Below are 576,716 nucleotides of genomic sequence, written 5' to 3' on the forward strand. Positions count from 1 at the left end.
CATCCAGTTTAAGGTGTCTGTGTGTTTTTCTTACACTGTTTGGGAGAGGTTAAAAAAATATTTACAATCTGAACAGCATTTTTATAACTATTAAGAGACTATTGTCCTTAAAAATAACGTGTTCTTTTTCCTATTGCGTGTCATGCTCAGGCTCTCAATTGTTCTTCTTGCCGAGCGGCTCAAACTAAAAGTTAGAGAATGAAATATTGTGCTTTTTAGCAAAATGGCATTTCTTGGAGTGTCCAGAAGAGAGCACGCACAGCTCAGGGACTGGAACGACTGCGTGAGCTGCAGGAAGGAAGATACCCGACCACAGCGAAGAAGAAAGCTTTTCAGGGAAATGATTCATTTCCTTGGGTCACTCCTCAGCTAAGTCAGCTGTGATGGAAGGGACTGGCAGTTGCTATAATTCCAGTGAGTCAGTTCAGGAAAGGCAAGCTCACTTGAAAAGCCAAATTCTTTGAATTTATTTTCCAAACAAAGCTGACTAAACCCTGTGCTCCAAACTTTAGCGTAGCATAAAAAGGAAGAAGGCAGCTAATCTAATCACAGAATGCCCCCCTCCACCCCCCAACACAAAGAAAATGAAATTAAGGAAAGTGTTTTGCATAACACGGTGGTGATTTATAGCACACTGTACTCTCTGTGTTAGTGGGGTGTGGGACGCCCATCCAACCCCCGGAGAATATTTTAAGAGTTAATGGAAAAAGAAGAGTCCTGCACAGAGAGGAGATGACCTCTGCAGACTCAAGGGCAGGGCATGGGCTATAGGAAACATAGGTCAGTCTTGCCAGTGTTGCTTACATAACAGCACTTCCTGCCATGTAAAGAAATTCTTCCTCTGTGCCTCACGGCTAAGGAGATAAATGACAGCACATGTGTTTATTCTGCCTCACTTTCTGACCTGGACACTGGCTTTTAGTTCACTAATAACACTCTCTTGTTAATGATAGCCCTTGATCATAGGTCTTCCCTATCGTAGGAGTTAAAGGTGTGACATTATCCAACCGGATCTAACCAACCCCCCCTCTAAAACTCTAGTCAAAGCGATTGGACTTTAGCAGGAACTAAACTAGGAGCAGCTATTAGCACATGCTAAAGTACAGTTGCTGTGTCTTAACTAGAGATTTATTAGGAGTTAATTAGCTCAAATACCATCTAACAAGCCACCTTTAAATCCTAGTCTAGACAAAATCTGGGCCTAGACTCCCCAGGAAAAAAGGCATATTCTTAAGTCAAGTTAGCTAACATGGGATAAAATCCTCTTGAAGACAAGGCCGATGTCGTTTTCATACACTTTAGCAGGCTGAGGTAGATAGCTTTAAGTCTACTTGCTAGTTCATATGCAAACTACACACTACCTAGGGTTTTACCTCCAGTTAGCTAATTGGAGTAAAGGAAACACCTTGTTTCCTACTGAAGAAACACCCTAAAGGTATGTCTACACTTCAGCTGAGAGTGACCCTCCTTGCCCGGGTAGACAGACTCACACTAGCATGCTAAAAATAGCAATGTGGATACTGTGGCTTAGGCTCCCAGCCACAGTTGCCAACATTCACACGGTAAATAAGCACCCTGACTTCCACAGTGAGCCAAAAATCAAGCGAATCCCATTTCAAAACAAGGCCAAAGCAAGCCAATCCCTAAGAACCCCCACACTCTGTGTGACCAGGTCCCCCTGGCATGCAGTCTGGGACTGTGGTGGGCTCGTTGTGCACCCCGGACTCTCTCCCCTGTTTGCTAGGAGGCAATCAAAAAAAAAGAAGCAACAAGCTATAAGCCAAAAAACAAGCCAACAAGCAACTCACAAGCCAATTAAGCCAAAAACAAGCCCAATTTTTGTGTTTTTTCCGTGGGTTTGGCACGTCTGCTCCCAGCCCCCGCCCCCTCGCCCCCGATCACTGGGGTCTGAGTTTGGATGACCAGCCTGAGTCTTCACCAGAGCCACAACACCCACGTTGCTACTTGTAATACCCTAGCTCAAATCGAGCTGGCACTAGTCGGTCTTTCGGCGGTGGGAGGTTCGCTCCCAGTTGCAGTGTAGACATACCTTAAAGGCTGGACAGGCCCAATAAGGCCTACTGGACTGGGGATGACCAACCCCATACTGAGCACAGGCAGAAGGGAGAGGAGAGTCTTCCCCGCTTACAGTCAGGCAGGCTGAGGACACCTCAGCACACCTGCCAGAACTGCCAATGGCAGAAGCACGCAGCCACCACTGTGCCCAATAAGGAAAACAAGCCCAGCTATCAAGGCAGGAGAACAGAGAGACCAGGAGGCAGAAAGATCTGAGACAGCAGAGGGGCAAGAGCCCCCCACACCGGGCTGCCTGTAAGAAACTGACAAGGAGACAAATGAAGACTGCAAGCCCTGGAATTTACAGACCGATTGACTCATTTTAGGTCAAGGTCATGGACTGGGCTCATTGGAGATAAATAGAGGGGATCCAATTTGGGAAAGCTGAGGCCTCTAGAGAAACTGCCCCAAGAGCAGTTGAGCCCTACTGATAAAACAGTCAATATCTATGTCACAAGTAGGACTAGGAACACTCTCCCTATTGTGAGGTGTTGTGTCAATAGAAGAGGACCAGGTGGTGTCACCAAATCTATCAGAATTTTCTGAGTGTGTCGACAGACGTGAACAAGAGTGATCCAGTCAATATAGTGTACTTGGATTTTCAGAAAAACTTTGACAAGGTCCCTCACCAAAGGCTCTTCAGGAAATTAAGTAATCATGGGTAGGGCTCCAAGTCTGTCACAGAGGTTGCAGAACTCACGGATTCCGTGACTTTCCACGACTTCCCTGACTTCTGCAGGGGCCAGTGTGGTTGGCCCCAGGGCTGCCAAACCAGCTGTTCAAGTGGCTCCCAGAACAGCCACACCAGCCGCTGCTGGAGTGGCCCTGGGGACAGCCATAGCAGCCGCTGCTCCAGTGGCCTCTGGCAGCAGTCCCAGGGTGGCTGGAGCAGTCACAGTCTATGGTCCCTGGGCAGCTGGCCGGAGCAGTCGCGGTCCATGGCCCCAGGCAGCAGTCCCTGGGCAGCTGGCCCCAGCAGCAGTCCCTGGGCGGCTGGCCCCAGCAGCAGTTCCCAGGCAGCCAACCAGAGAACCTGCAGTCCACTGGCCCTGGCAGTGGTCCCCAGGCAGCCGGCAGGAGCAGCCGTGTTCCACGGTCCCTGGCAGCTTGTGCCACTGATCCCAGGCACCCCTCCACCAGCAACAGCCCCATGTCCCAGCTCCCACCACCCTTGCCCAAGATTTAATCACAGGTATTTTTAGTAAAACTCATGCACAGGTCACGGGCTGTGAATTTTTGTTTATTGCCCATAACCTGTGCATGACTTTTACTAAAAATACCCATGACTAAATCTTAGCCTTCATCATGGGTAAGAAGGAGGTTCCTCTCATGGATCAGTAACTTTTTAAAAGGTAGGAAACAAAGGGTAGGACGAAATGGTCTGTTTTCAGACTGGAGAGAGGAAATACCAGTGTCCCCCAAGGATCTGTACTGGACTGGTGCTGTTCAACGTGTTCATGATCTGGAAAAGGGAGCGAAAAGTGAAGCGGCAAAATTTGCAGATGATACAAAATTATTCCAGATAGGTAAGTGCAACGCTGACTGTGAAGAGTTACAAAGGCATCTCACAAAACTCTGAGACTGGATAAGTAAATGGCAGATGAAATTCAACAGCGATAAGTGCAAAATCATGCACACTGGAAAAAATTGTGGGTTCTAAATGAGCTGTTACCACTCAAGAAAGAGATCTTGGGGTCACTGTGGATAGTTCTCTGAAAAACATAGCTCAATGTGCAGCAGCAGTCAAAAAGGCTGACTGCTAGGAACTATGAGGACAGGGGTACAAAATAAGACAGAAAATATCAAAATGTCATTATACAAATCCATGGTGCACCCACACCTTGAATACTGTATCCAGTTTTGGTCACTCCATCTCAAAAAGGATATAGGGGAACTGGAAAAGGTTCAGAGAAGGGTAACAAAGATGAACCAGGGTATGGAACAGCTTCCATACAAGGAGAGACTAAAAAGATTACTGCTGCTAGCTTAGAAAAGAGATGATTGGGGGCAGGGGGTGAGAGAGGTCTATAAAATCATGACTTGTATGGAAAAAATGAATAGAGAAGTGTTGTTTACCTTTTCCCACAATACAAAAGCCTGCCGTCACCCAATGAAATTAATACACAGCAGGTTTAATACAAACAAGAGGAATTACTTTTCCATACAATGTGCAATTTGCCTGTAGAACTCATTGCCATGGGATGTTTGGAAAGCCAAAAGTATAAATATTTTTCAAAGTCTGGCCCATCATGCCTGGTGGTGAGGTTTTATATTACTCCTGTCAGCACTCAGTTTCTGTCCAAGTGTTCAATGCATGATAGTAAAAGGGAGGTTGAGAACATACAGTAAGCTAACCCCTCCCATTTTCCATCCTTCTAATTTCCACAAGTCAATTAATACTTTGAGTGTGTTCAGTTCAGTACATTTAGTTCTTTCCTTTCCCTTCGCTGTAAAGGCAAGTGAGAATTGGGTTTTTGCAGCAACGGCAGGAGATGCCAATAGCTTTTGACTTTTTTCTCAGAGATACACTTGTGACCCAACTACAGACTCATTTATTGTGTTTGTTTTTAACTTAACTGGCCATTATTTTGCTTTTTGTGCATTATATTCTCTTTTTAGTTGTTGTTTTTTGGGGGGTGGGGGGAGGTTGGATGGAGAAGCATAGGAAATGTAAGCCACGTAATAGACTGTTAAAGAGAATGAGGTACTATCTGTAGTCCATCAGGCTCAGACTTTCCTCCTATTATATTAATTATGGGTTCTGTCAATAAAATTCACCCTACGTGATGGGTTCTGGCAGCTGTGTGTGTGAGGGATCCTTACAGAAGCATTTCAAATAGGAACAGAGGCTCACTTGCAAAATTTATTTCTGGATTTTCCAACAGGAGTACTGAAGTGTTTGGATCTGGTGGGGATGTTGGACGCTTGGGGAAATCTGACCCAATTGTGGGTGCTGAACTTTTTTGACAATCTGGCTCTACCTAGATTTTTAACCCCATGATGTGGAGTCACAAAACTTCCATCAGAATTGCCCTACTTAGAAAAATCCAAATGCTCTGCAGTAAACCCAATAGGAGAGATGTTACTTAATCAGCTCCAAGTTACTTAATCATCTGTGTTGCTTCAAAGTACCAATTCTGTGTGCAGACATAATAGAGGCTTGCATGATTGCTGGCTTGATGGGAAATCATGGTCTGTCTAAAAGATGTAAGCATTGCATGACATGTCTAATAAAAGGAGCAGATTTGGGCTAAATTTTTCCTTTAAAAGCATCACAAACAAAACACTGCTGTATTGGCCCACAGAACTCAGTGGTGAAGCATAAAACAATAATTACGTGTTTCCACTAGCAGCAGCAACATACTTCCTTCCGTTGGACTCCACAGAGGATTCTCTAGAGATCCAGTGATTCACACAGGGAGAAAGGATGAGATGGGAATGGGACCGAGGGAACGTGCATCAGCCCGGGCAATAGCGAGAGGAGGATCAAGAGGAAAGGTACTGGAGCCACAAGCCATACAACAGCTCTATGGAAATACCGCCTGAAAAGGGAAGAGAAATGTTTCAGTGAAACTAAGAAATAAATGAAACCACGGGCAGAAGTCATCTGTGCATGAATAGGTCTCCTGTTTTTGCAACCCTAACACAGTGCTGCTATCTCTTGCAATTTAACGGTAAGTCTCGCACAAGTTGGTGTTTTTTCTTAAAGCCCCAGATCCTGGAGTCATGTGAACGTGAGAGACTCTTGTTTTTTTTAAAAGTACATTTCTAGCTCTCGTGGTTGCAGAGAAAAACTAAAAAACATGAGCCCTAAAGACTCAAAACCCAGAGGGCAAATAAAAAGAGCCCAACCTATATCCGTTTTTAAAAACAAAAACCCCTCATTTTTTAAACTAATCACATGATTTTTCATGGCCTGACTTGTGGTTTTTGAATGTTTGGGTTTGGCAATACTGCCGCCACCTACAAATTCACTCTCCTCTGTGCACAGGCATTCACCCCATCATTTGGGTTAGACTCGCCTCGAGATTCTAGTGTAAGCTGACATGTGTTGGCATAATCACCCCAATGGTGTACATTGTATTCCTTCCACTGTCCCATAATGCACTTGGGCACTGCTCAGGTGGCCCGTCTGGACATTCTTTGCAAGAAGCCTTCTACAAAACTGCCGCAAACCCCACGGACCCCAGAGCTGTGTACCTCCACTCACCCCACAACTGCAGCAGTGGCTACACATTTTGATATCTGTATGAAATAAACCACTAAGAGAGGAATGGTTTGCTTAACATGGCACAAGAAGAGACAACTGGAAGTTCTGACAAGAAGGATGGTGGTCTGGTGAATAAAGCACTGACTTTGGACTCATAAGATCTTGGTTTACTTTCTGCCTTGGCCACAGACTTCCTAGGGCAGTGGTTCTGAACTGTGGTCCACCGCTTGTTCAGGGAAAGCCCCTGGTGTGCCAGGCCAGTTTGTTTACCTGCTGCGTCCACAGGTTCGGCCAATCGCGGCTCCCACTGGCTCCCTCATCTTTGAGGCAGGGCCTGTCTCTGACTAGGTGATGTACCAGTCTTGCCAAACCAAAGCATTCAAAAATCATAAGTAGGCCTCAAAAATATCATCATATTGGCTTAAAAATTTATCACTCTTTTCCTTGCCTTTTCGTTTCTGAGCTTTTAGGTTCCATTTGGCTCATGTTTTCAAGTTTTTCCTCTGAAACCACAAGGGCTAGAAGCTTACTTAAAAAATAAAACAAAAAATAAATAAAAAAACCTGAGAGTTTCCCATAATCACATGACTCCAGGAGCTGGGGCATACAGAAGCTAGCTCAATGTGTCCCCAATCTCATCTGGTGCCTTTAGGTGCTACTGTAATCTAAATAATTATAATAATCCAGGAATTAGATTGAAAAAAAACCTTCTTAACAGTAAACTCCATGTGGCTGTGGAATAATGTTCCAAGGGAAATCATGAAAGCCCCATTGCTTTAAGGCCCTTGAAACTAGTATGAACAAAATACTAGCAAATATACTGTGGGGACAATCCTGCACTTGTTCCCATGGGAAAAACTAGATAACGTAGTAGTTCACTTCCATCTCTAACTGATGTGAACCCAGTATAAGGTAAGAACCTTCAAAGATAAGCCCATGTAGGGCTAAACACATCACTGGTGTAAATGAAATCAATAGAGCTTTACCAGGGATGAATCTGACCCACATTGAATAGCTTGCAGTATTTAACCATTTTTTCTTAAGTATATCAGCTCGGAAAAACAGCAAACTATGATTTTTCTGCCATGTAGAGCCACATTTATCCAAGAACAATAACATCAGAATAGAGAGTAGAACAGTGATAGTCCCTAACATGGGGCTATTGTGAAGGAAATAGTGGTTTCTAACAGAAAATATGACACCCTTTTCAGATGAATCACCCTTTACGGTTCCCTTTGGCCATACTAAAATCAATTTGCACACAAATTAGGGTTATACAAGCTAATTCGTTTTCTCAGGTGGTAGGGATATATTTATTGTTATTTTACTAATCTTTATTAATATCAAATCAAGTAATGTTGCCTAATGCTACAGCCAAACCAAAAAACTAAACCATCATGCAAAAAAAAAAAAATCCATTTGTTCTCAAAAAATGCCGTATTGCGTGACTTTTAGAGATACATTGTCTCATAAATGTCAACCATCAAAGATTTTTGCCAAATGCGTTTTTATTAATAAAGCTATTGCAGGAGAAGTAGCCGGCAAAGAAACATTTGTGAAATACCGTTGGTGGTGCCCCCCCCTCAATGCAATAAACCTGACTCTATAGGGAAACAGAAAACATCAAAATGATGTTCTTGAGAATACAGAGTTACCAGTTGCAATAAACAACAAGTCTGAATTGCAGCTGGGGAAGCACAGCTGATAAAATATCCTTTAAACATAGGCAAGCTTCAAATGTATCACTGGACCTGTCACTTAATAGGCAGTCGAAATATGTTCCGAATAATGGCCAGGTTTTGAGAACGCAACGTGCACCTGCAAAATTGGCAGCCGCATTTTTTGCGCTCACAATTCAACTGCTGGTGCAAATCTGAGTGATTGTTTGCAGGTGAAGTTTCAAAGGGTTTTTGAAATCCCATCCCCATTGAAGTCAATGACTAAATGCCCATTGATCTCACAGGGGTCAGGATTTCACCCAGAGATTAAAGCCAGAAAGGACCATTTTGATCACTGACACGGGCTATAGCATTTCACCCAATGGGGCCTCCATCTAGCCCAATAACTTGTGGTTGAACCAGAGCCTACCTTTCTGGAAGACATCCGCTTTTGATACAGACACTCCGAGTGATGGGAATTTACCACATCCGTCGGAAATCTGTTCCAATGGCTTTGAATCGTCCAGTCTCCTCCTGAAACGGTAACTATGGAACAGATTTTGCCACCCTAATTTATGCTGAGCAGTGCCAGGGACCTTGCTCCAGCAAGGCGTTTACATGTGTGTGCACTTTTAAGCACTAGGAGTCCTTAAAATTACAGAGGTGCATAAGTGTTTTTCTGGACTGAGGTCTTGCTCCATGACAAGTCACGCTGAAATCAACAGAACTACTCACAGAGTAAACCATTACTCCGTATGAATTAGGACACTGGAATCTTGTTAACCCAGAAAAATCAGACCCTTCTCCATTCCTGCTGCCTCACATTGAAATATGAATATCCAGCTAGCTCCAGATTGATGAACAATGGATCACCATATTCTTATCCGTTCAGGAATTTATCATCATATACTGTAGCAGCAGCGCTTAGTGTTATGAGGTTATTGGCTTCTTTATTAAGGAAGCATAGCTTTGTCTTTATCAATTTGTGGTTCGTCTCATTTACTGCCACATGTTATTTCTGGTCCAGCACTACATCTAATTAATCACTCCATTTCATTGTAAGTTAATGTCCCTCCCCCGCCCCCCTTTTCCCCTCCGCTTCTTACTGAGCGGCTAGTTTCTGAGCCAAGGAAAGCAACATTCAGTGCAAAAGCTCTGTGAACTATGTAAGTGCTATGGAGGCTTAAATAGGATGATGCTCCAACCACCACTTCAGTGCAATCGAAATCCTCAGTATGGTACCTCTCCATCTTGCCTCAAATTTGAGTTCAATCCTTGAGGGGGCCATTTGGGATCTGGGGCAAAAATTGGGGATTGGTCCTGCTTTGAGCAGGGGGTTGGACTAGATGACCTCCTGAGGTCCCTTCCAACCCTGATATTCTATGATTAAATTCCCCCGAGTGCACTTCGTGTTAAAATGGCAGCATCGCCAGCATCCAGCCTGCTTTTTCCATCGTCTCCAGCATTATCCACTTGCAAAGGGAATCCTGACCCAATAGGCCATATTGAAATGTGAAAGAAGGCCCAGCCTTCACACGGATGTAATTAAACATTGGCTGAGTCCTTTGCTAGCTCATGGAACATAACCAGCGATCAGCCAGCACTTCGGACAGCTGTTCCTGGCAGAAGCGATGCTGCGTATCCACACTCTGAATCCAAGCTGCTAAACAGCTGGGTGCTTATGGAATGAGCAGGCTGAGAAGTAGCCAAGATGGTATGTTTCCTATGCTGGAGGATTATTGCTTTCAGAAGTTAGCGGTGCGTATGTCTTTCTTTCACATTTACAAGAAAGCCATGGCCAAATAGGTCTCCTGCCCATCGGTGGCACATTGGGCATCTGTAGGAGCTCGGCCCCACTGCTCACGGAAGGCTGTGTGGCTTTAGTTTGTTAACTCTTCACAGTCCCTCGGCTTCAGATACAGGTCCTACGGGAGGTTTTTCCCTCTCCGCCTTCCCTCTAATTTTTTCCATCCCCATGCGGAATGAATTTTGTCATGTGCGTATGTGCGCCACCACTAAAAAGCAAAAACCTAGATACAATATATTTTTTTAAAAGGTACCGTAGGTATGGAAGAAAACAAAAGAATATTAAAATAAGGGATAATTCACAAGTGCCGATGCTCACCCCACAGCACAGTCCAGGTGTGCAAAGTGACCTGGATGCAGGGAGCCTTGGTGTTATGTGTGTTGGGGGGACGGTATAAGGGAGACCGTGTGTGTGAGAGAGGAGGAGTGTGTGACAGCGTGTGACAGTGTGTGTGTATGAGAGACAGTGTGTTGAAGGCAGTGTGTGTGTGCCTGAGTGAGTATATGAGTGTGCTCTCTCTAAGAAAGCATGCAGGGGCCAGGAGCCTGAAGGCTTGCTCAGACACAAGCAGCAGCCGGCAGCTCCGGCCCCAGAGAGGAAGCAGCACAGGTAGCTGGGGTAAGGAGACAGGGTGGGACCTCAGTGGAGACTGGCTACATGAGCAGGAGGAGGGGGGCACCCCTGACATCAGCCTTTCCCTCCCTCTTCCCCTCCCTTCCCTGCACAGCAGACAGGAGGACCTCCCAGTCCCACCCCTGGCCACGCTGCTCTGCTCTGGGGGAGGAATGCGGTGGGCAGGGGGTGTTCAGACAGGAGCAGCGGCTGCTGCACCCAGCAGTGGAGCAGAAGGAAGGAGGGACACCCCTTCTCCAGAGAAGTCACCTGACTCAGCTGGTCATCCAACTGCCCCCCTAGAGCTCGGGTCCCTCTGCCCTCTCCAGGTGCTGCCGCTCACCAGCCTGGCTGCCACCTCCGTCAGCCCAACTGGCTCTCGACAGGTCAGGTGGGACTCAGGCAAACCTTGCACATGGCGCCCTCTTTGGTGGGCTGCCCTTGGCCACCGGCCCAGCAAGGCTGTAATAATCAGGTGTGTGGCCCTTGAGGGACTTTTGCGCAGCCGCGCACCTTAGAGGGAACACCGGACAAGACCCTGTTTCCTACACTGGGAACCACTGATTGCAATACTCGGTTGTTTTTCAGCGGCAGCTGGGCAAATAACACGGAGTTTGAATAGACAGGTTTTCTCGCCCATCCTTTTACCTATATCCACCCCCCCCATAGACCCTGAGCGGTCTCACAATAATTGCAGGTTTCACAGTAGCAGCCGTGTTAGTCTGTATCCACAAAAAGAACAGGAGTACTTGTGGCACCTTAGAGACTAACAATAAATAAATAAATTTATTTTAAAATAAATAAATTTATTATCACTACAAAAAATTTTTTTCTCCTGCTGATAATAGCTCATCTTAACTAATTAGCCTCTCACAGTTTGTATGGTAACTTCCAACTTATCTGTATGTATATAAATATATCTTACTATATGTTCCATTCTATGCATCCAATGAAGTGAGCTGTAGCTCATAAAAGCTTATGCTCTAATAAATTTGTTAGTCTCCAAGGTGCCACAAGTACTCCTGTTCGTCTCACAATAATTAATGCATTTATTGTCACAGTGCTCCTGTGTGGTAGGGCAGTGCAATTATCCCCATTTTACACCTAGGAAGCTAAGGCACAGAGAGGCTAGGTGATTTGCCCAAGGACACACATGTTGCTGTGGCGGAGCAGGGCATTGAACCTAGGGGTCCTGAGTCAGGTGGTAATGTTTTGGAGCAGAGACTCTCTCTCTCACAATGTGTGTATACAGCACCTGCGCAATGAGGCCCCGATCTCAGCTGGGACCTGCAAGAGCTACTGTAATAAAGATCATAAGAACTACACCCAATAAAGCTCTCCAGCTGTACAGGGGGTTGCTTTCTTTTGTTCTGAAGGGGGAGAGAGAGGACTCTTGACAGCTTCTTGCTAGAGCACACTGACATTTTCTTTTTCTGTGCCTTTCTCAAGACTCCTCTTCCCAATACCAGGCAGTAAGGGCAGAGGCTGTTCTCATTGTCACTGGTTTATGAAGAGAAATAGACAGACTGTGTTTCAAAAGTCGCTTCCCACATATTGTCCTCAAACAGCTTCCAGTAGAACTTAAATTAATGCCTGTGATATCCAGCCCCAGAGAGACAAAGGACAATGGACATGCTGAGCAGAGACATGGCTCAGAAACGGGGCTGATCTCAGAGCTGGGATTGTTAATAATTCATAATACAGTATTGTCTAGAGACCAACCAAGAACATGGCTCAGTTGTGCTGGTGACTATACAGCAACAGAGTAGCATACAATAGTTCCTGCACTGGAGAGCTTCCAGCAAAAATAGACACGATAGATGGAAGGGTTTCTGCTGATTATTTACATCCATGGCCCTCATCGCTGCAGTGTCTAAGCACCTCATGGTTGTTAATGGGTTTTATCTTCACACACAACACCTCAGGGAAATACTACCCCATTTTACACATGGGAAACTGAGACACAGGGCAGCGACTTGCCTAAGTTAGTCCATGGCTGGTCTCTTGGATTGCAAGCGAGTGTCCTACCCATTAGCCCATCCTTCCTACCTGCAGTGGGTCTCCTCCAGCACAGACTCCAGCTCCAGGAACCACAGGAAAGTGGTCAATGGACAGCAAGTTATACAATGGGCAACTCAAAGTATTTAATAGCTTGAATTCCCATTTCAAGAAGGCTCTAAAGTGGGTGTAAATGTAAAGGGGCCTTCGTGTGAGTGAGGATCAGGCGCTGTGGCTTCTGGACATGACCCATTATCTTCAGCACTGTAAGGGCATCCCTAGCGCCAGACTGGCTTGAGTTTCTATGCGCCACTGCCTTCTACAGGATGCTGGTGCCTGGTTTCCTCTAGGTGAAGCCATTGCTGGTTAGAGAGCTGCCCCTCCTCTTCTTGGCTCTGACCCCATTGGAGCCCTTGGAAAGGCTCTCATTGAGATGAACTGGGTTTGGATCAAGCCCTTTCTCACTACCCTTGAGAGGTCCAGCTCCCTCCCCTTCTCCCTCTCCCCACACATCTCCCCCTCCTCCCTGGCTGAGAACTCACCAAACAGAAGAACCTGAAGGAAGAGCAACTGAAAAAGCCAGTGCCTGACTGAAGGCTTATGGTACTGCTCAGCCTTTCCCTCTCAACAGCAGCACCTCACAGGGAAGAATAGGTGGCTTCTAAATATCTCCTCTTCCCTAAAGGAAGATCAGTTCTTCCACCCCCTCAACTCCCCAGTGTGAGAGAAGCCTTCTATTGCCTCTTCCCTCTGGAGAGAAAGACAGAGAAACAATGCAGAGAGGTTGCATAGGACCTCACTGGCAATGGAAATGCATTGGATAATGCATTGCATGGAGCCTCACGGGTAATGCCTTTGAATCCTCTAAATGCAGGAACATGTGGGAAAAGAACCCTTGTTTGCATTTGTATTGATGAGTATTGAGTCTCCACCATGGCCAAGTCTAACTGATGACCTCGCTGGGAAATGGGATGGGAAGCAGCCTTGCCTGTGTGCAGTTTATTTTTGTGCAGGCATGCATGGGTGCGCGCACACACACACACACACTTGCTTGGCTGGCTCTTGACCTACTGCTTGGGAACATTACCTCCTGAATGTTTCTTCTCGCAGCCCTTTCCCTCTTCTCGCTGCATCACATCACCTCAGAATGTTGAGATCCATAATGGCACCCAGCAAAAACTGAGTGGTGACTTCCTCCACGCTCATCTCAATCTGCTGTGGCCACCCATCCCCGTTAGTAAATTTGCAGCACGGAAACCCAGGGGAACTTAGTACCCAACTTGGCTGATGATGCACAAGAACAGAAGCCAGCCCTCTCTTGCTGTTTGTTGTGTTGGCTCTGCAGAACACATGTATTTTTGTACTCACGGCAGCAGATAAGGCTCTTAACGCTCACCAGGAGTAGATGTGTTGCATAAGACGGCGCAGAGTCACTTTGCATATTAAAGCTGCACTTTAAGAGACTGCTGAAATATTTATCATACTATATGCTGATTGTGCTGTCTAAGGGCAGCTCTGCACAGGGAGGGAGTGGTAGTTGTCAACATATACTGAGGGAAGACGTTAGCTGTGACTTTTCGTGCACTGGGGGGAAAAAACTGAATCTAATTATTATTCAACAGCTTTTCGGTTTCCCATCAACATCTCTATGAGAGGCCCCGGGCTATTTGTGTTGCACCTTTGTTCCTCATTAAGAGGAGGTTAGCATGTTTCATCCCGGCACTGTTATTACAGATCAGCTGGCAGGATTTTTAGCGATGGGCTGGCAGCATCTAGAGGAGTCAGGTCTCTGCCTCATGACATTTAAGTGAACAGCAGCATTGGGGATCATGGACCTGATCCAGTTCCCATGGAAGTCAACAGAAAAGCTTCAATGAGACCTGGAGGAGGCACAGTATGAGCTTCATCACAGAGGCCTACATCGTTCAGCAAGCCCCAGAGTCACAATCGCACTGCTACTTTCAGTTAAAAGCTAGCTCCTACTTCTTTGTAACTATGCAATGGCATATTTCAATGCTTACAAAGGCAAAAAATGCCAGCCCCCCACCCAGAGTCTAGGATGTTCAGGAGTCAGACACAGCGTTGACAAGCTGCCAACATGTCAACAAGAGGCTCCTATCTACAGCTGGTTGGGAATTTTCCAAAGAACGGTGGGTTTTTTGTCAGAAAAATGTTGATTTGTCGAAACCAAAACTGTTTGCGGGAAAGGTGAGGGTGAGAAGGAAAACAACAATGAGAAGTAACCTTGCCTAAAGTCACAACAAAGAATAGAACTCTGGCCAATCCTTTGTAGTCCTTTGTAGTCTGGCCAATCCTTTGTAGTCCCATAGTCCAGTGCCCTAGGCCATTGGGAGTTAGGCACCTAAATCCCTTTGAGGATCTGGGCCCTAGCCACTAGAGCACTGTGATGTTTTGGGGGATCACCCAGAGCAGAAAGGGGTTCTGTCACTACCTGCCCTGTAACCTTGGGGTGCCTTAATGCCTGCTATGGATCAGCTCCCTGGCACAGTACCCTGCCCACAAGCACAAGGTCTCATCCTGGCCTCCACCAACCTAGTTCCTCCTTGCAAGGAGGCACCAAGAGCCTTTCCAGTCTTGAGTCTCCCCAAATCAGTCCTCCCGGAGTTCTTAATTACCAGACACTCAGACAGTTCCCCTCTGGTTTGTCAGCCCGGAAGGTGCGAAACCAGCCCCTCAAATATCAGCTCCCTTTGGCACACACACGCCACACAATTTGCACAGAGACCTACTTGGGTAAAAATTAAAAGGCTATTTAATAGAAAAACCAGTGATCCAAAAGTGAACTAGTATGGCAGCGCAGACAGACACGTTACACGAAAACCAGGACGGCACTACTTCAGCCTTCACATGCTGTAGGAGATAAAATCCCTTTTCTAATACCCGTTATTATAGCCTTTGAGCAGTTTCCCACCATACCCCTGGCTTGGGGGAAGGGCTTGTCCAGCGTTTCACAGAGAGCTGCCTGCTTAAAGGCTGCCCATCGGTTTCTGGGTGCCTTTCATAGAATCATAGAATCATAGAATATCAGGGTTGGAAGGGACCTCAGGAGATCATCTAGTCCAACCCCCTGCTCAAAGCAGGACCAATCCCCAATTTTTGCCCCAGATCCTTAAATGGCCCCCTCAAGGATTGAACTCACAACCCTGGGTTTAGCAGGCCAATGCTGTCCCTTCCATTTCAGGAGTGGTTTTCAGTTTCCTGTCGTTCTCCTCAGTCACTAAATCAATATTCAAAGAGGAGAAACCCCAGCTGTCTCAGTGTCTTTCCATTAACTTTAATGCACCCTTGCTGGGTTATACAATGGATCGTTACTGGAGTCCTGTTGTGTGTAAACACGGGGCTTGGGAGGTGCCTCTCCCTGTCTGATCATTCACTGGCCAGGTGTGAGGTAGAGCGGAAGTTTTGTTACCACAGTTCTCTACATACACAAATATGTAAATTCATAACCATAGCCTGTAGCTCATTATGATTATTAGGGTTAGAACATTGCAAGTTTTTATAAAAAGACCTTAAATTGACACATTGTGTATTAATCTTGACAGGATTCAGAGTAACAGCCGTGTTAGTCTGTATTCGCAAAAAGAAAAGGAGTACTTGTGGCACCTTAGAGACTAACCAATTTATTAGAGCATAAGCTTTCGTGAGCTACAGCTCACTTCATCAGATGCATATCGTGGAAACTGCAGCAGACTTTATATATACACAGAGAATATGAACCAATACCTCCTCCCACCCCACTGTCCTGCTGGTAATAGCTTATCTAAAGTGAGAAAACCTGGATTTGTGCTGGAAATGGCCCACCTGACGATCACTTTAGATAAGCTATTACCAGCAGGACAGTGGGGTGGGAGGAGGTATTGGTTCATATTCTCTGTGTATATTTAAAGTCTGCTGCAGTTTCCACGATATGCATCTGATGAAGTGAGCTGTAGCTCACGAAAGCTTATGCTCTAATAAATTGGTTAGTCTCTAAGGTGCCACAAGTACTCCTTTTCTTTTTGTATTAATCTTGTATATAATCAGTGGCTTTGACTGCTTATTCTCTGAGGTTCAGACCTGCTCTTCTCCCCGGGGACGTCTGGACCCGGATTGTCACAAGCACAGACAACTCTCAAGGGCAACCTCTAAATCCAACTCCTAATAGGATGGGTGCCAAAGGAACGGGAGGACCAGGAAATGGCTGCTCACCTTTACTTTGGATTTGTAAAAGATTATTTCTTGGCATTTAATTTGCACAGGGTGCTGTAAGACAGGTGAGCAAATTTGTACTCGCTCATTAGTTATTGTATTAGAACAGCCTTATTAGAATTCCAGATTATTCCACTCAGTGGGAATTGGGCTCAAGTGAGGAATGGAGGAGCTGGATGAATGTAGCAGAGGTGCCGAACAAAATTAGAGCCTGTAACTTTCTGTGTATATCACTCACACACACTTTGGTATAAATGACCACACCTCTCATTCAGGATAGAAGATGAATGGTGCACAGGGAATAAGGAGGAAGAGCACCCACTCACAATAGCACCATTGTCCAACAGATAGGACACTGGACTAGGAGCCCAGACACCTAGGTTCCAACCCTTATTCTACCTTTCACCTTGCTTGTACTTCCGTTCTCTGTCCTTGTCGCTTTAGACTGAAAACTCTTCTGGAAGATGCCTTCTCTGTTTCTTACTATATTCTTCCCTTTGTACAGTGCCTAGCACACAGGGACTTTGATTTTGGTTGAGAGGGCTCTAAGAACTATTGTAATATAAATAACTGTTAGAACACTGAGCAGTGATTAATCAAGTTTTGAGCAGCTGTTTAATTCACTGAGCACCATCCAGCTTAAGCAATAAGGCAGGGGCCTGCAGGACAGTTGTATGTGGTTACACAATTAAATATCCTACAATGCATGCACCCAGCAGGACAAGCGGCCATAACCGTAATGTCCTGTTTTTCACGTGCACCACTTTGTGACCTTCATGTTTTATTAACCAGCACAATCCACATTAAAAAAAAAAAACTAACTGGGTCCAATAGCTTTTCCTGTGTACTAAGTGGAATGCATTGATGGGACAGTAACAGCTGAGAGAGAAACATGGCCCCTTCATTTACCATTGGGGTGGAAATTTTTCATGTTGGGTATCTGCTTTCGAGGGATTTTTTTTTTAAAAGTTTCAACCAAAAAACAGTTCAGCCATTTCCAAGAATGAAGCTAGGGAACAATATGGCTGTTTTGCCCCTGTTAAAATATTACGGGGACCTTTTCTTTGAGAAGCTCTAGCATCCCCCTGCTTTAGAGAAGGGACTTGAAATTTGTCATAGAGGCAGCTTCTGTGGCGGGGTGGGCCTTTTGCTGTTCCTGTGAAAATGCATCTAAAATGTGGCCAAGTTTAACAAAAAAAATTGTAGTTCACACAGGCTCATGAGAAACTTTCTAGCACTTTGCAGCAAAGTTCCCCAAAGATTCCAGCACACTGGGCATGCTCCACCCCAGGCTGACTAAGCCTTTCTCTGCAGTTGCAGCTCTGGGTGGCCACAGGCTGTGTGGGGAAGTGCCAAAATGAAGGTCTCCTATGTAGAACTCTCATAAATTTCAATGGGGCCAGGATTTCACACTCAGTCCTTAAATGGGGGCTATAACTGTATGCAAATACTCTGGTTCTTTGATCTTTGAGGGCTGTGCTCATGTGGGTTTAAATTATATTGTGAATTTCTGCCTCCTCCCCACACCCCTTCATGCTTGGAGATGTCATTTCTTCTGTTCATGCTTCCCTGTTTCTAGCATCTGCCTCGTGCCTTAGAATCATAGAATATCAGGGTTGGAAGGGACCTCAGGAGGTCATATAGTCCAACCTCCTGCTCAAAGCAGGGCCAATCCCCAACTAAATCATCCCAGCCAGGGCTTTGTCAGGCCTGACCTTAAAAACCTCCAAGGAAGGAGATTCCACCACCTCCCTAGGTAACACATTCCAGTGTTTCACCACCCTCCTAGTGAAAAAGTTTTTCCTGATATCCAACCTAAACCTCCCCCACTGCAACTTGAGACCATTACTCCTCGTTCTGTCATCTGCTACCACTGAGAACAGTCTAGATCCATCCTCTTTGGAACCCCCTTTCACGTAGTTGAAAGCAGCTATCAAATCCCCCCTCATTCTTCTCTTCTGCAGGCTAAACAATCCCAGCTCCCTCAGCCTCTCCTCATAACTCATGTGTTCCAGACCCCTAATCATTTTTGTTGCCCTTCGCTGGACTCTCTCCAATTTTTCCACATCCTTCTTGTACTGTGGGGCCCAAAACTGGACACAGTACTCCAGATGAGGCCTCACCAATGTCGAATAGAGGGGGACGATCACGTCTCTCGATCTGCTGGCAATGCCCCTACTTATACAGCCCAAAATTCCATTGGCCTTCTTGGCAACAAGGGTGCACTGTTGACTCATATCTAGCTTCTCATCCACTGTAACGCCTAGGTCCTTTTCTGCAGAACTGCTGCCTAGCCATTCGGTCCCCAGTCTGTAGCGGTGCGTGGATTCTTCCGTCCTAAGTGCAGGACTCTGCACTTGTCCTTGTTGAACCTCAGATTTCTTTCCTCTAATTTGTCTAGGGTCCTCTGTATCCTATCCCTACCCTTCAGCGTATCTACCTCTCCTCCCAGTTAAGTGTCATCTGCAAACTTGCTGAGGGTGCAATCCACACCATCCTCCAGATCATTTATGAAGATACTGAACAAAACAGGCCCGAGGACCAACCCTTGGGGCACTCCACTTGATACCGGCTGCCAACTAGACATAGAGCCATTGATCACTACCCCTTGAGCCCGACAATCTAGCCAACTTTCTATCCACCTTATAGTCCATTCATCCAGCCCATACTTCTTTAACTTGCTGACAAGAATACTGTGGGAGACAGTGTCAAAAGCTTTGCTAAAGTCAAGGAACAACACGTCCACTGCTTTCCCTTCATCCACAGAACCTGTTATCCACCAACTCCTTTAGCACTCTCTGATGCAGTGCATCTGGCAGTGCATCTGGCCCCATGGACTTGTGCTCATCCAGCTTTTCTAAATGGTCCCAAACCACTTCTTTCTCCACAGAGGGCTGGTCACCTCCACCCCATGCTGTGCTGCCCAGTGCAGTAGTCTGGGAGCTGACCTTGTTCGTGAAGACAGAGGCAAAAAAAGCACTGCGTACATTAGCTTTTTCCACATCCTCTGTCACTAGGTTGCCTCCCTCATTCAGTAAGGGGCCCACACTTTCTTTGACTTTCTTCTTGTTGCTAACGTACCTGAAGAAACCCTTCTTGTTACTCAACATCTCTTGCTAGCCGCAACTCCAGGTGTGATTTGGCCTTCCTGATTTCACTCCTGCATGCCCAAGCAATATTTTGCCTTGCCTTGTCTATCTTTTTAATGGATAGAGCACAGAACTAGGATTCAGTGACCTGACTTCTATTCCCAGCTCTGCTACTAGCCTGCTAGGTGACCTTGGGCACATTTCTGTGTCTCAGTTTCCCCAGCTGTAAAATGGGGACAATGACACTGACCTGATTTGTAAATTGCTCTGAAATCTAGTGATGAAAACTACTACCTATGAACTGGGTATATTATTAGATTCTTCCACTTTTAAGATAGATCCCACATAATGTGAGAATGGGCCAAATTTTCAGAAAAGCTCAGCTTCCATTAAGGTACCAAATTACATTGGGTGGTGAGCCCTTTTGAAAATCTGGCCCTGCATGGTTTGTTCAGGGTCACTTTCTATTCCTTCATACAACCTCTTGCCTAGGTTGCTTTGCAAGAGCCCCTGTTAGAGAAAGATACAAAGGGTTTCCTAGAGTTAGCAAGGAACCCTAGTACAATGACTTAAGCATGGGACCATCCCTTCTTCCCTAGCCAAAAAAGAAAAGATCCCCCATCTTTGACAGTGCAAGCAACAGGCCAATTCATTGTCTATCATACTGAGAGCAAATAACACTCACCAAACCATCAGACCTAAAACTGCATCATAGGTAAAGACCTTGCAGTTGTCCAGTGTCAGATAATTTGACACGATTTTGTGATTGTCTCCATTTCCACTCTCCGTATCCTGCTTCTTCTCCATACATATAAACATCCCTTTAGATAGAGCTTCATAAATATCAAAGCTAGAAGGGACCATTGTGGTCATCTGATCTGACCTCCTGTACAACACAGTCCAGAGAACTGCCCCAAAATAATTCCTAGAGCAGATCTTTTACAAAAAAACATCCAACCTTGATTTAAAAATGGTCAGTGATGGAGAATCCACCATGCCCCCAGTAAATTGATCTAATGGTTAATTACTATCTCAAAAATTTTCACCTTATTTACAGTCTGAATTTGTCTAGCTTCAACTTCCAGCCATTGGATCACGTTATACCATTCTCTACTAGACTGAAGAGCCTGTTAAATATTTGTTGCCCATGAAGGTACTTAGCGACCATAAGCAAGTCACCTCTTAACATTCTCATCCTGCTTGTGTGTTATATCCCTTTCCCCTAGCTCATGTCTGTCTCGCCTATATAGACTAAGCTCTGAGGGGCTGGACAGTTTACAACTATTTGTACAGTGCCTAGCACCAGGGGGTCCCATTCTTCTTTGGTCCCTAGAGACTAACATAACAAATATGATAATCAATCATCAGCATCATCCTGCTCTCATTAGCTAGCTTTGCATAAAGAAGTTAACTAAAGAATCCAAACGGTGTTCTGAATAGCTATAAAACATTGTTCCACACTCCACAGCATCGTCAAAGGAGGAGAAAAGCTATAGAAACGGATTGGATTCCAGTAGTCCTTGTCAAATTAAATGAGAAAATATTTGGGGGGGGCGGCGGCTGGGGGGAGAATGGAAATTGAAAAACATCTTTAATATTTATGAACTTTGCAGCTCTCTCTCTGATACCAATGCAAATGCTGTGGATGCTGTCTCCTCATCCAGTCCTGACATTTACGGAACAGAGTTCTGTTATTTGACCTCCCTCTGTAAACATTGACATTGCATTCCCATGTATAATAGATTTCAGTCTGTTTTACCGCAGTCAAATGTTTCCACTGGGAACGTTATTACTTATTATGGCTGGAAATGCACCTACACCAGCTGTGAGGCTAAACATAAAAAAAAACAAACCACCAGCCTAAATCCCGGAGTCTCTTAACAGACCTCTGCTGCCTTATTGCCATGAAGCCAAAATTTATCCTGAGATGCCAGGAAGGAAAGAAAAAAAAAAATCTCACAACCTTCTATCTTCCTTGGATAAAGACTCAGAATTCTTCTGCCTTTCTCTTTAATCAGTTACCTTCTTCTAAGGGTACACAATTAGCTGTATCAGACTCAATAACTACATCTAAACTCTGAGAAATACAAAAGGATGGGGAAAACAGGCTTATGCATTCAACCCAGGTTTGTGGTTAAGACACTGGACTCAGGAGAACTGAGTTTAATTCCTTACTCTGCCAAACTCTCTTCATGACCTTGGGCAAAGCCACATTTTCAAGAGTTCAGTGTTCTGTTTAGAACAAGCAAAGAAGGAAGTTTGATTAAAAAACATAAAATACTCTTGATGGAAGGTTGCAACGTAACACTACTTAATTTCTTAGAATCCAGAACCCTACACATATGGAAACTGAAAACAGAGAGAGACAAAACAGGCTGCTCCCTAAAGCAAAGGCACAATTCATCCTCCCTTGCTCCAGATTGTTTTTTTGCCTTCTGACTGCACAAGATCCAGATTGCACACTGTCTTACAGAGACCCGCAGCCTGCAAGCAGGACCAGGAAACCCCATATAAAACTTTAAAAGATAGCTTGTAATTTTAAACAGTTTTCAATACACCACATGCAGAAGATTCCATTGTTCTCAGTGGGAGCTGCCATGTGCTGAGTAGTATGGAAAAAGCTAAGTGTTATTTCTCTGTGGCTCAGTTTCTCATTTTAAAATGTGAATAAAATTACTTCATTTCTTCCTTTGCTGTCTGCTGAGATTGTAAACTGTTTGGGACAGGGATAGTCTCTAGGTGTATCTACACTGCCCAGAAGAACGGTTCCTCAGTCTTGGTTTGGGTCTCTAGTTGCAGACCTCCAAAATAGGGCGGTGCAGGGGGGAGGACTAGACTTCTGAAGGCATTTCCCCAACTCTTACCTAAGGCTGGAAAAAAAAAAACCCACGTGCTGTGGAAAAAGGGGGTTTTTTTTGTTTGTTTTTTTTAAACACACACACACACACACACACAGAGTTAACTCTAATTTTGTTGCATTGCTTTTCACTTCTGCACTTAGTGATTTAAGCCAGAACTGGGAACAAATATAATTGAATTCTGCACGAGAGGTGGTTTCTGACGGTAATTCTGGAGAAATAGAAATACCCTAGGAAAGCATCTTCAGTCCCATTTTGCAGACCCAAGAGGCTCAGAGACACTTCAGACCAACATTCAGGCTGATCATTTTAAAGCCGTATAAGAGATTTGGCTGGATTAATGTTAATTGGGCATCCAAACCCCTGTGGCAGCTTTGAAAAACTACAAGCCAAAATATCAGTTCATCCAAATCAAGCCTCCAGACCTTTGGGGATTTGCCCAACCCTGTCTCTTTAGCATTCGTCTAACCCACATATGATCGCACCTATAACAAGTACTACAGAATTCGCCAGCAATGGAACAAGACAAGACATGGCAATAACTTTGTTGTAATGAGAACTGGCGGGTGTCACTGGGTCTTCGCGGCTCATAACTGAGAATACCGATTTCAGGACAAACTGCTGAGAAATAGGGCAGATACCCCAAAATTGGTGGTTATTCTCCCATAAGATATACCAAACCAGCAACAAAAGTAAACTTTTGTTTCACCACACTGGCTAACAAGAACTCAGAAAAGTCATCTTGTAGCGGCGGCGCCTCCTGCTGGTCATTTGTGAATTAGCTCTTTTCCAGCATACGATGCGCCCTCTGCAGGCCAGTGTCTTGCCTGCCCCTAGTCCCACATCCCTCTCGGACGCCGGTACCCCTTTCCCTGGGGTTCTGCCCCTGCAGTACCCTCACACTTTGAGTCTCCCCTCCCAGGGGAACCCCCAACCCTCTAAACCCACCTTGTTTCAGTGGCTACTAGCCCCACTTACTGGGGCAAACTGCAGAGTCTGTAATGGCCACTTATCATTGGCAAGGAGATTGGACCAGCTGCCGCTGCCTCTGCCTCTGCTTCTGCCTATCCCCGGGCTGCACCTCTGCAACCCCCAGTACCTCTGTAGGTGTTCAGCAAGGCCTGCAGCCTGGGATTTTACCAGGCTAGAGCTCCCCAGCTCCCTTGCCCTATTCCCCAGCACTACTCCAGTTCTGGTACCTTCCTCTCAGGCAGCTAGCCCTTCCCACTCCAGGACTAGAGTGAGACTTCTTCAGCTTCTGGCCCACAGCCCCCTTACCAGGGCCAGCTGGGCCCTAATTGAGCTGGCCACAGCTGTGGCTGTTTCCCCAATAAACTTAGCTTTTCCCAGCCATAGCCCTCTCCAGGGCTGCTTTTAACCCCTGCTTACTGGAGTGGGGCAGCTGCCCCGCTACAAGTCTCCTTAGGCATTCCAGTCCTTGTAATCACCACCAAAAAACACTAGACTTCAAGGCGAGCGGTTCTTTAAAACCAGTTTCATCAAACAAAAGGGTCTTCTGATCTGAAAGGACCAGCCACATACCCAGGATAATATACAACTCAGATCTTACCCCAAAATCACACTGTTGCCAATCCTTTAGTATTTAAAATGTAAAGGTTTATAAAATGAAAGAAAGAAAGGTGGGAGTTAAAATTGGTTAAAGGAATCAAATACATACAATAATTGCAAAGTTCTTGGTTCAGGCTTATAGCAGTGATGGAATAAACTGCTGGCCTGGTAAGTCTCTGGTTGCTTCCAAATCATTGGAAAGTCCTCAGCCTCTTGGCTAGAATGCTCCCATTAGAATAAGTTCGTAGTCCAGAGGTCTGAGCAGGAAAGAGGCAAAATGAAAATGTTTCCAGGGCCTTTTATAGCTTCTGTCAAGTGAAGGGAGTCCCGTTGTCCTCACTGTGAAAAATTACAGGTACAAGATGGTGTTTGTAGTCATGTGGGCAAGTCACAGGTCCATGCATGATTTCGCTTAGTCATAGCAGAAGCCATTACCTATACTCCAGATGGAACATTCACAGGAAAGTTCATTAAGTGAGTTAAGTGTTCTTTGATGGGCCATTTAATTTGAATAGTTCCTTCACAATGTGCTGGCTAAACACCTTGTTGGTGTTTTCACAGGAGCAAACATTTGAAATACAGGTACAGAGCCAATACTCATAACTTCAAATACAAAAATGATACAGGCATACAAATAGCATAATCCTATTCAGAAAATCATAACCTTTCTATAGACACCTTACTTGACATACTTTGTACAAGATTTGTTGCAATTATATAACAGTGATAGCAACGATGATCTACCTGGTCATATTTTAATCCGATAACGTCACAGTGGGAAATACTGTTCGCTCAGTCCAACCCCTGATTCAATTCAAGCAGGGACATTCAGTCAACTTTCTGCTCTGAAGGAATGTCTGGAGAGCAGCTTTAATTCATGTCAATGCAGGCACTCGGATGCAAATGAGGAAATTCATACATGAGAGATTGACACAGTCACCCCAAACACACTGGCTTTTGGAGTTTGAGAGCAATTCTGCTAAGGGCCATGAAAAGAGCAGAAGAGTGGGGAAACCAGTGACTCCTGTGCCAGCCACATCAGCCCCAACATAAGGGATTTGCCAGGTGAGACAGATGGACCAAGGAGATGGAGGAGCAGAGTGCTGCCATATTCATTCTGCAATGTTGTAAGGTATATCAGCCCTTAGTTTGTCTGACTGGAGCTGGGGCTGGGCTGGTCCCCGTAATCCACTCCCCATCGCCCCATGTGCTGAGTGCAGTTCACACACAGGGAAGAACTGAGCCCCTTGATTGCCTCAGGCTAGGCTGTGCCTTTCAGGCACAGCCCATCTCCCAGGGTGGTCAGGGGCTTGTCACCCCATGGGGATCAGTGTTAGGGGGCTTATTCCTTCACCCACTTACTTCCGTGGTCCTTCTCGCATGAACAGAGAGCAACAATACCCGAAGTCCAAAGGTGCAAACAATTCGATGTTTATTGGGGTGAACTTCCAGCAAGCATGATTCCAGTTTCCTTCCTTAGTATCCTCCTTCCCAGCTCTGACACCACAGAGCCTTACACCTGTGTCCCTGTTCCCATTCCTACCCTTAGCCAAACATGATTCCAACTTCCTTACTCCCATTCCCTGTTCCCATTTCCCCCTTTAGCAAAACATGATTCCAATTTTCTTACCCCCATTCCCTGCTCCCATTTCCCTTACCCACATGCCCACCCACACCCAGTCACTTCCTCATTGACTACAGATTATATCGTAAAACTTGAGTTCTGCTTAGCTATACCTTAACCAATCATTTTCCTGAAATTTAACTAACCAAACCTAACATATTGTAACATGATTATGTAACCAATTATATCCCACAACCTTAATTAGTTTACACCCAGCAAAATTAATTATACAGCAGACGGGAACAATCACAGAACCAGACAGAGATTATACAGACAAACAACAGCAAAGTGGGAACTACAATGACAAGACAACACAGAAGTGAGGATTTCACATCCCAGCTATTGATAAGTGAGTTCTTGCCAGACAGGATACTATCAAACTAAGTTTCCTTTTACATTTTCTAGGCACTTCCCTTTCTCTGGAGGTGATAGGAATACAATCCTGTCCTGATAGTGCCTAACAGCCCAATAGCACCTGATTTCAATGTGACTAGTTTGGAATGTGAGGAGGTGACCGGTCGCTTCCCGGCTTATGGCTGCCTCTGCTGCTTAGCCAAAGGCCTGAGCCTAAGCACAGGGCCACAAACTGTCACAGTAAGAGAAGGCCCTTACACTGGCAGACAGTGGTTTTGATTCTTTCTTTTATACCTCTGGAACTAGCCAAGTGATAAGAATACACCTAAATTCTTAAAGTACAGGCCTTTGCAGACAGGCCTGAATATCTATATCCTAACAATCAGCAGGTGTCATCCTGCCTCAAATTCATAGAGTTTAAGGCCAGAAGCGACCACCACATCCTCTAGTCTGACCTCCTGTGTGTCACAGTGCTTCCCAGAGCAACCCAGTCACTCTGTGAACAGACTACCTTCTCCCCCACACAATTGGCCAGGCCACCGGACATAATATGGGGTAGATTCCCTGCTGTGCAGAGAAATCTGCTCTTCTTCTTGTTCAATTGATAGAGGCATCAATTCAGCCAAGTATTTCATTACATGCTTAAGTCTCATTAGTGTTTGGAGCAGCAGTCTGCTCTCTTCTTCTCTGCCATTACAGCACCTAGCACAAGGAGCTACCGCAATATCAACTATAAAAAGAAAAGGAGTACTTGTGGCACCTTAGAGACTAACCAATTTATTTGAGCATGAGCTTTCGTGAGCTACAGCTCACTTCATTGGATGCATGCCGTGGAAACTGCAGCAGACTTTATTTATGCACAGAGAATATGAAAAAATACCTCCTCCCACCCCACTGTCCTGCTGGTAATAGCTTATCTAAAGTGATCATCAGGTGGGCCATTTCCTGCACAGAAATGGCCCAACTTTATTATCATGCACATTGTGTAAAGAGTTGTCACTTTGGATGGGCTATCACCAGCAGGAGAGTGAATTTGTGTGGGGGGGTGGAGGGTGAGAAAACCTGGATTTGTGCTGGGAATGGCCCACCTGATGATCACTTTAGATAAGCTATTACCAGCAGGACAGTGGGGTGGGAGGAGGTATTTTTTCATATTCTCTGTGCATAAATAAAGTCTGCTGCAGTTTCCACGGCATGCATCCGATGAAGTGAGCTGTAGCTCACGAAAGCTCATGCTCAAATAAATTGGTTAGTCTCTAAGGTGCCACAAGTACTCCTTTTCTTTTTGCGAATACAGACTAACACGGCTGTTACTCTGAAACCTGAAATATCAACTATGTTAGTAGTAGTTTTTCTCTTAATAGGGATGGACTTAAGCCTGCTCTGAAGTTAAGCACATGCTTAAATGCTTGGCTGAACTGGTGTCAATGAGAGGATTACAGTCCAGCAATCTGGTACCCTAACAGTATTAAGCTCACTACAGTTTGCAGGGTGGGAAATTAAATAAAAAGGCACCATTAAAAAATACTTGGGATATTTGAATTTCAGTCAGACGTTAAAGAAAAATACACTGCACTTACCTGGCTCTGGGTCAGCAGCCATCTGTAGCCAGCATCTGTTTTGTTTAAGTTTTACCTTTTAAACTTGAAGATCTAGTGGTTCCATTCCTTCTTCCTAACAGCCCCTGTGGGAGAAGAGGACCAGCATGGTTTTTCCCCCAGATTTTTTATTAACAATCTGGATCTGTCAATAACTCCTCCCAAGAAGGATCCCTCAACTGGAAAGCATCCTCAGGAATTACCTTTTATACTTTGATATTACGCAAGTTCTCTCTCCCCCCAAGTCGTTGTGGGAGAAACCTTTGCTATGGAGTGCAACAGCTCATATGCTCTAGTAAAAATGCTTCCCATGATACGGTCAACCCGATCTTCCCCCCATTATCATATCGTATATCCTCACTTAAAAGGGAAAATGGCAGTGTAAATCCTAAAAGAAGCCGACACATGGGCAGTATTTCAAAAGCATCTGTGCTTTCATGTTTTGGTATGTCTGGTAACTTTTATACCATGGAAGCTCTCGGGTGGCTGCCTAGAATCCTCAGTCTTGCAACTTGCTTCAAACAATTTGCAGATATGAAAAATATCCTCATTAAAGAAGCATTTCAGGATACTTAGCTTAGGAGCCAATTGCCTTGTTTGGGTCAATATCAAATTTTGCTAAATAGCTTAGCTTCTTCACCTACCATTCAGATTTATGCTTTTCTCCTGCATATCCAGGCTTTAGTGATATTCTTCTTAATAGAGTATGAGGGATATAGTTTCTATCACAGTATGAAGAAATATATATGTGTATATATATACCCGTGCATTGTATATATGAAGAAATGATTGGCTATTTTTATCAAAACATTTTGTTTTTTAATTAAAAGAGTCCTTAAAAATCAAAACCTTCACAGAAATTGCCACTTTCAGCTAAATTTCATTTTGGAAGAAACCTGAAATAAAGGGGTTTGATGGTGAAGCGTCCCATTTCAACATTTTCAGAAGGGAACGCTTCAATGTTTCTTCTTGAACCAACTTTTCCAAATGACAGGTTTCAGAGTAACAGCCGTGTTAGTCTGTATTCGCAAAAAGAAAAGGAAGACGGGTGGCACCTTAGAGACTAACCAATTTATTTGAGCATAAGCTTTCGTGAGCTACAGCTTATGCTCAAATAAATTGGTTAGTCTCTAAGGTGCCACAAGTCCTCCTTTTCTTTTTTCCAAATGAAATTCAGTGGGTGGTTTTTTGTTTTTGTTTTTTAGTATCAAAGAACTTTTTCAAAACCTTTAAAGAAGGCCAAATTCAGATTTAAAATGTTTTGATTTCATCGTAATGAAACATTTTGAGTGATCCTCAAAGCCCTCATGTTTCAGTTTGGCTGTGCTTACGTTACCATTTTCTGCCTTATTTAAGCATGGACATCTGAAAGAGAATATAGATGCTTCTTGGAGTCTCATTCGAAACCATATGAGACCAAAAAGGCTACCACTGATGAGGAGGGAGAAGAGATGCTTCGTGGGTTTGGAACTTTGTCTTCTTGGCTTCATTGAGAAGGAATCTCTCCTGAACTTGTGAGAGAAGAGGGGAAATATGGGAAACTGAGTCCGACATAGGGAAAGGGTGATTTAAATGACTACAGATTTCTAATCATCCTCCTTGAAACTCTTACAAACATCTCTGGTTTTCACTTGAGAATACCAGTTTAATTCAAGATAAACTGGATTTGCTCTGAGCTTGCTCCAGTTTCCATCTCTCTAGTAGGAGGCCGGAAGACCTTTCATGTTCTTCTGCCAAGTTTCCCCTCTTCCAATTCCATCCTCCCTTTGTAGTCCCTCCAGGTAGAACTACACAGAGCAACAGTGTATGTGTTTCAAATTAGAAGTTAGAACTTTCAGCCTTATGGCATTTTCTGGAGTATTTCTCTTTGCGGGAACCGTGTTTCTCAGACTAGAAAACCACCTTTTATCCCTCAGAAAAAAGCTTCCACAGATTGAAATTTATTGGCTGACTTCAGCCTCTCCAGTGATTAGAATTTTCTTTCTACTCTGTTATTCTCGGGTATTGCTGGCCTGTTCCTATACCCCGGGGAGAGAGGAGGCGGTGTTCACTTCGAAAAAGCAATCAAAACATCTTTGCTGGAAAAGATTTTACCAGAAGGCTCAGAACTGACTATAACAGCTTATGATAGAAAAACAATGTTTAATTCGCATCTACTCCTATGCAACTCTCTGTCCTGCATATTGTAATCAATATGCATTTGTTTTATGTTTTTAAGTTTCTAAAGATTGTGGCAATCTAATCATTAGTTCTTTATGGAATCTATTGTCTCTTTTCTCTGTTGATATGCATTCTGGAATTGCAGGAGGAGGTGGTTTCTTCTAAACTTAAAACCTCATAAAACTCCAAACTGAACAAGAAAAAATTCCCTAGGCCTTTGAGACGAAAGCAGCCCAAGAGACAGTGAAACTTGACAACCTTACAAATCTGCTGGAGATGAATATTGCTGCTTTGTGACACTGAGGAGTCAAAAGAGACACCTCATGGAAAAATGATTTCTCAGGATATAGGATGATTTTTCATCAGCTCTACTTCTACTGCTATGTCTGGGTGTCCTACGTGCACATTTTAAAAATATACATAATAGTCATTTAAAGCTAGACTCTGGCCCTGGCTATGCTGCCACACTTAGGACTATGAGGAGATAAAAAGTTTCCTTCCTCCACTGCATGAGTAAACTTGTAACATGAATAGCAAAATTTTCAGTGTTGGGGTTTTTGTAGTTTTGGTGAAACCACAGAAATTTTCATCAACACTGGACATTTCCCACCAAAGTTTCCATTTTGATGAACACGTTATTTATTTTTATCGGAATAACGTTTTGAAGGAAATATTTTGACTAGCTCTGCTGAGAGCTAACAGAGGAGATTGGGTTCAAGCTCACTGGATGTCATGGACAGCAGGCCAACCCAGACTCACCCACACCTACTAAATACAATATACTCTAGCAGGGATCGGCAACCTTTGGCACATGGCCCGTCAGGGAAATCCGCTGGTGGGCCAGGGTGGTTTGTTTACCTGCAGCGTCCACAGGTTCAGCTGATCGCAGCTCCCACTGGCCACAGTTTGCTGTTCCAGGCCAATGGGGGCTGCGGGAAACGGCATGGACTGAAGGATGTGCTGGCCGCCGCTTCCCGCAACCCCCATTGGCCTGGAACAGCGAACCATGGCCAGTGGGAGCTGTGATCGGCCAACACTGCAGGTAAACAAACTGTCCTGGCCTGCCAGCTGATTTCCCTGATGGGCTGCATGCCAAAGGTTGCCGATCCCTGTACTACAGCGTGACATTGCCGCAGTATGTAATGGGGTCAAACCTTTTACATATTCATGAGAAATTTTTGTTTCTTACTAGTGATATGAGAATAGTACTAAGGACATTCCCTCCGCCACCTTCTCCCCCTCCCCCATGGTATGTCTACACTGCACACTAAGGTCAGGCTCTGACTCAGGTCTGAGCCCACCACTCCCTTCTGTCCACACACAAATCAGTTAGACTCCAGTCACCAAGCACTCAGGACTCAGCTCCTAAGACCCTGCTCGGGGTGGGTGGGAGCCCAAGTCCTGCTGCGACTTGGGTCCAAGCCCTGTCATTTTGCAGTGTGGACACAGGTCAAGCTGCAGACTCAAATCAGAAGGTCTGTTTAGCACAGCCTAGACACGTTAGCATGGCGGTGAGACCAGGGTCCACCAGCTGAAAACCCAGGTTTAGAATGCAGTGGGGACGCTCAACCGCAGGCTTGGAAGCACCAAGTCCACAAGTCCAGGTACCAGAGACTGGGGCTTAGTGTACAGTGTAGACATACCCACAGAGAGCTGGTTAAATAATGCCAGGATTCTAGGGCCTAACACTACCACTTAAGCCTAAGGTAAGATCTGAAAGTCCTCCCTTAGGTTGTGGTGGCCTATGGTGCTGTGGGTAAAACTCACGTCATGTTTTAAGACCTCTACAATACTGAGTATAGGAAAAAAGAGTTGATAAGTCTGAATTTCCCTGGTTTTAGGACGGAACACAACATTTTAAACAAAAATAAACTAAGCATTATCATTTTGCATATCAATACAACGGCATGCTTTCATCCCTTGACAAGATGGTCATTATGTACGTTAACTGCCAGCTGTGAAATTGTCTGCCGCTCCTTATAAAGGAAAGCAAGGAAAATTTAAACAAAAAAAATCAATGTTTATTCCGTACTTAGGCAAATTCACAGAACAGGAATCTGCTCCAATTCACATTGCTGGAGAAATGGATCTTTTCATGGGCTCTCAGCACTGAGAAAGCATCCACTCATCATGGCATATCGAGTCTCTGCCTGTTACCGAAAGCCCAGATTCCTTTCTATGTCTCTTGCCCTTGTTTGAAGCGTACCAATGCTTGGCAGTTCAGTGAGGTAGGGGCTGGTTTTTTTCCATTAAAAAAAACAAACACCTGCAACTCTATCATATTTAATTCTGATGATAGTTTGTGAGGATAACTAAAATGTATTTAGCTTTTGCTTTCAAAGGGGCCCCCAAATCCCATACAGGTGAAACTGGTGAATGGTGTTATTGAAATCAGAGAATGGCTGGGGACACGTTTTGCTGAAACCCCTCTTCAGCCAGGCCAGCATATTAAGCAACCGTTGGCACTGAGCTCTCCCATTCTACTCTATATAGCTTTTAAAGGGTTATTTAATCTATTCTGTAACTATAGTTTGTTCCTCCAGACTCCAGTCAGGGAAAGTCAAAGGGGCTCATCCTTGGTCTGGCCAATCATCCTTATCTACTCCTAGGTTCTGACCGATAGATGATTCGGTCATAGCATTAAACACTTTGATAGCGATGAGTTCACCCACATTGTGATGAGAGAACAAGGAGCTGAAAGAAGAATGGAGGTCTACAGTTTGGGGATAAACGTAAAGCCACAGGGATATGAACGTAGAAGTGGGCACTTAACCAAGTGGGTGTGTCTCATTCACTTGTTACATCATGTCTTATAGGCATTGACCCTGCAATTTACAAAGCACCAGCAGCCCCTTGCACCCAAACATTGTAAATTTCAGGGCTGGGGTTTAGAATGTAAACTCTTCAGGGCAGAATATCTTTCCTATGTAGGTACATGTACAGCACTTCCTCTCTCTGCTTGAGGCTCGTAGGTGCTTCTGCAATATAAATGTCAAACAAATAAAGAAGAATATTAAGAGTAACAGAGCAATTATGTGCCTGATTCACCACTGAGATACTTTCATTTTACACAGATGTAACCCTATCAATTTCACTAGAGACCACAAACTAGAGTAATGCAGTAGTGAAACAGGGACAGAAAGGTCAGAGATGACTGAGGAACAATAATACCTTAGTTCAATAAGAGCGAGCTGTATGCGATAATAAAAAAACACAAGTCTTGTACAGCACTTTTCATCGGCGGATCTCAAAGCACTTCACAATCTTTAATGGTTTTATTCTCCCCACACCCCTGTGAGATAAGAGACAAATTCCTGGGCTATCACATGGAGATCATGGTGCATCAGTCACCCAGCACACTTAACCATCTAGGCCACCAGGAGAAACATGCATTCTGCTTATTAATTCAGAGGACAGAATGCTCTTACTAGCTGGCCTTTTCCAGATTCTCCTTTTCACCAGTGTCACACCATCATTCCCACCTCTAGTGCCAGAATTCCAAGTGTGCGAAAAAGGATTGTTAATGGGCTGTCCACACTGGAATCCTGGAGTCATTTACTAAAATGGAGTACGCAGATTGGTAAATAGAGATGTTGTATTATCCATGTTTACTTGCCTCCTTTCAACTTCCTGAGGAAAGTGGGATTTAATGAACTCTGAGGAGTATCTGAGTCACAAAGAGATAAAAATTCTGCTCTCGCTTAGCCTCAAAAAATCCTGGTGATGTCAGATTTAGTCCCTATATTATGGCAAAGAATCCCTCTTCTATGACATTGCCACTCTTCAATGCTATAAAACATGCCATGGAAAAAAAAAAGACAAAAAAAGACCAGACCTATCATTGCCCTATTTGTTTAAAATAACAGAACAGCGTGTGGGACACTGTGGTTTCTCTAATCACTTCCATCCGTGCATGGTGAATTGAAATCCACTTCTGTCCTGTACATTCTAGTCTCCCAGGACAGGGCACTGACTTTTGAGTCCTACACCAAGACCTGATGCTGATGTATTACACAAACTCCATCATCAGAACACCGTCACACGACCCATGTTTTAACAGCCATCCTTCTTTAGAGCAAAAGGTGCCATGGTGATGCATTACTCACCTGGATCTGTCAAAGAGCAGGCTTAGTTCCTAAGCATTCTGACTGATGCTGGCAGGCCAGATGCCAGCTCCTGCCAAGGTTGCAGGCATTAGCTAAGAACTGACAAACTTGTTAGGATATAGATATTCAGGCCTGTCTGTAAAGCCCTATACTCTAAGAATTTAGGTGTATTCTTATCACTTGGCTAGTTATAGAGGTATAAAAGAAAGAATCAAAATCACTGTCTGCCGGTGTAAGGGCCTTCTCTTACTGTGACAGTCTGAGGCCCTGTTCTTAAGCCAATGCCTTTGGCTAAGCAACAGAGGCAGCCATAAGCTGGGAAGCGACCGGTCACCTCCTCACATTCCAAACTAGTCACATTGAAATAAGGTGCTATTGGGCTGTTAGGAATACAGTCCTGTCCTGATAGTGCCTATCGCCTCCAGAGAAAGGGAATTGCCTAGAAGATGTAAAAGGAAACTTAGTTTGATAGCATCCTGTCTGGCAAGAACTCTCTTATCAATAGCTGGGATGTGAAATCCTCACTTCTGTATTGTTTTGTCATTATAGTTCCCACTTTGCTATTGTTTGTCTGTATAATCTCTGTCTGGTTCTGTGATTGTTCCCGTCTGCTGTATAATTAATTTTGCTGGGTGTAAACTATTTAAGGTGGTGGGATATAATTGGTTACATAATCATGTTACAATATGTTAGGTTTGGTTAGTTAAATTTCAGGAAAATGATCGGTTAAGGTATAGCTAAGCAGAACTCAAGATTTACTATAAAGTCTGCAGTCAATCAGGAAGTAAGGAGGGGGGAAATGGGAACAGGGAATGGGGGTGGGGAAATTGGAATCCTGTTTTGCTAAGGGGGGGAATGGGAACAAGGACACAGGTAAGGCTCTGTGGTGTCAGAGCTGGGAAGGGGGACACCAAGGAAGGAAACTGGAATCATGCTTGCTGGAAGTTCACCCTAATAAACATCGAATTGTTTGCACCTTTTGGACTTCAGGTATTGTTGCTCTCTGTTCATGCAAGAAGGACCAGGGAAGTAAGTGGGTGAAGGAATAAGCTCCCTAACAAAACTCATAGCTGGAGACCAGACCATTTCACTTATGTGTTAGTGTTGCGCAAAATAGGTATTAGTCTTATAAGAAAATATACATGGTGTTTAAACTCTATGGAACATTTATAAGTTGCTCCATGCATTCCTCTTATTTGTCATGTCTGTATTCCATGCTAAAAGGAAATATGGAAAGTTTGCTCTGTAACTTTGAACATGTTTGCTCTAAACTTGTGAACCCAGATGGGAAGAGTGTTTCCTCCCCCTCCTTCCCCCATTCAGAAGAACCATAAAAAGCAGATGGGGCACCAAGGAACAGTGCAATAACAAAAGATTGGTTAACGGCCCTATCACACCTTGGAAATGCTACGTGCAGGGAAGCTCCTCCTATAGACTTGAAAATAAATGAAGGAAATAAAACAAAACCAGGAAAATTTTCCATCCACTTTCCTGTTTGAACTCTCACAGGACCAGAGACCCCAAATTGAAGCCTGAGATCCCCCAGAGGCTACCTCCTGGGTCTGTCTTGATTTGACAAGATCACTACAACTCTGTCACTCTTAGGATTTACATTGCATTCATTTGTGTGTATCTGTTCGCTTGCTTTAGCCTGTAAATAACTTTCTTATTTCTCTTCCTAGTTAACAGCCCGTTATATAGTTTATTATAGGACTGACTACAGGCTCTGTCTTTGGTGTAAGATCTAGGGTACCAATTGATCTGGGGTCAGTGATTGGTCTCTTGCGACTGGAAGCAACCTGAATGTGGTGTGATCTTTGGTTTAAGTGACCATTTATCACTAAGTCCAGTTTGCCTGGGTGGCAAGATAGACTAAAGAGTCGAAGGGGACAGTCTGTGACTCCATGGTAAGACAGTTATAGTGATCCAAGAGTTCACATTTGTTACTGGCTTGGCAAAATCTAATTATGGAATGTACCACCAGCGTGGTGATATCTGCCCAGGTTTTGACAGTCTGCCCTGAGGTAGGCACTGATGGTCGTGAGCGCCTCCAGACAGGGAGACACTGATATTGTCCTATCAGAGTACATACATCCTGATGCAATGCCCTAGATGCTTGTTTTGTCCTGTTATCTGATGGGGAGGGAAAGAACTCCCTTGAATGCCTGGCATATAAAGATAACATTGTACACCATCATTTATGGATGAACAAGATCACACTTTTAGAGCCTTAACTTTGATTTGATAAGGCATCTCATTTCTGTTCTATACTTTTACAGCTTTTCTCTGCACTGTCAATTTTCTCTCTCGCATGCAATGAAGAAATTTTAGTGGCATACAGTAAACATTCCCTCTGAATGTAAAAGTGAACAAACACAGCCCCATAAAAATAACATTTCAATATATAATATTTACTGCCTTGTCTTTTAAATATCAGCTCTGTTGCGGTTGATTGATAGTGTCACTGCATCAGGAAATAAACACTGATGCCCCCAGGTTTTCGTGGAATTAGGTTCCTTTTCAGGTGATTTATTTTACCCGTCATGCTACAATGAACAAACTAAAGCCATCCAGAGTAGCCCATGAGTTATTTCTTTTCATTCTAACTTACCTGTTGAGGGACCTGTCATAAAGGGACATGCTCCCTCTTCCTCTGTCCACACGTCCAGGCTCTGCAGCTGTACAGATCTAGGTAGATCAAAGTCTTGAAGGGCTAGTTAACAAGGCCCAGATCCTCAAACATATTTAGGCACCTAAATCCCATTGATATCCACTGGAGTTAGGCACCTAAATACCTTTGGGGATCTGGGCCCAAGTCCCTTCAAGTTTCTGTATAGGCTGGACTTGGATTGCAGATCTGCACAAGGAAGCCAGCACTCCCTATTGACTCACGTGCAAGGTGGAGTAAGCAGGTGCTGCATTCCTGGTTACTACCTCCCAGAGGCAGGAGAGCGGAGAGGGGCAGGCAGTATGCAGTCTTTTCTTTGCCCTGACTCACTGGCCACCACAGCTGAGCTGCCATGGAGGCGTTGTCAGAATTTACTGCTGGTACAGGTCAGCTGCAGATTATTAACCCCACAAGGAAGAAGTAGTGAGGAAACAGACAGGATCTGACACTGGATTTGGGGAGATCCTGTTACGTGGATAATGGGAACTTTCACAGTTGCGTTAAACAGGATTAAAAATAAACTTAGATTGGATATAAACCACCATTTTTCAGGGCATAAACCAACAGGAGTTGGGAAGAAACTTCTCCTATGATCAGGTTATTCCACAACCGTGTACGCCAGGGTTTCTTGCATCTTCCTGTGAAGCATCTGGTATTGGTTGCTACCAGAAACAGGATGCTGAGCTAAATGAACCGCTGGTCTGATCTCGAATGGCAATCAATCACATTTCCACTAGGCTCTGCTCCCAGCTGATGGCACCTTCCTTAGCTACCTCCAAACCCTGGTTGGGAATTAGCTGCGGAGGCCCTTGGCTGTTGTGTGCTGGCATGGTGGGGCCTAGGGAGACAGAACAGCCTGGTACAGCAAATCATCCCCTTCATGGAGCACCAGCAGGCATCGCCACCCCTCCATTATCGAATGAAACCTTCCAAGGTCTGCCCAGGACTAGGAACTAGAGCTGTTCAGAATCTTGTCCAGGAAAATTTATTGGTTAACAAAAATGAGGTTTTGTTGAAAACACAATTTTTGTGGGGAAAAAAAATATCATTTTTGATCTCTATATATTCAATGTAAAACCTTTTTGTTGAAAATTTTCACCAGGGTCAAGAATACACCACTTCCTGACTTGCTCTGTGATTAGCCAGAGGCTGATGGGACACAGCAGCAAGAAAGCTATGTACAACCCGATGGCTGAGTCACGCAGCCCTTCTCCTTTGTCTCCCCCATTTCCTGAAGGCAGAACATGTATTTTGAGCACAGACTGGATCTCGCTCACCCGTCATGTTCACAGTGTCTTTTGCTGTGGTAGCAGAAGCACCATTTTAAAGGCCAGATCCTCAGCTGGTGTAAATCAGTGTCGTTCTGCTGAAGTCACCTGCTGAGGATCAGGCCCCCGATGCTCAGAGTGTTCCCATTTGTTAAGTGCAATAACGTTATTGTTCAGAGGGTCTGGCTGAAAATGATGCTATTTACTAGAAGATCTGTGTCCCCATTTGGTCGTCTGCCTACAGTCATGTTATTTCATCAGTGGAAAGGTCGAACAGTTTGCACTTTCGATGCAGACAGCCTGCTGTTTGTACTGGTAGCCAATAATACCAGGCTTGTCTGTGTTTTTCTCCTTAATGATATGACTCTCTCCATCCGATCCCATACACTGGCCAGCTGGCTACATCTGATTTCAAGGTCACATAACTGGGCGGTGGCCAATGCTTTCCCCAGACTTTTATATGGTCTCAGTATTCCTCCATCCCTGTCATCCGTGCCAGCCAGCCTCAGTCAGTCTTGCTCCCCAGGCATCAGACCAACCACAGAATAGGCATTTTAGAGTTAGATCTCCACCAAGGGTCAGCTTTAAATGGGACTAAAATCAAATCAGCCATGATTTCCCAATCCACATGGGTCCAGATTAGCCACAAAGCCACTTGCAATTCAGCTCCCACTTCTGAGGCTCAAATAAACCAGAAAACTAATCAGTGGCATGTTTATGCAGCATAAAAATAAACCGTCTGTAGCTGTTCGGCTTGAAACGTAGCTACTGAGCAAACACTTCCCCTATTTCCTTTAGGACACCAACTCCTCGTTTGCTTGGCTGTTACGGAGATGGGAGATTGCACTGGCAAAACAATTGCATCCAAGCCTGTGGAGACTAGACCCCAGCACGAGGCCATTTTTGATGGATGGCGAGATTTCAGCCAGGGGAGAATTTGACAAATTGGTCATTTCATCCGAGGCAAGTCTACAAAGACTCAGCAATAATGCCACCGACGTGGAGTCTAGGAGTAGAACCCTGCTCGTTTTACAGCACCTGAGGGTCTGGCCTACTGGGTTCACTGGAGCCGTGTGCAATTTACACCAGCTGAGGAACTAGCCAACTGACTTCAATGAAGCTATGCTGATTTACCCATCTGAGAATGTGACCTTTTACATCTAGGGGAAAAAGACTTCCTCATCTCTCAGAAACCCTTATGATACTATTTTAGGGCTTATAAAAGTTGTCCTCCAGTGATGGAGATGTAGCTAGGGAAATATATTGGGAGATTTTTCTGCAATTGGATTTTTAGCTTTTATATTCTCCTTCCTTCTTTCCTTTTGATCTGATTCTTAATTCACCAGGAATTTACCCAGGCTATTCCATTAGGGGAGGATTCACAGAGGTATTTAAGTACCTAACTCCCACCGAAATCAGTAGAAGTTAGGCATCTAAATACCTTTGGGAGTCTCCCCCTTCCAGCTCAATTGGCCCCGTGCAATCCAGCCTAGATAAGGGGGTAGCATGTACTCATGCTATCCCAGGAGCAGAGCCTGTATCAGAGCATGGCTCTTCATAAATGTGCCCATTGTACATAGTGGCTGAGAATTTCAAAGACACCTCAGTGGGGGAGAGGGGTGAGACAGCCAAATCCCCTTAAAAATCATTGGGCACCTAACTCCCTTTGTCTGCTCTGAAAACTCCAGCTTCAATCCAGGGTTTCACAAATCACTACTGGGAATATATTTGTCATGGTTATGTGCTAAGGATGAGGAACACACTAAATATTCTCCTGCTACCTCCTTCTACAGGATTGGACTCCATTGGTAATGAGCCGTACAGTGACAGACACAGCCAGCCTTTGAGGCCCTGCAATACTCATGGCGTGAGGCCTCCCTGACTTGAGAGAGCTATACATGTAAAGGGTCATCCGAGTTCTTCCCTTTTCTTAAGGCAAATTTCTAGCCCTTCTTCTCGGGCAATCAGCCTTAAAAAAGGAAACCACTGCCGAAAGTTTGCCAGCATTTTCCAAAAGATCATACGTGAGATTCTGTGCTACACCCCTAATTCACAGGCATCTTTGTGCACTCTGGGAGTGGAGAGGCCTCCTGCATAACCAGGACAGCCCTGGGGGCTTGTCTAATTTAGGGCAGCCTCCCTAGACTGCCTGGTAGGCCACACAGCTGCCTGGGGTCTCTGTAGCACAGGATGCTGCAGCCCCACTGCCAACAAACTCCTCCCACCACGTAGCCCCACCTCGTGCACACCCCCTACACTGGGGTCCTCTGAGGGCAGCCTGATAGTTGTCTTCCACTGTACCTAGCCGGGACTCTTCCCCTGGCCAGATGCAAGGTTTTTTGGGCCCCTCTGCACTGTGCTGGCCCTTTTACCTGGCATAAAGGGGCTGCAGAGGGTGCTCACTCACCCTGTGAGTTATTCCTGGTCATCCTATAGGACAGGTGAACCTATGAATCCCTGCATCACAGAGATTTCGGAGCGATCCCTAGATTAAGTCACAGTTGTAGGGGCCGTGTCACTCGGCCTGAAGCTAGCCTGTTCTCCCCCCCAGTTGGTTGCCTTCACCCAATAAGATGGAAAGGGGATTTTCTAGAACACCCAGTGGAGTTAGACACCCACTTCTCACTATGCTTCACTGGGAGCTGGGCACCTAACTCCCTTAGTGACTTTTGAAATCCCCATCCTTACAGTTTAAGTGGCTGAGAATCAAAATCATGCAGCAGACAAAGCACATGACTGAGATCCAGGGACTCCTGCATTGTCACCCTGGCTCTGACACCAATCCTTCTAGAGCCTCAGTCAGGTTATTTAATCTTCCTCCATACATTTCCTCTTTGCTAATCTGGGATGTTGAAACAATTAGTAAATAGTTATATAGATTACACAAAATGCCCCTTTGGTTAAGAACCAAGAAGACGCAGACACTGGACAGATCCCCTGTTTACCTCGGGGTTACACACACACACACTAGTTTCTTAACGGACCAGAGTTAGAGGGATTTCTTTTTGAAGTCTGAACGCAAAGAGATTCAAACTCCTTTAATGCAGATGTTTCCTACAAAGTGTCACAATTCTTGTTGTTTTGTTTTTGTTTTTAAAAAAACTTGAGAGTGAAACAAAGTGATCGAGACTTGACTTGTCCCACTGTGGCTTTGTCAAGGGAGGAATGAAAGTTCTGCTAATAGGGAACATCAGGGGGAAATGACAAGTGATTCAGACACGCAGATGATTACACCTTTTCACATGACACTCATTGCTTTGTGCTCAGGGAAACTGTCACAGTCCCCAGAGAAGTCTCTAATTTTCCAGTGTTTCCTGCCGACTCTGTGCATTTTGTTTTATTTCACCTGTCACCGTGGGTTCCAAATGAGCATTTACAGCACATTACGGAAGTTGTTCTTACAGCGGTGGGAAAAGGCATTTAGGACAGGGTAGAAATCAGTAGTTTCTGCCAATAGGGTTCCGTGTTAGAGCTGGTTTCTGTACAACGAGTATAGCCTTTTTTAATTATATGCATCATCCAGCATCTTCCTACCACCGGTATAATGAGCACACCACAGCCCCCACTCAGCGTTCTCTCTGGAAGTGGAGAATTGGAAGAATCTCCTCATAAACACATTCACTCGTTGTGTTAGTCACGTGTCCTGCGTGCTCTCCCATCTCTTCACTGCTTTCTGCTTTGTAAGAACACATTCTGTTCCACCCCACACCTAACTTCCAGAATCGATTTAGCATCACAGCCAAAAACCCTACAGTACAAGAACTGTAAACTTACACTGTCAAGTGCTCCAAAGTTAGGAAATGGTTACGTGTGCAACCTTCATAGGGCCAGCTTGTGAGTGCCCATTGTGACACAGTCATTAATTACATAATTGAATATTATTTTTTTCCTCTGAACTCCTGCCTCATTTAGTAAGCAAGATGGAGGATGAAGAAGGACAGGAGCCAGGATGGGGTAGATAGGAGCAGAGGGGGAAAGAGAGAGGTTGAGGGCATGGGATGGAAAGGTCTAGAACCTGGAATTGAATCTTGGCATCTTGAGCATCTACATTGCTCTGCTGGCAACAAATAGCTGAAAGGCCACTGACCAAGTCTGTGTCAGAGAACTGGGATGTAGGTGGTCAGGCCAAATGGCAGGAGTGGGAGCCGGGCCTAGAGGTTGGAGTCCAAATTCCAGAACCAGGGGCTGAGACAGAGTCTGTCTGTCTCAGAGCCGAAGGTCAGAACCAGATTACCAGGAGTCAGGGAAGGCAGGAGTAAGGCTGGGACAGAATGGGAACAAGGCTGGGTGCTGGTCAGGATCTGGGCTGGAGCTGTGGAGGAGCTGCTTGGAGAGACGAGCACGGAGAGGCAGAGAGTTTGTGGGTGTGGGCGTTGAGCAGCCAACGAGCTACTGTTAGGTTTAAGAAGCAGCCTGCTGGCTTCCTCAGCCAGTCAGATAGGGAGGTTCGTCAGTCAGCCTAGGTGGATTGATAGGGCCTCAGAAGTACTGAACAAGCACAGCTAGGGCCTCACTCCTGACAGTGTGTCTCATTCCCACCACCACCACCACCACCTCAGTGGCTGGTCCACATAAAGGATAACAGCCTACTACTGCTACAAGTTACTCTATTAGCTCAAGTGGTAGAGGTCTGTGCAGTGGACCTATAGGTTTCAATCCTGCTGATGACATACATTGGGGGTCAATATGGTCTAACACGTTTGAATTTCTGTATATATATATAAATTGTAAGGTTGCAAAGTCGATCAAAGGGGAAATTGTAGAATGAATGTTGCTCATGCAACCTTAATTTGGCCCCTTTATTTGTATGCATTATGAGTCTGTGACAGACACATGACAAAGTCATGGAAAATTTCAGCCTGAATAGTTAAAGTTTGGCCAATTATAAATAACTGAAAACAAGGTCTTGTGATCAAAAGCACAGGACGATAGGCATCACTACCGGCTCCACTTATAATTTACACACACACACACACACACACAGTATGTATACATGACAACAGATATATAGTACCTCCATAGTTTGGAATAAGGGTTTGAAATTTGGCAGGAGGTCACCCTGGTACTCAGGATGTGACTTTTGTTCTCAACTTTGGCCAAGTCCTAAACCGTTGGCAAATCACAGTTCACACATGGCTAGTCGAGACTTGTAGAGATGAATAATAAAGCGCTTTATAATGCCATACACTCTGAAAAATTAGATCATACACATTTCAGATTGGGTACCCAAAGTGACTGGATTCTTTTGACTTTAACGTCTCTGTGCCTCCGTTCTCCAGGTGTACAGTGAAGATAACAACACTGCCTCCTAGCACTATATTTTCCACTGTATGCATCTGATGAAGTGAGCTGTAGCTCACAAAAGCTTATGCTCTAATAAATTTGTTAGTCTCTAAACAGCATTAACGACTCTGCCGCAACAACAATGACGACCATCTTAGCAAATGTCTGGAGGAAATGAATAATTCACCTGACTCCAGGAGCTGGGGCTTTAAGAAAGACACCAGATATTACAAGACTATGATAAAAATTGCAGGAGTTCACAATACCAACACTGCTTATTCAAAAGGCAGTAGGATTTTTTTTCTATGGGATTCTAAAATTAGTGCCACTGTTCAACACTACAGAGAGCCCAATCTCTCTGCGGCCAGCAGGAAACCCAGGCTGGGATTTTCAAAGGAGCCTAAAGGCATTTCAGTGGTATCTGTGTCTCTAACTCCCTTCATCTCCTTTGTCAACCACAGCCTAATTCTTCATAGGCCAAGGTCAGCATTTTCAAAGAGGGCTCCCAGAGCTGGACTGCTAAGCCCACGAAAGCCAAAGGCAGCTGACTGCCTAACTCCCTTTGTTCCTTTGGGAATCCCAGCCTTTGACACCCAAATAAGTGGCCTGATTTTCCAAAATGCTGGGCACCCAACAGCTCCCACTGACCCAGCAGGGGTTGCAGCAGAGATGATCCCTTTAGATGCTGCAACCTGTTCCCCAAGGCATGCCTGGCTAGCTCATTCCCAAGTGCACAGGACAAGGTCCCACCCACTCCCCATCCTCACCTGGATGCCATGCTCCCCAGGGGCACTTGAGACATGGCTGTTGTGTCTGGCCCCTGGGATTGCTCCTTGCATCCTTCCACCAGGGGCCTAAAGGCAGGTTTTCAACAGTACTCTGTACGGATCTAACTTGGCTCCCATTGAAGTGAACAGCAAAACTCCCACTGGTTTCAGTGGGAGCCGAGTTAGGCCAAGGCTGCAGTGCTTTTGAAAACTCCACCCTGCCTATTTCATGTTAAAAGTGTGAGTAGGGACAGAGCCACCCTTCAAGTTGCCTTCCACAAATTGCTTGAAGCTGAAGAGTGGCTTTTGTGTGGGCATTTGATCTTCCCAGCCAAAGGATTTTCACTCATGAAGCAAATACCTCATCAAGTGAAACCCATTTGGAATATATTCATCACAGCTTTTGCATTCAATCATTTTCCTGGGGCTAGCAGGCTGTGTAGTAATTAATGCACAAAGAGCAGCCTATTCATTTTGTCCCTATTAGAGTTATTGAATACCATTGCCTAATTGCTCCAGGTATATTACACCTTCACAAAGAGAGATTTGTCCTATAGAGACCATACACCAGCTGAGGATCTGGCCTCACTCAGCATAGCTTCTGTTTTTAGTGTAGAGAGATGGATCTGCATCAACTGAAGATTTGGCCCAGAAGTGTATTTTCAAAATCTTAAAGCGGAGATTTTCGTAAGTGACTCATGAAGTTTGGTTCCTCAATTTCTGCGATGTGCAACTTCAAACCCCTGGAAAGGGGCTGATTTATAGAAAGTCCTGTGCAACCACATTCTGAAAATCAAGTCCAAAAACAGAGAGATCCACAAAACTGAGGTATCCTCTAGTCATTTTTTTTTTAATCTTGACCTAAACATTTGCATCACTAATGAGTTTGTCAGAAATAACCTTCAGATGAGCTGTTAAACCCAGATCCCTTCTGCCTCCCCCTGGTGACAGTCCATGTGCAAGGTAAAAGACTGATGACCCGAGTACATCTACGCAAGCTGGGAATCACACTCCCGTCTCCAAGTACACGTATACCCTAAGTGTGACGATCAACATCTTCTCTCAGTGAGAAGATTTCTGTAGTCCATGGGAATGTAGGAACTGTTGTGAAGTGCTAGTGGATGATCTGCCACATTACTAGTATTTCACTCATCTCCTTGAAACGTGCTTTGAGACACCAAGTATGGAAGCTGTCCTGCATGTGTGCGTATAAATGAATGCTCTGCATTTTGCCCACTAATGACTACAACGTAATACATATACAATGGATGATGGAAAGAATCTTGGTCACACAACAAGGACGAAAGAATCTTGGTCACACAACAAGAACGAAGGGTAAAACAGGTTGATCCACTGGACTGGTTAGAGGATGTGCCTATATTTACTGTGCCTATTGTAGTTATGGCTTGTGTGAAGAGAATGTGATCAAGGCATGGGATTGAAATTCAGGAGGCCTACGTTCAATTCCTGACCCTGCCAGACTCCCTATGTGACTTTGGACAAGCTGCGATCTCCCTGTGCCTCATCTTCCTCGCTGTCAAATGGGAATAGTAATGCTTCCTTTCTACCACATTTTGTCTGTTTAGATGGTGTGCTTCTGCAACAGGAACTGTTTCTTACTACAGCTTTGTACAGTACATAGTACTATGGACTCATCTCAGTGGAGGTCTCTAGACTCTACCAGAACATGGATTATTATTAATTATTATTATTATTATTATTTATTATTATTAAATACACACCTAAGGTCAAATTTCCATCACTTCCCTTTAAGAACAATGGGAGCTTCTGGGTGCTGAACTCTCTTTGAAAAATCTGGCTGTATCCTTTAGAAGTTTAAACAAGCACTGAGGTTTTCTGAAAATCCAGATACTTCTTTAAGTAACTGCTGAAATCAGGGCTGGTGATTGCTGAGCTGTAGTGGAAATCTGGCCTTGTAAAGAACAACCTGTAACTCTTTGAGATACGTAAGAAGTACAGGTGTACACACATTTCTTTTGCCCAGCACCATGCATCAGTCGCTGACAACTGACAGTACATATCACACATGAAATAGGTACCAGACAGAGTGCAATGATTCAGCTAGAAACGAAGTGGGCAAACAAGCCTGAGAAAAATGATTGAACTTCCTAAGATTCACATATTTGGCTGTTTAACAAAGCTTTTGCCAAACAGAGATAAAACATCTATTAGTCCCGAGGAGCTGTTAATCTTTTAGCAAACACATGGTTGTAGGACTCTGGAGATAAGGTAGCCAGGGGTTGGGACAGCTGGTGAATAAAACTGTGTATGATTCAATATTGTTTCAATAGATTTCCTTATAGTTCATTTGGAAATCATGATATCACTCAGTGACACTCCTACACACAAGCTGTGGCTCAATGGGAATGTGTTCTAAAGACCTGGGGTGTTTTTTGGAGATGTCTGGCATTGCTCATTTTCTGCATGCAGACAGATCTGCAGTGATTAAAACATTAAAATGGCTGATTATACAGTGCATGCTTTTTTCGCACCATCATCAAAGACACATTTCCTGTCGTCCGCTTGTGTCGTAATTAACAAAACGTGTCAGGAAGCTTCTTTTCTGATTCCATCCCTTCAGTCAATCTGGTCTAGTCTGGAAGACAACAGAATGGAACCCGCAAAAGCAGATCCCTTTTGGAAAAGGATATGGAAATCTTATTATCCCGATACAGGGCGCAACAGAGAAACCTACTAACTCTTATGTTCAGGAGCAATGAGAAGAAAACCCAGCAGGTTGGATTTTTGGTTTGGGACTTAGTTGGCATTCAGGACTGTTCTGAACCACTCATTGCTGGGCAACAGGATTGCAATAGCAGAGATAAAAACCAGTCATTGTGAAGTTCAGGGTATGTTATTGCTTAGAGATCCCTCACCAAATACACACAATTTAATAAATAAATTCCCCTCCACACAATTTATATACCCTTCCCACTAATGAAAAAGCTCACTCATTGTTCGCCTGAAATCAATGGAAGTTTTGTTACTGGTGTCAGCAGAATTCTATCGGGCCCATTTATCTTGAGTGAAAAGGATATACAAACTGTGCACCAGATCCTCAGCTTCTGTAAGCCAGCCTCGCTGCATTGACTTGATTTACATTAGCAGAGGACCTGGCCCCTTATTTCTCTGATGTCACACACTGGGGGTGGGGGGGAGAAACTTTTCATCTCCACTAAACCTAAGACGTAAGAATGGCCATACTGGACTAACCCAGTATCCTGTCTTCTGACAATGGCCAATGCCAGGTGCTTCAGAGGGAATGAACAGAACAGGGCAATCATCAAATGATCCATCCCCTGTCGTCCAGTCCTAGCCTCTGGCAAAGGGAGGCTAGAAGTCTTACAAACCTGCTGGACACTCTGTAGCTTCAATTTAAGCGCAGTTGGTCTGAGAACCGAGACCATCCCACTTTCATGGTAGGCAGGTCTCCAGCATATTACAAATGTCCAGACATTTACATCCTGAGAGTTTCCTATTCACAGAATGGTCTTTTCATACCATATTTGGTGTATTGCCACTTCACACCGAGTTTGTGGGCAAATCAAAGGCATACTAGACAGAACAGCTGGATGCACTGCTGCCTGGTGTGTATTGTCTTTTTTTTCCCCTCAGCACAACATTACTTCTTTGTTTGCCCTCTCTCCTCCTCCTCTCCCCCCTCACCCTCCACCTGGCTCTATTTGAAGAGGGAGAGGTCCATTTGGTACTTAGAGAGGTCCAGGGATTTAGCTTAATAAATGCCAAGCCAAAACCTGACTGAAATCAGCTGTGCCTCTTTCCAGACCAATGGATCTTTTCCAGGAAGCCTTAATGTGCGCATAAAATGTCAACTCCCTGAAATAATTTGCAGAAGATTAGTTCCATGGTGATTCTATTTGATAAGAATGGGTATTAACACTACCTCAGTGGGCCTATTTGTACTCTGCCCAACTTATTGGGCATTTCCATAAAGATCACTGAAGTGTGAATGATAAACTAGCAGGAGAAAGCCTCCCCCCGCAATACCAGCTGTGTCTGAGTTCTGGATCTGAATGCATTATGCTGGCCTAATTTATTTCTCCATTACATTTATGACCTAGGACCTGGCTTTGCAGCTATCATTGTCACCCTTTTGGCCCTCTAATTATGCTAACAACAGCACCTGAATGCTAATTATCTTCCCTGTTTTTCATTTCAGGGAGCAACAAAGAAATCATCTGATTTCCAAAGCCTGTTCTGAGAGGAGGAGAAGAAGAGGAAATATGAGCTGCATAAAGGACTCTTACCTAACTGGAAGCTGTCCAAAATAAACCACAGGCAGGCTAAGGTCTCGGCTGTCCCTTGGACTGTTCATATGTACAGGCACCTAATGGGGAGTAAGTAAGAACACTCCATAGCCCAGGCAGAGTAAGAGTAAGTGGGCATCATGTCCCTGGTAGTCCCCACCTCTGAACAGCAAGTGGGGAAGGGTAGGGAGAGGGTGGAGCAAGGGCTCCATTTTAAGAGCCAATGAGAGTACAGGCTTGGAGCAAGTTTGTTACAATCCCAGAACAATGGGAAAGCACAACTAAGACTATGGTTCAGTGGATTCAGACTTCAGTGGGTATGTCGGTCTACACGGCACGCACAGCATGGGTCTGTGGGACCCAGACTTTAGATTCTGTTTCTACGCACTTGAGCATACACAGTGCATTGTCAACATTGGTTTACACTTACTCAAGCTGGGTCTCTCAAGCATACTAATACATGATGCCCTGTGAGACCTTCTGGCTCAGGTCTGCAGCATGACCAGCATCCACCCTGCAAAATGACAGGATTGGACCTGGCTCAGACCCTGACTCACCCCACCACGGCAGGGCCCTCGGATCCAGGCCCTGTGTGCTTGCTGTCCCAAGTCAAACTGATTTGTGTGTCTATGGTAGGGGAGCTTGGGTTCAGCATGCAGTGTAGACGTACCCAGTGGGAGCCATCATCGACGTGCCTCCTAGTGGGCAGGTGTGGCACTGCAGTGAGCCCCACCTCACCTTCCCTACTTGGGCAGCAATACATTCACTTTCGCAGACCAGGACAACGAGAAACCAAACAAACTAAGCAAAATAAATCTGTCTCTGGCACAACTTCATGGCAGGAGCATTGCAATAACAGTTCAGAGGGCCCGAACTCAGTCCAAAAACAAAGTCCCTGCACCTGGTCAGGTTAAAGAGCGCTCACCACCTGAATAGCTTCTAATCCCTTCTCCCCTATTCTTCTGCCTGTTCCTGTTTAAATAGGCCAGCAGCAGGGTGGGGCAGGAATTCTCCTCCATTGCACCCAGGCGGTGTTGGTTGGGATCTGGCTGTCTCTTAAAGGGGTAGTACACTCTTTCACTGGCAGCCTCTATCTTTTGAAAACCCAGCTCCAATTCTGGATTCAGAGCAATTATAAAAATCTGGCCCTTTGATTTTTTTTAAATAAAATTCAAAGACATAATATATATTTATAATGTTTTCTTATGGAAAAAAAACCCTACCCAGATATATGTGAAGGGGTGGGGGGAAGTAGATTTTAAAAAAATACAGTTTGAGGTCAAGACAATAGTAAACATAGGTGGGTGGTAGGAATTTCATGGCAGTGCAGGTAACTCAGTTTGCAGTAGATGTTCGCTCATTTCCCTACTGGAACACTATTAGTTAAAGTTCTCCTGCCTGGGGGGTTTCCACTTATAAAGAAGAGGGATTTCATAGCTGGGATGGCAGACTTCTGATAATTTCATAGCTACAAGGTATGACTCCACTAGTTAGCCAAAGGATATTTTTCTCAGGCCTGGTCTCCCTTCCCCCAGCGTGAGTTAGGAACAACTCCACTGACATCAGCGAAGTGACGCCAGGATAAAGTCGGTCTTCACCAAGGCACTCTGCAGCAGACTTACTCCCAGCGTCCTAATGCAGGGCCGCAAAGGCTTGCAAGCATTGGGTGGCACTTGTTCAGCAGGTCCACCCTACTCTTGTGGAGGGAGTTATGGCTGGGTTTTAAGGTCAAGCCAAATTTCCCAGAGCGCCTACAGAACGTAGGCACCTAAGTCCCATTTTCAAAAGCACCTAAGTCACTTACAGGTGCAATTCACAAAGGCGTTTAGGCATCCAAACGACCATTGATTTTAATGTTAAGAGCAGGGCTTAGGAAGCCATTTGCACTGCATAACAGCAACAATGGCCTCATTGCTGATGCACCAGCCGTAAATACCTACCCTCCTGCACTGGCCTAGTTAGTTCAGTGACTGGGCGTAATAGTGACGTAAGACTTCTCCGCTCCTCTCCCTTCTATCAGCTCCATGGAGGCAGTAAGCAGCCACATAGCCTTGCTTACTCCCATGTGGATGGGCCCAAAGCTTGTGTAAGGGGTATGCTTTTCCTCCCCCGCATGGGTGTGCCTCTTGAGGGAGGAATTAGCTACAGTATGGTGACTGTGCCTTTTAAGGCTGAGCTTCCCAGACAGTCTGAACGGGGCAGGGTGATGTGACGTTCTGGTTGTTTTGCACAGCCAGCTGGCACTGGGCATTGAATAAAGCAGAGCTGTTGGTAGCCCTTTCGGTGAGATGTGATCACTGAATGAAGAGGCATTCAGTCTCTAGGGCTGTGATTCTGGCACCTTACAACAACAGCTATGCTGGGATTTTCAAAGAAGCCCAAGGGAATTGAACACCCAATTTCCCTTGCCTTTCAATTGGAGTCAGGCACCTAACTCTCTTAGGCTCCTTTGAAAATCCCCGCTTCAACTCATATCAAAGGCTGGCTTTTTACAACAAAAGATTTAAAAACCAAAGGAAATTTTGCCTCCGGGAAATTAAACATTGGCGTTTGGGTGGGAAGGGACAGATATTAAACTGATGCTGTCCTACAACTTACATTTAGCACAAAACTAGAGGCCTGAAATGGAATCTGCCTAAATAGTGCAAAACCATATTCTTCTGGCTGTCCCAGTGCATCTGTGTCTGTTATTTAGGGCCCGATTCTGGTACCCTTAGCCATGCTGAGTAGTGTTACAGGACTGTTCTACATTTGTATGTACGTAAATAGTTAATAGAGAAGGTGTAACATTTTCAAAAGAGCGTAAAAGACTTAGGAGCCTAAGTCTCACTTAAAACAATCAATGGGATTTAGGCACCTACATCACTGAAATGCTTTGGGAAATATTAACGTTAGGCTTGTAAATCACTGAAGCGTTTTTGACAATTTTGCCCAAAGTGCCAGTAGATGGTATTCAAGAATATGTAGCATAATCCCTGGGTTTTGTAGGATGAATGGCATTTATGGTTGCACACTGCAAATGGCTTCCTCTCTGCAACACTTTACATTCACTCTTCACAAGGACTACCTGACTCCACAAACTGAAGTTGGTGGGGATAATGTGTGGAGTACGATGCTGCTCAAAATCATAGAATCATAGACTATCAGGGTTGGAAGTGACCTCAGGAGGTCATCTAGTCCAACCCCCTCCTCAGAGCAGGACCAATTCCCAACTAAATCATCCCAGCCAGGGCTTTGTCAAGCCTGACCTTAAAAACTTCTAAGGAAGGAGATTCCACCACCTCCCTAGGTAACGCATTCCAGTGCTTCACCACCCTCCTAGTGAAAAAGTTTTTCCTAATATCCAACCTAAACTTCCCCCACTACAACTTGAGACCATTACTCCTCGTTCTGTCATCTGCTACCATTGAGAACAGTCTAGATCCACCCTCTTTGGAACCCCCTTTCAGGTAGTTGGAAGCAGGTATCAAATCCCCCCTCATTCTTCTCTTCTGCAAACTAAACAATCCCAGTTCCCTCAGTCTTTCCTCATAAATCAAGTGCTCCAGCCCCCTAATCATTTTTATTGCCCTCCGCTGGACTCTTTCCAATTTTTTCACATCCTTCTTGCAGTGTGGGGCCCAGAACTGGACACAGTACCCCAGATGAGGCCTCACCAATGCTGAATGCCCTCTCACTGACTGACGGTACCAGAATCTGGCCCTTACACTATAAATTCCTCGAATACAGGATTATCTTTTTCGGTGTCTTGTACAGCACTGAGTAAACCTGGTGCTCTAAACAAATAAATAATAATCATTAATTACGCATGCCCCTCACTCTTCTAGGGTCCCGCTAACTTGTTCCGTGAAATACAAATGCCCTTCCTAAAGTGCTGTTACTTCTTGAGAGCCACGGTAAGATGACACATCAAAAATACCTGAGTGTAGATTAGTTCTGTGCACCAGAAGGAGGAACTTATAATAAGCAAGCAGAATCATTACACACCACAACCAATTACAATCCCATTTTCATGCCAGTTTTCTACCTGCTGCATGTTGGCAAGGGCAGGAACTAGATTTATACTTAGAGCAAACCAGTTTTGCTTTCCTGTTAGCATGATAAATAGAGATGCAGGGGGGAAAAAAGACATTAGCAAGTAAAGAGGTGCAGTAAAGTACCTAGGATAGAATAAAAACACAATCCCTGAACCATGAGGAGACTGGGATTATTTAGTCTGAAGAAGAGAAGAATGAGGGGGGATTTGATAGCTGCTTTCAACTAGCTGAAAGGGGGGTTCCAAAGAGGATGGATCTAAACTGTTCTTGGTGGTAGCAGATGACAGGACAAGGAATGATGATATCAAGTTGCAGTGGGGGAGGTTTAGGTTGGATATTAGGAAAAACTTTTTCACTAGGAGGGTGGTGAAGCACTGGAATGGGTTACCTAGGGAGGTGGTGGAATCTCCTTCCTTAGAGGTTTTTAAGGTCAGGCTTGACAAAGCCCTGGCTGGGATGATTTAGTTGGGGATTGGTCCTGCTCTGAGCAGGGGGTTAGACTAGATGACCTCCTGAGGTCCCTTCCAACCCTGATATTCTATGATTCTATGAGTCGCTAAACAGGCCAAAATTCAAGCACCTGATCTGATTGTGTGTCTAGCAGATTGATTTTTATGGCAAAAGTATTGCTGGGGGGCGGGGGGAGGTTGGGTTTTGTACATCTCAGCTGGAGCAGAGCAATTTGTGGCTGTGTGATGGGGTGTTCACCCCATACTAGCCTGGAAAGGGTTAAATGAGGCTGAGAAGGGGCAACTTAAGCAGATAGCAAACCTAATTCCTCTCAGGTGTGGCCTAAGTTACCCCTGATTGATGATGGAGCCCAGCTCAGAAGGAATAGGCAGTTCTAGTATAAAGCCAGGAAGTTGGCAGCAGAAAAGGGCTGCAGGAGAAGCAGCTGCAACTACTTCCTCGGAGCTGGACACCTGAGTTGGACCCCATGGGTGGGACAGAGCACCAGGAAAGAGAAGGGATGTAGAAACGAGTAAAGAGAAATAGCAGAAGGGTCTGGGAGAAAGCAGAGCCTGGTTGCTGGATAGAGGGTCCCTGTGTTAGAATCCAGAGGGGAGGGCAGGCCCAGGTTCCCCTTCCTGCCACTGGGGAAGTAACACAGTCAGGACAGTGATCTGAAGATTGCCAGGGATGGTTCATTGTGTGGGACTTTGATACCCCAAGAGAGGGAAAATGCACAGTGACCTGTCATGAGGGCCAAGCCACAAAGAGGGAGCAACTGAGTTAAAGAGAGAGGGGAGGTGCAGGGCACATGGACGAGAGATGGAATGGGGCATCAGACCAGGCAGAGATAATCCCTAGAACAGCCGGGAGGTGGTGTCCTAGCACTGAGTCTGTCCTGGGACAGTTACAAAGCTGGGTTTAACCGTTACTTGTTCACATTATGTCATGGCGACATGCATTGTTTTGTAAAATAGTCCTGGATTTTTAAGTCACTCTCATGCCGGTTTGGGACCTGACATGATTTTTGAACAGATGGAGGTTAGCATCACTCTCACTCTCTTGTGTGGCTGCAACCGGGCCCTTAATGAGAGGAAACCCTCCTTAAGGGGATGGCAGATTATGCCCTGGAGATGGAGGAGGCCCCACTGAGAGTATCAGAACCCTGGGTTCTCCCTGGGGTATTAAGACACAGCTCGAACTAAATGCCTCTGAATTAAACGAGAACCATCACTTGCCCTAGTGCTGCCCAGATGGCCAGAGCAGAGCTAGAGGCAGGTCTGCTGCCATCTTACAATGGGTGACTGGACGGAGATGGGGCGGGGGAATTGTTACATCACCCACTACTTCACTGCTCTCAGATGTATTTTTCTGGGAGTAAAATGATTAAATTTTGGAGTACAGAGTTTCATGTTTAAATGTCAAGCTTGAAATGTATTGGATCAAAAGACAAATCAATGGGATTTCAATTTTCTTGTAATAAATATGGCTTTTGTTGGTAGCTCAAGAAGAATATGTCTGGGCATTCCATCTCATGTGTTTTCTAATTCTTCTCCCCACCCACCCACCCACCCAACAGATACATCACAGAACTGACTAGCAGGCACAAATACCTCTCCCCTGGACTCTGCATTATTTTAGGTCAGGAGAGCGGTCACACAGTTATTAAAGAGATATTTCCCACCTGCATGCTGCCTGATTATTATTTTAACAGTTTGTGGGCTGCCACACAACCTACAATGTAAGCTTTTCCTTTTGTCCTCTCTCATGAGAATCACTGCGATGGACCAAATGCTCAGCTGGTGTAAATCTCCTGGTTCTGATAGAACTACACAAGTTTACGCCACAGAGGAATCGGACTCTGTCTCCCCCCCCGCCCATGCACACACTTACACAGCTACTGCTTAGAATCGGCTTTTTTCTTTTGGTTTGGTCAAGTGTGCCAAGCTCAGAAAAGTTCCTCTACATCATGGAAGACTGGCTTTTTCTATAGTTAAACAATAATCCTTGAGGAAATAAGTCCTCTACAACAAAAGATATAGGTCAGTCAACAGCTTCCAAGAAAGCTGAATCTTGTGATCAAAACAAACCAATAGTTAGCTCTGACAACGGATTTTGAAAGAGCAGGTGAGTATAACGCCACCTAGCTCACATACAGCACTTATCAGTAGCTCTTAAAGTGCTCTACAAAGGAAGTTAGTGTCATTATCCCCATTTTACAGATGGGGATACTGAGGCACAGATCAGGGGAAGTGATTTGCCCAAGATTACTCAGCAGGTCAATGGCAGAGCCAGGGTTCCTGAAGTCCCAGGCCAGTACTCTAGCCACTAAGCAAGCATCTTTTTCATTAGCCATGGTCCGAATAAGCTTCCTTCAGACGCTAGAGAAATGCTCAACTGCTTGCTGAAAATCAGACGGGGCAGATTGCTTTCACAAAGCACCCAGAATTTCCAGGGCTGATGCTTAACTGAGCTGTAGTTGCGGGATCCACGCTTCTTGGATCTGCAAAATCCGGCTGGAGTTCTCAGAAGGACAATTGTTCACATGAGATTATTGCCTCTTCCTGCTTCTAGCCAGAGAAGGTGTGCTGAGGTGGAGGAAGTGGCATTCACTGGGTGGCGTGCAGGCACCAGAAGGAGCATGGGTGAGACAGTCTCAGCCCACCACCATCCCAGTGTGGGCCAAGGCGATAAGATGTTATTGGCATGATAAGCTCTCCACGCATCGTCAAAGGGCAGAGAAAAGGCAGACCCTTGAGCTGCCCGGGTGCAATCTCTGCTACACAGCAGAGGCCGTGCATGGCATTTGGGGTCTGATCCCAGAGGTTCATTCGTCATTATTGTCCATACCTGAGCCAGTGGCAGGTTACCACATAACACAGTCATCCTCCTTTCTCCCAAGTCCAGGTTTGCCCAGCCATTTCCCAGTGAGAAGGTATTCACGGCTCCTGATCATGTAAGGAAATACTTCGCCCTGCATGCCCTTGTATTTGGGACAATGGAGTAGAAAGGGTCGGTCTGTCTGTCTCTCCTCGCTCATGCTGGGGGCACAGGTTTTAGAACGCTCTTTGTGCTGCCCAGTTTGGAGTGGAAGCACAGCCCAGCGGTTAAGGCATTAGCCCCAGAGACCCAAGTTCAAGTTCTGCCCCTGACTCTATGTGCAAGTCACTGAGGCCCAGATCCTTAAAGGTACATAGGTGCTTATCTGCTTCTTTAGCTGGCCCAGTCCACAGTTTAGGGGCCGCTGACAATTTCAAAGTAGGAAGGGGAACCTCTAACTACCCTTAAACATTTGGCCTTACTCTCTTGGGGCCTCAGTTCTCCACCTGTGAAATGGGGATAACTGCACTTCCCTACCGAAAGGGATGTTTCGAGGGCAAATACATTTAAGACTGTGAGGTGCTGAGATACTAGAGTAATGGAGACCAGATAAATTTGCTGGGACTTTCTTGCGGCAGAGTGGGAATTTTGTGCCAGCCATACGTCTGCCGTATAATGCTCCCTGTAACACCCTGGCCATACACTGCAGGCTGGTGAGGAGAAGGTGTCAGGGTGAAACGATGGCCCTGTCTCTTTCTTGCCCCCTTTTGGCTAACTTGCACATCCTAGGGGACACAAGGAGGACAGGGACAAGCAGTCCCTAAAGCACCCATGCAAAGGGGGTAAGGAGGTTGCATGCCCTTCTGCCCCTGCATGGCATACAATGCAGCCCTAGGAGAACTGCCTTTCTTGCAGTAGTTTGGTATTTCTGTTTCTGGTCCCATAAAGGGTTGGAGCAGATGTATATTAAAGAATAAAAGTCAGACTCTCACCTGTCTAATTCGTCCTCATTCACTACCTGTATTGTATTTGTGTGGTGAGGAACTCATGTAATCACTCACGGTCAGTGGCAACAATGAACTCTTTCATTTTGTTTTGACAGGAACAGCAAAAACTACAGCAAAACTGGCAGCAAGGAGGAAGCAGAACTGAATCCTGAGCAAATTCCTTCCGCTCTAGACAACTCACGGGTCCTAACAACAGCGCCCCTGGTGAGTACATTTCCCTACATCAAACTATAGTGCTAAAATGTTGCTGTAAGAGGCATCCTGTATGGGTGGAAAGCTTATGTTGACATTTTAAAAATTGTGTGACCTCCATAGGCAGCTTCCCAGGTAGCCATCCTCTCCACACACATCCTCTCCCAGTTGAGAACATATGCCAGGATCAGATCCTTGGCAGTCATTTTTGTGACCTGGTCAGCCTTAAGATGCATATCAGGGAACAATTCCAAAATAAAACTTCATTTGAAGGAGTAACGGCCCAAGCCAGCATCTGTAGCAGCATTTGGCTCAGTGTATTGGCATTGAGGATGAAAATTCCTTGTGGGTAGACACATGTGTAGTCGTAAGCACTTAGCATGACAATCCATTGGTGCACTCATGGTGACATGACCAGAGGTGTTGGTTTGTTATGGGAGAGAATTCTTAGAAGTGGTTTGTGGTCAGTTTGAATCTCAAATGCAGAGCCATAGATGCAATCGTGTTCTTGACTGCAGCAATGATAGGGAGTGCTTCTTTATCAATTTGTACATAGTTTCTCTCTGTTGATGTTAAGGTTCTTGAATAGTAGGCACAAGGTACCTCAGGGATGGCTGAGAACAAGTCTGTCACCATAAGGTGATGCATGACAGGTAATTATCAATGGCCTCTGTTCATTGTAGCAGATGAGGACGGAGTCAGGCATTAGTAACTCCTTGACGTTCTCAAAAGCTTCTGCATGCTGGCAAGTCCATTTTCATGGAACTCCTTTGTCAAGAAGATGAAGAAGTTCAGTGACTGTTGCCCTTTTTGGAAGAAAACTGTGGTAGAAGTTGACCAACCCAAGAAACACTTGAAGTTCATGTTTGGATTTTGGGTCAGGGCATCATGGATTGCGCATAACTTGTTTTGTGTTGGGTGGATACCATATGCATTGATGTGATGGCCCAAGAAGGTGACACTTGTAACTCCAATTTCACATTTTTCCTTCTTGACTTGAATGCCTGATTTCTCGAATCTGCACAAGACTTCTTGAAGTTGCTTGGCAAGTTCATCCTCAATTGATCCCATAATCAGGACGTCATCAAAATATGGTACAGAGCCTGGAATTCTGGAAAGTTGTGTTTCCATGAAGCATTGTAACATTCCCGGTGCAATGGAAATTCCAAACTGGAGATGCTTGACTAGAAATGCTCCTTAATGAGTAATAATCATCTGAACATCTACATCAACAATCAGTTGTTGATACACTTGGGCAAGGTCGAATTTTGCAATGACTTTTCCTCCAGCAAAAACAGTAAGCATTTGATTAACAGCAGACATGTTTCAGTGCCTTGTTCCAGTGCACTTATAATCTCTCCAGATTCACACATCACCATTTGGCTTGAGTACAGGTATGGTTGGGATATCCCATTTTGTATGTACAACTGGCTCAAGGATTTCCTGTGCAACAGTACCCTCTAGCTCTGTGTCAGTCTTCAGACACAGGGCAAATGGTACATTCCTGACCTTCATGTGGATTGACACAACTGTTGAATCAAGATGGTAAGATACAGGTGGTCCCTTATAAGCTTCCAATTCTTCAGAAAACACTTGAGGGTATTTGTCAATTATTTTTATTAGTTACTCTTTGTTGATGTTATGGATGCCTTGGACACAGATTCCCAATTGTGTGAACCAGAGATTCTACCTAAGAAAGACTTTTACATTGCCTCTCATTGCCATAAAAGTAAATCTTCCACAGAAAGAGTCGTAAGAAACATTCACATCACAGCTTCCAACGAGGTTGACATTTTGTCCATTGTAGTCTTAAAGGTTGTGTGCCAGACTTGACAACTTGGTAGGACAATGTGGAAAAAAAAAAGTCTGAATGTGTCTTCATTGATAATTGGCACTCAGGAACCAGAGTCAACTTCTATATCTCATTCATGGCCATTGATGAGCACTGTTGTGAACATTTCAGAACCTCAAGATTCCTTCTTGTGGACATTCTGAATGTGGTAAAGCTTCTTTACACCATTGTTGAAGGAAGTGCCAAGTTTGTTTGATGCTTGAGGAAGAGAATGCTTCTCATGGTCCTTTTGCTTCACGCTGTTGACCTTCGATCGGCAGAGTCACTCCATGTGACCTTTCTTTTGTCAATTACTGAATTTCCTTTCCACACAAATTTCCTTAATGTTCAGTGACACTGTTTCAGTGGCCAAGGCCTTTTCCTGAATGATGGTGAATGTCAAATTTGGCTCAGCAAAGAGACGGCATTGAAGCACTTTGTTCTGAAATCCATAGACAAGGCGATCTCACAGTATTTCAAGAATATTACAAAAGTTACTATGTTAGATGATTCAACACAGCTTGAGAATATAGGCAACAATGCCCTGATTTCGTTTATGAAACTAAAGTCTCCGAACCATGACAGCTGGCATAGGTGAGAAATGTGCCTTAAGCAAAGCTACAATTTCATTGTATATATTGGTTTTGTGCAAAGCAGGCACAACTAATGATTGTATAACATCAAATCTCTTGGCCCCACAGACTGCCAAGACAATTGCCTGTTATTGTTTAGTCATCAGTTTTATTGGATTCAAGATAATAAGGAAAATCTTTCTGAATAAGAATCCCATGGTTCAAGTTGACTTAAATCAAAGTCCTCAGTGTGTCCCAGGATGGCCATTTCAAGTTACTGCCGAACAACACTGGTTCAGATTCCAAGATGGTGTCTTCAAACTCGAATGCTTTCTGGTAGAATCATAGAATATCAGGGTTGGAAGGGACCTCAGGAGGTCATCTAGTCCAACCCCCTGCTCAAAGCAGGACCAATCCCCAATTTTTGTCCCAGATCCCTAAATGGCCCCCTCAAGGATTGAACTCACAACCCTGGGTTTAGCAGGCCAGTGCTCAAACCACTGAGCTATCCCTCCCCCCAATGCAAATGCAGGTGGTGGGAGTTTGACCCAAAGCTAAGCCACCAAGGGCAGAGGAGTGGATGGAATAAATACAGCCATCTCACAGTGAACCTAAACGGCAAATTTGCAATGGTAGTTCTTGAGATCCTGTTTTTCTACTGGGCTGGTTCCAGAATCCCGCTGCTTCTTTTTAATCTTCAACAGGATCCCTCCTCATTGCCAGAAAAAAATAGGTTTTGTATTTGTGTGGTGAGGAACTTGCAATCACCCACAGTCCGCGGCAACAGTGAACTAGGGGAAACTAGGAGGCAAATTTTGGTTGACCCAGGGTCTTCTTCCAGCCCAGCACTGCTACACCCTGCCCCATAGACAGGGCTTGTGGCAAAGCCAAAATCTGGCCCAGAATTAACAGAGCACCATCCAGTTTCATTGCCGTTTAGGTTCACTGTGAGATGGCTGTATTTATTCCATCCACTCCTCTGCCCTTGGTGGCTTAGCTTTGGGTCAAACTCCCACCACCTGCATTTGCAAGTTCGGTTCTTGCTCTCAGCGCTGCCAGTTACAGAACAGGATTAGCATGAAACTCGTGCAGAGCACCAAGAGTTCAGCAACATGTGCATTGTAATTTATAATTGAGGCTGGCAAGTTATGCTAATCCCTGGCAGATAAATAACTACTCCATTCCCACTTGACCCTGCACTGCCCAAAAGAGGACACTGTATAAATGTAATCATTATCCAACGGCAAAATTCATTTCTTACTCTCAATTATTTCTTAATTGAGTGTCATGGGAAAATGAATTGGACAATAGGGGTTCAATAGAAGAGGCGGGAAACAGCTACCATTGCATTGGTGCCATAGTTTCTTGTTTGGCCGGCTCCCACTCAGACACATCTTCTAATCTGGTTCTTGTTTACTCCAGCTAATTTGGGTGGCATATTTTGAATCAATTATATGCCCCAGGGAGCAGTTACTCACCTGAGTAATCTCATTGAAATCATCAGGACTGTTCCAGGGAGTAAGTGCTCTACAGGGGGAATTAAGGGTTCCACAATCTGGCCCTAGGAAATATGAAATTAATTATCTCTGTCAGGGTCTTGGGGGTCGTATGTCCAGAGCCATTAAAGTGGACAGTTCTGTCCTGTTCTGCTTTTCACAGGCCCCTAAATGAATTAAGATGTGGGTCCTCCTACCCAATATCCCCTCCACCTGCGAAAAGCCTCCTCTACATGTAACAATAACTAACCTCAAGAAGCTCAATAGACTTGAGCCTGGAGATGATAACTGAAGGTGAGAACATGTAGGGAGGACAGCAGGCCATTGGTGACACAGATGGGATATGACTGTGTGCGTGCAGAGCCCTGTGCACCTGCAAGTGTAGGCCGAAGGGAAAGTATCTATAATTGTCACCTCAGACTACTCAGGGGGGGCTGAGACTTCATACGTGGACTTCTAGTAACAGGGCACCTTATGGGGGAGAGAGGCATGTGGGGGAAGGGGTGTCATGGGTAATGCAGTGACCTAATGTGTTAGGTTCACAATTTGCGTAGGCCAACCGGGCCTAACTGCAGGAAGTAGACAGGTGTCACAATAACCTAGAACAATGAATGTTCATGGGAAAAGGGAGACAAAAGAACTAAACTAGTCTAAACAGAAGGGACTCCTGCTATAACTCAAGGACTGTGTTCAGATCACGCCTGCTAAACGAGAAGTATGCAACCAGAAGTCAATGCACCAAAATTGGTGTGTCAGCAATTAGGCGTAACTGGTGAACCGTATGAGGGGATGGGCTACTCCACTTACCACTCTCTTGGGGGGTTCTTAAAGGGCATTTTGTGGGGCAAATACAGACAGCTGTGGATGGTGGCTAGCTGATGGCTGGGAAAACAGAAAGGAGTAAGCTTCACCATTATGGTTGCCTCTCCCACTGTCTCCTGAGATCCCAGATCTACAGTAACACTGTTGGGCCTTCATGACCCTGATCCTGAGAGATGTTCTAAGCAGACCAGGACAGAGAGAGAGAGAGAGAGAGGGACTCAGATGACATTACTACTTTCAGCTGACTCCCAATGACCAAGTGAAATGTGAGTCATTGTCTCCCACAGTTCTGTTCCTTTCCTTCCCCACCTTATTTCCTCTCTTTCCGACCCCTCACCTTTTTCCTTCTGTCTAGTAACAGTGTGGCCAAGACTGTATTTAGCAACACTGCTGTAAGCCTCTGACTAGAATGAAGGAGCTAAAAGCAATACAAAGTCAGTGCAATGCTGGTACAAGTTTTCCAGAGGGGTTAATAAGACCATGTGCCATGCTTTTGTTTTTCCAACAGGTAGGCTGCAATCGAGACACAACACCACAGAAAGAAGCTGCATTTTCTTTCTTCCCTGTGCTTTTTTCTCTTCCTTTTGAATGTGTCCGTCTTGTTGGGTCTTCTAGGAAACGGGATTGGACTTCAACAATGGCAGTCCAAGGCCATCTCAACTAACTTCCTCTCTTTTGCCCACAAAGGATAGTTATTACCATCTTTAATACCCCCTAAAAGACTGTCAAATTCGGGGGAGGGGGAGTCCCTCTAAATAATCTCTCCAGCCAAAATGAATGGAACAAGGGATGTTGTTAAAAGGAAAGCCTTATTCATAGAATCATAGAACCATAGGGTTAGAAGGAACTGCAAGGGTCATCTAGTCTAACCCCTGCCAAGATGCAGGATTTGTTGTGCCTAAACCATCCAAAATGGCTATCAAGCCTCCTTTTGAAAACCTCCAGCTTCCGACCACAACCTCCCTAGGCAGTCTGTTGTCTATTCCATTGTGCTGCTGTTCTTAGTTAGGAAGTTTGTCCTGAGATTTAATCTAAGGCTGTGTCTACACTGCTCTTTTGTGGTTAAAACTTTTGTCGCTCAGGGGTATGAAAACAAAAAAAAACAACCACCCCACACATCCTGAACAACAAAAGTTTTGACAATGAAAAGCACTGGTGTGGACACTGCTTCATCAGTGGGAGACACTCTCCTGCTGATGAAGCTACTGCCCCTCACTGGGGGTGGTTTTATTTTGTCATTAGGAGAGCTCTCCTCCATTTACCATAACAATTAGCTGGGTTCCTGACAACGGACTGTATAGACAGCCACAACATTATCCTAGAACTTGCCAGTGGTTTTGCTGTGAGAAATTTAAAGCCAGCTGATCCCCCAGGACTTTTTCAAACATTTCTTATGGTGGGACATTGGTTTCTCCTTTGATTTGGAATAATGGTGTATCGCTTATTCTCAGCCCCTCCCCATCCCACCAAACATGCACCTCTAATCTCCATCTATAATTCACATGCAATTAGCCCACTTGTTTTTAGCCAGAGATTCCATCAGATGCCCCTTGCGCAAGATTTCCAGTTTAATTCTGATGGCAACTCTGGTGCTTGTAACAAAGCTGAAGATGAAAATTCAAGTCCCCTTGACTAATCAGAACCCAAAAGGAAGTGAGCAAGGAACTGCTGCAATTTACTCTTCTCTCCTGCATCAATATAGATCAGTTAATTAGGAAACCTAGACACAAACTGGCGTTAATTTGTCTTTTCTGCCCCATGGGACCATTTTCACAGCTGGAGGTCACTTGAATTAAAATATGTTGATGACATTTATTCAGAAAGCATCAGGAACCCTCTACACTATTGGAAGGATACAGGCTATACACTCACAACCAGCATCACTTTAGCTACTATATGCCATATGGGCTCTGTAATCCCATAATGACGAGAGACAGGGTTGTTCAATGTATCTTCCTTAAACCACTTGACTTTCACTGTGAATTATAGGTGTGATTAAATCTAGCATGGTCTTCACGTGCTTCTAAAAATCAGAGATATAGTCAAGCTCTACAGCTGATAGCTTGTTTTTGATGCACTATATTTATTATAAAAAGAAAAGGAGGACTTGTGGCACCTTAGAGACTAACCAATTTATTTGAGCATAAGCTTTCGTGAGCTACAGCTCACTTTATCGGATGCTCATAATAAATGATGCAATAAAGTTCACAAGAGCTTATGCTCAAATAAATTGGTTAGTCTCTAAGGTGCCACAAGTACTCCTTTTCTTTTTGTGAATACAGACTAACACGGCTGTTACTCTGAAACCTATATTTATTATCATGCCATCTCCTTGGTCCTTAGTTTTATACAGCTTCACATAGCTCATACGCTTCTGAACAGGGATTTCTCAAATGCTTTCATTATACCACAGAGCTAATGGTTAGTGATTCTGCTGAATCTGCAAGAGATAATTATATTTGAGATTGTTTTGTCTGTGGGAGAGGGGTGGAGGTTATGGCTGGTGGGCAAAATGTACAACTTGACCTTTTTCCCCCATAACAGAATTAGGAGTTGAGTGCAAAGTTAGCCAAGGCAGACATGGGTAAACAGTGTATTGGACTTTCTTCTATGGTAATTCTGCATTCAACCAGTAGGCTAGAAATTCATGCCTCTGGTCTGTCTGTCTCTTGAAATGGCATTTTACTCACTTGTAATTTGGTTAAATGTTATCCTGAGTCAAAGAAATACTTACAAGTGTGCTTAAATCCCATTGAAGTCAATGGCACGTAGGCAACTGCTACAAGTTAAGCATGTGCTTAAATATTTGCTTTAATAGGGAAGCTTTCCTGTAGGAAGACCTAAACAGCATATGTGGAAAAGTGGTATTAGGAATGAATTTATTCATTTTCTGTTGCAATTAACGGTTTCAAAAAGGAAAAGGCATTTATTGAACCGAAGACAAGGTCAAATAATGCTCTTCATTTCATCTCCCACTTCCATCCTTTCTGATTGGGAGCTTGGATCAGATCTATCAATCCAGCTCCCTCAGACATTTCAAATACTGCAATACCTAGATGGGTGGTTAAAAATTAAGAGCTTCATTAATATGCAATTTCAAAGACTCTTCTTTGTACTGGGACACTCACTTGGTGAGTGTCGCCACATGGAGGGAAGGGCTGGCCTTGTTTTCTTGGCACTCATCAGCATCATGCAACTCCCTTTCCCACAAGAACAGCACACAGCAGTTACCCTGGTCTTTGCAACTGATCAAGAGACACTTCTCAGGGCAGATCCTCATCTGGTGGAAATGGTTCTCACACCATTGACTAGGACCATTTCCACCTGCTGAGATGCTGGGCTTGAAGTCAATTGGCATTAGATTAGGCCCAAAAGTCCCAGATACAATAAGATATTTAAGTATTGAAATCAATGAGTTAGACACCTAAATGCCTTTGAGGATCTGGGCCTATGTCATCAAGAAAGTTTATTGGGGGAGGTATAGAGGACTCAATAGCATCCCCCCCGAAATATTGGTTGGTTTTGTATTTTATTTTTTTAAACTTACCCATCGCTCTCCATTACAGTTCAGATTCACACACACATATCCGGTAGCTGGGTATAAATACATTTGTCTCGTATGTGTTCCAATATTGCTCAATACAGAATTAAATTAAGGTGTTCTCACCAGGGCAGAACTGCTGTCAATAACAGCTGCTATTTAAATTTGCAATCAAAGAGGTAAATAATAGTGACCTGAGATTGCGTTCCTTCGGCTCTTTAAACCTTGAATGCAAAAAAATGTAAAAAATTAAAACAAAAACAACAAAACACTGAATCTCTAATTACCCTCCGTGCCCTCATCCGCTGTGCGGCTTCCATGTGTGAATGATGCCATGCGATGTGCACTGGGATTTTTTCTCCTCTCCGTAGCAGGATTGTTCTCAATATGAAATTCAAGAGCACTCAGGAGTTCTTGAACACAGGATCTAAACCCCAGCGGCATCCCTGATTTCAGTAACTAAGTAACTACGCATGTAATCTTTGTCAAGGCTTTCATTAAACTCTGAGGGCAGTTGCTTCCTTCTGTTTCAGGCTTCTGAAAGCATTTCATTTTCAGCTGTGATTTGAATTTGCTTACAAGTGTACAAAATGAATAATCAACAGCTTTCAATGGACCAGGGTAAACCCTTTTGTTGGTGGGGGCCACTCTTATTAACATTTCCCCTTTGATATTTACATCTGATTGCGCCTTTCCTTCTTGCTTCTTATTTTCATGCAAATAAGGCCTGACCTTTGGCACTTGATGTGTTATTAAAAATGCACACTTGGAAGCATGTGTATCCTAATTAGAGAAACTTCAAGGGTTTGGGGGGGATGAGGGGGGAGCAGTGAGGAGCAGCATTAGGGGTGGTTAAATTCTTTTCCACTCCAATGTTGCAGAGGCACAGAAATGGTTCTCGTTTATTCTGCTGGGCTGTAAAGTGCCTCCTGGAAACTGAAGCTTTTTCCAACCACGCCAGTAAAAGAACTTGGTAAAAGTTTCCCTCACAGATTTAAAAGCAGGGTGTCAGAGTTGACTACATCTAAAGGGGTTCTGAAGTGCCACAGGGAGGAGGTTGGTGAGCATAGTTTCATTGCAGCACGGAAGAACTGATTCGCTTGTCGCGACATTAATACACTAGGTCAGATTCAGGTATGGAGTGGCTCAGTTGTCCAGGTGTTCTGAATGAATGTATTGGGTCAAATTCACCCCGAATAATTTACGTGCCACAGTCATAGAAGTCTGAGTTAGATTCTGCAGTGACAAAAATGTGCACGTGATTCTCAGCTCACACCAGGTTTTTTTGTTTGTTTGTTTGTTTTAAACTGGTGTTACTTCACTGGCTTCAGTGGAGTTATTCCTGATTTACACCAGCATGAGAGAGGTCCGTATCAATTCTTCTACATGAATATGGGGGTGATTGTCAAAGGAGCTGAAGGAGTTAGGCACCCAATTCCTGGGGAAAACCAATGGGATCTAGGTGCCTAAGTCTTAAGCTCCTTTGAAAAATCAGAGTCATGAATTAGGGTCCAGACCCTCAGGTGCTTATTTAACATCCTTTAACTCTCACGGGATCCTTTGAGGTCCCGGGTCTAGCAGCTTTATTGAACACATCCTATTCAGCCTGTTCCTCACGGACGTCAGAAGCACAGCTGCTGCTGACTTTTGGGGTGCAGGCTCAAACTCTATGTCCTGTTCGGAAGCGTCCCTGTCCTCATACAAAGCATAGGACAGATTCGTTAGGAGGTGTCTCTCTCTTGCTTGTTCCAAAGCCGATGAGGGGAGCAGGGTTGGATCATTAAAAAGATGTTACCTGAGACCTATGTTAGACTTTTCATTTCTTGACTGTTTTCCCCCATATACAAGGGGTCGGAGAAGCCCACTGTTATGCTGCCTGCGGTGATTGGTGAAATCTAAGAACAAGACTCACAGCCAACCAGTCTTCAAGTGTCACCTCCTCAGGCCCTGCAGCAGCCTGAACATGGAGACAAAGACAGTCCCCCTGGGTACTCCTGTCTGTCTCACTACCCCAGGTGAGTGTCCATTTGTGACAGATGGCCCCTTATACCAAGGATTACGGTAATATTCTGGTTAGTCCCTGTCCCAAAGGACCAGTCACTTACCCCAGGTCAATTGCACCTTAGATTTCACACCCAAAACAACAACACCTGGAGTCAATCCTATAAGAAACTATATAAAGATTTATTAAATAGGAAAAGGAAAGGTTATCCCCCTCCTGCCATGAGCTCTGAGCTGCAAACTTGCTGGTGGGGAGGAATCCACTTTCATGACTCATCTTTGGGGATCAGGGGGGTGAGGGTAGAACAACAAAGTCTTTTTTCCTCTTTAACATCCTGCAATAGTCTGTCTTGTGTCAATGGACCCTTCCTGTTGGGGAGGATGTAACACCTTCTACTGATGATCTGAACTTCACACTTTTTAATGTTTCTCTCCAGTCTGACGATTGGAGGCTCACATTACAACCACTCAAATATTACCTCACAATATGGGATGCAGATGTTATAAGTGAGATTAATGCAGGCAGCAACTCACAAGCATACAATAAAGTCAAAACACTGAACACATTCTTATAAGTCTAATGCCTATTTTAACAGTATTAACATGCGAGTCAGACTGATTCCAGCGAAATTTCTATCAGTGTTCAATTGAGACATGATGACTTTGGCATGAGCTGGCACCTGGTCTGCCATCATCACACCCATGATCCTTTGCCACTCCTTCCTGTCCATGGCACCCATTCATAGGACTTGGAGTTCAAGTTCTTTTTTCCTAAAACTTCTCTTGGCAGATGATTTCCATCATATCCTCAGTCTTCCATGTCCTTTCTTGCTGTCCGCTTCCTCCCATACTTGCTTTGCTTGATTCTCCTACTAATTCACTCTATAACTAGGATGACAAGAAGTGGACTCAGCACACTGCCTTGTGTCAATGCCACCATCACTTCAAACCTCCACGGAACTCCAGGTATTGTTGCCACCTTACCTCTTGACGCGTCTATCCCTCGCACTTCTAGAAGTCCCACTCCTACCACCTCAGTACTCCAAACATCAGCTCCCATGGAACCAAGCCATATGCTTTCTTCACATCAATAAATACACTGTCCTTTCCGACTCCTGTCTCATTGAAGATATTGTTACACGCCCCTCAGCTTGAAATACTTAAGAGTTCCTAGTTCCATTCCCATTCCATCCCCCAGCCCACATGGCCCAACATTCATGGAATCTCAGAGCTTTCTTTCAAAATCCCCAACTCCTTTCTCCCTTTGATCTATCTCATCACGTCAATAGGAATATCTCAGGGCTCCTATGTATATTGATATGCAAAACATTCCACATGAAGACATGGAAATTGCTCTAGGTTCACAGTGGATTTACCTGTTTATCAGTTTAGTAGCCGTGCGCTTCCTGATTACCCCCTGTAACATCAGGACAATGGCAAGGGCTTGCTTAGCATAAGCGGCTCATTAAAATGCAGTCAAGATGGGAGAATGCTTTGTGTGTAAGTTTCTTATAGTTTTACTAATCCTGATAGAAAACCATGGGGACACAGATACGTCTCCGTTTGCCATTGAGCCGTCTAGACTTTTATTCGGCTGCGTGAGTTGATACAAAGGGCTTGGCTGCTTCATAGGGTTAATTCTCATTCAAAAGCTTCACATTACCAGCTAGAGCAAATGAGAAAAAGGCTTTTCTTTACCTCAGAATGATGATTCCTGAAATAAAGATAACCTTGTCTTGTGGGACCCGCCTGCCTGTTTCAATTAATGCTGCTTTTCAAGATAAAGTAAACAATTTAGCATTTAAAAACCCCACCACCTGAAATGTGTTTCCTTGAATTTGCAATCATAAAAATGCCAAGCTTTCTCCCTCCCACCCCCCCAATTTATCAGGCAACAAACAAAAGACTCTGCTGAGGGATTTCACCTCTGTATTTACACTAGCTGCCAGCTTTGAAGGCATTGGAAATGAGCCCCCTGGAAGTCTTTCAGAATAAATAAAGGCGGGAATAGGAATTTCCATAGATTCTTTTACAGCCTGCTAATGACTTGGGTGACAGGTCTGGGAAATGCCATGTGTGCGCTTTTTATTAGATCCTGTACCATTCACCTAAGTCAACAGCTGTATTGATTCCCATTCGCGCAATTGGGGGCAAATTGGTTTTCAGTCAATATTAACAGGAGCAGAGCTCAGCGGAGGAAACTTGTACCAAAAACCCCCCATCCTGCTCTGAATAAAGCAACAGCACTATCCAGGACTGTGAGGAGCAGCGGCCTCTCTGAGCGGTGCCACATGGGCAGATGGGGCCTTCTCCATGTGGAGCTCTTCAGGTCTGCTTTCCTGACTGCTTCCTGCAGGGCTAGACCACACCTTTAGGCACAGGAGGCAGGAACTGCCCTGCCCCAGAAGGCACTGTGGCTCAGACCCCCGCAAGTCACAATTCCACCTCTCTCCTTGTTTCTAAGACAGTAGTAGTAATTTACTCCTGGCCAAATGGCAGGTGAGTAGTGGGGCTCTGCTTATTCCCTACCACTCCCCACCCACGGTTCCTCCAGGGTGCAGCTTCTGCTGACTCCTGTTTGGCCAGACTGCAATCCCAGAAGCCCATGTAGGATGTAAGGCTGGGGTGTTCTCCTTCCTTCCTTCCTGTAATCCGAGTCCCAATCTAGTCCTAAGTAACTACAGCCTTCACAAGGCAGTGAAACACACTACGCAGAGAATGGGAGCCCTGGGAGCGCCACGCAGAACTGCCTGAGCACCTCCCTGCCATCTAGCAGAGCCTAGTGTTTAAACAGGGGTCAAGCCGCACAGGGAGCTAATCGTTGGAGCAGGCGATATAGTGGCATATTCAACCCAGGCAGAAATGCAAAGCTGTCAGTCAGCCATAAAGATAACATCTCCTCAGAGTGATAGGCGGGGCAAGGTGATGGAGACGCGACAGTCTTCACAATCGACAGTGGGTTTAGAGCTCAGGAAAGGTACTGGACTGACACCCTGGGATGCCGGAGTCCTCCTTTGATTCACAGCAGCAGTTAGAGGCCAGACCAAGATCACAGCCACAACCAGGCTGTACATACACATACAGAGAGAGAATCCAGGCCTCATTCTCAGATGGGGGGAGGGTAAACAGAGGCACAGAAAGGTGGAGTGGACTGCCCAAGGTCACATATAAGGCCGGGAGTAGAACCCAGCTCTCCTGGCTCCCACACCAATACCCTATCCATTAGGCCACACAGTCTTTCAACTATATCATCTACCCTGTGGCTTATTGTGCTCATCCAGGACATGACTATGTAAGCCATCAACCCAAAGCAGAGAAAGACCAAAAAGAGACACCTGCAGAATGGGAGAGACAGAGGGCCAGTTGCTCCCATTGTACAGCACCTTACTCCAAACATTCCCACTGCCTTCCAAGGAACCACTCCCGAGATATTCAACGTGAATGAGTGTGTCAGAATCCGGCCCTGAAAGAAGTCCTTTGCCCTATGCATGGTGAAGAATTGCATCTACCTGCCAGCATCGAAATAGAAGATTTCAGCTTCTTTACTTTCCCCTCTCAAACCTAAATTTCCCCCTTAATGGGATATTAAAAATAATGAAAAAGGAAAATGAGGGGAGTTTTAAAATGCCATTATAATTCCATTTTAATGCTTATTCTATTCCTGCATGCCAGCAAGTGGATCAGAGCAGCTTTTATAATATCTAGGGTTTTTTTTTATTTTATTATTATTCTTAACACAGAGACTGGCAATACATCATGTTTGGAAGCACCCTCCAGAGGCTGGTAATTCTGATAGAGTTTCTTTTTTTATCGCTATTAGAACAGGCTTGTAACAATTTTGTGGAGTGTCTTTGCATCAGGCTGCTGCAAAGAAGAAAGCCAGCTTCCCTGGCACAGCGCTTTATGTTCCTACTTCCTGCAGTTCCAATCACTCCCAATGAAGAACACACAAAGCCCCAAATGAGTTTAGAAGTGTACCCATTACTTTTACCAAGCATTTTCCTGCAAAACCCAATCAGGATAGTCAATAGCTATTGGTCCACTTGTCACTTGTGAAATTATTTCTCTAGCTAATGTATCTAATTTAGTTCCTTGTTTGCCAAGCGCCGTAGATCCACATCAAGTGCTGCTCAATGGTCTACGTGTTATTTTTAAAATGCTCTGCCCAGGGCCAGATTGGCAGCAGGGCTGAATGCTCAGCAGCTCCCATGAAGTTCAGCTGCTTAACTGGGAGCTGAGTTCTTTGAAAATCTGTCTGTATACACTATTGGCCAGATTCTGGCATCCTTACCCCTGTTAAATACGACCTTACTTGGAGAGTGGTCCCACAGAAATCAATGCAACTTCATGCAAAGTAAGGTAGTCAATGTGCAATACATGGAATAGCTCAACTTAAATGAGAAGGGTAAAATCCTAACCCTACTGAAGTCAACAGGGTTTTGACATCAACATCAGTGGGGTTAGCCCCACACGATTTCACTCGAGTTGTTTATTAAAAGAAAACTACAGACAACCAATTCCACTGAAATCAAGGGGATTACACCAGTGGAAAGTAGGTGTAAAGAAGTAGGGAACAACATCCACCGATTCTGTGCATGGAGCAAAGGTGCAAGGAGCACAATGACATTTAGGTCACTTCCATGAGTGGTTAGAATCGACACAAACTAAAGGAAGAAGCTGTCAAGTGGCAAACTTGATCCTTATAGTCCTATGATAATAAAGTCAGTCACACTCCCCTTCTTGGAAGGTAAAAAGATTCTGGTTTTAATGAACACCAAAAAAGGGTGATGATAGCTTGCTGACAGGTGAGAAGGAAGCACATTTCTCAATGAGACTAAGACAACTGGATCTCCTTGTTTAATGTCATTTGCCATGAGGGAGCGATGGTTAAAGGCCTCCTGATCTTATGCACATCTCCCAGATGCAGGCCAACATGAGCTGAACAATGATAATAAAGGGGGACTGTCAACCCTTAGTCAACCTGGATCCAGACTTAGATTCCAGCAAGGTTTCTAGTGAATTCAAGAGAATTATTTCCTGGCCATTGTGTTGTACCATTGCTTAGGACAGCAGCACAGGACTTGTTCCGCATAGATAAAGGATTTGTTCATCTGAAAGATCTGGGGACAAATTCTCCTCCGAGATCTACTCATTTGCTCTTGACTCGGAGATCTGCAATTTCAATCAATCTATATTACGGTAGCAGCGAGAGGCCTTGATGGAGATGAGTGCCCCATTGTGTCAGGTGCCCTAGGCCAAAGAGACAGACCCTGCCCCAAGAGTTTACAGTCGGTACAGACAAGACAGAGAATGCTGGGGAAAGGAAACATCCTTATTCCCATTTGTAAAACAGAGAACAGCACCAGAGGGTGAAATTCTGGCCCACTGACTTTGAGGCCACAATTATATCCACGCAGCTCAACAGGGGGGGCTGAGCACTTTCAAATCTGGCCATAAACACATTTGAAAAACCAGACCTGAGCAGCTTCACGCAGGAAACGTGTGGCAATGTGGGGAATTGAAGCCCAGTGTCCTGAGTCCAGTCTAGTGTCTTAACCTCAATCAACCGTCCCCTAAATCTTTCAGTTTATCTTTACAATGTCTGATTTCTGCAGCCAGTTGTTAATTCGCTCTTTCCCCTCTCAGTGGGTACTCACATGAGATTGCTGTTGCTGTGTAACGTGAAAAGAAAAAACCTGCAACCTTCTGCAAACTATTTTCTCCTTTATTCGTCTCTCATCTTATCCTAGGTTCACCTCCCCTATTTAATCTTCATGGCATTTATTATACATACAGACCTGTAATTTTTTTTAAAAGGTTGCATTCTATAAGTATCATCGAGATATATGGATACCTAATGAGAAAGTCTAGGCACCAAAGAAAGCAGTTGAATTTTCATAAATCATACGGCCCACTGTGATCACCTAGCCTGACTTCCTGTACAGCACAGGCCATAGGACTTCCCTGAATTAACTCCTGTTTGTGCTACAGCACATCCAACAGGCGTAGGAGGGAAGAGAAACTGAGGCCCAGTCCAGTGCCCTACCCACTAGACTATGCTGCTTTCTCAAAACTAAAGACGCCACGAATTAAACCCAGGGCCCAGAGTATGTACCGTACAACTGGCCTACATCCCCATGCAGGCCATCTTTCAAAGGGATCAATAGAACGGGCACTGAGCTCTTTAGAAAAAATCAGTCCTTGATTTCAGAGCCTAAATGGGAGCTCTTTTCCTGTGAAATATCTGGCCCCCAGCTGTAGGTGCTGAGCACTTGAAAATATGGCCCTGAGTGCTTTTGTAACTCGCTCGAAATGAAGTGGCTCAATTTTCAAAAAGAAGCAGCGTCTCCGAGGACAGCGGGAGCTAAGGGGCGCTGAGCACTTCTGAAAATCTGGCCTCTAGCCTTCAGCCCCAGGCTGTTTCAGATCCATAATGCAGGAGTGTACCGGGAGGGAAGTGGTGGGACAAAAACCTCTGTAGCCCTGTTAAATTCACCTTTCTTCTCAACTTGCTTCCATTTCAGTAAAAACCATTATGTAGCATGGGAGGACTGAGGAGTTATGCAGAGCAGTGTGGAGAAATTCCTGTCAGAAAATTCCTTCCAAGTTATTTTCCTCAGTTACAGGAAAAGTCTTCCTCCCTGACACTGCTGTTTGCTCAGCAAGCCAAGAGCAGGGAGGAGAGCACTTCAGATACTGTGCAATTGGAGCCTGATCCTGCTCTGATTCAAATCAATAGGGACCCCCCCACGTCAACTTTAAAGATGAAGGATCCAGGCCTCAGAGAGCATCTTGCAGGCAAGGGCCCCCAAGCACATTACAGCCAGTGCCTGAAATGAAGCTCAGAACATAGCGGTGAGGCAGGTAAGTGTTGTTATTACTGCCCCCCATTTCCTGGGTGGAGGCCCCCATTTTGTTAGCCTCTCACAGAAAAGGGAGCAAACAGCCCAGATACCCTAAGCCCCAGAACCAGTATTGACTCCCCTCTACCCCACAAACTTAAATACACACTTCCCCAGAGCTCCAACCTTGGGGGCACCCTGGGTTTACAGTTTAACTCTTTAGGGGGAGGTGAAGTCAGTGGGCTCACAGACTTTGCAAAGATTTCTAAACAGCTACGATTCACTTAGCGTGCAAAAAGCACAGATCCCGACAAAACAATGAAACACCTACCTGTGTTTCTCTGCCTCAGTTTCCTCACCATTCTGGACCATTCTTTGGGCAGCATCCTCTGAGGAATGGAGGATCCTTCCTCTCCTCCTGCTGTGACTTCTTCTGCAGAACTGAGTCTTTCTGATCTCTTTTAAAGGGGGAGGGGGGCTGCTAGATCTGCTTTTATAACCTTTGCCAGGTGACTGCTGCTAAGTTGCCACCCCTGGCGTTCAGACTTAAACAACTAGTCCGGGCTGGGTGGTAGCTATTTCTTTGTCCAAGAGTGCTCATCCAAATTTAAGGGCCTGCTGTTGTTAGCCCTCTACCACCTTGGCATTTTAGTCCAAAGGGGAGGCAAGAAAAGAAAGATTAGGAAGATTAGTAAGACCTGCCTTACAAGCAAAATGGAGTTTGCAGCCTGAAACAGACATGCAGAGTGCCCAGTGTCATCCACAATCCCTAAGCAGCCCACCGCAGCTCTAGCAGGTTTAAAGTGTATCAGTTTTGATTCAGTGACAACAACTTGGCTTTTGAGGCTTTGGCCATTGACACTGACCAGATGAAGGTTTTCAACAGCGGGGGGGGGGGGGGGGAAGTTTCCCCTATCAAATGCGTGTCCCGATGGGGAGGGGAGACAGGTGTGGGAGAGAGTCATTCTCACTTGCTCTGCCTCCTTTCAGAGCAAGGGAGAGGGGACAGAATGCAAAAAGCTGGGGAAATACACAGATGTCTCTAGTTAGGTTCATGCGGTTCTCCTGGCTTGGCTGGTGGGAGCCCTAAAGCCTGGAGCACAAACCCAGCCTGATTTGGCTTCCTTCTGGCAATGGGTGATGTTAAAACCAACAGAGAGGCCAATGCAGTCATTTGGGGAAGAGCAGAGGGAGCACTGAACAATAATATTGCCCCGCTGCAATGGTGCATTTGGGCTAATGGTGTGTATGTGGGGGAGGGGTGCAGATCCCACATCCACCTGCCTGGGAATTGTTTAACCTTCCTTTGAAGCGTCTGGCGCTGAACACGGTCGGAGGCAGGATACTGGGCTAGATGGACCATCAGCCTGATCCATTCTGGCAATGCCTGTGTTTCTCTGCCCAAAGCAGAGAGCTGGTTCCACGGGGAGGAAGCCTCATTTTATTCATCTCTGTGTGATTATTTGGCATGAGCTTTCTCTGACAGTGAGTCTCACTGTCTTTCTGCTGCACATCTGAGCGGAGAGACGGACACAGTTGACTTCAGAAACAATGGGAAATGTATAGTGATTTGGAAAAAAAATTAAAATCTCTCTCACCGTGTGACTAAGTTAGCCAATCAAAAGTTACAGAGTGGCAAAACAAAGCAAAAAAAGGGGAGACCGGGAGAGGCAAAAGTATGTTTTCAGTAGATTGTATTGATCACAAAAAACTGAAAAAGAAAGCCCACAAAAATAATCATTTTCAAAACCGACACAACAAAAATGATTTTGAAATTTGACATGACTTCTTTCTTTTCTTTTTTTTATCAGTTGTGATGATTTTACTGGTTCCAACTCTGGGGAAGAAATGTCTCTGTTAAACAAACAAGTTGGAGTCAAGGGAAGTGAAAAGTAAGGACTAGGAAAGAGGTGGGGGCTGGGTACCAGAACTGGGGTGTGCGGAATCTCTGTTCCGTTTTGTCCCACGCCTTGTGAAGCCTGGCTGTCACCTGTTGCTCTCATTCACCGACAGCCACCCCCTGAATTTCGTGAACCACTGTTCTCACTCACAACTACACATACACACATGCTGTACTGTGTGAGCTGCTGTTCTCTCTCACACACACACACACTGGTAGGAGGCAACATTCTCCCTTATACAAACACCCACCCACAGTATTGTGCGAGCCGCTGTTCTCACACACACAGCCACACACACAACAGTATGTGTTACTCTTGCAATCGAATAACCACATTGGATACAAACCCATAAGCCAGTGCTGCTTGGGGGTCCATTGCCAGGCACGTGGAAGCTGATTCTCTCCTCTCTCCCCCATGGGCTGGCTGCAGCGGTATCCATTTGCAGGCTGCCAGGACCCTCTGCAAGGCTGGGCACAGGAGCAGAATGCAGGCACCGATGGGTGCAATACGCTGTGGATCTAGGGGTGACTCCCCTCAGAGCACAGGAGATTTGTAAGGCATTCCCCCTTCCAGGCCATAGTGTGACATTATCCTATATGGTGATTGCACCCTCGCTTTTCAGGGTGTTTAGCTGGAGGCTTTCTGCTTTTCCTTGCATTGCCAAAGCATCTCTCTCCACCAGGAAGTCCCCATCTCCCTCTCTCTAGATACCCGTGGTACTCACCTGGCCCCTTTCACAGTCTTTAGTGTATCTATCCTCCCAACACCCGTGTGAGGAAGGGAAGTGCTGTTAGCTCCAGGAAGTTGAGGCACAGATGGTACAGCCCAGATCCAAAAAAGTATTTAGGCTCCTTCCATTGTTATCACTTGACCACAGGCACCCAGGAAGCATGTAGCAGAGCAAGGAGCTGAACCTGGTCCCAGGCTAGTGATGATACACAGATGGTCTCCAGCCCTTTAAGCTCCACAAACTAAGAATTGCTCTGATTCTCCTGTGTTCAAGGGCAACCACAATGATTTACCCTGAAAAAACAACATGCTGCCTATCTCCATAGCATTTCAGTTTTACTGATTCAAAAGTAGCTGATGGTTGCATGCCATGCCGTCTCTTCTGGTAGCCTTGCCGACTGAGTAGGGTGTGGGTGTGGTGTGAACTTCATATCACCTTGCATGACTGGAGCTGCAGGTGGGGGGAAAGGAGCCCCCTTGCTGCCTGAAGGGTGGCAGGAATTCACACGCATGCTACATGCTTTTCCTGGAGTAGCTTAATCTAGCTGTGTCCTAAAAAGGGCTATTGGCCCTATTCAGAGTTCATTGAAGACTCCCATTGACATCTATGGGCTTTGACTCAGTTCCTATTTGACTATCAAGTGTGCTGACTAAAATGGATGTGGGTTCAAATCCCAGACAGAATTACTGAGAATTAAGATACGATTGGTAGGAGTGTTATAAATAGCTAGACAGATACACAGCACAGTATTGCTAAAGGAAAACATTACAAAAATTAAGAAGCAGGTACCTCTTAAAATAAGGAGATTGTCTTGAAAATCATGAGATTTTTTTAAAAGAAAACAATAAATGTGTGGTTCTTTATATTCGCTTAGTGGTTTCTGAGCCTCCAGGGTTCATCTGTTCAGACTTTTCTCAGTAACCATAAAGGCTAGAAATTTATTTTTCTTTTAAATGAAGTCTGAGATTCTCAGGAAATCACAGGACTCAAGGAGCTGAAGCTTTGAGAAAAACAACTATCAGGAGACTTGGGATAAATATCATGAATTCACAACACTGTAAGCAAGTCAGCGAGAGGCGAGTCTAGTGTTTTGTGGGACTCATCGGAATTTATGAGTAGAAACATAAGAACATAGGTATGGCCATATTGGATCAGATCAATGGTCCACCTAGCCCAATATCTTGTCTTCTGTCAGTCACCAACACCAGGTGTTTCAGAGGAAATGAACAGAACAGGGCAGTTATAGAGTGATCCATCCCTGTTGTCCACTCCCAGCTTCTGGCACTTGGAGGCTAGGGACACCCAGAGCATGGGGTTACATCCCTGACCATCTTGACTAATAGCCATTGATGGAGCTGTACTCCGTGAACTCATCTAATTCTTTTTTGAACACAGTTATACTTTTGGCCTTCACAACCTCCCCTGGTGACGCGTTCTAAAGAACAGTATTCAAGGGGTGGGCATATCATGTATTTATATAGTGGCATTATGATATTTCCTGTCTTATTATGGATCCCTTTCCTAATGGTTCCTAACATTCTGGTAGCTTTTTTGACTGCCACTGCAGATGATTACAGAGAACTATCCACAGTGACTCCAAAATCTCTTTCTTGAGTGGTAACAGCTAATTTAGACCCCATCATTTTGAATGATGAGTTGGGATTATGTACAAAGTACCAACAGCGTGAGCATGATCCACATCAGGATGTCACTGTTATTCAAAGATTTTTATTTTTATGAAAAAATATAAAATTTTATATCTTACACTACAAAAACATGTACACAAACAAAATGCGCATAAAGCATCAAAGGAAAAATGAAAATAAAAGGAAATAAATACAGCAATGCTAAGCCTTCTATGAGTTAAAACTCCAATGCAGGGAATCAAACCTAATGCAAATTGGGGCATTGTTTAATAGAAGCACTCCGAGTCCTAACCCACCTGCACTAAGGGGTTTAGAAAGACTTAATAATAAAGGACTCGAAACTATACCTTACTCTCAGACTGCTGTCAATGTATTTCACACACTTCTTAATGACTCGTTTCAAAACTGCAGCAGCCTTAGGAGTCACAATATCTTGACCACTGGGACTTCTACATGTTTATATTCAACACCGAATAGACACAGCTTTTGCACCGTCATCATATTTTTGTTAACATATAGAAGGAATAAATAAAGTTTACAGCGGACTTTTTTTCATCAGTCTTTTTTTTTATGATTAGATAACTTCTCCACAGAATAAACGGAGGTCACTCTAAACAAGAACTGCGCTTCGAAAGACTTCCTCCTTCAGAGATGAAAAAGAATGTTCTTATCTCCCGTTCCCCTTGAAATATTCCCTTACAATTAGCAGCAAAATGGACTGAAAAAAAGTGATCTATGTAACCATCTGGGCTACTGAGTTGGAAGAGCAAACCTCTTTGACTTACCCTAGGTATATACTCTAAGTACATCTAACAATTTACTTCTGATTATCAAACTTCACCATCTTAATGTAGGTAACATTTGCATTTTTCTTTCAGGTTTTAATTTCTGGTAGACCACTATAAGGATAGCTAACTATAGTACTTCACTTTTTTCCCCCTCTGTGCTTAGACAGAGCAAAACCAGAAAAACATTGTGACCCAATTCTACTGCATGACAATATATACAATAGTCCATTTCTAATACCTGATTTTAACCTACTTATTTTTACTTGCTACCCTTTCTTGTATAATAACGAAAAATACCTTCCAAAAGAAAATTTCTCTTCTTGTGCTTTGAATGATATCCCAACTCTGCTAAGGTAAAATAAAGATACATTGACTAAGATTTTAGACTGCAATTGTCAGAGGGCCCTAAGGGAGTTAGGTGCGTAGGCCCAGATCCTCAAAGATATTTAGATGCCTAACTCCCATTGAAATCAAATGGGAGTTAGGAGCCTAAATACCTTTGGGGATCTGGACCTAAATCCCATAGCCTCTTTTGAAAATTCCAGCTTAAAAACTGGGTGCCTAAGGATTGGATCCAAAATCCATATTTAGATAACTAAATGAACGGCTTGATTTTCCAATATGCTGAGCACCCAGCAGCTCCCTCTCTGGCTACAACAGGAATCTTGGCTGCACTTTGGAAAATCAGGGCACTGATTTAGGCCCCCCGTTTTTGAAAATCTTGGTCATGGTTTTTTTTCCACTCATATACAGAGTCTATTATAAACAGATTTGTAGCAACGTACTTGCTTGCATTAAATCTAAAAAGGTTTGTATAGGTATTTAAATAATTAAGAAAAAGTGCCCAAATTATTTACAAATGCAATCTGGTTACGGGCATTCTCTTTTCTACTAGTTAACCATAAAGATATTCTGAAGGCTGGTCCAGCAAATGGAAACTGATTACACTGTTCTGAGAAGGTAATTCTCACCTTCATGTAGTAAATCCCCAACACACTGTATATGCATTTGAAAAACACAAATGGCCAAGGGAACTTTATTTTAAAAGCCCACAAAAAAGAACAAAGCCAAACTCCTCCTTGCATTTTTCACAGAGTGCTACTTCGCTCCATCAGTTAACCAGTGACAGAAGAGAACAGGCAGAAAAGGGAGAGGATAAGAGCTGGAAGTTGCTAATAAAAATCTCTCCAAGTACAGCTGATTGATGCAAGTGGCAATTGAAGAATTCCTCCAGAAGAAATAAGTTGTTCTGTCTGTCTTCCTACGGATTATTTTACAAAGCAGTGCAGGCAGGAAGACACAGAGAATCCCACAACGGTTCCCCTGACAACTCTAATAATATTATTATTTGACAAATCTCCTTTTGTGTGGCAATTGTTATGTCTTGATTTGGGTTTTTTTTTCTTTGTGGCCCAGTGGCTGACAAAAATAAAACAATAAGACAAGAAATCACACAATCAAGATTTGTCAAACCTCACCCTTCTGGTATAAGTTGTCTCTTTTTTCCATTTCTCACATTTGCAGATGAATTTGGTACCTTTCCAATTGGTGGCAGGCCCAGGGGTGAACAGATGTAGGAAGAAAGCATTTCTTTACTCCCTTTCCAGATACATCTGACTTCTTCCTACACCTGTTCACCCCTGGACCTGTCACCAATTGGAAAGGTACCATATCTCACTGAGAAGTAACTAACAGTTCTAGAAGGAAGATTTTTTTTAGGTATATGCTTTTACTAAACATGTTTGCAGGAAACTTGCAGATGCACTAAAGGGATTTAGGAGCACAAGCCCCATCTTTCTTTGTGAGAGATTTTGTTTTATTAGAAGCTGCTATTTGTATTTGGGGTTTGAGGAAGTATAAAAGAAAAGATGTTTAAGAACAACTAAAGTGGTATTCAGATACTTGCTTCTGAGTGAGAGGAATGAATAATTTAAGCAACAGATTAGATGCTCTTTTATTCCAGAGGTGAAGAAGAGAAAGGAAAACAGAATATGTTGATACCATCTTCAAGAAAGAATTCTGCAAGATGCTATCCAACCCACATAAACAACTAATATTCCCTAGAATAATGAAAAATATTTGCCATCATTTGAGCAAGTCTTTCAATCCCTATCTTTAACAGAGACTTTTTTCTTAAAACGAACTATGGGGCCTATTATGGACAATTGGAGAATTCCATCTATACAGAAAATACAATCAAAGTCCCTCATTGTTTCAAGATGGAATTCAATGGGAGCTGGGTGCCTAATTCCCATAGGTTCCTTTGAAAATCCCAGCACCCGTGCTTTACTATGTGCAAACAGAAACTGGTTACAGGCGAGTTCTGGCTAGAGCAATGTTGTTCAAACAAATGACATCCTTACTATAGGATTCCACCGCATTTATCAAATTCAGCACATTTCTCCTTCTGCTCCTGTGTGCTTTGTGACAGAGTGGGACATGTCTGTATCAAACTAACAAGGAGGGTGAGGTAATATCTTTTAATGGACCAACTTCTGTTGGTGAGAGAGACGTGCTATTGAGTTACCCAGAGCTCTTCTTCAGGTCTGGCTTTATGTAGCTCGAAAGCTGGTCTCTTCCACAAATTGAAGTTGGTCCATTAAAAGATTACCTCACCCCCCTTGGCTCTCTCATATTCTGCAAAGAATCAAATTGTAACCTCCATCTTGTGTTAGAAACTCCATTTTGTATGATGTGCCGAACACAAGCCTAATGTTAATCAAGGTAAGCTTATTGAATTGTGTTGCAGATAGACACCCTACCTAGGAAAGCTGCTTGACATCTCATTGAAGGGACATCAGGAGAAAGCATCAATATGGCAGTCTAGGGCCATCCACTTTGATTGTCTCCCAACTGCTGACTCAATTGAACGATGTTTTTTCTACACTGGGGCCTGAAGGAGGGAAGATAAGCTTTCCAGAGGAGCACCTGGGTGAAGGAGACAGAGACTGCACTTAAGAAGGGGTGCTGCTCTGAGTTGGGCGGCTGGCCATCACCACAGAACTGAAGGCTTGGTGGAAAAAGAGGGCAGGAGGGACTTTGTCCAGCCTGAAACATGAACAGACCACACTTCTGAAGAGTAAAGTGTCTGTGGTGAAGAGATTCCTTGCCTAAGCCTGCGCTCCCTGCTTCCCTGGCGTGTTGTCCTGTAAGGAGTTAACCTCGTACCCCAGAGAGCCCACAGCCTCAGTGGAGCTCTGGGCTAGCGTGTGTAAGCAACTGAGTGGCTCAGGAGGTCAGAGGCACTGGTTTTATTGTCCAGGCTGGTGGACTGACAAGCCAATTAGGGCTCAAAACAAGAGGTCTGAGCCTGGGAGTGTGCCCTCTAGATCCAGAGCTAAAAACAGTGACTAGTCTCTACCCAGACCCAGCTGGCTTGGAAACACATGGGTCCCTGAGATTAAATCCATTTGCAGCAGACTGGTCACAGTACACAGGGGTGCTGAGCCATGCTGGATATTTTAGGGGGAGACTTTCAAAGGTCCAGAAGAAGTTACATACCCAACTGCCACTGAAAGCCAATGTGAGTTGGATGGCTAACTCCCATTTATGCTTTTGAAATCTGCCCCGTAATATCCAGAGCTCAGGTAGAAACAGAGGGAGAAACAGCTTTTATTGAAATGCACTCTTGTTACCTCACATATGTAATTAAAACTCCTGAAAGCTTTGTTTGTATATGTTGTTTGAACCAAACAGCAGCAAAAATATAAGCAAAGTGGTAGCACAAAACAACCAAAACCAAGTCAAACCAAAAATTCTTGTACCTGGATGTGTAGCAAACTGTACAGTATATACATATTAATCATGTATTCATCTCACAGAAGAGCAAATTAAAAGGAACTTTATAACACAGAGGGGGGAAATATACACCCTGTATTGTATTTGCCACTGGACAAGCAACATGTTTCTACACTAGTCTCTATAACTTAACGCTGTGTAACAGCATTTTTTAAATTTACAAAACAAAATATCTATCAAGAAATAATCTAATCATATTGCTCTTCAATACACTTCTGTAGACAATTAAGACTTGAAGTAAACTTCAGGAAACTGCAGCTTTTGTTAGCCCATGAATGGCTACAAAACTTTTCCATTCAAGTTAAGTCCTTGGAAGTATTAACGTGTGCTGCCATAATTCAGTATATAAAGGTGCTCTCTATATATTCCATGTACAGACAAAGTGTGGTGGGAAGGCTTTTTCTTGTTGTTGTTGTTGCTGAAGCATAAGAAAATGGTTAACCTCATGTACAGTAGATCCATTTCCATGCATGTTACATTTACTTCATGAATATGAAGACACAAATAGGAAGGAAAGGAAATTTTTTAGTCAAACACTGATTATAAATTATGTGGCAGAGGCCAATGTCCTTCAGTTATAGAAATAACCGACTTTCCCTTTTTTTGTTCTTTTTGTTATAATAAATCTCAGGGCTAGTTTACAAAGTGCAGGGTCGATCACTTGAGAAAGTGACTTTAAAACCAAGTTACAACGGCACCATCCCATTCACCAACTGGACCTTCATCTCTTGAAGGCTGCTCATTATCTTCTTCTGGTGACCAACAAGTGTCACTCCAAGCCGCCTCAAATCCCTGTGTGGAGAAAGCACATGTAGGTTCTCTAGATTACTGTGGGCAGATCTCAGTATTTAATAACTTCTAGGTGCTGTAAATGGATAGTGATACCAACACCTCACGCTTACCGTACATGGATCTCAGACTGCTTTACAAAGGCGGTATCATTATCCTTTTTTTTTTTTAAACAGATGGGGAAATCTCAGGCCCTGAGAAGTGAAGTAATTTGCCAAGGACATATAGCAGGCCAGAGCTTAAATCAGGAGCTAGGAGCCAAACTTTCGTCTCCTCATTTTGAAAATGTTTGAGCTAACTGTGTAAATGTGAAACATCTGACTTCAACGCTGCACCAGGCGAAACTATTTCCTTCAGCTGATGTTCTGAGCAGATTAAAGTGAATACATCAAAATGATGGCATAGCCTCTGTCTTTAATTTTCACATCAGGTTGGTGAGCCAAACCTTTATTCCTTTTATCAAACACATCCAGAAATGTTTGGTTGCAGTGAGAGCGTTGGGGGCTACACTCGTATGAAAATCAGCCTCTTAACCAAGATGTTTTGCTTGATACGTGTATTAGCCAAACCCCAAGTGGGCTCATTTATACCACAGGAGCAATTCGGCACACTAGGGACGTCCAATCCAGACTTCCCAGTCTTTGAGAAACACCTCCCAGTCAGGATGACAGACTTTTGGGGATCATTGTAATTATCTTAATGGGTTATGCGGATACAAACTAAAAGACTCAATATAATCTGTTGGCAATGTATTGGGTTGGAAGCTGTTGAATGAACCATGCTCGATTCTTGGGAAATTCCACAGTATGTATAAAGATTTTGTTGCTTGTCTCCACCAGTAGGTGCCAGCGTTAAGCAGAAGAAAGTGCTCTTTTACCTAAAAGTGAATTAAATATTAAAGAGCCTATTAGGACTTCATATTTTTTTAAGGAGAACAATTTGAATGGGGAATTTTGCTGTAAAAATTACGCCATAATATGGCTTTAGGGCTATTATTTATGCTAATGTTTTGGGAGGGAAGGATCCAGTCATGTGTATTTATGTTTCTGACATAAGAGGACATGATTGTTAGAATACTTATCAATGATTATGAAGGGATGAGGGCCCATCCTGAAGCCTTCCTATGAGGAACTCTAGAATTCCACCTGTGAAGTGCCTTCTAAATCAGGTCTGGAGTAATTAATATAGCAATTTTTACAATATAAGGGTTCTAATCTCCTTTTCCTATATGTACATAACTCCAATTGATGCCAATGGGAGTTCATGAGCACATTGGCTGGGATTTTCAAAAGTGCCCAAGTAGGAGCACTGAAAATCATTGGGACTTGTGCTCAGGAACTCTAAAAATCCCTCCCCTCGAGAAGAATACTGATCACTGTAGGGGCAGTTTCTCCAAATTGCTCGGCCCCCAGCAGGTCCCAAAATCTGGCTGCTTCCTTCAAGTGCCTAAATCGGAGCTGAGTTATTTTGAAAATCTGACCCTAGGGATTCTGTGTTCAATAATCAGACTGTTTCTCAAAAACTGTTTTGTATACAAAACGAACAGGGCCGACATGAGCATTGTAACAAGTAGTCCTGTCCAAGGGAAAGCTAGATCTGTCCTCCACAGACCGACACAGTTTCAGCCTTTTGAGTTGGAACAACCCTGCTTTGTTTCGTTACACTGCCCCCTTTCAGCTGGTGCATGAGATGCATTAAGGAAGTCACAACCTGCGTGCGACAGAGATCAGGGAACCACAACCGCATGCTCGTTATTTGAAACCAAGGATTTTTAATGGCTGCAAAAGCATCTAACTTTTTCTGAGACAGACCTTTCATTTCTGCCTCTACCAAATTGTGAAAACGGTTCAGCAAGCGACACAGCAATCTTAACAGTGAAGGAACAGGTGGGAATGCCATTGCAATATTTGCAATGTGCACAGCTGGTAACATACACGAAAAATAGGGTGGCAGGGTCAGATTTTTAAAAAGGCTCAAGACCTTTCCCACATTTTTTTCCAGTGGGAACTGTTGGGTGCCGAGCGCATTTGAAAATCCAGACCCCTCACTTAAAGTACCTAAAATGGGAGCTTAGCTTTTCTGAAAGCCTGGCCCCAAATATTTAATACATTCAGTGTTTCTCTGATGGGATCGCTCTGCTCTAGACATGCAATGCAGACCAGCCAGCCTGAAACACGAGGGGGTGTTTGCATTCCATATGCAATTCTATTAATCCAATATTAAAACTCCCTCATAAACTAGAATAGGAGTTGGCTTCCTCTTCCCACAGCCAGTCCAGAATTTTTGACACTTACTATCCTGCTCTTTTCCCTTGCCATAACATACGCTCCATAACCCAATATACCTCTTGATTAAAAAAAGAGAGAGAGAGAGATTGGGAAAAATACAGAAGTTTCCAGTTTCGGTGTATAAGCTGTCACCAGGGGATCCACTGTATAAATCAAATATTGGAGTGAAGGGTCCTGATCCTTCGATATATGAAGCCATTGGACATGACTGTGGGTGGTGCCTGCACAGGGGAGAGATGTCATGGTGCTCCTCCTTCTGCACAGGGTGTGGCCACAAGCCCTCTGGGGAAAGCAGTCCACGCTCATCTTTACAAAGCACCATAGCTCCACTGAAGTTTTCCTTCCTAGTGCCCCAATGGGTGCTAGCTATCTGAAAGGTTATAAAGAAGGGCAGCAATAAGGCATAACAGGGGAAGAGAAGGGTTACTTACTTGTAACTGGAGGGATGTGTGGTCCCTATCTGTATTCCACAGAGGGTTTACGCATGTGCGTCATGCATCCGGAGCCAGAGAATTTGAAAGTAGTCGTGTCCTTTGGTCCCCATACTCACCCTTTCTTCACCTCATGGTTCCCTCTGAGGCGATAAAGGGCAGGGTGGACCGACCGCGTCTCCAGTTCCTTCTCCAACGCAAATAGAACAGATCTGCAGCAGAGGGGAAGCGGGGGTGGGACCACAGATAGGGACCACACATCTTGGAAGAACCTCCAGTTACAGGAAAGTAACTTCCTCTTCTTCAAATGATGGTCCCTACTGTATTCCACTGAGGTGATTGACAAGCAGTACCTAATTCAGAGAAAAGTGTGAGGAAGAGGATGACACAGTTGAACGGAGGACAGCCAGACCAAATGAGGCATCTGTTGCAGAATTCTGCTCTCACTCCAACGGGTGGATGCAGTCCCAACAACGGGTAGAGTGTAATACACTCCAAAATCCATTTGGAAATCCTCTGTGTGGCGATTTCCTGCCCCTTAATCCTTTCAGCAATAGTGATCAGTAGTCCAAGGGACTTCCTGATTGGTCTCGTCCTCACCAGGTAGGAGGCCAAGGCCCTGCAGACAGAGGCATTCCTCCTCTGCTGAGGCATGATACTTTGGAAAGAAAGCAGGTAAGTGTATGGGTTGGTTGACATGAAACCAGGATATGACCTTTGGTAGAAACTTGGGGTGTAGGCACAGGGACATTTTGTCCTTATGAAACATGGTGAAAGGGGGATCTGCCATCATGGCTCCAAGTTCACCTACCCTTCTTGCCAAAGTAATAGCCAGTAGGAAGGTGACTTTCATGGAAACGAGGTACATAGAGTATGAAGCCAGAGGCTTGAAGGGCAGTTTCATTAATGCTGATAGAACGAGATTGAGGTCCCACTGGGGAGCGATAGGTGGTATGGGTGAGAAAGTCCCAAGAAGTCCTTTCCAAAACATGGTAGTCAACAGATGTGTAAATATGGAGTGTCCTTCCATGGGAGAGTGGAAGGCACTGATGGCTGCTATGTGGAGCTTGAGAGAATTGAAGGAGAGCCCTGATGTCTTCTAGGACAGGAGGTAGTTCAAAAGAAGAGGAATGTCCACTTCCTCAGGGGAAATCCCTTTCTGCTGGGCCCAGGAAGTGAAGTGTTTCCACTTGGCCCAATAGGGATTCTTGACTTGTCTCTTTCCTGCTGCTCGAAAGGGGTCTTGCACTGCCGATGAATACTCCCATTCCAGAGAAGATGCCCCCAAATACCAAGCTCTGATGTGAAGCATCTGTGGATTGGGATGTCTGATCCTGCCATTCTGTTGCATAAGCAGCTCCTGGAAAGCGGGTAGGGGTAGTGGGGGATGGGCTGACATGTGGAGAAAGTTAGGAAACCAAAACTGGCGCGGCCAGAATGGTATGATCAGAATAACTGTGGCCCTCTCCCACCTGTTCTTGTGGAGGACTTGTGGGGGGAGTGGAAGAGGTAGGAAGGTGTAGTTGATCTGGTCCAACCAATGGAAGAAGAGGGCATCATCTTGAGAATGGATACCCTGCCTTTAGCAGTATGTACTGCATTTGTTGTTGACATGGGAGGCAAAGAGATCGCTGGTCGGAGACCCATATTAGCTGAAGAGGTCATTTAGCATGGAATCATGAAGCTCCTGATTGGCGAAAAATCTTCTGCTGAGAGAGACTGCAATCACATTCTGAGTCCCTGAAAAACAGGTTGCTGACAACAGGATCTTATGAGCAATGCACCAATCCCAGAGATTGACTGCTTCCACACGAAGAGTAGTCAACATCGTGCCCACTTGTTTGTTGATGTAATAAATGGTGTTGTTGTTGTCCAACTTCCTAAAAACATGATAGGAGCAAATGGATGGGAGAAATGCTTGACACGCTCAGACCACCCAAAGTTTCAGAATGTTGATGCGCATCCTGGAATCACAAGGGCTCCATGTCCCTTGCATCACATGGGGATGTGAGCTCCCCATCCTTTGAGGGGTGAATCCATGAGGATCATCCTGTCCAGGGATGATGGGAGGAAGGGAATCCCTGTACAGACCTGCTGGGGTTCAGTACTGGAGGGAAGAGAGCACCTCATGGAGTGACTGACAGCATAAAGCCCATGGCACATCGCGTGGGTGAGTAAACATGCTCGAGCCACATCTGTAGGCCGTGAAGTTGGAAGTGAGTGAAGGCAGTGATGTATGTGCAGGCTGCTATGAGGTCAAGCAGGGATTAGCAAGTCCTGACTGGGACAGACAGTTGATTACCTGGTCAACGAGTTCCTGCAGAGTCTGGAATCTGTTCCTTGAAAGGTAAGCTCAGACTGTGACTGAATTGATGGAGGCCCCTATGAAGTCTAGGGACTGTTTGGGAATCAAAGTTGATTTTTCAACATTTGACTCCCAGGAAGGAAAGAAATCTGAGTAACACGGAGGTCCAGATTCGAGTTTCGTCTGGATCACGCTGCTAGTAGCCAGTCGTTGAGATAGGGGAAATAAGTATCCCGGAGTGCCTGAGATGGACTGCCACTACAGAGAAAACTTTGGTGAAGACTCAGTGAGCAGTAATGAGTCCAAATGGACCCTGTACTGAAAAAGCTAAGGACCCACCATGAACCTCAGGAATCTTTTGTGGGTTGGATGTATGTCTATGTGAAAACAGGTGGCCTGCATATCGAGAGTCATAAACCATATGCTTTTTTTCTAGTGATGGTATGATGGCCTCTAGAGTGACTATATGAAACTTGGGCTTGTGCATGAAGTGGTTGAGGTGATGGAGATCCAGGATTGGTCTCCACCTGCCCTTCTTCTTGGGTACCAGGAAGTAAGTCGAATAGAACCCTGTACCCTGATAGCTGGAGGAACACACTCTATCACTCCTCTTTGTAGTAAGGAATCTACTTGTAGAGCAAAGATGTTGTCATGAGAGTGGTCCTTGAAAAGGGATTGGGGTAGGAGATGTGGATGTAGTATGGTGAACTTGATTGTTTAGCCATAGTGGATGACATCAAGGACCCATTTGTCCATTGTTATTGCCCTTGAAGCTGGTAAAAAGAGTGCTAGATGATCCTCAAAGGGGATGCGTTTGTTGCATGGCAGTGTTTTTTGCACGGTGGTTGATGGCTTTCTAGCAGCTTTCAGAAATATCGTTTCTGAGAGGATTTAATATGAGATGATGAAGACTGGGAAGGGGAGCCCAGAGGGCAGAATCATTGGGGCTTCTGGCACTTAAGAATAGATGTGTATGGCCTATGGTAGAAGAACTGGGGAGTCCTGAACCACTGAGTAGGTGGCATGTGGCAGAATTTCTGCTTGGGTGCAGGTGTATGGATACTCAGCAATCTAAGTGTGGCTCTGAAATCCTTGAGGGAGTGGAGCGAATCATGGGTCTTCAGATTAAACAGGTGCGATTTATTGGAAGGGAAATTCTCAATGGTAGTTTGCACCTCTCTGGGAAAATGGGATGAGTGCAGCCAAGATTCCCTCTGCATGACAATGCCCATGACCATAGAGTGCACCGACTGCAGCAGTTTGCCACCAGTTTGCCCTCCTCCATGATAGATTGGAAACACATTTGATCTTGCTGAGGCAGCTTTCAGTAAAGTCCTCCAATTTTCTGCAGCTGAGGAAGTCATATTTGGCCAGCAAGGCCTTAGAGTTTGAAAATCAAAATTTAAGGCTAGAGGGAAGACCTTTAGTCCCAGAAAGTCTAAGCGTTTGCCCTCCTTATCTGATGGAGTGGAGTGTGGATGTTGCTGTCTGTGCCATTCCATTGCTGCTTGCACCAGGAAGGAATTGTGGGGGGAGAGGGCGGGGGGAGAAAAGAAACTCCAACCCCAGGGGGAACCGGTAAACAGATTCCCCAAAGGCCTCCCTTCTATTAAAACTACTACTAAAAACTAAACTATTTTAAAAACAGCAAAATCAAGAAAACTAACTATAAACTGGGTTTGTCAGAGACAAGAGGACACTAGCAGCTCCGACTTGGACCATGCATCGGTGAGAAGGAACTGGAGACGCAGTCAGTCCTTTCCGCCCTTTATTACCTCGGACAAAACAATGTCGTGAAGCAATGGCTCATGTGTGGACCAACAGACACAACTACTTTCAAATTCTCCGGCTCCAGACGCATGGTGCAAATGCATAAATCCTCAGTGCAATACAATAGGGACCATCCCTCAAAGAAGAGCATCTGTGCCTTATTTAATGTTGCCTTGTACATTACAAGGCAAGTGGTGACATTCTCAAAAGCACCTAAGGGTTGGTCTACATTAGGAACTTACATCACCATAGTTACCTCTCTCAGGAATGTGAAAAATCCACACCCCTGTGAGACGTATCTATATCAACCTAACCTCCAGTGTAGACAACCTTAGGTTGACAGAAGAATTCTTCCATTGACTTAGCTACCGCCTCTCGGGAAGGTGGATTACCTATGCCAATGGGAGAACACCTCAGTGTTCAGTATCAGGCTGAAGTCTGGGATCTGAAACCCTGTGAGGGGGCAGGGTCTGAGCCTGGGCTCCAGCCTGAGTGTGAACATCTAGATTGCATTTTTTAGCCCTGCAGCCCAAGCCCCATGAGTCTGAGTCAATTGACCTGGGCTCTGAGACACGGTGCTGCAGGTTTTTTATTGCAGTGTAGACATGCCCTAAAAGTCCCATTTTCACAGATGAGTTAGGCCCTTCCGAGTTCCTAAGGGTCTAAGTTGCTTTTGAAAATGGGACTGAGGCATTTTTGAAAATATTACCCCAAATCTTTAAAAGGCACCTCACCTTCTTCCCTACTCATCCAGGCACCCACCACTGGGCACAGGCATCAGGCAATTGCATGTGTAAAAGATTTACTGGTTGCCTAACTATTTGCAAGGCTAGTTATTCACCTTGTGTGCAGGAATGGCACACAGGATCCTGCGGATTGCGGGTGCATCTGTGCAAGTGCAAAAGCATTGAGGCCCCACTTGTTAAAATAGGTGCCAATAGTATCAATGTAGCTGCCATGTCTACACTGTTAAAGAGTTCTCTCCTTCTTCATTTCCTTTCTTTGGCCTATGGTTGAAAATGAAAATAAACATGAGTTCAAAGCTGTGTACTACAGCCGTGTTAATGACCTGACTTCAACAGACCAAAGCCAAGGAAATCAGAGCGAAAATCGCTGTTTTGTCCTTAGCTCTTTCCATGGAACTCATGCACCACAGATGGCATGTGCTGCAGGAATAGGCATTGTCCTGAAAGCCCAGCTCCAAACATAGTTGGGGACAATATGGAGGTCTCTTTAACTGTTCTATAGCTTATACTTCCATTAACTGAATTCTTATCCTTAAAGATTGGGCAAGAAAAATCTTTAAAACACTTTATTTAGAGACAGTTCTGCTTAAACACTACGGACCAGATTTTCAAATTCAGGTTAAAAGAACAGAGCTTCCATTTAAGCAACTAAGTAAAGTAGGCAGATTTCCAGAAATGTTCAGCATTCAGCATCTCACAACCTGGCCGCAAAGATCAGCTGTTTTCCATTTCCCATTTCAGGGCCAGATTCTGCCACTCTTACTCAGGCTGTGTGGTACCTTAGTCCTATGGAAATCAATGGGACTGCTCCAGGTACCACTCAACTTGAGTGAGAATGGATGAATTGGTTCCTGAGGCTGGGATTTTCAGAGGATACGAAGGGAATTAGGCACCCACTTACTAGAGACTTGTGCATGAAATAAGCATCTTTGTTTTTTAAGAGTTCATCTGCTCTTGTTCATTATTCCCTCCCTGCATCATCACAAGGTCAGAGCTGGTTCCTCTGGAAATAATCGTGATGTCACAAACTGAGGACTGGGGTTTTAGGGTAAGAATAAGTAGCAGGAGCAGGTGAATCCTTGAATAGTCATAATTCAAATTATTTTTTTAAAAAAATTAATAATTTATTTTATTTTATAAGAAAAATTACAATGCAAAGCAACACAACACATATCATTACAAATATTCATAGCTGTTCACTTAATAACAACCCCCCAGGTGTCCTGAGATTCAGTATATACAGGTTTTTCAAAAGGTACGGGATAGTAGTCCACATTTCGTTAGTAATAGGTCCGATCAAGTGCCAGATTGAGAGTCAAGTCATGTCTATCTATTCTTGAGTGTTGTCCTGGTCAGGTTATTCTTGTTGTGTAATGAAAGAGCTCCAGACACACTCAAAGTCACTAGCTGGTCCACAAGTTTAAAGAGCAGGCCTTCTCCAATCCGCACAGTTTCCTTCAAGTCTGATATCCATTCGGAAACAGGGGCTGATGGGTGAGGCTCCACCTTTCACAAGGTGATTCATCCCTTTGCAAGAATTAGAACTAAATGTAGACATCACTCTTTGAACACATTCATTTTCAGGTCTTTTCTTAAGCAGGCAGAGCTCAGGACTTGGGGCGATATTCACATTAACCCTTTGGTTTTTAATTTTCTATTTCTTGCTACCAGGGAGTGATTTCTGGGACACATGCATTCATTTGAACCTGCTATTGGTGGTAGTTGGGATTTTTATTTGATTGGTGAGAGGACAGAACAGTATTTTCAAAAGTAACCAGTGATTTCAGGGGCCTCCATTTTGGGGTGTCCAACTTGAGACGTCTTAATGAGGCTTTGTTTTTAGAAAGCTCTGAGCAGCTGCTCTCTGAAAATCAGGCCCTTTTAAGATGACTAGTTGGGCACCCAAACTCGCTAGTCACTTTCAAAAATTTTGGCCGTAGTCTTTGAGGGGGCCTTATATTTTTTTCAGTGGAAAATAGAACAGTTCTCTTTATTTCACTTTAATGATATTATTCTGTACTATTGGGCCAGGATGGTCCAGATCGCCTCTTTCTATCTAACCTCCACCTCTATCTCCATACAGGTTGAATTTTGCATCTATAGTCTTACCTAGTGTTTGGAGAAGACCTCATATATTTTAAAGGATGTTTTACTGGTGCAAATTGGGAAATGAAAACTACTTTCAAATGTTCTTGTTTTCACCTGATCCCCCCAAGTCCCAGCTCTGGAATATATTGAACAGTTGTCTATATTGACAATGACATGAAACATTGAACCTGAATTCTTATTTGCACTGTACAAAATATTTTGTTATCCCCTTTTACGAAAAAAATAAATAACCTTTTTAACCAGTAAAGAATGCTGTGTTCCCAAGTTAATTTTTTCCTAATAGCAATTAAAGAAGCTATAGAATTATAGGATGGATCCACATTAGTAGCCAGAAAAACATTTCTTTCCTTATTTGAGAAACAGTGACTCAGATCCTCAACTGGTGTCATTCAGCCTAGCTTTGTTGACTTCAAAGAAGTAATGCTGGTTTACACCAGCCGAGGATCTAGCCTCGGTCTTTGATAATTTTCATTTTGGACTACTGAAGTCAATGGAGATTTGCTAATTTACATCAGCTGAGGATCTGGCCATTTGTGTTTTTAACATATATAAAGAATATCACAGAGTTTCACTTTGTTTTTGTTTTTGTTTCCGATTAGCCTGTTATATTTTTCTCAAGAACACTCTTGACTTGAGTGCGGATTATCTGACCAAACCCAGGTAGCTTGTGTTCAAACTGTAAAGTGAGATTGTACAACGGCAGAAGCTGTCTCAGAACCCAGCCTGACCTGTGGGAAATTCCCTGCATTTTATTTGCTCACAAAAATACATTGATAGGGCCAGATCCTCAGCAGGCATAAACTGAAGTCAGACCTTTACCGATTTATACCAACTGATGATGTGATTCATGGAAATATATAGCCTATACTACACTATAGCATAGTAATAGTATGCCACTCAATTTTAAAGAACACTCCCCATTTTGATTTTAATGAAGAGTACATCATATGGATATTTCTTAGGGCTCAGTTGTGTAAGCCTTGTTCACATTGGTTAGCAATCGATCAGGCACATAGTCTCATTGACTTCATTGGAATTACATGCATGAGAAAGGGCTTCTTGTTTTGTTTAAGGCAGTGGTTCTCACACTTTTGTACTGATGACCCCTTTCCCATAGCAAGTCTCTGAGTGCGACCCCCTCTTATAAATTAAAAACACTTAAAAAATATTTAACGCTATTATAAATACTGGAGGTGAAGCGGTGTTTGGGGTAGAGGCTGACAACTCACGACCCTCCCATGAAATAACCTTGTGACCCCCTGAAGGGTCACGAACCCCAGTTTGAAAACCTCTGGTTTAAGGGCTGTACCACTGGGCCTTTAAAGACTATATGGAGGAGCAGCGTGGATATAGTTTGAAATATATCACTACAGTTTGGAAGAATGGCCAAATAGTTGATATTTACAAAAACACGACTTCAGACTATAACGTGGATCTTTCCTTTCAGGTTAAGAAGTCAAACCCAGGAAAACAGAATTAAAAAGTCCACGATACTCTCAGGGGTTCCAGCCCCTTCGCACTGCTCTGGGGCTGGGAAGGGGTTTCAAGGCAGCTGGATTTGCCAGCCGAGCAGTAACCCCTTGTTACAGTGCTAGCAAAAGGACAACATACCCTGCCACTGTCCCATCCCAACACAGCGTTGGTACGGGGGCCCAGGAGACTGTTACCAGCGGGCAGAGTTTAGAGCATTTCCCAGATTGCTATAAACTCAGTGAGGGACTTCCCAGGGCAGATCAGGTCAGTGTATCAGGGAGCCACAATTGTTTCCCCCAGCTTCCATGCCAATCCTGGTGCAGAAGAGAATTTCACCCACAGGGCCTGTTTTCACATAAACATTTTCAGGAATGAGAAGAGAGAGGAACACAGGAATATAGGAGATAAAGGCTGCGGCCCACAATGGAACATTTTCCAGAGTTATCCATGAAGCATCAGATGCTCTTTACTCAGGGGTCGGACAGGGCTGGTTTGCATCTGTCTGATGCCCTGGCACAGTCTTCTAACCTCTACTTCTGTGCCCCGCACTGCTATGCTACATGCACTGGAAGAACAGCTAATGAATTTAACAGGGTGTCTGTGAGATCCATTGAAGCAACAGCGCTCCATCGATCTTGTTAATTCCTGGCACCTCTGCTTGCAGCAGCAGTGAAGTGGAGCAGGGCAGAGGCAAGGAATGGAGGAGCTGAACCAGGAGGGGGAAAGGCTGGGGAAGAGGCAAGAGATTGGTCGAGAGAGACAAGGAGGAAACAGAAGCAGGAAGGAGGGGAAAGGAAAAGTGGAAGAAGGGGTAAGTGGCGAACAAGAATGGAAGCAAAGGAAGGGAACAAACTCAGAGGGAAAGAAGTGAAAGAGGAAGGGAGGAAAAGGACAACGAAGCAGAGGTAAAAGGAAATAGAAGAGAGGAAAAGGGATCAAATCAAAGGAGAGACAGCAATCACAAAGAGAAAGGACGGATAAGCAGGAAAACACCATCTGCAGCAAGGAGTAGAGAGGAAAGTATGAAGGAGGTGGTGACCCTGTGATGGCAAATGGTGGAGCAGGGTGAAAATGTTCTGCTGAAACTTTTCTCCATGAAAATAATGACATTTTGGCACAATGGGATTTTTGTGAGAAATTTCCACCCGAGTGAAAACATCGCAGGCTTTGGATGAAAAAAAATCCACAAAACAATTTTAAAAGAACGCTTTCTTTGACATATTTCATGTACAATGAAATATGTCTTCTGATCAGCTCTAGGGGCGGATCCTGCACTCAGTGACGTCTTTGGCAAAACTCCCTTTGGCTTCAAGGATGCAAAATCCAGACATAGAAGCTGGCAGCATACATGCAGCGTGGAGAAGAGAAAAAGACATGGGGAAACAGCACAGAGAAACTTGGGGAGGACAGAGACAGAGTGGACTCACTGCTCATAAAAAAAAAAAAAATAGGCCGGCTTCATTTACTTTGTTGATTTTATATTTACAAATAATTGCCGTTGGGCGGAGAACTACCTACCCTCCCATTTTAATACACGTTGGGGTGGGTCATAACCACGTAATCATTTAGCAGTGATCAAATATTTCTGATGAATCAAACCCTGATTAGGTGCAAATACAAACTAGTGTGGGATGTGGTTTTACATCCATTTCACATGACACAATTTTGAGGAAATATGGATGAACTTAACATGGGGAGTGGTGGAATGCAGGGACAGTGAGAGCCGGGATTGTAGGTTTAGTGAGTGGGGAAACCTCCCCACCTGGAAGTCTTAGGCATGTGCTTAACTTTAAGCGCTGGGAATAATCCTAGCAGCTTCCACTTTTCTGCTCAACTCTAGTAATCCTTCCCCCATGCTGTTTCTGTCTGGTGCTCTTGGCATGTCCCCTCTGCCATGTAGATTGTGAGCTCTCTGAGGCAGGAACTGTGGTCTTTGATCTATGTCTGTGCAGTACTGGGCACAACAAAATCATCACAGAAATGTCAGGCTGGAAGGGACCTCAGGAGGTCATCTAGTCCCATTCCCTGCCCCTGATCCTGGACTGAGGTCCCTAGGGTGCTACAGAAATACAAATAAGCAAATACATAAGATGCTGATGTCACCTCACAGTGCACAAAGTTAAAGAGGAGCATGCTTGCAGGACTGGGGTTTCAGATTGCAGGGATAATAAGTGAGGAATGTTACAACTGTGGACATGACACGTAGGGCCTGAATGAGAGGACAGATGCTGCTACGTTTTGACCTCTGCTCTTTAATGTTATTTTAACTCTCATGGAGGCTTAAAATCCCACCTACATGGGGGATATGGGGGGAGATTTTCTACCCCGCGGGGTGAATTCCACTGAGTAAAACTGAGGTCCTGTGACAAAACAACTCCCCTGCTGCAGGGCAGGAAAAACATTAAGGTTCTGGGAGAGTAGGGTTTTTATTTTATTCTAAATTGATGCAATCGGCATATTGGCCAGCAGTGTGTGTGTGTACACACACACCCCTGGATCAGGAGGGGTCATATTCCTTTACATTCCAATTCAACATCTGTGATAACCTGACTTCAGTTTAATCCCACTGGAAACCACTCTCTATGCTCAGTTTGAATAAGTGGCAGGAATAAGGCATAGACATCGTTACTCAAACAGTACACGCCATTAAAAAAAAATAGCACACAGTTCAGCCATAGCCCTCAGGCATTTACTACATGACTTTAGTGCTGTGGATTCAGTCTGAGCCGATCAGGCTGATTTCAGAAGTATGCATATGTACACATAAAGGGTCCCCAAACCTGTTCACCCAGGGCCTACTTCTGCATGGTGGAGATGGCTTCCTCTGAGTTGCAGAACTCTGATACCTCCTGCGGGAGTTAACCTTCGGGCTGGGCTCTAGTGTAGGATCTGAGTTGTCCTTGCGACATTATATACGATACAGAAGTACAAGTAATGATCAAAATGATTCCAATTCTCCTACTGACAGCTTTGTTTTGGACTGGATGGTTTTCATGCACACTTTGGGCCTGATTCCTATTTACACTAAGGCCTCTGACAGTTTATATGTAATTTATGGCCAATTTAAGACCTCTTTACACTGCCAGGATTCAGAATTCAGAATCCAGCTGTGGGTATTTATTACACAGGTCTAGATTTGACTGATGTGTCTCTGTTTGTCACTGTTGCCAAATCAGCCATCTCAACTGTACCTACGTTTATCTTTTCCAGGTTAAAAAAAAATCACATACGATGACATTACTTCCTGCGCCTGACTCCCCACTCGCAGAGGTGTAAGTGAGGAGTAACTCCGCGGAAGCCAGTCACCCCAGTGTGAAAGCCCGGTCAGTGAGAGGACATTCTGGCCCCGCTGTATTTCCTTGTATAAAACTGTGCCAGCAAGAGAACTCTCTTTAAAAAAACAACCCATAATAATCCCGTTGCTATTATGCCCGAGAATGGTTTGTCAGTTATTCAAACTCAAGTGTAAATTTATTTCAGTAAAGGAGCCAAGGTATTGACAGCAAGCACAGTGACCGTAAGTTCAACCCTCTCATGCATTTGTTATCATCGACAGAGGCTATAAAAGATGAGGCTTCCTTGGCAACTGCTGACTGGGCAAACCAGTTAATTGCTTCCCTTCTTCTTTCCCCTCCCCCAGATCTCTCGACTACATTTAAATCAATGTGTCTTCTCCACAACTCCAACAAAGCAGGTGAAAATGATCAGAAAACTACTCACTCCAAGGTCACCTGAGCCACGGCCTCCATTGAACTGTATCCATTTTCCATGAAGATCTCTGTGTACCGTCCCATTTTGATGGCTTCCAGCCATTCACCTACTGATCTGTAGGCGCCACTTGCCAGGGGGCTATGCTCCACTAATAAATTTGACACTCTAAAACAAACAAAAAAGATCAGTTGGAAGGTGTACCCAACACCAATCATTCACTTACAATTTGTTTATATTGCAGGTGAGCCTTTTATTATATTTGCCTAGATAAACCTGATACCCATGCCCTTAATTACATCGAGAGGTAGTTACTCATGGAATCAGTTGCATTAGTCTGCTTACTTACACATGGGAGTAAGTATTGCTCAATATGAGTAAGGGTGGCAGAATTGGGCCTTTAAATACCAAGGGGAGGATTTTCAAAAGGGTCTAACTACTCCCGTCCATGGAAGTTTGACCATTGACTTTCGTGTGAGCAGTTAGGCCAACGCTGACAGCTTTTGAAAATCCTGGCCTTTAAACTATTTTACCAGCAAAAAGAAAAGATTAAAGTACCACAAAGGACCAGATAAGCAAGAATTTACACAGATCACAACCTGCCTCTTTATCTGTGTGCATTATTCACTGCAGCATTATTCTTTGCACCATTCTTCTGCTTTCAAGAGCACAAAGGAGAAGGCCTCAGCAGAACAGTGCTTTTAGCACACTTCCGTAGTGCTGCTCCTTTGTGAGCAGGCTGCCTTTCTATGTGGCCCCCCCTCCAAGCAGTAAACTGCAAGAGACTGCATACCTTCAGGACCTGTTTTGTTTCTACCACTCTGTTTTCCTTCTCCTAAATCAAAGCGTCCAGAGCCTGAAAGCCAAAATCTATTTCTAAACACGTCAGGAGAAGGGAGACAAACACAAATCATATTCCTCAGTACTGAGGAAAACACACTGGTCTGTGATTAGAATTTAAATGCCTGATCCTGCAAACTTGGATAAGATTCTCAAAACGGGCTCAGCACCCAGCAGCTCCCAGTGATTTCAGCAATTGATTAAATGGACTCAGGAGGTTGGCTTTAGGCACCCATTTAAAAAAAAAAAAACCTTGGCCTATGATTCAAGTAGCTTAGGTCATGGGATTTGTTCCACTGAAGTGAACAGAACTATTTGTACTGTGCTTATCACAGTGGGGTCCCGTTCTTGGGTGGTCGCTAGGTACTACTGCAATATAATTGATAATCCCTAGCTCTTATACAGCACTTTTCAACAGTAGATCTCAAAGTGCTTTCCAAAGGAGGCCAGTATCATTATTCCCATGTTACAGATGGGGAAACTGAGGCACAGAGGGGTGAAGGGACTTGCCCAAAGTCATGCAGATGAGCTGGGGATGGAACCCATACTTTCTAAGTGCAGGTTAGTAATCTATCCACTAAGCCACACTGCCTAATAGTAATACATCTGTGTGGAATGCTATCCACAGATATAAGCATTTGCAGGGTTGAGCCCTGAATATATACATTTAATTCAGGTATACCTGACTGGAAGAACATCCAGGATATTATATTATTTAGCACTTTAGGAATCTTCATATATTGTATGATCACATTAGTACTATTTGTTTACTTAATGGCTATACTGAAGGGTCCAATAAAATGTAAATATTGCCAGTAACAATAGCATAATGTTCTCACATAAGTTTTTAAATACAGAAGGGATTCAGGCTTCCTTACTAATCGGAACAAAAAACTGGATTCTCAGTACTAATGCCATGAGGTGTCTACTGCTGTGCACACATTGTAATGTCACTGTGTCCTCTGGCATTTGTATTAATGGGAAATTTTTAATACAGAATATGTTATGTTTGAAAACATCCTTTAATTCTGAATTGAATTTAACTAAGGGTTGATTCAGTAATGTTCTGTTATGGATATGCCATTCTTTTTGGCAATACTCACATTAGTAGACATTAGGAATTGCTTGAAACTGTAAATGCATGAACATATCAGCAAAGTGCTTAGCACCTAAAAGAAACGGTTTACTGACAATTTTTACTTTCTCTAGTACACTCTGATAGGACAGTGCATGAACCACTACACAACATGCCCCAAAATGATTATTCCAAACTGAAAATGAAAGAGAAGTGTTCCACATTTTATGCTACCATAATCCTTTTTTATGCAGATGTGCTAGGAATGACATTACAACTGATTGCTAATAAGATTCATTCTTCAATGGCTTCCTTGGAAAGTTAATGATGCATGGAAAGTAGCCTGAAGAATCATGCCTACTTTGTATTTAAAAATGGCATGTATCGGTAGCGAGGTGGTCACCCTGCTCTCGCCCTGAAGGGGTTAAAACAACCCTGGGAGAGGGCTGCCCTGTGGAGCCAATAGTAAAAGCAGCTCTGGAGAGAGCTGCAGCTGGGGGAAGAAGTGTGAGAACAGCTGGGGAAGCTGAGTGAGTAGCTGACCACAGCTGTGGCCTTCTCAGTCAGGGCCCAACTGGCCCTTTTAAGAGGGCTGTGGGCCAGAAGCAAGAGAAGTCTCACTCTAGCCCTAGAGAGGGAAGGGATAGCTGTCTGAGAGGAAGGTACCTGAAGTAAAGCAGTGTTGGGGAAAGGCAAGGTAGCTGGGGAACTTCAGCCTGGTAAACTTCCAGCCTGCAGGCCTTGGTGAAGGACTACAAAGGTACTGGGGCTGCAGATGGGTAGCCTGGGAATAGGCAGAGGCAGCTGGTCTGACCCCCTTGCCAAGGGTGAGTGGCCATTACAGACTGCAGTCTGCCCCAGAGTGGGGGCTAGATGGTGACTGGCAGTAGCCACTGAGGCAAGGTGGGGATTGAGGATTGGGGTCCCCCTGGGTGGCAAGACCCAGAGTGTGGGGGCCCTGCCAGGGGGCAGCACCCCAAGGTAAAGGGGCACCGGGGTCCGGGAGGGACGTGGGGGCCAGCTGCAGGTGAGACACCGGCCTGCAGAGGGCACTATGGGCTAGAAGAGCTAATTCCTGAGTCAACCAGCAGGAGGCGCTGCACCAGGGGGTCGTCGCTTCACTACAATACCCCAATAAACAAATGTTGCCTCACAGGTCCATATCCTCAAACGTATTTAGAAACCTAACTCCCGGAGTTCTGTGTCTAACTGTTAGGAGCTGGGCTCCAGTGCCAACTGAACCATTCCCAACATGTTGCTCATTTCTAGACTGTTGCTAAAGTTAGTCTCGTCAATACAAATACTTGTGTAACTTCCTCCCCCTGAGGAAAATTCAACTCCTATAAAGCCAGGGCCAAATCCTCAGCTGGTGTAAATCAGTGTAGCAGTATAATTAAGAAGTAATATAAGGCTGCAGGGGAAAAATATTATGCACCCATAATAAAAAGTTATTATTCCCAGGCTTCTGCCATGGTGGTAAAGTTGTTATCTGAGATGACTGGCTGGCAGGAATTTACCAAAATATTTATACTTCTATTTCCGACCATGTCAGCCTTAATTGTAGGCTTGCATTTATCATGTTTCATACTAATATATTAGAAAATTGTGCACTTTTTTTTTTGGAAACCACATGGATTTGTTAATGTTTGAAAATCTGTTAGAAATGGAGGAAAACACTAATGGACTTCCAAATGATTGTGGTAGGTTATATCAGAGTAGGAATGCATCTGGTTTTACTAGTCCCCAGAATTTGCCCTAAAGGATTTCTTTCCTATTCATTATTACCAGGATAAAGTCAACAGAGGGATCATTTGAGTGATGTTTCTTATATACTTTGCAGGCCAAATCCTGCTCTCCCTTTCCCTGGGTGTAAATCACAAGTAATTCCATTGCGTAGCTATAAAGATAGCTGCAACTCAAGCTTCTCCAAGACAGGTCATGAGCATTTCAGGATGCATTTATAACGTGACTGAATTGCTCATGTATCTGCCAATTTAAACAGAAAGAGGTGATTTGGGAGAACTATTCTGGACACAATGAAGCTTGCGGTACATCCTCCAGGGTCTGCACAGATCAGAGAGTGAGAGCTATTTCAATATCAGGGTATTATGACATGAATCATGCATGGAGAAATGGAACTGGCCTGCATTTATACCTGTTCGATGCATTAACCAGTGTCTTCAAGCTGCTCGGGTTACGGATGAGCTTGTCCAACATGCTGACAATTTCGTCAAACTTGGGCCTGCTGTTCCGATCTTTCTGCCAGCAGTCGAGCATTAGCTGGTAAAGAGCAGCCGGGCAGTCCATGGGACTTGGCAAACGATAGCCCTCCTCCACAGCTTTTATCACCTAGGGGAGACAAAACAAGAGGGCGGGTGGTTTTCTTGTGCCAACTGCAAATCGTTTGAACTAAAACGCTTCATGCCCATCAATTCATCCATCGTTTCTTCCTGAAACGCACCGCATATCTCTGTCAAACATGTCACTGTGCCCGGTATCTTTAATAATCAGGAAAGGAGGGGTTGAAAAAATAATTTCCATTAACTGAAAGAAATTTGATGAAGATCCTCAGCTGGTGTAAACTGCCATAGAATCACTGAAGTCAATGGGCCAGATCCTCCGCTGGCGTAAATTGCCATAGCTCTGTTTGTCTATAGGCCTGAGATTCAGCTGGTGTACATTGCCAGAATTCCAGGGAAGTCAGGCAAAAGCATTGTCAAAGTCAATGGACCTACCCCAGTTTACACCAGTTGAGAATCTGTAATCCTTAATGTTTATCTGTCCTTGAATTCTGAGAACTGCAGCATAGGCTCTTTTTAGCAATTTCTCGGAAAAGAACATATATATATTTTTAATTTCAAGGCATGCGCTGGACCACACATTTGTTTTGCAACAATAAAAGTCCACCTTTATTTCAAACCAGACTTTGAATGCTAAATGATGGATGGATTCAAGCCTGAGACAGCATGGCCATCTCATACATCATTCAACAATGTTGGGGTCTAGTCATTTGTTATTGTGTACAAATTTCTACCAGGAAATGAAAATGCCTGCATGGTGGGACATGGCCAATAAAAGCAGAGTAGGATTAAAATCCATTGATTTTTAAATGCAAAGGTAGAAAGAAATGATATTTTCATAACATGGCTCTGTATCTAAAATAACAGTTACAAACATGTGCTTTCTTGTTTCCTTTAGAGTGAAAAGACATGATAACAACACACACTGACTGCAGGAGAGACCTTTTCTTTTTTTTTTTAATTGAAGACAGAAAATAATCATCTATTTTGATTACAAAATAATTAATTTTCATCATTTTGGGGCATTTGTTAATTAAAATATATAAGGTAGATTTTTAAAAGAGGTCAGACCCAGCAGCTCCTAATTAGGTACCTAAATCAATCACTGGATTTTCAGAAGAGTTCATCTTTTATTTAGGCACATATGGTATGTGACTATTCCGAGATAGTCTTAACACCTCTTGCTGCATACTCTGTGCTCTTAGTCCTGTTGACTCAATCCAGTTGGAGGTTGCTGCCACTGATGGTGAATATTACGTGATAAACCATGGTGCTCTGATGGCGTGGATTTCAAAGAATACCTTGCAAATGAATCTCTGTCATTTTAATGCCCCTGCATGACTTATAATTACAGCCATCTAACACCATTGTTTTCAAATACAGTCAGTAGTTAGCAAAATTGTTCTTGTAATCTTAATCCAGATTGTGTTCATCCATGGTAAAGGCAGTCAGGCAGACCCACTACAGGCAATCATTATTATTAAGAAGGTTACCAAATGCAGGGCAGATATACTACCTGAGTTTGCTGATACAAGTCATCTCATATCCCCCTCCACCACGGAGTCCTGTCTAGAGCTGGTTGGGAACTTTTTAACTAAATGATTTTTCATGGGAAAATGCTGTCCAGACCAAAACTTTTTGCAGAAATGTATCAATTTCAACATGAGTTTTGTCAGGAAGGTTTCTCATGTCCAGCGTGGAATTTCTGGTAAAACCAGAGAGAGAAGGGAAAAGAATAGCTTGAATGTTAGAGATCCAGCTACAAGTCCCTGCTCTTGTTAATCCAGACCAGGGCCTTGAACATAGCTCTCCCACACTCCAGTTGCTCTAAGACAGGGATCTCAAACTCTAATCACCACGAGAGCCACATGAGGACTAGTACATTGGCCCGAGGGCCGCATCACTGACACCTTTTTGTACAACAAAACAAAAGTATAGTGAAAAATGAAAAAAATGAAGAGTAATATAGTATGCTATTAAAAGTCAATGTATTAACTTTTTAAAAACTGTAATGCGAAGAGGGGTTTTAATAAAATATAAACATTCAGCAATGCACCTCTCTCAAATGACAAACCGCACATTTACTTTTAGAATTATTTTGGTTAAACCCTCCAGCCCCGCCCCTACTCCAACCCTTCCATGAGGCCCCGCCCCTGCCCTGCCTCTTCCCGCCCCTGCCGAGCCCCTTCCCAAAGTCTCTGCCCCCTCCCTGTCCCTATTCCAACCCCTTCCCCAAATTCCCGGCCCCACCTATTCTCTGCCTCCTTCCCTGAGTGCACTGCATCGCCGCTCCTCCCCTCTCCCTCCTGGAAAGTCCTAAGCACCACCAAACAGCTGGGAGGTAGGTGGAAGAGCGGTAACTTGGCATGCCTGGGGGGAGGAGGGGAGCTTGGTTGCTGGTGGAGTTGACACCTATGGCAGGCTGCAGGAAATAACTCCGTGGGCCACATCGCACGTTTGAGACCTCTGCTCTAACCACTGGGATTCTGGGACTCTCTCTCTTGTTATTTCATGAACATTTTTGAAATGTCTTGGATTTGGTCCACATCAGAACAGAAACAAATGCTGAAACCTCAGATTTTTTCAGGAAATGGAATTCTTGTATTCCAGCCAGTCCTAGTCCTGCACCAATTGGAATCGCCCCTTTCATTAACAGCACTGACCCAGGAGGGGAATGAGGCCATCAAAGCTTCTACCAGCCCCAAATTTGGGGCTATCAAGTCTTCTAAGGCCACATGCCCTAGTGAACAAAATTACATGGTGCACTGTATTTTCATTGGGTGCTGCTGAGTACGGAGCACTTCTGAAAATCCAGCCCCAGTATCTACATCAAGTAGACCTTTTGAGCCCAAATGAAGCCCCAGCCAAAGCCCTCTGATCTCAATGGGAAGACTCAATGGCCGTTGGAGAAAGCCCATGGTTCTTCTATCCAATTTAGGCCAGAATTAACGAGTGGTCTTGTTCTATGACAATGGTTTTGTTCACAGCACAATAAATAGGCCCAACCTACTTCTGTTATCCAGATTCTCTGTTTTTTGTGTCATGTTTCTAGTCTCTCCTTGAGCCAAATTTGCAACCATTGAATAAAATCATCCCATGTGGCATGGGCAAATGATCATGTGGTGCCTAAGTACTGTACCTGCATGTGTATTTATAACACAGAGGGCTCCTCCTCCAAGATACACCAGAAAGAATATGGCAGCAAGATGTGTAGCAGACAAGCTGGAACCAGTACAGAATACCTCTGAACCACATCTGCAGTGAGGCTAGGTACATTTTATATTCCTGGCACTAACATCAATAAAGCGAACGCAATTTAAAGGACGTTGTCCATTCTGGCAATACAATGTAAGTGGTATCAAAACACTGCAAGATGCCATAATGCTGCGGCATGTCTTTTTCACGTGCAGACGTTCTCAGGAATCCAGTGTGAGAAAGAAGCAGCAGCTAGCAAGGCCCTGAAAGCAACCACAGTATGGTGGCATGACACCATTTTGTTCACTAACACATTCACCCTTAGAAGATTTGATGGGCCAAACATTTGGGCTGGGAGAAGACTTGAGGGCCCTAAGCCACCCTGTAATCATTGCTGTCCATTAACAGAGCAATGCCAGCTGGCTCAGGGCTGCCTGGTGGAGAATGAAGTGGTCTGGCTTGTGCTAGTAAATGCAGGTAATATATCTAACCCAATGGTTTCACTAATTTTAAACCAGAAGCAACCACTACACTCATTTAGTCTGACAACCTGCAAAGCACAGGCCAGAGAATTCCACCCAACAATTTGTGCATCAAGTCCACATCTTGTGGTTGACCTAGAGCATTGTTTTTAGAAAGACATCCAATTTTGATTTAAACACTTGATTTATAGCCTTCTGAATAATAGTGACTGTCCATATTGAGTCTGTCTATATTGCTGTGAACATGGAAAAAAACCAAACTGAATTACAATTAGGAGAACAATTTTGCTAACCGCTGACTATATTTTCGAACAATGTGTTTTAACTGTCTGTAATTATAAGTCATACACCGAGTAAGAATGATGGGAACGCTTTCATGAGTTGAAATCCATGCAATCAGAGCACCATGGTTTACCACATAACATCTACCATCAATGTCAGCGATCTCTGACTTTTTGGCCATCAGCGGTGGGAGTTGAGTCTATGGAAGAGAGAAGGCAGAAAACACTCTGGGAATGGTCACATACCACAGTGGGAAACACCCTTGAGTTAAATTTGTTTGCTTACTATGATCCATTCAGTTGCCAAGTATATGCAATATAGGCACAGAGGTAATCCAAGCAAAGCTTGGACAGGAACCAATGCTAATTTCAAGAGCTAAATCTCTTATTAATTCTCTAATCTGAATGTTTTGAAGACCCAGACTCACACACATCTTTTCCAAGATGCATTTGTGAAATTCATTCAATGTCCAGAAGGATGTAGCTAAATTAATTTTCTCTTTTTTTTAATAAAGGGTTCTAGAAAATGTCCATGTCTGAAATGCTCACTATCCACAAGAGGGATTCCTCTGGCGGTGGAGTGTTATCTTGCTGACTCCATATTGAATCCTAGTTCATACCTTGGCATTTACCTAATATCTGTGTCATCCCAGTGCATTTGTATTAAAGCCAGTTAGATCTGCTTACTGCAATGGCAGAAGAGACAAACTTGGGACCAAATTTCTGCATTCCCTGCATTGGGCATGGCTGAAAGTTTCTGTATTAGATTGGGATAATCCCCTGGTAGGTGTATGTAGCATTTTAAGAGACGACTAAGAGGGGATATGATAGAGGTCTATAAAACCATGACTTATGTGGAGAAAGTAAATAAGGATGTGTTATTTACTCCTTCTCATAACCCAAGAACTAGGGGTCACCAAATTAATACACAGCAGGTTTAAAACAAACAAAACAAAGTATTTTTCATACAAAGCACAGAAAACCTGTGGAACCACAGGGGCCGACTTCTGCTCCCGCCAGTGGGTGCTCAATCCTCCTCTGCTCCTGCCCCAACTCCACCTCTTCCATGAGGCTCCACCCCATCCCACCCCTGCCCTGCCCCCATTCCAACCCCTTCCCCAAATTCCCCACCCCAACTCTGCCCCTCCCTGACCCTATTCCGACTCCTTCCCCAAATCCCTGTCCCAACCCCGCCTCTTCCCCTGAGCACACCATGTTCCCACTCCTCCCCTCCCCTCCAGGAGTGGCCAAACAGCTGTTTGGCGGCGGCCGGGCAGGCAGTGCTGGGAGGTAGGTGGAGGAGCGAGGATGTGGCACGCTCAGGGGAGGAGGCAGAGGAGGAGGTGGGGAGGGGAGCTTGGCTGTCGGTCGGTGCAGAGCACCCACTAATTTTTCCCCGTGGGTGCTCCAGCCCCACAGCCAACACTATAACAGGGTTCAAAAAAGAACTAGATACATTCATGGAGGATAGGTCCATCAATGGCTATTAGCCAGGATGGGCAGGGATGGTGTCCCTAGCCTCTGATTGCCAGAAGCTGGGAATGAACGACAGGGAATGGATCACTTGATGATTACCTGTTCTGTTCATTCCCTCTGGGGCACCTGGCATTGGCCACTGTTGGAAGACAGGATACTGGGCTAGATGGACCTTTGGTCTAACCCATTATGTCCATTCTTATGTTCTTCATAGTAAACCTCCTTTAAGTAAGGTAGCAACTGAGATGGAGAGACTGAGGGTCATAGTTGCTCTGAGTTAGCAAAATAGCACACAACTGTCTGCCTACTTGAATGTTTTCTCTGCCCTTTTTGCTATTTGTGGTGGTAAGATACTGTGATTCTTTGCTTGGATGTTACAGCTGAGCAGGGAGGACAGATAGGATTGTTCTGTGCAGCAGGTGATCACACAGTCGCTTATGGCGAAAGAGGCACTAGATAAAATAAGGGAGAAGCAGGAGTCTCCAAAGGAACTTTTACAGTCAAGGTAACTGCTAACGCCAAATGGACAAGACCATTTTCTTTTAAACATTGGGTCTCCTGCTCCCCTCTCTGTGCTGGGGGGAGGTTGCTGTCATGGAGAAGGGGAGTTTTGCCCATCTGACATGCACCCTTCATCCCAGAAGTCTCTCTGCAGAGGTGGAGCAGGTAGAAAGGGGCAGTGATAAAATGCCTGCTTGTCTCTGCTAGAGTCTTCCCAACCTGTCTCACAAAGTTCCTAGAGCCAGAGGAGCTGTATTTTTCTTCCACGTTGTGAAACCCCCTTTAGGACTGCCTTTTATGCCTCGCTCTTGCATTCGGTACTGTGCAGGGATATGTAGGAACCGGGCAGCAAAGAGTAGGCAAGGGGAATTGGAATGAATGCCTCCTGCAGGCCCCTGGGACCCATGTGTATCTTGGAGGATCTGTGGATGAATGGAGTGCAGCTTCTTCCTGGGCTATGGGATTCAGACCAGGGCAGAATTCAAAAGGAACTCTATGAATTATGTTTCCCGAACTTCTTTCTCCCCTACAGCGATTATCCTGGCGTGGAGGGAGGACGTGAACAAGCATTTCTTACAATACTGACCTTAAAAGTAATACAGTCCCATTAAAATTAATATGGTGCAGGCAGCTTTGAACCCTATTCGTTCCGCTCTCTATGCAAGGAAATGGGAATTTGCTATTGACTGAAAATCACGTGTCAGAAAAAAGCCAAACATCTAACTCATGAGACAATCTCAAACCCTAAGAAAGCAGCTCACCAGCAGAATTATGAGAAATGGTCTGGTATTCTAGTGACCAGTCACTACTCAGTCTTGCCCATAGAGTCACGTCGGGCCAGATTTTCACAAAAGCTCAGCTCTCAGTTAGGCACCTAAGTAACGTGGCCAAATTTTCCAAAGCAGCTCCCCTGGAGGATAATGATGGGTGTGGAACCATCTTGAAAAACTGTCCCCCCGTTTAGCTACACACCTAAACGGGAGCTGGGCCCCTGTGGAAATCTGTCTCCGCTTGGGGGTTCTGAGCCCCTTTGAGAACAGAAGCTTAAGTGAAGCACATGAAAGGCCCCGTAGTGCCTATGCCTTACCCTACAGTCATTAATCGCTTGGCCGCATGCTCTTACTTACGCAGAACCCCGGCTTGGTTCAATGTGCGGTCTGGAGCGTGTGCAGAGAGTGAGGCAGGATGCACCAACTTATTCTTCAACAACTTACTGAGGCCAAAGAGGACAGCAGCACACAGCAGAATTGCTGCTGACGCTTCACAATATAAAATCATTTATTTCCCCAATGAAAATTAAAGTTATATTCTCTCTATCCATCACATTGATTAATTGCACCGGACTATATTTTATTACATTATTTTTTAATCTTCACTGAATACTACCCTGCCCCCCGCCGTTCACTGTGGACTGGATCAACTCCGGGGTGTTATAGCAGCATAGCACCCGGGAAGTCAATAAAACTAGGCTGATTTGCATCACCTGGGGACCTCACCCACTGTCTGATATGCACGCTGAATGCATTCCCACGCAGAGGCGGCCCCCAACCGCAGCTGCTCCCCACAGAGCAGAGATCTTCATGCTTCTCCCAGAAGCCCCTGCTCACTCCCAGCCAGATGCCTCAATGGAGTCAGTGCACAGTCAAAACCCAGGGTGTGCAGGCCCCTTCAGGGTATAACCTGGCCTGAATTACTGTGGTGAGGTATGAGCTCCTTTAAGGCCAGGCATTCAGGGTGCTTTGTAGTCCTGAGGGAGAGCACCTGACTGAGTTAAGGCATCCGGCGGGGAGCAAGCAAGGGCTTTTGGGAGCAGCAGGCTACATATAGTCCTCTGTGTGCTGAGGGGAGCAGCTGCTGCTGTTGTCCGTGGCTTGCTGAGTGTGAAGGCAAGCAGGACAAGAGAAGTCCTGTTGCAGGGATCCCAGCTGAAAGGGAGCTGGGAAAAATGTTCTGTGGGAAAGCCAGGGTGATAAGTATAGAACAGGGATCGGCAATCTTTGGCATGCGGCCTGCCAGGTTAAGCCCCCTGGCGGGCCGGGATGGTTTCTTTACCTGCTACAGTGGCGGGTTCGCTGTCCTAGGCCAATGGGGGCTGCGGGAAGCGGTGGCCAGTATGTCCCTCGGCCTGCGCCGCTTGCCGCAGCCCCCATTGGCCTGGAGCAGCGAACCGCGCCCAGTGGGAGCTGCGATCGGCCAAACTGGCGGACGCAGCAGGTAAACAAACTGTCCCAGCCTGCCAGGGGGCTTACCCTGGCAGGCCGCGGGCCAAAGGTTGCCGATCCCTGGTATAGAGGCTGGGGCTGGAACTGGAACCTGGGATACAGGGAGGGACAGGGTTCATCAGCACTTCAGCTGTGCCACCCGAAGGTGGGGAGGGGATGGCTCGAACCCCAGCAGCAATGGGGTGAAAGGACAAATTTTGCTTAAGGCTTCTTAGTCCCTGGTAGCACCTTGTGTTTCGACCAGCCTGTGGAAGCCCGCTGTTCTTATTGACACGACAGTACACATGCTTCCAGCTGCCAGAGAAATATATACACACGCTCACAGTGGGACTGATGTGACAGGCAGGCCTTGTTCTGGCTCTCTTCACCCTGATGGAGGCAGGGGTCCTGACTCTGGCCCCAAGTTTGCAGAGTGGTTTGAGTTACTTTAGAATAAAAAAAAGCTGTATTACACAGGCAAGCTATTGTGGTAAAAGAGAAACAAGGTAACCCCCTTGAACCTGATACAACTCCCCTTCATTCAAGTTTCCTTGACTTAAACAGGAGTTGGATTGGTCCCTTGGATTGATATCCCTGGGTTTTTCTTTGAACTTGCTGAAAACAAGAGGACTTGAGTTTGCAGCATTTAACTGAAACATTTTGTTTGCTTTAGTTTTATTCATCTCTCTCACCACAGGAATAAATTTATGGTGCTACAGCTCGCATATGTTCTGCAGTGACTAAAATATGCCAGTCTGATGGTACATTGATTTAAAGCACAACCTTGCAGGATACTGAGCATTCTTGGTGGATGCTCAGCACCTGATGGGCCCAAGCCTCTGTTCCATTATTATTATTTATTTGTATAACCCTAGTGCCTAGGAATCCAGCCATGGACCAGGACTCTATTGTGCTAGGCGCTGTACAAACTGAACACACAGACAGGGCCTGCTCCAAAGAGCTTGCAATCTAAATAGCACGTATAGCCCTAGCAAACAATGTTTGGCCCCACTGTACTAGGCACTGTACCTACATATGATAAGAGACTATCCTTATTTAGACTGCAAGCTCTTCAAAGCAGACAAGACAAAGAGTCGAAGGGGAAAGAGAGACAAAGTGTCATGCTCATGGTCAATGGCAGAGGCAGGAAGAGAATCTAGGTTAAGAGCCCTATCCATTACACCGCATCACCTCCCTTTCCCTCAAGGAAGCGAGTACTTACTAATATAGATGGATCTCAAAAATTAAGCTATACTTAGGTAACTTTGTTTTCAGTTTTTACTGAAAATTCCCCAGGTCTTACAAGAGATAGCAAGTTTTTACTGATTTTTCACCCAAATTTTGGACCATTCATAGAATCATAGAATCATAGAATATCAGGGTTGGAAGGGACCCCAGAAGGTCATCTAGTCCAACCCCCTGCTCAAAGCAGGACCAATTCCCAGTTAAATCAATTCAATCAATTCAGTTAAATTCAAGTATATGGAAATACGGATTATGTTAAGAAAATCCAATACATGACATTAGGTAGATGTGTTTATGTTACTAATAAATTAGTCCAAGTGTCAATGTGAGCTGGCTGTCAAAGTAAGGTAAGGTAGTAGAAGATACATATGCATATCTATATGTACAGTTCATGAAATAAACCACAGCTTACACTGCTTTTATTTCAAATACTCTTACTTTTATCTATTTGTTGCTTTTTTCCTCTCCTCCTGTCCCCAATATTAACCTCAACATTTACCCAGAAAACTGTGAAGTTACTTTTTTGTACTGATTTTTACTCATTTTTTTAATTTTTATAATAAACACTGATAAATTCCCAGTAAATTTTAAATGAAATAAAAATGGAAAACAAAGGGCTTTAGCTACGGTTGACTGGATGAGTTTGTAAGTGTAGCTGAAATTATGTCATTTATCAATATGCAGCCTTTGGCAGACCTTCGTCTTTAAACATAATACTGATGGACTCTGATAATAACCACAACAGTGGCACTAGAATAGTCTGTCAAGGGAGACAGTCTTTACTCCATGCAGACTTACTTCTCTTTGTGCAAAGCTCGTTTTGAGCTGCTGCATAAAAGGGCATTCAATAAAAGAAATTTCAGGGGCAAAGAAAATCATTTCACTGGGCTTTTTAAAAGCAGCGGTCACTTTCAGACTGAAAGCCCTGCGCCAGTTCTGTCTCGGGTAGCAAGGGACTTGTCATACAGTGGCTTTGGCAAGTACTTACATCTTGATTGGTCATCTCCCAGTAGGGTCTCTCTCCATAAGACACTACTTCCCACATCACTATCCCATAGCTCCAGACGTCACTGGCCGAGGTGAATTTGCGGAAGGCGATGGCTTCTGGGGCTGTCCATCTGATCGGGATCTTCCCTCCCTTGTGTGAAAAACAAAAAAACAAAAGAACGGGTGGGGAGAGAAAAACATTTCTTAGAGCATCAAGGGAGATTTTTCCTGTTCCTGAATGATGCTGGAAAGAGATGTAGAATTTTAAAGTAAATCTGTTTGGCAGCATGAGGCCCCTCTCTATATTATCTCAGCCCATAAGCATTTGTAGCTGACTACAAACTGGCTGACCTGACGAGTTGTTGTTTAAATTCCATTTCAATGCTGGAACACGTTTAGCATCCACATCTCCATTATGTTGCGCTGGTTGGTAGGGGGAAAAGCCAAGCATTCAAGCAATCAATACAGTGAACTTTCAAGAGTCTCTGACAGCAAATGCGGAAGGAACAAATGCCTTAAAAGCTCTAGGTGACTCTGGCGTAATGTGAACCTCATGCAAATTACAGGGCAGGAGGCTGGATTTTATTCTACAGATCTTTGACCCCAATCCTGAAGTTAGATCCGGGTAGGTGGGCCACTGAAATCAACAAGGTTCCACATGAATGCAAGGTCAGCCTATGCAAATTTGATTGCAGGATAGAGGCCTACATAAGAGATGGGGAGACCAGATGAGTGACAAAAACAACGATTCCTTCTCTCTTTGATTGTTATTGATTTTTTGTAATATTTCTTGCATAAGTAACATATCCCTGCATATATCTAGGGATTTCAGATTTAGGGTTTTCTCCCTGCTTTCTAATTTTTCGATGTTTAACTTTATGCAAATTATAATACTTTAATCATAATAATATAAATCATCCCTAAAATTTTCAGGATTAAAAAGAGGATTTTAGTCAGGGTTTAAAGAATTGTTTTCCTTGAATTCTATCAAAATATGCCCCCCTTTGAAGGCCCTTGCTCCCAGGAATGAGCTACCTGCAAGGCTGGGGGATATTCAGGGAATCCCTCCAAACAATTTTTACCTTTGCAAAAACAGTAAAATTTGGGGTATATTTTTAGAAAACCTTATTCTCACAAGTTTTCTTCAGTGAAGCATTATTGGTTCAAACCATAAGCCAGTGGGGGCCAGATTCCTAGCGAGCAGCACTCAGCATATCATATCTGTTTATCCCAGATGAAGATCTGGCCAAATAAAGAAACCCTTATATGCCTCAATAGGTTCTGATCCTCCAATGTACAGGTAGACTCCAGTTGCCAACTCCTGAAACATTTTTCCAGGGTGAAATCTCCAGATAAGGTGGTGGCTTTGAGTTACTGGAGGCTTCTGAGCACAGATGGTGAATGTGTGTTCCTTACAAAATGATTCTTTAATCATACGTGTAAAAAAAAGTACATGTACATGTTGATAAATATGAACTGAAGCTATGATAAGAGGATTTCATCCAGCTATCACTATTACAAAAGGTCTCATTCTCACAATGTTTCCAGTACATTTTCAATACTGACTGTGTATATTAATATATTATGATAGATATGATGAATAGGTCTCCCTGTATCAGAGCTCATGGAGGCCCTAGCCTGTTTGCATGACTCTCTGTGGGATTTCTTTTGGTGGTCTGCAAGGGTCTGTCCTTGATTTTTGTTGCTTGGGTTCGAGCTGCCTGCCTCTAGCAAGTTCTGTCTCAATAAGCAATTCTACTCTGGACCCCCCGAAACGTGGGATATGCAGCACTCTTGGCCTGTCAATCACATGGATTGGCCACCTGCCTCCTGTGCCTAGGACCTGCCCATGTTTTAACCACAGAATCCCAACTTGGATTTTTACTCTGGAGAAAGGAGCAATATGGATGGGCTTCGTTCACACCCTTTTTCACTCCCTTTTGGCTCTGTATCACTTCCCTTTTTAGGTCAGACTATATTCCAACTATATTCAACAGGCAAGGGCCAAAAAGGAGCTTAATTTTAGGCTTCTAAGTCCATATTTAGGTATCTCAATAAGCAGCCTGATATTTCACAAGTGTTGACCACCCAGCAGTCCACCCTGAAGACCACAGGAACAACCGGGGTGCTGGGTACTTTTGAAAATCAGGCAGTTAACTTAGTTGCCAAAACAGGGATGTAAGAGCCCAGTGTTATTCTTCTATTTTGAAAAAAAATCTCAACTGCATTACCTCATTTCTCACACCGATGCAAAGTTATGCCACCTCCAGCTACTGGGTGCATTTTCTGTTACAAAACAGAATAAGTCAACTGAAGTCTGCCCAGGATTGAGCTGTCAGACAGATTCTCTCCACATCCACCTTCTTCTGTGTGCAGCTTTGTTTTTTTGACAACGTAGAGCCCCATTTTCAAAAGAGCTCGGCACCCAACAGCTCCTGCTTAGGCCCCTACATATACTGCCAGATTTCAAAAGCGCTCAGGGCCAATGTAGGCACCTAAGTGAAATGACAACTGATAGACACTGAGCCCTTTTCAAAATCTGGCTCCAACTGTGAGTGTGAGCACTTTTGAAAGTGCCACTTGGCCGTCTCCATCATTTCCTTTAGTTCAATGGTCCAGTATCCCCAGAACCTACCCTTGTTGTGTATGCTGCTTCAGGGTCATCTTCTAGGACTCTGGACAGCCCAAAGTCAGACACTTTGCACACTAAATTGCTGTTGATGAGGATGTTTCTGGCAGCAAGGTCTCTATGTACGTAACCCATGTCTGATAGGTACTTCATCCCTGATGCGATGCCCCTCAGCATCCCAACCAGCTGAATGACAGTGAACTGCCCGTCGTTCTTCTGCAAAGATAAGGGGGGATTTCAATCACAGTGCGCATTGTTCTTCGCACCTTGAGTTACACACATGCACAAATAACAGTCAGGGGCAAGGCTCATGCAAAGGCAAATAGGGGAATTCATAATTAATGACCATGATGCTCTGGCCCAGAGGCTCCTGAAGGTGTCATTGTTTGGAATAGTGTTCTCTAGAGACTAAGCTGAGACAACAGACCTCTTAACTCATGATTAGGGAATTACCTAATGAACCACTTATAGCGTACACACATATGTATGTAGACGTAAGCAGGGTCCGAATGAATTCTCCCCTGACAGCTAGCTAGGAGGGGGAGAGACTTCAGGAGCAACTGTATTTACATGAACACACCTACTCTGCTTAGATATCCAGCAGACAGCTGTGGTGCTCAAAGTAATCAACTTTGGCTGGTGTTGGGTTACAAATCACTTTACTACTGAATGCAGGGGTAATGAAATGCTGTTATCAATGGTGCTGTCATTACTGTATGAATAAAGGGGAGCAGAACTGTGCTTAGCCTGTCCCAAATGAGGGGACTACCCTTAGCTGAAAAGACCTCGTTAAGCCAGGGGCTCAAATGCCAGACCCCTGTGAAAGTAAGTGGGATGGGGACAGGTGTCCCAGCCAGGAGATGTGGACTCTCACTAAGCGGTTAACCTGTTCCTCCCCACTGTTCAAAGAAAGGGCTAAATAGGCTTCATTAGGAGCAATTTGTTATTTTAAATGCTCAATCAGAGCTGAAATCAGTTGTGGTAGGACTGTGTGTCTGCCCAGCATGCTAAGAGCTGAAAACCATGAAGGGCTTGTCTACACTGGCACTTTACAGCGATGCAACTGTCTCGCTGAGGGGTGTGAAAACACCCCCCCCCTGCCGAGCGCTGCAAGTTTCAGCGCTGTAACGTGCCAGTGTAGACAGTGCATGAGGGCCGGCAGTCTCACTCCCAGCGCTGGTAGCTACGTCCCTCGTGGAGGTGGTTTTTTACAGCGCTGGGAGAGCTCTCTCCCAGTGCTGCGCCGTGACTACACAAGCCATGTTAAAGCGCTGCCGCGGCCAGCACTTTACCGTTGTTAGTGAAGACATGTCCTAAGAGACTAACCTGCAGAGGTCACAGTAGAGAGGCAGGTAGCAACAGAATTTGCCTGACTGACGGGCGGGCAGCAGGAGCGGCCGGCAGGAGCAGCCCATGAGAGCGGCGAGCAGGTCGCTGGCATGGCGGCCAGTGGAGTGAGTGGCTGGCAGGGCGGCCAGTGGAGTGAGTGGCTGGCAGGGCGGCCAGTGGAATGAGCGGCTGGCAGGGTTGCCCGTGGAATGAGTGGCTGACAGGGGCAGCCGGGCAGAGCAAGTGCTCAGACGGCAGAGCAAGCAAGGTGCCCTCTTTCCCGGGTGGGAGGTGAACTCACACAGATGCACCTCTGAACCCTGGGTCCTCACTATCCAAGGACAACCACTGTGAGTGGGGTCTGGTGAGGGAGCAGAGGCAGGCACAGTAAAGGGACTTTTGGTTGTAGAACTCAAGAACATGAGGAGGAAGGCACTGCCCCATGCACTCTGGGGCGGGTGTCCTGCTCACAGTTATATGTTTATGAATTCTGCTTGTGGCATTTTCCCTAATTAATGTTGGGTGACTTCTCTCCTTTCGTTGAAAGCTTCTTTTCTACACATAGACTCTGTGCTTGCGAGTGGGGAAGTATTGCCTCTCAGAGGCACTCAGGGGTGCTGTGTAATTTTCTCAGGTCACTCGGTGGGGGCTCGAGCCGGTTCTGTGTTGTATGGTTGAAAAGGAGCCCCTAGATATTGAACCGGCCCTGCTTGCTGCTGGCTCCACCTGGCAGAAGGGTTACATATGTAAAAACCCCACGGATAACTATCCCTTTGAGTCAAGGTTGTAAACAACACCGGTCACATGCAACACCCCCCCCCCCCCGTGTGTCCTGCCCACGTGATCTAATCCTCACTACTGACAAAGTGCCATCAAAACACATGTAAATCTTTACTCCACAGGGTCGTTTGGAGATTTGGTGCCAAACTGCAGTTGTGTAAAGGAAGGCATGAAAACCAGTGTTTTTAGATGCAGTGCTCCTCACAGAAAGGAAAAGAATGCTTTGTATTTTATTTATTATTTTATATATTTGTATTGGGGTAGATGGAGCTAGGATTTGGGGAGCTGTAACTCCACCAGCACTTCACAGTATTTCCCGGGGGAATGACCTTTACAGGAGACCCCACTGTCCTCCAAGAAAAACCATCTGAGTATTTTGAATCTTACCTTTATAATGTCTTCTGCAGTTTCCACAGTATGCATCCGATGAAGTGAGCTGTAGCTCACGAAAGCTTATGCTCAAATAAATTGGTTAGTCTCTAAGGTGCCACAAGTCCTCCTTACCTTTAAAAATGTGTCAAGAGAGCCATTCTCCATGTACTCTGTCACTATCATTACTGGCTTACCTGAAAAAAGGAAGATCACAAGTTTATTAGCTGCAATTCATCTAAAAGAAAACCCCCAGAGTTTGTCCAGTCTGGTTCACAATGTGCACACACAGCCATGTTGAACCCATCTGTCAGTCACAAACGTGTACAGATACACGAGAGACAGTCCCTGCCCCAAAGAGCTTCCAGTCTAAATAGGCAAGACTTGCAATGGGTGGGGTAAAGGAAATATTGTTATCCTCATATTAGAGATGGGAAGTGAGTCACAGGGAGGTTAGGTGATACGGCCGTACAGGGATTCAGGAGAAGGGCCAGAAATAGAACCAGATCATGCGTCCAGCCCAGGGCCTTAACCACCAATTTTGTCTTTTCTCCTTGGGTTAGCTGAAAGCCCATGAAACATGCTGTGCCCAAAGGAACCCAGGTTCCATTGCACCAGATGAAGCTTCCCAACCATTGTGGGGAGCTAAGTAGATGGAGGAGGAGAAGGAAGCAGAGTGGCCACTCTTGCGGATGTTGAACTGTATGAGGTAATGAAGAACCTGTGCAAAGACCTACCAAAACTGGCACAAAAGGGAGGAAGTAGAACTTCCAATCACAACCCCCAAACCCTCTTCAAGCTCCAAAACAGGGCTGTGCGAAGGAATGTCATCACACACACGGATGAGAAAATGTACTACATGAGGTCTAAACGACGTGACCGCTTGTACAAATGGGCGATATTCATTCCAGGTATAATTCCAGAGATGCTGGTGGGACAAACTTGGCCCAATGATTTGTGCTTCATCATGAGTGTTGTGAGTTCAGAGAGTTGAGTGCTATGGTCCAGCTCTTTTGCCCGGGTGGAACAGTGCGTCGGGTGAAGGCAATAATCAGTGGGAAAAACATGACTGGTGACTATGTGGAATGCCCGTTGCTCTTTGTTTTCAGATAGTTTTTTTTTTTTAATTTTAGCCTATGGAACTCATTGCCACAGGATGTTTTTGATGCCAGGAATTTAGGATTCAAAGAAGATTAGATACCTCTGTGGATAACAACAATATCCAGAGTTAAAATAGCAACCACATTTTAAAAAATTTACTTTGGAAGTGAAGACCCTACGCTTTAGGGTTTAAACCAATCCCTAACTAGTGGAGGCAGATCATCAGAACTGCCTGCTAAGGGTTTTTTGTTTGCTTGTTTGTTTTTTGCACCTTCCTCTGAAGTACCAGGTGCTGCCCACCGTTAAAGACAAAATACTGAAGTAGATGGACCATGTGCATTAGACTATAGGATGGACAAGCTGACTCAGTACACCAGGTTCTATGTTCAAAAAGAAGTGAGCCCAATCACACCCAGGAACCCTGCTGGAGTTGCAATTAGAGCCAGAATTTGGCTGTGGATATTAAGTATACTCTCTACTGAATACAGTAACAGAAAAAGGAAGGATTTTCTCCAGATGTGTATACTGAAAAGATGGCCTAATTCAGGGAGTAAGAAAAAAGGTGATCCAAACAAAAGTTCAAAAAAGACTGGCCTCCAACAGTTGGTAGGAATAAGAATGTTTTTCCAACTCCATTTGATTAATTTTCATGCCCGAGTCATTTTAATGGTAATTATATATAGTTTTTGCTCAGTTTTTATATCTAATTTCTCGCTAGCTTGCCACAACGACATAGCAATAATTAGTGTGGCTTGCTCCAGGCCTTGTAAATTCAATGAAATCTTATAAAATCTTATATCTTATTATTATTTTTATTTAAATCAATTTCCATTAACTAGCATGAAGCGCAGACAAAAGAGAAACCATCAATTATTTCTAAACTGCATTACAATGACTCGCGTAGAAATGATCAGCTAAAGCTGCTGCATGTCATAACATGATTATAAAGGTAACTGCTCTTAAAATAATTTCCTATTTTGCTGTTTAAGTTGATCTTAATCTTTGTACGTTCCTGTCATGTTAATTGTTTGACTAATTTATGTTTAATAATCTATGTAAATAAACATAATTGTGTATTCATCAATCAAAACACTGAGTGCCGTACAGATACGACCCTGGAGCATTGTGGGTTTGCATTTCTTTAATTTCTTAATGAGCACTGGAGTTACCCCCTTGTACGAGTTAAAGACTTGGCAGCTGCATTATTATTCATATTACTGTGGCAGCTCAGAGATCTACATGAGATCAGGGCCCCGTACAAACATAGTCTCTGCCACAAAAGATCTTATAATCTAAACAAATAAGGACAGGAGCGGAAACAGAGATGTGCTCACTGGATGATCAGTGGCAAAACTTGGAACAGAACTCAGCTCTTTTAATAGCATTTTAGTACCCGAACCATCTACCCTTTGCCACCGCCGCTCCCTCAACAGCGGTGTTGCTATAGCCATTATAACCACATTTGGTGTTTGTCCTCTGTCAATCTTAGGTGCTTCAGGAAGGAGGGTGTGTATAGTAATCTCCATGTGCAAGAGAGGGAATCTGAGGTATCGATAGGGGAAGTGACTTGCCCAACATCACATATGAAGTCTGTGATGGAACTTGGAACAGAGCTCTGTGCCTCCCTATTCATCGGCCCTGTTCGGCTTCCCCAAGTCAAAGTTCTCTACAAAGCCCTAAGACTGTTTGCGGGGAGAAACTCTGACCTGGCAGGTCTGCCTTCCCTGAAGTAGAACGATAAATGATTACCTCTCAGTGAGTACTCTAACCACTGGTCTATAGAGCGATCCTCAATTGTCCTCTGGCCCAATTAATATTTCATTAAAGTGGGATGGCTTGAACAAGAGAGATTGAGGGAGTCCCATATCATAATATCCCATAGGCAGAGCACTCACCTCAGAGAGGGGGCATTTCTGTGCAAGTCCCTTCTCCTCATCAGGCAGAGTGGGGAATTGAAATGGGTCCACTACATCCCAGGTATGTACCCTAGCCACTGGGCTAAGGGGTATGAGGGAAGCTCTACAATGCCTAAGTCCCTGTGTAGATCTGAGCCTGTTCTCCTTTAAATCAGTACCACTGGTGACATAGCAGCATCTGCTGGAAACAGCTGTAAGAAACTTAACCGTATTTCTGCACTGCTCTCCTACTTCTTCTGTAGGAGTGGGGCAGCTTTTTTTGCCCAGAAGAGTGTAGATTGCCCTTTCCTCCCATACAAGGAAGAGCTGGCAGAGCACAGCCCCTATAGAGGAAGTACTCAGCACCTTGCGGGACCAGGCCTGGGGTTTCTTTCTTCCAGAAAAGTTAAGGGTTGCTCAGGGCTTGGTATATTCCCATTCTGCTATTCTTTGAAAGGTTGTTGGTTTTTAATGTGAAAAAGCCAGTCTTTTAAATAAAAAGAGCCCGTGAAACTCCCCAAAGCCCGTGTGTGCATGCATTATACCAAGATGTCTCTGTGCATCATAAATGAGTAATTGAAGGTAAAAGACAGGCTCGTCAGTCATCGGTCATAAAATCTTTGCAGACATCACTGCATTTATGGTGTGCCCCGTTTAAGGACAGATTGCAAGGGACTGTAAAGTTGGGTCCCTTATCCCTGACACTAACAGGCCATGTTAGAGGAAGGATGGCAGCTCAATCTGACACTACTTCACGCTCCCAACTTCAGTCTCAATCAGAAGACTTCCTAGCACTCATGTTTCATTATCAGTCTGCTGCAAATTGAGAGAAACTGAAGAATAAATTAGCATCATCCCAGCCCGCATGAATCTAAAGTTACAAACAGAGTGAGATTCAGCAAGTGCTGGCTTTCCTGATCAACTGCCCTGATTCCTATTTGCACTATGGCTCCGTTCGGGCAGTAGGAAGGGGACTTGAAGTGGGCGTGAATGTCATTTACACAGACGTCAAGCATAGACTGGTAGATCAGTGAAAAGGGGCATGAATGTAGCTCAGGACCTGATCAGCTTTGTGAAGCAGACATGTCTGTTTGTGGCACCGAGAGACAAGTGAGAAGCCTGTGGCAAAGTAGGGAATTGAACCCAAGTCTCTGAACTAATGTAACATCCTTCAGAGAATTTTTACTGATGAGAAACGGAAGCTCAGAGAAATGAAGTGATTTATGCAAGGTCACACAGAAAGCCTTGATGGAACACAGAATGGAATGCAGGTCCTCCCAGTCCCAGGCTAACACCCGAACCATTCCTCCTGCTTCCCTTGCATTTGCACAGAGTAAAATGTCACTCCATTGATTTAGCTAGGCACCTATGGGATTCAGGGCCACAAACCTCTCGCTGACTTCCAATAAGGCTTGGGCTCCTAAATCCCTTAGGCACATCTGAAAACTCTCCCCATATTTATTATCCAGAATTCACTCTATTTTTCAGTTGACTGTGTGTTAATTAGGTAAATAATCCAGGACTTCGTTGTATTTGTTGTTTATATTTAAAGATTTGGTTTTCTTTAAAAATGGAGTTTTAGCCTGATAAAGATCTGACCCAAGAAAGGGCTCAGTGGCTACAAGTTTGGATGGACTATTGAAAGTGAAGGTAAAAACGGTTTTACATTACTTAAATTTAGATTACATTTTGATTTTGAATTTAAATTAATTATTTTTCCTCCAGCCCTTGAAAATGTTGGGGTTTGGGATCCGAAGAGACTATATATATTAAATTTCAACTGCAGTGAACAAACAGGCTTACACCAACGGTGAGTATGAAGTTACCAAGGGAAAGGGGACTTTGAATGTAGAACGCAACAGCTGATCCAGAATTTCATTAGATTATTCAGAGCTACTTCTTTCAGGATCCTCCCTCTTCTTAAAGAAACAGACTGTTAACCTAAGGCAGGGCAACTCTAGTTCTTTTAGTTTGAAGTTTGATTACAGGTGAGCCAAGGGCACTGAATTAAAAACTATGCCTGTAAAATATTCCACTCTCTCCTGAATAGTTGCAGGAATAATGGTGAGGACAAGGCAAATCCAGAAAGGACCTTCGCTAAGGCCTTAATACAAGTGGAGTCAGTTCACAACGGACCAGAAGCCCAAGAGACTCAGTGGCTGAAGTGCAGTACCTGTGGAGCTAGCTTGAGTAACAACAGCACTGAAGCCAGGTCGTAGCACAGATTGTACAAGCCCACCTGGGACCCTGGGTATGTATTCGAGTGACCAGCCTGTACTGCTGCTCATGCTGCCCCAGCGCCAGTGCTACGGTTCTGATTATAATGTAGACAGGCCATTAGTATAGGTTATTCATAGTCCTAGCCTGTTCAGATGTGCTTCTGCCCCACTCCCCTGCCACCAGAGCTCCGACTGGCATCTTTTATCCCCAGTAAAGGGGCCACGCAGTGCAACAAAAATAAGTTTACTCACAGCATTGCAGGCTGGGAACTTGCTGCATTATTTAACTGCATCACAGCAGAGTGGGAGGAAGGAAGGGAAAGGTGGAGCATGACACCATCCCTTCATGTTCTGGGTAACCCGGCCAATCCAATCGTGATAACTTTATTGTAATACTACAACTTAGAAGACCTGGGTTCTTTTCCCAGCTCTGGTCACTAACTGGCTGGATGACCTTGGGCAAGTCACTTCACCTCTTTATGCATTTGTCTTGTCTAAATAGCTTGTAAACTCTTCAGGATAGGGAGTACCTCTCATCGTGTGTGTACAGTACCTGTGATTCTTTTAGTTTGTAGTTTTAGTAACTACAATGTTCCTTCCTGGCCGTTTTTGTGAGAGATGACAAGTTTAGCGACCTTTATTTTAAAATTGAACAAGTTCTCCTGACTCCCGGGGATTATAGCTAATATTGACCTATCTGCTCCATCAATGAGCGAAAGTTTACAGCAGTGGGTACATACTTTTTGTGACAACACCTTCCAAGTGAATGATGTTGGGATGGTCAAACTGTCCCATGATGCTTGCTTCCCCCAGGAAATCTCGTCTTTGTTTTTCAGTGTAGCCCACTTTGAGGGTTTTTATGGCCACTGGAAACTCGCGTTTTCCAGGCAGTTTCAGACGCCCACTACAAACTTCCCCAAATTCACCTGAAGAGAACAAAGTAAATAATTACTGTATGTCTGAAAAGCACCTTGCACACTGATGGACATTTCAGTATATTAGTAACAATAAATGACGGTCAATGATAAACAAGGATAACATACAAGGGACGACTACAATTATCTAGTCTGACCTCCTGTGTAACACAAGCCATAGAATTTCATGCACTAGAGATTGTTATAGAGGCCAGAATCTTGTGGCTGAACAAGAGTATTTCTTTTAGAAAGACACCCAACCTCATTTCACAGACTCCAAGTGATGGAGAATTGACCATATTCCTAGGTAAGTTGTTCCAATGGTTAAAGACCCACACACTTTAAAAGCTGCCTTATTTCCAGATTGAATTTTCCTAACTTCAACTTCCAGCCATCGGATCAGGTTATCCCTTTGTCTGTTAGATTAAAGAACCCTCTAGTATCAGACATCACTGGAATAAATTGCCTAGGGAGGTTGTGGAATCTCCATCACTGAAGATTTTTAAGAGCAGGTTAGACAAACACCTGTCAGGGATGGTCTAGATAATTCTTAGTCCTGCCTTGAGTGCAGGGGACTGGACTAGATGACCTCTCAAAGTCCCCTCCAGTCCTATGATTCTATGATCTTCCTATGTAGGTAATTATAGACCATGATCAAGTCACTTCTGAACCCTGTCTCTGGTAAGTTAAATAGACAGAGCTCCTTTAGTCTTCATTATAAGGTGTGTGACAAGGCAGTTGAGGTCAGGTACTATCTTTTAATGGACCAACTTCTCTTGGTGGAAAGTACAGCTTTAGTGCTACACTGAGATCTTCAGGTCTGGGGAAGGAAATCAGAATGTCTGAGCTAAATACAACGTGGAATAGATTGTTAAGCATAAGGGCTAACATGTTGTAGGTGGTCACCTGAAAGGAAGTGGACAATTGAGGGTTAGATTGTTATATATAAAAGGTTTGAAGTGGGCAGTTAAGGGTAGCGGACAGTCTGGTGTGCTAAAAATTGTGGTCATGAGACATAAAACCAGTGTCCTTGTTAAGTCCGTGGTCTTTGGTGTCTAGCAGAGTTACGAAATTAAGTTCCCAGGACTGTCTTTTTGAGATGTTGTGCAGGTTTCCTTTGAAGATGTGTACTGAAATATAAGATATGGAGCTTTGTGAAAAGTGTTTGCCCACGGGTGATCGGGCATTTTTGTCTTTTCTATCACTATGCTCTCAGATGAACTCACATAAAAAATGATAGGAAAAAAACCCAAAACCACCTTACCTGTCTTGTCTCTCTCATATCCTGGGATCAATATGCCTATAGCAATGCAGCAGACAACATTGGAAGGTGTGTTTCTTACACCACAATTCATTCTCAGAGTTCTTCTCTGAACCCGTTCCCATTTTTCAACAACCTTTTTAAAGCATGGACCCCAGAACTGGACATGGTATTCCAGTAGTGGTCTCACACATACCGTATACTAAGGTAACCACTCACAATGGGCATACACAATACAAATATTTGACCGGCCTGTTCTGTGATTTTGAACAGCAATGCTATAAGCTCCTCCAGGATGTTAATGGCAGTTAGAAGATGGTCATTAAACATAGCTCCATACCAGCTCCGATAACTCTTTCAATTGTTATGCAGGAAGCTTCAATTTCCTTGGCAAATTCATGGACGGCTTGATTGGGGTCTTCATAGGTATGTGGGTCAATATAAGTCCTTACTCCTGGCAATTTAACTGTAAACATAAATTAAAATGTAAATGGCACAAGTAGAGATGGTTGAGGATAACACTACGTTTGTCTTTTGTGCTGACTTTACTCACACTGGAGAACACTGTCGAAGAAAACCGATTTTCATGCAAAAATGAATACCTGAACACTTTTTTAATACTTTGTATCTTGAAATGCAAGGCAGGTAAGCACTACCGGAAAAATGTTACATTGCATTATTTAAGAAGAATATGGTATACACATAACTTTCCTTATTACATTCAAAACCGTGGGGTGTTGTTCAGCTAAAATGATATACAGACTTATAAGCTATATAAGTGCTGGCTGGAGCAGTGGCTAGAGTGTTAGAATTGAGTTAGTAGATCTGGGCTCAATCCCCTGCACCGCCACAGATCCCCTGTGTGACTCGGGCCAATCATTTAGGGACAGATTTTTAAAGAGACAAGGTGGGTGAGGTAATGTCTTTTATTGGACCAACTTCTGTTGGTGAGAGAGACAAGCTTTCAAGGTTACACAGAGCTCTTCGGGTCTTCTCTCACCCCTGAAGGAGAGCTCTGTGTGAGCTCGAAAGCTTGTCTCTCTCACCAACAGAAGTTGGTCCAATAAAAGATATTATCTCACCCTCCTTGTCTTGCTAATATCCTGGGACCAACACGGCTACAGCAACACTGCATGTAACAGATTTTTGAAGGTATTTAGGCTCTGCTGCGCTCCGTGTTGCAAAATCTAACTGATTTAGGAGCCTAACTCTCATTTTCAAAAGGTGTTTAGACCTTCAGGAGCCAACATCCCACTGACAGTCTATGGCATTTAGACTCCTAAGTGCTTAAATCACTTTTGAAAAATGAGATGTAGGTTTCTAAATCCATTAGGCATTGCAATGTTGAGCACAGCAATGCTTAATTACCTTTACAAAACTGGATCTTATTCTCAGATCCCCATGTATAAAGCTTGAAAATACTGCCCCACCTCACAGGTATGTTATGACATTAAAACTCTGTGAGGTGCTCAATGCTATGGAATAAGGACCATAGTGAGAAGACAGCCTAGGTGGACAACCCAGCCAGGCGAAAGGTGGACTGAATGTAAAAGGCCAGAAGGGAAGAAATATGAAGGATCAGATTTTCAAAAGAGCTCAGTTCCCATTTAGACACATGGGGGGAGACTTCTTCCCCTGACTGATTTGTGCTCCTAATCTTTGAAAATCTCCTCTCTAATTGAGAACAACAGGAGTTTCTGAGTCCGTTTGAAAATCTGGCCCAAAGAAACCATCACCCTCAGCCTGTGGAGCTGCAATGATTTACGCCTATCACCTAATCAACTACATTAGTTCAAATAGTGTTATCATGAATTAGAAACTGCCCAGATCACATGTTTGCAATATAACACACCTTCAGGGTTGCACTCCTATGTAATAATAATAATAAAGAAAATCAATAATAGGCTTTTTCCATGGACTGAGGAGTGGGAAGGTACTTTCACAAGAATTGTTGTTATTATTATTTGAGAAGCATTGAAGCTACTGGCAGAGTAACTACTCATCAGTTTGAGTAAGAGGTTCACAGTGCAGTCCTTGAATTGATTGGCTTCCTGCTGCCTGTGTTAAATAGCAGTGATAGAGATTTGAATATACTCTAGTGCAGAAAAGGTAAAAATGCTTTAAATAAGTAACACCTCCCTCTTTTCATCTATAGATCCCACAGCACTTCACAAAAGTTTTGTAAAGTCTGACCCTAGATTTATAGAAGGGCTACAGTAGTACTTCACATGTTCAAGTCTACTTACAATTGTTAACTAATTAATTCTCACAACACCCTAGTGCAGAAGGAGAAGTATTATACAGCTGGGAAACTGGGCCAGAGAGCTGGGGTGGGCTATGTCCACATTGTTGGCAAAGAGAAAAACCTTCAGGTTCCAAACCTTGTGCTCATTCCTCCAAACTACAAAAGTGCCTGGCGTCAATGGATTAACCAAGCAAGATTAAAAATTGTGTGTGTCATGTAGTAGAGGACTGAGGAAAGCAATAAAATTGTTGAAATATTACTGACTAAAAAGGGAAGTTATAATTAAACCACTCATTTGGGCCTCAATCCTGCAAAGATTTATGCATATGCTTAACTTTACACACACGAGTACTCCCATTGAAGTCAATCGGGACTATTTTATGCATAAAGTTAGCCATGTTCTTAAGTCTTTGCAGGATCGGGGCCTTATTGCATAACAGAATCAACTGATTCTACTGGATACCAACTGACCATTTGCTGAAGAAATCTCAATTGTTATTCATTATTCTTAGTACCATGCAAAGCCAGAAATAGGAGCTGAGTCACAAATGCATATATGTATTTTAAATCTTCCCTTACTATGGCCATTATGAAAGTGCATCTTTTCTTCTTCTGGATCTTGTTTAGCTTTGCTGTATCCACATCGCCTGGAACAGAATAAGCTTCGATCAATCAGATATCCGAAACCATTTCATTAAGTCACTCACATGAAGCACAAGAACCCAGAACAGATTCACAGGGAGCCAACATACCTAAGTCTATCTGCAGAAATGGTATGCCAGTGTTATGTCATCAAAATATTCCCCTTTGTCTTTTATTTATTGAGAAGGAGGTTTTTTGAATTTGTCAGAGGGACACTCCCTTGCACTTAGCAGCAGTAGATCTCAAAATGCTTTACAAAGGAGAGCAGTATCACTATCCCCATTTCACAGATGGGGAAACTGAGGCACGGAGTAGTGTAATGATTTGCCCAGGGTCACCCAGCAGGCCAGTGGCAGAGCAGGAATAGAATGTTATTCTCCTGAGTCCCAACACTGTGCACTAGCCACTAGGCCACAGTGCCTCCATCTACAAGGCCCACTGACTTTCAATTGGAAGTGTGCCCCTAAATCCTTTGGTTTTTTTTAAAAATCCCAGTTGAAAATATTGTTAATTTTTGCTATTATTAAAAAGAAAGGGATAAGGAGGAACAGGAAAGACAATTGGCAGGAATGTGATAAAACACAACAATCATGGTTAGCATTTATACAGCACTTTTAGATCTTAGACTCTTTATAAGGGAGACCAGCTGCCGTTATCTCCATCTTACAGATAGGCCAAAAGGAGGGAGCACAAAGTGAATGGGACTTGTCCAGCGGACCCTTGCCACCTTCACAGATTGTTCATGCAGTCCCAGAACTTAAGTGTGTTTTCTGGGCAGCTCCAGCCTTTATGCACGGGCACCATCGCACACGCATTCCCTTCTTGGCGTGTTAGTCACCTGACCCGCACGAATCCTGAGATTAGTGTTTGGCTGCTTCTGCCTCGGCATGACCACCACTTGCTTGTGCGGCTCCCCCTCCCTCTTGCTGGCGCTCTGGGATTACGTGGATACCTCAGCTGCTGCCGTTACGGAGATGGAATCAATGGAGCGCGACATGGGCACAAGGGCGCGTGGTGGATGACAGGATCAGGGCAAATATGTATTCTGAACATACAATATCTAGCTGGTACCAGAGTTTTTCAAACTCATCACCTATGAACCAAGGATCTTATCCATGTGGGTGGGATCCTCCCTATAAAAATCTGCCTGTAAGGTGGCGTACAGGCTGCAGGAGGAAGGCAGGCTACCTGTACATGGCCAGCATGCAGTTGTAGCACCTCTGGCAGGCACCCTGGGTCTCAAACCCATGTAGGAGCCAAGAAAAGCCTTACCCTCTGTACCACCGTACTGCAAGGTTTGATGAGGGAACCGTAGCTAGCACCCCAACTTCCAGAGGCTCCACCCTCTGACTCAGCAGGGTCAGGTGACTAGCAGTGGATTGCTGATTGGACATCACCAGCTATAAAGCTTCCTGTTCCTTTCCCACCCCTTGTCTGAGCAACTAGTTGCTAGCTTGGTCTGCTGATGACGACCAGCCTGCTGAGACCAAGTTCCTGCCTGGTTGCCTGGTTCTCACTCCTGTTTCCTTGCTCTCCAGTTGCTGACTCTGGCGTTGACCCTTGGTGTGACTTCTGGCTCAAGTTTAACCCGCAGGCATGGCTCCTGCCTCTGCCTCTAGCTGTGGCCTATGGCATGACTCCTGACCATGACCCTGACTCTACTTTAGGCTCTGACCTCTAGGTCAGACCGTCCATGTTCTGAGCCCTGGCAACCTCTGTAAATGGTTCTTAATAAACAGACAGTTTAGCTTTAGAAACATGGAGTCCTGATATCCTCCAGCACATGACACATGAAACATGGTGGCAGCAGTCAGTCTAGTGAGACCCACAGCGAGATGAACAAGCCAAGAAACCAGCACTCCGAGCAAAACAGCAGCTGTGCTCTCCATATGGTGTCTCACGAAAGTCAATCTACGTGGTTGCAAGGGTCCAACCCACAGATCCAAAGGCCACATCAGGGCCTAAGAGCATTGTAAGGAGGCTAGTGGGAAAGCACGTTACCCCCGGGAGGTTGGGAGGCAGGGGAAGGAAGGAAGGAGGCCGTGGAGCTCATGGAAACAAAAGGGAGGCAGAGAAGAGAAAATGATAGAGAGGGTTGGAGGAAAGGCATGTTGAGAGACTATGGTTGGAGTGAGCTGAGGGTGGTGGGGCTGGCAGGTGACAGGTGGAGTCTCCAGTAAGCAACGAAGCCCACAGAGCAGAGCACCACCATGGCAACGGTCAGGGAACTGTGACCAGCAGAGAGCAGCTAGCACTGAAATCAGAGGGTAATTTGGTAGCCAGGTGGAAGTCACTGTGACATGGAGTCCAGTGGAGTCCAGTCCATGGCTACGTATGTCCAGGGCAGAAGTGACTAGTCTCTCTGATAAGGCCAGAAGCCTCTGCCATTCCCTCCTGGGTCTGCTGATAACGGATATGGGCCGAGGCACTTTCCTGATGATTGGTGGATCTTTATAACCTGCCTTAGGCTGTATGCAGTAGGAAGAGGCCTAAACCCAAGTCTGCAGTCTATCTACTGGTAAACAATATGCTGACATCGTTTTGGAAAACACTGGGCATGCTGCACCAGCCTCATTAAAATATACACTCATCCTGAACTTATTTGTCCTCTTTTATAGGCGAATCAAAATTAACAATTTGTATTTTCCTAAAGATCCACATATTGTCAGTTGTTTATTTTAACATCCAATCATAAGCCACAGGGCACCATCTGGTATTCTCTGGCTAGCTGGCTTAGTTGAGCTTCTGCTAGGGAATTATGGGAGTTTGACTTAGTCTCCAGCAGTTCCCTTGGGCTCCCCAAAGTATCCTAAAAGGCCCTTTGAAATTTCCTAGAATCATCTGCTTAGGGCTACTGTGCCACGAGATGTGAGGCATTAGCAGTGTAGTACAGGAGTAGTGTGGACGTGAGGCAAAACTGAAATGGTCCTTAGCTCAAAACCGCAAGGCAAATCTTGCTTTTGGGCTTACAGTGGTGGCTGTCCACCTATTCAACCAGCAATTGTTCAATTTTCTAGTGTAGACAAGCCTTCCATTTCATAAGAAAGTTAATCAAATCCTGCATTTCTTGCATGCCCCAAACTCCACCCAGTGGGTGAACGCCATACTTCAGTGGGAGTTTTGGGTTCACCAGATCCAATACAGAGCTGGTTGGAAAATGTTGCATATTTTCCCCACAGAAAATTTAAATTCCTTGTCAAAACTTGAAACACCCCCAAACTGAGTTTTGGTTGCGTGTTGGCAAACCAAAATATTTTCAGTTGGAAACTACCAAAAAATGAAATATTGGTATTGCAAAAAGTTTAATATTTTCACCTGAAAATTGCCCCAAAATGAAGTATTTTTTATTTTCTAATACAATCTTTTCAGTTCTGTGCATTTCAGTTTTTGGATAAAAAAATTTCAAGGAAGGCAGGCAATTTTCATGAAATTTTTAGTTAATCAAAATCCCAATTATCCATTCAAAAAAAGGGCCGTTTTCCAACTAGCTTTGTTTTCAGGAAAAGCATGTGTAAACCCTTCTCCTGTTTACCTTTAAAAAGCAAACATGCTCCTTTCTCTGTCAGACTCAAATCTCTCATCTGAATCCTTCATCTGTAAGTACTCTTTCCTAATGCTACCTTTCTCATTAAACGGGGCTCCTGAAAATGTAATTGTATGGAGATGCCTACTATAAAATTGGAAATAAAACCTTTAATCCCTCACACAGAGTGATCTAAGAATACATTGGTGCAAAGTGGCTAATGTTTCACTTAGCTAGGGTGATATTCAGAGAGTTATTTTCGGTTGTGGCCATCTCTGGCGTTCTATAACATATGCAGCAGCATGTCACGTGAACATATAAAACAGGCTCTGGAACCCCTGAAAGCACCATTAAAACAAGCCTCAACAAAAGGCACCAAGTAAAACTGAAGCTGGTGTAGACCGGGTCTCAAGTAATGATTCAGCATTGCTAACAACCCATTATAGGAAACCTGTCCATTACATGTTATCTTCTGTATCTGTCACCAATACGCAGTCTTAACCAGTCCGATAAATAAGCAATAAAACCCCCATTCTTGGCTTAAATTGTACTTCTTCTCGTCTGGAATTTTAACAGTTTTTTTTTTTACAAGAAAGAGGCATAGTGTTCTTTCTTTATTTCTCCCCACCTTTGTATTGAAATTATATTTGATCTATTCCATCCAAAAATATGTGATTTCAGGATAATCAGTCATGACATGCCTTTCAATATTGATCTTCTCCCACATATGTGTTGTTATTGACAAGTAAAAGTATCCAAATATTCTGTTTTTAAAAGACATGGCAGGGGGGAGGGGCTGACGGGAATGGTTGTTGTATAATTTGATTTTCACATGTGCATTTATGTTTAATATTGATTGTAAAAGATGCAAAGCAAAGATACCTGATGGACTTTCATCAGTGTAATTTGATGGCGGCTGTAGATAATATAGATTGTGTACATCTTTTCTATATCACATATCGTGAAGATATAAAGACATTGTTACCCCCTTCCTCTCCCACTGATCTGAAGAAATTGGACAAGACACTCAGTAAATCTGTAAAGCTCCTGGATCTCCACTGATTTACATCTGCTGAGGATCTGTATCTGTATCAGTATCTTGAAAGCAACGTCCCCCCTGCAATATTATGTCGGTAGGTCCCATCACACGGAAGAGTAAGACCTCAATCATAGCTTGCAGTGTTTTTTAATAAAAGTATAAGAGGGGAAAAAAAGACATTTAGATTTTAAATATTCTTATGGCATCGTGTCTGATATAAAACCTACTTCCACACTGGCAAGCAGCTCATAAAATATTTATTGGGCAGATTATAAAAGTGAGGTTGTAAAATGATCCTTATACGGGTTTATAACATAAAGTGGAATGGAAGAAAGATGAAGAATATGATTGGGAAAAGGTGGGACTGAACCACTGAATGTTACCTAGCATAATGTAAGTCACTTCACAAGAGCAAAGACAGAGAGATTATCTCTCTCATTGGGATAACCTGTTTGTCGTCTGTAGTGTCTGTGTTTATGGTATACTTGCTCCTTGACTGAAATATACTGTGTGGTCTGTTCGTTGTGGGACCGTGTGCTGACTCTCTGTGTGCTGAGCCCAGCAGCCTGCTAGGCAAGGCCTAGGGCTACTCAGGAAGACCAGAGCTTTAAAAAGCCCGCTCCTAAGTGACCAGAGGAACTAGCAAACAGAAGCGGGTAACAGGGGTGTTTCGCAAGAGAGTTTAGAGGCAGGAGTCGGGGGGGGGGGGGGCACTAGATACACTTAACATTCTTTAAACTTAAAGCCAAACACCCCCTGATAAAAACAAAACAAAGGAACAAGCTGCAGGAGTAAACAGATAACGCACCAACGGGGGGGGGGGGGTATCCAGTTTATTGTACTCAATGCAGCATGCATGGGCAGGTGGCATATGTGTGCATTTGGTGCAAGGAGCTCCTGGCCCTCAGAGACCGTGTACAGGCTTTGGAGGAGCTGAGGGAGACAGAGAGGTACATAGATGAGACTTTTTGGGACACACTAGAAAGGTCCCACCCCTAGTCTGACAGACTCTATGCTGTTGAGGAGGATGAAAGTCTCAGGAAAAAGAACATCCAACTGGAGCAGAGGGAAATTATTCCACAGTTGGGACCCTCCTTCCAGATGATGTCATGATATTCTCTCGTACTGAGGATACCTTTCCGGGAGAGGGAACTCCAGTTATTAGGAAAAGACAGGTAACAGTTATGAGGGATTTGATGATTAGAAACATAGATAACTGGGTTTGCGATGACCAGGAGAACTGCATGGTGACTTGCCTGCCTGGTGTGAAGGTTGCAGATCTCTCAAGATATCTAGATAGACTTATGTGTAGTGCTGGGGAGGAGGCGGTGGTCGTGGTACATGTAGGTACCAATAATATAGGGAAGGATAGGAGAGAGGTCCTGGAGGACAAATTTAGGCAAGAAATTGAAGTCCAGGACCTCCACGGTTGCACTCTCTAAAAGCTTCCAGTTCCACAGGCAGGATCAGTTAGACAGGCAGCACTGCGGGGTCTCAATGCGTGGATGAGACGATGGTGTAGGGAGGAGGGGGTTTAGATTTATTAGGAACTGGGGAAACTTTTGGGAGCCTATACAGGAAGGATGGGTTCCACCTAAACCAAAATGGAACCAGATTGCTGGCACTTAACATTAAAAAGGTCGTAGAGCAGTTTTTAAAGCTAAGGGCTGGGGGAAAACCGATAGGTGCAGAGGAGCAAGCGGTTCGGACAGAGACATCCCTTAGGGGAGGCTCTATTAATGAAAATTCTTTATGTCCTAGTAAGGAGGAGAGGATGGAAGATGATAAGATACAGGTAGGATCTGATGAGAAACAGTCAAATGAAAAAAAAGTCCCATTCAATTACCTCATGTAATGGCAGACAGCTAAAAAGTGACAAGGTTTTTAAGTGCTCATATACCAATGACAGAAGTCTAAATAATAAGATGGGTGATCTAGAGTGCCTTGTATTAAATGAGGATATTGATATAACAGACATCACAAAAACCTGGTGGAATGAGGATAATCAATGGGACATAGTAATACCAGGGTACCAAATATATTGGAATGACAGAACAGGTCATACTGGTGGGGGAGAGCCACTATATGTGAAAGAAAGCATAGATCAAATGAAATAAACATCTTAAATGAACCAAACTGTACCATAGAATCTCTATGGATAGTAATTCCATAGAATAAGACTATAGTGGTAGGGATATACTACCTACCACGTGACCAGGATGGTGAAAGTGACTGTGAAATACTCAGGAAGATTAAAGGGGCTATTAAAATAAAAAAAAACCTCAGTAATAATGGGGGATTTCAACTATCCCCATATTGACGGGATACATGTCACCTCAGGACGGGATGCAGAGATAAAGTTTCTTGACACCTTAAATGACTGCTCCTTGGAGCAGCTAGTCCTGGAACCCACAAGAGGAGAGACAATTCTTGATTTAGTCCTCAGTGGAGAACAGGATCTAGTCCAAGAGGTGAATATAGCTGGACCGCTTGGTAATAGTGACCATAATATAATTAAATATAACATCCCTGTGGTAGGGGAAACACCACAGCAACCCAACACTGTAGCATTTAATTTCAGAAAGGGGAACTACACAGAAATGAGGCGGTTGGTTAAACAGAAATTAAAAGGTACAGCGCCAAAAGTGAAATCCCTGCAAGCTGCATGGAAACTATTTAAAGACACTATAATATAGGTTCAGCTTAAATGTATACCCCAAATTAAAAAACATAGTAAGAGAACCAAAAAAGTGCCATGTGGCTAAACAACAAGGTAGAAGAAGTAAAAAGACATCCTTTAAAAAGTGGAAATTAAATCCTAGTGAGGAAAATAGAAGGGAGCATGAACTCTGGCAAATGAAATGTAAAAATATAATTCAGCAGGCCAAAAAAGAATTTGAAGAACAGCTAGTCAATGAGTCAAAAAGTAATAGCAAAAAAATTTTAAGTACATCTGAAGCAGGAAGCCTGCTAAACAACCAGTGGGGCCACTGGACAATCAAGATGCTCAAGGAGCACTCAAGGATGATAAGGCCATTGTGGAGAAAATAAATGAATTCTAGCATCGGTCTTCACGGTTGAGGATGTGAGGGAGATTCCCAAACCTGAGCCATTCTTTTTAGGTGACAGATCTGAGAAACTGTCCCAGATTGAGGTGTCTTTAGAGGCACTTTTGGAACAAATTGATAAACTAAACAGTAATAAGTCACCAGGACCAGATGGTATTCACACAAAAGTTCTCAAGGAATTCAAATGTGAAATTGCAGGACTACTAACTGTAGTTTGTAACTTATCATTTAAATCGGCTTTGTACCAAATGACTGGAGGATAGCTAATGTGTTGCCAATTTTTAAAAAGAGTTCCAGAGGTGATCCTGGAAATTACAGGCCAGTAAGTCTGACTTCAGTATTAGGCAAATTGGTTGAAACTATAGTAAAGAATAAAATTGTCTGACACATAGATTAACATAATTTGTTGGGGAAGAGTCAACATAGTTTTTGTAAAGGGAAAACATGCCTCACTAGTCTACTAGAATTCTTTGAGGGGGTCAACAAGCATGTGGACAAGGGGGATCCAGTGGATATAGTGTACTTAGATTTTCAGAAAGCCTTTGACAAGGTCCCTCACCAAAGGCTTTTAAGCAAAGTAAGCTGTCATGGGATAAGAGGGAAGGTCCTCTCATGGATTGGTAACTGGTTAAAAGATAGGAAACAAAGGGTAGGAATAAATGGTCGATTTTCAGAATGAAGAGAGGTAAATAGTGGTGTCCCCCACGGGTCTGTACTGGGACCAGTCCTAGTTAACATATTCATAAACAATCTGGAAAAGGGGTAAACAGTGAGGTGGCAAAATTTGCAGATGATACAAAACTACTCAAGATAGTTAAGTCCCAGACAGACTGCGAAGAGCTACAAAAGGATCTCTCAAAACTAGGTGACTGGGCAACAAAATGGCAGATGAAATTCAATGTTGATAAATGCAAAGTAATGCATGTTGGAAAACATAATTCCAACTATACATATCAAATGATTGGGTCTAAATTAGCTGTTACCACTCAAGAAAGAGATCTTGGAGTCATTGAGGATAGTTCTCTGAAAACATTCACACAATGTGCAGCGGCAGTCAAAAAACAGAATGTTGGGAATCATTAAGAAAGGGATAGATAATAAGACAGAAAATATCATAATATAAATTCATGGTACACCCACATCTTGAATACTGCATGCAGATGAGGTCACCCCATCTCAAAAAAGATATATTGGAGTTGGAAAAGGTTCAGAAAAGGGCAATACAAATTATTAGAATTATGGAACGGCTGCCATATGAGGGAAGATTAATAAGACTGGGACTTTTCAGCTTGGAAAAAAAATAACTATGTGAGGATATGAGTGAGGTCTAAAAAATCATGATTGGTGGGGAGAAAGTAAATAAGGAAGTGTTATTTACTTCTTCTCATAACACAAGAACTAGGGGTTACCAAATGAAATTAATAGGCAGCAGGTTCAAAACCAACAAAAAGAAGTATTTTTTCACACAACACACAGTGAACCTGTGGAACTCCTTGCCAGAGGATGTTGTGACGGCCACGTCTATAACAGGGATAAAAAAAGAACTAGATAAGTTCCTGGAGGTTAGGTCCATCAATGGCTATTAGCCAGAATGGACAGGGATGGTGTCCCTAGCCTCTGTTTGCCAGAAGCTGGGAATGGGCAACAGGGGATGGATCACTTGATGATTACTTATTCTGTTCATTCTCTCTGGGGCACCTGGCATTGGCCACTGTTGGAAGACAGGATACTGGGCTAGATGGACCTTTGGTCTGACCGGTAAGGCCGTTCTTATGAGATGTCAGGTGAATAATACCTGTCCTTCTTGGATGAAGGGGACACTTGGCCCCTGACCTTGCCCATGCACATCTTCACCTTGTCATGTGTTGTTCGTTATGTGATACCGCATAGGCCTGCAGCCACCCAGAGAGGCACCTAGTGAAAAAAGCATGGGTGTGGGAGAAGGAATTTTTTTGTTGTCATCTTGGTCCTACCACAATGGCCACAATCCAACCTATAACGGAGTCAATGGACAGACTCCCAGTGGGCTGGATCGGGTGCTGTGGGCCCAGGTTCAGCAAAGTCCTTGCACACGTAAAGCTATCCCTGTTCAGCAAAGCACTTCAGCCCATGCCTATGTACTTGGCAGAAGAGGGATGTGACTACTCCCATGTCTCAGGTTAAATGCTTTTCTGAGCCTTAACCACCCTGTGCCGAGTTCCTCTGTCTACAGGGTTTTGTAAGACTGAGTCAGGGGAGTGTAAAACACCATGGGGTTCATGCAGCTGCCCATACCCACCATGGAAATGGGGAAAAGGAGCAAGAAGAAGGGGGAGAAGGCCATGGAGTTCACAAGAGTGGGTGCTATGCCCCCAAAGCATCTCTCCCCAGCAAGCAGGGGATCTGTGAGTGGAATCTGGGGTGACACTGAATCCTTGTCACAGCAACATTAGCTCCAACTTGAACATTCACAGTGTCACTTTCTTTTAAAAGTTGAGATTATTACAGACTGCACCATCTTTCAAGGACACCGGACCCTCACTAGAACACACGTCTATATAGCACAAGTTCGCATATAACCCGGTCGTGGCCATGAATCCCAAATTTAATTACTTTACTTGGAATTCATTTTAACACGGTCCCCACTATAACATGGTCCCCGTGTTAATGCCGTACTGTGCATGGATCCCAAATCCTGCGTTCTAGCGAGGGTCCGGGGTATTTTTCTCCGTAGAGCAGATTATTGTTAGTTAATATTTGTACTGTGGTAACGCCTAAAGGTGACAGTTAGGGATCGGGACTCTGTGGTGGAAGGTACTAGGCACCTATAATAAAAAGACAGTTCCTGTCCCAAAGAGCATACAATATATGGCCTTGATCTTGCAAAGACTTACGTGCATGCTTAACTTTAGGCACTGACTTGCAGTCAATGGCATCTCCCACTGACTTGGATGGGGCTAGAATTTCACCTTGTCAGTAGTCCCATTGACCTTAATGCATAAGTCTTTGTAGGATTAGGGCCTACGCAATGTTGAGTTGTCATTTTATAAGTGGGTTTTTATTAAGGACCAAGGAATTATTGTGTACACTGGGGTAACACTCAATTAAAAATCTTTATATAAGGTGTTAAGCAACAAACCCAGCCGTATATGTTCCATGGCACTAATGCATTCCACACCCACTGACACAACAGTCGGGGCTTTCTCTGCCTGGTTTTAATCACTTGGCTTCAGCTTGGCAGCTCTGGTTGTACATGGAGATGATCAGTGGAGGGGTTTCCCTGCTTATGTGACAATAACTTTATGCTGGGCTAAACACACCCAGAGATTGAAAGGCCAGAGAAAATCTTTGCTCCACTGAGGTCAATGGCAAAACTCCCTGGTGTTTAGAAGCCCCTGATGTAGTTATTACCTTAAAAACACAGAGGACCCTCTTATTATTATTATTATTATTCATCCTTGTCTAAAATGCATGCTCCTCCGACTGAAAGGTGCTCTCCATCTTCCCATCCACCTTCCTCCTTTCCGTCTTGCATTCACCCCATCCCTTGGGAGGAGTACCCACAAGAAGTCATTTTTGTTCCACTGGGTTAGATTCCCAGCTGGTGTCACGTGATGTAGTTCACACCAGCTGAGAATCTGGCCCATTACATGTCCTCTGAAACCCCCCCTGCATACTGCTCTAGAAGTGCTCCCGCCTGGATAGTGGCATCAGAAAAGGACATTAGTTGTTTCTCAGTTCTTGAGGGTGGCTAGACTGTGGGGCTAAGAAATGGCACAGTTTGATGTGTGGCTCAACTCATTCACAGAGCAAATACACGGCTTTCCCTGAAAGTGGTGGCTGTCTGAAGCATAGGGCAAATTTCTCCAGGTTTTCACTACACCAACCTGGTGCACTTTGTAAACTTCAATAACCATACCTGAAAGGGTGTCTCTGCTGTGCTCCGCTGCTAACAGCTGCAGACTCATGGGCTTTCTCAGCAATTTTCCCACCCGAATTGGCCCACTCTGTGCCGTACTATTCTGTATTTGACCTCAGATTGACTGGGAAGTCTTACAAAGGAAGTTTTGAAAATACAGCAGATGTATTTTTAGCTTTTATTCTTTCCCTCTCATTGCTTTGGATGGCTCTTTGCCTTCCGCAAGAACAACTAAAAATAATTTAAACAAGAGACCGTTTCCCTCCCCTCCTTGGCAGGAAGCGGACTCTGAAGTGATCTCTTGTCAATCTCTTTAAAGAGGCTGCCCTGCCTTCCTTTAGCACCGTTGATAGTATCTGTGCCTGGAAGCCACTTCTCCCATTGTCTCCTTTGCTGCTACATTATTCTCCCTACAGTGCAGTAGTAAACTTAGGGATGATTTAGAGACAGCACTTTCCATCTCAGCCAGTCTCTCCTCTATATCTCGTGCCCTTCTTTCTTTTTTTCCTCCCTCCCATATATTTTGGTAAATAAAATGGGCACGATCATTCTGATTTCCTGGGCTCTTGAGCACCTTCTACCCTTCTGAATAGGCATGTCCAGAGCTTCCAGTCACTGATAACCCTTCATTTTACGCCTCATTGAGGAAATCAGGGCTCAAAGCATAAAGTAATAATGCCTGCATTTCTGCAGTACCTGGTACAGATGGGCCATCAACCTATTGGAATCTTTCTTTTGACATCATCATGGCAAAACAGACTAGTTCAAACAATAACTAAATATACCCACAGGACATGTGGCAGCCAAACACTTCAGACTGAGCTGCTGAGTCCAGTATTTCATTGCCAAGCATTCAAGAATCATAAGGCTTCATCAAAAATTATGATGTGTTAAAAAATAATACAACTGGGGTTCTTTTTATTTCCCTTTTGGTTTTTGAGCCTGTCAGACTCATGTTTTCAAGCTTTGCACTGCAACCAAGAGGGCTAGGAAAGCTAAGAGTCTCACATAATCACAAAAAGAAAAGGAGGAATTGTGGCACCTTAGAGACTAACCAATTTATTTGAGCATAAGCTTTCATGAGCTGCAGCTTACTGCATCCGATGAAGTGAGCTGTAGCTCACGAAAGCTTATGCTCAAATAAACTGGTTAGTCTCTAAGGTGCCACAAGTCCTCCTTTTCTTTTTGAGGATACAGACTAACACGGCTGCTACTCTGAAACCTCACATAATCACATGACTCCAGGAGCTGGGGCTTTAAGAAAAAACATCCATCATAGATAGACTGGCAATAAATTCATGAGAATCGGCAACAAAACACTTCACAGGTGTTTTCTGTTTCTTGTACCCGTGTAAACTCAATAGACCTGATCCTTTTCTCAAATATGAATATTTGTACTGCCACAAACTGGAATAATTTGTGTTTAAGGAAAATATTAAAAGAACCCACCAAAATCCAGGAGTTTTGGAAGGTCTGTAAACCCTCCAGTCACAGGGCATGAGCCAACTGAGGTCAGATGGAAACTTTCTTGGAGGAAAGTTAGCCCATAAATGCTACTGTAGAGTTTTTACACCTTCATCTGAAGCATCTGGGGTGCCCATGGTCAGAGACAGAATACTGGGCTAGATGGACCATGTGTCTGATCCACTCTGGCAAATCTTATGTCTCACCCAGAAGACTACACAATGACTAAACTGTAGCTCTGCAGAATCTCGATGCTCCCCGGGACAGCTATGTGCATTTCCATTGTGTTTTCACAGCAAGGCCTGGCATGAGCAAAAGCGGGAAGTCTTAGCTCTCTGCTTCAGTTATTTATATCCTATGAACTCAGATGGACCTTCTTGAGTGTGATTTTATGAGTTGCTGTACAGGCTTAGCCAATTGGGAGCTGTCTGCCTGCACCCCCATCAGCTGATTCAGAAACCTAAAATACAAAGGTGTCAGAGTAACAGCCGTGTTAGTCTGTGTTCGCAAAAAGAACAGGAGTACTTGTGGCACCTTAGAGACTAACCAATTTATTTGAGCATAAGCTTTCATGAGATGCATCCGATGTAGTGAGCTGTAGCTCACGAAAGCTTATGCTCAAATAAATTGGTTAGTTTCTAAGGTGCCATAAGTCCTCCTTTTCTAAAATACAAAATAGTTTTTGCTTCTCGAACGATCCAAATCTAATCCAAACATAGTAAAAGCACCGCTCATTTTATCAGTCAGCAGTGTGAGAGACCACATCGGAATGGACATTGCTTATGCAACTTGGAAAGGGACTGGGTAGCTTGTGGGACAGACTACCAGCCCTCAGTACAACGGATCATTGCTAGTAGTGGCATGGCACCGCGGAAAACAACACACACTTCACTTCACTGTCATGCATGCTACATGCCAGGAAACGCTGCAACCTTTACCCCTGTCTTTTGGAAACTAACCCCTTAGTGATGATAAGCAGGAAGTGTCCAGCACATGAGTCACATGATCTTTGGTTTTAGGATGACACATGACATTTTTGATATGCTGTCTGGGTCAATCCATCATGAAATAATAGGTCAGATTCTCCATGGGGACCCCGTTCTTTCTGGAGATGTATTATTATGCTTCAGATGAGGCTATTTCCTGTTGTTGAGACAGACAAGCTGAGTGCTGAGCACAGATGAGAAAGCGAATCCAGGCCAATACAAGAAAGAAAGATAAAGCCAGGCTAAGCACAGAAAACATTGAGGTAGGACATCAAAAGCAGGTGGGAACACTGACCATATTAGGCTTGGATACGCAACAGCACGCAGGGAAGAAGCCCACCCACAGCCATGATCGCAGCAACTGAAAAGCAAACAAAAAGGCCCAGGATAAGGCATAAATCCCACTGCCCTGGTAATGTGCAAATATACTTGCAGCACTTGCATATGCACGGTATGCATTTGGACCCTGAACAAGTGGGCTTCAAGATTTTCATTGCAGGAGCTATGAAATGGGGAGAGTTTCCTTGAGATATTGTACGGGCCCTGATCCTTTGAAGCATTTAAGCCTGGACTTTATTTGACTGATGTAAATATTGCCACTGGAGGAAGTGGGGCTACCCATGTGCTTAAAGTTAAGTGGGGGCCTGGGATGCAGGTGCTTGCGTGATTTTATCACACAACAACGTGTTCAGTCTGATCGTGCAGTTATCTGCTAATATAATGTTCAAAGAGGTATGAGCTTGGGTCCTTATTTTGCAGACACTTAGGAACTGTGTACAAGGAGCATTTGTGCACCCCAGACTACTAGTCTGTCCCAGCATGCAGTGCACTAGCTGTCCGTGCAGATCCTGGAGGCACACAGTAAAACTTCCCTGGTGCACACGGCAGTACTGGAGCACTGTTTGAAAACAGGACTCCAATAATGTGCACTAGGGAACTGTTAGTGCATGCCAGCAGGGTCCACATGGGCCAGTTAGTGTACAGCATGCTGATGCCCACTAGAATTAATACCCCAGCTGGTGCTCACTTACATACCGTGTTGACAAGCCCGTACACAAATGCATAACTTTATGTACTCCCATTGACCTCCATGGGACTATTCATGTGAGCAAAGTTATGCACATGCAGGAAGTGTTTGCAGGATTGGGGCTCTATTTGCATGAGTGAATATTCTGGGGTATCCCTTCTCCTTAGTGATTTGCTCAGAATGTGTATTCAAAGGACACTGTGTGAAGCCACAGCTCATTTGAAGAAGATTGGTGAGGAATTATTCCAGGCTAAACGGTTCACCTGGCATCAGTCTATTATGAGAAGCAGGATGTAACTCTGTCACTAGCACAGAAGATGCCCTTTGTTGCCAAACTCCACATAATATTGAAGTTGTGTATTGCAGAAAAGAATACAGTGCAGGAGAAATAAATAATGGGTCCGAGGTTCGCTGGGGTAAGTCAGTATAGTTCCATTTTCTTTAGCAGAGCTATGCCCAATATTTCTAGCAAAATTATCATAATGTGCACTTCATTTTTAAAAAATATTCCCTCTCCAGATTTTTAAAGTAAAATCTAATAGAACTTCTTATAAATTTTCTACCAGTAAAACAACTTTCACACAGTGTTGCCAACTCTTGTAATTTTATTATGATGCTCACAATATTTGGTGTTTTTTCTTAAATCCCCAGCTCCTGGAGTCAGGTGATTATGTGAGAATCTCAGCTTTTCATTAAAATAATAAATGTCTAGCTGTCATGGCTATTGACACAACCTTGAAAATGCAAACACTAAGGGTTCAAAAACCAGAAACTAATAAGAAGAACCCAATATTTAAATGATTTTTAGGTCATGACTCACAATTTTTGAACATTTGGAGTAAGCAAGGCTAGATAAGACCTATGTAGCCCACTCCAGGCTGTAATAACTGAATGACTCTGTCTCTGTCTCTCTCACACTCACACACACACACACACTTATTCCACCTTCTACAAAGGAATGAAAACTACCATTCTATAATAGTGTCACTATAGCCAGAATTTTCTGAAGTGTTCAGCAGCCAGAATCAGGATCAGATTTCCAAATCAGTTCAGTTCCCTCTTAGGGCATGTCTACACTGCAATTAAAAACCGGTGGCTGGCCCATGACAGCTCACTCTGGCTCATGGGGCTCGAGCTAAGGGCTGTTTAGTTGTAATGTAGACGTTTGGGCTAGTGCTGAAGTCTGGGCTACAAGACTCTGCAAAATGGGAGGGTCCCAGAGCTTGGGCCGCACCCTGAACCTGAACATCTACACTAAAATTAAAGAGCCCCTTAGCACAAGCACGTATCCCGAGCCAGCTGGCACAAGGGGATGTCTCATTGCAGTGTAGACACACCTTTAGACATCAAAAAACTGCCTAGATTCTCAAAAGAACCAAGCATGCTAGGTGCTCAATTTTTATGAAAATCTGGCCCTGAGCTCTTCTGAAAATATCGCCCCAACTGCAGACACTGAATACTTGTAACACCCTGAGTTCTTTGGAAAAAATTGCCCCCCATCCCCATTTCAGTGGCGTTGCTCAGGTGTCAGTGAAGGTAGAATTTGTGCCTCAATGTTTTATAGAACTAAAATCTGTAATTTACAGGCAAGTTAAACAGTTATTTTTTTCAAAAAGAAAAGGAGTACTTGTGGCACCTTAGAGACTAACCAATTTATTTGAGCATAAGCTTTCGTGAGCTACAGCTCACTTCATTGGATGCTCACGAAAGCTTATGCTCAAATAAATTGGTTAGTCTCTAAGGTGCCACAAGTCCTCTTTTTCTTTTTGGGAATACAGACCAACACGGCTGCTACTCTGAAACCAGTTTTTTTTTCTAGACCTGTGCTGCACACCATTAAAAAAAAAATAGGACAATCCAACAGCTCAGAATGGTACGTATACCTTGCAGAACACCCACATCTGTTTTACATGTAAATTAAATTGATTCATGGGAGAACAGAATTAACTCCTTGGTCCTGGACATCAAAATTTCTTGATGGTAAAGAGCACAGATGCTTCCACTAGGGCAGTTAACGCAAAAGCAGGTTTCGTGATTGCTGATGTTTACTATAGTACCTATCATCTTGGTGGTGAGGCACTTGAAAGCCAGACAGTAGAGCAGCTGTCTTCTCCATTAGCTGGATCTTCTCACCAGACTTCAGAGGCTGTCTTAGCAGAGCACATTACAGCACACTAGCCTGACAACACAGGCTGAGCTGGCCCTTTAACAGGGCTCTGCAACCTCTCCAGATGGAAGGACTAGAAACAAGGGTCACACAGGAAGCATCTAATGAAGAACCAGGCCTGCTGGGAGAGATAAGGGCAGCCACGGTCCATCAGAAACATTCAGAAAGAGACTCAGGGCCTGGGAGGGAAAGGGTTGAGTGGATGTCACAGGGTTGCTGGTCTCTGTGAACAGATTGAGCCCAGCGCCTATGGACTAGAGCAGGTGAGCCTAATCCAGCTAATTAAAGAGTGTGGGGCTACACCTGGGCCTATAAAGGGCTGCTAATAGGCAGCTGAGGAAGAAAGAACAAGACAGGCTAAGCCCTGGTCAGTAAACACCACACTGGAGTAGAGCTAACTCCTGTGGTGGGTCCCTAGAGCAAGGGGGCCCAGGGGCTCAAGGAAGGAACCCTGTGGCTCCAAGAGGGGAGCAGAGCTGAAGGAGTCAAGGAAGCTGCCAGGAGTGGAGAGCCAGAGACCCCTGAGTGGGGTGAACTCGAAGCCTGGGGGCCAGGTATTGAGTTAAGACTGCCTTCTGCTTGTCTGTTATAAAAGAATAAACCTTGACTTGGACTGGATGTGGCATCACATGCTTGGAGATGGGGGTACAATGGCGGCCCCCTGGTGACAGTGAGTACACCATACAGCGAGACTCTCCTTTGCTCCCAGGCGGGGGCCTTGGGGAGTGCAGATCTGCAGAGAGCAGAAGCCAGCTACAAGGTTGGAGTGCGGGGGCGCTTACTGCCAGAAAGCCCTGGTGGGGACAGGGTAGTGAGCCAGCTAGGAAAGTCAGTTTGAAGTTCCTGGGGTGTTTTTTTTTTAATGTGATATTAATAAGGACCAGGCTCAGTGCCACCTGTAATCCCAGCTACGTGGGAGGCTGAGGCTGGCAGATCGCTCAGGGGTTCTGGGCTATGGTGCACTATGCCGATCAGGTGTCCGGTACCACTGACGGTCTGGCTGAAGGACGGGCTAGAACAACACGAACGACGTGTTCTGATCAGCATTCTCTCTGTGAGGGCTGATGGACCGATCGATCAAGTGATATTAATAAGCTGGACTCCAAAAGGTGGGAGAGTTATTGAGGAAAACAAGTGCAGAGCGACGTTTTCTTAAGTGGGGAAGCTGAGGTAAGGCCCACTTGATGGTAACACAGGTGTGGATGATCCAAAGCTCCCACTTTGGAGGAATGGCCATTGCCTCCTCTCTAGAGGCAGAGGGTAAAAGGCAGTATTTGCCAATGATGCTGTCTGGAAACCCAGGAGCAACAATGGATGCACTAGGGAGAGCCCTGTGAATCTTTTTGGTGGGAGCAGGACATACACACACAGAGACCACCATTAATGTTGCTAGATGCTTCCCCCAGGCAATAAGCATCCCTGCCATCTTGGCTAAGTAGAGCAGCAGTTCTTACGTGCATTAGATGGCGAAACTTATGAACCTCAAGTTTCAGAAAAGCAAATGCTGTGCTACCAACATACAGCATATCAATATATTGCAAACAATTGCATTGTCTAGGCACCAAATGAAGAAAATTGCTCAAGGAATACTTCTGTGTCAGGTGCACCAGTGAGTCTGCCTACTTCATTAATGAGCACATGTATTGCGTCTACCAACCAGAGTGTTATAGCTATTAATCAATACAGCTAGAGTCCTGCAAACTGACAGATAACACAAAGCCTGTTTGTTTTGCACCTTGAATATTTGTGGTGAGCTCAGATGCAACTATGAGTGTCTGCTGTACACAGTTCAGGTCCCTCAGAGTTATAAGTTAAGGAATTGATCATAAGAATCAAAAGCATTGTTCTTAGTTTTAACAAGCTATTCTTCCGAAGCCTACAACTGGAGAAGCAAGAATCTAATGTTAATGGAAGACTTTTTTCTAATATTGTAGCCAGCCCTAAAATGAGGGGTGATTATTTCATATATCAGTATAGCAGAAGGCCAACATGCTAACCTAGCTCCCACTGAGATGATACACTTCTCTCAAACACGAAAGGAACAACATTACATATTGCAAGCTGTTGGGAAAATATGTCCAGCTTGTCTTGTTTCAATACTCAGTTGTATTGCTATCCTTCTAACTTTCCTACTATGGGAATATATGATCCTTTTAGCACTACCTGCTAGGGCTTACCCAGTTTACATGTTCAGACATGTCACCAAGGTTTTTTTACAGTAACTGATAAGAACAAAAGATTGAGCAGATGACATGTATGCAGTCAGAGAGAGAACAACTTTATAGGAAAGGCATTGTATTTGAAAAGACCACTTGGAAACATGTGCTTACAGAAAAAGAAATGTCATCTTATGCCTAGGTTATGGGTCTATTACAGGAGTGGGTGGGTGATGTACTATGGCTTCCAGTGTGCAGGAGGTCAGAATATATGATCACAATGGTCTTCTAAGGCCTTAAAGTCTATGCGATCCAAATAAGCCCCAAATATTTTTTCCCCTAGACAATAGGCCAAATTCTATACCCCTGGTGTATATCCAGTGGAGTTTATCTTCCATCTTCTCAAAGAGCACCCAACAACATATTTGAAGCGCTGAGAGATAAATGGCCATGTTCTCTTCCATCCCCTATGCTTTATCCATTCTATAGCCAAGAAGAGACATTGTGAACTCTACAAAGTATTAAGGGTGGGATGTTCAACAGTGTGAACCAATGGCCTAACACTGCTCCCTCCGAGGTGAATGGAATCCCCGCTAACTTCAGTGGGAGCAGAGTTAGACTAACGCAAAACATTTTTTACAGTCCTACCCTAAATCTTTATTGCATGAATATTCAGTATTCACAACATCCGCTCAGCTAACACAGGACTATATGGTGACATCAACTGTTAAGCAGAACTTCCGTGTTGATTTCAGTGAAGAGTTCTGCATGATGTACCTCATGATGGGTGACAACCCCTAACCATGGTTTGCCACATCCTTCCCTCCCACTATCTTATTAGGAACTTTGAATGAATATGCGACCAGGTTTGGACTTGCTAAATGTGTGCCAACTGTTAGCCATTCTTCAAGGTACTCACACCTGTTCAGTTCCCTGCCTGCTGCCAAAATGACATCCTTAAAATCACTACTCTCTCTAGGGGTTGGCCTCTGGGTTTTATTGCTTAATAATGGCCCTGGCCCAAGTGGGGAGCACTCAGCTCACTGTCCAAGCCAGGCAACATGAGCAGAGTGAAGAGTACTTGGATTGGCTGACCCTCTAAATATCCCATTTTCCTAGCTGGTAGTAATGGCCTGTGAAAGGGCAAATAGGCAGAAGGTGGCAGTTAATCCCTGAAAGCAGGTGGCTTCTGCCTGTCTTTTGGGGCATTGCACATCTGTGCACAGCCTTGAGGTATTTCTAAGGCAGGGTGGTTTGTTTTTGTTTTGGTTGTTGGGGTGGCAGAACTGGGTAAGTGATCAACAAGGTGCCAGAAAGGTTAGTTCTAGGGAGAGACCATTCTTGGAAGGTACAGTCGAGACAATGATCGTGACCTGCAGGCTGGCAAGACCAGGTATCTCGGATTTGGAGAGGCGTTATCTCATCCAGAAGAGTTGGGAGAGTGACCAGAACTCTTCTTTAGTAGGGTGGCTGATCAAAGTTCATTCTACTGATAGTAGCCAAATTCACTCTGAGTGAGAAGGCATTGCCAAAGAGCTGAGTGGCCAGTGGGGTGATGACCTTGGTTTTTAAAGGTGTAGGACAGGATGCTGTAGCTCTTGGATCAGCTTCCATTGACTTAAATGAAAGCAGGATTTCCCTGTTATTGGCTGAGACTCTTGACAAAAGTGGGGGCCTAGTCCCACAAAATCCTTGTTATCAAGTGTCGCTTGGGGGTGAGGTGTAACACATTGTACTAGGAAACGGCTATAAATCTTTGGAGGTGATGTCCTACAGGAAAGCGGGCAGAAATATACAGATAAATATGTCCTTTAAAATGCCACCACAAGTCATGACTCATTCCATGAAAATCTGTCACTACTTCTGAAAAGCATTATCTACAAACTGTCTCCCATGTTTCCTACAGAAATATCAAGTAAAATGAACTATTTTAAAACTCCGGCACATACTGTAAAAGTAGTTTTCTTAGTGGAAAAACTCATCTGTTGTGATCTTCCACATCATAGAAGGTTGCAAATCTTGGCTCAGCACCTCCTGTACACAACTTACTCACCCCAAACCTCTCCGCACTGCAAAAGTCGTCGTTTAAAGAGGTGTATATTTGTGACCAGAAACTAGCCCTCTGCAGCTGTGAGGGCTAATATTTAAAAGGCTAAATCAAATGAGGTCAAGGTTGGATAAGCTGCAGAAGCCAACAATTGCCAATACCCAAGTGGCAAAATTGCCTTTGCTTTGCCTTTTGAAGGCTGATTCCTTGCCAAAGGAGAATTTCTATATATGGACAACTGAGGGCAAGGGGCAGTTTTGATTGTTTCAAATGTATCTTTCCGAAGGTCCATAACAGACTCTCTTGGCTTCTTTGGCAGCTCTCTTTAGATGAAAAGGTCAATAATCAGTGGTGCACACATGATACATCTACAGCCCACACTTTAGCTATTTTGAGTGGGATTTTCAAACACGCTCAGTGTTGTTCTAACTCTGCTTCCACTGAACTCAATAAAATCCCATCCCTTTGTTCATGCTATAACGCTATAAACATTTTTACAAATGCCTCTTTACACCCACCTTAAGATTCATAAAGTGTTACAAAGAAGCCTTAATGTAAATAAGAATCAAGCCTTGTAGTATCATGTGCTATAAATTATTACGTACACTTATTTATATCTACACACACATACACATGCTAGTCAAGTGAGAGGCTATTTTGGCAGCTCTGTAATTCCTTAAGGGCCAGAGATAGGAGCAACTGAGAGGAGGTGGTGGTAGCAGCTGTGGCTGAATGACCAAAGGAAGGGGGTGGGATCAGAGAGGGTGAGGGGGGCAGAAAAGGGCAGAGGGCCCCAGAGCTGTGGAAGGATAGGCTTCTGCCTCCCTTGCTCCCACTTGGCACCAGTGAGGAAACAGACATAATGAACCAGTGGAGTAGCAAAGGGGTAGCACAGGGCAGCACGGTGGGTCTGCTCAGGGACAACCTGCTGCCGATCTTTGTCTCCTGCTCAGGCGGGTGATGGGGGCCAGCAAGTGACGCTCCCGGGGTAATGAGTTGGGCTGGGAATAGGACCAGACAGGGTGTCTGGGGCCCTGGGAGACCCTAGTCTTGAAGTCAGCTGACATGTATTGTAACCCACCAGGTATTAGGGCCCTTGGAGCCTTAGCATTTGAAGAGCTGGCCTCAGCCATGGTGCACTTGTGCTGTGGTACCAGCCCTTGCTGTCAATAATCCCGGGTAGCGTGCCACGCTACCTGGGATTATTACTTGACGGCAAGGGCTGGTACCACAGTACTGCAGGAGACCGTGGCGGGGGGAGACAATGTTTTCAGTAACTTCTTCACCCTGGGTGGCAATGACACATGATGAGCAGCTCTGCATGAATCTTGAAAGGATTCTGAGACATGGAAATTCCAAAAGGGATTGTTGATTGTTTGGGGGGGGGTTATTTTGTAATTCATATATTTCAGCCAGTAATGAGAATGCATGCAGTAGCCATTTAAACACTGCTTGGACAGCAAAATTTAGTACGACTGGTAAAATGGCTCAGGTTTTTGAGGAGAGCAGGTAACCATAAGAAACCCATAAGGATAGCAACTAGATATTGTGTAAATCAGTGCTTATGCCTGGCTTCACAGTGGTTTTTCTAAGACAGACTTCTTTCTAACTCATTAAGAACAAAGGTTTAATTTAATGAGCTTCCCTTCTAATTTTCAGGTCGGATTGTTATGCAATTGCTAATGAATTATGCTATGTCACTTTATCAAAATAAAAGAGCAGTTCATTAAAATAATTATCAGACATTTTGCTCAGCAACTCTATGACCTTGTTCAGAGGGCAGATTAGTTGCAAAGAGTTTCCTTGAGCAAGTGGAGCAGGTCTGCAATGCAGCTTAATTGTTTCGGGTAAAGCACACACCGTTTCAAATTCCCAGGAACCTCCCGCTTCAGGAACAAACTGTGTTTCTACAGATGGATGCTGGCCTGCGGAAATGCCACAGTGACTAACGGTTCAGCTGACCTTTGGTTCAGGGCTGGCTGCCAATGGGAAGAGCCAAGCTGTTATTTACATTCACTGGAAAGACAAGAGGAACTGCAGAGACACTGGAAGGCCAATGAAAAGAGGTGTGGACATATCTACCTTAAGGGACCCAGAAGAAAAGAGACTCTACAGCCCTTCAAAATTCCCAGAGGCTGCTCCAGCTGTGGAAGCGATTTCCTATGGACCCTCTGTCCTTCCTCACCTAGTACCAGTTGAGGGATTAGATATTTGTTGAGACCCCTCTCCCGAAATGCTCAAGTCAGATCTCCTTTCCCAGCCTAGCAATTGAGGGAGGTGTTGCCCCCCCCACCAAATATCCCAACGTGCTCTTTTACACTCATGATTTAACCTGGCTGATTGAAAGCCAGACACAAACACTCTCCATCTGGCAGCTGCGTGGGGAGCCCAGTCTACTGTGATTCTCATGGGCTGCACAGCCACAGATAGGGAGCCCAGACAACACTATGAATTGGAAATAGCAGAGCCTGAGGCAAGGAGCTCAGCTGCATCAGCTGTCCTACCCTCCGGCTGCTCTGCTGCTTTTAGCCCCCAACCTAAAGGGTTTTTCCAATGTTGGTGCTGCTGCGGGTTGATCTTTCCCATGTTCGCCTGAAGCAGCAAGAGACTAACCTCAGCCTTGTGTCATGGCTAAGTCCAGCTGAATCAGATCCTAGCGTTCAAACTGTCTGTCTTGCTAGAGATAATGAACGGGAAAGAATTTGAAAAGGAAATGTATGACCTTTGGTGCCAGGCTCTGGAATGTGTAAATGCTCAACAGACAGAGCATCTTTCAGATCCAGAAACTGGTTAACCGATTCTAAAAGGGATTACACCATGACTTGGCATACATTTATCATCCTGGTAGTGTCAGAGCATGATAGTCACTCCAGGAATTGTCTTGAAATCATCTCTGAGACAGAACATCACGACTGAAATATTTTGTGGCATTTCTGCTTCAGCGGTGCCTTTTTTTTTTAATTTACTTTGTTTAATTTCAAAACTGGCTGCCAGCTTTAGGGTTTCTGTGTTTTTGTTTTATTTTTCTGTTGTCAAGAGACACTCAAAATACCAGTCAGGAAAATTTGCAAGGAAAAGAAACTTCTAAAAAAGCCCTGCAATTCTGAAGCTATTTTGCTAATGATGGATGGGAATTCGTGACAGTTACAAAGCTGCTTAAGGCTTCTGCACCAGTCACAGCTGAGGAACTGAATGGTCTCCCTTGATCTGGGTCCTGAATTTGCATCTACTACCTAGCAAACCAAATTTCCTTGCAGCTATCCCAGAATCCATTGGCAGCAGTTAGCTCAGCAAGTCCCCTGAACTAAATTAAATGGAAGCTTTGAGTGTGTCCATGAGTCTGCCCTTTAGGAGAGATGCCCATGCATGCCACACTTACCTCTGTGGATAGGGAACAAACCAGCATGACTTTAGAGCTGCCCTCGGCCTGCAATCATACTTCTCAGGCTGGCTGGCCTTGGCACAGACTGCTTTGTGTTAAAAGAAGCCTGTCTCCTTTGTGAAATAATATCCTGATAACAATAATATTACTATCTAGTAATTTTTCAGTTACTCTGTCGCCACCTCACAGCTATTCTTCCTACAATCGGTCACCATTATACTGTGGTGCGGTATATACAGTATACCAGGCACACAACATTGCTGCAATATGTAGCGATCAAGGGGAAAAAAATCTACTTCCCTTTGTGTGGTGGGGGAGACAGTGAAATGTACAGATGTTGGCACTGTTTTCTGTTAGTTTGTATGAAGGACGCTGGACTGGTTTAACAGTTGCCATAAAAAATAAATTGCATTGTGCTTTGATAGGAGTTCATTAAAAAGATATTTCATTCTCTATTGGGAATATGTAGTATATGAACAAATGTTTCATATCCTGTATATTGGCATCTATGAAAAATTAGTGTCACAGTAAAAATGGATATAGACAGAAATCATAGATTTTTCCAATCCTGCTGTTCATTTTGCATCGAAAACTTCTGTTGACTTCAGCTGGAGTTGTCAAGAACTGTATGGCTCCAATCCAGCCAGGTACTCCAGCATCTGCCTACATTTAATCACATGAATAGTCCTGCTGAAGTCAATTGAAGTCAATGGACTACTCCCTTGGTTCAAATTAGGCGCATGCTGAAAAGCCTCGGTGACTCAGGCCCTAAGGATGGCCCTCCATCAGAGGGTAGCTAACTACTGAATTTACTCATATTCGGTGTATATTTAATTTTTTATGGCTCAAATCCTGAACACCTTGGGTGAAATCCAGACCCTACTGAAGTCAGTGGCAACTTTGCCACTGAGCCAGGATTTCACTTCTTGTCTTTACTCATGTTTTATACCACCACCCAGGGAGTTTTCCTGAGAAAGGCCAATTTGCAAAATATGAGTGTAAGCTGAGTAAGAACATCTGGGTTTGGCCCTTTGTTAGCAAGTCTAATGAGAGCGACTCTGTATAAAGATACTGGATTCCAGAGTGCATCAGGGGACCTTTTGTGCCACACAAATTCTGCTTATTTTTAAACAAGTGAGAAAACAGTCTTGTGCGAAGGAAACCTAATAATGAAACAGGCTCCATCCGTATCAGTGGTGCCCAAACTTTTCCTGTCGTGCTCCTGCCTTACCAGTCATGGAATCTGTCCGTGCCCCCCTCTCCATTACTTCACAACCAAGGCTTACTCAGCAAAGGAGCTTGGGCTGAAGGGAGAGCGGGGGGCTGAAGTGGGGATGTGGGGGGAGCTGGGGCTAGAGGGAATGAGGGCGGGGCGGAGCTGGGGGCGAGCTGGGGGCGGAGCGGAATTGCAGTGGGCCTGGAGCTGGGCGGGGGCTGGACCAGCGGGTGGAGTGGAGCTGTGACTGGGGGCAGAGTGGGGCTGGGTGGTGCTCCTTCCCTGCCCCTACCCCCTTCCCCCGCCCAAGGTTTCTCTGTGTCCCAAAGCTTGGGGACCACTGATCTTTGTAGAGATGAAAATCACTGGGAAGTGAACTACATATATGAACAGAAAATGTGGGTTTCTGATTTCATTAGATTCATAAAATCAGGATGTCCACATACTGCACTGTGTTACATGACAGCATTCGGTCATTTTCTGGCCTCCACCAAAATGTGCTGCTCAATCAGTCAGGTCAAAGTTCTGTATATATGTTGAAAAAGTATAAATGCACGCTTTTTCTCTTACCTTCCACTGAGAAGGAAACCAATAACAACCGCCAACAGGATAACTCCCACTGTTACTGACACAGCGATTATAGGAATCTGGCTCTGATCACTGGATGCAGCTACTGCTGAGATGAGAAACAGAAAATGGAGATTAAGGTTAAAATTATAGCCAGCACTCACAAGAGTCTTTATTTCAAGGCTGCCAGAGATATTGCAGTTTCACCAATTCATTAATTCTTTCACAGGTTGGTTGGTTTGTTTTTCCTCATCTGTTCTTTTTTGAAAGAAAAATGGAGGGGGCAGGGAAGGGTTCAGTTTTTGGAAACTTTAATTTACCATCCTAATCAAAATGTCACAGAATTTACCTTTCCAAATGGTAAACTGGAATCTATTTTCCTGGTTATGCAGCACTAGAAGTCAGTCAGGGAGGAGACGGACACCAAAGAAAGTTCTTATTTTTAAAAAAATATTTAAACACAAAGTTCACGGATTGAATTTCTATTAGCTGGAAGATGCGACATAACAAAGATCTCTTAAATAAAAGGCAGATATAATGCCCATGACAAGACTGAGTAAAATTACCTCAGCCTCAGGAGTCTTCTGAGGCTCACGCATTAACTCTTTGTAGCACCTCCAGTGTAAGACCAGCTGGTGCTCTTTGGAATAAAGTCGTGCTAAAGACTAATATTTTGGTTGGTGTCTGTTTACTGTAAGGAAAGCAGAATTGCTTCCAGATTGTGTCCTTTCAAAAATCCCCCTCTGCGGATTGCTTGAGAGGAAGGATTGTTGCGTGATTAAGACACTGGACTCAGGAGACCTCCGTTCAATACCTGGCTCTACCAGCGGCTTCCTGTTAGACCTTTAATAACAGACTTAATATGTCTGTGCCTGTCCGTAAAATGGAGATTATAATAGCACTTAATCTCTGCCTTGTCTGTTTAAATTGTCGACTCTTTGGTGCAGGAACTGTCTCCCTATGTGTTTGTACAGAATCTAGCACCATCAGACCCTGGTCTTGGCTGCGGCCTGTCAGCACTTCTATAATCGATAACCAAAAAAAAGGTCTATTCTTTAGAAACACAGTGTCAGTGTTCAGCCAGTAGCTAGTCACATTTAACCTCAGGTATGAAAGCATTTGAAAATTAATTCAAGCTGCCTCATTTTGGCCTTAAATCATATGAACTTACTAATGAACTGCTTGCCTAGAAAACATTAATCATCATCTTAACTAGGGATAAATGTTATCTGAGCCATATTTACATTTTCACTAAAATGTCATGGTTGCAATAGATAATCAGAATCACGGCACCACAGTAGGCTGTCCCAGACAGAGTTTAGTATATACGTTACAGACAGTGGTCACTATTAAAAAAAAATATAAAAAATGGACAGCATTTAACATGCACTGTTCTTTGAGATTACCACAGTGCTTCTATCTCCTTGCGGGAGAAGATATCTGTAGAATCTCTGTGGTAACTGGTGAAAAGTTGGCTTTCCTAGCCCTCATGGTTGCAGAGGAAAGCTTGAAAATGTGAACTACAAGGGCTGCAATACCAGAAAGCAAAGAAAAATAAGCCCAAATTTGCTATTTTTAAAAATTGCTATTTTTAAAAACTGGGCTTGGCAGAATTTGATTTCTATACATACTGTTGATGGATAATATAAATGTTCGAGAATTTTTTTTTACATTTTTATCCAGTTGTGGGAAATCATGGGGGTGGTCAAGCAGTGAGGGTAGGGGTGTGAAACAATAATTATTTCATGAGAGTAGACACCAAGATTCAAAAAGTTAAAGCTTGATAACCATTAAACACAAATTCTCAATAGCATATGTCAAAATATACAAAGTAAACATCCTTACATCAAATTCTAATAAGTTCTCTGGCAGCATTTTCCTGACTCCGATTTCATTTGTCATAGATGGAAACATGCTGTGTCCGTTTGTGTTTATGAGATCAATGTTTACCAATAAAAATCTAAACCTTCCAAGTCTAATTTTAAGACAATCACATAATTTTTGGGAACTCGTGGGGTTGGCAACACTGCAAACTGGGACTTAGAAGTTCTTCCCGCTGTGCCTTAGAGAAGGGAGGCGCTGAAGCAGAGGTAACTATGCCCCTTAATTTCAAAGCCGCGGGATATTGGCATACAGAGGTCTCCTCAGGACATGGCTGTTCAGGGGAGGTATGGTCAGACCCACAGTTATTTTGGGTGATGGGCTTCATTACAACCACAGGCAGGGTATGACCTGGGGGAAGGTTTTCCCACACATTAGCACTTTCCCCCCAAAGGATCAGCAGAAATTGATTGCACAGTCAAGCCAAAAGATGGAAGGAGAAGTGAGTCCTTAATTTTATGGAAGCTATAAAATAATTGAATATGGCCCAATATTAAATGTTAAAAAACCCATAATGTATTAAACATTGATTTTACAATGGGTTTCCAAGTAGCACTTTATATGGTAACTCTCTGATTGGCAATTCATTACATATAGTGGGGCCCAGCTAAAGTACAGTCAATGATTTCATAATGATTGGGCCACAACATTAAATCTTTATTGTCTAACTACTCAAAACCTACCCCACCATCTAGAGAATGCCAACTCCTTTCCCTGGTGCCTTTATAATGTTCAGGGGATGGAGAAATAAGGTCAGGCTTGCTGGGAGGTGTTGTGGGATCCCAGGCAGCAGGGGAGAGCTAGAATGCCAGGAAGGGGATGAGTAGCAGAGAGAAGGGGACCAGCGTGGTGGGGGAGAGGCACAGGTAGGGGGTAACCGCAGTGGAGGGTGGGAGAGCTAGGTGTCTGAGGGAGAAGGAGAGCAGCTGGGTAGTAATGAGTCAGGCTGCTGGAGAGATAAGACAGTTAGCACCAGTAGATTTGAACGTAGAACCCTCGTTTAAAAGTAATCCAGACCAGGACTTGCCCCCACTGCCCTCTTGCGCTGTCTCTAATATCTGCAAGTTGACAACGTTTGGTTTAGAAGCTGCAAATAACCATGCTGAGTTTATTGCACTGACCAGTGTGGGGCCCAATCCTGCAGAGCCTTGACTGGCGCATAGCAGGGTCACTAGAGTGACAGGTGACAGGAAGCACTCTACGTGGCAATGGCAGAATCATGTCCGTAAAAACGAAGGGTTGCAGCGGGAGGGGAAGCAGAGAAGCTACCAGATGTTGTGTGTTCCAAGGAGCCCTGTTGGCAGATGGCAGGATTCCAAACTGCTGGCTAACGTTCCCCAGGTGGGACATTCGTTGCTGCTCCGTTCAGCTGGAACACACCGCTCGGTACTATAGCTGGCAGCTTCTGTTGGCGCGCTCTAGCCAGCCAGCCGTACTCCTTTCCCACACAAATCAAGCCTCTTTAGCATGTGATGCACACTGCAGGTTGGTAGCAGCTCGTCTCTCCCAGTGCTCCTGCGTGCTATGGACGGACGGACACTAGAAACTCAGTGTGAGAGCGGCTAAGATTGTGTGGAATATAGGGCCTGCCAATGCACGTCCCCCCATGTGCCCCCGTCAGAGCAAGAGCAGGTCTTCCCTTTTACATGTCGGTAGAAAGTATATAGCATCGGCTAGAGCTCTGCGTCCTGCACGGCATGACCAAGATTAAAACACAGGCCTGGGAGTTGTCAATCTGCATTGTATTCCTGGCTGTATCACACCCTTCCTGTGTGACCATGTGGAAGCCATTTAGGCCCAAGTCCTCAAAAATGTAGGTGTCTAACTCCCACTGATTTCAATGGGAGTTAGGGACCTAAATGTCCTTGAGGACCCGGGTCACAGGGCTTTTTCCAAAGCCAACTTAGGTCAATGGGGCTGCAGTTGAGAAAAACATTTAAGCACATGCTTAAAACCCATCCGTCTCCTGCAGAGCTGTTAAGCGTGTGCTTAAGTCCCATGTAAGTCAATGCTGACGTGCTTTGCTGCATAGGGATGCAGTGCTGAATTGGAGCCATTCCATTGACTTGAGTGAGTTTTGTATCAGACCCTTAATCTTTGTGCCTCAGTTTCTCTAGCTGCAAAATGGGAATATTCAAACAGAGGGGTTTGCAAAAATCAATTAATTATGGTTGTAAAGTACTTTGAAACGTTATGATGTAATGCCCTGTAAAATAATATTATGATTGTTTTGAGAGCTGCCATGTGTATTTCCAAGATTTACATGATAAGTCGTTCAAAACTATTATTATTTTGGCTTGTGATATTAGGTCGTGGTGGCAAGGGACCAAATGTGCAATAAGTGCCACTATATTACTTATTAATATTCTGAAACATTATTACTGAACTCCTCAAAATTAGAAACTTTTCTACTGCATCCAGACCTTGCCTATCATAATACAGAATTATTTGCCAGCATAATATGGTTTGGTTTCTACTTATAGGACATGATTATAGTGGTTAATGCAATAAGAAATACATTAAATAGCAAAGTCTTTTTGCATTAAAGTTTGCATCAATATGCTGTTTGCACTATGTTAGCTTTGCCACTGACTCCAGAGCTGGGATGTGAAAGGTAACTCTCATTGAAATGACAACATTGTATCTTTTTTAAAGAACTGATGATGACTTTTAAATGAACCAAGGAAGCAGTAATTAAACAGCTGATGACTGTAAATTTATAAGGAAAACATACAGCATGACTTGCTATTCACCATAAAATGAACAGAATATTACAATCATGAAACCTCTCTTGCATATAAATAGTATACAAGATTAATAAATGTCACTTGTACAAATTGAACTAGGTACACAGAGTACATATTTTATGACAGTGAAAATTATCACTGACACCACTGCAAAGAATAGGTAAGCAAGGGACAAGAAGTATTTCTCCATCATAGTGTATAAAAGTATTTCTACACAGCAATTTAGGCTATGTAGACACTGAACTTTTGTCAGTAACACTTTTCTCAGTCGGGGTGGAAAAAAACCCACCCCTGGCTAGCTGTGCACTGAATTAAAGTGCTTAGGCCTTTGTCTACATGGCAAACAGCTTAAAACCGATCCTTTAAATATAATCAGGGCCCACATACTCCACAATTCCACGGAATTCACCCGGCCACAGAATTATGCTCTGGAATCTGAGCCTCTATTTAAAAACAATGTTTTCAGCCCTTATGGTTGCTTGAAAACGTGAACTGGGTGCAAACGGATGCACTGTCATCCACCTGAGCATGCAGGCAGCCTGAATCAGTCGCTCGATGACTTTGCCCCTGTGGAATTTAGCATCTGTCCACTGTGCCACAGAAGCAAGCATTTCCTCAGAGAATTTGCCATTTTGCTGGAGTCACATGCCAAGCACTTTGTTTTCTATGTCCTTGCCCAACTTGCACCTGGCTGCATTTGCCTCTTACTCTCCAGCTAGAAGAGGGAGCTAACGGGGCTACAGGGTATGCTTCCTGCACCATTACATCGAGCCAGGCAGCAGGGCATATTTTCAACTATGAGCTGTGTGTTTGTGGGTGGGGAATGGGGGTAAAGGGTATTTCATGGCTTTAAATTAGTCTATTTAACTGGCTATGAATTTACACAATGGCATCTCTAAATACGCACCAACAGATTTAGGTCTCAATCCTGCAGACACGCAAGTGCGTCCCCTTAAGCACATGTGGTGCTCCATTGAAGTTAAGCAAAAAGTTAAGTGTGTGTGTAAAGTGTATATAGGAGTGAGTCCTTAATAGGTCAAAATTTGCCCTCTATTATATCTGTACTATTATTATTTTGAGAATTTCGATACCACCTGGGAACCTCAGTCATGGACCAGGACCCTATTGGGCTAGGTGCTGTACAAAGACAGAACAAAATACCACTGAAGTCAATAGGGCTGTACGAGAGGGCAGGAAATAGCCCAAGGAAATTATCTGTCATTCACGCTCAGGACATAATCTTCAAATGCTCAAACTTTAGATCTTCAGAAATATTTTTTATAAACCAAACAAAATAATTAGTCTTCCAGGAAAACTTTTCCCTGTCCCAGGTCAAGGCTCACATTTCAGACCTTTTGTTATAGCCCTTCCAAAAAAAAAAAAGTTTTGCTTGATAGCTCAGTGGTTTGAGCATTGGCCTGCTAAACCCAGGGTTGTGAGCTCAATCCTTGAGGGGGCCATTTAGGGATCTGGGGCAAAAATTGGGAATTGGTCCTGCTTTGAGCAGGGGGTTGGACTAGATGACCTCCTGAGGTCCCTTCCAACCCTGATATTCTATGATTCTATGCTGCTGTTGTTGTAAGTGGTAAACTGCATCTTTTCATTTTCAGTAAACTGAAAACCATCCGAAAGGATTTCTCCTCTCCTAACCAACCCCCGCCCCCCCCATCCCCTAACTTTCAGATCCAAACGTGACATTTTGGGAAAATTAGAAGCACTGGTATGGGGCTGGAAACTGTTTTTGCAACCTTAACTATAGTGCTTGCTGCAGAAAGGTTCTAATGTTCCAGTGATCTCTTTGATGTCAAAGCTCTTTCTCTTATTGATGCACCAAAAAGTGACGTTGGGAGGTTTTTCTGTTAGAAACTTTTTCTAGCAACACACTCAGAAGGTATTTAAAAGATGTTGCAGAATCCCCCACAGACCACATTAAGAGGAGTACAACAGTACAAGGGCCTGGTGAAATGTATGCCAGCCTCCCTTCAGTCCTGGCACTAACTTTCAAGGGTTCCACAGGGATTTCCTGATTAGGGGAAGAAGAATGCAGTAAAACCCCAAAGAGACAGTAATGAGTAAATGGCAACATTTCAGTGCAAGGGAGACAGCAGAAGACAGAAATTTTCCGACCAGCAAGCTTCGTAAATTTCCTAAGTTTAAAGACTTCCTGATTTTTCATCTCCCTCCAGACTAAATGAAATGAGGAAACAGGTACCAACATATGTTCACCTGTCCAACCCACAGTAATGACATGACTGATACTTCTTCACTAAATGAATCAGGTCAAAGAGAGAAAGAGGATGACAGGGAGACTGACAGAGTCCCTTGCAAAGATATTGATCCACTAACTCTTTTCTGGTAACCATTTCGGAGTCATGAGCTGACAGTAATTAAAATGACTTACACACTGGGCTGGTTTCAAACTCGAATCTTCGACTGAAGCCACCATACCCTGCTGCTGTGCGCGCTCGGATTTGGAAGATATATGTCGACGCTGGTTTCAAGCCATCTGCTGTGATCTTCGTCTCTTTCGATTTGATGATGGTGTAGCTGGTCTCTTGATCCTTTTCCCCCCCCCAAAAAAATGCAAAGTTCAAGCATGTAAACAAAAACACTAGCAAAATACAAATTGCTAATTAACACAGTGGCAATAGTACTAATAATGACTATACCAACATATTTAGAAAGAATGATTGAACATGTATTAATGAGACTCTCTGTCCCACAAAAATCTATATGAAGACTACATACTGCAAAGACATGGGGTCCAATTCTCTATTGCCCTTCACTTTATATAGTCATTTACTCTAGAGTGAAGTGGATGTAAAATATAACAGGTCAGGAATTTTTTCATAAAATGGTGGTTTTTTTAAATTGGATAATGCTGATTTGTTGAAACCAAATCCTTCTCTGGTCCAGGATGGAATTCCTGATTTTGGCCAGAGAACACGAGAGACGTCCATCCCACAGAATGGCCAATGGCCCAGTGGTTAGGGTACCCACTCTGGTGCAATAAGAACAAAAGAATGGCTAAACTGGGTCAGACGAATGGTCCCACTAGCCCAGTGTCCTGTCTTCTGACAGTGGCCAATGCCAGGTGCTTCAGAGGGAATGAACAGAAAAGGGCAATTATCAAGTGATTCCTCCCCTGACATCCAGTCCCAGCTCCTGGCGCTCAGAGGCTAGGGACATTCAGAGCATGGTGTTGCATCCCTGTCCATCCTGGCTAATAGCCATTGATGGACCTATCCTCCATGAACTTATCTAGTTCTTTTCTGAACCCTGTTATAGTTTTGGCCTTCACAACATCCCTTAGCAACAAGTTCCAGAAGTTGAATGAATATTTAATTATTTGTCCAAAAGTGGAAGACCTCCAGTGGGACAGAGAGACTGACACTTTCTATATACAGCAGGGACTTGAATCTGGGTCTTCTATGTCCCAGGGAAGTGCCCTAACCAATGGGGTGACTCTCTCTCTCTAGTTAGTGTTTTCACCACCCTGCCACACCAAAAATCACCAGATCAAATTTTCATTCTGATGAAGAATTTAACCAAAAATCAAAACCTCACAATTTTTAATGACACAGAAGTCTTGTTTTCTGGTCAAACACCAATGACTCAGGACATAGCATTTTAAATCCACTTTGCACAAGCGTTAACCACGACATGAAGGGCCTGATCCTCATTTCCACTCAAGCCACTTTACACTGCTCTGGCAGTGCCAAGGGATCACAAAGTGAGCATAGGTTACATTTATACTGCCAGAACAGTGTAAATAAGAACCAGTGCCAAAGTGTAGGGAGATGGAAAAATCAGTCCCTGATTCACACTAAGGCCATTTTACATCTTTCTGGCAATATAAAGATGCCTTAAAGTGAGCCACTTTATATGACACAGTGTACCTTGACAGTGGCCTTAGTGAAAATGAAAATCATTGCTATTATCTAGATTTTATGCTTGGTTAGAAATACTAATCAAAAATACTAAAAATCCAATACACACAAACAGATATAGATATCTACACACACACATATTATATACGGATATAACTACACACACACTTTTTTGTGTATGGTGAGGACCTTTTAAATAAATTTGCTGAAATAATTCTGCATGTAAATAAGTTTTTGGTGTAAATGAGCAGTTTGTGGTCATCTTTGATTTAACATCAGACTCAATTTTTTGGTAACTGCTGCTAGAAATATTTACTTACTAAACAATCAGCATCCGATCACGTAAATTAAGGGCAACAACGTTGAAAACAGTTTTGTTTTTTAATCACTATCTCCCTTCAGATCTCCATAATGGTATTTTAAGGTAAACACATGATTTCAAGGCAGATCTTTTAAGGTCTGATCCAAAGTCTTTTGAAGTCAATGGGCGTCTGTCACAAGATGGCAGACCTTTAAGGGGAGCTGGTCCGAGCCTTACCTGTGACTGATCAAGTGAGTCTAAATGCCAGCATGTATGAGGGAGTTGTGTGAAGAAGAGGTGCACTCCTGAGGCTGGGCCTAAGAGAGGGAGTAGGGCATGTCTAAGGAATGGCTTCTAGGTCCCTGCAGCCTGTTCGGGAAACAGCTGTGTTTGGTACTACCTTCTGAGTCTTATGTTCAAAGAAGACAACAGTGCCCTGAAAGAAGGGCTGGGCACACTTTGGACATGGTATTAGTCCTTGCTGGGCTGAGGGAGACAGGCCACCTGCTCCGCTGACTTTAATGAGCTGTGGATCAAGCACCCGAGTGATCACCAGAAAACTCCAAACTTAGGATACTCCATTTTTTAACTAAAGCATGGAAAATTTGCCTGCCCAACTAATGGGTCTGGGTTGGACAAAAATGGAAAAAGCTGTTCTGTTTGCTTTTAAGAAGTGATTTCTCTTAAAGGAATGTGATTCAAGCCTTAATTTTCTCAGACTCTTAAGACAAATCATTCTTATAACATGGGGACATGCTTTCTTAATTTATTATTTTGTACAGGGCTGTATAGCAAGAGAATGCAAATTAAGTTAATGACAAACGAGAAGTGCTAAGGGTGACATAGTAATTAGCGGAATGAATAGTAGGGAAAATGGGATGTTAATATTAGTTCAAATTCTGACTTGCATTTCAATCCAATTACATTCACAACTAATTAATGTTTGCTTTCTGCAAACTTTTGAGTGCATGAGCTTTATTATTGAAAATACCAATCTTCAATATTAGCCAAAAGCAAAATTCAAACTATATATTCAGTTTTATAATTTACATTTATATTGTTTAGTTACATGAAACACCTAGCCTCCAGTTTAGCAAGGCATTTAGACACATACCTAACTTTAAGTTTCTCCACACTCCCTTTGAAGTCAATGGGATTACACACATGTGGAAAGCTAAGCACATGCTTAAGTATGTTGTGGAATCAGTGCCCCAATCAGATAACAGAAACAATACCACATGACTTATGTAAGTGATTAAGACTGTGTAAATTACAAATGGTTGCAACAGCTACTTATGAACAAGTTGCAGTCTAAGAACTATTTAATGAAGACATTTGAGAATAATTTGAATAAAAATGTTGTGATCTATTTAAAAACAATTTGCAAACACAACAAAAGAAAAAATAATCATACATTTTTCATTGTTAATTATTGGCTCATCATTAATAGTAATGATAGTAGGCTAAAACATCAGAGATAATCTACCCCAACCTAGTCAAAGGCAAGTGCAAAATGTACCGCAGCGTAACGTTTGTAAGCAATGTAACAAAAGAATTAATGGTTGTTTATTTCAAGCAAAGACAGATTCTAGTTCCTTGCTTCATATCTCATCACAGCGTCGCAGTTTTGAAATAGCTACATTTCCAATGCCGAGGAAGGTTCAATTTCAATCAACACTTAAAAAATAATAGGGACACTTCAAATGTTCACACAAATCTTAAAGCACTCCATCTACTGAATACGGAGAATAAGAAGGTGAGTAATTCTTCAGAGCAAATCTTTCCTGGAACTATGCCTAAATTAAAAGAAACTGATCAACTAAAAGTCTTTTCTCGCTGCAATGTCAGCATTACTTGGACTCACTGCAGCAGTGGTATTGGGTCCCCTGCTGAAATGCACTGCACACCCCCTGGCAGCCCTGCGAAGCTGAGACACAATCCCTCCCCAGAGTTTTCCATAACATGTGCCAGCCCCGATCTGCCCTGGAGAGAGCTATACCCTAGAGTACAATCCAGTCCCATGTTCCGACTGCCCATTGCATGCCTTATAAAGTAATCCAGGACAAAGGGACAAACCTGGGCTGGCACGTATGGCCAAATTAAACGGAGAGTCAGCTTTTCAAAAGGTTTCAGCACCCAGAAGCTCCCACTGAGAAGCACTGGGTACTGAGCGAAAATGTGACCCCACTTGCGTATGTTGAAAGCTTTAGAAAATCTGTCCCTGAGAGGTTTATTGGGAGACGGGGTGGAGATAATAAAAGAATGGGGTTATGTTATACTGAAACCATGACTTTTGGTGTATGTGCATTTTGGCACATCAACTACATTGCAGTTGTGAACTAACCTACTTATTTTCAATGCAGTGTATTAGCTCCCGGGTGCCTTTCAGAATAAAAAAAAACGGTTCCCTCCTTTTACGGGAACAACTGACTTGAGTCTTTTTGCAAAAATGGAGCAAAAATCCGTCCACCTGAAGCTCTGTTAAAGGAATTTCAGAGAGGCCATAGGCAACAGTATCAGCAAGGGCTTTTCTGGGGGAAAACTATGTTCTAAGAGCTCTCACTACATTGTTGCTGTGTGCTGTTGTGCCTATATATTTAAGAAGCTTTGGCATATTTCACTGCTACTGGACTGATTGCTGCTGAATGTTCTAGGGATATCTACTGTGGGAGGGAGTGAGGGGGGACCAGTTGTGCAGCTGACTGCATAGCTATGGCCTCACACTGCATTGATTCGGTGGACAATGGCAGCACAGCTGGTTTGCTGGAGAACAATCAGTTAAAGGCCTTTTTGCAGTCATCAAATGTAATTTACGCAATTTGAGAAATATAATCACAATTACATGACTTCTCTTGAGTGATACATTCTTATGTTCTATTTCACTAACCATCCAAATTGAGCACTGGGAATACCTTTTGCATAGAGGGCTCTAAAATGAATCATGCCTTTTCCAAGGGAATAAGGACCCAATCCTGGAAGGAGCAGACTAGGACTGATCTAAATTTTTCTGTTAATTTTTTTTTCAACAGAAAACTGGGTTTTCAACTAAAGTTATTTTATGGTAAAAAGTGCTTTCTGCAGAAAGTTTTGATTTTTCATAAAAACAACAACAACAAATGCCCCAAAACATTTTTTCAGATGCAAACTGAAATATTTTATTTGACTATTTACCCTGGTGCCACATGGGAGTTGTAGTTTGGTTTCCTCTTGTCCCCTCTTCTTTTCAATGGGCCGAGCTCCCCAGCCAGACTTTATCTCCCATGATTCACCATGAACAGGGGCTCCCCTTGATGTGTCGGAGGGGAGATTGCTGTGCATCATGGGGGATGTATTCTGACCAAGGAGCCTGGCCTATAGAAGAGAATGGGAGAGTGAGGAACCTGAACTAAAACTCCCACAAAAAGGGCATTTCAGAATCAGAACATTTTTTTTTTTTTAGATTATTTCACCAAATAGTTGGAATTTTCCATGGGAAACCCCCCTCTCTCTCGTTTTCCAACCAGCTCGGTAGCCATGCACCCTCAGCACTTGCTGACTTCACTGGGAATTGAGGACATTCAGCAATTCATAGGATTATATTTTATATGATTAACTTCTGTTGTTGTTTCTAGGAATTGTAAACCTCACACAGCCTTGAAAATTACTATATAGCATGGTCAAGATTTACAAAAGTAACTAGTGATTTTGAGTGCTTCAATTTTTGGATTCTTAACTTGAGACACTTTTAAAGGTCCTGATTTTCAGAGGCTGGGTGCACAGCATATTTTGAAAACCAGACCCTTTTAAAGGTGTCCCAGGTTGTGCATCAAAAAATCAAAGCACCCAAAATCACTAGTCACTTTTGAAAATCTTGGCTTAGGTGCATAACTCGCACACACCATTCACAAAAGTGTATTTGTTATAATGTGTATTGTAATGTCTTAATTTTTAAAAAAGTAAAGAATAAGCAACATTGTGTTAAAGAGGTTTGACACTTATGAACTAATCAAATATGTACACATATTAGTAATCTGTTAAACATTTTATTCATTTCATGGCCAAATGTAATTGGATTGGTCATGCCAGGTGAGTGGGATGATGAAATATATGGTAATAATACCTATTATATAGCACTTTTCACCAGTAGATCTCAAAGTGTTTTACAAAGGAGGGTAGTACTACTATCCCCATTTTACAAATGGGGAAACTGAAGCACAAAGAGGGGAAGTGATTTGACCAAGGTCACCCAGCAGACCAGTGGCAGAGCCAGAAACAAAACTCAGACCTCCTGAGTCTCAATCCAGTGCTTGGTCCATGAGGCCACACCGTTACCCTATTCTCTGGTCAACATTTCTGGGAGCCAAAATCTACTGGCTGGCTGGCTGATGGATGAACAGGTTTCCATGACCTAGTCTCAGGCATCGGGACTTGGTTGTGCCCTTCCAAACCTCTCCTTCCCCTCCCCATCTGCTGCACAGAACCCATCCTTATTCGCTTGTCAGCATTACTGGCTACTTCCCTCCTTCCCAGGCTACCGTGTCACGAGATGAAAAAGCCTCTTCCTCTGAACCAGTGGGGGGATTCCTCTTGGAAGCAAGTTTCTGTTAGTACTTGCAGTGCCCCAGACTCTTTTTTTTTTCCCCCCAGCCGAAACTCAGATCCACCCTCTTTTCCTGCCGGAACTCCTGAGCTGCACTGAGGGTAAACTTCGCACAGCTGAGGATTGAGCCCTGTGAGCCTACAATATTTTCATCCTTCCTAAAGCCAGCTGTTCTGGGCGAATGGCGTTTTGGGGTGGCTGGTACTGGCACTCGTGTGGGGCACAAGGTGTTACGTATGTATCGTGAGCAGCGAAGAGCTAACATCAAAAGAACCAAACGTCCAATTTGGCTCAACACTGACAAGTTCAGATGCTCATCTGAAGTTTATCCAAATCCTTTGTGTTTAGAAAACTGGGCTAGGAGTTCCATCAAACCCAGCATCCTTGGGAGATGTGAGATATATCCTGTTCCAGACAGGTAAGAAGGACCAAAAAGGCCTTGCTCAGTGGGTTTATCAGGGCCCAGAGGCACTGGAACAAGAGAAGTATGCAAAAGAAAACAAACATCCCAAACTTTCTGGAAAGGGGTCGTCAACTTTACCCAAACTAATGTGCCTGTCCTGAATGACATGGAAAGTTGTCCTGATTCTTAGCACCTTTGAGCCATTGTTTATTTTGAAGACCTAGGGCTAAAATTCTGCCCTCGGATCCAGGGAAGCAATCCCAACTGAAGTCAATGGGAACTGCATGCATTTCCGGGGGCACAACTTGTCCCTAAATGTCTTGGGCCAGGTACCAATGTCCCTGCTCAGGACCAGATTCTGGGTGGCCTTTATGTGGGCACAGAGCACAAATTAACCTTCCCCACCTTGTGCTGCTCAGGCCCAGACAAGATTTGAAGGCCCTGTGCTCCAGATCACTCCCTCTGTTGGAAAGCTGAGCTCACTCTCTCAACCAACAAGATAGAGGAAGAGAAAGGGGAAGGAACTTGCCCAAGGTCAATCCTCTGTCCTTACTCTGACAAACCTCCTATGGACTTCAGTAAGAACTCTGCTGAGGGAAGACTGCCTAGGGCTTCAGGATGTGGCCTCCTACACTGGAAGTGGTGTTTAGGATGTAGGAAACCCAGGTTCAAGTCCCTGGTCTCTATCAGGCCAGGCTATAGAGAGCCAGTGTCTCACTCTGTCAAACTTCCAAAGGTCTTATTTTATTTTTTTGAAGAGCCAGCAGAGTAGCACAGCGGAATCATGCTGGGCCCATAACCAAGAGGTCAATGGATTGAAACCATAGCTCAGTGGTTTGAGCATTGGCCTGCTGAACCCAGGGTTGTGAGTTCAATCCTTGAGGGGGCCATTTAGGGATCTGGGGCAAAAATTGGAGGTTGGACGAGATAACCTCCTGAAATCCCTTCCAATCCTGATAGTCTATGAAGTCCCTGGGGGTAGGGGCTGTCTTTCTGTTCTGACTTTGTATCGTGTTTACCACAATGGGGTCCTGGGCCACGACTGGAACTCCTAGGTGCTACCATAATGCAAATAAATCGTAACAACCACCACCTATTGCAGGGATACAATGAGAATGCTGACATGCCCTGGCAGACGTTTTGACGAACACTGGAATAAATGCCAGCTGATCCTTAAAACACCAAAGCTGAAGTGTAAAATTAAAAGACTGGGGATTGCCCGATGCTCTGAGTGAGAAGAAGGATGCTAGTTCCCAAGCTCCTTTGACTCATAACAAATTAGTATACTTTAATTTAATGTGATAAGACTGGAGATGAAACTGACATGCAGTTTTAATGTATTTGTTCAACAGAAGTGGCACACTAATGGAAAACAACACACACATTTCAAGTCTTCCTAATCATTTACTGCAGAATCAATCTGACATTGATTTACACATAAAATTGCTTCACTCCCTTCCATGTGTAGGATAATTATAACTAAAAGAGAAGGACAGCAAAGAGAAGGTACTTAGGATGCTTTGCAATCAGTCAGTCACACCTTTTCAAAATATTTGATTTCATATTCCAGGATGATACCATTGGGTCGATCGGGCTCCTGCCAGGAAAGGGAGATGCTATTTTTAGCTATCTTTCCTTTTTTCACAATACTGATTGGAGAAGGTGCTGCAAGACAAGAGAAAAACAAAACAAAAGGATAGTTAGTAGGACAGTATCTTGTTTCCTAATTTAAATTCAACATTGCATTAGTCCACTAATGTAAATCAGTATAGTGTACATTAACTTCGGTGTGGATTATATCAGCTCGGGATCTGGCACTTTGGGGTCAATGGAGCTCTGTGATTTTCACTAGGTGAAGCTCTGATCCCATTGATGATTTCTGGACTGTGAATCATGAAATATCAGAGTTGGAAGGGACCTCAGGAGGTCATCTAGTTCAACCCCCTGCTCAAAGCAGGACTAGTCCCCAATGTTTGCCCCAAATCCCTAAATGGCCCCCTCAAGGATTGAACTCACAACCCTGGGTTTAGCAGGCCAATGCTCAAACCACTGAGCTATCCCTCCCCTCGAGACTGTGGTCTCAGTCCAGCTGCTGTTACAAAAACTTAGTGATGTTTCCAAAGAATTGTTATGCAGTAATTTGCATAAAGCTTTAAATAAATATTTTCTGACAAAATGCACAGGAGGAGATTAAATTAAACAAGGGCAGGGAACCCTTTTAAAATAAAAGTCACATCCTCACCTGGCATGATTTGACATAGCTCTGTTGAAGCAAATGGAGTTACATTGATTTTCAACAGCTGAAGATCTGGACCAAACCCACCAATATAAGAAGACTCCAATGCAGCACCATAGGTGCTGGAACTAAGGGTGCTGCTGCACCCCCTGTCTTGAAGTGGCTTCCACTATCTACAGTTTGGTTCAATGAATCTCAGCACCCCCACTATGCAATTTATTCCAGCACCCCTGTTCAGCACAGTGCTAAGCTGTCAGCTACAGCAGCAGTCCCCCCCCCCCCTAAAACCCACAGCCTGCTCCTGGTGGCAATGAGGCTACATACTGCAAGCTTCCTGTCACAGCAAAGGTATTCGCTTTACAACGTATTGAAATGTTCAGAAGAGGATCTCAGAGCTGCTCGGTTGCCTGAATTGGGGAAGTGATGTGTCTCTGTGTCAGTTTGTAATGCTTGTCTGTGTCAGTGATGCCAGGGAGAGGAGCAGCGCAAGACTTACAGCCTTTAGAGGAAGGGAAGGAAGAAGGCTGTAGTAGATCAGATGGGAAGGTGAAGGAGAGTCAATTGGAAGCATTAGGAGGAAGAGAGTGAGACGGTCTGACAAGCTAAGAGGCTGGGTAAGACAGAGCAGGAGAGATTGTCAAAATTCAGTGTTTTCCGAAGGAAAAGAAAAAGGGAGATCATTCTTTTCACAAAATGTTTGCAAAGAAAATCCATCCCATTATCTAACCAGCTCTAGCAATTGGTAAGATCCGGAGTGGGGAGACAGGTGCGCAGAGGGAGTGAGAAGTGACACACCATGGATTAGGAGTGTGAGCCCAGGAGTCTATGAGAGTGGAGGAGTACTGCTACGTGACTAGGCAGACGGCAGAGCTGGGGGAGGAGAGAGAGAATTTGCAGTAGGGCAAGCTCAATGTGGGCACAATACTTGTGCCAGAGCTCCCCACCAGGGCGGGGATCAGGACTGGGGGCAGCAGGTGCTGGGAGCAGGTAGGGATTGGCCGTGTTGTTCAGTGTAGATAACGATTCAAGGACATTTTACACCCATGGAGGCCACTGAAGTACTTTAAAAATCAGTGTTTGTTTGGCGTCTAAATTTCAACTCCACATGTGGAAGGAAAATCAACCTGGTGCGATGATGCCTTATTTTTCAAAATGATTGGTGTTATTTCAAGCCAGGGAATACCTCTATCAATCTGTCTGCTGATCCACCTGTTGTACCCAGCTAACCTCAAACTTTATAACACGCCCGTCTCCACCCTATCCGAGGCTGCTTTACTGCAGTGTGGTTACTGAGAGAATCATAGAATATCAGGGTTGGAAGGGACCTCAGGAGGTCATCTAGTCCAACCCCCTGCTCAAAGCAGGACCAATCCCCAACTAAATCATCCCAGCCAGGGCTTTGTCAAGCCTGACCTTAAAAACTTCTGAGGAAGGAGATTCTACCACCTCCCTAGGTAACGCATTCCAGTGCTTCACCACCCTCCTAGCGAAAAAGTTTTTCCTAATATACAACCTAAACCTCCCCCACTGCAACTTGAGACCATTACTCCTTGTCCTATCCTCTTCTACCACTGAGAATAGTCTAGAACCATCCTCTTTGGAACCACCTCTCAGGTAGTTGAAAGCAGCTATCAAATCCCCCCTCATTCTTCTCTTCTGAAGACTAAACAATCCCAGTTCCCTCAGCCTCTCCTCATAAGTCATGTGTTCCAGACCCCTAATCATTTTTGTTGCCCTTCGCTGGACTCTCTCCAATTTTTCCACATCCTTCTTGTAGTGTGGGGCCCAAAACTGGACACAGTACTCCAGATGAGCCTCACCAATGTCGAATAGAGGGGAACGATCACGTCCCTCCATCTGCTGGCTATGCCCCTACTTATACATCCCAAAATGCCATTGGCCTTCTTGGCAACAAGGGCACACTGTTGACTCATATCCAGCTTCTCGTCCACTGTCACCCCTAGGTCCTTTTCCGCAGAACTGCTGCCTAGCCATTCGGTCCCTAGTCTGTAGCGGTGCATTGGATTCTTCCGTCCTAAGTGCAAGACCCTGCACTTATCCTTGTTGAACCTCATCAGATTTCTTTTGGCCCAATCCTCCAATTTTTCTAGGTCCCTCTGTATCCTATCCCTACCTGCCACCGTATCTACCGCTCCTCCTAGTTTAGTATCATCTGCAAATTTGCTGAGAGTGCAATCCATACCATCCTCCAGATCATTTATGAAGATATTGAACAAAACCGGCCCCAGGACCGACCCTTGGGGCACTCCACTTGATACCGGCTGCCATCTAGACATGGAGCCATTAATCACTACCCTTTGAGCCCGACAATCTAGCCAACTTTCTACCCACCTTATACTGCATTCATCCAGCCCATACTTCTTTAACTTGCGGACAAGAATACTGTGGGAGACCGTGTCAAAAGCTTTGCTAAAGTCAAGAAACAATACATCCACTGCTTTCCCTTCATCCACAGAACCAGTAATCTCATCATAGAAGGCGATTAGATTAGTCAGGCATGACCTTCCCTTGGTGAATCCATGCTGACTGTTCCTGATCGTGTAAGTGCTTCAGGATTGATTCCTTGAGGACCTGCTCCATGATTTTTCCAGGGACTGAGGTGAGGCTGACTGGCCTGTAGTTCCCAGAATCCTCCTTCTTTCCTTTTTTTAAAGATGGGCACTACATTAGCCTTTTTCCAGTCATCCGGGATTCCCCCGATCGCCATGATTTTTCAAAGATAATGGCCAATGGCTCTGCAATCACAGCCGCCAACTCCTTTAGCACTCTCAGATGCAATGCATCCGGCCCCATGGACTTGTGCACGTCCAGCTTTTCTAAATAGACCCTAACCACTTCTTTCTCCACAGTGGGCTGGCCACCTACTCCCCATGCTTATCTCCCCATGCATACCAACAGGAGAGTGGGGTTGTGGGGGGGGGGGGAAGAAAACCTGGATTTGTGCTGGAAATGGCCCAACTTGATTATCATACACATTGTAAGGAGAGTGATCACTTTAGATAAGCTATTACCAGCAGGAGAGTGGGGTGGGGGGAGAGAAAACCTTTTGTAGTGATAAACACCCATTTTTTCATGCTTTGTGTGTATAAAAAGATCTTCTATACTTTCCACGGTATGCATCCGATGAAGTGAGCTGTAGCTCACGAAAGCTCATGCTCAAATAAATGGGTTAGTCTCTAAGGTGCCACAAGTCCTCCTTTTCTTTTTGCGAATACAGACTAACACGGCTGTTACTCTGAAACCTGTGCTAGGTCAGGCACTACTGTGCACTGATGAAAATAGCTCCATCTGTCGCTCCAGGGGCAGCTAAACTTGAGTGCTGAATACAATGGCTGCCGTTATAATCTTTACCCATTCCTTGTTTTTCTAATTAACATTGCTGAGATGATACCTTAGATGCCACAGTGGCATTAATTCCTTGCAAATGGAAATTGTAACATTTTAATGGCGACCACTAGGCAGCAAGCCCAGCATCAGGTTTGTCTATTGAACTTTCTACTGGCCTTTGGGAGCCTGCAGAATTAAAGGAACTATATAATTTTACAATCAGCCTTCCCAAGCTATTTGCTATCTTTACAGCACACACATGCATTGCAAATGTATTTGATGGCTCATTTTCAACTCAGAGACCTAAACAACTGTTAAAGTTATGCTTTTTACAACCGCTACCAGCTCCATCGCGGAATGTCCTACAGAAAATAAAACGTCATGCTTTTATTGTTCCCCTGAGTCCTTGGTGCGTCTGCGCAGGGCTGACTGGGGCTGTAATGGTCTCCAGGGATCACTCATAGAAATCCAGAAGGGAGCCAGAAAGAGAATGATGATGCACAAGCTAAATAATGCCAGTGTTTTTTAAATCGATAGCAAAACCCACAGATCTAAAAATGACAACAAGGAGATATGAGAGCATCAGGGCAACACATGCCTGTTTTTGTAGGTACCTCTATGAACTCCATTACCACAGTATTTGAGCACCTCACACGACAATGCGTTTATCCTCACAACACCCTAGTGAAGTAGGAGGACGACACTTATCCAATTTCACCCATCAGGGCATAACATACGCAAAGACTATGTGACTTGCCTAAGGCAGGGCAGGGAATTGAACCTTTGCGCCCCGCTTCACCTAAAGCTGGCATCCTTCCCACCATACCATCCTTTCTTTTCTAGCTGAGATTGTGTATCTTCTCCATTCAGCTCTGTACCTCTCTCCGCCGCCCATCAAATAAATAGCATTTTGCATTTGGTGTAAAAATGATAATCGTCAATTCAAACATATTTTACCTTCCAAAATTTCACTGATCCATAAAAATATTACTTTTTGTATGCAAGAGGAACTAATTAACATGCTACCAAAAAAAAAAAACCCAGTTAAATAACGAAGACAACAAACAAACTCATTTTGCCAACTCCGAGCTTCAGCCAGAACGAATACGGGACATTTTCCAAATGTTTATTCCTGGATTGGACACCGTTGGCAAGTTTGTGTTGGAAAATCAGGACCCTAAATCTGAACATCTTCCAGGTAAACATATTCACCTGCTGTTTACTAATCTCTCACCACTTTGGCTTTCTGAGGACACTGTAGAGTACTACTCTCCCCCACATGGTCTTTTCTGAAGAGTAGGCCTCAGGTTCACAGTCACAGCAGACTTCTATCTACACACTCCAGGGTGCCTGGAATTGAACTGCTGAGGGGGTACAAGCCAGAGAGGTGTGAAAGGCCCTTAACCTGTAAACAGTTTAATCGATCCTAAGACCAGAAAGGACCACTGTCATCATTCAATCTGACCTCCTGCATAACCAAGGCATAGAACGTCACCATTTACATCAAGCCCATATCTGATGATTGAGCTAGAGCATATGTTTAGAAAGACATCCCATCTTGATTTAAAAATTCAAGTGATGAGACCCCCCACCTCTGACACATGAGAGTGCCTCCCTTGAGGTCAATGGGACTCTTCTGCTTGTGCAAGTGGGGCCTACACTGGCTCTCACACTTGGGGGTTAGCTTGTGTATTACCCACCAAAGCACCTCAGCAGCTAGAACTCCGAGAAGCACAATACCTCCCAGAGGACCCAGGCTGCACGGGGAACAGGAGGGAAGTAATTTACTACAGCTGTTTTCAGGGTGCAGGCTACTCCCTGTCTTTGTGCAACCAGCCAGGCATGAAAAGGGGAGAGGGGAGGGAGATGCCATGGTTTTGTCTACTCTCTATCCACTTGCTTCCTGGACAGACCATCTGGCATGCAGCCCCTGCCCAGCCCCTAGCACCTGGAGCTCTGATCTGGACAGCTCCAACACAAATGCTCAAGGCATGGAGGGGGAGGAGGGAAAAGAATCCTCCCCCATAATCTCTTATGCAGCCACATTATGGCTAGTGCCATTCTTTTGATGGATTTATATCATCACACAGGAATCTCCATTTGTACTGATCTCCCGCCTCCCTCAACATGTGTATGACAGATGTGTGACATGTCAGACATGTGTGTATATGACATGTGAGGTGTGTGTGTGTGTGTGTGTGTGTGTGTGTTAGGGGGAAATATTAGCCAATAGAGAGGGGGAAGTGGTGAATTCTCACACAATAGGAAGAAGTTGCTCAGAGTAAGCTCCTCTCATGATCCACAGGAAATTGATAGCTTAAGGAGGCCAAGCTGTCTCCTCAGCCATTGAGGAGCTGGTCACATGTCATAAAATCAACACCTCCCTTTGGGAAATGGTGTGTTTGGAAACAACTAGGCCAAAACATAACTCGTTCTTTACTTTTCCTCTCTCGGCCTCTGCCCAGATCTGGGGATCTAGGGCTGTGTGTGCAGAGTCTCAAAGGGCATCAGGAGTAGCCAATGTGATCTTTAAGAGACTGCAACCTTTGTGACGGGTTTATGTCCCTTTACGCAGCTTTGCACTTTCAAAGTTACCTTCACAAAAAGGCAGGCTGTGGAACATATGTTTAAAAGTAGAAGAGAGAGAAATCTGAGATTATTTCTCGAGTTTGTACCCTAACCCTAACGAACCAAGGAAACATCAGACCAAAAGCTTTACAGTACATGTTCTGCAGCTCGGCTGAATTTCAGCTCTTCCTTTCTGTGTCCGTGCATCTCAAGCCTTCCCCCAGAAGACAAAGCCTCAGTAGAAGCGACTTAGTACCAAGAATGCTTTACCAGATAAAGGACCTTTCATTTTCTATGTGGGAGATTTTCTAATTTGTCAAAGAGATTTAGGAGTGCAAGTCCCATTAAAACAATGGAGCTTGTGCTCTTCAATCCCATCAACACTTTGGGAAATCTCCCTCTAAGATCTTAAAGGCAGTCCAGTACATCTTCTATAACACAGAAATCCAGTACCCCAATCTCCTTTCTGAGAACATGTGTAATAGAAAATGTACCATCCCTGCTCCAATGATAGAGAAAAATAAACAGAGCCTGGATATAGTAATACGCATGTTCAGATTACTGTGCAAACACTAATCCTCACCATGCCACGGTGTGGTGCTAGGAGGGAGGAGTATGGTTAGCTCCATTTTATAGATATGAAAAAGGTGGAGAGGAAGCATCTTGCCCAAGGCCATGCAATCTAGTGGAAGCGCCAGGATTAAACTTCAGGAGCATCTTAAGTGGCCCAGTGGATAATGTGCTCAACTGCAATCCGTAAGGGCACGGGTTTGAGTCTTGCTCAAACTCACACTGAAAGACCAGCTTCAAGGTAGGTCCCAGGCTTTGGGGTTAGGGAAGACAAAGGTAGCCCTTGATGCTAGCCACATCACTTCCTTGTGTACCATTGGCTGCGGAAACTGACATGCCTAACTGATGCAGCCTGCTGAACCACCTGGCTCAGGGCAGACTTTGACTTTTTTGAGTGTCTTACTTCTAATGCCATATTGGCCTTCCGACATAGCTCTGACTTTGCAATTTGTCTTTTCTTTGTTAGCTTACAAACTTTAATTTCTGGCTGCATAAGAATCCCACATGTTTGACTGCAGCCAAGCAGAATGCTGTACTCTACCGGGAAAAAGAAGCAAGATAAGAAATGGGTAAGTGAACTCCCAAAGTAAATTAGAGAGGCAGTAACTGTATCCATTTTGGATCTTCTTCCTAAGAATTGTTAAAGTGTAATCATGAGATAAAGACCAATTAAGTATATTTAATCAATCCCAGTGGTGCTGGAATGATACCGTAGCTACTCTGCATCCTCAACACATTGACGTTACAATGTTCTGAACTGAAGAAGGAAAGTATTAAGTATTTTAGAGTTTTCTTTATCAAACAAAATGTAATTTCAATCTGAGCCGCCAGACAAAGTCTGCAATCATTCCATCTTAAAAGCCTGCAACTGGATACTGAGCTATATGATCTCAGGAAAATAAAAAGATTACATTGAAACTTGCTTTTTAAAGGTCACTGGTTCTACAAGGGAATATCCTTTTAATAAAAGGGAGCCCACCAACTGAAAAGTTCCATTTAGAGTATAAAATTCAGGATGTGTAGAAACTATAATAAATGTTGCACAAAGGGGTGAGTTGGTAGGAAGGAACTTATTATTTAAATCTTTGCCTTGATGTCAATGGAGTGGATGTAAATAATACCTCCTTTTGATGCTGTTTACAAGGGAATCTGCACGTTCACGCTAACTTCAAACAAAATTCTCAAAATGAAAGTGGGATATTGCGGATGATACTAAACTGGGAGGAGTGGTAGATACGCTGGAGGGGAGGGATAGGATACAGAAGGACCTAGACCAATTGGAATATTGGGCCAAAAGGAATCTGATGAGGTTCAATAAGGATAAGTGCAGGGTCCTGCACTTAGGACGGAAGAACCCAATGCACAGCTACAGACTAGGGACCGAATGGCTAGGCAGCAGTTCTGCAGAAAAGGACCTAGGGGTGACAGTGGACGAGAAGCTGGATATGAGTCAGCAGTGTGCCCTTGTTGCCAAGAAGGCCAATGGCATTTTGGGATGTATAAGTAGGGGCATAGCGAGCAGATCGAGGGACGTGATCATTCCCCTCTATTCGACATTGGTGAGGCCTCATCTGGAGTACTGTGTCCAGTTTTGGGCCCCACACTTCAAGAAGGATGTGGATAAATTGGAGAGAGTCCAGCGAAGGGCAACAAAAATGATTAGGGGACTGGAACACATGAGTTATGAGGAGAGGCTGAGGGAGCTGGGATTGTTTAGCCTGCAGAAGAGAAGAATGAGGGGGGATTTGATAGCTGCTTTCAACTACCTGAAAGGGGGTTCCAAAGAGGATGGCTCTAGACTGTTCTCAATGGTAGCAGATGACAGAACGAGGAGTAATGGTCTCAAGTTGCAGTGGGGGAGGTTTAGATTGGATATTAGGAAAAACTTTTTCACTAAGAGGGTGGTGAAACACTGGAATGCGTTACCTAGGGAGGTGGTAGAATCTCCTTCCTTAGAGGTTTTTAAGGTCAGGCTTGACAAAGCCCTGGCTGGGATGATTTAACTGGGAATTGGTCCTGCTTTGAGCAGGGGGTTGGACTAGATGACCTTCTGGGGTCCCTTCCAACCCTGATATTCTATGATTCTATGATTCTATGATATTACATCATCTGCATTTACGTTCACTGTTCACCAAAACAATCATGCACGTGATGAAGACAAACAGAAAATGTAACAAGGTGTGAAATTGCTAATGTACATTTTGCTTTCCTGACACTAAAATTAATCATAAACCAAATAACATCTCAGAAAATTGGTCTTACTTTTTATGCTGTTTGTAACATTTTCGTAATAGCTTTAAGTGGCCAGACTAAATAAATAAAAGTCACTGCCAATTACCCATCATTATTCACATCTGAATAACTACAGAACAGGATTTCATAAGAAAAAGACCTTTTAGAACATTTTTCCTCTGCAACCTTTTATAATGACATTAGCACTGAATTAGCCAGCGAGGCACCAAACACAGTATCCAAGAAGTACCGCACTGAGCCTTAGTAACATCTAATGTACAATAAAGTTTATGGGAATAAAATCTTAATTGTATTTTAAGACAAACTAATGTTATCAGGTAAATGACCACTGCATCAAGATAAAATAATTAATCCAGACTCTACAACTCATATTCTAGATAATGCTATCCCTGGCCCAATTAATTTAGCCTTTGTGTATTTCACTTTGGCACAGACAGCAGCTAATGTTCCTTCATCTCACCCCCAAGCCCACATCTGGTGCAGCTTTAGGTTAACCAGTAGGGAAGGCTGGGAGAAAAATACAAGTTTGGTTCATTCTCATTGCACTAAGCAAGCTATTTTCCCCAAGCCAAGACCCTCAATCCACCCCTGATCTCCATGGGGCCAGATTGTCACTTGGAGAAAACCATCGTGCCCCTCTCAAGTCAATAGATGCATGCCAATTTACACCAGCTGAGGAGCTGGCCCCAGTTCTCCTTGTTGTCAGCTCTCCAACTACTTGGGCTTCAATTTCCTTTTAAAAGAAGATTAAAGTATCAGCAAAGGAAAAGATTATGCTCTTGCTGGCTTAGTATTGAAAGCCAGAGTGGTCTGTACCCTATGTGCAGCTATGCTACGGACCTCAGCCTATTTTAGTATTGTTTTATATCGGCCGGCAACTTACTGAATCCAATTACATTTCTGTATGTGTAAACACGATAGGGTCTCAAATTTCAACCTCTTAAACCCCTTGGCATTCTTTCCTAGATCTTGTGCCAATGTTGCCTTGCAGTCTGAAATCACAGCAAATGACACAGAAGTCAGATTCATGCTTAAGATTAGATCAAATCCATCAACTGACATCACAGAACCCAAAAAAACACAGTACCATTAATACAGGGTAGCACAGGAATCTGGCTGTAACTAGAGAAAAGGAATGCAGAGTCTACAGGTAAATTAACGTTACTTGTTTCCTAGTTAACACCGGCCAAACTTCAAAAGCCTAGTTTATTGCAATTTTTCATTCTGTTTCTAATTAATGACATTATTGGATTTTTTTCCTTAAGGTCTTTAGTTATTGCCAAATTTGGAAGCTACATGAGTGTTGCTCAATTTGAATGAAATGACGTTCCCAGGTAATGGGAAATTACAGTAAGCTTCCAACAGCAGTGGATTTATTTGTTGTTAATGATAATGGTTTAGAAAAACAGAAATATGAAGTTAAAAAGGACGGTGGGGAAAATGTTAGTGACTTTATTGTCTTTTCTCTTTGGATTGCTAGATAATACACCCATCCTTTTACCTCAGGCACCTGGGGTCATGCTTTTAAAAGAGTTCTGAATTCACCAGCATCTCAATCAGCTGTTGCCTTAAAGCACTTTTGAGAATCTAGTCCTTGAGGTGAAAGTCACCTGGTCGATACACCACTTCGGTGCCACGGCAACTCTATTTTGAGATCCCGCCCTGGCCCATTGTAAAGGGGTGACTATTACCACACATGATTAAATTCTGTACATTATGCAAAATAGGATCCCATTCCTGTAACATTTGAGTCGTCCTATGCCAAAAGGGCTCCTTGAATGACTAAGGTGTTTGTACTAGCCATCTACACAGGGGCAAAACTTCACCTTTTCACATTAAAACATGAACGTGCCCTCTGTAAAATGATGGCATTTCCTTAGAACTTCTACCTTCCAGAGTTCATAAATAAATGCCAGGCCACAAACTGACCTCCAGCTTCCCTCCCCCATGCCAGCTCTGAAAGCCTCAGAAAACAGAGAAGGCCCTTGCAGCAGGCCCTGAAATTCAACAGAATCAGGTTTTGTCAAACCAATGGGAGTTGCCAGTTCCAAAGTCTAGGGACCCTCACTGAAGATGGGCTTCCCATCTTAGTAGTCCTGGGCATCACTAAGGAAAGCAGCCCAATTAATCTTAGCTGTTGTAGTCCCTCCTGAGGAGAATGGCTCTCTCTCTCTCAAGTAGTGACCACCCCAATTCTTCTGAGCTTTAACAATTAAAACCAGCTCCATGTCAGGCTGTTAGCCAGAATGGGGATGCTGGCTGAGTCTGGAGCAGGAACAAGCAGAGGCTGGAGGAGTCTGGCACAACCACCAGGCAGCTGGGAATTCTCCCCACAAGGTAGCATCACTGAGCAGACTGGAGAGGCTGCTTCTGTTAGGAACCTGTATACCTGCCTTGGTGGCACCTAGTCAGGACCTTGGTTGTGGATTGGCTGGGCCATTGTTGGCATCATTGGACTTGCAGGGATGACTCATTAGGCTCAGAACACTCACCAGCTCAGTCCCGGGAATGGCTCATCACACTCCGTGAAGCAGACAGCAAGATGAAGCGGGAGCCAACTCAGATCACGGGGCGCAGAGGAATCTGCTCCTCTGGACAGCATGGGACTTTTGAATCAATCAATCAATCCAAGCATATTGCACACGGAGACAGAGAAATGGGGTTTGGTTCTTCTCTCTTTCGTTGGAGTTCCCTGTTATCTTTCATGAAGTCACACCACTTTACTTCCCCTATGCTATCCCAGAGATGGCTGGTAAAAGCTACATGGGTTACAGTCGACAGACAGGCTAGGCAGCAGTTCTGGAGAAAAGGACCTAGGGGTTACAGTGGATGAGAAGCTGGATATGAGTCAACAGCGTGCCCTTGTTGCCAAGAAGGCTAACAGCATTTTGGGATGTATAAGTAGGGGCATTGCCAGCAGATGGAGGGACGTGATCGTTCCCCTCTATTCGACATTGGTGAGGCCTCATCTGGAGTTCTGTGTCCAGTTTTGGGCCCCACACTACAAGAAGGATGTGGAAAAATTGGAAAGAGTCCAGCGGAGGGCAACAAAAATTATTAGGGGGCTGAAGCACATGACTTATAGGATTGTTTAGTCTGCAGAAGAGAAGAATGAGGGGGGATTTGATAGCTGCTTTCAACTACGTGAAAGGGGGTTCCAAAGAGGATGAATCTAGTCCAGTGGTTCCCAAACTTGTTCCTCCGCTTGTGCAGGGAAAGCCCCTGCCGGGCTGGGACGGTTTGTTTACCTGCCGCATCCACAGGTTCGGCTGATCGCGGCTCCCAGTGGCTGCAGTTCGCTGCTCCAGGCCAATCGGAGATGCGGGAAGCAGCGCGGGCTGAGGGACGTACTGGCTGCCACTTCCAGCAGCTCCCACCGGCCTGGAGCAGCGAACCGTGGCCACTGGGAGCTGCAAGTGGCCAAATCTGTGGATGCGGCAGGTAAAAAAACCGGCCCAGCCTGGCAGGGGCTTTCTCTGCACAAGCGGAGGAACAAGTTTGGGAACCACTGGACTAGACTGTTCTCAGATGACAGATGGTACCAGATGACAGAACAAGAAGTAATAGTCTCAAGTTGCAGTGGGGGAGGTTTAGGTTGGATGTTAGGAAAAACTTTTCCACTAGGAGGGTGGTGAAGCACTGGAAAGCGTTACCTAGGGAGGTAGTGGAATCTACTTCCTTAGAGGTTTTTAAGGTCAGGCTTGACAAAGCCCTGGCTGGGATGATTTAGTTGGGGATCGGGCCTGCTTTGAGCAGGGGGTTGGACAAGATGACCTCCTGAGGTCCCTTCCAACCCTGATATTCTATGATTTTATGACAGGACTGTGTTACGAACACCAACATCGTTTTGTTTTTAAGTGACAGCAAATCCCCTACAGATCAGGTTTGGGCTTTTTAAGTCAAAATTAAAGATTCACTCTCTCATTCCAATTATAACAGTTTACGAAGTCATTTGACAGCATGGGACTAATTTTTCTTCTTTTTTATATTACAGCAGCACTTTCAGGGCCAGTCGAGATTGGGACCTCACTGTGTTAGGTGCTGGGCAGATGTATAAGAAGAGACATTCCCTGCCTGAAGAGTTTGCAGTCTGAGGGTATGTCTACATTGCAAATGGAGGTGTATGTCAGCTTTAATCTAGCTAGCACTTGTAATAATGGCAGTGAAGATGCAGCAGCATGGACCACGGCATGGGATAGCAGCCTGATACCTGGCAGGATTGTACTGGGGCAGCTGGCCTATGCCACCATGTCTTCTCTTGGAATGGGAAACCAGGACAAAGAGAAAAGGAGTACTTGTGGCACCTTAGAGACTAACAAATGTATTTGAGCATAAGCTTTCATGAGCTACAGCTCACTTCATCAGAGGCATTCAGTGGAAAATACAGGGGGGAGATTTATATACACAGAGAACATGAAAAAATGGGTGTTATCATACACACTGTAAGAAGAGTGATCACTTAAGATGAGCTATTACCGCAGGAGAGCGGGGGGGGGGGGGAGGAAACCTTTTGTTTCCCACGGAGGGGGATAAACATGGCAAAATAGTTTTACTTTGTGTAATGACCCATCCACTCCTAAGTTAACTGTATCCAGTTTGCAAATTAATTCCAATTCAGCAGTCTCTCGTTGGAGTCTATTTTTGAAGTCTTTTTGTTATAATATTGCGACTTTTAGGTCTGTAATCGAGTTACCAGAGAGATTGAAGTATTCTCCGACTGGTTTATGAATGTTATAATTCTTGACAAAGAGAGAGATTCAGAGCTAGATTTTCCAAAAAAAGCTCAGCTCTCAGCAGATCCAAATGCTCTCAACAGCCCTGAGCGCTTCTGAAGATCTGTCCGTAAGAGACGTAGGTCACCCAGAAACCCTGTGGTTGAGCTAGGAATTGAAGCCAGATCTCACGTACATCAGTCTAGTGCTTTAACAAGACCATGCCTCCATTGTAAAGACACCCTCTAATTCTGTGCTGACTTTCACTCCATGCAACCCACTGACTCCAATCAGGAAGAATTGAGCTCTATGTTTAAAATAAAATAAATATATATATATATTTTGCTACACATAATTTCATAGAAACCAGCTACTTTCTACTGTAGGATTACCACCAAACTAGAACCAAATCATCTACAAAGATCTAATTGCCTTTTGCTGCAGACCCATTTATAGGGCCCTACCAAATTAATGAAAAACGCATCACGGACCATGAAATCGGGTCTCCCACTGTGAAATCTGGTCTTTTGTGTGCTTTTGCCCTATACTATACAGATTTCATGGGAGAGACCAGCACTGCTCAACTTGGGGGTCCTGACCCCAAAGGGAGTTGCAGGGGGGGGGTCACAAGGTTATTTTAGGGGGGTAGTGGTCTTGCCACCCTTACTTCTGCGCTGACTTCAGAGCTGGGTGGGTGGAGAGCGGCGGCTGTTGGCCGGGTGCCCAGCTCTGAAGTCAGCGCCCCGCCAGCAGCAGGGCAGAAGCAGGGTGGCGATACCGTATATGCCATCCTTACTTCTGCGCTGCTGCCTTCAGAGCTCGGTGACCGGACAGTGGTGGCTGCTGACTGAGGGCCCAGCCTGCAGGCAGCAGTGTAGAAGGAAGGGTGGCAATACCATAAGATGTCATCCTTACTTCTGCGCTGCTGCTGACGGCGGCTCAGACTGGGCTCCCGGCCAGCAGCTGCCGCTCTCCAGCTGCTCAGCTCTGAAGGCAGCGCCGCCGCCAGCAGCAGCGCAGAAGAATGTGCAGCAGCCCTACAACCCGCATAAAATAATCTTGGGGCTCCCTGCCCCCCCGCTCAACTCCTTTTTGGGTCAGGAGCCCGACAATTACAACACTATGGAATTTCAGATTCAAATAGCTAAAATCCTGAAATTTACGAATTTTTAAAATCCTATGACCATGAAATTGACCAAAATAAACCGTGAATTTGGTAGGGCCCTACCCATTTAATAAAGTAGTTTGGTCATATTTAGTTATCAATGCAAAACTAAAACAAAATAACATGGGAGCCATATTAATGCATGTACAAAATTACTACTCAAATAATTAATACCTTAATTTGTGTTATAAAAATACATCCATTAAATATGTTCATTTTATTGATATTTTCCATCACTTGCTGATGTATGTATTATTAAGATATTAGATTGCAGAGGAGCAGCCGTGTTAGTCTATATTTGCAAAAAGAAAAGGAGTATTTGTGGCACCTTAGAGACGAACCAAGCTCTCGAAAGCTTATGCTCAATAAATTGGTAAGTCTCTAAGGTGCCACAAGTACTCCTTTTCTTTTTAAGATATTAGAAAAAGTATGGCTTTGAAATGTTTAAGTTCACTGTCTTTCTCTTAATCAAAGCACAGACCTAATCTGAATTAAAGTAGTGCTAGACACTTAGGCCATGTCTGCACTACCTGCCGTATCAAAGCGGGTAGCGATCGATCATCGGGGATCGATTTATCGTGTCTAGTGTAGACACGATAAATCGATCCCCGATCGCTCTGCCATCGACTCCGGAACTCCACCAGGGTGAGAGGCGGAAGCGGAGTCGACGGGGGAGCGGAGCCGTCGATCCCGCGCCGCGAGGACACGAAGTAATTCTAAGTCAATCTAAGATACGTCGACTTCAGCTATGCTATTCTCCTAGCTGAAGTTGCGTATCTTAGATCGATTCCCTCCCCTAGTGTACATCAGGCCTCAGATCTTAAAAGATAGCCGGTGCAATCCCAGCTCCGTTGGAAGTCCTCAGGAGTTTTGCCACTGGCTTCAAAGGAGCCAGGATTTCACACAGCTTCTCCTTAAAGAATCAGAGTGAAGGGAAGCAGTATATGGAAGAGCTGTGGCTGCGGCCTGTCTGTTTTGTCCACGTGTTCTCTCTGGCTAACATTTTTTAATTCAAATCATCGTTCAAGCTGAATTTTAAACATGGGGCCACAAATTGATGCAGTAGTTCAACCACAGGATGGTATTATTATTTAAGTGGTAATAGTGCCTAGAGACCCATCAGGGCTTGCAGCTCTACGGGTATGTCTACACAGCCTGCAGCACCAGGCATCCTAGCCCTCTCCCTGGGAGGCTCACTGTTGGAGGCTGTGTAGACGTACCTATTGTGCTAGGAGCTGTGCACACACAAAATGAAAGGACAATCCTGGCCTTTACAGTAAACACATGGCAAGAGACACGGATACAGCCGACAGACAGAGGCAGCACCGGGTAAAAGAGTAATGGCAAAGCAATACAACATAGAGTCCCTAAAGGAGTGAGCTTAGCAGGAGAAGGCCTAGGTCCTGCCTAGTTCTTACGTGAGGGTTATGGGCATTGGGGAAGCAGTAAGATGCTCCCAACATTGCATGGCTCATGAAACACAGCCAACGGCTGCACAGCACCCTACGGGTGACAGTGGACGAGAAGCTGGATATGAGTCAGCAGTGTGCCCTTGTTGCCAAGAAGGCCAATGGCATTTTGGGATGTATAAGTAGGGGCATAGCGAGCAGATCGAGGGACGTGATCATTCCCCTCTATTCGACATTGGTGAGGCCTCATCTGGAGTACTGTGTCCAGTTTTGGGCCCCACACTACAAGAAGGATGTGATAAATTGGAGAGAGTCCAGCAAAGGGCAACAAAAATGATTAGGGGTCTAGAACACATGACTTATGAGGAGAGGCTGAGGGAGCTGGGATTGTTTAGCCTGCAGAAAAGAAGAATGAGGGGGGATTTGATAGCTGCTTTCAACTACCTGAAAGGGGGTTCCAAAGAGGATGGCTCTGGACTGTTCTCAATGGTAGCAGATGACAGAACGAGGAGTAATGGTCTCAAGTTGCAGTGGGGGAGGTTTAGATTGGATATTAGGAAAAACTTTTTCACTAAGAGGGTGGTGAAACACTGGAATGCGTTACCTAGGGAGGTGGTAGAATCTCCTTCCTTAGAGGTTTTTAAGGTCAGGCTTGACAAAGCCCTGGCTGGGATGATTTAACTGGGAATTGGTCCTGCTTCGAGCAGGGGGTTGGACTAGATGACCTTCAGGGGTCCCTTCCAACCCTGATATTCTATGATTCTATGAATGGGATAGGGAGAGGAGAACGTTAGGCGAGGCAATAGCTTCACCTCAACCCCCACACTGGCTTGGCTGGCTGCATACTTGCTTCCAAATTCACAAGACAATGCTTCGTTTTTTAACTTACTTCTAAAAAGTACTTAAAAATAATACACTTCGGCCCCGATCCTGCAAGGATTTAGGCACATGCATTGGGCACTGTGTAATGACCCGACATGGGATTGTTCACAATGCATAAAGTTAGGCATATGCATAAACCTTTGCAGGATCAGAGCCCTAAATTATAAGTTCATTTGGGCAAGAGCCATCTTTTCATTGTGTGTGTGTGTGTGTGTGTGTGTGTGTGTGTGTGTACTGTGCCTAGCACACTGGGCAACAATCTTAACTCCTTACTACTATAGACTTGCCAGCCCCAGTCATTGAAAAATCCTGAGTAAGGCCCTCAAAAATCCTAACACTGGCTTACTCATGACACATTCTGGGTTCTTGTAAATTAACTTCTGGTTACTGAGCCTTTAGTGTTCACGTTTTCAAACTCTACTCTGCAACCACGGTGGCAAGAAATATACATTTTAAAAGCAATGAAAGCTGAAGTTCTCACAATCACATGACTCCAAGTGCTGGGGCTTTAAGAAAAACACCAGATATCATGAGACTCATGATAAAATCGTGAGCGTTGGCATCACTGCTCCAACCATCCCAGTAATAAATAACAATAACAGCAAGAGCAGTAGTTAACATAAGAACAGCCATCCTGGGTCAGACTGATGGTCCATCTAGCCCAGTATCCTGTCTTCCGACAGTGGCCGGTGCCAGGTGCTTCAGAGTTTTGTGTCTAAATCTGGATATCACAGGCTAATTAATTAGTAATGACATCACTGAAATCTATTCTTACTGCATACTCTGGACAGAAACTGGGCCAGGTGCTGATTCCCAATGACACTGAGTACTCCCATGCTTCCAAATGTGATTGGAAATGAGACACTCTCCAGCACTCCAGCAGCCAAGAGAAATGGCTCACATAGACTATTACTACGATTTACCTGGAGGGCTTCACTGATGATTTCCACAGCGGATTCATGCAAACAGTCCCAACATGCTGGCTACACACACAGCTCTCCCAGGCCTTAACTGGAGCTATTATATACTGGAGCTATTATACATATGCTGAACAAATATGGTCAATATTATATTAAAAGCACGAGTTACCAGAATTTTAAGGGCATGTAAAGCCAGGAATGCCACAAATTAAGGAATGCTCTCAAAGCATTTCTCAGATAATTCAATACAATTTTGTATAATATTTTTCTGAAATCTTAGGCCCCATACTATGACCATTTGTACACCTGAGTCATTTTACTGGTACCATTCGGCCGGATGGTGCCCCCAAGACCCACATGTGGAGGAGGTCCTGGGGCAAGGCTGTGGGTGGGGCTGTTTTCCGTTCCCAGATACTGTAATACACTGATCTCCTGTGGGGCATGCTGCTTTAAGATGAATCAGCCACAAGTGGATCTGCCATGGCCCACACGGTATGGCAGGCCTCCTACCACAACACCATTTCTGACTAAAAGCAGCTGCCTGCATTGGCCTCTGTACCTCTGACCTCTCATCCCCCCCTCCTGTGACCCTTTCCGCCAACTCTCTCCCTACCACATCAGCAGCATTCAGGTCGACCGCTGAATTGCTTGGCACCAATCTCCACTCCTCACCCTACCTCCTGCCTGCTCCTATCACCCGCTGAGGTCATGACTCCATGCTGGGCTCTTCCCACGTGGCCTGCTCAGGCCCCGGCTTTCACTCCCCAGGATCACTGGCCCATCCTCCTGCCATGCCACTCTTCAGTGGCCAGCTCCCATAATAATTCAGCACCAGCTGCTGCCCTTTGCTCAGTCCCTCCTGCCACCCTGAAGACATGGGAGGAGCTCTGCCCAGGTTGTCTTGCAGGCTCTTCACTGCTTGTGCAGAAACAGAAGAGGAGCATGCGAAGGGAACTCTGCATGTCAGGTAACATTCTTAGAAGGCCCTAAGTGACTTAGGAGCCAAAGTCCCATTTCCAAAAGTCCCATTTCCCCAAAGTCCCATTTCTGACTTTCAGTGAGACTTCAGCTCCTAAGTCACCGAGCCACCTTTGAGAATGTTACCCCTCCCCTCGCATGGGAAGGTCCACTCCTTTTGGCTAGGACTACATTTAAACCACAGTAAGCCTCCGATATTTGTCCCACTGTATTCAGTCAACACAGGTTGGTATATTTTACTGCCTTAGTACCAGGTTTGGAAGGATTAGATTTTTGTCAGTAAATGTCAGTAAATGTCGATTTCACCACACACAAAGGGATGAAAAAATATTTCCATCAATAATAATTGAAACTGACAGAGAGGCAAAGTAAGAAAATTCTGCTTGAGAACTTAAAGTTTGAAGGAAAGGTATTTATTTTGTATATTGTTTTGACATGTGTGGTTGATCATTTGTGTTTTAACAGTTACAAAACTTTAACTTGTAAAAATTCAACACCTTCTGCCATGAGTTATTGCCTGACCCTCCTATAGTCTTGACAAACCCCCATAATTTCCCGCAACCGTCAAAAGTTAAATGGAGAAAAGTTGAAAAAAATGCTTAAAAATAAATGTCAATATTATCTGTCAAAATGATAAAATAATAATGATCAAATTCTGTCACGCCTACTCCCTATGCCAAATATCAAACCAGATACCTTGGAGGTATTGACTCTGGACGGGCCAGTATCACAGTAAAACGGTAACTTTAGGCCAAAGCTTTCCAGCTGGGATATCTGCAATTAGGCACCTAGACCCATGATTAGCCACTTAAATAAGTGGTCTGATTCTGTGAGCTGCTCAGCATCAGCAACTCCAGCTGACTTTGGGTCTGTCTACATCTGAGCTGGGAGACGTGATCTATCGGCACTAGTTCTGCTCAAGCTAGTACCTAAAAATAGGAGGGTGGCCACAGCACCGTGGCTGGCTGCCCCAAGAACAATCCCGCTCGACTTCCAGGGCACGTCTTTGGGCAGCAAGTCTCAGATGCCACCCATGCCACCGTGGACAGTGCTCTTTTTAGAGCTAGTACCAGTCCACCTATGCACGCTGGGAATTGCACCTCCCAGTTCAAATGCAGACATAACCTTAGACGGGAGTTTCAGACTCTCAGCACCTCAGGAAACCAGGCTGTTAAACTCCTTTAAACGATGGGGAACACTTGATAGTTAAAACCAGAGTTTGATTTCTTCACACCTGCAAATGCCTGTGATTTCCCTAAATGGTCTAGATTCCATTAGTGGTTTTGTGGTAAAACTTCAGAGCACTCTAGGCCCAGGCTTAAGCATGTGCTGAACTTTAAGCGTGTGAATAGTACTGTTGAAGTCAATGTGCTTAAGTGCTTTCCTGGATCATGGCCAGAGTGCTCATCATCTTGCAGCACTGAGACCTATACTATCAAAGATTCTAATCAAGGTATCTTTCCGCCCAAAGAATACCTCTTCTGCCTCTCATTACTTATCTATCCTTAGTAGCTGAATTATCTCATTTGCATTTAAACAAAAACTTGCTTCTAAAAAACGGGGACTATTAAAAAACATCTTAAGCCCGCGAATGAAATGCACAAAATATATTATTCTTCCTCTCTAGGCAGACACCTTCCTTCAACAAGACCCATGGCATTGTTCTCTCAGCTGTTATTAAATGCTAACCCCAATAAATATGCCAAGTTTGTGGGCCATTTTTAAACGGTGTGGGAAGTTTCCTTCAGTGCCAAGCCTGCCGCTCTTGGTGCTATACCAATCACTCTAGTTGGTGAATTCTAACATTAAAACCAAATTACTCAACACTCTGGCTGAATCTCAGACAGCCATGTAAAGTCTTTACATTTTAGTCTGAGGAACAACTTCCGGACGTAGGCTAGTCTACACGGGTAATGTGAAAGCGCTGCACTCCTTGTGTAGTCACGGCAGAGTGCTGGGAGAGAGCTGTAGAGCACTGGGAGAGAAGATGTGTGCATGAGGGCGGGGGATAGCTCAGTGGTTTGAGCATTGGTCTGCTAACCCCAGCACTGTGAGTTCAACCCTCAAGGGGGCCGTTTAGGGATCCAGGACAAAAATTTGGGGATTGGTCCTGCTTTGAGGAGGGGGTTAGCATAGATGAGCTCCTGAGGTCCCTTTGAAACCTGATATTCTATAAGACAGACCACCTACAGGATATTCATTACTTAGCTTTTCAATAACGACTTTCAATTCCCATAGTACCTTGTGGCCCTTGCAAGCATACGTTTTAATACCAGCTGTTAAAATGTAACTCATTAGCAAATTAAGTGCAGGTCAAAATACAATAAAGGTGCTCAAGCAACAATGGACAATCAGAACTGCCAGGAAGAGTTTCTGCAACTTTGATTTCCATATATCTGGAGTCGAGATTAATCTTTTCAACATCTGGGGTATGGATTAAGAACGACATTGCAGCAGGCCTGCTAGATTAGTGGCGGTATGTTTCATTATGGTCCCAATCCTTCTCTCACTGACATCAACGGTAAAACTCCTGTTGGCTTGAACGATGTAAGACCAGACCCTGTATGAGTCTAGTTTTGAGTTCCCTCAAGATCCCTGGCTCCCCGGGTTATTGTGGCACTTCCTCACACTGCAGATGTTATCCATTTCTTCTCCAGAGAAGAGTGCTCAATCCAGAGTCTCAGCAGCACTCAGCAGGCTCTGGAGAGGGCTGTATGTCCCTCAGACCAGACTACAGATGTAATTATGATGGTGGTTGCCCTGCATAAGGGATGGGACAAAAACGAAGTGGCTTCTGAAAGCAAGGAGGTGGGAAGAAGTACATTTCACCATGTTGACCAGGCTTTACGTTAGAGTCAGGTGGAAGAAGAAGAGCTTATCTGTCATACCTGAATCTTGAAGACGCCCCATCATCAAAGAAGGATGGTATTAAGGTTAAAGCACTGGGAAAAAAGACAGACTCAGGAGGTGGCAGTTCATTTCCTGGCTCTGCCAGAGACTTCCAGTGTGACCTTGTGCAAGTCACTTAATCCCCTTTCTGCTATGCTTCCTTTGTCTGTCTTTCCTATTTAGACTGCTAGCTATGTGGGGCAGGAACTCTCTAACTAGGAGTTTGTGCAGTGCCTGGCACCAGGGGACCTCAATTTTGCTTTGGGCCTCTCTAGGCACTGCAAGCAATAATTAATAAGAACCACAAGAAATCTCTTCAATCATTTCTGCTGGGAGGTGGCTCCCTGTGTTGCAATAACAGAAAACTTGGGGCCACCATGCTACCATTCTAAAGTGGCCTACATGTTCCCATCCCCACCTGAGCAGGAGGTTGCAATCTTTCCCCTCGGATGCAGGCCTTGCGACTGTCATCCACGGGTCTGTTAGTTCATGATGAGAGCACTATAGTGCTGCATCTACATGGGGCTTCACCTCAAACCCACCTGGAAACTGAACAGCTGCTTTACTAAGCAAACTATATCATGGGAACCAATGGTCTGCTCTTTGATTGGTTCTGGTGGCTTACTGGTCTCCAGTTGGAGTTTAAGGTGTTGGTTCTGGCCAACAAAGCTCTCAGAGGCCTGGGACACCCCTATACCATTCTATCGTGGCTGTGGTCAACTGAGGTCCTCATGCTGGAGCTACTTTAGGGTGGAAGAGAGGTAGCTGCTGGCAGGATGTTCTCCACAAGGGTCTCTTGGCTCTGGGTCCTTGCACTCTCTCTAGTTCAAACATAGCCCAAATGCCCACACTGGAAAGACCATGGGTGAAACCCCCCTGACTTCACCGGGGCCACGATTTCACCCTGTGGGATATGCCTTTGTGGAGGGTTGAGAATATGGGTGCGATAAAGTTTGAGTAAATTTTGCTACTTCAAACTACTAATTGGTCAAGGCAACTTAGCTTTGTTGGGTGCGGGGGAAGAAGGTTTGATGCTGGGCGGCTCCTCCAGGGCGGACTCTGATTGTAAAGATCTGTCAAGGATTGCAAAGCTGGGGACAGATGACTGGCTGGGTTTGTATTTCAATTGCAATATTAACATTATCTGAGCTACCAAAAAAGCCAGACCCAAGGAAAGGGCCCATTCTGATGTTATACAGCTCACATACACTTTATTTGGAACATGGCTAGAATGCCACCCGCTCATACAAACCTTTCAAATTTCTATAGAATCCCGTGAGTTCCACCAGTAGTAAATTCTACAGGATTTTCTCTATCAGAATTAATCTTTTCCCCCTAAATTTGCCCTGTATAAATGTGAGATGCTGACACTAACTGGCATTAAAAAAATGTGATTAATGAATACAATTCATCAGCCAGGGTGATTAAACAACAGTAACTGTAGATACTGGGATATATTCACATATCTGCCTGCTGACAGTGACAATTGACGGTTCCTAATCTATGCCAAAAACACAGGTTACCGCCTTTTAGCAATCCAGTTTCTGCTCCCACTGATGAGTTCCCCCTGACCCATTTATACAAAAGTAAAGCACATTAAGTAGTTCTTAGTTCAGCAGCATTGAAAACTGCATCCTACCAGTGCATGCAACGAATCCCATTTTTAAAACAAATATCGGCTTGGACCTTCTGGGGAGTAGTCCACGTGAACTAAGTGTCCACATTATCAAGGTTACTGCAGTGAACACAGCGATACAGAGAAAATATTTTTTTATTCAGAAAGGTTCCTCTTAACACATAGCTGAATGGTGGCCAAAGAAGACAAGTAAAGTGTGAGAGCTTTAGGCCAGGTCTAAGCACAAAATTATGTTGGTTTAACAAAAAAGGTGTTCTGTTTTCAAACCAATATAGGTAAAATCCTGCCTGGAAACTTTTAACTCAATCTAAACCTGACATAAGCCAGTTTAGCTTGTGTCCATAAATTCACAGATACAAGCTAAACCAATATAACCACTTCTAAACCAATGTTCGTACAGTTTAAAGCCAGAAAGGACCATTGTGATCATCTCGTCTAACCTCCTACAGAACCCAGACCAGAGAATTTCTCCTAGTATTTCCTGCACCAAGCCTATAACTTTCGGTTGAGCTAGAGCATATTTTTCAAATATCCAGTCTTTATTTAAGGACTTCAAGTGATGGAGAATCTACCACGTCTCTAGGAAAGTTGTTGCTCTAAGTAAGTCCACACAGGGATTTGCATCAGTTTAAGTATTTGGGGGGAAGGGGGGAAGCTGAGACAAGGCCTCCAGGCCTCACACTTCTTCAGTAGTTCTTCATGACTTTCACAACCCCTGGAGTACTGACTTCATAGTGCGCAATCCTGATGGTAACTGAAAATCTGTCTTTTACATCATAGAAGAGTATGGCTATTTCCAAAAAGCTTATCAGCCTCCCTTTTGCAAGCAATTTCACAATGATGCTACAACACATTCCAGTTGTCCAGCACAATATGAAGAATACATTTTTTCATTTACTCTTTATAGATGCATTAATATTGTCTTTCCGTGCTGAGTGAGTACTGTCCATATGTTTCAGATAAGAAAAGTGAAAATCAAAGAACAAAACACTCCTAGTTAAAAAGGGAACAGTAATTTTCATTCTTCAGGGCATAAGATGATTGCTGTAGGGGTCAGGAAGTCATTTTCAACCTCCCTATGCTGCCATTTTGTGAATTTAGCCCTTCATTTCAAGTGCCATGACACAGTTCGTTTTGGGATTGAAGGAAATGGCTTGTTTGACCCAAAACAATATTTGTCAACTTCTTGAATTGAAGGAAATGGCTTGTTTGATTCAAAACAATATTTGTCGACTTCTTTGATTTTTGTTTCCAGTTTGGGTCAAACTAAACTTGTTTTTATTTTTCCCCAGAAGACCCATCAAGCTGAAAAACCAGCTCTTGTGTGTAATTTAAAGAGATAATGTCAACTCACATATGTTCTAAAACTTAGCTCTTGTGCAAACAGATTTTTGTAAAACCTAAGACCAAAAAAAATGCTTTGATTAGTGTCTCTTTAAAATTTAAAAATTAGTTTTATGCTAATGACCATACTGTCACAATATCTGAAATCTAAAGATGACTTTATTGAGAACCTGAAAGTGAAAAACAAAATGGAAATTCATTTTCCATTTTCATAATCAAAGGTTGTATTGGAACACAGGTATGAATATATGTTTAAAATATGATTTTAAGATCAGTGTCCCTCTAAGACTATCAGACAAATGCCACAGGATTTTGCAACATTTATCAGTCTAATAAATACAACGCTCACATTCATAGTTTAAAAATACTGTAATGATGTGCAAGGATCAAACCATCATATTCAGTCTGTATGATCTTCCGTTCATTCAGTGCTATATACTTTTTTAAAAGCACAATGGTTAGAATTCAGTTCTGTGGATTATTTTCACAAGGATCTTTTCTATCGGTGATTAACGTGTAAAAGAAACGTGAGATCTACTGAATACATATTTTTCCTCCTCTCTCAGACTCCAGCTCAGCGTAGTACTCAGCCAAGCACAAAACAAATTCCACTCAGTCCTACAAGCTACCAAACAATTGTTTTCCTAGCTGTATATTATTTCATTTGGAGCACCATGCTTACTGTACTCCAAGCAAGAATTTAAAATTACTCAGGCCATTAGTGCTTATCAAGCTTCTTGTTTATTGATCTGTCATGAACTTCAAGTACCGATTTATCCTGTCAAAACATCTCCACCTCCTAACTAGATGGCACATTTTGCAGTATATTTCAAGGAAAGTGCTATTACAATCACTGCATTTTTCCCCAGTGGCTGCTCCTATGTAAATTTGGACCATAAAGCAGAGTTTCCGAGTGGTACCATTTGGGTGCTGCTTTCATTTTAAAACTGCTGGAACTACTGAAAAGGTGGTGGTGCCTTTCATGTGAATTGGGAACAGGGCTTTTAATGTCTGGGTGCAGCATTTAAAATGATGGTTGCACTTTATATCTTTCCTGTTGTTGTCTCTTGGCCACTTTAATGATGGTGGCACTTCACATCTTTCCTATTGTTTTCTTGGGGGGAGGGAGAGCTCGTTGGTTTGTGCATTGGCCTGCTAAACCCAGGGTTGTGAGTTCAATCCTTGAGGGGGCTATTTAGGGAACTGGGGCAAAAAATTGGGGATTGGTCCTACTTTGAGCAGGGGGTTGGACTAGATGACCTCCTGAGGTCCCTTCCAACCCTGATATTCTAGGATTCAATGAATGTGACTCTCTCACGGGTATATAGTTGTCTCTCTGTTTTAATTCTTTGGACCTGACTGTTCACTAACTAAACCAATGATAGTTACTGCATTAAGCTAAAGGGACTAAAAGTATTTCAGGGACTGAGTATCCCGAGTTCACTGCTCTCCCTCGCCGCAAGATGAGGTGCCAATACACTCTCTGTATCCAAGTAACAAAACAATGCAAATGGATTCTCATGAAATTGTGGCAAAAAGCAGCCTGACGACAGGAATTGAAATTAAAAAAGGAGTGAAAATCAAAAGCAACATACTTTGGTAAACGAGGCTGGGGCAGTTTCTGAAAGTCCACGAGAAGCAATAAAGAAGACTATGGAAGAAAAAATTCCAGGACCATTGGAATGCGAGCAAACAGCCATGCTGGCATTGAGAAAATGTCAGGAATGATTTTAAATCAACTTTAGACAGTAGGCTGTATCCTCCTCTCTCTTGCATGGGAGGCAACTCTTACTAAATTCAGCAGGAGAAGCCACCATGTAACTGGGAGAAGAATTTCGTCCATTTTGAAAAAGTGTAGTGTAATATATACCTCTGGGTAGTAAATCAGCCTGAACAATGAACAAAATGTCCACAAAAGACCATCAAAACCAATTTCCCTGGACTCAGTTAGTGTACAAGTAGTTTTCTTTCCCTTTCTGAACTGAACCCTGAAAGACTTGGACAATCAGAATAAGGCATAGACCATCTCTTCACCTTGATGAGGTAGGAAGACTTGGCCACACATTAAACGCCTGTTTTCAGAATATTCAGGAGTCTGTGTGAGTGCAAACAAACCACCAGCAGCTGGGTAGGTATTTCCCAGGTGCAGCAGGTACATGATGGGTCATGGAAGATGTGGGGAGACAGAGAAACTGGGGTAACTATATGGTGGAAACTTAGTTCCATAGGCATTTTGGTTCCTGTGGGTAGAGCACTAAACTGGGAGTCAGTAGACCTTGGGTCTCTTCCCTGCTCTGCCACTGCTTTGTTGAATGACCTTAGGCAAGTCACTTCACTGCTCTGTGCCTCAGTTTCTCCATATATAAAATGTGGATGATAGCACTTGCTTCCCTTGCAAAGCACTTCACGATCTATGGATGTAAAGAATCAGATGTGCATGGGCAGGCACAGGTTATCACCACAGGATGTTACAATTGTCGTCACCTTCCCATCCTCGAGCTAAACCCATAGCTCTCGGAGATATTAATTAAACAGACTAAAAAAAAAATAAGACTCTCACTGCTGCTGAACTACTGATGAGATTCTTTTATAGGAAATTCCTCGCCACTGTCCAGTTGCTCCTCTCTTACTCCTAGCCCACAGTTTCCAGCCTTGCCTATTTCTCTAATAAGCTTCCTTCACTCATGGATTGATGCACTGACAATAAAATTTAGATAATCCCTATCTTCAATCCTCTCCTTTCATGTGTACCCTGTGGTGTTTTATCCCTTTCTTGTGTGATCTCAATGATTTGATAGGTGCGTTTCTTACACACAAATCATGCCCAGCGGTCGATGTTTCTATCCACTGATTATGGTGTGTGGGAATATCATGCACAACTGAGCTCAAATGAAAGTGAACTTGGCTTTCCCTCCCCCCACCCCCGAACCCTGACTGAATTTTTCTGATTGTAAAACATACAGTAGTGAATACTGCAGCAAAACGAGGGGAAACCACTGAACTGCATAAACACCATAGCTTGTGAGCCAGCAGCCTTCAAATTCATCCGTGCTAGAGGAGATGTTTATTGCCTGTGTGAACCCTCTCCTATCGCTTGTCCAGACATCTGCCCCGATGAAAGGAACACCATTCTGACAGATTTATACGTATCCTAAACTAGAGTAATCTATGTGCAACATGCAGCAAAAAGGGATGGGTTTTTAACAACCTACAGTGCCAGGTTCCATGATCAATATACACTTCCTACACACAGCTCGGCCTCTTTCGTTAATAGCATTACGATGATTCCATGATACTGACTGCCAGATGAGAACCTGGCAGTTATAATCCATCTTCCCTTACTATGGACATTCTTTTCAATAAACAAAGATGGTGGGTTTGACTGTAGCAAAGGAAAAGGAGTTGCTGCTTAGATTCACTTAAGTTTCAGAGGTGAGTTCCTGGCTCCACTGAAGTTAATAGAAAAATTCCCATTGATTTCAATGGGGCCAGGATTTCACCCCCAACTGTTGAACTGCCCCAACTGTTAAATTAAGCTGCTACCCCTTCTCATAATTAATGCTAGAGTGTACCACATCCTCCAGGTCCCCAACTACTGAAAGGAGTGATGTTATCTAAAAGAGAAGTAACATGGCTTTACCTCAGTAGCTAATTCCTATTACCCCACAGCTAGTGTTTCAGTGTGTGTCATTCAATGGTTTCCAGTTTTACCTTTACTCTTATTAAGGATATTGCAGTATTTGGGGTATTCCCTAGCAGTGGACTGAGTGTCTGGAGACCCTGGTTCTGCCACTGGTCTGCTGAGTGATGATGGGCAAGTGATACCCCTGCTATATGCCTCAGTTTCCCCATCTGTAAAATGGAGGTAATGTCACTGACCTCCTTTGGAAAGCACCGTGAGGTCTACAGAATTGAGAAGTGTTACATATGAGCCGGATATTACTAATATACAGACTACCAAAGTAATGAGGCAGAGTGAATCACTTACACACCTCAGTTATGGAGCTTTTAATGGCAGCCACTGTACTTTATAAATGCAATAACGAAGCTTGTGTCAGTCTCTGAGCTCTACAGGAAAGGAAGCAAAAGGTAGATTTTTCAAAAACAGGAATTGATGTTACCCTAACACTACTCGGCACTGATGCCAGCAATAAAACTCACTTTGATTCCAATGGGAGCAAAGTTACGCAAACCCTGAATGCTTTTTTAAACTCCCGCCCCAAAGTTGCTTCCTGACATTCGAATAATAAGCTCTCATACCATATGGGTAAGAAACCTACTGCATGAGATTACAATGAGGTAACCAATGTCCAGGATAGGGAAACCATAGTGTTAAAACTGTGCTAATGAATACCAAATACCCCAATAATGAGAACATATTGACATCAGCCGTGCAAGTGGGGAGACAGATGTTGCGATGTCTGTGTCTACCTTTTCTGGACTGCTATTTTACAACAATATGGCAGAAAGTAGTAGCATTGTAGTGCCGTGATTGCAAATGATCTTTCCCTGACTCTTTTAAAATGAATAAAGAAAGCTTGCATCTGACCCCTTGATGAGCGACTTGCTCTTGAGGAGGGTGAAAGAAAATAAACACCTAAAAATAGAAGTGTGCAAATGATGCCATTATGAGCAGCAAGATTGTTTACCACACTCCTTAGCCCCAGATTTATCACTATGCTTTTAACACACGCGGTGCATCTTTTTTTATTTTTTTTATAATTGGAACTCAGCCTGTGAAATGTAATTAAAGATCTCATAAATATTGCCAGCAAGTGCACCTTTCCCCCCACAACTAACTATTAAAATCTTCAAGCAGATCTCATCAAACCTTGATGGAATATGAACTAAAATATCTATTCGCACATGGTTCAGGATTGAGAAATTAATCTGTCTTTCTGTCTTCAACAAAATTAAAGTCACCCCTTCCTCCCCCTTACACTTCTTCCCACAATCTACTCATTTCTTTCATTTGATTTATTCATTTTCTAATCACTGAACAAAACTCAGCACTCAAATAAAGTCAGTGTGGTTCTGGCTAGAGTTCCATATCGTAGCTGCCAGGTTTCATTTTTGCTTCTTTCCGCCTTCCGTCTTGTATTGAAATAAGAGCAACTTTACCTGCCTTTAAGAGAGCTTATTCGTGCACGTGAGAAAAATTCTTTTCCATTCAGTGTAAATGACTGAGACCTGAACAATGAAACTCAACCCCATACCGAAGACCCTCTAATGGTACTTCAAAGACTTCGATGGGTTCTCGAGGGTGTGGAGGGGTGCCCAGGGACTGAAAGGAGGCCTAGTAAACAGACTAGCTGGCCTCCAGGCTTTGGTCTGTGAGAAGTACCTGCTTTTCTTTGTGAGGCAAGTGCTTCTGACTAGGCCAAATGGCAGCAATAGAAAAGTTTGACTGAGGCACATCTTGAGATTCACAATCCTTTAGATGCCATAGGGTGTGGAATGAACTTTAGGGTGCTCTCATAAAGACAAGTGATAAAACCCCTTCATATGAACGGCTACATTGTGCCTTCGGGCACAGCCCTGTGTGAGCTGCAGCGTCCCAGGAATAGCCCCAGGGGATAGGGTGATCACGTCTCCAGTTTTTCGACGGGAAGGCCCAGTCGAAAATGGACATGGGCAGCTCCGGTAAGCTCCACTGACCGGGCCATTAAAAGTCTAGTTGGTGGTACTGCAGTGATAAGGCAGGCTAATCTCTACCTGTCCTGGCTCCACGCTGCACCCCAGAAGCGGCCAGCGGGTCCAGCTCCTAGGCGGGGTGTGTGTGTGTGGTGGGGTACAGGGCTCTGTGGGCTGCCCCCACCCCAAGCACCAGCTCTGAACTCCCAGTGGCCAGGAACCATGGTCAATAGGAGCTGCGAGGGCAGTGCCTGCGGGTGAGAGCAGCATGCAGAGCTGCCTGCCATGCCTCCACCTGGGAGCTGGACCTGCTGGCCGCTTCCGGGGTGCAGCGCAGAGCCAGGACAGGCAGGACGTGTGCCTTAGCCCCCGCACTGCACCGCTGACCGGGAGCTGCCCAAGGTAAGCCCATGCCCCAGCTCCAAGCCCCAACCCCCTGTCCCACCCTCAGGGAAGGGGCAGGGCTAGGGTGTTCAGTTTTATGCGATTAGAAAGTTGGCAGCCCTAGGGGACCACTGTGACTTGGTGACTCCCTTCAGAGATGTCATGATGTCATTCCCCCTGTCTTGCTCTTTGAGTCTTTGGGATTGTAATCTGCTGCTGGTACAGATCGGCAACAAGTTACGGCACCCTGCAATGCAAGTTATGGCACCCTGAACTAGCTGCTGCATGAGGGGTGGGGAACACAGCACCTTCTCCGTCATCAGTGCACAGCGCCAGCTCTGGGCATCCCATCCAAGGAGAGGAGGGGATTTTTTCCTCCCCCGTTCTGCCCTGCATAGTTGTTTAGCCCCATCACAGTCCAGGTGTGGGCAGTCATGCTGACTCTGCAGTTTCAATGCCTCACTGACAGACTACAATGGAGCCAGGACCTTAGCTGCCACACTCTGGCCTATGAAGCACGGGATGATTTCTGGTGGTAATGATACCCCAGTCGCCAGCCATGTCACTCTCACTCTCCCCTTTTAAGAAAGCTCAAGGGAGCAGTGCTCGGGTGAAATCAGTGCACTGTAGAAAAGGCTTTCCATGGAAGGTATGTGGCCCTATTACCATCGTATCCGAGCAGCTCACAACCATTACATGAATTTATCCTAGGTCTCCCAAGTTCCAGGTGAGCACTCTAACCCCTGGACCAGCCTTCCTCTCCTTTCTCCTAGTGCAGACCATTTCGGAGACCATTACCAGGGTTCAAAAGTTAAAAAATACCAGAAGCAACTGAAATCTTTGGAAAGCTCTCCAGAGTAAACAGCGCCAGAGTTTTCAGCACTTCATTACGGCTATCTTTTGATTTTGTTAAGTGCTGTTTTTGGCCCCTCATCAATGAACTGTTGCCAGGATGTTCTAAAGACTATGACTGCCAAAGGCTGAATAAAATGAATGTATTTATTGACACAGTAGCAAAACGCTCTCTCTTTGGATAGGAGATCATATGGTTGGGATTGTAGTTACACTTTATCATCAAAGCGCTGGAGTTTGCAAGCCCTTGGAATGGACACAGTTCTAACAGGTAATGGATCTGTTTTTTGCAGACAAGACAGAGTTCATCAACCAAACATATGAAATTCAGTACACTCCACTCTGGTTACAAGGGCAGAGACTTCACTTATAATAAATACTTTCTTGTCATTCCAATGCCTTAAAAGGGAGGGTTAAGAGAGCTGGTAGGGAGCTGTGACTGTCGCAAAAAACATAAATAAAAAGATTGCAGAGAGCTACTGTACAAACGTTCCCTGTAAAATATTTTTCCACAATATATTTACATTACTTTAGTCCAACAAATACGATAAATGAAACTATCATGACAAACTGTATTATAGTAGCAGCAAGAGGACCCTTTGTGCATGGGACTGTTCAAATCCATAGTAAGAGAAAGCCCTAGCCGGAGAGCTTACGGTATGAACAGACAAGGCAGACAGAAAAATCAAGGCACAGAGAAGTGAAGTGACTTGCCTAAGATCACACAGCAGAGCAGGAGCAGAGCTGGGAATAGAATCCAGGTGTCTTGAATCCCAGTCCAGTGCCTGATCCACTAGACTGTGTTTTTAGTAGCATACCATTTTTATGTTTACCTTTGTGGTGGCCTTGAAACCAGTTCAGTAAAAACAGCTCCGGCTGCATTAAACCAGATCTGAGCTGTGGCTGTAACCTGCTTTGAAATCAGCTTACCTGAAATACTTTGAAAACTGGTTAGAAAATTTCACCGGGAAAGCCAGGCCCTGGATCCATGATAGTGACCATCCACCTGCCTTCTCCCAGGTCCTCCTACATGCTGAGCTCTGCAAATGCCCCTACACACCTGTTCTGAATCTGCCATTCCCCAGTAGTGTAACTGGGGCAGCCCTGCGCTGTGGCTCGTGACCACTCCTACATTTGGTGAATGCCACACAGCTGGAATATGTAACATGTGCCAGCGGATCAGACCTGTAAACAAGGTTTCTGCTCTGTTTTCAGCCTGATTTACCATTTTCTGTATGATCTATAATTTACATCTTCAGTGGCTACGTGATGTGGGTTTTTTTTTAGTAGAGGTGCTATGGAGGAGGCTGCATATGTCACCGGAGTTTCGGAGTCGAGTTTGGGTCTCAATGCTGGCAACGCCCCTGCCTGCTTAATCAGAAGGCTGGCACGCCATGCCTGCGCATCTGATTTTGCTCTCTGGTTTTATGCTCTTAGGCCCAGATTTTTGACAGTGTTTGGGCATTGCTGTGCTTGGCATTGCAACACCTCACTAATTTAGGAGCCCAATTCTCATTTTCAAAAAGATTTATGCATGTAGGAGCCTACATCCCATCAACTGCCAATGGGATTTTGGCTCCTAAGTAACTAAACCCCATTTGAAAATGAAATTTAGGCTCCTATATCAGGCACTGCAATGTTGGGCAGCAATGCCTGAATACCTTCAAAAATCTGGGCCTTAAATGCTACCCCTTACAAGCAGTCACAAATACCCTCGAACTGAACCAAACACACAGCGGCATGTTTGGAACACGCAAAGCAGGAGCATATTTTTGGAAAATATATAGTCCCGGGCGTGACAGAGAGAGAGGCTGGAAGCGCAGAAGTGTCCACGGTAACAACTCAAACTAACAGTATGAAAAATGACTGTTGTGTCAGTGCAATTAATAACCCACTCAGCCGAGCATGCATTTCTATCCGTGGTTTAAACCAGTTGGAAAGATGGGCACGATTAACAAGTTTCACGTAGCGCCCTGAAAAGCCACAGAGACCCAAAGGGGCAGGGGAAGCCCAGACCCTTTCTTTTACTTTAGTTCAACACTCTCTCCTTTCGTCGCTCTCAGGAACACCGAACAGAGCAGTCGCCCTGCTATCACCTCCTGGAATGAGTCATGAGCTTGACTGAGTGGAGATGTAATTCCAATAGTGTTTGCAAGAATATTCTTCCAAATATTTAACTGGCAAGATGAGTAATTGCTATGCAAATTCCCTTGAAGGCAGTGACAGCGAAGTCGACTGTCTTAGCAATGCCAATCCCAACCTGGCACATCAAGAAAGGAAATTCCTGTTAAGGGATACAAGTGTCTATAGAGGAGGAGGAATTCAGCTTCATTGCCAGTGCCCTTCATTGCAGCTTCAGGGTATTAACCACCTAAATCATGTGATTTTCCTTTGGAGGCTGTGGCAAGAGCCACTGGTGCCAGCTGGCAAAGGGTTCACTGTTCTTTACCCGCAACTCCTAGCTCAGACATAACAAATTCCCCACACCTAATATACCACTTATGGTATTTATTCAGAAAGGGCAGCATGAGAGGTCTCTGATGAAAGCCTGTAACTTTTCAGTACTCATAATCATTGTCAGATGTGTGTGCAGGAAACACTGAAGGAATAATGACAGGTTTCAGAGTAGCAGCCGTGTTGGTCTGTATTCGCAAAAAGAACAGGCGGATTTGTGGCACCTTAGACACTAACAAATTTATTTGAGCATAAGCTTTCGTGAGCTACAGCTCACTTCATCGAGTGATGCATCGATGAAGTGAACTGTAGCTCACGAAAGCTCATGCTCAAATAAATTTGTTAGTCTCTAAGGTGCCACAAGTCCTCCAGTTCTTTTTGAAGGAATAATGTAACTATATTGAAATGTATGCCCTTATGCGCTTGGAGTGAAAGTGAGTCACTAGCAAATCATATCACTCAGCGATGCCCCTTTCAAGTGTGAGGGAGTTGTCACCCCTCCCTGGCTAGCACATCATGTCCACCTTTGCACCAACTCACAGAAGTCAGTGGAAAACTGTCAATAAAACAGAGTGCTGAAACCCCATGGAAGTGAAGAGGAATGACAGGACAGCGAGGGGATTGCCATCAGTGAATTGAGACAAAAGACTAATTCAGAATGGCATAGGGTGGGAAAAGACACTGTGCATCCATCTACTGAGGAGATACTTTAGTGAGCAGGGAGGATCCAGGAAAGACTGGGCCCTGGCTCCTTGGGGCTAGAAAACACTGCAAAAGACTGAACTTTTGGATATTAATCTACTTCCTTAGCTAAGAAAGGGCAGGGCCTAGATTGTGGTTTATGATTTTGTTTTGGATGTAACCATTTATTTCCATCACTCACCTGTTTCTATTTGAATCATTGTTCTTTCCTCAAACAGATTGTCTTTTGTTTTCTTATATTTGAACTCAAGTGCTGTGTGTGACATAGGAGCGGGGGGCTACGGTTAAACTGAGGACGTTGCTCCCTTGGGAAGGGAGGATGTGGGTATACAGGGGAACACTCTGAAAGGACGTGGGGACTCGGGCACATCTATTGCCAAGAGGCAGGGCTGGTATAGCCCAGAGGAGAGCGGCTTGAGCAGCTGACAGGCAGGTGGTGAGAGGGAACGAACACTCAGCTGACAAGAGCAAGACCCCATCACGCTGCAGGGAGGTGACAACAAGGTGACTCATAGCCCTGGGTGAGCCAAGAAGCGTCACAGTGGCAGCTTTGGTTCTCTCTGACGCAGGGCTCTGCATTACGCAGCACAGAGGAAAGCAAACCAAAACCATGCTAACGTGTACATACTTCTGTGGTGTATAACTGCCTGGGAGAGCAGGCAGCCTGCACTCCACTCCACTCCACAGGTCAGGGCCAAATTTTCAACTGGTCAGCATTAAAACTGGGACCAGATTTTCAAAATGTCTCAGCACCCAGAAGCTCTCACTGGGACACTGTTTGGGTGCTGCGCTCTTCTGAAAATCTGGCCCCAGTTGTGGGCAGGCATCTTTGAAAATCTGGTGGTTGCCATGGGATTTCTGCTCCCATTGAAGTCAACAGGAATTTTACCATTGCTTCCACAGAAGCTAGGGTGAAGCTAATGCTGAGCCCTTCTGTAATTCGCACAGCCAGGCTGTCTTGCCTCTCTGGAAGGTCACAAGTGTATCTATAAGGGAAGCAGGTGGCTGTCTTAACCCTTCTTCTTGTACCCCTGTTTAAAGCCAGCTGTAAAATTTGGCTCAAATGTGCAAGATGTTGCATGTGCTGACCTGATCCAGTAAAGCACTTACGTTCTTGCTTAGCTACGCACATGAGCATTCCCACTGCTCTCAGGCGTACAGGTGTAGATATAGCTGATCTAGACATAGTACTCACTCCTGCTCTGTGGAAATGCAGCTGTGAATGAAAGATACTTGTTTGTTTCCTGGCTCTTTCCCATTTGTCCAAACTTTGAAATTATTTGTTTCAGGCCTTCCAGTTGAACGGATGGGGGGCAGCATGTTCAAATAAAATACTAACTGGCACCTGGTTATCCACTGAACTGACCCTTTGCTGGAAACTCATAGATAAATAACAATGGCCCAAAGAGTATTTCAAAAGGTTTGCTTTTTTGTTTTGTTGTTTGTTTGGTTTTAGTATACTGTAGTATCAATGTACTTCTGCGGAATAGGCATCTTTAAACCTTTACAGTCGAGCTGAAAAGTGACTCCCCAAGAAAGGGAATGTCAGAGTTGGGAGGAAAATAAAGGATCATCCAATATCATTTTTCTAACACTCTAAAATACTCTTAGTAACTAAGTGTAGCACGGTGGAAAAAAGTAAATGGTAGATAATGACCAGGAGATTTAGTCCCTGATTCAACAAGATACTAAAGCACATCCATAATTTTAAACCTGTCAGTAGATCCACTGAAATCAATGTTACTCAAGTGCTGAAAGTTACGCTTGTGCTTAGATAAATACCTTACAGAATCAGGACCATACTCTGTTTGCTAAGTTGTGAGCAGCATCACCAGCAGAGGGAGACAGAGTTCACATAGGCTGCACAAAGACACTGCAGCTGTGGTTAGTCTCCTATTCCACAAGCAATCACAGAAGCTACAGCTATACCACACGCATCAGGCTTTGGATGTACTTTTCACGGATGTGGTACACAAAGTTACATGGCACATTTCTATTTTTCCTAAGTCAACTGCAGTCTGATCCTGTACCTGCTACTAATTTCTGTGGTGCCCTGATTGATGCCAGGCTCAAACAAGACACAACAACAGAGATCGATACAGCACTATGGGAAAGTGAGAGTGGTTGTTAGAGGAATGGAGCAATAAGCTGGTAAAAAGAAGAGTTTTAAGGCCTGGGCAGAGCCTCACTAACTTCACTGGGGTAGCATGTTGGAACAGAGTCCGCACACGTGCAACAAGTTGCAGGATTAGGGTCTCTTCATTTAGGGCCTTACCCAAAAGTTAATGGAAGTCATTGACTTCACTTGGCTTTAGGTCAGGCCCCTTCCTTCACAGAACGTGTGATATAACTAGCAACTAGCAGGACAGAGAGAATAAAATTCATATAATATCACACAACACAGGATTTAAGTCACACATTGAATCTAATCACTAGCATCTAATTGTAAGGATGGGAACTTTGATGTCTTTTTTTGTTTGTTACATGCTGTGTTTATTTATAGATATAAATAAGACATTTTAATTTCATGTCATAATTAAATGGTCTTTCTGCAGATATATGCAACATTTCTATTTTATCCTTTAATGTGTTCATATATCAATGAGTGCATAGAATCACCTGCTGTAAGAATAAAAATGATCTAAACTGATGATAATATTCTGATCAGAGAGAAAGTTCCACCATTCCAAGGAATTCTTTTACTGTTAAAATGCATTACATGTTTCTACCATTCTGAGTATTATAGAAAGCCTGATAACAAACTAAGAGAAAGCAACAATTACCCACAAGGGAGTTATAAATAAAACTATAAAATATTCAACTGATCCATAATTCATTTGGTAGCAGACATCCAGCCATCTGGGCTGGGATAAACATGCGACTTAGGAATAGGATGGCTGGTGATGAAGATTTTATGTGCAGAATGGACACAGTCATTGCAAGTGATTCCATATAACAGTTTGTGTGTCGCTAGATTTTAGGCTTTGTTTTACACAATCGGTACCTCCATTTCTGTATTCCTCTGATTATATATGATAAGCCTTCATAAAAATCACAAGTGAAATCCTGGCCCCATTGAAGTCAATGGGAGTTTTGCCATTGACTTCAGTGGAGTCAGGACTTTACCTCATATGTAATATACATATACATATAAAATATGTATTTTTCTATTTTTGTTGTTCATGTGTTTGTGTATGCAGCTTAATAATATGTGACTCTATGTGTTTATGTCTATTTTTAAACTGTCTTCATTGAGGTTAAACATCAACATGCACAATTCAACCTATAAATCAAAATATCTTTCTGCCCTCTCACCCCTCCCCGTCCCCTTAAAATACAAGGACTATGGGCTTGATCCTAAGAACACTGACATCAATGAGAATCTTTCCATTATCTTCAGTGAGGCTTGGATCTAGACACAAGCAAAGTGTAAAGATGACAGGAGGCTATTTTCAAAAGCACTCAGTGCTGCCGTAACTGTTCTCACTAAAGTTAATGGGAAAACTCCCACTGACCTCCCTGGGAACAATTAAGTCAGTGCTGAGCACTTCCAAAAATCCCATCCGAAGAGTAAATTACCATATCATTCTCACTGGAAAAGAAAAACAAAATTATTGCTGGAAAAACACAACAACTGAGCTCCATCCTTAAGGACCTTTGTGTAAATTATTTTATCTTCCTCCATTAGTCTACTTTTAAATAAATAATCTGTTCATATAGCTAAGACAATTAAAGAGAAAGAATAGCAATTCTTCAGTGTCACGGGGGGTGGGGGAGGGAGCAATAAGCTGGTAAAATGAAGAGTTACAAACCAAGGAAGTGCTACTTACACCTAAATTCTGACCAATTTGCATCCAGTGTGCAGCCAAAGCTAGAAGGTAAACTGTCGCTGAATATAACAGCTGGGGCTGTTTCTCATTTCCAGAAAAGCTCTTTTACCCCACTCTGGAACTGGAGAAGGAACTTTAGTGTAAATAAGACTCAGTCCCAGCTCTTTGTAGTGATAGACACCCAGCAGCTGAGACAATGGGAACCATCACATGTTTCTGCATAAATATAAATGCATGCTTTCATTTGGATGAAAAGTCCTTCTTCAACATCTTTTGTTTTAAAGAGTGTAAAGCACTGTTGGCTTAGAGATGTTTATGCCACATAACTGTGCCTCATTATTAAAATGAAAGGAAAGTGGGGAAAATGAAAACAAAAATGATGTGAAAATGGAAGGGAATATTATCCCTTTTACTGGGAACAGATCATTTTCCCACCAATTCTAGCACTGGTGAAACAACTGCCACTTTCTAGTGGTGGGTGAAATGAGCAAGAGTGGTTGCATTTAAAAACATAGCAAGGCGCAAGTCCAGGTCTTGTTTCTTGTCTGAGACCTTTGGGTAGAGTGTTTATGCGGTATGCTGTACTTAGAGAAGATTCCCTGTTTGAAATTCCCTGCTATGCTGAATGAAGACACTCAGGTATGCAGGGCGAGCAAAAAAAAAAAAAAAAAGGCAAACCAAAACAATCCTTGAGTTTTTCTGGACTTCTCCTAGATGCTTTTCAGTGGCAAAGTCAGAAAACATACACACTAGACATATTTGTGCACACAGATGAAGATCATAGAATATCAGAGTTGGAAGGGACTTCAGGAGGTCATCTAGTCCAACCCTCTGCTCAAAGCAGGACCAATCCCCAATTTTTGCCCCAGATCCCTAAATGGCCCCCTCAAGGATTGAACTCACAACCTTGGGTTTAGCAGGCCAACGCTCAAACCACTGAGCTATCCCTCTCCCCTGCTGCCTTCATCACCGTTTCAAACATGTTTCCCCGTGTAGTATAATTTTCACAGGGTTGCAGCCCTCACATGGTGTCTACCCACTCCAAGCGCACACAGGTTTTGACATAAGATTATAACAAGATGTACATTGTAGATGCCCCCTTGCCAACCTGTGCTGGGTTGGTTTTCAGAGCCAAGAACATCCTAACAACTAAGGATAAACGTGCTGCAACTCCCTCTTTCTCCAGCCACGTTGCCCAGTCTGTTGGAGTTGGGATCGAGGATCAGGACTCTTGCCAGCAGCCCAGTTGATAGTACATCTCATATTTTTGCAGACACAGAGAGACACAGTGCTCAGCAGTGACCTGACCAGGTTTCCAGATTGGCTGTGGCAGCTGCCGGATCCCTCAGCTAATGTGGCTACTTGGCTTTCATCCACATCTGCTAGGACACCACTTTCGTCACTATCCTGGCTTTGAAGGGGCAGAAACAAATCATAGAAAATCAGATTCTCCTGCATCTTGGGGTGACCCTGTTCTCCTCCTTTAAGCAGCCAGAGCCAGTACTGGGGTGCCAAGAAACCCATGGGCTCAGGCCCCTCTGATATGGGGTTACTAGAAACACAAAAGAGAAACTCTGCTTTTGTTAAGTACAAAAAGCATCCAGATCTTTTTCTTGAAAAAACAGCTCTGAAAACGCTAAGTGATGAAGGCTGAACAGTTGGATTCAGAGCGGAATCCACTTCTGCAGCAGGAGGCTGGTGGGGACCTACCAATCCACCACCCATATGCATTTTCCCCCCATAAGGAAGTACTTGTTATTAGCCTGACCGCAAGTGCAGCTTGGTGCTCTAAAGCTCAAGACTAGCATGGGCTTTGGAACAGCTGACCGAATTCCAGAATGTGCTTTGCAAGTGTTCAAACCAGCATGCCCACTGCCTGTCATTAACAATGGTGGAGGAATGTAGCCATTAATATCCATAAAGTACATTTAACCCTTTCAGCATCTCTTGTCACTGCAAAGCCACATCATGTTACAACATGACTTTGAAAAGTCAAGTGACATGGCTTGATGTCTGCCAGGACCTTGCAGGTGAATCTTGCCCACATGCTCAGGGTTCAGCTGATCGCCGTACTTGGGGTTGGGAAGGAATTTTCCTCCAGGGTAGACTGGAAGAGGCCCTGGCGGGGGGGGGTTCGCCTTCCTCTGCAGCGTGGGGCACGGGTCACTTGCTGGAGGATTCTCTGCACCTTGAAGTCTTTAAACCATGATTTGAGGACTTCAATAGCTCAGACATACGTGAAAGGTTTATTGCAGGTGAGATTCGGTGGCATGCATTGCGCAGGAGGTCAGACTAGATGACCATAATGATCCCTTCTGACCTTAATATTTATGAGTCTATGAGGAGAGCCAGTTATGTTAACATTGCATCCAGCTGGTTGTGATTAAATCCTGATCCACTACAGTGTGACCATGACAAGCTGGCACATTTCTAAGATGAATTTTCTTCTGCCAGGGAAAGGAGACGATCAGAAGACTCCATGAAGCCCACTAGAGATCTCACCATGCAAATCTACTTGACCTGAAAGTGCTTAGATTCTGTGTTTTATGGAAGCTATAGAGGATATTTATACAGACAGACATTCCTCCTTTATAATGTCCTGCACCTTCCCATAGTATCGATAGAAGACGTACAGCATTTACAATGCAGTCTCCAAAAAGTTAAAAACCATGGAGACATACAGCCAGTGTCACAGATAAGAGTGGGGGGGGGGCATGGAAGCTGTAGGATTAATTTATATAATAATGAGAATTTCTCCATCTTCAAAGATATTTATCACTTAACTCTGGATAACACTTAAAAAAAAGCAGAAAACATTCATTTACTTTAATTGGGAAGTGATAACAACTACAATGCCATGCCAGATAGATAGAACCTTTCATTTGAGTCATACCCATTAGCCCAACACAATTCATTGTTTGAATAGGTAACTAAGCAGCAGTTTTCAATATGTGTTAAATCCTCTGGCTTTCTAGGCATGAAGAGTAAATAAGCTCTCTATTTCTTTCTTACAGATAAGGGAAATCAAAAACAAATAAGGCTGAAACATGGGGAGCATAGGATTTCCAGTCTTCCATGACGATTCTGACCTTTTCCATGTTCTGACCAAAAAGACATTCCATCCTGTATGCCTTATACTTTATGTTAGCAAACTAATCAGTCTGAAGTAGGATTGTCACACAGTGGATAATCTGAACAACAATTAAAATCAGATGTCACAGGTCAATCTAAGCTGTCACCAACACAAGCAGGAATTTTCCCATTTTTCCTTTTTTCGGTCGGTAACATCTTGAATAGTGGTCATTACCAGTGGATAAACTGATTGTACTGGTATTAAAACTTCCCACACAAAACAAGGACTTTTCATGACAACAAAAACAGCTTAGAAGTTTGTAACAATCCACCTGTGATCAATGCAAGCATGATTTTAAGCCATTTTAGTTGATCCCTGTCAATATGTGCATGCAAATACGTACAATGGGCGTGCTTTTCACCCGGTATGTATGTCAAATCCTGTGAGCTGCCTGGAGTCCTGATCATACATATCCCAAACGATAGGTCTCTGAATAAGAATTCAGGGCAATAGCTCTGTTTCTGCAAAGATCAGAGGAGGCAGAAGACCTCGGGGGACTCAGGTATCAGGATTAATAGTTACTGTGCTATTTAGTCATAAAGCTTGGTGAAGAACTCAAAATAATTTCACTCAATATTTGCTTGGGCAGCAAAATGAATTAATTACAACAGTGCTCACAACCCCTTTTCAGGTTTGTGTTCTGTGAATATTCTAGCAAGCCGGTTTCCTGGCAGGAATGTGCACCAAAGCAGGAATCAACACAGACTATTTTTGGAAAGCGAATTTTGAACTTGCAAACATGAGTATTCACACTGAAATCTGATGCCATGAGTTATATGTGTTCCATCAGGGAACAAAGACAGTATAACCTAGTTGATCAGTCATCACTCAACAAGGACCTAATATTCCCAGACCTTATTCATCAGAGTCTTTACTCCCACCATTAGTTTCACTGATTTCAGTGGGGCTGCTCGGTTGAGTAACAGCTCACAGGGTCAGGCCCCAGCACAGCTGAATTTTATATATAGAAGAGTTTCAGAATAGCAGCAGTGTTAGTCTGTATTAGCAAAAAGAACAGGAGTGCTTGTGGCACCTTAGAGACTAACCAATTTATTTGAGCATAAGCTTTCATGAGCTACAGCTGCAGGCTGTAGTGATGCAGTGAGCTGTAGCTCACGAAAGCTTATGCTCAAATAAATTGGTTAGTCTCTAAGGTGCCACAAGCACTCCTGTTCTTTTTGCGATATATAGAAGACTGGTAACTAACTGCTCGTGGTCCATCTACAGGCCAGGAATGCACGTTGGGGACAATTTGCCAAAGCATTTCACAGAATGAATATTCATGAGACAATCATAAGCTGCCCACAGACCACTGGTGAATAAGGAAGAGGCTAAATTCCGCAAATAGTAATTTGCTCTGAATTCTTCCATAAGTTGTACCCTATAATCAGGTGCAGCGCCCCTTCCGGTGCCCTGGCTGACTGAGGGGCAGGTAGCTGCACAGCATCTGTGGACAGGGAGATCATGCTGGGTACAGCTTTTACAGCTATGCCCGCTGTAGAACAAACTTTGGCCAGCCTGGAGTTGGTGCATTGGTGGAGAGAGGGAGCAAAAACAATCCTCCTGCTCTTGGACCCAGAGCCTCACTGGGGAGCGGGGTCGCTGCTTCCAGGCTGAAAGAGGGGAAGGCAGAAATGATGGGAGGATGGGACGGGAATATGAGTGAGAAGCAGCCTGTGGAAAGTATGGCAGGGCAACCTCTCTAGGGCAAGCGACTCCCCAGAGCCATCCAGAGGAATTCTATCTGAGTTGGCCTGGCCTGCCCAAGGGCCCAAGAGGCAAATACTCTCCTGCACATCTGGGGGAGTGTAGGATACACTCAGGGCCTTAGCACTGCGTGGTGGCTGGCCCTTTCGTGGACCTGCCAGGAGAACAAGGAAACTTCTCATCTTGTGCAGCTTGCATAACAAGCAGCCACAACAGCTCAGGGGAGCACAGGTGCTGTTCTTCTAAGGGGGGTGTCAGACACCTCAGTGGGGAAAGGAAAAGCAGACTGTGGTCCCACTCCCTTCCCAACCTGACCAGCGAGAAAGCTGGTGACGGGCAGCCTGCAGCCTGTGCCACAGGGAGTTTGGAGGAAGACCACACATCATCCCTGAGGCACAAACAAACTCCAAACGCTCACTGGGGTGGTGTCCCTCTGCAGGGCAGTGCTCGTCAGGCACATTTCGGCTTTTAGAGCATTGTAGCAACTGTCCGATTGCCATAGTAAACAATCAGGGCAAGCAAGGACAGTCCGGTTCAAAGTGAGTTAAAAGGTTCTGATTTCTCTGAATTGGTGCAAAGAGATTCTCATACACCAGTCCGGTCAGGTTAGTTTTTCTAGTTGCAATGTTCCTAACTTTAAATATCCCTCTGGAACAGGGCCAGCCACCTCCCGAGCACCACGTCATGGCCAGTGGTGCCTCTCCAGTGCCTGCTACCATTTCCTCCCAGGGCCCCTGAATACCTCACAGTCCACAGGTAACTACCACATTCCCCTCCTGGGGTCCCATTTATTGAGTCTTTATGTACTGACCCTCCAGCCCCAACTCCAGCTCAGTCACTCTCCCACTTCAGATAAGGAACCTCCAGCCCTTTTCCCAGAGCTAGGTCCCAGCTCAAAGTCTCTCCGGCTTTACTTGGCTGGAGCTCCGCCTTCCTCAGCCCCTCTGGGTTCCAGGCACCAAATCCTTGGGTCTCCAGCAGGAGCGAGGCCCAGGACTCCCAGGCTCCACCTGGCTGAAGCTTCCTCCGCAGTCTGGTTCTGACTTCCAAGCCCAAAGCCTTCTTTCAGTCGGGGTCTCTAGCAGGAGCCTTCACTCACAGAAGCTCTTCTGTGTCACAGCTCCCTTGGTCTCAGGGTCTTCCCTGCAGGAACCTTTCACACTCTTTAGCCTCTCCACCATTTCCTGAGAGCCCCACTTCCCCCAATCATAGCCTTCTGCTGCTCTTTATGGGACAATCCCCCGATCTCTCCCAGATATAGCTCATTCTGTAATCAGGGTTAGCTAGCTCCAGCCCCTATGGGCAAGCCATGCTGACACACCCCTCCCAACAGAAAATCCCACAACATGAGTAAAAACACACAGGCTCCATACTAGTTTGGTTCTCACTAAAAACACTGAATTCTCAAAGTAGATTGTAGATCTTTTCTGCACAACTCCTGCCTGACCTAGATACATGATGCATAATATGCCTATGCAACCTTAAATCAGACGGTTGGGCAAATGCGTTATGACACCACCTTTAATCACATGACCACAAGTAGTTTCCTCCCCAGCCCCACCCTGGACCCTTGCTTCATCCAAGGAATAGATCTGAGCTATGCAGTGAACAAGACTGTTCTCTGAAGGACAGGGGGTCAGCAACGTGTCCATACACGGACACGAGTGTCTGTGGTAAAAATTTTAAGGTCCATGGCAATTTTTTAAAAAATTGAACGACAAACCCCCCTCCCACAATGTCCATCACTAAGTACGGTCATTTTATCAAGTGTCCGTCGCGCAATATGGTGGTGCCGACCCCCGCTGAAGGACCCGACCTCATCCACTCTAGAAGGCGTAGACAGGATGAGGTAGGGCAATGAAAAGTCCAGGTCTAAGGTGGCGCAGTTTGCTCTTTAAAGATTATCCTCCTCCACCCCTCGGACCCTGCGTGTTCCCTTTGAAGGGTTAGTGTCCTCTGCCACCTCCTTCCCCCGACATTCCTTCTTCCTCTGCTGCCTGCCCCAGGATCAGGGAATAGGGAGTCAGTGGGTGCTCACCACTTTGGAAAACCAGGCTTTGTAACAGGACTCTAAAAAGGGATTTAGGAACATAATTTTAGGCTCCTATTTTTAAATATCTTGAACCGGTGCTGTTCAACTTATTCATGAGTGATCTGGAAAAGGGAGTGAACAGTGAGGTGGCAAAGTGTGCAGATGATGCAAAATTAGTCAATATAGTCAAGTCCAAAGCTGACTGTGAGGAGTTATAGGAGGATCTCACAAAACTGGGTGGTTGAGTAATAAAATGGCTGGTGAAATTCAGTGCTGATAAGTGCAAAGTGATGCACACTGGAAAAAATAATTCCAACTACACATATATAGTGGTGGGTTTTAAATTAGCCATTACCACTCAAGAAAGAGATCTTGGAGTCATTATGGGTAGTTCTCTGAAAACTTCAGCTGAATGCACAACAGCAGTCAAAAAGGCGAACCGAGTGTTAAGAACTATTAGGAAAGGGATAGAAAATAAGTCAGAAAATATCATAATGCCACTATATAAATCCATCGTACACTCACACCTTGAATACTGTGTCCAGTTCTTGTCACCCCCTCTCAAAAAGGATATAGGAGAACTGGAAAAGGTTCAAAGAAAGGCAACAAAGATGATCAAGGGCATGGAATGGCTTCCATATGAGGAGAGACTAAAAAGATTAGAACTGTTCAGTTTAAAAAACTAAAACTAAACTGTTCAGTTAAAGGAGGGATATGATAGAGGTCTATAAAATTATGAAGGGTGTGGAAAAAGTGAATGGAGAAGTGTTATTTATCCTTTCCTACCCTTAATAGGCAACAGGTTTAATACAAACAAGAGGAAGTTCTTCTTCACCCCACGCACAATTAACCTGGGAAACTTACTGCCATTGGATGTTATGATGGTCAAAAATATAACAGGGCTCAAAAAAGAACTAGATAAGTTTATGCAGGATAGCTCCATCAATTACTATTAGCTAAGATGATCAGAGATGCAACCTCATGCTCTGGGTGACCCTAAACCTCTGATCACTCCAACAGCCCTGCTCTGTACATTCCCCTTGAAGCTCTGGTACTGGCCACTGTCAGAGACAGAACACTGGGCTAGATGGACCAGTGGGCTGACCCAGTACAGCAGTTCTTATAAACAGTTTAATGAAAGCAAGATCCTTCATTATCCTCCTCCTAGAGATTCCAATGACATTGTGTTTGTGACAGTGTTTTTAATACTGATAGACAGTCATAAATTAATCATTTAATCACTCAACTTCTTCAGCAGAAAATCATTATTGGATTCCATACACTGATCAGCCAGAGTTAGCTAATCAATTTCATCTTCCAGCTTACTGTAATATTTTTTTCATCTTGCACACAGAACTAGCTATTTTTCTTGCTGTACTATCAAATCTAATTTTGAATCGAGACGGTTCACACATGTCTTGCAGTCAGAAAGGAAAATTACATCAGTCTGAAAATGCTAGACTGGCTACTGGTGCCGATTTAAAAAAAAGAAAAAGAAAAAGAAAAGAGAGAGAGAGAGAGAAATTACTTAAGAAACAAACACATTTTTCAGGAAACAATCCCTACAGGAATCCAAAACCAGATACACTGTTTGTTGCCAAAGTTTTCATATATAAAAAACATCTGGTGTGGCCAATATCCTGCTGTTTTTGCATCTTTCAAAGTTCTGAAATTAGCAAGGTCTTGGGATTGACAAAGAAAAAAACCAGGCATTCCATCTGCGATGCTGCTTAGTAAGTATCTATCAACATGACATGCCATTTTTAATTTCCATGGGCCAGTATTTCTTATAGCAATGGTTCTTTTCTCCTCCAGTTCAGTCCTTATGCCAACCCGGTAGGAGTCTGATTCTCTAACCCACTCCACCAGTTTTAGGCAAGCATAGTTCCATACTGGCATGCAATGGGTGTCATGGAATGGAGAATTAGGCCCTTGATCTCTGACTGTGTTCATTGTGATGAGGAGCCCAATCATGCCACCTTAAGGTGAGTAATTCCCACTTGTAAAATCTCCCCCTCTAGCTCTAACTCCCAGTGCAAAGGATCCTCTAACCTTTGTCATCTAATGGTATCTAAAGCAGCAGGGAGCAACCTAAACTTCCAAGCTCTTTCAGGGGAATGTTTGATATATAGATCCAGCAACTTTTAGCTCATGCAAATAGACCTTGCTCATCTTCTGAATAAGGAGTGAAGATTGAACCATAAATAGTGCATTCTCCTGGCTCTATTATTCAATTTGGACAGGGCTGTAGGATGTCTATCTGGATGCGTAATGGATTGTGCAAACATGACATACTGAATCAAACAGAGGAAGCATAAAGATGTCGCTTCAAGTCTGCGCAATGAAATAAACACATTGGGCCCAATTCACCATTGTGTTACTCCAGTTCTACTACAGTGTGATTCCTCTGATTGCAATGCAGTTATGCTGGCGTAAATCCAGAATATCACACTGGTGAATCAGGGCTATAACGTCCATTATTTTTTGACATGAGCTGCATTTATCATCCAAAACCCACAGGGTAAGTTTTCCTCACAAAAGGTCTGCTAATAACTGTACAGTGGGTACATTCTTATCTCAGTGCACAGAGAGGCAGCTATGCATATAAATCCTAATACAACTACTGGGAGATTCTGGCATAACTCACAGGGTGGAAGTGTTTCCTTACAGAAAGTGGTGATCATCCATATCTGATCTTCTCACCTACCGTTACTTTATTGAGCTTTATGTGCCTTTAGCTCAGCACATCGGGGAAATATCCACTGCTGTGTATGAAATGCTAACATCCACCCAATAACTTGTTTTGTCCAAGAAGAGAACTGCTGGCAGCAGCCTTCATGATGGGGCCAATGGTAAACTGCATTAAGGGCCGTGACACTTGTTTATTTGAATTAAACAGGTGGTTTTGCAGGTGTCAGGCTGACATCTGCCAGCGCTACTCTTGAAGGCTTCCTGTCACGTCAATCAGCACTGAGCAGTAACCCAATAGTGCTTTTTTTTCCTCTCCTCGAGATACATTCGTATGGTTTGCCTGACACATCAGCAATCCAAATTAATTACCGGGGCACGGACTTGATTCGTTACAACACATCAATGCCCTCTCAGGTGGCTGCTGAACCTGCTAACATGTACCCGTGTTGTTCGAATGAAATTCAGTCCTGCTCAGCCTAGCATCCTTCTGTTTTGCAGCCAGGACTCTGAAATCTGTTTGTCGCTCAGTAGCTTGTGCCAGATTTCTCCGTTAAAAGCATTTTCTTTAGAAGGAGCAGGAAAGGCTGGCTTGGGAACCTGGCAGCAGAGCAGTGCACTGTATTTGCAAGAGCTCTGAGTTTAGATCTTAAAAATGGGCCCATGCTCCCAAATGCCACTAGCCAGCTGTGCTTGAGGAGCAGGGTCCTAAGCCTTTGCAGGAAGGAGCACCTCATGTTCCTGGGAGGTGCAGGAAGCGGACAGCATGAGTTCCACACTCAGCCCTCCAGTAAGGAAGGCCATTTGCAATACAGCACCATTAAGAGAGGGAGAGTTAAGAGAGGCAGAACATGATAGGGCCTTTGAGGGCTCTGAGAACAGTGCCTACCAGCGCGTGTGAGATGCAGAGAAGGGTACACATAGTGCTGCATCCCGTGTAGACGGCAGGACCATGGCTCCCGCTTCCTTGTCCCCTGGGCGTGTCCGTGCTCCCTGAGTGCAAACTGTGTAAATCAGCTTGGGCTTTACATGGGCTGTGCAAGGTGGGTCAGGCTCCTTATTCCCTCTGCACCCTGCCTCTGCTCAGAGCCTAGTCCAGGATAAGGGGGAAAAATTCCCCACTATCTTCATTTGCACGATGCAAAACTGAAATGAGACAATGAGCAATGACATCCCTGATCTGAGCCAGCAACACCTCCCCATCCCGAATCCGTTCATTTTTTCACTGCGACGCTAAAGGGACACTAGGACAGCCTCTGTCTTTTCACTTCCACTCCAGCTGCCACTCCAAGATCAATTAGCCATTTGCTAAACCAGTCAGGCCATTTAAACTGCGTGACACCTGAAATCTAAAGGATCTCGCTAGGATGTCCTTCTGCCAATAAGAGAGACAACTATGTTGCTCTTGTTTTAGTGGGGGAAGACACGGAAACATTAAGCTATGAAAGATTCTGCATGTTTAATTAAAAACAAAAAAACGACCAAAATGCACCCTGCTGAGAGGGAACATTCCTGCTGTTCCAAGGCTGCTGTAATTATACTGTGAAATGGGGGTCGGAGGGAGGACAACAACCGCCAGCATAGGAAAGGATTCAAGGCCCAGTCTTGCTACTTCCACTTATTTCAACGGGAGTTCCACCCCACAGAATGGCCAGGGCCTCCCACCCCAGAATCTTAGCCCCTTTTGAAGTTCCACTTACCTGCCTGATTTGTGGTTACATTTACAGACACATACTGCCGTGCTGCAGGGCTCTGGTCGGACACTCCGTTCACTGCCTCAATTTCAAAGGTATAGTTTGTATGAGCAAGCAGGTCCACCATCATGACAGAGGTGTTTTTCAGGCCGATTTGCTGGGGGAGGTACCTGACATGACTGCCACACGCCTCACACAGCCCCGAGTGGGAGCTGCACTTCTTGCATGCAATATAATAAGACACATCTTTCCTTCCACCAGTGTCAGCCGGGGGAATCCATTCCAGGAAGACACTAGTCTCGTTAACATTTGAGATGGCATTCCGAGGAGCAGAGGGGGGTCCTGGTTTGTAAAGTAAAGTGAGAAAAACACAGGGTGAAAATAGCATTCGCGTCCATCCCGCTCTGCGCTACTCTCTCGGCTGAAAAGAGGGGCTGCACCGCTCACGTACCACGGAGCGCACAGAGCCAATGCACCGCAGCAGCTGAAGGACTGGCAGGGCAACGGGGGGTCACTCTTAGCTCTCCCTCCTCGCTTCAAAGTGTGCGTGTTGGGACCCACCCACCTATCTGATCCAGGAAGACAGGGAGGAGTATCCTACCAAGTGTCTTCCCTCGGAGGTGCTGCTAGACCCGGCCAGACAAGAACGCGAGGGAGCAAGCATTAAGGCTGAAATCCTGGCCCCACTGAAGTCAATGAGGGTTTTGCCATTGATTTCAATGGGATCAAGGTTTCACCCTAAAGATACATCTGCATGGCAGCGGGGAGCTGTAACTCCCAGCTCGGGAGAGACAGACATGCTAGCTCTGCTTGATGAGCCTGCTAAATATAGCAGTGCGATGGCAACAGTTTGGGAAGTGGCTCAGACTAGCTGCCTGAATGCAGACCGTGGACAGGCTTGTACTTGGGCGGCTAGTCCATTCCGCTGACCGCGCCTCCATGTCCACCCGGCTGATTCTGGTACTAGCTCGACCAAAGCCAGCAAACGCACGTCAAGCCGAGCTGTGAAGAACACGTCCAGCCGCAGTGTAGACATACCCTTTGTGGCTTTAACACCAGAGCAACACGTACCGAAGAAATATCCTCCACAGATTATAAGTGATATTACTGCCTCCACGTACTAAACTGCAGCCTTTTTCTCTGCCTCTTCAAAGCGTGGCATGTTAACATTTTTGAATGGCTACTCTCCAGTTTCTTATTTTGCCGAGTACACTTAGGATGTCTGCCCAGCCCGGGTAAGGGTGTTCAAGGCTTAAAAGGTGCTGAGGCAGTTTTTCCACAGCTCCCATAAGAATGGTACTTCTTTGCCATGGGCCAAATTAGACATTCAAGCCAAGATTTTCAAAAGTGACCAATGACTCTGGATGCCTCCATTTTGGCGTGTCTGGCTTGAAACACCCCAGACGTGCTGATTGGTAGAAAGTGCTGGGCATGTGACCTCTGAAAATCAAACCCCTTTCAGGGGGCTCAAGTGGGACATCTGAAAATTGAGGCTACTCTGAAACCCAAATCCCTAGTTACTTATGAAAATCTCGGGTACACTCACTTCACTGGGAACTCCCAGTGAAGTCAATAGGACTGTCACACATGGGCTAAGGGCAACACGTGAGTCTCAGGAAAAAGAGCCCCTTTCTGGCCAGATTATAACAATCGCAAGATTATATTTTCTTTTTCAGATCCTATTCATCAATCTGAGTTGTCAACGGATAACGATTTTGGAGGAAAAAACCAGCCAAACTGTGTTTTAGGAAATATTTTTGTATAAATTTGCCTTGGAGACTGAGGACAAAATTCTCCTCTGATGTGATGTGAAAGGATAATTTTGTACAGAAGGATGGCAGTAGTATACAACATGTTGATGATCTTAACAACGGACCTGCACTTTGTACCTTGACTGCACTGTGATGCAGGAGGAAGAAAGGGACATTTATTAAAGAGTTTTGCTGGTTTTGAGTCATGGCGTTACTGGGATTTTCTAAAGTCTACGGAAGTTAGGCACCTAACTCCCATTCAGTCTGAATGGAAACTGGCTGCAAAATTCCTGTAGGTGCTAAAATCCATGAATACTTCCTTGAAAGCCAGCTCCAATGTGCTTCCTCCTCTCCCCAGAAAGTGCATGCACATTTATTTAAATGCATTTCCTGGTTCTGTGTGATTCTAGTCATATGGCTGTAATTAACATATTGAAACACTTAAAACAGGCAATTTTGTGAAATTGCAATTATTTTGTAAACCTTAAACTTTTTCCCTAGCTACTTTTTCCTATTTTCTTTATTATGTCTGTAAAATTGATAAAACTCATTGTGAAACCTTGTAGCAATTTGCAGCATGTGCGCCATATCAACTGACGCTGCTCTGATTCTCCCAGGAGACGACGTTTTAGCCAATCCTAAGAGAGACCTGCCGTCACAGGGGAAAAAAAATCAACCCTGGATGTAAAATTAAAACAAAAAGAATGAACTAGAATGGCTTAGGAAAGTGCAACTCAGCTTTATTCGGAGTTATATATTAAATTCTGTATATTAAATATATTAAAATCACATTTTTAAAACTAACTGCCTTAACTGCACACACAGGCAGGTGGTTGAGCGTCTAAGCATCTATTTGTGCATGCAACTGTGGGAGCCATTGATAAAAATTTGTCTTTGGGTGTCTGCTCTCAGAGTCCGAAGAGGTGGAGTTGAAGAGGCCAGTAAGAACTGAATCATGAACCACGGATGCACACATAGCGTTAAGCATGTGAGTGGTCCCATTTAAGCCAATGGCATGCTTAAAATATGCTCAAATCTTTGCAGGACAGAAGCGTAAGGAACGAATTGCAGGATATGTACAATTCCAACTGTAGCCAAAGGGAGCTTTTCATGCATATGAACGACAGACGTTCTAATGATAACTATTGCAAATTATTCAAACTGGAAAACAAAAATTAAACCGAGGCAAAGAAGGAACTCACACAAACTGTGGGAATTGGCAGTGAGGGCTCCCCAAAAAGTATCTGAGAATCTTTATGGATTCCACACTCTCACAAACCACCCCACAGGCATCCAGCACAATTTAGCCAATGGCACCATCGCACATGAATAGTTAGAATAACTTTCAGCCCTGTCATATCGATACAACGGAAGCTAAAGAAATGCAGGCCTGGAGTTGTGCTGAGTTATATGCATTGCACACAAGTACTTTTGACCAGTTAAACTGAACTGAACTGAACTTTCCACTATGTGATGTACTCTTTACAGATACTAGTAAACTAAGGGGGAGTGTGGGGTGGGGAAGGGGGAAGTCAAGCACAAGAAACACTTACTGGACAATGTGTCTTTAACAGTAGATAAATTATTACTTTACTAAAGTTGCCAGAGGTTTTTACTCGCTCTGTACAGAAGAGTCAGCTGCTCTTCTTGAAGGCTTAAAACCTTCAATTTCAATAGCAATGCTTTGAAATCAGTGGCACTCCATAACCCATAAAATTAGCATTCTCAAAGGGGCTCTATGAATGGTCTTTAGTAGTTTGGAGAAACCTAACAAGTACTATTTGAAGAATTTTGAAACTGTGCTCCACTAAAACTTTGAAAAAAATCACAGTGGTGAGAACAAACTGCTATTTTATTTTCCAAGGATCAAGGGAACCTGATATCTGCTCAGAAGGTACATTTTTATTTTTGACCTTTCTTCGTCAAGGACAAAGAAGTTAGTTTACTGAAATAATCATAATAAAAAGATAGCTAATTTGTATATTAAGCAGATACTGATTTACCCACCCCAGATCATGATTTACTGACTCAGAAGGTAACTGGCAGAAGACAAAGTCCATATTTTCCTTCATGGACAATAAATCTGAAATATTAAATCAATGTGTGTGTTTTTTAAATATTGTCCTCTGATACTTATGCACAACTCACATTAAAGGGAATTGAGCTTTTTTTTCCTGAGGGCAAAATATTATCTGTAATGTTCTCATCAGAAACTTCTGTTGTATATTACATTTTATACCATTTGAAAACTTCTCCACTCTGGCCATAAATTTCAAAAGTGTATCCATTTTTTAAAAAAAAATATTTCCTTTTAAATTTGATGTCCCAAAGAGGAAAGAAAACTATCATTTTATTTTTAAAAGCTATTTATCTTCTGGGAAGTGAATAATAATTTTTCACAAAATTATCTTAGAAAAAGATACAGAGTCTGACTGAGAAAATTGCTCCAAAATGTAACAGGGCATCATCAATTTTAAAATCACATTTTAAAAAAATATTACCTACTGTTACCAATTCCAGTTCTAAGAAACGAGAACGTAAAGAAATTAAAGAACAAAACATCTTTCTCAATCCTTTTTTTCTTGTTCTTTTGAGCATTTGACAGCCCTTCATATATGGTCAGTTTCTGTTTCACTTTTATGGTGAGTTAATCAGTTTCCCCTGTTTGTGTGGGTCTTTCACATAGCAACATGGAACTGACAAGCATTTTGAAAAAAGTCAGGAAAACATAATTATTAAACCATAAATATTGGAAGGGGGACTTGGCAATATAATACTTAAACTAATTTTAAGACACCCTTTTACTAGATTTCAAGTAGATGAAATTTCTTAGTGCAGAGCGCTGGACTAGATGACCTCTCGAGGTCTCTTCCAGCCCTATATTTTGATGATTCTGTTAACTTCTGAAGAAGTAAATAACAGAAACTTAGTGGCTCTAACAAATGACTCTTGTCAGTCAATGATGATGCAGGATTTTTTTCCCTGTATGCAACTGTGGAGCGGTCATTGAGTTTCACCAGAGAGGACCAGGATGTGTTGCAGCAGGGAACTTAATAAAAAGGTGGGAATTTCCAGGTGCCAGAGTTCTCTCACTGCTGTTTAAGGCATGGCTCTTTGTATCTATGTCCTCACATTACGGTAACACAGAGCAGTGAGCCACAAGTTGGTGTGTTTTGGTAGGGGGGTTGTTGCAGATGTTGTAACTTTCATCTGCCCAAGAAATACCCCAAAACCCTATTAATGCACATCCTGGAATGCCTTATTCTGCTAGCAGAATGGGACCTATTTAACATATGTACTATTCCACTATACAGCTGGGATTGTCACAGACACCCAAGGGAATTAGCCACTCACCAGCCACTGAATTGCAGTGGAGGCTGGGCAGCTAATATGCCTGAAGCCCCTTTGCAAACTGGCCTACGTGTATAACTAACTTTTTATCTATGTTTGGAATGTTTTAATTTTAAAAGATAATTTTCCTCCCCTCCTGACAACACCAGGACTTCACTAGCTGGACTCTTCTTCCACCTATCTGTCTATGACCTTTACGCAGCATTGCCAATCACAAACTGTGTGAGGCTCCCCCTTCCCTCCCTGGAGTCCCACTGCCCTTTCAAGAGAGCAGCATGTTTCAAGTCACCTTCCTCTGTAAAAACCAAATGGAGAGACGTTCAGTGCTCCCAGGTTAGGCCCTGATCCTGTTCTGCGTGAGCCATCCCTTTCAGTGCCTGGAGCCCCCTGGAGGCAAAGCGGCTCATCGGCATGCAACAGCTGACAGGATCGGGGCCAAAACGGAGGGCAAATTGGAAGTAGCCAGAAAGGGCAGCAGGGTTCATTGGGAGGAGCAGGTGGGAAGCTGTCACTCTTTGTGACCCCACCCTGGGCCCTTACTTATTCCCCCTTCTCCCCGCAGCCCATAGTACCTCTCTCCCGAGGAGCTTCTGTCAATTAGTCCAGGTTAGCTTAGAACCTGCACTAGGTACTGCTGCCCTAACCTGCTTTCTGCAGCGAGGGTGCTAGTCAAATAACCACAGTGATACGGTATGTATCAGTAGGATGTTGATTGGTGCACAGCTGTTTTAGGGACATCATGACATCTAGCCTTCTACAACTGAAAACAGTCCCTAGTAGAAGGAGAGGAGAAGCTCCTTCTTCACCTTATCCCAGCTGTTCTGAATATATTGGTTCTTTATTTTCTCTCTTCCTTCTCTGAGGGTCACTTCTGCCTGTTCCCATCCATAGAAGCTCAGTTACTTTTTCAGTTCCTTTCAACTCCCGTTTTACTGTAAAATCCTATCTGGAATTTGCACAGTTCCCAGTGAAGACCCTGATCCTGCAAAGATATATGCACATTCCTAACCATATCCACTGTGGTAAGCTGACTTCAGTGGGACTTCTGACAGTGTGAGCTTATGCATGTGTGTAAGTGTAAGTCTTTGTAGGACCAGGGTCTAAGTATTTAGAAGAAGAAGTGGACAAGATGCAGCAACAGGTCTACAAGCTGCAGATGAAAGGGTAGCTTCATACTTTGTGGGGAAAAGAGCGATTTAAAACTATTATTTGCCCTCTCCCTCTCCTCTGTCTCCAGCTCACAACATACCAACCTGATTGTTATTTCTCTCCCAACAATATTTGCCTCCCCACGCCCCCATCCAGTGACCATCATGGACATATGGTTTCTTTCTTTGTGGTAGCTCTGGACAGTCAGTAGCTCCCGCCCATATCACTATCCTGAAGTAGCTAGGAGTGCTAGACATCTCATTATTTCCCTGGTTGCCCAAGCTGACTATTGGGACACAGAATAACTTGTGACACTAAGTGGCACTCATATATATTGTGTCTATCTAGATGTATAGCTAAATAGCTATATTTTACAAGCTTCAGAGTGGCAACCGTGTTAGTCTGTATCCGCAAAAATGAGTACTTGTGGCACCTTAGAGACTAACAAATTTATCTGAGCATAAGCTTTCGTGAGCTACAGCTCACTTCATCGGATGCATGCAGTGGAAAATACAGTGGGGAGATTTTATATAGACAGAGAACATGAAACAATGGGTGTTACCACACACACTGTAACAAGAGTGATCAGGTAAGGTGAGCTATTACCAGCAGGAAGCCGGGGGGGAACCTTTTGTAGTGATAATCAAGGTGGGCCATTTCCAGCAGTTGACAAGAATGTGTGAGGAACAGTTTGGGGGGGGGGAATAAACATTGGGAAATAGTTTTACTTTGTGTAATGACACATCCACTCCCAGTCTTTATTCAAACCTAATTTAATGGTGTCCAGTGTGCAAATTAATTCCAATTCAGCAGTCTCTCATTGGAGTCTGTTTCTGAAGTTTTTTTTTGTTGAAGAATTGTGACTTTTAGGTCTGTAATCGAGTGACCAGAGAGATTGAAGTGTTCTCCGACTGGTTTATGAATGTTATAATTCTTCATGTCTGATTTGTGTCCATTTATTCTTTTACATAGAGACTGTCCGGTTTGGCCAATGTACATGGCAGAGGGGCATTGCTGGCACATGATGGCATATATCACATTGGTAGATGTGCAGGTGAACGAGCCTCTGATAGTGTGGCTGATGTGATTAGGCCCTGTGATGGTGTCCCCTGAATAGATATGTGGACACAGTTGGCAACAGGCTTTGTTGCAAGGATAGGTTCCTGGGTTAGTGGTTCTGTTGTGTGGTGTGTGGTTGCTGGTGAGTATTTGCTTCAGGTTGGGGGCTGTCTGTAAGCAAGGACTGGCCTGTCTCCCAAGATCTGTGAGAGTGATGGGTCGTCCTTCAGGATAGGTTGTAGATCCTTGATGATGCGCTGGAGAGGTTTTAGTTGGGGGCTGAAGGTGACGGCTAGTGGCGTTCTGTTATTTTCCTTGTTGGGCCTGTCCTGCAGTAGGTACCTTCTGGGTACTCTTCTGGCTCTGTCAATCTGTTTCTTCACTTCAGCAGGTGGGTACTGTAGTTGTAAGAATGCTTGATAGAGATCTTGTAGGTGTTTGCCTCTGTCTGAGGGGTTGGAGCAAATGCAGTTGTATCGTAGAGCTTGGCTGTAGACAATGGATTGTGTGGAGTGGTCTGGATGAAAGCTGGAGGCATGTAGGTAAGTATAGCGGTCAGTAGGTTTCCAGTATAGGGTGGTGTTTATGTGACCATCACTTATTGGCACTATAGTGTCCAGGAAGTGGCTCTCTTGTGTGGATTGGTCCAGGCTGAGGTTGATGGTGGGATGGAAATTGCTGAAATCATGGTGGAATTCCTCAAGGGCTTCTCTTCCATGGGTCCAGATGATGACCACTTCCTGGACACTACAGTGCTAATAAGCAATGGTCACATAAACACCACCCTATAACGGAAACGCTACGATACAACCGCTCTACATACAATGCCTCTACGAGCTCTACGATACAACCGCATTTGCTCCAACCCCTCAGACAGAGGCAAACACCTACAAGATCTCTATCAAGCGTTCTCACAACTACAATACCCACCTGCGGAAGTGAAGAAACAGATTGACAGAGCCAGAAGAGTACCCAGAAGTTACCTACTACACGACAGGCCCAACAAAGAAAATAACAGAACGCCACTAGCCATAACTTTCAGCCCCCAACTAAAACCTCTCCAGCGCATCATCAAGGATCTACAACCTATCCTGAAGGACGACCCATCACTCTCACAGATCTTGGGAGACAGGCCAGTCCTTGCTTACAGACAACCCCCCAGCCTGAAGCAAATACTCACCAGCAACCACACACCACACAACAAAAACACTAACCCAGGAACCTATCCTTGCAACAAAGCTCGTTGACAACTGTGTCCACATATCTATTCAGGGGACACCATCACAGGGCCTAATCACATCAGCCACACTATCAGAGGCTCGTTCACCTGCACATCCACCAATGTGATATATGCCATCATGTGCCAGCAATGCCCCTCTGCCATGTACATTGGCCAAACCGGACAGTCTCTATGTAAAAGAATAAATGGACACAAATCAGACATGAAGAATTATAACATTCATAAACCAGTCGGAGAACACTTCAATCTCTCTGGTCACTCGATTACAGACCTAAAAGTCACAATTCTTCAACAAAAAAACTTCAGAAACAGACTCCAACGAGAGACTGCTGAATTGGAATTAATTTGCACACTGGACACCATTAAATTAGGTTTGAATAAAGACTGGGAGTGGATGTGTCATTACACAAAGTAAAACTATTTCCCCGTGTTTATTCCTCCGCGCCCCACTCCAACTGTTCCTCACACATTCTTGTCAACTGCTGGAAGTGGCCCTCCTGGATTATCACCAAAAAACGATTTTTTCTCTCCTGCTGGTAATAGCTCACCTTACCTGATCACTCTCCTTACAGTGTGTGTGGTAACACCCATTGTTTCATGTTCTCTGTCTATATAAAATCTCCCCACTGTATTTTCCACGGCATGCATCCAGTGAAGTGGGCTGTAGCTCACAAAAGCTTATGCTCAAATAAATTGGTTAGTCTCGAAAGTGCCACAAGTCCTCCTTTTATATTTTACAACACACACACAGACGCACACCAGCAGCGTGCAAGTCTGGACGCTGCACATCCGGTTCCACATTCTTAACTCTCAAGCATAGTGGTGTAAATCAGGAGAAATTTAGATGAAGCCAGTGGATTACAGCCGTGTAAAACTAGCACAAGCCAGGTCGGGATCAGGCCCAAAGCCTGTAAAAAACACCTTTTTTTTTTGTCATTGTGCCCATTCTCTGTGCGGAACAGCGCAAACGGATTAAAAGATACACAGTGCGTGCTTACTTGTACAGGCCATTGTAGGTGGGTCCGACTCCCTTCTGAAATAGTGTTCTTCACACAGACAGGAGGTGGATGCTTCCTCGTGTGTGTAGCTGTGAGGGGGGCACTTACTGCAGGATGGGCTCTGGGGAGAGGCCTTGAAGAATCCAGGTCTGCAGACTGTAAGAGAGGAACCGGAGACTAAATTCTTCCAGCAAATATTCATCCCGTCCCATTTCTTTTTAACACAGCTCTTTAGAGGACCTCTTCACTGCAGCGGGGAGGTGGGATTCCCAGCTCAGCTAGATGTTCATGAGTAGCTCTGCTCAAGCCAGCATGCTAAATGCAGCAATGTCACCGTGGCTGCAGATGGGACTGAACTTGGGCAGGTAGCGTGAGCCACGGCCCACACTGCCTTGGCCACGCTGCTATTTTTAGCATGTCAGCTTGAGCAGAGCTAGTGCCCATATGGCTCCTCTAGCCGGAAATTACCCCCGCTGCAGTGTAGACATAGCCTTAGTGAAAGAGACAACAACAAACAATCATGAGCTATCTGCTCGTGAATTATTTAAAACACACAAGAGGGAGATGGGAGATTTTCATGCTAATATGTGGTACATGTTTAAAATATTTGTGCAGAAGAGAATGAGACCATTTTGGCCATTGATTTCTCTTGCAGCTGCCTTTGTCAGATATTTATTTTCCTTGCTGAATGTATCAGACGTAACAGATCTTCTGGCTTCTATCTCTGATTTGGAAAACATCGAAGTATTGCTTTCTCACTCATTCTTAGACACAGCTTAGGAGAGCGGTAAAATATGTTTTGTGGTTTTCGTTTAAGATGTCCCCTGCCCAGAAATCAATGTCTCAGCAAATAAAATAATCATGCCGTCCTGGAGAGGAGGTGATATCTGTACAGACAGCTTTAAGACATTCTAATAAGACTATTTCCCAAGGGTTTCTTCCAGAAAACCTGTGAAGAATTTTGAACTGCTCCCTATAAGACTGTGGGTACCCCCTGAACCAGACATGCCCACTGCATAATACATTCCCTCTAGCTGTAATGTATATGTATGATGGGCCTTACAGACTGAAAGCTATTATTTTTGTTCTCTTTTTTCCCATATACCGGACGAGGTTGGGTTGGGGGATTCTTTTCCTCCCTTTAGTACTTTGAAGTGCATACATTAATTGTGTCTGATTTCAAGGAACTGTCAGCACAGGCTCAAAGTTCATTGGTTGCTCTTCCTGCAAGGTGCTGAGCATCCCCGACTTGCAGGATCAGATCCTTGGCGATTAAGGGCTAGATTTTCAGTTTACTGTGCCTATTGAGCTCAGTGGGAAAGGCTGGGTCCTCCACCTTCTAGAAATCTGGCCAGTCAACATAAGTGTAACTAGGAGCTACTGGTGCTGAGCCCTTTGGAAAAATCGCATCATTTTTCTGCACTCATTCACCACATTTTCACAGTCAACCATGATAAATGTATGTACGGTTTTGCACGTGTCTCTGGCCTTTAAAAGAAAACAAACTAGCTCTTTAATTGCTGGATCTACAATCACCAGAACAAGGAAAATTAAAGTTCAGATAGATCCTCTTGGGAAGTTGATTTCCTGCCATTTCTGAAATCGAAAATAGACACACACATCCAGTTTGCCAGCTCCAAAATGCTGTTACTTTTCTGATTCCTTGAGAATCACTGTAAAATAATTATGACCATCCTGTTACTAATGATACACAGGCACTCCGACATACTTACAGAAGGTACATGGAAATTAAAAAGACTTTCAATCTGTCATTCAAAGTTCTTGCATAGCAAATATTGTGCGAAGAAAATGAGCTGATATCCAGAGTATTGGCAACTATTAAAATCTTCACTACCACTACAACAACATGATGTACAACTACAGAATCAGTTTTTAAGATCTACTGCATGGATCTGAGATCAAAATTTTGCCATCATGTTGGATGAAGTGTGGATTTTTTTTTTAAATGGGTCAGGGTAAATTATGCAGTTAGCCAATTTCTAGTCTCTGCACATATGAAAGATGTCATTCTCTCATCACATCTCCTGTATATTGCTTCTTCTGATTGGACACTGTAGCACGACACCTTAAGAAGTTATTATGACAACAGGGTGATGCAAAAGCTGCTCTGATTTCAGTTCTCCCTCCGCCCCCCGATAGGGAAAGGCACCCTAGATTAAAACAACAGCTCCTGCGAATGTGGCTGCAATTCAGAAACAAACAAGAAACATGGCAGTGTGTCAGGAGTGCATAGAAACCCTCCATGGTCTATATACCATGGGTGATTGACAGTTCTTGCTTCTGGAGAGGAGGAGACAGAGTGAGTACAATGATTACAAGATGGACAAGACAAGAGAGAGACCAACCATCAAACAGCGACCTTAGACATGGTCACCTTAGCAGCGGCAGTAGTTCTTAACCTTCCTTACACTTCGAAAAGGGATTGGTGCATACATTTAGGTAATGTTATATATTTAAGACAACGGGAAAGTGTTTAAGGGCAGTCATTATACTTGGTCCATAATATTGACAAGAAATTTTAGCTTTTCAAAAAGGCTAAAGGGTAACCTTTGTAGCTTTTTATTGTATTTAATGTGAATTTTGTAACGTGGTATTACACCATCACGGGTTCGACTTTGGTGGCTATAGTTTCCAGCTTAAGAGAGTGAAAGTCACCTCTGCTACTTGTTTTAGCTGTAGAGTCTTTAGGGACACATAAGGACCAAGGGTAGCAACCACACAGACATTCACAAGTCCAAGGTCTAGTCTGTTCTACAAGTTTTATTAAAGTTACAATTAAAGTTATGATTACCCAAGCGTATAGAAAATCTATACAGACCTATGCAAAAGTTAGAAATATAGCGCTACTCACATCCTTAACAATAGCGTTAGGGTCCGATGGGTCTCTCATGGATTGATCATCAGTAGAGGGATGGTTCCTGCTGGAGTTTCCCATAGGGAGCTCAATTTTCCTAATCTAGGCACCCCCTTTTTTATAATGTGATTCTGACTATACGTCATTAGCATTTCTGCACATAGCGCACTCTGTGGTTAGGGCATGTGTTAGAAAAATGTGATTACCAGGTATCTGGTAAGTAAAATATTACTTTTACTGTTAATTTTTTGCAATATCACCCATTAGTTCATCTTTTCCTGTAATCTTAGGGCATCGAGTTATTCTTTGGTCACTTACTTATGTCAGCGTTCCTTAACTCTATGGCTTACACATGGCTAAGCTAAAATCTTACAAGCCTCAGCCTACAGGTCTTGCGTTTCAGCCCTACTTTCTTAGATACCTGATACATGATTATTCCCTCTACATGCTGATCAATCTTGCACTTTTATAATCCTATAATTTAACTCTATTTAGCATACAGTGATTATATATGACATAACATGTTAGTTAGTTAAAACATCACACAAGAAATGAACAATAAACTAAAATCATTGGCTACACCTTTAAATTTAAAATGAAAATGTAACGGCCCAATATCCAAAAGAGCTCAGCACCAAGCTATTTCCACTCAGGCACCGAAATAAGCTGGGGCTAAACTGCATTTAAAATGTGCTCCCAGTTGTGGGTGCTGAGAACTTTTGAAAATCTGGCCATAACCATCCCTATAAATAACAGAAATGCATCGCCCGATAGCATGCTCAGATTTGAATTTATTCTGGAGGGTTGTTCATAAACTACTCAAGAACTGGCATGGTTTATGGCACCATCCCCTGCTCCATGCCTGAAATTCAGGCCTTTTATTTAATTCACATCTACCTCCAAGTTTTGCCTTATCTCTAATGATGCATTGTGTTACAGTAGAATATCTGCAGAGATTTGGGGGAGAAAAAATACACCCTAATCCCAATATATGTTTCAAAGTTAAGCCAAATTCACATGCATACGCAGACAACAGAGAAGATGAAATGAAAGCAAAAAATGCACATCATCTAACAAGGACAACTGATGTCTAGAGTGTACAATATGTAATTAGCCTTCAAAAAGGTCTTGAATTTATCTCATTATGTCTCATCAAGAAAGACAGAAAATCATTATGGCACAAGAGTTTACTGCGGTCCTATTTGCTGTAAAGCAGCACATGCAAGATAAGTCAGCTTTCTTTGATAGATTTTCAACAAGGCACCATTTGCCGATGACAGTGTGATATATAGCTCGGCTTGAACTGAATGTTTTGTTTTCATGAACAAACACAATGCTAACAAACATGCCCTGATGCTTGCATCCCAGGATATCCACATAATATTTTAATAACGGACATTAAATGAAAATAAAAGCTGTATCCTTTTTCACAGCAAGCGGAATGTCCACTCAGACTGTATGAAACCCTTCTGTGGAACAAAGTGCCTGTTGTAAGTTAATGCTGCACTTGGCAACTTTAACATGTGTCAAGGTTCCTTCCCCACTCTGAACTCTAGGGTACAGATGCGGGGACCTGCATGAAAGACCCCCTAAGTTTATTCTTACCAACTTAGGTTAAAAACTTCCCCAACGTACAAATTTTGCCTTGTCTTTGAACCGTATGCTGCCACCACCAAGAGTTTTAAACAAAGACCAGGGAAAGAGCCCACTTGGAGACATCTTCCCCCGAAATATCCCCCCAAACCCTAAACCGCCTTTTCTGGGGAAGGCTTGATAAAAATCCTCACCAATTTGCATAGGTGAACACAGACCCAAACCCTTGGATCTTAAGAACAATGAAAAAGCAATCAGGTTCTTAAAAGAAGAATTTTAATTGAAGAAAAGATAAAAGAATCACGTCTGTAAAATCAGGATGGTAAATACCTGACAGGGTAATCAGATTCAAAACATAGAGAATCCCTCTAGGCAAAACCTTCAGTTACAAAAAGACACAAAAACAGGAATATACATTCCATTCAGCACAGCTATTTTACCAGCCATTAAACAAAAGAAATCTAACGCATTTCTAGCTAGATTACTTACTAACTTTTTACAGGAGTTCTGAGCTGCATTCCTGTATGTTCCCAGCAAAAGCATCACACAGACAGACAGACCCTTTGTTCCCTCCAACCCTCCAGCTTTGAAAGTATCTTGTCTCCTCATTGGTCATTTTGGTCAGGTGCCAGCGAGGTTATCTTAGCTTCTTAACCCTTTACAGGTGAAAGGGTTTTGCCTCTGGCCAGGAGGGATTTTATAGCACTGTATACAGAAAGGTGGTTACCCTTCCCTTTACATTTATGACATCATGCATTGCTTTTTTGTGCCTATGCATCCAGGGGCATTTTATGATGCAAGTATTTTTACCCTTGACTGTCCCACCATATCACTGCATAGATGAATCAGAGAATTTGTGCATTACACCATGTCAGGGGCTGAACAATGACATCACGCCATAAAGAAGGATGTTTGTTGCGGAGGTTTTCTTGTTGTACCTTGCCGTAGATTCCCTCACTCATCGCACAGCACATGGGAGCTTGCTATGCCCTTCTAAGACACTACCTCCACTTATCCGATTGCCATTCCTGAATCACCTACTTATGGCCATCTCGTTAACAAGCAATGTCGTTTGTGACAGCAGCGGTAATCGGCATTGAGGACAATAAGCCAGTTTCCACCCACTTAATTTCTGGTCCAAACTCTGGATTCAGTGAGGTGCTTACAAATACCCCATGGACTCCAATGGGACTAATCACATGCTTAAAGTCAGGCACTTCTTAAAGCACGTTTCTGAATTAGGGCCCAAGTCAGAAGAACCCACAGGACAGTCTGAGCACCGTAACAGAACGCACAGTAGTCTGCTGTCTGAGCTCCCACTTGATTCTGATTATGCCACTTTCAGCACGATGGCAGCTACCAATGGGAAGCTCAGAAACTGGAGTTTTAATTAAAACCCTTTTCTTTATAAACATGTCACAGTCCGCACAAGTCTTACACAAGTTCCACCCTTTGGGGAAAAGGAACAATGGATGTCATTTAAAGCGCACATATCCCAGGCAATGTGCCGACTGAACTGCCTGCCTGAGTTCTGATGGCTGAGCTAAAACACATGGACTAGGATAGATCCACAGGCTTTGCAGAAGTCTGGGCTGTATTAGAAGAACATACATGACTGCAACAATTGTGGGCATCACACCTAGGATGAAGCTCAGCCCATGTAAAGCCTCACAACAGAATAGAGTCTGACCCACCTAGTGGGGGTGTAATGTGTTCCAGTTCAAAGAGGGAATTCGCCACAAAGATGGGAAAGGAGAGCTATAGGGAATGACCGAGATGGGCTTCTCCTGAGGACTCAGTGACTCATGGGCCAGGACGAACAGTGCAAAAATGGCCAGGAGAGACGTACTGTTTTCTCAGGGATACTTAAAATAAGCTGCACATGATGTACTGCATGCTGCAAAGCAAAAATGCTGCCTTACAGAGAGGCCACCAGTGCTTGTGGCTAGAGGACAGGCAGTGTGTGTGTGATCTCAGCGCCACTCCGGTTACACACCTCCCCAGCTACAGACATCAAGGCCCAGAACCCCAGTGGAATGTTCTGCCTCAACTTTGAGGGAAGGAGGCCACTTCTTCTCCCAACAAAATGCACTTCTCATGGCTGTAAAGGAGCATTTGGCCCACAGAGGCCAGCCCTTCTCACCATGTGAGCTTTTCCCTTCCTAACATGAGCAAAGTAAAGACTGTTCCTACTAGAACCACAACAAGACACCCACACAACTAACTAGAACAGGTTTTCTTTAATCCAGGCATTGGGTGCGATTTTTAAAGGAGTCTAAAGGAGTTGGGCACCTACCCCCCACTGAATTTCAATGGAAGTTTGGCACCTAACTCACGTAGATCCCAGCCATAATAAATGCAACAACATTCATAAATTACTGAACACTAAGCGTGAAGGCCGCCATCATGGCCAACATGCTGGGCACTGAGCCTGGAACCTCTGGAGCTAAAGCACGAGTTGCCTGAGCTAAACAGGCAAACCACCACAGCTGCAGCTGGAACAACTCATCTTCTCAAGGGATTGGGCACAGAGGGGGCCTCTACCACAACCTCCCCATGGGTATTTAAACATACCTTGGAATCTGGTCTGTTATTTGATAGGTTCTCTGCTGCCATTCCTCTTAAAAGCACTTTATGCAGTATAGATGACTTTACTTAAAATTACCCAGGTCTCTGGGGTTTAATTTCTAATAAAATCTTACCTTATTCCTCTTTACTTTATCTTACTATTTCTTATTGAACAGCTTTTGAAAGGGTACTTATCTCCAGGCTGACATACAGATTCGTTTTCATGCCCCTCTCATTTGCTACAAGACAGCTAAAAGAATTCAAATAAAGTTTGGAGCTGTCAATGACACCTACCTCTTTGTTCCTAAAATTAGAATTGCTGTCCACTTCGCTGGTTAACCAGCCACCAATGTGCAAAAATATTCTTTAAATACAAATGATTGCTAAAGAAAAAGGACTTTTTAGACACAGCAAATATGCCAGAGTCCAAGGCCAGAACGGTGGAGTCAGACACAAACAAGGATTTGTTTCTGTCAGCAGAACATCCATTAACAGCAAGTCAAAGTTTGGCATTTTTCAGTTTTAGGCAAAAAAGGAAAGTCTTCTGCATGGACTAATAATAGCTCTCTATAGCTTAGTCTGTATGTGATTCAGTGCTGGATTAGCACCAGAGGTCAATGTGAAGAAGGACAGCAGGAAGAGCCTATTGGATCGGGAATATTGTGCACTGATTCCTCAAACTGGCAGCTGGATTAGGAAGTGAAGCTTTGCAAGTAGCAGACAAGATCCTGAGACATGGCTGGAAATTGTCTCTGAAATCAGGGGTGGCGGGGAAAGGCATTGGGAGGGTTTCACGGCTGAACTTTCTGTGCAATGTAAGTACCGAAGGCAGCAAAACACAGTAGCAAACACCAAAGACAGAAGCAAAGCAAACCAGACAAATACCAAACTCATGTAACTACTGAACTGAGGCTGAATGATGCTTCGATTTTCTTAACATTACATGACTGAAATCATAAACAACCTGGGCCCAATTCTCACAATCCCTTTCCGCTACTTTGCTAGCTCAAAAGGGCCACAAAGCTGGCTGATCTGGCAACCTGGGAATTTTCCCTGTGCAGAGGCTTTTTGGAGCCTTTATCCTCTACAACCATTCTATGTTTTATAGGGGCCTGCCATAGGCTCTCTCTCTCTCTCTGGCGCCCCTTTTAAGGACCTGCCCTTCTCCAGGCTTGACAAGCCTCACACATGTGTTGGGTTGAGGCTGATTGTGCCCAGAGGAGCTCTTTAACCCCTTCTTGAGTGCGAGGAGGGATCTGCCCCACCACAGGGCCTCAGCCGAGGTCCAATGAAGTGAGTGGGAGCACTTAGTCCAGTGGTTCTCAAACCAGGGCCGCCACTTGTTCTGGGAAAGCCCCTGAACGAGCCGGGTCGGTTTGTTTACCTGCTGCGTCCGCAGGTTCGGCCGATCGCAGCTCCCACTGGCCGTGGTTCGCCGCTCCAGGCCAATGGGGGCTGCAGGAAGCAGCAGGTAAACAGACCGGCCCGGCCGACCAGGGGCTTTCCCTGAACAAGCGGAGGCCCTAGTTTGAGAACCACTGGCTTAGTGCAAAAAAAGAAAGAAGTGCCTGGGTACTTAGAAGAGAAGACAGACGGAGCCTTCTCTCCCTTGTGCTCTGGGTACAGCAGGAGTCTCTGTGCTTCCAGGAGTGCTCCTAGCCAATGCTCACCCTTGGGCGCACAAAAGGGAAAAAGAAGAGGGGAGACATTTCCTTCCTCACCACCAAGCAGACCTGGCTGCAGCCAAGAAAAAAGCAAGCAAGCCCCTCCCAGAGGCTGGTGCAGAAGGCACACTCTCCCTGGGGTGTGGAGAGCTCTCCGAGGTGCAACCTTTCTGAGGCACAACGCCTTCCCATGCTCTAGAGGGCTGATGCAGCTCCACGCCACCTCTCTCCTACGGCAAAGGCAACCGGCACAAGCCTTCTCCCGTCATTCCACAGCAAACTGGCTCACTGTTAAATGTCAGCGTTGAGTCAAACAAAATACAGTAGCACGAATTAACTGTTTGCAGCCAGGGAGACTTAGGTTTGATTTAGGAGAAGCTGTCTAATTCACAGGGTGGGAAGCACTGGAACAGGTCACCTCGGGAGGCTGTGGTATCCTCACCATTGGAGGTTTCTAAGAACAGGTTGGACAAACACCTGTTAGGGATGGTCTAGGTTTATTTGGTCCTGCCTCAGCGCAGCAGGCTGGACTTGATGACCTTTTCAGTCCTACATATCTATGATTCTTACCAAAAGTACTCCAGCTTGTCTGGACTCGATACATCCTCCACTTACAGGATATGACCTTAAGCCCCACAAAGAAATAGGAGCTAGGCCCAAGCACAGGTAAAGAGTCTGTTGTCTATATTCAGCTGCCTATATTCAGCAGTAAGAAAACAACTGCTAATCAACTCTGCCTTCATTAGCACATTGCTCGAGCAGAGGGAGTATGCTTTGAGATTAGGTAAAAAAGAGTTACAAATAAATCAGATCCAATTCTGAGTCTCCAGAGCTACTGTGCCTTCAAGCACTTAAACCACTATATCACAAACTCCAAAAAAACCCTGCCTAGGTCTTTGTTTTTGAACAACCTATAAAGTATGGAATCAATTTAAGCAACCGAGCTGCTCTGAACCTTGATTTGTGATAATGACATTATTTTTTCTTAAAAAAACAGATGAAGCAGATTGCCGTGGTTGTCTTCTAACCAAAAATATAAAACAGATGATCTCTAAGCCTTTTTAAATAGCGCAAAAGGACTCCACAGGAAAATCAAGTCCGTTCCTGCAGGATTTTTTCAAGCAGGTTGTTAAGAATTAATCTTGTACTTCCTAACAACTGTCCTTGAGCTGCAGGGTAACTCAAACTGCTGCCAAGACTACACTGCCACAGGAAACATATAGAATTCCCTGATAATGTCTCCTTTTTGGTTCAGCTATCTGTGCTAGTGTGTCTCTCTCTCTCTCTCAGCTTACCTTAGGGATCTGAAGGGAATTAAATAAATATCCACTAATAAAACCCTATAATGCAAAGCTGTCAGTTTCTCTGATGCCCTGAGTCTTCCCAGAATCCTCCGGCAGCTCAAGCACCTTTGCTGAGGCTCAAAAGCTGTTGAACAGGCCTTTTAGGTAGTTGTTGAATAAATGGGTCCTCTGACCGATTTGCACCTTGAAGGTAAGTGCATCCAAAATGGGAACATTCTTTTACGGAGGGCATGTTCTTAGTGAATATCACGTATTTTTATGCTAATCTGTCCAACCTCTCTTCAATCCAGGTTTAAAGGTCATTCTGCATTGTGCATTGAAATCATCTCCCGATTCTGAATAAGAAAGCAACCTTGAAAACTACAGTATAAATAAGTTAGCACTTCCACTTCCTCCCCCTGAAATATCACTTCCTCACCAGGTGAATCACTAAACTGTCAGCCAACAATTTATGACAGGAGTGCGCCATCTGGGAAACCAAGAATTAACAACTATTAATGAACTAATGAGTGTCTTCTAAACAGAATAAAACCCCATCAACACTTCATGACAGGCATTGTTCTGAACATGTCACCAGATCCCCAAATCAGCTATGTCTGCAATCCATAAAAAGATCTGGGATACAACACATAGGAAGGCAGAGTGGTCTAGTGGAGAGAGCACTGAACTGGGACTCAGGAAAGCGGGGCTTTATTTCTGGATCTGCCACTGGTCTGCTGGGTGACTTTGGGCAAGTTGCGTCCCCTCCATGTGCCTCAGTTTCCCCATCTTTAAAAAGGGGATAATGATTCTGACCTCCTTTGTAACGTGCTTGGAGATCTGCTGATGAAAACCACTAATTAAGAGGTGTTATTGCTGTTATTAATTATGATAGGCTGTGGGCTCTGTGGTGGGTGGCATACTGTGGGGGCTGGGTGGCTGACTGGGGGCTGGGGTGGGTGCTGAGTACTGTTGGGGTGGCTGCCTAGGTGCTGGGGTAAATGTGGGTGCTGGGGGTGGCTCTGGTGGCCTTGGAAAACCTAGTGCAGCTGGCTGGGGGGGAAGGGAAGGAGGCAGGGCCCCTCACCTTGCTGAGACCCCTCCCTCTGGATGCCACACCCCCACTGCCCCTTCCCAGATGCGTGTGAGGGGAGGAGCGGCAGTGAGAGAGGCGAGGCCCACCACACCTGCCAGATGGCTCAAGCACAGCCTCTGCCTGCCAGTCAGCCAAGGGTGAGCGATGGAGGCTGGGCTTCGGGCAGGTGGGCCACGGTTGCCATGTGGGGTGAGTGCCATGGGGCAGCCCTGTTTGTTTGCACACTGAATTCAAATTCCCTACCCTCTGGGAGTCCACTCCCTTTCAAACAGCATTAGAAGGTGCCCATCCGGGCACGGTGGTACCCTCCAGGAAATTTCAATCATGTGTGCACACTGGAGTACACAGCCTCAGAAAAGCAAAAGCTTGTTTTAATCCACGGCACGTTGGGTTTCTCTTTTTTTTTTTTTTCTTGAAGAGCGGAAGCTGCAATCTCCATGAATGGGCTGAAATACTAAACATAGAAAGGTGTTAGATGCTGTGGGAGCCATAACTTTTATCGCTTGATCCCATTACATATACTTATTTATTTTCATTTCGGTAAGAAGACACCTACACAAGGGTCTACCGTGTAATTAGTATTACAACCAAAACCACCCAGCTGTGTTACAATGATCAAACAGGGACTCTGCCAGTCTGTAACCTCTCCCCCGCTTCATCACTGAGGGATGAGTACCCTCCGCCCCCTCCAAACCCCCCCGATCAAACAGTCACCAGATTCCCATGTTCTCCATGGCACCATGAGACCAAATGCCAGGGTATCAGCCTCTAAACTGTCCAGAGCCAGACAAATTCAGACGGGAAATAAGGCATTTTTAACAGGGAGGGTATTTAACCATTGGAACAACTAACCAAGGACAGTGGTGGAGTCTCCATCCCTAGGAATGTTTAAATCAAAATGGGATGTTTCCCTAAAGATCTGCTCTAGCTCAAACAGGATTTATCCCGGGGAAGTCCTCTGGTCTGTTATTCAGGAGCTCAGATGAGATGATCACAGTGGTCCCATCTGGCCTGGGAATCTATGAGTGTATAAGTCCCACATCAGCTTTCATATATGCTATTGCTGAGGCTTCGTTTCCATCATCCCATCCCCCCAACCCTGGAGGCAGGTACTCGTTCATGTACAATTTGTCAGTGACTATTTTCAGCTGAGGATCTCTGAGAAGTTTCTTTTGGCTCTGCTGTATTAACAGTCCAGCTCCTACACTGTTCCATTGAGCCAGCTCAGAAACGTCCAGAGAAAGGGGAGCCTCGAGCTGGCCTCATCTCCCCAGCTCCTACAGGCTTCAGCTGCTCCCCCATTTTCCATGCAGTCCCGCTCAGCAGCCGACATTTTTGGCTATCCCCATTCCCCAACTGCAAGGCGGACTCCAGCTCTGGCTCCCCAGCCCCCCTGCTGCCTGGTTTCATTGAACGATGCAGGGAGCATGTGCTGTAATCCAATCAACTCCTCCTTGTGGGGAAAGCTGGGGAGCAAGAGGCAGGTCCCAGCAGGGCAGGGAGACAGAACCCAGAATGCCTGGTGCTTGGTTGCAGCAAAAGGGCAAATTCCATAGCAAAAATGCTGAATTCTGTGGCATGTTGGAAAAAAAGCAAAGTTCCACAGCCACAGACTACACGGAGTCCTCATCGAGATTAAACAGACAGTTTACACCTCTTAGAGCAATTATTACGGGCTCTCTGCAGACTCACGCAGGCAGGCTAGAAACATATATTTAATGAAAGCTGAGATTCTGTAGATCATTTCTGCTGCATGGGGTGAATTTCACAGCTGCAGAATACATGGAGTCCTGATAGTAAGGCATTATATAGCTGCAAGATATTTTTATAGAGAGTTAGATTTTAAAAAGAAAAATAAGCAGCGCAGGATTCTTTCATTTGCGTTCTGACTTTTGAGCCTTTAGGATGCACTTGGGTCACATTTTTAAGTTTTTGTGCAAAACCATTTTTTAAAAGAAAGTTGAGATTTTCATATAATCACATGCCTCCAGGAGCTGGACCTTTAAAAAAAAACATGAAATGTAATGACACTCATGAGAATTCCCAACAATTTATTACAAGGTAGTATTAGCCAAATTTTGCACTCACTTTCATAGGAGTGAACTGGAATAATTTCATTCATTTCAAGTTATACAGGATATACGCTGGTGAAGAGCAGAACATGGCTTAATATATGACATGGGAACATGTGCCAGAAAGCGTAACTTTACATTTCCTGATGTGTGTGTGAGTAAAATCAGCCACAAGATTGTAGTCCTATTTATTTATTTATTTGCATCTACAAATACTCTGGTGTTATTCTTTTATTTTATTCTCCTTTTACTACATAATTTTGACTTAATATTTCAGGTCAGCATCATTACTGACAATTTTTAAACCAAGACTGCATGTTTTTCTAAAAGATATGCTGTACGAATTATTTGGGGGTAATTCTGTGATCACAATGGTCCTTTCCGGCCTGGGAATCTATGAATCTATGTGCTAAGTAAGAGGAACAGCAACAGGCCAAATGCTTCAGTCCTTACTCAGGGAGATCTCCCACTGAGTTCAGTGGGAGTTTTGCCTGAATAGTAACTAAATAGGAATAGCAGGATTCAGCCCAAAAGGTTCAATTCTACTCTCATTAAAATCAGTGGCCCAACTCTCACTGAATTTAATGGGAGTAGGATCAAGCAATCATGCCTGAAGTTCCCTATATGTTAGCACAGACATCCGTGTCTCTATTCATGTGTAAGCAGTGTCAGGATGAGCTCCACCCTGACATCTGGTGGTGAGGTGTGGAAAGTTGTGGAAAAGAACTTCAGGGGCCGATCTCATTTGCATAGGCACACCCACCCCGCCTAGAATGAGGCCATAACTGCCCAAATGGTCACTTTGGCTGCTGTGGGATCCCCAGTGTCTCTGTTATTGGGGCAGGAAGAATAAATTGTTATTACCCTGATTATGGGAACTGTGCTTGGAACTGTACTTGGCCTTTTGTTATGATGGAGGGACTCACCATCAACTAAGTAGCACTCGCTAGGCAAGGGTCATGGGTTCTAAAACTCTGTGAATGGAGAGAGGCTGGGGACAAGTATTAATACTTGGTGGCATGGGCCCCTGGGTGAGGGCCTTACATGCTAATTGCACTTCCTCCTCTCTCCACTGTGGCATATCAGAGCTAATTTTGATTCTATGAGGAGTCTAGTTACAGGCTGTTGAGCTCACTTTGGGCTAACAGTGCACCAGCACTGAGGCTCCCCTGCTACAAGCTGAATTCACCAAAGAGCTGAACTGACTAAGAGCTGAAATCACTGAGCGTTGTGTTAAGTAGTGCGGGAGCCTGAAGATATATTGTGGAGCAGTTTGCGGGACGGCTGGAGTGCCTTGTGGACAGGCCGGTGGAGCAGTTCATAGGACAGCGGGAGCTGCTTGTGGGACACGGAGCAGTTCGTGGACTGGCTGGTGGAGCAGTTTGTGGGACGGCGGGAGCTGCTTGTGGGCCGTAGAGCGGAGCCGAGCGAAGCAGTTTGTGGGGTGGCTAGCTGAGCGGAGCAGAGCGAAGGCCTGTGGAGCTGTGGGGCGGTCAGCTTCAGATCATGTAAGGTGCCCCTTACCTCTCCCCTCCCGCCCCCCGCATCTCCACCCAGGTTGGGAGGTAAAGCTCTGCAGATAAACTTTCGAACTCTGGGGCTGCCCTGACCAGGGACAGAGACGTTTGGGTCATTGGACTTTTGGGACTTTGGGTGATTTGGGGTTGCTGGACTCAAGAACCAGGTTCTTTCCCCAATTTGCTAGGGGTGGGTTTTTGCTCATGGGTTGTGTTATGAATCCTGTTGGTGGTGTTTCCCCAACATAATGCCACATTGTTTCTCTCTGTTATTAAAAGGCTTTTTGCTACACTCAGACTAGGTGCTTGCGAGAGGGGAAGTATTGCCTCTTGAAGGCACCCAGCAGGGGTGGTATATATTTGTCCCAGGTCACTGGGTGGGGGCTTAAGCCAGTTTGCATTGTGTTATTGGAATGGATCCCCTAGATATTGAACCCGGCCCTTGTTGCTGCCAACTCTGACGGGCAGAAGGGTTACACATGTAAAAACAATCAACTGGTAAAATCCACTGGAAAATGAACTAACTTTCCCAAAGCCAGGTGTTTGCTGGCACAATACTGCAAAAGAGATCGAGCTCTCTGATGCACCCTGCCATACAGATTTGGATCCTGGCCAGCAAAGACGGAAAGATTCTCTAATTATCCTGTGGTTTAGAAAATTGCAGCCAATTGTGGTTAAGAAATATGACATTTGGGAGGATTTATGTGGATGATTTATGTCATGGATGTTTGCTCGACTGGCATTTCAGGGCTTCCGCCTAAACTAATACACTGTACATGTGTTGCCTTTAAGCAGCAACTAAATATTCTTGAGATGCCACAGTCTGGATGATCTTATGTTGTACGACTTCATTCACTGGAGATGTGGGCATGCCAGCTCTGGAGTACTTCTAGTGACAAGTGTCCTTCGGCGATAAAGAAATACGGATTATTGTATTTTAAACCCCTTTGGGCCTCATCCTCAGCTAGTTTAAATCAGCATCTCCTCCACTGACGTCATTTGGCATCTGGGTCCAAAATGAGCTTCACTAGCCATTCTGAAAGAGGGCTAGGGCATCAAAAAATAATTATTTTTAAAAGCTTGATTTAAACACACACACACACAGATTTGTTTTCACAGAATCATACAAATGTAGGGCCAGAAGGAACCTTGAGAGGTCATCTAGTCCACTTCATGCTGGATTAAGTAAACCTAGGCCATCTCTGACAGACTTTTGTCCAATCTGGTCTGAAAACCTCCAGTGATGGGGATTCCACAACCTCCCTAGATAAGCACACTGGAACAGGAGACATATAAGTTAGAAAGTTTGTTTCCTAATATCCAACCTAAATCTCACTTGCTTTTTGTTTTTAGACTTACAATCATCTGTCTCAGTAGAACTGGCTCAGTAGCTGTAATTTAATTTTAAATCAGTTTAATCAAATGGAATAGATTAATATGCATCCTGCAGAACAACTGTATTCAAATTCCCTCTGAGGACGATTCAGACACACCTTGTACAGTCCACAATCTCTGGGCCCTCAGTGCAAACACACACAAAGGAATCAACCTGAAGTCAGGTGGGCTACTCATGAGAGTGAAGTGCAGGAGCATTTGCAAATCCGGACCTTATTTTACTAAACCCCAGAAACACCATCGGAGAACAAAGCTCCCCAGCAGTTTTGCTGCAGGTGACATTCCTATCAGAGAGGCTGGGCACTGACTGCATCCGATGAAGTGAGCTGTAGCTCACGAAAGCTTATCCTCAAATAAATTGGTTATTCTCTAAGGTGCCACAAGTACTCCTTTTCTTCTTGTCACGCTAAAGCAACACTCAAATCTACTGTGTGGCTCTCCCCTTTGAATATGCTCCTTTCCCCCCAAATCCTGCGTGTTTTGCATGATATCACAACAAACTGGGTCCAGTTCTGCCCTCACTTCCATTGATGCAACTCCCACTGGGCCAAATTCTGCCCTGATTTACAGCCCATGAAACTGCACTCAGTTCAGTGAGGTGAAACAAATTAAAGAATGTACAGAGGGGGATCCTCCCTGAGTGCAAGTACGAGTGCCCCAGAACACGTGACGGGGGAACTCAGATTGACTCATTTACACTAATGGATGCAACCACGTCTGCAATCTAAGGAGCGGTAGTATATCCGCGCGCATATGTACGTATTTTAAAAAACAGCAATGAGTCCCTCTCTTTCCCTCCTGCCAGCCCTCATGGGCCTTCCGTTAAACTAACATGGTATCAGAATATAGGAAAGTTGATTAACCTATTCCATTACAATTAAGTGAATACTAGAACCCCCCAGCTTTCTTCCCAAACAGCTGTACCAAATAGACCCCCTTTCCGAACTACGCAAAATGAATGGAGTTCTGAACACATGGAATTATGCAGTGTTGCAACTCTCACAATGTTACTGACAGTCTCACAATGTTCGGGGTTTTTCTCAAAGCCCCATCTCCTGGAGTCATGTGATTATGTGAGACTCTCAGCTTTCACTTTAAAAACGTTTCTAGCTCTGATGGTGGTGGGGAAAGCTTAGCTATATGAACCCTAAAGACTCAAAAACAAGGCGGCCAATAAAAAGAGCCCCATTATTTACTTTTTAAAAATCACTTATGATTTTAAAGACAATCTCAGGATTTTGGAGGGAGCTGGCTCATGACTTCTGAGTGGCTGGGGCTGATGGCCCTGCTTATGTGTTAATGAGGAATACCAAGTACTCAGTCACAAGCACCTCAGGCCTCAGGGCACATGAGGGACAAGTTCCGCTCAGAGAATTTTGCCTTTAGATTCTGATTGGCACTTCGGTGGGTATTATTTGGAATGGAAACACTGAAGATGCTGTCATGTTTGCGACTGTTCTCCTACTGCCTGTGTCCAAGGTTGATTAGAATTCATCTGCTATACACTTCGCTCTGCTCTGGAATTGGTCTCTGAGCAGGTGCAGCTGTTCCAAAATGTTGGAGGAGAAGAGAAGCAAAGCAAAAGTTCCTTTTCTTTCCCTATACACATAACCTGACTATCCTTCCCTCCCTGACAAACCCATTTCCCACTGCCAGACTTCAACACATCATCAAGCACTCGCCTACAGCACATTCAGCAGCAGCTGTTCTGTTGGTTCTGGCAGTTCGTCAGATTTAGAGCTGTCAACGCTTGATTTATGAAAGTCTCATTCCCAAACTATTAGGAGGGATTACTATTGCTCATCTTAAATTTAATTGGTTCCCCAGCTACACCCAGAAAAATAACCACTGTCATCAAGCACATATTTATGTTGGAAACATAGAACATCTTATTAATATTACCACTCCTTTCTTCTTCCTTGTATTAACTTACAAATGCTTCCCCTTATTAATTACTTCATGTTACACAGCAAGGGACTCCCTGTTTCAAACAAAACATCTATGTGCCGAGTCAGGCACTGGTAATCAAAGACCATCTTCTTCCTTTGTTGCATGTGTGGAATACTACTCACTGAAGTAAATGAGAGGTCTGTGACAAAGTTGAAGGCAAAGTATGCCCATAAATCCATCAAAGTAGAATTGTCAGAATAACAGTAGGGAATGGCATACTACTCCAGGTGAGAGAGGCAAGCAATGACCTCTGGGAATGTCTTGAAAGGACAGTGACCAGCATTTCTCCTCCCCCACATAAAAAATCGCCATTGGGAATTCTGTCCCATGCATGAATGTTCTCCAGTGTTGCCAATGGTCATGATCTGATCACAACTCCCGTGGGTACCTGGTGTGTTTTTCTTAAAGCTCTAGCCCCTGGAGTCCTATAACTCGTGGGAGAAGCTCAGCTTTCATTTTTTTTTAAAAAAAGTAACTTTCTAGCCATCCTGGTTTTATGGAAGCACTTGATAAAACAAACTCTAAAGGCTCAAATAACAGAAAACAAGTCACATGTTAGGTTCTTTACTTATTTTCTTCGAAATCTTGTGATTTTTTTTTTGAGTCAACCTCATGATTTTTGAGTGACTGAAATGGGCAATATTGTTTTCTAGAAATCTCATGAAATGTGTTTCTTTGGTGTTTGTAATTGTTTCTCATGTTGTAGAATGTATGTCATAAAAAGCCACAGAAGGTGCAGAAGCAACACTATGGTTCCTTAGTGCTGAGTTTTAAAGCTGCATGCATACCGAGACACACACGTGCCACAGACATGATTTTGATATCCGTGACATACATGAACGAGCAATGGAATCTATTGCATTTACAAGGCATATTTGACTAACTGACCTGCACTCTGCCCATTGGTGCAGCCTTTGTGCCACTATACTTGCATCTCTGCATTCTCCTCACTAGTAATGCTAGGCTAGTCCCCCGGGGTCCTTGTGCCTCAGTGTTTCAGCACCTCTGAATACTAGTAGCTCTAGTCCTGCATAGTCCTTGTGCTCAAGCAAGACGAAGGATTGGGGCTGTGCCAAGGATCTAAAGAGAGGATACAAGATAGGAAGGATCCAAACTTTCTACCTGCTCCTATGCCTACCTGTCTCTTTCCCCTGCATCTGTTTTTCCTTTTCCCTCTTCCCCCTGGGAATCAATCCCTCTTCATCTCCTTTCCCATGTTACTGTATCCTTGTTATTCCCCCTTCTGTCCCACTCATCTCATAACAAGCCTGCAGCAGAACCAGCTTACTGGATTCCCAGACCTGGGCTTTAATCACAGTCTGCATCCATTTGCTTCTTTGACATCTACAAATGACTAAAATATGTAGGTGTTTTTGTTTTTAAATATATATATAGAGAGAGAGATGAGTGAAATGTTGAATAGGAATGTTTAAGGCCATGCAACTTAACTCAGTTCTTCATAACTTTTTAAAAAAGCACACGGATAAGTGGTAAAAAAACATAGGATTTATTATTTTGAATACAAATTCTCCTGTCATCCCGCCAACTTTAAAAACAAAAATAGTGGCAATTAAATTTGTTGCTACATTATGTAGATGGATTCAATTTACAAAATGCTTCTGTAAAATATTTCCCTTCAGCATGGTGAGAATATACTGCACTTTTATCGTACACTTTCTCCCCTGTTCACAAATTTATGTTGTCATTGCTGGCTGCCCTATTTTTTCCCTGCATTACTTAATACTTGTCATTTTCCAACAACTGTCTCCGCTTCTTCAGCTTTAAAAAATCCCAGTTGTAATCTAAAGCCAATGTTTATATTTTTGTTGATAATTTGTAAACTAGGTAGCAGTTGAATGACAGATATATAAGAATTAGTTTATTTCCTTTGCTATTTCAAGATCTTTTCTTTCCCTACATTTCAGTCTTGAGGCTGATACAGCAAATGAAATATATACACGTACTGCTGCCCAAGGCTTCAAAGTGCATACTAATTCTGCCAGGAATTATAGACACTCTGAAGAATTGCTAATTTAACAATGGACTGTGAAATTATTTTTTCTTTCTCTATTAATTGCTCTGTTATTTGGAAATGACTTCCCTGCCCTGGACTTTTTACTGTATGATGAAGTGTGGGCATTTCATTCCAGCACACAAAAATTAATAATTGAAAGCTTTCTCTCTGATAGCCAGTTGCTTCTAATTTACTATAAATATGTGAAACAATCTCTGATAAAAATAGGTTAACATCAGGCAGGTGTTCCATTGTCATTTTATCTGGGTGATTTTAGCGAAGTCTGACAGGAGAGCGCAGCGATACGTTTCACTTGTGTCTGACATTTTGATTCTGTTTGTTAGAGTGTATGTGCAGGGATCTGGCTTTCTCTCCAAGACCTCTATTCCTGTCAGCCTGTGCAAACACTATTTGACAAGATGTCCATTTAAAGAGAAGGGGGAGAGAAAGACCAGGTATCTGGGAAAGCTGCAGTGCAGTGCAAAAATAGATGCTCTTCACATACTAAATGACTTACAAAGAGAACAGCTTGAAATGCAGCCTGAATTGCAAATTTTAATCAATATCTCCCTAAAGGAAAGTGACCAAGAACCATATAAAGAGTGGGTGGAACAGGCAGAAAAATGTTAGCTATACATTCACCTGCATAAATTTTTAAACTTTTTTTTTTTGTGGCGGGGAGAGGGGGAGGGAGATGGCTGGGTTTTTTTAAGCTCTCTCTTACTCCTGAAGAATAAGATACGGAGATCCATACATGTAAGATGCCCAAAGGCAAGATTCTACCTTCAAAAGAATACTTTGTACAGCCTCAGATAAGTGAAGGAAAGGGTGGCGGAGTTTCCTCTCCCAGGAGTGATGCAAGTGAGTGCCCTGGGTACTGAGCTCTTCAAAACTCTCTCTCAAAGAACCTGGATTTAATTCACAACCAGCTAGATGGGCTACAGGGATCTATGAAAATTATTAAAATGATGGCAGAGGGATTTACCAGCAGAAGCAGGAATGACAGACGGAGCCTCTCTGTAGAAACCATGGCTTAAAACCATGCAGAGCTTCCCCTCCAGGAAGATGGAGTAAAATACAAAGCTCAGCAGCGGAAGAGATGAAACAGAACATAAATCTTGTGTTTAAGTAACTGACAATAATGGGAGGTTAGTGATTTACCTTCTTTTTTTAGGGAACAGGCTTCCAAGGGAGGCTGTAGAATCCCAGTCATTGGAGGTTTTTAAGAACAGGTTTGACAAACACCTGACAGGAATTGTCTAGGTTGTCTTGGTTCTGCCTCAGCACAGAGGACTGGACTTCATAACCTCTCAAGGTCCCTTCCAGCCCTACCCCTCTATGATTTTGACAGTCTGAAGAATTCTCTTCTCCTGAAATTTCAGCAAGAATACTTTTAGAAGGAAAAGGTCCTGAAGTTGGACCAGCATCGCAAACTCATAATTCACGTTAAATTTAGAGACTACATTCTGTCACAAAGGTCTTAAACAGAGGTATTTTAATCAAGCCGCAGCCTTTACCAAGGAGTCAAAACTAAGACCCTCCCCCCAGGATAATTCAGCATTACTAATTTTGCATTACAGCTTCTTGGGAATTTTGGGGTTGATTGAGAGTAACAATAATGTGAAAGCCAAATGATCACGGCAGCAGCTGGGTAAAAGAGGGGCATGCCTTCCAATGAAGTTTTGCAAAAGCATTCCTGTGCTGATGAGCAAACACCTGAGGGTGAAACCCTTCCAAGGAGATCCACTGAACATATCTGAGATACAGTGAGGGGCAGAAGCAGCATCTTCTCTGGTTGCAATAAGGAAATGTGGCTTCTCTAGATAGCTCCATGCTACAAGCGAAGATGTTTGTAGTCTGAGCACCAATGAACCTTGGTCACAAACACATCTCTCATGGCTACTTTGTGACTTTAGGCACAGCCCTGATCAAGGGGATTTGAGTCAACTACACAACACCAAAGGTAGCCCCCGAAGACTTTGTAGCATTGTTGCTGCTAATACAATACTCCTCTCCCCATCACACCCATTTGGCTACTCTTCACCCATTCACACTACCACATCCTCGGTCCTGTGCACCCCAGCTGCCCATACAGGAGCATAAAGGGAGGTCTTCCTCCCTTTTGGCATGAACATGTAGTCCATATCACAATCTATTAGCCAGGGTAGGCAGGGATGGTGTCCCTAGCCTCTGTTTGCCAGAAGCTGGGAATGGGCGATAGGAGATGGATCACTCGATGATTTCCAGTTCTGTTCATTCCCTTTGGGACACCTGGCACTGGTCACTGTTGGAAGACAGGATACAGAGCTACATGGACCTTTGGTCTGACCCAGTCTGGCCATTCTCATGTCTTTATGTTCTACCCCTGGGGGTAGTCTGTCCCGAAACTGGTGGTTTTGGATGCAAATACCGTCTAAATTGTACAGTCTAATACAATCTAATCTAATTTAATTGATTAAATACAAAGCCATGTCAGGGGGAAGATACTCTTACCAGGATAACTGATAAGCAGCAGCCAACACAGAAATGAAGACCTTCCGAGCTAGATTCTGATCCCCTTTCCCACACTGCATAGCACCTTATTCCGTGTTAACATGAATGGCACCAACCATGGAATAAAAGGATAGTATTCAACCCGAGTAAAGGTATGAGTGTCTGGCCCTATCACAGAAAGATGGAGCAATGTGCTCCATGTACTGATCTAAAAGGTCATAAAGCAAATACAGTAGAACCTTGATTTTATGAATACCAATCTTACGAATGACCAGTGGTACGAACCATTTTTCCTGACTGGGCGGGAGGGGAAAAAATCACATAAAGAAAGTGATTTCGATGAAGAACAAGTTGACAGCCTTTCACATTTTGATGCCTTCTGTGCATTGGAAATTGCTTTTCCATGAGTTGAAAGACAAGAAGAAAGCAACAAAGTGCACCGTGCTGCAATTTATGCACTTCATCTACTGTAATTTTGAGATGTTCAATTTTATGAAGTTCTCAATTTTATGAACTCCTCAATTTCCAGTTAGTTAGTAAAATAGGGTTTCTACTGTAGTAGCAACAGAATCCCAACCTGGATGTGGATATCCCACAGAAGACGAGTCTCAGAACCCCCCCAACAGAACCAGGCAGATTCTATCTTCCTGTGTGTTTGTTACTCCTCCATTTTTGGTGTCATCAACAAGCCTGATCTCAGTTTAATTGACACCAGAGACTCACCTGACAAAGAATGGTATGCTCCATGGGATGCAGAGAGATGCTTGAGTTTGGAGTTTTAAGTCTTGTTATTTGAAATAATCTCTGGCAAGCCAAGATGAGGACTGAACCACAGCTGAACATCTAAAACCCATTTCCAAGAACCATGCAGCTTCCAGAATGAGCCACTACCTCAGAAAAGAGAAGGCAGAGACAAAGGGAGAGAGACATTGGGCGTGATTCACATTTATACTAAGACCTCTTCACACTACTCTGGCCTATATAATTTACCTTTACATTGCCAGAGTCGTGCAAAGAGGCCTTAAGGCCATTCAAAATCAGGACTTCTCTCTCTAACTAAAAAGAAAAGGAGTACTTGTGGCACCTTAGAGACTAACCAATTTATAAATTTATAAACCAATTAATAAATTGGTTAGTCTCTAAGGTGCCACAAGTACTCCTTTTCTTTTTGCGAATACAGACTAACACGGCTGTTACTCTGAAATCTCTCTAACTAGTTCTTCCAGAAGTAGGAAACTCATTATCTCTGAAGACTTAAAGTGTTTACTATTACCTCTCAAAACTAGATAAAATCCAGGGCTGTAGGTAAATCACTGACCCCATCTGTCCCTCTCTATCCCTCTTATTCATGCTGGAAAAGAAGCTCGGCTTTTCTCTGCAGCTTAATAAAACCTGTCAGGAATCTGTTTAAAGCTTTCATTCATTATAACTAGCCTTTAATGTTACATTCTGGATTTCCTTGAGGGGAAATGAACAGTTTAGAATAATTAATGATTTACCAATAGACTTACCAACAAAGATGCATCGTATTGAGTTACAAAGCTGAAGGCTTCTAAGTTCCCATTTGTGGCTTATGATTTCTGCTTCTTTTCCGAAGTGTCTGTATTTTAATTCAGTTCACATTCTGCTACTGCTAGTAAAGTGGCCTGAAGCAGACGGCAAGAAGGGAGCACTAAATCAAACACTTAAATTACTTCTTCCTCAGTTCCATGGCAGATTTAAAGAGCATCCTGGCACTAACGCTTTGAAATAATATACTGTCGGATCTGACACAGCAGAGAGACTCTGCTTCAATCACACAATAGTCCAGGTGACCGTGCAATTACAATTAACCTCCTACCCACTGTGCCTAATGATAAACGATCATTTGAATGATAGACTCAGCAAAGCACCCAGGTATCAGGGAAATGATTTCTGATTCTTACATATTTAAAAAGCAATTTCCAGTTAGGAAAAAGCCAAGGGACACTAATTTTAGTTTTGTATCCAAAAGAAATTAATAATCCCTGCCAATAAGCACAGAGGCACAGCTACACAGTGTCAGCTTCCTAGCAGCGAGATGTATGCACAGCATTTGAAATATTTGGTGAGTTGCCTTGCAAAGTCTCATACTGCTAGAGTGCTGTAATCAAAAAGGGCCTAATGTTCCAAATGGCCGTATGTCTCTGCAAGCCAGGCCAGAGCCCTTTTTGGCCCGAGGGCCACATCGGGGTGCGAAACTGTATGGAGGGCCGGATAGAGAAGGCTGTGCCTCCCCAAACAGCCTGGCCCCCACTCCCTATCCGCCCCCTCCCACTTCCCACCCCCCTCACAACTCCTGACCCATCCAATCCCCTGCCCCCCTCCCACTCCTTGTCCCCTGACCCACCCCCTCCTGGGACCCCATGCCCCAAACCGCCCCTCCGGGATGCCACCCCCTCTCCTATCCCCCTGCGCCCTGTCCCAACTGCCCCCTCAACCCCTATCCACACCCCTGCCCCCTGACAGGCTCCCCAGGACTCCCATGCCTATCCAACCTCCCCTGCTCCTGACCGCCCCACCCCCCCCACGAATCTCTGCCCCATCCAACCCACCCCCTGTCCCCTAACTGCCCCCCCCGGAACACCCTGCCCATTATCCAACCCCCCACCCCCTTACCATGCAGCTCAGAGCAGCAGGAGCTCACAGCCCCACCGCCCGGCCAGAGCCAGCCACGCTACCCGCGCCACAGCGTAACTACGCAGGACGGGGGACAGCATGGGAGGGGCTGGGGGCTAGCCTCCCCGGCCAGGAGCTCAAGGGCCGGGCAGGACAGTCCCACGGGCCGGATGTGGCCTGCGGGCCGTAGTTTGCCCACCTCCGAGCTAGTCCTATTCTGGGGAGCAGGGTGTAGGATGGGGCAGCAGGCCAGGGGAGGTGGGTGTGTCTCACCATATGCATGGACTGTCTGGCCCAGCTCCAGCCCAGGCTGCTGCTGCTTCCGTTCCGGCCGGTGGGGAGATGGGGGCGCATGGCAATTAGAAACCCAGGCCCAGCCCAGGGTGTCCCATAGCAGCCCCTGGCAGAGCCGAGAGACATGGTGCAGCACTGGCTGGCAAGGAGCTGAGACTGGGATCCGCTGCTTGGAGCTCAAGCAGGCGTATGTGGGGGCCCTGCCCTGACGAGGGCATCCAGTTGAGCCCAGGATCTATTCCTCCCCCCACACACCCCGATCTCCCTGCCGGGGCAGGATCTCAGCTCTAAATCACTACATTTTGTCAGTGCCACCCCCAAGGGCCAGGCAGAATGTAGCAGGGGAGTGAGCTCCTGCTCCCCGGACGGGGCTGGACCAGATGGCCGACACCACACATTGTGACTAGCCAAATTAGCCCCATATTGTGATTTAGCAGCTGAATTAGCCCAATTCTTGCTCCTGCCTCCCCACTGGTGGGGGCTGGGGGGAAGAATCACAGTATTGGACTAATTTTGTGATTTCCATGCAGTCCGTGAAATCATGATTTACACAAAGGCAGGGAGGGACCATCTCTTTGTTCTGTGTTTGTACTGCCCGTAACAAAATGGGGTCCTGACCCTCCACTGGGACTCTAGGTGAAGATTACACTCTGGTCTCCAAGGGCTTGCTTGGGGTGACAAAAAGGAGTAAGAACCCCCCCCTCCCCACACACACACACACTCAGAGCTCGGGTCTGGATACAAAAGGACTACGTGGGGCTCTTCGCCAGCTCTTTCACTCCCCAGAGCAGGTGGGTGAGGGGCAGGCAAGCAGTAGGTGGAGCCTTTGTTCCAGCTACCCGCTCACTGGTCAGCACAGCTGAGCTTTTACAGGAGCTGTGGCACCAAGGAGAAAGCAGCAGAGGGACTGTGGCCCAAAGGAGCGTCTCTGCGTTACAGCAGCCCCTGGGGCGACCACCCCTTCCTCGGGGCTGGGCTTAGAGGCACAAGCTAGCCCCAAATATTGAATCAAAGGAAGCTAATGGGATCCTCACTGAACTGTTGGGACTTTCGCTTTGAGCAACGCTGCCTCCGGGTACTGGCTTTCTCTGACAAGGCAAGAATGTTAAGAAACAGCAGCCTAAAAAACCACAAAACCTTATGGACAGTTACTGAAGCCATGCGGTCCTACGTAACTATTCAAAATGCTGGTATATTAGTCACATTCCTGAAACGACTGCACTGTTTTCAAAAAACTTGGCTGGGTATCGGAAGAGCTGAATATGCATCATTGCAAATTCCAATCACCAGTTACAAGCAAACCAGGCACTTCCTAGGCACCCACTTCCCACAGAAACCTCTCCAAAGGTTTGTAGTGGGGAGTTTTATTTACATGTCCTCTCAAATTGTTAGCGCTTGATCCTGCCCAGAGAAGATCAGTGCTGTGAGCTGCCGAGCTCACCTTTACAGTGCAGAGTGTTTTCACCTCCACTTCAGCGAGCCCAAAATATCATACAGGACTGAGCCCACCGACACCTGGGGCCACCTCCTCAGCTGGTGTAAATTGGCATTGCTCCAGCTACGCTGATTTGCACCATCTGGGGATCCAGCCCACTGATGTCTGATTTACGCCAGCTCTGATCCGCCAACACTGATTTACGCCAGCTCGGGATCCGGTCCATACTCCTTATGGCCTGTAAGCAATCTCTAGGTTCCTCTTCCACAGTGTGCTGTAATACATGTTTACAGAGCGTACTGAATTATTTTACTAGCTAAATCACCCTAAACACAATTACAATTAGCCAATATTCATAAAAACAACTAACACATATACATACTATTTTGTATCATCATGCATGAGTATCTACATATATTTCAAACACCTGTTTCATCTTGCTTTTTAAAAAAAATAATTACATCAAACAAATAAATGCAACTCCTGCATTCAAGCAATTTATTCGAAGTGACTGATTATGGGAAAGTTGCTCATGAATTCTAGTCATGACATATCCTCTGTTCTTTCCATTTCAATTGTAGAAAAAGGAATGGCTTTCACATGCCTGTAGGTTTATCATTTTCAAGTTGAGCAAATTATCTACCAGTCTCTGGGACAGGGTTCAACTGACAGCTCTTAAAAACAAAATATGGCATCATGGTCTCTGAAACCCACATGTGGCTTACTCTTGCCTTGGTATGTCACTCTAAGGACAGCAAATACAGAGAAGCTACTTCTCAATTTTTAAACATGTCAAATCAATCAATCACTAGATTGCGATCTATCAGTTCTGTTCAATGAGGTTGTTGCTTAAAAGGTTAGAAATTATGATGTTTTAGCCTTTAAGGGATACTATGCATTTAACTTCTCAAATCTTCTTACAGGAATCCAATATGGTCTGTTTGTTGTCAGATTATCTCCAGCTGGCTCTTCTCCAAAATCCAAAATGTTATAGTAACTATTTCCCTACATATCAGCATGAGCCCATGAGCTCTCGCCTCCTGAGCCTCATAAAAACCTCTCCTGCTTCTAATCCCCAACCCCACGGGTGTTTTAACAGCTAAAATGGACAGTCGCAGGCCTACCTGCTGTAATTTATAACATTATAATAGATTTAATTTTGCTTAGTTTTGTGCTTCACTTGTCTCAAATTGCCCGAGTGGAATGGATATTGTGCATTCAAATAGGTTGTGACTGTTTTGTTCTTTTTAACCTGGATTTTAATCTTTGCCCACTGCACACATTTCTTTATGCATCCTTGAAGTCTGGCGAGAACAAGGAATACGAGATCAGATTCCTCTCAGAGGTCCTGATCTGGCCGGGAAGATTAGCACCCTGTCTGAGCACTAGCTGTGAACCTAATTCCATGCCTGCCCTTCTTAAAAATATATGTTAGTATGCAAAACGTTGTCAACTGTGTGAATGAAGCACAATAGATTTGGTATCTAGCCCCACTTCTCCCATCGCATTCCTTCTTTTCCTCACAGGACATATTCTCACACAGTAGTATAATTTCTATAAAACAGAACTCATCTTATCCATGTCTCCATATTGATGTCATCAGAAGGTCATAGATGAAGCCACAAAGAACTTTCAAACCTTTACCAGGGAAGAAAACTATACTTTTGCCTTCTTTTATCCTCTCATTGGGCTTTAATTGTTTCCCCTTTCATATAATACAAATGATGTGACTGTTGCTGACTCTGGCAATCTTATCATCAGTCTTGTGGTCATTCAGTGTTTTTCTTAAAGCCCCAACTCCTGGAGTCATGTGATTACATGAGATGCTCAGCTTGCGTTCTTTTATGTTAAAAAAAAGTTTCTAGCCTTTGTGGTTATGAAAAAACTCTTAAAAATATGGCCCCCAAATAGAGCTTGGAGGGAGGCGTGAATTGGTTATTTCCCTTTCACAGGGTCTGAAATACTTTTAAAAAGTGTAATTTTTTTTTAATCGCAAATGTTATCAAAAAGGTTAGTGGAAAATTCCAGTGATTTATTTTAAAAAAGGGACTCTTTTCATAAAACCATATTTTTAAAGAGATAATCTCAACCCACTGACAGTACTCTAAATAGCATGTCTTCTGTTTGAACCTGTTTGTAAGATAGTAAATCAACAAAGGTATCCTAAAAACACAGCATTGTAGCAATGGCACATTTTACAAAGAAATATGATTCCAGGAAAAAATGGACATGTCTATCAGCTAAAAAGAACCCTATCTTGCAAACAGAGATTTAAAAACAATCACAGAGACTCAAAGTTTTGTACCATACCATGGTTCTGTGTCAACGGTGTATTTGATTAACTGGAATAAGTATGAAAAGTTAAAATCTGTAAACTACATGAGTACCTCTTTTTTAACTAAACAGAAACTAAAATAATTCTGCTGTTCATTTGTTTTGCTGTTCTGTAATACATCCACGCATCAGCCCATGCTGTTACACAATATCTGGATTAAATTTCTTCCGCAGTTTACAGAGAAACAGCCATGTTAGTCTGTATTCGCAAAAAGAAAAGGAGTACTTGTGGCACCTTAGAGACTAACCAATTTATTTGAGCATAAGCTTTTTTTAAAGCAAGTTTAGATTCCCATGCAGTAGTCATGCTTAAAAACTTGTCAGTTGTCTGAGAAAACGAAATCACATTACTTTGATGTTTGCAGTATACCACAGGACTTTCCTGTGCCAAGTACAGAGGATCCTGCCAATTCTGAGGTACAACTAAATAGTTATTCAAAGGCAAAACTGACAAGTTGGAGCTTTATTTTTTTTTTTGGTCTTGTTGTTTTTTTTCACATGTTGCATCACAACCCTGTAATGTTACTTTGAGTTTTCATGGTCCACGTATAAACACCTTCAGCTCTTTGTCCCAAGACACAACATAATAATGACTTTGGGGGGGGGGAGATCCTGAGTTTATTAATGGCTTAATCCATAATACAGACCGTTTGGAGGGTTTTCCTGGTCTCATGCTCTGACAAGGCTCAAAAGAGCCGCCATTGAGGGCTGGTTCAGACAAACCTCCAACATGCACATGTTTAGCCAAAAATTATTTAAACTACCAATCAGAGAGAGGGACTATCCAGCCATCAACCCAGGCTCCTCCCCCTAGAGACTTGTAACCCTAGGCTCAACTTGAAGCAGACTTTTTAGATCTTCTCGTTATGACTATGCCTCTTTCCTTTCTCTGGCCCTTGGATCAGCAATAAAATAGCTAACGAGGCTGGCATGGAAAGGATCAGAGTTATTAACAAGCCCTTTTAGTAAGCTGGACAGTTTGCACCGCTCATAGATAATGTGTCACGGTGTCTGTAGACTTGGGCAGAAATCAGCACCTTGGTTTGCCCTTCGTTAATGTTTTGGAGGTTACTGTTGCATCTATAAAGGCTAGATACTCATGTTTCTTTTAAATGGAAGCTCAGATTTTGGAGCACAAAATGGAATCCTGCAAACACCTCTCTCTCCATGTCACAATGAGCTGGCCCTGTATGATCCCGATCTAAGCTATCCTAACCTTTTGTGTGATCCTTCCCACAAATGACATGAGTCTTCCTCCCCAAACACCCCCCCCCCCGCAAACTCTCTTCCCCCCATAGAACCTTACATTTTTTGTTTGAAAATGGGGTAGAGGAAGGCCCTGAAATCTGCTGGTCATTCCATCTTCAGATCTTCCCTTTGCAAGACATCAAGGATTCTGAAGAGCCCTGTAATACTCTAGAGTTCTCTCAGTACTTAAAACCCAGACCAGCAGGACCCTAGCACAGGGTGTTGTGATCCGCAGTGATCCAGAATGGGGAATAAAGGACCACAGTAGGGATGTGAGAGTGAGCAGCTAAAATTAGCTTAGCCCCTGAAGAAGACATAAGGACTTCATTGGGTCAATGGGACAACTCTAAACTGACTTCCTGAGGCAGTACTTCAACACCCCAGTTAGAACACCAAACAACTATGCTGTTGATCATGAATAATAAATTCCACCTTCATATTGAGAGGGATGAATATATTAATTTCTTTAAAGAACATAAACCCTTTGCAAGCCTGATAAACTAGAAGGGCACCTTTTTGGCACCAAGACAGAAAGAGTAATAGTGACATTGCCCACGCAACCTGGAGTTTGGAAATCATGTATTTATAGAAGTACATTAAGACCAATTTAGAAAAAGTTGATTAGATAAAGTAATGTTCATTCCGGCAGGCCTAAACAATTTTCTTATTTCATTGAATCAGCAATAATGTACTCCTCAAAACACAATACATATATATCCAGTAACTGCCTTCTACCCTTCCTTCTTTGTTTAGTTGGCAGTATTTGTTTGGGGTTTATTTTTTAAACAGTAAGCATGTATTAGAACTGCTCTCCCTGGTCATTTTATTTTGCCTGTGTAGCATAAGGCAATCTAGAGGATGAAAACATTGTTTACTTATTAATACAAAGTTTGAACTCTAAGAAATCGTCAATGAGACTGTGGAGGAAAATCGTATTGTTTTCTTTATTATTCTGTGAAACACCTGAGGTAACAAACTAGACACCAGAAAGGTCTATTGGGGAAAATGATTGTTTAATTTTGCGTGTGCCTGCACAGGAGGTGCTATTGGTCTGTGTGTGTTGAGAGATTTTACATTACCATCCCTGGATCCTATCTGTAGTTCTTGATAACAGTTGTTCTAAGCAATGCTAATTTTAATATGAGGCAATAATTCAGATGCCAAAGCATTTATTAACATGTATTGACTGTTTAAAATGTTACCTCAGCAGTAGCATATTTTTAAGATATGGTCACAAAAGATACAGTAAAATCCAAAGGAAACATTCAGGTCTTACAGGACCCAATGCTACAAACACAAATGCAAGAAGTGTTAATGGGAGTAATCCTGTGAGTAAAGTCATTCCCAGCTGTCTGTGGGATCAAGTCCATAGATAGCATATTCCATGTTTTAGGCAAAAACTGTTTATATTACATACTTTAAGGATCACCTTCAATTATCAACATTGTACTTTATTAGTCTCTCATGCAGCCCCTGATTTAATATTTCAGATCCTAAATATTGGCTTGTTTTCATCACATCCACTGCCTTCCATCCCCTGTCAAATCCTCAATTTGATGGTTTTTAAATCAAGAGAAAGACAGAGTCCATGTGATGCTCACGAGAGGTCTGAGGCAAGCCCAGGCTCCCAGATTACGCACCACTGGGATGTGCGAACCAAAACAGACATCGGTTCAGATTCAGGATCTTGCCACGGCACCTCGAGCTGCACAGGATATTATTTAGGGACCAGATTGTCCAGCGTATTCCGCACACAAAGTTGGGGCCAGATTTTCAAAACAGCTCAGCTCCCATTTAGAAACCAAAATGAACCGGCCAGATTTTCAGAAGGCCTCAGTGCTCTGCAAGTACCCATTGAGCACTTACTGAGGTGGTAAAATTGAAATAGGAGCTGTGGGTTGCTGAACTCTTTGGAAAATCTGGCCTAGGCCTCAGCTTTGACTGTAGCGGTGATCGCACTGCAGTGTTCCTGACGTTCCTCCAGGACTGGGGTGAAGGGAGGTGGCCAAGCCAGGCAGCATGGTCACTTGAGAAGGACCAATGGGTTCTATTCCTGCATCGGCTGCTGACCTGTTGTGTGACTCTGGGCAAGTCACTTTCCCTCCCACCCTTCGTCTAGCATGTCTATATAGCTTCTAAGCTTTTTTAGTGCTGGGACAGGCTCTCACTATGTGTCCTTACAGTGGCTGGTACAATGGGGCCCTCTCTCAGTTGTGATATCTAGGTGCCACCCTAACACAAATAATTAACAATAGTGATCGTCAGCTGCATAAGGAAGCAGCCAGAGTTGGCTCCCACAGGGCAGGGCTTTTGAGGGCTGACTGCTCCTTGAGGATTCAACTCTTTTCTGCTACCTACACTGTAGGAATAAGCTTGCAGACATGTGCTTCTCTGGGGCAGCTTCAGAGGGCAGTCCTGACTGGACCACTCTCCAGCTGCACACCATAGCATGATAGGTGCACATGCCTCGGTTTCCCCTTTCAAGTACCCCAAGGACTCCGCACCAGGCTCCCCTGCTTGAATAATACCCTTCCTGGGGCTAGTTTATTCAAAAACACAGTTCATTTAATCCCCAGCATAATCCATTTCCCACACCTAGTGCAAGCAGTCATTAAAACTCAAGACATCTTGTCCCTCAATGTCCCCATACCCAAACTGGCGCCTTCAGCCATACCCAGGCTCCCTGCCAGTACTTTTCTGTCCCTCTGCCAGGATAACCACCCCAGCCCTTCCAGCTGAAGAGGAGCCTCGATCTTCGCACAGGAACCTCCACAACCTCTCTTCTGAGAGACCACCCTCACCAGGAAAGCATCCCTCACTCCTCCTGGCCCTCTCATTGTTCCTCAGGCTCCTGCTCTTCAGGAAGGAGCCACCATTGGGTAAAGCCCCTCTTGAGCTCCCCTGCCTTCAGGCCTCTCTGGCCCAGAGCCAGCAGGCAACTCCCTCTGCTGCGCCCTGGCCTTCAGCCCTGGCTCTCCAGCTTGGGGACCGCAGCCAGAAACCCCGTCTTGTTGCTCTCCTACCTTCAGCCCTCTCCCAGGAACCATATAGTCTCTAAGCTTTGGCAGCTCTCAGCTCCTGCTCTTCCCTGACTGACCCAGGCTACCCAGCTCACCAGGTCTCTCCCACTCACTGGGTCTCCCTCTGACCCTGCTCTCTTCTGTCCTCTCTGTAGGGCCCTGGTGCCCTGATCCTTTACAGCCCCAGGGTTACACCCTCTGAGCTGGCTAACCTGGGAGCATCTGTTCTGGTATAGGGGCACTGGACCTACTTCATTCCCAGGGGCCAGGGAGTTCCATAGCATACACTTGCCTTTTCATAGCACCTCTCATCACCAGCCTTTACAAACACACATCCTCACCATGCTCCTGGAACAGGTAAGTCTATTTAACCCTCTTTGCAGCTGACATTGCAGTGACAACCTCCTGATATCATGGCACAACCTCTCCACAATGTTGTGGGTTTGTGTATAGCTGGCTCAATCCCCTGGTGTTAGACTTTGTCCGGATGATACAAACCTGCCTTGCTTAGACAAATTGTTTGCCTGCCCCTATTATTTTGTTTTACTTTAGAAACAATTAATATTCCTTAAAGAGTAAACGTGTAGGAATGATTATATAGATCACTTCATTTCCATGCTAACATTTACTGCTGTTGTAGGAATACAGGTAAATGGTGCTATCACGCCTTCATGAAATATAGGCATACCGAAATTCCAGCAGTCGGGCACATAATTTTGTCCCAGGCTTATGCCTGATTTCCAAGTATATGATAAACCTAAAACCCTCCATCATGGCTGAAGTGACATTTACAAAGGGAATCATTTAGAAAGGGATATATTTTTCATCCCATGTTACAAATTCAAATGTAGTAAAGAACATCACCTGAGCAGGTATTTCTTTAGTTCCCTAAGCAGCCTCAGCATCTGTTCCTAAAGATGATTCTTTTTGGTCAAAATGGAATACTTCTGAATTGTTACTTGAGCTGGTTTTATTTTAGAGTCAAATGAAAACACTAGCTAGCTAATAAAAGAAGTGCACCAAATTAAATCATCATACTTATGGCAGTATGGAAGTAACAGAGTGTGAGAAAAGAGCCAGATTTTTAAAGGTATTTTTAAAGGGATTTTTAAAATTATTTTGGTGTCTAACTCCCACTGAAATCAATGCGAGTTAGGCACCTAAATACCTTTTAAAAGGTGGTCCTAAGTGACTCAGGAGCATATAGCCAACTGATTTGCAATGGGACTTGTGCTCCCAAGTAACGTGAGACACTTTTTAAAAGCCCATCCCTTAACATGTAACCTGATTTTCAAAAGTGCTGAACACCCAACAGCTCCCACTGACTTCTATACGAGCTGCCAGGAGCCAAGACTTTTAAAAGTGAGTGGTGAAATCCTAGCCCTCTGGAAATTTTGCCATTGACTTCAGTGGGACCAGGATTTTCATATAGGTGCCTTAGGGTGGATTTAGAAACCTAACTTTAGGCTCCTGGCTTTGAAAATCTTGGCTTAAATGTTTAGCCCAGCTTGTGGGGCCTTAGCTTTGTAACCAACGTTAGTTAATAATCATTGCAATGCCTATTTCTTATATCGCATTTTTTATCAGTAGATCTCAAGACACTTCACTGTCTTTTAATGTACGTATCCTCACAATGCCCCTGTGAGGTGGGGATGCATTATCATCCCCATTTTACAGATGGGGAACTGAGGCACAGAGAGACCAAGTATATCAACACTACAAAGACAAAGCCGCAGCACCAAATGGCAGAGCCTGGCTCAATTACCTTGGGCCTGCGGGACTAAAAATAGCAGTGGAGATGTTCCAGCTTGGCCTGCAGCCAGGCTCAGAAACCTGGTGAGGGTCTTGGAACCCAGGCTCCAGGCCAAGTGAAAACATCAACGTGGCTATTATTAGCTCTGCAGCCCAACCCCTACAAGCCCAAGTCAGTTGAGCCAGGCTCTGAGACTCGGTGCCATGGGTTTTTCCTTGCAGCATAGACATGCTGTAAATGACTTACCCAAGGACACACAGGAAAGTCTATGACAGCAGGGACTTGAACCTAGGTTTGCTACACCCTAAGCCTGTGCCCTCACCACCGGACCAAGCAGCTAAACAGCGAGGCCTTGTACTGAAAACACACTCCTAACTAGTCAGGGTGAGGGCAGGGAACATTGCTTCAACGTGATGTCTATTTTCTAACACTTGTATTAGAACTGTACTTGGCCCACTAACTTTCTGTTGAAAACGGAACAGAAAACAAAGAAACATTAGCATTCTCCAAATTTCAAATGCTGATTGGAACTGGGAAAATGTTTAACTCTGTCGTCTTTGGTTGGTAGATGGATTTAGCTCAAACCCCGTCGCTTGGTTACATGTTAAAATTACAAGATCAAAGGGAATGATGGCACATTGGCTAGCGAAGAAAGCAGAGAAAGAGACAAATGTAAAGGCGACGGGGTTGCAAGAAACAGATTCTGTTAAAGAAGTTTGGTTTTGCATATCTGGCATGATTCTGTGATGATACGCAATATGCTTTCAGCCCAGCCTTCTAACACAAAGAGCGATCACAATGGGACTGTCAGGTTATTTTCATGGGTCAAGTCCTAAAATTCCAGAGCATGGGATATGCCCCACCCAAACCAAAGAATACCATACTCCACAGAATATTGCACCTCTTAAGCTGTAGCCCATGGTATGCTTCGCCCCTACCCAGGAATACCATACTCCTCCAGAACATTGCACCATCTTTCTGATCTCTCTGTGGGGAGCTGTAGAGCGGACCGCTCTCTGTTCTCTACCCTTCTTCTGCTTCTTCCTATCACAAATTCTCTCCCCTCAATCATCAGCATCTCTTGTTTGGCAGCATACAGCAAAAGGCAGCTTGGGTGTAGCCCCAGAGGCAAGGCAAGTAGAGAGAGCAGAAGGATGAGAACAGGACGACACCAGAGGGCGCTGCAACCGAGATGGATGGAGCAATCCCCAAACATCATCCCACCAGCCAACCTCGAGAAATATTGTGCCCGAGTACATCCCCCCAAGATGCCCTCTCGCTCTGCATCTTCCTCCCCAAATCTGAAATCACCACAGAACCAGAGGAGATCTGCTTCCCCGCTTCCACAAACAAAATGGCGGCTGGGTCGGCTGGAATGCAGCTGATGGCTGAGCTGCAGCAGGCGGCTGCAAATATTGCTGAAATGAAATCTACGGTTTCCACCCTACTAACCACTGTGACTGGGATTCAGAGTGCCCCACAAGCGCTATCCAGACGGGTGTGTGAAGCAGAACACACACTTTCTGAAGTGTGAGACGATCTCAGAGAGAACAAATTACAAGTTATGAAGAACTTGTAATGATATCAAGACTATTAAGATCCAACTAAATGATATAGAAAGCTGCTCACAATGATGTAACATTAGGGTTGTGGGTGTCCTGTGGGAACAGAGAAAAGCAAACAGTCTGAATTTGTCTCTAAACTGCTAAGTAAGTTGTTGGATCTGCTAGTAGATCTTTGTTTGGATACAGAGCGGGCATATCGGTCCTTGCCCCAAGCCAGCTCCAGGAGGTCAGCCTAGAGCATTGCTTTTGAAGATCCCAAAGTTTACCCTCAAGGAGCTTATACTGCAGAAATTCAGAGAAAATAAAAGGAGCTGTTATGGGGATAGCTAGCAATTAAAACTCTGCTCTTTCAAGCTCATGCCAGTGATCTGGTTGCAATGAGGGCAACATTTAATCAAGCAAAATAATTGGCCAGGAAGATGGACTTGGAAGTATTTTATTAAATACATGGAAACACTCCCTATTAAGAATGGTGAGAACATAGTTTCATTCAGTTCCTCTCAGGAGGCAGAAATATACTTCCAAAATCTGCAAACTCCTCCTTTGCAGAAGGAGACATCGATGGAAGGATCCACCCATACGGAATTTATGTACTGCTTTCAGTGAGCTGATATGGCTCCTCAAACAAATTGATGGGTACTATAGTTCACATTGATGTGTTAATTCCTTTTCTTCTCCCACCCCCCACCCACCCATTGGCGTTGAGGGTTAAAGGGTTATCAATTACTTCCAATGGCCTTAACTCATGGGAAAGGAGCATCAATGTAAAATCAATCATTTGATTAGTAATTATGTTTTCAGTCCTTACCTTATTAGACGGTGTGTCCTTATGGACTAATGTCTCGAGGTCTCTTGGTATTAGATGAGTAACTATAGTTGAAATGTTTGGGGCCCCAGGGACTATAAGGATCTCCAAGTTTCACCTGATTCCCCCCACCTCACCCCGCTTTGTGTGTCAAATGTGGGGGACAGGGTTGAACTATTTAAACAGATTTTTCTTTCTGATTGGATGGTACTAATGGGTATTGCTCTCTCCACTATCTTTTCGCTTTTGGTTTCTTCACTTTCTGCCCCCTTCCCATTGCCTGCCTATGCTGGGAATTTCCTTCCCACTGGGTAGAGTATGTATCAGCAAGCAACACCCTACCCTGGACTATATAACTTGTGCTGCTTAGATATGCAAGGACCGTATGCCGCTCAAGAAAATTTGCCATTTCTCATTTATTGACAAAGCAACCTTCTATTATAGAGCGTATATTTTTTAAAATGATGGCTCAGGTAATTCAGTGTGTTTCCTGGAATATAAAAGGGTTTTATTAAAGCTATTAAAAGGAAAAAATATGTACCCAGTGCTTAAAAGAGAGAATGCTGACATCACCGCGCTACGGGAAGCATGCCTGACAGAACTTAAAGCTGGAATAGAGATGGGGTAGGCCTCCCAGTTTCCAGTTGCTTTAATTCTAAAGCAAGGGGCATTGCTATACTACTACATAATAGCCTGATTATTCCTATATTGAGCACAAGGTCTGAAAATGAGGGCAGATTTATTGAACTCCAGGCTGAAACTGGCAATTTTATAATCACCGTTACCAATCTCTGGGGACCAAATCAGGATGATCATAATGACATGAGCCACCATCCTATTATTGGTTTCAGAGTAGCAGCCGTTAGCTGGAGACATTAACAAAACTCTAGACCCAGTCCTTGATCAATCTTCTCCATTTCTACAAGGAAATACCGATACTCATCTAGTACTTCAAACATACATTGCTGATTTAGGCTTATAAAGTGTGTGGAAATCAGGTGATCCTATGGTCAGAGACTATAGATTTGGTTTGGTTTTGTTCTCCTGCAACTCTTTCAACATATTCAAGATGGGACTATTTCTTAATGTCTTAAGACTTGATCAATTCTGTCACTGATTGTGACATTGGTACATCTGACCAGGCTCTTATACATATGGCATTTAAGTCCCCAGGGTATGCACCCCCAACTAAAATGTGGAGATTAAATACTTCTCTGCAGTTTGAGACATCATTTGTTAACTCTGTCCTGCAGGAGTTAGATTTAAAAATAAACAAAATAAATGTTCCCACTGTTTCATCAGCTGCCACACTTTGGGAAGCTTTAAAGCCTTCGTCATAGGCCATATTATCTCTTATTCCAACTTTAAAAAAGTTTAAAAAGTTTAAAAGTTTAAAGCTGAGTTTGCTTTATTCTGTTTGAAGCAAAACTACTGGGGATCTGGCAAGAGAGCCAAGCAGTTGGCAGACAGGCTTAAGCCAAATGCTAACAAAAAGAAGATTGCTGCCATTCATGATAGCAGTGATAAATTATACACAGCACAGTCAGATATTAATAAACAATTTCAGCAGTTTTATTCAAAATGATATTTAGCTAAAGAGGCCATCCATAAAGATGCCCTAGGTAACTTTTTTAGTGGATTGTCTCTGCCACGGATCTCTGACTCTCAGAAGGAACTTTTAGAAATTGCAGAACTGACTCAGGCTGTAAAAGACAAAAAGGTCGGAAACACTCCTGGTGCAGATGCATTCCCTACTGAATTTTATAAAAAGTTCTCTGGAATTTTAACACCTATATTATCGAATATGTTCAATGAGGCCAACAATGAGCCTACTCTAAGGGAAGCTGTAACTTCAGTTATTCCTAAACCTGGGAAAGACTTTGGATTATGCAGTTCTGGGAAGGAATGCTAAGTGGAGGTGGGATCCACCTAACGAGGAAAATGGAGAGTATCTTTGGATACAGACTGCTAACCTAGTGTGGTTGGCTTTAAACTAGGTTTGATGGGGGCAGGAGACAAAAGCGCACAGGTGAGTCCAAAACATGGAGACCTGGGGGAAGGGTCAGAATCTGGGGGAAGAATTATAGCAGGGACAGAAGAGAGACAAGAGGGAACATAGGGGGAATCAAACCAGTATCTTAGATGTCTGAATACCAATGCAAGAAGCATGGGGAATAAAGTGAGCTGTAGCTCACGAAAGCTTATGCTCTAATAAATTGGTTAGTCTCTAAGGTGCCACAAGTACTCCTTTTCTTTTTGCGAATACAGACTAACACGGCTGTTACTCTGAAACCTAGAACTATGTAGTTATTCCAATGACATAGTTGGCATCACAGAGACTTGGTGGGATAATACACATGACTGGAATATTGGTATAGAAGGGTACAGCTTGGTCAGGAAGGACAGGCAGGGGGAAAAGGGAGGAGGTGTTGTCTTGTAAATCAGAGATGTATACAGTTGCACTGAGGTTGAGATGAAAATAGGAGACAGACCTGTTGCAAGTCTCTGGGTAAGGATAAAAGGGGTGAAAAACAAGGCTGATGTCATGATAGGGGTCTACTACAGACCACCTAAACACTAACACAGTACTGTAATGTATTTGCTTTGTGTGTGTGTGTGTCTGTCTGCTGCTGCCTGATTGTGTACTTCTGGTTCCAAATGAGGTGTGTGGTTGACAGGTCAGTTCGTAACACTGGTGTTCATAACTCTGAGGTTCTACTGTATGTCCTGAGGCATCTATCTCCCTGTTTCTATTCCTCAAAATTATTTTAAGAAATTCAAAAATATTTTTAGAATGTTCCTTTGGGGCGCAGGTAAGATCTCTTAACAAATTACAGCTCCCCCTAGCTCTAGAGGGATTTCATTTTCCAACGTGAAAATTTATCATATCTCCTTTTTGTTAAGCCAAGCATCTTTGTGACTATTAGATATGACCACGCAGACCCCACCTGGGTTCAGATTGAATGACAATTGGTAAACCCTCTCCCACTTTCAAGCATTGTAGGATCAAATTATTACAGATATAATGGCTCCAGAGTTCCCACAATAACAACTGTGAGGCAAGCTTGGTCAAACTTATCTAAAAAGTTCTGCTTCCATCCATTCGCCCATGTCGAGGTGGTTCAATGAAGCAATCCTTTCCTTAAAATTGGTGGCAAACCCTTGATTTGGAGGGATTGGATGCAGCTAATTGACAATGATAAACCATTTGTAGATCTTCAGCAAGAATTTGGTTCCAGAGCATGGAAATATCTCCAGTTGAAGCATTTACTTAAAATGTATTTGGACCAGAGGCACTGCAAGCTTCAGAACCTCCAGAACTTTTATTATTTTGGAGGAAACTTCCTGGATTTACTTGGCCAGCAGTAGCCTTTTACCATTTTCTGGCCCAACTAACTCCGCCAAAAGATTGACAATTTGAGAGTCTTTTGGAATACAGATTTGAATACACAACTGTCTCTGACCCAACGGAATTACAATTGAATCTAATATTAAAAAAGCCAACTATAGACCCGAAACTATGACTAATTCACCAAAAGACGCTTTTTCAAATATACTGGTCCCCACATAGGCTAATGGTAATGGGCCTCATAAATGCTGACCACTGTTGGAAACGTTAGCTATTTTGGGAGTGCCCCTGTATCGAGAATTTCTGGAATGAGGTGGGTCAAAGGACCAATCTGATACTGGATGCTAAGCTGGAGCCCTCCCTCTTAAGTTTTGTTCTTGGACATATTCCTAACACCTGGAGGTTACCTAGGAGCAAGGCAGCTTGATTCCAATGTGCAGTGTTGGTTGCTAAAAAATTAATCCTGCAAAAATCCTGGAAAAGTCTATCCCTACCAAATATTGATGCCTGGCTCAGTGGTATGGCTGACCTCACAGCTAAGAATGATTGGCATTTCTCGGAAAGGGACAAATCAAAAAATTCAAAGCAATTAGGGCTGACTTTTTAGAGGTCCATGAGTAATACAGATACTAAGGGTAGATATGTCGCTTCCCCTCCCCCTTCCTTTAGTCTACTTAATTTCTGTATTACGGTGAATCTTGTATTAGGCTATATTTATTGTAGCTGAAAAAATGAATAAATTATCAATATAAAAAAGACAGGACTAGAGTGAGAGTAGGGAACAGAAAGAGCATGAGAACTATGAGGAAACGCTAAAGCAAGATGGGAGGGGAAGAGTGTGTGTGTGTATGCATGTGCAAGAACCAGGGGAAGGGGGAAGGGATTGAGGGGAGACAGTGGGTTTAGAGGAAAAGAAATGTAGAGCCAGGCACTCAGCTGTGGCAAATAAACACAATTCTGTTGCTTTGACACTGACTTCCATCATTCTGGGAATCTGGCCCTACACAGTTTCCTGGAGAAATTAACATACTGCTGCATGTGACAAACACGGCACCTTCCAAGGTTTCCCATTACATGAGAATTGGCCAGCAATATTTGGCACCTCGCTCGCGCTCTCCCACCCAGACGCACGGATTAAGAGCAAGATAATACACTTCCTATTACTGCGTGAAGGTGGATGTGCACCTGCTCCACACTGCTTCAGGCAAACAATTGCCCTGTCCTAACCCTTTCCACAGCTAACATGGCAAGCAATTTATCACTGTCACCTAACTTCATTCACTTCTCTCGCAGAATGACAGCTATCAAAAGCTTCTCATTATTGGCCTGTTACTGGGTGGCAAGACAATCACGGTCTCTAACAAGGTCTTCAAAAGAGAAAAAAAAACATACTGAAGCCCTCCCTCAGTGGAAGTTTTGTGTGCATGGGTGGCAAATGCCAAACATGTCCCTGACCTCCTATAACAACTGTGAGCCCTGCAGCTGGAGGACTTAAGGTGGAGGACTCCCTTGCAGATAAAGGTCCCTTCGTTCGGTAGTTTGCTTATAGTTCAATTTGCCTGATGTTCTTGAAGCAAATAAACTTACTAAAATCCAATCTGCAAGCCTCTACGATTGGGATATGCAGTGCAGTAAATAGCCATTGTAGCACTTTCTGTATGTTGCCATGAGCATATATTTGACGCAGTACCAGCAAATTATCATATAATGAGCCAGAGGTGAGCCTTCTGTTACAAAGGAGATGAGAAACCCTTTTACTCCATTCATTTTGCAGGTATTGAGTGCATGACACAAGGAGAAGAATGGAGATGGCGACATTAAGAAAAGGAAGATTAAGAAAGAAGCAAAGATTAAGCAGCAACCAGAATTCATTTTGCGGTCAGTGCATTATCCCATAAGAGACATGCCCTGCAGGTCTAGAGACACCAGGGACTCCCACTGGCTACTGGCCAAAACAAAAGGCCAATTAGAATCCATTTTGGAATGTCTTTTGTCTTTACAGTGGTACAGCTCTTTCATGTAGCCATGAGAGAGTCTTCTGTTCACCTAAAAAGAACAGTTACCTTGAATCCTCTTGGGGCTGGAAACTGGAGGGACTGCTCTCATCAAAGTAAAACACGAGTGGTGGGGGAGGGGGAATGAGCTTTGGGTAAGATGCACAGACAGCAAAACACCTTGAGACCTCAGTTTTGGACTGCTCTTCTGGGCATACTGTAACTGTGAGACACACACATCTAGCACTGAAGAACAAGCAGACATGCCTATATCTGAAAACAAACTAGAACCTCCACATGTTCCATCTATATTCCAGCCTGGGGCTCCCAGTAATCTATTTACCATAGTGACATGGGGGGATTTTAGGGACAAGCCACCCTGATGTGAATTGATTGAATGATCAGTTCACATCAACAGATTATCTCTGGATAGATGATGCAACTGGCGGGCATTGTCAGGGATGGAAACATTGAATCTGAGCTTACAGAAAAGGAACTAATCAGCAGTTCAGTTGCAGTGAGGGCTGAAAAGTCCTGAGTATCTCCTGCAATCTGTGTAATGTGCCTTTGTGCTGATAGGAGGAAACTACATATTTGCATGAGGCATACAGAAAGAGAATTTGAATTTTCTCTCTGCCTCCTTCAGTGCTGGTGTACTGGGTGAGCAATTTGATGCGATTTCACCTGTCGCCATAGGAACTGAACTGTCTCTGGATAGGGAGAACATTTCTCTCACATCTATACCTCATGACGGTTACATCATCATTAGAAAGTGTCATCTCTACATTTTAGTTCATGGTCTTTAGATCTTTAGAGGCAAGAAAGGCAAGAAAACCATTACCCACAACATCTCCAACATAAATTTCTCCCTGTAACAGCAAAATACCCAGCTCTGTAATTCCTTTTTTGTTAAGATGATGCTGGGTGCACTCTATTTGGTTGCAGTGGGAGTCTACACCCTTCACCTTGTCATCTTATCCTTGGTGAAACTAGGAGAGGCAACTCAGGAAAAGTCAAATGGAAATAAGGATCCGCTCAGCAGAGAGATACCCTCACTGCAAGAGGAAAGTGACCCCAAAAGTCAGTCAATTATGGGAAATGCTACATGTCAGACGAGGAACAAGGAAGAGGAACCATCAGCTGCTGATGGCGGTGGAACTGTTGTCTCTTTTGGGTCAGGGGCTACTTGGATCTCCTTCTATCAAAACACCAAGACTCAGCAATAACTACAGTTGGCTGAAAACTTTCCATCCATTTTTTTTTCCTAAATGAACATTTTTGCTCTAAATGTTAATTTTGATTGAAAATTTCCAACCTGTGAAAACACCAAAAACATTTATCAAAATACAGTGGGGTTTTGGTAAATTTCTACCAAAGAAATGTAATAAGTCTGTTTCTTTCATTCATTCTCTGACTTGCTGTAGTAACAACATACATGCTATGAGTGTTACTGATGATGCATGAACTTTTTTCATATCCTCACAACATTAACCTCCAAAAATCCTGTCCTATCATGCAGTGACCTTAGTGCAAAACCCAGTATAGATTAACTGAGGGCAGCTTCTTCTTTGGCTCTTTGTCAGAAGTCTGAAAGAGAAATGTCTGTGCCCAGGACACACAACAAAGTCAAACAATAACGGTACAGTAATATAATGACATACTAAATTCAGACAGTGCCGGAATTGAAAGCTGTTGTTAACCTTTCTTTAACAAGCAATTATGAAGTTATACAAATGATCCTAGAATGCCTGAACACTAGACTACAATACATCGAGCCAATAGTTACTCTTGTACAATCACACTGAAGTCAATGGACTAAATTCACCCCTATCGTGCTTATTCCATGGGTGATTCTAGCCAAATGGTGATGAAAAAATGTGCAAAGGGGCAGAAGGTAGCCAGTATAGGCACTCGTCATACCCTTATTTCAAGACACCACGATCATGCAGAGTTTAACAAAAAAGATACCAGGAGAAACCCTTAAAAACCCTTAGAAACAATGTCAAGGAGCAATGGGATGCTTGAAGCTTGAAACTTAACAATCACCATCAAGGAAAAATGTAAAATAAGTAGGGTAAAATGCCACAGTACTGAAATCTGCCCTTCCCTAACAGAGTATTAACCAGATGGTGCTGCTCTGTCATTTTGATGAGATGTATTTATTTATATCATCCACATACATATATTCTGACCCTCATCTCATCCCCTAGCAGTGAGAGGTCATTCAAGCGTGTCATGTATTAAATATCAGATAGCTTCATTTTTATATATTTTTTCCAGACTGATCAAACCTTTTTTTATTCCCTGCCAGAGGTGCTACATCAGTTTGAAAAATGTCCAGAAATACAAAATCAAATGTCTAATGTTCCTGGTAACCAGGAACTCTCTTACCCAGGGAAGGGACTCTCACAAAGTGGGTTCAGAAACAGGGCCAGATTCCAGTTAGGCATGGTAGGGGCGCCTGCATTCTAGGAGCATCTTACTGCTCTAAAACTGTGTGCAACATGAAGGTCAGCTATAGGCAGGGGGGGCGCTGAAGAAGTTGTGCCTACGGGTGCATAAGGCGTAAATCCGGCCCTGTTCAGAACACAAGATTAATTGCTGACTGGATAAAATCTCCAGGAGGGTACACACAATACCTTACTGAGCATGTCTGAAATTAAGCTAAGGTGTCAATACAGCACGTACAAAAAGAAAAGGAGGACTTGTGGCACCTTAGAGACTAACACATTTATTTGAGCATGAGCTTTCGTGAGCTACAGCTCACTTCATCGGTTTCATGTAGCTCATGAAAGCTTATGCTCAAATAAATGTGTGAGTCTCTAAGGTGCCACAAGTACTCCTTTTCTTTTTGCGAATACAGACTAACACGGCTGTTACTCTGACACCTGTCAAAGTTCAGAGGAACTCAATTTGTTCTTAAAAATAAACAGACTTTATTTGCAGTATGGATCAATTTCATTTCTATAGAGGAGTCAAATTTTATTATTAATGAGCTTCTTAATTAGTACTTGCCCTGTCTTTTTATGATGTTGTATTGAATTCAAGTGCACGAGGCTTAATGAACAGATGCTGCTTCTCTAGGTGGTTTAGGAGCTAACGCCTCATTATTTGCGAATATTTTTTAAAGGGCTGTTGTTACTCATGTGTCCTGTGCTCATTGCATGATCACAGTTACACAAAGTCAACCCAGACAAAGAGACTATGACAAACGTCTTCTTTCCTGAAGTCTGTATCTCTGTCCATGAGGGTCATGCTAGGACCACATCAGTGCTGCAAGATAGGTGGGTCTCTCCTCTGGGCTTCAGAAGCTTTTCATTAATTTATCTGCAAATACAAATTTTGCAGGGTGAAGGGTTTTAATAGTGGATATGTCCCTGCAAAATCAGTACTATTAACACATTGTCACTGCCTTTTTTTGACCCTGCAGAGAGTTACTCTAATATTGTGCCAACCTAGGGCAACATTTTCAAAAGCACCTAACTCACTTAGGAGTTTAAGTCCCTAAATCCTTGGGATTTAGGCCCTTAAACAACACTTATGAACTTTTGAAAATGTAAAACCAAGTCAAAGCTTAGTGATATTTTGCTTTGACAATCTCAGCAGGCTGTAGTGTCAGAAGGATTTTTTTAAACAACCAAGCTTATTTAGATTGTAAGCTATTTGGGGCAGGGACTGTCTCTTTGTTCTGTGTTTGTACATTCCCTAGCACAATGGGCCCCTGGCCCATGACTGGGGCTCATAGGTGCTAATACAAATGAAATGATATTAATTATAATATTGCAGCCTACTAACACAGAAACCTGCAATAAGAATGGCCCTTGGCAACTTTTCCCACATTGTAAACATATGGCCAAGTAAAGTACCCCCAGCAATTCGTACAATTTCATCCCTCCTTACTTATTTTTGCTCTTTTCTGGGGTGGCTGCTCAAGAAAAGGTTTCACAATCTAAAGCTCTAGAGTACTATTTTTAGAGCATGGAACTGGCGATTTCCGGACGGAAAGAGAACATCATTCAGCTGATCTAACTCTGCATACAGTGTATATCACATTGCTGCTGATGTGATTTCCCCAGCACCACCAATGCTGCACTCACAATTAAAACACAGCAAACATGTACAAAAGCCATGGTACAAAAGCCACATACTGGTCTTCAACTTCTCTTCACCTAGGGCTACACTTGCTCATTCCCTGCACTGTGAAAGAGACAGCAAGGCAGCCAACCAAAACACAGCACCTTACACTTATATTTCTTTTCCCAGACTGCGTTCCACAGAATGCTATAGAACTCAGAAAGGTTCTAGAAAATAGGATTTGAGGAGCTGGTCATGGCATTAGAGATGGAACATCCCTCTCTCTTTTATCCCAAAAAGTTGCCAGAAAGGTTCATTTGACAGCCTGCATTTAATTCCAGTTAGCACATGTTAAAATTAGAACTAAGGACCAGTGCCTCAGCCAAAATCAGCTAAGTTCCACCGACTTCAGTGAAGCCACAAGGATTTACACCCGCTGAGGATCTGGTCCTAGTAACATTTTACTTGTGTAGAATATTTGTCATCCCCAAGACTCACTGAGCATTTTACAGAGCATACATTGTACACACTACTGACATGAAGACCTTCCCAGGGCAGAAGGCAGGGAGCAGCCAAAGTGAATACACAACAGCAGAGGGCAGGGGATTTTTTCCCCTAGGGCTCAGCAAGCCAGTGCTTTCCTAAAATGCTCCACTGGATCCTGGATGTGATGCTCTGCAAAACAAAAGTGGCAAATTGACTTCAATGGGGGCAGCGCGAGGCCAGCGCTGAGAGCTTTTGAAAAATCTCCTCCTTCTCATCTACCCAGAACAAACAGGAAGGAGCTCATTCTGTAAAGCTGTCATTGGAAGGCTCCACACACAGAATCAAGTGCATGGATCCCAATCAACTTATGTCCGAATGATGAAGGGCTGAGTTAGCCCTGCTAGGGCTGGGACTCATGATGGCAAAGATTCTGGGCATTTCAAAACAAGATGTGTTGACCACCAGAGCATTATAAAATATGGACAAACAGCTAAACTCAACATATTCCCAAGTACACACAGCACGTTCCACCCTGGGAGAACAAGTGCTGTGAGACCCCTGAGCAGGGGTGTCATTTAAAGAGTTACACTGCTGATTCCATGGTGGGGCATCAAATCCATGCCAAGAACAGATACAATTACCACTGGGCATGAAGGAAGATGGATTTGGAGAACAGCTGCTCTGTGTTGCTTGCTCCTGTCTGAACGCAATGATGCCTCCACCATGATCAGCTTCAGTGAACGCTCATCAAAGCAACATTGACTTCTGTCCCACCTGATCCTCTCCCCATGGAGGGTGCAGGTACACTGTGGTCAGGCAACGGCCCCACGGCTTGCGAGGGAACTGCCAGGAGGAGGGGTTCTGAAGAACACCCAGAACCATGGCTCTCTGCAAGAGGCATCTTTTCCCATGGGGTTCAGCTGGCTCGTGGAATCTGTGTCCTCTTCACCCTCAGGAAACTCACTGAACCCCCTTCTGAACTTCAGTTTCACCCTCCCCAGGGGTTTTTCAAAGGATGGACACAAGATATTCAAATGCAGGGAAAAGTCTCCTCCTTGTCATTGGCCTGCTCCTCTTGTAGGAATGCCACAGTCCATTGGTGAGGATGTCAAAATCATGTCCTGATTGATTCTCATGGCCCATTCAATGCACAACGACATCAACTAAGTAAATCAGGTAGTTTGAAGAAGCTAGACAGAAAAACAGAGCTGTGCCACCTAATACATATCACACTATCTAGACATGAGAAAAATGTTTGCAGTAGCTGACAATGGACATAGAATCATAGAATCATAGAATATCAGGGTTGGAAGGGACCCCAGAAGGTCATCTAGTCCAACCCCCTGCTTGAAGCAGGACCAATTCCCAGTTAAATCATCCCAGCCAGGGCTTTGTCAAGCCTGACCTTAAAAACCTCTAAGAAAGGAGATTCTACCACCTCCCTAGGTAACGCATTCCAGTGTTTCACCACCCTCTTAGTGAAAAAGTTTTTTCTAATATCCAATCTAAACCTCCCCCACTGCAACTTGAGACCATTACTCCTCGTTCTGTCATCTGTTACCATTGAGAACAGTCTAGAGCCATCCTCTTTGGAACCCCCTTTCAGGTAGTTGAAAGCAGCTATCAAATCCCCCCTCATTCTTCTCTTCTGCAGGCTAAACAATCCCAGCTCCCTCAGCCTCTCCTCATAACTCATGTGTTCCAGACCCCTAATCATTTTTGTTGCCCTTCGCTGGACTCTCTCCAATTTATCCACATCCTTCTTGTAGTGTGGGGCCCAAAACTGGACACAGTGCTCCAGATGAGGCCTCACCAATGTCGAATAGAGGGGAACGATCACGTCCCTCGATCTGCTCGCTATGCCCCTACTTATACATCCCAAAATGCCATTGGCCTTCTTGGCAACAAGGGCACACTGCTGACTCATATCCAGCTTCTCGTCCACTGTCACCCCTAGGTCCTTTTCTGCAGAACTGCTGCCTAGCCATTCGGTCCCTAGTCTGTAGCTGTGCATTGTTTCTTCCGTCCTAAGTGCAGGACCCTGCACTTATCCTTATTGAACCTCATCAGATTTCTTTTGGCCCAATCCTCCAATTTGTCTAGGTCCTTCTGTATCCTATCCCTCCCCTCCAGTGTATCTACCACTCCTCCCAGTTTAGTATCATCCGCAAATTTGCTGAGAGTGCAATCCACACCATCCTCCAGATCATTTATGAAGATATTGAACAAAACCGGCCCCAGGACCGACCCTTGGGGCACTCCACTTGATACCGGCTGCCAACTAGACATGGAGCCATTGATCACTACCCGTTGAGCCTGACAATCTAGCCAGCTTTCTACTCACCTTATAGTGCATTCATCCAGCCCATACTTCCTTAACTTGCTGACAAGAATACTGTGGGAGACCGTGTCAAAAGCTTTGCTAAAGTCAAGAAACAATACATCCACTGCTTTCCCTTCATCCACAGAAACCAGTAATCTCATCATAAAAGGTGATTAGATTAGTCAGGCATGACCTTCCCTTGGTGAATCCATGCTGGCTGTTCCTGATCACTTTCCTCTCATGCAAGTGCTTCAGAATTGATTCTTTGAGGACCTGCTCCATGATTTTTCCAGGGACTGAGGTGAGGCTGACTGGCCTGTAGTTCCCAGGATCCTCCTTCTTCCCTTTTTTAAAGATTGGCACTACATTAGCCTTTTTCCAGTCATCCGGGACTTCCCCGGTTCGCCACGAGTTTTCAAAGATAATGGCCAATGGCTCTGCAATCACAGCCGCCAATTCCTTCAGCACTCTCGGATGCAACTCGTCCGGCCCCATGGACTTGTGCACATCCAGCTTTTCTAAATAGTCCCTAACCACCTCTATCTCCACAGAGGGCTGGCCATCTCTTCCCCATTTTGTGATGCCCAGCGCAGCAGTCTGGGAGCTGACCTTGTTAGTGAAAACAGAGGCAAAAAAAGCATTGAGCACATTAGCTTTTTCCACATGGCTAGAAACACCCATGCTAAACCTTATGACTCTGATACTAAGCCCACTGAACTAGTGATAGTCTTTCGGTTGACAACAGCAGACTTTGGACTAGGTCTTAGAAACTTCTTGTAGAAGCTTCATTACAAATACCAGAGCTCATGGTGAATGGAAGAGTGCCCGGATAGCTCAGTCAGCAGAGCATCAGACTTTTAATCTGAGGGTCCAGGGTTCAAGTCCCTGTTCAGGTGTAGAAGCTTTTAGGGGGGGAGGGATAGTTCAGTGGTTTGAGCATTGGCCTGCTAAACCCAGGGTTGTGAGTTCAATCCTTGAGGGGGCCATTTAGGGATCTGGGGCAAAAATTGGGGATTGGTCCTGCTTTGAGGAGGGGGTTGGACTAGATGACCTCCTGAGGTCCCTTCCAACCCTGATATTCTATGATTCTATATGTAGCAAACCTTTCCAAACCCCTTGTGATGGAAGACAAAATCCAAAAGCAGCCCACGGGCCTTTGCAGACAGATTCTGAAATCCTGATATTGCCATAGACTTTAAGATCAGAAAGGACCATCATGATCATCTAGTCTGACCTCCTGCACATTGCAGGCCATAGAACCTCAGCCACGCACTCCTGTAATAGACGCCCAACCTCTGGCTGAGTTACTGAAGTCTTCAAAACATGAGTTAAAGACCCCAAGTTACAGAGAATCCACCATTTACACTATTTAAACCTGGAAGTGACCCATGCTGCAAAGGAAGGCAAAAAATGCTGTCTAGAGGTCTTCAGAAGTGGCCAGTTTTGCTCCTCCAGGGCAGTGTGCATAGTGCTTTGGCTTTGGCTTTGACTTGACTCTTCCCAGATTTCCGCAGACCTTGGACCTGTTTTGTGGGAATGGGTGGCACATCTGCTCTGGGGGACAGCTGTTTTCAAATTTTAAGTCAGGGCGTTTACACAGATCCCCTTCATAATTGTATGAGTACCATTCACAACTGGAACAGAAGGATGCAGCTGCTACAAGAATGGACATCACCTGCCCTCCTGCTCCAGACTCAACTCAGGCTTTGTGGTGGATGCTCTGGCGTGTGTTGCAATATGCTGGGAGATCTATTTTGATTTCCCTTGAGACAGGAGAGCATGTGACTCTGTGAGAGTACGCCAGTTTTCATTCTTCTGTTAAAATCAACAGTAAGGAAGGTGACACAGTACATTTCTCTTTCTGCAAATGTGACACATGGACATTGCATGTGATTATTTCTATGCAAGGAATTTGTGCAAATGTGATTTATTGCTTTGCTGGCAACTCAGCATTTTGTCCTCTAAAGTTATTACATTCAGATCTTCACATTTAAAAGGCAAGACTCTGAGCCATTAGGAGAAAAGATGCGATGGCAGAAATGCATTAAAAATCCATAAATAGAAATCTCAACAAAAAAATTATACTAACTCTTGAGAGTTCCCTAGCTGAGCTTGGTACACAGTACCCTCCTTTAAACCAGAGGTTAGAAACAAATGTTCAAATACAGTTAGGGCTCATCAGTACCTGTGACCTGCAGTACTAATTTACCAAGATACACAGCAATACAAATTGACCCAGGACAAGATTTTCAAAAATAGGTACGTAAAGTTAGGCTCTTAAGTCCATATTTAGGCACTTAAATGATCTGATTTTCAAAAACTGCTGGAAAAATGCAGCCACTACCCTTGACTTCAGTGGGTCTTGGATCAGACCTATGGTGCCTTATGCCCAAAGGTTTCATATGTGCATAGGCTGTAACGAATATAGCACTGGGCAGGACCTCCTGGATCATGGACTCCAGTACCCTGCTATCGCAGGCAGCCCCATCATATAATCCCACACAGAAACAAAATCCGTCTTAAAGTTAGTGAGGTTGTTTGTCCCCAGTACTCCTATTGGGAGGTTGTTTCAAATCCTCCCTCCTCCTAATTGCCAGCCTAAATTTATTCATAGCCAGTTTATCTCCATTTGTTCTTGTGCCAAGATTGCTTTTCAAGCTTCAATAGCTCTTCTCCCTCCTAAAGTCAGTAGGGGTTCTCATGATCATCTAGTCTGAACTCCAACAGAATGCAGGCCACAGAATTGTATCCAGTGAGCCCTGCCTCTGGCCCATTAACCAACTACAACAGCAGCAGTATGAAACGAAATGTGTTCTCCTGGGGCATCAGCTGAGATGCACAGGGACATGTCATCTGAAGTCAAAATATGTCCATTGCAGTTTGAGGCAGCAGTACTCAAACCTGTCTCTCCAGAACTTGCAGGAGTTCTGCAATGCTGCTTCAGTCATGATGGAGGCCTGTATGCCAGTCTTCAATGGGGCCATGCAAGGACAGGGGCTGACTGGGTGCCTCAGGTGTTCTGCAGGCTCAGGGCCTCTGAGCAGATGACCCAGGCATCATGTGGCAACTGCATGGCTTCGGGATGGGCCCGGCGTATTTTCTGTGGGATGGAGCAAACTCCAGCCCATTGATGAAACAATGTGGGAGGAAGGGGATCTGCGTAAGGATGTGGGAGGAAGGGGATCTGCTTAAGGAGATTGCCTCCTACCAAAAGCCCCTGTGCTGGGCTTTAACACAGGAGGAGATGACCTGGCCCTTTGGGATGTGGAGGTTATTGAACAAGTTATTTGATTAATCTTTGTGGGGCGGTTCGACTGGCTCCATATGTGGTCGGATATGAGACATCAATTTATTTGACAAAAGATAATAATATTCATTGAATAAATGAAACAGAATTTTAAAAAAAAAATCTTACACCAGCTCTAGCGCAAAGCAGCCGAGAGAAATTACACGCTCATCTCCGGCTTGTTTTCCAATACTGTCCTTAATACTGCTTTTGTCATGTGATCAAGTGCTTTAAGCCCCCCTTCCTGCAGAGCCTTATGCACACGCTTAACTATATGCACTTCAGAGGGACTATTTGCCATGTGTAATGTTAAACACAGGCATAAGCCTTTGCAGGATCAGAGCCTGTATGGTGCAGGGATGTTGAGTGGAAGGGGAAAGCAGCTTTTGAGAGAAATCCTCCCCCTTAAGGAGTAGCCCACAACATGACAAGGCTGGAAAATCACTGATAGTCAGGACCGGTACGTGGACAGTCTGACCTAGTGGTCAGCGCAGGGGCGCTCAGCCCTAGTGGTCAGAGCCAGAGTCCAAGACAGCAAAAGCCAGAATCAGAGTCCAGGAACCAAGCCTCGGTAAGACCCAGAAGCAGAAACCAGGAATCAGCAAGAGTCAGGTCTGCTACAGCAGGAAGTCTTCCAGTTGCTCAGACAACTTCCTGTGCCTCCTTCTGGCTTAAACAGTCTGGTGTGGCCACGCACTGGGGCTGGTCATCATCCTTCCAATCAAGATCCTCGTGGATGGTACTTCCGGTAGGGGCCAGAGTTCTGCTACCCCCTCTCTTCTAGGAGTTCTGGGTGAGCTGCCCAGTGGTGGCCAGGTTGTGGGGGCTGTTTGGGAACCTGCGGGCCCTTACACTGATCTATAAAAACATTTTTAATCACCATAGTATCTCTTCATCTGGTACAGGACTCTCAAGTATTTTCCTAGTTTTTCCTCATTATGAAGGGAACTGTATCATTACTAAACCACAGTCAGTCACTTATTTCTCCCCCTCTTTTAGAGCTGTACAAAAAGCCAGCATCACATCAACAACACCCGTCCACCAGGTCCAATGTTAGGATGTGTTTTGCTAACATGTGCTAACATATGCTAAACTGATCAAAACAAAACCTAGGGGGAGTCTTGCAGGGCAGCAGTGGCTTGTTTTTTATTCCCACCAAAAAGAGCTCTATCTTTAATGAAGCTGTTCAGCTTTATGTTTGAACAGCGAAAGCAGACGCCGGCTTCATCAGTGGTTAAGAGTTACAGAGCCCGAGAATGTTTTCTCGTCGAGCATCAGTTCCAGCTCTTTGAACCAACTGCCGCAGATTTCAGCAGCTTGCCCACACTACAATTTTCACACTTAGCAACTGTAAAATGGTTAAAGCGGTATCTTTCCACACGGCTGCGCCGTTATTAGTGCTTAGTTTGGCATGCCACCTTAGTTATGGGCTCTAAATGCCACTTTCGGCACTTCCCAGGGTAACCTTGGCCATGAAATTGGAAAATCAGATCATTTTCTGGTCTGTTTTCTTCTTTTCCTCTGGAAGAGATTAGATTTTGCTACGCTTGACTGACAAACCTCATTTGGGATTCAAGAGGCGGCCGAAGCCCTGACCTCCTTAAGAAGTGGGAGGCAAGACGTCTAAGGCAATGACGAGTAAGAAAGAACTAATTTCAACACATCACACAAATGACAATTAGTAATTAATTTGCATGGAGAGACAAAAATAGATGTAAATGGTTAGTGTGTCTCTCAGTGTCAGCTCAGGACATTAAATTTGTTTCTTTAAAACAATGCTAAAATGGAAGAGCTTTTCTCCCTGTGTATTGTTGGCTATTTTCTATTGCACTTAGCAAAAGATAAAAGTACTGCAGTGTTTTTTTGCATTTTTAACTAAGCCCAGAAAAGAGACATCTAAGTAATACTTTAAAGAGCAATTATTTTTATGCTTGTTTAAATGACTGTTTCACTTTTAACTTGTGATAATCTGTATACAGTTCATTATGTTCCAAGAATGTCAGGGCAGTATGCACTGCTGAAATCATTTGTTAAAAAACAGAAAAGTTTCCAAACTGTATATTATTTATAACACCCGATGGGCAAACCTCAAAAGAGTGAATTTCCAATGTCTATCCAGACTACTGTATAAAGTTATTAATTATTATTGAATCATAAAAATGTAAAATTGGAGGGGACTTTAAGAGGCCATCTACTCCAGCCCCCTACACTGAGATAAGACTAAGTAAACCTAGACCAGCCCTGACAGGTGTTTGTCCAATCTGCTTTTAAATGTTATGATTAATACTCTGCAATCATAATAAGCCAGATTCTCAGATGGCATAAAGCAACAATTGACTCAGCTACAATGAATTACTTCTGCTGAGGATATGGGCCCATTGATTGAGCTACACTGATTCACGATACCACAGAACCTGGACCATTGATTTCATGAGATCTATGCTGGTTATTATGCTGGTAGCATTTATTCAGGAATTACATAGACATCAAAATAGCAGGTAATCAACAGTGCCCAACACTAAGATTTTTGAAATAATGCTTCTGGTGATTGTTATATCTAATGCTGACTGCACCAAAACAAAACGAGACCATCTCAACCATCTGAAAATATTGTAAACTGGGAGGCCAAAGTAGGCCAAGAGAGTCCAAAAGTAAGCTACAGAGCTTCAATTCTTCTCCCTACCCATGTGCCTAGAGCCAAATCTCTGGATGCAAAGGCCCCAGTCAAGACGAAAGTACATCCACTCTCTGCGACACAGGTGCCCTGTTTTATCGGTACCTCTTGGGGGGGTTGTTCATATATTTGACCTTCATTGTGCCCCAGGCAAGGCTTACTGTAAATGACTGTTCATTGTGCAATATCAGGATGAAGGACTTACCTAGAAACAGATGAGTATGAGCAAAGGCTGAGAACAGCCCATGCATATAGGTAGTAAGTGAAGGATGGGGAAGGCAGGATCTCCAGCTGGAAATATCCACGCACTCTCCTTCTCAAATGCCCGACATATTTTTGAAGAAAATGTTATGGCATCACTTGTGCAATTGTGTCCTGGATCAGCTCTCCAGACAAAGCCCAAGAGGTTGCTTTAAGAGCTGTTTAAGAACTGGATTTACCGAGCTGGAATCAGAGAAAATGGTGTGCCTTCCTTGTTTTTATTCTGAAAGAGGGGAGGGAATAGGGATGATGGGAGAAGAGAGGGAAGAGGGAGTGCTTGGCTGAGGATGGAAGGGTGTGCAAAGGGCACTCTTCTCTCACTCTATCCAGCTGCATTCCAAAGCCCTTCTGTAACTCACCTCTCCGGCACCCCACCAAAATTGTCCACTGCCACCACCTCCCACTGGGCAGGAGCCACAGATCTTCACTTTGACTATCTGGATGCCCTATGCTGCACGTGTTTGTCCCTGCCTGCTCTGTGGTTTGGAAATAGTGGGTCATATGGAAATGGAAGAAAAGAAGACACTGGTAGTAGAAAATAATATACTGAGAACGGCAGGCAAGTGGAAGGTAGAAATTAGGACGTTATTAAGGGGAATTTGAACTTGGCACTCTCAGTATTAGATAGCCTGGAGAGTGCATATTTGAGGTGGGCTGGACATGGGATAAGAAAGGGAGAACGACCAGCAAAGAAAGAGGTCAGGGAGGAAGAGGACAGCCAGAAAGGATGTGGAAGACCAAGGATATGATGGGAAGACTCTGTCAGGAGAAGTTTGAAGAGAAAAGGACTAGAACTCCAAGACCTATGAATCTGTGCTATGGAATGGCAAAGAACCATGGGCACCTCTGACCCCATATAAATGGGAAAAGGAGTCAAGAGGTGAAGTGCATCTGATTGCCCAAGGCATCCTACTAACTTTTCAGTGACTAGCAATTATCCCCAGGCATGTAAGAGGTAGTGTAATTGGAGTGCACTGGAAATTGACAGTAATTGATTTTTTAGCATGCACTTTTATATTTCAACTAGGAGTGCCAAGCTAATGAAATAAACTAGTAAAGTACTAAAATGGATTACAGCATGTCAAACAGTGCCGAGACAGGAGCCTGTGAAAAACACCCCTCTGGATGTCAGTCAGATCCTCCACTGGTACTACACTGTGCATAGATCACTCAACTTAAGGACTTCAAGAGCTTCAGTAAAGTGTGTACATTACAGCTGTTTAAATTAACCAACCAAGTTCAGGAGAGAAAAACACATTGGTAAAAAGAAGAGCATGAGCAACATAGAATATGACATACCTCAGAGATTTTAAAAAGCTTGCTGCCCAACAAAGAAATTTCCTACTGGCTCTGTGCCTATTAGCAACCTGCTAACGGGCAGGGTCAACAGACCTTCCCATAATTAGCCATATTTTCCAGAACTGTTTTCACTCAAGACTTGACATACAAGCTGTTGGCCCAGAGCTGATTTCCCCCCTTCTGCAACAATACCTTAATGTAATTTAGCCAATTTTAAGGTGTCAGCAGCCAAAAAAGCATTACTTTGAACAGTTGTGCCTAAGAGACAGAATAATTTTAAAAGCGGAAATCCTGCAGGAGTTTAATCATAATACCTTGTCACATTCAAGTAAGAAGAAGAAGAAGAAACACACAAGTTGTTTAATTCTGAGCTCAGCAGGAGTGAAAAATCAAAAGCTTTAAGAGTCTGATCCAGCATCAGCTTGATGTCAGTGGAAAGGCTCCCATTGACTTCAGTGGGCTTTGGATCACACCCTAAGAACTCTTGAAGGGTGTGTATTACTGTCATCTGATAAAGTCACCATCTTTCACGGACAACCTATTGTGTCTAGAGTAGCCAGAGATTCTCCTCAAAGGAGCGGATCATATCTCCTCAAGACAAAACCCCCTGGATGGGAGTGGAGTGACCAGGAAATTCCACAAAGTTCACCTCACACAAGGCCTTCCCACTTATCCAGTACGATTCTGCTCTAACTCCACTGACTTCTGTGGATCACTGCTGACATACACAGCCATGGAAGAGAGATCAGAGCTTAGTCCACAGCATCTTCCCTCAGGCACTGGGGAGGCCAGAAAGGGATGTGGACCTCTGAATAGGTTGATTCAGTGGATCTACTGGGAATGCCGCTCCTAACCTCTTGGTTCGCAGAGGTCCCATGTGCCCCTTTTACACTGTTCTGCAATCCCCACACCCAAGCACCAGAACCATAAGGACATGTGATTTAACTGGCTCCTTTGCCCACTCCTGCAAAACCTTCCTCTCCACAGTGGGGCGCAGGGTCAGGCGTTAATCTGAGTCCTTGAGGAAGGATTATCCCCCCACTTTGACATCCTCAAAGGAGCATGGCAAGGAAAAAGGCAGCTGCTCCATGCCCACACCCCCCACCATCCCTGCATGCCTCCTCCCATCCCCACAGGGTCAAGCGACATGGCTACTAATGTGCTGATCAGAAGTGAACAAGTTAGTGCTGACTCTGCTGTATCGCTGCCATAAGGGATTGCTAACAAACACCTTTCCTTCTTGAAACCACCAGACCCGCCTCTGTACATTCCTTGTTCCTGCCCACACCACCACATGACACTAGCCAAGGAATTCATTCAGACTCCCACAGTCATACAGTACTGTCCATCCAAATGAAAAGTACCTTATGCAAACCAAGACAAAAGATTACTGCAAAAACACCGATTCCCAGATTGATGTTGACGATGGCTCAGCTGTGTGCTGCTCTGAAGATTATTAACAATGACATTCATTGGGTTGTAGATCAAGTGCTGTAAAGGCCTTTGGAAAAAGAGAATTCCTTGCTCTTCTACCCAGCAGCCTACGCTATAGAGTGGTGGAAAGGCTATCCATTCCCTTCCCATGCTGAGCAACTTGAAAGTTAACAGTGCCTGCAGTTTCACCATGTTTTCTACAACAAGATGCGAAGTAAGTAGAGTCAATGTATCCCCAGTCACAGCCTCAGATGGTCACCCACCCCTCCACCTCCACAAAACCAATCCTAATTTCAGAACAAAAGTCCCAAATATCCCATCTTAGTATTCAGATCCTTTTTTATTTTTCTGCATTGTATCTTGATTAAGACAAGTTTCATGGAAACATTGGATGGTCCCAGTATTTCAGACTCATGGCACAGAGAGTTGGCTTCTAGTTAACACAAAATACAAATGTACAAACAACCCTCTGGAAACCCATCTCTTCACAGCAGAGGGTTGATTCAGTGGCTGTTTGTGAAGATCTTCACTTTGACATTTCACTGTTTTTTTCATCAGTGTCACTAGAGCACGTAGGGCCCTGCTCCGGGACCAGGACCCCATTATGCTATGGGCTGTGTAAACAAAGAACTAAAAGACGGTCCCCTGCTCTCTCTCTCCTGGCCTGATTGTGAATTGCTATATCCTAAGGGATGGGTTCTGGCTCTTGCATTGGACAGGATGCTGAAGGACACACACAATAGCTGCTCTGCTCTCTTTGCATCAGGTGCAGAGTGTGCTTCCCTGTGCTTAGCTAGCGCTTTTGCCCAGTGCTAAGGGATAAAAGCCATAGTCCCTCTCCATCCCCTTTTGGATGGCTAATACGAGCAGTGGCATTCACAGGACACAGTGCCTACCAACTCTCAATGGGAATGTGCCTAGATTCTACCTTGAGGGCAGAGTGAAGGGCGATTCCCTGTGACCCTCTACAAACCCACCCAAAATTGGACACAATCTGGCCATGAGACAGCAACAATACTGTTGCAAAAATTAAATTTTAACTTTGCTCTTCAGGAAATGGGCATGTTGTGCTCAGATTAGAAAAAAAAATCCAATGTGGAACTCAGACTGTGACACAACATGGCTTTCCACTATTAGATCACGCAATGCCTGCACGCCTTTAAAGACCAAACAACAACTGATGCTGTGTTATTCAACTCTGTAGAGCCCATATCCCAGTTAGGAGATTATTGATGAGTAAGGGATGAGATACAGCAGTTTGTGAAGTTGTTGAGAGATAACCTCGCTCCTTGGATTTGTGTTGAGATAGGAGGCCAAAGGCCAAATTCATCAAGCACTTGACTCAACAATCACAAGACCTGCCATGTGTTACTCCACTTACAAAACAGGATAATTTACTTTTACAGTGGTGATAAATGTGGATAAAGCTAATTCCTAGCGGTGCAGATGTTGTCGCAGGACGATATGAGCTGAAACCTCCATCAGCCAATCAGAAAGCTTCCCCAGCCTTGTCAATTTCCTACATTTATATTAAGAATGATTTTAAAAAAAATCTTTCCCTTCCCCACCATGTAATTTAATATTAATAGCTTGACATTTCCTTTTTCATGTTAAAAAGTTCTCTATCGTAAGACATATATTTGATCACGATTTGCTCTGCGTATGCTATATTTTCATTATGAACAAAAATAATAAAAAAAAGAGTAAGGTAATAAAATAAAATGAAATTGTATAAAGTCTATCCGAGACATTACAGCTGGAAGGAAATGAGAAAGATCCATAGGACTGCATTTTTATTCAACAGGATATTAATTCACAAGTCTTCAAGCTTTATAGTACAGAATCTTTTTAATCACTTGACGTGATACGCAGGACTGGTAGGAGAAAACCGGCAAGTGAAAAGTCTTGTACATAAGACACTCAGATGCTGCAGTCAGAGAGGCCATATAAGCAGGTAGGCAGATACAGAAAAGCCTGACTTACACTAATGCCCCTCTGCCATGTACATTCACCAAACCGGACAGTCTCTATGCAAAAGAATAAGTGGACACAAATCAGACGTCAAAAATTATAACATTCAAAAACCAGTCGGAGAACACTTCAAGCTCCCTGGACACTCAATTACAGACCTAAAAGTCACAATCCTTCAACAAAAAAACTTCAAAAACAGATTCCAATGAGAAACTGCAGAACTGGAATTAATTTGCAAACTGGACACCATTAAATTAGGCTTGAATAAAGACTGGGAGCGGATGGGTCATTACACAAACTAAAAACTATTTCCCCATGCTAATTTTTATCCTACTGTTACTCACACCTTCTTGTCAACTGTTTGAAATGGGACATCCTGATTATCACTACAAAAGTTTTATTTTTCTCCTGCTGATAATAGCCCACATTAACTGATGAGTCTCATTAGAGTTGGTATGGCAACCCCCATTTTTTCACGTTCTCTGTGTATATCTTCCTACTGTGTTTTCCACTGCATATATCCAATGAAGTGGGGTTTAGCCCACGAAAGCTTTTGCCCTAATACATTTGTTAGTCTCTAAGGTGCCACAAGTACTCCTCGTTCTTTTTGCCGATACAGACTAACCCGGCTGCCACTCTGAAACTAAAGGTTCTATTCATTCTGCTCACACCACGTCGCACCCCCCACAAAGATACAGAAACTGGTTTCTGAGGTCTCCCTGAATTGATAATAATAATTGTTAGGTGCTGGTGTGATCACAACTGTGCACAACACAGAAGGGAAAAGCAAAGTAGTCTCTGTCCTGGAGACCTTATAAAGTTAAGGGGGAGATTTTCTAAAATGTCCGTGTAATCTCAATGGCACTTGTGCTCCTAAATCCTGGAGATGCTTTCGAAAAAAATCTCCTCCTAGACAAATACATTGTTAATCCTTCACTAGCGCATTGGCGCAGGCTCTAGCATGGTGGTGTCATTTGGTAGTGGTGGGTTGTTGTTGGGGTTTTCTGCTGCTGTTGGTTGGCTTGTTAGCCTAAACCTTGAGGGCTGTGTTCTGATGTTCTGTTCTCAATGTACTCTTGATTAATGCATAGGATAATGGATCGATGGCCCTACTGACTATAAAAGTTTGTGACATCCTTATAGCTACTCAGTCCATGTGGCAAAGTCCTGGTGCTCAAGGTTCTGAGATATATCCCCACTGATGACCATGGTGTCTATGTATATGTCACCACCATTTGTTACAGGTACAGGATCCTTCCCTCACCCCCCCCACCCCACTATTTTTTGTGCCTCACAAGGACAGGTCACACTGTCATGAGTAATATTAGAATACAAAGCACTATTGTCCCCAAAAGGATCTAAGGATTTTGTAAAAGTGCAAAATGAAGTTTATTCCTCTGTCCCATGTATTCCATAAATCCGCTGGTCTAGCTTATATGACAGACATTGAGCTGCGAAGACCAGAAGATATCTTTTACCATGCCAGATTGTTTCATTTTATTTTATTTTTTTATTACAGCAATCCAAAAATGGGAAAAATAAAGACATGCTTGATGTTAGTGAGTTACAAGCTTGTTGAAAAGGCTAAACAGCTGTTTTCAGAAAAGTCCCCTTATGTGTCAAAATTACCAGAGTAAAAAGTTGAGGTAGTATATTTCTTAGCCGTAGCTGACCTGATGTTAAAGATCATATTACGCCTACCCATAGGTGCAACTAACTATCACAATCCACATTTTTATTTAGTCTCACACCAGTATCTCTTCTGTTTTAGGCATTGAAAAATTCCCAGATAAAATATAATACTAAGCTGGAGTTAAGGTTCAGAGTAAAAAACAGTAATGATGGGTAAGAAACTTTGGGGGCCAGATCCACCAGTAGATTCTGTCTGCTTGTGCTACACGGGAGCAGTGCAAAGCATTCAGACCATAATGGCCAATCAAATGCTTGGGATATAATTTTCATTAATGCCTAGGTGACTCAGGATCCCATTAGGAAAAGTGACTCAGGAACTCAGTGCTCAGATCCTCAAAGGTGCCAACTCCCCCGGAAATCAATGATCTGCTCCACAGAAGTGCGACTGCTGAGATGGATGAGTGGTGTCAGCACAAGAGACCACGCAAGGAAAGTGTATGTTAGAGACATGCTCCAAGTGAAACCCATGAACAGAAAAATGAGTGAGAGCAGGCTCAGAGATCTGGTCATGTAAAGCACAATCCTGACAGCTATGAGTCCACTGGCTCATAGCTGAAGGGAAAAGACAGAGAGGCCAACACAAGACGAAGTGGTGGGAGGTCATAAAGGAAAAGGTTAACATGACAGGGTACGTCTACAAAGCAAAAAAAAAAACAACCACCAATGAGACTCAGAGCCCGGGTCAACTGACGAGGTCTTGCAGGGCTTACGCTGCGGGGCTAAAAATAGCAGTGTGAGCATGCGGGTTCAGGCTGGGACCCGGGCCCTGAAACCCTCCCCACTCACTGGAGAGAGAGAACTTATACAGTGGACCCCATTTGATGGGATTAACACAAGGAAGACGCAGCCATAAAAACACTTAAAACATTATTTCTATTGCAGCTGTGATATACCCCTAGAATGCATTTGTTATTTTTTCACCCGGGCAAAATTCTCACTATTGCTCTAGAATCAGCCAATCCACCTAGAAAAGGTCAACCCCTCCCCGCCTCTGGTCCAGGAATACAGCAAAATGTAGGATCAGGGTATACACAGGTGGCAATGCACCGTTACATAATGCGGTGATTATGGACATTATTATCATCAACTCATCGACTCTACATTGCCTGGAAGCATTTGAAAGTCCTATTGTAAAAACTCGGCGGGCAACACTTAACTTGTCAGCTCTGTGCAGCTGTACCACAGGCAAAGACCACAATGGATTTTCTGTTTGGGTAGCTTGGAGGGCACACGCCACAAATGAGCCTGCTGCTCTTCAGCAGCAAATCATTTCTTTCAAAAGGAGCATCCACAATGTCTTGTCCTTACAGCAGCCCTGAGGTCCTTCTGTGGTCCCCCAACAATGCATTGTTTTCACAGTGATTTCACAGGCTGTTCGTTTTCAATAAATAGCAGCCATCTGAGCCGTCTGTGCAGCATCCCCGGTCTGAGGGCGTCCATGTATGCATGTGCATATCTCCCAGCAGCTTCAGCAAATTCCAGACCTTACAGCAACAAAATACTAATTACAAACCAATTTCCTAACCGTTGACAGGTTTCTTTTGTACTGCTGATATCTTTTAGAGTTGTGAATGCCCAGATGGCAGCAAAAGCACACTTGGCCTCTAGATTAATGATCAACATTGATCAGAAAGCATGGGCACAAGGGAGAAAAGCCAATGCCCATTATCAGTGTTCTGTGCATTACAGGAGTGCTTATAGGCCACAACTGAGGTTGGGAACTCACTCCATTATGACTGTGCATACACAAGCTCCTGCCCCGAGAGCTTACGTTTTACATACACATGATGAACAAAGGGTGAGAAGGGAAACAAAGGCATGGAGGAAGTGACTTGACCAAGGTCACATAGTAAGTCAGTGGCAGTCCAGTTTTGGGCCCCACACTACAAGAAGGATGTGGAAAAATTGGAGGGAGTCCAGCGGAGGGCAACGAAAATGATTAGGGGTCTGGAGCACATAACTTATGAGGAGAGGTTGAGGGAACTGGGATTGTTTAGTCTGCAGAAGAGAAGAATGAGGGGGGATTTGATAGCTGCTTTCAACTACCTGAAAGGGGGGTTCCAAAGAGGATGGATCTAGACTGTTCTCAGGGGTACCAGATGACAAAACAAGGAGTAATGGTCTCAAGTCGCAGTGGGGGGAGGTATAGGTTGGATATTAGGAAAAACTTTTTCACTAGGAGACACTAGAAGCACTGGAATGCGTTACCTAGGGAGGTGGTGGAATCTCCTTCCTTAGAGGTTGTTAAGGTCAGGCTTGACAAAGCTCTGGCTGTGATGATTTAGTTGGGGATTGGTCCTGCTTTGATCAGGGGGTTGGACTAGATGACCCGAGTTCCCTTCCAACCCTCATATTCTATTATTCTAATCTCCTGCATCCCAGCCCAGGGCCTTATCCACTTGTCCACATGGCCTCCATGCTATACTATACTATAGGTTTACATATATACCTTCATAGTTTGTTGCAATGCCTCCTCCTTCAGGAGTCAAATAATGTCTTGTTTTATACCCAAAATATACTTTCAGACCTAAAAATGTTCATTCTTAATTTCATTTGACTTCTTAACTGTATTGGGAGGGAAGGCCAGCTGTTAAGAAATACTGGACATGTTCTGCCTCACAGCCTCTGTAATGAAATCTTTTCTGTCTTCCTAAAACTCCCTCTTACTTTCAATTAGGGAATGTGGGCTTAAAATTTGGGAATTTAAAAACTAGGGCTAAGTTTTTCAATGGGAACTGGGACCTAACTCCCTTAGGCTCTTTTCAAAATCCCACCTTCGGTGCCTATAGCCAATCTGCTGCACTCTCATATGAGCACCCAGGTAAGCAGCCTGATTTTCAGAAATGCTGAGCACCCTGCAGCCTCTGCTGACTTCACCAGAGGCTGCTGCAGGATGCTCAGCACTTCTGAAAATTGGGCCACTTATGGAGGACCCTCAGTATGGATTTGGGGCCCCTACATTTGAAACTCTTGCCCTTGATCTTTGCACCAAGATCCCTTCTGACTATTTTGGCAATTTCGTCAATAGCTCATAATAGGGAGAGAGGAGAATGTTTGCACCTGCTATAATTAGCTTTTAGTTCTTTAAATACCATTTCGATCTCAGCGTGTGGAAACACTGCATATTTAATGGCCGGAATAGAAAGCATTTTCTTTCCACTCCCCCTCGTCCTCACTTTTCTAACCCGACTTCATTTGCTGCACCTTGACAGGAAACAAGCGACTTTAAGTACCCCTTTATAAACAGGATGAGCAGGCACGCTTGTACTGAATTCAATCGGAGTCTTCTACACAGCTGAGGGCATGCTTAGGCCTTAAAAAGGAATATGTTTTGCCTTTGAGCCATACGTACAACGGCTACAGAGATCAGTGGAGAAACACACAAGGACAGAGGGCCTTGCTATGGAAGTACAGTACTTACTCTACAGTTACAGTATACACCTAGATTCAGGGGATCAAAACCGCTCCGCACTCAACATTTTCTGTTTAGGCACCTAATAAATAACTGGCTGGATCTTCAAAAGGCCCCGGCTCTCAGGCCCCGAAATGAAATTTCATTCTCAATGGGCAGGGATACTGGCCACTGAGCGCTTTAGAAAATCTGGGCCCTAATTTGGGCACCCAAGCCTCTGCCAGCTTCCACCCGAGAGGGCAGGGAGAAAAAGAATGCTTTCTGCCTGCAATTCTGCACGGGTTGGCTGTAGCCAGAGGAGAATACAGGGGAAATGTGGAGGTTTATAAGCCTTTTATTATAAGGAACTTTCAAAAAACGAAGGGCAAGATTTTCAGAGGTAACTAGTGATTGGCTGCATTTTCAGGTGCCCAGCTTGAAAGAGGCCTGATTTTAAGAGGATAGCTGCTCCGCACTTTCTGAAAATTACGTTTCTTTTAAGCGTTCTCAAGTTAGGGACCCATTTCCTTCCCCCCTCCCGCCACCAGTTTCCAATATAGAGCAAAACCCACTCTATTACCATACTGTAATCACATTCAGTGTAGTCAGGGAGATTATCTTAGTACTAGAGTTATTTGATTTTGGCTCCAGTTCAGACTGAAAACACCATCAATCATCATGCTATAGTTACATAACTCCATATCACTGCCTCCCATCACATGCAGGCTAGCAAATGAACACGGATCTCTTTTAGATCAACCACCCACTGAATTCAGGAAAGACCAATGTCATCTCCCTTATCTTGCCATACAAAACCCTTCTGCAGCACTGGGATGGATGGATCCTGAACTCCACTTGGTGCAGGGTCTGAAGAAGGAACAAAGAACACAGGCATTATTTACAGGATGAGGGAATGTTGGAGCCGGTGGTGGATAATCAGCAAAACATGAGTTCCCAATGTAATGCTGCAGCGAAAAGTGCTAATGCGATTCTGGAATGTATCAACAGAGGAATCTCAAGTAGGAGTAGAGAGGTTATTTTACTTCTGTAACTGGCACAGGAGGGACCACTGCTGGCACACTGCATCCAGTTCTGGTGCCCACAATTCAAGAAGGGTGTTGACAAATTGGAGCGGGTTCAGAGAATGAGTAAAAGATTAGAAAGCCTGATAGTGATAGGTTCAAGGTGCTCAATCTATTTATTTTAACAAAGAGATAGTTAAGGGGTGACTTGATTACAGTCTCTAAGTGTCTACAAAGGGAACAAATATTTAATAATGGTCTCTTTAATTTAGCAGAGAAAGGTATAACAACATGATCAAATGGCTGGAATTTGAAGCTGAATAAATTCAAAGTGGAAATAAGATGTACATTTTTAACAGTGAAATTAATTAACCATTGGAATAATTTACCCAAATGGTGTCTCCATCACTGGCAATTTTTAAATCAAGATTGGCGTTTTTTTGAAAGATCTTCTCTGGGAATTATTTTGGGCAATTCTCTGGCCTGTGCTATACAGGAGATCAGACTAGATGATCCCAATAGCTCCTTCTGGCCTTAGAATCCATGAATCAATGAAAGAATGGATAGGGCAAGAAGCAAAAGCAGCTCCTAGCTCTCCAGGGATTCCCTTTGAGATGGGGATCTATGGAGAGTTGCCTAAGTCGACTTTGTAGATTCTTTATGCAGACAGAGCATCACAAAGCAGTTACAGTGGTCTGCTTGGCTGCCGGCCAAGATCTGTCTGAATGTCTCACAGTCCCCATTCCACTATTAGCCAAAAAACACAGACTTTCGCCACCTTCTAAAGTATACATTGATTAGAATATCAAAAGCATTTTCAGTCTCATGATATGATTCAGATATTGCACCAGAAGATGAGCACATGGTGAACATGGAGACAGGATTAAAGTTAAGGTTGTTTCTGGAACCTTAACTATGACCTTCCCTATGTAAGGATGTGGACACTAGGCTGTACTATGTAAAAATTTAGTGTATGACCACGTAATTAAAGACTGTATTATAATACCTATGCAGAAGGGGGTAGAGTTAAGGTTATTTGTTCAATCTTCACTTTTTCATTTTCTGACTTCTCAGACTTGACATTAAAACCCTAACACTGCACTGATGTAGCCTTGTAAAATATTACTTTCCCACTCATATAGGGCAAGCATATTATTTTACAAAGCCTACAACTACATTAGTTTTTGTCACTATGATCAGCACTATAATTATAAGAATACATGAGTAGATTTTGCTAGTAAACTGTCATGACAATTTTGCAGAGCTGTATTAATATCTGTTGTTGTATTTTAATTTAAAATGTACCAATGCAGTAAAGAGAAGCCAGAGACGCAGGTAACAGGAGATAATGCAATGCATGTTTTAATGGGCAAGATGGAGTCCTCTTACTTTACTCATAAAAGGTGGGGTCTCTTTGTTTTCAGAAATCCTCTTCATAAAGTGCTCTTTAGTCAAAGGATACATTCTGGACAGACACATTCACAGACGCACAGAGCCCAGAAATACAGACGCTCCCCAGGTTACGCAAACCCGACTTACACAAATCCAAGCTTATGGAAAAACTTCCGTAAGCTAGAAATAGGAGGTTATTGGGGTTTGGGGGGTTTTTTTTGAATAATGGCCAGAGATACATTTCCGATTTACACAAATTTTGACTTACGCAAGGCGTTCCGGAACGGAATGCTTGCATAAGTCAGGGAGCTTCTGTATTACTGCTACATAGAGGCATCAGGATTTTTGTTAATAGAGTTCCTCCTTGCCCTACTGTGCTCACGCTCTGGGCTAGACCACGCACTCCTCTACTTAGCACCAACTGCAGGAGATGGCCACAGCTGTGCAATGGTCATTGGCAGTGCTAGCCATGCTGACAGGGGCCAGGAGGAGACAGGACTTTGCACTGGCCTGTGGAGATGACCATTGAGGTATGGTCTCCACTGAAAAATTTTATTGGCATAGTTCCATTGGTCAGGGTGTAAAAAGACCCACATACTCCTGACTTATATAGCTATGTCAACTTCACCCCCATTGTAGACCCAGCTATGTTGATGGAAGAATGTGTCCATCGATGTAGCTGCCGTCACTTGGGGAGCTGGTATTACTAGGCACACAGAAAAACTCCTGTAGTGTAGACATACCCTGAGAGAAGCACACAATGAATCCAGTCTGGGCTTCCTGGTGCTCCCACTGGGGCCATGCACATCCACACACACCCCATAAGGCCTTAACACAATGCCAGGAGACTTTTACCTCCGCCTCCTCACACAGTCACCTTCACGCTTTTTCATTCTGTCCTCTATTCCCATCCAAGGCCAGCTCCAAACATCACTGATGCCATGGAAGTGTTTTGACTGAGTTCACTGGGCTTTGGATCAAGTCCTCTGAGACGATCCCCACTCTTCTAACTCCCTCCTCAAAACCCACTTCTCCCCTGGCTTTACACCTCACGTTCCCATTCCTGCTCCGGTTGGCCTGCCCCTTCCACCCTACTTCTTTCTCTGTTTAAAAATGTTCATGGATTCACAGATTTTAAGACCAGAGAGGTCGACTACATCCATCTAACTCTGACCTCCTGCTCCATTCAGGCCATAGTTTCACCCAGTGATTCCTGCATTAGACCCCAAAATACCAGAATGTATACACTCCATTCACAATGACTTGCATTACCGTTACATTTCATCTCCTCCCTGGTCCCCTTCCTTGCTAAGATACCTCCATTTCCTATGTTTGCTATTGAAGTTGAAGACTTTCTTGGCAAGGAACTTATTTATTTTTTTTAAAAATCTCTGTAAATCCTTATGTGAATTTATAGAATCATAGAATATCAGGGTTGGAAGGAACCTCAGGAGGTCATCTAGTCCAACCCCCTGCTCAAAGCAGGACCAATCCCCAACTAAATCATCCCAGCCAGGGCTTTGTCAAGCCTGACCTTAAAAATATCTAAGGAAGGAGATTCCACCACCTCCCTAGGTAACCCATTCCAGTGTTTCACCACCCTCCTAGAGAAAATGTTTTTTCTAATATCCAACCTAAACCTCCCCCATTGCAACTTGAGACCATTACTCCTCATTCTGTCATCTGCTACCACTGAGAACAGTCTAGATCCATCCTCTTTGGAACCCCCTTTCACGTAGTTGAAAGCAGCTATCAAATCCCCCCTCATTCTTCTCTTCCATAGACTAAACATCTCCAGTTCCCTCAGCTTCTCCTCATAACTCATGTGTTCATAGAATTCATAGAATATCAGAGTTGGAAGGGACCTCAGGAGGTCATCTAGTCCAACCCCCTGCTCAAAGCAGGACCAATCCCCAATTTTGCCTCAGAACCCCCTAAATGGCCCCCTCAAGGATTGAACTCACAACCTTGGGTTTAGCAGGCCAATGCTCAAACCACTGAGCTATCCCTCCTCCCTGTTCCAGTCCCCTAATCATTCTTGTTGCCCTCCGCTGGACTCTTTCCAATTTTTCCACATCCTTCTTGTAGTGTGGGGCCCAAAACTGGACACAGTATTCCAGATGAGGCCTCACCAATGTCAAATAGAGGGGAACGATCACGTCCCTCGATCTGCGGGCAATGTCCCTACTTATACATCCCAAAATGCCATTGGCCTTCTTGGCAACAAGGGCACACTGTTAACTCATATCCCCAGCTTCTCATCCACTGTAACCCCTAGATCCTTTTCTGCAGAACTGCTGCCAAGCCATTCGGTCCCTAGTCTGTATCGGTACATTGGATTCTTCCATCCTAAGTGCAGGACTCTGCACTTGTCCTTGTTGAACCTCATCAGATTTCTTTTGGCCCAATCCTCTAATTTGTCTAGGGCCCTCTGTATCCTATCCCTATTCTCCAGCGTATCTACCTCTCCTCCCAGTTCAGTGTCATCTGCAAACTTGCTAAGGGTGCAATCCACGCCATCCTCCAGATCAGTAATGAAGATATTGAACAAAACTGGCCCCAGGACCGACCCTTGGGGCACTCCACTTGATACCGGCTGCCAACTAGACATGGAGCCATTGATCACTACCCGTTGAGCCCGACAATCTAGCCAGCTTTCTATCCACCTTCTCGTCCATTCATCCAGCCCATACTTCTGTAACTTGCTGGCAAGAATACTGTGGTAGACTGTGTCAAAAGCTTTGCTAAAGTCAGGGGGAAAAAGGCCACTGCTTTCCCCTAATCCACAGAGCCAGTTATCTCATCATAGAAGGCAATTAGATTAGCCAGGCATGACTTGCCCTTGGTGAATCCATGCTGACTGTTCCTGATCACTTTCCTCTCCTCTAACTGCTTCAGAATTGATTCCTTGAGGACATGCTCCATGATTTTTCCAGGGACTGAGGTGAGGCTGACTGGCCTGTAGTTCCCAGGATCCTCCTTCTTCCCTTTTTGAAAGATGAGCACTACATTAGCCTTTTTCCAGTCGTCCGGGACCTTCCCCGATCGCCATGAGTTTTCAAAGATAATGGCCAATGGCTCTGCAATCATATCCGCCAACTCCTTTATCACTCTCAGATACAGCGCATCCGGCCCAATGGACTTGAGCTCATCCAGCTTTTCTAAATAGTCCCGAACCACTTCTTTCTCCACAGAGGGTTGGTCACCTCCTCCCCATGCTATGCTGCCCAGTGCAGTAGTCTGGGAGCTGACCTTGTTCGTGAAGACAGAGGCAAAAAAAAACATTGAGTACATCAGCTTTTTTCACATTCTCTGTCACTAGGTTGCCTCCCCCATTCAGTAAGGGGCCCACACTTTCCTTGACTTTCTTCTTGTTGCTAACATACCTGAAGAAACCCTTCTTGTTACTCTTAACATCTCTTGCTACCTGCAACTCCAAGTGTGATTTGGCCTTCCTGATTTCACTCCTGCATGCCTGAGCAATATTTTTATACTCTCCTCTGGTCATTTGTCCAATCTTCCACTTCTTATAAGCTTCTTCTTTGTGTTTAAGATCAGCACTGTTAAGCCAAGCTGGTCGCCTGCCATATTTACTATTCTTTCTACACATCGGGATGGTTTGTCCCTGTAACCTCAATAAGGATTCTTTAAAATACAGCCAGCTCTCCTGGACTCCTTCCCCCCTCATGTTATTCTCCCAGGGGATCCTGACTATCAGTTCCCCGAGGAAGTCAAAGTCTGCTTTTCAGAAGTCCAGGGTCCATATTCTGCTTTTCTCCTTTCTTCCTTGTGTCAGGATCCTGAGCTCAACCATCTCATGGGCACTGCCTCCCAGGTTCCCATCCACTTTTGCTTCCCCTACTAATTCTTCCAGTTTGTGAGCAGCAGGTCAAGAAGAGCTCTGCCCCTAGTTGGTTCCTCCAACACTTGCACCAGGAAATTGTCCCCTACACTTTCCAAAAACTTCCTGGATGTCTCCATATAAATGTTTATTGTTAAATACTAATTATAACACTGACACTAATAATAATGTTGTGTTGTCCTCAGTGAAGACTAGCCTTTCTAGATTAAATGGGCCCAAACATCAGCGCCAAAATAAAACCCGGGAGGGCATCAGCTGAAAAGGGAAACACTGCCAAAGCGTTGTGGGAGGGGGAGATCTATATATAGTGCACTCTCTGTGGCCGGATCTTGGTGTGCAATTTGGCACATTAATTATTATTCATATGAACAGTTTAGCATTGTTATACTATAGTTCAAGAGAGTGAGAGGATGACATTTGATGTGAAGAACACATTGATTACACGCGATCCTTTTTATAAAGGGAAAAACAAAGTAGCTGCTGGTTTTATTTTGAGAATTGTGTTATTTTTCTAGAGTTTTACAATTTCAGTTGGAATATTTCCTTTCTCTCCCAAACTAAATTAAAAAGTGCTCAAGATTAGTTGTATAATTCGGTTACACCATGGTAAATTTAAAGTGACTCCACTGGCTTTAATGAGGTTACTGCTGATTTCCACTGATGAAACTGAAATGGAATCTAGCACACTGACTTTTACTGTACTTTTTATATTTATCTGGGGCTTCATTAAAAACCTTTCTAGCTTTATCCTGGGAAAAAAAATGTTTCAAAGGGTTCTCTTCCATTATAGAAAGACCTGTGTGACCTCTTCAACACCTATTAAAAGATCTCAATGTAGTCATTCAAGCCCTACAACTCTTTCTCATGAAAGCACAGCATCCAAAACAATCTGTTTGGCCATTCTATTCACGCCAAGCAGACAAATAGCAGACATGTCACAATATACCAACAGTCTAAATGCATTAGACTTCGATGTGTATTAAACTGTTAAACATATAATACTCTCAGGCAGATTTACTTAGATGTATCATAGGTTCCACAAAACGTGCCGCATCTCCAGCTACAATGCATCGGGTAGCATTTCGTTGGATTTCAGTAAATCTTCCAGCAGGAATCCCAGTTGTCCAGAAGGCTGTGTTACACAAGCATCAGTCACAGGAAAAATGTGGAAAATGACGTTTGTGCATTTCTTAATGTTTGCAGAATCAATTTAACACAACTATCAGCTATTCTTTTTTCACTGAAATTTTGATAGATCGTGCAGTGCTCCTCCAATTTAATTCACAGCAGTGAAGGGTGTAGGGAGCCTTGTGCCACCGAAGTGGCTAGGAACATCTGCCAGTTAGCGGTGCCCAGTCTTGCCAGTTGCAGAAGCATTGTTTGCTACTGCGTAGCTTGAACAAACTCCATTGCAACTGATAGCAGGACTAATTACTGTGAATCATTCTACTCACAAAGACTAATCCAGGTAATAAATTGGCTCATTTGACATATTAAGGTGCTTTTTAATAGTTTTCATTCTCCACTGCTTGCAGTATGCTCTTAAGGTTTGTCTACATGGGGACACTCAGGAAAGTTAATCCAAATTAACTAAAAGTGCGAAGATAAAGTGGATTTGATCAACTGCATTAAACCCTTGTGGATGCTCTTATTCAGAATTCAAGTGGCCTTAGAACATAATAATGACCATACTGGGTCAGAACAATGGTCGATGTAGCCCAGTATCCTGTCTTCCAGCAGTAGCCAATGTAAGATGCTTCACCAGGAATGAACAGAACAGGGCAATTATCAAGCAGTCCATCCCCTGTGTCCAGTCCCATCTTCTGTCAGAGGTTTAAGGACATCCGGAGCATGGGGCTGCATCCCTAATCAGCTTGGCTAATAGCCATTGATGCACCTATCCTCCCTGAACTTATCTAATTGTTTTTTGAACCCTGTTATACTTTTGGCCTTCACAACATCCCCTGATAACCAGTTCTACAGGTTGACTGTGTGTTGTGTTACTTCTTTTTGTTTGTTTTAAACCATCTGCCCATTTATTTCATTGGGTTACTTCTGATTCTTGTGTTATGTGAAGGATTAAATAGCACTCCCTTAACCACTTTTCACCTTAAATTTAGTTTAGTTTATTTAAACATAATTAAATTAAATTAAATAAGGCTGCTTTAATTCTGGCTAAGAGTATCCACACAGAGGTTTAATGTGGTTTGACTAATCGATTGTAAAAGTTAATTCAGGGGAAATTTTGTGAGTGTCCCCATGCAGACAAGCCCTTCGGAAACAGAAAATAACTATTCTCACTATGTACTTTTTCATATGGTTGCACGGAGCTAACCAAGTGCAGCTGGCTCTCTTAAGAAACAAAGTTCTAGTAATACAGTATTGCCATCCACAATCATTGGAAAATCATGAGTCAGGTCCTCAAAATTAATGATATTGGCTTAAAAATCAGTTTTAATAAACAATAGATTTGGGGAGGTCTCTTTATTAGCCTTCAAATATTTGAGCAATTAGAGGTCACATTTTCAAGCTTTCCTCCACAACTATGAGAACTAGGAAAGAAAGGTTACTTACGCTATAGTAACCGTGGTCCTTTGAGATGTGGTGTCCACATGGATTCCGTTCTTGGTGCTCATGCCCCCCAAAATATGCAAGATTAGATTCTTATGAATAGCAGTGGGACCTGCACCATGGCCACCCGCTCACTTCCTGTAGCCACAGGCATAAATGGTGGGGTGACCTCAACCTGCACTCAGTTCCTTCATCAATAAGTATCCCACAAGAACAGGACTTTGACTAGAGGGAAGGCAGAGAAGGTTGTGGAATGTGTGGACAACACATCTCAAAGAACGACAATTTTTGTAGGGCAAGTAACCATTCTCTTGTCTTTGAGTGATTGCCCTCACAGATTCCACTCTTGGGAACTTACAAGCAATTGCCCATTCACCTAGAGGGAGGCAAAAGGAGTCTAACTTGAATAGAGATTGCAGGATCACCCTAGCAAAGCTAGCATCTGACCTGGATGCTTGAAGCAAGCAACAGTGAGTGGTAAATGTCTTGATATGCTGCCCTGCATCTCTCTGATATGAGGATGCTACAGAGACAGGCTGTTTGAGCCCTAGCGGAATGAGCTCTAATCTGTCCTGGGACAGATCTTTCTTAGCCAAATCATAACAAGCCTTAACACAGCCTTAGGCCCATTTGTACAGCCTCTGATATGGATTGTCCCTTAACTCTCTCAGCAAACAGCACAGAGTCTAGGCGTGCACCTAAAAGGCGTGGTCCTAGCTATAAATAAAAAGACAAGGTTCTCTAACATCCAGCCTGTGGAGTTTCACTTCACTCAAGGTAGAGTGTGGCTTAGGGAAGATAACCAGGAGGTGAACAGACTGATGGATGTGGCAGTCAGTGGTTACCTAGGGCAGAAACTTCAGGTGACCGCTAAGGCTGACTTTGTTTTCATGAAACACCATGTAGAGAAGCCCATTATGAGGGCCTGGATCTCCCCTATTCTCCTTCCTGATGTGATCGCTACCAGAAAGGCCACTTCCATAGGCAGCTGGTAAAGAACACAGGTAGCCACTGACTCGAATGGGGAACCCATCAGTTCAGGCAAAACCTGGTGAAGATCCCATGAAGGAGGGGGTTCCCTGACCAGTGAGAAAACATGGGTGAGCTTTTTTAGAAACTCCACCACTGTCACATGCAAGGAAATAGTATGGCCTTAGATGGGAGGATGATTAGTAGAGGCCACCTGAGGAGCAGTTGTATGGAGCTGAGGAACAAGCCCTTTTGTTTCAGGGGAAGTATAGGACAGTATTGTGGAAATTAGAGGTGTCACTGAACTGCCCAGACAGAAAACCTTTTTCATTTGGCCTGGTACACCAGCCTAGTCAAAGGTCTCTGTTCTGTATCAGGAAGTCCTGAACTGCTACAGAATGGCTTCTCTCTGTATCCATCATCCAGGCTGTCAGGTGCAAGGAGGCTTGTCCAAGTGCATCTGAGAAGAATCCTTCGCTCATGCCTCCTCTGGAACATTTGTTGGTGTGACATGTCACAAACACGTGTTACGCATGGGAACCCCCATCTGCAAAAGATGCTGTGGAAAACTGGGATCTGGATGGAGCAAGTCATGATTTTGGATAAATCTCTGCTGAAGACGTAAGAACATAAAAATAGCCATAAGGGGTCAGACCATTGGTCCATCTAGCCCAATATCTTGTCTTCCGATGGCCAGCACCAGATACTTCAAAGGGGATGAACAGAATAGGGCAATTATCAAGTGATCCATCCCATTTTCCATTCCCAACTTCTGGCAGTTAGCGGTTTAGGGACACCCAGAGCATGGGGTTTGCCTCCCTGAGCATCTCGGCTAATAGCCGTTGATGGGCCTATCCTCCATGAACTTGTCTAATTCTTTTTTGAACAGTTACACTTTTAGCTTGCACAACATCCCCTGACGAGGAGTTCCACAGGTTTGCTATGTGCTGTGTGAAGAAACACTTATTTTTGTTTGCTTTGAACCTGCTGCCTATTAATTTCATTTGGTGGCCCCTAGTTCTTGTGTTATGTGAAGGAGTAAATAACATTTTCTGATTCATTTTCTCCACACCAGTCATGATTTTATAGACCTCTATCATATCCTCCAGTTAGTCATCTCTTTTCTAAACTGAACAGTGTCAGTCTTTTTAATCTCTCTCCATAGGAAAGCTGTTCCATACCCTTAATCATTTGTGTTGCCCTTCTCCGTACTTTTTCCAAATCTAATATATATTTTTGAGATGGGTCTACCAGAACTGCACGTAGTATCCAAGGAGTGGGCATACCACAGATTTATATGGTGGCATTATGGCATTTATTGATCATCTATCCCTTTCCTAACCCATTCCTAACATTTTTTGAACTATCCACAATGACTCCAAGATCTCTTTCTTGAGTGGTAACAGCTAATTTAGACCCCCATCGTTTTGTAGATCTAGTTGCAATTATGTTTTCCAATGTGTATTACTTTGCATTATCAACACTGAATTTCATCTGCCATTTTGTTGCCCAGTTTCATGAGATCCCTTGTAACTCTTTGCAGTCAGCTTTGAACTCACCTAACTTGAATATGTCTGTCAGGGTATTCTGCAGGCCAGAAAAGTGAAAGGCCACCGGTGTGACCTGATAACAGGTACACTAATCCCACAGACACATAGCTTCCTGCATGGTGGCGAGCACCAGGGTGCAGGTGAGGCCACAGCGGACACTGCTATGTAAAAGAGTCCGATCTCATGCACATGGGGCATATATGCACGAAGAATGGAATCTGTGTGGACAGTCACCCAAAGAAGAACCAATTTTTTAAAACAAAACTGAAACTCTTACATAATAACATGACTCCAGGAGCTGGGGCTAACCCCCCCCCCACAAAATATTGCAAAATTCACAATAACATTGCTAGAGTTGATAACACTAGTAAAATCAGTAGGATCTTTTTCCTCCATAACCCTTCCTCTACACAGTTTGCTGCAAAGAACACACAAAGGTCCTCTTCTAAGTGTGTATTATAATGGCCGCACCGGATTACTATATTTGGCGCGCCCTCATCATTCCCCCTCGTAAAGAAACATTCAGCCACCTACTACATGTAGGCTGTAGCTTTGTTTCTTTCAACAACAGGGAGTACCAGCTGAAGAATTTGTGTTTGATACACACACATCTCACCCCCCACCAATACCCACTGAATATGCCAGGTGCCGATCCAGGGGATGGCCTTCACCATTTCAACAGCAGCACTCAAATCGGACTGAGTAGAAGATCCCATTCAGACATTCAGAAAGCTATTCTCAGCAATGCTCGTAAAATGAACTGTGACTATGTACATGCACAAACCACAGTTGTAAACTGAGATCTGATCTGGGACCTTCAGCTGCAGAAGTCCCAGCCATTACCACCCAAGTTCAAGGAGCCACTCTACTGCTGTCAGGAAATAGCAGGCTCTTATCCTCACTGAAATCAGACTCCAAAAAGAGATAGGATCACACAGGCAAATCCAAAGTACCACACATGCAATGGACTAATAAACCCTGGATTATCTAAACCATTTATGAGGTGACAATTCTGCTTCATCTCAGGGCAAGAATTTCCTTGTGACAATGCAAATATCCCTGAAATGGCCAATCCAGAGTCGCAAATAGTTACTGGGAAGCCCTGCAAAAAATTTTCAAATGAGGATCTTCCTGAGAATCACAGTGAAGGGGCTAACATACGCACATAGGCTCTGATTCAGCAAAGCACTTAAGCATATGTTTAACATTAAGCATGTATACTTCCACTGAAGTCAATGGCACTGCTCACATACTGGCTTTAAGTATGTGCCTAAGTGATCTGGACACTTAATGCTATCAATTAAATTCATAAACATAGCCTAGATCTAAAGTGCTATGAGATCCATACACACTTGCCAACAGCAACCCAATTCCTTTGTAATTCTGCATTTGCAGCGCAACCTATTTCTGTGCCCGGCTTCCCCTTTTCTTTGGTTTCTCCTTCAGGACTTGTGGACTGGCTTTGTGAAAGAAGGTCTGCTATTTTAATAAGTCACCCTTCCCTGGCAAAATAATCACTGAGTCTTGGGAACTTTATGGATTTGTTTACACACAAACACCCACTAATGTGTTAGTAGGTATGTCATCTGTGAAGCACAGCTTAATGAGTAGCTTGTGTGTAACATCGTACAATGTTTCATCTTAAGCATCTCTAACAAAACAAGAATATGCACAGTGTATTGCTCTTAAATAATTTACCAGAGCCTGGGTAAGATCTTATTTTTACTTATTTATTTAGTGCTGCAGCCTTGGAGATTGAAGTCCACTGTCCAAGGAGAATATATATAGCATAGGTAATGGCAGTGCAGATTTCCAAACCCTGCCCTCCTATCTGAACACTCTTCCGGGCACCACTTCTAGAAGTGGGAAGTTAGTTTAGTCTTCAAGCTCATTCCGTTCCATAGCCTGTCTTTTGAGTGATATCAAGGATACCAGTTATTTATAGATTTTAAGGCCATAAGGGACCATTATGGTCATCTTGTCTGACCTCCTGCATAAAACAGGCCAGAGAATTTATACCAATAATTCTCACAGCAAGCCCCATAACTTGTCGTTAAACAATTAGTGCTGTGATGGTAAATGTTATCACTGTTGCCCATTCTCCCAAGTCTTGCCTTATTTAGGGTTTTTCCAAATGCCCAAGCTCCTGGAACTATGTGATTATAGAGACTCTCAGCTTTCATTTAAAAACAAAAATAAGTTTCTAGCCCTCCTGGTTTCAGAGAAAAACTTGAAAATGTGATGGCTTAAAGGCCCAAAAATCAGAAGGCAAATAAAGAGAATATAACATTTATTAGTTTTTAAAACTTTGAGATTTTTAAGCCAGTCATGATTTTGGAGGGCCTGACTCATGATTTGTGCACATTTGGGGTTGACAATATTGTTATGTTGACATCTGTCAAGTAGGAAATGAACTAAGAAACCCCATTCACACACAAAAATTATTCCACATAGTCCACCAAATGGTAACAACTTCTGATCACTGCTGGCTTGAGATAAATTGAACTCATTGGTCCAGAATGGAAAATCTCACTTTCACATCACCAATCACCTGAACCACTCAGTCTCAGAGTTCATTTTCTAGAAGGCAAGCTCTAGAAGACAAGACAAGATAGGGGAGAAGGGTGTACATCATTTTGTTGAGGTGCCTTTCCCAACCTGCTCTAAAACAAAGTCCAGCCAATGAATAAAGTCAAAAGCTCATCCTCTTCCTGGGGTTTTGTCTGTATTAACAAAAAAATTAAATCTCTTCCTCCTTAGTATTACTCAACCCACACCTAGATGCTCTCTGTATTTTGCCACTCTTATCTCCCTTATACCAAGACGGGTAATGAACTACTGTCTTACTGACTCAACACCTAATAACATTCTTTTTAATAAATAGCTTTTCAAACAGACTATTATTTTCCTCCTAATATACCTTTGACAGATGTAAACTTCTTTCTCCTCCCTCCCCCATGCGCTGCACCGGAGAAAAGCTGAAGTTGAGGGATGGGTTAATAGGAAAAGTGTGAGTTTTATACAATTCTGGCTCATAACATATTTTCAGCATAAATTCTTTATGTCCCTAGTTAACTGCATAGAAGCTTTGTTGAAACAAATCAGCTTGTGTTCAGTTCATTACTTCCCATGAAAACAAAGAGAGAGACAAGCACTCTCTTTAGAAATGGATCAGGCAAGATTCTGATCTAGGGAAGCCTTCTGATAAGATGAACTAAAAATATTCTTATACAATTATGCATCTCACCATGCCTCCCTTCTTGTTTTCAGCATTCATAAATCAATCTTGATTTGTCCATGCTATATTGTATTTCACCTCCAACAAAATCTCACAGTACTGTATTATTCAAACCAGTATCATGACTCTTGTTTTCGTTGTACTGGGCACATTTGGTTATTTCTGTTAGACTTTTATTTCTAAGCAGAAATGCAGCCATAATGGATAAAATAATCTCCCAAGTGGGTTTTCTTTAGCCCTGTTAACAAACAAGATAATCTCTCTTTCGCTTTCCACAAACTTGCCAAGAGATTAAGAAAACCGTTTATAGTCCATAGCTCTTATACAACTTTTATTACGATCAGGATAGAAAAGGAGTTTTGCATATTTGTTCTAGAGTGACTCTCTTCTGCCAATGACACAAAAGAATGGATTTCATACATCAGTGCATGGTTGTTTTGATTGTTTGTGTTTGTGTTTAGTTTTTATAAAGGTGCCAGCCGCAAAGTATATGAACCATCATTTCTAGAAAGTCTGGTTTGGCAAGCTGGCTAGTTATCAGTGGGGGGTTCTGGCTGCAGGAGGGTGAGGCCTGGCGGGCAGGATCCAGATACACAGGGGTTAGGCAGACAGAGGGTGGGTCTGACCCAGCACCAGCCAGGTCATCTCCAGCCACTTCCCCTGATCCTTGGGCACCCTTCCGCATCAGAAAGTCATTTTCCTGCAGGGAATCGAAGAAATCTGCCGGGGACATGAATTCTGCATGTGTGCAATGATGCAGAATTCCCCCAGGAGTAATATCACGGAGAGGTTTAGCAGAAAGAGGGCACTTTGAGGTGGGATTTGAATGGAAAGGAGGTGGTTGTTTGATGCAGAAGAAGGAGACTATTCCAAAGCTAGGGGGATAGTATGAAAGAGGAACAGAAAGAGAAAAGGATAGAAAGAAACAAATTGAAGGTGACAATATTTTTATTTCAACAAATTAACAACATTTATGGCTAACAAATTCAATCTGTAGTTTTTAAAAAAGCACAACTCTGTCAGAGCATAATTAAATCACTGAAGATCATTTTGTTGATTGTTTCAGCACCAGAAAGACTGATAAATTAAAGAAACCCACCAGCAGACGTGAATGTTTACCTACATCTTCTGATTAGTATTCTCTTGTCTCCCAAAATGAAGTTTCTGGGTAGCATAACGCTACAGAACACTGACAGCTCATGACATGCACTGCTTGTACCCAGACTACAGTCATGCTACGTCTTAGCTCCTTCGTCTTTTGACTGTACAAGCTGTAAGTCTGAGAGGTTTTGTTTAAAGAGTAGATTGTCCATTTTGCATGAAGGTACTAAGTGCTTCCCCCCACACACACACACAACTTTAAAGGGAAGGTCTAGCCATTTTACTATAGGATATAAAGATTGAGGCCTATTGCTTTGTAAAGGACTGATCCAATTTCTTTCTTTTTCTTTCATCAGATGGAATTAAATAGATAGCATATTTATCCACAGTAACATTATTTTAAACCAAACATTGGAGCATGGAGCACTGGTGGTTCAACAAAACAGAAAAACAGGTTTCAAATAATCCTTTCAAGTTTTTAAGAACTCAGCACAGAAGAGAAAGCCTAACAATCCTTTCTCAAAGGTGGAGGATGGAGTCTGTAGCTCGGTACCATTGTGTACTTCCTTCGCAGTGAAATTTACATAGGACATTGTATTTACATAGGACATTTGAGAAATACACTGTATTTCTCAAACATCTCAGGACATTACAAATGAGTTACCTATGTGACAAATCTAGGTTATTCTTCTGCCTCTTGCTTTGCTAACCCAGTAGAAAATGTCCCCTGGACTGCAGCCTCATGCCATACAAAATTCAATGAAAGATTCCACTGAATTACCCAGGAAATCCTGGCTATATTGAAGGCAATGGCAGAACTCCCACTGTCTTCAGTGGGGCCAGGATTTCACTCTACGCATTCAGTTCCACGCTACAGAATTTCACTCATTTATTTCTTTGTCATTGTCACAATAATTTCTTCTGTTCTCCCTCACAACCTTCAGCTCAAGACTTCTCCCAGTTCCCAAAAGGCCCCAATTCAGCAAAATATTTAAGCACATGTCTAAACTGAACCATAGCTGAACCAATTAGCTGTGTCAGTCCTAAGAAGTTCATAAGAATATTATCTTATCACAAGGGAACAAATGAGGAATCCCGCTACTTGGAAAGGTTTAGAAGACAAACACAAAGCAGGTCAATTTGAAACCAAACAACTTCCTGTTTGTCTCTGGATTGACAGTGCTCATACTGTGTCACTAATTATGTAAAATATTTAACAGCAGAAGGCACTTTGATTGTCCGTGCTGATGTCTTCTTTGCTGGATCATACATTGCACATAGCAAGGTTAGTTACCCTTGTACATGATCAAGCAGAATCACAGAATATCAGGGTTGGAAGAGACCTCAGGAGGTCATCTAGTCCAGCCCCCTGCTCAAAGCAGGAGCAATCCCCAATTTTTGCCCCAGATCCCTAAATGGCCCCCTCAAGGATTGAACTCACAACCCTGGGTTTAGCAGGCCAAATGCTCAAACCACTGAGCTATCCCTCCCCCCTCAAAAGGAATGAGCATAGAGGCAAAGAGCCCATTTTATTACATAAATATTTTCAGTGAGTAAGATGACTGATTTGAAAAACCAACCAAAGACAGATAAGGGCAAAGACCAGATCCACTAAGGGACTTAGGTCACTAAGTTCCAGATTTAGGCACTACTGAGATTCCCCCCTCAGTTACCATCTAACCCCGTAGGGGCCCAACTCACACAGTAAGTTCAACTAACTCAGTGCCTACATTTCTGCTGTTGAAAATCACTAGATGCCGACATTTCTGCCTCTGAGCATGTGCACTAGTGCGTCAGGCAGCCGCCCGGAAGCCCATCATAGCTCTGAGCTCCAGTCTGCAACCCACAACCCAGGGGGAGATAAGCATCGCACCACCCATGTCGTCTGATTCAGTACGTTTGCTCTGAGCATGCCTAACTTCACACCAAACAGCCCAGATGGGTCACGGGGGAGAGGGCGGTCGTGTTGGTTTGGGGGTTGCATCATGCTGAGCATTGCAACACTTAAGTCCCTGTGTGTATCCAGGTGATATTTTCAAGGCTATTCTATCTTGCCAATGAGTGCAGAAACCCACAATGGCACTAAAGAGATTTCTGTGTATGTAGGGAGTAGAGAAGAAATGTCAGACAGAAGTTCACTGTGTGACCAGAGGGAAGAACTGTGTACTCAGACTTGTACGATATCAGACACCCTGGCCATTGAGTCCTTTTCCTTAAACAGTTACAAATACAATTTTAGAAAATGCAGGCATTGCCAAGCCACACGTTATGCGCCTCTGCTTATTCTCACAACATGACCCCAGTCCAACTTCCAGTAGACAGACGCCCACCTGGCCAAACCCATCACCCCATTTGAATACACATTCAGCTGAGAGAGTGAGGATTTAATGGGCACAGACACTGAACGGCTGTCTCATCCCCAGAGGCGGTCAGAAGGGAGGTGCTGTGATAGGACAGTGCAAGGAAAGTGCTCAGCTGCCTGTTCTGTGGATAAACAAAGGACTTTGGTCTCCACGGCTGATAATTCAGCATCTTTCGTGAGCATTAAGTGAGGGATTGTCAATGGCACAAAAGACAGTCAGCTGTCCAACTACTATTTGTACCTTTGAAAATCCACCTCCTTAAATCACACACCAATTATGTATAAAAAATATGTATTTGCTGAGAGGCACCTATACATTACATTATTTCTATTCTTATTGTAATCAACTACACCTTAGGATAACAAATCACTTAAGAAGAGCAAATACGCAGATCCACCCCGGTAGACTCCCGAACATGGAGGCTAGAACAATAGCCAGTGTGCATCTGTTATTCATAGATTCATAGATATTAAGGTCAGAAGGGACCATTATGATCATCTAGTCTGACCTCCTGCACAACGCAGGCCACGGAATCTCACCCGCCCACTCCTGCGATAAACCTCTCACCTACGTCTGAGCTACTGAAGTCCTCAAATCATGGTTTAAAGACTTCAAGGTGCAGAGAATCCTCCAGCAAGTGACCCATGCCTTATGCCGCAAAGGATGGCGAAAAATCCCCAGGGCCTCTGCCAATCTGCCCTGGAGGAAAATTCCTTCCTGACCCCAAATATGGCAATCAGCTGAAACCTTGAGCATATGGGCAAGATTCACCAGCCAGATACCCAGGAAAGAATTCTCTGTAGTAACTCAGATCCCACCCCATCTAACATCCCATCACAGGCCATTGGGCCTATTTACCATGAATAGTTAAAGATCAATTAATTGCCAAAATCATGTTATCCCATCATATCTTCTCCTCCATAAACTTATCGAGTTTAATCTTGAAGCCAGATAGGTCTTTTGCCCCCACTGCTTCCCTTGGAAGGCTATTCCAAAACTTCACTCCTCTGATGGTTAGAAACCTTCGTCTAATTTCAAGTCTAAACTTCCCGATGACCAGTTTATATCCATTTGTTCTTGTGTCCACATTGGTACTGAGCTTAAATACCTCCTCTCCCTCTCCGGTATTTATCCCTCTGATATATTTATAGAGAGCAATCATATATATGAGGCAGTTATGGCCCAGTGGATACAGCACCAAACTGGGACTTGAGAGACTTGTGGTCTATTCTTGGTTCTCCCATTGACCTGCAAAGTGACCAGGGGCAAATCACTTCCCCTCTCTGTGCCTCAATGTCCCCATGTGTACAATCAGGATAACATACTGCTGAAAAGGACCACAGATTGAATATGAGTCAATGGTGTAATGCAGTGGTGAAAAAGGCTAAAATCATTCTGGGGTGTATTAACAGGAGCCCTGTATGTAGGGCATGGGAGGTGACTGTCCCGTCCTGCTCAGCACTGCTGAAGCCTCAGCAACAAAAATAATAAAAGATGTAGAGAACCTATCCTATGAGGAAAGGTTGAAGGAGCAGGGCACATTTAGCCCTGAGAAAAGATAACGGAGGGAACACCTAATATATGCAGTGTCGTTGTAGCTGTGTTGGTCCCAGGATATTAGAGAAACAAGGTGGGGGAGGTAATATCTTTTATGGACTAACTTCTGTTGGTGAGAGAGACAAGCTTTCAAGTTTACACAGAGCTCTTCTTCAGGTCTGGGAAAGTTTTCCAGACTGCGGAATCCCTATCATGGGAGGTTTTGAAGAACAGGTTGAACTAACACCTGTCAGGGATGGTCTAGGTTGACTTAGTCCTGTCTTCGCCCAGGGGGTTCGTCTTGAGGACCTCTCGAGGTCCCTTCCAGCCTGACATCTCTATGATTCTATGATACTGACCTCCTTTGTACAGTAATGGAGATCAACTGATGAAAAGAGCTATCTAATCATATAAGAACAAGTCTAATTAATCCATCCTAAAAAGGGAACTGTGTGACATGGGGATATACTGTTGCTTATTTTTCTCTTAAATGGATTCTCTTTTAGCAATGAAAATGATGGATCTCTGGCAAGCTGATCTATCCAAGAGGGGAAAGTCTCCCTTCCCAGTCTCCAAAGTAATCAAAGTAATCAAAAATAATAACAACTGTGTGACAAGATAAGGGTAAGGGCTTGATCCTACTACCCTCAACGTCAGTAGTAAAATTCCCATGAACTTCAGGAGGAGCAGGGGTAGGTCTTTGGAACGGTAAAATCATCCCTCTCGTAAATACATTGTGTCACTGCCCTGACATTATTCTTACAGACCAAAATTTTCCAGGCTAGGTGTCCAAAGCTAGACTTATAAACTCATAAAAGCTTGTATTTCAATGCCCAAATATGGATTTTAGACATTTATTTTTTGCACCCAGGTATGAAAATTTGGTATGTTTAAGGATAGGGATTTTCATTGGTTCATTGCAAGTCAACTGGAGTTGTGCACCTGGTGATTTTGGAAATCCTGCCATTAATGATCAACCTTCATTTCTGGCTCAATCTATGCAATAGGCTTAAGGAATAAAGCTACAAAAATTGTGGAGTCCACAAGATGCCTGCCAAAACATCACGTCAATCTTTTGGCTGGTGTGTGCTCTGACCCGTCTCTGTTTATTCAGGCTGTAAGCTCTTGAGACGAGGATCTGCCTGCTTACATGTTTATGAGTACACTTTTCAGTACTATAACATAGTAAATTATCATTATTTTTTATGGCATTGGAGCCTGGGAAGAGAGACGTTTCCCCCTGGGATCAACCTGCCACAGATCCATCAGTTTTATTACTAAAAGTGAATCCATTCAGAGAATAAGCAACAGCACATCCCCTTGGTCACATGTACATAAACTCCAGCGCAGAGAGTGAACTGGGAATTCATATTGCAACCCAATGACTGATGCAAACAGATAACACCTTTAGTTTACTACTTATGCCCATCAGTTTGAATGGCACCGTCTCTATGTACAAAACAAATAGAACACTTGCTTTAAGACAAAGCAGTGTATGAAATAGGTTAGCGCACATTTACTGAGGGTCGTAAGTAACTGATGAGCTGCTTAGAGACATTGAAGACAAACCCATTCCACTTCTGGTCATTTACACAGTTATAATTTAGGTACAATTTACTTATTATTCCACTGCCTTTAAACAACTTTGAAGCAAACACTGAATGTATACCATTACTCTTTATTGGAGAAGATTAAATTACTTCCATAACACAATTTAACGTATGACTGGATCACCAGGGCCCGCTGACAGACAGCTAAACTACCTCTTTTAACTGAGTGCATAACAGCAAATGTAAAAAATCATCTTTGTTTCTTTTCGTAAAATCTTGGCACCCTTAAAAAGCCAAAGGGCTATAATTTGCAATTGCAAGTGAAGAGTGTGCGCTGCTATGTTTTTGCCTGGGGCAGCAGGAGCGGGGAGCATTGTATCCACAACAAACCTGTGTGCTTGCCTGGAAAATTATCTTTGAAGGGTTAGGTCTTTGTATGGCTCTCACTTTAAAGGTTATGTATCACTGTTGGAACTCAACCCCTAGCTTTTCACTACTGTTATTTATTGTTTGTTCTGTGGTAGCCCCTGGAAGTTCCCAACAGAGATCAAGGCCCTGTCACGCTAGTCATTTTACATGGTTGTTCCTGGTGATTTGTGTGAGTGGGTCTGGTCTGAGGTGAACACACTGACACAACGCAGAGCACACAAAGGAGCCCCAGGCCCAGTTTCACAAAGTTGTGTAAAAAGTCACAAGGCAGATTTCCCCTATCCTGAACAACCTCATACTGGGCCAGTGAAGAGGAGGCGGGGGGGGGGGGGGGGGGCTACACATATAAGAAAAAGATGATCCCTGCCCCCTATATCTTAACTATCAGCATAGAGTCTGATATCCTTACTCACTTCTGGACTGCTGGAGGAATCAGGTACAGTACTTCTCAATATTCTGCTTGGCACATCAGATGGGGGCCAGGCCATCAGGGAGCTAATTACAAGTCTCTGATTCTTCATTGACTTGGCATGAGTTACAGCAGCCTAGGGGCTGCTCTCATTTACATCACTTGGTGCAAGGTCACTAACAACCCTATGCCAGGGAAGGAGCAGTGGAGTAACAGAGAGCTCTATCATGCTCATGTCCCCATCTCTGGCAGTCCTCTCCCTCTCCTGGCCCACCCATTACAAAGAGATAGATGGCATGGCACTGGCTTCGTTGGCTTTATACCAGCAGGCAGTTCCCTTCCACCACGGGCATTCTTCACTGGGTATTTACAGGCAGAATCTGACCCCTTGTCTTTGATCAGTCTGCAACGCACCACGTATACTTCTGGGACTACATATATTGTTGTTGTTATGATTCTAGCTATCCCCTTCAATAAATAATGAGTATATCCTTTCTTTCTGCTTGATCCCTACACTCACTGAGAATACATCTGCCAGGGTTCCCTCCCCACTCTGAACTCTAGGGTACAGATGTGGGGACCTGCATGAAAGACCTCCTAAGCTTATTCTTACCAGCTTAGGTTAAAAACTCCCCCAGCACAAATTCTCCCTTGTACCTTGGGTTTAAGTAACGCTGTCACCACCAAGTGATGTAATAAAGAACCAGGGAAAATGACCACTTGGGAGTTCCTCTTCCCCCAGCAATCCCCCCAAGCCTTTAGACCCCCTTTCCTGGGGAGGCTTCAGAATAATATCCTAACCAATTGGTTACAAAATGATCAAAGACCCAAACCCCTGGGTCTTGGAACAATGGAAAAATCAGTCAGGTTCTTAAAAGAAGGATTTTATTTAAAGAAAAGGTAAAAAGAATCACCTCTCTAAAATCAGGATGGTAAATACTTGACAGGGTAATCAGATTCAAAGCACAGAGGATTCCCCTCTAGGCAAAACATTAAAGTTACCAAAAAATAAAACAGGCTAAACCTCCCTCTAGCAAAGGGAATATTCACAAGTGGAAAACAAAAGGTACTCTAACGCGCCTTGCCTTATTTACTTACTCTTTTTGTAATATCAGAGACTTGTACAGGATGGTTTATAGGAGAAGGAGGAGTTGTTTTTTTGACCTGATGCTTCTCTGCTTTCCCCAGAGAACACACCAATAAAGCCTCCCCCACCCCCAGATTTGAAAGTATCTTCTTTCCCCATTGGTCCCTTTGGTCAGGTGCCAACCAGGTTATTTGAGCTTCTTAACCCCTTACAAGTAAGGAGGAATTCTAGGCTACCCTTAGCTGTATGGTTATGACAACATCCCCAAATCCTCTAATGGCCTCCAAACATGTCATGATATTAGGTTTCATCATGGTGCGTTTTTATTATTGTCTGACATGGGAAACCCAAGTTACGCTGTGTGTTAGATTAGGCAGTGTGTTTGAAATTCCACCCTCCCTTACACACATCCCAAAACTGCAACTTCCCAGTCCCAGTCCCCAACCCAATAGGTTCACTAAATAGGAGAGCTTAATTTCCATCAGAAGGAAACTCAGCAAATGGAAACAATACACATGCAAAACAAGACAGGCAGTAGGGAAATGAGTCAAGATTTCTGGAAAATATTTACTTGCAGCTTTGAATATGCAGAAATCTTGAAAATTCCACCATAATAATTTCAGAGAGACTTGCAGAAGAGGGCTAGTTAATATAGGCTACATACGGTCAAATTCTGTGGTCCTTACTTTGCCAAAACTTCCAGAGACGTCAGTGCAAACATTTTCCCAAATCCCTGATGGTATGGCAACGCTTTGCAATGGTGTCTGTTATATGCCTGTTTTGCATTCAAAGTGATACAAAAAGACTGCAAAACCAAAGTCTTGTTGAAAACGGAAAAGGAGCCTAGTGAAACCTTGTTTCTGTTTGGAGTGAAGATCATACGCGTAACAGACCTGGGTTCTATTCCCAGCTCCTCCACTGACCTGATGTGGGACACCTCACATACCCTCTCTGTGCCACAGTTACCCCTACAAACTTTGTATGTTTAGACTGTAAGTTCTTTGGGACAAGGAGGGTCACTCACTATCTGGATGTACAGCACCTAGCACAATGAGGCCCTGATCTCAATTGGAGCCTCTAGGTGCTACCACAACACAAATAACAATAATAATAATAGTTCCCATAAGAAGTAACCTCCTGCCACTTGCTTGCATATGGAAATGCCAGGGAGTGTATAAACTACAATGTATATAGTTTACCATGTGCAGGTTTCAGTCAGAAAAGCACTGTTCGTGTCTCCCCCGGAAAGCAACTTAAAGGGAAATGTCAGAAATATAACTCGAAAAATAAACATCTCCCAAAAGACTTTCCAAGTTTTTTCCTTAAAAAACAAAACCAAACAAAAAAACAATTTCAGGCCAGCCTCATGGTAGAGAGAGAGCTTCAGGCTGCAGCTTAGAAACACAGGACCTGTTTCTGCACGGCAAGGAGCACTCTCAGATGCCACAGACTCAAACAGGAGTTCCAGGCACTCCAAATCTTGCAGCATTGAATCCTACAGGTGCAGGAAATTATTCAGATTCTTGGACACCGGTTCAGTGAAGGTCACAGAATACTACAGAGGTAAAGTGCCATTCCTCTGGAGAAAGGAAGGATCAGATGAATCACAATATAGTAAAACTCCTGCTGCTGGATGACTCATAATGCTATACTGGTATCAGGGAATGCTAATTACCAGACCTCTGAACTAAGATTGTGTTTATGTTACCTAAAGAGAGGGAAAGTGAGTGTGATCCTCCTTACCCCCACCCCCTTTCTCACACACACACGCACATTTGGAGAGAAAAGCAGGCTTTAAAGCAGGCTGGGATGCCATACGCAGCAAACACGCACCAGTAACAGCATGAACTTTGCAGCTTACGCCTGCAGTAAGATGCTCCTGAAAACACAGCACTAGATCCACCACTGTTGTAAATCGACATTAAGCCACTGACTTCTGTGGAGTTGCACTGATTTAAATAAGAAATCTTGTATTTTACATGCTCTAGGAGGCCTTTGCCCCAACCAGAAAAATAAATCAGTATTCTAACCTAAAACCACAGCCCCTTTTTGATATCAGAAACACTGTTTTCAGACTACGTGAAGCACACGATGTGAACTGTATATCATAAATACAATTCAGCAGGATTAAATATGACAATAGTATATCAAGGTTTTGTTATTGAAAGTGAAACCATTTGCTGCAGATAAAGACCCAGCAGAATAAAAGCTTGATTACGGTGATGAATAATGCATATTGCCTATGGTACTAATTAACCTTGTACTCCAGTAAGAAATTATGGAACAATAAGGCCAATTTGAAAGTGTCCCCACACTTTTCCCAGTGGCATCTGGCAATCACACTGTGGAATACGGAAAAAGTGAGTCTGTTAAACAAGGCAGATTTGCTCAGCAGCTCATACTTTTTGGTATATTTCTCACATGTTCTCTACAAATTGTATGTATATATGGAAAATTCATAAGCTACGAGACAAACAAAACTGTCAAACCTGCTTTTCACATGCCCTCATGTGCACACACAGACAGAGGCAGAGAAGATGCACATTTGACTCAATCCAGCCACATTTCTACAGAGTCTGGTGTATGTGTCTGGAGTCAATCAAGTTTAGAGTTAAACAAACGAGAAGCATGCCAATATTTGCTTGGGGGTCAGATTGTATCTTTCAAAAGGGGAACCTTTGCAGGAAGCATCTGGCCACTGTCAAAGAGGATACTGGGCAAGGTGGACCTCTGCTTTGATCTGGTCTGTCCATGTCTAAGCATCTGTGTCTACAGACTAAATCCAGGCTATTATGCTGTACGAGTAGATCCAATGCAGATCCTGGGGATGGTACATTTTGAGGACCGCACACCAAGAGGGCGAGCCCTGGCTGTGCTGGGTATAGCTATGGAGTGACTCCACTGGCTCTGTGTCCTCCAGGAGTGAAGGCCCCTTCCCCACAGCTCCATCTCTCAGTCTCTGGGGCGGCTTCCAAGATTTGGCTCAAGATGCTACCGTGCTGTCTCTCATGCCATCGGAGGTGGCCACTAGATGAAGCATAAGCTGCTCTCATGAACATCCTTTAAATGCAGCACCGAGCCTGCTGCTGCCATTAGTACCCCACAAAGTACCTCAACGTACAGTAATGCTGTTGCTTTCATAGAATCATAGAATATCAGGGTTGGAAGGGACCCCAGAAGGTCATCTAGTCCAACCCCCTGCTCGAAGCAGGACCTTTTTCTTTTCAACTGTTTGCTGAATTCCGATCCGATGAATGCGACGGAACCAGATTCTGCCCTCAGAGGTGGCAGGTCTACCCAAACTTCAGGAGCCATGCAGCTTCAGTGGGAGTCACACACAGGTCTGGGGGCAGAATCTGTCCTTTCAATGGTGACAAAGGGACTGTCTGGGAGCCTTTCTCCTGCCTCCTCTGGCATCATTTTCCTTTTACATTGAGCTGACTGGCAGAATGTTTGCAGCTGCCTGATCAAAACAACTGTATGAGACCCTGGGACAAAATATGTGAGGCTCTCTGAAAAGGCTTTCTGAAAGTCCAAGTACACTAGATCAGGGGTAGGCAACCTATGGCACGCCAGCTGATTTTCAGTGGCACTCACACTGCCCGGGTCCTGGCCGCCCTCAAAGCATTTCAACTTACAAAGGCTGTGTTGACTCTTCCCCAACGTGTTGTATTCACCGGTGTCTCTGATAATTCTGTCCTTTACTATAGTTTCAACCAATTTGCCTGGTACTGAAGTTCAGCTTACCTGCGTGTAATTGCCAGGATCGCCTCTGGACCCTTTTTTGAAATATCAGCATTTACCTAGCTATCCTCCAGTCGTCTGGTATGGAGGCTGATTTAAGTGATAGAATACACACCACAGTTAGCAGTTCTGCAATTTCATATTTGAGCGCCTTCATAACTCTTGGGTGAATACCATCTGGTCCTGGTGACTTATCACTGTTTAATTTAAGACTTTGTTCCAAAACCTCTACTGGCACCTCAGATTTGTCACCTAAAAAGAATGGGGTTCAGGTGTGGGAATCTTCCTCACATCCTCTGCAGTGAAGACTGACGCAAAGGATTTATTTAAGTTCTCTGCAATGGCCTCATCTTCCTTGAGTGCTGCTTTTACATCTTGACCGTCCAGTGGCCCCACTGATTGTTTGGCAGGCTTGCAGCTTCTGACCTACTTAAAATATTGCTTTCAGTTTCTGTGTCTTTTGCTAGTTGCTCTGCAAATTCTTTTTCGGCCTGCCTAATTATACTTTTACGCTTGACTTGTGCTCCTTTCTACTTTCTTCCTCCTGCAGATATATGTCTAGTTATGCATAATGGCTAATTACAAGCATAAGTGCCTACTTGTACATGTAAAAATGCATTTAGGCACCAAAAATATGGGATTCTGAGCATTGAAACACACATGGGATAATATTCATGATCTAAATTTAGGAGGCTGCTTTAAAAACTCAGCCCTTGGAACAAAACTCAGCCCTTTGCCCAGTGCCTACCTTCATAGAAATAGAAAGACCGGCCAGTTTTGTGATTCTGCTACACAGTCGAGGGGCAGGAAGTAGGAAGCCGTGCAAGAGATCCATGTCGTAGAGCAATGTTACACAGGTGTTCTGTCCTTACCACTATGGCGGTGGATTCTGGGGGATGTGGCCAGTAGATCTGCAGCTATGCCAATCACTCCCAACAAACGTGTGTGTGTGTGTGCAATAGAAAAGCAGATGCCAAGGGTGGAAGGGGGGAGTAGACAGCTGCTCCACAGCCTAGGGAAGGACTCAAACCCCTACAGAGCACTCCTACATCTAGTCCACTTACTCTGGATATGCACAGGGTCCAGGATTTGGCCCTTAGTATTCAGGCTTAAGAGCAGAGTGTGAATAAATACCTCTCATACCACATCTGTGGAGCAGAATGAAAAACTGCACATGGCCTACATGCTAAATGCCTGCATACATAGAAGAGTGTGATGCAGGGATCTCTTGGTGACAACTGGCAGAGGGCTCAGGGGCTGCATAAGGTTTTACAGGGATCCCCTGGGTCAGATGTATGAATAATAGCTCACTAAAGAGGACAGGTGAGATTTACCAAGAACCTGAGGTCCACTGGTCATCACCATAATTGTGAAATGTGTGTATGGCTAATATTGAAGGATTTATGTGTCTATACTGAAAATTACGTTCTTAAGGTCTTGAAACCAAGGCAGGATACCAGGAGATGACATACCCCCTGCCTCCAAGGAACACTGCTGAGGTAACAATTGCCAATCTCCCTGTCTGGTCATATGGATACGATGAACTGTCTGCCTCACAATGCAATATGCGCTATTTGCACACTGAGCCAAGCGTTAATCAAGAAAGTGCAAAATCTACAAGAGAAGGATATAGGGAAAAAACAACCAGCAGGGTGGTGCCTTGTCCATGAAAAAGGACAATGGATTGATCTGATCTATCTAGGGGTCCAAACAGACATCTGGGATCATTCACCGAAGAGCCAAGCAGACAACGTGTTTGCCTCATGAATGAAGGGGTCCAAGCCAGTCTGTCTGTAAAGCACTACAAGGGCTTTGGGTGAGCATTGCTCTACCAGACATAAGAGTATCTTGTTAAATAAGTCTAGGATCTAGAATTTATTTATATACAGCCATTTGTTTCCAGTATTTTCACTTGCCATTACCAGAGTCTCTCTCTCCTTTGTTATACTGGTTTTCACTATTAACATATCTCGGTGCTGGGTGTTAAGCGGAGGTGCTCCTGGCAAGCTGGGTATATTACTTCCTTGGAAGCACCCAATCTGTGAATACTGTGAGTGTCCAGTGGAACAAGGGCCGGATGCTCCAGGGGGACGTTTGGAGGGGTCAGGGGTTGGGGTGTGCCTATTGCTGCATGCATCTGAGGTACAAACTCCCGGTGTTATTCCTGCGGGGCTATATGTGGGCAACCACCAATGGGCAAGTCTCTTTTTTCTCTGGTGCTATCAAAATTCTCCTTCCTGGCCTAAATTCCTTTTTCACATGAATGATCGATTAAGTCTCTCAAGCATAAGCTTGCCTGTGCACCTGGTGGTGATTGATGGTGGGCGGGGGGGCCACACTACACTGACCTCAGATCTGTCCGTTGGTATTACCACTGTTTAAAGTCCCTGCTGCCAGCTTTGTCAGGGAAGCTACTGCTGTCACAATACAAGAGCAAGCCCTAACAGCCATGACACTTCATTTGTCTGGGCAGCAGAGTATGCCTGGGAAGCCGATCGCCCTGCTTTGGTGGAAGTGTGTAAAACAATCAAGCCCAGTTAAGCAAACTAGTTTTGACATATTAAATCATGCTTGAACTGTGAGGGCACAAAATAATGTAAAAACTCTTCTAAAAAGTCTTACAAAAATAAATAAATAATAAAGGCCAGCCTTGTGCAGGGCAGGAAAAGACCAAAAAAAAAAAAGAGAGAGAGAGAGAAAGCTTTTATCTAAGGAGCGCATAGGAAACTGAATAAGCCAAAAGGGAGAGGAAAGGAGACTGTCTCTACAGTAACTACACACACATCCTCCTCTGCTGAGCTCTGAAGTCCTTCCCAGGTATTTCTCCTTGTGTGTGCCCCCTGCTAGCACCCCTCCAGCAGAGAAATGGCACCGATGCTCAGATCAAAATAAAATAGAATGGTCTGTGGGGGAAAAGCAAAATTTTAACAATTTTCATAGAATTCAAGAAGATATCTATTGTCCAAAGAGCTCCTTGTGCTGCATTAAAAACACATTCACCAGACTTTCATATACCTATGTACAACCATGAGACCTGGAATATACATCAGGGTACACTGGAAATTAATCTGTTTTCACTTTTGTCATGGTAACTGATGAGTTTCTTGGTAACTTTTACACATGCTTGCTGCTCATCATGGTTGCGCAGCAATGCTCCCTCTCGCTGAGATAGTATTACTCTTGATTTCTTATTTATCCAGTGTGGACAGCATGCTCTGTGATGAGCAAACATATGCAGAGATACAGTGTAACAGTGTTCAAGGACCTCACAATTAATAATCACAGTCCCACCCATCCTTCAGTTGTGTTCATCACCTTGAATTCCCTCCCACCTCACTGGATGGATTTCTCATAGTAATTAATGTGATGGGTTGATTCTGATTTCCACTAATGTAACAAAGGCCTCTGCCCTATGCTCTAGGCTCCTTGGCATCCCTTTAACACAGATCATTGATTTGGCACAGCGCTCCTGTTATCAGGAAGTCCATAGTCATGCCTCTAATGCGATCTGGGCCATCAGCTATCTGCAAAAGCACTCACAGCTGGGAAGCTGCGACCCGCAGCGTACTTTCACCAAATGCCAAATTGTCACATCCCACCTCCGTCCTAGGGACCAGCTTTTCCACTCCCTCTGCAGTAATTAAAACGTTTCCCTTCCAGACAGTTTTGGAACATGATGATGTGATCTCCATTATTGCTTGTGACTGGATGACAGACCATTCCAACCCTATGTAATACATCAAATATGTCATTCGTGGAATTAGCATTATAGCAAAGGGGCCCTAGGACCACACAGCAGGCATGCCCTTCACTCAGTGAACAGTAACCTTGATTCACAAGTACAATAAACTCATCATTGCCTTCCTATGGACACCCATTTCATGCAGTCTGTATCGGTCATTTACCACCTGTGGGCAGATATAACCGATTCTGATTTAGGATATATATATACACTGACCACCAGACTCTCTGTTACCCTCAGGCCTCTTTCTATTGCTCTGGCCGTGCAGATGCCTTTATACTGCCAGGGTGCTATAAACGGGCTTTAGTATAAATGAGACGCAGTCTTAGAATATGCACATCTAGGGTAAGAATTTCAAAAATAGGAGCCTGAGTTCAGGCATATAAATGGTTCGGTTTTCAGAAGTGCCGAGCTCCCAGCAGCTCCCATTGACTTCAGTGGGAGCTACTGGGTGCTTGGCACACCTGGAAGACCAAGTTTAGACCCAAGGAGATGTCTACACAGCTGACGTTAAAGCGCTTTAACGGCTCCAGGGCTGGGAGAGAGCTGCCCCAGTGCTGTGCAAAACCCACCCCCGCGGGGGGAATAGCTCCCAGCGTTGGCGCACTGTCTGCCCTGCCACTTTACAGCGCTGAAATGTGCACCGCTCCGGGGGGGGGGTGTTGTTTCACACTCCCGGGCAAGGACAGTTTCAGCGCTGTAAGTGGCAGTGTAGACAAGCCCTATGGAAAGATTTAAGAACCCAGCTGTAGGCTCCTGTTTTTCAAAGATCTTGTGTTTCAGTCACACTTTGCTTGACTGTACCCGTTAGCACATATTATGCAGTTTAAAAAAAATTAAAATAACAGTCAAACTTTCAAAAGCTAGAAAACTCTCTGATATGGTTAACTGCAGTCCAAGTTTCAGCACTGAAGGCATTTTACTTTCTTAGGCACTTATTATGAAAATGCCCCCTATTGCAGTCACATGTGGTATACAGAGTATATTTGCCTTGATTTATGTTAACTAGCAAGTTTTTTTAACAGTCTGTATTAACTGTTTCTCAAGTTAAATTGAAATGTCACTAATCTAAAATGCCAACATGCTACTAAACTGCTCAAAGATCATTTTCAACCAAGGCCCACAGTTAGCACCTACTCAACATACATCTCATCTTTGCTTTGACTTTACCAGCCCTTTATGTTCTCCTGTATCACCCTGGTCTAGAAATCTGCCTGCTAATTGCTCTGATATATGACCTGTAATTCTATTGTGCCTGCTTCTCTATGTACACAATTATTTGGTCCAATGAAAGATATTTCTTCACCCACCTTGTCCCACTATTGTCTTCTTGTCTTGACTACTGTACTTTCTTCCTGCTAGATGTGGCCTCCTTACGTCCTAACCCCTCAAATTTCTTTTTTTCCTGAACAAATGACTATAGAGGCAGACCGGGGTGGGGGATGGGGATTGGAAAAGGGAAGTAGCTTGTGGATCTGGGCAGTTGTGTCAACTTCGTTTTTTAGCTCCATTTTAGGTACATGTTTTGTGTTTGCATAGCACCTACAACCATGAAGTCCTGGCCCAGGACTGGCGCTCAGAGGTGTTACTGCAATACAAATAAAACAATAATAATAAATAAGGGGAATGCCATTTCTTGCGTTTAATTTTAACGTTTGAAATGATCAGCATGTTCTGAGGTATGATGTTTAGAATTTGTGGTGACTGTTTTCGTTAATTACAGGGAGCCAAAGAAATGTGGTCTGGGCCCAAGGTTATAAGGGAATTGTGTTTCAATTTTTCCAGTGCCAAAGTGAGTAAAAATGTTTCTCAATGAAACCTTAGCTCTGAATTGTCTATCACTGCCCCCATGTTTATGTAGGGATAACTTCTCTGATGATCAAAAAGGACAAAACTCTAGTGAAGTCGCTGGAATTATGCCTATTTACACCAGAAGACAATTTGCTCCATTGTGTGCTGAGAGTGTCTCTATTACATGTTTCAGAGTAGCAGCCGTGTTAGTCTGTATTCGCAAAAAGAAAAGGAGGACTTGTGGCACCTTAGAGACTAACCAATTTATTTGAGCATGAGCTTTCGTGAGCTACAGCTCACTTCATCGGATGCATACTGTGGAAAATACAGAAGATGTTTTTATACACACAGACCACGAAAAAAATGGGTGTTTATCACTACAAAAGGTTTTCTCTCCCCCCACAAAACCCACTCTCCTGTTGGTAATAGCTTATCTAAAGTGATCACTCTCCTTACAATGTGTATGATAATCAAGGTGGGCCATTTCCAGCACAAATCCAGGGTTTAACAAGAACGTCTGAGGAACAGTGGGGGGGGGAGGAATAAACAAGGGGAAATAGGTTATTTTTTATAATGAATCAACCATTCCCGGTCTCTATTCAAGCCTAAGTTAATTGTATCCAATTTGCAAATTGATTCCAATTCAGCAGTCTCTCGTTGGAGTCTGTTTTCTCTATTACTTGGTCATCCTATAAAAACAGTGGAATTTGTTAAAAGCAATATTTCTGCAATAAAACAAAATAAAATGCGAGCCGCAAAATTTCTCACTCAGGGCAAAATCCTGCCCGCAGTGAAGTCGATGGCAAAACTCTGATTGACTTCAACAGAGCCAGGATTCCAGCACCAATGTGGGCCCAATGCACGTTAAAATGGCCAAGATATAAAGCCCTGCAAAGAAGAAGTTTTATAATTGAAATGTCAACACGTCATTAACTTCTGCTAAGCGCTACTATAATAAGAAGCACAAAACTGAAAACCTGCTTTATGATCAACACAACATACAATAGTACCACTGATTTTAATACCTGATGTAAAGTTTGTGGAGTCAGATTGTTCTTGAATACTGTAACTGACAAAGCAGCTGAAAAGTCAAGGAAGATCACAGCCATATGAACTGGGAGGCACCATGACTGACACGTATTGTCTTCCACATCGCCTCTCCCTATGCCACAGTACGCGCTAAAGAATTTTGCTTTGCTACAAGGAGGCCTTCGTTCAAGTCTTCTTGAAGATCTGTACTCAACTAAAAATAAGCAGTTTATCTGGGAACAAACAAACACATAACCTGGAATCTGCCCCAATTTGAGGATTGTAAATTGTCTTTTGGTTAATAAGTAAATATGACATTTGCAATTCAAACTTGCCAAGCAAATTTTGATCCTTCACTTCACCTACTGTAATCGTATTTTTCAAATCGAAATCCAATGGATAACAACAAGGTGGGGGCAGGGGGCTAATTGTCCTACCAGGAGGTGGTTGCATAGTAATCAGATTGCATGGAACAATAAGGTTAAGCGAGACAAAGTAATGGTTCCAAATCTCCTCTACTAGGGTGTGCTGTTACAGAATGAGAAAGAGATCTTCAAAGTCATTAGGAGTCATTACCCTACTAACTACATTTGTGGTATAGTGTGTGTACTCCAATCACGTTTCCTATAACTAAGCCCTATTCATGTGCAAAATAAAACAAAGAATGAAGCAATTTTTAATTAATCCTGCTGTGATACGAGTTTAATTTCAGAAAAACACTCCATGGCTTTTATTGAATATATCAACCCCAGAATGCACACAACTCTACAGAACAAACCGTTCCCACTTCAGCGATAACCGCCACTTTGCTGAAAAGCGACATTCATGTCATTTTCTTCATGTTTAAAAAAAAAGAAAAGACACAACACAGCCAAAAGCTCATATACTTTGATGTTGGCTGGTAGTGTGCCTAATTAAAATTAACTAGGCTCTTCAGCTCATAATTATATGAACACCTAATATGCTGCACTCCCCGCCAATTTTGTTTTAATCACAAAAATGCACCAGAAGTATGAATGATAAGCACAGAACTCCCTGTAGTCTTGGCACTCTTTCCGAATTCAGTATTTTCCATGTACTGTGTATTTCCATCACTGTTTTTCCTTGCTATACAATCACCTCCCAGTAGAACAATTAAAACATGGTTTTTTTTTAATCCACTGGACTTTGCTTGCTATCCATTATACCTCGAGGGGGAAATCTTGCTTGCCTTTCTCACGTGAGTTGTCCCAAATGGGAATACTCCCACATTCGTCAGTGTTTTTAGCTTTGACAATGATCCACAGTTTAAACTTTAAAGCCAGACTGTAGCAGCTCCTATAAGGGAGTGCAAGAGAGGGGAGAGAGGAAATGCTTTCCCTTCCATACCCACTCCTGTACTGGAGGTGGCGGGAAGGTAAAATCCTAGCCCCGTTGAAGTCTCATAGACTTTAAGGTCAGAAGGGACCATCATGATCATCTAGTCTGACCTCCTGCACATCGCAGGCCACAGAACCTCACCCACCCACTCCTATAATAGACACCTAACCTCTGGCTGAGTGAAGTCCTCAAAACATGATTTGAAGACTTCGAGTTACAGAGACTCCACCATTTACACTAATTTAAACCAGTAGGTGACCCTGCCCCATGCTGCAGAGGAAGGCAAAACTCCCCAGGATCTCTGCCAATCTGATCTGGGGCAAAATTCCCACAGATTTTATTGGGGCAAGGATTTTACCCAGAATATCCTGTTTCCACTCACTGAGCTCAACATGGGTGGCCTACCACCCAAAGAGAACCTAGCTGTAGAGGGTCATACTCATTAGCAATCCAACTTCAGCCCTAATGAGAAGCACGCACACTGCTCACACTTGCCTCTGCATGCGTGCTGTCTGCCTCAGCCCTCCAAAGGCACCGCACGCACCCTCTGATACCACTGCTGCAGCCACGCCACTTTGCACCAATTCCCTTCCAACACAGCTGCAAAGGCCACTGTCTGTGGCTGCATCTGATGAAGTGGGTTCTAGCCCATGAAAGCTTATGCCCAAATAAATCTTTTAGTCTATAAGGTTCCACAAGGACTCCTCGTTGTTTTTGCGGATACAGACTAACATGGCTACCCCTCTGAAACCAGTCTCTGACTGTATGTCTTTCCACTACTCAATAAGCAAGGCACAGAGAAGTCATTTCAAGCAGCTCCTCAATTGCAGCACTGTCTGTTGAAGATTAGTAACTTTGCTTTGCCTCTGAGTAAACCAGCAACAAAATCACATGGGAGTTGATTCAGCAGGTAAACTTTTAAACTATGGGAACTTGGATACCTTTGTCAATGACTTTTAATTAAATCCGAAGTAGAAATTTGTCAACATGGATTTTTTTGCTGAGGACTTTGTTTCTGACTAAGAATCCACTTCTTGCTTGGCAATAACTAGCATGAATTTCAACAGAAATAATGAACAGTAAGCAAAGAAAACATTTGGATAAAAAATATTACTTCAGAAAGTTGATTTAGAAACAATGAAATAATAATTGGGTTAGATCATATTTCAAGAAAATAAAGCTGTTTAAACATTCCTAGTTGTAAAAAAATTAAACGACAAAATATTTCCTCAGTTGGCAATTCCTTTAGAAAACACACACATTGTCCCCCAACTCATTTCCAAAGAAGTTCTTCCCTTGTAAAGACTGGCATTAAATAAGATTTGGCTTAAATTTTCTTCCATTATTTTTCAAGATCCTGTATAATTACAGTGCATTCCTGTTTCAAGTTGGCTAAAATTGGCTTCCAACTTTTACCACTGTCTCATGCCACTTAGAGCTGCAGTACACACTGGAAACTGGAAAAGAGGTCATTGTGTTCCTCTGAATTCATTATTATTTCTTGGTGTAGTTCAGTTTCTAATTCATTTCACTTCTTTAATTCTCAAATATTTGTGACTCTACTCTGAAAACTGATGGTAAAGAAATGGCATTGCAGGGCTTATGTTCACTGCATTCCAATCATTTCCATTCTGGTTACTCAGGGTTTACTGGTAAAAAAAATATGTCTTTTCTACCTAGCAGCCTCGCAAATTTACCCTGGGATCTGAAAGTCAAGCTGGGTTTTCTGCCCCTCATGTGTACCAGGAAAAAGAGGTTCTGTAGCCCAGATTAAAGCCTAGATTTTCAAAAGTATTTAGGTACTCAATCCCCAGTGGTAGATTACCTTTGAGGATTTGGGCCCATGTCCTCAATTACAGTTGTGTAACCCCATTGTTGCCAGTAGGATAACACAGGTTTAACTGGCAGGATGCATAACTGGAACTTGGTAGACAATTCTACTGACAGCATACAAGGAAGACAGGAAAGAAGCTTCCTCCATTTTAGCTGTGTTGGTTCTGCAGTGTTTAAAGCACTAAAAAGTAGCAAAACCATATTGCTTGTTACTAAAAAGGGACAATAAAGCTGAATACACGCAGGGAACAGATCTGCTGAACCAGAAGACGCCATTTTTACATAATCACTTTTCAAGGAATATCAGCTCCTTATGTAACTCCCCAATAGGGAGCCCAGATGCATGCAGTAAATATATCCAAAATTGCAGTCACAGTAAAAAATACAGATATTCAGATGCAGGAAGCAGATAAGAAAAAAAAAAGATTAGAAAGTGTCATTTGGGCCAGATCCTAAGATGGTGTAAATCAGCAAAGCTTCATTGATTTCAGTGGAGCTACCATCAATTTACACCAGCTTAGGATCTGGGCGTTTGCCAACTGAAATGCAATCCCTGATGAGGCCTGCACAAAGAGTGGCTAAATATCACCAACCAAAACTGAAACATGATACGATAGGCAAGTGAATATTGTCAGAGATGCTTTTAAGAACCCATTGAACCAGGGAAAATATAACCGAGCCAAAAATAATACGATACTGTGCCCAATCAATACTGCGGAAAGCAATGTACCTACATGGGGAGTGCTACTTTTAATTTTTATTATTAACATGTGCAGCAATTTATTCACGTGAATAATGAACCTTGTGCACAGGGCTTTTCACAAGCATTTTCCCACATGGTCACAATTTATCACAGGTTCTCTCATGACAGCTGATGATAAATTGGCTGAGTTGCAGAAAGAGGTATAAAATACAAGAAGTTTTGTTTATTAGATAAATACAATTTGACTGCCCATGTTATTTGAAATAACAACTGAATTATATAATGAGATTAAGCCATGTCATATCTGTCGCCTGAATGTCCCAAGTGAAACAAATTGCTCGGCTGCTGCTGTCGGTGCCTCCTTCATAAAGCATCCTGATGACAAGATGATGAATTGAAGATATCATTGCCAATTAATGATTTTTAGACAGAAGGGATTTCAATTGTTCCCTTATGTTTGTGAGGGTGAGTGACATTTGCATCATCTCTAATAAAAGAATGTAGTCTGCTATTGTCCAGACAAGATGTTATGACTCAGTGAACATTATCTTTGGAAGGGAAATGCCAATAAACAAATTCAAGTTTTTTTGTGGTAGAAACACAGCAGGGTATTGTTCCAGGGCCAAGTATAGCTGCAAAATAATCCGCATTACGTGGCTCAAGCCAAAATTAAAGCTCAGGGGGGAAATTTTCTTAAGTACCTAGGGCCCAGCTCCTCAGAGATATTTAGACACTCAACTCCCCTTGGTTTCAACAGGAGTTGGGCACCTAAATACCTTTGAGGATCTGAGCCCAAGGATCCTAAATGCCTCTGACTTGCAAGGGAATTAAGGATTTAGCACTACACCCAAGAGCTGCACTGTTTAATTATACCAGTACAGTGAAAGCAGTACCTCCTTAGTGTGACTCAGTTACACTGGCATAAAAGTGTTCATCCTGGCATAGCTATTCTCCTACAGGAAGGGGCACTATAATACTAACACTAGAGGTTACTCTGGTCTACAGCTACTCTGTGGCCGTGGCCAGCTTTTCAAGGGCCGCGACAAGTTTGTGGTTTATTTAAAGTCGGTAGCTGTTAGTCTGGATAATCTTCATGGCAGCTGCTGACGACAGCAGCTCAGAAAGATCCACCAAAGCCAAAGCAGAATAGAGCAGCGGCTCTGGTAGTCAACGGAGCAGTGAGTGCGGGAGGGGAGGGAAATCAGTGGTTTGGTAACCAGCGGAAGTGCCCAACTGCTCTGGGTTACCATCATGTGGCGCCCAATCAATGTTTATGTAAGTGGGGGAATGGTCCCACTATTGTGGGGAACTTTCCTGGCTTCTGCACGACCCCGGTGAAGTGGGCTAGTAAAAGGATCTGAGTCCTCACTCCCAATTCCTTTACCCAGAGGCCTCCCTGCCCTCGAGGACTCCCCTTCCACTCTCCTGTCTGGCAGTGTCCTCGTAACCCCAACGAGGCTGGGCCCAGGATTCCTGGGCGGCTCGACCCCCAACCCTGCTGTGGTCACTAGGAAGAGGCTAGGGTGTCCCCACTCCAGGGTGCTCTCTCTGCACTGGGCACTTCCCTGACCCACTGATGGTTACATACAATTTAAAGCAAATGCAAGTTATTTAATCAACAATTAATTTAAAAAAGAATAAGGAAAAATGGGAAAGGTGAAAGGAAACACATCACCCCGCTCTGTGGCAGGGAACATCACAAACAGCGTCTCTGGAATGCCCGGGCAGTTCACAGTCTGCTCCTTGTAAGTCCCAAGCCTTCTTCTCAGGCCCTGGCTGTGCTGCAGGGATGCTGCGGGTTGGACATTTGCTCTGGTGGTGGCCACACACCTCCGGGCTTTGGGCGGTGGGACCCTTCTTCCCAGCATCAGCCCCCCGTCGGGTTAAGATCCCCTTCCCAGTCTGGCCTGCAAGGATCCTTGCAAGACACCCTGCAAGGCTGGGAGTGTCTTTCTGCGCTGGGCCCTTAGCTGGCCCCAGTTGCTCACCACACCCGGCTCCAGACTGCTCCAGCTCCGGCTCCACTCCGCCTCAGCACTGATGCTGCTGCTCTGCCCCCAGCCCCCTGGGCTGCTTCTCTGGCCCCTCTGGCTCTGTGGCCGCAGCCCTGCACCCAGCACAGGATCTGCTCTCCCTGGGCTGTGTCTCTGGCCCCTCTGGATCTGGCACGACCCTGCTCCATAGCTCAGCTCAGGCCCCTGCTTTCTCCTTAGCTCAGCCCCACTATCTGACCCAGGCAATTCCAGCTCACACGGAGGACGAGCCCCCCCAGCCTCCTGACTCCCTCATTAGCTGCCCGCCCCGTCAATCAGGCTGTCCTGGAGCACTGGCCTCTCCCCATTGCCCCGGGGACTGCCGCTCTCAGGGTCTGGATTTCCCATTGACCCTTCCCCTTTTGGTACTGGGAGCTAGCCAACCAAAACACCCACACTGAATGTTAGTAAGGACAGTCCCCTTACATTTGCTATTTTGGGGCAATTTATGTTTAGCAGGCAGGCAGGCAGGTTCTTGCCAGTATGTCTGGCTACATTCCCTTGCCTGCAGCAATCAAGATTTCCTCTGTTTTGGCTGGTGCTGCTTGGTTCCTCTTGGGCCAAATGCTAAGCCAGACGCACCTCCCCCAGAGGTGGGGAATTCATTATCAGGGCAAGGGAGGAACAAGGGAGGCTAGGTCCGTCAGTATCTGCAGTGTGTTCAGAGAGAGTGGAACATCCTTGTAAAAGCAGGGTTTTTTATAACAAAAGACCTCTCCCCATAAAGTCAACTTCCCTACTCCCTCCCTCCTAGGAGACTTGTAAAAGGGACAACAGCTATCTCTGGTTTTCTCCCGAAGACTTCAGTGGAGTTTTGTGTGATCAACAACTGCATGATCAGGACCCTGGTTTGAGACATACCCAACGAGAACCCACCATGGGCACATGTCCTGCTCTCCTTACTCATCACAAACTCACACTTATTTCAGGCAGGAGGAAAGTGAACTCAACATGGTCTGTACACTCAAAGGGAGACTACCCTACACACCAACAAACCATTAACAACATACAGCCAGCGGCCCACAAGCCAGCATGAGAAAATGTCTTCAAGTTACAAGGGAATATGCACATTCAAATTACAATTTACAAATAAAAATGCAAAGAAGCCACTAGTAAACACAAATTGCCTTGAAATGGCCTTTTGTCTGTGTTATCGGCAAATAGTTTTCTAATAAACCACCTATTATACACATAAAATTGAAGTGTAATTTTAAAAAAAAAGCGTGTTATAATACAACAATGTTCCAGCAAATTCAGAAGTGTTTTATACTGGATTTATTTAGAAGTCCTCTTTTAGGATACTTACTTGGCATTAAATATATGTCTTAGCTAAGGCCCTGACCCTGCGATGTATTTATGCTTGCAGTGAGCTCAATGGGCTGCTCACAAGTGCAAAGTTCTGCACATGTGGAAGTTTTTTCCAGATCAGAGTCTAAGATAATATTTTAACTTTGAACAGCTGAGCACTGCGGTAGCAAAGCAACTGCAAGACAAAGCAGACAATTCCCATGATATGAAACTTCCCTTTTCTTGCTTTTTACAGAGAACTAAAAGGAGAGAGATACATTTGTATGAATTTACATATAATAAATTATGTCTTGATTTTGAAAACAAACTGTAAGGCTTCCAAGCAATAGTCCACAAGGGAGAAAACAAACCTTTAAACATTTTATCATCCGAAAACGCCCAAGTTCAAAAAATATATATAACCATTATAATGGGCCAGATTCTGATCCCTCATTCACACTGAATAGGATGTTACGCCACAAGAAGTAGCACTGGGCCAGATCAGCAGTGTATTAACGCCTAGGCTGACAAGGCCTAGGCCTAGGGCAGCAAATTTGCAGAGGCGGCAAATTTATAATAGCAAGGCTGCTTCCCCCGGTGCCGGTTCGCGCCATCCGCCCTTGGGCCTGCCCCAACTCCACCCCTTCCCCACCCCCTCCCTGCCCCTATTGGTCCCCTTCCCCAAATCCCTGCCCCGGCCCTGCCTCCTCTCCTGAGCACGCCGCGTTCCCCCACTTCCCCAGACTGTTTCACGCACAAGCACCGGCAGGGAGCGGGGAGAAGCAGGGCCCGGCGGCGCGCTCAGGGGAGGAGGCGGAAGCAGAGCAGAGGTGAGCTGGTGCAGGGCGGCAATTATTTCTGGGTCTAGGGGTGGCAAAATCATTAATCCGCCACTGGGCCAGATTCTGAACACTCTCAGCACTCTGGCAGTGGAAAGAGTCCTTTAACGAGGAGTTGATTACAGCCTCTTTCCAGAGCTCTGGTAAATGAGAACCAGGTCCATTGACTTCAGTGAGACTATCTATGACACTTGGTACTCTGCAGCATGAACGAGCGTACTCGAATATGACCCAAGATGTGTGCAATGCAAAACCAGAGCATCAATTTCCCTTGCAAATTCTTACCGTGACAGGTGCTGTTCTTCTCCTCGTACCCTGCCTTACACATGCATTTTCCAATGGGCACCAGCCATTCCCCTTCGGCACTGCAATGCATCTTTGGAGGCTCATCAGTCACAGAGTGGTTCACACACGAGCCTGACACTTCCAGCAGCTGGGAGGAATCTGCCCCAGTGATGGTGTCAGGAAAGAGGGCCAGGTTACGGATAATGGAAGGGCACTTTTTGTAATACACCCTCACGGAAACCAGGGCGATGCAGGCACCTACATCCTGGAAAGCCAAGTAAAATCCCTTTTTGGTCAGAGGCCCAACATCTCTGACCTCAGTGTTCAGCTTCATGACCCGGTCTCCAAGGTCGAGCTCAGTGAAGCTCTCATCGGCGGCAATGGTGTCAATCTTGATGTACTGGTTTTCTTTGACGTTCCTCCCATCTTCATCATCTGATTCAAAGTAATACACATTGAAAGTCTCTTTGCAAGTCCCGAGTCCTCCTGGAAGACTGTTACAGTCCCTCAGAGTGAACTTGAGTTCGATGAAGATCCGGGAGGCTCCTTCATTGGAGATCCAACTAGTCAGAAGCCAGTTGTTCTGATTCTGTTCCATTACTTTGCACACTTGATATGTGTGTATTGGTGCATAATTTTCATCCACCTCACCAATTTCTTCCCACTGTGCAAAAAGAGAGAGGATTACTTAAAAAAACGAACAAAAAAAGCAAGCAAGCCACAAATCCCTAAAAATCTTAACTTTCTTGCAAGAGAGCTACACTACTGGAAGAAATGAGAATGTTAAAATGACAGAGATTTCCATACCCTAGGCCAGACCCAATGCCCCACAAAGAAAGAGCAAAGATTCCTACTGAACATAAAGGCCACTGAGTAAGCCCTTTTGTTTGGAAACAAGTGAGAACAGGTCCAAAATTCTTTTTTATTGTTGCTTTTGTTAATTATTGGTTTGTTAAGCAATCGCATTAAAAGAGATGCAGTATTTAAGGCAAGACTGTGGCTTACTCTATGCAGCTAGGCAGTGGAATGAAGTTGTATAAGGGTCCCCCATTTTTTCACTGCATGACTCCACAGCATCACTGAATAGCGCACAGGAGGAAAAGCAGATTCCTCAGTGCCTCTCTTCCCCTCCATACAGGTGGGCAGGGAATGGGCAGAGAGGGGCATGGAATATGTGGAGCTTTGGCAAGTCAGAGCAAAGAGAGAAGTACTCTGCTATCAATATAAATCCATAGCAGATTACTTCCCCTAGAGCAAAACTGGATGAATTGTGACCCCTGGACTACTCCAGGGATTGTGCACTACACATTGCATCTTATGCAGGGTACCAGGTATAGTCACAATCAAGCCATTAATGAGGATTGTCTAGCAACATTTCTGATTTCAAATTATTTTTAAATGTACCACTTTGAAGGAATGTTAGTCAACTGCACAGCTGCAAGAAGCACAGAGATATCACCTAGAATAACACCCTACAACGCTGAAGACTGCTTTCCGCTAGCATCCAAGTTCTCTCTGCTTTTAACAACTGATGTGTCACTTTTAAAGACCCAATCACCCCCCTAAGTGGTACGGTGTTGCAGACGGGAGCCTTGGAAGAACTAACAGGTTTTCAGTGTTGCTCATTTCTCCTACTTTTGATCTGTTGACCTGTAAGGATCTAATTCCTAAGATCTCTTTCATCTACTCTTGGGGTTGTTCAGTTTTGATGTTTGCTTCTGATTATATTGGCCAATGCATCATTGCGAGAACTCTAAGTACACAGAGTATAATGTGAACATGAGGCAGACCCTGGTAACAAAGTAATAGCCACATCGTGGGCGGAATACACTCTAAGGCTAAAGGCCTGTTTCTAACAAATATTGTCTGAAGCCTTCAGCATCAGGGTATTAGCTCAGGGCAGAGGTGACAGAAACCACCCTCAAGTTAGAATCACCAGGCTAATTGTTTTCATGAAATTTTTGACACACATTTTAAATGAAAGAGAAGGAAATAAATGACAGGAAAACACAACGGGCTGCCGGGCTGCTGAAAGGAGAAGCCGTAAAGCCACAGTAAGCAGAGCCTTTTGTCCCCTCCTCCCACCACTCCCTCACTGGCTGTGCCTACGTGGCAGTCCGGTGGGCGAGTGCAGCAGGTGTGGATATACCCGAGCCGGCTTTCATCCAGCTAGAGGAAAGTTGGGTTGGGTAATAACAGCAGCGAAGCCGCAGCTGCGTGAGAGGCTGCACTGGCCACCTGGGGCCCTGGGTACTTACCTGAGTGGCCTCTGCCCATGTGCAGTCACACCTCCCAACTGCAGTTGTAGACATACCCACTCCCGCTGCATTTTCTCTTCTTGTTCAGTTCTCTCTAGCCTTCCCCTCACCTCCTGGCCCCACTCCCCTCCCTACAGGTTGACAGTCTCCCTTAGAATCAGGGCAATTTATTTCTGGTTACACTGTGTGTCAAAACCGATCTGGGAGGAAAGGCTGGAACGCTGGCAACATGAATGAAGGGCTTGCTTCACCCTCCTTGGCACATGGAGCTGCAAACTGGGGCCTCCTGTCCTGGTGAGGGTGTGGCTGTCACGACACAATCAGATCTACACTTACAGGGCCAGAGTCAGCCCCTTTTCTCTCAGTGAGTGGCACCTCACTCTGTAAGCAGTCCCCCTAAATTAGGCCCCTATCTGACAAAGCCTTACACATGCATGACATATAATTAAAATGAGATTTTTCACCACCTTTTCTCGGCACTAGTAAATCAGACGTGACTTGGCACTGCAGCCGATAAAAGTGCGAGTTTCGAGTTGATGATGTCCCTTTCATTGAATCTGGTTTTGAGTTTATACAGAGTTAGAAAAGACCGTGAACGACAACGAACAGTTACTATGTGGGAATTGTCTGATCAAGGGCGCATGCCCATGCGAGAATGTGTGAGAATGCACGGTGCTGGTGAGTCAGCTCCTGCACCAATGAAATCAGTGGAAGTTTTACTGTTCCCTTGACCGGGAGTAAGAGCTGTAAAGGGCTGACCTCACATTTTGTGAAGACAATGCTCATTGAAGTTAGGGAGGCAGTGTGGCCTAGCAGCTATCACCCTAGACTGGGACTTAGAAAACCCAAGTTCTATTCGCAGCTCTGCCAGTGACCTTGGATAAGCCTCTTTGTGCCTCAAGATGCCCATTTCACAGAGGTGCACTAGTTCTGACCTCCTTTGTGAACTTTGAAAACTACTGATGAAAAGTGGTATAGAAGAGCAAGGCATTTTACTTCAGTGGATGCATGGTAGAGGCCCAAATATGATATTTAGAGAGCAGCTGACCCTCCATATAATTTGCTCCATTTCCAAGTAATTACACTTTGCTACAGTTGACCATTACACCATCTGACAATTTCTAACAATTGCTCTACTTAAAGGAGTGTAGAAAATTTGCAGAATGATGTTGCTTATTGTCTATCTGCACAAGACGGCTGTTCAGAACACCCAAGTCTCAGGCTCTCCACCACTGTGAAATTAAGCTGATTTTCATAAAAGCAAATCTAGGATTTGTGGTTGTGGGAATATACAGAAACAGAAGGCTCGTTTGTTTAGATATAAAAATTAAATCCAGCAATATTTCCTGTTTCCTTCAAGTGCTAAAAAAAACCATAAGAGAGCAGATACACGCAGAAATAGATTAATTGAGCCAGATTCGGATCTCAGTTGCAGCAAGTAAATGGAGCATAACTCCACTGACTGCGGTCAGGATACAGCACTGTAGCTGAGATGAGAATCTGTGGCATCAGTCCCACCTGCCATCAAAAATAGAGCTGTCATCAGAGATGGAAAGGAAAAGGAGGTGCTAATGAGTTAAGGCTGCTTATCTCTGTACATTCACAAGGGAAAAGCATCCAGATCTTATCAAGGCCTCCCACCTTTCACACTAGGCTCTGTCCTGCCATTTAATCTGATCTTCTTTCTTCCTATCTTCAGGTAGGAGAGGACCCTTTATTTCTCCTCTGATTAGGTGAACCACTTTGTTGTTGTTGTTGTTACTCTGGAGACTGTAATCATTCTGTTACCGTTCTGGTTCTTACATCCATCCCTGAAAAAGCATCAGGGGCTAATCACCATCTTTTCAGCCTGGTCTTGACTTTCTTGATTAATATTTTAGACATTATACAAAGCACTTCAAACAGCACAGGAATAAAAACAAACTAGAAGGCCTAGCTGATGAAATATGTGCCATAATGGTTCATGAAAAAGAAAACCTGGCACATTAATATGACAACATCTAGCTGAATGTATTTGCATGAAAAAATTAAGTACAGCAGAACCGAAAAATTGCATTACACATTTGAATTCCTCTCTGCAGTACACACTTTTGAGATATAAATCAATGCTATCTGCAGGAGTAAAACAAAAACGCAACATTAATTTGGTGCTAAATGTTTCTTCTAAGTCTTTAATAGCCTTAAGAAGAACAACACAAACACATTGCAATGGCCTCATAGTAAATCATTTATAGAAGACCTGTTTCTGAATAAGAGATTTTCAGTAGGCTTCAGCTCGTGAGTTAACAGAAGCTAGATATGCCCTTTCCTCCATCAATACGAGGGCATTCAGTTCACACAGACTGCCAAGGGAAAAGCCAAAAGATACCATGGATCCAAGTCAAAATACAAGCCAAAGAGCTCATGACGGTTCAGCCTCATGTTCAAATGCTAATTTTAAAGTACGTACACAAACAGGCAATGCCTCTTTCGATCTGTGCCATTTCAGGAGTCACCGCTTGATGATGCACAGCTATGGGTTGCTACTTTCTAAAAAAAAATTACAGAGTGAGAAAAGGGTTCCAAATTTCAGTTGTAAGAAGAAAAGTATCATGAGAAACTTAGACACTGGTCCCTTAGGTCCTTCATTTAAAGCCACCAAGGGGCATATGGCAAGACTCCATATTGCTTGACGGTGAGAAGTAAGAAGCTAAAAGAAGAACCTGAAAACATGTTACCGCTCTCGGGGGAGGGTTGCCATATAAGATCAAGGACAGTAAGATGGGACAGGGGATCTCAAACTTTTTCAGAGTGTGAACCACATCCCAGTAGACACCTCCCCTCCCATGGGCTGCCTCATGGACTACCTGAGTTCCCATGTGGTGATTATGCCACATTCATGTGGCCGCCCAGTGACTTGCTTACATGGAAACGTAACATTAGGAAAGTACTGATGTATTTTAAACTGAGTCTTATGAGATCAGGGTTTAGTCCATTTGGAAAAATAATTCATCACATTGTCTCTATTCCCGCTTCATTTTCTCTCCCTCTCCCATCTATTTTATCCGTCTCTCGCTCACCCTACTCCTTTGCACACATTACTTTGTCACTTGGTCCTTCTCCCCTCCCCCACATCCTTCCCTGATGCATGGTCCCCTCCCCGCCGGGGCATTCCATTTCCATGGATGGGTCTGCTTCCACTGACACCCCATGCTGCTGGCTCTCAGTTACAGGCCCTGAGTGCAGCCGGCCTTAAATAGGAAAAGGGCTAATAAATTATTTTTTCCACATGTTTGGTACATACCCAGAGCTACAGTTTCCTCCCAAACTGTAACCCACACCATGAGAAAACCTCACATTTATCAAGACAATATTCTCAGCCATCCAGTTATATATTTTCCCAATCATATACTCCCCCCATAGAAACCAAAGGCATTCCACATAACCCATCAGAGTCCTACCTAAAACCAACCTCCAGCTCCCTCTGGGCCTTGCAGCCTGCTTGGAAGGCTAACAAACAGAGCGTGCCCGGTTAAATTATAACCAAGCAGCTGCAGCTGGACCACTTCCATCAGTCTCAGATATTGGCCTACATGGACCACTGCTCTTATCTGGTAAAGCAATTACTATGTTCCTAGGCTCCCTCTCGCCTCATGCGGCACTGTATACTCAGTCAACTGTGCCAGCAGCAATCCTGCAGCAGATCTTGGTCATCCATGGAAAGTGAGGGGCCTCGCCTCCACCAGAGATCTGTGGGGTTGGAGCCCCATGGGACTTAGGATGCAGGGTGGGCTGGAGCAGGGCACCAGACATTCCTCTCCCCATTGTCCCTTGCTGACCCTGAGGATATCCGAGTCATGATCAAGTTGGGAGTGGTTCCACTCTCTGCGGCTAATGCTGCATTGCATCCATCAAGCTCATAAAGGGGCCATGAGGAATAAGGAGTATAGAGATGACAACGAGAGGCCAGTTCTGCACATGCCAGCTTGGGGCTCTCCTTTCCTACAGATCCCTGGGATCTAACCTCTCCCACCCAACCCTGCTGGCAAAGGAAGCTCCATGGAAACTCTTGCACCCTTAGCCATTCCTGAGGCTCTCTCCATTGCAAAGGAGGATCCAGTCCGGGTTCATATCCCTTGCTTTGAACATTTGAAAGCCGCCGAGATAACCCACATGTTCACACCCACCCTAGAGTGAGGCAAATTCTGCCCTGGGTTATAGCAATGCAGCCACAGTGACTTCAGATAGCTTGCACTAATGCAAATGAGAGCAGAATTTGGGTACATGTGAATTCCTGCATTCAAAACAAACAGAAAACCCATTCCCTCCCCACAGGGAGCTGAACAGCCTGGTGCGTCACAACACTTCTGCGCTTTCAGGCAGATAACGTAGGGCAAGCTCTGTCATTTCCTTAGGAGCTGGCTACCGATCAATAGCCTCCAGCTCAACACTGGCAAGATACAAGCACTGCTTTCTAGCACAGAACTTTTCTCAGGCAAACTGCTCCTTTCCCCCCGCCTTTGCGATCGGGATTTTTATTCTGTGCAGTTATTCCAATTTGGGACAGTTGTGAACACTGTTACGAGGACACTGAACATCACTTCCAGAACATCACACTAGGGAAGGCACGTGACAATCCTACGGGTCGCAATTATTGCTAAATGGCAAGCGGTGTCTTCCAAATAAGGTGTAGGTATCCCCGAATTATTCTTTCATTAGTTCTCAGTTACTTCACTGTAAGACAACTTAGTCTGACATTGCTCTGTCTCTCAAGACTCATTTGAAATTGGCCTAGACCTTGGTTACCCTACCAGGTGTGCCACCTATTTCTGCTACCAGCCACGTAGCTCTAATGTCACTTGCACTAACCAAGTCTTCCAGAAGCAAAAGCAAAAACGTACCTTTTCAGACATCTGCAAACTTGCCTCCAGCTACCGTATTAGAAAGTTCAAAAAACAGGAAATCTGTCCAAGCAGATTCTCCTCCGGTGTATACCCTGTGCAACCTCGCTGGGGTTAGACGAGGGGAAATCTTTATTGAAGAAAAGAATAATACATACCCTCCCGCACTGCAGAACCCTGTGGAAGTGATAACACAACTTGTTTCTGGGTGCTCCCAATGACTGCGGCAATGCACAGGCATAGACGCATTGAGCTTGCTTTGCCACCCTGCTAGTCAGGCAGACACCAATGCGCAGTGCTGCCGTGTTTTGCCATTTTATCATGAGGTTAAGGAGAGTTAATGCTATTCTTAAAGCCCCAGTTCCTCGGTCACGTGATTATGTGACAGGTTTCAGAGTAGCAGCCGTGTTAGTCTGTATCCGCAAAAAGAAAAGGAGGACTTGTGGCACCTTAGAGGCTAACCAATTTATTTGAGCATAAGCTTATGTGAGAATCTCAGCTTTCAAAATAAATAAATAAATAAATGAGAGATTCTATCCCTCCTGGTTTTGGAGGAAAACTTCAAAATAGGCTCAAAAACGAGGTGGCAAATAAAAAGAACCTGACATTTATCCTACGTATACATCTCATGATTTTGGGGGCCTGGCTCATCATTTTTGAATGCTGGGGTTGGGAGCCGTTTCTCCTCTCCAAGAAAGTGTGCTGCTTAAACTGGCAAACGCTCTGGATAGCAGTAATGCCCCAAATATGGTTTCTAGGCACTGCCGAGGTGATGGATGGAAACATGGGTGGCCAATCACAGGATTGCAAGGAGCACAGATGCAGTTGGCTTAAAGATCTGCAGGATAAACTATGTAGATCCCCAGGCAAGATGAAAACATGCTGGCCACCTCTCCCTTCCATTTCAGAGCTACCACTCGCTCACTGGTCACGGGTTCCAGTTCAGAACAACGTAGGCATGTACTTAGCTTTAAGCACATAGTTCCCATTTATGCCGATGGGACTATTTGGCTTAAAGTTAAACTTCTGTGGAAGGGTTCTGCTAAACAGGACTAGCCATGGGGACTAGTGGCTTCCTTAAAGATATAGATCTACAGCAGCCTGCAGTCAATCCTGCACAACTTTGCACTGGAAGGGGAGTATATTGCATCCAGTTCTGGGCACCACATTTCAGGAAAGATGTGGACTAATTGGAAAAAGTCCAGAGAAGAGCAACAGAAATGATTAAAGGTCTAGAAAACATAAGCTGTGAGAGAAGATTGAAAAAAATGGGTTTGTTTAGCCTGGAAAAGAGAAGACAGAGAGGACATGATCAGTTTTCAAGTACATAAAAGTTACAAGGAGGAGGGGGAAATTTTGTTTTTCTTAACCTCTGAGGATAGGAGAAGAAGAAATGGGCTTAAATTGCAGCAAGGGCTGTTTAGGTTGGACATTAAGAAAAACTTCCTAACTGTCAGGGTGGTTAAGCACTGGAATAAATTGCCTGGGGAGGTTATGGAATATCCATCATCAGAGATTTTTAAGAACAGGTTAGACAAACTCCTGTCAGGGATGGTCTAGACTCTAGATAATACTTAGTTCTGCCATGAGTGCAGGGGACTAGACTAGATGACCTCTTGAGGTCCCTTCCAGTCCTATGATTCTATGATATGTGCCATCATGTTTTACAATATCCATGTGTTCCTTTACAACACACAAGCTACACAGGGTCTTACAGAGCTTTTGTTGATCCTGGACCTTTATATAAAAGCCGTCAAATCAGTGGCAAAATTCCCTTGAGTACAATGGGAACAGGAGCAATTGTAAAAGATTTTACAGAAATTATACAAGATCCTTAGGCATAGCAAAATTATATTTTTTAATGTCTATAATTTTGATGGACAATATCAATGTTTATTTGTCAGCTTTTAAAGATATTTATCAGTATAAATTTTCATTACTGTACAACATTACAGGCTTTAAGCATTTGGGGATTTTTTTATCATCAGTTTAAGTTTTTACAGCTGCAGAAAAATTATGATATGGAATGACAGTTGATACTAAGATCCACAAAGTTAATGCTTTATAACCATTAAAACACCACTTGTCAAAACCACATGTAAACATATCTACAGAGTTTATATGAAGTACATAAAGAGTTTCTGGCACTGCCTATCTGTACATTTCTATCACCATCATTAGAAATATTTTTATCGGTTTGTGTGTGCAAAGTGAAATCAATGTTTACCGATACAAATCAAATCCTTTCAACCCTAAAGTCAAACAGCTTCCAACCACTTTTTCCAAGGTCTGATATTAAGGAAAAAACTTTAGAACTCAGGAATTAACTTTCTTGTCTCTTCTTGCTGACAACACTTAGTTACGCCAAAGGGACATAATGCACAAAAGGCATACAGTAAAGAAAGGATCTAATCAATTTCTTCACTCAGGTAAGAATTTGGCCTAATTAAAAAAAAAAAGTGTGTAAAGACAAATAGTCAGCAGCAGAATATTTTATGGTGGTTTGGCACGTTCTCCTCAAGTTCTCTAGTTTAAAAGAAGAGAATATCAAAAATTGAGCTATTTTCCTAACCCTTTTCTGCCTGGTTGCACTTCTCTGATGGCTTTCATTAGAGCCACTCTGTTTATAGTCAAAGAAACAAAGCATGTGTAGTACATACTGTACTCAGAAGAAGGTGGGACCTAATCCATAGCCCACAGAAGTTAATGGGAAGCTTTCCATTAACTTCACTGTGGCTTGGATCAGGCCCCCAAAAGATTATTTATCCTAAAGAAAGAAATCGGACACAAAATCTTTAAATTGAAAAGGGTGGGGGGAAGGAGGGGTGATAATGAATTTGGAATCCAAAACGCCTAGCATGCAATACACTCGAACTGGGTCACGTAATATTTTCACATCCAGTACACTGAGAGTCATAACAAACAACTTTATAAAATATTAAACAGTTGCAATATATACAATTTAAATTAAATAAAAAGATTGCAAAAGCTCAGGCCATGTTTTTTTTTTTTTTAAATTTGGATTAATCTTCCCCAAAATGTTTTTTTTTTTTTTTAAATCTGGTAAGTAAGAACCGATCCTAAGTGCTTGATAAAACTTGTGTTCCATTTATAATTTCATGGCATATCAAAACTCACCCAGGGAAGGAGTTTAGCATTTCAGTCAGGACTCAGAAGGATGCCTGCAGCTCAGAAAACAGCCTGCAGCTTAGAATTCTCATTACCCTTCCACTGCCATCCCCCACATTTCTCAGTAGCCCTGCTCTTTCAGCAGGAGATTCCTATTTTTGTGTAATCACTTCAGCAATTACCAACACTCCCCCGAGACTGACACCTTCAGACATGCCTGGCATTTCGGCAGCCACCTTGGTGGTACGCTTGTCCTTTGCTCCCAAGCTGCTTCTTCTAGACCAGTGTGGATAAAAAGGTCACGGCTAACACCAACACACTATTTCTTTTGCACGTTCCGACGAGGAGATGCACACAACATGATTTAAAGGCTGGGCACGGGATCCTGCAGGCAGTTGCACCGCAGGAAAGACAAAGTTGCAGCTACAAAGAGAGCCAACGCTACTGCCAGATGACAGTGCCTTGGGTTTCACAATTCGCTCAGATTCAGTTTGTCAGCCTCAGAGCTGATATCTATATTAACTAACGAATGCTCACATATTCCCTGCCATCTTTTGTGTGCTAGGTTTCAAAGGGAAAAGGTTTGCCTGGCGGAGAGCAGACTTAAATAAATAAAGAGAGGAATATATTCAAGTTCCCGAGTAAATTCTCACTGCGGCTGCTTTCAGGGGCTCTAACTGTACATAAGTGCATCTGAAAAGACATCTGCATCATAAGGGTGGCAAAGTAGCTGACCGAGAAAACAAGATTTAATCCACGTTAAAGGCTACCCAACTCCACGCTGAGATTTATCAAGGCAGGTTTTAACTAGAGACCTTCTTTTATGTCCCTACATGATGCTGAACTTTTGGACAACCCAAATTTAGCACAGGCTGGGGGAATGGTTCATGTCCCATTTCCACTACAACATGGAACCACGTTGTACATGGGTTGGATGGTACCCAACCAACTCGCCCCTCTCTGGGCATGTGCTGTACACAGTCTTTAATTACATGGCCACTTGTTAATTTTTCTACAAGACCTTTACAATATCGCCATCCCCAAATGTTCAAGTATTGTGAATCAGGTTCCTGCAAAAATCATGACTTTAGCTTAAAAATCATGAGATTAACGTCCCTCCCACACACACACCCTGAAATGTGGGGTTCTTTGCCTTCTGGTTTTTGAGTCTTTATGATGCACTGGGGTCAGATTTTTTAAAGCTTTTCTCCACAACCATAAGGACTAGACACTTACTTCTTTGTAATGTAAGATGGGAATTTCTCATAATCACATGACACCAGGAGCTGAGAGTTTAAAAATACAAAACATCACAAAATTAACACAAAAAGATTGCAAGAATTGGCAACAGGATGGAAGCATTAAGATTACACAGACAACTGTAAATCTGGCCACTGAGTGCTTGATTTTATAACCTAAATATTCTTCAAATACACTGGGTTGTGGTGGATGTTCCTGCTGAAGCCCCAAGTCCCAGCAGGCAGCTCCCACGGGGCTGAGGCCCCAAGACCCCCCTCCACACATGACAGAAGCTCCTACCCCACCACACTGCTGCAGGGCAGAAGCCCTGAGCTACCCGTGCCCCAGTCTAGTAGGTGGAGAATGGGGTGGAGTGGAGGTGCGGGGGGCCCTGCGAGCTGCGCTTTAAGTGTAAAAGAGCCGAATGTGGCTCACGAGCCATGGTTTGGCCACCCCTGGAATAGATAACAAGCAATACAAATACATGCAGATTCTAGATGTCCAACATAGATAACAAACTATAATAATTTGCCAAAAGAAAACCCACAATAAGAAAGGATAGGTGTACAACCTCAATGTTTTTTTAAGGCACCTTCACCCTAAACTATAACATCTGGGAGATACATGCTCAGTAACATTACACGCAGGTGTTAACAATGAGTTTTTCCAGGAAGGTTTCTTCTGGTGCTTTAGTCCTGAGACCGAAAGCTTTGCTCTCACACTTTGCTTATTTATATGTGCAATCAAGGTTGTCAGAACCATAATCCAAATGGGAGGTGAACCCGGCTGGAGGTTACTGTAATCAAAACAAAAGAAGTGCCGGATCTCTAATCAGAGAAGGCTCTGACCTAGACCAAGAACAAAGCATGCTGAGTACATTACTGTCAACCCAAGCTTTAAGAAAAGAGAAAAGGTTTGAAAACCTGTGTGCACCTTCTTTGGATTAAAGGTACGATCCTAACAACAATTCAGCACCAGAGCTCAAATACCATGGTGATCAGCATGAGAGACACAGTCGGAAAGACAGTCCAAGCACATTACATTTCCTTGCTTATTATAAAGATCATTGCAGAACAATTAAATACATGACATAGTGAATGTGTTGCATACACCTGTTAGATTAATACACAAAAACTCTAGGACCAGATTTTCAAAAGAGCTCAGCCACACAGCAATGCCCATTTTTGGCATCTACACATGTGCCTGGATTTTCAAAAGGTCTCAGGGCCAGATTTTCAAATATCCCTAAAGATGCAAATAGGTGCCTAGTGGGATTTTGAAAAGTATTTCAGCAAGATAGGTACCTAACTCCCAGCTGTGTCTTTGAAAAGCTCATCAAAATTCAATGGGATTGAAGCATGTAACTCCCTTAGGCTCTGGAAATCTAAAATGGCCAGATTTTCAAAAGTGCTCAGCACCCATCAGCTCCTACTGGAAATAAGGGAAGCTGCTGAATACTGGGCATTTTGAAAATCAGTCATTTCACTTACGTACCTACATGGGAGCTGTGCTCTTAAAAATCTGCTTCCTGATTGGTGGGTGTTGAGCACTTTTGAAAATCTGGTCCATAATGCACAAAAAGTGACATTTAGCAAATAAATCTATTTTTCTAATATATATTCTGACATTTGAGTAAATAAATCTGTATTTGAATTTTTTAATATTAACTCTATGGGGGTCTTTGTAAAGCTTATGTTGAGAAAGATACTTTTCCCCCAAGAACAAACCTTACTTCTCCAAGCTTTAGCTCTTGCAAAGTGGTGAAATCACTAATCAGATCAACTCAAATTCTAAATAATTATCATCAGCTACCTCATATTTTCTGAGAGTGAAATTAAAAAAAATGGTTTTAAAGTTTCCAGTGAGAAAAATTAGTTAACCGAAGAGTGCATTTAATGAAAATAAAACAGATTATTAACCTTGTAGCTCTCCTTATGTTGCAGGCAAGACAGATATAGTTATACATACCCTGGCCAAACCAAATGTCACAGCATACAATCTGCAGGGCCAGATTATAGCAAGCCTATACAATGTATCAGACCTTGCAGAGAGTGTACTATTTTACCCCTGCTCTCTAATCTGTCCGAAGCTTTTCACACACACAATATTACATTCATGGTTTAGGCCTTAACAACTGCACCCATAAATCAATTTCAAATCTTGCATTAATCATCTTCCTGTAATCAGTGGCTATTCAGCACAAATTTACATCTCATTTCTGTTGGCCAAACAGCCACATTAGGCCTCGAAGCTTATTCAGGCTTAAATGATTATACTCCCCTAATAAACGGTGAAGTCCTCTCAGTCCGCTCGCCGTGAGCTGCATTAACGACATTCGGCAGAAGCAGAGGCCCGGGAAAGGCAGCATTGCGTGCAGCCAGCACCAGGTGCCTCCACAGCGAGCCACAGTGTGACTTCTCTGATACTCCCAGGCGGCAGGAAGAGGACGGTACGCAGCTGTGTACATGTGCATGGGCACATGCACACTTGTGTGGGTCTGTGCCGGTGTGTTGTGCATGCACGTGGTAGCAAACATTCAGGGCTATATTGTGCCAATAAGGGCCTGCATAGATAAGGGAAATTTGCAATCTCAATACATGATGCACCCCCTCTCCCCCCAGTGTAGACACAAGAGCAAAAATGGGCTCTGCGGTTTAATCCACTGATTTACTGGCAGTAATTCACACTAGTGCAAGCAGCGTTTTACACAAGTGTAGTACATCGACTCTAGGGCTTTGCACTGGTGTAGCTACTTGATAGAGGGTGTCTCTATAGTGCAATCATGGGGTGTGATTGCAGCTTGGATGGGGCCTGGAAAAGTAAAGCCGTGGCAGTGTGACCGTCAGCGCAGGCCAGCCTCACAACTAGCTACCCAGGGTCCTGGGCAGCTGAAGCTCACACTGCTAGCTCACCAAGCTAGCACCCTTAAAGCTAGCTCGGGTATGTCAGCTCGAGCTGCAGTTACCCCCGTGACCACAGCATAGACATACCCATCGACACAGCCCTGTGTTGGGAGTAGGGCAGAACCATGCCCACCTCCAGCGGGTACTGAAAAGTATGCCTGTTCCTACTCCCCTTGCCAGGGCAATCGGTGTTTTGGAAGGGGGCTCTCGCGTATCCCTCTGTCTCCCTTTAGGGGTGCACCTGTAAAATTACTCAGACAGTAGAGAATGACCCTTGCAATGGTACAGGGATCTTGACCTTTAGTAACTTGCCAATGTCACGCAACTGTGGGCAGAAACAGAAACGTTAAAGTAATTACTATTAGCGTTACCACAGTGCGCCGAGGGGCCCTGCTCATGGATCAGGTGCTAGGTGCTGTACAGACGCAGAAATGAAGTTCCGTCTCTTTCTAGCTGTCCTGAGTGCCACATCTTTATCACTGGAGGACGTCAGAAGAAAAGCAAGGGCTGGATTTTCTGAAGAGCTCAGCTCCCACGGAGGCAGCTAAATGAGGAGGGCATGTTTTCAAAAGGGCTCCATACCCAGCAGCTGCTATTGAGAACAATGGCAACTGTTGGGTGCGTAGCTCTTTGGAAAAGCTGGCCTCAAAACCCGTCAGGCAGCTGTAACTTGTTCACACCACCTTTGAATCTGGTCCCACGTGGCTTTCTTTGATCAGCTTAGTGCAGGGTATTATATTTTTAATGGCTAACGCTGCACTTCCTTTCTGGATTGCCTTCACTTCATAGGTGTGACAGAGGAGATTATCACGTCCCAAAGGTTGTATGTAGCTAAAGCATGAATAGTTCAAGATGGGTTTTGCATGTTCTTTCCTGTGATCCCAATAATGAAGCAATCCATCTTGATAGAACAAAGAGCAATTATTTAATTAAAAGATCCTCAGTAATCTTATATTATTTAACTGATATAAAAGGCCTCACAGTGATTGTACATTCTCTTTCAGTAAAGAGTTGATTCACTGTACTGAATAACATCTGAAAATGAATGAGTTTGTTATGACTGCTGTTAAGTACTTACCCAGTGTAGGTGATAAATTATATATGAGTATGTATTACTGTTATTCCACAATCTAGTTACTTTTGTATTATTTGAAGCCTAATCCCCCCTTGCACTGCATCAGTGTAACGCCACTGAAACCCGTGGAGTTACACTGGTGTAAAAGAAGTAATGCAGTTGTGAATCCGGCCTTAAATGTCTCTCTAAATCTGGATGTGAAGAAACACGGGGCTATTTTATTTGATGATGGACACTTTATCCACTAACCCATCAGAGTAAGCATGTATTTATGAGATGTTTTATATCATAACCGTTATTTTTCCTGACCTGCAGTTGAATACAATCTCCTCTGACCCACTTCGGTCTAAAATGTTATTTAAAGAACCAACTGAACATGAGCTCTCTGTGTGATGCAGTGGCTAAAAGAACAATCCTTTGCTAACATTGTTACTGGAATGCTAAGTCCAGGGCAGGTGTCCACATTTTAGAAAGGGTTCAGAAAAGATCTACCGTGATTCAAGGTCTGGGAAACCTGGCTTGCAGGGAGATACTAAAGAAGCTCAATCTATTTAGCTAAGCAAAGAGTAGGTTAAGGGGTGACTTGATCACAGTCTGTAAGTACCTACATGGGGAGAAGATCTCCGATAATTAAAGATACGATTCTGTCATAGAAATCATGGATTCTGTGACTTTCAGGGACTTCCAGGACTTCTGGGGCAGGAGCCCCATGGCCCCATGGTCAGCACCCCTCAGGCGGGAGCAGCAGTGGTCAGCCCTTCCTGCAGGAGCAGCGGCAGGACCGGAGCAGCTTCTGACAGTCAGCCCTGGTTGCCGCTGGAGCAGGAGCAGTGGGTCCCGAAGAGTCACCAGAGGAGTGGCCTGCCCCAGGGCCACCGGAGCAGCAGTCCCAGGCCACTGGAACTGTGGTCCCCGGGCCACCGGAACTGCGGAGCAGCGGCCAGGGTTGGGTCAGCCCCTGCTTCAGGAGCAACTGCAGGCTCCCAGCAGTGCTCTGAGAGTCATGCCCTCCCCGCAAAGTATTTTTAGTAAATATTGGGGACGGGTTTTTTGTTTCCAGGAATTTTTGTTTACTGCTCGCGACCTGTCCTGGACTTTTACTAAAAACACCTGGGACAGAGTCATAACCTTACTGATAATAGGTGGCTCTTTAATCTAGCGGACAAAGACATAACAAGATCCAGTGGCAAGAAGCTGAAGCAAGACCAATTCAAACAGGAAATAAGGTGTAGATTTTTAGAGAGGGTAACTAACCATTGGAACAACTTCCCTAGGGATGTGGTGCATTCTCTATCACTTGAAATCTTTACATGAAGATTGGATGTCTCCAACAGAGATGCTCTAACCAAATTGCAAGATACTGAACTTCATGAAGAAATCACTGGGTGAAATTCTCTGGTATACAGGAGGTCAGACCAGACAATATAATGGTCCCTCTTCTGGCCTTAAAAACCATAAATCTATTAATCTTATAGCCTTTTATTTATTTGATCTAAAATGGCTATCTAAAGTCCTACACATTTGTTTCTTGGAGGTGGAAACACATGAATAGAGGCCTTACGTTACATGAGTCACTTCCACTCGTACAGCACTGCTCTCTTAACCTTTTACAGTGTGTGTATGTCTGTGTGTGTGTGTGCTCCCTGCCAAGGGCCTGTGAATTTTTGCATGGAAGAGGGCTGCTCTCTGTTTGTTGTGTACGGGAGAAGTGGAAACAACCCACTCACCTACAAAACAATTGTGGGAAAACCCTGACATACTAACCTTTTCCCTACACCTCCAGCTGGTATGATTATCAGAGGGAGGGATGATCATGCTCGTATGTGTTTGTTACTTTTAAATCGACACATGCCTGCTGCTGCCAATTTCTGACAATTTTAACTTCATTCATTTTTGTATTTCAGTTTCTTTTACCACTCCTCTCTGCTTCCTCCCCCCGATCTTGTCAGAGTGGTGTCCAAAGTAGTTTATTAAAGACTCGAGTTTTTTATTACTATACACTCCTATTTTCAGTGTCATTTGAGTCACACTGACAATTCTCTCTCTACCTGGCCACTCTCCTGGTGGGCTAACAAAAATAATGATGGAGAAGAACCTTAGGCCTAGTTTACACTTCAAATTTGGATTGACCTAGTGATGTCACTCAGCAGTGTGGACAATTCACACCACCAAGGAATCATAGTTAAGCCACTCTAACCCCTGGTGTAGACGTGGAAAGGACAACAGAAGAATGCTTCTGCTTGGAGAGGTGGATTAACTGCAGCGACAGAAAAGCCCCTTTCATCACCATAGGAAGTGTCCACTCTATGGTACTACAGCAATGTATCTGTACCCAGAGTGTCAATGTTGACTAAAATATAACAGAACCCTATATTCTCCTCTCTAATAATGAGCCATCGGTAGGTGCCTGCACCACGCTCAAGAGGCTAACATACTGGACGAGGAATATCAGGGGGCTGTGGTAACTCCAGGGATGAAATAGGTCAAAGATTCCATTCCGCCTGGACTGACACTGGGCCGGTGACTAGGGCAGCAGCTTGGAAGTGGGTGTTTAAGAGAAAGAACTGCAGGAGCTCAGTGTCGGTGTTTCTTTGGGAGTGCGGAGGAGTTCAGCCAGCGGAAAAAAGGGATGGTGGGTCAAGGGGAAAGAAGAAGAATCTGGTTGGGTTGAGCAGTGAAGGGAGAATCTTCTCAAGGCCTATCTGAACCTTTTGAGGTTAAGAGCCCTGCCACTTTGTGTTGTGATCTGAGGAGATATCACAAGCTAGTCTGGATCAGTGGTTGGATCCAAGAAGCACATAGGTGTGGCAGGCGAATGGTGCTGGTGATTCACGAGAAAGAATTTGTCCTCATGAAACAATATTAAACCAATTCGCCAACATGGCAACAAGCACCGGGCTGCAGAATGTGCCACCTTTCAGAGAAGACATGATACCTTGCTCCTGACCACATGTGGTCATTAAGAACTTCCTAGTACTGGCCACAAGACTCAGAAAAGAAGGGGTGTTAACCTCTGGCAGAGCTCCAGCTCAGTTAATCCTTCCACCTACTTCACTTCCAGATGGAGTTCCATCTGGACTCTTCATTTCCTCTCCTATACTGGGCTTGATCTTGTGCTGGGATCCACCAGCATGACCACCCCAGCCATGCAGAATTCCAATGTGATTTTGTAACTGTACGTGGAGAAAGGGTCTCAGTGCAGAATCTAAGCCATCTTGTGTAGCTCTTTGCTACAGTTGCATCATCTCAACATCGATATGGCAGCATTTCATTGGTGGGTAAGGCGATCCCTATCTTTAGTTTGTATCTCAGATTAAGATTTTAAAATCTGCAGGAGTCTGTTGTAGGAAAGGCAGTACAGCATAAAAATGAAATGTATCATTTACCAGACCATATTCTTTTCTGATTCACTACAGAAATGAACAGATGGATTGCCAATTTGCTGAATACACATGAAGTCAGAAGTTGGGTTTATTATTATTAAGCAGCATATTTACCCCTAGGAAATCAATCTTTGATGTCTGTTCAAACTTCAGATCTTTCCACCAAAGTGATCACAGTAAAATGCCGAAATGTTTACTTTGTTATCAGAGGAGGTGTATAAACATACTGGGGAAAATTTAAATATAAAAAATGCCATTCTGGTAGAAAGAACTAATTAAAATAGGCAATACCAGCACTGCCGATTATGTTATTTAATTGACATTCTTCTTACTAAAATACATATCCAGTGAAAATTTAGATTAAAGAACTAAAGACATGGTATTCAGATGTTGAAAAGTTGCCTCCATAGTGTATAATACATAAAGCTTTCTAATAATGTGTGCTCTCATCCATAAATTATTGAACACAAAGGGAACTTAAAGTGCTAAGCTGTGGAAGAAATTTCATACTAAATAAAACAATAAACTGCTCAGGAGAAAGCCACACAAAGAAAACCCTGTTGCTGCATCTGTCTAGTTTTTCCCCCTCAAATCGCCTGTTTATTACATCACACTTTTTAAAGCTGTCACTTGACCTTGGTGCAGCATGTGTCTGTGTGAACGTATATACATCTATAGGTACCTTTTGCACAATTTTAAGTAGACAGTAATTAATCCATTGATTTATTCCAACAGTAGTTATCTCGTCGCTAATTCTTTTCTACAGTAATTATGTTCCCAGATCTATTCCCAAGCTGTCTATCTGCAAGCCCACATCAGCTAGGTGGATGATATGATACAGACGGTACATTGAAGATAATCGCTCCAACTTCACAATTTGACATTTGCGCTAATTTGAGCCACCTGCGTTGTCCACACATGTTGGTTTTATTTAGCTGTACACAAGCCCCGTGAGCCCAAATCTTCAAACCCTTCCTCAGCTGCTTGCTCACTTAGGGCCTGATCCAAAGCCTGTTGAAGTCAATGGAAGACTTTCCACTGATTTCAATGAGTTCTGGATCAGGTTCTTAGGTCTCAATCCTGCAAGGGGAGCTGCATGGATGGACACAGATGCCTGCACAGAGTTCCCCAGACAAAGATGGGACTCCATGAGAGCATAACTATTTTCCCATACAAATCCTTTGCAGGATCAGGCCCTTAAACAGTCCCATGAGTCAAGGGCACTACATTCCTGGGCAATGATTACTTTTTGGATAAGGGGTGTAAGATTGGACTCTTTTGCTCTATATTATAATCACACAACTTTCCAGGAAGGCTATGCTATAGTCTTTTGCCTTATTTCTATTCTGTGTATGCAGACATACTCAAAGGTGATTTTCTTATATCCATGTGATAATGTGGACAGATAAGTGATACATTTATGGATCCTCCTAGGCAGGAAGTGAGCGGCGGGTCCCTTTGGGAAACTTGGGAGTCTCCCCTTCTCAGTGGTATGAAGATCCCATTTCTGACCCTGAATGTGTCATGAGATATAAAAGCTACCCCCTTTCAAAATTCTGTACCAAAAAATCCCAAATTCTGCAAAATTCTGCGAATTTTATTTTTCAAAATACTGCAATATAATCACACCAGTTTCACTTATTTTGGTAATTTTGTTTAAACAACCATACAGGAAAAAAAATCATAATAACTGTTCAGCATTTCCTAAACACATGAAAGTTAAGTTACAAATACTTAGTAACCAATACCCTGCATTCCAGTTATAATCCTGGATTTTCACTGAAATTACATTACTTTTATTTTGGTGTTTGGTGTCCTATAAGGTAGAATGTCGCTTTAAATTGCTCAGACTTTCCTACGTGAAAGTTATACAGTTTTGCTAATCATTGTCCTGCATTTTTTTAAAATGGATAAGTAAAATAGATCCTAAACTGTAATATAACCCCATTTTGCCTCCCTGGCACAGGAAAAAAAGGGAGAACGTACATAGACCTTCCTAGCTGAGGATTCTGTTACTGTCATTTACAATAAAGCTCCTTTACCCCATTCTGGCAAGGTAAAGGAGCCTTAGTTGTTAGTCTCTCAGGTACCACAAGTACTCCTGTTCTTTTTGCGAATACAGACTAACAGGGCTGCTACTCTGAAACCTGTCATTAGTTGACTAAGAATTGGAACAATTAACTAACAATGGGAACATCAGCAGCTTGCCTGCATAGTTGTTACATTTCTGCTCTGCCTCAGGGACAGAGCCTGCTTCACACAGCCCTATGCCTCCAAGCCCCCAGGGGATGCAGCAACATTCGCACGCAGCCCCACCCCCTTAATGTCCGTATCCCCAGGGGACGCAGGCACGCCCAGCTTCCCTCCTGCTGTGATCTGCTCTCTGCTGGGGGCTGCTCCCAGCACACGTGCCCGGGCTTCTGGGGAAGGAGCATGTGTTCCCCACAGATTTCTTTGCTCCCCAATTTTTCTGCGGGGGAGCCAAGAAATCTGCAGAAGGTCTGAATTCTGCGCCCCCGTGGTGGCGCAGAATTCCCCCAGGAGTAAAAAGCATCATGTCTGTAACGACTTTACAGACATGATGCTTTTATATCTATTATAAAGCAGTTGCTGGCCCAGTAATGAACATTGCCATTCCTGGGCTTTAGGCAGATGTGAGCATCAAGGAAGGGCCCTCCAGGATACCTATCCATTTCCCTCCATTATTTGCCCCTCTCACCCCATCAGGCTGCTCCATTCTCCCAGCTAAGGAGGGCAGTGGCTGTCTCTGAAGAGTACAGCACTGTTCCTGGGCTGAGAGAGCGGGGTGAGGTGCTCCCCGCAGGACAGAAGGATTCCAGTCCTTGCTGCACCACTTGGGAAGTCTGTGCCTCTGTGTTTGACCACTCTGTACAGAGGGTGGATCAGCTTTTCTGAACCGTGAGTAGTCTCCCCTCACAGTTACTCTTCTCCTTCACCGTTCTCCCCTTGAGCAATGTCAGGATACGTCAACACTGCAAAAAAACCCCAAACAAACATGGCAGCAACTGGCAGAGCCCAGGTCACCTGACTGGGGCTCACACTATGGTCTAGCAGTGTTAGACGTTCCCACTCAGGCTGGAGCCCAGACTCTGAGACCCACCCCCTTGGCCGGGTTTCAGAGCCTGGGCTTCAGCCCAAGGAGGAACGTCTACACTGCTATTTTTAGCCCCATAGCATGAGTCCCACAAACTCAAGTCAGTTGATCCAGGCTCTGAGACTCGCTGCCATGGTTTCTTTTAAAACAATGTAGACATACCCTCAGTTCTCTTCTCTCCTCCACACTCACCCATAGGCCCATGATGTTGTTTCTCTTCCCTTACATGCCCAAGTAGTGAATGGCTCCCTATTTTCTTACACAACAGCAATATGCATGCCTCTCTTTCCAATGCATTCATTTATTACCTTGTTGCTTCAGAAGTACCCTAAACCTTCTAGCTGGTTTCCACTGCAATGGAAATGTTCTGCTCCCTTTTTTGTGTCCACAGCTCCCCTTTGGTTTCTCTAACATTATTGGAAGAACCAAATCAACATGAGCTTGGAGAACGATGTGGCGGCTAAGAGAGCAAAGGCAATCCTTTGCAAAGATCGCTGGAACGCTGTGCCCAGTTGAGGTGTCTGTATTTCTAAAAGAATATTGAAAATTGAAAAGGGTTCAGAAAAGAGCTGCAATGATTCAAGACTTGGAAAACCTGACTGGCCATGAAACTAAAGAAGCTCCCTCTATTTAGCTTAACAAAGAGAGGGTTCTGAGGTGGCTTCATTACAGTCTACAAGTATCTACGTGGGGAGGAGGATACTGACAGTTGAGGGCTCTTTCGTCTAGCAGGGAAAAGGCATAATAAGAACCAGCGGCTGGAAGCTGAAACTAGACATATTCAGACTAGAAGTAAGGTGCAGACTTCTTCCAGTGGAGGGTCATTAAACACTGGAATCCCTAGGGATGTGAGGGATTCCCCATTCTCTGAAATCTTTAAACCTAAATGGGATGTCTTTCCAATGGTAATGATACTAAACTTCCTTTGTAAAGCTCTTTGAGATCTACTGATGAAAAGTTTCAGAGTAACAGCCATGTTAGTCTGTCTTCACAAAAAGAAAAGGAGTACTTGTGGCACCTTAGAGACTAACCAATCCGATGAAGTGAGCTGTATCTCACGAAAGCTCATGCTCAAATAAATTGGTTAGTCTCTAAGGTGCCACAAGTACTCCTTTTCTTTTTACTGATGAAAAGCACAACCTTCGTGTCATTATTATATCTAAATGATGACTATAGCTCAAACAGAAGTGACTGGTTTTATCGTAGAGCCACTCAGTGTGTAATGCGGGAGGATAATTACAATAGTGCCTTCCGGCCTTTAAACCTACGAATCTGTGAAAGAAGCAACCTTCAACTCAGCCCTTACTTTGAAATGGAAATAAAAACCAGACACATGCTGTTGCTTAACAAACTATTATTTTTATTTTATTTTACTGATTTACTCAAGTAGGAACATAGAATTATAATTCAGAACGAAACAGCACATCAAGAACGTTGATTTTTAATTAACAATGATTTTTAATTAACAATTTTAAACAGTGTGGAGTTGCTGAGTTTCTTATTTGTTATTATTATTTTGATTACACTTTTCTTGATTTCATTCATAACGAAGGGGAAAAAAAACACAATTAGAGCAACGAAATAGTGAGGGGCTTAGAAATTTAAAGATGTATGCCTGGCAGGGGAGGACAGTGCTACAGTGGAAGGAAATGTGTCAGCAGTGACTGAATCAGACTCTTTTTCTATTAGTAGGAATGTTGATTTTGGTTTTGAAGAACAGATAAAAGCAAAGAACAAGAAAGTAATTTCAAAAGACTAAAAATAGAACTCAGAGAGAAGAATGTAGGGAGGACAATCTTGTGTTTATGGGACTGAAACCAGGTTTCAGAAGATTAAGGTTTAATTCCTGGCTTTGCCACAGATTCCCTGTGTGATTTCGGTAAGTCAATTCCCATGGCTGTGTCTTAGTTCCCCATCTACAAAATAGGTGTAATCACACTCACTTCCTTTTCCTGTCTTGTCTGTTTACATTGTTAGCTTGTTGGGGCACGGGCTGTCTGATGTTCTGTCTGTACTGCGCCTGACACACTGGGATACTGATCACTACTCAACTCTCATAGGTACTACAGTAAATAAAAACAACAAAACACAACAGTTCCCCCGCCAATAGCAGCCTAGCATAAGGATGTGGTAGCAGTGAAGTTTTCAAACAATATGTAAACAGAAAGTGTCTTATAATTTATTCTTGGTCTACTCTTTAAGACAAAAGGAGGGTGTGGCATAGGGCCATCACTCTCACTGCTCTCTGTATAAAGAAAATCTACTATATGATACAGAAAGAGAGTTCTACATTGGCAAAACCAAATTTGATTTTTTTTATTTTTTAAGCTGGACGTTTTTAGTAGAGTCCAAAAAGTGTTGCCAATTCTCATGGTAACACTGCAGGTTTCTTCTCTTAAGAAAAGGCTGTTTTTCTGTAACATGTGTGTTCCAGATTTTCTGGAACCAGTTATTGTTTCCTGCTGGGGTACAGAGTTCCAGTCAGCTGTTAGAACTGGTCTAGCTGAGAGTAAAACAGGGTGAATGCTGAGGTCATGCAAAGAGTATTTTGCTCTGTCAATTGAACATCAGCTAGGGCCATTTATACTTGTCAGACGCTGGAGAACCTGGTCTCTCTTCAGTACTCTGGACAGTGCTGGCCTTTTACAGCCTTTATATATTCAGCATCATAAACAATTTTTTTAAGAGCTACATACCTTCTCTGGTTTAAAACACATATACTTAGCTCGGTCCTAGCATTCTCTAAAAATAATTGAAAATGTCACATCAACACAAGTAAATACGAGCATTCCCAGAGAATACGAAATTATTCCCTGTGTTCCGAGTAAACAAAACATTCTTAAATAAATGTATATGTCTGGCAGATGGAAACTTTGATTTATATTTGTCCCAAGGTGACTGAAACACCAGGAGCTGTTATTGGCAGATTGTCACATGGCCTTGTAAACTAGGAGCTGTGAGCTTTCCTACCTCATGGATTTGGTTGCTCAAATCCCATTAAAGTTAACAGGAATTAGACATCCAAATCCCCTATTGTATGCAGCATGGTTGTAGCTGTGTCGGTCTCCGGATATGTATTTAGCTGTGATTCTCTGAGTACGTTTCCCAGCCCTGAAGAAGAGCTCAGTGTAAGAGAGCTTGTCTCTCTGACCAACAGATATTCCCTCATCCACCTTGTCTTATCCAAATCCCCTAGGCAATTTGGATTATCCCATTCTGGATGTTTGTGAGATGCACTCACACCCCTATTATCACCCAGCCTGGGCTGGACCTTACAGGGGAATAACTCTTCTCACACTGCTTTGGATCTCTGGCTTCTGTTCTCACATGGGACTAGGAAGTCCAGAGTTATGCAACAGTGAAAAATTCAAGGAGGCCATGGGGATGGGGATTACTCAAGTATTTCCAAGCCTGAAAAGGTTTATTTTGGGATCAGGTGAAGTCTGGAGTGAAGAGGGTTGGTCCTGATTTATCTGGAGTAGTTTGCCGAGCCCAAATTATACATCCTCCCCCTCTCTCACGAAAGCATTGATCTGTCCAGTCACGCATCCTACCACATTAGTATTATGTACAGAAAATTGCAAGTCGTTTTTTTAAAATCACCTGACAATACATTTATTTTGATGGGCACCAATGACTAATTATGCTCCCTTATACTTTCCTTAAAAATCATTTGTATTGATTTTCCCTGCTGCCGGGATTGAAATCATCAGGGCTTTGCCTGATTATTATCTTAACTATAATCCATATTTTTTAAGATGTAAAATACACTCCAGAATTAGTGGAGAGACAAAAAGCAGATCTGCCACCATTAAGGTTAATTGCACAGACCCATTCAGTTATTCAATCTGGCATCAGAATAAAGCAAACAGTAAACCAGGAGAAGGTTTGGTAATGAAGTGACTTTATCTCACCGGATTATACTTGTGGCTATGACTTTAATTGTACAGTCTAGAAGGATTTGTGACATAAACTGACTAATCTTGCGTTATTGTAATGATTTGTAATCATAGCACTGGCTATGATTTACTGGGTTATTATACATTTGCATGTTATAATCAGCTAGAATAGGCAGTGCACGCCTTACAATTCATAACAACACTTAAAATTATACATCTTGCAATGAGCTTTGACAGCTGGCCAACCATAAACAGCTTGGAGGATTGAAACCTGAAGTGTGCATGGTTTCTACTCCTCAAGAAAATAAAGCTAATGAAATAAAACTGAACAACAATGTGTATATTGAACAAAACACCCAGGACTGAATTTTTGCTGTGATTAAGTGGAGACTAATAATTCCATATGGGAGCAAACAGACCAAGTGCTCTGTCTCCAGGGCCCATTCTGCTAGCCCCCAGGCAAGGCAGCAAGTTACTGAACTGATGGCCCCGCTTCCAGAATGATCTTGAGATGTTCACACGTCAGGCGAGGAGAAGTCAGGAGCGACCCGGATGTAACAGAGTCGGGGCATGTCTCCACTGGAGCTGGAAATGTAATTTCTAGTTGGAGGAGACATACCCGCACTAACTCTGATTGAGAAAGTGTGGCCAAAATAGCAGCCTAGCTGCCCGTCGCAAGCAGCTAGCTGCCCCAAGCAAGTCTCTCTGGTCTCACAATGCTGTGGCTACTCTGCTATTTTTCGCATGCTAGCTTGATCAGAGCTCTTGCACGTATGTCTCCTCGAGCTGGAAATTATACCTGCAGCAGCAGTGTAGACATGTTAGTGTCATGTAATTAGCACCTCAAACTGCTGTCTGCAGGCACACGCCACAAGGGGCCTCAGAAAAGGAGAGAGAACCAGGCCCAGCATGCGAGGAAGTTGCCATCACAGAATGAAGAGTTGGCTTACAGCCTGAGGATGAGACACAGACTAAACAAAGAAACTCAGTTCCATCTGCAGGAGAACAAAAGCTCCAGACCCCTCTATCGCCCCACTTAACAGTCAGACAACAAAGATAAGGCTTAGGGATTTCACTATCTTTTTGGTCCAATCCTGCAGACGCACACACGAGTAACTGTATCCAGGTGAGCAGTCCCATTGAGTTCATTCGTGCTACTCACTTGAGTAATGCTACCAACAGGCTCAAGCATTTGAAGGATTGGACCCGTAAGCAGTGAAAAATTAGATTATGGCAAGTCAGGTGACATGACGGTATTTCCTCCCCAGCCCCGCATTCTCACGCCCTCACTTTTAGGGCTTGATCCAAAGGCCGAGGCAGAACGGCCATTCATTCATGCAATGAGAGCGGGCTTGAATCCTTAGGTAGCAGCTGCCCTCCCTGGATGGCAGGAGTAGCTGCCACAACTATACTAATTCATGTATCAATACGGACCAGCATGCCACATGTGACAAATCGTACCAACAGAGATCCTGTTCTGTGGAATGGGTATCACTCATCATCCCCAGCTCTTGCCATACACCACCTGGATATTCCACATGACAATGCACTGAGGGGCTCATCCGGGACCCATTAATGGCAACAGAAGACAGACCATCAGTACTGATGGGCTTCGGCTCAAGACCTCTGTTACAAGCCAATGGCTCAACCCTGCTCTCCTCCAAGGCAAATGGGAGTCTTGCCATTTATTTACACCAGGCCCTTACACAAGCGTTCTTTTAAAAAATAAATAAACATGTCCCAAAGTATTTCGGTTGTTAAAGCCTCATCTTTGAGACTGCAGGAAAGCAGTTATTTATAGTAAGCACATGTCCGAAAGCGGGTTTACCTTGCTCTGCCATAGGCATGGAAAGACACAAAGGAGACACAGCTTGCTTACTCCATTTTTCCAATACCTGCCAGTACATGTACCCACAGAATTCAGCATCAAGCTATAGCAAAACTTCCCCATAGCTCCTACGTAACTGGGGTAACACTGGCAAAAAGGCAGCCATGAACTTCACCCAGATTGAAAAAAGAACGCTCTCTCATATCTCTAGCTCTCATTCACTTCTGAATCTAACCTTGAGCTCACAGGGGACATGTTCACTTAAATGTATTTCTATTTTAAATAACAATAGAAGAGTAACTTCAAGCTTAATTATACATAGGAAAGTCTGTAGTCTCTCTTCCAGCAAATGCTTATAACTCTTCCAGGTCTGCAGCAGGAGGTTTTTTTAAAGCACACTGTTACCTGACAGGGCAAAGCAAGCTGCAGCAGCAACCTGAGCCCCATGGTGCTCTTTAATGCTTTTATACTCACCATACAGCCCATGGGAGGCTTACAATAAATCACAGGGGCATCTCAGCATGGGATGGCACAGCAGTACAAGCAGAGATGATTGACAGCAGTGGTGTCACTAATGTTGCTACAGACATACCTCTCTGTGCAAATTTGGATCCATCTAAATACTAGTTAGTAGCCGTAACAATTTTCTTTGTGGCATTGGAAGTGATGGGAGCCTATAGCCCTGGTGGGTGCTTTGAAATAAACACATAGGACCACCAAAAGTGGCTATTTGTTATCCCTTGTGTTACTTGTATTTCATGTCAGACTGTTTCAATACCTTGAATGGTAATAAGAAACAATAATTTTGTATCACTTTGTATAAGTTTTTGTCCCAGTGGAAGAGGGAGGCCATACACTAGATAATAGAGCTGAGCCATCGGGGTTTGTTTGTTTTTTTTCAATCAAAAATGAGGTTTTATTGCAAATAAAATTTTGGGGAGGGAAATAAGTGTTTTCAACTAAGCTATTTGAGTTTTCATTGAAAGAAACCCCAAACCCAAGAGATTGTTGGATTTCAGCATTTGAAACAAAAACCTTCGGTTTTCAGTTTTTTATTTGAATTGGAGTTATTTTAATTTCGTTATTTGAAATTATAATACCTTTATAATAAGTTTTTCTTTTTAAAAATGAACCTGTTTAAAATGAAATCTGAATTTGTGAAAAAATATGGCAAGGCCTAAACTTATTATAATTTAGTTGTAAATGTGAAACATGTTTTGATAAGAGAAGTTTATGTATCCAAAACATTTATGGTTGTTTTAATTAAATTCCAGTTATCATCCAATGCATCTTGATGCAAATGAGCAAAAAGTTATCTAGTAAATAAGAAATACTTTGACTACTTTCTAACATAATAAAATGTACAATTAATAAGAAAATGAAACTATTAAGGTATATAATTGCTTAAATAAATGTATATACGTAGCAAAAATATGTACCAAATCTAGTCTAAAGCTTCTATTTTGTTGCAAATCAACAAGTTTTAATGGTTATATCAACCAATGAGAATCCGTCTTTCTTTAGGAAATAACTGAAGTACAAATAGAAAAGTTGATTAAAATAAATGATTTAAATCAAGGCTTTCCACTTGGTGATTAAAATCATTACTTAAATAGCTGATTTAAATCAATCCACCCTGTGACCAGCTCTGCTAAGCAATATGAAGCTGAAGCAGGAAGTTTATTAGAGGCACACTTAGATACTTAACGACAGGGACATCCCCTGCCTGATCATTCACATTGCTGGAATTTGCAGTTATTCAAAGACATCTCTCAAAGGGCTCACTCCTCTTACATGTGGGAAAGGGGGTTCAGAAACACAAAGCATTGAGCACTCCCACCAGAGTGACCAGATGTCCCAATTTTATAGGGACAGTCCCAATATTTGGGACTTTGTCTTATACAGGTGCCTATTACCCCCCACCCCTGTCCCGAGTTTTCACACTTGCTATCTGGTCACCCTAGCTCCCACTGACTTGAAGGGGAGCAGTGTTAGGCTAATGATCAGAGCTTCAGAAAATCCCACCTCTCATGGTTTCTATTCTAACACCTTTTTTCAAAAATTTATAATATTCCAGAACTTTGACCTTCCAGACTGAACATTACAGCGTTTATCCCTGCCTGCAGTGGTCAGGGTTTTAAATGTGAGCAAAAAAATAGCCCAGCTGGTTTTTGGCCTTGATCCAAAGCTCAGTGAAGTCAGTGGAAGGACTCTGATTGACTTCAGTGGGCTTTGGATCAGAGCCTTTCAGAGCTAGTCACCAAAAACAAAACAAAACAAAACACCACCGATTTCCTCCATTATAAAAAAAGAAAAGTTACTGCAATCTTGAATTAGTGGTTAGCCACAATGCAGGTATCCAAAGTAAAAACACATGCAAGCTAATGGAGCAAGACCAGGACTATGCGTTTCTTAGCCATATAAACGGATTATGTGGTTAAGTAATATACACGTTACGGGGAATGCCCAGTATGCGAAGAGATGGGTACATGCTTTAAATTGAGCAACACAAGCTATAAACGCTAATTCAGGTTTTAAAGACCTGCATTTTCTCAAGTGGTGTTTAATCCAGCAAGATTTAATATGATTCAGGATCGCACTAACTATATATATTTGTAGAACGTCATTACTAAAAAACATTAGATTCAAAAATGCCTGAAGTTGTACATGAGACAAAGAGAACACAACGCTCTTCGAAGAGAAAGTCATTCAAAGCCCTTTGATTCCTGAATTTTAATTCCTGGATTTTGGAGAAAAAGGAATGTGTTTCAGCATGATATGAGATTGTTTATTCAATGTGCCCATACACCTAATTCTGACAACTCCACTTACTGAGATGCATCAAGTTCTTCTGTGATATCAGCTCAAGAAATTAATATATAACGCTAGAAAAGAAAAATATTTATTTTCACATTACTATTAATAGTAATTTATTTTATGGCACCTCAGAGCATGCTTGGCACTTCACACACAGTTAACAAGTTACGATCCTTGCCCCAAGCTGCCAACAGACTAAGGCCCAAAGCTACAGGGACTCACACATCTGCTTAACTTTACACACCGCGAACAGTCCCATTGAACTCAGCTATTCACAGACGAGATCCAATGTCCACTGAAAACACGGAAGACTTTTCAGATACTTCAACAGGCTTTGGATCAGGACCACAGTCCACGCCCATAAGCCTTGGCAAGATCAAGGCCTAAGGCATCACCCTACAAGCTGTTCTGCTTGAGTGACAGCCCACTGATGTCAATGATGCCACACAGCTTCAGGGGTCCCCAAGCATGGGGAAGGATCGGGGCCTAATTTCAGGCAGCATGCAATTAATTGTGATAACCAGACGGAAAGAAGGGGCTAGAGGGAGGTCTTCAATAACATTATAAGACTACATAGTGAGGAGTGCTCTGTAGCATGATGTAGAAATGATTATTTTTTAAACAATGGCGAATAGAAATTAAATAAAAGTCTAAGGTGGGCTAATTTCTTGTAGGCATCACAGAAGAAATGGGTCTTGAGGAGGGATTTCTAATGAGGAGAAAGTGGCTTTTTGAACAAACTCAGAATAAATAAGTTTGGAGGGCGGACATCTCACATAAGGCATATGTATTTAGGTGGGGCAAAGATTCAGCCTATAACAACACACTGATTCTGATCTCATTTACACCTCTGCAGCTGTAGACTTCACATAGTTACTCTGACATACACTGGTATATCATAGAATCGTAGGACTGGAAGGGACCTCGAGAGGCCATCTAGTCCAGTCCCCTGCACTCATGGCAGGACTAAGTATTATCTAGACCATCCCTGACAGGTGTTTGTCCAACCTGCTCTTAAAAATCTCCAATGATGGAGATTCCACCACCTCCCTAGGCAATTTATTCCAGTGCTTAACTATCCTGACAGTAAGGACATTTTTCCTAATGTTCAACTTAAACCTCCCTTGCTGCAATTTAAGCCCATTGCTTCTTGTCCTATTCTCAGAAGTTAAGAAGAACATTTTTTCTCCCTCCTCCTTGTAACAACCTTTTATGTATTTGAATACATGCCCCCTCTCAGTCTTCTCTTCTCCAGACGAAACAAACCTAATTCTTTTCAATATTTCCTCATAGGTCGTGTTTGCTAGATCTTTAATCATATTTGTTGCTCTTCTCTGGACTTTCTCCGATTTGTTCACATCCTTCCTGAAATGTGGCGACCAGAACTGGACACAATACTCCAGCTGAGGCTGTATCAATGCAGAGTAGAACGGAAAAATTATTTCTTGCGTCATGCTTACAACACTCCTGCTAATACATCCCAGAATCATGTTTGCTTTTTTGCAACAGTGTTACAAGATCCCTTTCCACAGTACTCCTTTCTAGGCAGCCATTTCCCATGTATGTGTGCAACTAGTTGTTCCTTCCTTAGTGGAGTACTTTGCATTTCTCCTTATTGAATTTCATCCTATTTACTTCAGACCATTTCTCCAGTTTGTCCAGATCATTTTGAATTTTAATCCTATTCTCCAATGCACTTGCAATCCTCGGTATCATCAGAAAACTTTTTAAGAGTACTCTCTATGCCATTATCTAAATCATTGATGAAGGTATTGAACAGAATCGGGCCCAGAACTGATCCCTGAGGGACCTCACTCAATATGCCCTTCCAGCTTGACTGCGAACCACTGATAACTACTCTCTGGGAACAGGTTGTATTTCCCTAGTTTGTTTAAGAGACGGTCATGTGAGACAGTATCAAAAGCCTTACAAAAGTCAAGATATACCACTTGACTTCCCCCCATCCACAAGGCTTGTTACCTTGCCAAAGAAAGCTTATAAACATACACACACACACATATACAGAGAGAGAGAGAACCACACACACACACACAATGGGCCCAGCGGTTTATTTAAACGGTTACAATGGTGTCGCATAACAAACATGTGATTAATGTTTGTCATCATTATCATGCAATACAAGATTGCAAACTTTGTTGCTAAAAGATAGTGCTGGACCTGTGTAGACCAAGCACACTGGTCCTTTAAAAAAGGTGATGCCCAAAAGAAAATTATGCTACCATGGGACCATGGCCTTTAGGCAAGAGAATGGGATGACAGAAGTTGGCTATACGATCTCTTCCATCTCTAAGTACGGCACCAGGACCCAATGCTGGAAACACTTAAATAAGAGTCTAACTTACCACATATGTGTAGCCCAGCTGACGTCAATGGAACCAATCCAGTGTGTAAAGTTAAGCGAGTAAGTATGTAAAAGATCAGGGCTATAGTTCCCAAAGCATACAACATGTAATCTTGTGAAAATGGTAGGTCATATTTTGTCCCTATTAAACTTGACATCGTCCCTTAAAATATTCCTTTTAAATTATTAAAATGTTGCTTCAGATTGCCTCAATTTTCCTCCAAAGATGTGTACAACTTGTCATATTTGTTCCCCTTGTAGCGTAATTCTTTTTGCATTCCCAGCCAAATTAAGGGCAGAGAACTGCTAATGTATATTTTTAACCTATTTCAGTATTATTTTCATCTTTATTAGGCTCCCCACTGCTGGTATGAATTCTAGCCTCACCCCTGAGGTGTCTCTCTCTGTTCTGCCTTCAACATTGTTCACAACTGAACAGCCACATTCACTGGAAACAACACAGGTTTCCAACTGTGGTGCCCTAAATATGCCAGTTACAATCAAAGCTACATGACATGGCTCAATGGTGCCAAAATCCGCCTTGTTCTTCCATCCCTCCTTTTAAAAAAAATTATTAATTATTATTATTGTTATTATTTCTACCCCAAAATCAGTCAACAGTGCAGGGATTTCAAAGCAAAATCTCAGGCTACACTCAGAAGGAGAGAGAGCAACACTAATATATTCACAAAAAGAACAGGAGGACTTGTGGCACCTTAGAGACTAACAAATTTATTTGAGCATAAGCTTCCGTGAGCTACAGCTCACTTCATCGGATGCATAATATATTCATGAACCATGCTGACTAATCTAACCCTTAGTTATTTTTAACTTCAAAAGGCACACACATAAGGGGAGTTCTCTCAGAAGAACGAACCAGAAACACTGCTCATCAAAAACCAAGCACTCCCCCCCACCCAAACAACAGACATCTGCAAGGTCAAATCTACTGAATTTCCCCACTGACATATGCTTTTTGCCCTGATTTGCTTTCATCGGCGGGGCAACTGTTTTTTCTCTTTTGGTACAAATGTAATTAATTAGTCAACTCTTTGGTATCTGCTGCAATGAATATACAATTATGAGCAAAACCAGTATCCTCAACATCTCCACAAGACAAGGTTCCTTAGTGTATGTTTGTTTTCCAGTCTGAGCTTAAAAAAACCCAATACGTGTAGGTGTGCAGTGAGCCCCAGCCCCAGCAAACAGCCATGTCTCAAAGGACCATAGAGGGTTTCCTGCTGTATGCTACAGGAAGTTCAGAGAAATCAACAGGGAACAAAAAAGCCTGGTTATACAAAAGTACAGCAGGTGTGTCATGCTCTAATTTGGAAAAAAAAAAAAAAAAGTCCTAAGAGGTGTTTGCAAGGAAGTTTAAAAAAAACCCACAAGAGGGAAAGTTCTAAAAACACGCACCCTACTTATTGTTACTATCGAAACAAAAATATCAGACCTAATTGCTGAACAAATAGAGCCAACTCAACCGGAGTATTTATTTTAAAAGGCAATTGTTGCAATTAGCCGGATGTAATTATAAGCACATGCATTTCTGCATGGCCACATCAAACAAGATGTAAAGCATGTGTCTGCAGGGAGTCTCTGAGTGGGGTGTACCCAGACCTAAGAGCCGCGCAGGGTGTCTCCTACCCTGATTCTGCCCCTCTCTAGGAAATAAAAAGAAAAGAGGAAATAAGTCTGCTTAGTTTAGAAATCCTGTCTGGATCTGGTATAAATATTTCTCTTACACCATTTCCCATTGTTTCAATCTCTGTGAGTTTTATATGTGATAAAAGGGACTGTTTAGTAAAAGCAAGTGCAGTTACTGCATGTCAGGCTTAATCATTGTCACAGCCACATCTGCATAAATTTCTAATGTGGCTCGCTTCATTGAAATCTACAAAGTACCCTCGGAAATGTGCCAGGAAGGGTATAAAGTGCAAGCACGCTAGACATGCCCCATTTTTAATCAAGAAAGCCCACCCACAGACGCTGGGGTTTTTTTTGTTTATCTGGAGGTCTTTTAGCTCGTGATCGCAACTGTGTGCATAATTCTGCTCTCAGGTGAATCTAGGGTAATTCCATTGACTTCAGTGAAGTGAAACCACATTTACAGAATATCTGAGAGGCAAAACCGTCCCCTCTGCCACTAGTGATGACAGGATAAAAACCTTGCCCAGGTGCTGCATAAAGGGGCCTCTGAGACATCATCAACGCTTTAACCCATACTCTGCACATGGTCCCCTGGGATCCAGAGTTCAGCAGATGGCAGGTCGCACTTCCTGTGCTTTACCCCTCCACAACTTTGTGAGGATTTTAACAGACACTAGCACGGGAAATGCTCCGCACAGGCCCAGTGCTCTGTCGGGGAGGGGGCTCCAGGGATAGTGGACAGAGGGAGAGCAATGCTACCAGGAACCAGGAGCAGAGCAGGAAAGCCAGGGGGAGAATATAGCACCATACATAGCAGGAAGGACAGTCCAGGAGATAGGCACTGGATTATGAGTCTGGAGATGTGGGGCCAATTCCCAGCTCTGCCACAGACTGTCTATGTAGCCTTGGGTATGTCACTTAATCTACTCTGGGCCTCATTTCCCATCTGTAAAATGAAGATAAAGCTTCCTTACCTTCCAGGGTGTTCAGAGAATAAAATCCATTCATGATTGCCAGGTACCCCAGTGATGTGGGCCAGACTGGGTTGCTACCCGTCCAGGTTTTACCAAGACAGTCCAGTTTTTGGCTTCTGTGTCTGGCTACCACAGGTAAGTACCTAAATAGACTGAGCCACTGGACAGACAACTCTAACCTACAGTGCTTTCCCCAAGAACCACAAAGTCAATGGGCCAGAACCTGAGCTGGGGTAATTTGGCATAGCTTTAATGAAGTTCCACTGATTGACACTAGCTGTGGGTCTGACCCACTGTAATGAATTAAGAAACGCCAAAAATGGCTTATTTGTACCTGGAGACATAGCTGTGGGAAGGGCATGCAAAGCCCTGAGCCCTGGCTCCAGGTCGGATTGGATTGGCCCTCCACCTTCATAGATTTCATTTCTCAAGCTGCATGCAGGTGGTATGGTTTTCACCAATGCTGCTATTCTGCATTTCACTGGTATCAATGAGACCAGGAGCAGACTGAATTAAGGCCAAGCAGGAATTTTCTTCCTGTATATTTGGAAACAGCTTAGCAAAACTAAGGATGTTACCACAATATAAATAATAAGTTAGCATCGTTTGCAGTACAGACACCCCCTGACTTACGCAATCGTTCTGTTTCTAGATTATGGAACTTTTTCCGTAAGTGCGAATTTGCATAAGTCGGGTCTTGCGTAACCCGGGGACAGTCTGTAATAGGATGTAGACAAAATGATTGCCCATACTGACCACCCCATGGAACCCAATTGATTTCAAACATGAAAATTTACCATTTGACGTTCTCAGGATAACTTAATAATGGTTACACAATATTTTGCTAAACCACCCTAAAATCATTCATCTTTGTACTGAAGACGAGTGTTGAGAATTTCAGTCTGAGTCTAATGCTGTCCAGAAAATCATAAGTGTTCATAAAAATCACGTTTAGCCCCAAAATCATGAAATCAGCTTAAATATCATGAGGTTTTGGGGTTTTTCTAAACCAGTACATTTGGGTCCTATTTTTATTTGCCTTCTGGTATCTGAGCTGGCTTTTAGGGTGCATTTACTTAACATTTCCAAGCTTTCCTATGCAACCATGGGGACTAGAAGCTTACTTTTTTAGGAAAGATGAGATTCTCGTGCAATCTCTTCATTCTAACAGCTGTAGCTTTAACAAAATACTAAATTTCATGAGACTCATGATGAAATCATGAGAATTGGCAACACTGCATGAGTTACGGAAAGCAGGAGTTTAAAGAGGATATATTATCATAATAGTAACTGTGGTATCCCTGCAACAGTGGTATAATAAATGTAGCCATAAAATACTTGAAGTGAATAGAAACTGAAGGATAGTATTAGATAGGGGAATAAATATGATGCAAAGGGGTTATTCCAGTACATATACTATATCCAGACACTGTTTTCACTGACAGGAAGTGTTGCATGCGGGAAGGTTTCTCCTTTGCTTCCTGCAGAGATATGTATGTGTCCATTCACTGAACCTTTGCAGGACAATCAGTGGCCAATCAAAATTCACTGCAGTCATTTACCTTTGTCTTAGGAAACCTGGCTTCCCAAGGAATAGCCCACCTTTCTCGGATCTTATTTTAAAATCAAAGCTCCCCACTTCTAAATCTGTATGCCAAGCTGAAAGTTATTTTAAATATTTACACCAGGCTGATCTTTAGAAGAAATACCATATAAACGAGAGGGTTGGAGCTTTGCTGATTGTAGAGGTGATAAATGGGTTGGGGGGGTAGATCAGAAAGATACTTCTCGCCACTTGAAAAATACTGCCAATATATTAGGCCAAACAGACAATTGGGCTAATTGGACATCATGAATTTTTATGAAGCCCCATGAAAACGAAGGAAATTTAGGGACTTCTGGCAATTCAAAAACCAATTCTGACTGCCTGCTTCACTTTTTATTGATTTGGGCAAGTTAATTAAAGAAACAAATCCTTCTCTCCTGACTCAATTCCAAGTTGATTTGGTATTCATGAGTCAAGCTTATGTTTTTAAACCCAGGGTGGTAGTTGGAAAGTCAATCTGTAAATATATAAAGCTTCTCTGGGTCACGGAAAAAGAAAGTTGAGGCCTATGCTTAGAGCAGTTAGCGTCTTCCCTGCTCTTGTCTGCACACGCACACACAACTCTATGGGACGTTTAGGCTCCTATGATTTCTGCACTCATGTCTGTAACTGCGTTTTAGCATTGCTGACAATAAAATACGGCTTTCTTATGCTGGGGGGGAAATACTAGAAAGGGCTGGCACCATAGAAAATAATATTTCATCCAGTACCTACAAAATCTTCTAGTTAGGGGGACACTCTCCCCTCGGACCTTCACAGCTGATCTTAACTCCATATGCTGTTCTGCCGGCATGGGATCATTAAGATGCCCACCCATGTAATAATAATACCTAGCTCAAATATCGCACTTTTCATCTGTCTATCTCCAAGTGATCCACAAAGGAGGTCAGTGTCATTATCCCCACATAGGGAGAGCACAGTAGGACAGTCAAATTCCTCAAGGCGCATCTCAGAGGGCAACTTTACGGCCTGATCCAATTTCCATTAACATCAATGGAAAGAATTGGATCTGGCCCCTAGTGCAGGTCAGGAGAAACTCTCAGTTCTCTACAATCTCTTATATGTCTGAAGTCAAAGACAACTACAGTCACCTTTTGGCTATCAGTGACTGCTGGTATACAACCAAGCCAAATTAGGCCTCTGTTTCCATATATATATATAAATTATTGTCATTTGCATGACAATCAGTAGCCAATCAAAATTAGATTCCAAGATGGCACTGCAGTCATTTACAGCTGCTGACTGTCTACAACTCCAGGTATGGTATTTCGGAACCCTCTCCTTACTCAAGACCCGATCCTGCAGCATGCTGAGCTCCAATCAGTCCCGCTCAGCGACGGGTGAGGGAGCTGGGGATTCCCAGCAACTCACAAAAATGCTCAGCCCCTTGCAGGATTAAGTCCCCATTGTTTCATCAAAATTCTCTGTGCAGTCGCAGTATCAATCCCATCCATACAAGCCAAAACCACAACAAAGAACAACCCTCGGGGATGAGGGGTCTCTTAGAATCACAAAAAAAGCCCTTACTTGCATTCCTCACTCTCATGGATGGACACTGTCCATTGTTTTCACTATCGCTACTCACAAGATGCAGAATTAGGCCAAATATAAATAAAGACATTACAGTGTTGCCAACGCTTGGGATTTTATCACAAGATGATTTGGAGTTTGGTTTTTTGAAGTGCCAGCTCCTGGAGTCATGTGAGACCCTCAGTTTTCATTTAAAACAAAGAGTAAGTTTCTGGCCCACCACAATTACAGAGAAAAGCATGTAAACATGACCCAAGTGCATCCTAGTGGCTCTAAAAACAGAAGGAAAAAGAACTCAGAGTTTATCACTTTTTAAAAATGTCATGATTTGGGGTGGGGAGTCTGACTCATGATATTTGAACTCGTGGGGCTGGCAATGCTGCAGAAATAAATCAATTCCTCACCCCTCCCCAGCTCCATTTTTTCCAGTCGCAGCTTGTTGTTTTGTTTTGTTTTGTTTTCTTCCCCTTCTATTGCCAACAATTCCCCCAAGGGAATTTTCAACACAGAACTCTGCCTTCGAAATGGAAACTATTAGTGCTGCTCTCAGCTTGAGAAAGCAAACGTCTGAGACTTACCCCATTTTTCGGGTAGGCTATCCATCCCAGATCCCCCATGACTGTGCGGGAGTCCAGTAAATTCACTAAAAAGAAACAAGAAGAAGAAAGCCTTAATGAGTCTGCATGGATACAAGTGTCAGTAAATACATGGGGCTTTGCTGGCCCTGGTAAAGGCACTTGGCAATTAACAGAAAGGGAATCTGATTGCTGTTAAAATAGGATACAATCAAGACAAGTTATTGCAGTGTTAAGAATAGAACCCTGCAGGCATTTAAACAGATGCCTAACGTTACTCAGGTAAGCAGTTCAATTACTTATATTACCATAGCACCTGGGAGTCCCAGCTCTGGGCCAGGATCCTATTGTGCTAGGCGCTGTACAAACCCAGACATGTCAATGTAACTATTTGCAAGATTGGGGCTTCAGACTAAGTTCTTTGGGGCACAAGTCAGTCTTTTTGATGACATGTGTACAATCCCTAGCGTGGTGGGGCCCTGATGCCCAAATGGGATTATGCCAATAAAAAACAACCAGTCATTTATAAATGGAACAAAGAGTGCAAGTTATTCTGTTTATATAAAGTTGCAGCTCACTTTAAAAATGAATGAGTGAGCCCCTTTATTATTTTATAGAAATGGTGGTGGGCAGGAATCAGTCCTCACACAATGCTGTCGGAAACCGTTCCAGCCTATTTCTTCACTAAAGACTGGACATCTCTGGGGTGAATTGCAGGCTGTTTGACTGTGGCTAAATTCACTGAATTTTGCCCTGGCAAGCCACACAAGCAATTAAAAAAACAATTTACATTAAACAGCAATAAACTATTCCCAAGCTTATAACATTTTTTCATGAATTACCTAAAATCTGTAGTCCAAATAGTGAGTGTAATTAAAAAATAAATCTTCACACACTTAGCCAAGCTAAGAAAAATTGCAGCAGCTCTTGGTGCTGTCTCTGTAGTTAAGAGTCTGTTGTGCTTTGCATTATTAGCTCTGTTTTTAGAGCTGTAAAACTGCAGGATACGAATGGTCTCAGGACTGAAACTTGTCATACAAAGTTGCAGACAAAGAGGAAACTTCTCTCTTAATGGAAGAGAGAATCACTTCTCTTCCAGGAACAGATGTCCTTTTCACAATAGATTTTATATTTATGCCACACGACCTCACTTTCCTCATTCAAATCCCTCCTCAAAGCCACTTCTTTCAGTCAGCCTTTCATTTCTGACCACCACATTGATTATAAAAATAAACTCAGACCGCAATTTTCAAAACCGGGTACCTAAAATTAGGACCCTAAGTCATTGGGTAGGCATTTACATAAACAAGGCTGATTTTCAAAAGGTACTGAGCACTCCAAAGAACCTCTTGGAGACAATGGGAACAGCTGTGCTCTCAGCACCCTTTGAAAATTAGGCCACCTATTTGGAGTCTAAACATTCACTCCGTAGGGGAACTAACAAGATGGGTATGTAACATTAAGCATGTCATAGTATGCTACATTATCTCCATAGCTCTCCCATCAATCCATTGTGCTTTCTGTCTGCACACGGACAATCAAGTAATGGACCAATGAAAACTCTTGGCATGTGTACAGCCCCTGCCCCCCATACTCAGTTCAGCCAATTGGACTGCAGTGTGCAAATTAACGCAAGAGGACTACTGATGATTGGCTGAGTACTTTTGATGTCACAATGTCACTACTTGCAAATGACCTGATTAGTTGTAATTGTCTCGTCAGGAATTGCGATTGTTTACGATTGTTTACGTCCTATCATTAAGAATTTTTTTTCAAATATGCCTATTATTCACAGATCAGTCAATGAGATTTACATTTATGGGAAACTTGAAGGTTTAGTAACAAGCCATTTGTTAACTAGAAGGGTGCAAAAAAGATGAGATTAAAATAAAAAGCAATTAAAAAAAATCTCAGAGGAGACTTTTTTAAATAACTAAAATACAGATTTAACTGAAACAAATCCTCAGCAAATTCAGTCTTTGCTCAGAGATTATGTGCTGTAAACTGGGGAGAGGCCCACTATGGCTTTTGTTAAACAAGAAGCTTAAATTCCCCTACTTGAAGTGAAAAAATTACCCCAACCTTAACTCTGGAGTCACAGTTAAGACGTATAAACTATCCGCTTATCTAGACATTTATACAATGCTCATCACCATGGTACCTGGGTGGCTTCTCACAAGAGCAGGCACCTAGATAGTGTCTAAGCGAATACATTTCCATGAGAGTGTAGCAAGAATTCTCTAGCCCCTTTCAGCAGCTCAGCTGCTGTGTGGCTGGGCTGCTTCCAAGTTTATTCCTTCCGGTTAAACAAAGGCAAAATTGGGACTTTGCTATGCTGCCAGTCTGGAGCGCCATAAGGCCAGGAATGGCTTCCTGGAGGATGCTGGGGTATAGTCACAAGAAACATATCTTTAGGATCCAGCCCCCCTCGGCTGCCTGTTTAACCAACCACATGATTTAACCCCATTATTCTCCAATGCTATGGATGAAAAGGAGTACTTGTGGCACCTTAGAGACTAACCAATTTATTTGAGCATGAGCTTTCCGATGAAGTGAGCTGTAGCTCACGAAAGCTTATGCTCAAATAAATTGGTTAGTCTCTAAGGTGCCACAAGTCCTCCTTTTCTTTTTGTGAATACAGACTAACACGGCTGTTACTCTGAAACCTGTCGAAATGCTATGGATGTTATTGTGTAAGAGTCAGATTTTGCTGCCACTGAATTCAATGGGAAAAATCCTCCCGTTGACTTCAGTGGAAGCATGATATACCTGGAACAGAAAGTCCAGTACCCAGGGACTATTATACAATGGTGCAGCTTCTGCGCTCTAATACACAGCAAGGTTATGTGATGTTATGAGTGTAATGTAATTTCTCATTGAAAGGTGACAGGGCCAGAAAGAGTTAATTAACTCACAGACTTACCTGACCCATGGCCGAACTTTAAAAAGCTGGTTAGGAAGATATGTAAATGAATAGAGCTTTGAAATGCAAGCCTGCATTGTTAGAGATAGAAGGGTAGATGTTTGCTCAGGTCTTGTGATGTAAGCAAACAAGTCTTGTCTGTTGCTATAGCTTTAATTCAAAGATCAAAAAAGGAGTATTAGTATTTAGGAAGACACTTGAGGGAAATTGTATTATTGTCTATATGTCTCTTTGAAAGTTGTGGTAATCTGTGTCTGAACTGTTTAATGGATAAATTATCCTGTGCTAATTGCCAGGATGTTTGGAAGAAGGAAACTCAAGCCTATTGTTTTCTCAGGCCAAAAGGCTGCAGGAAATGTTTAAAAACCCTGGGACACGATCCTTCCTCGTCTCAGAGCTGCTTTGGGTTTCAAGAAGGGGAAACCTTGAGCCATAAGGATTGAGATCCCCAGTCACTGACTGGAGTCACCCTGAATATGGACATTGGACTATAACCTATGGACTATTTCTAAAAGCATTTTTGGCAACCACAAGCTCATCTCTGCTATGTATCTGAACCTCAAGAACTGAACTCAAGTTTGTATGTATATTGATCTCTCTCTTTTCTTTTTTAATACATTTTAGTTTAGTTAATAAGAATTGGCTATAAGCGGATCTACATTATAATTGGACCTGGGTGTGTGGCTGACCCTTTGGGGTTGCAAGAATCTTTTCTTTTCTATGATAAGATTTTCTGTAATCATCGTCATATCTGACATGTGTCTGGAGGGAGGCCTGAGACTGGGCATTTTAAGGGAACTGCATTGTTTGGACTTCTGAATAACCAGGGAGGTAATACCGGAGCTGTTTTGGGCTGGCTGAGTAAATCTAAGTATTGGAAAATCCACCAGCGTTTGGGGTTTGTCTGCCCCGTTTTGTTTGCAATTCACCCTGACTGAGTGATCTCAGCTGGCTCTCACGGGCAGCACCATGACAGCTTACCTGAAGAATATACATAAATATGAACATTTTAAGTAACTCTCCCAATTGTATGGTTGCAAATTGTTGAAGAGGATTGTTGAAACAAAATGGTAGAGTCACCAATAATTCCCACTACCGCAATTGCTGTAATTAAATTGTGCAGAACAGTATATTCTTGTTGTAAATTGCAATGAAGGCACAATGACTATTGATTTACATTGTACAACTTAATTAAAACTTACTTGTCCTGGCGACGCCACTAATGAGTGTAATTAGATGGAATGTTTGACACCACACAGTTTGCTTTGTAAGACATTAATTAAATATCAAAAAAATGGTACGAAAGGTGTTTTTAATCCAACATCAATTTCTAAGAAGCACGCGATACACCTAACTGCAGTAATAACCTTCTAGGCAGTTATCAACTGCAATAAAAAAAGAAGTTTCCATACAGAATGACACCAAGAGCTCACTGAAGGCAATGTGAATCTTTCTTCGAGAGAGGTAAATGAATGGAACCAAATCTTAAAACTCTACTCAGTCCTTTCTCAGGTACAACTCCCACTGAAGTAAAAAATGAGCAAACTCCCCAGAATTTGGCCCATGATTCCACTGAAATTATGGCACAGTGCAGAATGCACAACTGGGGGGGTATGGTGGCTTTCAGCTACCTTTTTGTGCCCTCCTGATTCTGGGCTGCTTCAGGGGATGGATAGGCTCCCGGCCTATCTAAATTATCCCAGACGCTCCAGGCTGTGCTTTTGGGAACTGCCCCAGATCTCTGCAGCTGTGCACGCTGTGGCCCCCAGCACATTATCTACACCAAGGCTTGTGTTGGGGTCCTCACAGCCTTATGGCAGTCTTCTGCAGTGCCAGCACTGTGGGGGATCATCCCCTGGCCACACCCAGGATTTTAGGGCTCCTTTATGGGGCTATGGCTCTTTTACCCAGCATAAAAGGGTCGGCCTGGGGGTAAGGATTTCTGCCCGAGTTTTGTATAAACTAGCAGAAAAATTGTGTGGCAGACAAACCCTTCATGAAGAGGGCTGCTTATCTAATACTGATTCCTGTGGCGTCACTTTCACTGTATACCTTCCAAAATGCTGTGATAGTCTTTGAAGTAGATCAGTGTATTTTTAACTAATCAGTCTACATTGCCTGAAAAGGCAAAAATACTGCAAACAGAATGGCTTATGTAAGCACTGATTATAACCACTCCATGCAGATGTGAAATAAATGCACTTATTTTTGCCTTGTGTCCATTTTCAATTGGTTTTGCTTGCTCCCTCCTACCTGTATAAGCATCAGACCTTCTTACTACTCTGTTTCATAGTCAGAAGCCAGGATAGAGTGCTCATCCTTTTGCTCCAGAAAACCAGATTCTCCTGCTGCTTTAACTAAAGGGAACTCTCCTTTAGATTCAGCAGTCCTGGGGCTTGTCTCACGACACACACCTGAGTAGGTATGACATTCCATCCTACAATCATCATCAGTGCAACACACCTTTTAACCAACACATTACACACACCACTCCAGGCCTCAGCTTGGCAACATCCCACAGATTATTCATAATAACCAGCAATGCTCATTTAGCCAGGCTTTCATCAGAAACAATTAAAATCAAACGTAGGAGTTCACATGGGAGGAATGATCCCAAATTAGGCCCCCATTTAGGAATGCTCCTAAAATGTACTTAATGCATCCCTGTTCAGGACAGCACTTTGTCACGTGTTTGACTTTCCCGCTGAAGTCAAAAGCATTTCAGTCCACGTTTAATCATATGCACATGCTTAACTTTGGACACAACTACTGTGCTTAGCAGGGAAGATTTCCTGAATGAGGGTCCTACACTCTAATTCAGTGCTCAGAAATCTGATGCCCACGTTTGTGCCTTGTAGATTTTGTGCAACTTGGGGAGTTCTTCCTACTGATAGAACTCCCAAAAATCACTTGCGACCACCACTAATGCCTGATGTGTAGAGGTACTGGTTCCTCCATTTACATAGAGTGATTTATTCATACCACTGCTACCCAGCATCAGCTAGAAGAATGTGCTGAGTGTTTCAAAGAAGCAGCGAGAACCCAACAGCCCATAGGCATACACACTTACTCTCAGACATTTTTGCCAACCAACTTAAAAATAGAGAACATGAAAGAGCAAATAAATGCAAAACTTCTCATCTTCACCCTACGCGCACCCCTTCCCGCAAGCCCTAATTATCTCTAATGCTCGATCGAAAGAAACATACCAAACTGCACAGGATCTATATAATCATTAGCTTTCATGCCTTCCGGGTAGGATAAATGATGATTAAGTCTAAACTCACACCAGAGCCTGTTATTTTTTTAGGACAACACACAGGGGGAGGTTTGCATATGCTCAAACTGCACATTCTCAGATGGGCTCTATTTACTCGTGATGAGTCATCCGATTTGGACCAAATGAGAAGAGATGCAAATATTTCCCCTGAACACAAACTGTGTCCCATGGACGGAGACTGGACCAGGTGCGCTACTCCAAAGTCTTGAACCCCCACATAGACTGGCCTCTCCCAATCTCATCAATAGGACAATGTAGAGACCATTGCTGGAAGTAAGCACTGACACAAGAGACACAAGATGGGATTTTTCAACAGTCTATCGACAGCAATAGGAGTTTAACCATTGACTTCAGGGGAACAGAACTGGACCAGAACTGAGCACCTAATAATACCCAGCTCTTCTGCAGTCCTTTTCATCAATACATCTCAAAGTTCTATGCAAAGGAGGTCAGTATCATAAGAACGGCCATACAGAGTCAGACCAAAGGTCCATCTAGCCCAGTATCCTGTCTTCCAACAGTGGTCAATGCCAGGTGCTTCAGGGGGAATGAACAGAACAGGGCAATTTATCAAGTGATCCATCCCCTGTCACCCATTCCCAGCTTCTGGCAAGCAGAGCTTTAGGGACACACTGAGCATGGAGTTGTGCCCGTGACCATCTTGAGTAACAGCTATTGATGGACCTGTCCTCCAGGAACTTATCTAATTCTTCTTTGATGCCACTTATACTTTTGGCCTTCACAACATCCCCTGCCAATGAATTCCACAGGTTGACTGTGCATTGTGTGAAGAAGTATTTCCTTTTGTTTGTTTTAAGCCTATTAATTTCATTGGGTGACACCTGGTTCTTGTGTTACGTAAAGGGGTAAATAACACTTCCTTATTCACTTTCTCCACACCAGTCATGATTTTATTGACCTCCATCATATCTCCCCTTTACTCATCTCTTTTCTAAAGTGAACAGTCAGTCTTTTTAATCTCTCCTCATCTGGAAGCGGTTCCATACCTCTAATTATTTTTGTTGCCCTCCGCTGTACTTTTCCCAATTCTAATTTCTCTTTTTTTGAGATGGGGCAACCAAAACTGCACACAGTATTCAAGGGTGGGCGTACCATGGATTTATGTAGTGGCACTGTGATATATACTGTCTTCTTTCTATCTCTTTCCCAATGGTTCCTAACATTCTGTTTGCTTTGTTGATGGCTGCTGCACACTGAGCAGCTGTTTTCAGAGAACTGTCCACGATGACTGCAAGATCTTTCTTGAGTGCGAACAGCTATTTTAGACCCATCATTATTCCCATTTTTCACAAATGGGAAATTGAGACATGGGGCAGTGAAATAATCACCCAGCAGGACCACAATACACCTGGGAATAGAATTCCAGTCTCCTGAGTCCCAGTCTGTGACGAAGTGGGGGAGAGTCCTGGTTTCCGTGTTTATGGGTTTTTTTCCCTTGGTTTTCCTATGGTTTGCATGCAGAGGGAGTGGGACTCAGCTTCCCTAGGGATTACCGGTTTAACAAGGTGATGGGAGAGGGAGTTTGTTGTTCCAGAGGACCAGCATGGAACTGCAGCCAATGACCTGGTGACCCGGAGGCCCAACTCAGGAGTCACAGCCAGTTCTGGCCGGTGGGGAAACAACGGGCTGTGAGGACCCTGTTTACGACCCTGTTTGCCTGGAAAGAAGACAATAGACAGAGGCAGGACTTGGGGCTGGGGATCTCAGCTGCCCAGCTGGGAAGCAGGGGGGCTCTGTGCTGGAGAGAGGGAGCAGGCAGATCCCACCTGGATGCAGGAGAGACTTGGATGTGCTGTGCTGAGGAAGGCCCTGAGAGTTTCCTGTGCTGTGTTCAACGCTCAATCAACCCTCCTGTTTTACGCAGGCTGAGAGTCACTCCAGTCGAGAGAACAGGGTGGCATCATCCCCTTTGGAGGCCCTGGGGGTCCAGAGTGACTGGACTCCCTGAGGGAGCCCATGGTGAGAAACAGGTGCGCTAAGGCTGAGAGAGGGGCAGCTCCAGGAGGTGGAGGGGCTTAACCCCAAGAGAGAGTGGACCCCCGGGGAAAAGGGCTGTCTCACTGAAAGGGGCACCCCCCCACAGACCGCATGGGGCCAAGAGTGGGCACGATCTGTGAGTCTGTGACAGAGTCACAATCTCTACCCTCCACCCCATGCTGCCACTTTTGAAAATACCACTCACAGATCCTGCTGCCATTCCCTCTGTTATGGATATTCTAACATAATTATTATTATTCATGAGGGGGCATAAAGTGTGATTGGCAATTTACAGACAAAAAGGCAAGACAGTCACTACCCTGAAGAGTTTGCAACACTACAGAGAGCTAGGACAGGAGACAAGAAAGCTGTGTTAGGGAAAGATGATGAGGATTATGCCAAATACAGTCATGAGAAATACAGTCATGGTTTTATATGGCTGGATTTTGAAGAGTGCTCAGCCTTGACTTAACTCTGCTCTCATTGAAATCAATGGTTACCCACCCGCCGTGTAAGCTCTGCTTTTTAATGCATAATTAATATTTTAATGGTCTAATTACTTCGATGGAGGAGCATGGGCCAGCATCGTAGAGACAGTCAGAGAAAGTGGATTTTGAAGGAGCACTTTTGGATAAACGGGATGTGGGGCGGCATACCAGCTCACATCAATACATGCATTGCGGGCAAAGTCAGACCAACCACTGATACCACGGTGATGGGCGCTCACTAGAGAGATGGAGGAGCTTGTGGGTGATATATAAAAGCCCCTCTCTAACTGACCTGTCTAAGATATGAGACCCATCAATCCACAATTTGTCAAGAAATCTTCCAGTCAGCTCACCCCTTTTTTTCTTTCCTCTAGCATGCCAAGCTACAATAAGGCTCTAACTTTAACAATGTGACGCTCCTCAGGAAGTTATTTTCTTCCATTCTGCTTCTTCTCTGTTGTCCCTGTATTAAGTCTCCCCACATTTTGAGGGCTCCACCCACCAGGATTCTCAGCCTCCCTTGAAAGCACTCTGATCTAGCTTCCCCTCCCGTCCAGGACTGGCTGGGTCTTGCACGGTGCTGAGCACTCTGACCAAAATCCAGCAGAACACATAAGCAAATGCTTACACTGAAGCACGTGAGAAATCTCACACAAGGCAACAAGAATATTCACATGCGTGAAATGAAGTACGTGGTTAATTAAGTGCTTTGTTGGACTGGGGCTAGAGTGCTCAGCACTTTGCAGGATCGAGCCCTGACTGAGGACATGGAGGAAAAAATAAAAAGGAAAGTACTGAGTTACAATACTTTCCTTTGAACCCTCCTGGGGAGTTTGTTTGAATGGGATTATATGCTTCCATCATTCTCCGAGTTTCCAAGCAACTGAAAAAGTGATGTGCAAGCCCAAGTTTGATATGATAGACATAGTTGTCAGGGTCCTCCAATTTTTTTTTTTTTACAGGAACCAACATTTTGTCCTCCAATAGCTCTGAGGGAGGTGCAATTCCTCCAGCCGCCGAAGCCTCCAGCAACAATGGGGACAACACCACCCTGTGAATCAGCCGGTAAGAAGTATTCCATTCTCTCCTCCAGTCTCCCTGAGTGCAAGGTGGGGAAGATATTGGCAAAGCATATGATAAATAATACACTGCATAGCAAGAAACCAGAGTTACACCACAGTCCCACCTCCCTCTTATGGGAGTTCACAACACTACCAAGACATTCTGAACAGCAAGACCCCTCCATCGTCACAGTCAAAACTTTTTCTTCCCCACCAATCGCTGTCAGTTTTATTGCACCACTGACGCTATTCATTTTCCTGCTGTTTTCCCGGTTGTGCTAAATAGTTCTACAAAGTTGTAAATCTAAAAGTACTCCTAAAAGTAAGCGACAGTCAAAAATAATCCAGGAAATCAAAAACAAATGAAAGATTAAACCCCCAAAAGAAATCAAAGCCATTATGGAGCAGATGTTTTTTATTATTTGCCTTGAGTTAAGACCAAAAAAAGACCACGCAAAAACTGGGAAATATCAATTTATATGCTAGTGGAGACCAACTCCAGAGAAACATAAGTTATGCAGAGCACCTATTATTTATAGGCCAATAGAGGAAGAAAATACACACAATTTAATGAACCTACAAAATGATATTAGCTACAGATTGATATTTTATTATGATGACTCACTTCTGCTGTAGGTTTTCTATAATCTCCTTTATAGCAAGCCCCAAGATGCTGGAGTCTGCATCATAGATTTTAAGGCCAGAAGGGACCATAAAGAATATTTAGATAAGTTGGATGTATTCACGTCAGCAGGGCCTGATGAAATTCACCCTAGGACACATAAGGAACTGGCTGAAGCAATCTCGGGACCACTAACAATTATCTTTGAGAACTCCTGGAGGACGGGTGAGGTGCCAGAGGACTGGAGAAGAGCAAACACAGTCCCTGCACCCAAGGAATTATAGACCAGTCAATCTAACTTCAATACCTGGAAAGATACTGAAACAAATTATTAAACAATCAGCTTGCGAGCAACTAGAAGATAATAGGGTTGTACGGAACAGCCAGCATGGATTTATCAACAAGAGATCATAGCAAATCAACCTAATGTCCTTCTTTGACAGGGTTACTGGCCTTGTGGATTGGGGAGAAGCAGTAGATGTACTATATCTTGATATTAGTAAAGCTTCTGACATAGTCCCATGTGCCAAAACTAGGGAAACTTGGTCTAGATGAAATTACTATAAGGTGGGCGCAGACCTGGTTGAAAGACCAGACTCAGAAAGTAGTTATCAATTGTTTGCTGTCATACTGGGAGAGCATATCTAATGGGGTGCTGCAGGGGTCAATCCTAGATCCCTTACTCTTCAATTAATGACTTGGATAATGGAGTGAACAGTATGCTTACAAAATCGGCAGATGACACCAAACTGGGAGGTATTGCAAGCAACTTGGAAGACAGGGCTAGAATTCAAAACAACCTTGAGAAATTGGAGAATTGATCTGAATTCAACAAAATGAAATTCAATACAGATAAATGCAAATTATTTCACTGAGAAAGGAAAAATTAAATGCATAACTAGAAAACTGGGAACAACTGGCTAGCTGGTACTATTGCTGAAAAGGATCTGAGGTTTACGGTGGATCACAAATTGAATATAAATAAACAATGTGGTACCATTCCAAACGAACAGCGAATATTCTGGGGTGCATTACCAGGAGTGTCATATGTAAAGGACTGGAGGTAACTGTCCTGCTCTACTCAGCACTGGTTAGGCTTCAGCTGCAGTACTGTGTCCAGTTCTGGGCACCACTCTTTAGGAAAGTTATGGACAAATTGGACAGTGTCCAGAGGAGAGCAACAAAAGTGACAAAAGGTTTAGAAAACCTGACCCATTGAGGAAAGGTTAGTTTTGATAAAAGAAGACTGAGGGGGGACTTGAAAATAGTCTTTAAATATATTAAGAGCTGTTATAAAAGAGGATGGTGATCAGTTGTTCTCCATGTCTACTGAAGGTGGGACAAGAAGAAAGAAGCTTAATCTTTCTAGTGGTAAGGATAGTTACAGGCATTCAAGGTAGGTTGTGGAATCCCCATCATTGGAAGTTTTTAACAACAGGCTGGACAAATGCCTGTCAGAGGTTGCCTACATTTACTTGGTCCTGCCTCAGCACAGAGGGCGGTACTTGATGGCTTCTCAAGGTCCTCTCCAGCCTGACATTGCTATGATTATGACCAGAACACAAATAATAGAATTTCACCCAATAATTTCATTAGTGCTCTCTGTCCACTTGCAACATTGGGAGTTCCATGGCAAACTGAGAGCTGTATATAAACTTGAGGCCCTGAATCAACAGAGCATCCCTGTTTGGAGATTGACTATAAGCATGTGCTTAAATCCCAGTGAAGTCGATGGAATTTAACCGCATGATTAAAGTTCAGCACGTACTTCGGTGCTTTCCTGAATCGGGGCCTTAGTGACTAAAAAGAAATCCCATTTCTGCTTTTAAAATACCTATGATCCCAAACAGGGGGTGGGGGAGAGACTTCTCCTAAAAGGTCCACCCATCAAATATCCTTTCCAGGCATTTTTCCCCCTAGAATGTGAATATCAAATTATGTTACACATACTATTAAACTGGACAGAAATAAAGAGACACAGCACAGACATAACTATAGTTGTCAAATTACCCTGACAGATCTCATTTTCAGTAGACTCACAAGATTTCAGCTGTCCAGCCTGTCCACCACCACCAGAGCCTTCCAATCCACACTAATGACCATTTTGCTGCCTTTGAATTCATTCAAGTAGAAAAGAGTAACTGACATTATGTTTGGATGGCTCTTGGGAGCAAAGAATGGTTAGGATGATTTATTGGCTTTTCTAATGTTTGACAGCTTATACCTTTCTCTCTCTCTCTCTTTCTGTGTGCGTGCAGTGGAAAAACAAAAGTATTTTTCTCCCATTGCCTTCTGAAAATACACTATTAGTAGGGAAACACATAAAAAAATAACACGGGAAAAGCTAGGAATGATAATAGAAGCATAAGCTGCTTGACCCTTCAACTCACGGCATGTAAAGAAGAGCGACGTAGAAGACAGCCAGTAATTTTACCCATTTTGCATGTGCAACATAGAAGAAAATTGATCCCAGTGAACATTATATCATTCAGACAATTTTTCTTGGGGGAATAGCATGAGCCCGAACGTCTATGCTGCAATTTTATAGCCCCAAAGCCCCAGCCTGAATCGGTTGACACAGGCCAGTCCCAGGGCTTCTATTGCAGTGTAGGCATACCTGAGAGTGGGGTCTAGACTGCTCTATGGGGCTCGGCATGGTTGCAGAGGGCCTTGATGCAGATTGGTATAATAAAGTGGATGCCTACTGGATGTGGGAATAACAACTGAGAGCATCATCCCAGTTAAAGGAAACAATTCAGTTCTTTGAAGGAAAAACAAAAGGCAAAGGCCAGGTTATCAGACCTAGCACAGGCCCAGTGAGAAGGCGGGAAAGGTGGCTCTAAAACTCTTTTGTGTCCCACTCCTTTCCCCCTACACAGACGCACACAATCCTGGGACTACCAGGGACCCAGTCCTGTCCCTGGTGGAAGTTAGAGCAGCCTGGGGGCACCAAGAGGATGTTCTGGCAGCCCTGGATCAGACAGATGCAACAATGTCTCAGCCACACCCCTTCTTGCCTGGCCACAGCCCCGTGCCAGCTGCCAAGGGAAGTAGCAGCTACAGCACCCCGAGGCCACTAGAGCATTCCCTACACAGAGGGACATTCTCCACTGCCCTGATGCACCAAATGTGTCGTCGCTTTGTGGCAGCAAGAGGTACAAAGCAGTCATAGCTTGGCTGTGTTTCTGAACTTATCGCGTAACCCAGGAAAGATTAGCACAGAACATCAAACCCAGTGATGTCACCAAACTAGCCTTAAGGGTGGGTGGCTTGTGCCGCTCTCTAGTCCCTTGAGAATTTAAATGTTTAGACTTACAGTGAGGAAGGAAAGTCTAGTGTTTAGGGGACTAGCCTTCAACTCAAGAGACCTGGGTTCAATTCCCCGCTCTGCTACCGGCTCCATGTGTGACCTGGGGCAAGTCACTTATTCTCTCTATCCCTCAGTTCTTCATCTGTACAATGGGGAACTCAGCCCTGCCCTAGCCCAGAGGGCTGAGGTGAGGGTAAATATTCCACAGAATTGTAAGGTGCTCAGATTCTGCAGTAAGGGGGTCACGTAATTACTTCAGATCAGTGACTACCCTCAGCTGTGATTTGTTTAAGAAACAAATAGGGCTGCTAATTTCTGGCTTACATCCCACAATTATTTCACTATTTCATTCGCCCCGCACGCACAGAAAATAAATGGCTAAGTCAAAAGTTAGTCAAAGAAAGCCAACAACCAGGAGGACTACTTAGCTACTGAAGGGCCAGCCCTTAAGTCTGCCAATACAACCGCTTGCGAAAGCTGCAGAAAAGCCAAGCACTTTCTCTTGTGCAAAGCTTGCCATCCAATGGTTCAGCTGGGCACACAAACAAGAGGGAAGGATGAGGACAAGAGTGGTATGAGCAAATGAAGAACACCTCAACCTCTCCCAGGTTTCTAGCTGAATTCAATTAGACTGGTACTTTTGCATGTTTCTCTTACATATACGTTGACAGTCAAATTGCTTATCCAGTTTCACAAGAAAAACAGACGTAACTAACGCAATGAAAGTAGCATGAGGCTAATCATAACAACAGAATGTTTCATTTTTGAGGAGAAAAAAAAGTAACAATTTGAGTCCAGACAATGACTTGCTGGTCAAGTTCTCCTGTGTTTGAGTCAACTCCGGCGCTCACTAAACCAGGATCAGGCACACATTGCTAATGAGATAGCCGGCCTCGGATTAAAAAATGATTTCAAAAAATGAATTTGGGGTAAGCACAGGAAATTGTCAGGTTTGTGAATTCCTTGTTTACCCAATAAGTAGGCTTGACAGAATTTTATTTTTATATATAATTTCACTGGATAACATTTTATTTAATTTATAATTTATTTCTAAGCATTTTTCTCTATTTTTATCAATGTAAATTTTCACACTGGCAGGAAATGTTTACACTGGGGTCAGACAATTATTCAATGACAGTAGATGCTGAGATTCAAAACGTTAAAGCTTTATAACCATTGAAACACAAATTGTCAACATTACATATCAAAATATACAGAGTAAATATCCACACATCCAACTCTAAGTTCTCAAGCAGCATATTTCTTACTTTGCCTGTCTGTAAATTTCAGTCATAGATGGAAATACTTTTTCATCAGTTTGTGTGGGTGTGGTGAAATCGACACTTACCAATAAAAATCAAATCCTTCCAAGCCTGCTGATGAGGGTTACAAAGGTGAGGCATTGATTGAAAAGGAATTCTAAACAGCACTCTTGCCCTGAAACAGAGCCCTGTAGTATGGTTAAGAAAACGTTCAGGACTCAACACTCTAAGGAAACGTTTACCCGGGGTTCGTACACTCGTTTTTCCTTTGCCTTATGCAGGGAAATTTGATTTTAGGTTTTGTAAACAAGGGACAAAAGAACCCCAATTGCAAGAAGGGCTGATTTTCCTCTCACAGCAGAGTGAGGCTTTATTTCAATAAAGCACCTAAGCACACGTTTAAGTCCCTCCCTATTCAGTGAAGCACTCAAGCAGGTACAAACTTTAACATTAAGCATGTACTTACGTGCTTTGCTGTACAGGGATGAACTGCTGAATCAGGGCCTCCTATAGTGGAGAGTTGCACCAATTAAGCTAGATGTGGGAATGTAAACTGATTCCATAAATCTGTGTGGACACTCTTATTTAGGTTTAAGAGTGGCTTAGTTTGGTTTAGCTTAAATCAATCAGGAGCAAATTTAAGCTAAACCAAACTAAGCCACTCTTAAATCTACAAAAGACTGTCCACACAGAAGTTACACCAATTTAATTAAACTAGTTTAATTAAATTGGTTCACGTCTGTATGTAAACATGGTCTAATTCAGGAATAAATCCTCACAGAGGTTAACGGATTTACACTGGTGTAAAGAAAGGAATCAGGCCTCAAATGTCTTGAACTTTGAGAAAAGAAGTAAACTCTTCAAGCTTCAATTCAAAAACCACATATATTGACTTTGATGGGCCTGATTCTCAGGTCACTTCTGTCCAAATTCTGTATTGTGGTACACAAGCATAGACCCCTTTCTGTGCCTTTGTAGACTCCCAACGACTCACGTGTAGGGGCTCTGTGCTAGCAAACCACGTTGCAGGATTAGGGCTTCGGTGGAGTCCCTTCAGTCTAAAGCCATTGGAGTTACACTGGTGGAAAACTGCTGCAAGAGGAGAATGCGGCCCTACAATTTAATTCATTAACTAATGTCAGAAACACAGAAACACATCATATGCACGAATCATATCAAACATTGGGCACCGGTTTTTGATTTTACTTATACAAGTTTATTCGGCTGCACAATAAAAATTAACATGACATGGCTCATGGCATAAAATAAACTGATCTGGTTGTTTGCATCTTCTTGAACACTTCTTGAAAGTTGTTCTTTTTTTCAGAGAATTAAAATATTTGTGAAAGCATTTTGCAATCCATGCAAAATATAATTACAGAAACACTTCCTTGGCTGACCTAAAATTTAATTTTATTATTTGCACCACACAAAGGAAATTGAAGGCATGCAGATGAATACTATATTATGGTTTTAAATGTTACATAAGAGGGGATGAGGGCCAACCATACTAACTCTGCATTTTCCCACTGGGAATACCTGTCAGTTTATCCAACTGTAACTTGATTCACAAATAGCTGCTTTATACGTCAAATCATGGTGTCAACGTGTATGATACTATAGGAGGAAGGTCTGTCAATGTTTCTATTATAAGATGCTTTGCCTATTTACATATATTTATAGTTATTGTGATAACATGCTTTAAGATGTAACTTGGCTTAGATGCAGTCTTAGGGTCAACTGTTATGTATTTTGAAAAATATATCATTCATAAGTTGCCTCATTTTAAAGTCATACTTAAAAGCTATGTTTCAATTGCTTTTTGTATATTTAAAGCAAAAAAAGATTAGATTTAAAACTGAAACTGGTATTTGATTCTTACTGAACAAGGTATAATTGCTTTGAATATTTTGAAAAGAAGAAGCTAAAACTGACAGAGATGTTTAAAGACCTGATTCTGAAAACCCTATTTCCTCTGACTATTCCTTACTCAAATCAGCGGTCCCATTGAACTCAATTTAAAGTCGACAGGATTACTTGCATGAACAAAGATTATTCTTGTAAATCAATGTGCAGGATTGGGCCCAAATTTTTTACTGTGGAAAGAAATAAGAAAAACCCGGTTCCAATGCCATCCACTGAAGAGTATATAACTTCTAAAAGCTGGTAACATGTACTTTATTAATAGACTGGAATGGCTCCAAAGTTAGATATCTATTTTTACACAACACACATTAAAATATCACCAGCTTGCATAGTTTCCCAGTCTATAAAATAATGTAAGAGCTGTCTGACTATGTGATTTATGAAGCGGAGACTGTACTGGTTATGTAAGTAATACCTTTTTAAGAAACCTGGTTACATCCGTTTTTTTACCAAATAGATTGGAATAGCTTCAAATGGAAGTATATAATACAGATTTCGGTTGCTTTTCAACACTCATTAAAAGACAGTTCTAACTGGTTAAATATATACGTTTTGATAACATACCCAAATATATATTTACCCAGTGGGCCAGGTCAGTGGGAGTTCTGCCACTATCAGATAAATACATACTCCATTAAGACCTTAGAACAGCTAGAACCATTCCAGTCTCTGGAGTAAACAATCTGCATTTTATAACCTTCATCTAACTCTGCCTGCTCCCGCTGTCCCGATAAATAAATAAATAAATAAATAAAATTAAACTATAAATGAATCAATTAAATAAATCCAGCCAGATAAATCCTCCAAACTATAATTATTTAAAACGGACAAATCCCTGGAAATTCCAAGTTAACCCTATTACTCTGTTCTAAAATTACTGAAATAACAGACGGAGAGAAGTTAAGGATGAAGAGTTGACCTTAATCTTGAATTTTCTACTTTTGTCTGTTTAAGCCACATTTGTTATTATTTCAAAGAAATGGTTTTGGGTTTTTTTCTTTTCATTCATTTAACAATCTACTTAGCAGTTGTCACAGTACTGTCTGATCATCACTTATTTCTGCTGAGTAGTTCTAACGTATTCTTTATTTTTAGTGGTCATTATGCAAATAAGATAGCTGTGATATATTATTAAAAACAATCAGAAAATGTACACAAGTCTTTTGAAAATCTGCCCATAAAACACTTGAATGTCATCTGGGTTACTTCCAAATGAGAGCTGAAAATCAATCCAAATTTACAGAAAACATGAACCAAAGCATTCCTTAAAAAAAAAAAAAAAATAGCCAAGTCACTTCCAAAAACCTTAAAGCTTATGACAGAATTTAAATTGTGGGCACTTTTACCATTAAGGATGTGCAAAAAATAAAGTCGAATACAATGCAGTCCCTAACGTCAAGTAATGGTTCAGAAGTTACTGCCAAGGGAAAAAAAGAGGAGATTATGTTCTTGTGTGGGCTGTATCTATTTGGGTTCATATTCTGTGCCTCTCAACATGGTATCTCAATCATGTAGCAACTCTGGCATCAAGCAGCTTCCAGAAAAATATAACTCAGGCAATTACTGTGTTAACATTGTTGTCTTACAGCCTCAGGCAACATATTTCTGATTAATTGCTATCAGTATTCTTCGCTGTGCAAAATAACTCCAGCCCAGTATATTCATTCAGTCAATAAAAATAAAACATGCATGACTGTAACTCAGGGGAAGTCATTTCTCTAAGGATATGTCACGGGTAATGCATTTAATGTAAAGGACTGCTTTTGAAATAGTGGCCTTTGAATAGTCTCAATAGAGTTGAATTTCTGATTGTATATTATTAGAAGGGGAAAAAATACAAATAATAGGATTTTAACTCGTGAAATTTGCAAAGGAGTTCAATAGTAATAGTTACACGATGACTCACAGATGCCATTGTACTGAGCCCTCTTCCTTTACTGCATGTTATAGATTAAGATATAGTATGACAGCTACTAAAATGGTTTTCTCCTTATAACAAAAAGAAAAGGAGTACTTGTGGCACCTTAGAGACCAACCTAAGAGACTAAAGGTGCCACAAGTCCTCCTTTTCTTTTTGCGAATACAGACTAACACGGCTGCTACTCTGAAACCTCTCCTTATAACAGAAACTGTGGCCAAATTTTTTAAATCAGGTGTCTACTTTTATCCTCCTAAACCCATATTTAGGCATATTAGAAAGTGTGTTTAGCCCCCAAACAGCTCCTGTTGAAAACAATGGAAGTTGTTGGCTGCTCAGCTATTTTGCTCAAATATGGATTTAGGAGCCTAATTATTATTTTTTTTAATTGGCCTATATTTCAAACAAAATTTTCACAAACCCTTCCACCTCTATTGTGATGCCTAAACACGATCCACAGTGCATGGTATGGATTTCACATCTCCTACCTAGCAATACCACTGCAGTTAAAACAAAAGTTCAGTTTAAGATTAACTCAGTACTAATATTTGATTCATAAGATATGTGGAAATAAAGTTCTCACAATTGTTACTGGAAAATAAAAGCGATTACGCTAACACAGCCAACTGGTACACATTCTTTGCTGACCAAGTTATTTTTTAGGCACAGCAGAAACGAAATTACAAAGGAAACAAAACAAAAAACAAAACAAGGAAAACTTGACTAACTTTTTTATCCTCCCATCTTCAAGAAGTCCAACCCCTCCTCCCCACAGTTGGCTACAAATAAACCTATGATCTCTCAGCTAGTGTAAATTTTCAAATCTTGATTGAAGTCAGCTGAGCTAGGGATGGCAATTCACACCAGCTGAGGTTCTGTCCCCCAGAATGCACCTTGAATGCTGAGAGAAACAACACTGAACTTTTCAAAACCGAACTGTTGACAAGTGTCAACAGCATATGGCACAGGGACTTTAGCAACTGAGGCTCTAATGAATTAGCCTTGATTCACTGCAGGGTGAATCATTTTCAAAGCAGAACTGTTCAGCAGTAATTGGCCAAGAAGCCATGCTGTGAAAAGAACTTGTCAGATAATGCTTGTTTACAAATAAATCTACAAATGGTAGAGTGGCTGTTTGCTGAATAAGTTCAGGTCCACCTCTAAACTTCACTTCCAGCCCTGGGCTTATGAAAAACATAAAAGTTGAAGATTGTGAACAAAAGGGGGAAGAGAATGAGATGGTATAAAGTCAACCCATGTGCTGTCAATACTTATTGCAATATTCCCCCATCTCTTCTTTCCCTAAAGATCTCACTAAACCATGTAACAAGGCAATTTCCTTTAAAAAATTCCAGTATTCTATCATACAACAGAGGCCCGATCCTGCAAGTTTTTGTTCACAAGTGGCCTTAACTCACTTGCAGCCACCCCTTTGACTCCAGTGGGACATACTCACATGCGTAAGGACCATGTGTGAGTAAGAGATTGCAGGTGCAAAGTGTCTGTCTCTCCTTTTATTAATAGATCAGTACAAATCATGATAAACCAGAACAAAACAACATACTCCCAACTTAGAAACCGTTCATATAAATGCCCAGTGAGTAGCTTACTCTTGAGAGCAATCCAATTGACTTTAACTGGAATGAGTAGTCCCAATGAAGTTATTCACAAGCATGGATATGTTTGCAGACTGGATCCATAATGACTGATTTGTCGAAGAGAAATCTAAGGAAACATTCACCCTCCCCTAATCTATGCATTCTCTAGCCCTGAGCACTCCATAACTTCACAGCCACCACCATGCATTTGTCCCTTCCTCTCTATATTTTTCTGTGATTTGCATTAATCCCATTTTCTGAAATATATCATGACAAGCTATTTACCTCAGGCCACAGCTCTGAAACCTCCCTGTGCCTTTTCCCCTCCTCCCCCCTTGTAGGAATTTCACTAATAAATCACTGCGTGTAATAAGCTTGGCTTATAAGCAGGCTTCTTGGCCCGAAAGTTTGTGTATTACAACCTGCATGTGGATCCAAAAAACAACAAAAAACCTCAATATGATCTACCTTGTGGATAAAAAAAAACAAAACCCAAAATCGAAAAACAGGTTTAAGAAAAACGGGAAAGCATCCCTGCCAATCGGAAAACCATGGCATATGTCTTTACATATTGACTTCAAGCAGATGAAACTTTTAAATTGTCAGCAATAATCAGCACAGGTATCCATTCCGCTTGTTGCAGTATTATGGGGTAACAATTCTTATATTCTCATTTCCCCGAGGTGGGTTTTTTTTTCTCCTTGTTGCACAAGGCACCTTCTTAAAAAAAAGTAAATAAACTTTGGGCAGCATTTGAAATGCGCCAGAAATAAATAAATATCTTTAGGGGGGAAAGGTATTTCCTACTCCCATCCTCTCTCCTCTTGGGCCTGTTTAGCTTTAATTTGGGTTTGGATTTTTGTTGTACTGCTCCTGGTAGCTCTGTTTAGGCGCTGGGGTCTCAGAGCCTTACTCGGGGGGCTAATTCCTGGGCTCTGGAGCTGGGGTAATTTCCATGCGACACTCAAGAGAGATTGTAAGCGTCTGGCTGGACACATACAATCCAGTCCAACCCCACGACACAAAACATACAGTACAACCACACAAGCCTCACGGCAAATAGGCAGACAGCACAACAAACACACACAGAGCACAGCCCAACCCAAACACAGGCACAGCACAAAACACACACATAACCCCCATGCGCAGCATGCAGCCCGACACACAAACACACACGAGCAAACACAAAACACCCAGCCAGCGTCACACAAAAGACGAAACATACACGCAACCCCGCACACGCCGTGGAATAAACACACACGCCACCGCAGCGGGACGCAGACACGCAACCCCGGACTTGCACCCCCCGCCCCACAACACACGCCGCACCGCGCACAGGGGCGCCAGGGTTTAGCCGCCTGCCCGAGCCGCCCAGAGCCCCGCAGCCCCGCGGGCCGCCCCGCGACGCCCCGCCACTGCCGGGCGCGCCGCCCGCAGCCGCTCAGCCGGGAAGGGGGCTGCCGGCCCCGGGAGCCTGGTGCCGGGAAGAGCGGAGCGAGCCTCGGGGAGCTGCGGGCCCGGGGGGGGGGGGTGGGTAGGACACGGGGCGGGGGCGGGGCGGGTTGGGGGCACGGGGCAGAGCGGTAGGGGGGCGGGGGGAAGGGAGCTATGGGGGGACCCGGGGAGCGGAGGGGTATGGCAGGTTGTGGGCACGGAGCAGGGCGTTGGGGGGCGGGAGGTAGGGAGCTATGGGGGGACCTGGGGAGCGGAGAGCAGGGCGGGTTGTGGGCACGGGCAGGGCGCTATGTGGGGGGAAGTAGGGGGAGCTATGGGGGGACCCGGGGAGCGGAGGGGCGGGGCAGGTTCTGGACACGGGGCAGGGCGCTGTGTGTGTCTTGGAGGCTAGAGAAAGGGAGCTATGGGGGGGACCCGGGCAGCTGAGGGACGGGGGGGGAGTTGTGGGCACGGGGCAGGGCTCTGGGGGCGGGCGGTAGGGGGGCTGGGGAAGGGAGCTATGGGGGACCCGGGGAGCGGAGAGGCAGGGCGGGTTGTGGGCACGGGGCAGGGCGCTGTCTGGGGGCGGTACGGGGGAGCTATGGGGGACCCGGGAAGCGGAGAGGCAGGGCGGGTTGTGGGCACGGGGCAGGGCGCTGTCTGGGGGCGGTAGGGGGGAGCTATGGGGGACCCGGGGAGCGGAGAGGCAGGGCGGGTTGTGGGCACGGGGCAGGGCGCTGTCTGGGGGGCGGTACGGGGGAGCTATGGGGGACCCGGGAAGCGGAGAGGCAGGGCGGGTTGTGGGCACGGGGCAGGGCGCTGTCTGGGGGCGGTAGGGGGAGCTATGGGGGGACCCGCGGAGCGGAGAGGCAGGGCGGGTTGTGGGCACGGGGCAGGGCGCTGTGTCTGGGGGGCGGTACGGGGGAGCTATGGGGGACCCGGGGAGCGGAGAGGCAGGGCGGGTTGTGGGCACGGGGCAGGGCGCTATGTGGGGGGCGGTACGGGGGAGGTATGGGGGACCCGGGGAGCGGAGAGGCAGGGCGGGTTGTGGGCACGGGGCAGGGCGCTGTGTCTGGGGGGCGGTAGGGGGGAGCTATGGGGGACCCGGGGAGCGGAGAGGCAGGGCGGGTTGTGGGCACGGGGCAGGGCGCTGTGTCTGGGGGGCGGTGGGGGGCTGGGGAAAGGGAGCTCTGGGGGGACCCGGGGAATGGAGGGTCAGGGCGAGTTGTGGGCACGGGGCGGAGGGGACCCGGAATCGGCGAGGGGCAGGGTAGGGAGCCGTGGCCAGGAGGCTGTGAGGGGCACGGGGGCTGGACAGCGGGTCCAGGGGGCTGGAAAACACGAAGGGGGCGCAGTCGCCCGCCCCCCGGGAGCGGACCAGGTGCTCCCCCAGGCGCAGGGCGCGGACACGGGCACCGGCGGGATGCTCCAGTCCCTTCCCACCAACCCAGGGCGAGAGAGCCCGAGTCACTCCCCGGCTCCCGCGGCGGCGAGCAGCCCCGGGGCAGGGTCCCCCCACCCAGCGCCTCTCACCTTCGTTGCTGGGGCTGGCCAGCAGGCTCCGCAGCGCCCCGCACAGCAGGAGACACGTCCAGAGGGGAGCCGGGGAGCCGCCGCCGCTGCAGCCGAGCCCCGCTGCCCCTGCCCGGGCGCCCGAGCCCCGCATCCTCCTCCGCAGCCGGTGCCGTCGCCTGCCTCCCCGCTGTGCGCTGCGCTCCCCTAGCGCATGGGTGCGCGCTGGCGGGCCAGGGCTCTCCGCGCTCCCCGCTCCGGCGCTGGGGCAGCCGCGCTCTGCCCGCCTCGGGCTGCGCTCCCGAGCCCAGCAACGTGCGCTATGTGGGGGGCGGTGGGGAGGAGGGGGGGGGCAGCCCCGGCCGGAGATGGAGGCTTGGCGAGGGGGAGGCACCGCCAGAGCAGCCGCCTGAGGAGGAGGGAGATGGAAGATGTGCGCCCTAGATGGCCAGAGCGCTTGAAACTGCACCGGCCGCCGCTGCTGCGTGTGTGTGTGTGAATCCGCCCCCCGTCCTCGCCCGACCCGCTCCGCTCTGCTCTACGTACGAGCGGGGGTGAGCGGCGCCACGGAGCTTCCCTGCCCGGCTGCTGGGAGCAGCCAGCCACCTAGCAGCGCCAGCCGCGAACTGGGGCTCGGCCCTCTCCCGGAGCGCCAGGGAGACGCAGGAAGGAGAGCGAGGGGCCAGCTAAGACGCCACACAGCGCGTGCCTCCGCTCTGTGCCTCTGAGCCTTGGAGCTGGAAGGATGCCCGATGCCCACAGCCCATCCTCCCAAGCAACTCCCTTCCGCGCACACACCGCAGGGAGGAGGCAGTGCCTGGGACCCTCTCTCCTCACCCTGCACCTTTCCCCTCTCTGGGATTGTTGAGCTGGGAGAACGGGACTCCCTGTAGAACCCCCCACGGGCTGTGTGCCTGGATTTCTGACAAGTGGGGAGTCGGGGATAGGCTTTGCTGGCGTGGATCTCCTTGGTATCTAAAGTACCTTTTATTGATTGCTTGTTCGTGTCACTGTATTCGGTGTTCAGCTTATTAGTTTGTATCATGCCAAGGTACGGCAGGAGTAATCACCTTCACAAAAGGACTGGAGGGAGTTGGCTAGCTGGTCTACATGAAATAAGTGTACAGTGTGGGCGAAAAGCCTGATCCTATGGAAGTGAATGAGAGTGTCGTCCCTGACTTCAGTGGGAGTGGGGTTTCAGCCTAGGTGTTCAGAGTAACCTTCAGGCAAGTGGCTTCTCCCTCCTCATGCCAGCAATGGCATTGTCTTCAAGTACAGGTGACTCAGCTGAGTAAGGATTTGCAGGATCAGCCTCCAAATTCTTAAACTGGTAGCCAAAGGGTAATAACATGGGAGTCATCAGATGCCTACAGGTGAAGTGGGAGGATGGTGTTGAAGTTAAGGAACTGGCTTAGGACTCAGGAGATCTGGGTTCCATCACTGGCTTTTCCACAGACTTCCTCTGTGATCCCGGAGATTAAGGAACCTCCCCCTGTAAAATGGGGATAATAAATCATTATTTCTCACATCCTCTCTGCCTTAAATTGAAGCTCTTCTAGGTAGGGACCATGTACTTACAGACAGCACCTAATGGGGGCCTGCTCTCAGCCGGAGTCTCTAGGCATGGTTGAAATAAAAATTACTTAAAACCATTGAGACAAGTTCAGCAAACCCAGTGCAAGGAGCTGTGTGCCTCGTTTTGCTAGCAGAGCTCCTTGCACCCAGGGAGATTCAGCTTTGCACACGGCAGGATATTTGCCACTGCCCTCCATGGATTTTCAAAAGGGAGGGTTCATACTTTAACTTCTTGCAGCATTTCACAAGAGCTCTGCTGGAGTCCAGAAAGCCTGACTCAGTGGATATATTTGGCCAATTTGTCCAGGCCCGTTTGGCACCAGACCAACCGCTTATATCACACTCTTTTCCTCCACTGGAAATTCCTGTAACAAAGAATGCCATCAGGGCTTTCTGGCCCATCAGTCTCCCCTCACTCTATCCCTCTGACTCATGTTCCCCTCTAAAAGAAAAGGAGGACTTGTGGCACCTCAGAGACTAACCAATTTATTTGAGCATAAGCTTTCGTGAGCTACAGCTCACTTCATCGGATGCATGCTGTGGAAAATACAGAATTCCACAGTATGCATCCGATGAAGTGAGCTGTAGCTCACGAAAGCTTATGCTCAAATAAATTGGTTAGTCTTTAAGGTGCCACAAGTCCTCCTTTTCTTTTTGCGAATACAGACTAACACGGCTGTTACTCTGAAACATGTTCTCCTCTGACATTTCTTCTCCTTCCTTCCCCCACCTCCACTATGTCATGAAGCTTCATCTCCCAAGCTCACGCTGGCATTGGTGGTGACTGGAACCAGAGGTGGCTGCAACAGTGAGGGGTTTAAAATAAAAGGGTATCACTGAAGTCAAATACGTCAGTGGTTCTCAAAACATTGCCTATGGCACACACTCATGGTCCACAGAGCACTTGATGGTGGGCTGTAGCAAGCTAGATGGCAGTTTTACCAACCCAATATGATGACGACACTCAAGAGTCACAAGTCTAGTCCCCCCAGTCAAAAGATTGGCGTAACATGATGCTTTTAAAATGATACATTTGGGGTTCTTTTCCTTTGAACCTTTCGGGTGCACTCGGGTCACATTTTCAAGCTTTTCTCCACAACAGGGAGGACTAGAAATCTGCAACTACTAAAAGGCTAATTGTCTCGCACAATCACTTGTCTGCACAGTCTGGGGCTTTACGTGAAACATGAAATATCACAAGACTTGCAGTAAAAGCAGGAGTGTTGGTAACTTACGTGGCCCCATTATTAGCTGACAAATTGCATTAAAGACAACAGAGGATGGATCAAATACTTCCCTAACATCCCTTTTGCATGTAATTGATCAGTGCCCTTGCTACAGAGGTGTTATATGAAAACACAGCTGAGAAGAAAGGGGAGGCACACAATTGCAAAGGGATGAGATGGTAAGCCCAGGAGACGCTGTTATTAAACCCTGGTCAGTGTTGCTATGACAAAAAGCTTAAGCGCACCTATATAAGCAGTTCCACTCCCCACCCTATCCTCAAGCCATGGCATTGCAGGCAGGCCTTTGCCTCGAGCACCCCTTGTTGAGCACCTTTGGCCCTACAAAAATAACAAGGAGTCCTTGTAGCACCTTAGAGACTAACAAATTTATTTGAGCATAAGCTTTTGCCCAGATAAATTTGTTAAGTCCCTAAGGTGCCACAAGGACTCCTTGTTGTTTTTGCTGATACAGATGAACACGGCTACCACTCTGAAACCTTTCGCCCTACAGTTGCTCTTTCTGTCAACTCGAGGACTAAACTGTGAAGTCACATCTAGTCTAGATTCCCTTCTAGGGTAACAAAAACTCACACAAATACGAGATTCTCCCATCCTGTTTGGGCTTTTCAACCAATCCCCCAGGCTCATTTCCCCACCCCTTCTTGCCTTCATTTAAATCACTCAGTAGCTCTAGAATAATCTCCTATAATCCCCTCAGGCCCTACCAACACCCTAGTACCCCCACCTCAAATTTACTCTTCTCATCTCTTTCACACAGCCCAGGTGTCTCACAAGCTGTCTCCTGCCTCCTCTGACTAAGATGCAGCTAATTATGGCACAGGTGGGCTGACTGGCCCTTAAAGGGGCAGGCCGCCCTCTGACGGCTTGAAATACAAAATAACTACATGGAGGATCTGGGTTTGATTTTCAAAGGTACACTTGTTACCCATTGGTCATATCCAAAATCATGCCAGGCATGATGATAAACATCAGACACTATGTCTAATTCTGATGCATTTAATAAAGCTTTGTGAATTATAAGTCCAGAAGGGACCGTTGTGATTGTCTCATCTGACCTCCTGCACAATATTTACCTGTGGCGGGTCGGTGCCCCACCCCCATGCCAGATTGGGCTTCAACAAGCCAGAGCGGCTGCGCAAGGCGGCAGCCAATCAGGGAGGGCCTGTTAGAGAGCCAAACAGGGCCAGTATTACAGCCAGCCAATCAGGGCTAGGCTAGACCCTATATAAAGGCTGCCCAGGAGGGTGAAGGTCTGTCTCCTGTGTGAGGAGACTAGTACCAGGGACAGAGCAGTGCTGGGCAGGTGGGGGAGTAGATGGGAACTCCTGCCCAGTACCTGCTGTGTTGTGGGCCCTGAGAAAAAGGGCCTACCTGGTGGAAAGGGGCCAAAGGGGAAATGTCCCAGGGAGAGAGATGGACAAACAGAGAGAAGGAGGGCAGGCAGGAAGGCTGCTGCCAAAGGGTCCCTGGGTCGGGACCCAGAGTAGAGGGTGGGCCTGGGTTTCCCCCCGCACCTCCACCTGGCTGTTAGGAGTGGCCATCACGGACTGCACCAGACCCCTGCCAAAAGGGGTTAGACTTTGGGGTGAGGTTGGCCATTGTGGCTGGGGCAAAGAGAAGGACTGCTGATAACACCAAATCCCTGGAAGGCGGTGAGACCAGAGTAGAGGGCACTGTTGGAGGGCAGTGTCCTGAAGAGGACTCCATGAGCTGGGAGCAACGTGGGTTGAGATGCCAATCTAGGGCGAGAGGCTGATGGGACACCACCAGCAGAGGGTGCTCTGCATGAACTGAGCTAATTCCCAGAGTGAACAGCAGGAAGTGCTGCAGCGGTGAGTCCCAACCCCGTCACATTACCTCTGCCTTCAGTTTTAATGGTTAATAGGGAAAAAGAGGTGTGGCTACTAATTTGACAAAGATACTGAAGATGCATGCCCAGATTATGTTTTTTAATCTTCCCAAGATATTGGCACCAGGAGCACCGCTTTGATTTCAGCGCCTATTGTTTTTCATTCAAATATTTATTTTTCACTTTTTCATTCACTGAATGACACAGCCCCGGCCCCTACCCATGAGTAACATTTTACATTTATGCAACAGAGCATCAGCAATTGAACCCCAGGTTACTTTGCTTTGGCAAAAAGCCCATAAAGAGATCAAAGGTTTGACTATATATCCCAATTAGGAGACCAACAAAAGATGAATAAATAAAATAATATAACAAAATAAAGCCCTGTAAGCCTTGTAGGTACACTAGCCTGACACTAAACAAAAGTAAGAGGGGAAAAAAAATGGTTCTTTCATTAACATGATTCTGCCTGCATGTCACACACCCTGTGTATACTGTGGGTCGGATTTTCACATGCTCTCAGCATTCGCCTAACTCTACTCCAGGTTAAATCACTAATGCAAAACCTGTTGATTTCAATGGGTGAAATGCTGGCCCTAGTGAAGTTAATGGGAGTTTTGTCACTGACTTCTATGCGGGCCAGGATTTCACCCACGTATTTACATTACAATTCTTCCCCCCAGTCTCTGGATCACATTGATCTAGACTGAGGACAGTACAATGAAGGGTTGTAACAGAGTGTGCTGGTCTGTACCTTTAAGCCCCAAGCCAGCCCTGTTTGGAGACAGAGCCTTTTGTTGAACAGGTGGTTTGGCCTAGTGGGAAGGGATTGTCTGACCCAGCTGGGAAAGGGTCTGGGGATTCTATAAATGGGGGAAGAGAGCAGAGCTTGAAAGAAAAGTCATAGGAAGGGTTTTGTAGCTTGTTTTGCACTAGGACAGAACTTGCTCCTGGGTTTCTGCTTTGATCAGGTAAGCTTTATTTTGGTGTTACTTTGTGAGTCTGGGATTTGAAGAATGAACAGTGTCCTCATGGAAGGGCTGGACCAGACTTTGGAAATGGCGTTAGTCCTTCCTAGACTGGGAAGGTAGGTCAGTAGCCCTTTAAGGTTATTCACTTTCATGGTTGCTCTGTCTCTGAAGAGGCACTAGTGAGTCAACCCTTATAGCTCCAGAAAGGTGTGAGAAGCCAGAAAGAAAACCTGGTCAAGCAGCACCTTGCTACTATTCCCTCATGATACAGAGGATAGCTTATGTGGAAAAACAGTCCAGCTGGTCTGAGGCTTCCATCTACTGAGAGACAGGAACTGGTGTGGTTGGACAGGTGATTCTCCTTCATAGAAATTGATGGTACCAAAAGTTTTCTGTTTTCATCTAATATTTGATGGATGGATGTCTATGTGGGCTGGTTTATTTGTAAATTGGAGAAACTACAGCTGATATACTAGGGATACCTTAATTTTCTAAGAGAAACAGATTAGGGGTTTGGGTTTTTTTGTATATTTCATGAGCTAGTTAAGAACCACAACAAAGGTCCAGATTCTATCACTGTGTATATTTGTCACTTCATCAGACACTCTCGTTTGGCCTGCTTTTGACCTAGGTACTGGCTGCTATATTTAATAAGATACTGTTTAAGAAAAAGGCTCCTAGAGGGTATCTGTGCTGCCAGACATACGAGTTGAGAGAGGTGTTCAGAAAGATACCTGTTAAATAAGCTTAACTTGGCTCTACATAAGTATTTATCCCACATGACACTTGAAAGTGAGTGAACAGTATAAACAGGCTTAGCCAAGCTACAGCAAAACCAGCTCTTTCACTGTGGTATGTCTCCTTTGCAATTAAAGAGCTATGGCTGGCCCATGCCAGCGGTTGAATTGCAGTGTAGATGTTTGGGCTCAGGCTGCAGCCTGAGCCTTGGGACTCTTCCCACCTCACAGGGTCTTAGAGCCTGGGCTCCCATGTCAGCCCAAATATCAACACTGCAATTAAACAGCCCCTTCACCTGAGCCCCAAGAGCCTGTGCCTGCTGGCATAGGCCAGCTCTGGGTTTTTAACTGCAGTGCAGACATACTCTGTCAGACCAAACTTGAAAAATGATTCTAGTCACCTCTCTCAGGCTGTCACTGACCCTCACTGCACTCCACAGAAAAAGCCCATCCGTGACAAGTCTGAGGAGTCACACCCTTATTGCACAGAATGCTCAGTTGAGAGGCAGTGGGGCCTAGTAGAAAGGATGCTAGACTTGGACTTAGGAGACCCTGACAGTTCTACTGGAAGACTTGCCATTGATCAGCTCAGTAAAACTAGCTACATCTCCTCCCACTGTCCGCCTTGTGAATTAAGGGCTTGTCTACACTTGAAGCACTATAGCATTTCAAGTGTAGACACTACCAACGCTTCACGGGCAGCGGGTTAGAAGAATCATAAAAGATTAGGGTTGGAAGAGACCTCAGGAGGTCATCTAGTCCAATCTCCTGCTCAAAGCAAGACCAACCCCATGAAATCATCCCAGCCAGGGCTTTGTCAAGCTGGGCCTTAAAAACTTCCAAGGATGGAGATTCCACCACCGCCCTAGGTAACCCATTCCAGTGCTTCACCACCCTCCTAGCCAAATAGTGTTTCCTAATATCCAGCCTAGACCTCCTCCACTGAAACTTGAGACCATTGCTCCTTGTTCTGTCATCTGGTACTACTGAGAACAGATGAGCTCCATCCTCTTTGGAACCCCCCTTCAGGTAGTTGAAGGCTGCTATCAAATCCCCCCTCACTCTTCTGCAGACTAAACAAACACAGTTCCTTCAGCCTCTCCTTGTAAGTTATGTGCCCCAGCCCCCTAATCATTTTTGTTGCTCTCCGCTGGATTCTCTCCAATTTGTCCACATCCTTTCTGGGCGGCGGGAGGGAGGGGGCAAAACTAGATGCAATACTCCAGATGTGGCCTCACCAGTACCAAATAGAGGGGAATAATCACTTCCCTCGATCTTCTGGCAATGCTCCTACTAATGCAGCCCAATATGCCGTTAGCCTTCTTGGCAACAAGGGCACACTGCTGACTCACATCCAGCTTCTCTTCCACTGTAACCCCTAGGTCCTTTTCTGCAGAACTGCTGCTTAGCCAGTCGGTCTCCAGCCTGTAGCAGTCCATGGGATTCTTCTGTTCTAAGTGCAGGACTCTGCACTCGTCCTTGTTGAACCTCATCAGATTTCTTTTGGCCCAATCGTCCAATTTGTCTTGGTCACTCTGTATCCTATCCCTTCCCTCCAACATATCTACCACTCCCCCCAGCTTAGTGTCACCTGCAAACTTGCTAAGGGTGCAATCCATTCCATCATCCAGATCATTCATAAAGATGTTGAACAAAACCGGCCCCAGGACTGACCCCAGGGACACTCCGCTTGATGCCATCTGACACTGAGCCATTGATCACTACCCATTGAGCCTGACAATCTAGCCAGCTTTCTATTCACCTTATGGTCCATTCATCCAATCCATACTTTTTTAACTTGATGGCAATAATACTGTGGGAGACCATATCAAAAGCTTTGCTAAAGTCAAGATATATCACGTCTACCACTTTCCCCATATCCACAGAGCCAGTTATCTCCTCATAGAAGGCAATCAGGTTGGTCAGGTTCTCCCACTGGTGTCGGTAATCCAGTTCCCTGGGAGGTAGTAGCTAGGTTGACAGAAGTCTTTAATTGACCTAGAACTGTCTGTGTGGGGACTTAAGTCTGCGCAGCTATACTGCTCCGGGGTGTGGGTTTTCACACCCCAGAGGAATGTAGCTAGGTTGATCTCTCTAGACTGACCAGACCTTAGATGGTAAGTTCTTTGGGGCAGGGACTCTCTTGTGCAATGTTTAGCACAATGGGTCTCTGGTCCTGGCCATCTTCTAGATGCTACTTTATTGAGACAGCAAAAATAGGTGCCTGCCATGACTTACTGCTGCCCTTGCCTGAGGCATAGCAGTGTCCCGAAGCCTGACATGAGGAATGAACACTGATCTCAAAAGAAACATACAGCTCTGCAGAGAAGCAGAGAAGAATTCAACAGACTGTGGATCACAGAAGGCAGAGAAATCCGATGGGGAGCAGGGTGAGGGAGGGACTCCATCTCCCTGCCAAACCAGGGAGTATATTTTGTAATGTATTGTCTGGATTAGCTATAAAATTCCCCTTGATGCTACTGATGCATCTAATTCATCTCACTGTCATGGCACATCTCCCGATATTCACCTATGTTTTATTTTCTCAATTTCCTCCCATTACTCCTAGATATGTTCTGCACATCGCACACACAGATTCCTCTCCTTCCTTGGTGTTTACGCCCCCCCCCCCGAAATATTTGCAGAGTATCACATCCTCACTTAGTCACTGGTTAGCCAAATTAAGTATCTTTAGCTCTTTTCTCACAAGTCAATCCTCCAGACTTTGATTATATTTATTGCTGTTCTCTAAGCTCCCGCCTGCTTGCCAATGTCTTTCTGGTAACGATTGACCAGAATGGAGCAGGAATTTCCACCTACTGTCGCCTCAGACCCGTCCCAGCTCTGTCACAATACCTTTGTTTATGAGGCCTGAAATTGGATTGGCTTTTTTTTGCACCCTGGGCCACTGCCAACTCCTCTCTCACATGCTCTCTGTAACCTCATCGATCTTTCAGTATTGCTACTTACCAAGTGTCTCCTTCTGATTGAGTTGATGATTCAGTTCATTTTTCTTAGCTATGTTAGCATGCTTGGATTTTTTTTCCAAGCTGAATTACACTTTATTTCTCTGCACATGCTACCTCTTCTCTAGTTGCCTGTGTTTTATTTCTCTGTCCTGGGTGGTATTAGCAACTCCTCCTAACTCTTCAGTATCATCTGTTAATTTCATTAGTGTGTTTATTCCACCATCCAGAGGATGATAGATTAGGATGTTAAATAAGATTAGCCCCAGCAGATTCCTTCAGTAACCTGCCTTCTGCAACTAGATGCATTGCCCTTTACCATTATTCCTTACTAAAATCTAAATGACATAGCATCTCTCCCCCATCCACTAAGGTCCTGAGCAGCAAAATAATTAAGCACATACTTAAATTTAACCAGATTATTCCCATTGAAGTCACGTTCTCATTGCATTTATGGGAGAGAGGCCCTTCTTTCATATGGCTGGTATAAAGCAGCCACCACAATTTCACCTGAAGTTGATTGAGACAAATGCCTACATCAGGAGTCACATTGTATGGCCCAGAGGAGGAACATTAGGATTTGTTGAGTTGCTCTGATGACCGGAAGATCGCTGAGCGATGTTTGGTTGCCGAGCTGATGGCATTCGTTGTGAATTCTCACTTAACAGAGTGGGCCCTCTGAAGGCTTCCATCTTCCACTCCCGTATCATAGGTAAGCATGCCATAAACGAATCACATAAGTAGTTCCAAACCTGCCATCTGTAACTTTTTCTTAAACCTTCACAAAAAAAAGCCCCCAAGAAACTGCCTTCTCTAGCTTATTAATTACCCTACTTTTCTTGTTCCTCCTTAAGGGCCCCAACCACCCCAAAAAGGTCATTACCTTCTAGGCAGGAGCCAAGTGCATATTAAAATTGAATGAAGACCCTTGTCTGATCCCCGCTTCCATCTGCTGTTTGTATAGGAGGTCTGATGTACTTGACCATACTTGCACAGTACATATCAATAATTTGAAGGCATGATTGTATTTGTTCTTGTAATGTCTCTTTCCAGTCAGCTTCCAAAAATGCAATCTCTAGTTTTAACGCAAATATCTCTGGTAAGTAGTTGGCTTCAGAAAGAATGGAAATCCACTTAGGCCAATGGAAACTGAAATGATCTTAAACCCTTCATCCTCCCAAACTGCTAGAGAAAATCTTCACCAGTATAAAACTACTGAGGAGGAAGACGTTGTCAAGTGCAGTTTTGCCCCCTTCTGGCCTGACAAGGCATAGCAATGATCACCCCTGTCAATCGTTTCTGAGTACAGCATATTTGATACTCAGGATGGCAAAGACTGCAAAGAGGATACAAGTAAACAATGCTTGTGAACAGAAACAAGGGTACCTAGGGGAAATGCACAGGTGGGAAATAGTTGCATTCCTGTGAGAACATGAGCTGCTAGGAGTTGGTGGGTGCTGAAACACTTTGAAAACATGACCACGTAATTTAGGATCTTCACTGAGAGCCAAGCTCTCTTGAAAACTTGGCCCACTGTGTAGAAAAGAACTGTTTCAATGAGAATGCTTTGAAGGTAGGGTGACTCTTCAGCCTGGCACCTCTTGCTATGGACCATGTTGTCACCCTCACTTGGTCCTGGTGATAGTTTATTCCCTATGGCAACTTGGTGTTGGCAGCATTCTCACATTTGCAAATATTCTGTTGCTGTTTGTATTATGGTAGCACTTCAAGTCCAGGACCTCACAGTGCTAGGCATTGTAGAAACATGACAGTCCCCACCCCAAAGAGTTCAGCACACAGTAGCTTCCATTTTAAAAAAATCTAGATTACTCTCGTACTTGGATTGAGAGACTAGATGACGACAACAGGTGGATCAGCAAACTTATGTAGGGAGCACAAAGCAACAATGAGACATCACTTGTCAGTATGATAAGCGGTACTCTCAGAACACCAGCTGCCTGATTATTGGTGAGATTTTTGTAGGCATCCTAGCAGAGGAGCGTTTTAAGCAAGGCAATGAGGTGAATTTGGGGAGCTCCTCAGGCATAAGGAGCAGCATGAGAGACAGTGTGCAGGCTAAATGTGTCCATGTGTAGTAATGAGGCTAATCTGGATTTCTCACTGGCCTAGTCACTAGTATCTGATGATCAGTGTATTTATCCTTGCAGCCCTGTGAGGCAGGGAAGTGCGATTATCCCCCATTTTACAGGTGAAGTCCGGGGCGGAGACTAAGTGACTTTCCCAAAGTTGTACATGGATTCAGTGGCAGAGCTGAAAATTGAACCAGGTCTCGCAAGCTGTTGGCTAGTGCCATGATCACTGGACAATCTTTTTTTTTTCTGCTCTTTTCAGTAACCCTTTCCACACGGTAGCTCAAGCTTTTAGTGTACTTAAGTTGCGGTTTCTGATGCGAGTCAGCAGTCAGTTCTGGTCCTTGATTCCTTACATTTACTTCCTCTTAAGATGCCAATGCAATCATAACTTCACAATGACCTCTCTGCTGTCAATGGTCCCTTTTGAACGTCTCCTACTGAGGTCAATAAGGCGAAGAGCAGTCTGTCTGGATATCCTTATTTTATTAATGGGAACCACCAGCTGCTACTCTGGGCCCACCAGTTTCTATGCCTCATGTGTGGTGGACCGCACTCCAGTGTGATTTCTCCCAGCATATTCGGGGGGCATGTCTGATGTTCGCCTGTCATTCATCCTACGGTGCTTTCTTAACTGAATCATGTAACTCAGTCATTCATATCTCAAATACTTGCAGCTGAAATTGCCAAGCATTTGCTAACACACATTCTTCTTTGCTGTTGTGAAGTGACATCTGGGTTACTGCAATAGCCCTTGAGTCACTTCCATCCCATTGACAGCTCCTGCATTTTGAAGACGGTTGCATGTTTAACTTTTCTCCTTCCTCTGCAGTGCTCAAATTACACCATTAGCTAGGCCCAGTCTTCTGAACACTTAAGGAAGTGCTTAACTTGTGTGACTCCAATGTCTACTCATGTAGAAAGTGCTCTGGGAATGAAGTATTTAGGTTCTCTATGCATTGTCACCCTCCGCCATTTGGTTATTTAACAAGCTAACATCTGGGCCAAATGTCCTAGGACAAACTGCCCCGAGGTAAATCTTGGCACAGAAGCCTTCCATGATTAAATGAGAACCCTGCGGAGTTAGTCTATTTTTTTTTTTTGTTTCCCTTGAGTGGTATTAACCACCTGGGGTTTCAAAGATGGAGACAAAGTTTGGAAGGGAAACAAAGGCTATGTCTACACTAGCACCCTTGTCGGTAAAACTTTTGTCAGTCGGGGTGTGTGTGTGGGGGGTCCCCAACGGACATAAGTTTCACCAACAGAAGCACTGGTATGGACAGACCTATGTTGGTGAGACGCTGCCACTCATTGGGGGTGGCTTAATTATGCCAATGGGAGAGCAGTACAACTGTGCCTGGAGTGTAGATATAGCCAAAGTTTTTAAAAAGCACCAACTCCCCTGCCCTTCTGATACAGACTCTGCATAGGACTTCCCAGGTGCTAGAGAAATAACACTGGCCATTTGACATCAGTGAAATACTACTTTGTGCACAAGATCACAGTGAAATGTAAAGCTCATGATCTGGATGATGTAAATGGTTGAACTCCCCTCCTATAGTTTCTCTCTGGCTTTTCTTTGCCATCCAAACATCACTTCAGTCTCTGGCTGCATCCCTCCTTCAGCTCCTCCTCTTTGTACATCTCTTCTTCCCATACAAACACAGACACCTTTTAGCTCTGGCTGATCCTGTTTCCTGCCTTTCAAAATTCTGCCCCCAGCTAAACAGAAGAGTGGGTGATTACAATTTCACTCAAACAAGAGGTGAAGGAGATGGGGGAACAAGCACAATAAATGGAAGAAGTGGCAATCAGATTACAAAATATCCTGCTCCAGGCTATATCTGTAATGGGTCTCTGGTCTAGGTCACATCAGACATTCTGCCCAGAGTGAGGTAGTGATGCAATGACCTTTAAAATGTTTTTTATCTTGTTCAGCATTTATTTAAAACAGTTAACTCCATTTTGGGTCCACTGACTTGTACAGATCCTTTCTGTGTGAAACTTGTTTAAAATAACCGTCTTTTCAAACAACACAGTTAGTCCATTTACATATTGAATAGATGCCCTAAGTATTTTTCTCAACATCATTCTACTCCAGCCAGTTCCAAAACCTGACGGAATAACCTTTTTAAAGTTGTTTTTTTAACTGTTCAAAAAGGTTAACCATTATTAGAAATACGTGATGTGCTATACAGATCACTGGATCAGTGAACAAAACTAAAGAAAATGCTTTAAATTTAGTCCTCAGTGGCACAGGTAGCTAACGCAACCTGCCAAGAACTTATATCTGGGACATGTGTGAAAGATTCAAAATGAGGGATTCACAAGCTGTTTGTGCATGACATTTCAAATGCTATGGGATTCACCCCACTAGAAAACTGGCTGCAGAGTTCATCCTTTGCTATATTGCCGTAATATCTAAGCTTGGTATTTAAAACAAAGGGTGAAATCCCATCTCCACTGATGCAATGGGACTATTGCTATTTATTGGGACCAGGATTTCATCCTAAATACTTAGCCCTGATGATTTGCCAGATGTAAACCAATGCCATATTGTTATCTTGAATGTGCAAACAGCTTCAGACAATAGCTGCATAGGAGGTATGAATCCTTCCATTCAATTTCAAGGCAGGGGTGGTGATTCTGAAATCTAATGACAATTTGTGTCATTGTTTACTATTTCATTGCAGATCATCTTAGCAGAGTCATCCAGTTAATAGCCCAAATTCTCAAACCTGAGTCTCTCTATTTAAACACTTGAGGGCTTCATGAGAAGCTATTGTGCAATAAGTTGGGGCTAGGCAGAGCAATACCTAACTACCTTTCAAAATCTAGGCCTTTGATCTTGTCTTTGCGGGGAAATCACTAGCATTCCTATACCAGCATAATTATACCACTAAAGTTATACTGCTATAACTCAGTGTGTGGACACATAGAATAAGTGGCCTCTTATGTAACATCATGGCAAATCCCAAAGGGTGACAGCCTTCTTGCAGATTGAACACCACCCAGATCAATCTCTCGCTAGCAGTTTAAGATGACGTGGTGGAATATTCTGTTTGTCCATCAGTGGCAATCTTGTGGTGCCATGGAAGCTTTTCATGACCATGTGACTGTTGCCATGTAGCGACATTCCTTGGTAAATAATAAACTGAAATTATAGAAACCTTGCTTCGGGGATGGTTTTTTTCTATGTTTTTTTGACGTGCAGGAGTAGGTGGGGTGGTATTGCAGGTGTCATTTTGGCTATGCAAGAAAAGCTTTACTAAAGTGTTTAGGAGTTTCCTGAAGATGGTCAGACTCTGGAGTATTCTAACCTCTGAAAACTCATTCCATAGCCAGATCCTTTTGACTGAAAAGGATTTCACACTCTACCCTGAGCTTTGTGATCTGCATTAACAAATGTAGAGCACAACTGTCTGAGTGGTTCATGGACTGAAAGGATGCTGGCCCTTAATGTAGCTGGGACTTGGATCCAACAGGTTACAGGCTTAAATGGGCAGCAGATGAATGGGGAAACAGGCAGGAACTGGAGTACAGGCTTAATGTGCTCATGAAGGGGGGGCACAGACTGTAGAAGAAGCTAGAAAGATTGTGTGTAAAACACAGGTGTAACTGGGAAGGGAAAGGGCAAAGCTGTGAGATCTCCATGGGGATGCAGAAAGTGAACCACCCATTCCTTTCCTGGGAAAAGAAACACTGTGTATATTTCACATCATTACCAGAAAAGACCCTATAGCCTACAGCAAACTTGACCTAAATTCTCTGGCATTTCACTGAAACAGACTATTAAACTATGCAGAAGAATAACCCAATCTGTTCTACATCCTTGTGTTTAGACAGGAAACTCAATTTTCTGCTGTCCTTAAACTTTTAACTTTCATGTCACAGATCTTAGTGATTCTACATAGCTGCATTGCAGAACTGGAAGGGTTAGGTGTGTCGATGCATGGGGCTTTTGGTGCCTGGAAAGATATAGGAATTGGTTTGGGTCTGTTGGTGGTTTCTGCTCAAATAACCAGCAGTGAAATAGTTAACAGTGACAAACTACTATCACTAGGCTTCAGGATCAACACTTCCGCATCCACAGTGGGACTTACCTATCCAGTCAGGGTAGTGACGTTGCTCCAGTTTTGCTTTCAGGCCTGCATTTAGCCACAGTGGTGTTGGGGTAGGCTGTCTTGTCAAATGATTCCAGGAAATGACATCTCTAGCCTATCTAACATTTAAAACTGTTATTAACTCTTCAAGCTTCTGAACCTCTTTCAAGACATATATAATAAAAAAAATTTTAAAAGGCCATTTGTTTGCCAGAAGCTGGCAAACATACTCTAGTACCTCTGCCCCCCCCCCAATTGCTAATTTTGAGGGGGAAATCTACATGCAACAAAATATCCCTTTGGACCACCATAGAATTGCTACTCCCACAAAAAGCTGTCCATTACCTCTGAATTGGGCTCTTCAAAAGAGCTATTCACATCTAGGCAGGAGAAAGGTTTTTGGAAGCTGGGCCATGACCAGAATGAAGAACTATCACAAACCTTCCCACCTTCCGCTGTAAGGGCAGGGTGCATTTCTTTGGTCTTGCCTTCTCCTACATGAAAAGGGAGCAACACGTACGTATTATAAAAATATTCCAAAACACTCCACTGCATACTACTCCCCCAGGGAGAGGATGAGAGAACAAACATGACGGATGTTAGTCACATTGCTTACTGCATTCCTGCAGGTGCTCAGATGAGTGTGGTAAAAACCTATATAGAGTAGATTAGGCACCTAAACAAAGCAGCCAGGCTTCCACTGAGGAAAATGTGGCCCTTAATGTAGCAAATTCCATGTAATTATCCAAATTTTTTTGCCTGGACCTCACTCTGCTCTTCCATTGGCCTGTGAATGGGTGACCTGAATTCAGTTCCTTACTCTTCCACAGGCGTGCCCTCTGTGATCTTGAGCAGGTTTCTCAATCTGTTGGGGTTCAGTTCTCCATGTGTAAACTAGGGATAGTAATTTGTCTGTCTGTTGAGTCTTCAGGGCATGGATGGTCTTAGCACATAGCACACTGGGACCCTGTTCTTCACTGAGGCCTCTATTCTATGTGTTGGGTCCCTTCTGACACAACACAAATGCACCACTCCACTAGGTCAGTCTTAATTTTTACAATAACTTTGAGCTCACACTTCAGTCTTGTTGCCTCTTAATTGTCTTCTCCGTTAACAAAACAAACTTGTTTCCCATTGACCTCTCATAACCCCCTCCATTCTGTTTATCATTTCTATTTCCTTACACTGTTCATCTTAATGCCTTGCCTCAAATAGAATGACTAAAACTTGATGCTCTGCTCTGAATGGAGTCTAAAAAATGCATTATGAAACATGACATCTTTGGGTTTCCATAGGGATGGGTGTGACATGTCATTCCATATTTATGAAAATATGCTTATGATATGAATATGACATAACTGAGATATGCTTTACACAAGAGGGCTCATGTGAGATATCATTGGAAAGGTTATGATTTTCTGAATGTGATTATCCTATTTGTATGCCTGTATCATTTCTGTATCTGAAGTTAGGAATATTGACTACATATCTGTATTTCAACTATGTTTGCTTTCGGTGACTCCCACTGCTAACACTTCAGGTACAACAATGGAAAAGCCAGACAGGGCAGATGGCCCATCAGCAAGGACAATAGACTGTGAAAAGCTTGCGCTTCCTGTGGATGCCCTACAGTCAGGTTGTCTTGTCACCTGATACTAAAATGTTACCTGGGACTTCTTTCCATTGTAAGGGAAGGAGGATCAAACTAGGAAACAAAGGACTCCTGCCTTATGCAAATCTGATTTAAAGGTGGGGAGTGAGGTAATCCCAGGTTGTGAGTTCTCCTGCTACTCAACCCAAGGTGACTGGTGGAAACAAAGACTGAACTGGGGGAAAGAACTGGACCCAGGCTGGAAGGGTGTCTGGCCTGTGAAGAACATTAGAACTACATTTAGGGTGAGAACTTGCATGTAACCTGTTTCTTTAGTGTATTTATCTTAGATTGCATGCTCTGTTTTATTTTCTTAGTAATCTGCCTTGTTCTGTCTGCTACCTCCTTAACTGCTTAAAATACCCCTGGTATAGTTAGTTTTTATTTCTGGTTTACAGTATAACCCAGCTGATGTGATTTCTAACTGGGGGGCAAGAAGTTGTGTACACCCTCCTCCACATGGAGGGAAGAGGTGAATTTCATATAATTTTGGGTTTGTACTCCAAGTGGGGGATGGACATCTGGGTGCTGTGGCAAGCCCCTTAAGCTGAGCCTTTCCAGAGCGGATCTGTGTCTCTCTGTGCAGCTGGGTGGGGACCTGCCTGTGTGCTTGGCTGGAAAAGGCAGGGGAGCCTAGCCCCGCAAGGCCAGGTAAAAGGGGGCCCAAGATGGCAGAGTAGTCTGCCTCAGTGGTGTCCCAGCACATTAGGTGACATCCCAGGGGGTCCAGCCCATCACAATATGCTTGATGTTATTGGGTGAGGTCAGACCTCATACATAACACAGAACTTGTTGGTTAGAATAATCCCTTCTGGCACTAAAAATCTATATCCTTGGACTTCTATAAAATAATCCCATTTTAAAGACCTGGCCTTAAAATAAATGTGTGCAGAAGCTGTGAGCCTCTTACACAGCTCTCATTCTGAAACACTGAGATCTTTCTTTTAAAATAGAAAAGATCTGTTCCTCGCTAGTTCAGTGTGAGATACAGAATCAGGAACAATGATGGAACAGATGCTGTAGCAGTGGTGAGTATATCTGAAGGAGATGGCAGATGCCACTCTGTAACAATTAGCCAATACAAATGCAGACGTTACTATGTACCACAACTCCAAATGTGCGGGACTGTTGGCAAACTGGAAAACATACCGCACTGTTATGCAAGATAAACGAGTTGTGTTTGTGCATGAAATCAGGATCCTGAGTGTGTGGCCAATAGATGTGATGTGTTCACTTTACACCAAGAGGTAGTGACTCAGGTGCCAGGTAAGAGCCCTTTATGGTCTTGATACCATCATTGCTCTTTCTAGAAGAAGTTTTCAGTGCCAGAAAGGTAGAGAGCTAGATAAAAGGAGCAGAATCCCTGAGGATGAGGTGGGAGCTGTGAAAATCTAACTAAATCTCTTGCCAGCTCATCAAGCTATTTTCCTATCCAACTGGTCTACCCTGGTAGTAGTAATTACTGAGCAGGAAGCGGTTAACCAGCTATGGTTGTGTCTACGTTGCATGGGTAGGAATTCCTAGCTCAAGGAGACATACCCATGCTAATTCGAATCAAAGGATCATGCTAAAAATTAGAATATAACCATGGCAACATGAGCCATGGGAGGGGATAGCTGCCCTAGTATGTACCTCATCACTCGTGCCCTTGTGGGAGAGCTCAATCAAAGCTAGGGCGGGTAGGTCTCCTCATGCCTGAGACCTTCATGGTAGATGTAACTGAGAGGCAGTAGGTTCAGTTCATAGGACACTCCCCTAGAACTTGAGTCCTGTAAATAGTCATAACTTCACGGGAGTCAACTTACACCAAGCTGTCTAAGGATCTGTGCCTAGCTCTGCCACAGACGTCACTGTGTAACCTGGGACAAACCACTTCCCCATGCCTATTTCCTTTCCCATCCTTTCTTTGAACCAGGGACCATCTCTTACTAGGTGTGACACCATGCCTATATCAGTGGGGCTGCAACCTTGACTGCATCTTCATTCAGCATTATGGTAGCACCCAGATGTTAGGTTTTTTTTAAAAAAAAATCACATTTTACATCCAGCCTCAGTATCTCAAGAATTTTTCATTAGGATAAAATAGCCGTTTCTTTCCCTAGCCTAAAAATAGGATGTATAAACCTTACCAAAATCTTTCTTAATGTAAAAACTAAAGCCAGCTAATACACACTGAACTAGCATAAGCACTAACCTGGAAGGACTTGGAAAACCCGGTCGTCTTTCAGAATAGGATCTCTTAATACGAGTCCCCTCTTCAATATGGGTATGAGACTAGAGTAAGATCAGTTCTCTTCTGTAGTTCCAACTAAAACCAGTTTTCAAAGATTAGAGACTTTCTCCTGTGATGGAAACTGTCAATATCTTCCATCTCATTCTGAGTTTTGGAGTTAGGGTTAGTCACTGAACATTATTCTCCGTCTTTTCTATTTTCCCATAGACTACATGAAATCTAGGAACAATGCTATTGATTTAAATTCTACAATTCTAATGACGTGCCAAAGGCACTCCTAAAGCATTCAGTGGGTTTCTTCAGGGGAAACCCAATCATGCTTTTATAAATGAAAATTTTATATTAACCATTTAAAGGGTTAATAGAATCATAGATAGACTCATAGATATTAAGGTCAGAAGGGACCATGATGATCATCTCGTCTGACCTCCTGTACAATGCAGGCCACGGAATCTCACCCACCCACTCCTGCAATAAACCTCTCACCTATGTCTGAGCTATTGAAGTCCTCAAATCATGAGTTAAAGACTTCAAGGTGTAGAGAATCCTCCAGCAAGTGACCCGTGCCCCATGCTGCAGAGGAAGGCGAAAAACCCCCAGGGTCTTTTCCAAACTGCCCTGGAGGAAAATTCCTTCCCGACCCCAAATATGGCAATCAGCTGAAACCCTGAGCATGTGGGCAAGATTCACCAGCCAGATACGTAGGAAAGAATTCTCTGTAGTAACTCGGATCCCACGCCATCTAACACCCCATTACAGGCCATTGGGCCTATTTACCATGAATAGTTAAACATCGATTAATTAATAGATGGTATAAGCCTGTTGGACATGAGTCGTAGCTGTTATAGAAGGTGATATAGGTGGCTATAAACCATAGTTTAAAAGCAACCTGTTGACCTCAATAACTCTTAAGATCTATTGACTTATTAACCCTTTGTAGGCTCCATATGAATGGAACCTTAATATTAAGGGTGACCAGAAATGCTTGGCATAGAACCAAATCCATGCTACTTACCCTTCCTTCTGGAGGAAGGAGTGCTACAAACCTCTTTAAATGGCACTAACCTGGGAGGAAATAAAGGGATAAAATATTGCCCCTATTGAAGTCAATGGGAGTTTTGCTATTGACTTCAATGTGGCTGGGATTTTACCCATGTACTTGTGACACTGAACAGGCCTCTCTTCCCTTTGCTCCAGGGTAGACACATAGAATGACCTCCTGAGGTCCCTTCCAACCCTGATATTCTATGATTCTATTCTATGATTCTATGAATATCAGGGTTGGAAGGGACCTCAGGAGGTCAACTAGTCCAACCCCCTGCTCAAAGCAGGACCAACCCCCCACTAAATCACCCCAGCCAGGGCTTTGTCAAGCCAGGCCTTAAAAACCTCTAAGGATGGAGATTCCACCACCTCCCTAGGTAACCCATTCCAGGGCTTCACCACCCTCCTAGTGAAATTTTTTCCCTAACATCCAACCTAAACCTCCCCCACTGCAACTTGAGACCGTTGCTCCTCGTCCTGTGTAGTTAACAAGTGTGTAGTTTGAGTACTGGTGCAGCAAACAGATCTCTCCCTGCAGGGAGACAGAGCTCGAGCCACAAACAGCAGACTTCAGCACCAAAAGGCCTCTCCATAAATTATGTAATGTCTGAGGCGGTGGCTAGGTCCTTAATTGTGTGTCAGTGTTAAGAGGTTGGTGGGTCTCAAAAATCACTGAAAAGGTGTCACAATGTTAGGATAGCCTCTAAGTCCCTTTAGCTGCAATGGACACTCTCCAAACCTGATCCTGTAGGTGCCTAATGCCCACGGGTGGAATCTCTGGCACCCATGGGGAATGTACAGAGTGGTTTAAGTCTTGGTGATGCCTCACAGCTAACAAGCTGCTTGGAGCCTGAGCTCAAACCCCAGCCCTGGTGGGGGGGAATGCTAGTTGGAGAATCCCACCAGTCTCCCCAGCAGGGCCCAGTTCATGGCTGTGCTTAGAGGACAGGGATCAAAGCCTGTACAAAAGACAGCTGGGGCAAGCAGCTCCGGATACCTTTTTAGGTTCAGTCCTTGGGGGGGCTTAAGTTACATCAGCCTGTGCCTAGATGCTGCTGAGCAATGCTGCTGCCTGGAATACGCCCAGCAGCGTGCGCTGCAGGACCACCTCTAGCATGCCCTCTAGGCCTGAGGCCCTCTGGGGTCCTTCCACAGTCCCTGAGCTGGGTGCATCCTCTCCTGGCCCAGTCCAGGGCTTTCAGACTCTCCCGATTCCATCCCAGGCCTTTTTACTCATCATAAAACAGCTGCAGTGGGGGGTGAGAATATAACCTTTGACCGCTGAGTGCCGTGTCCATGTAGAGTTAGGCACAAAGTGAGTAGGACCTTGGGGGCATTTCTTTGAGAGTGGCTAAACGTGAGTTATGGGCTGAACTGGAAGTGAAGGATTGCAAGGTAAAACCCCAAAAAGGCAAACCTGTACATTACAATACACTTGCAGTCTGAGCCTTGCAGAGGACTAAGGTACATAGGATATCCTGAATGTGGCTGTGATCACAGGCGCCGACTTTCCAAGGTTCCAGGGTGCTCGACCCCCCAGCTCTGCCCCAGGCTCCACCCCAATCCACCCCTTGCCTGCCCAAGGTCTACCCCTGCCCCGCCTCTTCCTGCCCAGTTCCACACCCTCCCCTGAGTGTGATGTGTCCTCGCTCCCCCTCCCCCACCACCTCAGAGCCTCCTGCCTGTGGCTAAACAGCTGATTGCGGCAGGCAGGAGGCATGTGGGGGAGGGGCTGATCAGTGGGTCCTGGCAGGAGGCACTGGGGGGGGGGAACTGATAAGGGAGCTGTCGGTGGGTGCTCAGCACCCACCATTTTTTCCCCCATGGGTGCTCCAGCCCTGGAGCACCCACGGAGTCAGCGCCTATGGTTGTGATCCTATTAAAGGATTTGGAAAGACAAATACACAAGCTCTGGCTGAGATTCTTGAGACTGACACACCCAAAATCTCTACCTTTCAGGTAGGGAGGAAAGATTGTCCAAGGACTAGAAGACTTCACTGACTCCGGTGGCCTGGGCTCATGTCTCTGCTCTGCCACAGACTTCCTGTGTGACCTTGGACAAATCATTTAGCCTCTCTGTGCCTCAGTTTTCCTTCTCTAAAATGGGGATAATCGCATAACCCCACCTCACAAATGTTGTAATAGAACTGTAACTGGGTCCATATTAGATAAAGGGCTGTTTGTTTGGGTTTTTTTTTTCCCAAGAAGTGCTGAAAGTCAGGTCTCTTGAAACAGTCTCAGTTTAGGAATCCAAATAACCAAAATCACTTCTGATAAGCTTGGCCCATTATGCTTTGCCTGTGTGACTGCAATTACCTTCCATAATCATCCCAGCAACAGGCTTATTTCAAGCAGCAGCCTGCAGATGGCTACACTAATGAAAAATAATCAATATATTAACTTTGCTTTAGATCTACAGCTGTAGTAGGCAGGCTGGAATCCTACAGCATCGCTCATCTTGTGTCTGTTTTGGGAGCCACTGATTTCCTCTACAAGTATTTTATCAAATAGTACAACCGTGTTTCATCTCAGCATAGAAAATTTAAACACAAGACCTTTAATTTGATTGCCTATTAAGGGCCAAATCCTGTATTCTTTCTCAGTCCAAACTCCCGTGGACTTCCATTTGTTAGCTGTTATGGTTGCGGCCCTTGGCCACAACCACAGCTGTGGTGGGTGCTGCAGAGACATGGTGGATGAAGCACTCCATCTAAGACAAAAGCTGGGAGTAAGGAAGTAGTATTTGCTATTTACACAGCTGCCAAGTTCTGAGGGGCTCAAGTGACAGTTGTTGGAGCCCTTTTTTTTATGAAAGGGCTGCATGGCTCGCTGCTACTTCTGGGGGAGGGGAGAATTGTAGTTTTGCTCTCCACAACTGTCCTTGCCCTTGGTAGTCCTCTGGTTCCAGCTCTCAATTCCTCTCCACGGTACTTACCTCCCCGCTCACCCAGGGAGCCTGGGGAGCCAGGAGGTGAAGTAATGGGGTAGTGGGTTAAGTCTGGATGCTGAGGTGTCCAAGCGTTTTTCTATCCCAACTGGACCAACCTCTGCTCATGGCGGTGCTGTCACCCCACGCTTCACACTACTTCACACAGACTGAACAAGGGGAGCAGTGACATTAGAAGCAGAAAGGCCACTGTTGGCTTGTGTTGCTGGGGCCACAGAGGCCTGGAGAAACCACTGAAGGCAAATACCTTCTGTCTCCCCATACCTCAGTGGGGCAGTGGCCCAAGTGCCATGATCTCACCCTTTGAGGTGGGGGGCACATATTAAAACAGGACCATGCATTGGCCCTGCAGTAGTGCAGGCCTAATGCTCCCAGAAAGAGGGGTAGGCTGCAGAAACATTGGCAAATGGGAGGGGCCTGTAGGGAATGGCCCAGAGATCATGTCTGCTGTGAATGTCACCCACTGTTAGCAGTCTCCTTGTTAGTTCCCTCTCCAACCCTCTGGGGAGCACAATGCACATTTGCTTTTCTGAGAGAGATTAAGGGGTTCTCAGATTCAGTCATAGAAAGTGCACTTATACCCCAAAGCTAGTGTCCTCCAGCATTGGTGGGAGAGCAAGGAGCTGCAGAACAAATGCTGTCAGCTCCCCAGTAGCTGCAGGGTAAGCCTTACCATGGTGTGAGAGGAACTGTCCTTGGTCTTGGCATGAAAGGGTGGCTGGGCAGACCAGGACCACGTTCCAACACTGCTTCTGCTTTGGTGGAGTGTTTTCACTTTCTGACCCCTGTCCCTGGCAGAGACATGGGCTGGACGTTGTCCCTGAGAGTTAGCACCTCACTCCTTTTGAATTCCAGCCTCTGTAAGTGCTTAGCAGTGAGTTGGGATGCCCACTTTAGTCACCTAAAGAGGTCTGTGTTAGGGGGCAAGGGATAGCTCAGTGGTTTGAGCATTAGCCTGCTAAACCCAGGGTTGTGAGTTCACCCCTTGAGTGGGCTATTTAGGGATCTGGGGCAAAAATTGGGGACTGGTCCTGCTTTGAGCAGGGGGGTTGGACTAGATGACCTCCTGAGGTCCCTTCCAACCCTGATATTCTATGTCCTGAATGAGGTGATCATAAAACACTGCCTGAGAATCTTAACTTTCCCTCCTAGCAAAACAGCTGAGCGTCCAATTTCTTACTCAAAACACTGTTTATCACACTGAATGCTTGTGCCACTGGACAATTTGTTGCTAGTAAACACACAGCAGCTTCTACTGGATGTAGCATTGCATCTTGCAATTATACACAGAACAAACAGACTGTAGTTATAACACTGAGTTATTTGAATTGATTCAGTTAAAAACCAGAACACCAAGAGTTCTCCAAAGTTCCTGGGATCCCACTTCCTCATGTGGAAAACCAGGACTGTGCAACAATACTGACCCCTCTGGGGTGAAGTCTTGGCCTCATAGAAGTCAATGGGAGTTTGATCACTAGCTCTGATGGGACCAGGATTTCACCCATCGTCTCTTCAGATAGAGAGGATGTGGCCACTCCTCACTGGCTCTGCCGTGGAAAAATGACCCTATAAAAATAGCTTCTTCCTGCTCAGTTGTAAGTTTGTTTTACTGCTTGCTGGCTGCATGGGCTCTGTCCTGTTTAGAGGGCAGCTGCCAGGACTGTACCATCCAATGGGGAGCTGTGTCCGAATGCCGATGCTCTCAGGAGGAGCAGCTGACTGGGCACTTCTAGCATAGGGTGACCAGATGTCCCAATTTTATAGGGACAGTCGCGATATTTGGGGCTTTTTCTTATATAGGCTCCTATTACCCCCTCCCCTGTCCCAATTTTTCACACTTGCTGTTCGGTCACCCTATTCTAGCATCATGTCTTTCATTATGCAGTGTTATGTGCTAGCCCCCTTGTATTGGCTATTGTTTGAGTCTGGGCTTTGCTGTCCTGTACTAGCCGCTACTCCTTCCAGCTTTAGAAGAGTCCCTGCTGCTGTTACTGCCTTCCGGTGGGGGGGAATAGTAGTCCTAGATGCCCCAAGATTTAAATCCTAGGGGGTCAGATTTTTAAAAGTGCTCAGCCCCCACAGTCAGGCCTGAGACTAACAGCAGCTGCCTGGTTCAGATACCTCTTGAAACTCTAACCACTTCCTTCTGTCTATTCAGGGATTATGTGGACCCCCCCCACCACCACCACCATAATATATGAGCACCTCACAACATCATGGAATACATGTCAGAGTTAAACCTCCGATCAACCTGTTATCTCATCATACTGACACAATAAACTCTAATGGTTCCTTCAAACGATCATGTCAAGATGTGTATTAGGAGTAGGATGCTTAATCTGTGAATTATTGACATAACAGCAGAATCCATAGTCTCTGGATATTACATAATGGTGTAAACTGTGGGTTATTGACCGGCAATGCAGTGGGCAATGAGTGCACTCAGAAGGTGCTTATTGGCTTGAAAAACAAGAAGCTTTGCCCGCTTGGAAGCACAATGGTCCTTACCTAAACTACAGCATAGCTATAACAGTGCCTGTTTAATTCCTAAATACATCACACAACCACATGGCCAGAGATAAGGAGACAGGCACTTGGTTTCTGTCTCGGCTCCCATTGAGGGGGCAAGGTTGGGATCAGATAGGGTGTACCCTAACTGTAGTGCATTTTACTATATATCCCTGCAGGCATTCTTTCCTTTAGCAGTGGATTTTGCATCTAAGTGGGAATAATTACTTTAGGCAGAGTAAAAGGAACTGAATCCTGGCTTGCTGCATAGTGTATGCAATTCCTACAGATCTCAGGATTAAAAGGAGAGAGCTAAATTTTAAGGACTTGATTCTGGGCTCCAATCTGCATAGCAAATATGTAACATGCAAGAAAGAAACAATGTGGCCGTGACACAGATAAATTTCTGTTATGCTGGTAGAGTGGCAGCCGCTAGCAATTTTACATATAAGGTAAATATAACAGTTTTTCTCAAAAGTGTAGTAAAGCATAATATGTTCTTGCATTTGTGTCTTTCCTGAAGAATAGAAATTACATTTGCAGTAGTGTCTAAAGGCATCAAAGATTTGGGGGTGGGGGTGTAAGATGGGCTCTGATTTGCAGAAATGCTGAGCACTCCCTGCTGTAACTGGAGGCAGGGGGAACTGTATATGTAATTATGCAAATAAAGACCATATCACAATGCAGACCCATAAGGGAGTGGAACTAAGATTGCCTGGGTGGCCTTAATTCTGGCACTCCTTAACTTGAGTCCTTGACTTTGCAACCTTCATGTTCTTTCAGTGTAGTTCCATGTATAATTTGCTAGCTTTTTTTAAAACAAGCAAACTGAAAAAACACATCCCACTGTGGGGCTCACCAGAAGAGTTGGAAGCTTGAGCTCCACAGAATGGTTACCTGCCACTTGAGTTAATGGAGACCCTGACAACAATGATAGGCTCTTGTCCTCTATGTGCAGCAGCCACTGGAGAGGGATGAGACGCACATTTTGCCCGTGGGTTTCACAGACCTTGGCTGGCCGATGAAGAGGGTCACATAGGAATCTTGAATTCCATTCCAGGCACTGGAGGGGAGTATATTTCAGTGGGCACAGACCCTTTTGCTCCTGTTCTTCCCTAAGCCTCACCCCTTCTGTCCTGTCCCCAGCCCAGTCCTAGTTCATCCTACTTGTCTCAGTCCCTGTCTCCTCACTTACCAAATCCTGCGTGCCCCCCCCCCCCCCCCCCGGCTCCTTATCTCCCTCCCCGCCCCGTCTTCCTTTTAAAACTGCATTTTCAACACCAAGATACTATAGTTATAGAGAAGTACCAAAGGTAGGCTGACTTTGTCTCTCAATTGCCATTGCTCTGGCCTGCTGCCCCGATGATGAAGGGTTATTCATGATCCATGTAATCTACTTCCCCACTAATCCTTTATTCAATGTTCTGTTAGAACTCCACAAAGAGACAACCCATCCCACCAATAGTACATATTCAATAATGCTAAAAACTGATCATTACTTAATGGTTGCTAAAATCAATGGAACAATCTCATTACTGTAACTAAATGCAAAACAAATCAAGTAAACAGAGCACATTGTGAACCTAGCTGCACCCATGTTAAATCTAAATCCCAGAATGAGTAATGGAGAATGCTGGTAGAAATGACTGAGACTGACATTTAGGGGCATCATATTTCAAGCTTAAGATCCAATGGGCCGGATCCCTAGCTGGTGTAAACTGGCATAGCTCCATTGAAGGCCTAATATTTTCACACAAAAGGGGAGACTTCCAATAATGCCCAGGGGATTCAGGAGCATCAGTCCCTCAGACTATCAATGGGACTGGTGCTCCTAAAGGCCTTAGGTGCTCTGGAAAATTCCTCCTTCCTCCACCAATGCCTATGTTTCATACTTGCTCACTTCTGATGTCACTTGGCCCAATTGTGCTAGAGCATCAAAATGATACATGATCCTGATTTTGCATTTTTGGTGCTTCCACAAAGTCATAAATGATGTAAAAAGTCCTATATAACAATTTTCCCTGCCTATCCCAAAGACATTTTATGAAGTTATCTGCACTCAACATCTCGTATTCTAACAATGTTTTCTGCACTCTCCCCAGTCTTTTGATTAAGTGAGCAATATTTGCTGTCTTCTTTCCTTTTAATTTAATTAACTTTCCCAGCATCAATGTTGTGATTGATACCAAGAATACAATACGTAGTGCATAAAATAAAGCCTCAAATCAAGGGCTAGGCTGGGCCATTTTTTAAGGCACTGCAATGGCATAAAGCATGCACAGGCCCTGTACAAAGAATTCTGATCACATATAATGCCTTTAGATCCCTACAAAATAATTATATTATGGGAACAATAAGTGTTCAACATATGGAAAATCCCCATGTAACATGCTCTTCATGGGTTATTGAAAGTGTGTGGGGGAGGGAGGGGCATTATACCCAAATACTACCACCTATTCCTCACCAAGAGATCTGAGAGGTTCATCCGATTCATCCAAGTCAAGATTAGTCTAAGGAATAGTCTGGCTATTCATGCATTCTCACAGAGGTTGGGATAGTGGCTGTATTTGATTTAAAAAAATCAGCACTAGCCATGGGAAGAAAATAGGTCTCCTTAAATGACTTCACGGAAGATGGCTGCATTTTAAAGAATCCTTATTGAGGTTACAGGGACAAACCATCCCGATGTGTAGAAAGAATAGTAAATATGGCAGATGACCAGCTTTGCTTAACAGTGAAATCCTTGCTGATCTTAAACACAAAAAAGAAGCTTACAAGAAGTGGAAGATTTGACAAATGACCAGGGAAGAGTATAAAAATGCTGCTCGGGCATGCAGGAGAGAAATCAGGAAGGCCAAATAACACCTGGAGTTGCAGCTAGCAAGAGATGTTAAGAGTAACAAGAAGGGTTTCTTCAGGTATGTTAGCAACAAGAAGAAAGTCAAGGAAAGTGTAAGCCCCTTACTAAGTGAGGGAGGCAACTTAGTGACAGAGGATGTGGAAAAAGCTAATGTACTCTATGCTTTTTTTGCCTCTGTCTTAACTAACCAAGTCAGCTCCCAGACTACTGCACTGGGCAGCACAGCATGGGGAGGAGATGATCAGCCCTCTGTGGAGAAAGAAGTGGTTCGGGACTATTTAGAAAAGCTGGAAGAGCACAAGTCCATGGGGCTGGATGAGCTGCATCCAAGAGTGCTAAAGGAGTTGGCAGATGTGATTGCAGAGCCATTGACCATTATCTCTGAAAACTCATGGCAATCGGGGGAGGTCCCGAATGAGTGGAAAAAGGCTAATGTGGTGCCCATCCTTAAAGGGAAGGAGGAGGATCCTGGGAACTACAGGCCAGTCCCTGGAAAAATCATGGAGCAGGTCCTCAAGGAATCCATTCTGAAGCACTTAGAGGAGAGGAAAGCGATCAGGAACAGTCAGCATGGATTCACCAAGGGCAAGTCATGCCTGACTAATCTAATTGCCTTCTATGACGAGATAGCTGGCTCTGTGGATGAAGGGAAAGCAATGGACATATTGTTCCTTGTCTTTAGCAAAGCTTTTGACACAGTCTCCCACAGTATTCTTGCCAGCAAGTTAAAGAATTATGGGCTGGATGAATGGACGAGAAGGTGGATAGAAAGCTGGCTAGATTGTCGGGCTCAACGGGTAGTGATCAATGGCTCCATGTCTAGTTGGCAGCTGGTATCAAGTGGAGTGCCCCAAGGGTTGGTCCTCGTTTTGTTCAATATCTTTAATCTGGAGGATGGCATGGATTGCACCCTCAGCAAGTTTGCAGATGACATTAACTGGGAGGAGTGGTAGATACACTGGAGGGTAGGGATAGGATATAGAGGGCCCTAGACAAATTATAGGTTTGGGCCAAAAGAAATCTGATTAGGTTCAACAAGGACAAGTTCAGAGTCCTGCACTTCGGACAGAAGCTTGCTTCAATGTTTGCTTCATGTTTGCTTCAATGTGCTTGCATCATGTCGCTACTCTAACACTTATAGGTGTGTGGCAATTCTCTGAAAAGGGCCACATCTTTGCAGTTTAATGTAGCCACGCTACACCCACCTCCACGTCAGACAGCATTTGAAACCTTATTTTATGTATGTTTAGATGAGGAATGATGTGGATCTGTCAAATGGTGCCATAAACCTGTAGGAGAGGTGAATCAATGGTACCCAAAATGAGTCTCTCTTTTTTTTTTTTTTTTTTTTTTACAGTTCCAGAAACACTGCAACATCACTGACCATAGTTCTTACTGTTTAAGTTAATTTAACACCTCAGTGTGGTGTTCATTGGTCAAAGCTAAAAGATTTCTGTTGCCTCTTTTTTTATTTTTATATTTTTGAATGCTCAAGTATCATTTTTAGAAATGATGAAGCTGTTTAGCGGGTGGCAAAAATGGCAGATATGAACACTTCACAATATACTAACATGAAATCTTTTCACCTCAACCACTAAGAATATGCAATGTATCAAGTGATAGTTTCCTATATTTTTCAGTTGAAATTAGCTGACCGGGACAGTCTCTCAGTGAAGGTGGTACACCGTTAGCCATAGATTGCACATCTATCCATTGTACTACATTCAGAATTCACTTACCTTTATATCTACTGGCTATGCAACACTTTTTTCTCTATTTATAGGTATAAAAGCTGACAGTGTAGCATCCCGTCTACCGGTAGAAGGTTTTCATTTCTATTCTCTATGCATGCAGTACGGGCCCTTGAAATATTCTAAAACTCGCTTTCTGATTTAGTGACATTTATGCATAGGTCCGCATTAGTGTTAGATGACAATACACAGCTTCATACTATGAATTTGCAAAAGCTATGAGAGAAGTGGTTCACCAAAAGTAGTGAAGATGAACTCCACAAACAAGTCCTTGCCTCTGCACTGTAGAGGGATGAAGAGCATGTTACAGCTCTTACCAACCAGGTCCTCAACCATAAGAGGAACCCATTTGATCCTGAATCACATTTGGAGGTGCTTACAACAATCTACTGGACTGCATGTAACATCAGAGATACAAGAGTCTTGACTGAAAATAGATGTTGGTGAAGAACATACACTTGTTAAGCATGCACATACCCCTAGGTAAAATGAAGTGCTAACCATTTGAGCAAGAAAGGGAAAGAGCTTTGGTTTAATACCAAAAAGTGGAACTTCCTTATTTTTGTACATTTTGTATGTGTAAATTCAGTGGGAAGGTGTCTAAATGACAGAATTGCATTTTATTGAGATGACGATATTTTAAGCCACTAATTTCTTTTTTAAAAAATTCCATATGCCCTTAACATATTTACTCCCCTCAGTTGGATGAGTCTAGTGTCTTACAGAGTCACTCATGGTTAAATTTATGCCTGTATTTATCAATGTACACTCATTAGACCTGGGGAGTGTCTAAATACCAGGACTAAATCAGGAACTCTGATTGGGGAAAAAAAACTTTCCAGTGAGAATAACTGCACCAGTTCTATAAAGTAATAACTTATACTGTATGAAAAGGAATAACTAGCATTAGCTTCTAATGTTTAGTAGGAAAATACATTCAGCTTTGGACCATGAACTGTTCTTATCTAAATTACATCTTGCCACCTTGCACAGTATAAGTCTGGCATACTGGGCTCCTCTCCTCTTCTATCTTTTGGCACCCAGGCCATGGTCATGGGATAGCTGAAATGTCCCTGTGCTCCAGCAATCGCTGTATAGTATAGTGGCCCTCTGGCTAGCTATGGAATTTAGCATAGCCCTAGAGGAAGATAAAAGTATGGCAGTGGTATATTCTCTCTACTAGTACCTCAAGTGCTTAGTCTTGCCCACTTCAGGAAAAAAATACTAGATACAAAAAACCCCTAATTTTTAAAGGCAGGGGAAGAATCGTGTAATTCCTTAATTGTGCAAACAATGTCTTTTTAAAGCAAGGATCTAACAAAGGATGGAACAAATAAATGAAGATAATAGGCTGGTGTTACTAAGGGGCAGAGTTGAGGATTTTTTGCGGGGGTTGTTGGCTTATGAGTATGTCAGATGGCATGGGGCGGGATGTAGTTTGTTTATAAATTGGTTGGTTGCTGTACAGACCATTTGACACCATTTGATTATGGATTTCCTAGTTTTTTAATATTTGGGTTGCTTGGGGCTGTATTTGAGAAACTGAAACTGCGGTTCTTGGGTTTTTTAAAATATTATAGATCTCTTCCAGATACATAGAAGTAGCTATTTTCTTCAAGTTACATGTATTGTCACTTGCATTAGCTTTAGTCTTAAACCATCACCGCCCCCCCCCCAAGAGAAATGTTACCATCTGCATGATGAAAAATCTGTTTCTGAAGGGGAGATAAATGCAGGATATTTGGTCAGCTGGATTCTCCCTATTCAATTTGAAACCTGGACAGTTTAGCGTCTACATTTACATCTTTGAATACACATGGGGCGCTAATAAACAGAATTGGCAAATGCAGAGGGACTATAGGTGTTCAAGCAATATCCCCCAAATGGGATAACAGCTAAGAAAAAAAATTGTAGTAATGAAATATCTTTTTACATCCTCGGTGATATCTCCTAAGAGATTAGAAATTCTGCTTCAGCTCTCACACCTTTCCTCTTTGTAGGCCTGCTGTGAGCTGTTTGCCAATGGTTTGAAGTCTAGGGAAAAGCCTATTTACCCCTCTATTTGCCAGTTCAGCTGAATTTAATCTACTGCCTCTTGACTGAGTTGACCTGGTTGTTCCAGCCAGGTGAAACAAACTTTTCTGATATCTGGCTGCTTCATCACAGAAAAGCAGGATTCACTTTGCCCTGTCCCAGGGCTCCTTCCAGATTCTTCCAGCAGATGGTTTCCCTAGTCTGAACTATGTGCAAAATGACCCCACTGCTTTCACGGGGGAGTTTTTTTAGAAGTGCCCAAGGAATTTAAGAGCACAAGCCCCACTGGCTCATGGGCCCCACCATAAAGATATTGATGGAGATGGGAGTCGTGTAAGGAGTTAGGGCAGGACTAACGCTGCAACTAGTTATTTTATCTTTCTTTCTTTCTCAGGCTGCAGTCTAAGTAGTCATTCCTACTTGGGAAAGAGTTTAAACATGTGCTTGACTTTAAGCACATGCTTAGGCCCAGACCCTCAAAGGTATTAGGCTCCTAATTTGCACTGAAATCCATCCCAGCTAGAAGCAAAAAATACCTTTTTGAGGATCTGGGCCTCAGTGTTTAGGGGCTTTTCTGAATATGGGATAGACCTAAACATATGCTGAAGTGCTTTCCCGAATCAGAGCTTTAGATGATAAACATACCTTCCCGGAGAAGCATTTTCAGTTCTTGTGATTCTAGTACTTTTACATACTTTGACACAGTCTGGTGATATCTAGTAGGATGGACACTGGCGAACGACCTAGACGCACCCAGCACAATGGGACTAGTGCTGTAGAAATGCAACAAAAAGATGCTCCTGTCCTGACATCTGTCCTTAGGATTTATTTTTTTGCGTGCTTTCCCACAAAGGTGCTCTGGGTAATAGCATTTTAGAGGTTGCCACTCCAGCCTCTGCTTTAACCCTGAGCTCCTGGCTGCCATGGAAACCCATAAGCTCCCAGCCCCCACAGGGAGTGGGGGAACCCCCAGAGCTGCAAGCGGCAGGGGTACCCAGCAGCTCCCGGTTGCTGCAGGCAGCTCTTAACCCCTGCGAAGCTGCCCTGCTTCAGGCAGTGTGGGGACCTGCAGATCCCCATTTTGTCCTGGACATTTTTAGTAAAGGTCACGGCTTCTGTGAATTTTTCTTTTTTGGCGCGTGACCTGTCCATGACTTTTACTAAAAATATCCGGTACAAAATCTTAACCTTAGCTATGGGATCAGTATCTAAAACTTGCCCGGCATGTGAGAGGCTAGAACACCCTCTGTCCTCAGATTGGATGTGCTGGGTGATCCACCCCCTCTCCTGGGCTTGGATGGGGAGGGCCTCCAATTGGTGATGGGGACTTGAGGGGAAAACCCTGTGTCTGGCAGTCTGCTGTGTGGTTCCCCTCTCCAGCAAATAGAAACAACCGTTCTAATCAGAACAGGGAAGAAGCTGGATGAAGAAATGGATTTTTGCAATTTGTGAATTTTCCAAAAGTTTCTCAGAGCTTCTCCAATTCATTCTCTTTGCTTGCTAACCTCTCCCCTCTGAGGCTCTGCATGCTGCCGATCACCTGGATTCAGCCACCAAAACTGAATTGTCTACTCTACCGCAATATACTTACTGACCTCACTCTTTCCTCCTTCCATTTCACAGTGCTTTGCCGAGCCTGCTCTTCCACTTGCTCCGAATATGAATCTGTTCTGGTGCCTGGGAATCTGTGAAGAGCGTCAAGGTGGTTGGTTCAAATCCAGGTCACATCAGCAGCGAGGAAAGTCATTGCTTTCTGATGGCATCTCTGAGGTGTACGTGAAATGAGTTTGAGCTCATTGCAAGCCCTGGAGGGTGAGTGTCCACAGGTGTCGGTGACTGCACAAGGCAATTGAAAATCAGCCCCCCCTTGTTTCAATTAACTTTGAAGCGTGGTTCTACTCCGACAAATGTCTTTGCACAAATGGCTGCTTCTTACCCAACCGAGCTAATCCCTGCTAGCTGCTCACATGACTTGCTGCCCTTGACTCCCAGTAGCTGAGTTTGCTCTGCAATGCTGGGAATAAGCCAAAGACCTATTCTTGTGCTTTGTGAGGGGGGTGGGGTGTAGAAACCTCACACTGGTCCAGGAAGGGCTAAAAAGCTGCTCTGAACACAATCAACCCCACCCCGCTACACCTGCAAGAGCTGTCAGGCTTTGGGGGAGAGAGGCAGTTGAAACCATTAGCTCAGTTGGGAGGCAGAGCGCGAGCTTCCGGAAGGATGGGCTGGCTGGGACCTGGCTTCCACCAGAGAGCTAAAGCCCCAAATCCCCCTGAGTGAAGGTGGGCCCAATATGGGGCTGTTCTCTTTAGCCTTCCACACGGGACCTGCTTATGGTCTGAATGGGACTGCCACACAGGCCATAGCCTCCCCTGAAGGGGGGGTGGCTGCCAAGGATAAACCTTTGTTGGCTTGCCCCACTACTGGAGTGCAAGCAGTGATGTGGTCACACACTTCATCAATGAGAGAGGCTCCTAGCTTCCAATGAGCTATCCCTGGGCAACCCCATGAGGACAATAGCATTGCTCAGGTGTGTGACTGAGGGATTAAATCGGCCGACCTGAAACTTCATTACTTGTGGTGGGGCATGAAGAAAAGAATTGACCTTGGCTGTAGCTTGAGAGGAATGCATGCCAGTGGCATGGCCGCTGTATTAGGGTTCTGGAGAGACATGTTCTATTTCCAGTTCAGCCCGTGGCAAGACACTTCACTTCTGTTTTCCCCTCCCACACTCTGTCTGCCTTGTCTGTTTAGCTCCTCAGGGCAGGGATTTGTACGGCACAAGCACAAGAGGGCCCTGACCTCAGGTGGGGCTTTTTAGTTGTTACTGTAATGCAAATCTCTCAGAATCTTGTCTGTAAGGTGAGCAGGCGTGATAGTGGGTCACTCAGACAGTAGGCTCCCATAATGCCACTCTTCCAGAAGAGGAGTGCCCGTAAGTGCTACACGTAGGGGGTGTTTAATCCTCCAGTAGACACCTCAGATACAGTTTAGTCTCATTTCTTTGCCTTGAAGCTTTTTCATCTTTATTATTATTAGGGTCAAACACTTGTGCTGCTCCCATCAACTGCAGGTGCAAATGAAATTGGCCCTTAGCTGACAGACTTTCTAGCCTAGACTCTCCTACCGTTCTGCTTTTCTCTTCACTGGTCCTCCAAGGACCTTAGCTCAGACAATGTCCCAACGCCCATAATTCCCTCTCTGATCCTCTTTTTTCCTCTTCAGGATTCTGTTGTCTGAAATGTTAACTTTCTTCTCCCTTCTAATCCTAACCTGAGAAGGAAGCTGGCGGGGTTATGCAATATTAACATTGAAAGGAGTAACACTTGGGTTGATGGACATATTGGTCATCCAGTGAGAAGCAAGGAAATGCCTGAGACATCACAGCCCTGTTACCCCCTTTCTCAAGCAAAAATTCAGACCTTTGTGGTACAGCAATTGCATAAATGAAAAAAACAGTTCCCACAGGAGAGTTGTGTGTGACTGGATGACAAGGGAAGTGGCCAGGGTAATAATAAATGGGATGGGACGCATCCACAGGACAGCCTCTTCATTAAGCTGTGATCCACCCTCGGTATTAACAGTGCCCCTGTATAATGAACATCCAAGTTACTCACAGAAGCACCGCAGCCTCAGAACAAATGCATTTGGTGGTCAGAAAATAGCATTTTATTTGAAAATTTTCAAAAGAAACACGGCTTTGATGTTTCCAAAAGCTGAAATGTTTCCAGCCCTTTCCCAGTTTTTGTTGACAAGCCAGGAAACATAGCTACCCACAAAACTTTATTTCAGAATAAAGGCTACATTTTGACCAATATATTGCTATCATGAGGGCATAGCACTCTTTCTAGTGGTGACTGGAAGCTGTCTTTCCTAAACTAACCTTTTCAGGGGGCTCACATCTATCAGAAGCAAGAGAATGGTTTTTCTGTATTTGTGACCTACCGACTGGTCTATTAAACTCCTAATTCTTTCACCGGCCGTGTCCTCATTTCAGTAATATTCCTTCTTTCAATAGCTCCCTTGTTCCAAGTCTGTGTTGAATTTACCACTCCCAATGTATGCTGTGCATTCTGCCTTAGGCTTAATGCATTCTTAGAACAATTGCTCGTAGGAGCAAAGAAGCATTGATACAACCACTATAAATCTAAACTATATTTTTATCTAAACACCCCGTCACACTGATCTAGGGGCACGGATCCTGTGAAAAAATGTTGATTTCAGCTCTGTTTCAGCAATACCTTTCTCCTGAATGAGATTCAGAGTTTGTGTTTGTAGTATGTTCATAAACAATTAAATGCAAGCATAAAAAAACCCTGGGGATCTTAATGCCCTCTTTTCATGGGAAGACTCATATGTGGCCCATGATAAATATAAGACAAAGCTAACTTCTGACATATGAATCTTTATGCTAGAGGAAAACATACAGGCACTATCAGCCCCTCCACTCCTTGCCGATATTCAGAGCAGCTTTTTTCTCCTTCAAACGGCAATTTCCATTTCAAGCGGGCTAAGAGAGGTCCTCTAGCTAATTCATGTGGTGATGAGATGGGGGCAGTGGCATGAAACCGGGAAATCAGGTGGATATGTAGCAAATAAGGCAACACAAAATACTTGAAGTGCCATTGCTGACAGCACCCGCAAGTGCAGATTAAGGTCTTCCTGTTCTAAGAGAGGCTTGTGCTTGAGGCACACAATTAGCCTCTTGACACCAGCGGAGTGCGTTCACTCTGGATCACCGGATCATTTTTTCCAATCTTAGAATCTTAGCGCTTCGGCAGCACTTAGTCAGTGTCGGCATGCTTGATAGTTGGCTTCTAATTATAAATGACGCTCCTTCTATGGAGGTGTGGACCTGATGCCGTTGAAAGTCACACACAGAGGGCCTGATTTCTTGTCTCCAAGCTAGGCAATTCAGTGGCTTTCATCTCAGTGACAATTCAAACCGTGTTATCCTTTGTGAGTAATTCTTCTTCTGCCATGCTATTCCAGGAAGCAGTATCCCACCAGTGCCAACGCTTGACGTGCATTTTGTTCCAACTCTTGCACTGCTTTTCTGTAACTTTTAACTATATCACAATGGACACGATTACGGAGCGTGGACTATTTGGCTCTTAGCAATGCTTCTGGGCGAAGTACTGAAGTTTGAATTCTAAACTAATAAAGTGGGGTTTATAATTCATGTTGACAGGGAGGGGGTAACTGAGGAATATTTTCTCTTGAATGCCTTATTATTATGGTTCTCACAATCCCCTAAATGCGACATTAAAATGAAAATTTCAAGTCAGACAATAAACTACAGCAGTATAATAGCTGGCTTAAAATCCTGCAACTCTGCACGGGAGCGGCTGCGGAGTTCCATTCAGGGACTGGGTGGGGAGAAGGGTCAGAATTCCCACCTCTGCCTGAAGGCACAGCTGTTCTGAACTCCCTGGGAGATGCAGCCACCACCAGGCTCGAGGGAGAACTTTTGCCATTGGTCTGGGGTAGCAGATCCCCCTGACTGTTTCCCCGATCCATCCATCTTCGGATCCAGAGAAGATATAGGTTGCCTACTTAGCAGGGAAGGAGAGCTAATAAGTGATGACATCAAGAAGACGGAGGTGTGTTAATGCTTATTGTGCTTCTGCCTTCACTGAAAAGGTTCATGGGGCCAAGCAACTCAACATGATTGCAAGCGGGAAAGAACACATTCCAAAAGAGGGAAAACAGGTGAAAGAATATTGAAATAGGGCTGGATGAATCCAAGTCATCAGGACCTGAGGAAAGTCATCGTAGGGTACTTTGCTGAAGCAATTGCTTTGAGAACTCATGAGGACTGGTGAGGATCGGAGAAGGGGAAACATTGTTTCCCTTTTTTAAAAGACAAGTAGCAAGAGGACCTGGGGAAATATAGACCAGTCAGTCTAAGTTTAATAACTTGTTCTAGTGTCTTTCTAGGTATCAAGAATCAATTTTGTAAGCGCCTAGAGGATAATAGGATTATAACGAATAGCCAGCATAGATTTGTCAAGGCCAAATCATGTGAAATCATCCTAATTTCTCTCTTTGACAGGATTACTGGCCTAGTGGACAGGGGAAAACAGACCTCTTTTTAAGTAAGGTTTTTGACAGTTTGGCAGTGTGTATCCAGTAGGGCCATACAGGGTTCAGTCCTGAGTCCAGTACTAGTCAATACTGTCATTAATAACACTGGATAATGGAACAGAAAGTATGCTTATAAAACTTCTGTAGGTGGTGATGCCATACCAGGAGGGGTTGCAAGCACTTTGGAGGACAGGATTAGAATTAGAAACTTCCTTGGCAAATTAGAGAACTGGTCTGAATTCAACAGGCTGAAATTCAATATGGAGAAGTGCAAAGCACTTCATTTAAGAAGAAAAAATCAAATGCAGAACTACAAAATGGGGAGTAACTGGCTAGGTGATAGTCTTACTGAAAGGGATCTATGGGTTATAAGGGGTCACAAATTGAATGAGTCATCAGTGTGATGCAGTTGCAAAAAAAAAAAAAGAGCTAATATAATTCCGGGCTGTATAAACAGGACGGTTGTATGTAAGACACAGGGAGTAATTTTCCTGCTCTGCTTGGCACTGGTGGGCCCTGAGCTGCAGTACTGTGTCCAGTTCAGGGTGATACACTTTAGGAAAGAAGGGGATAAATTTAAGTCTCTCTAGAGGACAGCAACAAAAATGATAACGTTTTAGAAAACTTGACCTATGAGGAAAGGTTAAAAAAAAAAACCCTAGACTTCTTTAGTCTTGAGAAAAGAAGACCAGGGGAGAAAGACCCAGAGGTGAAAGTAAGCCGGTAACGCCCTGGTACAGCGTACTGGCAAGAGCCAGTGCACTGTACTGGGGCAGCCCGGCTTCCCCAGGGGGCAATTTAAAGGGCCTGGGGCTCCTAGCAGTGGCCAGAGCCCCAGGCCCTTTAAATTGCTTCCAGACCCCCGCTGCTGGAGCCCTGGGGTAGTGGCTGTGGGGCTCCGGCAGCTATTTAAAGGGCCCGGGGGAGGAGGAGCCCCACCGCGGCTACTCCAGGACTCCGGGGGCTATTTAAAGGACCGGGGTGGTAGAAGCAGGGGAGCCGCAGGCCCTTCAAATAGCCCTCAGAGCCCTGGGGTAGCAGGGGCTCCAGGGGCTATCTAAAGGGCCGGGGCTCCAGCTGCCTCTGCCGCCCCGGTCCTTTAAATAGCCGCTGGAGCCCCACTGCTTCCCCAGGGCTCTGCCGGCTAATTAAAGGACCGGGGCAGTAGAAGCAGGAGAGCCCGGGACTGCTGCTGCTACCCTGTGGGGGAGGGTGTGAAGGAGGAGAAGGGGGAGGCACTTACCTTACAGGGTGGGCTGGGGCTGGCTCTGACCCCCCCCAGGCCCTGCCCCTTCCACCCTAGGCCCTGCCCCTTGCAGGGGCCAGAGCTGGCCCCAATGTACCAGGCCAACCTTTCTATATCTCCCCACTATTGGGAACTGTCAGTATGGGCCATTCAGAACAAATGTGTGGACCGATTAAGAGGACGCTGACTTGGTTGGCTTCAGCTTTGACATATGTAGTGTTGCATTAAATAAACTTGCTTGTTGCTGATGCTGTATAAGACAATGGGCAGGTTTTGACCACAGGATGGGCTTCAATTGGAGGACGACAGATACACAGTGTGTTGCAAAGGGAAAACTAGGGACTTTCCTTCTTTTTTCTCTAATATGTGGCAAAAGTGATTTGGCCAAGAATGCACAATCAGTGTGTTGTTGCTAGTAAACCAATGAGAAAAGAGAGAATATGAAAATAACTTGGACAGTAGAAGTTGTGTAAACCGAAGCCCACACATGCCTTTTGTAGGAATTGCACAAGATGCATAATATTCAGGAAACTTAATGGTGATTGGAAGACCACCAATAAATTGGATGTGTATATATGTCTTAACGTGAGGGGATAGAGCTTCACAGGAGAAATCCATCATGATCCACCTATGAACAGTAACTGGCCACTTTCTTTTTCTGTAAGTCTGTTTCCTTCTTCAATAGCTGTGATGGCAAAGCATGCTTTTGGTTCCCATAATGTTTTGAATTAATAAACATGAGTGTCTCAGCCCGAATACGTGGCTTTCTTACCCCACACCACCTATCCCTGCTTCCAGGGGACACAATGCCTGGAAGCAATACTTCATGGGGCACAGGGAGTGAACCCCCCTTACATCCTGTTGTTTGTTGTTTTAATGATGTATGATACAGTGCTGTATCTATATGACTTGGATTCCCCTATCCCTGGTCAGCCTGGGTACTGAAGTTGCACTGGTTGATCTCCTCCAAGAGATAGATCAGAGCATTTGTATCTGTATTGTTAAACTATCGGCTGACTTAAATGCTGTGGGGCTTAGACCTTGTGGGTGGGATGGGGCTGCTGTCAAGTGGCTTTGTTACTATCTGAGAGTTTCCAGACAGCAGTGTTGGGAAATTACTCCACTTCCCCCATGGTGCTCCGCTGTGGAGTTCCATCTTCCCTCTTGGCTGGTGTGGGGCACTGGGGAAGCATGGCTTGTGGTGTCTTCCCTAAGCAGATGAGACACACCTTGATTCTCCGGTCTCTAATTCAGATGTTGCCCTTTCCCATGGTCCGGCTGAGATTGGGGAATGGAGGAGAGTGTGTTGGCTCAAACCAGATAAAGCCTTAAAGGACAACACACTTCTACATAGAAAAAAAAAATTGTGCGGGGGAAACTAGTCAAAAGCTGCTGATAGGATGTGGAGCTCTCCAAGGAGATCTGGAGGAGAAGGGAAATGAGGAACAAAGTTTTCTTTATATCCTCTTTCAGGTCATCTTCCCCTCCACATATTGAACTCTTTAGGATGCCTAAGAAAAAGGCTCATTACCTCAGTTCAGTCTGTCATGTCTCCTCCATTCTTGTACTATAATAATCTCAGCACCATTAGACTGTGAAAAGATAAAGAAATATTTTTGGGATGGGGAGGGAGAGAACCTGTTTTTTCTTGATCTTACACAGGCCTGAAGGAAACATTGGCTCTCCAGAGTGGTTTTGTTTCCCTGGATTTCTATACAGTAAGTATCTGCTGCAGAATTGCAGATAGAGGGGAAGTTGACATACGACTAGAACTCTCAGAGGAATGAGAAACTCAGAGATGCATTTAAATAAATGGCTTTGACAGAGCTTGATCCAGAGGCTAATGTAGTCAATGGGTATTTCTGATGCGAATGAAAAGGCTTCCATTCACTTCAGAGGGCTCTGAACGAGGAACAGTACTTTCCAAACTCCCTGGTACCAAACTTTTTGACTGAAACCAGGCAATTGACTCTTTCCCCAATGCAAATCTCTTATGCCATGGGCAAAATATAGTATTAAAAGTAACAGTAAAGCCAACTTTCTTGATGAGTATATTTAGGTACCTCACTATTTTAGACTGCCTTTCAGCTGTAGCTACTTGGGTTTTTTTTTGGGTCTCTTGCCCTTAGAGATGAACGAAATGAGGCTACTTAAACAAACCATTTCATTATTTGGTGATATTTAATCTTGGAACTTCAATTAAAAAAAAAGTGTACAGAAATCTTATTGAGAAGCATGAAAAATGTGGTGGTCTATTTCATAGACTCATAGATATTAAGGTCAGAAGGGACCATTATGATCATCTAGTCTGACGTCCTGCACAATGCAGGCCACAGAATCTCACCCACCCACTCCCGCGATAAACCTCTCACCTATGTCTGAGCTATTGAAGTCCTCAAATCATGGGTTAAAGACTTCAAGGTGCAGAGAATCCTCCAGGAAGTGACCCGTGCTGCAGAGGAAGGCGAAAACCCCCCAGGGCCTCTTCCAATCTGCCCTGGAGGAAAATTTCCTTCCCGCCCCCAAATATGGCAATCAGTTGAACCCTGAGCATGTGGGTAAGATTCACCAGCCAGATACCCAAAAAAGAATTCTCTGTAGTAACTCAGATCCCACCCCATCTAACATCCCATCGTAGGCCATTGGGCCTATTTACCATGAATACCATGGTGTTCTATTTGGCAGTTTTTGTAGGGCTTTATATCTTGAATTGACTTGGAGATATATATATTACAATGAAATGCCTGTTTGGATTGAAGGACTTTCCATAACTTTAACACTTCATCGGCTTTGGATCACTTAATGCATGACTTGTCCTCTTGGAGCTGACCCACCCTTTGCTGCAGCTTCTTTAGAAAAGGACTAGAACATCTCTGCTTCAATACAGTAAGAACAAAGTATGTTACATAAAATCTCCTTTGTATTATAACAAAAAGGTAAAGTGATTTATTTCCTGGAGAATAGCATAAATTTCCCATTACTCTCCTGAATCTAGTCTCAGACTGTACAAATTACGTTGAGAAGTCAATATTTTTTGACACTGCTATGAAGGCAAACTTGGTGTAAAGATTCCTCCTCTTCCCTCTGATCCTGATCCAAAGTCTATTGAAGTCAATGGGGATCTTTTCATTGACTTCAGTGGGCTTTCGATAAGGCCTGCCCCAATCTCATATTTCCATGCACTGACTGCATTGCCATATCCCGTCATGGAAACTGTTTTGGTTTTTTGGTATCATGGTAAAAAAATACAGTAAATCCTATTTAATTGTGATACTGTACATTGGGAAATCCACTCCTTCGGGAAACTTCTCATGGGACTAGTTTAAGACCAATGCTCTGAATAGCTGCTGATAATAGTTGTGCTTAGAGGGGAAACTTTCTGGTGACTTGGTGCCCACACTTTCCTCTTGTGTGTTAATCTTCTCTGGGCTCTGTTTGCTCCAAGCTATTCGCCTTGTCTACATTGGGGATGTGCCCTGGGTTCACCATCCTTTTGCTGCCCCACTATGAATCCTTAGTATGGAGAGACACAGCAGGTATTTGAGCTTGTAGTAAGATCTAGGTCTTCTCTTTAGCTCTCAAAGTGCTCTGCAAAATGAGGTCAATATTACTATCCCTGCTGCACAGAAGGGGAAACTGAGGCACAGAAGCAAATGATTTGCCCAAGGTCACCCAGTTACAAGGCTGGGACTAGAATGCAGGTTTTCTGAGTCTTAGTGCAGTGCCCTATCCACTAGGCTATTCTACTGATTCCCTACTACCTCTGACCTCTGCAAGAGCTCTGCGTAAGCGCAAAAGCTTCTCTTTTCAACAGAAGTTGGTCCAATAAAAGATGTTACCTCACCTACCTTGTCTGGCTAATAGCTAGGGACCAGCATGGCTACAACACTGCATATGAGTGTTTCATATATTGCCATGTGCATTCAAAACACGAATCAAACACATGTTCTGCCCAATATACAAGGGGAAATTTTACTTCCAGTTACTGTCATGTAGAACTGGTTGAGAAATATTTTCCCCATGAAGAATAAAGGAAACACTTGGGCTTTTTTGTCAACATTTTCACAGAATTTGTCAAGTTTTTTTGCTCTACAACATCCTCCCCCCCCCAATCTACAAAAATAGAAACTTCCATTTAGTCCCCAAGCCACCTTTTTTCATCAAAGTAAGAAGTTTTCCACTTAAAACAGCTTTATTAAGCTCAGAAGAAACATTTTCCCTAAGCACCAGTTCTCAGTCAGTCCAAACAGTAGAGCAGTAGTCTTACAACAGAATCTAGATACCAGAAAGCAATGAAGACCACCACCTACGTTCCACATGAAGTAGAACCTCTTCTGGGCATTGGCTAAATATAAGGGGCCAAACTTTCAGAAAGGTGAAGTACTTAGCGTCTCCAAGGCATGCTGAGCATGGCTGAAGATGTGGCCACATCATTTAAGTGTCTACATGAGAATTTCTGAAAATCTGTCCCTAGTCATGGGTCCTGCGCACTCTTGAAAATCTGGCCTCGTATTTTGTTTTGTCCGAGTCAGCACCAGCATGGTATCACCCCATTCTGCCTGTTTGTTCTTTGTCTACACACAGTGATAATGATCTGGCTTCCATCCCGTGTGCTGAGGTGAAAGCACTTACTAGCTGTAAAAGCAATCTTGTCAAATTCGCTGATTTGAATCTCTTGACACAAGTTCATAGCACCACTCCCCATCCTGCTTTACACCACCAATGTTGATTTGAATTCCTAGCTGGCACAGAAGTTCCTGATTTCTATCAATGCAAAGTTTTTCACTATATGAAATATTGATTGATTGTTATTTTGCCATAAGATGTTTTGACACCTGCACCTACCTTATATTCTCAGCTCCAAGCTAAATTACTACCATTCCTTTTGAAAACGTCTTTTGCAGACCTCTGTTTACAGTCTCTAGTTAATTCAAAATGCAGCTACCTGACTTTATTAATACCCATTATAAATGCCCCAAGACTGAGTAACATTAGCTTTTGGGATGTATTTGTATTGATTTTTTGGAAGTTCTAAAAACAGGTATTCAATCAATCAGAAGTAGTTGGATTTTTTTGTTTTTATTTTTTTAAAAATACTTTGTTGGTGAACAGCATCCCTCTCATGGAATTCAGCGTTGATATGTTTTATTGAACTGGAATTTAATGCAGCCCAGGACTCTGGAGAACTCTCCCTCTTGATAGCAGATGCATCATCCTCTTCAGTACTTACTTAAATCAGTAGTATTAGAAGCAGAAGTTGGACCCCAGATTTAATAATCTAAATGATTAGTAGCACAGAAAAGCATGTTTCTCTCCCCCCCCCACACACCTCCACAATGTACAGGGTTGTGATTGTGCATCATGGGAGATGTAGCCCAGTGGTGGGATGGCAGTACAAGGACCCAAACTACAACTCCCATGAGGCACTGTGGCAGCTCATGCAGGCAGATTAATAGCCCAAGCCAAAATGAAATCATTTGTTTCAATTTTCCCCAATGTAAAATTCACCAAAATTGATCTTTCCCCAGAAAAGTTCAACAAAGCCTCTTTTTCCAAAGGAAAATGTTTTTTGTTCCCATTTCTTCAGCCTGCCCTATTGTTCAATGATTTTGTTCCGGATGCTGCTTGCTGTATCTGTATTTCAGTTTGTTTTTATAAAGCATCTTTGCAGAGTTTACTAGGAAGGACACTTCATAAATTCCTCAGGCTACAGTATGTTGTGGAGCGGTTTCTATGGTGATTTTTTTTTCCAACTGCAGTCCAAAAAATATTCCTAACTACATAGGGAAACAGGATCTTAAAAATCAAACGAGTTTAGCACAAAATGGATGTTAAGGTTTATCCCATTGGAGGTTTGTTAGCAGCATCCCCATTGGACTGTCCCATGGTTTGGGAATTGTGGTGCAGTAATTGCATAGGTCTGCATGTGGAAGGTGTCATTTTACCAGCCAGATTTTCAGCAACAACCCCCACCCCCACCCCGAGAACAAAAACCTGATCTCTGCAAAGATCAGCAAGTGTGTGAAAAAAGTACAGTTTAGCTCACTCTTTCAGAAAGGCAGGTTTATTGCCCCAGACTCCAATCTTCTTATTATTGAGATTCCCATAGAAATCTCCATGCCTGGACAGGGCTTTAAATGGAAGTGACAACCCATCGGTGCTTTCCACGCTAAACAATCTCTCCTCTGTGCTACGCGAGATCATCTCCATATAGCCAGTCTTCCACCACCACGTATTATGTGATGGAGTGTCCCTTTCGTTCTCGGCCCCTCTTGTTAAGAGCTGTACCCAGGAAGCCACTTGCCCTGCATAATACCTTTATTCTGCCTACAAATTATTCTTATGCCTCCATATCATGACTTCATATATACTAACTATAAGCAGATACAGATGCTGCTTTTTTGTACAACTCTCATACCCATGTCAATAGTAAAAGCCAATTCTCCAGCACACTTTCTAGAATACACTTGAATATCTTATTACATCCTTCCCTTCACCCAAAAGCCATTCTAGTATTTTTCACACTTGTTTTAGCACATGCATATATCTGACTTTTTTTTTTAATAAACACTTTTTTTCTCCCTTCTGGTTATTTATTATTTGAATTGTAGCAGCTAGAGGGCCCCAAGCAGCCAAGACAAAGGGTGGGAGAAATACTACACTCTTATCCTTCTCCTAATGCACTTTAGTTTCCCATGAACACTTAACCACAGCAATAGCAGAGTCTGGTATCAGCTTGCCATTCATTACAGCATACCTTACCTATACAATGTCTGTACCCTCAAAGATCGGATATGCCATTTTTGTGCTAACCAGCAACTAATCTTCCCCCTTCCCCGCCCCCCCCCCCATTCCACTCTCTTCACAGGAAAGAATGTTTCCTTTCTGATTGTTTTCTCTCTCTTGCACCTAATCACCCTCAAACTCTCCACAACTCTGAAGCATGTGCTGACAGTTTCAGGCATTCCCTTCTGCGTCCATCAACGGGAGCTTTCCCTCTTTCTCTGTTGGAAGCATTACCTGTGGATGCCTCCTGTTGCTATTCCTACTGGATCTGAGAGCAGCTATTCATCTTATACTTGAGCCAAGGTAAATTAAGGTTCAGGAAGCTGTATAACATGGTTGAAAGCAACTAAATTCTCTCAAGGAAATTATGGGCAGATTGAGAAGTACACCCTGGTAAATAATGCACCATAAAGGAGAGATCTTTGGCAGAAGTTAGCTAAGAATACTATTAAAAAAAGAAAAGGAAAGGAGTACTTGTAGCAGTTTAGCGACTAACAAAGTTTTTTGAGCATAAGCTTTCGTGAGCTACAGCTCACTTCATCAGATGCATGCAGTGGAAAATACAGTGGGAAGATTTTATATACACAGAGAACATGAAACAATGGGTGTTACCATACACACTGTAACGAGAGTGATCGGGTAAGGTAAGCTATTACCAGCAGGAGAGAGAAAAACCTTTTGTGGTGATAATCAAGGTGGGCCATTTCCAGCAATTGACAAGAACATGTAAGGAACAGTGTGGGGGGAATAAACATGGGAAATAATTTTACTTTGTGTAATGACACATCTGCTCCCAGACTTTATTCAAGCCTAAGTTAATGGTGTCCGGTTTGCAAATTAATTCCAATTCAGCAGTCTCTCGTTGGAGTCTGTTTTTGAAGTTTTTTTGTTGAAGAATTGCCACTTTTAGGTCTGTAATCGAGTGACCAGAGAGATTGAAGTGTTCTCCGACTGGTTTTTGAATGTTATAATTCTTAACATCTGATTTGTGTCCATTTATTCTTTTATGTAAAGACTGTCCAGTTTGGCCAATGTACATGGCAGAGGGGCATTGCTGGCACATGATGGCATATATCACATTGATAGATGTGCAGGTGAACGAGCCTCTGATAGTGTGGCTGATGTGATTAGGCCCTGTGATGGTGTCCCCTGAATAGATATGTGGACACAGTTGGCAACGGGCTTTGTTGCAAGGATAGGTTCCTGGGTTAGTGTTTTTGTTGTGTGGTGTGTGGTTGCTGGTGAGTATTTGCTTCAGGTTGGGGGGCTGTCTGTAAGCAAAGGCTGGCCTGTCTCCCAAGATCTGTGAGAGTGATGGGTCGTCCTTCAGGATAGGTTGTAGATCCTTGATGATGCATTGGAGAGGTTTTAGTTGGGGGCTGAAGGTGACGGCTAGTGGCGTTCTGTTATTTTCTTTGTTGGGCCTGTTCTGTAGTAGGTAACTTCAGGGTACTCTTCTGGCTCTGTCAATCTGTTTCTTCACTTCAGCAGTGGGTACTGTAGTTGTGAGAACGCTTGATAGAGATCTTGTAGGTGTTTGTCTCTGTCTGAGGGGTTGGAGCAAATGTGGTTGTATCATAGAGCTTGGCTGTAGACAATGGATCGTGTGGTGTGGTCTGGATGAAAGCTGGAGGCATGTGGGTAAGTATAGCGGCCAGCAGCTTTCCAGTATAGGGTGGTGTTTATGTGACCATCGCATATTAGCACTGCAGTGTCCAGGAAGTGGATCTCTTGTGTCGACTGGTCCAGGCTGAGGTTGATGCTGGGATGGAAATTGTTGAAATCATGGTGCAATTCATCAAGGGCTTCTTTTCCATGGGTCCAGATGATGAAGATGTCATCAACGTAGTGCAAGTAGAGTAGGGGCTGTCATAAATATAAAGGGAAGGGTAAACACCTTTAAAATCCCTCCTGGCTAGAGGAAAAACCCTTTCACCTGTAAAGGGTTAAGAAGCTAGGATAACCTCACTGGCACCTGACCAAAATGACCAATGAGGAGACAAGATACTTTCAAAAGCTGGAGGGGGGAGAAGAAAAAGCTCTCTCTGTTGGGGTGATGCTTTTGCTGGGAACAGAACAGTAATGGAGTCTTAGAACTTAGTAAGTAATCTAGCTAGAGATGCGTTAGATTCTGTTTTCTTTAAATGGCTGAGAAAATAAGCTGTGCTGAATGGAATGTAGATTCCTGTTTTTGTGTCTTTTTGTAACTTAAGGTTTTATCTAGAGGGATTCTCTATGTTTTGAATCTAATTACCCTGTAAGGTATTTACCATCCTGATTTTACAGAGGTGATTCTTTTACTTCTATTAAAATTCTTCTTTTAAGAACCTGATTGCTTTTTCATTGTTCTTAAGATCCAAGGGTTTGGGTCTGTGTTCCCCTATGCAAATTGGTGAGGATTTTTATCAAACCTTCCCCAGGAAAGGGGGTGTAGGATTTGGGAGGATTTTGGGGGGAAAGACGTTTCCAAGCGGGCTCTTTCCCAGTTATACATCTGTTAGACGTTTGGTGGTGGCAGTGATAAAGTACAAGGGCAAAAGGTAAAATAGTTTGTACCTTGGGGAAGTTTTAACCTAAGCTGGTAAAAATAAGCTTAGGGGGTTTTCATGCAGGTCCCCACATCTGTACCCTAGAGTTCAGAGTGGGGAAGGAACCTTGACAGGGGCATTAGGAGACGAGAGCTGAGGAAGTGTTGTTCTAAGTCAGCCGTAAAAATGTTGGCATACTGTGGGGCCATGCGGGTACCTATAGCAGTGCCGCTGATTTGAAGGTATACATTGTCCCCACATGTGAAATAGTTATGGGTGAGGACAAAGTTCAGCCACCAGGTTTGCCGTGACATTATCGGGGATACTGTTCCTGACAGCTTGTAGTCCATCTTTGTGTGGAATGTTGGTGTAGAGGGCTTCTACATCCATAGTGGCCAGGATGGTGTTTTCAGGAAGATCACTGATGGATTGTAGATTCCACAGGAAGTCAGTGGTGTCTCGAAGATTGCTGGGACTACTGGTATCGTAGGGCCTGAGGAGGGAGTCTACATAGCCAGACAATCCTGCTGTCAAGGTGCCAATGCCTGAGATCATGGGGCATCCAGGATTTCCAGATTTATGGATCTTGGGTAGCCGATAGAATACCTCTGGTCGGGGTTCTAGGGTATGTCTGTGCGGATTTGTTCTTGTGCTTTTTCAGGGAGTTTCTTAAGCAGATGGTTTAGCACTACAGTGCTAATAAGCAATGGTCACATAAACACTACCTTATACCGGAAACCTACTGACGGCTATACTTACCTACATGCCTCCAGCTTTCATCCAGACCACACCACACGATCCATTGTCTACAGCCAAGCTCTACAATACAACTGCATTTGCTCCAACCCCTCAGACAGAGACAAACACCTACAGGATCTCTATCAAGCATTCTTACAACTACAATACCCACCTGCTGAAGTGAAGAAACAGATTGACAGAGCCAGAAGAGTACCCAGAAGTTACCTACTACAGGACAGCTGCCCCGTCAGGGTGGCTGAACAGAATGTAACACCCAGGAATCATCCCCACTCTGGGTTAAGGCTCTCCTCCTTCAGGGGGCATGCATCAGGCTATGGTCATAAGCTGAGCTCACAAATCCGGAGGAACAGTCTCCTCTCAAGGCAAGTCAGCATTGGCCCTCTCTCCCTCCTGGTAGGGGCTGCGAAGCAGCAGTTGTCCAAGGAGCTCCTCCCTTCAGCAGGTCCTCTCTCCAGGAGCTGACGACTGAAGGTCTGCCATCAACTAAGCCAGTTTCTCCCTTTTAAGCTCCTTCCTCCAATTCTGCCTTCTCACAGGTGTGATGGGGCAGTGCTACCTAAGCCTACATTAGCTCATTAACCCTGTGGTACCCAGTGTGAGGTTTGTATACCCATCACATGCAGCTTCATTGCTCGAGGACCCGAGCTGGCTGAACTAAAGCAAGTTCAGGTATGTCTACATGAGCTGCAAGTCGCACCTTTTTGATTGCAATGTAGACATACTCTTAGACGTATGTACACAATGTAAGGGTGCCTATCTTGTGTCATTTATATGCCAAGGAGTGGCGGGAGGGTGTATGAGCAGCTAGGGAGGGCACTTTAATTTACACATTCATACCTTCTGTCAATTCCTTTTCCTTCTCCTGTTAATTCCTTTTCCTGCTATCCTCTTCTCTTCTGGATTTGATGCATGAACAACAGTAGTTTAAACTGAGTGGAACAGAATCAGAGGGGATGGTGCACAAGGATCATAAATTACTGTCCAGCTAGTGGGAATCAAAAGGAGCCTAGATCAAGTCTAGGTTGACACACGTTCTCCTATAAATCTCAAAAGCTATTGCTGCCCTCCTTGGGAGTGATGGGTGGGCATTACATTAGCTGTTGGGAGAGGATGCCAGAGTAATACAGTCAAGGTGAAATCCTGGCCACACTGAAGTCAATGGCAAAGCTCCCTCTGACTTCAGTGGGGCCAGGATTTTACCCTCGATGTTGTGGAAACGGCAGGGTTGAGCACTCTGAAGGGATGCTCTGATATTAACAGCAGGGTTTCTCACGCTCCTGAAAGGTGAGGTCCCTCCTTCATCATCATGAAACTGCATTCCTGCCATGTGGCATTAAAGGCCTACACATCTCACCTGTTCCAGCTCCTATGTCTCCCCACCTGGTCCTTACTCCTTTATTTCTCCCCTCTGGGAAAAGCTGCTGAAGAGCTTCATAATAGGATTCTTCCTCTTCCTTCCACATGTTGGTGAGCAGTGAAATAGCTAACCATATTGACATTCAAAGTATCACCGGCAACTGAATTAGCACCCATTGCGTAAGTGGGGCAGCTCACACCTCTGTGTTTCAGGCTTTCTGCAAACACAGACATCGCTGCATCAGTTAACCTTCAAAATGTGACCTGAATGTTTCTTTGCAGTCCTAGCACCTGGAGCAGTGGTTTTCAATCTTTTTTCACCTGTGGATCCCTAAAAAAATTTTCAAATGGAGTTGTGGACGCCCTTGGAAATCTTAGATCTAGTCTGTGGACCCCCAGGGGTCTGTGGACCATAGGTTGAAATCCACTGACCTAGAGACTTTAATGAAAGCTGATGGGGAGGGATAGCTCAGTGGTTTGAGCATTGGCCTGCTAAACCCCAGGGTTGTGAGTTCAATCCTTGAGGGGGCCATTTAGGGATCTGGGGCAAAAATTGAGGCTTGAGCAGGGGTTGGACTAGATGACCTCCTGAGGTCCTTTCCAACCCTGATATTCTATGTGATTCTGAAGAGCAATTGGTCTGTCTGCAAGCCAATCTAGTAGTCAAGCCCTCCTAGGGTGGCACCTCCCACACTTGGAGTAACACTGTACTATGGTAAGGATTTGTCTACACTCGACTTTACCTTGAATGAACTGATTGCCTGTTAACTCCAGATAGCAAATACACTTGTAAAAATAAAACTTCCCAAATGTTTGTTCCAGGATACAAAAGATGTGTTTTGCTTAGCCTAAGGCTATGTCAGCAGAACTATATCACTCAGGGGTGTGAATAAATCTCCCCCCCCCGAGCAGCATACATTACACTGAGATAAGTGCCGGTGGGGAGAGCGCTATGTTGGTGGGAGAGCTCTCTCCCGGTGGCATACAGCATCTTCACCAGATGCACTGCAGGTGTGTCGCTGCAGTCCTGTATGCGTTAGGGTGACCAGATGTCCCGATTTTATAGGGACAGTCCCGATTTTGGGGTCTTTCTCTTATATAGGCTCCTATTATCCCCCATCTCCTGTCCCAATTTTTCACATTTGCTGTCTGGTCACCCTAATACGTGTAGACATGCCTTTAGGTATTAAGGTTTTCTAATAATTTAATAAGTAGAATAGAGATGAGCAAATAGTGGATTTTTTTTGATTCACTGGTGATTCCCATATTTTCAGAAATTAGTTCTGGGTTTTCTGAAAATAATTTCTTTAACATTTTCAGTGAATTGAAAAGATGAAAAAATATTTCAGGTCAAATGAAGTGTTTAATTCCATCTGGAATTATTCATTTTAACAGAGCATGGAACGCTTCTGGTTTTTAATAAATTGAAGGACATTTCAAACTGAAAAGTCACATCAAACAAATCAAAATATTTCACTTAAGAAAATGTCAAGACAATATTTGCATCTACAGACTGGTGTTTTGTTTTCAAAATCAACAGTTGAGTGAAAACTTTGAATGTGCAAAACATTTTGGTGTCTCAGAAGAAACACGGTTTGCTGAAGAAATTACAGATGGAAAAACTTTGCCCAACTCTAATTTAGAAGTCTTTTCATCAGAGGATAAACTGACTTATCAACAGTAAATGGCCACTGAGAAGAAATAGGAAGTAACGATATGCATAGTGTCAACAAATTGACAAAATTGGGGAAAAAATGGAAAAATACGTATTTAGTCTCATAGGTCTTGCTTATAACTATAGGAAATAACATTGTCTAGAAATAGTGTATTGTTGTTGTCGTCAATGTCTCTTTACAGTTGTTTCTACATCAACAACTACTGACAGTGTTGTGTTGTTCTGCAGATCTTTGCAAGCTCTCAATGATCCCTCCAGAGCTCCAACTCTGAGTTGGGTGACATTTCAGTTTCTAGAACACTGACTTTCAGTGGGACTTGTGCTCCTAAGTCATTTAGACACTTTTTTGAAAATTCCTGCCTCAATTGTGCTATGGCCAAAGAGTTTCAAAAATGAGTACCTATAACTAGGCTCTTCCAGAGCCCATATTTAGGTCCCTAGATGAAAACTTCCATCTGCATCAGACCAATGATCCATCTAGCCCAGTGTCCTGTCTCCAGCAGTGGCCAGGACCAGAGATTCTGAGGGAGCGTACAGAACAAAGTAGCTTTGGAGAGATCCACTCCATCTTCCCCTTCTGGCAGTCAGCTAGATCTAAGTGGTCTGACACACCCTCCTCCCCACCCCCGCAAGAGATCCTGAGCACCTATCAGCTTCCATAAATGCCAGTGGATTTTCAACACTGACAGGGCTCAACACTAATTTAGATATATGACTGCAGGAGTCCAACCTTTTAGGTATTTTTCTTAAAACCCTTGGCCCATGTGTTGAAGACCTAATGCTGTGACGTGCTGATCAGAACCCTCAGTTCCCCTTGCATTCAATAGATGGGAGGTGCACAGACTCAGGTAAATACCGGTTTTCATTCAGTGAAAGAAGGGCAGTGCTACGGCTCTTTGGGGAGTTCCTAGGGTTGTCACTCATGGAACTAGAAAAGGAGTACTTGTGGCACCTTAGAGACTAACCAATTTATTAATTGGTTAGTCTCTAAGGTGCCACAAGTACTCCTTTTCTTTTTGCGAATACAGACTAACATGGCTGCTACTCCGAAACCTGTCACTCATGGAACTGTATTCTAATGTATTATGCAGCTGTGTTTTTGGATCATCTCCAAACCCATACACTTGGACTGGCTCCAACATATCTGCACAAAGGACTATGAAGTAGAGGGTTAAAATAAAATCAGACTGATCGCCCAGTGAACGCTGCAGAAGTATGTCCTATGTAGGCTCTCTGACAAATATCTGCACCATTCATTTTAAGTACATTTTCCATACTGTAGATCTTTCTCTTTGAGACCCGGTTGGTAACTTTGAAGAGCAACAGTACCTGCATGGCCAATATAATCAGCACAGCTGTCAGTAAAGCCTACACTAATGTATCCTGAAAGAGTGATTAATGGGTTTTGACAATATCATTGCCTTGCATATTTAATCAGATTATACATCTGTTAGGAATGGTGCACTCTCACATCTGCAGTCAAAACCCATGATCTGCATGCAGATCATGGTGGCTGCACAAGCATGCAACATGATCCATCAGTCTTTTTTGTCGACCTTTTAACTGTGTTCCAAAATGATATGAAACATGGCATTTTAAACAAGCTTGTATGCAAAATTCCAAAGGGGTCTAGTTGCCTTTCTTGGTGCATTTCCCCCCAATCCCAAAGGGAGCTAAGCCTACACTCCTCCTCAGACAGGCTAACTAAAATAACTTCTTTTCTTATGCGGTGAAGGATTGTCCCCTGGTTAGGGCACTCGTCTAGGACTCAGACCTGCATCCAAATTCCTGCTTCGCCAGACTCCCTACGTGACCGTGGGCAAGTCATTTAGTCTCTCTGCCTCAGCTCCCCATCTTTAAAATGGGGATAACAGCGCCCCCCTACCTCATGAGGGGTGGGGGGGTATGGATACATTAAGTGTTAGGTGCTGTGTCACTACAGGAATGCGGGCCACATAAGTGACATAGGTAGGATTAATGTTCATATTATTGGGATATAGCTTTGTTATATGGGACCAGATCTTCAGCTACTCTATACTGGCTCACTCCTCTAAAGTTCACCAAGCTACACTGATTTACACCCGCTAAGGTTTTGTTTGATGTTGAGCAGAATGTCTCTTTCAGGAAATTTTAGGCACCTGGCTTTAATAACTTCCCAGAAGGAATTCTTATAAAAGGGGCTTATTGATGACTAATGTTGGCTTGGCGTTTTCAGCCAGTCCTGCCCATACCCCTGCATCGAAGGGAGAGAGTTTATTGCAACACATTTAGGCCAACATTTTCAAAAGCAGAAGCCTTAAGTTAGACACCTAAATATCTAGTCTGATTTTGTTTGTAACAGCTCTGCATGCAGCTGCTCCCCCTGAAGTCAGTTGGGCCCAGATTCACAAAGGTATTTAAACTTCTAACTTCCATTGAAATCAGTGGTTGGTAGGAGCCTAACTACCTGGGTCTGAATCTGGGTCTTAGAGCTCATTCCTCTGCTCAGTAAGGTGAAGATCAAGGGGTACCCATCTGATTCTCCTTGCTTGGAGCAAGTGGGCACGTAGATGGTGGCAGGAGCTCCATCTCTGCCTTCACCCCTCTCATCCACCAGTGTAACTGTTTTGGGCATGTAGCAAGGGGCCAGTTGCTCCGTGAAGTAGCTGACTTCCCTTCTCCCTCCCCCGGACACCAAGCCACATTTCATTCACTACTCTGCTTCTGGGGCAGCCGCACGCTACCGCTCACTGAGGGCAAACAGGGGAGCCGGCAAGCAGGGATACTGAGACTCAGCCAGAGTGGGAACAAGACTTTATGATGTGCTATGAGAAGGTCCCTTTACTCTTCCAATTCTCCACCCTGCAGTCTACAAGGGTTACTCCTCCCTCGGCTGCACTAACAGAGGCTTGTGCTGGAACTGCACACTGCTTGGGAGACTAGATTATTTACAGTTTCACATCACTTATTCTGATACCCTGGTAGTGGTCCCCTGAGCAATCACTCATTTCTTTTGAAGGAAGAGGTCCCTGTCTGGACTGAGTGGGATAAATTACTTTTCTATTTAAGCATCAGCTCTCTCCCTAATCTTTGCAGGATCATCTACTTCTGCAGTACAATTTGCTTGGAAACAGGCATTTTATTCATTCTGAATATATTTAAAATAGAGTATTATTTTAACTATACAATAAGTAGCTAAGACACACTGATCAACAAACCAGGAGAACAGCCTCTCATCCTATCTTTCCTACTTATTGTCCCTCTGAAATGCAGTTGATCATAGAATCATAGGACTGGAAGGGACCTCAAGAGGTTATCTAGTCCAGTCTCCCGAACTCATGGCAGGGCTAAGTACCATCTAGACCATCCCTGACAGGTGTTTGTCTAACCTGCTCTTAAAAATCTCCAGTGATGGAGATTCCACAACTCTCTAGGCAATTTATTCCAGTGCTTAACCACTCTAACCGTTAGGAAGTTTTCCCTAATGTCCAACCTAAACCTCCCTTGCTGCAATTTAAGCTCATTGCTTCTTGCCTTATCTTCAGAGGTTAAGAAGAACAATTTTTCTCCATCCTCTATGTAACAACCTTTTATGTACTTGAAAACTGTTACCATGTCCCCTCTCTGTCTTCTCTTTTCCAGACTAAACAAACCCAATTTTTTCAATCTTCCCTCATAGGTTTGTTTTATAGGCCTTTAATCATTTTTGTTGCTATTCTCTGGATTTTCTCCAATTTGTCCACATCTTTCCTGAAATATGGTGCCCCAAACTGGACACAATATTCCAGTACTTCAGCACAGAGTAGAGCAGAAGAATTACTTCTTGTGTCTTGATCACAACACTCCTGCTAGTGCATCCCAGAATGATGTTCACTTTTTTGCAACAGTGGTACATTGTTGACTCATATTGAGCTTGTGATCCGCTATGACCCCAAGATCCCTTTCTGCAGCCCTCCTTCCTCGGCAGTCACTTCCCATTTTGTATGTTTGCAACTGATTGTTACTTCCTAAGTGGAATACTTTGCATTTATCATTATTAAATTTCATCCTATTTATTTCACACCATTTCTTCAGTTTGTCCAGATCATTTTGAATTTTAATCCTATCCTCCAAAGCACTTGCAACCCCTCCCAGTTTGGTATCGTCCGCAAACTTTATAAGTGTGCTCTCTATGCCATTATCTACATCATTGATGAACATATTGAACAGAACTGGACCCAGAACTGATCCCTGCGGGATCCCACTCATTATGCCCTTCCAGCATGACTGAACCACTGATAACTATTATCTGGAAACGGTTTTCCAACCAGCTATGCACCCACCTTAGAGTAGCTCCATCTAGGTTGCATTTCCCTAGTTTGGAACTCCTAGTTATAGGACTGCAAGATGCAATTTCTCCACATTTGTTCCAAATTTTAAAGACTGGGCAAAGGGAAATGCTTTGACTAAAAAATATTAGACACTGAAACAATCAGCAATTCATAATTTAGCTATTGAAGGACAAATTATTTGTCTATTTTTGCTGACATCATCTTTTGATTGAAAAATGTTGTCACCCTTACAGTGATCTGAGGTTATATTTATTTCAGTAGTCAGTACTAGTCAGGCAGGATTGTTTAATGGTTAGGGTACTAGCCTAGGACTCAAGACCCAGGTTCAACTCCCTGCTCTGCTACAAACTTCCTGTATGACCTTGAGCAATTTGCTTAGCCTCTCTAGGTATGCCTACGCTACAATGTAAGCCTGGACTCAGGCTCAAGCCTAACTCTCTTTCCACACACAAATTGTGCTGTCCCAGGACCCTGTGGGGCTGCAGCTTCGGAGCCCAGGTCAATCCTTCACTCAGGGGTGACCCCTATTGCTTTACAATGTAGACACAACCCTGCTTGACTCAGGTTCTGGGAGTCTTTCAAAAAGTGTCCCAGAACTCCATGGGCCAATTTCCTTTTGTGACATACTTCAGGGTGCAAGAAGGACTGCTGTGTCCCCTTAGCTCTCCATTCAGGGATGCTTTTTACACTGCTTGGCTGATGAATAGCAGCCCCTCCAGGCTCCGCTCACTCACAGCCACCAGCATGCGAAGTCACTCCTACAGGAATACATGAAGGCCGTGCCCAGCCATCCATGAATAGATACAGGGTGGCACCTGCCTATCTCTCAGCCCCAGCTTTGCTCCCCAGAAATGTGCTTCTTGTACTGCTCAGTAATCCACTGGACAGCTCATATATAGTTTGTCATTCCAACAATGAGTAATGATTATGCACCAGGCTTGTTGACCTAGTAGAGGTTTCCCAAATACATCAAAACACACTGGTTTAGATAAAACAATAACACATCTTTAACTAGAGAGAAAGATTTTAAGTGTTTATACGTGATAAAGCATAAAAGTCAGAATTGGTTACAAAAGAAATAAAGGTAAAAATGCAAGCTAATTCCTAACTTGACCAAGATAATAGGCTTAAAAGCAAAAGGTTTTTCTCACCAAGAGCTGCAATACATTTCACGGGCTGTGTCCCATTCCATCCTGGGACCACTCCCTCCTTTGTTGAGTTCTTTTAGAGTCCTTGTTGTCATGAGCAGAGAGATGAAAGGAGGAGAGAGAGATGTGTCTAGAGACATTTACCCCTTCCCCTTTCTTATACTAATACTTTGAGCTAGAAAAAATCCTTCCTGGATCATGGAGGCAGGCAGTTCCATTGTGTACATGAGCTCCAAACTGTTCTTCGGATGAATTGTCAATTTCTTGTTAATAACGCCCCCTACACCACCCCAATTGGAAAATGTCCGATTAAATAAGTGATACCCCACTTGACTTTTTGTTGATGCCTGTCTGGGTTTGCCAGTGTTCTTTGTGTCTGGAATCTGGTTTGTGGGTGTCACCCAGACTTACAACATTTCAGTAACAATCGTACAGTAAAATCTCATAGCTTTACCCAGTGTCATTATACACATCTAATGGGACAATGATGTTCAGCAGATTACAAGTTTTTAAATATCTCATGGCATCATCATCCTCCTCCTCACTCCCATAACTCCATTGGTCATTGGGGCACCATCACTGATGAGCAATCAACCAATTGTCTCCACCCCTGAAGATTGTGTGTCAGTGCTTGAGTCTCCGCGAAGTCCATTCCTGTCCACTCTTTTATGTTGTCAATCCATCTCTTCTTCTGTCTACCTCTTCTTCTCTTTCCCTGTACTGTCCATTGGAGGATAATCTGGGATAGGCCAGATGATCTTGTTACATGGCCATACCACTTCAGCTTGCGCTTCTTCACGGTCATCAGGAGGTCTTCATATGATCCAGCGCATTGGGTGATGATGTTGCGGACCTCTTCATTAGTGACATGGTCGAAGTAGGAGGTGCCCAGGATTTTACGGAAGCATCTCATCTCTACTACCTGTGTTTTCCATTCAAGTTCTGCCATAAAGATCCATGTCTCACACGAATACAGAAAAATGGAGATGACCAATGCGTGCAGCAGTGTGTTTGGATTCCAGGGAGATGTTCTTATTCCTCCAAATTGGCTTTAGCTTTGCCACTGTTGTTTGTGCAGTTCTTGCCCAAATTTCTGCCTTGAATCCTTCATCTCACGGCATACTTTGTACAAAATATATCAAAACCATATAATGCAGTGAACATGGCAACCGGGTGTCACACCTTTGTCCTCTCTATCCCAAGAGTCTTAAATCTACTCTGTTGAAAACAGAAGCACCCACTCTCAGTGTACGGCAGCAGCTCAGTGAGTTCGCATTAGGCCTTCTGTTATCTTTTGACCACTGAGTTGCAAACACACCATCAGGGAGCCTTCTGTGTTTGCAATGGAGACGGAACAGAACAAGCCTTTTGCAAAGCATGCTGCTTCCTAGTCATCGGAGCAGAGCCTGATATTCAGTAAATCTCTGGTGCAAGGCCAGCAAAGCAGACTTCAGTAAGAGTACCAGGAATGGCTATGCATACTGTCAAATAGCAAAGAAGCTGGCACTAGCTGGCACCAGACCAGTGCAATGAGTGGATGAAGTGACTCAAGAGTGAGTACCAGGTACCAGAACCGCACCTCAGGCAACTCGCAGCACTGTCCAGTGTTAATACAGGCTGGGATTTCCAAAGGGAGTAGTGGAGTAAGGCACCAAAATCCCACTGAAATTCAATGGGAATAGGGCACCCAACTCACTCAGACTTCTGAAAATCCCACACAAAATCTTTATATAACACACCACTCCATCACGTATTCCCTATGTCTATCCAAATGCACAAGTACCCCAAAGACATTCTGGATCCCATGAACCTCTAAGGCCTTTTGAAAACATTAAGACAATGTACTGAGCAGCTAACTATTGGCTGAGGCAGAGCCCCATGATCTAAAACATCTGCACACTAAGAGCAATAGGGCTATTTATGATGCATTAAAATTGATTTCACAGGTTGCAGCATCTGAGGCATATGTCCTGGGTCCTCTCCTGCTTTGCTTTTTGGCTGTCAGCCACAATGAGACAAACATCATTCAGATTACTGCAGAAATAGTGCATTGATCAACACACTGGTCCCGCCAACCAATGTTCCAAGTATCTTCAAGATTTAGGAAAATGTTAAAATATTAAATTATAGTTCTCTTGTTTGCTGCAACTTGTCATCGACTGAACAGAGTCTTGTCATCTGAGAACATTCAAAACAAGATCATGCAAGCAATGTCTGACTTACTGGGAATACAATGTTTTGCCAACTTTTGTGAGATCAGATGAAAATATCAGTGGCCAGTACAAAGACTCAAATTCATAATACCCACAACCACACAGTTATTTTGCCTTTATGAAGATGTCTTCCATAAACTAAAAAAAAACAAATCTCTTTTTTCTGTGCAGCTACAATACTTACTGTGCTGGAAAACATTGGGGGAAAAAATACAGAAGAGATCTGACCTTAGTAAGGAATATGATAAATTAGAGTTGTGTTTGAGTTCAAATTAGATTTGCAGACCAGTTAACTTGATTTCAAGCCAGGATGAGCTTGTAAGGGATGGGAAGATAACAGTCTTAGGCTAGATATTTGGCCAATGAATTCTTCAAGGTGGGCTTTACTTTTTTTGTTTTTTTTTTCTGATTCTTTTTTGTTTTCATGTTAAACTGTGGTAGCAGGCACCTGTCCACTGTGTAGACTGGAAATGGGAATGGGGACGGGGTGAGTTACATCACTTTTTTTTCTTTTTAAATAGAGCTGTCCTTGAACCCTGAGAACTTTACAAGACAGTGAGTTGAGAATATGTCAAAATTCCACCCCATTTCCCCCCGGAATATAGAAACAAAGTTGGATTGTCTGGCAGCCAAATAAAGGAGGGTAATGGAGATTGACTTTAAAGATTGACTTTAAAATCTGTAAGGAGGGGTTGAAGAAAAATCTTCAGAATTTCATTTTTTTCCCTCTTCAAAAGAATCTGTAGAGGTCTGGCCTCGGGTGGTAGCAAGTCTCCTAGGACCTTTAATCAGGGAAGAGCTTAGAGAATTACAGAGCTGAAGGTACGGATTCCAATCGAGGCCAAGATTGTCCATAATAGGAGTCTAAAGTTGGGGCCGTAAATCCTTTTTTAGGCTCCTAAATAGAGCTGTGTGAATAACTAATTTTTCACTTCACTGGCAATTCTGAAAAATAAAAAGAGGAAAAAAATTTTTTGCTCAATTAAAATATTTTAAATTTGAACAATGTTATTAAGATGAAAATTTGAAATTAAATGTCATTTTAAACTGAAGAAATTGAAATACCATGTTTAGAAAGTATCAAACCAAACCATTTATGGGGGTTTTTTTTCTGAATTTTGTTTTAAGAACATAGGAAGGGCCATACTGGGTCAGATCAATGACCCATGTAGTCCAGAATCCTGTCTTCCAATAGTGGCCAATTCCAGGTGCTTCAAAGGGAATGAACAAGAAAGGCAATCATTGAGTGACCCATCCCCTATCAACCATGCCAGCTTCTGGCAATCAGAGGCTTAGGGACAACTGGAGCATGGAGTTGCATCTCTGACAATCATAGAATCATAGAATCATAGAATATCAGGGTTGGAAGGGACCCCAGAAGGTCATCTAGTCCAACCCCCTGCTCAAAGCAGGACCAATTCCCAGTTAAATCATCCCAGCCAGGGCTTTGTCAAGCCTGACCTTAAAAACCTCTAAGGAAGGAGATTCTACCACCTCCCTAGGTAACGCATTCCAGTGTTTCACCACCCTCTTAGTGAAAAAGTTTTTCCTAATATCCAATCTAAACCTCCCCCACTGCAACTTGAGACCATTACTCCTCATTCTGTCATCTGCTACCATTGAGAACAGTCTAGAGCCATCCTCTTTGGAACCTCCTTTCAGGTAGTTGAAAGCAGCTATCAAATCCCCCCTCATTCTTCTCTTCTGCAGGCTAAACAATCCCAGCTCCCTCAGCCTCTCCTCATAACTCATGTGTTCCAGTCCCCTAATCATTTTTGTTGCCCTTCGCTGGACTCTCTCCAATTTATCCACATCCTTCTTGAAGTGTGGGGCCCAAAACTGGACACAGTACTCCAGATGAGGCCTCACCAATGTCGAATAGAGGGGAACGATCACGTCCCTCGATCTGCTCGCTATGCCCCTACTTATACATCCCAAAATGCCATTGGCCTTCTTGGCAACAAGGGCACACTGCTGACTCATATCCAGCTTCTCGTCCACTGTCACCCCTAGGTCCTTTTCTGCAGAACTGCTGCCTAGCCATTCGGTCCCTAGTCTGTAGCTGTGCATTGGGTTCTTCCGTCCTAAGTGCAGGACCCTGCACTTATCCTTATTGAACCTCATCAGATTCCTTTTGGCCCAATCTTCCAATTGGTCTAGGTCCTTCTGTATCCTATCCCTCCCCTCCAGCGTATCTACCACTCCTCCCAGTTTAGTATCATCCGCAAATTTGCTGAGAGTGCAATCCACACCATCCTCCAGATCATTTATGAAGATATTGAATAAAACCGGCCCCAGGACCGACCCCTGGGGCACTCCACTTGATACCGGCTGCCAACTAGACATGGAGCCATTGATCACTACTCGTTGAGCCCGACAATTTAGCCAGCTTTCTACCCACCTTATAGTGCATTCATCCAGCCCATACTTCCTTAACTTGCTGACAAGAATACTATGGGAGACCATGTCAAAAGCTTTGCTAAAGTCAAGAAACAATACATCCACTGCTTTCCCTTCATCCACAGAACCAGTAATCTCATCATAAAAGGCGATTAGATTAGTCAGGCATGACCTTCCCTTGGTGAATCCATGCTGGCTGTTCCTGATCACTTTCCTCTCATGCAAGTGCTTCAGGATTGATTCTTTGAGGACCTGCTCCATGATTTTTCCAGGGACTGAGGTGAGGCTGACTGGCCTGTAGTTCCCAGGATCTTTCTTCTTCCCTTTTTTAAAGATTGGCACTACATTAGCCTTTTTCCAGTCATCCGGGACTTCCCCGGTTCGCCACGAGTTTTCAAAGATAATGGCCAGTGGCTCTGCAATCACAGCCGCCAATTCCTTCAGCACTCTCGGATGCAACTCGTCCGGCCCCATGGACTTGTGCACGTCCAGCTTTTCTAAATAGTCCCTAACCGCCTCTATCTCCACAGAGGGCTGGCCATCTCTTCCGCATTTTGTGATGCCCAGCGCAGCAGTCTGGGAGCTGACCTTGTTAGTGAAAACAGAGGCAAAAAAAGCATTGAGTACATTAGCTTTTTCCACATCCTCTGTCACTAGGTTGCCTCCCTCATTCAGTAAGGGGCCCACACATTCCTTGGCTTTCTTCTTGTTGCCAACATACCTGAAGAAACCCTTCTTGTTACTCTTGACATCTCTTGCTAGCTGCAGCTCCAGGTGCGATTTGGCCCTCCTGATAACATTCCTACATGCCCGAGCAATATTTTTATACTCTTCCCTGGTCATATGTCCAACCTTCCACTTCTTGTAAGCTTCTTTTTTATGTTTAAGATCCGCTAGGATTTCACCATTAAGCCAAGTTGGTCGCCTGCCATATTTACTATTCTTTCGACTCATCGGGATGGTTTGTCCCTGTAACCTCAACAGGGATTCCTTGAAATACAGCCAGCTCTCCTGGACTCCTTTCCCCTTCAAGTTAGTCCCCCAGGGGATCCTGGCCATCCGTTCCCTGAGGGAGTCGAAGTCTGCTTTCCTGAAGTCCAGGGTCCGTATCCTGCTGCTTACCTTTGTTCCCTGCGTCAGGATCCTGAACTCAACCAACTCATGGTCACTGCCTCCCAGATTCCCATCCACTTTTGCTTCCCCCACTAATTCTACCCGGTTTGTGAGCAGCAGGTCAAGAAAAGCACCCCCCCTAGTTGGCTCCTCTAGCACTTGCGCCAGGAAATTGTCCCCTACGCTTTCCAAAAACTTCCTGGATTGTCTATGCACCGCTGTATTGCTCTCCCAGCAGATATCAGGAAAATTAAAGTCACCCATGAGAATCAGGGCATGCGATCTAGTAGCTTCCGTGAGCTGCCGGAAGAAAGCCTCATCCACCTCATCCCCCTGGTCCGGTGGTCTATAGCAGACTCCCACCACTACATCACTCTTGTTGCACACACTTCTAAACTTAATCCAGAGACACTCAGGTTTTTCTGCAGTTTCGTACCGGAGCTCTGAGCAGTCATACTGCTCCCTTACATACAGTGCTACTCCCCCACCTTTTCTGCCCTGCCTGTCCTTCCTGAACAGTTTATAACCATCCATGACAGTACTCCAGTCATGTGAGTTATCCCACCAAGTCTCTGTTATTCCGATCACGTCATAGTTCCTTGACATCACCAGGACCTCCAGTTCTCCCTGCTTGTTTCCAAGGCTTTGTGCATTTGTATATAAGCACTTGAGATAACCTGTTGATCGCCCCTCATTGCCAGTATGAGGCAGGAGCCCTCCCCTCACAGACATTCCTGCCTGTGCTTCCTCCCGGTATCCCGCTTTCCCACTTACCTCAGGGCTTTGGTCTCCTTCCCCCGGTGAACCTAGTTTAAAGCCCTCCTCACTAGGTTAGCCAGCCTGCTGGCAAAGATGCTCTTCCCTCTCTTCGTAAGATGGAGCCCGTCTCTACCCAGCACTCCTCCTTCATGGAACACCATCCCATGGTCAAAGAAACCAAAGCCTTCTCTCCGACACCATCTGCGTAGCCATTCGTTGACTTCCACGATTCGACGCTCCCTACCTAGGCCTTTTCCTTCCACGGGGAGGATGGACGAGAACACCACTTGCGCCTCCAACTCCTTTATTCTTCTTCCTAGAGCCACATAGTCCGCAGTGATCCGCTCAAGGTCATTCTTGGCAGTATCATTGGTGCCCACGTGGAGAAGCAGGAAGGGGTAGCGATCCGAGGGCTTGATGAGTCTCGGCAGTCTCTCCGTCACATCACGAATCTTAGCCCCTGGCAAGCAGCAGACTTCTCGGTTTTCCCGGTCAGGGCGGCAGATAGATGACTCAGTCCCCCGGAGGAGAGAGTCCCCGACCACCACCACCCGCCTTCTCCTCTTGGGGGTGGTGGTCGTGGAACCCCCAACCTCAGGACAGCGCATCTCATGCCTTCCAACCAGCGGAGTCTCCTTCTGCTTTCTCGCCCCAGACATATCATCTGGTCCACTCTCCGCAACGATACCTGTGGAGAGAACATGAAAGCGGTTAGTTACCTGTGTCTGTGTTACTGGAACCCGGACATTCCGCTTACCTCTTCTGGAGGTCACATGTTGCCAAGCTTCTTCACTGGTCTCTTGGCTCCTCTGTGCAACCTGCTCTATATCTGTAGAGCTTTGTGCCCCTAGAAGCCTATCCTGAGTTTCGTCCAGGAAATCCTCAGTTTCCCGTATGCAACGCAGGGTTGTTATCTGTTGCTCCAGACCTTCAATCTTCTCTTCCAATATGGAGACCAGCTTGCACTTTGTACAGACAAAGTCGCTTCTGTCCTGTGGAAGAAAGACAAACATGGCACATCCAGTGCAGGTCACAACAGCTGAACCCCCCCCTTCCATATCACCTTCCTACTATGAGCTTCCTCAGAGCAGTTTGCAAGACGTAAGCCTCACTGGGCTCCCTCCAGGCGAACTCCCAGGCAAACTCCTGCTGTGTGCTGCTCTGCTGTCCCCGCTGCTCAGCTGGTTCTCCGCCGCTCAGCTGGTTCGCGAAGCTCTGGCTATTTTTAAATCTTGGCTAATTGCCATTAATGGACCTGTCCTCCAGGAACCTCATTATTTTCTGAACCCACTTATACTTTTGGCCTTCACAGCATCCCCTGGCAATGAGTTGCCATAGGTTGACTGTGCATTGTGTGAAGAAGTACTTTCTTTTGTTTGTTTTAAACCCGCTGACTGTTAATTTAATTGGGAGACTCATGGTTCTTGTGTTACGTAAAGAAGAAAATAACATTTCCTTATTCACTTTCTCAACACCATTCATGGTTTTACAGACCTCTACCATATCTCCCCTTAGTCGTCTCTTTTCCAAGCTGAAAAGTCCCGTCTTTTTAATCTCTCCTCATATGAAAACTGTTCCATACTCTGAATCATTTTTGTTGCCTTTTCTGTATATCTAATTCTAATAACTCTTTTTTCAGATGGGGTGACCAGAAATGAATGCAGTATTCCAGGGGTGGGTACACTAGGGGTTTCTATAGTGACATTATGATATTTTCTGTCTTATTATCTATTCCTTTCCTAATGGTTCCGAACGTTAGCTTTTGTTTGTTTGTTTGTTTGTTTTGACTGCTGCTGCACATTGAGCAGATATTTTCAGAGAACTATCCACAATAACGCCGAGTTTTCCTTTTTGGGGTCGGGAGAGGGGGGTAGTAATAGCTAATTTAGACCCCCATCATTTTGTATGTATAGTTTGGACTATGTTTTCCAATATGCATTGCTTTTCATTGATCAACTTTGAGTTTCATCTGCCACTTTGTCACCCAGTTCTGTGAGGTCCCTTTGTAACTCTTTGCAGTCTGCTTCGTATTTGGCTATCCTTGAGTATTTTAGTATACTCTGCAAACTTTGACACCTCACTGTTTATCCCCTTTCCAGATCATTTATGAATATGTTGAACAGCACTGGTCCCAGTGCAAATCCTTGGAAGACCCTTCTGTTAACTTTTCTCCATGTGAAAACTGACCATTTATTTCTACCCTTTGTTTCCTGGCTTTTAACCAGTTACTGATCCCTGAGAGCACCTTCCCTCTTATCCCATGACTGCTTACTTTGCTTAACAGCCTTTGATGAGGAACCTTGTCAAAGGCTTTCTGAAAGTACAAGAACACTATATCCACTGGATCACCATGTCCATATGTTTGTTGATCCCCTAAAAGAATTCTAATAGATTCCAGAGATGTGATTTCCCTTTACAAAAGCCTTGTTAACTCTTCCCCAACATATAGTATTCATCTATTTTTCTGGTAATTCTGTTCTATACTATAGTTTCAACCTATTTGCCTGGTACTGAAGTTAGGCTTCCTGGCCTATAATTGCCAGGATCTCTGGAGCTTTTTTAAAAAATTGGCATTACATTAACTATCTGCCAGTCATTGGGTACAGAGGCTGATTTAAGTGACAGGTTACATACCACAGTATGTAATTTCATACTTGAGTTCCTTCAGATCTCTTAAGTGAATAACATCTGGTCCTGGTGACTTATTACTGTTTAATTTATTGTTTTGTTCTAAAATGACCTCTATCGACACCTCAGTCTGGGATAGTTCCTCAGATTTGTCACCCAAAAAATGGCTCAGGTGTGGGGATCTCCCTCACATCCTCTGCAGTGAAGACTGATGCAAAGAATCAATTTAGCTTCTCTGCAACAGCCTTGTCTTCCTTGAGTGCTTCTTTAGGACCTCGATCATCCAGTGGCCACACTGATTGTTTGGCAGGCTTCCTGTTTCTGATGTACTTAAACTGTTTTACTGATAGATTTGTGTCTTTTTTGCTATTCAAATTCTTTTTTGGCCTGCCTAATTATACTTCTAAACTTGACTTGCCAGAGTTTATCCTTTATATTTTCCTCAGTAGGATTTGACTTCCAATTTGTAAAGGATGCCTTTTTGCCTCTAATCACCTCTTTTACTCTGTTTAGCCATGGCAACATTTTATTGGTCCTCTTATGTTTTTTTTTAAATTTGGGGTATACATTTAACTTGAGCCTCTATTATGGTATCTTCAAAGAGAGTTTCCATACAGCTGACAGGCATTTCACTCTTCCTTTAATTTCAGTATAAGTAGCTTCCTCATTTTTTGTATAGTTCCCCTTTTTGAAGTTAAATGCTACTGTGATGGTCTTCTTTGGTATTCCCCCTTCTTCCCACAAGGATGTTACATTTAATTATATCATGGTCGCCCTTGCCAAGAGATTCAGCTATATTCATCTCTTGGACCAGATCCTGTGTGCCACTTAGGACTAAATCAAGAATTGCCTCTCCCCTTCAGAGTTCCAGGACAAGCTGCTCCAAGAAGCAGTCATAAAATTTCTGGACACCATTAATCTCTGCATCCCATTCCTGAGGTGACATGTTTTCAGTCAATATGGGTATACAGTAGTTGAAATCCACCATTTATTATTGTGTTTTCTGTTTTTGTAGCCTCTCTGATCTCCCTAAGCATTTCATAATGGCAGTCACCATCCTGGTCAGGTGGTTGGCAGTATATCCCTATTGCTATACTCTTATTTTTCAAGCATGGAATTTCTATCCATAGAATTTCTGTGGTATAGTTTGATTCATTTAAGATTGTTACTATATTTGATTTTGTGCTTTCTTTCACATACTGTTCCACTCCCACACAAGGGCAATCTACATTCATTTGTATATATATTATGCACTGGTATTACCATGTCTCATTGTTCATCCAAGTTTCTGTGATGCCTATTGTATCAATATGGTCTTATAATATCAGGCATTCAAGTTCACTCATCTTTGGAGTTAGACTCCTAGCATTTGTATACAAGCTGTTATAAAATTGGTCAATATTATTTGTCTTCCTTCAGGTGATGGGCTTGAATGGGACATTTCCATTTGACTGTTTCTCTTCAGCTCCTACCGGTACTTTCTCAACTTCTATCCTCTCTTCTTTACTAGGCTATAGAGAATCCCCATTAATAGATCCTCTCCTAAGGGATGTCTCTGTCCAAGCTGCTTGCTCCTCTGCATCCATCAGCTTTCACACAGTCCTTAGTTTAAAAACTCCTTTATGACCCTTTTCATTTTACGTGCCAGCAATCTGGTTCTGTCTTGGTTTAGGTAGAGCCCATCCTTCCCGTAGAGTCTCTTCCTTTCCCAAAAGGTTCCCCAGTTCCTAAAAAAATCCCCAAACCTTCCTCCAAACACCATCGTCTCATCCACGCATTGAGACCCTGCAGTTCTGGTTGTCCAACTGGCCCTGTGCGTGGAACTGGAAGCCTTTCAGAGAATGCTACCATGGAGGTCTTGGATTCTAATCTTTTACCTGGCAGTCTAAATTTGGCCTCCAGGACTTTTCATTTACCTTTCCCTATGTCACTGGTACTTACATCTACCATGACCACTGGCTCCTCCTCAGCACTGCCCCTGCACCCAATCAAAACAATGCAGTGAAATCTACATTCATTAGTGAAATGTTTGTGTCAATGAACCTGCATTATTTGCCCCAAAATTTCATCTAGCTCTACACTTAAAACAGCCCTGATTTTAGAACATACTCATTATTCAGCAGCTCCAATTGACCTCAAATCTGGGCTTGAATTCACACATCTAAATACAGCTTTAGAAGCCTAATTACAGCCTTCTATTTTTGCAATCCTTAACCTGCAGTTATGGTGTTAGGGTATCTTAAGTGGAGGGTGTTGGGAACTTTGAGAAAATGTTTGTCCAAGGGATTGATTTGTTGAGTCCAAATTTTGTTTTGCAGAAAAGGATCGGGTTTGATGAATTTCCTGTTTAGAAAACTTTTGAAACTGTTGAAATATCCTGTTTTGACATTCTTGGAATGAAAAGCTGCTTCTTGTTGTTGTTTGACACAATTTTGTTTCAAACTTTAACTTAAATTGTAGTAAAAATGTAGAGGTCAAAATCAAAAGGCTTTGAAATGACCAGAACGCAATGATTCCATTTATATGAATTGAAGGGTTTTCTTGGTCTGCAAAAAATTGAGACATTTTGTCCTGATTTTTTTAAGTCTCCAATTTTCCTCGGCTGGGAAAACTATTCCCTGCCCAGCTCTATTTTTAAGTCACTAGAGTAGTAGATGGATGCAATCATTATGATGCATATTTGCTCTTTGTCAAGTGGCCAAAAGCCTCCTGAGTAATCGCAGTATGCTACAATTTTACAAGGGTGGTCTTTGATCCAAAGAGCTTTCAGTATAAATACACAAGCCAGACAGAAGACAGGGGGAAAGCATGCAGAATACAAATAAAGTCACCAAAGAGAAATTTGACTCAAGTGTTGTTAGTTACAGGTTTTCTTTTTTTTCGCCTTCCTTTCTCTTTAATTTGCTCCCTGTTGCATCCCTGATCCCTTCTTCTACACTACAACATTCCCTTCCTTGCATACCTCCTGTCCCCCTTCCCTATCACAGGCGCAGTGTAACAGTTACAATGTACAGGGATTAATGCAAAACATAAGTAGCCAATCAGAAGAGACTCTCGATAGCTCCAAGCATGGGTCCTTGGCTGCTGTAAATCAGCATAGCTCCACTGAAGTCAAGGGAGATTGCCAATTACCAGCATGGGCTTGCTGAGATGGAGCTGATCTGTCTTGTTTCCTCCCTGTAGTCTATTTACTACTCAAGTAACCAACCCATATTTATTGTTAGGACAATGTATTATTTCTTCTCATCCAAGGAAACATCTTGTTATTTAGCTGGGATACACAAATAAAACACTGGAAAAGAGCTGCCGTGCAATGTGGCTTCTGAGGAGCTAGGCAAGTTTGAGTCATATACATTGCATAGATGAAACTGGTTCCATAAGGGCCCTCAAATGCTGCTTCAGAGGGACAGGATGGCTCAGAGGACAGGCAATAGGCTTCACAAACATCAAGCCTGGTAGTAACCACAAACCTCACTGGTGGTCTGGATACGTGCCCTGAGGTGGTAAACTCATGTCAGTTTCTGGTGACCAGGGGTTCTCCTCTACAGGAACTACCCATGTTGACACTGCCAGCAGGGAAGCCAAAGACTCTATCAGCATGAAAATGGAGTAGCCTCTGAAGGTCACGTCTGAGGCATGTTGGCAGGGTTTGCATCATTGCTGTGCTCAGCTGGAAGACTCCTTAGTCTCCAAGGTTTCCAGGCTGGCACACCCCTAACTTTGCACGGTCGCCCCTTTCATTCTTTCGCCTCCTCACTTGTTTGGTCTAACCCATTTTGGTCCCTCTAAGGGATGGCACCAGTTACTTCTGGGTGGGGCCTCTTTCAGGGGCCCTGCCTGCTTTCCCCTGCCTGAAGATAAATAGGCCTTTCCCCCAGCATTAAATTTACTTAATTTATAAACATCATAAATTCAACACCAGAAGAGCTGTGGACAGTCACACTTCAGTATGGCCCTTGTCTACCTGCTTTTTGATTGTAACTTTGCAGAGGGTAGGAAATCAGTCATGTCATTACTGAGCACACCACGGACAAGCAATGAAAGGGCTAAGTAAGAATGGGAACTGCTCAGACATGAATGCTAGTGCTGAGGCAAGAATGCTATAATATCTGAGAAGCAGGGCTGGACCCAGGCATGTGTGGCATTTTCTACCCCACAGGGCTCCATGTTTTAAGGGTCCCACAGGTGGAGGGCCTGATCCCCAGATACCATTGAAGTCAATGGGACTCTTTCAGTGACCTTTGGAATGGGACCTTAGAAGTCATTCCCAAAGCACAAGCTTGAGGCCAATGGTGCTGGCTGCTCTGAAGAGCTCCCATCCCGGGACAGCAACCCAAGAGTGCACAGATCAAAAGAGGATCCACCAGCCCTCTCTTCCTGCTGCTTTGAAGCTGCATTGAAGGCCAGATATGTCCTGTTTTCTCCTCACTTCTGCCCCCTCCCTGGCCCCCATAACTGAAATATTAACTTTCTTCATAAGCAAGGATGTTGAAAAATTGAAAATAGTGCAGAAAAGAACTACACCAATCAATCCAGGCCTGGAAAATGTGCCTTTTAATGAGACATTTAGGAAGCTCAGTCTATTCCGTTTATTCAAGAAAAGGTTGAAGGCTGACACGATCATGATCTACAATTATCTACATGGGAAAGAGATTTCTGGTAGTAGAAGGCTTTTTAATTAGCAGAAAGAAGCATAGTTAGTCTTGAGAAAAGAAGACCAAGTGGCAAGCTGATTTCAATCTACAAATATGTTAAGGGCTGTTATAAAGAGGACAGCGATTGATTGTTGTCTATGTCTACTGAGGGTAGGACAAGCAGTAATGGGCTCAATCAGCAGTAAGGGAAATGTAAGTTAGATATTAGGACAAACTAACTATAAGGATAGTTAAATACTGTAATAGACTTCCAAGGGAGATTGTGGAATCCCTATCTTTAGAGGTTTTTAAGAACAGGTTAGACAAACACCTGTCAGGGATGGTCTAGGTGGACTTGGTCCCCTCAAAGAGCTCCTGGGGTCCCTTCCAGCCATACATTTCTATGATTCTGTAATGAGATCTTGGGGTTGGAAGCTGAAGATGGACAAAAAAAGTCACTAATTGTGAGAGCCCTTCACCCTTGGGGCAACTTAACTCAGAATGTGATGGTGTCTCCGTCACTGGTAGTCTGTGGAACTGGACCAGATATTTTTCTAACAGAGATGCTCTAGCTCCCCGCAAAGTTGTGGGCTTGGTGCTGGAGTCAGTGGGCAAGGTTCTCTGACCTGTGTTGTACATAGGGCCCTACCAAATTCACGGTCCATTTTGGTCAATTTCACAGTCATAGGATTTTTTAAAATTTCACGATTTCAGCTATTTAAATCTGAAATTTCCTGGTGTTGTGCTTGGAGGGGTCCTAACCCAAAAAGGAGTTGTGGCGGGGGGGAGGAGGGTCGCATGGTTATTGTGGGGGTAAGGCTGGGGTACTGCTACCCTTAACTCTGCACTGCAGCTGGCGGCAGCGCGGCCTTCAGAGCTGGGCAACTGGAGAGCGGTGGCTGCTGGCCGGAAGCCCAGCTCTGAAGGCAGAGCCGCCCCCAGCAGTGGCGCAGAAGCAAGGATGGCCTGGTATGGTATCGCCTCTCTTCCTTCTGCGCTGCTGCTGGTTGGGGCACAGAAGGAAGGGTGGCAATACCACCACCCCTTCCCCACCTTGTGACCCCCCTGCAACTCCCTTTGGGGTCAGGACCCCCAATTTGAGAAATGGCGACCTCCTCCATGAAATCTGTAGAGTATAGGGTAAAAGCACACAAAAGACCAGATTTCACGGTCTGTGATGTGTTTTTCATGGCCATGGCCTCCTTTATACAGGAGGTCAGACTACTAGATGATCATAATGGGTCTTCAGGCCTTAAATCTATGAAGCGGGAGTCTCAACGGGGTTCTCCTCACCTTGATTCACATTGGTCAATATACACACATTTGAGTGTGAATAGCATTTAGTATTTAGCAGTTAAGGGCATGGGAAATGAAGTGTGCCGTATAACACTGCTGGGCTGAAATACAGCCATCATCCCAACAAGCAGTGGGTCACTTTACATGAGGACTGATTATTCTTATCCATCCTTGACAAGACAGAGAACCTTGTCCTCAGTGACCAAGCACCAGCAAAGAATGTGAGTGGTCAGTCTTTAAAGACAGCATGAATGAAATTGCACTGGGAACCCTAAAGGAATCATTTAAAGCAATTGCCCAAGGTTGGCAGAATTACAGTATGATCAAGCAAACTAACTCTCAGCAAGCTATTTCTCAATATAGCTGTCACACCTACACCCAGAAATGAAGTCTCTGTGGAGACAGTGACAGGTGACAATCAAGTGTATTCAAAAGGAAGCTTGGAAGTCTCAGACACTGAATTGGTGCCTAAGTGCCCCAGTCTGCATGCATTGGTGTGTGAAACTTTGTTCCAGTTATGACCTCTCTGTTCATTTCCACCCCCGCCCCGGGAAACACTTAGAGAAGCAGAGGGCAGGAGAATGGAATGAGAAACAGATGAGGGCCAGAGATAAGACAGGGTAGAGATGTGTGCAGAAGGTCTATCATGAAGGACTACAACTACACCAACTGTTCCTGAAGGGGCAATGTTTGTGTTTGTAATTCAGGCTGGTATTTAGAACTCCTATTCAACAGCTGATATAAAAGATCTTGTCAGATAACTCGCTATTTTAGAAAGGTTGAAGGGAAAAACCTCCTGCTGCCTGCAGAATACAAATCAGTGGGACAGACAGCAAGCATGGCTTTGCTTCATCAAATCACCTTTAGCATTTCAAGGGTGGATCTTTACTCTGTTCTCTAGGGGTGGCCAGATTACTGGAAGATCACCCTTGGGTGGAGAAGGACAGGGGCTGCCCTGGGGATACCTTGTGATCCCTCGGAAACCAAACCTGCTTTTGTGCTACTTTTATGAGTGAAATTCCTTTCTACTAGAGCTGCAATAGCAGGCGTTGGGCATCCAGTAGCTGGAAACAGGGCCAGAAGCAGTGAGTCTTCTGAAGTGCCACAGGGAGGTTTGAACATGTAAGGGGAATTTGCAGCACCACTCAGCATTGGTCTAACTCTGCTCCCATTGAAGTCAGTGGGAGCCATGTTGGACCAACTCTGAGTGCTTTGGAAAATCCCCACCACTACCTCCTCATTGCCAGTACCCTCTCAGAACAGAACTAAGCCCATGTTTCGTGACCTTTTGTATTGGAGTGGGGCTAGATGCTCTTTTGCAAAGCACACCGCAAGTCACCTCACACACAGGTTCAAAAAATGGTTAAGCCCTGGACCAGGTTTGACTATTTCCTTTCCCTTGTCAGTAAAAATGTTCGCATTGTGTTTGTGGACCAGAGCCCCCACCATATCCTGCAAAGCACTTTCTTAACTGTAAGTGTAACCCACTGGTCAGTGTGTACAACGTACCACCCTCTGTGCCCACTCCACAGAGGACACGAATGGGCGACATCTCTCTGCTAGCAAGCCTTGCTCTTTAGCTCAGGCTAGAACAGCTCATGCTTTTAGCTCTGGAGAACCACAATTCATTCCTGGGTGTCGGCCAAGATGGCGACCACCGCGTAAGCATGTGAGTGTTCCCATTGGCTGAAAGGATGCTACCCATGTGCTTTCTCTTCAGTAAAGACCTTAAGTGCTATGCTGGACTGGAATCAGATCAAGCAACTGGGTGACTGATTTCAGCCACACAGGTGAGTCTACACTGTGATAAAAGACCCACAGCTGGCCCAGGTCAGCTGATTTGGGCTCACAGGCAGGGATGCTGGAACAATTTGTGTAGTAGGGGTGCTGAGAGTCATGGAACCAAACTGTAAACCCTGTGTATAATAGAAACCACTTCAAGGCAGGGGGTGTGGAGCAGCCTCTGCACCCCTAGTTCCACCACCTGTACTCGCAGGGTTCGGCCTCTGGGGCTATAAAATTGCAGAATAGAGATTTGAGATGCCATGAAAAGCAGGATACTGGGTTAAAATCTGTGAGATTTATAAAAGTAATACACATATGGTTCTTTGCCGTTGCCTCCTAGTGTTGCAGAGTTTAAGGGTCAGCTTTGAAACTTTCTCTGCAACAATGAGGGTAGAAACTTTGCTTTAATTGAAAGCTGAGAGTGTCAGCTAATAACTAGATGCCAGAATCTGAGACTAACCAAAAAAAAAATCCAAGAAATATTTCAAGACTTGCAATAAAATGTCAAGAATTGACCACGCTGCATTTTCAGGATGGTTTTGACGCAATCAGAACCTGTAAAAGCTAGGTGGAAACTCACTGAAAGTTTTTATGTAGCAAATCTTTATGGCAAAACAAACTAAAGGAACACAAAAAGGTTTCCCCATTGACACTCCAAAGTGGCCAGGGTGGGGCTGAGAAGGAAAGAGAATAGATGAAGCCAATTGGATTGGCAGACCTAACAGGGTGGAGTGCTGCATCGCTTAAAGGGGTATATTGCTGAGAGGACTCCTGCAGATTGGTGAGCTGTGGGAGACTTCCTGTGTCGGAGGCAGAATGCCTCCTGCTAAGAGATGGTCAAAAAGTGGCATGTATTTTACATGGGGAATTTTGAAAACTTTGTTTTTTACAAAGAACAGGAGTACTTGTGGCACCTTAGAGACTAACAAATTTATTTGAGCATAAGCTTTTGTGAGCTACAGCTCACTTCATCGGATGCATGCTGTGGAAAATACAGTGGGGAGATGTTATATACACAGAGAACATGAAACAATGGGTGTTACCATACACACTGTAACGAGAGTGATCAGGTAAGGTGAGCTATTACCAGCAGGAGAGAAAAAAAAAACCTTTTGTAGTGATAATCAAGGTGGGTCATTTCCAGCAGTTGACAAGAACATGTGAGGAACAGTGGTGGGGGGGGATAAACATGGAGAAATAGTTTTACTTTGTGTAATGACCCATCCACTCCCAGTCTTTATTCAAGCCAAAGTTAATGGTGTCCAGTTTGTAAATTAATTCCAATTCAGCAGTATCTCGTTGGAGTCTGTTTTTGAAGTTTTTTTTGTTGAAGAATTGCCACTTTTAGGTCTGTAATCGAGTGACCAGAGAGACTGAAGTGTTCTCCGACTGGTTTTTGAATGTTATAATATGTTAGTTATGAGAAGAAGGTTTTTTTTCTCTCCTGCTGGTAATAGCTCACCTTACCTGATCACTCTTGTTACAATCTGTATGGTAACACCCATTGTTTCATGTTCTCTATGTATATAAAATCTCCCCACTGTATTTTCTACTGCATGCATCCGATGAAGTGAGCTGTAGCTCACGAAAGCTTATGCTCAAATAAATTTGTTAGTCTCTAAGTTGCCACAAGTACTCCTGTTCTTTTTGCGGATACAGACTAACACGGCTGCTACTCTGAAACCTGTCATTTTTAAAAAAAATTCGGACGAAAAGTGCAGGGTTTTTTGGACAAAAACCCCAAAGTGTTTGGTTTCCAAAACCTGCTTTCACTTTTAAGAAGCTGGCTTTTGCTAAGAAGTTCCATTCTGGGAAATGTTTCAGTAAAAATTCAAGACCTTTCACTAACAACTTGCTTTAGAAAACAAACACTTGAATTTTAACTGAAAATATTTGCTGGAAAAAAATGGTTTTCCATTGGAAAAACTGGGGGGGGGGACACAAACTGGAAAATGTTGACTAAAATTAACGTTTTGGGGAGCAAAAGTTGTTTTGGTGAAAAATCTCTATTAAAATATAAGTGATGAAAATATGTCAACCAGCTCTACTTCTGCTGCACAGCTCCCATCAGGCATGGCTCTGCCTAACTGTCACGATCAGTCCCAGAGAGTAGAGTGCGTCAAAAACTTGTAGACAAAGCTGTTTTCCTTGGGACAATGCCATTTCGTGGAAGTGTACCAGTTTCGATGAAGTTTCAATTTCAGACACTCAACCCAGACTAGCCAATAAGACAGTGGTTAGGACAATGGCAATGCAGGTTCGAGTCCCTGCTCCAGATTAGGGACTTGACCAGATGTCTCCCACATGCCAAGCCAGAGCCCTAGTCATCACATGACACAGTCATCTTCTCCTGCTAGCACTGTTCCACTTTGTCTAAATCATGAAATAAAGACTGACTCTGTACCCCAGTGGTTAGGGAGCTGGCCTAGAACACTGGAGACTCAGGGTCTGATTTAGAGCAGGGACTTGAAGGTGGATTTCTCTAAGGCCAGTGCTATTCTGAGGTGGTCAGGCTGACCCTCAGCCGTTTGTACAGCAAATCAGTTTCATTCTGCATCAGAACAAAAACAAATTCTGAAACCTCCGTTCCATTTCATGACAATTTCTTGTCTTCCGGCCAGCCCTCCCAGAGACAAGACATGTATAACAGAATTATACCATACCGCTATCTCAGCCTCTCCTTTTATTTCTTTGTAACTAATTAACATTCTTGGTCTGTAATGGCTTAATCCCCCCCACAACTTCTTCTAAACAGTGAAGTGCAGTCCACCCACAGAGATAGTGTAAATCCCTCCTGTATCATTAAATAGGGATAAAAATGCTGCTTTTGGCGGGAGCACTTTACTCTGGAATGGCTAGTGCTCTATAAACAGAGAACAGAACATGATCTTGCATGAAAAATTAAATCCATGGACAATGTGACATTTATATCTTCCCAGATGCATTGCTCGCGAGTAGCGAAGGGAAACCAAGCCACTGGTTGGTACAAATTAGTATAATTTTTTTTTTAATGCCAAGGAAGATCAGGTTATGTTAGTTTTACCGCACCAGGTCTTTTGACTGGGCCAGCGATTTTCGTGTCTCAGATCATGCTTTTTCAGTTGCTCAAACAAGCATTTTTTTCAATGCAAAGTGCCGTAGCTCTACAGGAAGACTGGAGAGCACATCATAGCTAATGTCAGAGTGACCGTATATTGCTGGCATAGCCCCAGAGATAATAGTGCATGTTCACCAAGGAACATACTTTCGTAATAAGCCTAAAGAATGGGCAATCAAAGATCTTTTGCAAAAGGCCTCAACCCAGCTATTGTGTATTCCTTCTCCCTAGTTTTCGTTGCTGTTGGTCGGTGGTTCACTGGAGGCAAGGGATCACTTCACACATTTCATGAGATCCTGCAACAGCTCACACAGCAGTTCACATTCCTATTTAATAGGCCTGTTATGAAATCCGAGGCTGGAATGACTCCTTGACGTTAATGTTGTAGTGAAGAAATATTGCTCTTTATCCTTTGTCTTGCTTTTTTAAAAAATGTAGACTGCATCCTTGGCTAGTCTGCTACTAATTATGTACCTAATGGGGGTGGGAATTTTAAAAGCGTCCAACACTGGCCTAAATCAGCTCCCAGTGAAATCAGTGGTAAAGCTCTTGTTGATTTCAATGGGAGCAGAATTTGGCCAATGCTGTGTGCTTTTTAAAATCCCACCTGGATGTGACTGGCTGTTTTCTATGGCCAGTATTGTAATAATAGGTGTCTAAAAATAGATTCCTAAGCTCAGTATAGAACTGGTTAAAATTTTCCCATTTAAACTTTTTTTCACAGAAAATGACATTTGAGATAAATGAGTCCCATTCCCAGCCCCAGATCTGTTGCTGTAGAAAAACTGGAAAAGGTTCAGTTTTTGGCAACCAAAACTTAAGCTGCTGTGGCTTAAAAAAATTCTTGGTTGCCACTTGCCAAAAAAGTTTCTTTTAAAAAAAAAAATCTGAAAAATTCCTACGGAAGTGTTCTCATTGGACTGTTTGGCAGATATATATATTTTTTTCTGCCTAAGTCTAATAGTCAGATGCCTAAACTAAGTGGGAAAGGAGGACTTGTGGCACCTTAGAGACTAACAAATTTATTTGAGCATAAGCTTTCGTGAGCTATAGCTCCCTTCATCGGATGCATGCAGTGGAAAATACAGTGGGGAGATTTTATATACACAGAGAACATGAAACAATGGGTGTTACCATACACACTGTAGCCAGAGTGATCACATAAGGAATGGGTGAAGGCATAAACTGCACTCCCAGTCTCTATTCAAGCCTAAGTTAATGGTGTCCAGTTTGCAAATTAATTCCAATTCCAACTTGCAAACTGGATACAATTAACTTTGGCTTGAAGAGAGACTGGGAGTGGATGGGTCATTACACAAAGTAAAACTATTTCCTCTATTTTATTCACCCCCCTCCCCTCCCCGGCTGTTCCTCAGACATTCTTGTCAGCTGCTGAAAATGGCCCACCTTGATTATCACTACAAAAGGTCCCCCCTGCCCCCGCTATCCTGCTGGTAATAGCTCACCTTAAGTGATCACTCTGGTTACAATGTATATGGTAACACCCATTGTTTCATGTTCTCTGTATATATAAAATCTCCCCACTGTATTTTCCACTGCATGCATCTGATGAAGTGAGCTGTAGCTCACGAAAGCTTATGCTCAAATAAATTTGTTAGTCTCTAAGATGCCACAAGTCCTCCTGTTGTTTTTGCAGATACAGACTAACACAGCTGCTACTCTGAAACCTAAACTAAGTGGGTGATTTTCAAAAGTGCTGAGAACCCAGCAGCTCCTACCCAAGTCGGTGAGAGTTAACACTTTTGAAAGTCAGGCCACTTATTCAGGTGTCTCAGCATAGTCTTAACAGGCTGACTTTAGACCCCTATCTTTAAAAAAAAATCTTGGACTGTGTTTTCAATGAATGTAGAATCCAGTTCATTTTATCTACACACACAGGGTTAATCTAAATGTTCTCTTCATTTTAAGACATGCAAGTGCATTGAATTTAGACTTCAATGGTTGCCTTGGTTGCATAAGGCCAGAAGTTGGTCCATAGTATATCATCTGAACAGCAGACAGATTGTTTTTTCTAAACAAATGAAGAGTCTTCATCTGTTTCATGAGTTTTTCTCCCACTGTTTTCCTTTTCGTTTGATACAATGAACAGTTTTTACAGACTTCTGGTACAGGCAATAAGTAGGATAGACCACTCCCCGCCCCCAGTAAGGGTGAACAAATTCTTTATTCCATACTGTTATGGCCAGACACTCGTACACTTGCTCAGCTTGAGTAGTGTCTTGCTCTGACTTCTCGTGCAGCGTGGTGCAAATCAAGGTGATAGCCTGTGACCCCAAAATGAATACTGTCAGCACAGCTTTTCCTTATATGCATGTATCCATTATTCATAGATTTAAGGCCAGAAGAGACCCCTATGGGCACATCTAGACTGTGTTAAAAGACCCGCAGCATGGCCGCGGCTGGCCCGGGTGTGCTGATTTGGGTTCATGAGGCTTGGATTGTGGGCCTATAACATTGCAGTGTAGACGTTTGGGCTCAGGCTGGAGCCTGGGTTCTGAGACCCCAAGAGATGGGATCGAATCTGATCTGACTCCTGCAAAACACAAGCGACAGAACCTCACCCCGTAACTTCTGCATTATTCTCATTCGCTTATGAGACTTTTTCTCATTCGCCCTTCCCCTCCATTCATCCCCACCCAATAGCTCTTGCACAAAGAAGGGGGCTTGGTGCTTCCTGGTTACTTGAAATTAAGTGTTAATTTCATCTCTACCCTTTCTCCACATCTCAAGTAGCAGAACTCCAAGAAACATGAGAGCAGGGTCACTTTCCCATTCATATCTAGCTAGATACAAATTTTTTCCAACCCCCATCAGCACAGTATTGGAGTGCCTCGCTTATCTTGGAGTGGGAGACACAGAGAGGGGGAGAAAGAGGGGAGACGCCCATTCAAATCCTCTCAGAAGAGAGCCCCTGGGCTATGGGACACCATGATGCACAGCTCCCTCATTATCTCCTATTGAAGCTCTTCTGCTTTTCAGAAATAAAGTCACTGGCGCAGAAGCACTGGACCCTGCATCTCCCCGGTGGGTGCTCTAACCACTAGGCCACAGGGTTATTCCCACTCTCTCTCTCTGGTCCAATGACTTGAAAAGCATGCTGGCTTTTGCGGATCCCATTGCAAGGTGCCCATCTTTCTGCATCCATTGTACAAGAGCCAAGGCACCTAACTCAGGCTTCTTGGATCTCGCTGTTGTTCCTGTGATTTTTGCAGGCACAATGCTACATCCCTTTGTGGATCTGAGCCTGACACCCAAGTCGACACCAGGAGTCTGACAAAGCAGGACTTGATGTTGGGTCTGAATTCCAGGCTATTGTCCTAACCGCTGGGCCATAGTGCATACGAGATACTAAGAGGAAAAGTTTAAAGTCGAGACTATGTGGCTTTATATTCCATTACATCATTTACTTCCCCCAACCTAGCATGCACGGCATTTGTCGGTCTACATTGTGAATGACACTCATAAAACAGCCAAAGTGCTGAAAGCTGCCAGCTGGTTAGCAGCACCCTAATATTAACAGAGCACGACAACTGGGTCTCCTGGTTTCCTTGGGCTTATTGGCAACTGACTTCCTTTTTTTTTTCTTTTAAAGTCAAAAGTCCAAGTGGAATTGGAATGTGGAGCTATTTTCAAAATAATAGCTCGATTATTGCTGTTTTCGCAGGGTTCTTCAGACCCCTTCTCAGTGATTGGTCCTGCTCTGAGCAGGGGGTTGGACTAGATGACCTCCTGGGGTCCCTTCCAACTCTGATATTCTATGATTCTATGATTCTGGTATTAATGGAATAAATGAAAAAATATGTATCCATTTTTTTGTTAGCAAATTACACCAAAATATAATATCATGAATAACCCTTTCCTTCTGAAAAGGAAACCTGGCTCACGCCCACAACAAAAACTAGCCAGCCTCTATATTTTTGCAAAACTTTAAATAAGTGGAATCATATGTTTTGAATTTTTTTAAAATAGATTTTAAGGCCAGAAGAGGGCTATTATAATCATCTAGTCTGACCTTCATTTCTTCCTTTCTACAGTGAATGGTTTATGTTCTCACCAGAAAGAGCCAAGCTGACCATTAACACAGTACAACGTCTTTCTCTCTCTCTCTGCTGGCAATTATGTCTCTTCCAAAAGAATATGAATAGTTCTTATGCCTAGAGTTAGTCCAGCGCATGGGCTTGATCTGGAGTCATGCCTTTTACAACAATTGGCTCATGACTTCAACGAAGGTCCAAAGATACACTTGGAAGCTTAGGTAACGGGAAGCCTTCTTAACCAGGAAGGTCCCCACTTCACTGCATCCGAAGGGTTATTCCTATCCCTCACTCACTTTTCTCAATACAACATTGATCTCTAGGATAACTAAATGGCATAACATTTAGATTAGTCCCACGAGATGGCTCACCAAATGGAAAGAAATATTTTGCAGTGGTTTCTGGGTACCAGTTTAGAAACAGGAAGCGCTGCCTTTCACCTCTGTGTTTGAAGCTGAAAGAGATGAGGAATGGAGAAAGCAAAATCATCACGTTTAAATAGCTCAGATGCCACTGATAGCAACCGACTGAGAATGCAGCACAATTCTTTAGGAGATAGAAAGTTCTCGAGGCGGAGAATGTGGACTATTAGTTTACTAAAAGAAAAGAAGGACTTGTGGCACCTTAGAGACTAACAAATTTATTTGTTCGTCTCTAAGGTGCCACAAGTCCTCCTGTTCTTTTTATGGATACAGACGAACACGGCTGCTACTCGGAAACCTACCATTTTACTGGTATTTTACTTGACAAATACTGCAAACAAATCTACAGAATAAGATTCCAGGAATGTCACACTGTAGCCTAAAATGTCTGAGTCCGTGTGAAGTGATGGAAACAGCTACAAGAATGGTTGACAGATCTCTTTGTGTAGACTATCACCAGGTTGAATCATTTCTGGGTTTCGTGGTCTGTGGCCATCCAATTTTTAAGTTTTCAGCCATTTTGATTTCATGAATTACATGAATTTCCTTTTAGATTGTAAGGTATCTGGGCCCAGCACTGTCTCTTACTATGTGCTGTGCAATGGTTAATACTTTAGGGCCCTGATCTTGGCTATGACTTCTGTAATATGTAGTACAAAAAGTGTTTTTCAAATATCTGTTCCAGTTTGTGAACACAGGAGCTTGGATTGTGTCACACCCCCTTCATATTCACATTCCACAAAACTTTAGAGGATAAATTAACTGAGGAACAGCCACAGAAATAGGGGGTTGCATTGGAGAATATATGGGGAAATTTCATGTTAAATTTGCTTAGTCTGAGCATTCCCACTATCAATCTGATTACAAAAGTGACACTAATCCAAACAGGGAACAAAGATGTACCCCAGGACTTTGGCAATCAATCGCACTGCTTGCATTTTTAATATCAAATACAGCACTGGCAGCAGATTTTGATCAAAACCCAACTACAGCCCAAGAATTATTTGCAGAAGTTAATCAGTGAGTCATGTTGAATGGATAAATGAGAAAAATCACTCTTACTCTGGACAATTCACAAATAGGGGGGGAAATGAGTAAATTGATCAAAGAAATTCTCAGTTGTGAATTATTTGCACCAGCTCTAATTACTACCAGTCATGTTTTACCCTAGTGCTAGGTGAAGTGATCCCGGAATGTCCCTCACCTATTTCATAGCACTGAAAGGCCTCATCCATAGCCGTGGTAAGAAATGGAAAGACACCTATCGAAGTCCAGAGAGGGCTTGGATCACTCATATCCTAAGCTATTACAGAAGCCGGGACCGGCTTTCCCAGAGGGCAATTTAAAGCCCTGGAGTAGCAGCAGTGGGGCTGCAGCGGGATCTAAAGGGCCCTGGAGCTCCAGCCACTGCTACTGCCCTGGCCCTTTAAATCTCCACCTGAGCCCTGCTGCTGAAGCCCTGGCGGGGATTTAAACGGCCCCCAAGCTCCAGCCCCCTCTACCGCCCCAGCGCTTTAAATCCCCGCCGCTGCTACCCCAGGGCTCGGGCAGCAGGGCTCAGGCGGGGATTTAAAGGGCTTGGGGCTCTGGCAGCTGCTACCACAGTGGAGCCCCAGGCCCTTTAAAGCTCTGCCAGAGCCCAGAGCCCCGGGGTAGCGGTGGCAGCCGGGAGCCTCCAGGGCTCCTCGGTGATTTAAAGGGCCCGGGGCTCTGCTGCGGTAGCGGCAGCTGGAGCCCTGGGCCCTTTAAATAGCCCCTGAGCCCTGGGGCTCCCAGCCGCCTCTGCAGCTGGTAGCTCGGGGGTGATTTAAAGGGCCCCAGGCTCCCAGCCACTGCTACTGCAGCTGGAGCCCTGGCCCTTCAAATCAAGATTTAAAGGGCCCGGGGATTTAAGGCCCTGCCTCTTCCGGTTAAGGCCACACCTCTTCCGGTTGAGGCCACGCCCCCTGCTCAGGACTGCGGCGTACCGGTAAGTCCTCTAACTTACTTTCACCCCTGAATGCCTGTTTCACAACCTCAGCTGATGTACTTAATTCACAGTCAGGCATTTTGTATGGATAGATCATCATCATTAATGGGAGTAGCATGTGCTGAGTATTTATCCCTTACTCTTTGCTATTCGAAAGCTTCATGGATACCCAGTAAGATAGAGATCTAGGGCCAGATTTTCAAAAGTATTTAGGCACTTAAAGATGCAGATAGGTGCCTGGTGGGAGTTACAAAGAGTTAGGCACTGGTTCCCATGAGTTTCAATGGGAGGTAGGCACCTAATCAGGTTAAAATTCCATGAGGGCCAAGATCCTCAAAGCTATTTAGGTTCCTAACTCCCTTTGAGGATCTGGGCCTAGGCACTGATCTGCATCTCTAGGCACCTAAGTATCTCTGAAGGTCAGTCTGATAGTGGTGAACATTCCCATATTCCACTGAGGAAACTGACACATTACTGGAGAGAGATCTAGTATTGAAACTCAGCAGCTAGTACCCATATGGTAATGGAATGCTGGAACAGCTGGAATGTAGCCGCCTTAAAGAGACAGATTCATTATAGCCTTGATTCAGCAGTCTGTCCTTATCCAGCAAAGCACTTAAATACATGCTTAACTGTAAGCACATGCAGATGATTTCCTGCTACTCCAAAAGGTTAACGTGATGAAGTTAAATTGTTTACAAGGCTTTCACTCAATGTTTTCCATCCACTAGAATCATTTAAAAACCATCTTTAGTGGAATTGTGCCATTTGTCTATGCGCAGTGTATAAACATTAGAGATGAAAAACCACTGCAAACCCTGTTGTTTTTTTTAAACTGACACCCTATCAGGTTGAGTGGTGTGCGAGAGAAATATATGGTAACGCGTAAGGCACTTACATACCACCACATTGCATTTGGGTATGTTACTTAAATCACTTTAATAAGATGTCCTCATTATGTGGTATAATAGAAGCAGAGATGCAGACAAGCTATAAATTAGCGTTATTGTTTGGAAGCTGTTCATCACAATTTTAAGCCTTTATAAACTGAAGTTTAAAAAAGAAAGACAAGATGTTTGGCTGCCAAGATTAATTGTGCTCCAGGGTGGTTAATCTCTTTCTATTCATATCAGTTTAAAGGGAAAAAATCAGCATTACTGAATCACATATAACTATTATTCAATATAGCTATTATTCAGCTGGTGTGGGAAGAGTGGCCATCCAATGCTGGAATCCTAGTGGTAAGCTAAATTTAGCCGTTGCGTGCCCAGCGGCAGCTTTCATGGAAGTCAACAGGACTTGGGATTTGCAAAAGGGCCTACAGTGAGCTGGGCACCAAATTTGGCCACCCAAGTTTACTTATACATTTAGATTTGGAATGATTTAAAGACACACCTATCCAATGCGCTAGGTGCCCCTCCATTATTAATGCAGTATAATCCCAGCAACACTGAAGTAATCATTTCAGTAGAAATGCAGCCAGTCAGCCACCTCCAGAGACTCCTTTCAACCCTGTCATTGTTGTGGTTCGCGTACCCTCGATCCTCTCTACAGAACAGATGTTATGGCAGTGTGCTCGGAAGATCACTCTATTCAGGCTATTTTGGCCCAAGGGGTGGTGGAGCAAGTGCCAGAGTCTGAGCCTAACAGAGAACACCCTACCAGCTGACTTCCACACTCCCTTGTATAATAATGAATTGGATCCAGCATGATCTCCCCTGCTGACCACAGCTGGGTCAGTACGGCACAGGGAGCAAGGTGATCCCTTGGATAGGCCAACCCCAGGAATTCATAGATCACCATCGGCAATCCCTCCAGACCGAGGACGATCTCTCTCATGGGTTTTATTTTTTATGGGTCCTTTGGTGACTGAAGAGTCCGAACCTTGAGCCGCAGGCTCGATGGCAGATGTTGCAGGTGGTGTTAGAAGTCAGGGTTAGGCCATGATAGAAGAAAGTGTAATCACTGCTCTCTTCCCTCAAGTGGCCTTCATTGGCATGTCTTGTCTCGCTGAGACTAGCGATGTCAGTGTTGTACCTTGAGAGTTCTCGGGCGACAATTGCTCTTCTGCCTTTGGGTCTTTCACTTTTTGAGTCGTCTAATAGGGTATGGACATACCAAGTTGCAAGAGACATTTTTGGTTTTCAGCTGCATTGGGAGTGATCCCTCTGGATGTGGTTATCCAGTCAAGTATGGTGGGATAGTCTATATTTGAGACACCTTTTCTAGCCCCTTCCTCATCTGGGGTGAGCAGAGTGGTTCCTAAAAAGGCCTGCTCAGTCATGACCGCTGCTGCCAAAAATGCCCCCCACCCCAGTTTAGGGGCACATGATGACCATATTCCTGTCACCGACTGTATGTGGGTCTGGGACTAGAGACTCCTGGTGATCACTTCACCTATCCCCGTCGCCACTCACCCATCGCCACAAGAGTTTTATGGGTAGGGGTGGGTAAAAAGTTCTTCCTGTGAGAGAAGCCCACATGTGAGTAGTTTAATGCTGGGGAGCCGTTGCGCACCAGCAGCCATAAAAATCTTGGTGTCCGGTGGCAAGGAGGTCCGAGACGACCGAGGGTTTCTCCTCCATTGCAGCCTTCGTCCACCTTCAGTCGTTGAGAGGTGATCCTGCTTCATCTGCTGTTGAGGTCTGATACTGGGTTGCGCTGGGCCGTGCTTTGTCTGGTACTTCACCTTCGACCTTACCACCATGGGTGACCCTACAGGGAGTACTGGATTCCTGATGGCATCATTCTTAGGATCTTAAGTATACACAAGCTTTTCCACCATATCAAGGTGGCAGCCCAAGGAGAAGATCATAGATCATAATCAACACCTCAAGGAGATCTAGGATGCCCACTGATCTCTAGATTTTAAGGCCAGAAGGTATCGTTACATTATCTAGTTTGGCCTCTTGTATATCACAGGCCACTTCAACTTGAATGGTCTCTTACAATACATGTTAACTACTTATGCTAAATAATCTGTTCCACCTTGTGACACACTGAGTGCCCTTCCCAGACCTGAAGGAGAGCTATGTGTAAGCCCAAAAGCTTGTTTCTCTCAACAGCAGAAGTTGGTCCAATAAAAGATTTATCTCACCCACCTTATCTCTCTAATATGCTGCCAGTGATCCCCCACACACTTTGAACTCTGGGGTACAGATGTGGGGACCCACATGAAAGACCCCCTAAGCGTATATTTTACCCGCTTTGGTTAAAACTTCTCTAAGGCACTGATATTGCTGCCACCGTGAAGTGATTTACCCAAAATATTCAGGGAAGGGTCACTTGGAATCCCTATCCCACAAAATATCCCCCCAAGCCCCTTCGCCCCCTTTCCTGGTGAGGCTTGAGAATAAAGTACCAACCAGTTGCCTTAGCAATGTGAGCACAGACCAGACCCTTTGTCTTCAGGACACTGAAATCAATCAGGTTCTTAAAAGAAGAACTTTATAAAGAAAAAAGTAAAAGAATCACCCCTGCAAAATCAGGATGGAAGGTAGCTTTACAGGATAATAAAAAGATTTTAAAACACAGAGGTTTCTCCTCTGCGCTCAGATTTACAGTTTACAAAAACAGGAATGAAACTACCTCTGTAGCATAGGAAAATTCACTAGCCAAAACAAGAGATAACCTAATGCATTTCCTTGCCCTACGCACAGTTTCTGTGGTTTTATATGGATTGTTCCAGGTATATTTTTCAGGAAATATTGTACCTGCTTGGCTTCTCACTCCGTCCAGAGAGGGAACAACACACAGAACAACAAACAAATCCTCCCCCACCCCAGATTTGAAAGTATCTTCTTTTCTCATTGGTCCTTCTGGTCAGGTGCCAACTAGGTTATTTGATCTGCTTAAAACCCTTTACAGGTAAGGTACAGCTGCCAAGCATACACAAAGGTTGCTACCCTTCTCCCTATATTCATGACGTACACTAGGACCAACATGGCTACAGCCCAATAACTTGTGTTTGGGGGCTTTTCTTTAAGTTATTCTTTGATCAGCAGCCTTGATTTGAAGATCTGAAGAGATGGAGAATCTACCACTTTCCTTGTTAGTTAGTACCAACGGTTAATCACCTCTGCTGTTAAAAATGTTTGCCTTATTTCTCATTTGAAATTCGTCTGGCTTCAGCATCCAGACACAGGGGCTTGTTATGCCTTTCCCCGCTAGATTAAAAAGACCTTTAGTCCCCTGCTACTTTCTCCCCAGGACAGTTCTTATACGCTGTAATCAAGTCACTTCTCAATCTCTTTTTGATAAGCTAAACAGATTGAGCTCTTCAAGGCTCTCCCTGTAAGGCATTTTCTCCAGCCACCAAATCATTTGTGACTCTTTCCTCTAGTTCTTCAACATCCTTTAAAAATGGGAACCGCAGAACTAGATGCAGTATTCGGTGTCCTCCAGGCTCCATTAGCGAGCTGCAGCACTCCGCACCAGCTTCAGCCTGTCAATGGTTTTTTGGTGGAGCCCCATGTAGAGCCCATTGCAATTGTCTCTTTTAAAACCTCATCCCAAACTCTTTGGTGAAGGCTCTGTCTTCATTTTTGACAAATGCCTGGCATGCACTCCATACTATGCAGAGAAAAAGGATGGATCAAGGCACGGGAAAGATACTCTGAGATCTGATTCATTTCCTGGCTCTAGCCACAGCCTTCCTGTCTGACCTGAGGCAAGTCACTTAGACCCAGAATCCCCATGGACGCCTAACGCCCACTGGAGGACCTGGGCCTTAGCTTCTTTGTGCCTCAGTTTCCCATTTGAAAAAAGGGGACAACAATACTCCCCTTTTTTCATACCCATTTTCTATTTAGATTGTAAGCTCTTCACGACAAGAATTTTCTCGTACTGTGTGTATGGACAGTGGCCAGCAAAACTGGGGCCCTGAACTTGGCCCTGGCCTTTAGGCGCTTCTATAATACTCTTACTAACCAATACAAATCATTGTTTGGAGCAGTATTGACCTGGGAGGAGGCTTCTCAGTGGAATGCTAGGGTTTTGATTGGTTTAGCAGAAGGATGAAACGTACTTTCCATAGAAAGCCCAGAATGTTTTCAAAAGAGAAATAGTCCAGGAAGAAAAAAATTGACTTTGCGAAGCCTAAATTTTGTATGTGAGAGAAAGGAACGAAAGCAGGGGTCTGATTCTGGGAAGTCCTGTTTAGTCCTGTGCTGGAAGAGAGGGAGTAGTACATGAGAGTTTAGGCTTATGGGTGATCTGCTGAGCAGAGAGTCCTCAGAGGGAAATTAAAGACACAGACACAAGGATGGCCTTCTTCTGGTGCCCTACCGAGCATGTAACTGAGCTTTTTATTAGCTGCCTTAGAAATTCTACCCCCCGCCGGATCCCACAATGACATCCATCTTCAGCATTTTATTACACTTTTAGGGCCTGATCCACGTCCATTCAAGTCAAAGGGAATCTTTCCTTGATTTCACTGGATGTTGCACTGGGTCCATGAGTGCTCTGCGCGTGTATGGAACAATGGCAACAGTCAACTGCCTTTCTTGATCAGTCTCCATGCACCCCTCTGCCCTCATGACAGTCTGAATCCTTTGTGCATTGCTGGTATTTTAGATTTTTAAAAGCACCCAGAAGGATTTAGGAGCACAAGTCCCACAGACTTTGAATGGGACTTATGTACCTAAATCTCATAGGTGCTTTTGAGAAAATCTCCCTCTGCATGTTTTAAGATCTGCGTGGGGGGCAGCAGGGTGGGCATGCTCTTGTCACAGCTCTGCCATCCTTTGCCTGGATGCAGAAGGTGCTGTGGTGTAGCTGGCCCTCCCTCATGGGACTAGTGGCCACCGGAGCACGAGATGGGAGCTGTGCCTATGCTCTGTAGCAGGACTGCAGAGATGGGGTGCAATGGGAGAAGTGTCCCCCATATGTGCAAACATACATATAGGCTGTGGATTTGTTGTCACTTCTCCTGACAATCTTTATGGCTCTTCAGTCATGCTGTAAATGCCCCTAAAGGTCCTGATCCATTAGTTGTTGCAGGTGTCCCTGTATACAGACATAATTTACCAAATTATTGACCAAGCTTAACTCCAATGACCTGCACAAACCCCATGCTGCTGCTTCCAAAACCAGAACTGCAGAATGAATCCAACTCTTACACAAAATGAGACACTTTACATTGTAAGGTTTGTTCCTGACACACCTAGCCACTCAGCAAGCGGCCTGTGGAGCACTGCTTTCAGCCTTATGTACGGATAAAGACCTATCGGCTTTTTCAAGGCACGGAAGGGAGTTGGGCACCCAGCTGCCATTGGATTCCAAGGAGCTTTATTAACGACACCTTGCTTCTCTCAGAATAGCAAAGGCCTTTGCCCTCTGCCTTGGTTCTGGGACAGCTCTGGGTCCCTTACAGCATGGCTTCATTGGAATCACACCCAGCGTTGCCAGAGCCATCCGGACCACCACTCGAGCGCCTAAATTCCGGGATGGAGCTCCACTCTAGCCCTTCAGAGAGCTATGCTCGGGCAGCTCTGCCTTGTTGTTTGCTGAGGCTCAGGGTACGTCTACGCCCTGCAGCGGGAAGGCGTGATCCCCAGCGCCGGTCTACAGACTCGCCCTAGTTCAGCTCCAGGGAGTATGCTAAAACTAGTACTGTGGACGTTGCAACATGGGCAGTGGCTCAAGCCAGCCCAAGGGATTGGACAGGCTTGGACTCGGCTGGCTAGCATGTGCTATGACATCCACGCTGCTATTTTTAGTCTGCCAGCATGAGCCCCACCCCCACCCCATCATCCTTCCCCTGCTCCCCCAGTCCATCGCTTGTTGCTCCCCTCCCCAGTCGTGCCGCCACTCCGGCTTTCCCCACTGCCTCCCATCTCGCTGCAGTAGCCCTGGCCTGTGGCGGGGAGCAGTAACCAGGCACCGGGCCAGGCCAGCAGTGGAGTAGAGTCAGGGTTAGATGACGTGGGTGCGGCCACGCCACTCCTCACAGCTCAAGGAGCAATTTGCAACATCCACTTCCACGTTCCAGCCCTGGAGCAGTGCTTCTGATTGGAAGGATAGAGCACTGTGATGCATCACATCCCAGTGGGTAGCAACAGAAAGAACAGCCTCGACTCTGCCCTGCAGGACGGAAGGGAGGGCGTGTAGGTGAAGAGAACGGAGAGGGAGGAAGAGCGCGTGCATGCTGGATGCATGTCTACAGGACTCTGACACTATAAAATTTAGCATGACACCGTTGCTGGCACTCCCAGGCAATCCCTAGCCAGCCTAGCCTTTGGAATCAATTTTGACAGTTGTCTGTGTCCGGGTGTAAAGGGAGTGTGGGCTCCAAAAATTAAAGGAGTCTTCCTTGCTCATCGTTTCATTGAACCTTTCCACTGGCTCCCCCTTCTCCACTGCGTGAAGTTCAAGCTTCCAGAGCTCACCTTCAAGGCCCTTCACAGTTCTGCCTCTCCCTGCAGATCTGCTCATGTCTCTTATGTTGGCCCATCCCTCTTGTCCACTTCTCTGCTTCTTGCAGAACTGTCTTTGCACTTCAAAATGGTTTCAAAAAACTAAGCCAATCTCCACACAGTAGAGCTACCCATTGGGTAAAGACTTACTGCTGCGTAGACTCAAAAAAGTCCATGAAAGAGACACTCCGCATCTTTTCCTTCTGTAGCAACAAATAAACATCCCTCATACCGTGCCCTTAAATCCAGTAAAATACACACTCTGGTGGAGTAAACGCTACCATGGAACAGTCTCAACAGAGTGTGCTCTGCTGCTAATGCAAAAAAAGCAATTCTGAGGTATGCAAGGTAACTTATATTTGCTGCGGTGCAAATGCACACATGGAAAAGGAATAGTTGAATACGTGTGTGGAAACACTAACACCCAATTTACGTCGGAGCAAATGGCTCCATATTGCATGCACAGTTTTTAGACCAACCACATTTGAAAATGTGTACACGTTCTAGCTATTTAAGTTCACAATCCATATTGAGACCTCATTAGCAGATTGTGTGTGATGCACACACACACACAGATATAAGTTGCAGTCTCCAAAAGTTACTCGAGTACTGTCTATAGAAAACTGACACCACAAAAAAAAAAAAGGAAAGAAAACTTTTAGCTGCAGGGATCTCTTTCTGTCTGTGGCTCAAGGGCAGAACAAATGTAAATATTACAGCAAAAAAAAAACAACCCCAAAACCCCATGCTAGAACATTTGAAAACATCTCTTAGATAAAGTGGTGAAGAGACACCAGCCACAGACTGAGGACTGAACAGAACCCGTAAGCAATGTATATTTTAAATGATTCACAATTAGTTAGCAACATACCTCCAGCATGGGTAGTATTTGAATGTAAAGTTTGTAGGTGCTGAATTAAGAGCCCTGGAGAAAGAAGTCTTCAGATAATCCACAGAATCAGTGCAATATGGGAAGAAGGAGTGAAGTATCTCTCAGTTCTAACCTGGAAAGAAGAAGGCATTTCATTCCACATATCCACTCATCTCCTGAGCTCCCAGCAGAGAATCCCGCCAAGAACACCAGCTGCGATGTTGAGTTTGCAGGGGTGCACTGTGAATATTTAATCTTAGATTTTAAGGGCATGTAGTAGGCTAATCACAACCAGTGTGCCACACCCCCTGAAGTCTGGAAGCAGCATTGTGATGAGTCTGCCCCGAGTTGGTCGTCTGCTGTCGGGTTCGGGCCTCATGCGGAGAATGCTAGTTTTAGAGGCTTGACAAGCGAGTCACGTAGCGCCTTACCTCTCTTGGGATATGCAAAGTTTGCTGCAGTGGATAGCTTGAATCAGTCAAGGGGTCTTCGAGCACCCTCTGAGTCTATGTCTCAAGGTTCCTACTTCCTTGATTTGGGGGCCTTTTCCCCCATTCAGAGTCTCTTGTACCAGGGTAGGCTCACAGCTTTCGTTGTGGGTAAGGGAACCCAGCTTGTCCTCTCCACCAGGTTCCAATCAAGGGCCATGGGAGAGGCAACAAAGGTCTGCTCCCCAAAAGTGTTGCTTCCCTGAGTTACTTCCTACCAGCCCCCTGCTCCCCAAGGGCAAAGTGAAGACGCTAAACAAAATGAGGCCACGGTTAATCTCAGACTTCCGGAGTGTCAAGCGTCCATTTTTCCTTCAACGGGTCTGGTAGAGTCCCAGTAGCCAAAGGTCCCGGGCAACTGCTTCCTTCTGAGGCGCTAAGAGCATAAGGTCTGTTTATTTCCACCTCTGGCTGAGCTGCTCAGCTCTTTTATGCTCCTCCTCCAGCCCTACATGCTTTGCAGGTGAGCCCAAACTTGCTCTTTAACCCCTTCTTTTCCAGTGAAGGGTTTGTACACCCCATTGCAGGGCAGAAGAGGCCATTTGAATCATCTGCCCTAGCCTCCTATAGAGCACAAGCCATAAAACTTCACCCCTGTAGCCCAACAGCTAGGGGAGAGAGAGACACAGAGGGGAATTGAGTTATCTGTGGTCACTCTGCAGTGGTAGAGATGGGAATAAAGCCAAGGTCTATACACACAGATTTCCGGAGAAATCCAGAAAAATGGCCACTTTACTGCAGTCTTTCAGTCTCAGAGTGGTGCTGCTAAAGGGCAGAGCAGCCACCTGACAGGGGAGGCAGGAAGCCGATGGCATCACCACATGCCTCCCTGCAGCAATGGGCCTGCTCCTTCCTCCAAAAAGCCACAGTTAATGAAAAGCTTGGTTGCGCCAGACAAGGCCTCCGGGGACCTTTGTACCTCTATCTGGAGAACACCCCAGCTTTTCACAACGCAGTGTGCCCAGTTTGCTCTTCTCATGAATGTTCTCTGCAGAACAGTGATCTAACATACTTGGATGGCCCTCAGTGCTGTAGGATCTGCACACCTCACAGGCTTTATTGTATTTATCCTCACAACACTCCTCTGAGGTAGGGCAGTGCTATTTTCCCCATTGTGCAGATGGAAAACTGAGGCCCAGAGAGGCTAAGAGCCAGATTTTAAAAGATATTGAGGCATCTAAAGATGCAGGGTGACGGTGTGCATTCACCTCTCATAAGCGCCTCCTGTTGGGTGGGTGCAAACCTGCACACTCTCTCTCTCCGCGGTGCCCCCTGTCGGCTGTTGCCCTCATCAGGCAGGACTTCAGTGGCTCAGCCCACCTGCTGAGTCTCACAAAATCTAAAATGGATGAACCCCTTTCGGGGAAACAAAAAGTCCAACAAATGGTCAGCCCTCGCCCGGGTCTTCAGCCCCAGGTCTGGGCCTATTTCAATTCTAGCCCCTTTCTCGGACTTTCAGTGCGGACTCTTATCCTCTTCTTGGGGCTTAGGCCTCTTCCCCAGCGGCCCGCCCACTACTCCGGGTCCCCACCCAGGGACCCAACAGCAGGTAGTTGCCATGTGCAGCTTTCTTTAATAGCTGCTGCTGCCGAATTCCCTGGGCTGCTTCCCACTCTGTCCCATCACCTTCCTGGTTTCTCTGTCCCCTGCTTGAGCAGGGTCTCTCCCAGGCCTGGGGAGTTTCTCAGTCTCGTGCCTGATTTCTTCAGGTCTTCTCTCAGGCCTCGTTGCCTGGAGAGCTTGTAACCGTCTCGGCCGGGCTCTCCCTCGCAGGCCTCTAGACCTTCTCCATCCTATCCCTGTTCCTGCAGGGTTTCTCCCCAGTCTCTTTACAGGTGGAGTGTCACAGCCTTTTAGTCCTTCCTCTCAAAGGTGCTGACTTTCCGATTTCCCGGGGCGGGGGGGGGGGGCGGGAAGGAGGGGGCTGACTGCTTCTTTAGGCACCTATTTAGCTTAAAAAATCTGGTCCTAAGTGACTTGGCCAACGTTATGCAGGCTGAAGCTGAATCTCCCAGTCCGAGGTTAGTGGCTTAACCACTGCACCGTCCTTCCTCACCAAGCAGCTTTCCCTATAATTAGTCCCTTCCTTCAGCCCCAGACCAGACTTTTCACTCGTGCCACGATTTAGTACCTCTGAGGCGATCAAGTTGTGGCAGTGTCTGGCTTACATTATCCCTGAATAAATCACGGAGGCGGAAGCTAATTTTAGAGGTGCATGCTATTTACACAGCTATTTTGGCAAACTCTGCAGGGGGGAGATGAAAGCATTTTTAAAAAGAAACCCTAAAAGGTACAGGAGATCGTAATAGAATTTTTGTAGGATGCATTCCACCTTTCTCCTCGCCTTGGAGGATTCTTTGTGTGTGGCTGGGACAATTTAAGGAACTGTTTATGGGGATACAGATCTAAAAGTGAGCATTAATCTTATTAGTGGTAATGTGATCATTACGCTATAGATTAGGAGAGCTCAAAGTCATTTTTCTTTAATGTCACCCCCTCAGCGTTCCCATTAATGCACCGAATCACAAAATGACGAGATTGGGGACTTTTACATCCTAATACAGGGTAATCTAATTGGAATTTATTGTTCTTCTAGAACATGTTGGAATGTAAATACACTTAGGAGCTGACCACATCATAAAAATAAGGTCTAGACTCAGATGGAAGGGAATGGTGGCCCAGGCTGTTCCTCAGAAAATTCATCGAACCAAACGCTAACCACAAAATCTGTAGTGCACTTGAAGTGAAACATTTTAAATACAAAATAATTGAATGTTGTACTTACTTTTGACATAATTTTCCATAATGATCGGGGGCGGAGGGGAAGGGGCAGTTCCCCGGGACTACTGGAATACAACGAGTCTTATTCTCTCTTGATTTGCACCTTGTGGAATTATTTACAACTGGGCAAACTGAGTGCCGAGGGAGTGTAAAACAGTGCCCTTCTGATGTAACCTCATTTTACACCCACTTAGCACTGCAGACATGGCTAAACAAGGTGCAGGGCAATAGAGAAGTAGGGCCACCCTGCATTTTAAATCCTCTGACAGAAACGTTCCCTGCTGTCGTCGTAAGCTTACAGAACAGGGGTGCCTCTGGACGCTGTGCCCAACGGTGCTGGGATGCTAGGACCCAGACACAAAGCCAGAAGTGTCCCGTGCCAAACAGAGCAGCTGACAATCACTGGGGCTGAGCTGAGCCGCTCAATGGGTGGCGGGTGGGATGAATCTATTGTGCAGCAGATTCATGATTCACCTTCCACTTCCAGAGGGGGACAGGTCAGCAGGAGTGGGGAAATCAGATTCAGGCTCCTCTCTTGGCCAGTTGGGGGAGGAGGAGGGGAGGAGACCCTTGAAAAAGGACTGTCCTAGGAAAGGAGTTGGTGGTTATGTGGGGATCCTGAAGCAGGAGAGAGCCTAGGAAGGAGAATAGGGCATGGCATGAGGGCGGACTGCTCCTCAGCTGGATACAGGCCAGCACAAAGAGGATCAATGGCCCTGCAGCCAGAGAGTAGAATAGAGCGGGACTGGAAGGGGACTTGCAAGAGCAGAGCCCGTCAGACGCCACATTTCAGTTGGCCCAATCTGAAACTTCTGGTTCATGAAAGCTTTTGAGATGGGGCAGAGGAAAAATTTTGAAAATGTTCCTGGGCTGGGAAAACCATTTTCCATTCCACACTAGCAGCTGCACCATTTGTACTTAGGGAGTGAAATATAAACACCTTAAAACACTGAATTCAACCAGTGATTCCAAAGTGTATATGTTTCCGGGACGTTGCTCATTTTTGAACCCAGTTCTTTGGTGACACTACGTTGCAAGATACCTGTAATCCACCCTTGAATGTGTGGCATTTTGGAATACCTGTCGTGTCTAATGATGCAGGGATTGTCATATGAAATAAGGATATTTTCATACAAGATAATACTGAGCAGTCTCCTGCTGGAATGTCTAGTAGGGTTTACGGTTTTGAATCCAATGGGTAATCTTCATCTAATCCCATCCATTCATTCGCTGTTCTGTATCAACACAAGTCTGCGTCTTTTACAATGGCACAAGTTTTGTCTGGTGTCTGATTTTTTTTTTAATTGTTAGAATAAAATAAAGGTGAATCTACAGATGCAAATGGGACCTCTTATATTTGGTGGGAACGGTGTGTCAAAGCATAGGCATATTCCCACTTTTTAAAAAACAATGCTGAACTCTTCCAACTAGTGCTGTAATATCCCTCTAATGTTCAACCGCAAGAATGAAGTAATTTACTCTGCTCAGATACAGGCAGAAATAGCTACTTAAAATGAGCATATTACTCTGCTTTTATTTTTATTTCACACAATTCCCCGTAGCTTAATTTAATTTTGAGGGGTTTTATTTGAGGAAAATTAACTCAATGATCACACAACTTCTTCTGAGTCATAAAAAGAGCAGGTCAGGCAGGATAAAACTGCTTTGCGTGAATAGGAAGGTATTATACTCACCGACTTTCAACCCTGTTACTAAGCCAATATCTGTGATTTACTTGAATATGTTTCAGCAAATACAAAACAAGCCCAACTGGGTAGCTGCTCTGGAGGGACTCTGTGAAATGAAAGAGAAAAACAAATGTATTAATAGAACCTGAAAACAAAATAATGCTCCTTATATGCTAGCAGACTTCCCAAAGGCATAAAAGGATATTAAAAAGTCATTAGCCCTGCTGGTTTACTCACCTGAGAATCTTTGAGATGATGCTTAATTCCACATTTTTTGCTTTAATGATTATGTGCATTTCTCCACGTGGAAAGACATTCTGGTGGAGCTTCTTTACAGGAAAGATGCTTAAGTTTTCCCAACAACGTAAAGGTCAATTGCTGCCTCCAAACACAGTCTTACATCATTTCCCTCAAATAATGCACAGGGTCAGTCCTATTCATTAAGGCAGGGATTTTCAACAGAGACAACAGGCATTGGGGCCAGACTTTTGGAAGTATTTAGTCACCTACAGATGCAGCTGAGTGTCTAGGTCCTGATCCACAAAGGGGCTTAGGCACTAAACCCAGTCCCTTTGTGGACCTTTGACCTAGCTGGATTTTTTTTGGTGGTGTTGATGGGAAAGCTTTGAGGCTGTAGCTCAACCACAAGATATTCTTGGGCGTGAGGCAGGACTTGCTGAGTGGCATTTTCTGGCAGGAAGTCAGACTAAATAATGAGAATGGTCCCTGAACACTACACATGAATGCCTTTTGGTAGCTGCAAGGTTACTGAGAGAGCAAGGTGTTTGGGGCTGTTTTGCAAAGCATTTCAAAATGTGGGTTCATCCCGGTTTGGAATGAAAACAAAACGTTCCAAAATTTTCTGCAAAAGGAAAAGGAGCTCTGGCTCTAGGAGAGCCTGGCAGGATGCCCCTGTGCTCCGGAGCCTGGAGACCCAAGGGTCGCTAACTCCAAGGCCATCCGGCTGCAGGAGCTGGGCCAGGCAATAGGACAGACTTCCAGTGGGATGCTGCATGGGTTCCAGGGAAGCTCAGCTGAAATTGAACAGTCTCAGCGAAATGTTTTGATTTCAATGAATTGGCTAAAGTCCAATGAAAAAAATGCCTCGTTTGAGTTTTGCTCACCAGCTGTAAAACTCGGTATTTGTACCTAACCTGTTTAACAACATTGTGATGGCATGTAAACCCGTTGTGGGTGAATCAAGGATTAATAGGAGCCTGAGAGCTCAGTTAGCCTACCTTGCTGCACCTGGAGGGTGCATCAGGCATGATTGGTGATCAGAGCCAGCTGGGGAAGAAGTGAAAACTACAGGGCAAAGCCTAGGCTAAGGACACAGGACAGAGAGAGGGTTAGAATTCCCTTGCTTTGGGAAAGGAGCTAGAGAGACGTTGTAGATTAGGAACCAACCCTGGTGGCTGACTCTGGGAAAGGGGCTAGGATCCTGGGGAGTATCTCTGGAGGTTGGTGCTCTGCAGCGTGAACAAGTTGCTGGGGAGATCCGAGTGGGGCTGAAAGCTTAAGCTCAGACAAGCAGATGTTGAGTTTGTTTTGTTTGGTGTTTTCTGCATTCTGTGGGGGGATGCTGGGGGAGGGAACCTGCTGCTCTGAGAAAACAGTGGGACTGCAGAGGTGCACAGCCTGGTTGGAAGATGCCCTATCGATTAGAGGTGTGGGGGATGTTGTTAGTATGGAACATTGATACCCCCCCTAGAAGTGATGAGACTTTACAGTGATGTAGCTGGGGGGCTGAGAGAGAGACATCACCCCAGGACCATTCAAGCTCCACGTGGATCAGACTCTGCTATGCCTCACCTAGGTGCATGCTGGCCGGTGAGTCCCTCTTCTACCATTATTAACAGTTATTTTATAAAACTGAGCTCTAAAGAAAAACAGAGCGAGAACTTCTGGTGATCATTTCTGAAGGATGATACAGCAGGGACTAGCTTTGTTTGGGCTTTACTTCACTTACTAAAGGCTTTGAGAGTAATCGTAGAGCTGATTCAGGAGAGAGTTCTTCGTCGTCCCTGGAGTGCTGGCCAGTGGTTTGTTGAGGGTGGCAGGAGTTTTCCTGCAACTACCCTTTTCTCTTTGCAAATAGAGTGATTACCTCTTTAAATATTTAAAATGCAGTGTGCCCCTATGCTGTGCCATGGACTCTGTCTCCTACTTGGTTGCTGCTGCTCATGGCAGCCTGCTTGGGCAGTAGCGGGAAGCTGCTGAGGGTATTTTGTACTTCTGTGCCAGGGATGTACTGCCAACATTTTAACAAGGGACTCCCTTGTTCTCAACCCCCCAGTCTTCCCCACCCTGCCCCAAAGAAATCCATCAAACCTTCTTACATGGAGCTAACACTCCTGTGGGCACCAGCCTCAGAAATCCTTATGCTACGGGCAGTGCAATGACAAGTCTGTGCCCAACTGCTGCTCTGGTTTGATGAGAATCCTCTCCCCCCATCTCTATGCCTATGCTGGTTCAAGCACAATCCAGCCATTCACGTCTGTCACACCATTGAGCCTAGCTGGTGCATGGGGACTAGCAGACGCTTTGCAAGCCATGTGCCTGGTACTGCAATACCTATATCAGGGCCCAGTGGGGAGGTGACAAAGGCAGCGATGGGACCATGGGGATAATTGCCCTATGTAGTCGACTCTGTCTTGTTTGTATCGCTTCGCCTGGTTTGAGCCAAGCCTTTAACGGCCCGGGTTTGTCGAGCAGGCCTCACTTAGCAGTAGAGTGCACATTTGGGAAGGGGGCACCGGGGGCAATGAAGGTGAAGAATCCACACTGTGCAGATCAGGCTGGCTCTCTGCACATTTGCTTAGGTGGAGGAACGGCGTGGGCAATCTTGCCTCACGAATGCTGCGCTTCCCCTCTGTGCCCTCCTGAGGGCACTGCTGTGCTCCCCAATGCACACCAGCGAGACGCTGCCCCGTCTCCAGAAAGGAGAATCCCTGAGCCTGGAGGTGTTAGACCCACTGTTGGTTCACCCAGACATACTGCCACTCCCATGCTGCAGATATGACATTCTGACACCCTCCAGCTCAGCTGCACTTGAGCCCTGTGGGCCAGGTTTTCATAGAATCATAGAATATTAGGGTTGGAAGGGACCCCAGAAGGTCATCTAGTCCAACCCCCTGCTCAAAGCAGGACCAATCCCCAATTAAATCATCCCAGCCAGGGCTTTGTCAAGCCTGACCTTAAAAACTTCTAAGGAAGGAGATTCTACCACCTCCCTAGGTAACGCATTCCAGTGTTTCACCACCCTCCTAGTGAAAAAGTTTTTCCTAATATCCAACCTAAACCTCCCCCACTGCAACTTGAGACCATTACTCCTTGTCCTATCCTCTTCTACCACTGAGAATAGTCTAGAACCATCCTCTCTGGAACCACCTCTCAGGTAGTTGAAAGCAGCTATCAAATCTCCCCTCATTCTTCTCTTCTGCAGACTAAACAATCCCAGTTCCCTCAGCCTCTCCTCATAAGTCATGTGTTCCAGACCCCTAATCATTTTTGTTGCCCTTCACTGGACTCTCTCCAATTTATCCACATCCTTCTTGTAGTGTGGGGCCCAAAACTGGACACAGTACTCCAGATGAGGCCTCACCAATGTCGAATAGAGGGGGACGATCACGTCCCTTGATCTGCTCGCTGTGCCCCTACTTATACATCCCAAAATGCCATTGGCCTTCTTGGCAACAAGGGCACACTGCTGACTCATATCCAGCTTCTCGTCCACTGTCACCCCTAGGTCCTTTTCCGCAGAACTGCTGGCTAGCCATTCGGTCCCTAGTCTGTATTGGTGCATTGGGTTCTTCCGTCCTAAGTGCAGGACCCTGCACTTATCCTTATTGAACCTCATCAGATTTCTTTTGGCCCAAATCCTCCAATTTGTCTGGGTCCCTCTGTATCCTATCCCTGCCCTCCAGCGTATCTACCACTCCTCCTAGTTTAGTATCATCTGCAAATTTGCTGAGAGTGCAATCCACACCATCCTCCAGATCATTAATGAAGATATTGAACAAAACCGGCCCCAGGACCAACCCCTGGGGCACTCCACTTGATACCGGCTGCCAACTAGACATGGAGCCATTGATCACTACCCATTGAGTCCGACAATCTAGCCAACTTTCTACCCACCTTATAGTGCATTCATCCAGCCCATACTTCTTTAACTTGCTGACAAGAATACTGTGGGAGACCGTGTCAAAAGCTTTGCTAAAGTCAAGAAACAATACATCCACTGCTTTCCCTTCATCCACAGAACCAGTAATCTCATCATAGAAGGCGATTAGATTAGTCAGGCATGACCTTCCCTTGGTGAATCCCTGCTGACTGTTCCTGATCACTTTCCTCTCATGTAAGTGCTTCAGGATTGATTCTTTGAGGACCTGCTCCATGATTTTTCCGGGGACTGAGGTGAGGCTGACTGGCCTGTAGTTCCCAGGATCCTCCTTCTTCCCTTTTTTAAAAATTGGCACTACATTAGCCTTTTTCCAGTCATCTGGGACTTCCCCTGTTCGCCACGAGTTTTCAAAGATATTGGCCAATGGCTCTGCAATCACAGCCGCCAATTCCTTTAGCACTCTCGGATGCAACTTCCTTTTCCAAAGGAATCTGCACCCAATTAGGCACAGGGCCAAGTTTAAGACCCCCCCGCTCCTCTCCCCACTGCCCCCAAAAAGGCACAGACCTGGCCCCAAAATGACGCCAAAACTCCTGTGCCAAAAAAAGTAACAACAAAAATGGGGATTTGTCACCCCCGCAAATATAGACACCCAGAGCAGCTGTCCTGGCTCACTGCACCTAGCCCAGGCTGCTCCCCTCCTTTGGGTGGAAGCAAGTTTCAGAATTAAGATAGAGGGTGCTGATCAGACTTTGAGCTATTGTTTCAGGCTGTCTGCAAACTCAGACAGGCACCAATTTACTTGGAACATGTTCTCAAGGTCTTCTGTGCATCCATGTAGCTAGGAACACATTTGTCAAAAGACAAGTTGAGTCTGATTAAGTGACTCCAGGAGCTGGAGCCTTAATCTGACCCACTCTAGGCACTGAAGTAAGTAGCCAGATTGTCATAAGTGTTCAGCATCCATTTTGGCACCCAAAGGAAGCGACCAGACATTCAAGTGTGCTCAACGCTCATTGTTTTCAATGGGAGTTACCAGGTGTTGAACACATTTGAAAATTTGCCCTAGGAGCCTCATGTAAGACCCTTGTCTTTAACTTGCAATGTAATGGAACGCTATACCACTCTTCTTTTACAAATGGCATAACCATGCCCTATTTATACAAAGCTGCAACGGGCGAAACTGAGAGAGACCCACTCAGAGTATCCTACAGCCCAGCGGTTAATGTGCTCTCCTGAGACGTAGGAGACCCCTATTCACGCCCTTTCTCCCTGTGGGGGCAGGGATTGAACTGGGGTCTCCCATGTGCTGGGTAAATTCCTCCATCACTGCCATTTCATGTGGAGTTAGGCATGCTTGCAGCTTGCCTAACTGGATGGGAGCCTGCAGGTGAGAGAGCTGGGAGAATGCCTTTCTTCACATGGCTTGAGAGCACGCTGGGGCTTAGGCCTCAGAGAGGTGGAGCCTTAGGCGCCTAGGGGACTTGTGCAGCAAACAACTCGATGCCGAACAGGTCTCTGCACCTGCAGTGTTGGGCCACAGCCCAGTGGTGCAGGGGGGGTTCATGGACCTGTGCTTTAGGCACCGGAGTTTCTTTGAGCCTACGTCCCTAGCTCCCAGTTTCAATGGGAGTTAGGTGTCTCGATGCTTTTGCATCTATCTGCATCTTTAGGCATCGAAATACCTTTACACATCTGGCCTTCCATTGGCCATAGGAGCACTGGCGGCCCACTGAATGTTAGCGAAACTTAGGCTGCCTAGTGCCGAAGCCTTTTGGAAATCAGACATAGGCTCCCCGAGGGCTTTTCTGCGTTTAAACGTTTTGTCACTTTATACTAGTGGAGTTGAAGTGGCAAAACCCCTCTCGTCTGGAAGCAGTTACACCAGGGTAAGTCCTATTATGCTAGTGTAGCTCATCTACACGAGGACTCCTATTGGTAAAACTCCACTGGCAGAAAGTCACCCCTCAGATGAACACAGTTATGCTGGTAAAACTTTGCAGTGTTGTCCAGGCCTGAGTCACTCAGCTGTGGGGGGTTTTAAACTTGCCTCAAAGCAAATGTAGTGAAATCTAGTGAGGCTGCAAGGTGCATGTTACTTCAGAGTCTCCAGACGGTCCCCTGGCTGCATTCGGTGCTCCGTCACTTCCGCAGTCTAATCCTTTACTGTGTTTGAGGACCTCTGCTTTTTCTCTTTTGGATTTATTAATCTGCTTTCTTCCTTACTCTTCGTGTTCATTAGGAGCTCCTTCCTCTTGTCTGGAGAACCACTGATTTTTCAGGGGCCTCTTGCTCCTTAAACCCTCCGGTGCTTTTGAAAAATCATTCACCCTATAAATGTAGCACATAAATCTCCTGATAACACAGTGATCTCTGTTTGAATGTTGTGGTTTCAAAGACTCCATTTGGTCCCATGCTGAGAGCAGGATCAATTTCTTGGGGAGCTCCCTCTGTCTTGAGACCAAAAGAGGGAACTTTGGTACCAATTTCACAGGCTAGTTCAGTCTAATTTTAAGCTGGGCCTATTTGCCCCCGTCTGATCAGGAGGACTGGGAGTGCAGGGTTAAGGAGTGAACAGATTTCTCAAATGTGAAGGCTCAAAACTAAGTGAAGCTTTAAAGGCCTGGTCCAAAGCCTTTCCACTGATTTCAGTGGCTTTTGGAGCAGGCTCTAGTCATCTCGCACTAACTGCGAAATGTGACATGGAGCCAACTGAATGAAACCAGAGCAAGGCTGGTCTGTCCCTGTGACTTGATGTAGGTCAGGCATCTAGCAGCCCTAGCTTTGCACATATTGCAATTTGATATAGTAGTTGAAGAGAGGCCAGCTAAAAGGGAATTGCAGTAATCAAGTTGTTTGAGGGGGAAGAGAAATCGATGTGCAAACCAGGATTTCAATCTTATTACGAGACAAACACAAGCAAAGACAGGCGGCGCTCCTGGGATGGAGCCAGGAGGGATGGGGAAGGGGATGGCAATGCGATATGATTCAAAAGGCCAGCCACGGTCCAAATTAATCTGGAGGCTGAGATTTGATCAAAAAGTTGTCTGTCAAAAGCAAATGGAAATGGCTGTTAATTATGAGCCTGGTTAGGTGGTTAAGCCTCATAATTTCAAGTTTCGGTGCATTTAATTGTGGGAGACTTGATTACATCTAGTTTTCGATGTCAGGCAGAGCTGGAGGAAGAAGCCGTGCAGGGTAGGCAGCATCAAAAGAGGTAAAAGCAAAATAAATCCATAGAACACCAGAGAGCTGCTGAGAGACGCTGACCTTCTGTAATGGAGAATAGCATAAAGGGCAGCGTGGCCTATAGATTCTGAGTAAACTCAAGCGTGGGACATTTCCCTGTGCAGTAGCCTGCTGGGCTGAAGTGGGATGGGGGGGGACGCACTAGACAATAAGGACTAGTCCCTGTGGGGCAGCTAAGATCTAAATCAATCTGCTGCTGTTCTTGAAATACCAGCATACGTTTCCAAGCATTATATTAACATTTCATGATCAATAGTGCTGAAAGCTGCACTACACAGAGGCTAAAATAAGTGCTGACCATTCACTGGGATAGGAATTAAATAAAATTCTGTCTACTGGCCATAGAAGCAATGCCATGCCCAGTTTCTCTTCTTGATTAGAAATTACCTGTCAACCTGATCCCTTTTCCTTAGGTAAGCATATTTCAGGAGAGGGTTCCTTTTGCTCAGTTGTATATTGACTACCAAACATATATATGGCTGCTTATTCATATCTGATCTATACCATACAGACCATAGAGAACTCAGATTCATTCCCCCTCAAAATATGTTGTTAATCATCTGGATCACCGTAGCTCCCAGGCTCTGACCAAAATCAGGACCCCACTATGCTAGGTGCATTACAAGCATAGTAAGAAATGTGAGCTGAAGAATTTAAATAAAGGTAAGAGGATGTGTTACTTTAGAGATGGGGAACTGAGGCACGGAGAGACGAAGGGTAAAACTTTTTAAATTAAAGTTAACTTGTTTAGATGCATTTAAAAATCCCAGTAGGCACCTAAATACTTTTTAAAAATCTGGCCTAAACTGCGTTGGCCACGGTCACCCTTGGACAGTGGAGCTGTGGGTTTGTCTCCTGGATCCCAAGATTAATCACAAGGCCATTTTCCTTCTCCTTATACTTGTTTGATTAAAGTATATTGAGAAATAGAACACCTGGCTTTTGAGCATCAGAGACATGCAAATGGGGAAGAGACCTTTCGGCCCTGAGGAATCTCTGACCTGGGTAAGGAAAGAAGGAAGAAATGGCAGTCTTGGTGAAAGGTCCCCTTCTTGTGAGATTTCTCACTGAAGTGTTTTTTTATAAACCCACCCAAGTGGTTTGGTTTAAATTAGATAATGACTCCGGTGATGGGATTGCAGGGGGATCATGAGTTAAAAATTCATTGTTAAGCCCTTCATTAAAATTCTGCCACCAGTCCGAGGGAATTCAGTGTGATTGACCCTGTCTTGGATTGACTCAACCTACCTCTGTGTATTTCCCAGTCTGCAAAAAAGACGATGGCTGTGGAGTTCACTAAAATATTTTGGAGAGCACATTTCTTGCCCTTGGCAAAACTTTGGTTCATTTTTCCAAGGGTTATTTAATTTTTTCCCCAATGGAGGATACACCCAATACTTCCTAGAATGTCTTCACCTTCCTTCCACTTCATCTTAATATGCTGCTAGACTATCCAAGTCAATGGGATTTCAATGAGCTCTGGATTAGAACCTATTCGTTATTGGCCCAATAACTCAGCATCCACAGTTGGTTACTTGTATATAAAGCCAGTCTGAGGACCAATCAATATTCAGCCATGACTGGTCTATAGAGATGAACTCTACTGCGCTCCAGGAATGAAGACAGTCTCTCTTTTTTTTTTTTTTTTTACAGCAAACCGATTCACAGTTACAGATTGGCTGTGTGGGAGAATATTGGTTTGGCATTAGCTTCTTGATTTAAGTCACCATCTCAGTTAAAGCCCTCATGATGGAATTCCTAAGTTTTCTTCATCAGTATAACACTGTTCTTTTCTCCTTTGTGACATTTCACCCTTTCAAAGTTTTATTAGAGCATAAGAGAGGCTTCAAGTAATGAGCTAGGACCTTCATGCTGGTTTAAATACCAAGGTATAGGCATTCCCTGGCTTAATGAAGAGGCTTATGTGTTAGCTTTTAAGATGTAGAATGTAACATTATGGATTTGCACTAGAAAAAAACTTTCATGAACTTAGTGATGCTGACTTTTATAACCTTTAACACGCTTCCTCGATTAATCTGCTTACGGCCCCAGCCTTAAATAGCGGATCACAGCTGCAGTAAATTGATTTGCCCCAGTGATGCCTGCGGCTGCTGACCAAAACAGTTTTTTAATTTAGTTTGTATGGCCTGGAATGACTCTGTTAGCCATTTCTTACTTGCTTGGACATCTGCCCAGGATTTGCATAGAAGTGTGAAATAAAAAATCCAGTTTTATTCTATTTGTCAAGGATATGGCAAACTGCAAAAGAAAAGCATGCTGTAGGACCTCACTAATTCACATTAATGGCCAGGAAACCTTCTGCCAGTGACTAGCTACTGCAAATTAGCAAGCAAGCAAACTGGCATGCACACGCAAACAAGGACAGTACATCACAAAATGTACTGCACCCATTTGTTCTGACCATTGTCGTTTATGTTATTTATGACAATACTTCATGGCGCACTACTAGTAAATGTAACGTAATATATCTTAAGTTTAAAAAAAAAAAACCACTAGTACCCGGAGGCATCACTAGAACACTTTGCTATTAAATCTTTGGGCTCACCCCAATTCTCAGCAATGGGAATATTTTTTATTAGGTTTTCAGATTATGCAAAAGTGCCCCGGGCTCATCTAAAAAGCCATCTTGCCTTACATGTCACTGAGATGCGTCCCATGTGCTATATATTTAATAAGAAAAGGAGGACTTGTGGCACCTTAGAGACTAACCAATTTATTTGAGCATGAGCTTTTGTGAGCTACAGCTCACTTCATCGGATGCATACTGTGGAAAGTACAGAAGATCTTTTTATACACACAAACCATGAAAAATGGGTGTTTACCACTACAAAAGGAAAAAACAAGGGGAAATAGGTTACCTTGCATAATGACTTAGCCACTCCCAGTCTCTATTCAAGCCTATTTCCCCTTGTTTTTTCTACCACCACCCCCCCCCAGCCCCTCAGACATTCTTGTTAAACCCTGGATTTGTGCTGGAAATGGCCCAACTTGATTATCATACACATTATAAGGAGACTGATCACTTTAGATAAGCTATTGCCAGCAGGAGAGTGGGGTGTGGGGGGAAAGAAAACCTTTTGTAGTGGTAAACACCCATTTTTTCATGGTTTGTGTATATAAAAAGATCTTCTGTACTTTCCACAGTATGCATCCGAAGAAGTGAGCTGTAGCTCACGAAAGCTTATGCTCAAATAAATTGGTTAGTCTCTAAGGTGCCACATGTCCTCCTTTTCTTTTCGCGAATACAGACTAACATGGCTGTTACTCTGAAACCTATATACTTAATGACACTGTATTGCAATATACCTAATATTGGTTTTCAATTCTTACTTCATTACATACATATAACTCCCCCTGAAGTCTGCCTATCAAAGTATATTTATACCACACCCAACACTGGTGTGAGCACTAACAAATTTAAAGCAAAAATGCAATGGGAGTGGGTTGTTTTTTGTTTTTTGGTTTTTTTTTTGTTGCAAGTTTAGGACTACAGCATAGGAACACGCACTGCTCCCAACTCTCATGATTTTTATCATGAATCCTTTGATATTTGTTGGGTTTTTTCCTTGAAGCCCCAGCTGCTGGAGTCATGTTATGTTGTTACAAAAGAATCTCCACTTTCGTTAAAAAAATGTTTCTAGCCCTCATAATTGCAGGAAAAAAGGCTTAGAGGGATGATTGCCCTCTGATTCTTGAGCCTTCAGGGAAATAAAGAAAATCCACCACTGGGTATATTTTAAAAATCTCATGGTTTTTAAGTCCGTCTCATGATGTTTTGGGGAGCCCTGAGTCATGATTTTTGACAGCTTGGTTTGCAAAGCTGGCTGTGCAAGGAATGTAGGAGCAAGATACAGTGTTGCTGGATTATGTATCATTTGTCATTACAACAGTCACCAATAATACATGAAAACCAAGGTGAAATATCCTATATAGCAGTGGGCTCAATAGTGTTCAAGATAATTGAGGTCGAGCTCCAAGTTCCCTTCCAGCCCCCAATTCTCTTCCCCCTGGGTTTTTTTTTTTTTCCCCAAACAAATTATTTTTGGGTTGACATTTTTCATGCTTGTCTCAGCACCAAGGGTGGACTTTTATTAAAGTTTGAGCAAAATGAGTTGTCACTTTTCAATTAAGTGAAAAATGTCTGACTGTGAAAAATAGATCAGAATATTTTTGCTCAAAAATGAAAAATCCCTCATCCCCCAAAGCTAAGTATTGTATAAATCATGCCACGCTCAATGTATCAGACTCACTGAGGACTAGCCTGACACAGCCTTGGTTAAAGGGCAGCACATGGGTGCATTGACCCAAGGTAGTGTCCTTGCCAGGCAGTGTGGTCTAGTGCATAGAGCACTGTGCTACAGCTCAGGAAACCTGGGTTCAACTTGCAACAGTTCTCTGTGCCCCCCATCCACGGTAAAACCAGACCCTCCTCTTTTGTCTGAAGTGCTGAGTTCTGCTGGTGAAAAGCACGATATGAGAGCTAGGTGGTGGTGCTCTGCCCCAGAGGGACACTTCTTCCCAGGATCTCCTGCAGCAATAGTGTCCCTGGTGTTGCTCCTCGCTCCCCTCCGCAGAGCCCTCTATGGGGTGCAGAGGAATGCTGGGGAGGGGGGAGTCAGCAGTATCTGTGTGTCACCGCTTGACACCCCTCCCCCCATTCCTCCACTGGGAGGAAGCAGGGAGAAGTCTGGGCACGCGCCCCCCATGCATTACCTCTGTGAGTTTGCAGTGCTCCCCTGCCAGTCGGCAGTGCACACCTCTGCACACACACCCACACACACAGACCATGGTGCAGTCACCCAGGAGGCCCACCCTGGGAGCCTGGGCCATTTTGGGAGCCCTGGATCCTCCACCTGCCCTGGGTTGTACACCGCAGGAGCCAGGGACACTAGCCGGGGGCTGCTCTCCGGCCCCCATCCAGGGCAGGTGGAGGATCCGGGGCTCCCCACAGCATCCCAGTCCCTCTGGATAGCTCTTACCGTGGCTCAGCTCAGGCTTCTGGCCTGGCCAGGGGGCGTGGGCCCCAGGGGGGACAGGCAGAGCAAGGGGAGGGGCCACAGTTCCAGCACCAGTAGCTCCCCCCACTTCTAAGCAGGTTCTGGCAGTCCTGCACGGGCCCCCAAGTTGTCCGGGGCCCATGCAGGCATGGGCCTGTGCATTAATCCAGCCCTGACTTTGGGTATGTCTACCCAATTAGACACCCGGGGCTGGCCTGTGGCGGCGGACTTGGCTGATGGGGGCTCGGGCTAAGGTACTGCTTAATTGCAGTGTAGACATCCAGGCTCAGGCTGCAACCTGAGTTCTGGGACTCTCCCACCTCTCAAGGTCCTCAGACCAGGCTACAGCCCAAGCCCAAATGTCTACACTGCAATTAAACAGCCCCTTAGCCTGGGCCCTGCAAGCCTGAGTCAGCCTTATTACCCTAGCTAATATAGGGCAACTATCAATAAGGGTAGGACCTAGCTCATGTTTTATGACTTGTTTTGGATGTAACCACTTGTTTCCATCCCTCGCCTCTTTCTGTTTGAATCGTCATATCTTACAATAGATTTCCTTTTGTTTCACTGTACCTGAACTCAAGTGCTATACGCTGTTACTCTGGGAATGGAGGATCTGGGGTTTCTATGGGCATCCAATAACCAGGGGCTGGTTACTGCAGGGAGACGCTTTCAAGGGACTATGGGACTAGGGTGTTTCCGTGGTCTACTGGCAGGGTGTGTGTGGCCCAGAGGACAGGGCTTGAGTGGCTGGTTGTGTTAGGGAGCCAGCACCCAGCTGGCATAGGCAAGACTCCCTCCTGTTGGAGGCAGGTAGCAAAAGGGTGACTCTCAGCTCAGGGTGCCCTGAGAAATGTCCCACCCTCCCCACCCACTTCCTACATAGGAGAGGCCCCAGCACCTGGAGCTAAGATATTTCCCCTCTCCCACTGTGTGTCTGCCTTGTCTCTTTAGATTGTATTCTTTTTGGGGGCATAGACTGTCTCTCACTATGCATTTGTACAGCACCTTGCACATCACAACCAGGACCTTGGTTGGGCTCTCCTGTAACAGAAATAATTTTGAACAGAATAAAAATGAGCTCTACTGTATGTGTTAGTACTCAGGTCCTGACTTAACTGTGGGCAAATGCTGACTCTTACCTCCAGGTGGTTGGTATCTGAGATTCTATGGCTTTCACTGTACTTGAAGTCAAGAGCTAACTATGGCAACTGTATGTAATCTTATGGAAAATATTGACTTCGTAACAGTGACAGCTGCATAGCACTGTTTACAAGGGTTTTCTCTTCCATGTCGCATGGAACCAAAACGTCAGAGATTCTGCATCTGCGTTTCTCTTTGTTTTACTTTAATCTATAACTGTGAGAGACTGGTAAAATATGCCTCCCCAGCAAACTCTCCAAGCCTGTAAACCTTTGGAGAGTGTAATTAATGACCTCGGAGACATTTCCAAGGGAGAAGAGCCTATATTTTCTTTAATTTCCTGGGCTCCCAAACTCCGTTTTCTACTGGTCTCACTCAGAAATAGAAATCCAATCCCACTTCAAAATAAAACCTCGAGTTATTGGCAGCTTCCACTCTGCCTAATGGGAATAGAATGAATTCTCAGGTTTTTCTTTTTGTTCTGTTTTTTTTTTTTCTCCAGTGAGCACTGAGACAGATTGTTTGTCACATTTTGGGCACAGTAACAGCTTGTGTGAAAATCTGGACTGTGGGGGGGATCTTTTAGAGTTATGAACAATGCGTAATCACATCCAAGGTGGGTCATCCTGCACCCTCTTCAGAGTGTTCTGGATCAAACCAGTGCCTGGCCCAGCCAGTTTGTCTCCAGCAGGTGGCAGAGCCAGGCAGGCACCCTGGAAATGTGGATGGTCACAGGCTAACTGGACTCCAGGGAAAGCTTGCTTCTAACTCCCAAAAGCCACTGCTGTCCAAACAGGAACTTCAATCCTGCTCCTTCGGACTAAAAGCCTGATGCTCTACTGACTGACTACCTAGGGGTACTTCAGTCAAGATGTTCAGAAATAGGAGTCGAAACCTAAATAACTAATCTGATTTCCCCCGCCCTTCCCCAAAAGTACTTGGCATCCAGCAGGTCCCATTGTTCTCAGTGGGAGACGGTGGGTGCTGAGCACTTTGGAAAATGCAGCTGCTTCCTGTAGGTGCCTTCATGGGAGCTGAGCGCCTTTAAAAATCGGTTCCCGTGCCCCCATTTCCCTGGCTTTCCGGCTGAGGAGAAACAAAAAATTCACTGATTGAAAAGATCACTCTGGGAGGGGAGGTTTAGTCCTTTCCCATCATTCAGTGCCGCAATTCTTCTGACGTTCACCCTCCCCGGGAGGAGCATTCTCAACGCCGCAAGTAAAATACTCTAGGGCCTTCTGTCCCTGAAGACCACACCCCAAAAGGGATTTTGCAATTTCTGCTGGTTGGCAGGGTTAGAAGAGAGAATCCAAGTGACCGCTCTGGTCTGAGCACTTTTGCACTGTAATTTGATGCCCTAGAAATTCATCTCACTGGTCTTCTTAATTGAAAACCTTCCTGTATTATTAAGAAATATTTTTTGAAGTTCTTAGTTCAATGAGTCATGATAGATGCATTGTGTTTTGTTTTTGTTTTTTCCCTCCCACTGGATAATACCTTATTATATTGTTGGTTGAACTGAACACATTTCTATCAAGCTCTTGTTCAACAGGTTGATGGCTAGAAAACAAGCCAGGGAATTCTCTCTGTCCTCGCATTCATGGGAATATTTATCTGGGATTTTCAAACAGGAAACCTAGCATTAGGCTATAGAATAGTAGTGCTAATTCTCGTGCTGCGATTGCTTCTGGAGACACAGTAGGTGTCAGGATAAATGTGTCCGCCTCTACTGGGCAGTGGGGATGTAGAGTGAAAGGTGGTATGGCCTAATTGATAAAGCTCTGGACTGGGACTCAGGCTGATTTGGGGTCTATTTGACTCTGCCACTGACCTGCTGGGTGACCTTGGGCAAGTCACTTCATCGATCTATGCCTCAGTTTCCCCATCTATAAAATGGGACAATGATTCTCTTTAGTAAAGTCCTTTGAGATCTACTGATGAAAAGTGCTACATAAGATCTGTGTATTACTATTATTCTGTTCCTTTCAAGGTCATTTTATATAATCCTTAATGAAAATTCTCAAAGACTCCCTGTTTTCATTCTTTTTTAGCGGAGGGTTGGTTTAGCAAATTTAGCTAGCATCAGAAACCCTCCCAGTTGAGTAATATCTATACACATTTTATTAACCATTTGGATTTTTTTTTCCCAGCACCATGTTCAAAACCTAGGCAAGCAATGAATTTAAATTCTACAGCAAACTGCTGAAATGATTTCAGTGTCAAATATTGAGACTACAGGCAGTGTGAACTCACTTTTTTTTTCAATTTTTTAAATTGAACATTGAAATTTCAGCATGCTTCTGAACAGTCAAGCTTCAGAAAGGATTTTTCTCAGTTTCTCGTGTATTCAGTTAAGTAATTAAAGGGGCGATTGCTGTGGTCTTTAATAAACACAGCACAGTTGGGTCAGATTCATTGCTAATGTATCTCCAGATGTCAACAGGTTTACATTCAGGATGAATTGTACCCATTTTATGGACTTGTGTGTTATGAACTACGTACGATGGCTACCATTTTATTTTAAAGATGTCAAAGCCCAAAAACAACTCGGTCTAATACTCTCTGGTACAGTAGGTATTGCCATTTTGGAGACAGGGAAACTGAGGCACCAAGGCTCCAGGCCAGACTTGCAAAAGTGCTTAGCACCCACAATTAGGGTTGGCTTTTTCAGAAGAGCTCAGCACTCAGCAGCTCCTTTGGGAACCAGGGGACGACCTGGGAGCTGAACAAGTCTGAAAATCTAGTTACTTCCTATAAATGCCACAATGCCACAATGAGTGTTGGGTTCTTTTGAAACCTGGCCATAAGTGACTCGCTGCAGGTCATCTGAGAAGTTGTTAGCAGAGCAGATAGCTTATTATTGCTAAAACCTTGCTGCCGGCAGGGGGTATGCTGACCTTCCAGTATTAGTCTGCTATGACCACCCCATTAGTTTTAGATATTGCAAATATTTAGTTAGCAAATGAGACTGACCAATATCCTGTTGCATCTCATTTACAAATTCCTGTTAAGAAGGGTGAACATAGAGGTCACTGTTAAAAAGTCAACATTTTATCTACAATTACTACATATTAGTATCTGAGATGCTATTAGCAACTGGAAAAGGAGGACTTGTGGCACCTTAGAGACTAACCAATTTATTTGACCATAAGCTTTCGTGAGCTACAGCTCACTTCATCGGATGCAAGCTTATGGTCAAATAAATTGGTTAGTCTCTAAAGTGCCACAAGTACTCCTTTTCTTTTTGCGAATACAGATTAACACGGCTGCTACTCTGACACCTAACCAGCTTAGCTGTTTATCTGCATACTTTTGATGCCTAAATACCTTTGAAAAACTGGCCCTAAATCCAATTGAAAGTCAACGGGATTTCAGCTTCCAAATCACTGAATTGCTTCTGAATCCTTTACCCAAAGGGGAACTATTTGTAGTTCTTAGGGTAGGGGAAATCTGTGGTATCTTGATGATGCGTGTAGTACCTGTTGTGAAATATCCGAGGAAGGTGTAAGAAAAACTGATTTAGACATTTATGGGATAACCTACTGCCACAGTTTCCTCCCGATCTCTGTTAGAGATCGGCATAAGCAGGTGGCTAACCTTTCCCAAACGTTGGTCTCTTACTACTAATTACTAAACTCTGGATATCTTTGTGAACCGTATAAACATTTAATCCTTTCTAGAACCTTCCTAATATCTTGGACTCAATCAGCTTGTGACCATGAGTTCCACGGGCCATTGCGTGAAAATATGTAATTTCATCAGCTTTTATGAATTTGCCATCTTTCGATTTCATGGAATGCCCCATGTCCTTGTAGTGGGAGAGTGGGTACATAGAAATTCCTGATCTACTCTTTCTGTATCAATTTTTGAGATGTCCTCTTCAATTTGTCTCCTCTCTAAGGTAAACAGTCCTGGTCTTTTTTTTTAATTTCTCATCATATGAGGTTTTTTTCCATGCCCACTAATCACTTTCATTCCCCATCTCTGAACCCCTCTTATTTCTGCTATATCTTTTTGGACAGGTCTGACTAGAACTGAACACGAGTATTGCAGTTGAGAGAGTACCTTAGACTTGTATGACACCTTGCTATCGTCTCCATTATTCTCACTTCCATTGTTTATACCTTTAAATATTGTGTTTTAGTGATGGCTGCTACACACAGGACAGAGTCATGGAGCTGTCCATAGTAATACCCTATCTTCTCTCTGAATTAATACAGTAAATTAGAACCCAGTACGTCATACAATTATTTCCAATTATCCTCCAACGTACATTACTTCTTATTTGTAATTTCATCTGCCAGCATGTTGCCCATTCACCTACCTCTGTAGTTTCTCAGGATCTTCTCTGGTCTTGACCACCCTGGTAACTTTACACCTTCTGCAAATTTGCCATTTCATGGCTCACCCTCTTTTCCAGATCATTAAACAATCTGGGTCCTGGTATGGAGAAAAGTCAGAGACTAGACCAGATCTGCCATCAACAGCAGGAGCAGTAACAAGAACTGGAAGTCTGATCTTAGCCAACTCACTTGGTGAATGACACCTGGCTTTAGTCATTAATGTGCCAGTGATTGGCATTTGCAACACTGACACTATCCTGGCAACCTCAAGCCCCAGTGAGCGGTCAGATCTCTTAACCCTGCTCTCCGTCATACTCCAGTAATATACGTAGAAGGGATCCCAGAGTGGGGAACACCAAACTCCCATTGACTTCAGTGTGGCCAGGATTTCTCTCTCTCACACACACACACACACAGTTCTTAAGAGGAGCAGCAAGAGGTGGGGAAGAGTTTGGAGTGCTGATTGTGAGGAGAGAACTGCTGGCTACTGAACAGCCCCAGGGCCATCCCTTAGGATTTTTGGGGTCCTACGCAGTATTATTAAGCTAGTGCCCCGAGCTCGCAGCCCGGCGGGGTCGTGGGGGAGGGACGAGGCAGCAAAGGATAACAAGATGCCCGGCCCGCCTCACTGTGGTGGAGAGTCACAGTTCCTCGCAGAGACCCCTGTACCCTCTCCCTCACACAGAACGGACATGCAGAGGGTACCTAATTAAAAGCACTAAATTTAGGAATAAAAAATGTCAGTCACAGGTTTTTTAATATGCCCTGAAGTTTGTCAGACACTTATTTGCAAAAACTTTGTAGTAAGGGTGAGTCGGTTGTCTTGCTGAATACAACATTAAATATTATGGAATGATGCAGCTCTTCTCCGTTTTACATTTTCTTAATCAGTATTTCCAAGCTGATTTTATATTTTAAATGTACTCTTAAACCTTCATAAAGTAATCATTCCAGATTACTACATATTTAACTCACTGAAACACAGACATTTATTTTAAATTAATCAGTCACAGAGGTTTCGTGTGTGCATAACAATGTTCATTGCTTTTGGAAAAAGGGAACACTAATTTACTTTGTGTGATCTCCATAACAATAGACATGTTCATGAAATTTCCCCAACTTTAAAAAATGTTTCCAAAGATTTTAGGCATAACAAAGGATTTTATATTTTACTAAGGTACTGATTTTGCTGGAGGGTTCTCTTAAAACTAGTTCATCAGATAGTCAGAAGTAAAGAAAGGGAAACTCTTTGTCCAGCTATCTGGAAGGAAAGGGGTGTTGTCCCTTTAAGGCTCTCTACAATGGGGGTGGGAGGAGATGGGGTGAAGGGAGAAAGGGATGGACAGAAAGGACAGGAAGACTTTGGAAGCAAGGTTTTTTTACTATAGCAATTAAAATGCGTATTTTAGATAAGGGTCGTCTTTTGAAGGATTTATTTAAAAAAAAATATGTCTGAAGATCCAAGCATTTAAGGCTAAAGATGATTGTGCATCTAAAAATCTATGCAAGGATTTTTTAGAGATGTGATTTTTATAATCTTTACCAACACACTAATGAAATATTTTTAAAGCAAATTTTAAACTAAGGTCCTGTAGACTGACATGTTCTGAGTAAATATTATAGTATTATAAGAAAAGTAATGCATAACTGTTTTGGTCAGTAAATTCAGAAACTGACAGTATATACCTGGGGTTTGGCAAATGCCTATTAAATGGCTTAATTACCCCTTGAATGGCTCTTTAACAGTTTCAGTGTTCTGCTAATAGGTCTGGCAGGCTGGAAGGCTTTTTCATTTCTAACTACTAGATCCCCTCCCGAGAAAGACTCACCAGGCTGCAGCAGCCAGCTGTGGGAGCATGTAGGAAGGGTCAGAACAGGGATAGGAAAGCCTGAAGGGTGGACACTAAGACCTAGTGGTGCCCCAAATTTTCAGGTGCCCTACGCAGCTGCATATGTTGCATATGCCTAAGGATGGCCCTGAGCAGCCCTGTATCATTATGGTGAATAAAAGCCCCATTTAATCTGTAATCTACTTTGCGTCCTCTTGTTATCACAGGCCAGTGCAAGCTCTCTGAGCCTCTGTTGAGGGTTAAGTAAATTACATGTGTACATTTAGCTGGGTTATTATTTTGAATTATACAGTGAATTTAATTTGAACTGATCTTCAAAAGGGCATCAACAAACCATTTTTCATTTGTCAGGGGAAAGCACTTTTTATTGTTTTTTAAATGAGAATGATAATTAGAGAGCGAAGTTTAGGTGAAAATGGCGCCATGGAGCCAGCGTGTTAGTTCAGTGTTTGTACATTTCTAAATGGAAATAGCCGCATCCTGACCTGGTCCTAACTCATCAACAAGTGCTGAAAGACACACACAGCGTGTTCTTGGAGGGGGTCTCTCTCTACTACTAATCATAATGAGAGAAAAATTCCCTAGAATGACCTCTAATAGGAACAGAACAAGGACAATACTTTTCTTCCAGATTAATGATTGAGTAATTCTGGAAGATATAAGTTAAAGATGGGCAAACAGCCTTGCAATAGGAGCCTGCATTTTCAAAACTGACTAATGATTTTTTTTTGGGGGGGGAGGGGAGGTCCAATCTTTTAAAAGAGTCTGATTTTCAGAAAGCGCTCATCACCTGCCTTCTGAAAATCCAGTCTCTAAGCATCTCAAATTTGATACCTAAAAATGAAGGCATCCAAAATCACCACTTTCAAAAACTCTAGGTCTTGATTTTTATTCTATATATGCAAAGCATTTTGATTTGACTTTTTTCCAGCTGGCTTCTCTTCTCTCTCCATAAGAAAAGTCCAAATAGGCTCTGATACCACCAGACCAGGTGCCAGCTCATGACAACGTCCCGGGCCTCATTGAACGCTGACAAATGCATGGTTGGAAACTAGTCTGGCTTACCTAAGGGTTAGTATAGGTAAAGTGGATATTAGAGTTGTAAGCATGTGTTTAGTATTTAGACTTCATGGAATGTTTGTAGGAAACTGCATGCTTTAATCCTACTTTGTAATATCTGTATCCCTTGGTATAAAGTTACATTGAGTGTTTGCATTGCAAACCCCTGTAATTGTGTAACTCGCCAAACAGGAAAAGAAGCGTTAATTAAGGTGAAGTGCTCGTCCTGCACCCAGGATGGTCAATTAAAGGCAAAAGAGGCCATTGTGTAGCATCAAAGGACAGAGACTGTGTTGATTGCATTCCTAACTCCCTTGAAGAAAAAAGAAAAGAATGCATCCGATGAAGTGAGCTGTAGCTCACGAAAGCTTATGCTCAAATAAATTGGTTAGTCTCTAAGGTGCCACTAGTACTCCTTTTTCTTTTTGCAAATACAGACTAACACGGCTGCTACTCTGAAACCTCCCTTGAAGAAGGGGAAACCAGCTCATGAACCCATGCCATCAGCTTGGATTCTGGGGTGACGGGGATAAACAAAATCCCTGAGAGGTTACTTATGTCTGGACTCTGAGGCGTAAAGATTCCTAAACATAAGCCAGAGATCCCCATGCTGCTTGGCATGGGTCAGCCCTAGAGGACGTACTGAGCAGCTTATTATAGAAGCTCATATTGCCATATTAAATCGAAGACTGTAACTCATTTGGGTTTGTGTTTTCCCCTTTTAACCTTGGAAATAACTCTCATTTCATCTCTTAGTTAATAAATCCTTAGTTTGTTAAAGGATTGGCTACAGGCATTGTCTTTCTGGTTTGAGATCTGAGTACAATTTATCTGGGGCTAGTGACTGGTCCTTTGGGACAGGGAATAACTTGAATATTATTTCAGAGTAGCAGCCGTGTTAGTCTGTATTCGCAAAAAGAAAAGGAGTACTAGTGGCACCTTAGACTAACCAATTTATTTGAGCATAAGCTTTCGTGAGCTACAGCTCACTTCATCGGATGCATTCAGTGGAAAATACAGTGGGGAGATTTATATACGTAGAGAACATGAAACAATGGGTGTTACCATACACACTGTAAGGAGAGTGATCACTTAAGGTGAGCTATTACCAGCAGGAGAGCTGAGGGGAGCGGGGGGGGGGAACCTTTTTGTAGTGATAATCAAGGTGGGCCATTTCCAGCAGTTGACAAGAACATCTGAGGAACGGTGGGGGGAATATTATTGTGATTTTTGGGGTATATAGTTACCATTTCTCACATAGTCCATCTTGCCTGGGTGGCAAGATAGACCGGACTGCCCAAGGGGACTGTCTGTGATTCCATGGTAAGACCGTTAAGAACTTTTGGAGTTCACACTTGTTACTGGGGTGGTGAAATCTAATGATAGAACATACAATCTGTTTGGGATGTCTGCCATGGACGTGGTCATGAACCGCTCCAGACAGCTGACATGGGTGTTAAAAGCCCTCTACAATTTGTTGCACATTTTCATGTGTTAGAGTTGGAGTTTAAGGCTAGAAAGGACCACCAAATCATCTAGCCTGATCTCCTGTATATTCCAGGCCGCCAACCCCACCCAGCACCCACACGCTAAACCCAACAACTGAAATCAGACCAAAATGATGCAACCCTCAGGAGACTAAACTGTTTTGTCCCACAGACAGAGAATAGGAGAGACTGAGGTGCCCCGGTGCCCAAACCCCCCTGCAATGGCAGGGAATTATCTGCGAGATAACCAGATAATCCTGCCAAATCATCCACACTCCATGCTGCAAAGGAAGGCAAAAAAAAAACCCCAAGGTCATTGCCAATCTGACTGGGGGGAAATTTTCTTTGACACCATGTGGTGATCAGTTAGACCCTGAACAGGTGAGTAAGAACCAGCCAGGCAAACACCTGAGATATATATAGAGAGAATGATCCATGCCACCTCAGAGCACTGGCCCTCCCTATTCGGTACCCCGTCTCCAACTGTGACCATCCCTGACGCTTCAGAGAAGAGAGACCACAAAAAAAAAAGTACACTGGGGATGGGGAAAATCCCTTCCGGACCTCTGCAAGTGACTGATGTCTTGAAGCATGATCTTTAAGGACATAAGACATAAACTGGAAGGGACCCCCAGGGCTGCCAATGAATTGTCTGCCAGAACACAATATATAGGACAGTGCATCTGAAACTTTGGGACAGTGGGGTGAGGTCTGAGAGTATCCACTCCTCGAGCAAATGGCTAGAATATTTGATGAAAATTGGAGTGAACAGGTAATCTGGAATCTGCCTGACATTTGTATTTTTAAATACTAGTTCCCGCCTGTTTCCATTGCTAAAACGCAGCCTAGCGTACACAGAATGCAGCATATGGTAGCTACAAAAGATGTGGCTTTCTGATGCTGACATTCATTTTGTGGAAAACATATATCCGAAGACATTTTAATAGACAGTCACACTTCCACTTCTGCTCCATCTCATTTTGTTCCTCTGTCCTGCCAGGCATGAATAGGAGCTGGGGGGGGGGGAGGGGGCGGTAATGTATTTCCACCAGGAGATGGTTTAGAAACATGATTTTCTATTCTTTCCATGCCCTATACGCCACCCAATACATTCATTCTTGGTTGACTCCTCATTCTTTTACCCAATTAAGGCAATTTATTAAGGCATGAATATGCAACAAAAATAACTCTGGACAGATTTTTCTCCATCCTGGTTATGAATGTGGGCTGCGTTTTTCCATATGCCATTCCAACTGCCGGCACAATAGTTCCATGCTACTTGGCATTACTCTCTCCTCTCTCATCAGTTTTCATCTAAGTTTAAACGGCTTTCTAACACTTGTTGCTTTTACGAAAAGGGGATGAGAACATGGTTCACAGAAGGCACCTCACTGCTTTGACAGGATATTTTTTAGCTATTGAATGAAATTTTCGCCTGGAAGTTTGAAGTCTGGCTTGTAAGACCACTTTTAGAGTAGGCAGTATTTATGAATAGCTAATAGCTTTGTAGTATAACTGCCATGCTTTCAAAGGATATATAATATTTTTCATGTAAGGAACAAAACATAATGTATGGAACTCTCAGGTCCCTTATTTAGCCAGGTTGTTGCTTTCCTTTTGCCAACACCATCTTTAATCCCGACTGGTGCTACTTTTATTTTATATCCCTATTTCAAGCCCTTTAAAGCTTGAAAAAGCTTAGCTACATCTGTAGCTAATAAATAGATCTGCTTTTGTAGAAGCTTCTTATTCTGTTAAAAGCATAGAATCATTTACATTCTGCTTTCACCGCTGGTGTCGATTGCAGATGGCTTATGTGGATTTGCGGCTGTGGATTGTTATGTTTTATGATAAATTATCCGGGTCTGATCCTGTGCAGGTGCTCAATGCCATGGGCCAGATCCTCAGCTGGTATAAACTGGAGCTAATGGTGCCATGCTACCGATGTGGCCCATTGTCTCCAAAGCGTATTACGGGCGCTCAGCACCTTTCAGCAGGCCCTCAGCACTCTGCTGGATCGTGCCCATTGCCAATAGCAGACATTCTTCATAAAGATTGGCCAGCTGGAAGCTTCCAGTCCAGGTGGCAGCGTCGTGGTACTAAATAGGAAACATCAAATGTGAGATGTTTAAATTGGACACCTCATACCCATTAAAAATAAAAAGCTATGTAAATTAGAACCCTCTCACTACATCTGAGTTAGCGAAAACAGAATAGACACGTACTTGATCAGATGTTTTGATTTAAAGATTACATTTTGTACTTGGGCTCTCCTCCCACGTTAATTTATGTTTAGCTAAAGGTGACCTTAGGGGTGAAAACTGAGCTGACTGTACCTCTGATCCCTAGACAGCGCTGAAATGTTACCAGTTACAAGCTGACAAATCTTACAAATCCCTGGTAAGCGTTACCTTGGTTGAAATCTAATTAATAGTAGTATAGGATTACGCTCCCACTCCTCCTGTGGTATGTAATAGTCACTTGGTGACTTTCATATGCCAGCTGCCTACTCGGCATACATGCTACCAAGGTGCAGCTAGGAAAAACTGCAAATTCCAGTACTTGGCAATAGACTGTTCTATGGGACACAGAGAGCGAGCGAGAGTACATTCCTTCCAGCTTCTTTCAATGCCACGCTCTGTTCATCCAGCAAGTGCTCCTTTATCTTAGACTGGTCAACAGTTTGATCTCGGTATTATTCAGGATTTTTATGTAGCATGCGTCAGATCTGGAGGTAGGTTTATTTTCCCCTCCAACTTTAGTGGTTGTATCCGTCACGAACACTTCGTGCACATAAGTACCTGTGTATACTGCAGCTTTGGTCAAAATCTGCTAGACGGTGCTCAGTATAGGGTTACAACTTGCTATGTTGTGCCAGGCTCATGAGGAGCTCTGTGGAACGCAGCAACGTTGTGTAGCTCGACAACCTTTTTTTTTTTCCCCCTCTAGGTTTATGCGCATGCGTACTCACACCCCTGGTGCGTATGTGTTACAGGTCCCCCTCGGAGCCATGCCACAAAGATACGAGCTGCTACAGCCCCCATTTATGTCGGCCTGGTTCTCTAGCTCCAGTCGTAGCAGCTCGAGATTGTAGCTCTGAAGGTTCTCGGTTCCATCCCCAGTGTGCCGGGCAAGCATCACGTTGCCCAATAACCCATCCAGTGAAATCCAGGCCCCCTTGGGGTCAATAGCAAAACTCCTCATGACTTCAGTGTGCCAAAAATTCACCAGCCAATGTTGTAACCGGGGTGATCCTAGGATATTAGAGAGACAAGGTGGGCGAGGCAATATCTTTGGAGCAACTTCTGTTGGTGAAGGAGACAAGCTTTCTAGCTACACAAAGTTCTTCTACAGGTCACGCTGGGTATTAATTCTAAGGTGCAATTCAGACCAATAAAGGGTTGTCACTGTCTGACTGTAATCTCAAATGCTTTGCCACTGTAACTCCCTGCCAGGAATGTTCACAGTCCGCCACAAGCATGCAGGTCACATCTGTGTATAACTGAAGCCCTGGTCCAACAACTCTGACCCCAGTCACGCCTCCAGCAGCCTTGGTTACTACATGCAGGGTGACCCCCAACACACCAAGTCCCATGCTTTCCCAAAGCCCTGTGTCTGTCAGCCTGGGCTCCCCCAGCTCCCTGGGCAGCCAGATCACCAGGGATTTGGGCAGCACAGGAAGGCAGCTGCTCAGGGAACCAGTTCCCTGAATCTCAAGCAGATGCCTCCTGAGACTGCCTGACACCCCAGGCCTCCAACTCTACACAGAGGGAGGCAGCTTAGACAAGGAGCTGCCTGGGGAGTCGGGCAGTCAAGAGCAAGCCAGAAAAATCTGTTTTGGGTCTCCCACAAGGGAATTCTTCCGTCCCACTCATCTCTTTGCTGTTCATCTTGGCGTGGAATGAATTCTCCCTCTTCTTCCCTTCCCCCCCCCCCCCCCCCCCGCCGAAAGTAGAATATTGTTTGCAAGGGGGAAGCTTTGCTTTCCAGTCAGGTCTAGTTCCAGGGGGTGGGGTTGGATTTTCTTGCAAATGTTTTCTGGCCAGCTCTGCATTTCAATCAACAGAGCCTGCTGGGATGTTGAGTAAGTGTCACAAGTCAAAGGTTACACTTATGGCATAAGGCTAATTTAAAAAGGCATTTGATTTTTAGATTCCTTATTAACCTGCGTTAAAATGCATCTAGTCTCAGGATTTTCACACTCCCTACCCTGGAACAATGGATAGGTGTCATCAGCTACCCACTTCTTGTTTGGGATTGTTCATTATTTTTTATATAAGAACAAATAAAAAAAATTAATTAAAGCTAATGGTTAAGTATATAATACACAGGTTAAGGATATAGTGTCTGTACATCTGGGTATAGTGCTTGGATTATCCACAAATACAGAGTTTGTTTTAAAAGTCATAAGATACAGATAGTGCCTAATCAGCAATAACCCAAATTTAGGTGAATAAATTTAACAATACAGTTTTAGATATTGGCATCCAATCATTCATGAAAAGTTATACAGAGAGTTGGTTATGGAAAGCGCATATATCAACGAGTGAAGATTGTCCCTCAGTAATTGAGAATTTAGAGTAGGCTGTCCATTTTTAGAAAACACAATCCATCAGGGAAGAATTTCACTTATTTTCCCCACCGCATTTCTCAGCGGCACTCCAGCTCATCCCTCCTGGTATTGCCAATGTCCGGTGATGTGTTCTAGGTCAATGTCCCTCGACTACCTGATGGCATCCGGCACCATGAGTTTTCGAATCAGCTGAGCATAGGGTTGACTGATTCCGCATTCCTGCAACACTCACTCATTACTGGGGTCCCATGCACCCAGGGCTCCGACGATCAGCACATGAGTTTGAACCTCGTAGCCCCTAGCTCTCCAGGTATTGGCCAGAGGGGCCTATTTCTCCAGATTTTGAGATCGGGCATCGTGAAAGGCCGGGGTCCTCTTTTCAAAGGGAACTGTGATGTCCACCATGATCTTCTTCTGTTCCTCATTGATTATGATGATTGATGATGTCTGATTGCAGCTGGGTATCTGTTCCAGTGATGGCGGAGTTCACAGCAACATTCCCCACGGGTGGTGGGATGGCTCTGACCAGTCGATCTTGGATGGCATTGTGTCGCAGCTGCCAGGCTCTGGAATGGGACTTACAGCTACACAGGACATGAGGTAGGGTCTTGTTGGCATAGCTGCGCTTCCTGCATCACTTGTCCCAATTTCCATGGCAGATGACTCCGTTCAGCAGAACGCAGTTGAGCCGGGCCCCGTGGATGAACCTCCAGTTGGAAATTGGGTGAAGCTGCCCCTAGGAGAAAGTGGTTGGTGGCTTGCCGCTTGCACATCACCTCAAATACCTTGCTTCTGTCTCAGGTTTTCCCTGTATTGGCAGTGGATGGCTTCTTTCAGGGTCCTCTCCAGCATGGTTCTAGCTCTTGGAGTGAGGATCGTGAGGACTCTGCATTCTTCACCTATGGCACCAGGACTCCCAGCTCCTGGCGTTCCTTGCACTACATCTGGTGGCAGCCGATACACTTCTCCAGTCGTCGCATAGCATTGCGGGCAAGAGCCCAGAGCGAAGTGAAGTCTCCCCCATCTCTTCCAAATTTGCTTTCCAGCAAGCCGCTCAGGTAGGTGGTGACATCTTGGTTTGGAGGGGGTCCTGGCGATTTGCTTCTTGATGACATAGCACTTTCTGGGATGTCCCTCCCCGTGGTGTCCGGCCACGTCGGAAGGTGTGAGTGATCATGGCAGTGTTGCACAGATCACCTATTTGAGGGACATTGGTGCTGCCCTGCCTGTGCGAGATGTACACCAGTTCATTGCTGGCTCTCTTGGGAAGAAACATCCACTTCTTCCCTAGCTGCCTGATGGTGCTGTCTGCCTTGTAAAGAGGTACCTTTGCCACTGCAGATCACCTCAGGACAAATGAGATACGGGGGGGGGGGGGGGAATCAGGAAGGTGTTCAAGGTGTTGATCTTCTGCCATGGTACCAGTAGGGAGGAGTCGATTTTGGTCACATCTTGTAAGATCTCTGTGATGGTATCCTCAGGTGTCTGCTGAACGCGGAAACCTGTGGGCATGCTGACGTTGGTATGCCTGCCCGTCCTCAAGGAAGACCCTGGGTCTGAAACGGCATTGTACTTTTATACTGTGCTGGTTTAACCCAGTACATTGCAAGAAGTAGCATGTAACCTAATTATTCATGGGAAGTGTTTCCCACTGAGCTATTGTAGAATGAACCATGGGCAGCATTACTATCTGAAATATCTATCACACCAATGTAATGAGCTTTCATACATTACAGTAGCTTTGATAAAGAGGCGATTCAATCTCTGCAGGAATCCAAGCATTCCCATTGTGGCTTTATCCTCCGACACAATCCTACAAAGGGAGACTAGTATTGTGTGGGGGAAAATAGGAAAAACTCTTTTTGGAAATTCCTGGAAGAATAAAACAAACACAAACCTAAAGGCAAATCTAACCACTTTTTTTTTTTTTTTTTTTTCTAACACAGGCATCTAATCTGGAATTTCATCCTAGCTCTGATGGAGGAAAAGAGAACCCATTATCCCAGGAAAACATGGATTGCGTTACACACCTATTCCCTACCTAAGGGGGGCAAAGTCAATTACTTAACACAAAAGTGCTGAAACCATTAGTATAGCCTTTTAGAGTTGAAATAAACATGTGTATTATATGTCTCTAAGTCCCAGTAGACGACACAACCTTGTGTCATATTCCACTGTGGATCCATTAGCAATATAATGTCGTCTAACCACAGGCCATGATAATGGTTGAAATTAGAATGCTTTTTTTAAAAAAAAAAAAAAAAAAAAAAAGAGAGAGAGAGAAAACCATTGGTGCTTGATAAAAAGAAGACCTTGTCAGACTAAAACTGCTTCTCCTGTGTAAAAGAACACTTGGGATGTGTCACTTCAAGCAATAATGAATGAACGGGAAGGTGTGAAACTGTGAGAACTTTTCTAGTATGCAAGAATTAATAAAGGGCTGAGCAGAAGCAAATTCATCAGCGTGGCGTTTGCTAGCACAGACAAAAGGGTGGCAACGTTTAAACAACAGACTGACACCCAATTTGGGATGGCTGACAAAGGACAGACAATGACGTGTTTGTATAAATCAGCTGTACAGTGGAAGCTAAGTGGCTGCTTGGAACCATATGCAAAAATGCCAGAGCAGTAGAAGCCGTTCTAATTGCTCAGAGGGTAGAGAAAGGGATTGTTGTCATGGGTTTAAAGCAGCAAAGAATCCACGTAAGGCAAAACTTCAGAATCAAGCCCCTGACCTTACCACAGATAGTGAGGGAAGGAAGCTGGAACTTGACAGCTGAATCTTCCTTTCATGACCACTATAAAAGTCTCTTAGGGGCATAAGGTTTAGTACAGTGGATTCCATCAAAAACCATTGCAGAACACACAGCACCAATACATCCTATGCCTTTCTACAGATTGATTCAATGAATCAGGCAAACGGGAAAGTGTGTTACCTGTAGTAAACTCAGTAACTCCTTGTACTCAACTCTGTAGGCAAAAGGACATGCAACACCTGACCCTGTGTGGCTGGCTAAGATGGCTCCCTTCCTCTGTGGAATGGGGCACAGGTCGCTTGCTGGAGGATTCTCTGCACCTTGAAGTCTTTAAACCATGATTTGAGGACTTCAATAGCTCAGACATAGGTGAGAGGTTTATCGTAGGAGTGGGTGGGTGAGTGGCCTGCATTGTGCAGAAGGTCAGACTAGATGATCATAATGGTCCCTTCTGACCTTAATATCTATGAATCCTTACAAGACCAGAGCTGGTGTATTATTTTCTTATTTATTTTATTTTTATTTTACTAAAGACAATCTTGTTGGGAGAAATGATTCCGATAATTATTTCTCCCTCCCCCCCCCCCCCCCCCAAAAGGCAGGCATATGTTCACTCATTATGGCGAGTTCCACTTAAGTGATTAAAAATTCATGTTCCAAGTAAGAAAAGCTGTAAAGCTGATAATTATTTATTCTGATTACAAGATCTGGCCCAACCAGTTTGATTGGGTCAGTGGAGGGAGAAGAGTGGAAGGAGGTCAAGCTGCTTTCTGGTGGATATGTGGTGGTGCCGGACTGCCAGTAGGATGGGAATCAAATGCTGCTGAAACTCTCTGTGGAATGAATGGGACCTTTCATCTAAATGAGAGAGGCGTTAGCCTATTCTAAAACCTGACATTCCATTTAGGGTTTGTGTAGGCTAGGTGTGATGCTGGATCACGTTAGCTAGTTTGATCTAACACCTGCTAAGGGCTCATCTTCACTACAAAATTAATATGAGTGTGACCCCAATTGCAGTCCCCCTCCATGTCCTTGCTGAGGATCTAACCACTTAACTGTTGCAGTTCTTGGCATTTTTTAAAATGTAATTAAGATGTTGCTATGTCCGACTAATTTGCACATTACTGTGTCTACATGTAGTAATAGTCTGAGTTACTGTCCATTTTAGCAAATGCTATTAAGATGAGTGAGGAGCAATTTTGTGTGGTGCTTCGCTATTTCCACATAGCGTTGATATAAACTTGGACTGGAGAAGATTGGAGTATGCAGCTAACACAATATGTGCACGGGTGAAAATCCCATCTGAGATGTTAAGCAGACAGTCCCAATAGTGCTAAAAGAAAGTTGTTAAACTTGTAGCTAAAGATTCCAGCTGAGGCGTTGAAATAAAGGCCTACAAATTTGGCATCCAAGTCCATGTTTCAGAGTCACAGAATCATAGAATATCAGGGTTGGAAGGGACCTCAGGAGGTCATCTTGTCCAACCCCCTGATCAAAGCAGGACCAATTCCCAACTAAATCATCCCAGTCAGGGCTTTCTCAAGCCGGGCCTTAGAGGTTTTTAAGGATGAGATTCCACCACCTCCCTAGGTAACGCATTCCAGTGCTTCACCACCCTCCTAGTGAAATCGTGTTTCCTAATATCCAACCTAGACCTCCCCCACTGCAACTTGAGATGTAACTCACCTGATTCTCAAATGTGCTGAGCACCCAACAGGTTCCCACTTGCTACAGTGTAAGACTGGGCGCTCAGCAGTTTTGAAAATCAGGTCTTGAAGAGTCTAAATGAAAGTCGGTGGGACTCATGTTCCTAAATTAGGCACTTTTGAAAATTCCACCCTAGGATCCTAACTTTGGGCCTCTAGTTTACATAAATCTGAGCTTCCACTAAGAAAGGAGGTACAAACAGGAGGCGATTCACGGGCTAAATAGAAGTCACTAACCAAATGGATTTGATGGGTATCACCACTCTGCCAAAAGGTTTTATTTCTGAAAACTAGCCAATGAGAGCGAGTGAGGTGGCTTGAAAGAGACTGTCACAGAGCAACGTAAGACAGGGACCGACTCCAGTACAGGACCCTGGCCAAGTGGATCTATGAACATCCAAGGAGAGATCACATAAGGTCTTTCCTTGATAGAGGGTAGACAGTCTAATACTTGTAAGCCCAATCTAGGCCTATGATACTCAGCTGGGTTTCTCATAAGCATTGCTTTGTCTAAGATGACCTAGGTTTAAGGACTGTTACCAGGGTAAATACTGCAAAACTTTCTGAAAAGAAGAAAAGGGGCTGGACTCTGGAATCCATTCAAGCTTGTTGGAAAGACAGACAGGGTCAGATGTAGTCAGCCTCAGAAAAAGCCAGTGCACACACATTGTGGTGTAGCACTGCCTATGGTCAGGGTGAAGCATGAATGAAAGTACTGGACCAGAGCTGGTAACAGATGCAGTGACACAAATGCATAACACATAAGGGTGACTGGAAATTTTATGTCAAATTGAAAATAGTTTTTGATTAAATAAATAGTTTCACAAGAGTCCAATTTTTTTTTTTTAAAAAAAACCCTACTATATTTTTGATGAAATGACCAAAATGTGTTGGTATTTGATGAAACCTGAACACTTTTTGCAAAAACTAGATTTTTTTTTTTTCAGGGAAAAAAATCCATTCTCTACCACCTCTCACAGGAAATACAGCCAAATCTAGTGCTCTGAGGTTTTGTACATCCACTTATGTACCATCATCCAGACAAGGCTTTCAAAGCACTTTAAAAGGAGTAATGAATTGAGTTTGAGTCTGCATTGTAAAGCGAGTAAGCATTTTTGCCCATTTTGAAATGAGCAGTTTGACAGTATTTGAGACATTGCATGGCTGTTTCCACTAAGATAGGAAATCAATTATATGATTCAAGAAGATTCTTGGGGTAATCTTTGTGCACATTTTGTAAATAAAAAAAGGCCCTGTTGCCAGAATACAGTAAAAACCAGAGCTGGTTGGAAAATGGAATTTCAGTTCCATGGAAAATTGACATTTGGTAATAAATGTCCATCTGGAGTAGTGATTACAAAGTTAAAATAATGAAAAGTATAATGGAAATTCTGTAAAAATTTCATTTGGAAACTTCAAAACATTTTTGCTTTGATGGTAAAACTATTTCATTTAGTTAACATCAAAACACTGTAATTTAATATTCAGTGTATCTGTATATAAATGAAGATTCTAATCTAAATTCAAATGAAATTAAACAAATGAAAGTCAAAATGAAATGCTTCAATGTAAAAAAAAAAAAAGTCAATGAATTATTTTGAAATTTTTTCATTGAAAATGTAGTTGTAAGTGACATGTTCCCAGGAAATATTTTAATTTCAATGAAACTGCACTTTCTGGTGTAATACTGTTCAGTTGTAAAAGTTTCAACCAGTTCTAGTAAAAACAGACAGCAGTCTGGTTCCTTTTTCTGAAATCCCCAAGTCTGTTGCTACAGTGAGCTCTGTGCCCAAAAGCTGGCTCTCTGCTTACCCTCAGGGTGACACGCACACAACTCCTTTTGCATTTCTCCTCCAACACACAGAAGTTGCAGTCCTGTGTTTGCAAGAAGGGAAACTCTGGAATCCACACAGTTTAGATGCCATGCAGCTTAGCATCTTGCGGAGTCCTCCTCTACAGCTGTCTTGATTACATAAAGGCATTGTTCCTTCTGTTGAGTCTGAAAGGGAGTGCCCGGCACCCATGAGCTTTCACAAGGTCTGTGATTGGCTTGGAATCCCAGACTTGCCTGATGGCAGCCATTACCATTATTTAGCATAACAATATTCTCATACCCATTTTATAGGTTTCAGAGTAACAGCCATGTTAGTCTGTATTCGCAAAAAGAAAAGGAGTACTTGTGGCACCTTAGAGACTAACCAATTTATTTGAGCATAAGCTTTTGTGAGCTACAGCTCACTTCATCGGATGCATACTGTGGAAACTGCAGAAGACATTATATACACAGAGACCATGAAACAATACCTCCTTCCACCCCACTCTCCTGCTGGTAATAGCTTATCTAAAGTGATCACTCTCCTTACAATGTGTATGATAAATCAAGTTGGGCCATTTTCAGCACAAATCCAGGTTTTCTCACCCTCCGCTCCCCCACACACAAACTCACTCTCCTGCTGGTAATAGTTCATCCAAAGTGACCACTCTCCCTACAATGTGCATGATAATCAAGGTGGGCCATTTCCAGCATAAATTCAAGTTTAACCAGAACGTCTGGGGGGGGAGGGGGGGAGAGGGGGTTGGAAAAAACAAGGGGAAATAGGCTACCTTGCATAATGACTTAGCCTCTCCCAGTCTCTATTTAAGCCTAAATTAATAGTATCCAATTTGCAAATGAATTCCAATTCAGCAGTTTCTCGCTGGAGTCTGGTTTTGAAGTTTTTTTGTTTTAAGATAGCGACCTTCATGTCTGTAATTGCATGACCGGAGAGATTGAAGTGTTCTCCGACTGGTTTATGAATGTTATAATTCTTGACATCTGATTTGTGTCCATTTATTCACACTGAATGCATCCGATGAAGTGAGCTGTAGTTCACGAAAGCTTATGCTCAAATAAATTGGTTAGTCTCTAAGGTGCCACAAGTACTCCTTTTCTTTTTGTGAATACAAACTAACACGGCTGCTACTCTGAAACCTGTCATTAAAAAGTCAAGAGTTTTGGAAGGGAACTAGAAGTTGGGTCATGCCCTGAAGATCTAACTAATGGGGGCTAGACAGAAACTTTCCTTTGGGATATTTTATTCCATAACTGTCGACTGCAGGATTCCAAAGATTCATGGGTTTTTAAGGTCAGAAGAGACTATTATGATCCTCTAGTCTGATCTCTTCCATAAAATAGGGCAAAGAACCTCAGCCAATACTTTCTACATTAATCTATAACTTCTGTTTGAGTTATAATATATCTTTTAGAAAGACATCAAGTCTTAATTTAAACATTTTGAATGACCGTGAATTACCACATCCTAAGGTAAGCTGTTTCTATGGTTAATTACCCATACTGTTAAAAAAATTATACCTTTATTTCTAGACTGAATTTGTTTAGCTTCCACTTCAAACCATTGGATCTTGTTGTGTCTATTTCTGCTGGATTAAAGAGCCATCTACTATCAGAAGTCTTTTCCCCATGTAGTTACTTGTAAACTATGGTCAAGTCACCTCTTCATCTTATCATAGAATATCAGGGTTGGAAGGCACCTCAGGAGGTCATCTAGTCCCTTTGATCATCTAAATTGATTGAGCTTCTTTAGTCTCTCACTATAAAGCAGGTTTTCCAGACTGTGGCTTGTTTTTGTAGCTCTCTTCCAAATCCTTTCCAATTTTTCAGCATCCTTTTAGAAGTGTGGACACCTGAACTGGACACAGTATTCCAGAATAATTCAGTCTCACTAATATACTCTCCTTACTCCTACTTGTTTTTCCCATCTGATAAATCCAAGGGTAGTAGTGTTCATCCTCTTAACTTTGCATTGGAAGTCCATGTTTACTTGGCTATCCGCCACAACCACTTAAGTCCTTTGCAGGATCACTGCATTCCAGGATACAGCCCCCATTTTAGAGGTTCATGCTTTATTGGTCTTGGTTCCTGGATATATGACTTTGCATTTGGTTGTATTGAAACACGTTAGAACAAGCCCACCTTACCAAGTGATCCAGGTTGGTCTGTATAGTTGGCTGTATCCATCATTATTTATCAGTTCACCAATTTTTGTACTGGTGTAAATTTTCCTAATGCTAGAAAGACTGAATTCCATTGGGTCAAGAACAGATCCCTGCAGGTCCCCACTATAAGCAACCCCACTGGATGATGATTCCTCCTTCTTCATTCCTTTTTGCTATCTATTAGCTAATCAGTTTCTAATCCATTTAGTATGGGCTACATTGATTTTTGTATAGTGCTCAGGTTTTTTAGCAGAACATTATGGAGGACTAAGTCAAATGTCCTTCAGAAGTCTAAATATATTATGTCAACATAGTAACCTTTCTTAACCAAACTTGTGATTTCATCAATCGCCATAAGTTTGTTTGGCAAGATCTACTTTTTATAAAACTGTTTTTGCCATTAATTACACAACCATCTATTAATTCTTTACCAATTGCATCCCATATCCACTTTCTGTGACTTTTTCTCTTTTTTTTGCCCATGATTGATATCACGCTAATTGATCTATAGTTTCCCCAAGTCATACGTGCGGAAACTAGGGGTTCTGCTGCACATTCAGTCTTGAAGTGGCTTCCATCATATCCAGAGTATAGATCCTTGCCCCAGGTCATCCCATTTCTCTCTCATTAAATCATAGAATCATAGAATATCAGGGTTGGAAGGGACCTCAGGAGGTCATCTAGTCCAACCCCCTGCTCAAAGCAGGACTGATCCCCGACTAAATCATCCCAGCCAATATTTTGCACCTTCCTATAAAGCATGTGGTATTGGATACTGTCAGAGATAGGATCTAGGCTAGATGGACCTGATCCAGTATAGCAATCCCTGCAAGGTTATTTTGATGGAGGTGGTTGATTAATAGTTACACAAGGTTTTGTTGTTTGTTTGTTTTTGAAGGTTTTAGAGTGTGTACTGTGGTAGCAGCCAGGAGCCCAGAGTGCTAGGTGTTGTACAAACACAAAGCAGAAGCAAAGAACTTGCAGTCTAAGAGGATCTTGCTCAAACTGTCCAAAAACACTTAACCTTGGAAGAAAGGCGAAGCATGGAAAAATTCAGTAAACAGGAATCAGAGTAGCAGCCGTGTTAGTCTGTATCCTCAAAAAATAAAAGGAGTACATATGGCACCTTAGAGACTAACAAATTTATTTGAGCATAAGCTTTCGTGAGCTACAGCTCACTTCAGCGGATTCATGTAGCTCACGAAAGCTTATGCTCAAATAAATTTGTTAATCTCTAAGGTGCCACAAGTACTCCTGTTCTTTTTGAGTAAACAGGAATGTTTTCCAAAGTTGTGAACATCTGAAAGCAGTAGTTAGAATCGGAAGATTGTTATAATGCAAACTGTTTGAAAAATCACTACTCAGGACCCTCAAAATTGAGAGTGGCTTATAAATTGAGATTTTTTGCGGGGGTGGGGTGGGGAGAGAAATTCACCATCTGTTTTGAGCTTTTAGGCTATGGTTAGGTCATGTTTTCAAGCTTTCCCTAATAAAAATTACAGAAGAAATAGTAGCAGTAAAAAACAAACAAATAAAAACCCACCACCACTACAGCCTAATGGAACTATGAGCAATAAACAGGACAGGCTGCCTGATCTTGCCAGAAACACCTGGTTGCTCTTTTTCCTTCCTAGAATTACACCTACACTGGGTGAAGGATACTTAGTCGATGCAATGGTGGAGCTGATTCCGCCCCCATGATGCACTGCTATCCATTCCCAAAGCTCCTAGCGGGAGAAGATGGCGATATGCACAATGGGATAACTACCCACGGTGCACTGCTCTCTGTCGGACGTGCTCCACTGACATAAGGAGTGCTGTGCAAACATTTACAAGCAATGTAATTACCGCGTTTTATGATTGTCCACTTAACTCTGTAGTTTAGTCATGGCCCCAGGATATTAGAGAGACTAGGTGGGTGAGGTAATAACTCTAGTAGACACCAGCAATCATGGACTGAACAGAAACACTGGATTTTTGGCTTATTACAACAAACTGTAACCCACTAAGCACCTCTGTTTGTCCTGTGACTGCAGAGATGTTAATGGGCCACTCTGCCTTTAATGGTCCCTTACAACATGTGCTAACTACTTATGCTAAGCTATCTGTTCACGCTTGCATTTTCTGTGAAGCTGAGAGTAACTTTCCCAGACCTGAAGAAGAGGTTGCCTCTCTCACCAGCAGGAGTTGGTTCAGTACAAGATATGACTTCCCCCACCTTTTCTCTCTTTCTCTTAGGGCAGATTTAAAGTACCCAGAGATCTGGATTCAATCCTCATCCCTGCTAGAGGCTTTCTCTATGACTTAGGCAAGTTGCTTATTCATTCTGTGCCTCAGTTTCCCATCTGCAAAACAGGAGGGATAATGCTTCCTCTGTTTCTTTAAATTGTGACCTCTTGGCGGACAGGGGCTGGCTCCTGTTCTGCATGATTCTAGCACAGTGAATGCAATATCCTGGTTGAGGTCTGTGTGTGATACAAATAATAATACGTTTTCTTTGGCATTTCATACACAAAGGACTATCGTGTGGATTGCTGTCTGACAATGGCATGGCTTGGTATACTTAGTGACCAATCAGGTTCTCTCAGATACTCAGAAGCCGTGTTATCATGCTAATTATCCTCTTTGTCTCTCTCTGCGGCATTATGGAGCAATTATGTTTCTTTTTCTTCCTGTATAGCTACTGTGTGATTGCTAATTGTCACCATTAAATGAATGAGAGAGTGGCAATTTTCCAGTATTGAATAGTAAATGTGATGAGTGCCCGCCTGGCTCTTAGATCAGATCAAAGACCAGTGAGATAAGAGGCGTAGACTTAAAACAAACAAACAGAAAAACTTGGCCATTGGTGTTAATTCCTCTATGACATTAGGACTGACTAGGGTAATTGAAGCTTTTTGTTTATATTCTTGGACTATTGAATCACGACTGGGGGGGATGATGGCTGAGTGGGACATGCTTAAATGATTGACAACAGAAGCGTACAGTCACTGCATGAAGGACTCGGCCTGATTCAAAACTACTCTTCAGCATATGCTTTATTCACTTGTCTTTGACCCTGCTGAGTGTTTCTTGCCTTAGAAGCCCATGGTTGTTATTTGTGTTGCTATAGCATCTAGACTCCCCAGTCATGGACTAGGATCCCATTGTGCTAGGTGCTGTACAAATGCAAAACAAAGATGGTCTCTGCCCCATAGACCTTACAGTCTAAGTGAGAGCTGGGTTATAGATTCAGAGACCTAAATAATGGGATCACAACTAGGCAACTTTTTCCCCCAAAACAGTTCTTGAAGTTAAAAAGAGAGAAAAACAAATCTTCTTTTTGTACTTTAGTGAAAAGGGGAAGAGAGAACTTCATTAATATTTAAGAATAAAATAGAATTAAAATAAGTTGTAGAGACAGTCTGGTCTTGGTATGGTACCAAAGCAGGAGTGTCTTCCTGAGAGGCCGTGTGGTCCAGTGAATGTAACACTGGCTTCTACTCCTGGCTCTGCTATTGATCCGCTGTGTGTGACTTTGGGCAAGTCACTTCATGCTTTTGTCTTGTGTGCTATTGTGAACTCTTTGTGGTAGGGATGATTTCTTGCTGTGTTTGTAGGATTCGTAGTACAGTAGGTGATACAGTAATATAATAACTGAGCCTATAGACAACTTGAAAAGAACAGTTCCAATGAATCTGTTAACTCTGAAACCTAATGATGGTGTAGGTGGCAATATTGATTTTTTTCACTTGCATTCTTTGGGAGGAGTGTTCAGCTACTGCTGTTTATCTATTTCTCACAGCTGGATGCAGTGAATATTAAGGCCGGGATAAGTGAGATGGCTTGTTGCTGTTAAGGGTTACTGGAGTGGAGAGCTAGGATTTTCTTTCTACAGATGTAATCTGAAGTCTTCTCCAGTCCTATGCATGAGGGCATCCCTTCAGGGGAAAACTACTGTGGCTTGATTCCCCAGCTCAATAAAAACATGAGGCTGTCGTCACATGATCTAAAGACAGACTGGATTTGCCACCTTTAACTCGGCCTGACTAGCCCCTTGCTAAACCCACTGCAACTGGTAGTCTGGTTAAGAAGTCAACAACCTGCTGACATGTAATGTAATACCGGCAGACACTGTACTTGTATATCTATCTATTAAAATGAATGAACAGAGGGCTCACAGCAGAAAGCTTAATGAAACAAGTGGATTTTCTGCAAATGTACTGCAGAGGGAAATCACTGCTTCTACATGATGATAAAGGAAAGTTCCTTTTGCAGGGGAGAAAGGGATGGAACTAGCTTCCGAGTTTATTCCAAAAGTCAGTCACAGGTGTACTGACAACTCATGGCAACAGCGTTGACTGACACAAGGTTAGGAGCTACTTTTCCAGCTGCCAGCTGAATTTCATTCCGCATAAATTGCCAAGATTTTCAAAAGTGGCATGAATTTAGAAACCTTAATTTCGGGGTGTGCAACTTGCGACAATTTTAAAAAGGAAAGGACAGCATCCAGCCTCTGCAAATCGGACCCATCCAAGTTGTTAAGTTGGATACCTCAAATCACTAGTCACTTCTGGAAAACCTTGGCCAGCTCATTTTTTGCATTATGTGCTCTGATCAATTTATTTTGATTGTTGATGTGCTTGTCAATGTAAAATACAAACCACCGAAGAGTCGTCCTCCCCAGAATAGCAATTTCACTAACATGTAGTTGCACAGAGCACAGGGTACATTGGGCAATTGGTAGCTGGGGAGAACAGTGTGTACATTTTATTCTATTTTTATCCTCTAAGTTTTAAGCTAATTTATAGCCAACATCATTAACTATTTTCATATAAAAGGCTAGATTTTTTTTCAAAAGTCCGTAATCATTGTACTCAATGGGGAGGATGGCAGGAGATTTCTGCACTGTTCTCAACTACCTGGGTGCTGAGTAGAGATGTGTAGACAATTTTGGTCCAAATCTTTTTTGGGGAAAAACACAGATTTGGCAACCCTGAAACATTTTGTGAATTTCTGTCTTTTGCCAAATTTGTTCATGTTGTGGGGGAAGGGGGGACATCTGGAAAAGTCAAAGCACTTCATTTTGACAGTTTCAAAATTAAACATTTCAATGTTCAGTTGAAAACAACATTTTTATCTGGAAATGTCCTTCAATTTTATTTTAAAATAATGCAAAATATTTTAAAAAGTGCTCCACGTTGAAATGAAATCTTTCATTTGACGCACTGGACAAAAATTCTGTTTCTCCTCTTCCCACCCCCCACCCCGCTTTGCTATTCAGTTCATCCAGCCTCTTGAATTCTCCTTTGGCCATAACAGCAATGAATGTAGAAGAGTCCGTAGATAAATTCTCTGTTCTGTTATATCTAAGTCCCTCTAATAGCCTTTCACTATAGAGTTTCGTGTTGTGTTCTGAATCACTGAAAGTGAGACAGATATTTAGTACTAAGAAGGCTTCTGTAGAAGAGCCTATTAAAACATAGAAGAAAAAATATCTGATTTTTCTTTGCAGCACGAAAGCTCAACAAGTCTTACTGGAGTCTTGATAAAGGATAACCCTTTTAGGAAGAAGCAAGCAGACAACTGAAAATCCATCCAGCCATCTGATTTGAAGTTGTTAGAAAGCTGAGAAAGGATTAATCTCCCTAACAAATTATCTTCATTGTCAGGAATACTTGAATCAAAGTTGATCTGCTTTTACAAATCCCAAAAGCTTTTAAAGTACCCTATAAACCCACTCTGTCAAAAGAACGTGTCGTCCACCTAACCCAATATCCCATCTCCAACAGTGGCTGTTACGAACTACTTCACAATAGAGCTGGGTAGAATTTTTCAACAAAAAATGCAGATTCAGTGACACCAAAACGTTTAATGAATTTGTGTTAGTTTCACCAAATTGTTCATGTCGAAAGACAAAATTCTGAACAAGTCAGTGTTTCAGTTTAGAGAGAAAAGATGGTTAAGGTAATATGTTTTCTTGGATCAAGTTTGTTTGGTGAAAAAGGCCACTTGCTAGTTTAAACTAGAGTAAACAGTGGATTCTCTGGTTTCAGAGTAGCAGCCGTGTTAGTCTGTAGTGAGCTGTAGCTCACGAAAGCTTATGCTCAAATTTGTTAGTCTCTAAGGTGCCACAAGTACTCCTTTTCTTTTAGTGGATTCTCTGTAACTTGAAGTCTTTACATCATGATTTGAGGACCTCAATAACTCAGCCAGAGGTTAGGAGTCTATTACAGGAGTGGGTGGGTGAGATTCTTCTGTGGCCTGCGATGTGCAGGAGGTCAGACTAGATGATCATGCTGCTCCCTTCTGGCCTTAGTGTCTCTATGAGTTTAATGGAAGAGATATGTCAAAATCTCCTAGACAGATACTCTTGCATGTGGTCCCTGGCTTTAAAAAAGTTTTAAATCTGGGCCTTGGGCCTGTCCATAAAGCTTTTCAAATAGTTAATATGTAATGTGCCAAATACATGATGGTGTGGGGCTGGATAAAGGTTCTATTGTCACTCCTTTAGGATGAGCTGCAGGACTCAGTCCTCTGCATGGACTGCTGCTGTCACAAGAACCTGCCTGGGGTGGGAGTGTAGACACCCCTAGCTTGCCCCTTCCCCTCCCATGCAGGTGGAGAGTGGGTGCCCCTCCACCTCCTGCAACGCACTTGCCAGCATAGCTGAGCTGGTACAGCAAAGGAAGATAGAATGCTCCAGCCATTTTCCTGGTGCAAATCTCTTCTCCTTCCCCTCCTGGAGTAAAGGGGGGAAACGGGGGCTGGTGTGGGAGTCCCTGCTCCTTAGGCAATGCATGCTTCCTATGCCACAGGCTGGGTAATAGCATGAGGTCTCCAGGTTTCAAAAATGAAACTGGCTCTTTAGGAAAGGTGAGTCCACATGGCACGTGTCTTTCGGCAGCGCACAGAGTACATACCCGCCTCCCTTCCCAGCACGCGTATAAATAGCAGTGTAGAGTAGAGTAAAGACAGGCCTGAACTCTGGGGTATGTATCTGGGTGTATCCCTTACATGGTGCTTTGCTTGCCCAAGTCGTGCTTTCCCCAGCTACACTGCTATTTACACCTGGGCTGGAGTGTTTCCCCACCGCAGGGAAAGGTTGAGGCAGCAGGGTAAGGCTCCGGAAGCTCCCCTCCCCTCTGCCCCCGCCAGAGTCTTTCCTAGCCACAGTGAAAGGCTCTGACAGGGGGAGGCATTCACTGACACGCAGCTACACACCACGGTGTGGATGCAGCCCGCTTTTCACTGGGGTGTGCAGCTACACATGCCCGACACATCACTGCAAGTGATGTGCAGTGTAGATGTAGCCTATGAGAACTCTTTACAGAGACACTGCAACTGCGGCTGGCATTCCAACCACGTGCACACAGGCTGATGATCGTTGCCTCCCCCAAAGGCTTCCCTCTTGCAACCTGTGCTTCTCTCTCCATGCTAGCTCCATGCATACAATGCAGCAACACACAGCCCCTTCCTCAGGTTGGAGAGCAAAGAGACTCGCCTCTGTTTGTAACTTTATCTAAACAAAACCATTTTCAGCCAGAACCTGTCCACGCATCAGTCGTGAGTAAGGGCTGTCTTCCAGCCACCTGGCAATCTTCAGACCTCAGCCATTTTCTGTGTATCACTATTCAGCAAAAGTTGCAAGAAGCTCTTTACTAATGGGAGAAGTGTTTTCATCACCCCTTGATAAAAAAAAAATTACTACCATAAAGTCTACAAGCTCCATTCATGGACCCGGACCCCACGGTGCTGTGATAACACAGCACAAAAGGATAATCTCTAGCCCAAAGAGCTTACTGTCCAAAAACTTTTCACCATGTAAAACTGCAGTAAAATGGGGGACTGTTTCCCAATTCTGTGAACACCTGAAAACAATAGTAACACCTGTAAGATTATAGCTGTTTGAAATATCATGAATCGAAAATACTGATATCATGAAATTTTTGAAAAATAATATATTATCCGGTTTTAATTTACCTTCTGGATTTTTTTTTTTTAGCATCTAGGTTACACTTGGGTCACGTTTTCAATCTTTTCTTTGCAGTCAAAAGGCCTGCAAACCTAAGGTTATTTTATTTTGTAAGGAAGCTGAGATTCTCCCCTAATCACTGGAGTCCAGGAGCTGGGACTTTAAGAAAACTCCAAATATCATGACTAGCAGCTGTAAATTCATGAGAGCTGATAACACTGAGGTTTTGTAGCCTCAACTGTTGCCTGCTGGAATAACTGTTTAAAAACCAAGAGAAGAGCAAACATTTTTTGCTATGACAATGTATTTAGCAAACCATGTTACTACTGTAGGGGTAAGGAAGGAAAAAAACCCTCTGTAATTTATGAGGGTTTGTCCTATAGTTGTATCCCATATTACCTCCTTTTTCACTAGGAGGGTGGTGACAGGAGGTAATATGTGATACAACTGCAACCTTGCTATGCAGTCATAAGCGCTGCGACTGTTCCAGTTTGGCACATAGTGTTTATAATTTCTTATGCAATGGGTGACAGCCTGTAACAAATGCTTTCCCAATTTAAGGTCACGTTCGGCGTTATTCTATCAGATTTCATCTGACTACAGAGAAACTTTCAGGAAGTCCCCAAGGATTTCAGTGGAAGTTGCCCATTTCTTTCTCCTACTCCCGTCTTATCTTCAGGATGTTTTCTGGTTGTTGCCTAGTGTCAACTGTTGTACAATACTAGACAAAACAGCTTTAGTCCTGAGTAAATGATATGCAAAATATATAAATTCCAGTGGCTTTTCCTATCCTTTATAAGGATGCTTGGACGCTTAGAAGATTTCTGAAGATCCACAGCAAACCAGACTGCTGCGCTGGGCATCACAGCATGGGGAGTAGGTGGCCAGCCCTCTGTGGAGAAAGAGGTGGTTAGGGACTATTTAGAAAAGCTGGACATGCACAAGTCCATAGGGCCGGACGCGTTGCATCTGAGAGTGCTAAAGGAATTGGTGGCTGTGATTGCAGAGCCATTGGCCATTATCTTTGAAAACTCGTGGCGAACGGGGGAAGTCCCGGATGACTGGAAAAAGGCTAATGTAGTGCCAATCTTTAAAAAAGGGAAGAAGGAGGATCCTGGGAACTACAGGCCAGTCAGCCTCACCTCAGTCCCCGGAAAAATCATGGAGCAGGTCCTCAAGGAATCAATCCTGAAGCACTTACAGGAGAGGAAAGTGATCAGGAACAGTCAGCATGGATTCACCAAGGGAAGGTCATGCCTGACTAATCTAATTGCCTTCTATGATGAGATTACTGGTTCTGTGGGTGAAGGGAAAGCAGTGGATGTATTGTTTCTTGACTTTAGCAAAGCTTTTGACACGGTCTCCCACAGTATTCTTGTCAGCAAGTTAAAGAAGTATGGGCTGGATGAATGCACTATAAGGTGGGTAGAAAGTTGGCTAGATTGTAGGGCTCAATGGGTAGTGATCAATGGCTCCATGTCTAGTTGGCAGCCGGTATCAAGTGGAGTGCTCCAAGGGTCGGTCCTGGGGCCGGTTTTGTTCAATATCTTCATAAATGATCTGGAGGATGGTGTGGATTGCACCCTCAGCAAGTTTGCAGATGACACTAAACTGGGAGGAGAGGTAGATCTGCTGGAGGGTGGGGATAGGATACAGAGGGACCTAGACAAATTGGAGGATTGGGCCAAAAGAAATCTGATGAGGTTCAACAAGGATAAGTGCAGAGTCTTGCACTTAGGACGGAAGAACCCAATGCACCGCTACAGACTAGGGACTGAATGGCTAGGCAGCAGTTCTGCGGGAAAGGATCTAGGGGTGACAGTGGACGAGAAGCTGGATATGAGTCACCAGTGTGCCCTTGTTGCCAAGAAGGCCAATGGCATTTTGGGATGTATAAGTAGGGGCATAGCCAGCAGATCGAGGGATGTGATCGTTCCCCTCTATTCGACATTGGTGAGGCCTCATCTGGAGTACTGTGTCCAGTTTTGGGCCCCGCACTACAAGAAGGATGTGGATAAATTGGAGAGAGTCCAGCAAAGGGCAACAAAAATGATTAGGGGTCTGGAACACATGACTTATGAGGAGAGGCTGAGGGAACTGGGATTGTTTAGTCTGCAGAAGAGAAGAATGAGGGGGGATTTGATAGCTGCTTTCAACTACCTGAGAGGTGGTTCCAGAGAGGATGGTTCTAGACTATTCTCAGTGGTAGAAGAGGACAGGACAAGGAGTAATGGTCTCAAGTTGCAGTGGGGGAGGTTTAGGTTGGACATTAGGAAAAACTTTTTCACTAGGAGGGTGGTGAAACATTGGAATGCATTACCTAGGGAGGTGGTAGAATCTCCTTCCTTAGAAGTTTTTAAGGTCAGGCTTGACAAAGCCCTGGCTGGGATGATTTAATTGGGGATTGGTCCTGCTTTGAGCAGGGGGTTGGACTAGATGACCTCCTGAGGTCCCTTCCAACCCTGATATTCTATGACTCTATGATTCTATGGTGGCATCTACCATTAACCTAGAGACAATGATTATCTCCTCTGCAGTTACGCGAATACCCTTCCAAGGATCCTTTCTATAGCAACCAGCAAGGGGAATTAGTTATCAAGTGCTTTGAGCCTCCAATGGAAATTGTCACTTGAGGACCTAAGCCAAAGCCCATTGAAGCCAATGGGAGTCTTTCCATTGACTGCACAGGGCTTTGGATCAGGTCCTAAACATCTGATTTGTTCATCCGCTGTCAACCAGCTGTATCTCACCCCGTTCTCCCTGTGAATACAATGGAAATGTGGGTTGTGGAAGGGTTACCCTTGTATTGTTTGACCACTCACAGAAGTACCAATAGCTAGTGTGACACTGTAACAATCCTGGCTTTCAGGATAGTGATGGTCATCTGCTGAAGACTTGTAATGCCTTGCAGTTAGGGCCTGATCCAAAACAGGTTGAAGTCAATAGGATTGCTTACACTGGCTTTGGATCAGGGTCTTATTCAGCACATCAAAGTACATTATAATTTCTGCCCTGTATTATAATACTCTTCGCTTTATCAGTGGGGTAAACGGAGTGGTTGAAAGGCTATGGCTTGAATTTTTAATCTGTCCGCTCACATCGGGTCCCTGTATTCTTGGATGCTCAACGTGAGACACCTTTGGCTGACTTTGCTCCGTGCTTCTGAAAGCTGTCCCAAAGCTGAGCACCCAAAGGGAGAGGCAGTCACAATGAGGGGAATTTTTTCTGAAAATTTTGGCTTGTATTGCCCAAGGTGCGCATCGAACACAAAACTCTGGGTTCTGCCCTGGCTCGCAGTCCCCTCATCTAACCACTAGGGTAGGATTCTCAAAGAAGTCTAAGGGAAATAGGAAATCAAATCCCATTGGAATTCAATGAAATTGAGGATCTATTCCCCTTAGGCTCATTTGAAAATGACAGTCTAGGTCTCATTGCCTCCCTTTTGGAGCTTGAAGGTGGAACTGTTCCTTGGCTTTTGGTTGCCCATGTGTTTACAAGTGCTAATCACCCAAACTTTGCTGACTGGCTTAAATAAACTCCAGGTTCAAATTCATTCAACAGTACAAAAAAATACAGTCCCAAGAGCCAGGGATGAATCAATAGCGAGGGACGATTCCACATCAGTTATAACCATCTAATCTACTTTGTAATGAATAGGGCAGCTGAGAAAAGCCCCATTGTGTTCTTATTTTTACTGTCAGGCGTGCTTCCAAGATTCCTGGGAGGAAGCCCTCCACCCCCACCCCCCCAACCCCGCCACCAGTTGCAGCGGTGAGGGGAAAATGCAAGGTCAGACAAAGGCCAGTGCCATTGAGTTTGCTGTGCCAACCTGAAAACCCACCCCATTAAATATGAAAATCCACTCATTGTCTCAGGTCTGATTGTATCCTGTCTTTCAGATCAGGCACCCCTGAGGCAGAGCAACGCCAATAGGCGGATGTGCATTGGACCACATCATTTGCAGGGTGTCTTTAGCCGAGAAAAGTTTTGTTGAAAATGTGTGTGATTAATGCCTTCAACTATTATCTCTAATTGAACAGACATGAAAAGGAGCCACTTTGTCAGCCTAGCTAAGCCTATTGCACAGCTATTAAGAGAGTATTCAGACCTGGCTGAATAAAACTATTACCACCTCTTGTGTTCTGTAAGCATAACCTGTTATTGGAGCCCGGCACAAAAATATGAATGACTGTTTGATACATAGCTTCAGTAATCCTCTAAGCACCAGTATGGAAGAAGAGGGAAAGGCTGTTTAGCACATAATTGAATGTGCTCAGGCATGTGCATTACTATTAAGTAATGGTACTTTAATTTAAAATATTTATATCATAGAAATGTGTCAGTTTAACATCAACTACTCAGCATGATTAAATAACCACTATCTCACTCTCTCTTCCTCTCCAACTATCCACACACTGCACGAGGGAATCAGTGTCACAGAACTCTAGCATTCCCAAATACCTGCCGTGGGAACGCGGAAGGGAGAGTTTGCTAGCTCATACACAGGAATTAATTCAGGGAAGTTCTCCGGCCTGTGTTAAGCAGGACATCAGACTAGATTATTACAATTCTAGGCTATGTATTTACATAGCATTAGAATTGGTCACAAATTTTCAAGTGAAACATTTTCCCACTGAAAAATGGTTTTGGCAAAAATGAAATTTTTGTCCAAGAAAAAAAGGCAGTTTCAATTAATTGTTTTGATTTTTGTTGTTATTGTTCGATGGGAAATTTTTGAAGCAAAATAAAATTGGTTGGGTTTCAAACTCAATTTTCCACTCATTTGGTTTTGAACCCCCCCTCCCCCACCGCAAATGTTAGGGTTTTAAAAAATCTGAACAAACCCTTCAATTCCAACAAATTATAATGAAAAAATTCATTTTGTTTTGAAATTTTGCTGTGAAAGATAAAAAGTTCAAAAGAAAATGTTTTCATCCAATATTTATTTCATGAGGAAAATAAGCCATTTTTGAGCCCTTTAGAATCATAGAAGACCAGGGTTGGAAGGGACCTCAGGAGGTCATCTAGTCCAACCCCCTGCTCAAAGCAGGCACAATCCCCAATTTTATTTTTTTTTTGCCCCAGATCCCTAAATGGCCCCCTCAGGGATTGAACTCACAACCCTGGGTTTAGCAGGCCAATGCTCAAACCACTGAGCTATCCCCCCCCCCATGACCCATTTGGCATAGGTAGGTAACATTACTCAAGGGATGATGTAATGTATGCTAAATGTGACCTGTGGACAGAGCAGTTAGTGGAATAAGAGGCTTCATTAGTGATGATGACCTGTAGTGGGTGAGAGTAATTTGACAGGGCTTCGTTCAGAGAGGGTGAGAGTCACATGGGCTCAGCCTGCTCACCAAAGGAAATCAGCTAAGGTCATGTCTGTATGTGCAGCGGCACAGCTGTACCAGGGCAGCGTGTGTGGTGAAGACGCTCTATGCCGGCTGGAGAGAGCGCTCTCCCGTTGGCATAAAAAACCACCTCTGTGAGTGGCAGAAGCTATATCGGCAGGAGAAGCTCTCCCGCCACCACAACGTGGACACGAGCACTTCTGCTGGTGTAATTTTGTGTCGCTTTGGGGTGTGGTTTAATCCCACCCCTGAGCAACGTCAATTATGCCACATAAACTGCAGTGTAGACATAGCCTCAATCTGCTTTCTTACTTCGGACTTCAAAGCCTAAACGTGGCGCTTAGAATGGTGCAGAGCAACAGCTGAGATGTCTTGCTGAAGCAGAGTATTATCAGTGAGACTTTACGTACATGCAGCAATTTCATCCATAGACCTCAATGTACCTTACAAACCCAAGAAAGCGCCGTTATCCTACTTTTATAGATGGGATAACTGCGGCGCATTCTGCGAATTCATCTGTGCCTCAGCCACTTTGCACCCTCCAGGATAGGACTCATGCCACTGACAGACTGTGTTGAGCCAGGAGGAGACACAGCCAGGGCATTGTTGCACCTTGGTTTCCTCAAGGCCCCTAAGGAACAAGGGAGCCCTCAGAGCTGCAGTGGATCAAACCAACCCCCAAAATAGGAGAGGAACATGCCACCTTTCCTCGGTCCCTCTCCTGGCACGTGGATGAATCCAGCTTGCAGCAGTTACTGATGCCAGGTCACCCAGCAAACGAATGGCACAGCTGGGCTTACAACCAAAGTCTGCTGAGCCCCAGCTCGAAGTTCACACCACTAATCACAGCAGCCTCCTTCCGCAAATTAGGTGCTTTACAACCACAGAACAATCCCTGCTATGTGCAAGGCGCTGAAAGAGGAAACCACAAGGTTTCAGAAAGCCACAAAGAGAAGCAATATTTGGACAGACCTCATGGACGAGTGGAGGGGTGGGTCAACCCTTCCATCATACAAATAAAACAACCCCCCAAGGCAAACCTGAAGCAAAGAAAACATGCTGAATTTCACAGCCGTGTGCTGCAATACAAAGCATGTCAGTCAGGCAATACGGAGCTGGGATGCAAAGAAACAAGAGCCTTGCTCACCTAAGGGGAGGGATTTTTTAAACCGTGTGAGCAACATGGTGCTGTGATTGCCTATACTAAAAATAAAAGGGATTCTAGTCACTTGCTAGAAGGCAGAGCGGGTTGAAAAACACACATTTGCAGTGGGAAGTCCCTGACTTGTAAGTCTCATTCATTCTAAGCCACTCTAATTTCGGTAGCTATGCTGTCTTGGGCTGTGATCACAATTAAGCAGCGGCAGGCCTCATTAGCGCTTAGCTGACCTCCATGGGGAAAGCAAGGTGGTTCAAGTGATTCAGCAGGTTGTGGTACCCTTATCCTCCAATGGCATAAAGTCACTGAGGGATCTTACACCGATGGCATAAGTTACAGCTGCTCTTTGTCACGGATGCCAGTCGCACAATCACAGCGGCCGTAACAGTTCATTTTCAATGACGTGGTAGGATGAGATAGCAGACAATTGTGGCAACCGGGTCTGATTGCCAGAAAACCCAACTGGAACTCTCTAAACTAGGGAACTGTGCACTGGTGTAACTATACTGATCTGAGCTATGCCCCGATGTGGGCACATTGCATTGCTGCAAAATGTGACTTGACTTGCCACGGTAATCAGCACCAGTACCAACCTGATCTTACATCAGTGCAGTGAATCTACCCCAGGGCTCGCCTTGGCCTGGCTACCTCAGTGCAGCAAACATTGGTGCAAACATGCCTGTGAACAACTGCTCAGAATGATTTTTTTCCCTCCAGCCTGACTAGGGTAGAGTCACATTTCGGTCGAGCTGGGAGATATTCTGACCGGCCACGCACATTCACCTCCGCATTGAAGGGGAGAGACAGGCACATGAAGAAAAGGAGAATGTGGCCTCCCCAGATTTTCTCCTTATTGTTATAACAATAATCATTCACCTGTCTATATTTCCCCTTGATTTCTTTCTCTCACCTCTCCAGCTATCTCCTGGCTTGGCCGGCTCTGTTGCATTCTGGAAAAGCACCTGGCTCTGCAGTCCTTCTACATGAAAGGAGCTCTATAAATGTGAGGCATCATGATTATATTAGCGATAGAAAGGAGCTGTTGCAGCTACCTACTTCGGGAATAATGACCTCTAAGCATTCTGGGGACTGTTTGAACACCACTGACTTTCCCAGTGCTCCAACATCACTTATCTTGTGCTGCTGGCTGAGTTTTCGAGCTAATGGGACACCCTCATTGTTTGTTATATTTGTACTGTGAGGAAACCTCATTTTCCAGTTGCCTCGCCGCTCTGCTGAGACCATGTCTCTGAACAAAAGGGAATGACTTTAACATTTAGAGAACACATGACTGCTTCCTTCCAGTGGTCACCCAGCAGGGAATGAAAGGTTTACATTTTCAGTGTCAATTCATTATTAGAAGGTCCTTTATACCAAGCTGCATCCTCTTGAAGGGATTTGCCTTTGATCTTTCACCAGGCGTTGGGATCGCAGCAAGAAGCTTATTAGTTGTGACTTCGTCAGAGAAGGGAAAAAGGTAGGTGAGAGGTGTTCAATTCATGGATTCAGTTTTGGTTAGGAAGTGCGCAGCTGGTGTTTGGACAGTGGATTTTCTTTACAGGTGACTCGCTTTTATAATAAGCCTCTCTAAAGAACAGGCAGCCACCCAGGGCCCGACTTTTGGAACCAACCCCCAGTTGCCCAATAGAAAAGCAATGAGCTGTTTTATTTGGTGATGCCCTGACTTTTTCTATGTTGCTGTCCAGTAATGAATGACTGCAGAATAAGAAAATGATCAAGGTTTTCTGTTTGCTGGAGGGCAGGTGGAGGGGGATCAAGGGAGAAGGTCTGAGCCAGTTTCCTTTCTGTGCACTTATATTACTGGATGCCAATGAAGGTCTCAACTGTGGTTTTGCAAAAGCCCTGAGTTAAGGGGCAGCCCGTAGCAGAGCTGCCCCAGGAGCAGAGCAGGGACCAGATTGTGACTCGGGAAACCACACCCTGTTCCACTCTTGCACCCCGGGTAAGCACAGTGCACCAGGACTATAATAAGAAAAGGAGGACTTGTGGCACCTTAGAGACTAACAAATTTATTTGAGCATAAGCTTTCGTGAGCTACAGCTCACTTCATTGGATGCATTCAGTTGCAGTGAATGCATCCGATGAAGTGAGCTGTAGCTTACGAAAGCTTATGCTCAAATAAATTGGTTAGTCTCTAAGGTGCATCCGATGAAGTGAGCTGTAGCTCACGAAAGCTTATGCTCAAATAAATTGGTTAGTCTCTAAGGTGCCACAAGTCCTCCTTTTCTTTTTGCGAATACAGACTAACACGGCTGCTACTCTGAAACCTGTCATTATGGAAGGCACAGGACTATAATAGGCACAGATTGCCTTCCTTTCTTCCCAGCCTCAGTAGCCAGCATGTTGTGGGGTGGGGGTGGGGGGCAGAGTCAAATCTCTGGCCACTCCCCACCCACCTTCTGGGCAGTCACCCATTCCAGGGAGCAATAGGGTGCTTTGCACCCCTCTAGTCTGCTGTGCAGATACTCAACCAGGGTCACAGGGCCTCCCTAAATAAGCAGAAAGGACCTTATAAATGTTCTAGTTGCATGTGGCAAAGCAGCATTCGTCCTGGGTTCCTGCCTCCAGTTTGAAGGACAAGTAATTCAAAGTCCTGAGACATCTCTCCTCTTCACAGCATGCTTTATGAACTTGCTTTGGACCCTACTGAATGTTTTCTTGGACTAGATGCCCATGATTTATTATTTGTATTGTATTATTGTAGCTAGGAGCCCTAGCTATGGGCCAGGACCCCATTTTGCTAGGTGCTGTACAAACACAGAACAAAAAGATGGTCCCAGCCCCAAGGGGCTCACAATCTAAGTATAAAGCAAGAGACAACAAAAGGAATGAGGGAATACAATCAAACAATGAGACAATTTTGGTCAGCATGATAGGCAGAGGTATCTCCACACCAGCAGCCTAACTATGGTCAAGTTTTTCTTCAGCAAGCTTGGCCTTAGAAAATTTCATGTTAACCTCCCTGCTTATTTTCTTTGATACCCAGCAAATCATGGGATCAACACCCTTTCTTCACCTGTAAGACCTGCAATGTATCAGACTTAGTATGGTTCCTTTGGACGGGCCAGAGGGGACTGACCTTTAGGTATGTTTTACATACCACAAGTCCTGAGTTTGAGACCCACCTGGAGTGATGAGCTGGATGCTCGCTCAGTCTCTCTGAATCAAGAGTGAGTAGCTCTGTAGAAGTCAATAGCATGAAACCGGTTTGAGAGAGACAGGTGGCTCCAGCCAGAGAACTCTGATAACTGGTACCATCTGCTGTAGTCTGTTTGGCCACCACTTAGCAGCCCAACAATCTCCTCTCTCTCTCATGCCTCATTCATGGCAGGGGATGTACGCAAGTTGAGAACTCCCAGCTCGAACTGTTTGGGATTTTTTATATCTTGATATTTTTAGAAATGTCAAAATTTGGGGGTGAAAACGTGAATTTGTTTTTACAAAACTGGCATGATTTTTTCCTCTGTTTTTTCAAGACATTACAGAACTGGTCAACATTTCTTCGAAATGATGAAAAATGTGAATGCCAAAAAACAAGGGAAAACTGAAATTTTCCCTCCCTTTTTTTAATCCTACAACCTTATCTGACTGCATATCAAGCCGTTCTCATGATTCACCTCCGTTTATTGCACAAGCCCTTTCATTCAGAGGCAGGGGAAAATACAATCACCTTCTGATTTCACCTAATGCATTTAGCGATTCTGGAGTCCTCTGTATAGTGAGAAGGAAACATCCATATTCTCTGTTTGGAATAGCTTCAAATGGGGAGACATGAAAAAGATAATTCAACACTGGTAAGATATTAATCTTCATTGTATTGATCTCACATTTTAATGATAGAGGAGATCTATTCGTTTGGTGATAGTTCATTTCCAGCTAATCCTAATGGGAAAGGTTCTCGAGAAAATTTATTTTTAAATACTTTAATCTCTTTGGCAATTAGATGGAAATAATGTAGTGTGTGCAAGGTTCAGGCTTTCAAATGCTGTAAAAGGGTGCAATTTGCAATTTAAATAGTGTATTTTGTGGTTACCCTGAGTCAGAGAAATGTATCTTGTGAAGATTTAATAGCACTTGTAAGGCAAGGCGAAATATAATATCTTTATGGTTACTGTGCTCACTGCATGATGTGTTTTGGTGACACATTATTGCACTAACACTGCTAATTGCAGAGTCAGCCTGGAGCTGAGTTGCAAGAAACACTTGGAGGGCTGGGGGAAGGCCAGAGGGATGCATAGGCACATGTGCTGAGGAGAGTCAGACGGGGGGTGCTCCAGTTTGCCCTGCCCATCCCCACAAGCTTGCATGTCACTTTTCTTCTAGTGCTGCACAAAGGGTGCTGTGTAGCTTTACTGCCCCAGGAACAGAGCAGGAGGCTGAGACCAACAGTCCCCTCACCGAGCAGCAGCAGCTTCCCCCTCTGAGCCACGCTAGCCACAGCATTGGCGGCATCAAAGCTCCATCCATTCCCTGCCCACCTACCTCTCTCTGTGGGAGTAGCTGCCTGGCAGAAATTTAGAAGAGCCTATGCAAGGGTGTTCATAGAATCCTAGAATATCGGGGTTGGAAGGGACCTCAGGAGGTCATCTAGTCCAACCCCCTGCTCAAAGCAGGACCAATCCCCAATTTTTGCCCCAGATCCCTAAATGGCCTCCTCAAGGATTGAACTCACAATCCTGGGTTTAGCAGGCCAATGCTCAAACCACTGAGCTATCCCTCCCCCCAGTGTTACCTAGCACTGGTCAGTTCTTCCACACCTCCCCAAGCGGGAAACTTTGACCCTTTTTTTAAAATCCCCCACACCAAAAAACAATTTTTTTTTCAGCAACCAAAGCCAGTAATTTTTCAGCCGAAAACTGCCGTTCCCCCCCACCCCCATCCCTCCATGTTCCCCTGGCCCTACACACACATTGTTTGGTCCAAAACTGACAAGCTTCCAGTTTTGGCTGAAGATTTTCAATTTTCAGTTTTCAAACAAAAAATTGATTTCCCCTCCACTCCCCCAAGGAAATCAGACATTTTCTGTGAACAGTTCTGTTTAGTGGAAACCCCAAATACCTGTCAAAAACGAAGGTTGGTGGATGTGTTTTGACCAGTCCTAGCATGACAGTAGAGAATCTCATGCCCTTTCATTCCCCTGTGGGGAGAGCAGGTCAAGCTAGGAACACTGGGGAACTTCTGGGTGCTGAGCTCTTCTGCAAACCTGATCCTTCATCTTTATACGTTATAATAAAAGGGGGCGGACAGCAGATGTGCCATGGAATGGTAGTTCCCAAGAGCAACACAGCTTCATCACTTAACACAGCTATTTAGGGGATAATGAGGTGCTCAGATTCCCCACGGATGGGAACCATGTAAGTATATACATAGATGGCTAGCTAGCTAAGTTTCTTGCAACATCTGCCTTAGAATCAGTTATTTGGGCAGGGTAAACCCCATTTGTAGCAGAGGAGCAATAAGCATTTGATGGAAGGATCAGCTCCTCACCCCCTAGATGTTATTTTAATGGCCGAAGTAGGAATATGGGTCTTTATCCCCTTCGGCGATTTGCCTGTTTGGAAAAATCAAAGGGAATCTGTTTCTGTAGTTCCAACTTCCCGACCACAGCTGATGTAAAATGGAATAACTGCGGCAATTTACAGCAGCAAGGGATCTGGCCCATTGACTTAAAGGACACAGTGCTGATTTACACCAGCTGGGGAATCTGTCCTCTCTGTATTGGGAGAGCGTTATGTAGGTTTGGGACCCACTCCCGCTACCAGAATGTTGCCTTCATCCAGGCTGTTTTGTAATACTAAACATTCTAAGATCGAATACTCATGCCCCTTTAAAACGAAGCCAGTCGGGGGGGCTGAGCAAAACAAAATTACAAGATTTGATTTTGTTTTAATAAAAGGACGTTCATGTGGATTAGAGAGACTAATTCGACTGTGGCCACGCTTGCTGCAGTGATTGCTCTGTGGCCAATTCCAGGCTTTTACAGCCTGATCAGCGCTGGGGTGGGGGTCGGAGGTGCATGGTTTACATGCCTGGAAGTACTGGGTAGGATTTTCCAAAGTGCTCAGGGTGGGCCTAACTCTGCTGCTGTTGGAGTCAGCGGTAAAACTCCCACCAATTTCTGTGGGAACAGGGTTAGGCTTACGCCGAGGACTTCCCACCTGTTACAGCTGCATGGGGCAAGGACAGTGCTAGTGAGGGCATGGGGGGCACGGACGGACTGTGCTCACCTGCAGGACTTCCCACACTTACTATCCCAGCACAGCCCTGTCAGAGCATGCAGAGAGGGAGGTCAGATTGGCAGTGACCGGAGGGAAGAGTTCACCTTCTCTGCAGTGGGTGGGTGAGGATCACTCCCCAGGATTATCTCATTTAATCATTTCCCTGTCATCATGAGGGCCTCAAGCACCGGTGCACCTTGATCCCTTTTATTTACTGCCTGTGGCACATAATAACCGAGTCTCCTGCGGGTCTCTTTCACTTTGGTCTCATTGCAGTTGTTGGTTGTTAGTGTGTGGGTAGCCTGTGATATGCAAGGGTTCAGACTGGGTGATCTGGTGGTCGCTTCTAGCCTTAAACTCTGTGAGTCAGCAGTGTGCCCTTGTTGAGTCAGCAGTGTGCCCTTGTTGCCAAGAAGGCCAATGGCATTTTGGGATGTATAAGTAGAGGCATAGCCAGCAGATCGAGGGACGTGATCGTCCCCCTCTATTCGACATTGGTGAGGCCTCATCTGGAGTACTGTGTCCAGTTTTGGGCTCCACACTACAAGAAGGATGTGGATAAATTGGAGAGAGTCCAGCAAAGGGCAACAAAAATGATTAGGGGTCTAGAACACATGACTTATGAGGAGAGGCTGAGGGAACTGGGATTGTTTAGTCTGCAGAAGAGAAGAATGAGGGGGGATTTGATAGCTGCTTTCAACTACCTGAGAGGTGGTTCCAGAGAGGATGGTTCTAGACTATTCTCAGTGGTAGAAGAGGACAGGACAAGGAGTAATGGTCTCAAGTTGCAGTGGGGGAGGTTTAGGTTGGATATTAGGAAAAACTTTTTCACTAGGAGGGTGGTGAAACACTGGAATGCGTTACCTAGGGAGGTGGTAGAATCTCCTTCCTTAGAAGTTTTTAAGGTCAGGCTTGACAAAGCCCTGGCTGGGATGATTTAATTGGGGATTGGTCCTGCTTTGATCAGGGGGTTGGACTAGATGACCTCCTGAGGTCCCTTCCAACCCTGATATTCTATGATTCTATGATTCTATGACTGTGCGACACCTCCCCACCCCGCCCATTGCTGGCTGCATTAGCTGCCTTGCCCCTGTGCTTTGGAAGCAGCCAAATGATGAGGTGGGTTTTGAACATGCTAATGAATAGCTCGGTATGGGAGGAGGGACAAAAATGTCCTTCACTGGACTTTGGATCAGGCCCTATATGAACTCTTTTGTCTATATAAATCTTGAAGGAGTTCAACCCTGTGTTCTGTATGAGAGCCTGGAAATAAGGGGATATTTTTATTCCTATCTTAACAAATCATTATCTCCCAAGAGGAATAAAGGGACACAATGCATGGATGATCTTACAAGTGAGTTTCCGATGGCCAGATATAGCCAATGATGTCATACTATTTAACACAAACCAGCGGAGCTGGTTGGGAACTTTCAATTGGAAAAAGCAGTTTCTGCAAAATCAAAGTTTTCTATGGGAAAACAATTTTACAGACATTTTTAGATTGTTCATTGGGAAAACTGAAACAAAATATTTCATTTCAGGTCAGTTTGATCTGAATCAGAATATTTTGGTTTGTTGAACTGAGCTGAAACATTTTATTTCAAATCAGTTTGACTTTAAGTGGCAGCTGTCTAAGATGCTTCTTGGGAGTTGTAGTTCAGGAGCTTCATTTCCACAGTCTCCTCTATGGGCTAGTGCCTTAGCCAGACTACATCTCCCATGATGCGCCAGAGTCTCGCCTATAACTGACCTGTATGGTGCATCATGGGAGTCGGATGACTGCAAGTGCATCATGGGAGATGCTCTCTAGCCAGAGAGGCCAAGTCATTTAGAAAAATGAGGTCATGAGGCATCTGAACTATGTTTCCCCACAGGCACATCATGGTACTAGAGACAGATGCAGTTGGACTGACTTGAAATGTCTGTTTGGTTTAACAAACTGAAATTACATTTTTTGATGCAGGAATGTTGAAATGTCTCATTTTCATTGAAAATGTCAATTTTTTGTGGATATTTCTAAATCAAATGTTTGCAGACTTTTTGTTCTGTGATAAATGTTGATATTTCAACTTTTTTTCTTTCAGTTAGAGATGAAAACAAATACAGAAATATTAGAATTTCCCAGAGGATGTATATTCCAAATTTTATTGAGCTTTACCAATCAGTAAACCAGTGGGAAAGAACCAGAAGTAAACCACTTGACTAGAACAGTCAGTGAAACACTTCTATCATGTCATAATTTAAACACAGGTGTCAGCTGGAGGAAACACTTTAAGATCCAGGTTTTCAAAAGGAGTCAGCACCCAACAGCTCCTGTTTAGGGACAGATAACGAAAAAAAATTCCAGCACCCAGCAGCTCCCACTGAAAACTGTAGCATCTGCTAGGGACTTTGAAAATCAAGCCACTTCATGCAAGTGTCTAAATAATAACTGAGCTCTTTGGAAAACTGGCCCCTTGTTAAGGGTGCTGAGCACTTTTGGACAAACTGGCCCAAAGACTGTTCTTGCCCTCCCCTCCTCCCTGCAAAGAACTTACAATCTTGGTTCATGACTAGACATAACAAGTGGATGAAACAAAGGCATGTAATGGAAAAGTAAGGGGCATGACGCAATGGTGAACACTGCAAGTTTTGCGAGGTAGGTAGTAGTCACAGATCAATGCCTGCCTAATTCTGGTCAGGTTGCAGAATTTGGTAAACTTCACAGCAGAGGTGAGTCTCTCTGAAGGATATGAAAGAGGATAAGGTGGTGGCTTTATCCATGTTGCGGGAGTTTTTCTTATGTATATAGGGCAGAAGAAGAAGAAGTGTTTGAAGAAGTAGTTAACTGGCAGATTTGAAAGGCTGGGAACACTGGTGGAGTGAAGGCACCCTTGAGAGAAAGGCTAAAGGGACCTTTAATCTTAAAGGTGATGGACATAGGATTGAGGTAACAGCTTGGGAATTTTGGCCTAGGGCAAATACATAGTGATTCTCCAACCAAAGGATGCTGAGGTCAATACGCACTTAGAGCTGAACAACCTGGTGGGCACTGGGCCGGGTTACAATAGTAATGGGGTTTTTATGTTTCCTTGCAGACTTTACAAGTCCATTACTGTCACAGTCAATCTGGGACGTCTGGACATCCTACTCCCTGCCTGTGTGTAAAGCAGAGAGATCAAGAGATAGATTACAGTGCAGGTTTATTGTTGTCTCGAGTGATGTATTGACTGTTTTCCAGGATTTTTCATTGCTTTCCCTCCCTAGTGGAAACTTGAATAAGAGAGTCCTGGAATTCATGTGAACACACACTTCTTCTAACCAAGCACTTGGATAAGCAGTTTCTGAATAGATAAATCACAGGTGTCTGTTGCTTGCAAATCTTTAAGGAGAATAGCTTGGAACCTGCAAGGAAATTGCAATTCCTCTTCCTCTGTGCTGGCTGATTGGTGACTAATTTGCACAGTGAAGAATTAAAAGCAGCCAACTCCGATAGGACCATGTGAGCAGGGCATTAAAACTGAGAGTGGTGGGTTCTATTCTTAGCTCTGTTACAGACTCCTTGTGTGACCGCAGGCAAAGCTCTGTGCCTCAGTTCCCTATTGGTAAAGTGGGCATAATACTACTTCCTTTAGCAGTCTGGTCTATTTCCGTAGCAAACGCTACAGGGCAGGGCCTCTCTCTTATGTGGCTGGACAGTGCCCAGAACATCAGTGTCTTGATTTTGATTGGGTCTGATGGTCAAAAATCTGTATCGCTAATATCTATAAGGTGCACCCTATCCTGCCTTCATCCCCACCTCAGTGAGGTGGTTGGGGCTCTGAATGACCATTCTAAATCCAATTTAGTTAAAAGTATTATACAAACAGCCAGACAAAGCCAAGTAGGAGGTGTCAATGGGGCAGGTGGGGCTTAGGCTGGCCTTGACAGAGTGCCTAAAACTGGGCACTCAGGCCTGGGTGCACACAAAGAGTCAGGCATGGCAATACTGGGCATCACAACACCCAACTTGTAGGCACCTCACTGCGATTCACAAAGTCAGAGTTCAGCTCTTAGGCTTAGGGGGAGGGATAGCTCAGTGGTTTAAGCATTAGCCTGCTAAACCCAGGACTGTGAGTTCAATTTTTGAGGGGGCCATTTAGGGATCCGGGCCAAAAATTGGGGATTGGTCCTGCTTTGAGCAGAGGGTTGGACTAGATGACCTCCTGAGGTCCCTTCCAACCCTGGTATTTTATGATTCCTGGACAATGACTGGGGAGAACTAGGCACCTTAGACCAGGCAGGGTTCTCACAACACATTTTTTGGTGGCCTCGAAGTGCGGCCACCAACTCTTACTTAATTAGTACTTAATTAACTTTAGGAAAAAACAATAAATATGCCCATACACGTGCAAATCATTGTAATTTGTTGAATCTTTTTGCAGACTCAATAATAAAAATAAGGTACAGTTGTATCTATTCTTTACTGGAGCTAAACAGAGCAGAAACACAAATAAGGTGCTCTGCAAGGTCTTGTCTTTTGTTATGGTTGCTTCTTTTGCTTTTTTTGGTTGCTTTTGTAAAAAAGACTTGTGAGCTAGTAAGTCTGCTGCTGTGAAAAGTGATATTAACAAACACACAACTATCACTTTTCACAGCAGCAGACTTAATCAGTCCTGGCAAGCCTGGGGACAAATTAAGCCTTGGAGGGGGAGGTCGGTAGAGGAAAGTAGGAGATGGGGGGAGGGATGCATGATGGGCTGGCGGAGGCAGTGGGAGCCAGGGGTGATGGGGGGTGAACTCCGCAGCCGGGGGTTGGAGTGCTGTGGCCAGAGCCTGCTGCCCACCACCCAAGGACTGGAGCCTGACCCTCTACATCCCCAGGAAGGTGGGGAACTCACTAGCTGCGTGCTCCTCCAGCTTTTCTCTCTCCAGAGGGGGGCAGGGTCCAACCATTGCTGGTGGCTCTCAGGGAGGGACCATTTCTTTGCCCCACTCCCATCGCTGCCCAGGAGCTGTGGCCTCAAGAAAAGCCCATGGCAGCCGCATGCAGAAATGCTGCCTTAGACTGTGATTCCCAAACACCAGTGCACTAGGCAGCTTCCTGCCTAAGCTAGCCGACCAGAGATGGGTGTACTAAGCCCCACTCCTCTGACACAGCTAGGTGCGTAAGTCCAGGCTGGGGGAGGCACCTCGCGCAGCTAGAAATTCTTGGTTATGAGCCCTCTTTGGCTTTAGGTGCTGATGCTGTGTGAGTAAGAAGCTGGGGGAGGCGGCTCTGCCTCCTGACTTATAGCCCACTCCTCAGGCAGAGGGGGGACTTGAACCCAGGGTCTCCCATATCCCAGGTGAGCACCCTAATTACTGGGCTGAATGTCATGTGGGAGGCCAGCCTGTTCCTTACCCCTCACACACACACTGCTTTGTGTGAACCTGTCTGAGGGCCTGTCAGGGTTCCTTCCCCACTCTGAACTCTGGGGTACAGATGTGGGGACCTGCTTGCAAGACCTCCTAAACTTATTTTTACCAGCTTAAGTTAAAAACTTTCCTAAGGCACAAATTTCACCTTGTCCTTGAACAGTATGCTGCCACCACCAAGTGATTTAGACAAAGAATCAGGGAAAGGACCACTTGGAGTTCCTGTTCCCCCAAAATATCCCCAAGCCCTTACACCCCCTTTCCTGGGGAGGCTTGAGAATAATATCCTAACCAATTGGTTAGAAAGTGAACACAGACCCAAACCCCTGGATCTTTGGACACTTAAAAAAAATCAATCAGTTCTTAAAAGAAGAATTTTAATTAAAAAAAAAAAAGAAAAGGTAAAAATCCCCTCTGTAAAATCAGGTTGGAAGATAACTTTACAGGGTAACAAAAGATGTCCAAAACACAGAGGAACCCCCTCTAGCCTTAGTTTCAAAGTTACAACAAAACAGGGATAAACCTCCCCCCAGCAAAGGGAAAATTCACAAGTTGAGAAAACAAAGATAAACTAATATGCCTTGCCTGGCTGTACTTACAATTTCTGTAATACGAGAGACTGGTTCAGAAGGGTTTGGAGGACATGGATTGATGTCCGGTCCCTCTTAGTCCCAAGAGCAAATGAATACAGAAACAAAGAACCCAAAACAAAGCCTCCCCCGACCCCAAATTTGAAAGTATCTTTTGTCTCCATTGGTTCCTTTGGTCAGGTGCCAGTTATCTCATCATAGAAGGCAATTAGATTAGTCAGGCATGACTTGCCCTTGGTGAACCCATGCTGACTGTTCCTTGTTGAACCTCATCAGATTTCTTTTGACCCAATCCTCTAATTTGTCTAGGACCCTCTGTATCCTATCCCTACCCTCCAGCGTATCTACCTCTCCTCCCAGTTTAGTGTCATCTGCAAACTTGCTGAGGGTGCAATCCACACCATCCTCCAGATCATTTATGAAGATATTGAACAAAACCGGCCCCAGGACCGACCTTTGGGGCACTCTACTTGATACCGGCTGCCAACTAGACATGAAGCCATTGATTGCTACCCATTGAGCCCGACAATCTAGCCAACTTTCTATCCACCTTATAGTCCATTCATCCAGCCCATACTTCTTTAATTTGCTGGCAAGAATACTGTGGGAGACCGTGTCAAAAGCTTTGCTAAAGTCAAGGAACAACACGTCCACTGCTTTCCCCTCATCCACAGAGCCAATTATCTCGTCATAGAAGGCAATTAGATTAGTCAGGCATGACTTGCCCTTGGTGAACCCATGCTGACTGTTCCTGATCACTTTCCTCTCCTCTAAGTGCTTCAGAATGGATTCCTCGAGGACATGCTCCATGCTTTTTCCAGGGACTGAGGTGAGGCTGACTGGCCTGTAGTTCCCAGGATCCTCCTTCTTCCCTATTTTAAAGATGGGCACTACATTAGCCTTTTTCCAGTCATCCAGAACCTCCCCCGATCGCCATGAGTTTTCAAAGATAATGTCCAATGGCTCTGCAATCACATCCGCCAACTTCTTTAGCACTCTCCGATGCACTGCATCCGGCCCCATGGACTTATGCTCATCCAACTTTTCTAAATAGTCCAGAACCACTTCTTTCTCCACAGAGGGCTGGTCACCTCCTCCCCATGCTGTGCTGCCCAGTGCAGTAGTCTAGGAGCTGACCTTGTTCGTGAAGACAGAGGCAAAAAAAAACGTTGAGTACATTAGCTTTTTCCACATCCTCTGTCAGTAGGTTGCCTCCCTCATTCAGTAAAGGGCCCACACTTTCCTTGACTTTCTTCTTGTTGCTAACACACCTGAAGAAACCCTTCTTGTTACTCTTAACATCTCTTGCTAACTGCAACTCCAGATGTGATTTGGCCTTCCTGATTTCACTCCTGCATGCCCGAGCAATATTTTTATACTCTCCCCTGGTCATTTGTCCAATCTTCCACTTCTTGTAAGCTTCTTTTTTGTGTTTAAGCTCAGCAAGGATTTCACTGCGAAGCCAAGCTTAGGCACCTACTGCAGAGGGTTGTGCATCACAGTGGTCCTGAAGCTGGGGATTTAGGCGCCTAACTCCTTTTGTGCATCTGGGTCTCAGTCAAGGCAAGAAGGATGCAGGCAAGTCCCTTAAAAGCTTCTACAGACAATGCGCTACTTCCAAACTTGCCCCCTTAGGAAGGGCCAGATTGTGGCATTCAGTCACTATCCCACCTTAAGGATGGTGCGGAGGACCCCTGTCCTAGGGGGAGCTCTAACAGGGATTGTGGCTTCTGAGGCCATATTCCCGCTCTGTGTATGGTGGTGGGGTGCAGGCTACTTCACCCTGAGAGCTGCTGCCCCCTCTTTACTCCCAACCAGAGCAGGGGGTATGGGGTAAGCGAGTGGCAACTGCGCCCCAAAGGGCAAAACTGCCTCTGAGCCTCGTCTACTGGGTGTGTGGGTGGGAAGCTCTTTGATGGTGACACAAAGAAATAAAGTTTTCCCCCCACCCCAATACGGATTAGCTCTACCCAGTGTGAGAATGAGGCAGCTGTGATGCATATGTCAGTAACAGCACCCCTTCAGGGTGGAGAGGGAGAGAGACAGATCACAGGCCAAAAGGCTCATCTCCACGATAAACCACCTGAGAACTAGGACAGAACCCTGAGAGCTGCAGAAAGGGCAAAGGGGCTCAGGGAGGAAGTGGTAAAGAGGGCAATTGAGGCTGGCTTCGTAGGTGGAGTGAAAGCCACAGTCAAACTCTTGATAAAATAATAGATCTAACAGGTAGGGCAGGGTTGAATTCTGATTCTAAATATTGATGCTAGGGATGGGATGTTAAAATCAAGGCGAGGGCAAATCCAAAGATATTCAGGTATTAACTCCAGGGTCACAGTTTATATTAAAGGTACATTTGTTTTTATAAACAGTTAGTAAGGGGTAAATCAATGATTGATAGGTGTTGTTATGCACATTATGCCCCTGAGTCATATGCCCTGGAAGTGTTAACGATGAGGTGTTTACATTTTCCAGCCAAAAATTTGCCCTGTCATAAAATATTTTTTCACTTAAATCAAAATTTCCCTTCAGAAAAATGTTGATTTCAATTAAATGTTTCCATTTACCAACCAGAAGATTTGAAATGAGAAATTTCTAAAATCAAGCAATTTTTTAAAGTGTTGGCTTACAATAATTGACTTTTTGGAAGCTGAAAAAGTCTCCATTTTTTATTTTTGTGATTTTTAAAGGGGGAGTTCCCCTTTCTCCCCATTTTTACTTCTCCCTTTCTTTTCCTCATTGACAAAGTTGGAAAAAAGTAAGGAAAGGTCTGAAAGTGGAATTTTCCTAACTGTTACACCCTTTTTTACCTCCCTCCTTTTCTCCAGATTGTAGAGAGTGGGGAGCAAAAACCTAAAAAGAACGCTAAAATTCCAATAATTGTAAACCGAAAACTGCAATAACATTTCAAATCCAAGGAATAACATTTTATTTTGACATTTGAAGATGAAATGAAAACTTTCATTTAGTTTCTAAATGAAAATTTCCATGGAAATAGGAAAATCTGGGTGAAAATATCTTAGCTGAAAATTTTTGAAGTCATTTCCTCCCACCGTTGCAATTTTGCACAAGAAAAAAATTGTGTTTTTTCCCACCAGTTCTGATTATAAGTAACCTTTTGGCCTGTTGGACTCTTGAAGTGTCTATAATAAGTGACTAACCATTTATTAAAACATTTATTAATCATTTATTAACCTTTTTATAAACTACTTATAAATGTACCAGTGCTATAAAGTGTGACTGGGAGGTGCTACATCCTGCTTGTGGAGCTGAGGAAATATCCCAAAACTATTTAGAGCTTGTACATCATAACTAAGTTGTGACACTGCTTCCTCATGACATGGGATTGCCATTGTGATGTTTTCACATTGCATCTCACCGGCATGACACCGTTACCCATGCTGACATACTTTGTCCCTCTCTAGTGGATAGCCCATCTATCTATGAACATTTTGGAACTGATCTTCACGCTCAAGCTGTAGAAGACTCATGGTTTTGGATCCAAAGGGACTAGATTCAGTCCCCAGAGCTGTGTTGCAACATTTTGATGTGATGAGTTTGCTTGGGAAAAAGAAATTGAAAGTAGAAACACTAGCTAAGCTGATGGGATCTTTGTGTGCAGTGCAAGGCGACAGTCCCATTGTAATGGAATGTTGGAATATTATGTCTGCCAAAACCAACTTCACAGACTTCTGGGTTCAGTTCTATGACCTAAAATGTATCTGTCTTGGACTTTCACCAGAAAGGTTGGCCCATCCCCAGTTACATCCTCCACTCATCAAAAAATTATTTCAAAAATTGCCCGTGTGTAACACAATTTTTACGCGGCTGTCATGCCAATGAGCCATCAGATAGCTATTTGAGTTTAGCCATGTTCCCAGGGCTCTGCTGATATGGATTCTGCTAATACAGAAACAAGAAAGTAATCAAAAACAAACAGTTGCAATGCCATCTTAATTTTGGTTCAGATGAAAATACAGTGGGGTGGAAATAAGCAATGTTTGCCAAATGGGAAAAGAAATACTGGCAAGGAGACGTTATTTGCTAGCTTCTAAAATGGTGAGGCAAAAACAAAATATCTGCACATTTCAACCTGTGGCACATTAGAATTCATGCATAATCTCACGGCAGGGAGACTGTAGAAAGTACAGGTAGGTGTTTGTAGCTGGCTTTTTACAGGTAGCAAATGTCCAACGCTAAATTTAATCTAGATCTGATTTTTACAGCCACAACTGAAACAACACTGCATTAGCCTCTGTGCTCCATGCACATTTTGTATGAAACTCAGGGCTGATGGGCAGATTGTTAATGTCAGTCATCAACCCAATGGGAGCAGAGAAACCTGGCAGCAATAATCTAAAATGGATACCAAGAGGAAGGGGGAATAAAAAAAAACAGCTGTATGAGCAAACACTGGCAAATATTAGCAAACATTTGTCAATATTTTCTCCTCCTACCCAGCAAAATGCAAACTAGAACCAGTATTATAGGGTATGTCTATACAGCAAAAAGATGGTCAAGTGGGAGCATACCTAAACTAGCATACCTACACTAGCTTGAAACCAGCTAGTGCGGGTAACAATAAGAGTGAAGACAGCACAGCACGGGCTTCAGCGTGGATAATACAAGCCCAGTTGGACCCTCATTCACCCACATGGCATTGTTTTAACTGCAGTAGATACTCATACTAACTGGATCCAGACTAGCCGTTGGTGGGTAGAATACTTAGAGAGAGAGTGGATTTGGAATGCTGCTGAGATCAATACCGGAGCAGGGATGGAAGTTGTGAGTTACAACCATTGTGGCTGGGATTTTCAAAGGAACTGAAATTCAGTGCGAGATGGATGCCCCTTTGAAAATCCCAATCTAACTACTTACTTTCTGCTTTTGTGGGCAATGGGAACTTTTGTTATTGACTTCAATGGGGGCCAAGATTTTGCCGTACCAATTCTTGCTTGTTTTGTTTGGGGGTAGGGGAGGCTCAATTTGGTTTTATTCATTGTCCAATCTTCTGAGTCAGTCTTAGGTCACAATGTTTTGTAGAGAAAAGATAGAAGTGCATTTAAACCATGTGAAGTTCCCTTTCTGATCACTCGGAGCTTGCCAGTTTACTGATAAAATTGGTAAAAGAGCTGCTGGACAAAATGAGAGTCCACATTTCAGATGGTTCCTTTAGTACTCAAAGGCCAAAATTCAAGTGATGTCATCTACATTTCACCACCCAAATTTGTAAATCTAAAGCACTGAAAGAATTTACTGGTTAGAGAACTATTCCCTGTAGTGTACAGCCAGTGGTTCCTAGTGGTTAGCACCTATAGTTGGGGCTATGCTTCAGAAGTCATTGAAATATTTCAAAGAAAAAAATATCTTGTTGGAAAATGTTGTTTTGTTGAAATGTTCCATGTGAAAATATCAGCTTCAATGAAAGCTTTCAATTTTCCAACAGGAAAATTCAAGGTGAATTAAATGTTCATTTTGACTTAAAAATGGGGGTGCAGATGCCCCATTCTCCCTATTTTCCAACTATTTCCAGGAGGGTAAAAAGGGGGTTGGAGTAAAAGAAAGGTAGAGAAAGGGGAAAATTCCAGGAGAAATCAAAATGTTTTGGTTTTCCAAAAATCAAACCCGTATTTTGAGTCAAATTGATTTTTCATTTAGAAGTGTCACCTCAAAACAAAAATCTTTGTTTTGATTAATTTTGAAATATTCTATGGACAACCTTAACAGAGCTCAGCTCCTGTTTAGGCCCTCAAATCAAGGGGGACATTTTTGTTACAAAACATTTTTGAAAATTTATGAAATTTTGACAAAATATGCTTATTATCCATTTATCATGCAAATAAAGTTCTTTACTGATGCAAGGTCAAATATTTGGTTTGCAACTTAGGCCTGGTCTACACTGCGGGGCGGGAGGAGGGGGGATCGACTGAAGTTATGCAACTTTAGCTACGTGAATAACGTAGCTGACGTCAAGGTACTTAGAGCTACTTACCGCAGCGTCTTCACTGTGGTAGGTCGACTGCTGATGCTCCCCCCGTCGACTTTGCCTGCGCTTCTCACTCCAGTGGAGTACTGAAGTTGATGGGAAAGCGCTTGGCAGTCGATTTATCACGTCTTCACTAGATGCGATAAATCAACCCCTGTTGGATAGGTCGCTCCAGAAGTAAGTGTAGACATGCCCTTAGGGCCCCACATTCATAGAATCATAGAATATCAGGATTGGAAGGGACCTCAGGGGGTCATCTAGTCCAACCCCCTGCTCAAAGCAGGACCAATCCCCAATTTTTGCCCCAGATCCCTAAATGGCCTCCTCAAGGATTGAACTCACAACCCTGGGTTTAGCAGGCCAATGCTCAAACCGCTGAGTTATCCCTCCCCCTCAAATATTAGGTGCCTAATTCTCCATTGTTTTAGTCATTTTCACCTGTGCAAACTGAGAGCAAAGTAGGTGGAAAACTCTCCTTTCTGATTTGGAGATATGGTTATTCCCACTACTGTACAAGGTGCAGGGCAATGGAGAAATAGGATCCACAATGATGTTTAGACACTGTGATGGGGTGTTCACTCCACACAAGTCCAGAGGGGGTTAATATGGGCCAGAAGGAGCCAATTAACCTCCTATGCCATAGCTGGAAGGAAGCCAGGGATTGATAAAACCTAGCTGCAGATGAAGCCCAGCTGGTGGAGGAGTTGGAATAGGATTATAAAGATAGGAAGTGAGAGCAGAAGGAGGCTGTAGGGAAGGGGCCTGGAGTCACTCTCCAGAGGAAAAGGGAGTAGGTCAGAGACAAGGGGGAAGCCTAGGAGGAAAGTAAGTCCAGGGATCCTGCCCTGGACTAAGGAGTCTGGCAAGTGGCCGAGAGGGGTGAAGTAGCCGTGGGGAGCAGAGGAAGCTCTGGTGATGAACCCAGAGATGGACCAGGAGATAGAGAGATGGGGCAGGAAGGAGATGAGGGAAACAGGGATTGAGAATGAGCAGATGTAGTTTGCTAGTCATAGGGGCACTGGGCTGGAACCATGAGTTCTGGGTGGGACCAGTTTCCCCTACCAGCCCCTGGGAAGTGGCACAGGACCCAGAGGTGGAACAGACCATGTGAGACAGCCTCCGGACAGCTTGTCTGGTGGGACTTTGATACCCCACAAGGGGGGACTGTATAGTGACTTGGCCAGAGGGCTGAGTCACAAAGAGGGAACATTGTGAGTCGTTAAAAGAGAGAGGGACTGCAGTGTGAGCCTCCGATGACAGGGGGCGCCAGATGGGGGGGGGGGGGAACTAATTTCCAAACCTAGCCACAAGGAGGTTCACCTGCGGTGAGTGGAGCCCTTTACAGGCACCTAATTCCTATTGATTTAATTGGGAGCTACACACATATCTACCTTGGAGGATCAGGGCATCCTCCACCCTTCTTGAAAAACACACACTACCAAGTCCTGGGTACAGAAATAACCCAGAAAGTTGCTGTGATGCTATGTAATGTATCAGGCCAGATTCCAATCTCATTTACAGCACTAGACAGTTAAGGAAAGTCCACTAGTGACGCCAAATATATCCCAGTGTAAATTAACAGAATTTGGCCTGTAGTGCTTTGGGGACACTAATGCAGCATCCTGTAGTAATTATTTTATGAGGCAAATGTCATTGCAGAATGAAGTTGGGAGCTAAAGGGGTTGAAATGGAGTAGATGCTTATAATAAATGTAAATGTGTCCTTTATCACCCCTGCAAGCAACAAATAAGATGAAATTTCTCCTATGCTTAAAATAGATACCTATCTCTAGATCTTTTCATTTTTATCTGCTGCTGCTTCTGTCTGTGCCCACTCACTTGTTTTTCATTTTGAAACGCTTCCAAAGCTTTAACAATGTAACACACGTTGGAAAGGACCTGCCCTTTTCTGGAAAAAGGAATGTAGACCATCAAGAATACTATATAGCTAAAGAACTGGTTACCCATCATTGCTTCTAGACACAGTAAATGCACCGCAGAGGGGGCATAGCTTCCTTCAACCAGTGCTATTTGGACTCTTCCTTGGATACTGATAATCTGAATCCACTGAGTGTTTGCTGAACAAGCTATCACACACAGAAGTGCCCATAGGGATTTTATGGAAATCAAGAGGAGGGACATGGTAGCGCAAAGAAAACAGCATGTTTAGCTCACAGATGCCAATTGCAACTCCTTTTGATAGGCATCTCTGCTTCCGGATTCAACTCCCGCATGCTGCAATGGCAGAAATAACTGAAAGATGATGTGAAAAATATAAACCCAGCTTCAATCAACTATTTGGAGATGAGTAAATCCAGCCCCAGGAGAAAGCTGGGAGAGGGTTTCTGATTTTTAAGCAATGTTCCCTAAATGTGAAATAATGGATTTTTGCCAATACTGTCAGAGTTGAATACTGCTAAGCTGTAAAACCTGCTTTCCAGTCCCACATACAGTTAAGCACACTGAAATAAAGACCACCTTGTGGGATTATAGTAAAGAATGTATCCCTCAGTCAAACACTAATATCTTCAGGTTTAGAAGTAGGCTGTGAATCCTGCTGAAATAAATGCTTGTTTAAGGACTAATCTGCCTGAAGGAATAATTTTCTGTGCACTTAGAGCTAAATTACATGTTAAAGTGCTAGGCAGGTAACAAGCCCTGAATTCTGCTTAGTCAGATGCAATCTTGTAGTAAGTGTTTAGCATATGTAATGTTTCTGAATGACCTTCCAATTAAACCCTCGTCATTTGGCATATTATTAACCTGCATGGAGACTAAAAAAGAGTAACAATAAAAAGACAGCCAAGCAGTTAGGAGAGTTGAACATAGACTATGCCCTAGTCCAGATGAAACTGGACTCCATCCTAGCCTGAAGTGTCCTTTTAAGGGGTAGTTTTGGAGCTTATGGCTGTAACAGCCGGGGAGCCGTGCCACACCGTTGGGCTGGGCTATAGAAATGGGACAAGGAAGCTGACTGAGCAAGGGGGACCAGAAGCCATGTTGACTGCTACAGGTTGCAGGCCCCAGGTTGCTAGCCTAACCTGGGCCTTAGAGAGTCTGTTTTTTCTAACGGGAAGGAGGGTTGTTCTGACTCAGGGCTTTAAGTTAAGGGCCTTATGAACTCAGTAAAGTGGGTCCTCCCCTGATCTGACGCCTAAGGGAGAAAATCTGCTTGCCTCCTAGAACATTAAGGACCCTAGTCACTCTGCTGGCTGGGTGTTGGTTTGGAGCCTTATTTAAAGGGCACATCTTTTTTCTCTTTGGGGTTGGCCTCTCCCTTCTTGGATCCTGGGTAGCCCGAGAGGATCCTTTTCATTGGAGGCTTTTAAGAACAGGTTGGACAAACACCTGTCAGGGATGGTCTAGGTTGACTTGGTCCTGCCTTAGCAAGGGGGGCTGGACTAGATGGCCTCTCGAGGTCTCTTCCAGCCCTACACCTCTAAGATTCTGTACATGTTGGACTCAGATGTGTGGCTAAAAACAGTTAAGTCAATTTTCCTGGTTCAAACGTGTGGTGGGGGTTTTAAGCAGTATTGATTACATGACTGGGGCTCAGATGATGATTGGTAGCATGGATGATAGCTGCTACTTTGGTCATTCTCCTCCCCCACCTCATCCCCTTTATATCTCTCTGGTGTAGGTGAAGGTCCCCCAGAGCTTTGGATGGGATTCCCATTGGGGCAGGGTTTATATAAAACTTCAATCTAAACCTCTTATGAAAGGACTGAAGGGGAACGAGTGGTTCAGAGGCACTTTTCCCTTTTGTGAACTTTTCTTTCCTCCCCTACTGATGCCCACCCTCGTCACTAACTCCTTCTCAGACCTTGTAGGGGGCTCCTGGCTTCCAAAATTGAAAGGATTCAGCAGAGATAAGACCACGCCTAATTCCACCCCGATGAAGCTTTATGGTTCCAGATATGTAGACTGTGGACACAGGAAGTCAAGGCAGTCGAGCTGAACAGGAGTCAAAAAGCTGTGACCAGCGAACTGCCTTTTCACAGTGCCCGGTGGAGGCAGCTGGGGTCTGAGCTGCCATTGGCCTAGAACACCCCCTTCCGGTGGGTTGTGTCCTGGGAGGCGAGTTGGGACTGAGACCTCTGCTTGTGTGCAAAGATGGTGGCCATTTTGTTCTGAGAGGATTGGTGTCACAGGCAGAAATACACACTGTGCTCTCTCAAGAAGACTTCAATGTCATCGTTCTCTTCATTCCAAAAGTCATTGTGACTGAAAATATTTTAAAGCACACAAGAAGTAGCTGTGTGGCATCCTGCAGCCTGACTCCTCCTCCCCCACTTCTCATGCCCACAGGGCCTCGCCATGCAGCCCAAGGATTCCCCTCAGACACATGCATGCGTATGTCAGTGAAGGCCCGGATGTGAGGTGCGTGAGGAGTGTTGTGGAGGGGAGGGAGGTGCTGCAAGACTGCTCTATGTCTGTGCATATGTTAATAGGTAAGGTGCTCGTACATGGTGCTCAAGAATATATGGCATAATTCCTGAGGTCTGTAGGATCAATAACACTTGTGATGGGAAAATAGCTTTGTCTGCACAGCTCTTTACATCAACTTTTAACCAATGGCGTGAAGGATGGTTGTTGGGTATTATTATTATTATTTATTTGGCGTATGCAATCCGGACAAGCCCAGCCACAGCGTTCTCCTCAATGATGTTCAAGACTCAGGCCTCCAGGAAGTTGAATCATTTTGCAGTCCTCAGCAATATGAGTCATAGTTTGTGGCTGCCCAGATTGACATTGTCTCTGAAACGCCACCGAAATTCGGTTGCAGCACAAATTCCATGTCCAGTATGAAACTGGGTCAGAAGGTCCCGCTGCCTTCGTCATAAATCAGACACAGGTTGATGCTGAGTGGGCTCTGAGACAAGATCATTATTTGTCACTTTCCCTGCAGACCATGAAGCATCCTCTACTGTAAATCCCGCACATGGTAAACTTATCCACAATGGGCAACGTGAGGGCAGGTGACCACGTGGTAGATTAAACAGGTCTTTAATTAATGGTAGATAATTAGATAATTAGATATCATGCAATTTTTCATGAGCTATGCTACATTTTCCTCTCTGTAACAACTGCGTGGAGCAATATTGCAGAGAACCGGTAACCATGGTAGAGGAGTAGACTTAAGTGTGCCTGAAATAATACTCATGGTGCAATTAAGTCGTATGTAGATCATCTATGTGGAGAGAAGTGAATCCACACTGGAACGCAATACTCCACTGCTGAATGACAGAGTGCCAAGGCTGAAGTGGTGTAACAATTGGGCATTGGCCCCCCATGTCCTTCCAGCCGGTTCTCCGAGCAGGTTGCTGCCCTGTTTGACCTTAGTTGCTGTCTTTGTGAGATGGTCACGCTATGTGAGAGTTCTATCCAACGCGACGCCTAGATAGATCAGATGTGAGTCATGGTTTATTTATTGACCATTAAGAACTGTGATCACCTCTCTGCCCACTTGTGCATGAGCTGATGATCTCCATTTACTAAGCCAGGAGCAGCCCATCAGAAACTGAGCCAGTGGCCTTCTCTCTCTCCCCACTTTCCTTTCCTCGCTATGCTCCCTGGAGTAAATCAAGAATAAAACCAAGCACACCAAGAGACAAGGAGAGATTTATTTGGAAACACCACTGACCACAGCACCGCGTCTTTGGCACTTCTAAGGCACCCTTACAAGAAACAGGCTACTGACTGTTTCTCTGCACCTCCCCATGCTTGCGCTTTTGTTTGTGTAATAAACTAAATTAAGTAAGCTAACGAGTCATCAAGCAAAGCTAAGTAAAAACAGATCTCAGGCGATTTTCTAATTGGAGTCAAGGCAGTGTACTGCGAATAGTCATTGTTGCTGCAGATGTATTGCAGAGACTGGCCTTTTGCCTTCATGCCTAGCATGACAAAGCCGTGCCATCAGTCACAGCTGTGTGCCTGTTTAAACCCAGGGCTATAGACCCTAATCAAGACAGGGGCCTTCCTAAAAAAGGAAAGCTAAGCCTGGAAAAAGGTACTTTTCTGTATTTTTGGTAGGCTGAGTCATGCGATGAAACACTTTCTCTAAAAACAGCTGTAAGACCTTACGCTATACCCCTTCCTTTTGAGTGTTGGTATTCAGACCACCTGCCTATGCACGGCCTTTAACCTCTCCCAAGCTGGTGGTATAATCTGTCTTGATTAGATGCTGTGGCTCTGATACGGTTTCAAATTCTTTTTATATTTGTCTTGTCATATCTACCTATTCATCCGCAAAACACTAACAATAGATAGAGGACAAGGTAGTGCATTTAGTGTGCTATTTAAAGCTGTCTGTGGTTGGATGTATTATGACTTCATATTCTTCTCTCTGCAAATACATTCAAAAGAGAGAGAATACAGATGCCAGACCTGCAATCAGAGCTGCAAAAACTTTTTTTAAGTGATCCATATAATCTGTATTCTTTGTAATCAACATGAATATTCCTAATGCAGAAGAGAAATCAAGGCACATTGATACAAATTCAATCTGGCATGTCTAGTCCAGCATGATCTTGCCCTAGCTTTTCTGATATCATGGCTACTTAGTTAACAGTTCAGGTACAATAGGTCCCTGCTTGCTTTACAAAGATCAGTAGAAGATGTGTTTCCTTGGCAGTCCCTTATTAGCTGCAGTGAAATTACAATGCACCAAACCTCAGCTTCTCAAAACCCCACATTGTACTAAATATGGTACAGACAAAGCCTAGGTCTGCGTAAGAAACATATACATCCCTGCAAACTATAGTTTGCCATCGGCAATGGCAAGACTTGATTTATAAAGAAGGTGGAGAATATAGAATTGTTTGTACAGTTTCACAGTAATAATTACTGTAGGTAAATCAGTGCCATTTCTTTCTCTATAACTGTTCCATACAAGGGGTTTGAAATTAAATTACAAGGAACCAGCTTAATTTGGACACCAGAGCAGAACATATTCTTTTTCTGATCTTAAAGTAGTACAGAAAAAAGGAAACTAAGCTAAGCAGATATAATAGTTATCACATATATTTATACTTTATTATTATTTATGTGTAGGATCAGCAGAATTTGGGGGTTTTAATCTAATTTCGACAGATAATATCCATGTTTAATTTTAAGCATTTTAAATTTTTTACTTGTTTAAATTTTCACAGTTGTGCAAAATTATGGATTTTAAGCATTTGTTTTTCTATTTTTATTTTACATTTTTTCAGTTGTGAGAATTTATGGGGGAAGATCTTAAGAAGAACAGCCATACTGGGTCAGACCAATGGTCCCTCCAGGCCAGCATCCTGTCTTCTGACAGTGGCCAACACCATGTGCTTCAAAGGGAATGAACAGTACAGGCAATTATCTCATGATTCATCCCCTGCCATCTACTCCAGTGGCTCTCAAACTTTCCAGAGCACTGTACTCCTTTCACAAGTCTGATTTGTCTCGTGTACCCCGTTTTATCTCATTTAAAAACTACTTGCTTACAAAATCAGACATAAAAATACAGAAGTGTCACAGCACACCATTACTGAAAAATTGCTGACTTTCTCATTTCCACCATATAATTATACAATAAATCAATTGGAATATAAATATTGTACTTACATTTCAGTGTATATTATGTAGAGCAGCGTAAACAAGTCATTCAATATGAAATTTTAGATTGTACTGGCTTCACTAGTGCTTTTTATGTAGCGTGTTGTAAAACTAGGCAAATATCTAGATGAGTTGATGTACTCTCTGTGTACCCCCAGGGGTAAGTGTACCCCTAGTCGAGAACCACTGGTCTACTCTCAGCTTCTGGCAGTCAGAGCATGGGGTTGCATCCCTGACCATCTTAGCTAATAGCTCTTGATGGACCTGTCCTTCAGGAATTTACTTAATTCTTTTTTGAACCCAGTTATAGCTTTGGCCTTCATAACATTTCATGGCAATGAACTCCACAAGTTGACTGCGCGTTGTGTGAAGAAATACTTCCTTTTGTTTGTTTTTAAATTTGCTGCCTATTGATTTCATTGGGAGACCCACGGTTCTTGTGTTATGTGAAGGAGAAAATAACATTTCCTTATTCACGTTCTCCACAACATTCACGATTTTATAGCCCTCTATTTTATCCCCCCTTAGTCGTCTCTTTTCCAACTGAAAAGTCCCAGTTCTTTTAATCTTTCCTCATGTGAAAGCCATTCTATACTCTTAATCATTTTTGGTACCTTTCTCTGTACCTTTTCCAAGCCTAATATATGTATTTTTAGAAGGAGTGACCAAAAATGCATACAGTATTCAAGGGGTGGTCATACCATGGGTTTATATAGTGGCACTATGATATTTTCTGCCTTATTATCTATCCCTTTCCTAATGGTTCTTAATATTCTGTTTGTTTGTTTTTACTGCTGCTGCATGTTCAACTATCCATGATGACGCCAAGATCTTTCTTGAGTGGTAACAGCTAAATTAGACCCCATCATTTTGCATGTATAGTTGAGATTATGTTTTCCAATATGCATTACTTTGTATTTATCAACATTGAATTTTATCAGCCATTTTGTTGCCCAGCCACCCAGTTTTGTGAGATCCCTTTGTAACTTTGCTTTGGACTTAACTGTCTTGAGTAGTCTTATATCCTCTGCAAATTTTCCCATTTCACTGTTTACCCCTTTTTCCAGATCATTTATGCATATGTTGAACAGCACTGTCCCCAATTCAGATCCCTGGAGGACACCACTATTAAATCCTCTCCATTCTGAAAACTATTTATTCCTACCCTTTGTTTCCTGTCTTTTAACCAGTTACTGATCCATGAGAGGACCTTTTCTTTTATTCCATAACTGCTTACTTTGCTTAAGAGCCTTTGATGAGGGACCTTTTCAAAAGCTTTCTGAAAGTCCAAGTACATTTTATCCACTGGATAACCCCTGTCCACATGTTTGTTGACCCCCCTCAAAGAATTCTAATAGATTGGTGAGGCATGAGTCCCCTTTAGAAAAGCCATCTTTGACTCTTCCCCAACAAATTGTGTTCATCTATGTGTCTGATAATTCTGTTCTTTACTATCATTTCAACCAATTTGCCTGGTACTGAAGTGAGGCTTACTGGCCTGTTATTGCCAGGATCGCCTCAGGAGCCTTTTTTCAAAAATTGGTGTCACATTAGCTATTCTCCAGTCATCTGGCACAGAAGCTGATTTAAGTGATAGGTTACGTACCGCACTTAGTAGTTCTGCAATTTCATATTTGAGTTCCTTCAGAACTGTTGGGTGAATGCCCTCTGGCCCTGGTGATTTAATATTGTTTAATTTATCAGTTTGTTCCAATGAGTCAGACAATATGGGTGGGGGGGATCAATCATTATTTAATGGCAGTAGATGCTGAGTTTCAAGATTAAAGCTCTGTAGCTGTTAAAACACTTTGTCATCATCACACATCAAAATATGCAAAATTAATATCCTTAAATCAAACTCTAAGAAGTTTTCCAGCAATGTTTTCCTTCCCTTGCCTAGCTGTGAATTTTAATGATTATCCATGGAAATATTTTTTTCATCGGTTTGTGTGAGTACAGTGACACTGTCGTTTACCAACATTTATTGATAAAAATCGAATCCTTCCAAGCATAATGATGCGTAATTCTCTAGTGAAACCCAAGTGAGATCCGGGCTCCATTGTGCTAGGGACCATGGAAATACATAGTGAGAATCAGTATCGGTCCTGAAGAACCTACGGTCTAAGTAGCCCAGACACACAAAAGATAGGAGGGGAAACTGAGATGAAGTGACTTGCCCAAGGTAACCCAGTAGGTCATTGGCAGAGCTGGGACTAGGCCCCAAGTCTCCCGCGTCCCAAGCCAGTGCTTGGGGCACATGACCGCACTGCCTGATGATGGCTGTTTGTTGGTGATAATTTAGAGATTTGATTTATTTCCTGCTGCATTTTATTACTCAGTTGATGGCAAGGCTAGGCCTATTTAAATGGAGACAACCTGCAGTAGTTTAAGACCCAGATCTGATAAACACTTATCTACTTCTGCACCAGAGTAATGCTGTCCTGTTGAGTCCAATGGACCTGTTCAGCAGGGTAAAGCTCCTCAGATGTGTAAACGTTTGCAGAATCCGGGCCATCCCTGCGTGACCCGTATTTAGACGACAATTTGTACTGTGCTATTGTCGCTTTATCATGAAATATGTACAGATATGCCCCAACTTTGTCGTTTGTTTAATAATTCCAAAAAATAGTTCAGTAAAACTTAGCAAGTGTTGCAGAAATCATCACTGCGCTAGAGTGACTGATATGCCACCTCTTGGTCACAGTCCAGCCCCTACTCAAAGAGACTTCTCACCTGAAGAAAGGCTACTCACAGGTGGAAGAACTATTGGTATGGATTTGCAGACTTTCCCCTGACGACTC

General features: G+C 44.0%; 1 protein-coding gene across 6 annotated transcripts; it reads right to left on the reverse strand.

The window, feature by feature from the left end:
- Nucleotides 1–79,901: 79,901 nt before the first annotated feature.
- Nucleotides 79,902–400,990, reverse strand: EPHA5 (EPH receptor A5). Of its 6 annotated transcripts, none has more exons than XM_084626020.1 (18): nucleotides 400,318–400,990; nucleotides 376,968–377,032; nucleotides 337,742–338,405; nucleotides 230,173–230,328; nucleotides 220,631–220,966; nucleotides 170,145–170,269; nucleotides 161,833–161,992; nucleotides 154,807–154,909; nucleotides 142,537–142,602; nucleotides 128,201–128,268; nucleotides 125,717–125,842; nucleotides 123,942–124,127; nucleotides 118,122–118,183; nucleotides 115,515–115,724; nucleotides 112,881–113,030; nucleotides 102,367–102,560; nucleotides 98,309–98,464; nucleotides 79,902–83,469 (listed from the first exon to the last, which is right to left on the reverse strand). In XM_084626020.1, exons 1-18 carry the CDS (start codon nucleotides 400,448–400,450, stop codon nucleotides 83,364–83,366), a joined length of 3,066 nt encoding a protein of 1,021 aa, XP_084482146.1. In that variant the 5' UTR covers nucleotides 400,451–400,990; the 3' UTR covers nucleotides 79,902–83,363. The 6 variants fall into 6 exon arrangements, with proteins under 6 accessions (XP_084482146.1, XP_084482145.1, XP_084482150.1 ...); XM_084626019.1 differs by having other exon boundaries at nucleotides 154,807–154,912; XM_084626021.1 differs by lacking the exon at nucleotides 79,902–83,469 and adding an exon at nucleotides 92,334–92,533 and having other exon boundaries at nucleotides 154,807–154,912.
- Nucleotides 400,991–576,716: the final 175,726 nt, after the last annotated feature.

This window comes from Lepidochelys olivacea (assembly GCF_965140295.1).
Source record: "Lepidochelys olivacea isolate rLepOli2 genome assembly, chromosome: 4".
In the NCBI taxonomy this organism is placed as follows: domain Eukaryota; kingdom Metazoa; phylum Chordata; order Testudines; family Cheloniidae; genus Lepidochelys; species Lepidochelys olivacea.

Coding starts and splice junctions, on each gene's coding strand:
- EPHA5 (XM_084626019.1), bottom strand. CDS start 400,450: ATGCGGGGCTCGGGCGCCCGGGCAGGGGCAGCGGGGCTCGGCTGCAGC. Junction 113,031..115,514: donor AAGCAGCATACACAACAAGG/GTAGGTTCTGGG, acceptor TTTTCACACAAG/GGAGGGAAGATCCCGATCAG. Junction 102,561..112,880: donor GGGAGATGACCAATCAAGAT/GTAAGTACTTGC, acceptor TGTCTCCCCTAG/GTGATAAAAGCTGTGGAGGA.